The sequence below is a fragment of the Chrysemys picta genome, chromosome 1 (assembly GCF_011386835.1).
Source record: "Chrysemys picta bellii isolate R12L10 chromosome 1, ASM1138683v2, whole genome shotgun sequence".
Taxonomy (NCBI): domain Eukaryota; kingdom Metazoa; phylum Chordata; order Testudines; family Emydidae; genus Chrysemys; species Chrysemys picta.
This window is the reverse complement of record NC_088791.1, coordinates 38,445,630-39,022,345: the sequence shown is the minus strand read 5'-3', so window position 1 is coordinate 39,022,345 and position 576,716 is coordinate 38,445,630. Positions and strand designations below refer to the sequence as shown.

The window sequence follows — 576,716 nt, the reverse complement described above, 5'->3', positions numbered from 1 at the left end:
AGACACCTGGAGAACATTTTTTCATTTCAGAAACACCAAAATATTCCCATTGTATTCTGTCCAGTCCTAGAGCTGGCCAAGAAGTGAGGTTCTATTTCTTCCCACTAGAACCATGCTTGGGATAAATCTGTTCCTACCATTTATTTCCTGTTCCTATTCATAGCTGCAAGGCCATCCCTCTAGTATTAGGAGATTGGGAAATCTATGACAGTAGGACTGGACTCTAGTCATCTGGTACAGAAGCTGATTTAAATGATAGGTTACCTACCACACTTCCACCTTCTGAAGCCAACTAGCAAAGGTAGTCCAAAGAACTGTTGCCAAAAGCTTAGTCAGACTTAGTAACAATTACAAACTTAGGTAAACTGCCCTGTTTACCTCCTGAATGTCAGATTCACTCTAAACCACCTAGCTTTTCTTTAAGCACTCTTAGTGCTGAATTCAAAACACCTTTTCTAGCAGTTCAGAAATACCTGGATTGTTATGTGTTGGAGGGAAGTTCCAGGATACCATAAAAATGGAAGTTCTGATTTCACACCAGTGTAAATGGGGAATAACTACTTTAAAGTCAGGGTTCCACCAGTCTAAAACTGGAGTGAGAGCAGAATCGGGCTCACACTAATGTCTGTGATCAGAAGTGTTGAATTTTATAAGAAGCATTGTTTTTGAGAGGTTCACTCCAGCTTGCATGATCAGCATTTTCTGATACATTGCATATCCAGTGGGGGAGCCAACAGGGGGGGGCAGAGGATGCAGTTACCCCTCTGCACCCTTTAGGTGGTGTGTGTGTGTATGTATGTACATACATACACATGGAACCTTTTCAAGCATGTTTTTCAGTTTAAAAATGGCCACCAATGATTCATCATCTTCCCTGGTTCCCCTTAGTTATAAAAGATGGCTGTGCTATTGTGCATATCTATATTTATGGCTGCCTATCCTAACCAAACTTGAACACTAACCCGAATCTCAATTCTGAATTTTTGGGGTTCATCCATCGCCCTTTTCATAGGGAGACCAACTAACCTAAAGGTTTTTAAATGTTTAAAATGGCTTTTGTTTTTTGCACGTGCAGTTTGCCCTACCATTTTTCAGATCAAGGAAGCAAGAGTAGCAACAAGAGCTTGAAAAATACAAAGGCAACCTGATCGTACTATAAACAGATCAGTTAGACTCTATTATATAGTTTTAACTTTTTATTGTGGCATGTGCAATGTGACCTCAATTTAGCTTTAAGCTCTTCCTCAAGTGAGTATGGGAGTTTTATTTGGCGGGGGGGGGGGAGGGAGGGGGAGAAACTGTTCTTGTATAACTTCCAGACAAATATTACTTCATTCAAATTTTTTTTCTCTTAATTTATAATTAAAACCCTTTTTGAGTTTCTAACTGTTTTAGCCTTTGAATTTTGTGGTGATTATTATTATGATTAGATTTGGACTGAATTAAATTTGGAAACATATGTTTTGTTTTACAATAATGTGCACTCAATGCGGTTTGGGGATGTGAGTATAGCAGATCTGATTATATGCCTTTGTTCCTTTTGGGAGACAATATGCTATTTTAATATTTGACTTGGCACCTTGTTTGCCTGAGTGCTTTCATGTGATGCTCAAGCAAAATCTGTACTATCCTGCGTAAATTGCAACAAGTTGAAAAGATAACACTATTTCAGGGCTGTACTATAATATAGCTGATACTCTGGAGTGAGACCATGAAAATGAAATGCCATTAACCCCAAATCTGTTCAGTTACATAAAATTGTCTTTAAAAAGGAAAAAAACATAATTTTGGCTATTACACCTGTATGCTCATACATCTCTACCAGTGTTTGAGTGTATGCATAGGGGTGTGTCTATATAATCTCATAAAATGTTAAAACTGGACTTAAATTGAGAGTATATCAGTACCTTAAGGTTAGAAATATTACATGGATGTTGTAATTACCCTGCAAAACAAGCATCAGAAATGCAGGAAATTCAGAGTTAAGGTGAAACTTTAAAAAAAACCAAACATGTTAAGATGTAGAAATATATTTAAGACACCACCAACCTTAACTCTACCCATCATAACACCATGTAATAAACATACAATTATAATTATTATGTAATGTTTGTAATTTTACAATAAATGAAATTTTAAGATTATTTTTTCTTTTTGGTGTCACTACAGGGTGAACAGAATTGTTGAGGAGACTGTAGGTAATTTTGGCTGGATCAGGCCCTTTGCTTGTCCAATGATTATCCTGATGGCCTTGAAACTTGATATACTATGGGTGTGAGAATGAGTAACCATTCATGCCCTTGAAAATATATGCTCATATTTGATTAGTGCATTTCTAGATATACCTACAGTGCAATTGGATCGCTTAATATCTTAAAACCATTGAGTAATCTATTTGGAACTACATCTACTAGCACTATATAAGTATATTAATGCACTCCTGGAAGATGGAATTTCAAAATGATTTTAACAGGTTCTGCTGGTTTTTAGGTAGGGATAATTTGAGCCGGGGATTGGACTAGATGATCTCCTGAGGTCTCTTCCAACCCTAATAGTCTATTATTCTAATTGATAAGATTTCTAGGTCTATACTCATAATCCATATATTAAACTTCTCTTTTAAAGAAGACTTTAACTGCTTGCTATCTTGCACTGTATCTGTATATTGGAAATGAAGAGCTTGATTTTTGAGTTGAGCCTCAACCAGTCCTCTTGATCCCTGATTCTGCACATACATTAAGCATGCGAGTTAGTACTGCTAAAGTTAATGGGGGGGGGCTGCTTTTGCCAGTGCAGTTTTGCACCCACACAAATGTAGCATACAGACATCTTCCTAATTGTGCACAAAAATAAGCTAGTTAGATATCTAAGAGCTACCAACTGCACTGCCAATTATTTGCTAGTGCAAAACTGAGCCCATACAATTAGGTCATAACTGAAAATTAGGTCCCCAAGTCCTTCCCTACAGGAAGAAGGCTCAATCATTATAAAGACTTTTAAAGGGGCAATCAGAATTAAAAGCTAGTAAGAGATGCTACATTTATTTGGCAATGGATTCTATCTGACTGCAAAAGGACCATTAAAAAAGTTGAAGCTGCAGGATTTCCCTTAAAGGATGGAACGTGGTAGACGCTGATATGGCAAAACATTGAAGGGAAAGGTGTGTATGTGGGGGGGGGGGGGGGGGATGTTTGTAGATGGCTGTCTAGCCAAGTTCCTGCCTGAATGAGTATTTTAATGCTTCTGAGATTATGATGTAATATGTGTAAAGACACCTAGATCCTTTGAATAAGTATCTTTTTACTATTTAAATTGAAATGTTATTCAAGTCACTGTTCCATGCAATAATTTGTATCATTTCAGGCAGGTGTGTTGTCTGACCATTGTTACAAGGACTCTGATCTGGGTACACCTGTGCAGCTGCTTAATTTCATACCTCAGTAAAAGTCTCAAGGCACGTAAGACTTGAAAAAACAGTGAGAACTTAGCCTATGGAGATTTTTGTCACCCTGGAGATTTCCCCCCATATCTATGGTTTGCATTGTCTGAAACTCAGAATAAGTTTTACATATTTACATCTGCAGATTATGCTTTAAATAAATCAACCTGCATACTGTACATGGGCTTTTTTTTATTCATTGTTTTGTAGAGCTGTATTTGTGAGGAAAGAGATTCCTGTAGTTAGGGTACTAGACTGAGACCAAAGCAATCTAGGTACTAATCGTGGCTATGTCAGATTTCTTATTGAATTATGACTGTGCCTCAGTTTTCAGGGATAATTTCTACCTAAAAGGGCTATTATCAGGCTTCATTCATTCATATTTGTGAAACCCACTGAGATCCTCAAATAGAAGTCAGCATAGAAGTGCTGATTATTATTATATCCACTGAATTACAAACTGTGACAGGTTATGTTGCATTATTGCAGTTTTTGGCCATTCAGTTTCAACGCCGCCTTAAATTACTTCACATAATGTAAATGCAATTGGATTGATAGAAGTGAGTGAAGTGCACAACAAGATGAAATGTGAGATCCAGAACTTTGCATACACTCCATTGTCAATTAAAGGACACAAACGTTATATTACAAACCATAACCCAGTGTAAAATGCAGTTATCTTCAGCTAAGATAGGTGTTGCTGGTAAACTGTTCCAATAGGGTCTCCATTCCTTAAAGTCAAATGTGCAAAGTGAAGGAGGAATGTGAAATAACAAAGTTGCTTGACTTTTAGGATTTATGAGAGCAAAAATATTTTCTTAAACAAAGCCCACTTGAATTGGGAAGGCTTTTTCTGATTTAAAAACACATGTACTTTTTAAAGAAATAGAAATGTAACTGACTACTTTGATTGGGTTGCTATAGAAGGAACAGTGATCTGAAATAAGTCTCTCCAATAGAGATTACTTGGTTAATTCCAATTTAGCATTGACTCTTAAAGAGTGACTCCAGTACAGCAGGCCCGAACAAAGCCAGCAGCACTAAGAGTTCCAATTAAATGCTAAGGGAAGACCATTTTAGTAGCACAGGCTTTTGGGTTGGCATCAGCACAGAGAAATTGTATACTAGATTAAATTTCCACTTCTGCTCACACCAGTCCAACTCTATGTGCGGTAGCAACATTTGGAGCCCTCTGTAGAAAAGTCACCAGATGCTATAGGCATTTGTAGTATTGTTGTCCAACTCTGCTCAGACCAAGTATAATACCTTCAAAAGCTGGCAACCGACCTGCAATAGGGCCTCTCAACATTGGTAGTGCTGGTACACTTGGAGAATAAACCAGGGTGGGGATATTTTAGAAAATGTCCCTGCATAGCCAGCCTCTTAGAATATGATTTTTACTTTTCATTTGCCACCAGTGATTCAGTGCCAGAAGAATTATTACATCAATTTACTAATAGCCGTTGTATCTTCAGTGTAACTTAATATCGGGCTACATTTGCTTAGACAATCAACATACATCTAGGTGAAATTATGGTTAGGAGATTAATGTACATCTCCCCTCCCCCACCCAATTTCATGATACAAGTTAATTAAATAGAATGTGTACATTCAGAAGCTCTTAATTTATGGAATGACAATATCTGTGCAAAAATCTAATTGTTTCATATAATGTATGTAAATGGCTATATAGCTGCATTTCTAGAATATGAAGAATATTAAACTTTGTACATATCAATATTATGAACATTGTCACTTTTCAGGAATATGTTTTACCAAAAGTAAAATTGCAGTGTCAACCTTTTTCCTGCCCTCCAAGACCTATGAAGGCATTTTTTTATAGTTTAACAAGCTTTCCTATTAAGTTTTGAAAAATGGATCTAGTTATTGACATACATGAAACATATTCAATTAGTCTTGATTTGGTGTATTTGATTTAAAGGTTTTTGATTATTTGTTCCATGTTCTAACATGACAACTTAGAAATAGAATGAAATTAACTTGTCAGGAAGGATTAATGAACTGATTTTGTTCACCACTGTATGATTTACACGAATTCCACTGCAGCTGACATCTCCACAGAGCCAATATTCATATCTCAAAACTGATTAAAGGTCAAGGTAACCAATTTCTGTAGTTTCATATTCTAATTAACATTTAACCAATTGAAGAAAAAGTAAACATACAAATGAACATATATAGAGCAGTGAATTACTATAGCTAAGTTAAAAATCCAACTCATACTTTCATACAAGAAACTCAGAACATGTTATTAGTATATAAATCAAACAAGCATACTGTATATACTTAAATCCTTAACCAATTTGATGCTAAAGCTTATTTTGATTGAAACTTTACATAGTGTTTTGATTCAGAGTAGCAGCCGTGTTAGTCTGTATCCGCAAAAAGAAGAAGAGTACTTGTGGCACCTTAGAGACTAACAAATTTATTTGAGCATAAGCGTTCGTGGGCTACAGCCCACTTCATCAGATGCATGGAGTGGAAAATACAGTAGGAAGATTACAGTAGGAAGATTATTTTATTTATTTATATATATATATATATATATATATACACACACACGAAACAATGGGTGTTACCATACACACTATAAGGAGAGTGATCAGTTAACGTGAGCTTTTATCAGCAGGAGAGAAAGAACTGTTTGTAGTGGTAATGAAAATGGCCCATTTCTAGCAATTGACAAGGACATATGAGGAACTGTATGGGGGGGTGGGGGCTGGTGAGTATTTGCTTCAGGTTTGGGGGGGGCTGTCTGTAAGCAAGGACTGTTTACTTGCTTACAGACAGCCCCCAAACCTGAAGCAAACACACAACAAAAACACTAACCCAGGAACCTATCCTTGCATCAAAGCCCATTGCCAACTCGGTCCACATATCTATTCAGGGGACACCATCATAGGACCTAATCACATCAGCCACACTATCAGGCTTGTCCACCTGCACATCTACCAATGTGATATATACCATCATGTGCCAGCAGTGCCCCTCTGCCATGTACATTGGCCAAACCGGACAGTCTCTACGTAAAAGAATAAATGGACACAAATCAGATGTCAAGAATTATAACATTCAAAAACCAGTCTGAGAACACTTCAATCTCCCTGGCCACTCGATTACAGACCTAAAAGTCGCAATATTACAACAAAAAAACTTCAAAAACAGACTCCAACGAGAGACTGCTGAATTGGAATTAATTTGCAAATTGGACACCATTAAATTAGGCTTGAATAAAGACTGGGAGTGGATGGGCCATTACACAATTTAAAACTATTCCCCCTCCCCCCCCCCCAAATACAGTTCCTCATATCTCCTTGTCAATTGCCGGAAATGGGCCATTTTCATTACCACTACAAACAGTTCTTTTTCTCTCCTGCTGATAAAAGCTCACCTTAACTGATCACTCTCCTTATAGTGTGTATGGTAACACCCATTTGTGTGTGTGTGTGTGTGTGTATATACGTACTGTATTTTCCACTACATGCATCCGATGAAGTGGGCTGTAGCCCACGAAAGCTTATGCTCAAATAAATTTGTTAGTCTCTAAGGTGCCACAAGTACTCCTGTTCTTTTTACTATATGTAAATACTCAGTCCACATAGAACAGAACTGCTGTAGTCTACAGTTACAAATCAAGGTATTTTCTATTGAGGGAGTTAATGAGGTCTTACCCATAAGAGAAAATCTTAAATATGCTAATACGGAGTACTGGATGCCTCAGTATTTTGTTAGTGTGATATAGAGATTTTTCACTTTGGGATTATTTAATTCATATTTAGCTCTAGCTGGTAGTTACTGGAAGCTATTGCTATCCAAGAGCTGTTCAGTGGATTATGTGAAACAAATTGGTCTCAGTCCTATCCATAGCAAAAAAGTCCACCGCATAAAACCATTGGGTTAAATTGTTTGGCAACCCTGGTGTGCCTGAGAAATAAAATCCCTTCTTACTATATAGTCTTATGTCATGGTTGAAGCACATTGCTTACTTCTCTCTCTCTCTCTCTCTCTCTCTGCTCAGCGACAGCCACTGACCAGGCTGTGCTGGTTCTGTTTTAAGAGTCGGTCACTGGGACTGTCTATACTGAAAAAACCTTTAGAAATATGGTCTTTACTTCTGTGTACCTGCTGTCCTTTGCTGCCTTCTAATGGGAACACATATGCTAAATTGAATTATTATAGTAGGGCCATTAGCAGCTCCATAGATAAGGATATGTGAGGGGAGAAGGGTGGGAGGGAACTAGGAAGAGGGACTGGAGCCAGGGAGGAGAGCTTGCTAAGGCATCAGAGCTGGGGAGTGGGGCTGGAGCCAGAGAACAAAAACTTGCTGGGAACTACTTATTTCATATTTCTGAGTTTCCCAGAACAACTTTGTATGCTGTGACTGTTCAGATTTTTTTAAATTTAAAACTGGGATTTTTGACATTGCTGTGACACATGTATTTAAATAAACTTCCAAACTTAGTTATCCTTTTCTGTGCTATGTCCAAGTTTATATAATATATCTATCAAACTTAACAGAAAGATTCCCATTGAGTTTTAGGGGGAGTTGGATGAAAAGGTACCTTTCATATGAAGGGTCTTAACACTCTGTAAAACATCATGCATACCAATAGCACTGAATCGATACTAAATATCACTTTTTCCAGTGCAGTACAGTCTATTCCTAATTCAGTCTTTAAATTTTCTCTTGCAATCTTTTCACCTTAAACAAGGTTAGTGTAATTTTAATGATTGCACTATATAGACAACAGTTGTAAATTCTTAACAATTTGCACATCAAAAGACTACTATTAATCATATATTCTTCATCCTACAAGATTATGAATCTTATCTCTACCATGGGTCACATCTAGTGAAATGATATTTAAAAAAACTACAGGCAATTCTTTATGTAATTCAAGTGTGCTTGGAGAAACAGTACAGTGTAATGACCATTAAAGCAATGGCTCTTCGGTGTATTGTCCATGACAATACATTTTGATATTAAGACAATTCTGGTGTCATATTAAGAATAATTCTTGGACTGTCCATTGAGGAACTAACCGGTACATCTTGGGATCACATAGAATGTTCCCTTACTGAAAAGACTGAATCTTTTTTATTAAGAAGGCAAGTTGTAATAAAAACATAACCATTGTCCAAAACAATTAGAAAAATATCTATTTTCATGAAATTTACATCCAAAGAATTGATCCTTAAAGAGTAAACTATTCCACCATGTTTATCTCCAGTTCTTTTCTGTGAAAGTGCTTTGTAATGAAACAGAAGACCAAAGAAAATTGGTACTTAAAGGTGGACAAGCAATTTGTGCATAAGCTTAAGGCTATACTTAAAACAGTCAGGTTTATTAAATCATAGGTAGTTCTATAATTTTTGTTTTATCCTCAGTGGCAAAGGTAATTAACAAATTGCTAGAAAAGGGAGGAAAATCTCCTTATTTTTCTTTGTCTGTTTTGTTAGTGAAATTTTCATTCTATTTCAATTAATTATTAGAAGTCTCTAATTTTGTTGTGCTAGCCGTGTGTGGCTTCATACTCTCCTCCTTTCATGCATAAGATAAGGAAGACATTCTGCCAGAACTGCATTTTAATCATACTGTCCCAGAGCCAGTTTGATTGAGGTGTGCCCTAAATCAGGATTATAGGCAGGTCCTGTGGCTTTGCCTCTTTCTGTGACGCTGAGTGGAACATGTGTGTCTGCTCACTCATACCGATTAGCAGTTATGTCTACACAGCCAAACAAAGACCTGCAGCTGGTCCATGCCAGCCAACTTGGGCTTGTGGGGCTTGGACTGCTGGGCTGTTACATTATTGTGTAGACTTCTGGGCTCAGGCTGGAGTCTGAGCTCTGGGACCCTCCCACCCCAACGGGTCCTAGAGCCCAGGCTCCAGCCTGCACCCAGAAGTCTACACAGCAATGAAACAGCCCCACAGCCTGATCCCTGTGAGCCGCTATTTTTCCTTTGTATACACATACTCTAAGTGTAAACCATAGCACTCTGAATCCTAGGACACACCTTCAAATTCCCTTCACAGCAGGGGTTTGCTCACCCACAATCCTGCCATGGGATCATATCTCAGTTTGTGAAATATCATTCTATTGTAGTAGCCCCTAGGAATCCAAACAGATTGGTGCCCCTTTCTCGTACTACTGCATACAATTCCAAATATGCTGACTAGCTCTGCAGATGGACCTCAGAAAAACTGAGGAACCACTTACTGCACCTCACATACTCCAGAACAGACTACCTCAAACAAGAAATCTTTACATGCTCTCCCACACTGGGGTGGCGGGGTGGGAATCAGGAACCATAAACGTATCTGTAACACATGCAAGAAATCTAAACCTATATATATTAAAAATAAAACACCCGTTGACAGCCATTCAATGCAAAAAGGAAAAGTGGAACCAACTAAAACTACTCCAGAATTAGGGTTACCATATTTTAACAATCAAAAAAGAGGATGGAAGGAGCCCAGCCCTAGTCCCGCCCCTGTCCTGCCCTAGCCCCGCCTCTACCCCCAACCCTCCCCCCCGCTCCTTGTCCCCTGACTGCCCCAACCCTTATCCACACCCCCACCCCCAGACAGACCCCTGGGACTCCCACGCCCCATCCAACCACTCCCCACCCAGAACTCCCGACCCATCTAAACCCCTCTGCTCTATGTTCCCTGACTGCTCCGATCCCTCTCCCCACCCCTGCCCCCTGCCAGCCCCCCTCACAGCCCCCAACCCCCCCCCGCTCCTTGTCCCCTGACTGCCCCCTCCTGAGACCCTACCTGTACCCTGACTGCCCAAAACCTTATCCACCCCCCCACCCCCAGACAGATCCCCCTCCCAGAACTCCCGACCCATCCAACCCTGCTCCCTGTCTCTTGACTGTCCCCTCCAGAACCTCCCTACCCCATCTCCGACCCCCTGGCTCCCTTACTGTGGTGCTCAGAACAGCTCAGAACCCGACACGCTGCTGCGCTCCCCAGCGGAGCACATAGCCTGGTTCTCACCCTCGCAGAGTGCTGCTGAGCGGTGCGCTGGGCAGCGGGAGGGGGAGCAGGGGGCGGAGCTCCAGACTGCCGGAGGCCTGATGCGAACGTCCGGCGATCTGCGAATGCAGGGAGGGGGAGGGAGAGAGCAAGAGGAAGGGAGTGATCTCAAGTTGCAGGGGAGAGGAGGGGGAAGCGGAGGAGGGGCTCTGGCTGCCGGAGCCCTGTGCGAGTGGCACGATCCGGCCAGCTGCCCTGTCAGCTGTGCGCACTCTGCATGGGGGGGGGGGGGGGAAATCTGGACATTTACAAATTCCCCCCAGACGCTATTTTTAACTCAGAAAAGCCAGACATGTCCGGGAAAATCTGGACGAATGGTAACCCTACCAGAATCCACAGAACACCACCTTCAGGAAAAACCATGGCACCAGTACCCACCACATGAACACTACATGACACCTGAACATCATCAGTTTATGAAGACTACCCCTAACTGGAACTGAATTATCAGTATTCGTACTCTCTAAGGGATTGACCTTCTGCCCCTCTACAGAACCTGATACAATACTAACGTGGAGAATTAGAAGAATTCTTTTGGCCACTCCATCTCAAATAATTCTTTCACAACAATGATGACACCATTTAAAATGACCAAGTCCCCATCAACAATCATAAGAAAAAAGAATCATCTGACTCTACACCATAGAGTAGATGAAAATACACTCTTGATCATTACTTTAACTGCTTTGGGGGAAAAATTGACTGTGAAATCCTTAACAAACATCACATACACCACTCTCTCTCCACTGCTGAGAGGACAGCTATACAATCCCTGAACTCTAAGCATCAGATAGGGATCAAACCAGCAGACAAAGGGGGCACCATCATAGTCATCTCAATTGTGATGACTATGTTAATGAGGCAAACCAACAACTCTCCAGCACCACCTACTATAAAGAAACCAAAGAAGGTGCCACACCACAATTTACACAGGAATTTAAGGTTATCCTATCCTTCCCCAAACAACTCCAAGAGAAACTACAAACTCATTCCCAATGAACCCACTCCAGGGACCTTCTACATGCTTCCCAAGATACACAAAAAAGGGAACCTGTGCAGGTCCATTATATCAGTCCTTCAGTAAGAGTGCCTTGGCCAATCAGGATTCATAGAAACCATCCTCAAACCACTCACCTCTCAAAGGGTCAGCTTCCTCCACAAACTCTGCAACATTAACAACCTCCCAATACCCCAAGAGAACCTGCTTCAATACAGAAATAAACCCCACTCTGAATGCACACCTCTAGTTGTCACCTACTACCCCACACTGGAACCCATATGGGGTGTCATCAAACTACAACCCATACTTGATGGGGACCCCATGCTGAAAGTAATCTTTCCTGAACTACTACTTCTGGCCTTCAAACAACTACCCAACCTCTCCAAGCTCATCAGAAGCAAGCTCCCCACCAGGGGCGGCTCCAGGCACCAGCGCAGCAAGCGCGTGCCTGGGGTGGCAAGCCGCAGGGGGCGGCCTGCTGGTCGCTGTGAAGGCGGCAGGCAGGCAGCTTTCGGCAGCATGCCTGCGGGAGGTCCACCAGTCCCGCGGCATGGGCGGCAATTTGGTGGCGGGGACGCCGATGGCACAGCACCAGCAGAACTCCCGCAGGCTCGCCACCGAAAGCCGCCTGCCTGCCGTGCTTGGGGCGGCAAAAAACAGAGACCCACCCCTGCTCCCCACAGACCAGGACACACCAACTCAAAGCAGCACCAAGCCCTGTTAGAACAGATGCAAAACCTGCAGACATATCTCCACTGCTACAATGATCAACACCTCCCAGACAATCACAATGCTCTTGAATAAGCTCACAGGAAAATGATAAAAGACAAACAACGTATCTTCCTGTGGGTGAACATTTTTTCACTCTAGCTGATGCAGCAGTCTGTGATGTTCTCCTCTGGTGTTATGTGGACCAGTGATCTGTTAGGTTCACATAGGCTAGGTGACTCCAATCCTTGACTTTGGGAGCCAGCCTTACCTTGCTCTGCTGTGAGAGCCTCCCTCCTGGGCTGTTCTCACACAGCTGCTGGCATGTAAGCTGCTCCTTGGATTGTGCAACCGAATGACACTAGCCAATATCTCTGGTTCCAGACACAACAGGTCAGTCCTCATTCTCAAAGGAAACCTTTCCAAAGATGAGTCTGGGCATTTAAATTCAGAACTTTGCTAGACATTAAAAATCATGGACTGAACAGAGACACTGGATTTATGGCTTATTACAACAAACTGTAACCCACTAATGACCCCTCTCCCCCAGCTGCTTCCTCCCCTCCCCCCCCCCACACACTTCCTTTTCTCCCTATGACTGGAGGGATGTTAATGGACTACTTCATCATGAATGGTCCCTTGAAATATGTGTTAACTACTTATGCTAAACAGTCTATTCAAACCTTGTATTTATCAGTGACACGTGGACTACATTTCCCAGATCTGAAGAACTGTGTTTAAGCTCGAAAGCATGTCTCTCACCAACAGAAGTTGGTTCAATAAAAGATATTACCTCACCCACATGGGCCAGGATATTAGAGAGACAGAAACAGCTACAACAGCATATAATGAAGAGCTCTAGACAATCCCTTCTTCCTTCTCTTCATCCTACTTGATTGAACTCCTAAATTTATCCATTCATAAAACACTACTGATATACCTTTAAATGATTCTAAATTGCACTGAACACTTCTGAAGTACCAGAATAAATGGTATCTTTTAATGAGAAAAAATATTAGTTATAGTAAATTTATGACTTACACTCTGATCCAGCAACAAGGGATGTATGCACACTCTTGACTTTATGCCTGTTCTAGTCCCACAGAATGATTTGAAGGTATATCAGATTTATATTAGCAGTGAATTTAGAATTTTAAAATGTTTGTACTATGTGACTTCAGTAAGACTAACTATATGTATAAAGTTAAGTATGTATGAAAATCTCCACAGGAGCAGGACCTTACGTGAATGCTTTTCCCATTATTATGCACATCATACATTTCAAATTCATCCAATGTCAGGTGTCAGAGTTATGTAAATCATACATGTACATATCCCCTACACACACACCAGCAATATTATACACTCTTGGCTGTAGCTTGGCTTTAAACATTTTATAACTGTATAAGAGCAACAAAAGTAGCATCCCAGTAGTACAACCATTATCACAAGGGAAAATAATCAAAATTATTACCATTTCATAATTTTTCTTTTTTGAGATCAATGAATTGACAAGGTAAGAACCTAGATAGAGCTCCTTCATTAAAATTGCAAAAGGTTCCTTGAGCTGAGAAAGCAATCTGTGATGGCACAAAGGTAAACATTTTGCACAAAGGAAATTAATAAAACTATCCCTAGTGGCTTGAGAACAGAGTTGCTAAAATACTTTCTTCACTGTGCATGGGATTATAAAGTCACTACAACAAGCATGGAATTGCACAATGGAAGGGGGCAGGGCTTACAAAATCTCTAGAAGATTCATGTGACTCACACAGTGTACAGCTACATCCACTTGGTATCCCATGAAATGTCCTTCACCACACATTACAGTCATTTAAGCCCTCGGTTCTAAAGTGACACAGGCAGAGCTGAAGCTCAGGAACGTATACCTAAATGGCACAAGCAAAGCACAACTTTGCACAACTACAAAGTTTAATTTGACCAAGCTTAAAGAAAAACATAAAGCATCAGAAAATATAAGTATTATATATGACTTCAGGATTCAAAACAAAACAAAACAGCTGTCCCTCACTATTATATGCCTGTACACAATATGCTACTTCACAGATAAGGTTGCCCAAGTGCCTTTTTTATCAATGTAATGATAATCACTGGTGATTTCTTTTAAATTTTAATTTAGCTAAGATTATCATCCAGACAAACTTCAGATCACATGCCTTACCATCCAATCATGATACTTAAATACAAGATGCTCTCCTCTACCAGAAAGGCCCTTTTACTTTCAAAATTGCAACGATCAACAAAGCACGTTAGAAGCCTTAACATCTCTCTAAACTGCACAGCTTTCACTCCAATCACAATAAGATGAAGGCAAGCTTTTATCCTAAAACTACATATAGTGTTAATCCAAACCTCACCTTAAAATATAAATCTAAGGTTAGATAAAATGGCTGAGGGCAAGGGAAAGAGGTAGGAACAAATGAATGGAGTAAAATGGAAGCGGGGAGATGAACAGAAAATTGGGATCTAGAACAAAAAGCTATCTATGAGAAAAATGCACATGGTGGGGGGGGAGGGGGAGAACAGAAGAAAACTGTTGATTGGAGAAAGTGAAAGAACAGAGAGACTGTCTCAAATTTAACAAAGTTTGGTGTAATGCATTTTGTAAAAAATCAAACATTTGTGCAGCTTTACCTAGCTGGGACCAGGCAATTCAGGTTCAGGGAGAGCTTCAGCTGGCTCCCTGCAGCCTCCATTTCCATTCCAGACAGCTCTGCTTGGGAGGAGCGAAGAATGGAACCTTCACTACGTTTTGTGCACCCAAGTATTTTGCTATCAGGTTCATTTGGTGTTTTAATGGAATATAATTGGCTGAGGGCAAGTTATTCCAGAATTCCAAATAAATAGCCAGTGGGCTTCCTTTTTGGTTAGGTTCATTTTTTTTCTATTTAAAATGCAAGAAATTGCACCTGGGATTTCAGTTTCCTGAAAGGCGGGCTAGTCATCCCATTTAAAAATTGTTACAGCCTCCCTATAGCATACCTATTTTTGTTTGCCTATCTACAGGCCTAAAAATATTAATCCCTCCAGAAATTTAAAAAACTGGGGATTTTTATTAAATCATTTCCTATTCTACCAAGGTGGTTCTACAAAGTGTTTCCTCTTTAAAAATAGTCTACATTTGAGAATGATTTATTATTTTTCTGTTCAATTCATGGATTTTAACCCCACTTTAAATGGAAAATCCAATGCAAGCTTAACTATGGTCTCAATCGGGTGCCTCCATAATTTTACAAATCTATCCCTAGACAGCTGTTCTATTGCCATAGAGTGTGATACGACGGAACATTTTTCTAATCCAAGTGTTTGGTTAACAAGAAGGTCAAAGAAGCAATTAGTGAAGGGATGCATTTCTAGAGTGACATGCCCTAGTTAACTACAGTACAATCTGATACCAGAGTGACTTCTGCAATTGGAATCACTAAGACAACCTGGGGCACTCTATCAAGCTTAGTCTGATCCTGACAGCTTTTGACCTGCTATTTGTTGTCATATCTCTCTGATTGAACAAGATGACAAATGTACACAAAACCTAACACCCAAATGTTACACTTCTGTGAAGCGAGTCAGATTTTGACCTTTAATTGGTAGAGGTCATAAGGTCTCATGACACCACATCTGCTCCCTTTATTGTCTTGTGGTGGACAGAGATTGTTAACTACTAAAGTGTAGCCTCTCAGAATAATAAAATTCAGCTGTAATTAAACTGTCAAAGTATTGCACAAAACATTTAAGTTTTTTTTAAAGATTTTATTTACTGTGCACAGTACACTGAAGGAGATGTTTTACATGAAATAATAGGGCCTGATACAAGAACCTGTTCTGTATGGGCACAGGAATCCAAACATGGAGAACAAGTTTCAGGATATGGGCCTAAATTTGGAAAAAAATATTGCCACAAGGGCTTTTAACCCTCCAACTTCTCCAGTCTAAGAAAAGCAAACTAAGAAAATTCACAAATATCCCATTTTACTTTTCTCAAAATTCCTATTAATAAGAAATCTCCAACAGGAACACAAAACTTGCTCAATGAAGTCAGCACACTCTCACGCTGAATATGCTCTAGCTGATTGCCCATAAAAGAGCAGGCTTACCCCTTGTGTTGGCTGCTAACTGAATTCCTTGGCGTGCAAGCAGAGCGACTTCTAGTAAGAAAAGGAGGAGTCTTTACTAGAGCTAGCAGGCTGGAAGGACTGCAAATACTTTATGTATAAGACAGTAGTAGTTTCTAATTTAATCTCTCTGGGGCAGTCCAATAAAGGGTGGTACCAATGTAATTGTGTCTTGTGGGGCTTCTTGGGTGTATACTGGGCTGTCTCTAGTCCTCCTCTGAGAGGAAAATAGACTATTGGTCTGTAGATCCCTCTGGCAGATTTAGCTAGTCTTGCGCCACTTGCTTGTAGGCCATGTGTGACGGGGTGTATAAACCCCTCACTGGACAGGAGGGGGTTAAGGACCAACTCTGGGCTCAGAAAGCCCAGCCCCTCTGCCCATGCCAAGCATGCTCAGGTTGGAGGCTGGGTGTAAAAGGCAGCCAGACACTTCTGTCGGGGCTGGCAGGCCAAGGAGAAGGATGTACTTTGGGAGCTCCAGGGAAAGACACAATCTTGTCCTGCACCCAGTCAGGGAATGGGGAAGGGAGAGATGCATCCCCTGGAGACTGGGACTAGGGTAGGAAGTCTAGAAAGCCACACTTCTCAGGGCAGATGACAGCTGGCTTGGATACAGAGGGAGAAAGGAAGTGACGCAGGGAAGCTGAAGTGAGGCTGACGCAAGATACCACAGAGTGGGCAAAGCCAAATCAGCCTCCCAGGACTCTGGGTCAGAACCCGGTGGAGCAGGAGTGCCTAGATTCCCCTACCCCACATGAGAACTGTACCCATTAGGTGGAGCTGCTGCTTGTGGACTGAGCCCTTTAAGCAAGGTTGTCACCAGAGACGAACCCTTGGATGTAACGGCTGCTTGGGGCCCTAACTGCTGGGCGGGAGATGCTGCCTCCTGCCCTACCACCCAACCTATATTCTTCTATTACTGCTCAGATATTGACTTTGTTGCTTCCTTTTCCAGTACACTAGTACAAAGCCGTAACAAAGCCCTATAGATGTGGAACTGGGCCTTGCCTATCTGAGGAATAACATGTGGTCTAATCCTTTTCTCCAGCTCATTCAAAGAGGAGTGGGGAAGGATACCTAGTAATCAGCGAGCAGGTTCAGTCTCTGATCTTCAAAGGAATCAGCAGGTTCAGTATAATACATAGGTCCCAAAATATTGCTTAAAGCAGTAGTACACATTGAATGGGATGAATTTTTTTTTAAATGTAAAGGAACAAAAATATAGATCTTTTCCTAGTCACCAAATGTGACATCAACAAACCAAACAGGATTGGCTTCTGACTAGGGCTGTTGATTAATCACAGTTAACTCATGCGATTAACTCAAAAACAATTTATGTGATTTAAAAAAAAATTAATTGCAGTTTTAATTGCACTGTTAAACAATAGAATACCAATTGAAATTTATGAAATATTTTTGGATGTTTTTCTACATTTTCAAATATATTGATTTCTATTACAACACAGAATAACAAAGTGTACATTGCTCACTTTATATTTTTTATTACACACATTTGCACTGTAAAAATGATAATCAAAAGAAATAGTATTTTCAATTTACCTCATACAAGTACTGTAGTGCAATCTTTGTTGTGAAAGTGCAACTTACAAATGTAAATTTTTTGTTGTTACATAACTGCACTGAAAAACAAAACAATGTAATACTTTAGAGCCTTCAAGTCCACTCAGTCCTACTTCCTGTTCAGCCAATTGCTAAGACGAACAACTGTGTTTACATTTATGGGAGATAATGCTGCTCACTTCTTGTTTACAATGTCACCAGAAAGTGAGAACAAGCGTTCACATGGGACTTTTGTAGCTGCCATTGCAAGGTATTTATGTGCCAGATATGCTAAACATTTGTATGACCCTTCATGCTTTGGTCACCATTCCAGAGGACATGCTTCCATGCTGATGACACTCATTAAAAAATAATGCATTACTAAAATTTGTGACTGAACTCATTGTATGTCTCCAGCTGTGTTTTACTGCATTCTGCTATATATTTCATTTTATAGCCGTCTCGGATGATGACTGAGCATATATTGTTCATTTTAAGAACACTTTCGCTGCAGAATTGACAAAACACAAAGAAGGCCTGGTCTACACTACGAGTGGTTAGTTTGAATTTAGCAGCGTTAAATCGAATTAATCCTGCACCCATCCACACAACCAAGCCATTTACTTCGAAATAAAGGGCTCTTAAAATCGATTTCTGTACTCCTCCCCGACGAGGGGAGTAGCGCAGAAATCGACATTGCCATTTAGAATTTGGGTTAGTGTGGCCGCAATTCGATGCTATTGGCCTCTGGGAGCTATCCCACAGTTCACCATTGTGACCGCTCTGGACAGCAATCTGAACTTGGATGCACTGGCCAGGTAGACAGGAAAAGCCCCGCGAACTTTTGAATTTCATTTCCTGTTTGCCCAGTGTGGAGAGCACAGGTGACCACGCAGAGCTCATGAGCACAGGTAACTAAGCAGTCCGATAATCGAAAAAGAGCATCAGCATGGACCGTATGGGAGGTACTGGATCTGATCGCTATATGGGGAGAGGATTCCATGCTAGCAGAACTAAGTTCCAAAAGACGAAATGCCAAAACATTTGAAAAAATCTCCAAGGGCATGATGGAGAAAGGCCACAATAGGGACTCACTACAGTGCCGCGTGAAAGTTAAGGAGCTCAGACAAGTCTACCAGAAAACCAAAGAAGCAAACGGAAGATCCGGGTCAGAGCCACAGACATGCCGCTTCTACGCTGAGCTGCATGCAATTCTAGGGGGGCTGCCACCACTACCCCACCTCTGACCGTGGATTCTGAGGAGGGGGTAATCTCAGCCATGCCTGAGGATTCTGCAGACGGGGAACATGAGGAGGAGTAGGAGGAGGACGAGCTTGCGGAGAGCACACAGCACTCCATTCTCCCCAACAGCCAGGATCTTTTTCTCAGCCTGACTGAAGTACCCTCCCAACCCTCTCAAGGCGTTATCCCAGACAATGAGGCCATGGAAGGGACCTCTGGTGAGTGCGTACCTTTGTAAATATAAAACATGGTTTAAAAGCAAGCGTTTTTTAATGATTAATTTGCCCTGAGGACTTGGGATGCATTTGCGGCCAGTACAACTACTGGAAAAGTCTGTTAATGTGTCTGGGGATGGAGCGGAAATCCTCCAGGGACATCTCCATGAAGCTCTCCTGGAGGTACTCCAAAAGTCTTTGCAGAAGGTTTCTGGGCAGTGCAGCCTTATTCCGTCCTCCATGATAGGACACTTGCTAGTAGCAAGTAATCTGGTATCATTGCATGACAAAACCTGGTAGCATATGGTCCCGGTGTTTGCTGGCATTCAAGCAACATCCGTTCTTTATCTCGCTGTGTTATCCTCAGGAGAGTGATATTGTTCATGGTAACCCGGTTGAAATACGGGAATTTAATGAAGGGGATAGAGGTTCCTACTGGGCTGTTTGCTTGTGGCTGAAAAGAAATCCTTCCCTGCAGTTAGCCAAGCAGTGGGGGTGGAGGTGCGGGGCATTGGCGCTGAGCTTTTTGCGTTTGGCTAGCAGGGATCTTCCCTGATACCAGCAATGCGGCGGGGGGAGGGGTAAAACAATCATCCCAGAGAATTGGATGGGTGGCGGTGGGGGGTTATTTTGGTTTCTGCTGCTGCACGTTAACAGGAAAACCACAGCACTCAATGGGCTTTGCTTGGTATGGGAAAGGAAGGCGCTGCTTTTATGAAGGTTGCAGAAGCCGAAAGACAATGGCTTACCATGACTGCATGCAAGCCGAATTCTGTTGCCCAGCCCTGCGTCTGTGATCTCTAACACCAAAGCCACAGGCACTAAATATAAGATGCAAAATGCGACCTTGTACCGAAATCACATGTGCTATGTAATGTGAATAGTGTTGTTCACCGTGAAAGAGTATAAGCATTGTTCTGTAAAAGGTATCTTTTAAAATACTTCTCTCCCTTTTTTCCCTCCCTCCTGCTGCTGCAAATTTTTCAAGCCTCCCTCCTCTGTCCCGAAGGCTATCTCAGATAAGGCGGCAAAAAAACCACATGCGAGATGACATGTTTTCTGAAATCATGCAATCGACCCACAATGAAAGAGCTCATCTGAATGAGTGGAAGGACATGGTATCAAAGTACAGGAAAGATGCCAGTGAACGTGAGGCCATGAGGGACGCTCGAGATGAGAGGTGGCAGGTTGCAACACTGGGGCTGCTGCGTGATCAAACGGACATGCTTCAGCGTCTGGTGGAGCTTCAGGAAAGGCAGCAGGATCACAGAATGCCGCTGCAGCCAGAGGCGTAGCGAGCGCCCTCCGTACCCTCCGACCGGAGGGGGCCCCGCAAGGAAGGGGACCCCTAAAAGTGGCAAAATAAATACCGCATTCCAGTTTCTGCATTGTGAGGGGCTCCGCCCGGACATATGTTCGGAGGGGGCCACCGTTCGGAGGGGGCCACGTTCTTTGTTGCTACAGCCCTGGCTGCAGCCCCTGTATAACCGCCCTCCCCCTTCACCATGTTCCATAGCCTCCTCACCCAGACGTGTAAGAATGCGGGGGGGGGAGGGGAGGGGAGGGTCCATGCATCTGCCCACTCCACCCCAGTGGACAGCCCAAGCAAAAGGCTGTCATTATTTTGAACTTTTGAAGTGGCCTTTTCCTTCCCTCTGATCCTCCTCCCAAACCCCACCTGGGCTACCTTGTCAGTTCTCTCCCTATGTTTATAATCAATTAATAAAGAATACATGATTTTTAAACGATAGTGACTTTATTTCCTTTGAAAACAAGCTGTGATCGAAGTGGGGAGGGTGGTTTGCTTACAGGGAATGAGTCAATCAAGGGGGCGGGTTTTCATCAAGGAGAAACAAACAGAACTTTCACACCATAGCCTGGCCAGTCATGAAACTGGTTTTCAAAGCTTCTCTGATGCGCAGCGCTTCCTGGTGTGCTCTTCTAATTGCCCTGGTGTCTGGCTGCACGTAATCAGCGGCCAGGCGATTTGCCTCAGCCTTCCATCCCGCCATAAAGGTCTCCCCCTTACTCTCACAGAGATTGTGGAGCACACAGCAAGCAGCAATAACAATGGGAATATTGGTTTGGCTGAGGTCTGAGTGAATCAGTAACGTGCACCAGTGACCCTTTAAACGTCCAAATGCACATTCTACCACCATTCTGCACTTGCTCAGCCTGTAGTTGAACAGCTCCTGACTACTGTCCAGGCTGCCTGTATATGGCTTCATGAGCCATGGCATTAAGGAGTAGGCTGGGTCCCCAAGGATAACTATAGGCATTTCAACATCCCCAACGGTTATTTTCTGGTCTGGGAAGTAAATCCCTTGCTGCAGCCGTTTAAACAGATTAGTGTTCCTGAAGACGCGAGCGTCATGAACCCTTTCTGGCCATCCCATGTTGATGTTGGTGAAATGTTCCTTGTGATCCACCAGTGCTTGCAGCACCATTGAAAAGTACCCCTTGCGGTTTATGTACTGGCTGCCCTGGTGCTCCGATGCCAAGATAGGAATATGGGTTCCATCTATCGCCCCACCACAGTTAGGGAATCCCATTGCAGCAAAGCCATCCACTATGACCTGCACATTTCCCAGAGTCACTACCTTTCATAGCAGCAGCTCAGTGATTGCTTTGGCTACTTGCATCACAGCAGCCCCCACAGTAGATTTGCCCACTCCAAATTGATTCCCGACTGACCAGTAGCTGTCTGGCGTTGCAAGCTTCCACAGGGCTATCGCCACTCGCTTCTCAACTGTGAGGGCTGCTCTCATCTTGGTATTCTGGTGCTTCAGGGCAGGGGAAAGCAAGTCACAAAGTTCCACGAAAGTGCCCTTACACATGCGAAAGTTTCACAGCCACTGGGAATCGTCCCACACCTGCAACACTATGCGGTCCCATCAGTCTGTGCTTGTTTCCCGGGCCCAGAATCGGCGTTCCATGGCTATAACCTGCCCCATTAACAGCATGATCTCCAAAGCTCCGGGGCTCATGGTTTGAGAGAATTCTGTGTCCATGTCCTCATCACTCTCTTCACCGCACTGTCGTAGCCGACTCCTCCTCACCTGGTTTTGCAGGTTCTGGTTCAGCATAAACTGCATGATAATGCGCGAGTTTACAATGTTCATGACTGCTGTCTTGAGCTGAGTGGGCTCCATGCTTGCCGTGGTATGGCGTCTGCACTGTTCACCCAGGAAAAAAGGTGCAAAACCGTTGTCTGCCATTTCTTTCCCAGAGGGAGGGAGAGGATGTACCATAACCACCCACAACAATGTTTTTGGCCCCATCAGGCATTGGGATCTCAACCCAGAATTCCAATGGGCGGAGGAGACTGAGGGAACTATGGGATAGCTATGGGATAGCTACCCATAGTGCAACGCTCCAGAAATCGACGCTAGCCTCAGTACATGGATACACACTACCGAATTAATGTGCTTAGTGTGTATACAATTGGTTGCCAAAAATCGAATTCTGTAAATTCGGAGTTATCCCGTAGTGTAGACACACCCGAAGATACTAATGTGAGATTTCTAAAGATAGCTATAGCACTCAACCCAAGGTTTAAGAATCTGAAGTGTCTTCCAAAATTTAAGAGGGATGACATGTGAAGAATGCTTTCAGAAGTCTTAAAAGAGCAACACTCCGATGTGGAAACTTCAGAACCTGAACCACCAAAAAAGAAAATCAACCTTCTGCTGGTGGCATCTGACTCAGAAGATGAAAATGAACATGCATCAGTCTGCACTGCTTTGGATTGTTATCGAGCAGAACCTGTCATCATCATGGATGTATGTCCTCTGGAATGGTGGTTGAAGCATGAAGGGACATATGAATCTTTAACGCATCTGGCACGTAAATAACTTGCGACGCCGGCTACATTAGTGCTATGAGGATGCCTGCCTGTTCTCACTTTCAGGTGATGTTGTAAACAAGAAGCAGGCAGCATTATCTCCTGCAAATGTAAACAAACTTGTTTGTTTGAGTGATTGTCTGAAGAAGAAATAGGACTTAATGGACTTGTATGCTCTAAAGTTTTACATTGTTTTTTATTTTTGAATGCAGGTTTTTTTGTACATAATTCTATATTTTTTGTGCATAAGTTCAACTTTCATGATGACGAGATTGCACTATAGTACTTGTATGAGATGAATTGAAAACATCCAAAATATTTAAATAAATGGTATTCTATTATTTTTTAACAGCACGATTAATCACGATTTATTTTTTTAATCACTTAACAGCCCTACTTCTGACACATTAATGGGTGTTTACATGCAAAGAAGTGCTCTGGTAGAATTTTACAAGCCATGATTCTGACCTGCTGGTTTGTTTCAGACACTGAAGCAAGATTCACCACTGTTCCTGCACCTAACATAAACACTTACACGTAAGAACAGCCATACTGGGTCAGACCGAAAGTCCATTTAGCCCAGTATCCTGACTTCTGACAGTGGCCAGTGCCGGGTGCTTCAGAGGGAATGAACAGAACAGGTAATCATCAAGTGATCCATCCCATTGCCCATTCCCAGCTGCTGGCAAATAAAGGCTAGGGACATGATCATCCCTGCCCATCCTGGCTAACAGCTTGTCAAGGCTGATTCCCTATTCTGGCACTTTGAGTGCAGAAGGTGGGGGCCCACAAGGACTCAAAAAATTAATACTTGCCACTCCAGGCTTGTATTAAACTCCCAAGGTAACAGCTTTTCTCTGACTTTGGATTGGTAGATGCTGCCACCACCCAAGTGCAGAACCCCTTTGAGAGCCCAGGAAGGCGCACTTGAGAATTCCTTCCTGTGGGGTACCCTCAAGCCCTTTCACTCCCCTCCCGCCCCCCTGGGGAGGAGCTGAGAAAGGAAAAGGGGGGGTGGGAAGAAATAAGTAAAAAAATATGCACAAGCTTAAAAAAAGAAAATACATCTGGAAACTCAAGCTATTGTTAGATTTTAAAAGAGTAACTACAAGGATTAAGCACCAAGAATAGCTTTCTTGAGGTCCTGCTTAAAGGTTACAAGCAAAACAAAAGCACCTGGGGTTAGCACAGAGGAGTCCACAAGCCATAAAGAGATAAACCTAATCGCATCTTCCTAGACATTTTCTGATCTACTTGCATATCTGGGGTTTCAAATGAGTAGTTTCTAGGTATGATACCGAGGATTTTTCATACCGGGCCCCAAGCTTCTTACATAGGGTTACCATACGTCCGGTTTTTCCTGGACATGTCCGGCTTTTTGGTACTCAAATCCCTGTCCGGGGGGAATTGCCAAAAAGCCGAACATGTCCGGGAAAATACTCCCCCCTCTCGCCCAATCCCCTGCTTACCATGGCTCCGGCAGGCTGTGAGCTGCAGGCAGATTCCCCCCTGGTGGTGGCTGCTGCTGCTCCCCCCAGACACCTCAGCTTTGTGCAGCTGAAGAGCCGAGCTGCTCGAGCGCTACTGGCTTCAGGGTTTGCCGGGCAGCCCCCAGATCTCCAGACCCTGCACCCCCAGCCGGGTGCTTCCCCCCCCAGGCTCTGGCTGCGCTGGGGAAGTGCCCGCCTGGGGGCACAGGGTCTGGAGATCTGGGGGCTGCCCGGCAAACCGTGAAGCCGGTAGCGCTCAGGCAGCTTCGCGTGGCTGGGAGGGAGTAGGGGGAATGCGGGGCGTTCAGGGGAGGGGGCGGAGTTGGGGCAGGGACTTTGGGGAAGGGGCGGAGTTGGGGTGGGGTTGGGGTGGAGTTGGGTGGGGCGGGGAAGGGGCGGGGCCAGGGCCCTGTGGAGTGTCCTCCTTTTTTAAGGTTTAAATATGGTAACCCTATTCTTACAGCATAGCTGCTGCCCTGTCCACCTCTCTAGCCAGTAGAACCTCCACAGACAGACAAAGCGAGAGTTTTTCTCAATTTTAAAAAATTCTAGCCTTCCCATTGGCTCTTTTGGTCAGGTGCCCACTCACTTCCTTTTACCTATGCATAGCAGTGAGACTTTTTAACCCTTTATAGGTAAAGCAAGTAGAGAACAGCTACTAAGAGGGACTTTGTAGCTAACTGGCTGGCTGGGTGTCCATAAAAGGGAGCTTCCCCCCCCTTCATTTATCACACAGCCATTGATGGACCTATCTTCCATGAACTTTTCCAAGCTGAAAAGTCCAGTTTTATTAATCTCTTCTCTTATGGAAACTGTTCCATACCCCTAATCATTCTTGTTGCCCTTTTCTGAACCTTTTCCAATTCCAATATATCTAGTTTAAGATGGGGCGATCACATCTGCTTGCAGTATTCAAGATGTGGGCATACCATGGATTTATGTAGAGACAATATGTGTAAGATGCTACCACAGCACAATAGTAGTGTTTTACACCAGGGTAGATGTTTACACAAGGTGCACAGCTATAGTATCAGGGGGTAGCCGTGTTAGTCTGTATCTACAAAAACAACAAGGAGTCTGGTGGCACCTTAAAGACTAACAGATTTATTTGGGCATAAGCTTTCGTGGCTAAAAACCTCACTTCTTCGCATCATGCTCTCAGGCTATGTCAACACTTGAGATTCTAGTTGTGCTTGAATATGTGTCATCACATGTTCATTAACACAATTGTAAATTAGCATGGATAGGAAAACATCTGTTGATGGGGTTAAATGCTACTAGATAACAGACATCTGTGTCTTAGGGCAAACATTTGTGTAGAACTTATGCTAGAATTGTCATACATTTGCTAAGTGGTGGTTAGTATGGGAACTGAGGATATATGTGCCATTCAGGTGTTGTAATGTATTTTTAACTAATGGCAAATGCACCTAGAGTCCACAAGAAGAATTATTTTTATTCTATAAATCTAAATAAATGCCTCTTTGTACCTCTTTTAAAGTTTAGCTAACTCTTTATGGCTTTGAAGAATGAGAATCCTTTTTTCTTCCACCTCCTTCTCTACCTTTTTGTTCCATGCAATTTCTTGTTACACTAAAATGCTAAGTCTCAAGCCCCTGCTTCTTACCTGTCTTTTTCTCCCACCAATAGGAATATAACCATCTCCTCCACCCTTGCCTTTCTTGTGATTCTTTATAGCTGATAGTTTTCTGGCTTAGTTTTCCAAAGTTTATTTTTTAAATTCTGTTTCTCACTGAGACAACATTGTACACAAGCTCTCTCCTCTCTAAATTCTAAACGTTATTCAGTTAACACATGAAAATGGGTTGCAATGAGAAGAATTGCCCTTTGATATGTGTCTTGCTCCTGCCACCACTCATTTTCACTCCTTAGAAATCAGTTTAAGCGACCAAACTGCTTTTGATTTAAGATCACTACTTATAGTGATGGTGCAGAAGCAAATGAGGGTATGTGCTTGCAATATGATTTCCTCACAAGAAGCCCTTTATGATAACTCAAGAAGCTTAATGGAAAAGAACCAAGTTTTGCCTATTCTCAGCTGATTAAATCATATTCCACGTATTTAAGCTTGAATGAACCCCCCTTTTTGTCTGAAACAAATCCAGTGAGTACATATTTTGATTATTGTCTTGATTCAACATAGCACCAAGTCTGCTTCCAGGATATAGTCTCAGGCATTTCTGAAAAAAAAGCACCGTATTTGGCTCCAACAAGAATGACACAAATCATTTTGATCATATTTCAGAACGTTTAATCTATTTGTTAGTTATCTTAAATTTCTCTTTAATTTAAAAATATCATAGTAAAAATGTCAGTTTTTAAATGATACATTGTAGGATAAGGTGCTCTTTAAAACCACTAGAGGGCACTCCATCATTATGTCACAATTAAGGGGCTTGACTGGAGTGATGTTAGGCTGTGTATGTTGTGATGTGGTTCCTCAGAATTGTTGGTTCACTAATGCTTTCAAAAACGAATGGCACAATTTTTAAAAAGATTTACATGTTAAGGAAAAATGAAGAATGCAAATTATTCTTTAGTTGCTCTTTGAAGGCAAGAAATGGAAAAACTGTCCAGGTATAAGGGTGTAAAGTCTCATGGGTAGCATTCAGAGTAGCAGCCGTGTTAGTCTGTATCCGCAAAAAGAAGAACAGGAGTACTTGTGGCACCTTAGAGACTAACAAATGGGTAGCATTGATGCTGGAAATAGGGAGAATGAGAGCAAATATAAATATTTCACTCACTTTTTTTAATGCTGCTCCCAACTTCCAACTAACCAGCATGAACAAGTCCAGTTTGGTGCATGCATCTGTTCCACATCCACTCTGTATTATTGACAGTGCCTTGCTGATTCCTTTGAAGATCAGAGACATTTTATTTCTTCACTACATGCAAGTTTAGATCTTTGGCTTTAACCAGATGGTGGCATTGTAGTATTACAACAGCTTTCTCAAGCAATCACACTTCACTGAAGGGAATGTGAAAAGCTATGACAAGCAGAAACTGCATTTTCATCTGGAGTATTTGGGGCATTTTACACACCGGGGTAGTGTTCTGTTTAGAAATGACAGAGGATGCACAAAGTGGATGATTCTTTTGGCATGTCACATCATACAAAAACTGCGGTATTTTAACTGTAATCAACCATCAGGAAAAGCCATGCAAATGGCCAACCTGATGATGGAGAATAGCGTTGAGATCTGTGATAGAGCATTTCTGCATTCAGTACAGGCATCAATGTAGCCTAAGGTGTTAATGGAGTTCTTTGTCACTTATGGGTGAGTGGTTGGGGAAGAAGGATTGATTGACATTCCCTCTGGCAGACTAAAAGAGTGCTTGCAGCACATATCAGGGAAAAAAATCAAAGCCAAATAAAGAAAATGCTTTTTTGTTGCTGTTGTGGAAATGTGAATGCTTCACATTATGCACTTAAGTCTGTTCCACAAACTTTCAAATATGTAAAAGGACAGGCTCCACAGGGAGAACAGAACTGTGAGCCAGGAGCTCCCAAGTACTAAACCTGGCTCTCCTATGAACTTTCTCTGTGACTTTGTGTAAGCCACCATACCTTTCTGCCTCCATTTCCCCACCTCTAAAATGGAAATCATACTTACCAATCAGCCAAGAGCACTGTAGGGACTAATTAGTTAAATTGCTTTGAAAAGATGCTAAATATTACTCTGTCTGTTCATGGATAAGTGTTATGTTGAGCCACTGTTAGCCCTTTGTATTTCTGTCTCTGCTGCTTCCTTGGAACTGTATCCGTGGGTTAGGGTTACTCTTCTAACCCTGATCTGTTCAGAGTGCAGTTAAAGCTCCATGTGTGTCCAGGAGTGGGCAAACTATGGCCAGGGGGCCACATCCGGCCCTCCAGACATTTTAATCTGGCCCTCAACTTCCCTCCGGGGAGCGAGGTCCAGGGCTTACCCCGCTCCAGCCGGGGAGTGGGGTTGGGGGCTTGCCCTGCTCCGTGCGGCCCCCAGAAGCAGCAGCATGTCCCCCCTCCTGCTCCTACGCATAAGGGAATCCAGGGGGCGCCGCATGCTGCCACACCTCAAGCGCCGCCTCCGCAGCTCTCATTGGCCGCACAGAGCCACCTAGCTGTGCCTCCACGTAGGAGCCGGAGGGGGGGGGGGGGGAAGACACATGCTGCTGCTTCTGGGAGCTGATTGAGGTAAGCACCCCACAGAGCTTGCTCCAACACCCTGAACCACCCCTGGTCCCCCTCCAAACCCCAGCCCGGAGCACCCTCCTGCGCCCCTCACCCTCAGCCCCACCCCAGAGCCTGCACCTCCACTGGAGCCCTCCCCGCCCCTGCCCCCCAACCCCCTGCCCCAGCCCAGACCCCCCTCCCACATCCTGAACTCCTCATTTAGGGCCCCACCCCAGAGCCCGCATCCCCAGTCAGAGCCTTCACCCCCTCCTGCACCCCAACCCCCAATTTCGTGAGCATTCATGGTCCGCCATACAATTTCCATACCCAGATGTGGCCCTCGGGCCAAAAAGTTTGCCCACCCCTGGGCTAGATTGTTACCTCTGCTCATGCTTAGGGGGGCCTTTCATAAAAAGATTCTCAAAGCACTTTCTAAACATTAATTACTCCTCACAAGTTCTGTATGAGCTCAGACTGTATGATTATACCCATTTTATGGATGGATTACATAGCGAGATATAGGGGTGTGTCTTTACTGCAGAATTAACTTGGATTTGAATTATTCCTCTCAAGTGAGAATGGCCAGACTGAGAAATAACACTGGAGCTATTGGGTCTTCACTGGTGCTTTACTCGCTCATGTATGGCACTAAAACTTCCGGGGGGCATATCCCATGGTTTTTTGTCCTGCAGTAATCTAAGCTTTTCCTTGAATTATTTCCCAGTGAGTTGTGGGAGAACTTTTCCGTCCTTTCTGGGCATGCAGGTGGAATAGTAGGAATGCATGGAGAATTAGTGGCATTCGAGTGTATTTAGGCTACATCCACACTAACCAGTGGTTGTGTTATCAGCTGAAGAGTTGTGCTAACTTGAACTTTAGCCTATACTCTCTGATGACCCAGCCAATATCAGGAGTTTTGTGTTTGGACAGGACTCGAGTTGGAGCAATGCTTATTATAACAACCTGTCTTTGGGTTTGTCTTCACTACTAAAATAACTTAATTTGGCCAGCATCACATAATAACTTATGATGGAGCAGGGAATAGAAAACTGATTCTGGTTTCCTGTTCTAACTATTGTGCAACAGTATTTTCCTCCTTAACTGTCTTAATAAATGGAAAAAAACCTTATTCTTTCCAACACTTTCCCAAAAGTTGGGACTAACATATGGCCTGATCATAATTCCATTGATGTCAATAGGAACCACTTAATACAGTTCTAAACAGAAAACATAGCAGACAAAAAGCCAAACAAGTGGTGAGCTTTCGGGATATAATATAGGTTCAGTAGAATATACATTGTTATATTTAAAATGTATATTCTAGTGAACCTATATTATATCTAAAGCTGAAAATTCACCACTTGTTTGGCTTTTTTCTGATATGCTTTCTGTGCAGAACTATAGTAAGCAAAGTGTAGGCCCAGGCTGGGACCCAGGTGTTACTTTTTGACTAAAAGCCTCTCCGCCTGAACTTCCTGGCTCATTTTCCTGATTACAAAGACAGCAGGTGTCAAACGCATCAGAACAAGAACAAAGGACATTATCTATCCATACTTAATTAAAGGCATAAATGGCCTGGCTGAACCAGAAGGCCATCCGGGTGACAGTATTTTAATTTATTTTAGCTGTACAGAAAGAAATTTAAGATGATTGCTAGTGCCAGATTGGTTTAGAATACAGATAAATGTTGCCAGATTTGTTGCTTGCTTTTATTTTGATGTCTTAAAAAGGGATTTGAACAGAATTATAACCTCTGAATTTCCTTAAAATGACCTTATTTTGACATTCACTTTGAAAGAATACAGCATGTGACATACACTTAAAATATACAACTATTTGAACATAGCCTGATATATATTCAGCGTTATATCATCTTTGCTTTTGTTTAAATGTCATTGAAGGAGCAAGGTTTCACCTCCATCTTCAGTGGTTACATTACTGGATACTTTAGCAGTTAAAATTTTCTACTGCACAAATTCTATCTATTCATCAAGTAAAAATGCTGCGTATGTATCCTATAGTTCACCCTACTGCTATATGTTCTGCATGAATTCTGTTGTCCTTTCTAGTTTTATAAAGATTTCTAGTATAAAGGATTAAGAAAAGAGATGTAATTCCCACTTAGAACAGGCAGTTGGGTATGTTCCAATGAAAATGGCTGTCATGTACAAGTGGCTTAACCTTATAATAATGACTATAGTAGAACAGTGATTTTCATATCTAGTTTATAATATTGAAACAAATTGTATTACAATAACCAAATAATTCCTGTACTAGAAACATTCTAAAGCAGATATAGTATGAATAATTTTGTAGCAGTGCTATTAATATAATCAATTAAAACCACTGTATAAAAAATGTAATATTGTGTTTTGTATGATCCTTCTGTACATAACTTGGGACCTGTCACTTACATCAAAAAACCCTATTATAATTTGGAAAAAAGGAAAGAGCTTGCCTGATAAGATCCTTAGTTTGTACCTCAGTTTTCCTCCCTTATAAAATGTGGATAATAAATACTAATTTATTTTTAAAGGTGTTGCAGGAATCAGTTTTTATAAGGTGCTTTGAAAATGAAAATTGCTATATAAATGCTGCTATGTATCCTTTGAATAATTACTTTATCATATTGTAATCTATATTTTAAGGGCCAGATTCTGGTACTTGTATTTATGATGAGCAGCACCTTAGTCCATGAATCTGGCTGAAAATGTCTAATTGTTTTGTGTATTTTAAGTGCCACCAGTGCACTCAAAGTTGATTTGAAGTCCATGGAAGGACTCCCATTGACTTCAGAGGGCATTGGATCGGACCCTGATTCAGCAAAGCACTTAAGTACATGTTCAAAGTTAAATCCCATTAATTTAGGCACATGCTTAAATTGCATTCCTAAATTTAGAACTAAACTTAACCCTGTGATCTAAAATTGAAGACTCTGCAGGCCAAATGATGCTTTTGGTGATTCATATGCAAAACTTGTGGTTTTCAATGGGTTTGCATGGATTTAAGTGGTTGGCCCTGTAATTGAATTTTGTAAACAATTCTGGTGTTGATGCTTAAGAAGGAAAATAATTCAGTTTGCTGTCTAATTGCTGTGCTGGCTCCCGATGGGTAACAGAAATGAACAATAGCACGAGCTAAACTTTTGTCACTGGAGTCAGCAGATGTGACTCTAACTAAACATAGGGAGCAGATCTGCTGATTAGGATGGTGCCATTTTTATTCAGTGATTATTTTTTTTTTCAAAGTGGAACTGCACTTTAGGTTTTCATTTTCCTAAGGACTTCAGCAAGTCCACAGCTTATGCCAGAAAATTTTTTCATTTGGAAAAGCCACAGTTTGCATGGGGAGTAGAGTAAATATGGACAGGAGAGCTTTGCTTTTATAGATGAATGTCTCTGACACTATGATCACCACCCCATTAGCCTTTCTACCCTAAAAATTCCATATCTTAAGATCCCTAGGAGGTATGTATCCAGAGCTAATGACACATATTTGACTGGACTTTGCTCTGAAACATCAACAAAAGGAGGTGAGGGAGTAAAATGGGGAAGGAGGATAACTGATTGCCTGATTATGAAATGCTCTTGTAATTCATGCAGTTGTGTAACATTTATTAAATAATAGCCTTGTACTATATGTACCAAAACATCAATGTAGGATGTCTAAATGAAATGAAGGCTGTTTCTTGCAACATAACTATAAGAAGCAAAACTATATATTGCAATTCCCCTGTTTAGAGTGGAAAAACATTGTGTACAGTTGAGAAGGAGAAAGTGGTTCAGTCAGTTCTCACTTGGAATACATGTAAACCCTGAGTTTTCGGATGGCTGAAGGCAAAACCTGACCGACGATTTAAAAGGGGTGGGGTGATAGAAATCACAATCGTAGAGTAAAATGAGTAGTGGAAGTTCATCTAGCAGAAAAAAAACACCCACACTAAACAGTGTCAAAATAAAGCTTAACACAATATTTTCCAGCTTGGATACCTATGGTTAGGCAGCTGAAAATGTATTTAACTTAAGCTTCAAGGCCACAATTCACAAAAACACTTACTAAATCCATACCTATTCAGGAAGCCCCTAAATACAAACTCAACATCAAGCATGCATTTAAATCCCATTTATTTCAGTTGATTAAAACTGAGCATGTACTTAAGCGCTCTCCTGAATATAGATTCCTCTCTGAATTGGGACACACATTTGAAATTTTGTGCCATAGATAATTTTCTTTATTAAATCTTATGCATAGTCAAGAGAAGACTGAAACATTTAAACATGTTTTCTGGTTATGTTATACCATAACCCATTTTAAAATATTACTTATTAACAATTTTCTATTCAGTAGTCCAGTTCATACAAGCTAACATTTTAGCAGATCTCTAGAAAGTCATTCTAGATGTGTAGCTGTAAATCACATGACTGACTTTTTCAGTAAGTGATGTGTTTTGAACTGTAGCCTTTTGTGTGTGTGTGTGTGTGTGTGTGTGTGTGTATTTGTGTTTATATATACACATCCACATAAAACCCTTACCCTGATTTTTATACCTTGTTAACAATAGTTACATCTTGTTAATGACCATTGCGAGCGTAATGTACTGTACATCAGGGTTGATCAATTTTTTTTTTGAAACCCAGGAAAATGTTGATGAAATTTAAATGAAATATTTCCCTATTTTTCAAGCAACTATAGAGATGGTTGATTTTTTTTTTAATTTTGATATTTAGCTGAAGTTTCAAAAATGGGGGAAATAGTTTTTTAAATTAAATTGAATTTAATCCATATGCTATCTGAACTGTAGTCAGACATTTCTGTCTAATGGGGTTGCCGCCTGACTTAACTCCCTGAAGAACATTTACTTCAGAGTTTAATTCACTGTTATCATCCGTGTTTTTTGTTTGCTTTCTTTAATGTTAGGAAAAATAAATTGCAGGGAGATAGGAATTGTGGGAGGGACACTAGAAAGTAAGGAGTTCTTGCCATGTTTAGATGAGCACTCCCAGAGTTAAAACTGGTGATAGCTTTTTGTGGATTGGGGTAGTAGGGAATGTTGAGCCATAGCTTGATGACACATATCTGGAATTTTTGGTTTTTCAGTTTTTTAATTATTACCTACACCATTTACAAAGCAACCAAGAAGTTACGTACACTTTATGTTGAGTGCTGCAGAGTAATGGACAGAACATTAACAGCATAGCTCTATGTATGGACATGCACAAGGATCTTTGTAAAACATTAGGAAATTTGTGGCTGGTGGCAGAGGCACGGAGAGATCATTGGAAGGACAGATAATTAATTGCATTTCTATAGCAACAGACTCAACCCAAAGTCATGCTCTGAGTCCTGCTGACCCATCTGATAATGGTAGGAAATATCCCCTTCATTATCAGAAAGAGATGTGCACACACAAAAGAAGTGAACAGTAATTTATTTATTTAAAGACTTACATGGAACACACAACAAATAGTTTTTTGAAAGGAAATGAAAATGAACTCAGAAACGGACCAAACTCCCTGACCAGTGTTCACAGATGAATGTCACTGGAATTGTTTCCTTGCCCTCCCCCCTCCCTCTACAATGAGGGACTGTCTATGGAATATTGTGCAGGGGGATAAATGGGGTGGGGAGTGTCTCCTGCCTGGGTTTGGGGGCTGAACAAAGGCTGGGCTACAGGGACCGGCTCGGGGTTATCGTTCCCCTATAGCATGATTGGGGGGGAGGGGGCAGTTCTGCTGTGAAGGGTTTTGGGTGCTGGTGGAGGATGCTGTGTGCCATGTGTGCACCATGTTCCTTCCCATAATGGAGTATGGGGGTGAGAGGTTATCCACTGTCTCAGCAGTAGCCTGTCTGGCAGCTGGAGAAGATGTGGGGTGAGGGAGGAAGAGATTGTAGCAGTGCTTGTCCCCAGAGAGGTGCAGTGGCTAGGGCAGCAGGCACATCCCAGGAGTGTTCCACCACCAGCTGTACTAAGTACTGCATGAGTCCCATTCCCTCTGGGCATGCTCCCACTCCCTGTGCTGTCTCTATTTGCAGGAAGCAGTTCATGATTGCCTTCTCCTGCCTAGGAGCCAGATCCTCCTAACACCTAAGAGAATCCTCCCGTGACCTAAGGAAACAAATTGTTCCTGACTTCTTTGGTCAATTCCAATCAGAAGATCCTGTAGGGTCCTTCTGAATCTCCATGTTCTCTGCAGTGCTGCTCCTGCCCCCCCCCCCCCCCCCGGCAGAATGGTCTCCCTGTCATCACGGAAGGTCCTGACAAGTCAAAGCCAAGGGTTGCGTTCCTCTGAAGGAAACTAGGAACTAACCTCCCCCCCATATATAACATAACTGTGCTGCTGAAGACCCCACAATATGGGTATGTTGTTGCATCTGAGGAATGCAGCTGTTACCATCCCCTTCTTTCTTTCACTTTTGCAGCTCACAGGGAAGGAGCTGAGGCTAACAATGGTAAAATACCTACAATATTTTAACAACAATACTGCAATGTGTACAGTACATTAAAGGGGAGAGTAGGGGTGGGGTTTGGTTCCTTTCATGGGGTACGTTACTAGTTAAATTTTTGTACTTGAAAGGCTGGGCATCATTTGGTGAACATAGCAGTTTTGAAGGTACCGGAAGAAAAGAGACCTGGCAATCTATGCCAGAGAGATGCTTCTGCTAATGGTCACCTATCTATTGGAGGGGTTTGGTGAGCTACAAAGATGGACCAAGCATATTTTCCCTGCCGTTAAACCTGAGGAACTGCACCAAAAATTATGCTTGCAGTGTAATTGAAGGCAATTTGGGAGGAAATTGATTGTATTCTATGCTAGCAGATGGACTTCCCAGGGAAGAGGAACAAAGGACACCCTCCCCCACCCAAAAGCCCATCCAACCCCAAACTTCATCTGCATCTCCAGACAGTCCATCTCTTGTGTCCAGGGAACAGCTTTGAAAAGGACATGTGGATAATCTCTGAATTTCTGATTAACCTCGCAAGCTGCTTGCCTCTCCACTGCAAAGGGACATGATATTAAGGTTGAGAAAACAACACCAGAAGGACTCCTTCACCCACCCCCGGTTCTCCCAGTACAGGTGAATGTTCCTGCTGACCTAGGCAAAGTCATGGAGGACAGTTTATTCTGACCATACATTGATCAACACCTGTTTGTGCTACAGAGCCCAGATGGCTGCTCTTGGTTTGTGATCACCTGTACTGATCAATAAGTTTCAGCCAAACACTGAGGTGCTCAGAACAGGTCACTACTACCTCTGGCAATGGGGTTAAGAGACCTTTATACCTTTGGGCAAGGTTCAGGCAGCATTTTGGGAATGGCCCCGGAGGACTGATACCCATGGCCTGATACACACCCCATGACCCTGCCCACACTGCACTGTAGAATGGGTAGAGCCATGCCACAGCCGTTGGTGTGTACATTGGGACAGTTTGCCAAGGGCTGTGGTAGATTCTCCATTAGTGACAGTTTTAAAATCAAGGTGGAATGTTTTTCTAAAATATATGTTCTGGGAATTGCTTTGGGGAAGTTTAATGGCCTGAGTTATACAGGAGGTCAGACTAGATGATCACAATGGTCCATTCTGGTCTTGAAATCTATGAATTATTCACTTCCAATGTAGTTACACACACTCTCTCTCTCTCTCTCTCTCTCTCTCTCTCTCTCTCTCTCTCTCTCTCTTATATAAAATACTACTTTTCCCCCCCTCACCATTAATACCAGACAGTGTATAGTCTGAAAAGGACTATAAGCACTTTAACTTAAAAATGTTGCCACATATAAGTATTTTAGGTATATATTTATAGGTTACATTGTAAATAATTAAAAACACAAACTGTTACTGTGGCAAATACTTGAACTGATGAGAATTATTAATTTTTCATAAACTGAAAAATTTCACACTTCCAATGGCATGATCAATAGCAGAAATTAATGCTTACCAGATAATCTTGTATTTTAATTTGCACCTTTATCTGTTTTTAGCCATTTATTTTGATATAGAGAATGAAGTGTATGTGCATTCCTTCATGTGATGTGTATACCAGTATATCCTAATTTTAAATTAAATAACAAAACTATTCAAAAAGAAGGTTAATATTGCAAAGTCAAACACTCCAAAGTTAGGAAATGCCAGAACTAAAGCAACTTTAATTTGGTCCCCTTTTGTGTATGCATTTTGATAGTCTCTAATTACTTGATCACACATATTCCTTAGGACCTGGTGACATCTCTGGCATCCAGAGGCACAGCAACCCCACAGCTTCCAGGAGTAACTGTTACAGGACAAGTCCCTCTTAGTGCCTGCAACTCTGGGCATTTGCAGCAGCATGGAACATTTGGAGCTTTTTGCTGCCAGCCTCCAACAAACCTCTACTGAGTATGTGCAAATAGTGATTTTCAGAGGCTTATAATTCAGACACATCTGGATAGATTTCCAAGGCAATTCACAGAACTACCCCTCAGTACTACCCCCGACCAAATTTCAAGCCCCTGTTCCAAAAAGTAGAAGTGCTAGAGCTTCCCTTAAAATGGCTGTAAGAATTTAACATTGGACAACAATAAATAATTTCCTGTAACCCCATTCTTGGCAGTGTCTGGACTGTTCTTGCTAAAACTTTAATTTTTTTTTTAAGTGCAAGACAGAGACCAGGCATAAGTTGGGTTGTGGGTTGTTGGTTTTTTTTTTTTTTTTTGACCAAATGGTTACATTGTGACAAAGTTGTAAACAATCAAATATATGGTATTTATAATGAAAAGTCATAGTAACTTTAACTACAGTTATTGTTTCCAGACCCTATAAGACAAATGTGATCCAAAGATGTATCAGGTGAGTATTTCTAGTAAAAAGAGGGAAGTATTTAATGCTATTGTACCACGCACTGGTAAGACCTCATCTGGAATACTGTGTACAATTCCGGTCCCCCCTACTGAAGAAGTTGAATTCAAATGAACAGGAGCAGAGAAGGGCTACTAGGGTGATTAGGGGACTGGGGAGCCTATTTTACCAGAGCAGATTAAAAGAGCTTGGTTTATTTAGCCTAGCAAAATGAAGGGGATATCACTGCTCTCTATAAATACATAAAGGGAGTAAATACCAGGGAGGGAGAAGAACTACTTAAGCTAAAAAAACAATACTGGCATAAGAACAAATGGTTATAAACTGATCATGAGTAAATTTAGGCTGGAAATTAAAAAAATGGTTTGTAAACATTAGATAAGTGAGATTCTGGAACTGCCTTCTAGTACAGTACAAGTAGTTGGGACAAGAAAGTTAATTGGTTTTAAGATAGATAGGGTACTGGACTGTAAAAACATCACAATGTTAACTAGCTTGATATAAAACTGCCAGTCAAATCTGCCAATTGTGCATGAAATGTTTTAAATATTCTATTAAATTATTGAAACAGCCAATATTCAGTGATTTTGTACTTTCACAAATAAATACATGTGCAGAATAGAGACCTATGTTTTAAAATTTGATTCATTTGTCATTTTATTGTGTTCAAGCTGTAGAAAGGCTTCCACTACCCCTTTTCACAAGGAACACATGCAAACTATGAGACTGAATATGAAAACAGCTTTTCTGTCTAAGCAAGTTGATAGCACCAGTGCTATGCCTTTTTATGTGAAGAATCTGGAAAATATAATAAGTGGAGGAAGCAGTAATGTTGTGTTGAGGCATTTTAAGAAGCTGGTTTAAGCTGCTGATTACTGTGGATGCTAATTTTGCCATACTGCCAGGATTTTATGTTAATTTTATTGCACAAAAGGCTAAAGGATTTTTTTTTAAATTTAAAACTACTGAACTATAAAATTGAACTATTAGACTTTCCATGGGTTTAAGTGGACAAAGGGAATATTATGTCAAAGGCTTAATTCAGTCACCTTCAAGCCATTATACCTCTTGAAATTCAAAGCAGTTAGCTGCTATTATCTATTATTTTAGGTCAAAGTTGTCCCCCCACTGTTCCCATTGGTACTCCAAGGCAAACTTTATTCAACACAAAAATATCAGGTCAGAATTTCCAGTGGGTCTATTCTGTCCCTTTCTACATGGTATGTTCAGCATGCAAAGGCAGCTCCCTAAGGACCAGCCTAATCATACTTAACTAGAAAACTCAGCTCCTGCCTTTGGCACTGTGTGACTCCGTGATTCGCTATTTCTTAACAAGCTATAACACTGAATACATCATAGAATAGAATGACCAATTGCCAAACCAGGGAGTTCTCTAGAGCTTATGCTTTCAGTGGAAGGAGTGCTAACCTGAGCTATGATATCGGGTACTTCATCCTTGTATTCCTCTCACTCTGTGTTCACTTCCCAAATTATGAAGGCAAAATCTACAATTTACAAATTTTTAAGCTATGTCACCACATTCCACACTTGCTACATCTAACCAGCCAGGGATGAGGATGATTATGTAGCAATTGAAGTGGATGATTGACTTGTGCTGAACATTGAAGAGGATGACAGAAATTAAACTTGAATTTTACCTGGAGCTGGATATTGTGCACTTGTACATGCAGTTAGTCTTTGACTAAGGGGCATGGTGGATTCTCCATCACTGACCATTTTAAAATCAAAATTGGATGCTTTGCTATGAGATATGCTTTAGGAATTATTTTGGGGAAGTTCTATGGCCTGTCTTATAGGAAAGGTCAGATTAGATCAGTGGTTCTCAAACTTTTGTACTGGTGACCCCTTTCACATAGCAAGCCTCTAAGTGCAACCCTCCCTTATAAATTAAAAGCTCTCTTTAATATATTGAACTCCATTATAAATGCTGAATGCAAAGCGGGGTTTGGGGTGGATGCTGACAGCTCATGACCCCCCATGTAATAACTTTGTGACCCCCTGAGGGATCCCGACTCCCAGTTTGAGAACCCCCGGACTAGATGATCACAATGGTCCCTTTTGGCCTTGGAATATTTGAAATATGGGCCAAATGCTGGCCCCTTTCCACAGTCTGAGTAAGTGGCCTATTTGCAGGGGAATGTGTTTGTGGTATCCCCATTACCCTAAGGCCTGGTAATAAAGGACCAGTGCAGCTCCTACAGTAGCCTCAGGGTTGCATTAGCAAATATGCAGTGCTACTTAGGGGCAGGGGTGCTGGAACAACTTGTATAGTGGGGGTAGTGAGAGCCAAACTGTAAACCCTGTATATAATGGAAACCACTTCAAGCCAGGGGGTGTGGCAGCACTCATAGAACCCCTCGTTTCAGCATCTATGCTAATGGGGTTAGGTGAGAGGATCCATAGTCAAAGCCACTGATTATTTGCTGTGGAGGATAGGGTGCCCTGCGTGGTCTTTCCACACTATTATCCCATCCAGATAGCAGAAACTCACCCACTGACTGTTACTTGGTTCAGAGGATTTTCCTCTGTATCAGAAAGTGGATAATAGAGATGCAGCAGAAAAGATTTTTTTTTTTTAAGTGCAAATCACCGTGCTGCTACATTGTCAGCTTAAAAAGTGATCCAGGAGGATTGCAAAACATTCATATTTAAACATGGAGCACTGGATCAAATAAACATTTTGATTAAAACATGTGAGCCTTTTATTGCATTCCAGTAAAGGGGAAAAAATCGCATTTTGAGCACCATGTGTTCAACACTTGCAACGAAAGAGCAGATGAAACATTTGATTCATTCACAACAGACCTTTGACTACTTTCCAGAAAACATTTGACTGTTTTATAGATGAGGTCATTCCTGAAATAAGCATTGAGGGCAATTTATGGTAAGGGCTAAATGTTACCCTCGTGTACCAGAGGCATGGGCTAGAGAAGATGATATTGGGAACTTTTCCATGCATCTTATCACATGCATATGGCTAGCATTTGGTGACGAAGATTGGGGAGAGTTTAATAATGGAAGCCACATCAGATCATTTGCCATCTGTATTCCATTTATTCAGCTCCATTCTTCTACATCTTATGAAAAAGCAGCGTATAAAATATCGGAGCCCTATTGGCTCAGACTAGTGATATAAGTATTACACTCTGCACAAACAGCAGCAATCTGGTGTTCTCTCTAGAGCAGGGGTGAGCAAATTTTTTGGCCTGAGGGCCGCCTCGGGTTTCTGAAATTGTATGGAGGGCCGGTTAGAGGAGGCTGTGCCTCCCCCCCCCCACATCCGACCCCGCCTGCTTCTTGCCCCCTGATACCTCCCCCAGGACTCCTACCCCATCCAACCCCCCCCATTCCCTGTCCTCTGATGGCCCCCCTGGGACCCCTGCCCCATCCACCCCTCCCTGTCCCCTGACTGCCCCCAGAACCCCTGCCCATGACTCCCCTCCGCTGCCCCATCCAACCCCTCCTCTCATTCCTGACTGGCCCCCCGGGACCCCTGCAACATCCAACCACCCCTTCATCCCTGTCCCCTGACTGCCCCCCACCACCCCATCCAACCCCCCTCTCCTTCCTGACTTCCCCCTGGGGACCCTTGCCCCCATTCAACACCCCTGTTCCCTGCCCTCTGACCGCCCTGACTCCTATCCACACTCCCGCCCCCTGACCACACCCCGAACTCCCCTGCCCTCTATCCAACCCTCCCTGCCCCCTTACCGCGCTGCCTGGAGCATCAGTGGCTGGCAGTGCTACAGACGCGCCGCCTCGAGCACCAGGACAGGCAGCCATGCCGCCCGGCTGGACCCAGCCACACCACCGCGCAGCACAGAGCACTGGGTCAGGCCCCGGCTCTGCAGCTGCCCTGCCCCAGGAGCTCACAGCCCCACCGCCCAGAGCATTGCGCCGGCAGTGGGGCGAGCTGAGGCTGCAGAGGAGGGGGCTAGCCTCCCGGGGCAGGAGCTCAGGGGCCAGGCAGGAGGGTCCCGCGGGCCATAGTTTGCCCACCTCTGCTCTTGAGTATTCATAGCTCTGGAGCTGATGGTTTATGAATGCCCTGGGTTAGCACATGCATCCCCAAGAGCATGGTTTGTAATTTGTGAAGAAGACTATCCAGCCCAGCTCTCCTAACTAGTTTTTATTCTGTTATCAGCAAGTATTAACTGTGGGTGCTCAATGCTGCTGCTCGCTGGAGCAGCCAAACGCATCCATGAGCTGCCTCCCGGATTCCTGCCCTGGCTAGCACAATCCTGATAGTAGACCAGGAACATGGTAGCGTCCTTGCTGCACTAGCCAGGGCAGGATTTTTTTTTTCAATTAATTGGGAAGGGGTAAAGGAGAGAGGGGCAGACAGCAAAAACAAACAAACAAAAACCCACAAACAACCCTGAATTGGATAAAGCTTATATGTGGCAGCAGAAAGTACACAGCAAATGCAAACTCACAGACTAAGCTCAAGAACAACTTTGCATGCAAAGATGTGGCAGTGCTTTGTCTAGGAATGTCATATACAAAGCGACATTTAAGTCACCCACCATCTATGTGTAGCCATCTGTATCTAATCTGTCTTCAGCGTTTGCTGAGAAAGGCAGATTTGTTGTTGGTTAAATATACATTTAAAAGAAATGTTCAATTTTTGGTAGGTTTTATCAATACAAGCTGGCTATTTTTCAAAGTAGTTTTCCTAACATGTGTCATCAAACATAGTAGATTTACTGTAAGACACTGATCCACAGAGTGAGAGACCCAGTGGAAAAAGGAAGATGAAACTACAAAAAAGAGGAGCACACCATCTTTCTTGATCCTTTGGTACCCAAGGGTGTGTTTTGGCAGCGGTAAGCAGCATCTGACAGTGTCTTTATCTTCCATCATGGTTATTTCCTCCTTCAGCAGAGAAGTATCCGGTGAGAAATGGGAAGGGAAAAAATGGAATTCTACATACTCATTGCAGAAAGTTCAAAAAGCATATTGTTATTGAGATGTCATTGACATATTGAGATGTCACCACCAGATTGCCCCCTTGTGTTAGCATGTGATGTTGCAGAGATTTTCCGGCAGGCTGTCTGTGATTGCACCCCCTTCCCCACAGCGCTCCAGCTGAGAGGCAGCTAGTCCAAATCCCTTCCTGGGTAACAGATATCCAGGTGTAGCCTAACGTCCCAAAGAATCAACCTCTCTTCTGGGTCTGGTGCTTAATCCATTTCTGGGATTCCACTGCCTTTCCCCAGCTCCTGGTCCCACCAGTCCTCCTGAGGCCTCCAGCAGTCTCTTGTGCTTCAGCCCTTCACAGGGGCCAGCCTTCCTATCTGCTCCCCCTTCAGACTGGGATCTCCTCCTTAAAGTTATCACCTGATGCCTCCCAATCCCACTCTCTGTAGCTAAGAAGCAACTAGTTAGGAACATCTATGCACCTGTACCATAATTAATTAACTGTTAAACCCTTTCCAGCCCATAACGAGTTTCACCCCATCACGTATAAACCAAGTTTACCTCAGATTTCAGAAATTAGTTCAAAAATATCTTTTGTAGCAATCGAACAGGTTCAAGAGTTATGGAATCAATACATCAAGTGAAAAAAGCAAGATAGAGCAGAGAGATTTTAAAAAATCAGGAATGTCACCCCACTGCAGAGCAGTAGCAGATATCAGGGCTTTGCAGGGCAGTTTCCTGCAGGAGGGGAAACCAGTGATGCAGAGTCAGGGCATTTTGTGCGTGAAACTATATAGACCCTAAACAGAGGTGGTCACAGACAACATGCAGGCAAGTCCCTCTTATAGAAATTTCAGCCCAAACACCACTGCCTGCTTCCCAGGAAGCAACTCTGCCCCAAGCACTGACTCCAGTTAGAGAGATTAAGGGACATAGAAAACTATCTCGTTGTTTGCAACATCTCCACCAAAAGAGCTTACATCATAGAGCTAACAATAATACAGCATTTCTTCAAAGATTGTGTATGGCTTGCATATTAAGAAAATGAACTTGTGAGACTACATAGAACACCACCATCTAGTGAACACTCACCATAAAAGTAAAATAGAGAAATGCAGAAGTCTCGAGTAAAAATAATGTAGAATGCTGCTCATCTGACTAGAGTATCCCTTTGTGTCTAGCAATGAAATAAGCACTTAAGAGACTGAGGTGAAAAACATATTTTGGTTGAGTTTTGGCACACTCACAAAACATCTGGGCAAGCAGTGAAAATATGGTAAAATTGAAATGTTGCATTCCATGGTTGCATGACTACTTATAAAATGACTGACAGTCAATTATGAAATAGAAAACCCATGGCAAATGCTGGGCACAGATTTGTTTTCAAGGAAGGGGGGACGAGTGATTTTTGTGGTGCCGTATTTTTTGGAAAAAACAGTCTTGCAATAGTAAAAAGGACAAATGTCACAAACATTTGAGGGGTGGGGAAGGAATAAGTTGACATTGGCATTTGCAACAGTTTTCAATAGGTTTCCACTTTTGTGGTATTTAGATCAGAGAGCATTGTCAAAGAAATAAAAAGAAAGATCCTGCAGAGGTAGCTCAGGCAATAAATAAGATTGTCTTTGATGAGACGACTCTGGTGAATTAATCTTTGCTTCATTTAATGGCCAAATTCAGCTTGCCCTTCTCATTTGCATATTCAGTGTGGCTTGATGTCAGTGGGACTATTTGCATGCATAAGGCAAGCAGAATTTGACCTCTATTATTGGCCCTGCAACATGGTTGGTTTCTTGGATAGTGACACAGTGTAGGGTTTTCTCACTGGATTTAGGAGCGGAGCAAAAATAAAAGTGATTGGGGGGATCCTGTGTAGATGTCAGAACTTTCAAATGAGTTCACAATGGCATTAAGTATAAGAAGGAACCAAATGAAAAGGGGAAGAATGAACAAAATCAGCCACAAACAGTGGATAGTGGTTACAGCTGACAGCTGTTTTAAGGCCACAAAGTACATCACAAACTCACCTCTTCTTTATGGTTTCTTTTTATGAGTCCTTCCTGCTACCAGAAAATGGAACAGAAGTCATCTAGATTTAGGAATTACTAGTGAACAGTATTTCTTTATGTGTCACAGTGGGTAACTTGGAGCTGAAAATTGTTATTTCTGGACAAATTATAGATATACCACAGATTTACAATAGTTTTCTGTAAAAGATAATGTAATTTATAGTATTTATTTATCCTCCCTGTTTCCTTCAGATTAACAGGGATTCCCAGGTTAATATAGTGCAGGACCTAATTATGTATTCATGTTATTAGAACCCTAACGTGGAGGATTGTGCACAGCTGACTGTTGTGTGGTAAATAATGGCGGGACTATAAGAGAATGAGCAGAGGAGGTGTGGTGTTAGTCATTGTGATACGTTGGAACATCTATAAGTGAATACTGTGACATGTTTGCTTTTTGTGTTAATGAAAATATATGTGTATCTCCAGTGAATGCATTTAGAAAATACTTTTAATAGAAAAAGGAAAACCGAGACATATGTTCCATTATCATGTTCCATCTTTCTGTTTTTTTCATCCTGTTCTTAATCACACTGTCCAACATTTTTCTCCACTTGTCTTTTTCATACACCGCATAATATTGAAGGGCTAAATCAGGGATCGTCAACCTTTGGCCCGCGGCCTGCCAGGGTAAGCACCCTGGCGGGCTGGGCTGATTTGTTTACCTGCCACGTCCGCAGGTTCGGCCGATTGCGGCTCCCACTGGCTGCAGTTCACTGCTCCAGGCCAATGGGGGCTGCGAGAAGTGGCGGCCAGCACATACCTCACCCCGTGCCGCTTCCTGCAGTCCCCATTTGCCTGGTGCTTACCCTGGCGGGCCGTGTGCCAAAGGTTGCCAAATTGTGAATTGGGAAGTGTTATTTACCCCTTCACATAACACAAGATTCAGGGTCACCTGATTAAATTAATAGGCAGCAGGTTTAAAACAAACATAAGGAACTACTTCTTCACATACCACACAGTCAACCTGTGAAACTTGTTGCTATGGGATATTGTAAAGGCAAAAGTATAACTGGGTTCAAAGAAGAAGTAGATAAGTTCCTGGAGGATAAGTCCATCAATTAATAATAGCCAAGATGGTCGGGGATGCAACTTCATGCTATGGGTGTCCCTAAGCCTCCAACTGCCATAAACTGGAACTGGATGGATCATTCAAAATTGCCCCTTTTTGTTCATTCCCTCTGAAGCGTTTGGCACTGGACACTGTTGGAGATAAGACACTGGTCTAGATAGACCATTGGTCTGACCCAGTAAGGCCGTTCTTATGTTAAATTAACATTGAACTATGAAAAGGATCCTACTGCGCTTCTACTCAGAGTCATTCTGTTCAGTAAGGGAGTGTGGATCAGCAGATGACTGAGAGTCTGGTTTCCTGAGTTATATACTCATCATGGGCTCTATCAGCCAGATTGCTCTTTCCTGCTGGCATGTCATCACCTATAATCAGAACTGGTTAAATTTTTTTTTTTTTGACAGAGCAGGTTTCTGTCGGAAAATACTGATTCCATAGAATTGAAATAATCCATGGGAACTTTCAACGTAAACCAGGCAGGTGGGCTGCTGATCAATGTAGGAGCCTTGAGAACTTGAGCCCGCGTTGATGTTGGTGAAACGTCCCTTGTGATCCACAAGTGCTTGCAGCACCATTGAAAAGTACCCCTTGCGGTTTATGTACTCGGTGGCTTGGTGCTCCAGTGCCAAGATAGGGATATGGGTTCCATCTATCGCCCCACCACAGTTAGGGAATCCCATTGCAGCAAAGCCATCCACTATGGCCTGCACATTTCCCAGAGTCACTAACTTTCATAGCAGCACCTGAGTGATTGCTTTGGCTACTTGCATCACAGCAGCCCCCACCGTAGATTTGCCCACTCCAAATTGATTCCCGACTGACCGGTAGCTGTCTAGCGTTGCAAGCTTCCACAGGGCTATCGCCACGCGCTTCTCAACTGTGAGGGCTGCTCTCATCTTGGTATTCTGGCATTTCAGGGCAGGGGACAGCAAGTCACAAAGTTCCATGAAAGTGCCCTTACGCATGCGAAAGTTCCGCAGCCACTGGGAATCATCCCACACCTGCAACACTATGCGGTCCCACCAGTCTGTGCTTGTTTCCCTTGCCCAGAATCGGCGTTCCATGGATAGAACCTGCCCCATTAACAACATGATCTCCAAAGCACCGGGGCCCGCGGTTTCACAGAATTCTGTATCCGTGTCCGTGTCCATGTCCATGTCCATGTCCATGCCCTCATCATGCTTGTCGCTGCGCTGCCGCCGCCGCAGCCTCCTCGCCTCGTTTTTCTGGTCCTGGCTCAGCATAAACTCCACGAGAACGCGCGAGGTGTTTACAATGTTCATGACTGCTGTTTTGAGCTGAGCGGGCTCCATGCTTGCCGTGGTATGGAGTCTGCAGTGTCCCACCCAGGAAAAAAGGCGCGAAATGGTTGTCTGCCGTCCGTTGCTTTCATGCAGGGAGGGAGGGAGGGAGGAGGTGAGGCTGTACCCAGAACCACCTGCGACGATGTTTTTTGTCCCATCAGGCACTGGGATCTCAACCCACAATTCCAATGGGCGCGGGAGACTGCGGGAACTATGGGATAGCTACCCACAGTGCAACGCCGCAGAAATCGACGCTAGCCCCGGTACTTGGACGCACACCGCCGAATTAATGTGCTTAGTGTGGCCGCATACATTTCGACTTTATACAACCTGTTTTCCAAATTCGAATTATATAAATTCGGATTAATCCCGTAGTGTAGACATACCCTTAGCTCTCAAGCTCCCCTCCAGGTGGCCACCTGAGCTCCTCAGCAGCTGCCTAGCAGGCTTCTGTGAGCCAGGAAGCCACCGAGCCTGGGAGCCCAGGGAGCTTGGCCCAGAAACTTTCAAAAAATCCATTTGGTTCTTTCAAAATTGCATTTTTTGAAAATGGCACTCGCATGGAAAATTTCATATATCCAACTTTTTGTTCCAATTCAGAATATTTGTTTTTCTTTTATTTGAAATTTTCCACAGGACAGCAGTTGCAGTTTCTGCGTGAATCTACCTGTAATAGATATTCTGCAGGTCAAATTATACTCACAGGTATAACTGTGCAACCTCATTATCTCAGATTATGCCCTCAGTGACACCTGCTCAAATCCATTGAAGCCAATAGACTGCACGGCTATAAAAAGTATAATTTGAAAACAATTACTGCACAGTTGCACCCCTGATCCATCACAGCAGTTCAGTCTGGGGAGAGACTGTGGTGTGTCATGTGAAATGTAGTCTTTCTGGGGAGAACAGCCATGGGGAAGATCAGCCCTAAGACAGCTGAACTACAAGTCCCATGAAGTTCTGCAGAAGCACATCTATATCTAACAGAGCCAAAGTGAAATGTTTTGGTATTTTCTGATCAAAAATGTTCTGAACTTTTCATTCTCCAATAAATAAATAAATAAATAAATAAAAATCAACTTTTCATGTTGATTTGGGATGAAATAAAGGTTAAATATCAGAATTTCCTGTGGTATGGAAATTCTGATTTTCTATTAGCTCTGCTTTGCTTTAAAAAAAATCAAAGAACTTAAAATGGCAAACAACCAAATAAAAATCACCATTTGTTGCTGAAATAGTTATGACAGGAAATTTTGATTTGCTAGAGTTTTATTTAAAGGGAAATGTTGCTTTGATAATCATCTATGAGTTGTGTATTATAATACAAAACTTTAGAGGCAAAATGTTTGTAAAAGGATTCATTACTGTGGATGTTTCTCTGTAGATGAGGATTACCAATGAGGCTATAGAAGGATCTTGAGGCAAAACAAATTACTTGGAGGTTGGGAGGGAATTTGCCAGCAAAGGAAAGGCCCAATAAAAGGAATGCTTCCTTTCAGGACAGGTGTCAACTGCAAATCCAGACTTCCTACGTAAAATATGTCTTTCATGGTTGATTGAAGAGGTCATTGGGGATCAAAGAATAAGCTAAGGTAAATGCACTCATGAACTGATTACTTCACATTTGTATTCTCTCATAACTGGGTTTTCATTTGACACAGGGTGTCATCCAGCTCTCACTGAAGTAAGTGGAAAGGCTCCTTTTAAATTCAGTGGGAGTTGGATCAGGCGCTTTTGTATATCATCTTCACCTACCTCAGCTGTCAACATTTTCAGTTCCTCTCATAAAAACGACAAGGATAAAACAGGAGTTAGACTGAGAAGGAGATTTTTATATGTTTCAACATTTCTTGTATTTTGAAGCTGAAATATTGCCAGCTAGCTGATATGTGTTTTCAGATGCAGTATGAGCTTATGTTTTTTGTTTTGCTTTTGCAACAATGGTACAATAAATGATGGTAAGTTTTATGGTTATGTAAGATTGAAAACTGTCTCATAAGTCCACCCAATTAGGCTTAATCAATTTTCACCTTTATAAATTTTTGGACAGAATCATTATCAGTGTTAGTTTTTTTATTATATACAGTATATGACAGACAATAAAACAGGTAGGGGCCCAGGTTACTGAGTGCCAGGGTACCAGGAAGCTCTCCTGTACTTCACTATAGTTGTTTCAGGCCCTGGTTTGGTTTTCCCCCTCAGCCAGGTCCAGTAATCTTGTAGCTTTCCATATTATGTAATCATTAGCTTTCCTCCAATCAATGTCATTTAGCATTACACATACCCATAATACATTTTCCAAACTTGCATTATTTGTTTTTAATGTTCCATTCTATATTGTAAATCACGAACAGTATATCAGCATTACACCAACACAATTCAGCATTAAACTAACAGCACATAACCCTTATTCACTACCATCCAGCAATTTTCTTCAGATTTTAAAATCGTAGTTCAGTATATGTAGATCATCCTAAATGATTTATTAACATAACCTTTATTTTTTTAATAGGAAAGTTATAGGGAACAGTGTGACCTTCATGTCAACATGTTCTTATCTTTTCCAAACAGGGGTTTTCCAGGTACTTTTTGCTCAAAATTTAGCATCACACTTGTCAATCATTAAAAAGCCTCGTAATTTTCCCTGTTGCGTTTTGAGGTGCTTTATTCAAATTAGGGCCTAAATATTTAATTGTTCCCCAACAGGTATATTTAGATTTATACTTGTATAATTCTGTCCACTTCCACTTGATGACCACGAAAAGGTCTAGCATTGCGCATTTCAGTATTTCCTTGTTGTAAGATTGCACAATAATTATAAAGATAGTCAATAGGGAAATGAGATCAATGATGTGTGCAGTGTGTACAATGGTGTTGCTCTGTCTCTTCTTTTGTAAGAATAAGATAAGAGAAAACAGGCAGACACAGCAAACAGATGGGGGCGGGGGAAGCAGGAGGTAACAGTGTATGACTGGTGTAACAAACAGAGCTTGACCATAATACCTGCATAAATGAACATTCAGTTTGAAGCTGTGTGCATGGGCAGGCCAAAATTACATAGATGTTTTGTTGGTGTTTGCTACTCGTTCCAGAGGCTGACACCATATCCAAATTTTTCCTAGCTTCTGCCAGCCTGGGAGCAGATGACTAAAAGTCAACTTGTCTCCCATATGTCTGCGAGCAATAGGCCACAAAGGTGACAAGGCAAACATAATCAAGTTCTGCAAGAGATAGTAGAGGCAGAGTCTCTCTGTGCTTAGGGGAAGGCTGATATATCAATACACTGATTATCAATGTGGCAATATGTTAAGCTCAAAAGAATAAATTAGATACAATGGGGGTTCTCAAACGTCACGACCCGGTTCTGACAACAAAAATTACTTCATGACCCCAGCAGGAGGGACCGAAGCACGAGCTCACCCAAGCCCCCACTGCCCCGGGGGAGGGGAAGGGGGGGGCCTCAAAGCTGAAGCCCAATGGGGCTCAGGTTTTGGCCCAGGGTGGTAGGGCTCGGGCTTTGGTTTTGGCTTTAGCTTTGGCCCTGGGCCCCAGCAAGTCAAAGGCCAGCTCTGGTGACCCCATTAAAAGGGGTCATGACCCACAGTTTGAGAACCACTGAGATAGAATGAGTTGAACTTCGGCTACCCTTCACTACAAGTCGGGAGAGGAAAAATGGGTAACTATCATAACATTCGTTCCTAATTTTTTTCTATAATGGAATCACATTTGATAGAAAGTTCCTCACTGTTAGATCTCTGCAGTAGTGAGTGAATCACAATTACATAATTGTACTACTCTGAGGTGTCTGGAAGATTATGAGAATTATGTGAGCCTCCAAACATCAATAAGTCCCTTTAATAAAAAAGGAATTATTTCTAATCAGGGTATATTACTGAGACAGGACACAAAGCAGATATGTACTATAATGATAAATCTATGGCACATGTGCCTGAAGTGATGTTTAATGCATGTGGCTCTAGACCTCTGAGGTGGCTACTGGAAGCAGTATACAAGAAAAAGAATAATTAATTCAGAAATATCAAAATATCTACTCGTGTTTGATGTACTGCAATAGCTTATGATTCACTATCTACATTTACTGGAGGAAGGACTATGGCTAGGAACTGGTCATCTCTCATTACTCTAAAACAAATCCTCGTTGACACTTTAACCCTATGCACCTCAGATTAGTACTGATTGTTGTCTTCTTGTCTTTCATCTTTGCTGCCAACTTGCTGGATCTAGTTTGGAGTTCAAACCCCAATTCTCAGAGACCTCTATTTAGGAGGAGTAAACTTGTTCAGATAAATCAAAAACTTCCTGAGTCTTTGCTTAAAACTTAAAACTTAAAGCAAATCAAAATCCCATCCTTCTTAGGGAAGGAAAAAGTTCAGCTACAAATTCCTTTTAAAGGAACCTTGTACGTTTTTTTTTATTTTGGGAGTGGGGAAGGCAGGACAGGAAGCATGAATACTAAATTACTGAGAGATCATTTTATTGCATTTTTATTCTTTTGTGAATGCACCCTAGTGGTTGGTTGCTGGCACCATGTTGGGAGGAGCCTCCGAAGAATCTATGCATTCTCCTCTTTTAGCCAGATTAAGATCTCTACACTATTATTACTACTTAAGAAAGAGGTTCAGAAAAAGGATATCAAGATAATTGTTGTTGTCTCTAGAATAACAGAGAAGGTTCTGCCTGTACTAGAAAAAAGGAGGATCTGGCTGGCACAAGTAAGATTAATAGAAAAGGAGAGAATAGTGGTTGTGGAAGTTTCATTTGATTTCTAAGAAGCAATTTTTCAAAAGATGTACTGTATTTTATAATGGCAATTACCCTTCAAACTAGTTATGAGTCAAATCTAACAATCCTAACTCAGTCAAAGCCCCAAGTATGAGCTAATGGAAGTTTTGTCTGCATAAGTAAGGCGCATTTGGCCCTGTGCCATTATTTAATTTATGAAGAACAACATTCTATTGTATACACATAAGTTGACAGCTTTTCTTTGCTGTTCTAAATTGTATTTAGAGACAGATTAATTTAAAATGTTTTCTTTAGAAACTAATGATAGGAAATCTATTTCATTTTGCCAAACACTGTGTGTGGGTTTTGGAAGAACCTTGTAAAGTAATGAGAACCATGTATTATATACAAGGACCACCTTTCAGTGAATGAAAAATGTTAAAGTCTGAGAGGCCTTTCTTAGTCTTGGTATGGAGCTGCCAGCATTGTCAGTAAAATTTATTCACACTGTTCAAGTGCTTATGAAAGCTACGGAGCAGCATGATCTGTAAGTAGTTGAACAGACAATACTCCAGAGCTTCGAGAACAAATAAAAAACCACTATTACAGGCTGCCTGCATCATAACAAGAGCTTTCTAGGAACTCTGCCAGTCTAAATAAAACACAGTCTTGCTGTAATTTTATACAGAAAAGAGGACTAAGGCTACACCATACCCTACACAAATGTTTCCCTCCCACTTTTTCCATAGCCAAGTGATAATCTGACCTGAGGCGATGTATGCCAAGTTTAATTATGCTTTCATATTCTACTTTCCATTAACAATTATACTTCAGCTAACTGGTTACACTGCTAAATTTCACTTTCCAATATAAACATGTTTGTCCTAATGTCTGATTTACTTAACTCATCTGAAAAAAATTATATGTCCTATACTATACATTTGATCCAATAAACCCACAATGGGTATATGCTGGCCAAGAGGAGATAATCCATAGAGTTTAGCCATTAATATTATAATACTGAATTGGTACAAACAGTTCTTAAGGCTGAAATCCAGACCCTGGTGATCTATGTGGAGCAGTTATGCCATTCCCTCTTCTCTGGGGTGAGGAATAGGAAGAGCCACAGAGTGTCAGATCCTTGGCCCTACAACCTTCCATCCATGCATACTGCTAAAGCAGAACTCTGCACTGGAAGGGCCTACTTGTTCCCTATCAGCTCCCCTGCATGCAGCCCCAGCCTTGCACAACAGAACTGTACCAGAGGCCCTCACCAGCCACAGAGGTGGGGGTTAGATTTGCCCCTTAGGGTATGTCTACTTAGAATTAAACATCCATGGCTGACCTGTGTCAGCTGACTCGGGTTCAAGGAACTCAGGCTACAGAGCTGTAAAATTGCAGTGTAGATGTTCAGGCAAGGAGGGAGGGTCCCAGAGCCCAAGCTCCTGCCTAAGCCTGAATGTCTACACAGCAATTTTTAGCTCCTCAGCCTAAGCCCGCTGACCTGGGCCAGCCACAGCCGGGCTCTGAGTCTTTTATTCCAGTGTAGATGTACCCTTAGTGAGTTGATAAATGACTGGTATTTTGACAACAAAATCATTTGAAATATCTGGGAAACTTTTGCTTGGAATATACTCATGAGTATGTCCTAGCTATTTTTAATGGACTAAATTCTGAGGGCTTTACTCAGTGTTTAGTCAGATAAATTCCTGCTAAGTGTAGTAGAAGTGTATCTGAGTAAATACATGACAAGCCCTCAGGATTTTGCCCCATGACTTTATATGCAAAGAGTTTTATCTCTTTAGCATTTTGTATTGCCATTTAACCTGCGTTTCCACTATAAATATCCTGAATGCTACAAACAACATTTCTGGATAACATACTTTCTAGAAACATATCATGATTCTAGTATCTCGGACATTTTAAATTGTCAGGCTATCACCTGTCATACATGTTGTCATCCTGAACAAAGATTTTCAGAACACAGTGGTTTAACCCATAAAGTCATTTTTGATTGGGGAATGACAAGCAGGATCCATTTCTTTAGGTTTCCAGTTAAAATGTTAAAGAATAGACTTTAAAAAATAGGAACTGCTCTCTGTATTGCTTACCCTGAGCATTCAGAAATCATGAGACTATCTAAAAAATAATGAAATTTTAATAAATTGTGTTATTTTCTTATTTGCATTCTGGCTTTTGTCTTGTTAAGCTCTGCTCTGCAACTATGAGGATTGGAAACATTTTTTTAATGAAAGAAGACATGATCATATAACATGACTCCAGGAGCAGGGCTTTATGAAAAATAACAAATATTGTGAGTCTTGCAGTAAAATCAGGAGAATCGGCAATGCTGTATTCTTCAAGCAAGCTATAGCCTTTTTGTATTTTGTTTGAAAAAAAAAAACAAATAATTATTTAAACTGGATCAGCTAATGTATTATTCTTAGTAAACCAGCTTAAGCAGAAATTGGCTTTCATTTAAGTGAGAAATGAAAAGATTTATTGACATGAGAGGTAACTATTTTGCAGAGGCAAAGCCAAAGTTTACATTTATTTAGAAGGACACTAAATCTCCAGGTTCTCCTAAACATTAAGTCAATATATTCCATGTATTATTTTTTCTAATTTATTTTATTACCATAAATTATAACTAAAAAGGAGATACACACCATAATGCCTTAGGATATGAAAACACTCCTCTGAACACCTCAGGCAACAGCCTAAGTCAGCAGATGGGCTTTGTACCATGGCCTCAGTGTTAACAAACCCTGGTGCTGTCAGACAAGTGGGAATACAAGTTCCACAACCAAGGATTCTCTATAGGAAATACCTGCTACCAGTAGATATTCAGATCTAGGGTCTGTTAGTGAAAATGCATTTGCTGATGTTCGCTATGTGGTATCCTTTTCTGTGAACCCTCAGATTGTGTAACTGGGGAAGATGACTTGTTTGACTTTACTCCTTTCCAGGTATGTTCCGAAACTGAATCGGGTAGAAATCCCTGCTATGATGTTTAGAATGCAAAGCTGTGTTAGACCCTGCACATCTTATAAAATGCACAGCAGCCATCTCTAGCACTTTTGTAACGTAAAAGGGTTACAATGATTCAGTCGAAGGCTCTTGTGGAGCTCTTGCCTCAGCTCATACACACTTTGAGAACACTTTACTCTACACTGTTAAGGGAGCCAATAACCACATTTCAGCTTTTTACCCACAGCTGTTTCTGCTATAGAGCGCTTAAAAAACTACTTGCAAGCATTATGTGATTGAGGAAAATAATATTTTTATCAATTCTCCTTATATTCCAAAATCAGGTAAACCATTTTTCCTCAAAATTTAATTTTTTAAAAAGTCACCTGTAGGTGCAGGCCAAAACTGAAAAATGTCAGCCTCAAAAGTAGATGTTTTATAAAGTTAGCAATGACTGAAAACAAGGGGCTAGACTAGAAAACATTATAAAACCTTAAATATAATGGTCACTGTTGCTCCTGCTATCATAAAATATAATCTAATAAAGAACAAACAAATGATTTCTTATAAAGCAATGCTAAACATTAGCATTTTTCAAATAAAAATCCTTTTTCATTTTATTAAGAAACTAATGACTTACAGTTGATATTTCTAATGATGTTTTTTTTCTCCGTACATCAGGAAAATAATGGAGTATAGAAACTATTTTGGTATCATAAATGTTCAAACTGCACTTTTATGAATCTAAAAAAAATTCTCTTTGAAACCATTTAATGAAAAAGAGAAGGCAAAGCAGGAGGAGAATTATGTGGCACAGCCTTATCATTCTCAGTTTCATTATGTTCACATTTCAATGAAATCCCACAGAAGAACCAAAGGGGCTGATTCTGACTTCCCTTATATCTGTTCTGCACTGATGTAACTCTACTTAGTTCAATGAATTACTGCAATTTACATTGCTACATGTAAGCTTATAATTAGGGCCAAAATGTGCCTCTCTCCTTTTTTTTCACTTAACATTAGGCAAAATAAAGAGCATTCATAATGTAACTCAGTCAAAAGTGAACACAAGTACTTATAGAGGAGAGAGTGTATGTCTGCCAGTAAAACTTGGGCCTTGTAATATGTAATTAACACAAATGTGTAGTGATGCACAAAAGTGTGCACTAAAACTTGAAAAGTAAAGGTGAAATCCTGACGCCGTTGAAGTTTTGGCACTGATTTCAATGATGCTAAGATTCATCCTGGGTATTTGGAAATGTGGATGGTGTTAAAATTTGCCAACCTACAGAAAGAAATGTAAAATTACTTAAATACACCAAGTATGGATGCCTGCCAGTTGCTATCATTATCTAAGACATTCCATGCAGTAGAGTGATCATTGTTAATAAAAAAGTGTTAAATTGTGAACTTAAATCAAATTATCTGTGCATAGCTGCCAATAGTAGATAGATGTATGTGTTTGAGGGTCTTAGCTGCAGCTTCCATTCAAAATAGTAGGCAACTAAGGATGTTCTTCTGTTACAAAAGGTGCATTAGAAGAGGACCTAGGCTAAAATATTTCTAAAAGAAGGGTTGTATTATCTCTCAAAAGTGGGATGTTTCAGCCGTAATCCACAATTACTTGGATAGTGCTATTGATAACAAGTGTAGCTGTGCCAAATGTGCAGGTATTTCACCTGTTTGGTGGACTAAACATTACAGAACAGTTTACTGAAAAGCATAGTCTCTAGTAGAGATGGGGAAAAATAGGGGGAAGAGGGAAATTAACTATCTGTCTTTCATTTTTGTATCAACATTTTGATTTTTTTTTAATTCATCCAGCTCTACAGCTGGTTAAAAATGAGGGGAGGGGACATTGTCTTCTTGACAATGTGTCTAATTTTTTTGCCATATTTGGCCAAACTTTAGAACTCTGTGGGAGTTTCTACCCATTTCTGATTTTGCACATCTTCAACCACATCTCCCAAGGTTCTGCTGCTCCTTTTCTGTTGTTCTCCTTAGCTTCAACTTCTGCTTTTTCCAGAGCTGCTCTGCTCCCTGACTGCCTTCCTGTGCTGGATAAGATGGTGGAATGGGGGCAACTGTGAGTCTCTCACTCCTCTCACCAAGTGTGGGGACCGGAGACAGGAGGGATTTTCTTCACACATCTTTCCCCAATCCGAGCCCTGGTAGGGGAGCAGTTCTGGGAATGGAAGAGGAGGGAAAAAGGACAGGCAGTTACAGGATTTGCCGTGTATAACCATAGGAAAACTGAAAGGCTATGGGAAAAACCTGTAAATTGGCAATCCTGGAAAAGGCCTGAGGAGATGCATGTGAGGACCAGAGAGAAGAGGCAGGAACCCTGTGGAGGGGTAAGCAGCTTAATGCCTGAAGAGGTTCAATGGAGTAAGAGGTTGCTTGTGAGGTATGCACTGAGTAGTGAAGACTTAGACCTATGGTGAAAACAGGACAAGGATTGGTTGACCTGGGGTGAGAGAAGTGGTTTGGCCTCAAGACTTGATGTGTGTACCTGCTCTTCTGTAGGGGTTCCAGATGGGGCTTTTTGAGAATGTGGCGGGAAGACCCAGTTGTCACTCCCTTGCATCGAGGGGGAAAGTTGCACTGATGCTGGGTAGAGCATTCTGGCCCTGTTTTGTCATGTTTGGACTTTGGAAGGAGAGGACTGTGGTTGGTTTGGTTGGAGGATCAGACCAAATTAACTACCAAATTGAAGAGGGGAAACTGAGGTGCACACAGGTAAAAACTGACATAGTGGCTATCCCAATGCCTGAGCAGGTAAGCTGCTGCTCTAGTGACAAACTCTGGAGAATGTAGGGCATATTTTTTTGGAGGATTACCTAAAACGGGTGAATCATAGGTTAATCAATGAAGGCCATGCTGCCCTCAATATGTTCATGAAACATGCTGTTATGTCATTTGGGAGGTCACCATTCAGCTTGAGGGTATTGTATGGTTCGAGGCTCTTGTCAGCCCATGCTATGACTCTGAGGGCAGAATTTGGTCTTTTATGTGTAAAGAATTCAGGATTAGGCCCCAAATATATAATTGAAAGACATATCTCTTTAAAAAAATTGACATCCAATATGTTTATCAATCCAACATGCACAAAAACCTTTCTACAGGCCATCAAAATAGAGCCTCTTCAAAGAGTGAAATGCTTCAACAGAAATAAAAGTATTGAGGCCAAGTGCACAAATCAATTTAGAATTAAAAATAAGTGTACTTAATAAGGAAATGCAATTATTTGATCTGTGAAAAGAACAAACATGGTAGATTAACGTCCTCTGAATAGTAAATCTATAAACCTTTGTTGCAATAAAACAAGAAAACTGATTAAAGATTAAAATTCATTAAAATTAGAAATGTTCATTATATTCAACTATTCTTTACAAATTTCTCCTAATGTAGAGCAATCTGGTAGATGTTATTGACAAGTTAGTATGTTACTTTTCTTTTTTAGCTTTGTTTAGAATCAGCAGAGTTGAAATAACTCAGGCAGCTAAAATACCTTTTACAGATTTATTTTCTGCTACAAAAAGAAATGGATTATCAATGTCCAATACAAAAATGCTGTTCAAGTAAGATGGGTCACAAAAAGTGACCATCTGTCATACATTATTTTAGTGTTAACCTCTGCCTCATAAAATAGGGCCTTCCCTACTCTCTTGTGGCAATGTGAAGCTATTTCAATTCTATTTACACCCTCTGGGCATCAGCATGATTTGGAAATCTAATAAAGTAAGTCATCAAAGAACAACCCATGTGCCCAGAATTTGTATTACTATACTACAGGGAACCCAAGTGGTATTATCCTTTAACCATATGTCTTCTAAAGCTCCATTTATTGCCATAAAAATCAATGTCGTTGTGGTGGAAAGTGCCAAATAAGGCTAAACAAAAAATGTTACACAGAATACTAATAGTGTGCTGAAGTTCTTCTCCCAAATGAACAAAAATGCACAGTTCACCAGAAAAATATCACAGTATATTTTTGAATCTTCTTAAACAGATATCAGAGTATGCACAATTCCAGTCAACTTGTGTACATTCTGAATCCACTGTCATCACATTAAAGACAGCAGAAATATCATAACTGAAGGCCAAACTTTTTCATATTTAGATTCTTTCTAGGAAAGAGACTAGAACCATGCCAACTTGCAGCATTTCTTCTTGAGCATTCCCTCACAGGAAGAAGGGGTTTGGTTGGTGGTGAGTTTTGCTGCCTTGCCCTGACAAGAATTGGCAAGCGGCGTGGGGGAGAGGAGTGTCAGCCCTCCACATCCACTTAGCTGCTGAGATCTGTGGGAGCCCTGTGTCTACATGAAACTTCTAGGCCTACCGGCTCACCTAGTGAAAAGGAAACTCAGACTTTAGTGTTCACAAAGGCCCAGATTCTCAAAGGTATTTAGGTGTCTCTCTGCCTCTTTATGTGGCAAAGTCCACCATTTATGTCCCATGGACATTTTCAAAGCCACCATTTAGCTGCTGCCTAACCCTTTATGCATCTAAGTCCCTTAGGTGCCAAAGTTTCCACCAGTTGGCATTTGCAAAGCTGCCCCACAGCTAACAAGATGCACTGAGCCCTAGCTCAAGCCAAAGCCCTAGAGGCTCCAAAGCAGGATTTTCAAACTATGCGGGAGACCATGTATTTCATCACCATGGCCTGATCCTGTAGACATGTTCTGAGGCATGCCTAAGACCTGATATTTGTCATAGCCTGCATCAGGAGGGCCAGATGCAGGCCACTGATATGTAGGGGGCAGCAGAGTATCCTCACAAAAGACAGCCAAGGGCCACAGAAGAACATAGTGCAAACATGAGAGAGGTATCGAGTGTTAGCAGGAAACAGAGAGAAAGTAGGTAAAAGATAAAGAGAGAGACTTTCAGCTCTAGGGCACAGGCTATGGGCTGACCTGGCTTTGGCACCTAACTCCAGGAGAAGGTTCATGGCTGAGGATCCCAACTGAAGGGAGGTGGCTTTCTCTGGCATCATGTCAGTCACATGGGCACCTAAGCCCCTCTCCTGGGCATTTCATTCCTTGGCAGCTTAGGCGGCTCAGTGCTCAGTTGGCTGGCTTCTGACAATCTCTTCCTGAGGCTCCTAACTCTCTCCATGCATTTATGGGGAGCCTGGGTGCCTGGCTTCAGGGTGAAAATTCCACTGGGTGGCAAGCCACTTAGGAGTTGGGCATTGCAGTGCTGAGTGGAGGAACCCCTAAATAGCCTTAAGGATCTGGGCCATAGTGTCCCTGAGTGCCAATGCCACTACCTCTCTCCAGTGCTGCCTTTCGGTGCAGGGGAGTGCCACGCCATGGTGAGGAAATCAGCATAAGTGAAGCTTAAAGGTTCAGAATTAACTTACACTAGAAGTCCCTGTGGGGGGTGGAGTCCCAGCCAACCACCCACAGAGCCTGGCTCCTTCAGACCATACATGGAGGGACTTCTGTGAACAAAACGACGGAGAAGCTTGCCACAGAGCTCCCAGTCTCCCCTTCCTGGCCCCAGCCCAGATCTGCTTGCCTCTGCTTGTAGAAGTAGAGTTGAAGATGTTGGTTTTAATCTATAAAGTTTTAAATGTCTTAATATTTGCCTACTTGAGAGACATGTCTCTTCCTGTGTGTGTTTGCTACAGCTGTAAATGGTGGAGGTGTTTGGCTGTAGCCTTGTCGGTTTGTAGGGGAGAGTGGGGGCTGGCAGGGCATTCTTTATGAGGGCCTTTTACTTTGGAATTCATTCCGTCTTCTCTTGTCAGAAGTGGTCCAAATCTGTTTTCCTTCAGGTTATGGTACAAAATCTTTTTCAAGACTGTTGGGGATGGGGAGGGGAAAGAGAAAGAAGAGAGAGGCGGTATATTTGATGCTAATGAGGTATCTCTTGTTTTTTAATTTTCCAGTAGGTTAGTTTCTCTGAGCAATGGGGTGAAGACAGGCCACTGAATTTATTGTGGATTGTTAGGTTTTGTCTGTTTTGTTTGATATGAAAGTTATGGCAAGGTGCCTAGAGTCTGAAATAGGCTCTTTTAAATTAATTAATTATCAGAGTTGTTTATTCGTACTGAGTTAACACCCAAAGGCCCCAGTGTGGATCAGAACCTCATTGCACTACAGGCTATACAGATGCACAGGATGTTCGGCTACTACAGTGATTGTTTGTATTTAGATAGACAGAGCCCCTGTCCCCCAAAAGCTTGCAAATTAATTTGAAACCAGATGCAACAAGACTGTATTAAAAACAGTAGGAGGGATAGAGGGAATGGATATAAACGGTAGTAAATAAGTAAATAAAATACAATTTGCCCTTTAATCCAGAACAATTCAAAGGCAGCTTTCAGAAATATTGTTCCATTCTCATTACACATTAAATCCTAATGCAAAAATATTCTCTTTTTAGATATGCCATTATTATATGTAGGCTCTTTGAATACATAAGTATATAAAATAGCTCTAATTCCAAAGAAGAATTTTTGACAATCTCTTTGGTCCTCTTTGTATTGTACACAAACATTTATGAAACACCATAGTCTCAATGTTCTTCATAAATATTAATGACAAATGTGTGGTGTATGTAGAGCGGTTGAATAATGCAAAATCAGCATTTATTGAAATTCTGAAAGATTGTCAGGTTCAACTATGATAGGCAGTTTGATCAATAGTTAGAGGACTGGGAGTCTGGACTCATAGGTTCTTTTCTTCACTGTCAGGAGTTCTATGATCATGGATAAGTCCATTAGGGTAACACTTTCAAAAGTGCCTAAGTACCAATTTCAAAGTAATTTGGACACTTAGGGCTAGAATCACAAAAGGACTTGGACAGACAACTGCCACTTAAGTCATGTAAATACAAACTTAAGTGCCACTGGCATTCACAAAACTCCTGCTCAGCTGTCATCTAACTCTAGAGGTGCATAAATTCCCTAGGCGTTTCCACTGTTAAAGTCAATGAGGTGACTAGATTTCAGCAGCTGAACATGTGCACAGCAGTCTAACTTCTGGCACCGCCCAGCAACTCAGCACCTAACACTCAATGCCATTCACAAATTAGGTATTCCCCATTTACCGTGATGTTGGGGCTCAATCTGGTAGACATGCTCAGAACATGGGGGGAGACAGGGAGGGGGACGTGGCAGCAGTGGTCCCTTTAATAATCTTTGCCTGGGGGATAGATCATTCACCTGGGATGTGGAAGACCTGTGTTCAGTTTTCCCTTCTGCCTAATGTGAAGAAGGGATTTGAACTTGGGTCTCCCACTTCTTAGGTGAGTGCCTAACTGCTCTCCCTACCTCAATTAATATTTAACTATTTATACAGAGTGGAAAGCTTCCATGAGAGAAACCCTCACTGAAATATCCCATTATTCAGTGGTTAGGGCACTCTCCTGAGCGATGGGAGACCCAATTTCAAATTCCTGCTCCACATCAGGGAGAGGAAGAATTGAACCAAGGTTTCCCACCTTCTGGGAGAGTGCCCCAACCACTGGGATAAAGGTTATTGGTGGAGAGGGAGAAGGATGTTCTGCTGCTGTGGTGGCATTTCTTGCAAAAAACAGCTTAGGCGCATAACTCCATGAGAGAGTTCACAGCAGAGATAAGTGCCTCTGGCTCAGTCGTAGGCTCTAACTTCCCGAAAGGGGCAGGCTTAGGCCATACCCCATCCTCAGCATTTACTAGTGGCTAGCTTGGGTGGATCACTGCTCAGCATACCGTTTTTTGTGAATCCTATTTTTAGGCTTCTACCTCTCCCCATGCATTGTATAGAGATCCTAGGATCCAAACTCGGGTTTTTGAATTCCACTAGGAGACAACTATGCATAAGTCCCCTTTTGTGAATCTGGCCCTTATACAATGTATGTATTTCCTTCTATCTGTAGAGCCAGAAGCCTAAGGCCTGAGCCAAAGCCCACTGACATCAATGATAGTCTTTTCAGTGACTTCAGTGAGCTCGAATCAGGCCCTTAGTTACTAATTGTTCAAGGCTCAGAGGAAAATATTTAAAAGCTAGCATTGCAAAACACATCCTAAAATAGCCTAAAATAGCTTCTCTCTACATAAAATGTCACAACTTTGAAGCTGGCACTTACCCAGGATTGAATCTTGCCTGTCCTGGTCCTTTGGCAGGCATCATATATTGGAGGGAATTCTACATTTTGGAAGAAAATTTCTCTTGGAGATGGAGTTTTTAAAAAGGCAGCTGTTTGGAATATTGCAATAAGTCCTAGGGAGATGGATTATTGCACCGAGAGCAGGTGATGTGGTCAAAGGTGAGTGATAAATTTGTCATATGTGTGTACAGTTTATAACAAGTCCATGTAGCTTATTCCAACAATATCACACCTGTGTGGATATAAAATTTAAGGTGACTTTTACCAGCCAGCAATAATCAAATGACTGGTGATGAAGGAATATTCCAGTTGAGTCTAGATTAATTTAAATATGAAATAGTGTCTTCCAGAGGTGAATCCTGCAGAGTGCATCTGAATTTTTGCAAAGGTTTGGTGATGCAGACAAGTGATCTCTCAGTTGGATGTGTAAGCTTGATCCATGGCCTTCCAGTTGGATCTCTTCTGTGAGATAGAGAACCCTTTTATACTTGGTCGGCCAGCTCCGTCAACTCACTGTGAATTTGATGGAGCTTCTGAAGAGTTGTATGTTCTACAAAACATGTGCAAATTATAACAATCTCAAAATGGTCTCTAGGGTTTCATCATCATAGTTGTGTGTCCATGTATGGCTTATTGCAGAGAGCAGGTGATGTGGTCAAAGGCAGTTTCAGTGCAGGTTGTTTACAAACTCCCTAAATCTGTTTCAGTAGGCTTTAAAGTGTCTGATGAACACAAGATGAGATGTACAACAAAGAAGAGTTGCGAAGAAATTCCATGTGTTTGTTACAGGAGAAAATTAGAATCTGCAAAGAGTTTTGGATAATTTCTTTAACAAATAAAGTTTTTCTCATCTCAGTTTAATTATTCAACATTTCTGATGTAAATAATTTATAGAGATAGATGGATTAGAACCAGCTAAGTGGAAGACAGAGGTAAATTTTGGTCTGAAATGAGCAATGCGCTGTAGTTTGTAATCAAAATAATTTGAAAACTATATCCCTCAAATTATATAATAAATGTTTGCTGGTTTTATTATTTTTTTTTTTTGGTGGCCTGTTTTTTCCCACTTAATTATGTTTTATTGCTTTAAAAAGATATCTTAATTCCAGTACGTGGACAATCAGCTATATTCTATAATTGTATGAACTAATATATGGAAGAGTAAAAGCTTAATGAAGTATATTGTTTTGGGGGAATCAAGCCAGTTGTAAATTTAGCTCTGCAGCTTATTCCCAAGGGCATTGGCACATGCCACTCTGTATAGTGAAAGGAACATGACCCACCAAATGCATGCACAATCTCCATAATGGCAAAGAAAAAAGATTAAGGTCTAGTGAGGTCTAACAGAGGGCAGGGACCAGAATTTTGAACAGATGGTATACTGGGGCTCACTGGCCTCTTGAAAGCCAGGGAGTGGAGAGAATAGGCAGATAGTAATTAGCAGGAGGCGATAAAAAGAGGCATCCGGGATCTCCCCAAACATCTGCTTAAAAGAATAAAGAGAATGTTCTGACCATGAGCCTAAATGAGCTTAAAAGATACTATTTAATTTTTGAAAAAAAAATGTATATGTATAAAGCTGAGCTGTGGAGTGCACTCTGGTCGGGAGCATTACAGCAGTTTGTGTAATTACTGATTTGTTATTTTTGCTTTAGAAGGGTTGCAAACAGCATTAAACCTGTCAATTCGGAAATTATAATCAAAAAGCCAACTGTCTCTTTTTGGAATCAATAATCTCTTAACAAAAAGTTGAATCTTTGATAACTCATAGATTGATATTATTTGCAGTGACCTTTAAAATGGCTATGTTCGCTGCTTGTCATGTATCTATATAGCTATGTTTGTCCTTTTCCTGTTTATTTCTATAGAAATAGCCCAAAGCCTAAGTCTGTATATCTGATTGAAGTATTCTGAGCTGCACAAAACATTGCAAATTATCGCAAAGAAACCTGATTTCTGTTGTCATGATTTACTTGTGACCAAAAAGAAACAAACACTTGCTGCTGGCCCACGCCTGCTGACTTGAGCTCCTGAGGCTCGGGTTGAGGGGCTGTTTAATTGTGGTGTAGACATTCCAGATTGGGCTGCAGCCTGAGCTTTGGGACCCTCCCACCTTGTAGGTTCCTAGAGCCCAGACTCCAGCTCAAGCCCGAACGTCTATGTCACAATTAAACAGCTCCTTAGCCTGAGTCCTGTGAGTGAGTCCAAGTCAGCTAGCATGGGCCATCCGTGGGTTTTTAATTATAGTGTAGCTATACCCTTACTGCTGGACATCAAACCAAAGAAAACTGCTGAATCACAATGAGGGTTTAATCCATTGTTGAAGTGTTTGAGCCTAACAATAGTCCCATATCATAGTCACAAAGAAAGCACCAGTCAGGGAATTGGACTGAAAAATGTTTTGTATGTGCTTAATACTCGATATTAAAACAATCATTATAGTAAGTTAACAAAAATATTTTCCTTATCTCTGCCCCCAAAGTAAATATTTAATAAAATACTGTCAACAGCAGCGTGAAAAAGGTATTGAGTAGTTTTCTGGAGGAGTCTGTGTTGACCCCGGTTTTGTGTAATATTTTCATTAGTAATCTGGAAGATTGGATAAACAGCAGTTTGAGAAAATTCACAGGAGATGCTAAGCTGGAAGGTGTTGTGAAGAACAGTGATGACAAAAATAATCCAAAGGGACCTACTGAGCTCAGCAATATGGGAAGAAAATAAGACCGTCCTTGCCCTGAGGAGTTTAAAATATAAAATGATTAGTAGGTATAGTGCAGGTAAGGTAATTAAAGGTCCACAATAAAGGCAATTTATCACATGGTATATGATAGGAACATTATCTCTACATTTGGAATATATGGAGTGTGTGTGTATATATGTGAGAATGAAATTAACACAGTGGTACCCAAAGAAAACAATAAGAGGCACATTTTAAGTCAGTGTTTCAGAAATCAGTAGAAAATCTTTGCTTTCCAAGCAACAGAGAGCGGTAAATAGTGGTGTCCTCCAGGGGTCTGTACTATTCAATATATTCAGAAATGATTTGGAAAAAGGGGTAAAGAGTGAGGTGGCAAAATTTGCACATAATACAAAACTACTCAAGATAGTTAAGTCCAAAGCAGGCTGTGTAGAGTTACAAAGGGATCTCGCAAAACTGGGTGGCTGGGCAACAAAATGGTAGATGAAATTTAATGTTGATAAATGCAAAGTAATGCACATTGGAAAACATAATCCCAAATACACATATAAAATGATGAGGTCTAAACTAGCTGTTACTACTCAAGAAAAAGATCTTGGAGTCATTGTGGATAGTTCTCTGAAAACATCCACTCAGTGTGGAACAGCAGTTAAAAAAGTTAACAGAATGTTGGAAATCATTAAGAAAGGGTTAGATAACAAGACATAAAATATCAAATTGCCTCTATATAAATTCATGGTATGTCTGAATCTTGAATAGTGCATGCAGCTGTGTTCGTCCCATCTCAAAAAAGGTATATTGGAATTGGAAAAAGGTTCAGAAAAGTGCAACAAAAATTATTAGGGGTATGGAACAGCTGTCATATGAGGACAGATTAATAAGACTGAGACTTTTCACCTTGGAAAAGAGATGACTAAGGGGGGATATGATAGAGGTCTATACAATCATGACAGTTGTGGAGAAAGTTAACAAAGAAGAGTTATTTACTCTTTCTCATAACACAAGAACTAGGGGTCACCAAATGAAATTAATAGGCAGCAGGTTTAAAACAAATAAAAGGAAGTATTTCTTCACACAATGAACAGTCAACCCATGGAACTCCTTGCCAGAGGATGTTGTGAAGGCCAAGACTATAACAGGATTCAAAAAAGAACTAGGTAAATGCATGGAAGATAGGTCCATCAATGGCTATTAGCCAGAGTGGGCAGGGATGGTGTGCCTAGCCTCTGTTTGCCAGAAACTGGGAATGAGGGACAAGGGATAGATCACTTGATGATTACCTGTTCCATTCATTCCCTCTGAAACACCTCATATTGGCCACTGTTGGAAGACAGGATAGTGGGCTAGATGGACCTTTGGTCTGACCATGTACGGCCATTCTTATGTTCAATTCCCACCTGTGCTATCAATCAAAACGGCAATTTGAGGGTTACTTCTCTTACAGTGCTTTACTCAAAATACTATTTTTCTCTGGTTCTAAAGCAGCCTTATATTACAGGTTGTTTGCAGTGTTGTACCTGTGTTGCTCCCAGGATAATAGAGAGGCAAGGTGGGTGAGGTAATACCTTTTATCGGACCAACTTCTGTTGGTGAGAGAGAAAAGCTTTCAAGCTATATAGAGCTCTTCTTCAGGTTTGGGAAGTGTACTCAAAGTGTCACAGCTAAGTCCAAGTCTACACTACAAAGTTTTGCTGATGCAAGTTATGTTGGCATACAGCTTCTGCAGTTAGTATATTGCTTGCGCGTGTGCACACTTGGCTCCTTGTGTCAGTGCAGAGCATACTCACCAGGTGTGTTGGTGCACAGTACAGTGCACCATGTGTAGGGATCCCATAGTACAACCCTCTGCAGTTTTGACAATGCATGGTGGAGAAGAATCAACTTGTGCAGGGGTGACTGAGAGCAATGGGTCAACTTCCCAGAATGTAATGTTCTCCATCCCATAGTATCATCTCTATCCCATAATTTTTGCACCTATTTTCAATTTCCCATGAAGCCATAAGGGACTTGTCACTGTCTGCCATCTCTGACAGAAGCATGGAGCCTGCACAGCTCTGCAGTATTGTCACCAACATTGCAAGCACAGTATGCACAATCCTCCGGTATTTGCAGAGCCTCAAGAAGAACCACAGGGAGCATGACAATTTCCTGGTGCTTGGTTTGCTGTGGGACCTGGAGGTCCACAAGAGTCTCCAACATCTGAGTTTGCTATCGGAGAAGCCCCATTGTGTCCTTGTGCATCTCTGTGGCAGGGCAGGGGTGAAACCCCTTGAATGCCCTGCTAAAATTTTGGCTAAACCCTGCCTTCGAGCAGAGAGGCCAGGGGCAGAGGCTCAAAGCAGCCAGCAGGGAGCCCAGCTGCGGGCCCTAACGAGGGCTGGCTCACTGCAATAGACTGAGCTAAGCAGCGACAGCTGGGCTGAAGGCTGGGAGGGCTATAAAAGCCCTGAACAAAACTCAATTGGGGGAAAGAAGGCTACAGCTCTGTCTGCTCACCACAGGAAGGGAGCCTCAAGGCCCAAGACACCTGGAACGGGTTAGAAAGGGGATAACTGTTGGGAGATAAAGGGGACTGCACGGTGGTACTGTAAAATAAAGCACAAGGGTGAAACACCAGACGAAGGCATGAGAACTCTTATTTTACCAGCCTAAGCACAGGGTGAGAAGGCTGTGCGGACCCTGTGACACTCTCCCTCTCCCTTTCCTGCATCGTTCTCCTGTCTGCTCTTTCCCTCTCCTTACAGTCTCCAGCCCCTCTGTTCAAAGTCTGATGCAGTGCTCGCTTGAAGGCTTTTGCAGAACATGTCCTCCTGCCTTCTCTTTTTTTCTCTTCCTTATCTGGATCAGTTGTTCCACTGGTATGGAGGGTCCCCTCAGAGCCCAGGTACAAATAAAACACAGAGAGGTACCACTGACAATATAGTTGCTGGTGTCCAGAAGCTGCCCGGGCCTTTATGCTGCTAGCCAATTCACTGCAACGGTGCCTGCAAAAGTTATCACTAAGGCTGCGAGTCTGTCACAGAGGTCACGGAAGTCACAGTTTCTGTGAATTTCCAGAACTTCTGTGCCTTCTGCAGCGGAGGTGCAGCTGACAGCAGGGCTGCCCGAGCCGCTGGGGCAGCCCCAGGTCCAGCCGCACCGGTGACTGTTCACGCGGCCTCAGGCAGCTTGCCCCGGGGGACGCCAGAGCAGAAACGGTCCCAGGCACTGCCCCGGAGCAGTGGTCCTGGTGCAGCCCCAGGCTGCCCATGCCCCACACATGTCACTCCCCCTCCTGCGGAGCAGCCGCGGCACCCCAGGCTGCCCTCCCCTTCTCTGGAGCAGCAATGGGCCCTGGGCCGCCCCCCTTCTGAGCAGCAGTGGGCCTTGGGCCACCCCCCCCCCCCACAAGCCACAGTGGGCCTTGGGCTGTTCCCCCTCTGAGCAGCAGCGGGTCTCCGGCCATCCTCGTCCCCCCGCCCAAGCAGCAGCAGCTCCCCGAGCCACCCCCGCCCTCAGCAGCTGTGCACCCTGGAGCCCCACAGAGCAGCAGCACCCTGGAGCCTTTCAGAGCACCCAACATTTAGCCAGGAGTGTTTATAGAACAAGTCATGGACAGGTAACAGGCGCAAATTTTTGTTTATTGCCCGTGACCTGTCCATGACTTTTACTAAAAATACCCATGACTAAAATATAGCCTTAGTTATCACTGACTGGCATGGGAAAGTGTTTTACTGTGAAGAAAGAAATAAGGCTGCCATCCTTAGAAAACTTCAGGAGAGGATTGCAGAATGCCTCCATGGAGGTTTCATTGCGGTCTCTCAGGGGGATCCAAGGGACATCCCTGTATGAATAAACAAACTGCTCAACATCACCACCTGCCACCTAACTGTAGAGGGGAATGAAAAACAGATAGCAAGTCTACCTCTCTTTGTTCCACTACCTCTTCTAGTACGTAGAAATTAATGAAACATTGAAAGATGTGTCTTGCTAATTTCGGGGGGGGGGGGCATCCCTGCACTGGGAAATTTATTTGCATAGTTACCCAAGGTTCCTTTCCCTGCATTGGGCTTGGCCGTGCTTGACTGGCTGGACTGTGGTGGAATCAAAAACAGCTCCTGGCTCACTGTGCAGCTGGATCCCTGGGTTGTTTGTCTCCCATAGTCCCCTTCCTCTTTCTCATCCACCTCCTCCTCCTCGCTGTTCATGGCAGGGGCCTGTGACTCAAGCTCCTCAGAGGTATCCATGGTGCTGTGTGGGGTCGTGGTGGGGTCTCCACCAACGATAGCATGCAGCTCGTTGTTAAAACGGCAGGTCTGTGGATCAACATCAGATTGACTGTTGGCCTCCCTGGCCTTTTGATATGCCTGCCGCAGTTGCTTGGCTTTCACCTGGCATTGCTGCTGGTCACTGTTGTATCCCTTCTCACGCATCCCCTAAGTGATCTGCTCATAGATGTCGATGTTTCTACAGCTGGTTTAGAGATGTGCCTTCTCAGCCTCTTCTCCCCACAAGTCCAGGAGATCCGTTATCTCCTGTCTACTCCAGGTAGGAGCGTGTCTGGAGCGTGTAGCTGGCATGGTCAGCTGGGCAGTTGTGCACAACAACGGAGAGCAAATAGAGGTGTGATCGCCAAGCTGGACAACCAAGAAAAGGCACTGCAAAAAATTACGAGGTTTTTAAAGGGGTGTGTGTGCTTCCAGTCTGTGTAATCCTTGGGCAATGGAGCTCACAATTGTGACCAGAGTGTTCAGTGTTGGGCATTGTGGGACACTGCTGGAGGACTGTTAGGGTCAACATAAGTAACACAGTGTCTACACTTGCACTGTGTTGACCTCCGTACATTAACCATGGGTCTATGCTGCGCAGGGAGGTGATATTACTATGTTGGTGTCATGGGGCCTTCATGTCGGGGGGGGGGGGGGGGGCAGATTTAACTGTAGGCACCTGCTTTACTTGGTCGATGCAAAGTGGTTTCTGCCAACATAACTTTGTAGTGTAGACCAGGCCTAAATACAATGTGGTACAGATTGTTTAGCATAAGCAGCTAACACATATTGTAATAGACCATTCAAGGTGAAGTGGCCAGTTAATACCTCTGCAGTCATAGGACAAAAAAGTGGGATTAGTGGGTTACAGATTGTTGTAATAAGCCATAAATCCAGTGTCTTTATTAAATCCATGATTTTTAGTGTCTACCAAAGTTAGGATTTTAAGCTCCCAGATGTGTCTTTTGAAGGTGTTGTGCAGGTTTCTTTTGAGGATGTGGACTAAGAGGTCAGATGTGGAGTGATCGTTCTGTGAAAAGTGTTTGCACCTGGGTGATAGGGTATTTTTGTCTTTTATCATTTTTCTGTGTGAATTCATTTGAGAGCATAGTGTTTGTCTGTTCCACCTTGTATTTACCTTTACCAGACCCAAAGAAAAGCTCTGTGTAGCTTGAAAGCTTGTCTCTCTCACCAACAGAAGTTGGTCTAAGAAAAGATATTATCTCACCCACCTTGTCTCTCTGAAATTTCACGTCTCATAGAAAGTGTGTAACTATGTTTATTAGGACCATGCCATTTGAGATTCTAATAGTTAGATTTAAACTAAAATAATGTAGTAAGCAAAGCATTTTTGTGGATCCAACGATATAATGTTTGGGATGCTGCTGAAGACCAAACATTTTGATTTCTACATTATTGAATTTTAATAAGATTAAAATACATAATGCCTGTTGGAGTTCACTTGCCTTAGTCTAAGGATGTGACATTTAGGGCCCCAACAAGTTGAGAGAATAACTTTAAAATGAATAGATTTATTTTAAAGAGTTTAATCATGCACCCCTTTGTTCTCAGACTACATCTCTAAAGTGCATGGAATAGTGAGAATAGACCTGAGGCTATAGATAAGTCTTTTAGATTAGATACTTCTTTACATGAGAGGGACCGTAGGGTATACCTCTTTACATGCAGAGCAGAGTAGCACTAGATATTTTTATTAGAATAGTAATTACATTGCATCAATGTTATCACATTCTGTGATTCATCGCTTTATGTAATAATCAATTACAGTAATAATCAGTTACACCAACTGACTCCCTTAGTCTCAGCCAAATACACAAGTGGTACGTATGGGGCTGTAGGGTTACATACCAGTAAGTGCATAATGTGCACAGTATTGCCAACATCATGTGTTCAAAATTCATGAGATTTAAAAAAAAGTTGATTTCTTTTTATTAAATGCTTATTTTCTCTGTGTTCAGGGTTAAAGTTTTCAACTTTTCTCCTCAAACATGAGGGCTAGAAACTTACCTTTTCTTAAAAAATGAAAACGGAGAGTCTCCTGTAATCATATGACCAGGGCCGGCTCCAGGTTTTCTGCTGCCCTAAGCAGCAAAAAAGAAAAAAAAAATGCCGGTTGGCGGCACTTCGACGGCAGCTCAATCGCGATGCTCCATTCTTCGGCCAGTTCGGCGGTGGGTCCTTCACTCCCTCTCTTCCTCTTCAGCGGAACTTCGGCGGCAGCTCAAAGGAAGAGAGGGACTGAGGGACCCGCTGCCGAATTCCCGACGAAGACCCAGACGTGCCGTCCCAATAGCGGACGGAGTGCTGTCCCTTTGTATTGGCCGCCCCAAGCACCTGCTTCCTTAGCTGGTGCCTGGAGCTGGCCCTGCATATGACTCCAGGAAGTGGGGCTTTAAGAAGAAAATCAAGGACTCTGAGACTTATGATTAGACTGTGAGAGCTATCAACACAATATACATGCTGACAGGTCCAGAAGAAAATGGAGTTATACCAACATAGGCTCCCTTACAGGTCCCCTGAACTTAATCTTTCCTCAGTGCTGCACTCTTATTTCCCCCGTATTTTTCTTTCACTTACTGCTTCCCAGAATTATTACATCTTTGGTAGGTAGTCTTTAAATATTCAGTTGTATAGCATTTTATGAGGAATATAAAAGTAAAAAGAACTTGTAACACTGACTCTATTGCATTTTATTTGTCCCCACAGTAGTTTAATGATCTAAACATTTTTCACCATTTTAAAGAATTTGGATACAGCTTATGATTTCTCTCATTTCTGCTGGGAAGTGTATGTTAGTGATATGCCTGTGCTCATTGTATGAATTCCTTTGTATGCATTCCACTTGTATTTTTCAAGTGCTCAGAATATTGGGTTGCAGCAGAACTGCAGGTGAACTCTTTATAAACTATCCAGTGGAGGAGCGAGTGGCTGGAAGGAACTGGGAGCGGGGTAGCTAAAGGAAGCTGGATTTGTGGGAGTGTCCAGAGGAGTAGTTGGATAGCTTGGTGGAGAAGCTGGGAACAGCTGACTATTGGGCGGAGGGTAATGGGGGTGTTGTCTGGGGCACATCTGGGTGGGGTGTATGAGGGCTGGGTGGAAACTGGAACCTGCTGAAAGGTGGATGGATGATTGCTGGGGGGATACTGGGGCTATGTGATGGGGTTTACAGACCCCACACTAAGCCAGAGCAAGGCATGTGGCAGTACTGGGTTAGGGAGACCCCACCCTTCAGCAACTGCAGGGCATATGCCAGGTAGAGGGATAGTTTTAAAGGGCACTGACAGACCAGGGGAATGGAGGAAGAAGTTACAGGCTGTAACCAGAAGGGGGGCTAATATTTGGTGTTGTGGGAAGAGGGCTGATAGCATGGGTAAGGCCACTCTGGAAGCGGTGATCCTTGCCCATTCCATTCCCCCATCCCTTGGAAGAGCCAAGAAAGGCCCCTTACAAGTGGGATGCTGTTCCCCAGACAGGCTAAACTGCCACTACTAAGATTGTGACTACACCCCAAATGGAATAACTCCAGCCCAGTTGGAAGAGATCCAGGGGAGAGTGTCACTTGAGTGGTCTGGACACTGTAACCCACTTTTAGGGGCCTGAGGTGGGACCTGGTGGAGTGGGTGGGCCCAGGTCCCCATCCCTTGCTCCCCCTTCCCGCTGCCATGACAGAACCCTGAGGGGAGAAGAGTGGACACCTGGGAGGGGCTGGGACCACCTGTACACAACCTGATAGGGCCTCTCCAGAGCAGAGACTGAAAAAACCTGTGGGGCCATGGCTTGACCACTAGGCCACCTGGCTTCAGGACTGACCTGCTTCAGGCTAGTACTGGGCCCCTCTGACCTTCTGTCTTTGTAGACTCCACTTGTTGCTGCTGCTGCTGCTGCCACTGCTGCTTGTCGGCTCCTCCTGGCTGGTCTGCCCCACTCAGATCTACTAGTGGGAGCAGACAGAGGCCTCCTGATTGCCTGTTGAGCATATGGTGGGAGAGTTTCTACCCGGTGAATGAGAACTGTGGACAGAGAATAGAGGTGAATAAAGTGTAATGTATATATCCATCTGGGCATCTCAATGTCTCAGGTACATCAAGTAGACTTAGGCTGTCTTAGGGTTCGTCTTCACAGGAGCTGGATGGTGCAATTTCCAGCTCAAGGAGACATACCTGTGCTAACTCTGATAGAGCTAGCCTGCTAAAATTAGAAGTGTAGCCACGGGAGCAGGAAGTGCTAGCTGCCTGAGTACATACCTAGGGTCTCAGACAGGATTGTACTCAGGCCGGCTGCCCATCCCACTGATTGCACCTCTGTGGCTACACTGCTATTAGCATGCTAGCTTGATCAGAGCTAGTGTGGGTATGTCTACCTGAACTGGGAATTACACCTCCAGCTCCAATGTCAGCATACCCTTAGACTCAGTTAGACAGACACCTTACACTCACACCAGCTTACTGTCCAATAATTCCCTCACCTTTACTTGTTCACCTTGCACTCTTCTCTGCTGAATCAGAGGGAATACCCCATTGCTGAGAGCATGGAAGAGATGTGTATATAGCAAGACAAGTAGTTAACAAGAGGATGCAAGTTAAAAGTGAATCTGGGTTGCTTGTACTCACCACTTACCTAGCCAGTGATTCACTTGCAGAATCTTCTTTGCTTTCTGTCTTCATGTGCTTGAGGGACAGGAAAGATCTCAGAGAAGATGGCTTGAACATTCTTCTTATTCAGCATGCTTCCAAGTTCCCTGAAGTAATCCACTATCTGCAAGATATCCTCCGATGAAATGTCTTAGTGCTAATATGAACCAACACCAATGGATTCTTGAACATTGGCTTCAGAAGCCTATCCAATTTTAGAGTGACATCATGTGTCTTGGCTCCAGAAGACAGCACACCATCCTGTTGTCCACATGTCCCTTGCAGAATGTTCTTTGGATTTTTCTCAGTATTGAATCTCCAACAAGGATCATCTGTCTGCCTTGAACAGTTGGAGAACTCTTTGCAGGTAAAATGGATTTTCTTACAGGTTGGGCTGAGCTGCATTCCACGCATGTCCTGTATATCTCTTCATTCCTTATGACCTCCTTGATATTGGGAGGTATCTTCTATAGTTTCCATGTTGAAGACCTGGTATCAATTTGAAACTTCTAGCTGTTAGGAATTCTTCCTGCTTCTCTTCTTTCTGAAGGCAATAGTTTGCCTATCCTCATCTGTCTCCAACTATGTGAAATGCTGCTGAGACTGGTTGCCTCTGGTGGTTTGGGTGCAAAAATTGGAAGCTGAGTGAGAAGCTTCTGAGAACTGAATTTCATTTTAGGAAAAATACTCTACACAAATGCTTATTTTTATTCAGTCCTACTTCAGAGATGTTTCTAAAACATGTCACATTAAATTAAACGTGCTCTAACTGGCTCACTAGTATTAAGCCTGCACATAGTTGTGTTCAGGAAACTTGCTTGTAGATAGGACCTTGGAAATGTTCTTGACTAAGTCAGATCAAGTTAGTATTATGGAGAGAAAAAGTGAGCGTGCAAACCACACCTCCCTTTGGCATTATCTGTGGGCTGACTAACAGTAATTTTCTATCCTAGGAGGAGACATTACCAAACAAACTGAAAGGAAAGTGGTTCTATGGTAGAGGAAGAAAGGGTTGGAGAAGGAAATCTGGGGAATCAATTGTAATAGATGGCTTAAGATCTGCATATTTTCCAATAATCCTACTGGTGGAATGATAAATAACATTTTTCATCTGCCGTGAAGCAGACTTACGTTGTTTAAAAAAACAACAAAAACAGAAAGTTGAGATGCCATAAATTTTACATGGCAAAAAAATCAACATCGGGAAAGGTATGACATTTTATATGTGTAAAAATATCCTGCAGAAAAAGTTGCTTTAAAATTATTATTTTATGTATCCCGGGGAGTATTCTCACAGATGTCATAAGATTCTCTGCCCCCAAGCAGTCTAACACCCAAATCCTGCAAACACTTACTGACATGTTTAACATTAAACCCAAATATTCCTATTAACTTAAGCACAAACTAAGTCTTTGCAGGATTGGGGCTCAAGGCCTCAGTCCTGCAACTGGATCTCCATAAGTATAGCACTATTAGGGCTCAAAAATTATCCTTAACACAGTGAGGGTGACAAAAATTAAGGGGATGGGGTGAGGAAAGACAAGGCTTATAGCAACAATGTACTATCCTGAAAAATACTCTTCAGCCATGACTCTTCCAAAGAATTACATGTTGAAAAATGAACTTCTACTGGTTGTTTATAAATGTATGGCATCTTAGCAGTATTAAAATATGGAGAGAAAAAATCTGCAACCATCTAGCATCTCTACAACTTTATTGGAAGATTTTTTTTATTCTAAAGTGCAAAATATTTCCCTCTGTGAAGCGGTCACTTCACTTTGATGAGTGCAAGCAAATCAATGCACTGTTAGCACAAGGTAGCTCTTGTTTGAGTTGTGTACCCAGGAGATGCATAATGAGTGCAGAGGAACTGTACCTATGGGGTTTCAGCTTCTGAGAAGAGAGAGAAATTAGAGTGCCCAGCATATTCACTCTGGGTTATTCAAGGGGGGAGGGGTAGAATAATAGTAAATCCATTCTGTACTGTTCAATCTGGTATCTGAAAGTTGGACCATAAGGCTATAATTTCCTTCATCCAATATTTATTTTTAAAAAAGAGAATAAATGAACTGTCCATGAGGGAATATTTTATACAGAGGTAGCTAATCACATTGAGAAAATGTTCTATACAATCATACATACAGAGATGTGCTAAAGTCTTTAGGTCTAAACTGGATAAACTGGCACCCTCTCCACTTCAGAACAATGTTAGGTATGAATAAGATTTTAATGCCATTTCTGCAAGCACACCCATGAACACAGTAGAAAAAACCAGCAGCAGGCAGATTCCATGCTCAGAAATCCAAGTCTGCCTTTCCAGAGAATACCATCCCTATAAGTGTCTTTTTGCCTGCTCCTAGGGTCACTTACCACTGTTTCCATTGCTTTCTGCCTCGCTGCCACACAGATACACACGGGGCTGGTCTACACCTAAACCTTGGGTCAACCTAGCTACATCATTCAGGAGACATAATTAATCTGCCCTAAACCTTGGTATAGATGCTGCTAGGTTGACTGAAGAAAAATGCCTTCCATTGCTGTAGCAAGTGTCTATGCTACAGTGGCCACTCTAGCGCTTGTAGTGTAGACACAGCTACAGCAACCCTAGTTTCCTAGCCCCTGCATTTGCAGTCATTTCCTGGGAAACCTCTCAGCCCACACAGCTTAACATCTGATCAGCCTTGCCATATGGCCCATTGCCTTGGGCAGTGGCTTCCTACTGTTCCTAGCTATCACTATATAAAGGGGCATTTAATTTCTCCCTTCATTTAGCCTGAAAGGTGCTTAGCACACCTATCAATTTTAACCAAATCTGGTTGAATTATATCAAAGCTGCCATGAACATCTTCTAGCATAACAAGTATGAAACTTGCAGTCACTTGGGAGCATCAGCGTTATACCTAAAGGTGATCAGTCTATTTATTATGAATATTATTAGCTGCAAATTGAGCCTTCTTTTTGGCTAATGTTCACAAACTGTTCCTGACTTTCTTCCAACTTTAGTTTTGGTTTGTAATTATTTTCCAAATAGTTTGGAAAATATTTTTTGGTTATGGGTTCTTGATAAAGTGTTCATTATCCGTGTTTTACCGTTGGTCACCAAACCCTCAGGATATTGTATCTGCACCCCTAATGGATGACTTGAAAGGAGAATAGTGAATAACGCTTGTAGGGCAGGAATTTTTGCACAAAGAAACATGTGTGCTTAAATTTCTGCCACTTTCAGGACTTGCAAATGCTTTCTCAAATACAAGTGCCTGTCTGAATGTTCCCCGAATAAAAGTTCTAGGTGATGACTCTTTACCTATTAGTAGATGGACACACAACTGAGCAGTTCTGATTCCACTAGAGGACAGCGGTACACATACACACTAACCAGTTCATTACCGTATCATATTTGTGATATTTTTGAAGGTATAGGCCTCCATTATTCTCTTCAGTTGAACTGGTAGTTTGAAAATTATTTCCTTCCTAGGAAACCCTACACATTTTAATTGCTTACTTGTACGTGTAAGATCTGGGGATGCCAGGGATGTCTCTAGGGTTTTTGTTGCTCACAGCAAACTGGAAAATGTCTGCACCACCCAGCCTACACTCATACAATTAACAATCACTAAACATTTTGCTGCCCCTAATATTTTGCTGCTATAGGCAACCACTTAAGGCTACCTAGACATTGGAGCCAGCTCTGTGTTGTGAGACATAGATTTATAATAAAACTTTAGTTTTCCGGACAGGTAGAAAAACAGCTGTTCATATGATATTTCCTCTTTTATTTTCAGTTGCTCCAATAACAGTAGCGTTAAAGATTTCTACAATGAAGGTTCCACATGGATTGCCTTTCTAAGAGACTTTGTTTCCAAACTCACAATCAGTGCTGTATTTCTGCTGTAGGCTGTACCCTTTTAAGCATCTTCTGTATAAACCAGACTTGAAAGGTGCCCTTGTGAACCGTGAAGAGAGCAAAGTGAAAATCCATGACAGCCAGTTGGAAATGAATTCAGCCTTCATATTTGACTCTCCTTTTTGTTTACATTTGCATTAAACGGCACAGCAGAAGGAGGCACTATGCCCAGGGTAGAAGGGGAACCCCTCTCCTTTGGGAGGCAATGTAGACAGAGAGTCTCCATTTAAACCTCATTATGACATCAATTCATGTTTTTTTTAAAAAATCACAGGTTTGCGGTTCATGGCTGTAATAAGCCCTTTAGAAACAAGCTGCCCTGGCAATGTAATTTAAGCCTTGCTACTTCCAGGTTTTTTATAATTATATATTCCTCTACCCTAAGAGAACGAGGATGTGTTGTGCATAAGGTCACCAGGCTACTGTTTTACTTGAATGAAGAACTCACACTAGTTCTTAGAGTCTGTTATGACTCCTCTGTAATTTAAGATTATTACCTGAAACAGTCATATTTTATTTGGCTCTTTTCATGTTGACTGAGTGAAAAAGCTTGCAAAATGATCTCCAAGTGAATCTATAGTACGAGGCTCATAAGGCTCATTGTGATAGAGTCCGAAGACCAAAATAATCATAAATCTCTCTAGTGCAGCTGATCGTCATGTGAAATACCTAGGGCTTAACTGAACTGAGTACTTTGGAAAAGTTTGGGTCCCCCCACAGCCCACCCCCAAGCTGGAAGAAGAGGAACTATTTATGCATTTATGGGGCTACCTTTCTGTTTAAAAAGGTAGTTCTGCCTGGACAGCCTTGTTCTCCCAAAGGTAAATGAGGATGGCTAATGTTCTTGTGCTCCAATATCCCAAAAAGGAATGTGGGTTCTCAAAAAGGTGAGAGGTGTCAACTCTAAACATCTTTTGTATCAGATATTGTCATCAAAAACAAGTGTAGCTGCCTCAGATTTTTTTGACTGCAAGTATAATGAGTACCAGATTGGCAGGGAAGGAGTTAACCCTTCATGGCTAAAATTGAGACTATAGGGAGACACAAAGGTGGCATAAACCCACATTTGATCCCTGAGGTGACTGTCTCACCTGGAAACTGATAACCAAGTCCCCAGTGTATGGGTAGGGAAGAGAATTAATATCCCCACAGATAGCTCAGTCCTTCTGCTCTACAAATCTTGCAAATGGACTCACAACTGAGTGAATGGCAGATCTTTCTGTCACAATACAAGATTATAGTAAACAAGATTATCACTTAAATGTACTGCTCCATGAGGTTCATGTTATCCCTGTGATTTTCAGATTGTGGAATATATCAATCAGGAAAGAAGTGGAAGGAACTCAGCATTGCAGAGTTTTCCCTTGATAGAAATATCAATATTTAGGAATAAAGGAATTTCCATATTGGATCAGACCAATCATTCCTCTTATCCAGTATTATGTCTCTGGTATTGACCAGTACCAGATGCTTCATAAGAAGTTGAAAACCCCCAATAATAGACATTTATGTAATAACCTACCAACGAGGGAAATTTCTTCCAAACCCACAGAGTTTCATCTGTGAACAATGTTTGCACTGACCACTGCAGATGAAGTATGTTGTTAGACAATGAAATTTTCACTGTCGGTGTTATGGAATGGTTACATTTCCCCTGGACTGGGGAAGGGTAGCAGAGGAAACTCAGTGCTGCCCGATGTGTGAGCTTACATTCATATTGCAAAAGAATTATGTGCTTTACTGGACCAAGTGCCAGTCATATTTGCCACTGCTCGCATAATTTAGAATGCTTTCCCAATTGTGCAGCAACAGTGATGCATGGCACACCATTTTCACTAATCACCAATCTCTCAAATTATATATGCAAAAAATTAACTAAACACTGCATTTTTCATTCCACTGTATCCCCTAAATAAAACATTAAGCCCTGAATTATAGGTGGAGCTAGCAGTGCCGCCTATAGTTAAGGTTCCCGACACTTCCCATTATATGTCCTTGTCTTTAGTTGCTTATAATTACCAAACTTTAACCATTCCAGCTGAAATTCTCCATGCTGGATATCTGCCTTAGGCTGAATGGTTTTTGGAAAGTTTCAGCAAAAATAGTTCAGCCATTTACCAGAATGACATTAGAGAAAAATACATGGTTGTGCCCATTTTAAATATTGTTACAATCATTTCACTGAGCAGTTTTAGCATTTCCATGGTCTGAAAGAGGGGTTTGAAATTTGGCAGCTTCAGACTGTGTTGCATATCCTTATTGAAAGCCCATTTCGACAGCGGGCTACCAGCTCTCCACCTGGCTGATGATGACATCATTAATTGGCTGGGCACATTGCGCATACGCCAATGAGTTTCCCACCTCTAAAATGGGGATAATACCCCTTTTCCTTATTCTGAAAATATGTTCACAACACTCAGATACTATCAGGGCCGGTGCAATCACTAGGTGAACTGGGCAGCCGCCGAGGGTGCTAAGTGGTCGGGAGCGCCAAAAAGCGCACTCAGGGGAGGTGCTGGAGTGGAGGTGAGCTGGGGCAGGGGGCGCGGGGAGGGCTGCCCCGCCCGCAGCAAGTAACCGGGGAGGGGCGGCATGCAGGGGAACCGCTCCCTGCCCCAGCTCACCTACGCTTCGCCTTTTCCCCTGAGCATGCCACCCCCGTTCTAATTCTCCTCCCCTGCCAGGCCTGCTGCTCCAAACAGCTGATTGGCACCGCAAGCCTGGGAGGCGGGAGAAGTGGAGCGGCATTGGCGTGCTCAGGGGAGAAGGCGGAGCAGAGGTGAGCTGGAGCGGGGAGCTGCCACGGGGGGGGGAGGGTGCCACAGGGCAGGAGAGGGAGCTGCCGTGGGGGGGGGGCGCTGCAGGGCTGGGAGTTGCCACAGGGGGGCCTCCCCAGGTGTGTGGGGGAAAGCTGCCGCAGGGGGGCTCCCCGGCTCTTCCCCATGGCCCCCGCCCCTGCTCCGCCCTGCTCCGCCCCAACCGCCTCTTCCCACCTCCACTCCCTTGAAAACTGCAGCCAGGCCCGACCCTGCACTCACCACATGGTAAGTAGAGCGACCCGGCCCCAGCCTGGTCTGCTCCCCTGGCTCCCAGCAGCACCACCTGCGAGTGCGGGGGGGGAGTTCCCCCCTCCCTTCTCTCCCCAAGCCTGGGAGCCAGGGGAGCAGAGCAGGCTGGGGCCCCAGACCTCCACGGGGGCGGGGGCTGACCCCAGGCCTCTGTGGGGAACGGAGGGCTGGCTACTTCCTGTGGGAAGTGGAGTGACCCAGCCCCAGTTAATCAATGACACTTGATGGAACTCTCAGGAAGACTGTGTCCCTCCATTTGCATCCAACTGCCATAAGCATGTTGACATTCACACTTAGAGCAAGGAAGATTTCAATCAAAACAGCTCAGCAAAACACTTAAGTAGGAAATATAATTTCCATAATATATGCCACCCTCTGATATATGACTGTTGTAATCATAAAATGCATGTAGCATGATGATACTATGGTATATGCGGTACTTTAACAATATGTACTGCAGTATTTTGCAGTTAGGTTTTTCTATTAAATTTTTATCACTTTGTGGCATGCATATTACTGAAGTAAAAAGCTATGTTTTGTGCTGCAAGAGAGTACCTGAGCTGCAGCATGCCTCAGTTAACAGTATGTGCCATGCCATTCACGAGAGGTATGCTATAAGTCAAAACACTACAGTCTCCTTTCATATTTTCATGTGAAATTTCTATTTAGTTGTGTTCTCCAACAGCAATGAGACAGTGAAGAACAATGAACTTTCTAACTTACACTAGTAACTTCCATTTAATTTTATCTAATTTTAAGTTAATGATAATTTGTTAAATGAAGAGGATCTATATTACTACAGATCCATCCATCCAATATATAAATGATTGTAACACATTCCTCATTTTATGGATCCATTGTCCTCCAGATTGTGTCTCAAATCCATAGATTAGTGTCCCTTGACTGATGGATTTTATGCTGAGATATCTGAATTAATAACAACACACACATAAGAACATAGGAACGGCCATATTTGGTCAGACCAATGGTCCATCTAGCCCAGTATACTGTCTTCCAACAGTGGCCAATGCCAGGTGCTTCAGAGGGAATGAACAGAACAGGTAATCACATGTATATACATGTAAACACACGTATATATAGCTTTTACATCTCAAACAATTCCAAAGCTCTGTACACACTAGATCTGACTACAGGACTTGTTCGTGAACAGGTTGCTGAATTATGAACCAGGTTTTGATCCAGCCTATTCAGAGACCTTTATGGTTTCCCCACGCATACTTTCTTACTTGCAAAGTTTTTTAGTTCTAATGTTTACAAATGGCAAATGGGCATTCCCTTAGCCAAGATCCATTTAAACAGAAACACTCTTTGTTTTGAGCAGAAGCAGGAGCAGGAGCGGGGGCAGAAAGGGATAGCTCAGTGCTTTGAGCATTGGCCTGCTAAACCCAGGGTTGTGAGCTCAATCTTTGAGGGGGCCATTTAGGGATCTGGGGCAAAAATCTGCCTGGGGATTGGTCCTGCTTTGAGCAGGGGGTTGGACTAGATGACCTCCTGAGGTCCCTTCCAAACCTGATATTCTATGATCATTCAGAGATGGGAAGCCACTCTATGTGACTTAGTGTCAGACTTAGTCACAAAGCTGGGATAGCATATACATATACATACTGACTCTCCAACCCTTGCTGCAGTTAGTTAAAAGAAGTATGAAATCACAAGAGCTCCCCAAACCAGGGCTCTATGTTTTGGAGACAGGTGGGTTTTGGAGATTGATCTTCCTCTCATTTCAAGAGGAAAAGGGAAAAACAAGTAAGGGAGGGATCAGAGGTGTCCTTTATTTGGACTTTCATAGTAGTTTGTTTCGGGGGGATTTGCAGTATGTTTACACAGTATTTTTATATGAAAATAACAATCATGTTTAAATATAGAGCGGAGAAGTAAGTGAATCTTAGAATACTGCATAAAAATGTAAAACATAATATTAAACTAATACGATCCCCAAGGAAATGTATGATATATAATGTATACATACACTTATGCATTTAAGCTTTTCTTTCTGCTTTCCTTAGTTTTTACTTATTAAAATCAATTTTCTCACTTTCCTTACCTAATAAAGTGCCAATAGCTTTCAAAAGCCTGACCACAGAATTTAGGCAAACACAGAATACAGGGGACCTTGACTATGCATCCAAAGAGAATGCTAGGTGTTATTTTTGCAGCAAGTATATGCAATTTTATTTTCTACTGTTTTGCTGTAACCTGCCAGTCAGTTGCTGGAAAGGTTCCGTGTGCTGTATGTGGAGATTATATACCTCTGTAGTGTGATGCATAGTAAAAGAGAAAACTACATATAATGTCCAACCCATCTGAAGAACACACAAATACAGAAGGACTTCCTGCAGAGAAGGCCAAAGCAAAGGTATTAAGCCTGGTTCGGTGCAATCAATTGCCAATGAGGTTCTGCCTGACTCTCACTGCTAAGTCCAACCCTCAACTTCATGCAGCATCTCATTTTGAGAACCAATATCTGTTGCTTGATGCTCCCTGATACAAAAATTTTATAAAACAAGTAATAATATAGGAGGAGCTGGCAGAGATGCCTATTGTTAAGCAACCTAACTACACTGTACATTATATGACTTTGTTCTCAGTGGCTTATAATTTTGTCAAACTTTAACTGTTTGGACTTACATTTCCCATGCTGGCTGACTGCCTCGGGATGATTGATTGTTTGTTTGTTTGTTTATGGGTGCAGAAGGAGGGGAAATTTCAGCAAAAATGGTTCATTTGTTTCTGAAAATGAGGTTAGAGAAAAAATCTGTTGTTTTGCAAATGTTAAAAAACTAGCACAACCATTTGGTGAGAAGCTCTGTCTCTATGCTTTGGAGCAGGAATAGGACACTTGGCAGGAGGCTCATTCAGGGGTCAGAGAGTTGTCTCTGGCTATTCCTGTGAAAATCCACCAAAATCTGTTTCAATTATAAAACTGAAAAATTCTGTTTGCACTTGTCAGTATTCGGTATTAGTGGTTGCTTTTAAGATGCTGTCAACAAAATTCTCTGATCATTCCTCCTCCACTGGGCATGCTTCTATGAGATTTTCCTGCAATTGCTTTCTGTGTCTGCAAGGGGCTGCCATGGGACTGGGCAACATAATTGAGAGGAAGGAGACTGTCCCTCCTGTGTTCTCAGTACTCCCATTCCCAGAGCCCAAGCAGTGTGGAGGAGAAGGAGGAAGCACTGCAGCTTGAACATAGAGGATTGAGGTATAGAAAGGAGACAGGGCAGTACTGAACAAGACAGGCTGGGGAGGTCATGCCGGGGATGGGGCAGAAGTAGGCTTACAGGACCACTGCTTCATTCAGTTCACAGGATGGATGTTGCACAATGAATGAGTAACTATTCAATATTTCTTTTTATCCTCATCATTCAACATGTGGCCCTAGTCTTTATTTTACGCATACTATCCAAACCCTGCACTGAATATAGAATTACTGATTCCCTTTTTCTTGGTGCTCATCATAATACCATGAGTGTGTTTGACAAACATTAATGAATTTATCTTCACAACACCTCAGTGAAGTGATATTATTATCCCCATTTTATAGGTGGGGAAATGAGGCACAGAACAACTAAGAACAAAAATATCTGCTAATTTGTTGTGTCACTGAGTTGTCACAACTGAGTCCTCTTAATTATGGATATTTTCTGAGCACTACACAAAAAGAGTTCTCAGGAGTCTGGGACAAGGAATAATGCGAGTTTTCATTCCAGCCTTTTGTAAAGTTATTTTACAGCTGTCAGATATAACAATTAACTAATTCTTCAGTGATGAACGAAACATATTGTTTATTAAATGGTAGGCTGATCAGATTGCACTGCAGTTACAAAGCCAAAAGGTATCTGTTCAAATCAATGCTGACTTTTTTTCCACATGAGCCATTTAAAAAAAAATTAATGAAATTTTGAATTTATTCCCAGATGTAAACAATTCTTGTACATATCATAGAATCATAGAATAGAATCATAGAATATCAGAGTTGGAAGGGACCTCAAGAGGTCATCTAGTCCAACCCCCTGCTCAAAGCAGGACCAATTCCCAGCTAAATCATCCCAGCCAGGGCTTTGTCAAGCCGGGCCTTAAAAACCTCCAAGGAAGGAGACTCCACCACCTCCCTAGGTAACGCATTCCAGTGTTTCACCACCCTCCTAGTGAAATAGTTTTTCCTGATATCCAACCTGGACCTCCCCCACCGCAACTTGAGACCATTGCTCCTTGTTCTGTCATCTGCCACCGCTGAGAACAGCCGAGCTCCATCCTCTTTGGAACCCCCCTTCAGGTAGTTGAAGGCTGCTATCAAATCCCCCCTCATTCTTCTCTTCTGGAGACTAAACAATCCCAGTTCCCTCAGCCTCTCCTCATAAGTCATGTGCTCCAGACCCCTAATCATTTTTGTTGCCCTCCGCTGGACTCTTTCCAAGTTTTCCACATCCTTCTTGTAGTGTGGGGCCCAAAACTGGACACAGTATTCCAGATGAGGCCTCACCAATGTCGAATAAAGGGGAACGATCACGTTCCTCGATCTGCTGGCAATGCCCCTACTTATACAGCCCAAGATGCCGTTAGCCTTCTTGGCAACAAGAGCACACTGTTGACTCATATCCAGCTTCTCGTCCACTGTGACCCCTAGGTCCTTTTCTGCAGAACTGCTACCTAGCCATTCGGTCCCTAGTCTGTAGCAGTGCATGGGATTCTTCCGTCCTAAGTGCAGGACTCTGCACTTGTCCTTGTTGAACCTCATCAGGTTTTTTTCGGCCCAATCCTCTAATTTGTCTAGGTCCCTCTGTATCCGATCCCTACCCTCTAGTGTATCTACCACGCCTCCTAGTTTAGTGTCATCTGCAAACTTGCTGAGAGTGCAGTCCACACCATCCTCCAGATCATTAATAAAGATATTAAACAAAACCGGCCCCAGGACCGACCCTTGGGGCACTCCGCTTGAAACCGGCTGCCAACTAGACATGGAGCCATTGATCACTACCCGTTGAGCCCGACGATCTAGCCAGCTTTCTGTCCACCTTACAGTCCATTCATCCAGCCCATACTTCTTTAACTTGGCGGCAAGAATACTGTGGGAGACCGTATCAAAAGCTTTGCTAAAGTCAAGGAATAACACATCCACTGCTTTCCCCTCATCCACAGAGCCAGTTATCTCATCATAGAAGGCAATTAGGTTAGTCAGGCATGACTTCCCCTTCGTGAATCCATGCTGACTGTTCCTGATCACTTTCCTCTCCTCTAAATGTTTCATAATTGATTCCTTGAGGACCTGCTCCATGATTTTTCCAGGGACTGAGGTGAGGCTGACTGGCCTGTAGTTCCCCGGATCCTCCTTCTTCCCTTTTTTAAAGATGGGCACTACATTAGCCTTTTTCCAGTCATCCGGGACCTCCCCCGATCGCCATGAGTTTTCAAAAATAATGGCTAATGGCTCTGCAATCTCACCCGCCAACTCCTTTCGCACCCTCGGATGCAGCGCATCCGGCCCCATGGACTTGTGCACGTCCAGTTTTTCTAAATAGTCCCGAACCACTTCTTTCTCCACAGAGGGTTGGTCACCTTCTCCCCATGCTGTACTGCCCAGTGCAGCAATCTGGGAGCTGACCTTGTGCGTGAAGACAGAGGCAAAAAAATCATTGAGTACATTAGCTTTTTCCACATCCTCGGTCACTAGGTTGCCTCCCTCATTCAGTAAGGGGCCCACACTTTCCTTGATTTTCTTCTTGTTGCTAACATACCTGAAGAAACCGTTCTTGTTACTCTTAACATCTCTTGCTAACTGCAACTCCAAGTGTGATTTGGCCTTCCTGATTTCACTCCTGCACGCCTGAGCAATATTTTTATACTCCTCCCCGGTCATTTGTCCAATCTTCCACTTCTTGTAAGCTTCTTTTTTGCATTTAAGATCAGCAAGGATTTCACTGTTTAGCCAAGCTGGTCGCCTGCCATATTTACTATTCTTTCTACACATCGGGATGGTTTGTTCCTGCAACCTCAATAAGGATTCTTTAAAATACAGCCAGCTCTCCTGGACCCCTTTGCCCTTCATGTTATTCTCCCAGGGGATCCTGCCCATCTGTTCCCTGAGGGAGTCAAAGTCTGCTTTTCTGAAGTCCAGGGTCCGTATTCTGCTGCTCTCCTTTCTTCCTTGTGTCAGGATCCTGAACTCGACCATCTCATGGTCACTGCCTCCCAGGTTCCCATCCACTTTTGCTTCCCCTACTAGTTCTTCCCTGTTTGTGAGTAGCAGGTCAAGAAAAGCTTTGCCCCTAGTTGGTTCCTCCAGCACTTGCACCAGGAAATTGTCCCCTACACTTTCCAAAAATTTCCTGGATTGCCTGTGCACCGCTGTATTGCTCTCCCAGCAGATATCAGGGTGATTAAAGTCTCCCATGAGAACCAGGGCCTGCGATCTAGCAACTTCTGCTAGTTGCCAGAAGAAAGCCTCGTCCACCTCATCCCCCTGGTCTGGTGGTCTATAGCAGACTCCAACCACGACATCACCCTTGTTGCTCACACTTCTCAACTTTATCCAGAGACTCTCAGGTTTTTCTGCAGTTTCATACCGGAGCTCTGAGCAGTCATACTCCTCTCTTACATACAACGCAACTCCCCCACCTTTTCTGCCCTGCCTGTCCTTCCTGAACAGTTTATATCCATCCATGACAGTACTCCAGTCATGTGAGTTATCCCACCAAGTCTCTGTTATTCCAATCACATCATAGTTCCCTGACTGTGCCAGGACTTCCAGTTCTCCCTGCTTGTTTCCCAGGCTTCTTGCATTTGTGTATAGGCACTTAAGATAACTCATTGATCGTCCCTCTTTCTCAGCATGAGACAGGAGTCCTCCCCTCTTGCGCTCTCCTGCTTGTGCTTCCTCCCAGGATCCCATTTCCCCACTTACCTCAGGGCTTTGGTCTCCTTTCCCCGGTGAACCTAGTTTAAAGCCCTCCTCACTAGGTTAGGTTATATTGTCTTTAATTTAATATTCTGGAATGCTGTAGTAATATAACTCTTGTGTGATTTGATAGAGAAACAGCCTGCTGCTTTAAGAAATGTCCTTACTTATTTATATTTTTTTTTAAAGAAAGGAATGGACATGAAGTTGTATTAATGTATTTTGTAAGATCATGCTGTAATGAACTGAAACTAAAATAGACAAAATATTGTCTGTTACATAGAAATCACAAAGCTGTGTTGCTCCATGGCTTTGCATTGATGATATATTTTAATTAGATATTAAGGACCACCATATGAGGAGACCAAGTTACCTGTAAAAGGGTGTGCAGACTTGTGCAGCCATATTTACCTGTGTCAATATTTGCACACTCACATACTGAGTATGTGAATGCAGTTTCCAATCACGGACAGACCATTTGGCACATGTGAAGGGCCCCTTTAAAAGTTTTTTGGCCCTAAAGGACAACTGTATTGTAACTATATCTGTCATGTATACTGTAGTGATTTCAATTGGACTTTAAAATATCTAAAATTGTGAATTTTTAATACTTTATGTTCTAGATTGTGTAAATGTTTATGTATTTTTAAGTTTTATCCTGATTCTCTACTCCTTTGCAACATGCATAGTCATTTTTGGAATGAGGGGGAAACAGATTTTCCATTCTATAAATATTGTTAAGATTCTGAAAATATTTCCCATTCTAAACCAGGATGGAAAATCAAAATCTAAAATATTGTTGCAAACCAGCAAACTGATTTTTTGTTTGTTTGCTTTTTTTGTTGTTCAATAATTGTGAAAAGTTTCATTTGAACTTTGACCTTTTTTTTTTCTTTTTTAACCTTTCTTAGCCAATGTTTACTAAAATTTCTATATGGAAACTTCTTTTGACACAAAAACCAAAACTTTCCAGTTTGAAAATGTCAAAATGGGATGTTTCAATAAACCTGAAACATTTTTAATTTTTTTTGTTTGTCTGGAACTGCTGCAGTTTAGCTACGCCCCATAAGCAGCCCTCCAGCAAGCATGGAAGATTGCAATTCCCAGAGTCAAAATCTCCCACCCAGGCTGTTGCTGTAGCAACAATATGCAGCTCCTAGTTGTAATGTCACGATTTAGTCTATAATGTGTATAAGCACTTAAGTATATATGTATAGTAATTATACAAACTATATAGTATGTGTATGTAACACAATGTATATGATGTATATTTGCTCTCAAAATAGGCACAGCATACCAATGCTTTGGGGTTTTAAAAGTTTTTCAGTACAGTACAAGGGCATGGTACTGTAAAACTCAAATGAAATGAATGATGAGATAAACAATTAAAAATAAAACTTCATTTTAGAAACTTATTCTCCACTTCTTGAAATAGTAAACTTTTAAATTGTGAACCAGTGAAATAATATGGTCAGAAAATAACAGAAGGGACAAGTTGATTATGCCAGCATTTTGCAAGAATACAAATACTCTTTGAGCCTGCCAGATGGCATCTAGGCACTTAAAGCTAAGTTAGCCAAAGAGGAAAGTGTTCAATTTTGTGTCGAATATGTGTACGCAACATGTACTCCACGTCTCCCAATTCTCAAAGTGTGGCCTTTGGATTTGAAAGCAACAGCTCTAGCTGGTGAGTTTAAAGACAGGCCTCCCTCTCACCCAACAATAGTAGCTGTGCTATATTGCAAGTTCCATCAGAGAACTGCCAAATATGCAATCCCCCTAGGACATTCAGCATATATTCATTAAGTGCAGTGATGTCTTCCTCCTGCCAGATTTTTAACAACAGGTTCCTATGAAATTCCATCTTCCTTGCTGCCCAGTCTGTGATAACCCTGTGTACCATAGAGGCCTTTAAGGTCAGAAGGGACCATCATAATCAAATAGTCTGACCTCCTGCACATCGCAGGCTACACAACCTCACCCTGTAATAGACCCCTAATGTCTAGCTGAGTTACTGAAGTCCTGAAATCCTGGTTTAAAGACTTCATGTTACAGAGAACTCACCATTTACACTAGTTTAAACCTGCAAATGATCTGTGCCCCATGCTGCAGATGAAGGCAAAAAACTCCCAGGGTCTCTGTCAATCTGACCAAAGGCAAATTCCTTCCCAACCCCAAATACAGCGATCAGTTAGACCCTGAGCATGTGGGCAAGACCCACCTGACAGAGACCTGGGAAAGAATTCTCTGTAGTAACTCAGAGCCCTTCCCATCTAGTGTCCCATCACTGGCTGCTGGAGATATTTGCTGATAGCAGTCGCAGATCAGCCATGCTCATCAGCCCATCCCCTCCATAAACTTATCAAGCTCAGTCTTGAAGCTGGTTAGGTTTTTTGGCTCCTACTGCTCCCTTGGAAGGCAGTTCCAGAACTTCACTCCTCTGATGGTTAGAAACCTTTGCTTAATTTCAAGCCTAAACTTATTGATGGCCTGTTTATATCCATTTGTTCTTGTGCTCACATTGGTGCTTAAATTAAATAATTCCTCTCCCTGCCTGGTATTTATCCCTCTGATATATTTATATAGGGCAATCATATCTCCCCTCAACCTCTTTTGGTTAGGCTAAACAAGTCAAGCTCTTTGAATAGCCTCTTATATGATAGGTTTTCCATTCCTTCGATCATCCTAGTAGCCTTTCTCTGCATCTGTTCCAGCTTGGATGTAGTAGCATAGGCGCCAACTTCTATTGGTGCCAGTGGGTGCTCAACCCCCCTCTGCCCCAAGCCCTGCCCCAACTCCACCCCTGCCCCGTCCCCTCCCGCCCCCATTCCAACCCTTTCCCCAAAGTCTCCGCCCCCTCCCTGCCCCTATTCAACTCTTTTCCCAAATTCCCACCCCGGCCCCATGTCTTCCCCTGAGCATGCCACATTCCCACTCCTCCCCCCTCCCTCCCGGAGCTTGCTACAGCTGTTTGGCGGTGGCGAGCGCTGGAAGGTAGGTGGAGGAGCGGAGATGTGGCGCGCTCAGGGGAGGAGGCAAAGGAGGAGGGGAGGTGAGGCGGGGCAGGGAGCTTAGCTGCCAGTGGGTGCAGAGTACCCACTAATTATTCCCCCTGGGTGCTCTGGCCACGGAGCACCCACGGAGTCGGAGCCTATGTGTAGTAGAGAGATCTAAAATGAGTACCCTCTCCCCACCATATGCTCACAGATTTGCTTCTTTGGGTTCTCTCTTCATAGAATTGAAGAGAAGAGAGACACTTTGTGGCAGCTGGCTAGTTATTTTGTTATACTTTAAGAATGGACTCAATGGAAGGAGAAATCTAGTTAATCAAGTAGCTAACCAGGTCCCATCGTGCAGTCACTATGCAGGCAAAGTTTCCATTCCAGACTGCCTTAGGAGTTTCACTTACCTAGGACTGCGGGATTAGGCTGTATGGCCCTGATTCTGTGATATGTTGCATATGGGTGGATCTCTGCATCAGTGAGGAACCCCAGTGAAGTCAGTGGGGTTCAGGGTGCATGCAGGGGTCTTTGTACACAGTGTCAATTGCGGGATCTGGGCCTATGTGGCTATTCAGCTTAATATCACTAGTGTGGACCCATCAGTTTACAGTTACAAAAATATTGCACACTTTTATATGCAGCAGCCCTCAATAAGTACAGTTATATTAGACACCTATGCTTCTTGGGTAGATGAAGGAATATCATTCCTGGATGCATGCCACAGAAGGCTCTCAATTCCTGCAAGGATTTGTTAGAACAGTACAGGGTGGGGGGTTACTGTTTACTTTTATTATCATTACATTTTCAATACTCATAGATCATGCCCGAGAAGCTCTAAATAAGTGTAAATTTGTTGTAGTGTAGCATTGTCTCTTGCATTTCAAACAAGAAAACTGGAATCTAGAATAGCAAGAAATGATTGAAGGTTTTGCTCTACCAGTGTAGGTGATGATATTAACGGAGGAGCAGGAGAAACACACTGAGCTCACAACTCAGGTGTTGGCAGCTAAAATGCTCTTCAGTTTAATCCTATTAAGTACATTGTAATTAATTTATAACAACACTTTCAACTCAAATGCAAGGCAACCATTTTTTTTTCTGTAAGATGTTGGAATGATGGACTTGGTGACTCAAGTGTTCTTTCCACAGACCAAGAATTGCACAGGAAGCAATAGCAATAGCATCCCCACAATGAACTGCCAATGGCCTTATATTTGGCTATATCTACACTCTGAGGTGTGTGTGTGTCTGTGTGTGTGTGTGGGGGGGGGGGGTATTTCCCAGCTCATGTAGATATACTCGTGTTAGCTCTTATCTGAGCTAGCATCCTACAAATAATAGTGAAGCTGTGATAGCATGGGCCACAGCAGGAGCAGCACAGGCTAGCTTCCCCAAGTACGTACCCATCGGGTTCGGTGGAGTTGTATTCAGAGTGGCTAGCCCATGCAGCCATTGCTGATTGTGCTACAAACAGCCACTCTATTATTTTTAGCATGCTATCTCTGATGAAATCGAGCATGCGTATGTCTACACAAGCTGGGAATCACACCCCTATCTCGTAGTGTAGAAATAGTCTTGGATGGAAGAACCTCTTCTAGGGTTTAGTGGATTGTTCAGCCTCCGTGGCCTATTCTGTTCTTGGGCTCTCTGCTGAAATGGTAACTAGGGATGTGGATTAGTGTCAGTGTTGGTGTGTAAAACAATATCTGAGACTGAACATTTTTTAAAGTATCATTGTATTTCTTGGTGTTTCCTAGGTTTCATCTGAGACCAGAAGTGAACATATTGAAATGCTGCAGTATGTGAAGAGTTGTCATTTGGGTATTCCTGACCTAAGTCAGGAAGTAGTAGAAATCCTACAAGACAGCCTATTATGCAGATGCCATAGATGCCACAGATGCCAAAAAGCTGCCTGACTTGTATCACAGCCAGGATTTTTCCAGCAAAAGGGGTCAAGATATAAAAGGAGTGAACAAAAGCCCCTAGTCACTTCTTTCCTACCCCATCTCTGGACTGGTGAACTCTAACAAAGGGACATTTTGAACAAAAGCACTAAGGTCCCCAATGTATTTGGGCAACTCAGAGAGACTCATAGAAAACTAGCAGATTTAACATTCCTGCTATTATTTTGGACTATATTCTCAGATCCAACTGTAATGTATTTTATCTGCTTTAAGCATTTAATAACTCATTACTTTTTCTTAGTTAACAAATCTTTAGTTAGTGTACTATGGCTTGGCTACAGCATTATTTTTGGTGTGTGATCTGAAGTATCCATGGACCTCGGTAAGTGACTAGCCCTCTGGGGCTGGAAGAACCTAATATGTGGTGAATTTGGTTTTAATAACCTTTCATCATAAAGTCCAGTTTGTCTGGGTGGTAAAAAGGGGCTGGGATGCCTAAGGGGACTGTCTATGGCTCCATGGCAAAACTAATATAGTGATCCAGGAGTACACTTTTGTTACTGGCTTGGTGAAATCTAATGATAGAATATACCATCAGTTTGTGCTGTCCGCCCTGTTTCCTGACGATCTGTCCTGTGTTTGCCATTCTTAGCTGTGAGCCACTTCAGGCCCTGCGACACCCAGTACCATATGTTTGTAAGGAAATCCTACTTTGGACAGCTATGGAATAATATGCTTGCTGGAAAAATTTCTTCCTAACCCTGAGAGTTATTGATTGGCTTATGTGCTACCCGTGAACTGTGGGATGTTCTCATTTGCATAAATGTCAGGGTGGTTTTTTTTTTATTTTATTTTACTAAATTCCTGGCTTCAATGATATCTTGTGGCAATGAGCTCCATAGGTTGATTAGGTGTTGTGGAATACATACATAATCCTGATTAATTACACTTAAAATATTTGTTGCTAGTTTGTCATATCTTTATTCAGTTTGCTCATAACTTAACCTGGGCTTCAAAATGTTTGAAAGTTGCCTAAATTAACTCATTGTTTCTGCGAAAAGGGCACTTTTTTCCCTTTCCAATTTTTTCTGGTCTCCCTCTGATACGATAAATGTGACGAGACACCATTTCCTCCTCTCACATCACGTGTGCACCTGCTCATCCTCTTTAAAGAGGATTCTGCCTGGGGATCATTGTTTGTCACTCTCATTCTTTCAAACTCAAGTACCCTTATTTCCAATCATTCTGCTCTACAGATACTTATCAGTGCTACTCAAAGGGAGGGGTAATTTTTTCTCTTAATTTTTATTTATATATTTTTTAAAAATTAGATGTGCATTTCAAATAGTGAGCTTCCTGGTGAAATTCGCTAAATCACAGCAAAGTTTGAGCAATTACCAAGAAACAGTGTAATGATGGCAAATTTGCATGTAATGGTATGGCAAATTTACAACTGTGGAAATTAAGTATAATCACACAAAGACGTTCTCCTCCTCTGTTGGGGAAAAAATCATGACATGAAAATATTGTTTGTCCTGCTTTAGTTGATGCTCAGGGAAGGTTCCTGGGAGCTGGCAGTGAACTGCGATGTTCTGCACCAAAGATCCCACAAAATACAGGGTAGCAGCCGCTGAACCTTAAAGTGTGTGAGAATGCATGTGTGTTTGAGACCCCACGCTCTTACTGTTTGTCTATCATTTGAATCATGGGTGCTCTATGCTGGGATAAAAATAAATTTTGTAGTGGTATATTAATGAATCTGTCCCGAACAATTATCTTAAAATGATGAGGATATAAATTAAATTCTTCTCTACTGTTTAGAGGAATCTTCCACTCAGTTCAACTGTCAAATCAAGTCAAATGTCAGCATAATTGGTTGCAAAGTAGTCCTTAATAAGTCCTTAGTAATCAGTATTTCATCTGTCAGTCTAATTTAGTGTGACTGCAATATTCGTAATTATAAAAGTTTTAGAGCTGTAGTTAACAACGTGAGAGGCAGGGGGCCCCGAGAATGTATCAGCAAGCTGCCAAGAGATCAGAAACATTTTAAAATTTGAATGTGCTTTTAACCACTTTACTATATAAAAGGAATATGTTAAATGTCATTTTTAAAGGCATCTCCATGATAATTCAGCATGGCCCCAACGAGATGTGAATAATACAATAATTTGCTGCCATTTTACTAAGTGATATGATAATAGCACAGTGCCATTACTTGGAATACTTCCTATTGAGTGCTTGCAGATTAAATATCAAATGCCCTATTGTTCTACGTAAACAACTTATCCTTCAATTTTATGATATTTTTATCCAAAAGGAAGAATATTTTAAAATGTTACCATAAGGTTCTGATAGTAACAGTCTTGAATGGAACACAGTCACTAAGCTGATGATGATAAAAAACAAAACAAACATCTCAGTGTTAACATTTTAGGCATCAAGCAGCCTGAAGATTTTCCTACCTGACCTTGGAATCCTTGCGTGTGGGTTGTCTCTTATTCTAATTGAACTCTAATTCTAATAAAACTTAAGTAATTTGCTGAACTCTCTCCCCCATGTTACCTCCCTTATTTTTAAATATTTTAAAATAACTGTATCAGATACATAATTCTAATAGAAATAAAATGGAGAGAGACTAAAAATAGTGGAGTTATCACTTGCTAGCTGCATTACCATAGAGCTTAGAGGTTCCAACCAATATCAGAGCCCCATTGTTTGTACAAACATGACCCACTGTCCCTGCCTGAAAGAGTTTACGATCTAATTAGACACGACAAAGGTTGGGAGGAAGAAAGGATTATTATCCCCATTTTACAGATGTGGAGCAGAGGCACAAAAGACAAGATTTTTTAAAGGGATAATTTGGGTGCCTTGAGGTATGTTAAGAGGACCTGATTTTCAGAAAGTGCTGAGCTCCTTCCCTTTGAAAATCAGGTCTCCTTAAGGTATGTCAAGTTGGGTGTCCAGAAATTGAGGCATCCAAAGTCATGACATCACTTTTGGAAGTCTAGTCAGAGGGAATAACTGGCTTGACAAAGACCAAACAGTTGAGCTCAAATCTCCTGAGTTTTAGGTCAGAGTCTGACCCACAAGACCTTCCTTTGTCTCCCAGTCTACAAGGTGTCTAGTAGTGAAGGGGTAGCTTTGAGTCTGGACAAACATCCATCAGGCTAATTTACATTGGGAAAATTTCCTCAAAAATTCAAACCAGTTTTAAAACTGGCTCAGTTAAACTGACTTTAATGATTGGAGTCTTCATGTAGGTCAAACTCCAGGTAGATTGAACCATTTTTACTGGACTGGTTTCTAAATGACTTTAAGCAATTTAACATGTAAAAACATCTGAAGGAACCATATTGGTGGTGGATGGGGAGAATCAATAATGCTAAATGTAATTGGAATTCTGGCGATGAAGGCAGTATTGTTAACCATCATGATTAAGAAAACTATATTTCAAGAAGAAGAATTTCACTATGATTAAAACTGGGCTGTGTTACTGATACTGCATTGGTAATACAAGCTTGATATATGTATGTAAGATGGTGTATGTGCACAATTTTTTTCATATCCAAAACTGTAGGTGAAAAAGACACTTTTCATTTTCTTTCCCTTGTAATTTACAAATTACAGATTAGGTTTAATAAAAGGACTTTCCTCCTGTAAATTAATAGTGTGGGAATGGTAACTTTATAGAAATTGCAGTTTTGTAGCTGTCACAAACCAAGTTTGATATGCATAATAATCTGAGTCATCTTTTCCCAACCCACATAAAGATATTTTAAAAAAACTTTAAAACTAGAGGCACTCTATGAATATTTTAGAAAAGCTCACTCAGTGAATAAGCTCTTGTTTTTGGAATATAGTGGATTTTCCTGTAAAAAGCAACAGAGGGTCCTGTGGCACCTTTAAGACTAACAGAAGTATTGGGAGCATAAGCTTTCGTGGGTAAGAACCTCACTTCTTCAGATGCAAGATTCAGTCTTGCAGGACCCTCTGTTGCTTTTTACAGATTCAGACTAACACGGCTACCCCTCTGATACTGGATTTTCCTGTGCACTCTTCAACACAAATCGACTAGCCAATTCTGAGATATAAATCAAATTAGAGAGAAGCTGATTTGCAGTGTTTCAGATTCTGGTGATGGTTTGCCAGCGCTACATGAAAAAAGGCAGAAAACAGCTATTTTAATTGTTTTTGACATTAAAACTTTGAGGCATTTGTATAGATATCTGAAAGAGAGGCCAAATTGTGTTATGGAGCATAGGTGTAGCAGTGTAACTCAGAGCAGAAGCCAGTGGGGTTGTGCATGTATCAGATGAAGTCATTGTGGTTACATGTACATAACTGAAAGCAGAATTTCCCCCACTAAGCCTGATTCTACTCCTCTTGCACTGGGTTTTACACTGCAGTTAATGGGAGCATTCACTTCAGTGGAGCTGCTGGTGTATTTGAGAGCAGAATCTGGCTCCTTGTGTTCCTCCTTTCTTTGCCTTATTGTTGTGTGCAGTCTGCAGAGTTTCTTGTCTCAGCTCCAAATTATTAAAGAAACACTTGTTTCTGGCTTCTAAAATTCCCTTAAACCTATCCAAACTCTACTGGTAAGAAACAAGTACGTTTTCCCATACTTTTTGATTGTATGGAAAAAGTATCTATTTTTCCTTGTAAAGCCAAACAGAGAATAATACAGTTTAAACTGCATCAGCTTTAATGGCTCTTGGTGCCAGATGGTATAAAGCTGATAAGTTTACAGTAGATGTTTCTTTCAAGCTACAAATATTATGTGAAGTTTTTTTTCCTGATTGTCAATATATCTATGGTAGATATTATACGGGAGGCTATTCTTCATGCAGCACAGGGTACATTCACCATGGTGGGTATCAGTCTGAGGAAAGAACAGTTGGCAGCTGAGGTTTTTCTGTGACAGTGTTTTGATGATGCTATAGTAATGCAGCTAAAAATGGCTACCTAATACTTGTCTTATTAGATATCAATCTGCAGCATATAACTTCCAGCTGTGGATATGTCATCTACCTTGAGATTGGCAAAAAGAGGAATTTTCCCATACCTGTGTGTGATTTTATATCTATCAGTGTGGTGCGTGAAAACTACCAGTTCCACTACTCAGACGTGAGTTATTTGTCCCTCTCTTTCTACCCTAAATTGTGTTTTTGTCCTATTATTCTAATCTAAATACAGTATCTGTAACAAAAGCTCTCTTCAGTTTTTCCAAAGAGATCATAAGGAGATTACAGTGAATGGATTGCTCCAAGAACACTTGTCATGTTCAACTTCACCTTTCTATTTCATTTCAGATTTGTTAGACAGCTTACCTTTTAGAAGGTGTGTGGTGTGGTTTTGGTAGTTTGTTTTTTGTTTGGGGCTTTTTGGACTTGTGAACTAAGCACTTAGGGGACCTTATACTATAGTGGAAGTCACCAGGTGGCATTATTAGAGATAGTTCTATGAATTCTGTTTAATTGAATGTATGGACATTAGAACTTGGATAAATGCTAGTTAGTTGTGGCTCAAATCTTTGTAGCTGTACATATCACCGATAAAGTTGCTTTATTTCCTCAGTGTCTCTGATTGTAATAATTACTTTGGTGCAAAGTTTTACATTGTGTCAAAACACTGAGGAATTTCCCTTCTAAGAACAAAATATAAGCAGAAGGAATAGAACTAAAAAGTAAACCCTGATCTTGTCCTGTGAGCCATGTGAGCAAACTTCTGTGCCTGTGCTGTTCCTCACTGAGTATGTCTACATTGCAATTAGACACCCGCAACTGTCCTGTGCCAGAGAGCTCAGGCTAAGGGGCTGTTTAATTGTGGTGTTGACATTCTGGCTCAGGCTGCAGCCCAAGCTCTGGGGCCCTCCCACCTTGCAGGGTTCTACGTCCCTGGCTGCAGCCTGAGTCCAGACATCTACTGCAGTTAACCAGCTGTGCAGCAAAAGCCCCGTGAGACAGAGTCCACTGGCATAAGCTACACCCAGGTTTTTAATTGCAGTATAGTACAGTATATCCTGTGAGGTCAATGAGGCTTTGTGTTGGTGCAGAAATCTATCCACACAGAACAATTCAACATCAGGGTCAAAAATTGTTTTGCCAAATGTTACAACATATAAACAGATTGTAGCATATATAGAAAATAGCCACTTATGACTATCGTTGGGTGATATTGGTTAACGTTGTTTCTCATATCACATTTTTCATCAGCTTATTTTGGGTTTGGGTTTTTTTTCTGCCTCGATAAATAGTTTCATTGTGGCCTGTGGGGAAAAAATATGATGTGATCATGCAATGGACAACTATATCATGATGTGTATATATACAAGGAGGAAGAATTAAAATAGAACCAGGCAACCATTAACTCTGACGTTGCCTAACTTTTGAGTTCTAGATTTTGCAATCTAAATAACTCTCTTTCATTTTAATGTAGGTTTTTGTATGCATTCCTATCAATTTTTTAAAGGAAAGCAGAGTGACACTGACAATCACCACTGAGCCTAACTTTTATTACTGGTAAAACAATGGAACAAACTCTAAATAACTAGGCCCAGATTCAACCCAGGATTTGTGATAGCACAACCCATTGATGGAAAACCCACAAATTAAGGGATGTTAAGACTGAGTAATGGGAAGCAACTTCAATCTCCTCTTTGGAGCTGTTTCTTTCTCCAATTCCACTCATCAGACTGCATGGGGATGAGAATCCTATGGAGTCCCACCTGTAAATTAAGCTGTCAGGCCTGATTGAAAGAAAAAAACACAGTAGATAGCCTTGAAAATATAACCTAATGCAAAGTGGTCACTAGGGCTTGAATGGAGCAAGCAAATAGCAAATAGCATGTAAAAAGAGTTTGTGAGTTATTGAATCCAGCTCTAAATGTGTAAATTGGTTCTGTGATTAGCAGGTGATAATTGTAGTCAGGAACTATTTATATATTGAGCAAAGTTGTTTCACAGACCATGCAGAAATGGAAATTTTTAGGAAAGAGCAGCAGCAGCAACATTATGGGCCTTAGCTTAAGAGTGAGCATCCCTTGGAGAGAGGAAGACCAGGCTGACACATGAAAGTGTAAACAACACTCTGCACCAGTTTGGATTAATCTAGTCCGAGGTATGTAACTGTTCTGTACATTAATGTAATTTAGAATCACGATGCTGTGTTTTCATTCCATCTTTGTATTGGTTTCCACTAATGTTTTGTGCAATAAAATTAGTGGATCTCTAGTACTGATACTTTGCAATGTTATTGCTGTTCACTTCTGGGGAAATTGATAGAACACAGTGCTTAAAAATGTGCCAGTATGTATAACACTCACATACGTTTTGGAAAAGATGATCCCTCATATTTTTAAATGGAATAGAGAGTTTATCACAAGCTTCAAAGACTTCAAAGGTAAAATCAATGTTAGTCCCCTGTTGAAAACTAGAAACATCCATTTTGTCAATGGGTCTAATCTGCTTTATTTGACATAACTGCCACTGTAAAAAGGAAGCATCATTAATATCAATGAGGGCAGATGATCAGCTGTCTGCTCTGAAGGTCCTGTCTTGAATTGTTTATTGCATTGGTTTGTATTTTGGAGGAGACTGCTGGTGTTGTCATATTTAATGGTCTGACAACATATAAACCTTTCATCAGATATTATAAAAACTCTGATGCCAAACTGCTCTGAGCCAAAGTATGGCATACAAAATAAGCTTTTAAAAACATACATATTTTTAAATGATTTGGGCCAATTGTTACAACTGAGTTGGCAAGCAGTTTCAAAGTATTCATGTTTCAGATACTGCATTTTGCACATTTATGAAGTCTTTATTTTTTAAATTGATGTTTTGTGGGGCTAAAATGGACACACAACCTTTTTAACCCTTACATTTTCTAGGGTTAGCAACATGAGATTTAAAAATCATCCACTACAAGCATCTATCTATTTTTACCACAGTACACATTTTAGTACGGCTCTAGAATATGAAAATGTTTTCTATTAATTAAAATGCATAATCTATACCATGTAGGGCTCACATGCTGCCATCAAAGTTAATGGCAAAACTGAAGGATTTAATCCTATATGCAGGTTAACAATAATCTGGCCAAAGAGCAGCTATGTGTAGTCAGCATCATGGATCTAAAATATGGCATATGTATTATTAGCATTATGCATTATTACTAAGGTGTATGGCAAATACACCATACACCAAATAAACCATATTTCATACACCAAATAACGAAACAAACTTTTATTATATTTTAACAAGTGAATTGATGTGATATTTGATCTAAAAGAAGCAGATCCCCAATGGCACATGTGTTTTCTCTGTATTTGAAAATTATGTTCAAATAATTTGACTCAGACCCACAAAAGCAAGGCCATTCAGAATTAAGCATTTGTTCTTAATGCATCCTGTTGTACTTACAGTATTTTTTCTTCAGCTAATAGGATATCCTGTACTATAAGAATTTATGTTTGAATCCTATCACAAGGTTCAAAAGTACCACCTACCATTTTCACTTTGACTTAAGCTTTTGTCTTAAATGCTCCCATCCCTTCTGCCACTGGTGGAGTTGCCCCAGTGAACATGCAATGGGGAGAGATTTTAACAAAAATGCTAGTGTAGAGCATCAGTGAAGTAGAAATTCAGCTCAACACCGAGGTATCTCTAAGGCACCTTTGAAACTTTCAGTAACTAGGGTTACCATGTTTGAGGTTCACAAAAAGAGGACACGGCTGGAAGGGGGAGAGGGAGTGGGAGCTGGAGGGGGGATACAGTTGGGGTGTGTGTGTGTGTGTGTACTGAGCAGGTATTTGGGGGATGCTGGAGGATTTACCTGGGAGGTTTTGGAGGGTGTGTGTGTACTGGAAGGGGTCCCTGTGGGGTGCTGGAAAGGGTACCTGGCAGGAGCTGGAAGGAGTATTTGGGGGGTGCTGGAAGGGTGTGTGTGTGTGTACTGGAAGGGGTACCTGTAGGGTGCTAGAAGGGGTATCTGGGACTTGCTGGAAAGGGTGTGTGTGTACTGGAAGGAGTATTTGAGGGGTGCTGGAAGGTGTATTTGGGCGGTTCAGGAAGGGGTACCTGGGGCCTCGCTCTTGGGGGGGGGGCAGTTTCACTCCCTGTCACAGAGGCAGGGCAGCTGACACAAAACTGGGATGCAGTAACAGCCGTCAGTCAGTGCTTTCCTATGGGACTCTCCCCCTCCCAAGTTTTAATCGCACTACAATACTTGTATGAGGTGAATTGAAATACAATTTTTTATTTCTTTTTTACAGTACAAATATCTGTAATAAAAATAAATATAAGGTGAGCACTGTACACTTTTTATTCTGTGTTGTAATTGAAATCAATATATTTGAAAATGTAGAAAACATCCAAAAATATTTAAATAAATGATTTTCTATTATTGTTTAACAGTGCGATTAATCACGATTAATTTTTTTTTAGTTGCTTGACAGCCCTAGTACAGACTGAATGCATACCAGAGCTGTAGCACTTTCACAAGTGTAGATGACTAAACTGGTTGCAAGGCTTTGGAGAACCAGGTCCATTGTGAATAAAATATACTAGAAGAAATATCCTGGCTCGGAGTCCAGCTGGAACAGTATACAATTGTGAAGTGCACTGTATTTTTTTTTTTTTTTGGTATCAGAGATACTTTTGATCTATTATTAGTTATTTTAGGAAAATGTAACTGATTGTTTAGTGGTACACTTTTTTCTGAGTTTATAATCTTTTCTCTAAATATTTTTGCAGTATTCTCAGTATAACAAAGTATCGGTTTCAAAAATAGTCTGTAATATCCTGTAGCAATGATTTTATCATTTCTGAATGAAGGGGAGACACAGTGAAATAGAATGGACTGTGAAAACCAAAATTAAATCGAAATCAAAGCCAAAACTCCAAAGCCCTGGTGAATCTTTAGAAATCTAGTGATGTACATTTTTCTCAAGGAACCTTAGTCTTTCGTGTTACAAACTTCTGAAATGTTTTGTAGTTGGTAAGACAGATCATGTGTTAAATAAATAAATAAAGAAGGAATAAATCAATATTGTCATCAATCAGTGAGGCACTCACTGATTCCACTGGCAGTCTCTTACAACAGCACTTGATGAGGTTAGATAAGGACCTGCCAGACTGTCAGCAACAGATAAACCATTTCTTCTGGGTGGATTAATACTGATATTCGTAGGCACAGGAAAAGCATGTCATTTCTGAACTCTCTTCTGGGGGGGGGGGGGTCAGTGGGAGGGTCAAATAAGTTGTTTCAATCAGCATCCATAGCCAAAATATCTCTCAGTTTGCTGACCTTAAATCAACTAATACAAAAATCTAAGGGTAAAATCCTAGTTCCACTGAAGTCAATGGCAAATTGACTTTAGCCGGCCCAGGAATTCACCCTATGTGTCTAGCTGACAATATGAAAGCAATATAAGAAACTATAGGCAATGCATGAGCCGTGTGTGGTATTGAGGTCAACTCTTTGTCCTGCATTCCAGCCAAAAATTCTTAACCCTGGTGTAAAATTTAAGTATTATATTTTAATTAGTACAGATATTAATATCTTTTACTTTCTTCTTTCCTTTAGTAACCTAGATTAAATATCTGAATCACTAGAATGCTTAGAGTTCTGCCATGTGACAACGGTGAAAAAAAAAAGATCAGTGTTATAACTGAACCTGCTGAGAAGTCAAGTAATCATTCTTACTCTCTCGTAGAAAGATTCCTGGAGGGTGAACGGGGAAAGGGTTTAATAAAACCCTGGTTAGACGACTGCAACTGTGTATTCTAGTTGACCTTTATTTATAACATTCACCAATTTATTTATGCATGACAGCAAGAAGATTACACAATGACAAACAAAACCCCGCAGCCCTATGTGCAAGGTAGAATTAAAAGGCTTGGTACAGTAGAAGGATAATTGAACAAAGAAATGTAGAATATTTTACATTGTTTGAGGGTTTTGTTGATAGTTAATGGTATAGTCATTTTTAGGGCCATATTTTGAGGTCTTTCAGAGAGTAAAACTCCCTTGACTTCATGAACCTTTTGGTTCACTGATGTCAGCTGATTAGTCAATGGGAGTTTTACTTGATTAATAGACCACAGAATTTGGGCCTCAGCTATGATCCACAATAAAATAGAGCACAATAGAAACAGATTGTTTTGGTTTTAGGAACAGGGACTGCAATTTTTTGGTTCGAGAGTAATAATCTCAAGATACTTTCACTTTAATCCCATTGGTGATGATTAAGGATGTGCTCTTAAGTACTTTGCTGAATATGGATGGATTTAGGCCCATTATTTTCACTGAGTTCGTGCCTGAGTACTTTGCTGAAAGAATTTCCCAACAGAGACTCCTATCTATCAAAGTACTTATTATGTGAAACTCATCACCATAGCATCTGAACACCTCACAAACATGAATTTTACCCTCAAACACTCCTATGAGATAGAAATCTCACCTCACTTACAGATAAGGAACAAAGGCACAGTGTAAGTGACTTGACCGAGGTCACAGAGAAAGTTTGTGTCAGGGCCAGAGATTGAATCTAGATCTCCTGAGTCTAGTCCAGTGGCTTACCCCCACAACATCATCCCTGCCTATTTGTCAAAGGGGCAAAGTAGTGCATTCATGTATTTACCAGTGATGTACAGCACAATATTTTCCCCAGTAATGACTTTATTTAAAGGCTTTGTGATTGTGTGTATAAATCTTGTACAGTGCATGGTGGTTAGGGGGTTAAAATCCTTCCGTGAAGTAAGGGATGGGAATTTGCCTCTCCTCCAACGTGTGGTCTCAGCTGTCAGGGATGAAAGCTAGTTTCTTGTGGATGAAGAATTGATGTGCTGATCTAAGTAGCCCAACAATGAGGGAGTGTTTGTTGCAGTAAAGATGACCTGATTATAAATCAGGAAAGTGTTTCCTGCCTGTCCCGCTTGGTACTATAATTTTGCTGTTCTCAGCCCTTTCCTTCAAGAATTGAGCCCTGAGCTGCCCTGGAGAAAAGAGTTATGCTAATGCTAATGAGCTGGATCAAGATGCGTGGGACTAACTGGGGAATAATTCCTTTTTATTTTGTTAGCTTGTGAAATAACAGCAATAAAGACAATTCTAATGAGGTGTAAATCTTCCACGCATTAGTCCTGTTTGACCTTGTCTAATGAGGAGGTGGGCAAGTGCTCAGAGCTCATTTGAAAACCTAGATATGGAGGTTACAGTGACAGAGTGACTGTCTGAGAGGTGGACTGACTGGGTCAAAAAGCAGGATGCTGTTCTAATGCATAATATACACTGCAAGTGCAAGAGTATAATCTTAATAATGTCATTTTTATAGGTTAGTTATACCTTCTGCCTTACTGAAGACAGAAGACTCCACCCCCCAACTATATATTAGAAAGCTGAAGCTCTCAGCTTTCCAGTGTTAATTTCTATTCTGATACTTGACAAAGCAACATACCTTGTAATGGTTTCTGAGTGTAAGCAATAAAATCAGGCTATCACAGGCCATTTACCAGACTGGCCAGGTTGCTTTCAACATCCTGTACATCCTGGACTTTGTCTGCATCTATGAATCTGCTCTGGAGAGAGCTGATTGAATTTTCATGGGATTCTAAGTTTGTTTGGAGGTGCTGGAAAGACAAAACTTTCTCATAAGAGGAGAAAGGACTAGAGATATATTCCAATGGAAGTATTGACAATTTTGAATGTGCTTGATTTGTTGGAGTATAAATTCTCACTTAAGTGGGCCACTGTAGAAACCCTGAATTTTGAAACAAGGCCCTGAATGGTGTCCTAGCTGTGCTTGATGTAATTCTCGAGAGGATACTGGTACAAAGATGAGTTTATGTCAGTTTGGGCCCTAGCATAAAGTGGAGCAGCCTCAAAGGCAATTCCAGCAGCTGGGGATCACTGGGGTATTGTGACATCTTGGCCATACCTCCTTTTCCCCCCGGATGTGCCCTTTACCTGGGTATATCTGGGTAGGGTAACAATGTAGGAACCTCTTCAGTGACTCTCAGAGACACCCAGTGCGTAACCGGAGGAGTCCCCTAAGCAAAGGAATTTCTATTGGCCAGATTGCCAGGCTACTTTGTCTGTTGGAATTGCACATAACGGTCAATGGCACCCGAGTATCTGGCCTCTTGCTGTTCACACTTTGTGATCCTCCTCTTTTATCTGTAGCTATTTGTTTGTTATCATAGTGTTTTAGTATTTTAATATGATAGGAGAGTAGGCAATTCCACAACCACATCCCATAGAATTTCAGTTCCTGATTAAATTTGACATTTATGAATGATTGTCACTAAAGTCAGAGACGGAAGCCTTGTCATTAGGTAATGTGCCAGCCAAGTGATTTTGGCAAGCTTCCCACAGCTTTGCAGAATTTATTGAGAGGACAGATGGCTTTAACATATCCTATTAGAATATACTATGCCAGTCATTTAAAAAAAAAAATCTCCAAGCTGAAGAATTGCACTTTTAAACTCAAGGGTGAAAGCATGTTCCCTTCATGTAGTAAAAGCGGAGATCTCAGCTAAGAAAACATCTTACTGTGGCTGCTTTTCTCAGCACAAGAAACAATCTGTTTTAAACTAAAATTCAGGGCAAGTCAAACTGGAAATTGACTGCAAGACCAGAGATCACCAATAGAGATGGTTATGCCAGTGTTTTCTTCCCAAAAAGTCATTAATGTGGATTTTAGCTCTACTTCTGTTTCTAGTAATTTTTGCTAAAATCATTACTTACCAATATGAAAATGTGGAATAAAGAAGACAGAAACACTGGTTTACATATGACTGTAACTCAAGGGTAGTAGTTCTAGAGATTTGTTCTTTGGTATATTTTTTTCTGCAATTTTAACTTTTGCAAAATCAAAAATCGTTTACAAGTATACAAATCCTTTCCCAGTTGTTAATTTCACAGGAGGATTTACCACATAAGGGTTTTAATCATTTGTATATGGAACATAATATATTTTAGTCTTAAAAAGCAGAATTTAAAAACTGACAAGTATCTTCCAATTATTGCTAATCATGACACAATTTGAAGAATGAATCTTGTGAGAGGAAATATTTTAAAACTGTGACATGTGAAAATTGCTTTAAGTTACTTTGTGCATTTTGATATATGAAATTCTTCTTCAGGCACAACAGATGAAAAGAAATGTTACATTAAAAAAATTGAGGAGCTTATTGTTAGCAACCATTCTAACTTTAGTAGATTAACTCTGCAACCGAACAAGAGACCTTAGGCTTTATATCTGTAAATCTTTATTTTAGTGCCTATCGTAAGTGATTAAACTTGAAGCAAGACTTTGCCATGGTTTTAAATTATTTAATAAATGGATATAGAGTGCAAATATTCCACTGTAAGATTTGATGGCCAAATAATAAAAACAGGCATGTTAAATAAAATTTCATAGCCAAGCTTGTGAACTCAGTAGAGTAGCTATAAACAAATAAATAAGGATCGCCACATATCCTGTTGTCTTGAATTTCCATTATCTATCCTGGGCCTCAAAGTATGGGATACGCTGTGACAGATAAGGTCCAGGCACCCCAAGGGGAGAACAGGGAGCTGAAACCTAAAGAAAAAGTAATTGAATCAACTAGTTGTATACAATGTTATTGTGTATTAATATAAGTCAAGTAAGGTCTTTTATGAAAGCTGTAATGTTCTGAACTTTATGGTCATTAGCAGAGCTGTCCCTATCAATATGCAAAGTATGCAGCTGCGTAGGACACCGGGAAATTTGGGGCACCAAATTTCCTGGTGCCCTGCACAGCTTTGTGCTGCTCCAGCCCCTGCCCCACCTCTTCCCACCCCTTCCCCAAAGCAGCCACCCTGCTCCGCCCCAGCCTCGTCCTGTCCCACTCCTACTCTGCCCCAGTCCGGCCCCCACTCCCCTGAGGACTGCAACAGGGCCAGGCCTGCACTCACTGGCGGCGGAAAGTGCAGCGACCCGGCCCCAGCCACGCTTCCGGTAAGTGCTGGGGGGCGGTTCCCCCCTGCCCCCAAGCCAGCTCCGCCCCACAGAGGCCTGGGCCATGTGGGTGCTGTGTAGGGCCCCAGAATAGCTAGGGACGGCCCTGGTCATTAGGAGATATCTATATGGGTTATGAATGTAGGCATGTGTACATAGGTGTAGAACATTGTAATTGTAACTACTAGGAGTGCAACTACAGCATCACCTCACTGCAGTGTGGGGAAGCAAGCAGGCAGGGAGGGCACCTCCCAGCCTAGTTATTTACATGAAACTAACTCCAAGCACCTAGCCTTGTACAACCCAAGACAATGGTGGACCATTAAAGTTAATGGAAAGGCATTCAAACTGAAAAGAAAACCCCAGTCTTGGAAAACTAAAGAAGGAGGGAATTTCACAAGCTCCATGTAACCATGGATTTCCATAGTCCAAGAGACAGAAAAAAACTGCAAACCTTATTAAAAGGGGTTGGAAGTGAAGGCTATCCAGGAACTGAGGGGTGCTGTCTGGGAAATATTGGATCCCCCCTAGGACAGAGGGCATACTGGGGAACTGTTAAGAGGCAATAGGTAACTTGTATTAGAGAGGGGACTTTAAAGAGACAAGGTCTGAAGAAAAGCTCTGAGTAAGCTCAAGAACTTGTCTCCTGCACCAACAGAAGTTGGTCCAATAAAAGATATTACCTCACCCACCTTGTCTCTCTAATATTCTGAGACCAACATGGCTACAGCAACACTGCGTACAAGCAGGGAATTTAGTTAATAGAGAGGTGTAAAGCCTGAGATTGCATCTTTATGGTTATTTTCTGTGTAACTTGTCATGTTTGCTTTTTCTTGCTACTTCAGCTTTGAAACTGTGATGTTTTTTATTAAATAAACTGTGTTTATTTTTACCCTAAGCAGGTGTCTACTGTGCAGTCTAGGTGGAGTGTGTGGCCCCAATTGGACTGATAAATGGAGGCAGATTTAACTCCTTGAGTTGATCCAGTGGATATAGTGTGTTTGGATTTTCAGAAAGCCTTTGAAAAGATCCCACATCAAAGACTCTTAAGCAAAGGAAGCAGTCATAGGCTAGGAGGGAAGGTCCTCTCAAGGATCAGTCACTGGATCAAAAGAAGGAAACAAAGGGTAGGAATAAATGGTCAGTTTTCACAATGGAAAGTGGTAAATAGTGGGGTTCCCCAAGGATCTGTAGCAGTATTGCCAACCCCAAATGTTCAAAAATCAGGAGTCAGGCTGACCAAAAATCATCAGATTGGCTTTAAAATCATGAGATTATGTAAAAATAATAGAATTGGTGTTCTTTTTATTTGCCTTCTGCTTTTTGAGCTTTTAAGGTGCACTGGGGTCACATTTTGACGCTTTCTCCACAGCCACAAGGGGTAGAAACTTACTTTTGCTTTAAGAATGAAGGATGAAATCATCACATGTCTACTTGACTCCAAGAGCTGGAGCTTTAAGGAAAACAATAATGATCATGAGCAGGGCCGGATTTCCAATTAGGCACAGTAGGCAAGTGCCTAGGGGCCACCAACATTCTACTACTCCTCAACATATCCATAAATGATCTGGAAAAGGAAGTAGACAGTGAGGTGGCAAAGTTTGCAGATGATACATAACCCCTTAAAATAGCTAAGTCCAAAGCTGACTGTGAAGAGTTACAAAGGGATCTCACAAAACTGGGTGACTGAGCATCAAAATGGCAAATGAAATTCAGTGTTGATAAATGCAAAGTAATGCACATTGGAAAACATAATCCCAACTATACATACAAAATGATGGGGTCTAAATTAGCTGTTATCACTCAAGAAAGAGCTCTTGGAGTCATTGTGGATAGTTCTCTGAAAACATCCACTCAATGTGCAAGTGTAGTCAAAAAAGCTAACAATGGTTAGGAACCATTAGGAAAGGCATAGATTATAAAATAGAAAGTATATAAATCCATGGTACACCCCCATCTGGAATACTATGTGCAGTTCTAGATATATTAGAACTGGAAAAGGTACAGAGAAGGGTAACCATAATTATAAGGGGTATGAAACAGCTTCTCTACAAGGAGAGATTAAAAAGACTGGGACAGTTCAGCTTAGAAAACAAACGACTAAGGGGGGATATGATAGGGGTCTATAAAATCATGAATGAAGTGGATAAAGTGAATAACGATGTATTATTTTCCCCCTTTGCCTGTCCCAAGTTAGGATCAAGGAGGAGGGTTGGGCGTGGGGCTAGCAACTCCACCCCGTAAAAAATTAACTTGCTACAGAAACGCCAGTAGAGATAATAGAGACTTTTAGCCTGGAAAAAGAAGGGTCTTCAACTCGAAGACGCAGGACGTTGGGTGGTGAAAGTCGTGAGGAAGCCACTAAGCCGATTACCCTTCTTGCAACCAGGAGGATTACCATCGGTACATGGAATATGAGGACCATGTACGAGTCAAGAAAGACGGCGCAGGTCGCAGCAGAGATGAGGAGCAACAACCTGACCCTACTAGGCATTAGTGAGACAAGATGGACGCACGCTGGACAGAGACGACTGTTGACAGGAGAGCTGTTGCTGTATTCCGGACATGAAGAGAGCGACGCACCCCACACACAGGGAGTAGGCTTCATGTTGTCCAAGCAGGCACAGAGAGCACTGATTGGTTAGGAGGCACATGGTTCCAGGATCATCACAGCATCCTTCAGAACTAAAATGAAGAGGATTAAGATGAATGTTGTACAGTGCTATGCTCCAACCAATGACAGTGAAGAGGGGGACAAAGACTATTTTTACAACAGACTTCAGAAAATATTAGAGATTCTCCCAGACAAAGACATTACCATCCTTATGGGAGATTTTAATGCCAAAATTGGACCTGACAACACAGGATATGAACAAGTCATGGGGACCCACGCTCTGGGAGAGATGAGTGAGAATGGAGAGAGATTTGTGGATCTGTGTGCACTTAACAACCTGGTCATAGGAGGTAGCATCTTTCCTCACAAGCGGATCTGTAAGAGTACCTGAGTATTGCCAGCAGGCATGATAGAAAACCAGATTGATCATGTCTGTATTAGCAAGAAGTTCAGAAGATCTTTGCAGGACGTTAGAGTTAGAAGAGGAGCAGACGTAGCGTCTGACCACCATTTAGTGGTGGCCAGATTGAAGCTTAAACTGAAGAAGAACTGGATAGATACGTTAGATAGAAGAGCAAAGTACAACGTCAGCCTTTTGAAGGATCATAAGATCAAGGAAGATTTTGGACCCACGCTGAAGAATAAGTTTTCAGTACTACAGGATCTGTCTGAGGAAGAGGAAGACAGTGTACCCAACAGATGGCAGAAAGTGAGAGAGACACTAAAGTCAGCATGTCAGGAAGTGCTTGAAATTAAGAAATATCAGCAGAAAGAGTGGATCACAGCAGAGACCTTGACTAAGATAGAAGATAGAAAGAAGAAGAAGGCAGTAGTTAATAACAGCAGGACTAGAGCAGCAAAGGCTAAAGCGCAAAAAGAGTATGCTGAAGCCCATAGATTAGTGAAGAGGAATATTAGGAAGGACAAGAGAGATTATGTGGATGGACTGGCAGCAAAAGTGGAGCAGGCAGCATACAATGGCAATATGAAACAGCTGTATGACATCACCAAGCGACTGTCTGGAAAGTTCAGCAAGCCAGAGCATCCCATCAAAGCAAGCAGGGAAAGTCTATAACAGAAATAGAACAACAGATGAATAGATGGGCGGAGCACTTTGAGGAACTCCTGAATAGACCAGCACCATTAAATCCACCAGATATTGACCCAGCCAATGAAGACCTTCCAATCAATTGTGACAGACCAACCAGAGATGAGATCAGAAAAGCCATCACTATGATGAAGAATAGGAAGGCGGCTGGACCTGACGATATTCCAGCAGAGGCCCTGAAAGTAGATCTGGATGTTTCAGTGGAAATGCTGTACCCCCTCTTTGAGAAGATATGGGAAGAAGAAGTGATTCCGGCGGACTGGAAAGAGGGATATCTTATTAAAATCCCCAAGAAAAGAGACCTCAGCAATTGTGCCAACTACAGAGGAATCACACTTCTGTCGGTGCCAGGGAACGTCTTCAACCGAGTTCTCTTAGAGAGAATGAAGGATGCCATCGAGCCACAGCTACGAGATGAGCAAGCAGGTTTCCGGCAAAATAGATCATGCACGGACCAGATAGCAACGCTCCGCATCATAGTCGAGCAGTCTATGGAGTGGAACTCCTCATTGTACATCAATTTTGTTGACTATGAGAAAGCATTCGATAGCGTGGATCGAGAAACTCTCTGGAAGCTCCTTCGGCACTATGGCATCCCAGCAAAGGTGGTCAACCTGATTAAGAACTTATATGATGGCATACACTGTAGAGTGATCCATGGAGGGCAGCTTACAAACAGCTTCCAGGTGGGAACCGGAGTCAGACAAGGATGCTTGTTGTCACCATTTCTCTTTCTCCTTGTCATTGATTGGATTATGAAGACATCCATTTATGAGCGTAGGAACGGAATCCAGTGGATGTTGTGGACCCAGCTTGATGACCTGGACTTTGCCGATGACCTTGCACTCCTTTCGCATAGCAAACAGCAGATGCAAGAGAAGACCAATGTAGTGGCAGCCACGTCATCACAGGTTGGCCTCAACATCCACAAGAACAAGACCAAGATCCTCAAGATTAACTCCATCAGTAATGACCCAGTCACACTGAATGGAAGCCTTCTGGAAGAAGTGCAGTCCTTCACCTACCTAGGCAGCATCATCGACCAACAGGGTGGCACGGACGCAGACATCAAAGCAAGGATCGGTAAGGCAAGAGCAGCTTTCTTACAGCTCAAGAACATCTGGAGCTCTAGAGAGCTGTCTTTGGCAACAAAGATTAAACTGTTCAACTCCAACATGAAATCAGTCTTACTGTATGGAGCTGAAACCTGGAGGATAACTAAAACAACCACCAGGAAGATCCAGACCTTCATAAATAGTTGCCTTAGAAGGATTCTCCAGATCCGCTGGCCAGACACCATCAGCAACATCTACCTCTTGGAGAGGACCCGTCAACTTCCAGCAGAGGAAGAAATTAGAAGGAGAAGGTGGGGTTGGATAGGACACACACTACGCAAGCAGCCAACCAACATCACTAGACAGGCATTGCGGTGGAACCCCCAAGGTAAGCGGAAAAGTGGCCGTCCAAGAAACACCTGGTGACGCGACCTTCAGGCTGATAGCATAAAAATGGGCTATACCTGGAACCAGCTAGAGCAAATGGCCCAGGATAAAGGACTCTGGAGATCTGTGGTTGGCGGCCCATACCCCGATTGGGGTGACGGGCGTGAGTGAGTGATTTCCCACTTCACATAACACAAGAACCAGGGGCCACTCAATGAAATTAATAGGCACAGGTTTAAAATGAACAAAAGGAAGTACTTCTTCACACAACACACAGTAAACTTGTGGAACTCATTGCCAGGGGTTGTTGTGAAGGCCAAAAGTATAACTGGGTTAAAAAAAGATTTGGATAAGTTCATGAAGGATAGGTCCATCAATGGCTATTAGTCAAGATGGTCAGGGATGCAACCCCATGCTGTGGGGGTTTCTAAACCTGTGACTGCCAGAAACTGTGACTGGATGACGGGGGGTGGATCAAGTGATAACTGGCCCATTCTGTCCATTTCTCCTGACTCATGTGACACTAGCCACTGTTGGAAGACAGGACACTGGGCTAGATGGACCATTGGTCTGACCCAGTATGGCTATTCTTGTGTTCTTATGTCTTTTGGGGGTGATAAACAAGAAGGAGAAGGTATTAATGTATGGTAGTTAAGAATTCAGGGGATGAGTTGGGGAGACTTGGAATCAGAAGGACTACTGGGGTCATCCTGCAAGGAGCAACTAGGTGGGTGGAAGCCAGGATGTGAGACCTTTCTGCCTGAAGGTTGGCTACATTAAACATTAAATTTCCAAAAAGCCTTTGATACAGTGCATAGAACAGTTTTATGGAAGTTGCTACACCACTATGAAATCGCTTAGAAATTTGTGAACATCCTTCAAAGCTTCTATGAAAATATGAAATGACAAATAATACATAACAGCAAACTGACTAAGCCATTTGAGGTTATTATGGTTGTCAGACAAATATGTTATGTCATCTATGATTTTTTTACTGGTAATGGATTGGATAATGAGAGACAACAGAACAACCAAGGGACATACAGTGGACTTTCACACAGAAGCTAGAGGACCTTGACTTTGCAGATGACATCAACTTGCCATCCTTTACCTACAGAGACATGTAAGCCACAACAAAAGATCTCTAGGCCTATGCACAATTAATAGGGCTGAAAATGAACACAAGGAAAACTAAAACCATGATAATCAACACACAACAAGGAACACCAGTAAGACTATCTGGGACTGTCGCAGAAGAGGTCTGATAATTCACATCTCTTGGCTGCATTGTCTGTATAACAGGTGGAACAGATTGTTAAGATTCCCTTAAAAAACAACTAAATATCAAGGCCCTAAAATTGAGATACCCCTCAAAGTGTAACACAGGGAAATTTCTAATGAAGTTTTTTTGTAATGATTCATAAACGAAACTGGACTTTGAATGAAAAAGGCCTTTGAAAACCCATGTTTAAAGAAGATAGGAAATGTTGGCAAAAAGGGTCATTGAGTTTTCCACCCCTCTCAGTAGATTAAAGGGGAGGATAATACACACACATTGAATTAAAATATTGAAATATTCCAGTGAAGAATTGCTAAATAGTAGGTTAAGCAATGGTAAGATTAAGAGCATTGTTAGTTACATTTTAATGATTATGGATAGTGAATGAGTTTTAAAAAGGTAACATGTAGGCCAAGATCTATCTGCCATAAGTGTGTCTTTGCCAGCACTTCTTTTACAAAGAATTATTAGTCTGCTTCAAATGATGTTATTGGTGTCAGAACAAAGGTAACATGTCATGATGGAAGTTTTGAGGGGAAAAAACATACAAACCTGTAACAACAAGAAGCCTTTTATGGGGGATACCCAGGAACGGGGTGACAGAAAATGACATGACATAAAACTGCAAAACAGCAGGAAAAATGCCGAGGTTGGGTAATTGAAGCTTATGGATGCATAACATATGGGTATATACAAATACATAGGCAATGTGTTAAAAAACTGACTGGAGAAAAGCTGAGTAATAGTATAAGTACAAATGAATAAGAGCCCTAAATGAAAAAGGCCAAAATCAGAGAAACACTGCACCAGAAACTGAAGGACCCCATACCAGGAGATCAGAGGAGGCAATGACCATCACGGGAGGGGGAAAGATTCCTGGTACCCCTGAATGTGGTAACTTGTGTCCCTACCAATTCCATCTTGTTTATTGTTATTATCTGGCATAAATACATGTTCAGATACATAAGTGACAATTATTCTGTCTGAAATTGTATAATAAAGATGAAAATAGATTAAGCATAAATTGAGTGGACTTGTGACTCAGATTTGTTCCTGAATAAAGTTGATGTAGAAAAGCTGATAGGAGACTTGGCATTCAACCAAACCTAACCTCTTTCCAGTATTGACTAGCAGCTTTCTCAGCTAATAGTTAGAAACAGCCATCTAATAAATTCAATACCATAAAGATTTATAAATAAGGTAAAGTATCCAGCTTGGACAGAATCACATTCAGATGCCCTGGACACTTTCTAGAAGTTTCCAAATTTTAGCAAACTAAGCTCCCCCTAACAGTTCACAATTCCACTCACTCCTTTCTCTTCAACATCCAAAGGAAGTTGTTTCCATTCTTAGCCATTTCCCTCTTTTCAACCTCTCCAACCCGACTCTGGCTTTTTTTTTTGCCGCCCCAAGCAAAACAAAACAAAACAAATGGGGTGGTCAGAACGGCAAAGCAAAAAAAAAAAAAAAACCACCCTGCAGCATGGCCGGAGCAGCAAAGCAGGGGAAAAAAAGAAAAAAAAACCTGCGGCGCAGCCGGAGCGGCAAAGCAGGGAAAACAAAAAAAACCTGCGGGGTGGCCGGAGCCAGGATGCAGGGGGACTCCCTGCGCTGCAGACGTGTCCTGGCTAGCGGGGGGGAGGAGGAGGGAGCGGGGGGAAAGAGAGAAGAGGGACAGCCGGGGCTTCAGCGGGGCGCTCGCCAGCGGTCCCGGCCGCCGCGCCACCTGCTGGGAGGGCTCCGTGTCGCTCTGGTCGGCAGGGAGGGAAGGACGCGGGCTGCCCTGCTGGGCTTGCTACAGACCTGGCACCGGCTGGCGCAGACGGAGTGTGCAGCCCGCTCCCAGCAGGGCGCTCCCCTCCTCCGCGCTGTCGCCCCCTACAGGGCGGCTGGATCAGCAAAAAACCCAAACCAACCAAACAAAAAAAGCGGTTGTGCCGCCCTAGGATTGGGCAGAATGCCGCCCCGTAGAATCTGGCGCCCCAAGCACAAGCTTGCTCGGCTGGTGCCTGGAGCTGGCCCTGTCTCCACCCATTCCTCTTGGTTTCTTGACAGAACTATAATTTTCTTATTTTTTTTATTCATCCAGTTTCATCACTTTCCTTTTAACTTTTTAAACTAAAGGTTTTTTTTTTTTCATTTGTAGACTTAAATTAGAACCTACTAGTTTCTTAAAGCAAGGAGCTTTCAAATATATGTTATATTCATGTAAATACTTCAGAGGGGATGAGGAGTTCAAAAGACCGGGGGCAGCGGGGATGACAAAAAACAAGAACTACCTTGTTGAGGTTTTTTTCTGAAAAAAACAAAAACAAACAAATTTGGGTTTTTCACAATCCTCAGTGCTGCTGTTACTTTAGAGTTCTCAATTGGAATGTGGGCTACACAAGCTGTGGGAGAGGGAATGGGGGAATTAAGGCACTGAAGCATCGTGCACTGTGATGGATCTTTCATCTGAAAGATGGAAGTGTTATGCTGTTAAATTGACACTCGCTAATGGCCCATAAGCTTGGACTGATGGAAAATTTATTTCACTCTGATTACATATTTCCATTTCCATCAGAGTGGGGTAGTGCACCAAATGCTCAATGGCAGAACTTCCTTTGCATATAAATCCCCTTCACTGCTGAATACAAGTGCAACCTCTCTATGACACTTGTATTTGTCAGCGCTTAAGTGCTAGCATCCAACAAGAGGAAAGATGTTAACAATTTAGGGCAGGACTCATTCATTTAGCTACTTTTTATTTTTGCTCTGTAGACCACACTTAGCTGATTAATAGAGCTGATCAAAAACTTGAATTTCCCCCTTGTGGAAAATTCTGAGATTTTGAAATTTCAACCCCAATTGGGACAAAAAGTGAAAAATTCTGAGATTTCTACTAAACAAAATATTCTGATTTTTTTTTCAATTCAGCCTTATCAAACCATTTTACTTATCTAATATAGAAGCTCATCAATAATTTCCTTTAAAAACTTCTGACAAAAATCAACAGGTTCCTGTGAAATGTTTCGATTTCATTGCATCAGTATTTTCTGACAGTAAAATGTTCTGTAGGAAATGTTTGACCAGCTGTATTGATTAATCAGTAAAAGGAGGTTAATCCACTTGAAATTGTGAACATAAAATCTTTCCTTTATTGTATGAACTCTTGTATATATATTTTTGACTGAGTACATTGCAAATATTGATGGAAAACCCGAAAGACTTGGGCAGTTCAGTTCAGATTGGATATTTATTTAAATTTCCTGTGTAATTGCAAATCCCCAGTTCATTTGTGGGTCTTTTAAAAGAAAAGCAAATTTCAGTTGCTTTTCTGCATTTACAAATGCTTTAGTGAGACCATTCCTAAAATGATTTATCCAAAAGGTCATGGGTGCTGACTTTTGTTTTTGCCGGTGGGTGCTTTTGAAGAGGTGTGTGTGTTTGGAGGGGAGGGGGGACACTCTGCCAATTTTGGGAAGAGGCTATTTTCAGTACATTTATACACTTCTTTCATATTATAGTTATTGAATGTGCCTATCATTGGTATCTTTACTATTTTAATAATGATTAAATTATTATGAACTACATAATTACATTATCATGAATTACAGTATATTAAAATCATTGCAGTCACCTACAAGCTGTTTTCACTAATATCGAAGTTTAAAGACATTATGTCTCACTGTAGCTTTCTGGATGAAAGTGTCAGCAATCTTATTCACATCTAGTTCCCTGGTATTGTCTTGGTGTATGTTAAGGACAGCTACATTATTCAGTTGCATCTATGCCACTGATGACTGGAGATAATGATTAAGTCTTCTGAAGCTGGAGAATGAGTTCAGGATGATACAGGCAAAGTGAGATGGATTCTTATGAATTTGCAGTACTCTGGAAACATAGTGCTTCCAAAGTACTGCAAATATCTCCAAGATCTCTTTCTTGTTGGGTAACAGCTAATTAGGCACCATCATTTTGTATGTATAGTTGGGATTATATTTTGCCATGTGCATTACTTTGTATTTAACATTGAATTTCATCTGCCATTTTGTTGCTAAGTCACCCAGTTTTGTGAGATCTCTTTGTAACTCTTTGCAGTCTGTTTTGGACTTAACTATCTTGAATAATTTTGTATGGTCTGCAAACTTTGCCACCTCACTGTTTACCTCTTTTTGCAGATCATTTATGTATATGTTGAACAGCACTGGTCCCAGACCAGTACAAGCCCCTCGGGGAACACCACTATTTATTTCTCTCCATTCTGAAAATGGACCTTTATTCCTACCGTTTGTTTCCTATCTTTTAACTGGAGTGCCTGGGAACTCTTTCAAGATCATCTAAGGATCCTTAATTTAATTTAATGACAAGCCTTTTGTTATCTTAATCACCCTGCCTCGGTTTATAAATAAACTCCCTGCTCCAAAGGCAGAAATTGTTAGCAGCACAGAATTAATCACATTCCACACTAATGCTCTGGCTCCTGGGTGCTGAGCACCCACATTTTTTTTTCTGTGGGTGCTTGAGCCCCAGAGCACCCATGGAGTCGGTGCCTATGCAAAAGGTTTCATCTGTTTCTTTTCCAAGTCTGACTCCAGAGCACTCTAACGCTATCTTCAAGTACCAGTCCATGCTCCTGTATTCTTCCCATGTCAGGACCTGTATTGACCTCTCCACTGGGACCAACTGCTGCTTACTTTATACGCTCTGGGGCTCTACACTCAAGAATATTTTCTGTGCCCAGAACATATGGAAGGTCAGGGCCCTTAATATGTACATGCTTCAAAAGGTGTTGGGTCCTGCAATGACATCAAGATATGCTAGGGGAAGTAACAGGAAAAAGATCTTATGTCATGGGGAAGCTCATCATGGGAAGGGCCACTAATATGTCAGAAGGGAATAGATGGGGCATTTTAGATTTCCTCCATCATATTCCATTTCCTAGGGAATGAATATGAAGTATTGGGGTCAATAAATGAATCTGAGTTAGGGCTGGTCTACACTAAAGCTGTAAGTCGACCAATGTTACCCTACATCAGTTATGTAAGTTATGTAACTGAATTCGATGTGACTTAGGTCGACTCACAGCGATGGCTACACCATGCTATGTCGACAGGAGATGCTCTCCTGCTGACTTACCTTCTGCTTCTCAGAGAGGTGGAGTACAGACATCAACAGGAGAGTGCTCTGCCATCAACTTAGCTTGTCTTCACCAGATCCATTAAATCAACACTGCTGCATCAATCACAGCAGTGCCAATTTAGCTGGACATATAGACAAGCTCTTACTTGCAATTCAATTGAAGGCATGAGCAAAGGTTTGTATCATTTTCTATATTTTTGATGTCCGTTGCTCATTTTCTTCATCTGTCTTACACTTGCAGCACCTGTTTGATTTGAAAGAGAAAAACAGAACTAAGAATCCTTTAAAAACAGACCCATTTCAGCTCCCATGCTGGAACCTGCATATTGTTGTTTAGGTTAAAACATTAAATGTCTCATTGAGGAGAAATTATATTCTCACCCTTGGCAAAGTGTATTTAAATAGTCTAATGATTAGTAAATCTTACAAAGTTGACCTATACATCTATCTGAACATATTGTTTTAGATAACAAAACATCTCCTCTACAATTTCAAAATCTAGTAGCAAAAAGGACGTGAATAGAAGTTATAAATACTGTACCAAATTTAGCTTGTGATATGGTAAAATGTTCCTTTGGGCTGCATTAGTTTAATCAATGAATGAAACAGATTACATTTGTTTATGGTGGTAATAGTCTAGCTAATGCATTGACTTCAGCTTCAAAGAAGTATATAATCAGAACAAGAAATTAAAATACTATATTAACAGTACTTACAGGAGGAACACTTAAGCCAGCCACATTAAAAATGTAGCAGCAGGATTTGCAAGTGATTGCTTTGGAACAGCCATGTGAATTGTTCTACTTGCTGCTTAACCTGTGCTCAGTTAAATTTAGTCATAAGTCGTGATAAATAAAATATATTCACAACATGTCTTTCTAAAATATTGAAAATGTTGCTTCAACTGACCACATATGGATTACTCCTCCACCCCAAACTCTTATGTAATATGAAGTAATTACAAGAAAGGAAACTCAGTCACTGGTATTATGAATCTAATAAATCAACATATTTTTAACTCAGGCCTTCCTGATGTTGTATTTTAACTTGTGTATACAGTGACCAGAGAGAGAGAAAATTGGAATTTCTGTGGAAAATTGTCATCCATCAACATTTGTTTTTGACATGAATTGGAACAAAAAGTCAAAACATTTACATGTTTGTGGAACAAGCAGTTCAGAAAATTTTTGATTCTACATGTCAAAATGTTTGCTTTGTGTGTTGAACTCAATCAAAACGTTTTGAGTCACTTTGACATTAAGCTGCATCTGCCTATGGCGCCATGGTGCACTGGGCTCCCTGGTCAGACTACATCTCTCATTCATCCTCCATTAATAAAAGGGAGAAAGAGGTTGATCCCAAACCAGCAAGCTTTTGCAAATTTGCAGCTCTAGAAACTGGTAGGATTTCTTCTGTCACATTCCGTTCATTATAACCATATGTACAGTACCATATAGAGGAAACCATCTATCTCTTGTCAGAGATGATGTTTTGATTCCTCCACTAGAAATGGCTAAAGCACCAGCACAGGTCCAGGCACTTGCACTTAGTCTGAAAGTCCGAGCAATTAAATCCCCATTCCCCTGTACAGTAGGACCTGAGAGTTATGAACACCAAAGTTATGAACTGACCAGTCAACCACACATGTTGTTTGGAATCAGAAGTACGCAATCAGGCAGCAGCAGAGATGGAAAAAAAAAAGGGAGGGGGGAGAAAAAAGTATAGTATAGTAGTGTGTTAAACATAAACTACCAGAAAAATGAAAAGCAGCATTTTTCTTCTGCATGGTAACGTTTCAATGCTGTATTAACTCAATGTTCAGTTCTTTGAAAGAACAACCAAAACATTTTGTTCAGAGTTATGAATATTTCAGAGTTATAAACAACCTCTATTCCTGAGGTGTTCGTAATTCTGACGTTATATTTCTTTAAGCAGACAAAATGCCATTGTGGCAGATGCTTTTCTTGTCTCTCTTGTCTCCAGCAACAGGATGGAGGGAAGATGGGTAGGAGGAAGGAAGGAGGCTCTGGCAACATGTAGGATCTTCAGTGTAGTACCATAGAGTGCAGTCTCCTGAAGGAAGTCCCTGTGATGTCCAATCACTGACCCAGCCAGTTGTGGCCCTCAGGGCTCTCAAAGGCAGCTTTATTGAAACTGTTTATATTTGAGGATGAATTGAATTTTAAACTGACATGTTTGAATCAGCCCTGGCGCCTAGGGAGTAGGTAGGGGGCACTGCTTCTGCAGCTGCCACCCACCACTTCCGTGGAAGCTCTGTGTGAGCTGTGTTGTCCCTTCTATGCTCAGCGCCTCCCCTACTGCATTGCAGGGGAGGGAGGAGAAAGCAGTTCTGTCTTGTCCATCATTTGCTTTCCTACCAAATGTGGGAAAGCAGAACAGGAGTTTGTTTCTGCCTGAGCCTATGAAGTACCTAGTGAAGGGTGGTTCTTCTCCCCAACACTGGCATCCTAGGGCAGCCCAGATGAGGGGAAAAGAGGAAAGGCTGAGAACCACACTCATTTATGGCTCCCAGACTCTCTGCTGTAGCCCTGGCACAGCCTGAGGGCTGCTCTAGCATGCACAGCTGGTAAGAATTCCTGAGGGACCATATGCAAACTATATGGATAGCCAGAGCAAAGCACACTCCTGCTGCCCTCTGCCACCCCCATGATATGCGTCCTGGGCCAGAGGTTGTGGGGAAGAAGCTGTAGGAGGAAGCACTGCCAACTGTACACTCACTGGAGACACCCCTCACAACAGGGAAATCCCCAACAGAGCACTTTGTGTGGTTTCTGTTCCTTTAGTGCCCCTTCAATGGCTCAAAGTTAGAAGAAGAGGCAAAGCCTCTGCCCCAGACTATTGATTGTGGCCCCTTGACCTTTCTGAAATAACTTGTTTGCTCCGCAGGCTGAAATGATTGGACACCACTACTTCAATCAGCATATGCTCATTCACTGCACAAGCTCAAAATCTGAGACCCAACCCCACCTCAGGAGCAACTTGGAGGTGCCCAAATGACAGTCATCAGAGGCAGAGAAGGTGAGGAGATGACTAGGCTGTGATTCCAATCAAGTAACAGGCAGGGTCGGGTGAATGTGTTAGGGGAGTGAAGGTGCAGCAGATGAGGCTGTGACCAAGAGAGGTGGGGAGCAGAGTGACTGGAGCCACAGGCTTTTCTCAGGTGGGAGAGAGGGAGGCAGGAAGCAGAACAAAGTTCTTTAAAATGCAGATATGTAAGGGAGGAATTTATCCATCTAATTTTCAGTGTGTGCATCTGCTGAACATGTTACTCTGCACTTTCAGGTATGTGAAGTTAGAATACACTTCAGTATCTTCTCTTTCTGCTGTGCTGTCACACTCCTCCTCAGATCCCTTCACTGTCTCCCTCTCCATCAGGGTCAAGCTCCCCAACTTTTTAAACTTTTGATCAAGGGTGAAAGTAACTTAAAGGATATACCGGTATGCCGGAGTCCTGAGCGGGTGTGGCCTCAATGGGAAGAGGCGGGGCCTTTCAAGATTTAAATCACCCCGGAGCTCCCAGCTGCAGAGGTGGCTAGGAGCCCCGGGGCTCAGAGGTAAATTAAAGGGCCCGGGGCTCCAGTGCCACGGAGCTCCGGGCCCTTTAAATCACCGCGGGAGCCCTGCCACTGCTACCCTGAGGCGGCAGGTCTTGGGCTAGGGCTGGGGTAGCGGCGGCAGGGCTCCGGCACTGATTTAAAAGGCCCGGGGCTCCAGCCACTGCGGGGAGCCCGGCCCTTTAAATCGCCTCCAGAGCCCTGCCACCACTGGAGCCCTGGGCCCTTTAAATCACCACCAGAGAAGTCGGTCCAGTCCGGCATGGCGTACCGGCTCCTGCCAGCTTACTTTCACCTCTGCTTTTGATGATCCACTGCATCATCTCTTCTGAATGTTCCCTTTTGGTCTCTCTCCACACTTATCTTCCTGCTACCTTCTTTTGTGTCATCCTCTATGTTTGGAACAGCTTCTCACTTCCCATGGGTCAAGAGTCCCCCTTCTCCAAATCACTCCTTGAAACCAACCTCTTTCTCAAAGCATTTCTACCTTGAGCTTCTCATTGACTGTGTCTACACCTGCTCATCTGGAACTGTTTGTCTATGTGTTGTATTTTTCTGATTAATTTATAAGTTCATGATGGTTGGTACTCTGTTCTTTTATGGGTTATATAAAGAACCATGTGTACCTACATCACATTGTAATAATTATTATTGTTTGATTTCAGTCATCTTGGGTTTTCCCATCAGTCATTTGGCTATCCATGACTCCTACCTCTGCTTTACTACAAGTTTGTTAATGACAAAATATAAAATTGATAGAACAAAACAATTCCTTGTAGATGGGTATGTAGATAGATGCTATGTTTGGGGGAATTAATGTTTGTCATGTAGCTGTAAGACCTCAGATGAACCTTTTCTTTACACAAGGGGAAACCTGGACTGTTCTAATCCTTACAAGTCAATTATCATCTAAACTGCTCATTTCCTGCTGCAATTTAAGATTCATAAAATCTGAATGGGATATGCATTTTTAATGCTATGGCTGGAATCATAAATATTGCCGGCCTTGTTTGCCAGAATATTAATAAAATATCGACTCTGAAACTCCAAAAAGGAAAAATATCTAAGATACACTGATTCAGTTTCATAACCCAGTAATTCTGACAGCCTTTTGAGATGATTAAATAGGTTTGGAGAAATCCAGGCCCTTAAGTATTAGCTCCATTTGTGAAACCCTAAATGTTTTTCTCTCTTTTAAATAATGCAGGAGCAGGTGCTGGCATTTCAGTTCAACTAATTAGCTTCTAATTTACTGTAAACATCTTAGAATTCCATGAAAATGTCTCAGCGGTATCCAAGAGGAAACAATCTACTGGTTCAATAAATCTTTCCTGAAATACCACTGAGAATTGACTAAATATGTGAAGTGTAGCCTGACTTAATACATTTGAATTTTTTTTAAATACATTGAAATGCAAGATAAGACTTCCAAGCTTTCCTTAATATTGTCATTATATGTTTAAAGAGAGACTGCATAAAAACAGTAGATCTCTGTGTTGAGGAAACCATTATTTTAATTTGAAAGGCTATACGATACTGCTACATATGGCTTAGTTCAATTTACTACTCATAATTCATTCAGAGACAGTAAATGTGCCAGTAACAGTATTTCTATAGGAAACATCAATGTTTTATCCTATTTGTACATTATGCATGTATCTATTTTTGTTTACAATATACAGGCACATATTTAGGTATTACATTCATCTACTTCTATGTCATTACCTTATGCAACTTGGTTGTGAGTACAATTAATTTTATATTATATATAAAATATCAATATTATACAGAATTGATAGATGATTTAAAGACATTGAGAGGTCTATGCGTACAAGATACAAGTCCAAGCTGCAAGGTTCAGATTTGTATTTGGATCCGAATTTTGAATTTACACTTCGAAAGGTGAGGTGTGCTTTTGTTGCTTGTGGTGTGGTGTTTGCGGTGATTTGATGGATTTAGAGTTTTAGTTTATTCTAGTCTCAAATCATAGAATTCAGATAAAAAATTAGCTATGACTTTTTTGGGGGGGAAGATGGTAAACGTACTTACTTTTGTTTATATAAAAAACAATACAACTTTAATTTGAAGTTGCTCACAATAAATACAACCGAATAAAAATATTGGCCTAGATTTCTCTTTCACTGCTTGATGAAAATGTGCCAATTAAAGTGAAATAATCTTGTCAATTACTATTATACTAAAACACTATTTTTACAACTTAGTTTGCCTAAAATGTGCACATTTATTTTTCTGGCTTATCTTTGAAGAGCAAAAGACCTTTATTGTGTTTCCAGAGATAATAGAATTTACACTCCAGTGCCTGATTAGGGTCCTGATTCAGCTTACGCCTGTGCCTAACTTTCAGCATGTTAGTAGTCCCCATAGACTTGTGCTTAAGTACCTTGCTGACTCAGGGCTTTGGTGAGCTAAAAATCCATCGCAAGTAACAGCATGCAGTAGCTAAACAAAGAGGAAGGTGATGCTAAAAATTTGGGAAGAAGGATCTCTCGTACGTGGGTAGATTAATTTTTCAGCTACAGAAGACTGACAGCAAGTTATTTATCATTCTGTGACTTCCTTCTTGTAAGAGCCATTTTGAGAAAAGTATATTTTCTGAAATGTTATTATTTCAACATAATAGGTTAGGCTGAGAGAGAGAATGGCAGCAGACAGAGATGTTTGCATGCTATTACCTGCACACAAATTTTTGTAATTTGGACAATGCTGTTAGTAAAGGGAATCTTCAAAGTGTTTGGTTTGGATAAGTAGCCAAAAGTTTGGTACTAGTTGGAAAAAAGAAATAAAGGTGAACAGAAAAATGAAATTGTCACAGGTAATGTTAGATCACACAATTATATTGTTATCTAACCTCTTTTATCTCAACTTTCACTTGGTATATAATTTATTTGCATAAACTGTGTTGTAAGGATGGGGAAAAGTAAACATTGCTGTTAGTGAAAGATAGGATGGGGAAGAGAAATAATCACTCTGAGGGTGAGGACTTGAATATCTATATTTGAGGATCGATTTGAAAGTAGAATATTAAAGAGAATAAAGTTTAATATTCATGTATGTTTATGCATAGGAAGAATAATTGTCTGAAACTGGTATTAACAAGCAGATGTCACATAATGAAAATAACCAAACTAGTCTGAACTGGAAAATGATGAAATTGCAAAAGTATTAGGATTTGACTCTTGAACTGACAAAGCTCATGACCTGTTTCTACAGAGTATCAAGTTACATTGGATTGCAAAAACGGACACACTGTGGGACATGTGATGTAAGAAACACTGTGCTGCCACAAGAAGCTTTAGGCTGGTAGGTGAAAATCATTCTTCAAAGGGATAATATTGGTACAATTATTCCCCTTTATGAAGAAGCCAGATTGAACCAAATGTGATGAGTACATTCAGGACATTTTCCTGGGGAAGGACCATCCCAGTCTCTACTACAAAAGTAAAAGGCCTTTTCTTCTCTGACGCTAGCTTCTAGAAGGAGCCGAACCACTTATTGAGATGCCTGTATATGGATTTAGGTACCTAAATTCAAGCACACATTTGAAAATTTTATTCTACATTTACTTTTGTATCTGAAATGATTGTAAAACCAGTGAGACAAGGTGGATGAGGTAATAAAAGATATTACCGTATCCTGTCTCTCTGATATCTTGGGACCAACAGCAACACTGTAATATCAGTGACATTCATTCCATTTCTTGTCATCTGCTGACTGCATAGTGCCTTTGTTTGAAGCCAATTGTTCTCTTCGCATGACTGGCTTTTGGATACTAGTACCTCAGTTATTAAGTCCTCATATTATAGCTTGATGACAGTGGACAGAACAATTCTTTATTAGCAAATTCCTAGCAAATGCACAAGTGATTGCTCAATGAAGCATTCTAATTAAAGAAATTATAGAACACACTCTATAAATTACTTCAGATTGTCAAGGAGATAAGGCAAATGTCAATAATCTGGTCAATAACCTCATAAAATAACTTTTTTTCTGACACAGACCACATAAATCATTATTTTATTGCTGATTCGATAACAGAGGGGAATCCCATGAATAATTAGGGTAAAAAATAAAACATCATCACCATAAAGGTAAAGGAACATTTTAAAGAAAAGGGCAATGAATTGTTACTTATAAATTATGACTACTAGAAATGAAACATAATGTCAGTTTTAATATGTCCTTCTGAACTGTCTTACACATGTAGATATAAATATTGAAGATTTCTATAGTACCTGTTCAATGTATTTTTTTTCTGACGCATGCATTCTTATGCTCACAAAACTGCCTAAGCACAGGTTTTTATATTAAACATGCTAGACCTATTTTGTTTATCTCTATGAATGTCCTTGTATGTTTTGTTTTTCATAGCATATAAACAGAGAAATTAGATAGAAACATAAAATGTGCTTGCTGGAATAAGAATACTTTGTTTTTTAGAATTTGAAATGATAATACACAAAAAGTCCCAAACAGAGAGAGTTCCTTAAAACAGAGAGGCACCACCCACCCACCTTACTCTAGGCTTCCTGTCTACAGACTGACTACTGATCACAGGCTTCCCTACAGAGCCCCCTGCCTGCAAGCAGGATCAGGAAACCCCTGAGAATTTAAAGTGATCACAAGTTTTCAATACCCTACAGTACCAAGGAAACCAAACTACAAAAGTTGCTAGAGTTTTGGCCACTGGACATGATGTAAGATTCACTTGTGCCCCCTCTTTTAGAAAGGGTGTTGACTACCTTGCTTTCCAACTTCCCAATAGGTGTAATTACATCTGAAATGACTATCCTAAACCCATAGATTAAGGGTCAGTTCCCCCATAACATCCATACTTCCCCCAGCAGTTGTTTCACATTCATTTGGGTCATCTAGGACATTAAAGGGTTTTGTCACCCCCAAGCTGTGAAACCAGATCTCTTACCACCCTAAATCTTCCTTGCATCTAGAGAAGTCCTATACCAAGGTCTCACCATGTCAGGGACTGCAAGTCTTGATCCCTAATCCACAGGGCTCTTAGGAGCCACTAAATTCCAACCTGCCACTGGTCGCCAAAACTAGAAATTGACCTCTGTCAGAGCACTCCAGTCCAGGGATTAGCAGAACTCTGAGGGTCCTGGTTGGTTCCCTGCTTGTATTTAAACCAAGCATAGGAACAAGAACTTGTCCATGAAACTGGGGGTTTCCCCTGCTTAGGACTGCCTCTCTTGCACTACCTACTGCCGGACTCTGCTCTCCAGTCTCCTGTAACCTGACCCTGCCTGCCTCCTGACACCTCACTCCTGGTTTCCCCTCTGGCCTCTCTCAGACTCTGACTTCCTGGTATCTGAAATGACCTGACTCCCAAGTCCAACTCTGAACACTAAGTGAGACTGCCCACATCCAGGTTGTGACAGTTTGCATGGACCGCTTAGGCCACAGGAGTGGGCCCAGTGCCAGCAAAACTGATCTGGCTAACCCTTTGGGAGTACCACAAATGCTCAAATAGACTGCCTGCCTTCAGATAGATAAACAATTCCTGCAGGCCTGGGTCATCTAACTGACCTCAGAGAACTAGCTATTGCAGAAACATGTAATAAAACATGGACTCCAGACACAGGCTCGCAGAGTCCTATTTATCAATACATGTGCTGGAACAGTTTAATGGTAATTGCCAGCGATTTTGGGGTCTTACAAACCAATGCCACCTCCTGTTCATGGTGCATTGTCAGTCCTACAATACCGATCATACAAGAGTGAGTCTGGTTAGCAACCTGTTATCAGGGGAAGCATTAAACTGGGCCTTCAGCTTCTTGGAGTGCGACAGCCTGGTATGGTTGAACTGGGAGGTCTTCCTCCAAGCCATGTCAATGCTATCTGATGATCTCAAATGGTGGAGACTGCCCCAAGAAAGCTCCGGTAGGGGCAGGACACTGTAGCCACCTGTGCGGTGTAATTCTGTCACCTCATAGACAGTGCAGATTGGAATAAGGGGCGCAGCTGTACCAGTTCCGATGGCTCTGCAAGAAGAAATTAAAGATGAATTAGCCCAGGTGGAGACACCCACGAGTCTGGATGCCATCCTCGATCGCACCATCCATATAGACAATTGGTTACAGGAACTAAGGGAGGAAAGAAGGGGGATCTTGCAACTCTCTGGTCCATGTACTTTTACTGCTTCGTCAGTGCCTCCCACTGAGCCAATGCAGATGGATGTGGGCTCTGGATGGCTCACCCCTGTAAAAAAGGAACAACATCACCAGAAACATCTATGCTTCTACTGCAGTGACTCAGGTCACTCCATCAGCCTGCCCCATACAAACGCCAAGGAATCAGGTAAAAGAGTTCCCCCATACTCCCATCTTGACTGGAACATACCCTGAGCTACCACTCAAGAGCTCCCCAGTTTCAGGTGCTGGTTTAGTTGCACATACCTGGGGCATTCCTGCAATCTCCCATCCTATTGGCCCTTATCAACTTGGGTGCAGCCAACTGCTTCATAGATGCAGCAGCAGCCAGGATCCTGCAGATTCCTCTGCAACACAAGACCACTTTGACCTCATAGACTATTCATGATTCCTCTTTGTCTTCTGTCAAGTAATGGAGGAAACAACTCCTCTGGAGGCTGTGATTCAGGGTACCAAGAAATGTTACAATATGGCATGATCCATTCTCCACATTTTCCCTTGGTCCTCTGTATTTCCTGACCATCCCCCGCCCCCAATCTACTCATTCAGTGGCAAGCACAGGAAATCCGTTTTCCATTGGAGTTTTGTCAGCAGCACTGTTGTGGACTGGTAGATCCTGTCCCAGCATCTGAACCTTGGGTGGCTCAGAGGAGAGCGGCTATCAAGGTATAACCTTCTGTTTAAGCAATGTCGGAACTTCCCTTGAAATACCAAGACTACACCGATTTTTTTGAAAAGAGGAATGAGGAAACCTTGCCTCTGCACTGGACTATGACTGCCCAATAGAGCTGCAGCCTTGAGCAAAATTACCATTTGGGCAAATTTATGCCATGTGAGAACCTGAGCTGAGAGCTCTCCAAGAGAACCTATAAGTTGACCTCACTGGTTGGCACACCAGTCCTTTTTGTCAAGAAGAAAGGAAGCAGACTCCAACTATGCACTGACTATCGTACATTGAATCAGATAACTATCAAGAATTGTTATTTGATACCCCTGATTCCTGAATTGCTGGATCACAAGGGGAGCTTCCCGTATATTCACTAAGTTGGACCTCTCGGGTGCGTAGAACCTCATGTGAATCAGAGAAGGGGATGAGTGGAAGAACACCTTCCACACTGGGTATGGCCACTATTAATGTCTTGTAATGCCCTTCAGGCTGACCAATGCCGTGATACCTTCCAACATTTTATAAATGATGTGTTCTGAGACATACTGAATCAGTACTTAGTAGTCTATCTAGATGACATTTTGGCCTTCTCCATCTACCCTGAACAGCATATTGCTCATGTCCAAATGATTCTGGAATGCTTATTGCAGCATGGCCTTTACAGCAAGTTTGAGAAGTGTGCTTCGATCAAGCCTCTCTGAAGTTCTTGGGCTTTGTCTTATCTTCAGAAGGGATCCAGATGGACCCACACAAGGTCAAAGCTGTCTGATGGGCTAACTCCCCACTCAGTACATGACCTGCAATGCTTCCTGGGGTTCCCCAATTTTTATCGAATAGTCATCCCAATTTTTTTCAAAACAAATTGATCCTCTCACTGCTCTCCTTTGGAAAAATGCTGAATTCTGAATAGTCTACCATGGCCCAGCATGTGTTAAATTAGCTGAAACCTTCAATACCTCACCCATATTGGCTCATCCAGATATCACACAAGCCTTCATTGTAGAAGCTAATGATTCCAGTACAGTGACCAAGGCTGTCTTCTCCCAATGACTTGGTTCCAAACAAGTATTACACACATGTTCTTATTGCTTGAAGAATCTCACTTCCACATAGCTAAACTACAAAATACTGGATAAGGAACTCCTGGTGATAAAAAACACCTTTGCAGAATGGTGGCACTACCTGGAAGGAGCTCACCACCCAGACCAGGTATTCATTGATTGTAAAAGTTTGGAGTACCTATGTAGGGCAAAAGCTTTAAACCTATGGCAGCTTAAGTGGGCCGTAGTTTTCTCATGATTTGATTTTGTCATCACATATCACCCCAGATCCAAAAACGGCAAGGCTGGCACCATGTCCCGAAGATGCAGTACCAACCCTCGAGTGTCTGGCCAGGAACCAACCTTTATTCTCAAAACCCATAACTTTCTCAGTGCAAGTCTTCATCAGGATATTCTCATGTTGATATGCTCTGCTTCTGCCTGAGGAATTCTGCCTGATGAACAAGCTATTATCAACAAGTAATTGCAAGACTTCCAGGAAGGGATCAGCTATGTAAGGGACCACCATCTGTGTTCCCTCAGGACCTACAAAAGTTGCAGTCCTGCAACTATACCATGACTTTCCCTTAACAGGACACTTGGAGTACTTTAAGACCCAACAATTGATATCCTACCCTTTTTGGTGGCCCCAGATGCACCCAATGATAGTCATTTATTGCCTTCTGTTATGTTTGTGCCTGCACCCAGACACCAAGCCAGTCTTCTCCAGCGCTTGGACACCCCACCTCAACCCTGGGCGGCTATTGCCATAGACTTTATTGTAGAATTACAAGAGTCCAATTTTTACAGTAGTGGACCACTTCATCTCCTACACAGACTTCCCTCTGCTGAAGAGACAGCTCAGCTATAGATTAGCCATGTAGTCTGCCTCCATAGCCTTCCAGAGCTCATGACTTCTGAATGGGGATCTCAGTCCACAGCCCAGTTCTGGTGTGAGGCCCTGTGCCTGCTGGGGATCTGCACGTCTTTCCTCTGCTTACTATCCCTAGTCTAACGGCTAGCTTGAAACACCAACCAAATCCTCAAACAGTATCTGAAATGCTACATCATTTGTAACCAGGATGATTGGTCTTCACTTCTCCTTTATATGGAATTCACATACAACAACACAGAACATGTGTCTATGGGTCAAAGCCCCTTTTTTACTAATTATGGTACCACTCTCAATTCCACCCACAATTACCTATGGCCTCTCACCCTGGCTTCCTGAGAACTAGTACAGCATATGCATTGGGCCCAGGAAGAAGTAAAGGATCACCTGGAAAAAGCAAGAGTAGACTATAAACAGCATGTGGACTAGCATTGACAGCAAGTCCCCAGCTTCTCAGTGGGATGAATTTATAGATCTCCATGGAGCATCTCTGGACAGACAGACCTACTTGCAAGCTGAACTTTTGGTTCCTTGGCCCTTTTAGGATCCTGCAACCTCTTAATTCAGTCACTTTTGAAGATTAATCTGGTGTTTTATGTATCACTTTGAAGCCCTACATGGAAAACCCTTTCCCACACTGAACCCAGCCACATCCTCCACTGGTTCCAGCACAAAACCAGATCTCTTATCCCTCTGAGTCTGTCTTGCTCTCAGTGGAGTACTGACCCACAGCTATTTACTTAGCTAAGCCAGGGTCCCACCTGTCCTAGTAGATGCTGGGCCACAGTTCCTTTTAGCTAGCTATGTCACAGACATACTCAACACTGACTCATTTTCCTCAATAGGGTTTATATCTTTGACCACTGAGTATTGTCATGGCAGATTTGTGTGTGTGCTCTTGGGCTCCACCCTGTTACAGCATTACAGAAAATAACCCATCAAGAAATCACAGTTCCCACAGTCAGAATCCCGGAATAACCTTTAGTTTCCACAATGACTTACTCTACAGGCAGTGTGATGAGGGCCATCACAAACACATCTGGTTTTCTACTAGCCCCTGATCATGCACACCATTCTGTTCTTTCTGGGTTCCATGGGTGTGGCTTCACCTTCTGTTGTTTGAGCTGCCTGTGTTTGCCTGCTCAGCAAGCTTTTTTGTTCCATCTCTGCCTACTTGCACTGACATCTGGCCTCCAGCTCTATTTGTTTCTCTTCCACTAGCAGCCTTTCCACTCCAGCCGCTACAGAACTGCACCTGTCTCTGCTGGATTGTCTGGGGAACAGTCTGCTTGGTCTACGGCACATAGGCACCGACTCTTGGGTGCTCCAGGGTTGGAAGACCCATGGAAAAAAAATAGTGGGTGCTTTGCGCTTACCAGCAGCCAGCTCCTCCCCCACCCCCCAGCACCGCCCAGCCCCAGTGGCCCTGCCAATCAACTCCTCCCCCTCCCTCACAGTGCCTCCCACCTGCCATGAGCAGCTGTTCTGCTGTGTGCAGGAGGTACTGGGGGGAGGGGGAGGAGCAGGGATGGGGCAGGCTCAGGAGAGGGGGCAGAACTGGGCAGGAAGAGGTGGGGTGGGGGCAGAGTGGTGGGAAGTAGTGGGGCAGGGGTGGGTTTTGGGGGCAGGGGTAAAGTGGGGGCGGGGTCTGGGGCGGAGCAGAGGTTGAGCATCCCTGGGACAAGGAAGAAGCTGGTGCCTGTGCTCCTGCATGCCCTATAGGAGAAAAAGGATTTCCCCGGTTTGGAGCAGGTGTCCAATCCTGCCTCAGGGCATATGAATGCAGCATGGCCACAAGCTCTGATTTATTCTGATCAGTGACAGACTTCACTTTGCACACGGCTCTTTTAACGGTTTCTTGGTGAGCTCAGCATCTGTTTCTTTGCTCAGCCTCTCTTTGCTGATGTTTATTCATTTTATACTTTCCTTTGCTCTGTTTCCTTCACCCAAAATAAACAAACAGAAACCAACAAACTGTAACCTTCTCTGCCTGTTCCCAGCCTTCTCATTCTGAATCATTTAAAAATCTAGTTTACTAGTTGAAGTGTGAACCATAGTCAGCCAACAAGCTGTGTGTAAATCTTGTCCGGATTACACCACTGTGACATCCTGCTCAGGATATCTAGAACTGTGAGCCACTGTGTTACCCTCTGCTTCAGCCAAAGTGAGTTTTGCAGGAGATTAGACTTGTCAGCTCCCTGCCATACCAGTGTGTCTGCTTCCACAGCAAACCCCTTGAGACTCTGCCAGTTTTAACCTTGTCTTGCAGGTAACAATCATTGAACCCCACTTCCTGAGTTCCCCAAAGATGTCTCCTTGTATTGCCCAGTCCTTCTTGCTGGACATTCACAGAAATTATTAAATTTGCTGCCTCCAAAGAGACAGTATACACACCAGCCTGTTAGATTAGCTGAAGACTCACATTTACATCAATATAACAACATGGAGATGGTTTATAGTAAAACTAAGAAAAAATTATTAACAAAGAACAGAGGTTAAAGTGACATTAAGCAAGAATAAAAGAGACAGGTCTGGTTACAAAGAAAACGTGCTTTCTAGTGACTAAAACTTAATTCTAGCAAGTTACAATCTTCACCTAAGCAGTTTTCTTTCTCACTTCAAGTTACCAGTGTTTCTAGAGCTCCAGACTATGGGGACCAACTTTCACAGGCTCAGAGGATGCTGTCCCCTATGTCTCATAAGTGATGGATAACTAAAAGGTCTTTTTGCTCAATCTGTTTATGCTTCCAGAGCTAAGAAAGTTTCCTGGGGTGCAGATTCTGTCCCCTGGTGTGCGCTTGAAGCTTCAGCTTGTTAGCTTGATTGGTTTGTTTACCTTACATGTAAATATACTTTCACTGTGTCTGGCTTACCCTGCCAGACTGGCAAATCACATTCCTTTTTGCAGGACAAACATATTTACCGCGTCGGCCCCAAAATATATTTTAACAACATATTTCTAGCACATGTACGTAGCCATCCACACACAGATCACACAATGATATTTATGACCAGCATCTCACTAGTTTTTATATGATACTTTACTCAGTAAACTAAGTACTGTATAGTACAATAATATTGTATACAATCCTTTGATTCAATTGCTTATTTTTGTATATGTGTGTGTGTGTGTGTTTAATGAACAGTAATGAGCATAGAATGGCTGAAGTGACTGATTTTCTCTAAGTGTAAGGGCATGGCTAGGATTTTTCCCTTTTTTATTTTCATGATGGTGGTAAGGAAGATGAAAGGAATAATGCTGAACTGACCATGGTCAATACTTTTTTCATATATGTGAACTTCTGTGCATTATATTTTTATATTGCGATAGAATCAAACATTTTAAATATTCGAACACTTTCTTTTAACTTGGCATTCTGATGCTTAGTAAGCACCAAGACAGGCTGGTGAGAAGGCACATCATTTTTATTAACTACATGAGCATTCAGCTCAGTTGGCGTTTGCCCAGTCTCCTGGACCTATAGCATGAGCATTCCCATTTTTGTGACATGAAAGACATCCTTAAAAGTATGACCTCATATTTTTAGATATTCCAATGAAATAAAAGTAATTTAACTGAGTATGATCTGTCTTTTAAATTGAATCAAAATTGGTCACCCTGATTAAATATAGTGGACCAGCTCTTCACTGGTGTAAATCAGCGTAGCTCCATGGAATTCAGTGGAACTATGCCAGTTTACATCCCCTGAGGATTGGACCCAGAATATGTATCACATGTTGCAATTTATGTTAATGATACACTTTAAAATATGGACTAGATACATTTTTGCTATATTTTGTGGCTCAAAGAAAGGCTGGCCACAAAAAGTGTGATATGCAGTACTCTAGAATCACAGTTCCCAAATATGCATTGAAATATGTACGTACAAACTGACTTCATGGGAAGAAAAACTAAGGGGGAAAAAAGGAGTTCAGGAGAGCTATCAGTTTCTCAAAGAGACAATAGTAAAGGCACAACAGCAAACTATACTGATGCGAAGAAAAGATAGGAAGAATAGTAAGAGGCCAATGTGGCTGCATCAGAAGCTCTTTAATGACCTGAAAATCAAACAGAAATCCTAAAGTGGAAACATGGACAAATTGCTAAGAAATAAAAAGAAAGGCACAAATATGTAGGGCAGGGATCGGCAACCTTTGGCTTGCAGCCCACCAGGGTAAGAACCTTGGAGGCCGGGCCGGTTAGTTTACCTGCCACATCCACAAGTTTGACCGATCACGGCTTCCACTTGCCACGGTTCACCGCTCCAGGCCAATGGGGGCTGCGGGAAGTGGCACAGGCCGAGGGATGTGCTGGCCTCAGGTTCCCGCAGCCCCCATTGGCCTGGATCGGTGAACTGCGGCAAGTGGGAGCCGTGATCGGCCGAACCTGCGGACGCAGCAGATAAACAAACCGGCGCGGCCCGCCAGGATGCTTACCCTGGCGGGCCGCATGCCAAAGGTTGCTGATCCCTGATATAGGGACAGAATCAGAAAGGCTAAGGCAGAAAATGAGTTACTCCTAGTAGAGGACATAAAAGACAATGATGAATACATAAGGAGCAAAATAAAGACAAAGGAAAAAGAAGGTCCATTATTTAGTGGGGAAGAAGAGCTAACAACAGATCACACCAAGAAGGCTGAGGGGTTCACAGCCTATTTTACTTCAGTCTTCTCTAAAAAAGTTAATTGTGACCAGATGCTTAGCACAGTTAATATTAATAATAAGGGGAAAGGAACACAAACCAGAGTAGGGAAAGAACGTAGGTTAAAGAATACTTCGATAAGTTGAGTGTATTCAAGCTGGCAGGGCCTGACGAAATGCACCCTGGAATTCTTAAGGAACTAGCTGAAGCAATCTCAGAACCATCAGAGTTTATCTTTGAGAACACATGGAGGATGGGTGAGGTCCCAGAGGACTGGAGAAGGGCAAACATAGTACCTATCTTTCAAAAGAGGAGCAAAGAGGACCTGGGGAATTATAGTTCAGTCAGCCTGACTTCAATACCTGGAAAGATACTGGAACAAAATTTTAAACAATCTATTTGTAAGCACTTAGTGGATAATTGGGTGATAAGGAATAGTCAACATGGATTTGTCAAGAACAAATCATGCCAAACCAACCTAATTTCCTTCTTTGACAGGGTTACTGGCCTAGTGGATCAGAGGAAGCAGTAGATGTGATATGTCTTGATTTTAGTAAGGCGTTTGACACTATCCCACATGACATTCTCTTACGAAACTAGGGAAATGTGGTTTAGATGAAATTACTATAAAGTGAGTGCACAACTAGATGAAAAACTGTATTTGAAGAGTAGCTTTCAGTGGCTTGCTGGGAGGATGTATATAATATAGTCCTGCAAGGGTCTTTCTTGGCTCTGGTACTATTCAGTATTTTCATTAATGACTTGGATAATGAAGTGGAGAGTATGTTTATAAAATTTGCAGATGACAACAACCTGAGAGGGGTTAGAGCAATCTGCTATTGCAATTTTAATTCAGTAAATGGCAATCAGATGTGACTCTGATTAGTGTCTTACAATGTCAGCAATAAAATAAATGTTATCTGATACAACATGTTTGCCTACATTATTTCAGGTGACACCATGCATGATATTACTGTTGTGCCACAGACTGCATTTTTGATAACTTGTATATTGTCTTTAGTAGAACTCATATCCATATCATAAAGAAATATGGTTATGCTGATCATGGATCTCCTGCAATACACTGTACAGGGTTTCAAAAGGATTATTTATCATATATATGTAAATGTAAGTATATGTATGTCTGCTTACATATATATGCATACAAAAACTCAAATATATAAACAACTTATTTATGCATATTGTTTATTATTGTGAATTATATTGAGTAAAAGAAAGCCTTCCAATAATCTAAATTGTATACACAATTTTACATATGTTTTTTGATTTTTTTACGAAAAAAGAAAATGATAGGATGCAGTACCATTATCTGTTTGTAAAAACGTATGTAGGGGCGCTTTCATTTAAAAAAAGGTTATTAGAAGAAAGACAATTTGTATCATATTGAAGCCTTCACTCGTCAAATTTACTTTAGTTTAACATATTTTCTTTGAATCTTCCAATTTAATATTCACTAAGAGCAGCTTCATGCAATTTACCAACCCAGATTAGATTGCGTCCTATAAAACTTCTTATGTATTCCCATAAAAATATTGTGGAAGGTCACCTAACAGATTAACACCTCTGATATTGTACAATTGGTTGCAGAAAGTGATTGCTTACACTTCAGTGGTAGTATTACAGATGACCCAGGGTGAAGCATTCTCATTCAAAACACTGCTGATGGTTGATGAGGTGTCATTAATGTGATCAATGGTACGACTGGGTTTTTGTATATATGTTAGCACTGGGAGGCAAAAGTTGAACTCTGGCTTTACTCAAACACAGCAGTCTCTTATCAGTCCAGAGGATAAAACTGTATGCATGTTCAATTTAACTGTTAAGGGAAGTCAGATGTAGAAATCGACAGGCATGAACTTATTCTTATCCAAAATGTCTGTGGTAGTCAGTGTTGCCAGTTCTTGTGAAGAAAATTTGTATCTCTCATAGTTACTGAACATATTGTGGTAGTGTCTAGAGGTCAAACAGGTTGGTATCTTGTTTTGCGAGGCATTGTACAGCCATATAGTAAATTACACTCCCTGCTGCAAAGAGCTTATACAATCTAAAATTGTGCTGTGATCTCCATCCCTGTTTAGCTTTCCCCCACCCTCTCGTATACAATTCACACTAAAAGAAAAGAAATTGTTATATAATTCGGGGATGGCATTTATCTCTGTGCAGAAGCCCAGCACCAATCCTGTGGTTTCATTTTGGGCACATACGTATAACTTAAATGGAGCATAGGTCTTGTGCTGGCCATCTGCATGGGGATACATTTTTACCCTTTATAAGTAAGCCATAGCAAATATATTATTTGTATTATTTATTTGTATTGCAATAGCCCCTAAAAGCCCCACTCATGAACTGGGGCCCCACTGTGCTAGGTACTGTACAAACGTGTAACAGAGATGCCCAGAAGAGTTTACAATGAGACAAATGGATACAAGAAACAGATGGCAGGGGTGAGGGGAGAGCACGAGGGTCAGCATGCTATGCAGTGGTCACAGCACACTAGTTGATTAAACATTTTTTGTAGGCATAACAGCAGAGGAGATTTTAAAGAAGGGATTTGAAGGAGGATGGTGAGGGGCATGCTGGATATACAGGAGACATAAGTGTATTTGTATTTGTATTTGCTACAGTCCTGCTGGAGATATTCTGTGTTACTCAGTAAATTTCGTCCTGCAGAGCAGGATATCCCATTCAGAAGAGGAAGATTTTTTTTTTTTAAATGTAAGGCTCCTGGTCTGTAGATAGGCATATTTTGGTTTTGGGTGTCAGCATCATCCTTAGTTGTTCCGGAGACATGGTTTCAGCTGAAAATCCTTATCAACAATTGAGGATCTGTGGCCATTCTTTTCATTGATCCCAAAGGCCTGGCCCTGGGTAGCTGTAGATGTGAGCAGTGGTGGAGATCTGGATAATTTGTGATCTTTAGGAAAAAGCTGACAAACTCCCACACAGTTAATTGTTTTACAGTTTCAAGGTTGCTTTTACCAGATATTAGACAGACAAGGTGGGAGATGTAATACCTCTGTATAGCTCAAAAGTTTGTCTCTTTCACCAACAGAAGCTGGTCCAATAAAAGATATTACCTCACCCATCTTGTCTCTCTAATATCCTGGGACCAACATGGCTACAGCAACACTGCAAATGATTTACCAGCTATGTCATTTAGGTATTTTTTAAAAAAAGAAGCAAAAATATTATGCTGGTAGAAGCAGTAGGATAGACATGATTATACCAAAATAACTGCACTTAGGGTATGTCTACACTGGAAACTTCAAAGTGCTGCTGTGGGAATGCTCCCGTGGCAGAGCTTTGAAGTGCGAGTGTGCTCGTGTGTGGTAATCCACCTCCATGAGGGGATTCGCTCCGCGCACTGGGAGCACAGCTCCCAGTGCTCGGAGCCTGTTCACACTAGCGCTTTAAGGCGCTCAGACTTGCTGTGCTCAGGGGAGTGATTTTTCACCCCTCTGAGCCAGCAAGTTAGAGTGCTATAAAATGTAAGTGTAGACAAGCCCTTAGGCTGATATAACTTATACTGGTCGAGGGAACCAGCATAAGCTATACTGGTATAAGCACTTTTATACTGATATAGCGGCAACCACACTAAAGGGTTTTGCAGATATGGTTATACTGGTAAAACTCTCCTGCATCATGTCTACACTACAGACTGGTGCTAGCTTAGCTATGTTGGTCAGGGGTGTGGACAAGTATGATCCCTGACAGACAACTGTACCAACAAAGCTGTAGATTCATTTATATGACGAAACTGCTCTTTTGCTGATATAGCTTGTTTCATTTGAGGGGCTGAAATAAGTTATACCAGCAAAAGTGGAATATTGCGGGTATAAAATATGTCCACACTAGGAGTGCTTTGCCAGTATAATATACCAGTATTCCTATACAGGCAAAGAGCTCCTTGTGTAGGCAAGGCATTTATATTCCTGAGGGAGCAAGTCACAGCTTTCTTAGCACCTGACCTAAAGCAATGGAACTCTTACCCTCAGAAGAAAAAAATGGCCTCCTCAGCCTTCTGCACTTTCAGAGTACCGTGTGAAGCAGACTTCTTTAGCTTAGCTTCCCCACAACAATAACGATAATGAAGTTAGGTGAGAGAGGAGGAGACATGCATTCAAAAAAATATATATATCTAGGCTTAGAGGGAGGAAAATAGATTTGATTTTTTCCCAGATTACCTCAGACTGAGCAGAAACCCCATTGCCTCCAGAACATAATACAAAGCCCATTTCATCACCCTTGTGGTTATCCACAAATACCACACACAGTTAATAATTATCACACCATGGTGGGAAGACTAAGAGAAACCGAGATATGATGTCTTTCTTTTAAAATGTATAAGATGCTCAGTAGAGCTTGTTGTAATAATAATGCAGGGCTAGGGAGAACTGTAAAAATAATGTAAAAAATTGTAAAAAAAAAAAAGTCCCAATTTTTATTTACAATTTGAAAAATGTTGATTAGGTCTAGAGACGGACAAAAAAACAGGAGGGAAAATCTTATGAAAATGCTTTTAAAAGTTTCCTGGTTTTAAATTTTGACATTTCAGCTAGCTCAAGTACTCAGATGTTACAGCGCTGAGTGTGGCATAAAAGACAACGTACATTCTCCAAGGCTCATACCAGTATTTCAAATAGATTGTGCATCTTTCTCTTGATGTCTTCAGAGTTCTTTTTTCCATGTGAATAACCCTTTCATTCCAATAGAAGTTTTCTTGGCATTCTCTTGGTAGAATTGATATAACAATTTATACCAGCCTTATAACTGCAGAATCTGAGCACTTTACACAATTGAAAAACTCATTAGTATAACTCATTCCTGTTGCTGGTTGGCTCTATTCTCCAGCTGGAAAGCAGTTGGAATTATTCAGTGTAGCAGATAAGCATGTATCCGACCTGCTATAACCTTGAACACCTATAATGTTTGGAATGTCTCAGACTTCTTTGAACTTATTTGATCCATCCCCAATAAAATCACAATAATTCAATCTATCACTTATCATTGAAATATTCTTTAGACTACACATAGCATTGAAATTACATCTGCATAACTAAAGACATGCAGTATTTCACAACGCTGTTTATGTAACTAAACTATTTTCGTTAACCTTGGTTAAATTACTAGGCCTGTATTGATGTGTTTCATCCTCCAGCTGCTGTGAAAGGTGGCCAACCCTCTGAATTAGAACACAAAGAAAAATGCCTTTGATATGAGGAAACATCTGGAGGATCGAGAGAGATGCGTGGTTTAACCTTGCCACTGCTCCATCTCTTTAAGAACATACAGGGCAAAATTGGCAGCTTTTCCAATTGCCCAACGTCAATTGAGGGTTTGATCTAGCATGGCTAGGGCTACTCCCTATAAGTTCAGTGTTTATGCTGTACGGGTGGTCAACCCACTCTATGGCACCACCTTCCTCACATGCTGTAGAGAGGTGCACAGGTGCTGCTTAGTCTTTAACTACCCACTAGCAAACTTCTGACTATACATCAGGGCCAAGGCAGAGAAACTATTATGGAGTAGCTTTCCAGTCTAGCATTTACTTTACCTAAACATTGGGAATAACTTCCTTACACCAGCTACTGCTGTTGGAGTTTGAAGCTGGGAAATTAAATGTTTGTTTACGTACATATTTCACTGGTTCTCAAAGGTTTCCATTTTGTAAACAACTATTTAAGATAGAAATCCTCTAGTACAATGGTTCTCAGCCTCTCTCAGTCCACGGCCCAGAACAATCATACCACAACCCACAAGGATTTAGAATCTGGGCACAATTTTGGGGGGGATTTGGACATCAGACAAAACAATGAGGTTTCTAAGTGTTATGGGGTAGAAAGACTGACACTGCTGTGGGGCAAAGGCTGATGGGAGTGAAACGTGGTAAGGCAGGATCCATAAAAAGGGAAGAGAAAAATTAATTGGAGACTTAGATTCTAATTAGTCTCACCAACACTTGATTAGCACCCAGCAATACAACCTCCCTGTGCTGCCTCTGAACCTTGGCAGCTGAATCATACTGAGTGTAGAAAGAGCAACAATTTAGGATATCAGAAGCAGCAGTAGCAGCATTGGCTTTTCTGGGAGAGAAAACTACAGTGCAGGAAATGAATGAATCTTTTTAAAGGTGTACAAAATTACAGATGTTTTAAATAATACTATTGTTTGTTGAGATCTCTTTAAAAGGAATTCAGTGTTGGAGTTCTTTACTTACCCAAATAGTTTTCTTTGTAAAATAAAATAAAAACCATTTTCTACTTGGAATAATTTAGGATTGTGGGAAACACCTAGATGTAGATATATGCCATCTTCTAATTGACCTTTTCCCATGCTAGACTTAAAATTAAAGTTTTATTTTTTTTAAATAGAGGTTGTGTCAGGAGTCTGGGTAAAAGTAGGCAGGACTAGTATCAGGAGCTTGGATTCTAGAACTGAAGCTAGGGGTCAGAGTCAGTATGAGGGTCAGGAGTCAAGCTGAGGGTGAAGTTAGAGTCAGAGTGAGGAGTTAAGCCGAGCGACAGAGTCAGGAATCAGCCAAGGTATCGGGGTCTGTGTTGGGTTTCCAGTGGTCAATTAGGAGTCAGAATCGAAGTCACAGGCGAGGTCAATACCAGGAGTTCACGAGCAGAGAAGCAGGGTCATCATGGTAACTAACTAGGTATCCACATTGGTTCCTGGATACTTTCTGGCAGGGCCATCAATAGGGGAGTGTGGGGCCCAGTGCAAATCAGCCTGTATGGGGCCCCCCTTAACTTTTTTTATACAGGAGAAATCTGGTTACAGTGAACTTCAAGGGCAGCTGCTGGCTGCAGGTTAAATATTGATAGTGCCCAGCTATATAATTATAATATTGTTATATTATATTGTAGTTCTTTTTTCATAATTATAATGAAGTTCATATAATTAAAAAAAAAACCCCTCACCGATCACGATCAGTGTCATGCTGCTTACGTTCTGAAATCCACCTTCCTGGACTTCCTTGAAGCAAATTCACTTCCCAGATGCATATGGTCTCGCTATCCTCAGTGGATTTTTAAAAAAAATTTAATTACACATTTGGAACACTGAGAGCCCATGTCTCAGGAACTGGGTGGCTCTTGGAAGGCCTATATGTGCCCTGGTGCTGAGGGAGCCCAGGACCCTCCAACATGGTGGAGGGGTTCTAAGATCTGTTTTCTCTGGGGACTGGGAGGGAGCGGGGAGGCAGAAAAGCAGATGAATGGAGGACCTCAGTCCTGGAGGGTGGTGGAGAGACCAGAGTTGTGGAACCCCAGGTCCTGTACTGCGGGGACGGGGACCCCAAGGCTGGAGAGCTGAAAGGCAAGGAGGACCTTGAGGCAGAGGGATGACATTGAAGGACCCCACCCAGTGCTGGGAGAGGGGAGAAAGGGCAGTGGAAGTGGGAGGTGTGGGGCACTGGGGGGACACCAGTGCTGGGCGATGGGTGGGGGACAATGGAGTCTACTGGCTGGCACTCATCTGTGCTAGGGGCCCACCAGAAAAGGCAACGGTCCATCCAAGGTGGAAGGGCAGGGTCAGGGTCAGCCTGGGTCAGCCGGCCCTGGCAGTAGTGGTTGGGGGGTGTGCTAGGATCCTACAGTGGCAGGCAATGCCAGGAGATGGCAAAGCGGAGCAGGGTAGGGCCGGGTCGCTCGCTACTGCTGCCGCAGAGACTGAGCCCAAGCCCAGGGGGCTGCGGGCAAGAAAAAGAAATAAACGCCCGGGCTGGTGAGTGTGGGACGCAGGCCCGGCCTGACCCCTGCTGCCGGTGCCAGGCCCCCCACTAGACCCCTGGGCTGTCCTGCCCCCCTGCATCCCTCTGAAGCACAGGATCCCCCAAAGCGTGGGGCCCAGGGCAGTTGCGCTGGTCTGCCCAATTGATGGGACGGCGCTGCTTCCTGGTATGCCCCATGAGTTTATATACGGATGGGGAGCCAATCAGGAACCAGTAAGACCACTGTCAGTCAGACCACTAGAGGCTGAACTTCCCATGGTATTCGACCTCTGTGGATTGTGGGTTGTAAGTAATAGCCAGCTTACGGCTGTGGCAGTGTGGCACTGTTGGTGGTCTGTTACCCCTGCAAGCCTGGGTTCAACTCCTGCTGATCCTTACAGATGGTGTAATTAAATCTCCCCATATTTAAAATTACTGTAGGATCTATCCAGGGGGAAATTAGTAGACTTCTAAGGTATTTTTCTTGCTCTTTTCCATTTCCTAAATTATTTGCTTCATAATCAAAAGTTCTGCTTGCAATCTAAGGCAATTTAAGATTTGGATTTTTCAGCATGGCAGTTTACTAACTCAAATAGGAAAGCTATTAGAGATTTGGAAATGGTTCAAAATGTACCATGTCAGAAGCATAAGGATCTGAAATATTCATAACATTTAGAACCTGAACCATAATTCTCTAAAAACACTATCAATTCTATGGGACCTTGGTCCACAGAGAAGAACCAAAATAAAAAGACTTTGTTCCACTTTCAAACCTGGCCCAATGTCATTAGTTAAGGTTAAAGAGTCCTTTGACACAATAAAAACCTCGGAATCAGGATTTTGCATATTAAAGACCCAAACTTAATCTATAGACTTGCAGCCACAGGATTTGAATTTGTAAGTGCCTTCAGTGTATAAGAAACTCTCATCTTGCTGTTAACTTTTCTTAAGAAATTCTGCTATTGTTGAAGACAAGGATCAGTCCATTGATTGATATCCACTGACACCTGTCTGTGAGGATGGGGATCCTAGAACTGTTAGCTGTGCTTGTACTTACCAGTGAAACCAGTGGAATCACATCTGAGGCTGCTGGGGCGTTGTTCTATGCAGATCAGATTGTGGGTAGTGGAAAACTGTCCGTCTTTTCATTATTTCGTTGATAATATGAGGTTTTGTTTTCTTTATGTCTCCTTTCTTCCCTTCCCATCTTCCCCATGAAACTTTGTAATTTAGTGCTGTGGATTAGGAGTTGATATATTTTAAAAAATGCCCACTTCCCTAAGAGTTGGAATGTTGTTATCTGCACCATTGCTATGACTTGTCAGAGCCATGACTTTGACGTACTGCAGTCAAGGAGGGCATAGCTTCATTATCTTTAGAAAGCTTGCCAAGGAAACATTCCAGACACCTTCTAGTTTGTGACTCTATTTGAAAGCAAAACTTTTCTTGGGACCAATAAATATTCTTGGAATATGGAGCAAAGTCTTTTTTCATATTTTTTTGCACATAGAGGATTTTATATATAGTTTTCACCCATTGCCTGTTAAGTTACCAAAAATGAAGTCTTTTAATGGTATAACATCTCCACCCCTATCTTTTTCTGTTTGTACTGCTCACTGTTTTTAAAGCTCTGCTTCAAACAAAGCTACAAAACCCATAAATTAGCAACAACTATTGCCTTCAACCTCATTATCAGCAAATGGCTTAGAGTGCTCTCAAATTAAGTGCTTCTTCCTGTTGTCTTTTATGCCCACACAAGATCAGATAACACTCAGACTTATTCTGCTAAAGCAGCTGATGAAAGCTTTTTTCTGCTTTCCTCATGAGGCTAATAAGGGGGGGAAAATGTCCCTTTATATAATCTCTTCACTTCCGCTGTGCCATTTAGTGGTCCCTTTGACTGATCGGATTGCCAGTCACAGCAAAATGACTGAATACAGGTTTAGAATTTCCCTTCCATGACAGCAGCTGTGCTTTTCCTCCATTCACTTCATGGATTAATCAGCCCTTTTACTAGTTAAATGTAGCTGACTCCTTTGGTGCCCAAGGCAATGATATTATGTAAGGACGGACACACGTCAAAAGGTTTGGAATGTTACTGAGCCCACAGCTTCATTTGTTCCTGCAATGAGTCTTCTGTGCAATAAAAAAATATTGAGAGGAACTGAAAGTTTTCAAACCAGGAGGCTTATTTTGATATGCATCTAAGCAAGAGAGATTCGCTATACCATGAAACTGGTAAAAGGAAAATAAAAACAAGAAGCTCTCACCTTGACTATGAAAATTAAATACTAACAGGTCCAGAACAACATGATTGTATTCATAAGGAAAGAAGTTTTGTACTTGCTGGCTTTACTAGCATGTTTTGTTTGATTGGATATAGATTATGGGAAAGAGGTTTGCATCAGACAAATGGCTCATATCAGGATTTTAAATAGTCTTAGAAAATTGTTCATTGGCAGGGTCAATGTTTTATGGTCTGTTCCGGCCTCCATTGAAGTTAATAGAGAAACTCCAGTTTAACTCAGAAGAGCAGAATCAGGCAATTAGAGCTTGTGTTTTCTGAATTGAAATGTTAACTCAACATACATTAAGGGTTGCCTCCAAATTGATGTAAACTTGTTTTCAGTTTTTTTCAAAGGAATATTTTGCCTGTCGATACCCCAGTTCAGAGCTTTCAAGCCTAGATTGTAATGCTTAGCAGAGTGACAAAGTTAGGACTCATCTTCACTACTGGGGCAAGTCAACCCAACTTATGCTATGTTAATAACGTAGCTGGAGTCGATGTAGCTTAGATTGATTTACCTTGGTGTTTTCACTGTGCTGCATCAACGGGAGATGCTCTCCAGTCGACTTACCTTATTCTTCTCTGGGAGTTGAAGTACCGGAGTCAACAGGAGAGTGCTCTGCAGTTGATTGAGTGGGTCTTTACTAGACCCACTAAATTGACACCTGCTGCATCAATTGCAGCAGTACTGATCTTCCTGGTAGTCAAGACAAGCCCCTAGTTTTGTTTTATTTAACTTTACTGACAGCTTTTAAAATATCTATCACATCTTTATGGAGCTAAATGGTTATTTTTATCACATGCCAAGATTTTATTTTGGAGAGACAGGCGGGAGGTTCCTGTTCAGATACAGACAAGTAGTGTCATGTACAGGGGCTGGTGGAAATCTTTTCTGTGATTTTAACCTAAGTGGGTTCACTTCCTGAGTTTTGCCTTGAATTTCTTATTGAAACTTACCCAGATTCTCAAAGAGAAATTCATCTGAAAACACAGTCAAAAATCTTCATAAACTCATGGCTCCATTGACTTCAAGTCAATCTAAAGCTCTCCCCCCTGACATTATTTGCAGCCTTTATGTTAGCAATGGAATTGGCTGGGCAGGACAGCTGATCTGAGAGGGAGATACTGTGTAATATTCAGAACATTGAGTCCCCTGGTGCTGACCATATACCAGCCAAAGCTTTGCAGCTGTTCAGTGGCCTAATAGGGAACTAATTACATTGCCAAATATGCTTCAGAATAAATTAGGTTTTACCAAGAGATTGCAAGGGAATCAAAGTCATGGTTTTCTTATGTCATGATATTCGTGTTACTTCTCTTTCTGGGAGGGACTAAGTTTTGCCAGTTAACTTATACTGATGGAACAACCATCAAGAAACGGGCCAGTGGGATCCATCAAGTGAAAATTGTATAAATAAATATTTATTGATGTTACCATTGTATGCTATTGTTAGAGGGCTTTCCCTTCACCCCCTCCCCTGGTTCTTGTCATGCAGACAGAAAGCAGAAGGCCAAAAGTCCGAAGTGCAGGAAATGTGATGTTTATTGGGGTTAGTTCCAAACAAGCATATCCATAGCTCTACACACCGGCAGAGCCTGTTTCCCAATGTTCTGTTCCCAGCTCCGATACCGCAGAGCGATTACCCCATATCCCCCTTCCCAGATCTGACACTGCAGAGCGATTACCCCATATCCCCCTTCCCAGCTCTGACCCCGCAGAGCAATTACCCCATATCCCCCTTCCCAGCTCTGACACCGCAGAGCGATTACCCCATATCCCCCTTCCCAGCTCTGACACCGCAGAGCCTTTACCCCATGTCCCCCTTCCCAGCTCTGACGCCGCAGAGAATTGCCTGTGTCCCCATTCCCACCTCCTCCTCCTCTTCCTTGGCAGGCCCAAATATATCTGCAATGCATGCCCACAGTCCCACACCTTTTGTACCCCATAAGAGGGGTAAGGAGTGAGGGTGTGCTATGGTCAGGGACAGGCATGTCTTTGGCTTTTTAGTGTTTTATACCTTCCACCCAACCCCACTTTGCCCTCCTGACTGGTTGTTTGACCTTGCCTTTAGATAGGGGTTGTGGCAATCTTAAAGTGTGCACTCGAGTAACACTTTAACTGCTCTTATCTGTTCCTATTGTACTAAAATAACCATCTGACTAGGCAAAAGGAACATACACAGTCTTTGTTCTTTGTTTACACATATTAGTATAAGATAAGAGTATCAAAAGGTCAAACCCAAAATTGTATGTCAGGCTGAAAAACAGGCGTATATGCTAACAGCTATGCAAAATGTTAGGCCTTGATAAACACAAAATACTATAAAAGAGTGGAAGTACAATGAGCTGAATATGCAGATATAGTTTGCCATACAGATTTAAATTTTCTCTGACTGCATTAATCATATTGCTTGCAGTTTGTATTCAAGGAAGTTCTCTTGATTCCTGGAATCTATTAACACATTCAAAATGGTCTTTAAGGTAGACAGTAGGGAGACTGTGGTATCTGAGGACATCAAAGTATATATTCAGTGCTCCCTATATGCAACAAAAAGCAGAATATCAGTGCTACAAAAAAGTTGCTTGCTCTCACATTGCCTTAGAACTGTGACGGTGTCCTACTCTCCTGCTTCTGAAACTTCCAACTCTTCCCTTTGCTCCCTCCCATGAGCTTTCCTCCTATGAACTGCACTCCATCAGGCTTCACTTTCTTCTTTCTTTCCATGTGGCTGTTTTCGATCACTACTTCAGCTCCTTGTCCTCATTCTTTGTTGATATTGACATCTGGCTCTCCATTTCCTCTACACCTAACTCCCTAACCCTCTTCCCCCAATTGAGTAATATTAGGAAGAAATGTTCCATGTGGGCATTTTATTATATAATTGTACATTATGGGTGTTTTTACACCTATATCTGGAATTGGCCCATCTCAGAGACAGAGCATGGGACTAGATGGGTTGTTGGTTCCTATATCACTGTACCTATTTCCTCTAGATTTACACCATAGTAAGTGCAAGCAGAATTTAGTCTTATAGCAGTCACTGCTGGGGCTGCAGGACATTGTTTCCTTTCCTTATTTGTATTGCAAATTTAGTGCTCATGAAAGATGCATACCTATTTGATCTTTCTTTGGTGAAGGAAGGGTCTCATGACAGATATATCACTGGCCTTCCTCTCAGATGTCGATGAGAATAGGCACACAGAAAAGAAGGTCATAGAATCATAGAAATGTAGGACTGAAAAGGATCTCAATAGGTCATCTAGTCCAATCTACTGCTTCCCCGCCTCTCCACAAGACTCACTACATTGCCAAAGAAGGATATTAGGTTGGTTTGGCAAGATTTGTTCTTGATAAATCCATGTTGATTGTTACTTATTACCTTATTATCTTCTAGGTGCTTACATTTTGATTGTTTGCTCCATTATCTTTCTGGCTACTGAAGTCAAACTGACTAGTCCATAGTTCTCTGTGTTGTCCTTATACACCTTTTTATAGATAGTCACTATATTTGCACTTTCTAGTCCTCTGGGATCTCTCCTGTCCTCCATGATTTCTCAAATATAATTGTTAATAGCTCAGAGATCTCTTCTTGGAGGAGATGGTTGGGAGTGCTCATGTAATCTTCATGCTTGATTCTAATATTGACCAGGAGGAACATCAAGTATATAGCAATGGAGAAAAGAACAGCAGTAGGTAGGAGAATGGGCATTAAGAGGAAACATAGTGCCAGTATCAATGAAGCTAATAGTCAGGTAAGGGATAGTGGCAGTAGAATGACTGTACCCAGTCGGGTGAGGAAGCTGGGTGAAGCCAAGCAGAAACAGATGTCTGTATGCCAATACAAGGAGACTAGGTAACAATATGGAGGAACCAGAACTATTAGTGCAGGAAATGAAACCATATATTATAGGGATAACAGAAACATGGTGGAATAGTAGTCATGACTGGAAAACAGGTCTTGAAGGGTATGTGCAGTTCAGGAAAGACAGAAATAAAGGTAAAGATGTTGGAGTAGCACTGGATATTAATGACAAGGTAGGCTGTAAAGAAACTAGAAATGATGGAATAGATAAAACAGTTTGTTTGGGTTAAAATCACTTTGAGGAAGAAAGCTACCAGAGGTTCCCATGGGATAGTGGGTGGGAGATGCTACAGATCCCCAGGATCAAATTTGGATATAGATAAAGATCTCTTTTATGTTTTTAATGAAATAAATACTACTGGGAATTGTGTGAATATGGGATACTTTAACTTCCCAGATATAGATTGGAGGACAAATGCTACTAATAATAGTAGGGCCCAGATTTTCCTGTATGTGGTAACTATTTCTTCACCAAATAGTCACCGAACCAACAAGAAGTGATGCCGTTTTAGATTTGATATTGGTGAGTAGTGAGGACATTATAGAAAAGCTGGTTGTAGGAGGCAACATTGGTTTGAGAGATCATGCGCTAATTCAGCATAAACTAAATGGAAAGATAAAACTAGATCTGTAACTAGATCCTTTGATTTCAAAAGGGAAAACTTAAAAAAATTAAGGGAATTAGTGAGGGAGGTGGACTGAAGTGAAGAACTCAAGGATCTGAATGTGGAGGATGCTTGGAATTACTTTAAGTCAAAGTTGCAGAAACTATTTAAAGCCTGCATCCCAAGCAAAGGGAAAAAAACATAGGGAAGGGTGGCAGACTAAACTGCATGAGCAAGCATGTCACACAGATTATTAAGAGAAAGCAGAAATCCCACAAGTAATGGAAGATGGGATGGATCAGCAAGCAAAGCTACCTCTTGATGGTCAGAAAGAGTAGGGAAAAAGTGAGAACTGCAAAATGCCAAGCAGAGTTGGCCCTTGGAAAGGAGATTAAAACTAATAGTAAAAGATTCTATTGCCCTATAAATAAAAACAAAACAAGTAAAGAAGAAGTGGGACTGCTAAACACTGCAGATAGGGTGTAAATTAAAGATAATCTAGGCATGGCCCAACATCTAAACAAAAATGTTGCCTCAGTTTTGAATAAGGCTAATGAGGATCTTAGGGATAGTGGCAGGCTGACTAATGGAATTGAGGATATGGAGATAGAAATTACCACATCTGAGGTGGAAGTCAAACTCAAACAGCTTAATGGGACTAAATCAGTGGGCTCGGATATTCTCCATCCAAAAATATTAAAGGAACTGGCCCATGAAATTGCAAGCCAAACAGCAAGGATTTTTAATGAATCTGTAAACTTGGGGCTTGTTATGACTGGAGAATTGCTAATATATTACCTATTTTTAAGAAATGGGGGGAAGTGATCTGTGAAACTACAGGCCTGTTAGTTGGACCTCAATTGTATTCAAGGTCTTGGAACAAATTTTGAAAGAGAAAGTAGTTAAAGACATAGAGGTGACTGGGAGAAAATACAACATGGCTTTACAAGAGGTAGATCATGCCAGACCAACTTGATCTCCTTTTTTGAGAAGATAACTGATTTTTTTAGACAAATGAAATGTATAGATCTAATATAGCTGATTACCGTAAGGGATCTGATACAGTTCCACTTGGGAAATTATTAGTTAAATTGGAGAAGATGGTTATTTATATGAGAATTGAAAGTTGGATAAGGAATTGGTTAAAGGGAAGACTACAACAGGTCATTCTGAGGGGTGAACTGCCAGGTTGGAGGGAAGTTACTAGTGGAATTCCTCAGGGATCAGTCTTGGGACCTATCTTACTTAACATTTTTATTAATGACCTTGGCACAAAAAGTGGGAGTGTGTTAATTAAATTTGTGGATGACATATACTTGAGGGGTATTGCCCATATGGAGGAGGGCTGTAATATCAACAAGAAGATCTGGATGACCTTGAAAACAGGAATAATAGAAATGAAATAAATTTAATAGTGCAAAGTGCACAGTCATGCATTTAGGGACTAACAACCAAGAATTTTTCCTATAAGCTGGGGACTTATCAGTTGGAAGCGACAGAGGAGGAGATATACTGGGTATACTGGTTGATCACAGGATGACTATGAGCCGCAGTGTGATGCAGCGGTGAAAAAGGCCAATGAAGTCCTAGGATGCATCAGGCGAGGTATTTCCATTAGAGACAGATAAGTGTTAGTACCAGTATACAAGGCACTGATGAGACCTCATCTGGAATACTGTGGTCTCCCATATTTAAGAAAGATTAATTCAAACTGGAAAAGGTGCAGAGAAGGGCTATTAAGATGATTAGTGGAATGGAAAACTTACCTTATGAGAGGAGACTCAAACAGCTTGGCTTGTTTAGCCTAACCAAAAGAAGGCTGAGGGGAGATGATTGCTCTCTATAAATAGATCAAAAGGATAAATACCAGGGAGGGAGAGGAGTTATTTAAGTTAAGCACCAAAGTTGACTCAAGAACAAATGGATATAAACTGGCCATCAATAAATTTAGACTTGAAATTAAACGAAGGTTTCTAACTATCAGAAGAGTGAAGTTCTGGAACAGCCTTCCAAGGCAAATGGTGGGGGGCAAAAAAACGAACTGGCTTCAAGACTGAGCTTGACAAGTTTATGGAGGGGATGGTATGATGTGACTGCCTACAATGGCATATAACCAATCTGCGACTGCTAGTAGCAAATATCTGCAGCAGTCGGTGATGGGACACTAGATGAGGAGGGCTCTGAGTTACTACAGAGAATGCTTTCCCAGGTGTCTGGTTGTTGGGTCTTGCTCATATGCTCTGGGTCTAACTGATTGCCATATTTGTGGTTGTGAAGGAATTGTCCCCCAGGTCAGATTGACAGAGACCTGGGGATCTTTCGTCTTCCTCTCCAGTATGGGGCAGGGGTCACTTGCAAGTTTAAACTAGAGGAAATAATGGATTCTCTGTAACTTGAAGTCTTTAAGTCATGACTTGAGAACTTCAGTAACACAGCCAGAGGTTAGGGGTCTATTACAGGAGTGAGTGGGCGAGGTTCTGTGGCCTGCAATGTGCAGGAGGTCAGACTAGATAATCATGATGGTCCCTTCTGGCCTCAAAGTCTATGATTCTAGTATTCTAGGATGTGTTTTGTCAGGCCCTGCCAACCTGAAGACATCTAACTTCTCTAGTTCATTATTAACTTGTTCTTTCCCTATTTTAGCTTCAGGTCTGACCCCATGTACACTTATGTTAACTGTGTTAGTCATCCAATTACTGCTAACATTTTTGGTGAAAACTGAAACAAAAAAGGCATACAACATGGTGGCCATTGCTGCCTTTTCTTATTGTCTTCCCCTCCTCGTTGAGTAATAGGCTACCCTGTTCTTGGTCTTCCTCTTGCTTCTAATGAATGTAAAGTCAATACAATACAAAATGGTGTAGAATTGGAATGGGATCAGATGTGAACAAGATATGGGAACAAGCCAGTGCAAGGTCAGAGGGGTGATAAAAGTGGTTGGGAGGGGGCACAGACCAGAGCCCACAGGATAATGCGTGCTGCTCCAAGAAAGTGTCAAAGGAGTCAGTGGGCACCACCCACTGAACCTCTGCTCAGACGTACGCACAAGTGAAGCCAAGGAAAACAGCCATAAAGTCTCACACTGAAAGCTTCCTGCTTTCAGACCAACAGATGGCCAGTTTGGCCAGTGCTAGGAGGAGTTTCACAAGGAGGTCTCTGGACTTTGTAGGGACATGTATGTGCTAAGCAAAAATAAATGTGTGCCGAGAAAAGTACAGACAGAAACTGAGAAGGAGGCAAAACAGGGACTGCCTGGAATACGTGGAAATATGTGTCTGTCAGACTCTCCCTCTCATCGCATACAGGGAAAGTGCTGGAGGAGTCTATGGAATTTGTGACCCATGCCAGACAAATGTGCATGATGATAGCCCTGAAGATTTTATTTTTCCACTACCTGGGCATCCACTGTGCAAATCTCCCCAGATTTCCCCACTAAAGTACATTAGCTCCATGACAGTGAAAATGATAGTTCAATCTCTATCCATATTGCCTCTGTAGTGACAATTGTCACTCTAGAATCCCGCATGTAGATGCACAGTTATTTGTGCTGACTTCGGATATTGCATCAGCTGAGTCCTCCCAAGAGTTTAAAAGGGGGGTTGAGTGTCTTGTCTAGGCTTGTCTTGACTGCAGAGTTAATTCAAGTTATAATAAAATTTGCCCCTAATTTGACTCTTGTCCAAAGCACAGTAGTTTTCCTGTGAAGTAGGCGAGGTCAACCAGGGCCAGGGGAATAGTACTGACCTTGCCTCGACTATCTTGCAGCAATAACTAGAGTGCCTTGTCTATGCTGGAATGTTACATTGGGATAGCTGACATGCATTAGTTATCTCACTGTAGAAATAAAATAAAACCAAACATCACTGCACCTTTTTTGCAGTGGAGACCTAGCTTGAGACAGAGGGAACTAGGGACAGGGACACAAGCGTCCGCTAGAGAAAAACAATAGGAATGATTAAGCTCAGGAGAAAGCCAAGGATTTTTGGTGTTACATAAGTTAACTATAAAGACAAACCGCAGAAAGGGAGTATTTTTTTGGATGATTTAACAGTGTATGTATATTCTGGGACTCCACCTGCTCACATGCTCTTTTGACAGAAAAAAAAATATTGCTAACCAGCTCTGAATTTGGCTCACTACTGCAGGGCTGAAAGTTAAACCATAACTAAACAATCAGATAGCTGTCTTGGACTTTGAAATATAAATGTCAGAGGTGTTTGGAGGGACTGCTTCTCTTTCTAAATTGTGCATTTTCACCAATGTATAGCTGGGGTCACTCCACTGAAGTCAGTAAATTACTCCAGATTTACAGCTGCATAACTGAGATAAAAATCTGGCTCTTTTTTTTACAGTAGAAATTGAGTTGAAAGTGGTTATTGGTCCACAAACAGCTGCTGAAAGGGCAACAGAGCTTTTGGTAAGAGGAGGAGGGAAAGTGCCCAAATATTGCAGGGAAAATTTGAAAGAAAAATTAATAAACAGCAAATATATCAGGTCATACTGTGCCATTCATTTTACCCTCTTGTCATTGAAATCAATGGGCCAGTTTAGTTAGTTTTTCCCATTCAAAACAAAAGGGGAAAAGGTATTTATAACCATTTCCCTACTTTACCTTGTCCCTCCATTAGGAAATATTTTACATAATGGAAGGAAGGCTATGTGGCATGCTCCCATCACAAACTAACGTTTCGTTTTCCTTCTCCTCCCCCAGTGTCAAAACCCAGGTTCTGCCAGGTCCTTAGGTGCCATTCTTAGCTGCTGTGCCACAGTGGAGCAGTGAATTGCCACCACTGACCAACAGCCTTATTGCTAAAGGCCTACAGACCCACAGAAGCCACACCCCTGGTTCCTGATTGAACAGGCAGCACTCTCATTGGGTGCCTTGACTATATAAAGACCCCAACAGGAAGGGGAAGGTGACTGACCCTTGCCTGCAGGTTGCTGCCTTGCCTGAACCTACCTTGCTGCCCTGCTGCCTTGCCCAACCCTACCTTGCCACCTCGCCAAACCTCGCCTCCCTAACCTACTGACCCAGCCCTTTGGATGGGGTCTTCCAGCTCTTGACCCCTGTGAGAACTTCAACCATTGTCCTGGACTGCCTCTGATACTGATCGATCTCCTGGCTACCCAACCACCTACATACTCTTGATCACTGCTCTGGACTGCACTCTAACCGGTCTCAGCCACTGGACATCATAGTTTGCTCAGCCCACTTCAGTAATCTACTAGGTTCATTCTACCCAAAAAAGGTATGGAACCCACAGGTATGGCACCATAGGCACCCCAGTGGACACTGAGCCCCCAGGAGCACCTACAGGCAGAAAAACAAGTTTTACAAGATACAATGGACCAGCTTTGGTGGAAAACCACAACCTTCCAGAATAGATCACAGAACTGCAAGCAGGAATAACTCCCAAAGCCCCATGACCCACGTTATCTTCAGGACCTGAACCCATGGTACCTTTACGAGAGCATTACAACGGGATCTGTAGCAAGTTTTGGAGTTTCATGAATCATTGCAGATCTGTTTCCTGCTACGGCCAAATGCCTACGAGATGGACCAGGCAAAGGTGGGACCGATCATCAGCCTTCTAACTGGAAAGGTCCTGGACTGGGTGTCCCCTGTGTTAGAGCAGGAGCACCACAGACTGGCTAGCTGGCACACCTTCCTGAGGGCCTTTGTGACAATCTTCAATGACCCACACTGAGCTCACATCACAGAGGTAGTCCCACAGAGACTCCACCAGATCTCTCGGTCAGCTGCAAGGTCTGTGTCCCACTTCTGACCCCGGGTGGCAGATACAGCTTGGAATGGGTCAACCACCTGGATCACCTGGATCGATCGATCTTCAGCTGTCGTTAAGGCTGCGCTGATCACAACATGTCCACCATTCTTCTCGCATTCTTGCCTTTCTTCTCCACGTTCATCCGAAATGTTTTACAATGTCATCTTCCCACCTTCTTGGAGGCCGACCAGGTGGTCTTTTCTGTTCGCGCGGGTACCACTCAGTAATGATTGCGGTCCACCTATTGTCCGTGAACCGTGCTATGTGGCCGCCCATTGTATCTTATTATATCTGCTTTCCACAACAATATCTTTCACACAACTGTGTTCTCTAATCGTTTCATTTGGGATATGATCCAGAAGGGAAATTCCCAACATAGCTCGTTCCATTGCACTTTCAGCTACCGACAGCCGCTGTTCTTCTCTCTTCGTCAGTGCCCACGTTTCACTGCCATACAGCATGTCTGGCAGCATTGTTGAATTGAAGATATTTGTATGTGTGGTCTTGTTGATTTTTCCTTTGAGGATGTCCTTGATGGAATTAAATGCACACCATCCTGCCCGAATCCTTCGCGAGAGTTCTCCGTTCATGTTTTGGTGCATATTAACTTCTTGGCCGAAATATATGTACTGTTCCACTTCTTCAATTTCTTCTCCTGTTACTGTTATTCAGACTTTTCGTAAGACGTTTGATTGCATGTATTTTGTTTTGCAACTGTTCATTGTCAGACCAACCTGACTGCTTTTCTTGTTGAGTCTTCGTAGCATGCTCTGCAGTTGGTTGGTACTTTTGGCAATTAGTACAATGTCATCCGCAAATCTGAGATGAGATAATCTTTCTCCATTTATATTAACACCACTCCTCCAATTGATCTTGTTCATAACCATTTCAAGGCAGGCGGTAAATAGTTTTGGTGAAATCATATCTCCTTGCTTTACGCCTTTCTCGATTGGGATGCGGAGTGGAGTTTTGAGGAAGGTAATGTCTTTTGTACATCCAGTATTCACTTCCTTCAACAAACTGATGTATTGCGTGTTAATGCCCTGCTCTGCGAGCGCCTTTAATATTGCGTTGAACTCGACGCTATTGAAGGCCTTTTTGTAGTCGACAAAAGCAATGCACAGCAGAAGTTTGTATTCCCTTGCTCTTTCTAGGAGCTGGCTAAGGGTAAATATATGGTCGATCGTGCTGAAATTTCTTCGAAACCCTGCCTGCTCTCTCAGCTGTTGTTCATCCAGACTCTGCGAGAGTCGGTTCATTATCACCTTTGTAAAGAGTTTATAGATATGAGAGAGCAGGCATATAGGGCGATAGTTCTTAAGATTTTCTCAATCCCCCTTCTTGTACAGAAAGATGGTATTCGACTCCGTCCAGCTTGATGGTATTTTTCCTTCTTCGAGATATCAACTGAATCTTAAAGTGAGGGCCTTCCAAAGTTTTTCGCCTCCTGCGGAAATCATTTCTGACTTGATTCCATCTTTGCCTGGAGCTTTTCCCTTCTTCATCTGGTGTAGTGCACTTTGGACTTCACTGACGATTACTGGGGGGGACGCGTTCTTCTAACTCTTGGAGCGTTGGGAGAGGGATGTTGATTCTTGATTTGAACAGTTCTGTATAGAAGTCCTTGCAGACCTCCTCCATCCCTGCTCTGTCAATTACTGTCTCTCCGTCCTTGTTCTTCAATACTGTTACGCTCAATCTATACTGCGCCAATTCCCACTTGCATGTCCTGAGGCTCTTGTGTGATTCAGCTGTTTTAAGGAGCTTTTCTTTCCGGAAGTTCTCAAAGTCATCCTTCAGTTTTTGCCGTATAAGCTTGCACAGAATGGAGTACTCAAGGTTGTTATTCAAGCTCCTTTTCATATTTATCCGCTTCTCTAACAAGCTTTTAGTTTCGTTCGAGATTTCTTCCCTTTGCCTTCTTCATCTTTTCAATTTCAGCTGCTTTTATGCAATGACTCAGCTTGTCAGCAAAGATACTATAGTCCTCGTCACACTTTTCGGTCTGGCTCCAGAAATCGCTTTCTTCAGCTTTGCTTCATCTAATGTCTTCGGGCACTGTTTCCTGTTTGCCATCTGTAAAGCTTTCTTTTCCACTACTTCGTCGAAAATCAACTTTGCTGTTAGCAGGCGATGGTCACTGCCGGTGTTGAAAGGCTGCACCACAGAGACGTCTTGAATGATGCGCTTTTTATTGTCTAAAATATAGTTGATTTCATTCTTAGTCTTTGCGTTTGGCGCGATCCATGTCCACCTTTTTGCAATCTTTTTGTATCATGTGCTTGCCAAGTACAGTTTTTTCGTTTCTGCCATCATTACCAGCCTCTCTCCTCTTTCATTTCTTTCGCTGCCGCCGTTTCTCCCTATGAACTTTTTGCCAGCTTTCCTTCGCCCGACCTTAGCGTTGAAATCTCCCCTCCTGACAGTATAAGTGGACTTTTGCGCGAAGGTTCTTTCGAGCTCTTGGTAGAATTCTTCCACTTCTTCATCCTTACTTGCACTTGTGGGAGTGTAGGCCTGGATGACCTTGAGGATAGCTTTTGACTACATCTGAAGATGCAATACACCAATACGTGATGACATTAGCTGGCACACAGAGTTGAAACAAAACCTAGATGCCAAGACTGCATACAAATATAATGCTGATCATCACTGGCAGGAGGGGACCCTACATTTTCAATAAGATAAAAAGTATGGCTATCAGCCAAACCGCTCAAGACAGGTAGACCATACATAAGTTGGAGCACCAGTACCTGATCTGCAGGCAAATAAACCCAGTAACCTTCAATCTTTGACTTCCCTGCTACCTTGAGGTTCATCCTGTATTCCGGGTCTCCTTCTTTAAAGCCTTCTCTGACCATTACTTTCCTGAATGAAAACAACCTTCCTCTCCACCACTGCAAGTTAAAGGCCAAGAAGAGTACCTTGTCCATGAGAGCCTAAATTCCCAGATATGAAGTGGGAAGATATGGTACCTCATTGACTGGAAGGGTATGGGCTGGAAGGGCTGGTTCCCAGGGCTGCTTATTATGTGTATGCTCCCAAAAAAGTCAGATCCTTCCTCAGAGCCCATCTGGCCAAGCCTGGTCCCTTGGTGCCCTGACATTGCCCCAAGAGAGGAGGTATTGAACCCAGGCCTGCCAGTCCTTTACTGCTGCACCATGGCAGTGCACTGAACTGCTACCTTTGACCAACAACCTTAGTGCTAAAAACCTACAGACCCCCAGCAGCCATGCCCCAGGCCCCAGATTAGATGGACAGGCAGCACTTTCAGTGGATAACTGGACTATATAAAGACCCCAACAGGAAGAGAAAGCTGTCTGAGCAACAGACCATTGCTCACTGGTTGCTGCTTAGACTGCCTTGCCCTGCTACCATGCCTGACACTGTGTTTTTGCTGCCATGCCCGACCTTGCCTCCCTAACCCCCTGACCTGGCCCCTTGGACTGGATCTTCCAGCTACTGACCCCTGCAAGAACTCCAACCATTGCCCCAAACTGCCTCTGATACCCATTGGCATCCTGGTACCCGACCATTCATGCACACTTGCCTACTATTCTGGACTGCCCCCTAACTCACCTTGCCCATTGGGTATTACACCCAAATGCAAAATTCAGTCCTGGGTTTTACACCCAGTTCACAGAAATATTTCATTTAAACTTCCAATTTCTCCCATCTTTCTGCTTTTCCTTTGTGCAGAGTTCAACTGATTTCTTCATCTCAGGACTGAGAGTGCACTACAGGGTGAATGTCAACAGCAGTGGTTTCTTTGGCATAAAAGGCTAACAAAGTAAGCTCACAATATGAACTGGGTTTTTCAGCCAAGTTCAGCTCTTTGGCAAACTGCTCACTGCAGCTGTAGTTTTACTGACAGCAGTGATATTTATATTTTAAAATAACAAGGAAATGGTATTTTCAGACGGGTTTTTTTGGTTCAGAGTTCTTTTTACAGATGATAAAAAATACAAATTAACTTGTCCAAAGAATTAAATCAGTTGCATTCAGTGGCTGGGTAATATGATTCATCCTTCCTGGACCTTACTATTGAAATCTTTTATACAAAGCAATCCTGTTTAGGGCACATGTTTTCCTTATTACTCATTATTTACTTTATATTTAAAGAGTTGAAAACTATCTGATCGTGGTTTTGAAGGATAGTTGTGGTATTTATTTATATCTAATGATACGACCTTGTCACTGAAATTATATACATATCACCGTGTGATACCATTTCATTGTGTATAGTCAAATATACACATCTTCGGCTAATTTTGGAAAAAGTAACCTGCAAAGGATTATTTTTAAAAATTGTGCTGTGCCCCTTTGTGCTGCTCTATGATGTATAAAAAAGGCTTTTCCAACTACACTCATCATTTTATTTCTGGATTTGAGTTATTTATTTTGCACATCTATTGAGTATAAATTGATATAATTTACACTTACACCAGCATTGAAATAACTATTTACGTGAACCAATATTATTATAATTAATAATACTTAGCACTTGTATAGAATTATAAATACCAAAGGCAGGTACATTAGAGTGTTAACCAAATACACAGAAGTATGTCTTGCAATGGATGTAAACAAAGTCCACTAAGGAGGGTTTAGCTGTCTTGTACGGAGCCTAATGTGTAAGCATTAGGAAGCTCCCCATGCATGCCAAAGTAAAAATCTGAGAACAGTGAAGCATTACAAATGCATGTTGCTCAGTAACAATTCAGAATTTGCTAGGATGGCATCATTGAAATACATTGGGTATATCAGTTAGTTACACAAGTCTGAAATAATGTATTATTTCACAAAAAGTAACTCCTCTAGAGACAAAGGTAATGTAATTACTCCTGGGGGAATTCTGTGCCAAAAAATTAAAAATTCTGCACACAATATTTTAAAATTCTGCATATTTTATTTGTCAAAATAACACAATATAATTACTCCAGTTTCAATTATTTTGGTAATTAATTTCAAAATACCTGTCAACAAGTATGTCAACAATACAGAAAACAGCCAAAAAGATTCTTCCAGGACTGGAGAGTTAAAGAAAGCCCTACAACAACCCAGTTCCAGTTGGGGACTGCTGGAGGGGGCTGTGTGGGGGCCCCAGAGCCCAGACACCAATACTCCTATCCCCCCAAAGCCCAGCTGTGGGGCATCCCCCAGCCCAGATACCCACACCCCCTTTTCCCCAGAGCCCAGCTGTGGAGCAGCCCCAGACTCCAGCACCTCTCCCCACAGACCCAAGCTGCAGGGTACCCCCCAGACACCAGCACCCCCCTCCCCACAGAGCCCAACCATGGGGCAGCCCCCAGACACCAGGACCCCGCTCCCCACAGAGCTAGCTGTGGGGCAGTCCCCAGCCCAGACAGCAGCACCCTCTGAGTCTTTACCCCCCCCACTTCTTTACTGTCCTGCGGGGGGACATGGTGTGGGGTGGCTTTGCCCTTCCTCACCCTTTCCCAGAGCTGGCTGGGTCTCCCAGGCCCTCTCCCATTCCCGGGAGAATGAGGGTCAAAGAGTATGCAGCCTCTAGCCCTGCCAGGCCGGGCACTCCACTCACTGAGAGCTGGCCTCTGCAGAGTCCAGTGCTCCTAGTGGTGGCCAGAAATTCTGCAGGGGAAACAGGGAATTCTGCCAAATTCTGCATTGCACAGTGGCACCGAATTCTCCTAGGAGTGATGTGTAAATGACTAGTGCAACACTTTAAATGAATCCAAACTCTCAGTGAATTAGGATTTGCTGGAAATACTCAAAAGATGACTTTTATTATTTTGTATAATGGGAGAGCCCAGAGGTGCTACTGTGAGCCAGGCCAGTTTACATCAGGTGCTGTCAATGGAGTTATGCCATTTGAGGATCAGGCCCAGTGTTGTCACTAACACCAGTGGAAGTAAGAGCAGAATCAAGTTCATGGCCTACTAAATAAGCCTATGGCACTTTGGGGTTAAAGTAATGTCTCTAGCACCAGAGCATCAAGATAATAGCTTTCACTTTTTATTTTCTGATTTGCATCTCTACATCAATGATAGACACTCGGGACTTGGTTCACACAGGTATCCACTCTAATGTAACTATGTTGATTTGAATGGACTTATTCCTTATTTACAATGGTGAAAAGGAGAGGAAAATCAGGCTCTTGAGGTCAGTTTACAAGGACTTACGATGTGCTGACAGGATTTGTTTTTGGCATAACTTGTTTTAAAACATTTATACATGGGTGACCAACTGATATCACAGACTCACAGCTCCCACTTTCAAGGGCATAACATCAGCACAGTGAAAACAAAAGTGATCTTCAACATGTAGCCAAAGGATTTGAATCCAAAGTTTATTCTTCTCCCACACACCCTGGTGTAATTCAGGAGCAACTACTGAAATTTATGAAGCTTCACTGCTTTAAACCTGTTAAGGGGAATGCGCTGAATCCAGACATCATCCTCTTGCCCAAGCCATGTGCAATTCCTAACATCCAGTGCCATCCACTTTTGAGCATGACTGATTGGCTGAGGGGCTCTGTGTGGCAGGGAGCATGCAGTCACCTTGCACCATCACAGCTTTCACTCAGCTGAGCTTTCTGTTGCTGCAGATCTTGCAGTCTGAGATGAACCTGTCCCATTGTATGTCAGTTATGAGGAGTCAATCAATATTTTGCACACATAAAATATTGAATCATATAGTAATTAAGAAACAAAAACAAAATTACATTGTGAACCACTGAATTAAGTAAATCTTTTACAGCCAAGAAGTAACTGAATACAGTTCTGTCTGAATACAATAGGAGTTATTCTGATTTACCATTAGATGGCACACATACAGTACGAAATGTGAATAAACAGAATTCCAGGATACTAGGTGAAAGGTTAAATAATACTTTTGTAACATAATACATGCACACTGAAGAATGCTATTAATACTTGTTCCCACTCTAAATTGCTAGGTTATTCTGCCTAAAGAATCTAAGGCTCTGTACACTGATTTTTTTCTAGATAATGTGAAATAAGATTGTGCTGCGAAATGTAGTACAATGATTGTTTATACCATCCTGCAGCTATAGGTATTAATCCTGCATTCCTTTCCCAATCCTTACTCAGGTAAAACTCCCATTGAGCTCACTAGCGATTTTGCCAGAATAAAGCCTGCAAGACCAAACTCATAGTCTTTGTCTCTTTTAAGAGGAAAAAATAATTACACAACAAATAAAGCAATATCTGCAGTCTACTATGAAAAAGCTTAATGAGTAACAAAAGCATTTCAAATCACTAATGGAATAGCTGAATTTCTTTTCCTGTCAAAGTAGAATTGCTCTTAATCTGTAAATACCTTAAAACAACACAACATACCAATATATTAAATTTATTGGATGTATAATAAAGAAAATGTGATTACTGAAAGAGGCCTCCAAGCTAAATTGTTTATTTTCTTATTTATGCTTCCAAGGACACTAGAAAGCCATTATGACAGATTCTTTGCACATACTTTTAGAGGTCCTTACAGAAAAACTAAGGTGAGTTACTGATGCTACAGGAAGTGGTTATTAGTGTTTGCTATCAGATTTTAGTACAAATTTGCTCACCTGGGCTAAACAAACTCTATCAACTTAGAGTTACATGCATATGTGAAATGCAAATTTTCTATAGTAATATAATAAATTGTATTTACATGCTACAGCGAAGCACATTCTAGAAATGTGAAAAGAGGCAAATATGAGCTAGAAATTAGCTGCAGTAAATATTTGTGGGAGTTAAATTGTGAATAGATAAGGGGTAAATAGAGCCAGATCCACCAACACTTTGCCACACTTCCTTAACAGACTTTCTTCCATCTCAGCCAGTGCCACTGCCATGCTTCACACTCTTTTAGTCCTCTTCCCCACCCCACATCAGAATAGTTCTTGTCCGTCTCCCACTCCTGCATCCTTGATTTTCCTGCCAGCCCAAACCCATGCCAAAGATGGGTGACAGGCCACCAGTAATCAGCTGTGTGTTGCATTCCATCTGCTGCACTGTCCCTGACTCATCATGGACTTCCAGGTTCCTCACAGTCACAGATCTTGGCCTTTATCCACGTCAGAGCTAAATAATTCAAGTGATAATTAACGAAGTGGTTCTGCTGTATGTTATCTGAACTGAACACTTTCAATATTTCACTTTGAAAGGGAGAGAGGAGAGACTGTATATGCAGAACACCTGCTAAAGTGAAGGACATTTTCAATGATGCAGGGATTTTTGGGGACAGTTTGTGGAGTGGTGGAGGAAAAATGGAGATTGGAGATACCTGATGATCTTTTAAAAGCATCCCAATCCATGTTTTGTATTAATAATACCTACCAGTGAAATATGGTAACCAATCAGCTCCACTCCTGCCTTATCCGACAGTTCCTCTCTATCTAAAATGTTACCTTTTCCTCTATTCAAGATGGATAAGAATCCTGGCAATCCAATTTGGATGCATAGATTCACAGGCCAGAAAGGACCATCTCATCTTTGTTACAATAACCAAGATATCCTATCTCCTAGAACTAGAAGGGACCTTGAAAGGTCATTGAGTCCAGCCCCCTGCCTTCACTAGCAGGACCAAGTACTGATTTTGCCATAGATCCCTAAGCTCACAACCCTAGATTTAGCAGGCCAATGCTCAAACCACTGAGCTATCCCTCCCCTCTATCTGACTGCCTGCATAACACAGGCCATAGAATTTCCCCAAAATAATTCCTATAGCATATATTTTAGAGAAACTATCCAATCTTGATTTTAAAATTGCCAGTAACGGAGAATCTATCAGGACCCATGGTAATTTGTTCTACTGATTAATTACCCTCACTGTTAAAAATGTACACATTATTTTTGGTCTGAATTTGTCTAGCATCAACTTCCAGCCATTGGACCTTGTTGCACCTTTCTCTGCTAGATTCAAGAGCCCATTATCAAATATTTTTCCCTGTGTAGGTGCTACAGATTGTAATTATGTCACCCCTTAAGCTTCTATTTGTTAAGGTAAACGGATTGAGCTCCTTGAGTCTATCATTCCCGTGGCTCCTCTCTGAACCCTTTCCAATTTTTCAACATCCTGTTTGAATTGTGGGCACCAGCAGCGGTTACACTGGTGTTGAACACAGAGGTAAAATAACCTGCCTATTCCTACTCAAGATTCCCCTCTTTATGCATCCAAGGTTCATATTAGCCCTTTTAACCATAAAATTGTACTGGGATAACTTATTATCCACCATGACACCCAAATTGTTTTCAGAGTCACTGCATCCTAAGATAATTCCCCATCCTGTACATATGGCCTACATTCTTTGCTCCAAAATGTATACATTTAGCCCAATTAAAACAAGCGTGCTTGCACCAGTGATATTCAGGGGTCTGACTTTGAAACTGATTCATTCAGACTGTAATTTTAAAATATAGCATAAGAATGAGGAGCATATTACACACACAGTGCTGCATACATTTATAATAGAGGTGGGTGGGAAGTGGAATTTCCATCCCAGGGGAATTTTCACTTTAAAAAAAAAATGTTCCATTTTGGAAGGTAAAGTCGGAAATGTAAAATTGTCTGTGGATCAGAAATTTTCAAAAAATCTGTTTTGGAGAAAATGAAATGACCTGTTTTTTAAAATTCTGGTAACACCTCCCTGGCTCTGCAGCAGTTTACCTGGCAGGCTGTCCAGGAGCTAGAACTCTGGGAGCCCCGAGTCTCCCGAGGAGCCTAGAATCCCGGGGAGCCCTGGCTCTGTGACAGCCCACCTGGTGAGCTGCCAGGGAGCCTGGAAGCTCTGTAGTGCATGTCCCTTTTTAAATTTTAGGCTAAATCTGGCTCCACAGTGGCTGAGCCTGAGCTATAATCCCCCAATATGTGCACTTCACTCCAGTGAAAATTATAATGATGAGAATAAAAGCAGAAATAAAATAATGTAACACCCTTCCCCCAACATCCCGTCAACCCATGTAATATATACATGAAATTGAAGCAGCTGCTGTCAGCCTTGCGTGGCCAAGGAATTGTAGTGGGGGCACAGATGAGCTGAGAGCTCTTTTAACGGTGAGTAAAGCTTTTTCTGATGCAATCCCACCTTTTGATCTCAAATGTCAGATCACACAAACCAAGCAAAGCAGGACTTGAACAGTAGTTGGATGGGAGGCCTCAGAGAAAAGAGAGGGTGCTGCAAGGATGTGGTATTGATAATTCAGTAGGTGGCATTGTTCCTCTTCATTCAGTACTGAACCAACTGCCTGAGCCTGATGTTAGGGGGTGCTATTAGGAGACTGGAGTTAAGACCAACTTTCAGATGAGATGGAAATCCGATCCACTTGTGTAAATTGGGTAAAGATCCCATGGTAAGGATGAGACGTTAGCCTGGTAAACTGGCCAAATCGTAACATAGGCTTAATTAGATTCCCACCTCACTTTAGCTACTTTAGTGTGCTTCACTTTCTGCCCTGAACTAATATGTGGTGTTACTGAATGCCCCTGAGCTGTGGCCACATTTCATTCTACGGGGCTTGCATTCAATGGTGGATGAAACTGCTCCTGTACGAAATTGCTTTTCATCAGCGCAATGGGATGAGAAGTTCTCTATAAAGAGAAATATTGATTTAAAAATATTATTCATTTCTACTTGTGTCCCTTTTCTTTAAAGAAACTTGCATTACACATAATGACAACATTAATTTCACTGAGAGATTTTTGGCCAGTCTTTAGTGTGTAAGGCTCACCTTCAAGAAGCCTTCATTTTCCTCTTTTCTTATTTTCCTTGGCATCATGCTCCTCCCCATTTTTCAAGTTCTGGTACATCAGTGTCCACAATAAATTTCATTGGTTATAACACTAGTGCACAATTTCCTGCAACTGAAATTCTATTGTTGATGCTGCATGGGTTGGCTCAAAGATGCAAAACCAGTTGGTACCTAGACCCTTAGGATTTCTGCCTAAGGTGGCCATGTTGAAGGCATATTTCATTAGTAAGTCACAACTTACTAGAAAATACAGATACTCATAATTGATTCTGACTTGGAGGTACCCAGTGATTCCCACATAATTTGTTTCTGTAATACTGTAAAACAATTTTATTGAATATTTTAGGGATAGATCCTAAGCAACTGGTACAGTCTCATAGCTCCATTGAAGTAATTGAAGACATGGCAGTTTACACTAGCGAGGGGTCTGCCCACTTACTTTCTATTCAATCTGCAAAGTTAGGATTAAAAAAAAAATTAGTAGAACTGTTTGTGAATTCAACATATATATTTTATACTAACAACATTTTATTAAAGTATTAATTAAATGTTAACTAGCTAACTAGAGACCACGGGCGGAGACATTATGTAACCTGTTAATCACTGGCTAATGTGCTATCTTGTCTTGCGGCTAGACCTATCCTGGAGTGTGGAACTGCCTACCCCATCACTTTCCTCCGCCCATGGAAAATCCATATATTCTATTGTAATCAATTGATTGATAGTGTCTCTGAACCTAATAAGCAAGGTGACACTCCACCAGCGCTGTGTGTAATAAACTCCTATGTGTGACCTTTACCTGGTGTGGATTTATGTTCCTTCACCTTGTGTCTCCATTTTCCACTATGGGCTGGGCTGTCTGGATGGACTATGTAACACATAATACTCTGGTTGAACTGTTGCAGTGCATGATGGAATAGGTAGTCCAGCTGGGTAGTCTAGCCCATAGAGGAGAATGGGGGATAGAGGAATATGAACTACAACTTCCACAGCTCTCAGGAGGCACTACAGTGGCTCAGGGGTACATAAAGTCACATAACAAAAATGTTTTGATTTATTTCAAAAAGTGAAATGAAACATTTTGATTTGGCAATGCTTAGACATTTCATTTCACTCAAATGTCAAAAAAGAAAAGTTTTGACATTTCTAAATAAAAAAAAATTGAGCTTTTCATTTCATGAGAAATTTTGATATTTCAATTTTTCATTTTGATTCGGGACAAAAACAAATGTTGCAATATTGGTGTCACATTCTGGGATGCAATCCAGACCGGTGAAGAGTTGTCACCTCTTACCCTGTAACCCTTAAGTGCCTTAAAAGCTTTGCTACAGTAGCTTTCAGCCTGGGATGCTGACAGTCAGCAACAAGCACACGCTCTATGTCTATGTATTGGGCAGCCTTAGTCCAATGCTGCGGATCCAAAAGCCTGCCTGCAATACCACAGACTTTGACTGGTTTCCATCAGCCTTGGTTAACAGCTTGGAATGGGTGACCCCAGTACACCCCCAGTCCCAAATTTTCCCCAAACTGTGTGCTCTGCAATGTCCAGCCTTCTCCTGGACCATTCAGAGAGAGATTAAGGTTCATTTGCTCCTTTAACGAGACAAACTCATCTCACAGTTTATTGACTTAACTGGGGATAAATACACCCTTCCCTTCAAGCATAACACTGAATTGTTTTTTGGTAAAACAAAAGAAATTTATTAACAAAAGGACATAGATTAAGTGATGCCAAGTAACCCAAAAGTAGAAATGGTTACAAGCAAATAAAAGTGAAAACACACATATAAGGATCTAAAACTTAACCTAGCAAGATACAGGCTTCATTCAAGGTGTTTTTTCTCATCAATATTCCTTCTTCCCAGCCATGGCTGACATTCCCTTAGTCGGGACCTTCCACAGAAGTACAAGGTGCTGGCTTCCCTTGTCTTCCTAGGTAAAAGATCTTTGCCTAGGCCAGTTACTCACCGGTTATTCAGTTCCCAAAGACTTCAACCCCTCCTTGGTGGAAAGACTTGCAAGAGCTCTGCCCCTTGTGCCTGTCTAGTGATGGATGCCAAAGACGGCTTCTATCCTTGCTTCTATCTTCCAAAGCTCAGTGACCTCGTTTCAAAAGACAGGATGACCTCATGCTGTTCTTGTCTTCCTGTGCATTTCCCATCCCTCTGCTGATTTGTATGTAAATAGGGCTTCCATTGTTTTTGGTCACATCTTGCTTAATTTCATTGGAGACAGATAGCTGCTTTCCCTCCTGTCTGGGAGGGAACCTATTTTTACTTGTGTTTGGTCACAGACTTTAAATCATAATATCATTATGTATCCATATTCCCTCATGTAATGTTAATACCTGCATTTCACAATGATATTAAATCACCAGTGTGTCATTAGCTTTCAGAAAATACCTTACTTGATACACTTTTATAACACAGTAATATTGTATACAATCAGATGATTCAATTACGTTTCATCTGAGGTTCAGACCCCTGTCTTTATAGACCAGATGAAGTTTCTCTCTTTTGTGGGGTGTAGACCGGTCCTACCTTCTCCTCCACTTAATAGCTTTGTTCATCTTATATGTAAATGGACCTTCATTGTCTCTGCCTGGTGTCCAGGCTGGCCAGAAAAGCAAATACTCTTTTTTTTTTGTCTAAGGTAGACTGTGTTTATGCACTGCATGTCAAATGCATTTTAAGACTATAATTCTAGCCCATATCCATAACTCTTTTAAAACACATCACACAAGAATATTAATGATCAGTGAGTTACTAGTTTTCCAATGATATCTTACATGCCACCTTTCAGATACAGATTATGACGACAGTGTATTAGGTGTACTGAGTCTGTCAGGCCAGATAAGAGCTGCTAACAGAGCGAACCACAGATGGTCCTCTATGTCACAACTGGAATTCCCCATGTGATGGAAATTCTGATTTTTGACTAGTTCTATATATTAGGAAGTTGGATGCCAGTTTCTGCCTCTGTAAAACAATGAAATCTCTTACACTTGCCTTTTTATTTAATAAGAAAAGAGAAGGGGGATATTAACTGCAGTGCTAGTAATAAATAAGATGAAAAATAAATAACGTATGCTTCACAGAAGGTATGATGATTATAGTCTCACAGACTGAAATTAAAATGGATGTGTGGGGATAATCTTGCTGTACCCCTCTAATGTAGAAGCATGGTTTTACTATCATAAATATGACCCAGAGGACTAAACTGTGCCCTCTTGCACCTATAGTACTTAATAGAATTGACACTGAGAGACCAAGGCAAAGAGCTAACTTTGCTGCTCATACATCTCCCTCTCCAAAATAGCTTCTACACAGAACCTTGCATAACCAAAACCTAGCAACACAGCATGTCTTCCCAAGACTGAACAGTTACTCGTATACTAAGAATAAGAAGTTGGAAACAGCACTACCTGCTGACATCTGCTAGAACAATCTTAATAAAATAATAATTAATAATTATTAATTAATTATTAATATACTGTGGCTGCATATTATGAGGCACTATTATTCTCAGGTCTCCCTGATATATGCTGCACTAGCCCTTAGGAGGGTTCACTATATCCCCATGCATGATCTTGCAACTAGTTTTGCTAGGCTGTCTGTATATGGGTGGGAAGAGGTAAGAGAAGATATGGTCTTCTTCTGTCCCTCTCCAACCCCTCCTAGATGGCTTGTTCCATGGAATCACTAGGAGTACATCTACACTGCAAAAAAAAAACCCAACCCAAACGCAGCATTGTGTCTCAGAGCCCAGGTCAAATGACTGGGGCTCACGTGGCTTGCTCTGTGGGGCTAAAAATGGCAGTGTAGGTGTTCCTGCTTGTCTGGAACCTGGGCTCTGGAGACCCCCCCCCCCCACAGGGTTTCAGAGCCTGGGCTCCAGCCTGCTACACTGCTCCAGCCGGTCTACATGGCTATTTTTAGACCCATAGAGTGAACCCTAGTCAATTGCCCTGTGCTCTGGAACTCACAGCTGTTGGTGTTTGTTTTCACTCCTAGAAGGGATTATAATTGTTTCTGGTCATTATGTGGTGGATATAAGTGTGTTGGCTGGGGGGCGGAGGAGGCTTCCAGCACTCACATCTCCTCCTCCCCTCCCTACATTGTATGTGCCGGTGCAACGGTCAGAGACAATCCAGCCCTAAATGATCAATATACAAAGGCAACAAAATAATATTAAGCAGGAAAAGCATCCCGGTACAGGGGTTTCAGCAGGGATTGGCAATGAGGCCTCCTGCGTTCTCTTTTTCATGCTGCCACCTATTTATTGTGCAACCTCGATAAGTCCCTTAACCTCTCTGTGCCTGTCATGTGTAATATATAACCGTTACCTCATAGATGTGCTTCGCGGCTTACGTCATTCTTGTTTAAACAGCACTTTGAGATCCTCAGAGGAAAAACATTGTGGACAAGCCATTATTATGAAACTATTGCACATCCAAACATTTTTTTTTCTCACCTCATTTCCCTTAAAAGTCCTTAGTCTATTAGGAACTGTATGGCTTCGCCCCTATAATTTTTCAAAGAAGAGGAGTCAGGGATATAAGCAGTTTAAATCTTATCAGTTCTTGGGTCCTGTAGATGGCTCAGGGCAAAAGCAAAACGATAAGCGTAAGCAATTTGCGGCCATTATAATCACTGCTTGCATTATACATCAATTTTACTGGTCATTGTAACAGGTACAGGATTAGGAAGGAAGCCAAGATTGCCATAAGGAAGAAAATAGAAATGAACAAAAATCTATACAATTTTTAAAGCTTTGGATTTAAGGTTTTTCTTTTCCTTCATTATTTTGAAAAGTTAAAAAGAAATAAAAAGTAAAAAAGTTTGAGCTGTTTCCTCTGAAGGAAATGCACTAAATAGTTGGCTTATTCACTAGTAGTTTGGGAATCAAGCACTTTGTTAATTGATATCTTTGAAGTTGAAGGGAAAGAACTGTCTTGCTCAGTGGGAATCCTGCATAGCAATCACCTGGAATTATGCTGCAGGATTGGCTCTCTGAAGGGCAGACTCAACTTTTAGTATAGAAAACTGGGCTTCACAGGACTCCGTGTCATGAGCTACATCTAAACACATGTGAGATGAAGTCCTGGCCACATTAAAATCAATGGCAGAACTCTCATTGACTTCACTGAGGCCAGGATTTCACCCACGGTATGGATTGCTTATCTTTATTAAATCCCTGGGTTTTGTTTGTTTGTTTTTTGATATCAAGAAGTCCAGCTCAGTCATGTACCAAGAGGAAAGATTGGTTGAATGGTCCATGTTCAGAAGCTGAAATAAATTGCATTAGTTGTGTTTCCAGATAGATTTTTCAATTCTTAATGGGTGAGATTGACTTTTTAATGTCAAAATCTCAATTAAATCTGAGTTCTCAATTGGTAAAATGTTAACTTCTGCAGCTGTACAGAATCTGGAATGCCTGAGGTTGTGCTGTTGGGTTGATTATGAGAAGCCTCCCCTATCTCAACAGGAGTCTTGGACCCAGTTCCTATACCTCTCTCCCTGCAGTTTAAGAGAGACAATTAGGGGCTTGTATGAGGTGGCGAGATTCAGGCAAGGAAAGTGCTGCAGGGAGAAGAGTATCAGACAGGGTGTCTTTCCAGGCCCTTTGAAGATTGTGCAGATTGGTCTATGTGGGAACAGGGTGGGGGTAAGGGATTCTCTCTTTCCTACCAAGGCAAGGGCAGGAACTCCAGTGGCGTTGTCCACTGTCAATGCTGAAGCTAGGAGAGGACTTGGCTGTGCCATTCTCAGCTGGATCCAAGGAAAGGGCCTCTCAGGAAATGTCCTTTTCCATTACTCTGGTATTGAGAACTGTGGCTTTAAGGGCTGAGCATCCACGACAGAGAGCTTGGGTGAGGCACTATGAAGTTCTTGTTATGCACAGCTAGTTGGAACCAGACATAGAATAAACCAGATCTCTTGCAAGCACCGAGGCCCAGATTCACAAAGATACTTAGGCCCCTAAATCCCAGTTTTAGGCTCTGTTGCAATTCAGAAAACTCTTGCCAAACACTATAGGCCCCTAAACTCACGTGGTGACTAAATTTTCAGGGTAAGAGTTTCCTACGTACCTAAGTTTCTGCCTCTGTGCATCGTTCCCTCACCCTAGGCATCCAGTTGCCTATCTCCTAACAAAGCCCCAGAATGATTAATGAACCAGAGGAAGATGGCATTCGGCTGCCTAAGTTGTGTTTGGGGCCTGTGATAGGGTGTTGGCCCCACGTTGGTCTCTAAGGGGTTCTTAGAGACCAACATGGGGACAACACCCTATCACAGGTTAATAGAGTCCTAGGGAGCCTGCATAGGAGGCAGCCAATTGGAGAGGGGATGAGAGTAGCAGCCAATCAGGGCCTAGTAGGCTCATATAAGATCTGCAGGGCAGAGCAGGGCCAGTTACTCCCTAGAACTCAAGGAGGGAGGACTGGCTGCCTGGCAGGCAGAAAGAAGCTAGCATCCTGGACAGATCAGTGCTGCTAACAAGGACCGGGGGAGCTAGTGAGAGCTCCTGGCATTTGCAGGCTGAATCAAGGGTGAAGAGAGTGCTGGTGTTGTGGGGAAGTGGCTGGATAATTGACTGCAGCAGTCACCCCTGCATCATGAAGAGGATGCTGTGGTCCTTGGAGTGACATGAGTCTTAGAGCAGACATGATGGTGCGCGAGGCACCAGCAGGAGAGGGCATACCGACCTGTGGTGCTAATTTCAAAGACGGCCAGCAGGAGGTGCCAGCATGGTGAGTGGAGCCCTGTCACAGGGCCTGATCTGGTAGGCATGCTCAGAGGCCCCTACTGGATCGGATACCTTTCAAAATCAGGCCAGAGGAGGAGGTGTCCACCTTTTAACTTTTAATCCAGCAGCCAGAGCCCTGTCTTGGATGTGAGAGACCCAGGTTCAATTCCCCCTCTCTGCCAGATTGGGAGAAGGGATTTGAACAGGGGATCTCTCACCTCTCAGGAGAGTGCTCTAATCACTGAGCTATGGGATAGTCTGAGGTGAGGTTCCCATAGTTTGGATAACTAATTAGTCATTGGAGCAGGGGGACTGGACCTGGTTCTCCTGCCTCCCAAGTGGGTGCCCTAACCATTAGGCTACAAAGTCATTCTCACACACTCTCTCTGTCTGGTCTTATGACTCTAAGTCAGAGATCTCAAACTCAAATCACCACGCGGGCCACATGAGGACTAATACATTGGCCCGAGGGTCGCACCACTGAAACCTTTTCATACAAAGATACAAAAGCCCCGCCCCTGCCCCTGGTCCTGCCCCCACTCCACCCCTTCCATGTGGCCCTGCCTCTTCCCACCCCTTCTGCAAATCCCCACGCCGGCCCCGCCTCTTTTCTGCCTCCTCCCCTGAGCACACCACGTCCCTGATCCTCCCCCAACCCTCCTGGAAAGTCCTTAGCGCCGCCAAACACCTGTTTGGCAGCGGGAAGCACTGGGAGGTAGGCGGAGGAGCAGGCTGGGGAGGGGTGAGGGGATCTTGGCTGCCAGTGGAGTCAGCGCCCATGGCCATGTGTTTGAGACCCCTGCTCTAAGTATTTATATACAATGGAACAGCTTCAAATGCTTGGTTATTGACCAGAGAGGGAGGGAGAGTGAGAGGACTCTGTGGTTTTGTGGATCACATTCTAAGGTGCCTGTCTCGCCCCATTCATTGTAGAGGGAGCTTAAGCATCAAACTCAGGCTTTGTTGTTCCTGTGATTTTCTAAGTTTCTAAAAGTTAGGTGTTGCAATGCTCAGCATCACCCTTGTGAATCTGAGCTGGTGTGAGCACTTAATGCTGCAATTACTAGCTGAGTCCAGAGAACATACTACTTTACTTCCACCTCTGGGGAGCTTAGTCCACCTCCTTATTGAATCTAGGGCAGTAAGGCTGCAGTTCCTCCCCGTCCATGGTTGGAGGAGGGGGAGTACCTGGCTGACTGCCAGATAGACAGAGAGCCAGTGCTGATGTGCTGTCAACAGTAGCCTGGAGAGGTAAATATTCATGAGCTAATATGCACCCATATTTGTGGTGTTTGGTAAATTCAGTGTTGCTGCCATTACTGCGCTAAGAGGTGGTCATGGCTTCTAAAGTCATTCAAGTGATTGATGCATTTTAAAATGACACAGTTCAATTAGACAGTGTTCATCCCGATTATTTCCTGAGTACTTTGTGGAAACCCCTGTAAACACTACTGATTCCATCACCAAGAGACAATCTCAGCATGTCCTGTAGCTTTTATTTGGTATGAGATACTGATGTTCCTGCCTAGCTTCCATTTATTCTTGCTGTGCCTTATTTGACTTTGAGAATACAAGTACCAGCATCTAGAATCTGACTTGTGCAATGGCTTTTTATCTGCAGTGATTTCTCTAACATAAAGCAGCCAAAATATCTTCACTTTTCGAATATAGAGCAAATCATATATAGGTATTCTCTCCCTCTGATGCACACTTTGCAATAGCATGTAAACTGCTTGGCTCTTTTATTTTTTGCGGGGGACCCCATGTTAATTTTAAGCAACAAGAGGAGATTGCTTGTAGCTGGATTTGTGTTTGAGCCCAGGAAGGAATTTTTCAGCTGCAGGAATTCTGTGCTGCAATGTCATAAGAGCATGTAGTTATTATTCTGAATGCTGTGCAGACTGTAACATAAGACAGAAAGAAGTGCTCACGAGGAACATATTGAATTATAATAAATCTGTCTCGTCTGGAGACGATGATGAGCTGGCACATTTTGTCAAGTGGCAGTCACATAGAATGCTGTGCACTGCATACATATTACTGCATTAGCAATAGGCAAGGAGAGGATGGCACCAACAGGGGAAATGCTCAGACAGATAGGCTGATCATTTGTATTCCAGAGCTCAGCAAGTGCTCAATTCACTGATCCAAACCAAACATGTTGGAGTCAAGGCCTGTTTCTGTAACATGTTTGATATACAGCTGAGCAGTTACTGAATCAAAACAGCATCTTACTATTTGTTGTCTGGTGCTGTATGGGATGGCGGAGATGAGCAAAGCTTTTCCTGGTATTAGGGGCTTTGTTGTATGGAAATGGACAATTTCAATGGTAAATTTTCAGTGTGGCGCCCAGAGCATTAATTATACAGCTCCCATTACTATGTTGCATGCCCAGTTCCCTCAGCACTTAGTAATTAGAATACTGTAGCCATTCTGGATATGGAATTCCAGATGTTGCAACCCCTGCAGTGTTTGGTAAGTAATTTAAGTAATATAAAATAACTTGACATCCAAGATAAACACTCTTGTTGCTTTAGGGTACATGAAATAATTACCGCCTGGTAACTGGGACACTATCTCCAAAGCACCGTCTAATGGCATGGGGTGGCCCTGCAGACGTCCTTCTCTAAATTTTTCCTCTATATTCCAGGAATAATCTGCACATGCCCAGAGTCTTTTAAAAGCAGTATTCCTCCTTTCTTGGGGTCTAATGTATTAAACACTGTCTGGCTCCTAAAAGAGCCCCTTTTAGCACCACTCCCCCCCTTAGATTGAGGCTCCACAGGCCTTCTTCTGGTGCTAGAGTGACTTGATGTTCTGATATTAGGGGCTTTTTTTATATAGGACCCTATTACCCCGCCCTCCCCCCCCCTCGCCATGGGACCCTATTAACCCCTCCATCCTGATTTTTCACAATTGGTATCTGGTCACCCTATCTGGAGACATGTGGTTCAAGTCCTGTCCTCCCAGCGTGAAGCTCCCTCCTCCATCCCTTAAGTTCAGGGTTTCACACCCCTCCTTCTAGGGATGGTGTGTTTTCAAATCTTGGGCTTCCTGCCCTGAAAACTCTCCCCTTCAGTTTGCGGTTTCACAGCCCTCCTTCTGGGGACCGTGGCCTGGATCCACAAAGAGTCTTATTCATCGCAACACTGATTGTTGTGATGCCTAACTTTTCAGTGCCTAGAAAATCACTAGAACAAGAGTGGGATCCACAAAGCCTGAGTTAGATGCCTCCAAGGCTCCTTATACAATGAATGGGGAGAGGCACCTAAAAATGGGATCCACAAAAGCCAGCACACTAGGCAGGGAACCATCTAAGCTAGCCAATGGGAGATGCTGATGAGAGGGGCGTATCCTAACCCCCGCACCTCTCGTGGAATTCAGTGCCTAGGTCCGGGCTGCAGAGAGGTGCCTACCTCTGCTTGGGAGTCAGAACCCCTTTCCTGGAGTCAGGTGGCTTAGACACCTTAACTGTTTCTTGCAAGAAATGACAGAGAAGGTGGTGGTGGTGGTGCCAGTACCTTTCTTAAACTTTTAGTCTGGGGATTAGATCACTCACCCAGGATGTTGGAAACTGGGTTCAATTTTCCCTTCTGCCCAATGGGGAGAAGAGATTTGAACAGGGTCTCCCATCTCTAATACAAATGCCTTAACCCTGGACAATGGGATATTCTCCTGTGGGTTTCCCTCAAGCTCTCCTGTTGAAGCTGTCCCTTTAGAGATCTGAGCTTGTGTGCTTCAAACCCCGGTCTCCCTGGCCCACACACTCACCCCTTAAGCCCAGGGATTCACAGCCCTCCTTCTAGGGAATACATCTTGGATGAGTTCTTCCTTCAGCAGACTCCTGATGGACTGAACTTGGAGTGTCCGTTTGAGTCACTCAACCAGTCAACTAATCAGTCTCTTGATTTCCCCAGGCGAGTCTAATAACCATAATCACCTGTCTGCAATGGCTGGGAGAGAGGAGAACCTTGTCCCACCCACTCTACAGGGCTAGTGGTCCCTGGGCCCTTAAAGGAACAATAGTCAGGGATGGCTTTATACCTTCAATCTCCCAGGCACTAATTGCTCCCTGGACCATCGTCCCCTCTCTCAATGACTGCTTCAGTATTTTTCTTGCCTTTCTCTACTTTTGCGGGATGCATGGAATAATTGGCCTCTTAAGCTATCTCCTTTGGCCTTAAAATCCAGTATTCCATTATACTCCCATTCAGATTTATAGCAGGTATCTAACTACAGGAAACTGCCATGCTAATTACCTGATCCACCAAACCTCAAATTTATGGGCGTATTAGTGTATATAATATCTGTAAATACAAAACATCCCTTTATTAGCTACCAGTTAAGGTTGCTTGAGTGTAAATCCCACCAATTCAAATCTTTAAAAGCAGGGAAGTGACCAGTTAAAGGAAGCTTCTGTACTGTACTGCAACACCATTCCCTCACATTCCCCATTCTAACTGATGGTTTCCACCACTCTGCCTCTCGAGGTGCTGCCATCACATAGGCAGACACCTAGTATACTCACAGCCTTCCTGTAACTCAAACTGCAATGCTAATCCTTAATGCTGAGCTCACCTTTTCTAATTAGACATACATAACATATTGTGCATTTCAAGAATGAACAGATGTGAGCAGTATACATATTTTGATTTTGCTGAGATAGAAGTTAAGGATATGCTAATGAGGTCCTCTATTATTTTCACTAAACAATTTACCTGCCCTTATTAGTGGGTCAGTTTTTCTATAAGCAGATATTTTTGGGAAACATTCAATAAGGGCTGAAGGAATTAGGCATTTTCTTCCCTGTAAATCTCAATCTATTAACAGTTGTGCAAATAATTATTATTATTAATTATGCACAAATGCCTTTTACCTTTATAGTAGTATGTAAGGTGCTACTCATGAGCAGGTATTCCCTATAATTAGAATGAGGAATGCCACTATTATAGACAGGTTGGTCTTGGCTGTTTTGATATAGAGAGTAAGCTTACAGAGAATCCAGTCAAAGAATGATGACAAGCTCATCTAACTGAACCTAGGCGTGGCAAAATCTGGATTCAGGATATGGGACTGAAACTGCCTTAGTGTCATTACTAGATCTCCTCCTGTCAATGGACAAAGGTTGGACATCCATTCTCATCCTCCTAGGTCTCTCTGCAGCGTTTGACACTGCTGACCATAAGATATTGCTGTCTCACCTGCGAAAGGTGGCAGAGTTACAAGAAACTGTGCTAAAATCTTTCTGGAAGGGGTGCACCAAGTGAATGTCAATTGGAAACTGCACCCCCATCACTAGACCCTCCTCACTGTGGAGTCCTGTAAGGACCAATTATTCCTCCAGTCCTTTTAAACATCTACATGCAGACTACTAGGTGAACTGGTCAGCTGACTCCAACTCCAGGGCCAGGAATATGCAGATGACACACAGCTCTATCCATCCTTCACCACATCAGACCATATCACTGCCATCAAGATGGCCCAGCACATAGACAAGATCAGCTCATAGATGAAGAACAGCTGGCTGAAGCTGAACCTGAGCAAGACAGAGATGATGCTGGTGGGTAGAGGAAACATTCTGAAGAGTGTACAGCCATGGTGCAGTCTCCTTTGGTTGAAGAGACACTTACGCTCACAATTCAGTCTGTAGTTTAGGAGTACTCTTGGATTCTTTTCTGATGCTAAGTTCTCACATAGCAGGATCCAGGAGTAACACTTTCAGTCATCTCCAGTTGCCTAGGAAACTTGGCCTCATTCTGGTGGACAATCACCTGGTATCAATAATTCACATCTTCATCATCTCTTGTCTGGATTACAACACCACAGTATACCTGGGCATGAAGCCTTCAGTGCTTCAGAAACTCCAGCTGTTACAGAATGCTGCAGTACATCTCCTCAGCAATAGACTACTGAATACAGTTTTATCCAAACCTTCTAGAACTGTGGGGGGTTATTTTATCTCTTTCATACTTCTATTACCTTAACATCTGCTTAGGCAGTTTCCCCACCCAGGTCATTATCGTTAAAATAAACAACAAGGAAATGGCACTTTTCAGGTAAATGATTTCTGTGCAATCTATCAGATATTCAGTTTCAATTTGGATTTGGTGTGGATTATAGTTAGGGCCAAATCATGTGAAATTAAGTGCGTGGTAGCTGAGCCTGATGAGAACCTTGCTGGATTACCTCTGTAGTATTCTGATAAATTGTTGATAACAGTAAGTGTTATGACCATATCAGTCAAGGGCAGCATATGCCTCATCCAATGAAATCTTCACCAGATTCTTCATATTACTTTCAATGGCAGTTATTCTAGGATATATCAAGTAGGATATTTTTCCTCCCAGAAACAGAACAATTGTCTAGTGTATCTATTTCTGTATGTCTCTGATCCATTATTTGCCTGTGTTCTAATTAAAAATCTCTTAAATGGACCATGTAGAAATGACCCCTGTGGCATAACATGGGGAGATGATTTGGGACCAGACTGTCTTTAGGATTAGGTAGCTGCTCCATGGATTGTCCCCTCCACTGGGAACAAATGGGAGCAGGAAAGGAATTGTGGGCATTCCTTAAGGCCTTGTCTACACTACATTACATTGACTTAAAGTGGGGTCTACACTGTGCTATGTTGAAGGGAGATGCTCTCCCATTGACATAGCTTCCGCCTCTCATTGAGGTGGAGTACGGAAGTCGATGGGATTTAGTGCATCTTCACCAGACCAGCTAAACTGATGCCGCTGCATTGATGGCGGGGGCGCTGATTTAGCATGGTAGTGAAGACAAGCACTAAATCACTGATATCTTCCCTGCATTCCTCCAGGAGAGGGTGAAGTTCCTGAGAGTCCTAACTGTAGTGCTGAGCTAAAGGTATTTTTTTACAAGAATGACATAACATATGCAACATAGTGGTCATTTTAAACCTGCACAACACCAGTTTGAGGTTTCTTTTTTACAACATTTTTAGCAACTGATTATGAAAACAAAAGAAAGTTCTTTTTCTGTTGCAGGAGTATGTAATCTCTGACTGCTTACAATCCAAACTGTTTGTAAATCTTGGCTGGTTTCCACTTTTAAAGGTTATGCAGCTCAGTAATCTCTACAAATACCAAGCTGCAATAACATGTATTTAAACTTCAAATGACTTTGGCAGATTGTCCCGTTTTTGTCATATCCTGGAAAATGTAAATGTAGTTTAGGAGGTAGCAAAGGGTTTATATGATAGATGTGATCCTGCCACCTTTACTTAAACAGAGTAGAACGTCCTCTTCATGTAAATCCCATTGTAAAAAAAATGGAACAATTTACAGAGTAAGGCACTACTCAGCATGAATGAGGGTGGCAGAATCTCTCTCTCTGTTATTAAAACCCTCTGAAACAGTGGGAGTTTCTCTGGCTCCAGATATTCCTCAGCTTGGAGACAAGAGCTGTTATTTTGTTACAAGTCACTGAATTCAGCGCTGTGTGACAAATAGTGCAGAGAGATTCCAGCGTCTATAAAACCTCCAAACGCAGCAGAAACGCTGATCCCAGCCGTTCCTTCACCTCAGTCTCCATGTGAAAATGCAGAAATATATCAATTAGCTTTTCAACTAGGCAATCCTGTTAGTGCCTAATAAAGGGACTGAACTGAGATGGCTGGATCCTACCTTTTTACTTACTTGCATCCCAGGCAACACCATGGAGTCAATAATATATACAAGGTGTAAATCAGCACATATTCTGGCCCCAAATCTCTTCTCATCCAAATAGCTGCACAGCTGGAAAAGGTGGTTAGGGGGACAGGAAACAACACGTTAATGTAAATTCTTTCCTAACTATTCTCCCCCTAGTTCTCCTCAATTCTTTTGTATCTGTTCTGCCTGTGCACTGAACCCAATACGCACCTGACACCAGGGGACTAGTTCCCTGTCTACCCCTCAGGGAAAAACCTAAGAGAGCAGCCATAGGAGAACAAAATGTGCAACGTTAGTGCTGATGGTATTGAACACCTGGCAGGACTGGATTCTTATTTTCCAAAGGTATGAGTCACCTTGTCTCCACTCAAGAAAAGTATTTAATAACTAATACAAATTAAAGCAACTAGGTGATCTGATATGTCATTGATTTTAAGCCTTATCTAATGAATCTTCAATTTATAATTGATTTATTATTAAGAGCCTGATTCTGTTCTCCTTACTCATATTGAGTAGTATTTTACACTCTGAATAGTGCCACTGGCTACTAAGCTTGAGTAAGGGTGGCAGAATCAGGCCTTTAGGAAGTAAATTAAAAGTATATTGATGATATTCCTAAATGCAATCCAGACCAGTGAGGGGCTGTGTCTCCCCTGCCCTACAACCTTGAGTGTCTCACCAATGCTTCACAGTTGTAGCTCTCACCTGGCCACTTACAAACAGCCTGCCAGCATGCAGGTAACACCCTGAGTGTCTGTGTATCCCTGCAGCCCTGCCAGCCCACTCCAGTTACACTCTGGCTTTCACCAGCACACTCCCAGTCCCAGATTTTCCCCAGAAACATGTGATTAGCACTAGCCGGCCCTCTCTTGGACAGTCCAGATATATTAGGTCCATTGCCTCTCTAAGGGGATCAAGGTACAACAGCTTGCCACCTCACTTTTATAGTTCAATCACCCTTTGAGCTGCATTTTCCTGAAAGTGACACTTAGATGAAGTTCTTTCCAGTTGAGAGCATGGAGATATGGAGTCTGGTGGGGAAGAAGTGTTATGCTGTTTCTTTTCACCTGTGTATGCACAGGCGCCAACTTTTGAAAGTGCCGGGGGGTGCTCAATCCCCTGGCTCTGCCCCAGGACCTGCCCCCACTCCACCTCTTCCCCTGAGGCCCTACCACGCCATGCCTCTTCCCGCCCTTGTTCCACCCATGCCCCGGCTCTTCCCGTCCCCGCTCTGCCCCCACCCTGCCTTGTTCCGTCCCCTCTCCTGAGTGTGCCATGTCTTTGCTCCTCCCCCCTCCCTCCCAGCCTTCTGCATGCTGCAAAACAGCTGTTCGCAGTGGGCAGGAGGCATGGGGAGGGACGGGGAGGCTCTGATCCACGGGGCCCACATGCAGACGGGAGAAGCTGATATGGGGAGCACCCACCATTTTTTCCCGTGGGTGCTCCATGGAGTTTGTGCTTATGTGTGTATGCTGAAATGCAGGTTTTCTTTGTCTCATTCCTTCGCTCTCTCCTGTTGGACTTTATATGCAAATTGAGGTAAACACACATCCATTTGTTTAAGAGAGACTTACAGGACAAGTTCTATCTAATTGGGGCTACGTAAGTTGAACATATGCCTTTAGCATCTTATGGGGGATTTCATAACTTCACACATGATGTTGCTACAAACATTTCATCATATTATTGACCAGCAAGTTATTTGTTTTAAAATGATACCTCACAAAGCATATTCTGTACCAAGATTATCATAATAGTGTGTAGGGTGTGAATACAGGGGTGCTTTGACTCACAATATTTTAGCTTTTTTTCCCACCTTTTTCTCTATTACTCAGGTTTTAAGTTTCAGGTTGAGTATATCACTTTGCATATTTATATTCAGCTACTTATTAGCATGGATACATATCAAATGTGGTTCACGGACCTGCTAAGATCGAGTGCTGGAGTTTCCTGGTTTCCTTTCTCAACCCATTCATTCAGTTGAGAACAGGGCATATATCAAAAGGGAGGTACAAGAATATTGGCCATATCACTGGTCTTTTAAACGAAATCTTTGATCAGATCTGCCATCTTGCAATACAGATCTTTGCAAATGAGATTAGAATGTGAATAATGTTTTGTCATCTGACAAGTGATTGTCCAGTCTTCCAGTATAATTCCAAATAATAGGAAATGCAGTGTTGAAAAATATTTAACTCATGTAGTTTATTAGAATGTGGATGGAGAAATTATTAGCTCTTTAAAACAAAACAGAAATTGATTATGGATTTCTGAAGCATGGGAAAATGTCAAGAGTCCTTTAAGATACATGGATGATCCACAAAGCAACCTCAAAGATATATCTGTTGTTTATTTGAGAAAAGCCTTCACATAAACTAGGGTGAAATATACTGACTCTCCCTTGCCTCAAGATTTTGCTTCAGAAGAATCTGTCTAAGCAACTTAAACCTTCAAAGTTGGCCTATTGTAGGTCAGCTTTTAACTATCTTTGCCTCGTAAAAGTGCTGCAAGAACTATGACTGCATCATAACTGTAGATATGTGTTTGATGTTGTAATGATCTCTGTATATTGTGTGTATAACCACAGGTGCTGGCTTCGTCCTTTCCCTGGGGGTGCTCTGCCTCTGCCCCTGCCCCTGCTTCTTCTCGTTCCTGCTCTGCCCCTGCCCCGCCTCTTCCTGTTTAATTCCTCCCCTTCCCCAAGTATGCCACATCCCTGCTCCTCCCACTCCCTCGCAGCGCCTCCTGCATGCCGCGGAATAGCTGATCCGCAGTGGGCGGAAGGCACTGGGAGGGAGGGGGAGGAGTTGATTGGCGGGGCCGCCTACAGGCGGGAAGCGCTAGAGGAGAAGGCGGGAGCTGGCTGCCGGTGGGTGCTAAGGACCCACTAATATTTTCCCATGGGTGCTCCTGCCCTGGAGCACCCATGGAGTCGATGCCTATGTGTATAAGCATCTGTTACTTTGCCCTACACAAACTTCTTTCCATTTGACAATGATGGCTGGCCATGGTACTTCTGAAAAATCAGAACGATCACACACTTTTCAGCTAGAGGTGGATTTTTGCACACTGACCTGTGTGGGAAGTCAAATGTTGGAGAGTTGAAAACAATATTAAAGGAACTAGCAAAACATTGTGTGCAAAACTTTTGTGAAAAAGTATTCACTAACTTTACCCAGCAACTCTAGGTTTGTTCTAAGGAACAGACCCTGGTAGCAGAATGAGTCCTGATCCCTGAAGCAGAATCCCTGCGCAAGCCTTCCCCAGGGCAATGTGCCTCAAGACTGGGCAGTGCCTATACGACACAACCTATTCCTTAAAAATTTAGTGAGGCATGTGACATATACTTAAGTGTGTGTGGAAATAAACGGAGGCAATCACAGAACATGGTGTCCTGCTGCAACACTGTCCAATAGGCAAAATGCTTGTTTGAGTCTGTCATGATGCCTTTCTGTAGATATTTATTTGTATGCTGTTGGCCTGGTCTTTACTGGTGGGCTTCTAAACTGACAGGGTTCTGTGCTGGTAAAATGAAGGTTGAACTGAAGTTTTTCATGCAAGCACATGACGTTACAAGCGGGATTTTGTTTTCAAATCTGTCAAGTGTACAGACTCTGTAACTGAATAAATATTCCACATAGACTAGCAATTTAGCACTTCATTTGCAAGGAATAGTGCTCCTCTCTGACCTTTTCTCCTTATTTTAAACATTAGGTATTTATATCCCTCAGTCTTGTGTCCATTCCCACCCTTCCAAAAATATTAATTCTAATTACAGTTTGAACCTGCCATTTACTGAGGTATCAGAATACCAGACTTTGTGAAAACAAGGCATAAAGTGTGTACAGGCAGGGCCTGATTTCGGAGGAGTTGAGCAGCCATAGTTCCCTCTAGCCTCCTGGCCTGAGGTCTGTCTGCAGCACCCTGCCTCTTTTTACCCCTCCCCAGGGCCACTTAAGAACTCTACATAGTCTTTCTCATCCAATCACACATCCTTCTGTGTGGAGAGGGAGGCGGTCTGTTTTTTCATTAACACAAAGTTCAAAAAAACACAAATCCAAATCTTCTACTCAGCCTTAAGCTGGGCACAGCCTTCCTGAGGTACTGTTCCATCCTGCTCTCTGATGACCGTCTCTCCCTACAAGTTCACTCTGCTTTCACTGCAACTGACTCTGACCCTCTGTAACCCAAGGTGCAGCCCCTGCCCCCTGAACTGGCCCACCTGGGAGCACCTCCTCTGGCACAGGGGCGCTAGACCTAGTTTAATCACAGGGTCCAGGCACCTGTGACACTCCTATTGAGTTAAATCAGTGATCTTTTTGTCCAGGCAGATTTTTTTTTTAACAGTATCTAGTCAAGTCCTTTGAAGAATAACCAACTATATTTTTAGATTCTGGCCACACACCTACTATTCATCTGCTCGGTTCACAGTTTTACTCTCTTCCTCTATCCCTGCATAACACCACGTAGAGACTACCATTGAGCAGTGGCCTGCAGTGCATAACAGTGTTGCACAGTCCCCTTCAGGGGCTCTGAGGTTTCATTTCATTTTAGCCCAGGAATTGACCCATGGATTGTTACAGCAATTCTCATTCACTAACATTTTGCTCTCTGTATTGCAGGGCTTAGGTTCTTCATCTCTGGTGGTGAAATGGACAACACTGTAGTGTTGCCAGCCTCCTGAATACATTGCAGATTATTTACTCCTTGCAAAAGGAACCTTTATAAAACAGAATATGTGCTTCCATTGTGAGGGAGGCAAGAACAGTTAAGCCTCTAAAATGGCTGTAGTTACTTGATAGTTTTTGTTTATCTTCTGTTTGTGTTCATTATTTCAACTGTGCTTGGTCATTAAATATAACCCTTAAATTATGTTTTAGCCCTAATTAAATTAGGTGGTGACACACACTTTGTTGTTGATGACAGCAACGGCTGACTCACTTGACATTGTTAAATCCATATTAGCATTCAAAACTACTACAATCCTGCTCACTGATTTTTTTTTACATATATACACAGAGTAAATTCCCCTAAATTATTTAATGTGATTATAAATCATCTTTACTGTATTTTTTTTTGGGGGGGGGGGAGAGATACATTTCTCCATGATACATTTCCCAGTTTGTTAAATAAATATAGTGGGCAGAGGGATGGAACTATGAACATGACCCTTCTCAAGAATCCAGTGCCAGTAGCAACACTAGTCATGAGCAATCTTTTGCTCAGGGGACTACAAGGCCTGCCATTGGGATCCATCCCTGTGTGGGTGCACAACAGGGAAGTCTGAATACTTTGGGATATCTGTGTGGTTTCTTATTTAACTAGTTTTATACTATGGAAAAAGATATTTGTTATGTGGATTACAACAATGCAAATGGTTGCATCAATTACCTTTCTGCCAAAATGCTATATACTCTAGGTGTTGCATAAATCCAGAAAAAATGGCTGTTTTTCTGCCTTCTCTCACCTCCTGCTGGCTCACCTTTTCCCTTTCTTTTCCATACCTTTGGGGGTTTTTTTTTCTTTTTCCCTCACAGGAAGGAGTTGATTGATTGATTTTTTTTTTTCTGCCCCAGTCCTAATTTTAAAGTAGAGAACCTGAGGCAGCAAGAGGGGAGATTCCTTGTGATTCTGGACAGAAGACAGAACTGCCCGCATTAACCTCCTCTCTGGGGGATGGGGGTGAATTACTGCTTTGAGGAGTCAAGGAGAGGCTTGCAGGAGGAGGTAGCTACTATCTAAGGTTCCTAAGCCATGCTAGAGGACAGCTTCCTAGCAGGACTGCCCAGAGGGGAGGGCAAGTGGGGCAATTTGCCCCAGGCCCCCACGAGAATATAGTATTCTATAGTATTGCAACTTTTTTTATGGAAGGGGCCCCCGAAATTGCTTGCCCCAGGCCCCCTGAATCCTCTGGGTGGCCCTGCTTCCTAGTGTGGAATTCCTAAAACTGCCCAGCAGGGAAGTGTAACTGCCACGCATAACTCCTAAGCTCTGCTGTAGCAGAGCTCCATATCTGTGTGGCTTAGGAACCTGAGGTGGCAGCTGCTGTTTGAGTTTTGTTCCTGGTGTCATTACTTGCAATCTGCTCCACCAATCTGGTACAGTCTAATAATTGCCTCCCTCCCATCTCCCCTCCCTCCCACATATACTCCTGAATAGCACCTAAACCCCAAGGAGTGGTATTTGTGACAGACTGATAATTCCCTGCAATATCCTGGATTAACTTTATTGAATTAAATTAAACTTCCTTGAATTAAGTTAATACAATGGACCCCCAAAGGTATTAAAAATGCAAATATGTATGTGTTATTGTGGAATTGTATGTAGTTCCATGGAAATTGTAAATAGGAGAACAACAGGGGATGATTGTAACATCTCCAGAGAAATCACCCTCCAGCCCAGGTTCGCATATATTAGTTCAAACTGGATTCTCCAGGGACCAACAGACAAAGAAAGCTGGCTCAGGGCCTTCTTCCTGATCCAGAAAATGGACAGGACCCCTGGTCCACAGAGGGCCCCAATCCTTAGGGCAGGATTGGAAGGACTGAACCAGCCAGAACACATGGTAGAGTTGGAGTTAATTCTGGTAAACTTATTAGCATGTGTGGAGGTTCTTTTATTGTTTTGAATGTGTTTTCTCTATAATGCTTTTTACCTTAGGAATAAAGTAGGCTTGCATAGGAAGTGCTGTGTAGTAACTTATAACTGTTGATGATCATTCTTGTTGGAGAATAACAGAGTTCTCACTTTGTCTCTCTTGCTCTCTGCTCTTTCAGTACCGATATCATCCCTACTCATTCATCTGCCATCAGTTGTCTTATATTTAAATGGTAAATTCTCCAGGGGCAAGAACTGCCTTTTTGTAATTGGATTGTACGGTGTTTGGTGCAATGGGGCTGGGGCCTCTAGGACCACAATCCAAATAATAAATACAATAATAATATCTAGGCACTGTTCTTGGGGTGACCGAGGCTAAGGGTGAAATCCTGGCCTCAGTGAAGTCACTTGCAAAACTTCTAAGATGGAATCCATGAAGAAACTTGGATGCCTAAGTCCTGATTTTACGTACAATCTACAAAACTTTTGCTGAACGCTGTAGGCATCTAAATGCATGTGGCCCCTAAGCTTTTCAAAGTCAAAACTAGCACCTAAGTTTCTGCCTCTGGGCATATGCACTGTTGCCTCTCTCTAGGTGTTGTGCATGAGATCCAGGGAAAGCAAGGTATTCGGTCACCTAATTCGCTCAAGGGGCCTGATCTGGTAGGGATACTCGGAGGGTGCCCACTGGATTGAGCCCCATTCAAAATCCGGCTGGAGGAGATAGTGGGGGTGCTAGTGCTGATGCTGCCCCCCTTACAGCTTTTAGCCCATTGGTCAGAGAACTTACCTGGGATGTGGGAGACCCATGTTCAAGGGGAATTGGAACTGGAGTCTCCCACCTCTCAGGTGAGTGCTCTAATCACTGAGCTATGGGATATTCTGGGGGGGGGTGTTCAGTATCTCCTGTTGAAGCTGTTTCACTGGATAAATAAGGAAAGAGGGGTTAGAACAGGAAGATTTGATCCAGGGACTGCTGCCCCCTAATCACTGGATTACAGAGTCATTGTCTCTCACTCTCTCTGGCTACCTCCTCCTCCTAGTGTGGAAAAAAGGCAGCCATCTAACACATTCCTGCAAGAAACTACACTTAAGCCAGGAGAGGTGTTCCTTTTCGTGGATCTCTAGTAGTGTTATGCACTTCCCTGCAGCTTGGACTTTGGCACCTATCTCTGAGAAAGGGGCAGGGATTAGCACATTGGCATCTCCCATGGCTAGCTTAGCCAGCTCCCCACCTAGCATGCTGGCTTTTGTGCATGTCCGAGACCAATACAGGTTCAAATGAGGATTCGAGTGGAAGAGAAAAATTGAGACAGAGGCAGATTGTAATTCAAAACAGGTGGCTGTTTATTAATGGGGGATGAATTACAACTTGGGCTGGGGAGGGGTACCTTTACCAACTAACAATACAAATTCAATTGAAATAGGAACAAGTAACCAACCAAAAATGTCACCAGAGCAGTAATATAAAACAGTCTAGGTACACTTAACAACAAGGAATCAGATAATTTACAACCAACTGTTTACTGACAAATCAGAACAAACATACAAAACTGAGTAAACAGTAACAATTTGTCCTCTATACAGTGTACATGAGATTTGATACCAAGTAATAAAGAAAAAGGGCCTAATAAACAGCATATCTACAAAAATTAATATGAACATACCACACTGCAGGCGCAGCTGACCAGCAGTACAGACACCAGGGACATGACGTGATGTAACCCGAGATGACACGACACGAGACAGCTAAATCCGGAGGAGATCCTGGCTGAAAGGGTGATCAGGCCTTCCAGCTAACACGCGGACACTCCTGCTGATTTAGGCGAGGGACATCGTTTTATTCGAAGACCCTTGCTCGTGCTAACATCTAATTGGTTCCCCGCTCCTACACCAACCAGGCTCCGAGCTGGTGTCCTCTACGTAAACAGATACTGCACCCGGCACGCTAAGCTTATGCACATGGCACGCTGGAATTGTAGCACACGGTACCAATGTGACCCACAATTGACCAGGCGGAAGGTTCGAGAATGGTCACACGGCCCCAATGTGTTGCACACGACACCAAGGCACAGCACACGGCACCAAGGTGACCTTCTGACCGACAATTGGCCATCCAGACGCCATGACAGAGCATAGGGCTGCGTCAGTGCATTGCATTCTTAGGTTCCTATCTCTCCCTATTCATTGTATAAGGAGCTTAGGTGCCTAACTCAGCCTTTATGGATCCTATTGTGGATCCCATTGTTGTTCCTGTGATATTTCAAGGCACTTAAAAGTTAGATGCTCAGCATTGCAATGCCTCAGTCCCTTAGTGGACTTCAGCGGGGCCAGGATTTCACCTTAGGTTAGATGCAAAGTTAGGTTCTGATCCTTCTCCCATTAAAGTAGGTGGCTCTTAATTTGCTTGGTCTTTGGTGCAAAGAGAACAGTTTTGCTATTTACAATACAGTGTAAAAGAGAATTTGCTTTTAGATGAAGAAAGGAAAAATAAAGATACTGCATCTGATATGCCAGAATTAGCATCAGTTTTAATTGGAAATGAGATTACTTCATGGGGTAAATTATAAGCCTGATGCAGAAGGCATCTGGCTGCAGAGTCCTTTTTATCTGCACTTGCTCAGTTTTCATTTTTGAGATCCAATGACAAGATGTGATTAAAAAGAGATATGAAAAAAATACTTCTGGCTTTGTTCAATACATAGGGAGAGTAATTTATTAACAAGAACAAAGGATTTTGGGTGTCAGGGTTCTGGCACCTTTCACAATCTGTAAGGTGAGGATTTTCAAGAGTGAGTCCCTGAAGTTAGGCACCTGAAGAAGTGACCTGATTTTCAAAAGTGTCAAAACTTTTGTCCTCAAGTATTTTGCCACAGTTTTTCAACCTATTCAATTGGAATAATCATATCTACTTCATGAGGATGTTGTGACAATTCGGCAGTTAATGTTTATAAAGTGAAAATCCTCCAGTGGCTCGAAGACTAGTGGCCCATTAACAACTGTTCCTTGTAAAGCTCTTTTATATGTTGGCAACTATGCCCAGGACAAGCAGCAAATGTACATCTCCAGCAGTGGTTGGTTGAGATGGGGAACAAAAAGCTTGACTCACCTTATTTATAAAATGTGTCCACTAAATTTGGGATTTATCCCCCAAAATCATCTTATTACCTCTCCCCAAAATCCTCAGCCTGGTCCTATGCATTGGGGTGTGGTCCCAGGGGACAGGAATTGGTTACTTTTGGTAATGGCAGCAAAAAATTGTTTTGTGGGTCCATCCCAAAATGCTAACCCATTGTCTGGATGTAATGGACCACTGCTGTGACCTCTGCTGGAATCAGGGCCGGAGCGCGAGTGCAGGGGGACCGGTGGGGGGCAGGAGGGGGAGAGAGCGGGTGGGAGAGAGAGAGAAGGGGGCGGCCAGGGCTACAGCAGGGGCACTGCCACGCTGCCCCTCCCGCCTGCCACGAGGGCTCTGCTCCGGTCGGCGGGGAGGGAAGGAAGAGGACTGCCCTGCAGGGCGCTCTGGTTCTCTGCGTCGCCGCCCCCTACAGGACGGCCGGAGAGGAACAAAAAAAAAAGTGGCCGTGCCGCCCTAGGATTGGGCAGAATGCCGCCTCGAACAAACTGCCGCCTCAAGCACCAGCTTGCTCAGCTGGTGCCTGGAGCCAGCCCTGGCTGGAGTGAGAATACTCTGCCTGTTGGCTCCCGATGGAAGAGCTACAATTAGTAGGTACATTCTGCTTGAACACCACACACTGATATTTGATCCACACTCTTAGGATAGGTCCACACTACCCGCCCGATTTGGCGGGTAGAGATCGATCTTCTGGGATTGATTTATCGCGTCTCATCTGGATGCGATAAATCGATCCCAGAAGCATTCCCCTGTCGACTGCGAAACTCCTGCTCGCCGAGAGGAGGAAGCGCTGTCGACGGGGGAGCTTGCCTGCGCCGCATGGACCCGCAGTAAGTAAACTTAGTTCGATCTAGGAAACGTCGACTTCAGCTACGCTATTCTCATAGCTGAAGTTGCGTTTCCTAGATCGATCCCCCGCCCCAGTGTGGACCAGCCCTTAGGCTCATATCCTTCATAGAATCATAGAATCATAGAATATCAGAGTTGGAAGGGACCTCAAGAGGTCATCTAGTCCAACCCCCTGCTCAAAGCAGGACCAATTCCCAGCTAAATCATCCCAGCCAGGGCTTTGTCAAGCCGGGCCTTAAAAACCTCCAAGGAAGGAGACTCCACCACCTCCCTAGGTAACGCATTCCAGTGTTTCACCACCCTCCTAGTGAAATAGTTTTTCCTGATATCCAACCTGGACCTCCCCCACCGCAACTTGAGACCATTGCTCCTTGTCCTGTCATCTGCCACCACTGAGAACAGCCGAGCTCCATCCTCTTTGGAACCCCCCTTCAGGTAGTTGAAGGCTGCTATCAAATCCCCCCTCATTCTTCTCTTCTGGAGACTAAACAATCCCAGTTCTCTCAGCCTCTCCTCATAAGTCATGTGCTCCAGACCCCTAATCATTTTTGTTGCCCTCCGCTGGACTCTTTCCAATTTTTCCACATCCTTCTTGTAGTGTGGGGCCCAAAACTGGACACAGTATTCCAGATGAGGCCTCACCAATGTCGAATAAAGGGGAACGATCACGTTCCTCGATCTGCTGGCAATGCCCCTACTTATACAGCCCAAAATGCCGTTAGCCTTCTTGGCAACAAGAGCACACTGTTGACTCATATCCAGCTTCTCGTCCACTGTGACCCCTAGGTCCTTTTCAGCAGAACTGCTACCTAGCCATTCGGTCCCTAGTCTGTAGCAGTGCATGGGATTCTTCCGTCCTAAGTGCAGGACTCTGCACTTGTCCTTGTTGAACCTCATCAGGTTTTTTTCTGCCCAATCCTCTAATTTGTCTAGGTCCCTCTGTATCCGATCCCTACCCTCTAGTGTATCTACCACGCCTCCTAGTTTAGTGTCATCTGCAAACTTGCTGAGAGTGCAGTCCACACCATCCTCCAGATCATTAATAAAGATATTAAACAAAACCGGCCCCAGGACCGACCCTTGGGGCACTCCACTTGAAACCGGCTGCCAACTAGACATGGAGCCATTGATCACTACCCGTTGAGCCCGACGATCTAGCCAGCTTTCTATCCACCTTACAGTCCATTCATCCAGCCCATACTTCTTTAATTTGGTGACAAGAATACTGTGGGAGACAGTATCAAAAGCTTTGCTAAAGTCAAGAAATAACACATCCACTGCTTTCCCCTCATCCACAGAGCCAGTTATCTCATCATAGAAGGCAATTAGGTTAGTCAGGCACGACTTCCCCTTCGTGAATCCATGCTGACTGTTCCTGATCACTTTCCTTTCCTCTAAATGTTTCATAATTGATTCCTTGAGGACCTGCTCCATAATTTTTCCAGGGACTGAGGTGAGGCTGACTGGCCTGTAGTTCCCCGGATCCTTCAAAAACACATGTGCTTAACTTTACTACCATGAGAAGTCCCATGGTAGTAAAGTTAAGCATGTGAGTAAGTGTTTGCAGGATGGGGCCTTACTCATTTCTGGCAAAGCTGAAGACCATGGCTCACTATTCTCCAATACAGCCCCAAGACTGGCAGTAGTTTAAAGGTGCCATTACAAATGTATCTGTATATAAATTACTGCCTGTGTTTTTTTAAATGCATTTAATTCTTTGAGCTTTGCAAGAGGCAATGATGAATATTTCTATTAAGAGAACAATCATAATGGATAATATTAAGTCCTTCTACTTTATAGGGAAAATGATGTTTTAGATCATCCCTTGGTCTCACTTTATGAAAATTCTATATAAAGCCAATTTTGCCAGTTCTGCAGACACTATAATTAGCAATGTTATTAGAGTGTTATTTTAACATCAGCACCCTTCAGAATGAATAGGAAGCTTGAATACAACTGTGGTTCTTGACTTCTTGTTTTTTTTTTTAAATGCTGCCCTAGATTGTCAGTGGAATGGGATCTACATGTAGATTAATCACAAGGTCAGATCCTCAGTGTGGCTGAAGAGCACTCTGTGCAGCAGACAAAGGCTGGAAGAAAGGTGCCCTTTGCATTGCCCTCATTCTAAGGCTGCTCTGCACTTAGCCAGTCTTCCCACACAGATTAGAGCAGCCAGAAAATTGCCCTAACTGCACTAGATGGGAATGGCCCCATGGGGCCCTTATAGGAGCTGGGAATCACTGGTACATATGGGAACCCCCTCTATAACCTCTCCCCTATGCCAACAGGATGGGGTGAGATTACTACAGGTGTTCATTCCACTACCTAAGAATCCCCCTGTGAAACAGAGCCAGATCCACTGGGCTCAGGGCCACTTTGGGCCAATGGAGAGGTGCAAAGTGACTGACGCCGAGGATCAGGGTTGTAATCTTCAGTGTGTTGTATAATAATCTCAGTGTCTGCAACAACAGGTAAAGAAGTCCTTTGAGTGAGTTACCACTAAAATAACAGACATTGGGAGGCTTTAGCAGAAATGACTAAGCAGGAACCACCATTTATAAAGCTGGTTTTATGAGTTGTTGTGAACGTGTTATGATGAGCCATGATGTGTCAAACAATAGGGAGCTAGCAGAGAAGGAGGTAGACACCCAGGTTGGAAGAACATTCCATTTTTTTCAGTATAGGAATATATAATATCTTTTAAACAATGGCTCCTGAGTAATACGTCCTCCACAAGTTTAGAATTCCCCATTATGAAGATTATGTGCTGAATCTTAATTTAAAGTCTTAATGTTTTCAACATTATATGATTTAACATTTATCTCTATTCTTCATCAGCTGCTCTTTAATTTTGGCAAGGAAAACAAGAAGCTTGATAGTGGAGCTAGCCATAACATTTATGTATGGACCTGTGACACAGTTTGGAGGAACTGTACAACCTATGAACTCTGGTCGATGCTATGAAGTTTTTGTTGTGAATGCCTCTGTGTGGATGTGGAATCCACCATTTGCTCATAAAGGCTGTGTCATGGTCTAGATAATATTATTTAGTCCTGCCATGAGTGCAGGGGACTGGACTAGATGACCTCTCGAGGTCCCTTCCAGTTCTATGATTCTATGTCCCTCCCATACCAGGTACAATGGTGAGTCGTTAGAACTTTATGGCCACCTGTTCAGGTGGCAGCACCAGGGGAAAATGAGCTAGCTCAAGCTTAGGAGGACCAGTTTTCTCTTACTTCCCTGCAGGAGGCTTGCATTTAGATTTTTAGAAAATCTCCAGACTCAGGACTAAGAAATCATGTTGTTGATGCTAATCTTCAAAAATCAGAGGTTGGGTGGATGCGGAGAAGACTCACACAGCCCCACAGGAAGCTTTTGGGCAGGAGAGGGGAAGAGGCAGACAGGCTTTCATAGCAGGGGATACTGTTTAATAGTGGACCAACCAAGGTCAGAGAAAAGTAGAAGTCTGCTTGTTTTGGAAGGAAAGTCATATGCAGGCTTAGGGGAAGGATCCCGGATAACTAAGAGGGCTCTGTTCAATGCCAAACAACTTTCCAGAGCTGTGAGGAAACTGAAGCATGGGATATGCATGTAGGGGTGTCTATTTTGTCAAGATTTGTGTAACTCTTGTGCTGTTATGTATAGAGCAATGGCATTTCAGAATTCGATGGGAAAGCTATTTTTGTGTCTGTTGGTTTCACTATTGCATGCCGCTGAAGAGGTAAACTGTAAACCCAGAGTGCCCTCAAAGCTGGGGGAGAGTGTGTTAAAGCTACATGGAAATCTGAGGGGGTCACCACTGGTTTCAGGGACTAGGCAGTTGTACTGCAGGGTCTCAGCTCTTAGAAGAGGGTACTAGACAGAGAATCTGTACCCTGAGAATAAGCCTAAATACCCCAACCCAGGAGCAGAGTCTGGTCTCTGTTCATACTCTGGAGGCTGAAAGCATGCCCCTAAAAACAGTGGCTCCACCCTGCAGGGAAGGACCCCTGACTCAGGAAATAATCACGTGAGAGAAGTTGGGGTAACGGGTGTATGCTTTCTGCCCAGGTGTCCCCTCTCCTGTTCTGTTGTTTCTGAGCTTGTGGCTGTCATCTTCTGGAGAACTCCACTTCCTTGTGCTAACCCAACAAGGAGGAGGTTGTGAAGTCTCACAAGAGTATATAGTTCAGAAAAAAAAATCCAACACGTTAACAAGTATTTATCAAAAGACATGTTATCAAACCTTCAGGTGTTTTACAGTCACTACACATGGGTGCTTGCCTGCTGAACACTCTTCAGCTATCAGATTTCATCCTCTGCCACCACATGCTCTTCTCCTGCCCACACCCAGATGGATTTAGGGAACAAAGCAATTCTAGTCAGGAACCAATGGACACTGATCTCCATTTTCAGGGTCAGGAAGGAATTTTCCCCCAGGTCAGATCAGGAAGGACTTTGGGAGGTTTTTGCCACATTCTGCAGTGGGGCACGCATGTCATTTTCTAGGTGTATCTCACCAAATCAATTACCTGCTCTTGCAGGGGCCTTGGAACACCTCAGTCCCTCCTTTTATCTGCCTGGGGTTCACAATGGTTTAGGAGGTTAGTCTAATCCAGATTATTGGGCTCAGTGTGGGGTAGTTGGGTGGGGTTTATTGGCCTGTGATGTGAAGATCAGTCTGATCTGGTGATCACTCATGGCCTTGAACTCTATGACTCTGATGATGTCATCATGCTACTTTATACAGTTTGGACTCTGGATATTCTCTGGTTTATGCTGAGGGGTTCTTTGCTCCAACCCCTTATTTTTCTGCTCTCTGTGCTTCTCTCCTCACTTCCCCACCCCCCCTTCTATATCCCTTCTCCATTCCTTATTCTTTCCATCCAGCTAATCCCCCGATATCAAAACCTCACCCAAAGAACTGTTATAAAAATACCTCTCCACAAACATCCTATAAAGGGGACGAAAATTTGTGGAGCTAATATGAAGTTTGCAGCCCTGTTCACTCTGCTTGTGTTATATCCCACTCCCCCACCCTTTGTCTGTCTATCACTCTGTACATTTTCTATCACAATGAGGTTACATTCTCAGCTGATCCTTAAATGCTATTGTAACAAAATAAATAATACTAACTCCAGGAGCTAGACTCAAAACCAAAGAAGTCAATATCTGACATTAGATTAGTTTCTGTGCCTAAGTAGCCACTTATAAGACAAAAAATAAAAGTCTAGGTCCCCTGAGTCTCCAGGATGGGAGAGTAGCTCCAGGCTTTCAGAATAGAGGGCTGTTAAAGGCAAATTACTCCTTTTTGAGGAATAGGATTAGGTTAGGGTTGATTGCAGCCAGCAGGAAACTATAAAAAACTCTTTGGGAGTCTTGTGGAATGGTAATTTGGGGGCTCAATAGTTAAGGAGCTAGCCGGGAAAGGTGGCTCATAGCCTTGAGCTCAGGGAGGCTTGGGAAGACTTAACTGGGGCTAGTAAGTGGCTTAGGCTGCAATCCTGCAAAGCATACTGTGACAAAGTTCCTCCTCTATCTTGGTGGGTCCTGCACTTATTGGTAGATTTTCTTGCCTCAGAGATTCACCATGTGGGTTGGGGAACAGCCCAGAGACCTTCCCCTCTGGAAGAACCCACAGTCCAGGTCAATTGGGAGGTTTGGGGGGAACCCGGGCCCACCCTCTACTCCGGGTTCCAGGCCAGGGCCCTGTGGACTGCAGCTATCTCTAGTGCCTCCTGTAACAGCTACATAACAGCTACAACTCCCTGGGCTACTTCCCCATGGCCTCCTCCAAACACCTTCCTTATTCTCACCACAGGATCTTCCTCCTGGTGTCTGATAATGCTGGTGCTACTCAGTCCTCCATCAGCACACCCTCTCACTCTCAACTCCTTGCACCTCTTGCTCCTGGCTCCTCACACTCACACCAAAAACTGAAGTGAGTTCCTTTTAAAACCCAGGTGCCCTGATTAGCTTGCCTTAATTGATTCTAGCAGCTTCTTCTTAATTGGCTCCAGGTGTCCTAATTAGCCTGCCTGCCTTAACTGGTTCTAGCAGGTTCCTGATTACTCTAGTGCAGCCCCTTCTCTGGTCACTCAGGAAAGAGAAAACTACTCATCCAGTGACCAGTATATTTGCCCTCGACCAGATTCCTGTACCCCACTGGTCTGGGTCTGTCATAATACTTACTCTTCAGTGGAATCCCATTAATTTTGTGGCCTGAGTAAGTCCTGTTGAATCTCCTGAAAATGAGCTGGGCATTTTGGAGCTTGTGAGATTTAAAGCAGACGTGAGTCTGAGGAACACTTGGTGGTGTGGCAGTCTTGTGAATGTTATAACAGTGTGCCGTCTCTTTTTGTTTTGTTGTTGTATTCCTTAGTATGCATAAGTAACATCAAGCACACTTGTACCTGGAAGAATTAGATCTTTGACTGTTTTTGGGCTGCTTAACACCCAACTGGGCACAGTTTTACTAGAAATTTGGCCCCTTTTAGAAAAACAATTGCAACCAAAATAAACATTGTTTACATGGATAGATTAAAATAATTTCAGAGCTATCTAGAAAATTCTGCTGTAACTTGCTTGAATTAACAACTAGCTTTTTATATTTCCATGAAAACTTGATTAAGTATTGCTAATCAATAAATCACCTTCTTGGAAAATTATATTCTAGAATCATTTAATTTGCCAGCATGACCCTCTTAAGTTTCAGTACATTCTGTTCGAAATCATTCATTTTATATATAGACTTTTGCAATCACAGACTTCCTTATGGTTATTATTATCCTTGAATATTAATCAGAAATGAGAAGCTGTGCTGCGGATCTGCTGCATAAAAGATACAAGCTGGAATTTGTGCAACAGCAGGAAAATGTGCTATACAGTATCATGTGCAAATCCTAAACTGTTGAGCACTTACAGGAACTCGTTATATGTTCTTTTTCACTATTTAAAAAAAAACTCCCAAATAATGAATGAATACATGCTAAAGAGTAGAACCTTAGAACTTGGCCAGTGATGATTAAAAACTACCAATAATACTTTTACCAAGCTTGTAAAACTGCAGGGGGTGTCCATCATTGTGTCTTACAGTCCCCCTTGGGGAGCTGCAGCCTCAGCACCAGAGCACAGGGAGAGTTGAAGGATCACCATTTGAGTGCCAAATGGGAGAGGGTGAGTTGCCATATACACTGCATGTGGTACCATATATGGAGTCCTATTTTCCATGCGAAGAATGTATCCTGTGCCAGATATGTCATTGGTGTAACTTCATTGGCATTCCTGTGTGCATAACTTGGGGGGCGGGGGGAGACATCAGTAATGGGCTGAAACTGAGCAAGAATCATTTAATAGTGAGGCCTATTATTAGACTGTAAAAGTCTCTGAAAAGAAGTGCAGGAAGCCCCATCACTTGAATCATTTAGGACTTGACAAAGCACTAAAGAATATACTGGAGTGAATACTCCTGAACTTGCGTGGGGATAGAGTGAATGGCCTAATGGGGCTTTTATACAGACTCACATCCTCTGTTTCACACAGTCCAAACCCTGCGTGAACAAGTGGTGAACACTTTTTTTATTAAAATAGGGTGTTCCTACCATTTTATTTTGTACTATTTTTAATTTAACAAAGTTCACTTATTTTAAAAATTGTTAAAGATCAGTGGGTTATGTTAGAAGCGTTAACATCTCAGAAGACAGAAAGCAGATGTTAGTATAGTATATGCAATCTGATAGACATAGATAGTTAACTGTAGCAGCATGTGTTGCAATTTTCTCAATTGTATCATCAAGATGTTGTAAATGCTTTATATAAATTGGAATAAAAATAGCAGATGTGCTGAAAACAGGTTATTGAATCATGTCTATTAGACAGTGGCTTTCAAAAGTTTGTTTTCCAGTTCAGTTTTATCATGTTGACAATATATTCTGTTGTGATACCGTATGATCACTAGTCAGCACTGTCAAAAGAATTCAAACTTGTTATGTAGCCTCATACTACTGGGAAAATAAATATTTTACCTATATGGATTAATAGGTTGGTAGTTATGTATAGTGATCTGAAGTAAAATCTGACAGTGCCACAGCACAGTCTGTTGGTTCCCCAGTCCTAATGCATTCAAAATTTGTAATGCCTGGGACATTGATTATTGATATCCTGTTTGGGGCAAGGTAAACTCTTTTAAACATAAATTGGAATCTTTTCAAAAGGAATGGGAATTGTATTGTCTATACAGGGGGGAAAAATCTTTATATGGGCTACATCCAAAGCCTATTGAAGTTAATGGGAATCTTTCCATTGATTTCACTGGAGTTTGGATCTTGTCCTCAGTCACCAAACTGTTCACTCACAATCTTAACTCTGATATGGCAGCTCTTTATCTGAGGTGGCAGTGTATTATTATCTGCATTGTGGGGCATTGAAAGGCCTTACCAGGGGGGCAAGGGCCCATTGTGCTACACATCAGTTATCTCCTACCAGCTGTGCAAAACATTTCTTTCCTGAAATGAAACAGGGGAAGTTAGTCTGTTCCACTATTTGTGGTGAAGCAGAAAAATACAAACAACTCACCTTTCAGCTGGAGTCATTTCAATATTAATGAAGTTAGAGATGCTTTTGCTGGTAAAACCTTCAATCTTCTCCAAAGCCATTATATGGAAGCCACAATTAAAGTGGAACTTACAGGAAATTTCAATTTCACTTTGACCTTTGACATTGATCTGCATGTTAGACAGCAGTTACAGTAGCAAGACCATACATGGTGCAGTGTGAGTATCAGGAAAAAATTAAAGAGTCGTCCCCCCCCCCCCCAAAAAAAAATGCCTCTTTATTTCTTTTATGTTCTACTGTAGTAAAAAATACAACTAGAGAAATTTGGAATTTTTGGTGTTTTGCTGTGTTAAGAAACGGGTTTGTAACTGTAGCCGTGGGAGATAGCTGATACTGCTCTTTGCCATGTAATCTAGACCCATGTCACGTGACTGAGGCCAAACAAAGAAAATTTGGTCTCTTATCAGTGCTCTGCTGTGTTGCATGGTTATTGCAAGGGACAACCAAGCAAAATGGGCACAAATTGCATACATTGTCCTTTCCAGGTCACCCTTTAAATTTGCCACAGAAACGACACATAGCCATCCACTGAATGGGAGAGAAACTACTGAGGTGAGCAAAGAGATGGGAGTGATAAACATGCTCATATGAGCTATTGCCAACTCTCCTAAAAGACAACTAATAGATCTGGGGTGATGGTCCCCCTTACCCCAGATATAAAGATCAGATGTCAATCAGTCTGCTGTTTGTGTACAAAAAGTGTCCATATAAAGAAAGAAGGTCCTCACTTGGAAAAATCTGCCCTACTAAGCCCCTTGAAAAATTGCCTTAATTTACAGTAGCATGGGAGATGCATCTTGGACTGAATACAGAAAACCAGAGCAGAAGGGGACAGATGGAAAGAGAGAGGAGAGAAGCTGTTGATGAGAGGGATGACACAAATAAGGCTGGGAATGGATCAAGGACAGACATTCCCATTTTGTCCCAGAATCTCCATTATTATCCTTTTTTCCACATTCTTATTACTGAAGCCAGAGGTAATGTTTTCAAGACAGCAATGAATGTAGTAGTGGCAGCAGGTGTTGCTCTCACGATGGCATTAGTGGGAAATTGGCTAATACAAAGCCCTGAGTCTGCCATTGGGTAACAGAGGCACTGTGCTGAAAACAATAAATGGACAATAAGCACAAAGACAGAAGAATGTGAATAAAATAAAAATATTTTATTCTGCTTATGGGTGGCACATTTGCAGTAAGAGAAAATATCAATATTTGGGCTGCGTTTGCCTTTGCCCTTTGTCCAGCTCTAGCATTTATCTAATGCTACAATCAGGATTATGCATTGAACTGAATGATGAGGTGTAGGCAGTTTATAGCATTCATAGCCTATTTTTGCCCTTGAAGTTTATTTATCTGATTATTTCTGGTAGAGTAAGTTGTTGAGCTAAAGGACTTTAAATATACTGGCAGGAAATTGGTCATCAGAACCTACAGCTTATTGGCAATGAACTTTTAGAAAGATAATAAAACACAGAAGAAATCGTTATGGAAAGGCAGCAGCCACTCTATGCTTTAGATAGCAATTCAGTTTATATTGCAAGCTTAATTTTCCCTAGCTCCTCCTCACCTATGATCCACAATGAATGCAATGTCAGCCTCAAAATTGGTACTTGAGGTCTGTGGTCAAATTAGACTTTCTTTTGACCAGAGGTGTTAACTGGAGTCCAAAAAGTTATAACTGTTTTAGCAAAAAAAGATAAGGAGGAATAAAATAAAACCAAGTTCACCAGACTGATCTAGTTAAGATTTAGTGGATAGGACTAATTTAGTCAATTAACCTAATATTAGAAGTTATTAACATTTGAAATAATAATGTCACATTGATTCATTGGCTAAAGTGAGCTTAAAATCGGTGTGACAGATGCCTGCTTAGATCTAACCTTACCTTTAAAAAAAAATAAATGAACACACATTTCTTGCTTTTCTCCATAGAATGATGGATGCTGTTTTGTAAACTAGTTGCTAGTAAGGCCCAGGGCCGGCTCCAGGGTTTTGGACGCCCCAAGCAGCGGAAAAAAAATAAAAAAGCCGCAAGCGGGAGTGAGGGACCATCCACCGAATAGCTGGACCTGCTGCCCCTCTCCAGAGTGGCTGCCCCAAGCACCTGCTTGCCAAGCTGGTGCCTGGAGCCAGCCCTGGTAAGGCCCCTCAGTTGAAAAATGACTTTCCTTATGAAAACTGAAGTTAACCAGATATACTGTTTTGTAAATTGACACATTTTTTAAAAATATATACACTATTGTTAGAAACTACACTACTGTTGCTTTTTTTTGCCAGATCGTTGCTTGAGAATGAACAATAAATATTCACAATTAAAGTTATTAGATTCATAAATTCAAGGCCAGAAGGGACAATTATGACCATCTAAGCTGACTTCCTTTATAGCAATTTCACACAATTATTCTTGCATCAAATCCATATCTTGGATTTGAGCCAGAGCATATTTTGTAGAAAGAATCCAATTCTGATTTAAAGACTTCAAGGGGCCGAGAATCCACCATAGCTCTTGGTAAGTTGTATCGGTCATTAATTACCCTCAGTGCTAAAATAAGTGTGCCTTATTTCTAACCTGAACTTATCTAGCTTATCTAGCTTTAGCTTCTAGCCACTGGATCTTGTATATCGTTGTTTGTTAGGTTAAAGAGCCCTCTACTATCAGAAACTTTCTTCCCAGGTAGATACTATAGACCTTGATCAAATTGTCTCTTAACCTTCTGTTGAATCAGTTTAATAGACTGAGCTTCTTAAGTCTCTCACTGTTATAATAGAAGTGTAGGACTGGAAGATACCTCAGTAGATCCTGAAATGTGGCGCCCAGAACTGGACACAATACTCCAGATGAGGCCTAATTAGCACAGAGTAGAGCGGAAGAATTACCTCTCGTGTCTTGCTTACAACACTCCTGCTAATACACCCCAGAATGTTTGCTTTTTTTTTTTTTTTGCAAGTGTTTCACTGTTGACTCATAATTAGTTTGTGATCCACTATGACCCCTACATCCCTTTCCTCAGTACTCCTTCCTAGGAAGTCATTTCACATTTTGTATATGTGTAATTGATTGTTCCTTGCTAAGTGGAGTACTTTGCATTTGTCCTTATTAAATTTCATCCTATTTTCTTCAGACTGTTTGTCCAGATTATTTTGAACTTTAATCCTATCCTCCAAAGTACTTGCAACCCCTCCCAGGTTCGTATCATCTGCAAACTTTATAAGTGCACTCTCTATGCCTTTAGCTAAATCATTGATGAAGATATTGAATAGAATCAGACCCAGAACTGATCCCTGTGGGACCCCATTTGATATGCACTTCCAGCTTGACTGTGAACCACTGATAACTACTCTCTGGGAACAGTTTTCCAAACAGTTATGCATACATCTTATAGTAGCTCCATGTAGGTGGTATTTCCCTAGTTTGTTTATGAGATGGTCATGTGAGACAACATCAAAAGCTTTACTAAAGTCAAGATATACCAGATCTACTGCTTTCTCCCATCCACAAGGCTTGTTACTCTGTCAAAAAAAGCTATTAGGTTGGTTTGACATGATTTGTTCTTGACAAATGTTGACTGTTACTTATCACCTTATTATCTTCCAGGTGTTTGCAAATTGCTAGCTTGACTATTTGCTCCATTATCTTTCCAGGTACTGAAGTTAAGCTGACTGGTCTGTAATTCCCCAAGTTGTCTTTATTCCTCTTTATACATATTGGCACTATATTTGTCCTCTTCCAGTCCTATGGAACCTCTCCCATCTTCCATGAGTTTTCAAAGGTAATCAGATATCTCCTCAGCCAGCTCCTTGAGTGTTCTAGGATGTATTTCATTAGGCCCAGGCGAATTGAAGACATCTAACTTGTCTAAGTAATTTTTAACTTTCTGTTCTTTCCCTATTTTAGCCTCAGATCCTTCCTCATTTTCACTGGTGTTCGCTATTTCAGATATCTGAATGCTACTAACCTTTTTGGTGAAAACTGAAACAAAGAAGTCAATTAGTTCTTCTGCCATTTCCTGATATTATCTTTTCCCGCTCATTGAGTAATGGGCCTACACTGTCCTTGGTCTTCCTCTTGCTTCCAGTGTATTTGTAGAATGTTTTCTTGTTACCTTTTATGTCTCTAGCTAGTTTGAGCTCATTTTGTGCCTTGGTCTTTCTAATTTTGTCCCTATATCCTTGTTCATTTATATTCATCCTTCATAATTTGACCTAGTTTCCACTTTTTGTAGGACTCTTTATTGAGTTTCAGATCACTGAAGAGCTCCTGGTTAAGCTAGAAAGGAAGTGTGGCAAGAGACCAATCTTTCCTATACAGTGGGATAGTTTGCTCTTGTGCCCTTAAAAATGTCTCTCTGAAAAACTTCCAACTCTCTCAAATTGTTTTCATCTCATAGACTTGCCTCCCATGGGTTCTTATCACTTCAATCTATGTACTTTGTTAATAAACTTATTCTTAGTTTTATTACAAGCCCTCTCAGTGCTGTACATTAGAGTGCATAACTCCAGCTGAGCTAACAAGCTGTTGTGTGTACTGGCTCTTTGGAGGTAATGAACTTGGCGTTATCTATGTGAGCTCCAGTAAGAGGATCTTAACACTGCAGGGGAGATGGTTTTGGGAAGACTTGGGACCAGAAGGGTTGTTGGGGTCACCCTTCAAGGAGTAACTGAGCTGGTGGAAGCCAAGGTCAGACCATTGTGCTGTGAGTAGTCTGAGCCAAAGCTGCACAGCACAGAGGCACCCAGGGTTAAAGGGCAGCCGGTGACAGAACCCTTTACTGTCACAGTGACCCACAGTCTTTGTTCGTACACGTGCCACCTTGCATTTGTCTGCATTAAAATGCATGTTATCCAAGTGACCTCAGCTTACAAAGCAATCCAGATCACTCTGTATAACTGACCTCTTCTTATTATTCTTTACCACTCCAACATTTTTATGTATTTCAGACTTTATCAGCAATGATTTAAAAATCTCTTCTAGGTCATTGATAAAGATACTGCATAATATTGGACCAACAACAGATTCCCATGGAACCCCTTGAAACATGTCCTGTGGTTGACTATTCCTCCTTGGCATTTACAGTACTTTATATAAGATCTATCAATTAACCAATTTTTTATCAGTTGAATATGTGCTGCATTGATTTTTTTATAGTGATAATTTTTACATCAGAATGATCTAGTCATGATGTAGTGCAGAGGTCCAAAATTTCAAAATTAAGAAAAACTAGAAATTTTGCATACATGCTAAAAACAAACATATAATAGCAGGAAAATTCACAATCATGGTCACCTGAAAACCCTTTGCACTTCCCCAATACTAGCAGAACTCTGAAACCATTTTAGCTATCTGTAATGATAAATGTTTTGGTTTATTGTACGTCTAAGGTTCCATTCATAACAAAGGTTCATCTCATCAATGTCTACATTAGTTACTTAATATTAACAGTACATTAGTTGAGCAATGGTCATATGTAGTCCTTGTACAATTAATACCAGGATGCCCATTTGCTCTGGTAGCTTACAGAGAGAGGCTGCGATGGTCTGGACACCTGTCTATGTACAATTTATTATTTATTTGAGCTTGTGAACTCTCTCTGTTTAAGCCTTATGAGTATCTGCGCTGCATTCTTGTCTCATAACCCTTGTACTAAGGAACAAGGGAGTGACACCTGAATGTCTGTCTTTGATTAAGACAGGTGTTAAGGGCTATCAACATATAAGTACATTATGCCTGAATAAAAGAGTGGGAGGCTGGAGTCAAGGAAAACCAGCTCTTTGTCTACCGGATACGTCTATACTACCCGCCGGATCGGATCGGTGGGTAGTGTTCGATGTATCGGGGATCGATTTATCGTATCTCGTCTAGACGCAATAAATTGATCCCTGAATCGACGCCTGTACTCCATCTCCATCTTGGCAGGAGGAGTAAGCGGAGTCAACGGGGGAGCTGCGGTGGTCAACTCGCTGCCGTGAGGACAGCTAGGTAAGTCAAACTAAGATACTTCGGCTTCAGCTACACAAATAGTGTAGCTGAAGTTGCGTATCTTAGTTCGAACCCCCCTGCTAGTGTAGCCCAGGCCTGAGAGTTAGATCGACATAAGCCAGATTATGTCAACCTGTCAGTGTCTACACTATAGCCTTGCTTCCTCTGATGTAAGTGCCCTACTACACAACATAATAACTTCACCTCCACCAGAGGTGCAAGACTTATGTAGATGTAGTTAGGGAGACGTAGAGTTTGTGTAAACACTGAGTTCCTTATATCAGCTGTTGGCTGTCATTCTTGTCAATTTCATGGCAGCTGACCAGACTCCAGGTTCAGAGCTATCTGCCGGAGGTGAGATGCCCCAGGTGGCTCCCCCATAACTGCTGCCAGGTGGGAGAGTGGAGGCAAGAAGCTCTGGGGGGTTGCTGGGCTCCTGAAGGGAGCTTCACAGAACTGGCTCCCAACCCCCCACACTGCCCTGTTCAGTCGGTGAAGGCATTCCTGGTGAGGACGCGTACACTGACAGAAGGAGGGTAGTGTAGACATCAACCACCGCAGTAATTATTGTGGCGGCTGTAAGTCGACCTAACATAGGTCGAATTAAGATCATAGTGTAGACATATGCCCTAGATGTCTAGAAGAGAAGGACTGAAAAATCCCCAGGAGGAAACAAGGTCACTGAGCTGTTGGTACAGTCCTTTAAAAACATAAAGGACGAGAAGTTAGGGAGGGGCTCACAGAATGATTGACTTTAAGGGTCAGGTTTCTGGAGTGAGAGGGGACCTTGTTGACTCCTGGACCAGCCAGAACTGAAGGATGCTGACTGTAGGGGTCAGATAGAAAAACTCTGTGTTCCAGGGGAGAAGCCATGTGCAGGACAAGTGGGAGAGGAAGGATCCTGGGTTCATTAGAAAACTCTAACCAAATCTCAAAAAATTCTCAGGAGTGGTGAGGAAACTGAGGCAGGGAATGGTTTGCAGGCATTCATTGTTTTCTCTGGATCTGTATATCTCTTGTGCTGTGTAAAGCAAAGAGTGGCTGGTTTTAGAAATACTTTTGCAAAGGCTATGTTTATTTATTTCAATTATCACATCCGTGAAGGGGCAACCTGTAAACCAGAATGCCCACAACACTGGAGCTCTGTGATTAAGCTACTGGAGTGTCTTGGGGGTTCTGTACTGGTCCTGGGGGCCTAGAGCAGCTGGACTGCGAGGTCTCACTTCCATTAAGGGGTATCAGAGAGAAAGTCTTTGCCCAGGAAATGTGCCAGGGAGGTCAAAGACAGATAGAGTGCTGGAGACTGCCCAGACCAAGGGAAGCTTAAAGTGCATGGGTCCTCTGTGTGGGAGCCAAACACAGCAGTCTGGTGAATGTCCAGCAAGGGGAGCTGTGACAGATGCATACAGTGGATTTATTAATTTCCATTTCAATATGAATTGAAGTCCCTACATAACTTTACAAAAACAAAACAAATTAAAAATGGAAAGCTAACCAGATTTCATTAAATAGAACTAATCTACAAACCATCTCCACATAATGGTATGCCAGTGGGCTTGGCTTAATATGCAAAGCTGACATGAGCCAGAATCAAACACTGAGAAGCACAGTATTCAGTCCATATGGGGACCATGTGCACATTTTTGTGCAGAGTTTGAGCCATACAATGATCAGCCATAAGATAACTTTCTTTCAATTCCCTCTGGGATACACAAAATGTCAACAAAGGGAACAACATGTATCGAATATTAATTGGCACCAAACAAACTCACTATTCTGTGAAAGATGTTGTACATCAACAGGGAGCCATCTGCATTGTATTTACATACAGAACAATTGGTTTCTCTATTATTGCCCTGCTGGATCCTTGACAAAATAACAAGTTATTCCTAATGCAATCACTTACTCCTTTCACTTTGATTACAGATGCTAGTGAACAAACCAGGCTGGAAAGGTTCATGACTTTGAGCTTATGGTGGTCAAATATGTTTAATTCAAATGCAGTATGAAAATATGTAGGATTAATTACTTATCATACATGTTCCTTCTGAAGGACCAGAATTAAGCCACAAAATATTTTGAATGTTTTTTTTCTTTTAGAATGATTTACATGATAGATTGATAACATCTGACATAAACACTGCTGGTCAATGGTTATGCATTCAGTACAGCTGCAGTTTCTTGCACTTAATGGAAAATGGTAGAGTATGAAAACTCATTTGTTTCTTGTAAACATAAACTGGACAGGTTTGGGTGTTCAGAAAAGATCTTCTCTTATATCTCACCTACCTCCAAATTGGTTGGGTATCAGTGTTTCCATAACTGTTGACAGTGTTCAAAAATGTTCGGAAAAAAAGATGAACAGGAGACAGTAATCTTGAATGGCTGACATTGTAATGTGGAAGTAGTTGGCAACTAGTCATGAAAGGGACTTCCAGGAATGGCAAAAAAATATGTGGGCTCTAAATTCGTCAGATAACATAAAATGGTGAACTTCTCAGGATTCTCAGACTATATTTGGAGTTCACAAAACTAATTTTCACTCCTGTAGATTTTGTACTGCTATTTAAATATGTTGTATTAATTTCAACAAGCATATTTTTCTATCTAAAGGGATAAAAGAACATGCATTTCAAATCTCAGCATGCTACGGTAGGCAAGGGAGATCTTTGCTATTTATTAAGAATAGAAGAACATTCTCCTTGACCCTGAAAAGAGTTAGGCTAGTACAAGTGAATGCTCTATAAGCAATCTGTAGAGTAGACTGCGTGGTGTTGAAAGCACAACCTGCGAAGCCAGTGTACAAATTATATTAAATTTTAACTATATTCATTTTAACTTCATTTTTTCATTAGAATTTTACTCTTGCTTCTTGTCTCTTTTGTTTCTCTGTTTGCTTTTTTAAAAATTTCTGCCAGCTCTTTGCTTAATTTTTCCTCCTAGGAAGAAAGTAACCCATAATGGGAGGATTCAAAATGAGGCACAATGAATTTGACCATTCCTATCAGAAAGGTTTGGTGGGAATATCCAGAATTTATCTGGCACACTATATCACTAGTTCCAATTTTGTCTTCTATTTGAATTTTGTGTAAGGATCTGATGGAAATCATGTAGCAATATGCTGGGTGCGTGACCTTTCCATAATGGAAAACTTCTTGAATCACCAAGTAGTTGAACTCTAAAATCCACTGAAATAATTGAATTTAGTAACCCTATTGTTGCTCATTAGTAAGTTCTCCACATCGGCCTTACAAATTCATTTTTAATATAGGAAATCATTTATAAGTGTTAACATTGTATTTTTATGGTTGGTTCCAGACTAGCCATGCAAATCAGTTTGTAATGTTAGAAAAAATGGTTTATTCCCAATTCAGTTCATTGAATTAAATATACTCTATGAAAACTGCTGGACATGATGTGAGAGAGAACAACTGGAGAATAGCATTTCTGTACACTTCCTCTCTCTTTGTCTCTTCAGTGTGTGTGTGTGTGTGTGTGTGTACACTGCAGAAAGTAGTGTTAAAGCTGAGTAAAGTTCACAGTAATTATGGCAGTTCAAGCAGTGAAAACACAGAATCCCACTCAAGCCTGCATTACTTAATGTGACTTTTTCTACAGTTGAAAGGTTTCAGAGTAGCAGCCGTGTTAGTCTGTATCCGCAAAAAGAAGAACAGGAGGACTTGTGGCACCTTAGAGACTAACAAATTTATTAGAGCATAAGCTTTCGTGGACTACAGCCCACTTCTTCGGATGCATATAGAATGGAACATATATTGAGGAGATATATATACACACATACAGAGAGCATGAACAGGTGGGAGTTGTCTTACCACCTCTGAGAGGCCAATTAATTAAGAGAAAAAAAACTTTTGAAGTGATAATCAAGCTTGCCCAGTACAAACAGACAGTTAGATAACAAGTGTGAGAATACTTACAAGGGGAGACAGATTCAATGTCTGTAATGGCTCAGCCATTCCCAGTCCTTATTCAAACCGGAGTTGATTGTGTCTAGTTTGCATATCAATTCTAGCTCAGCAGTTTCTCGTTGGAGTCTGTTTTTGAAGTTTTTCTGTTGTAATATAGCCACCCGCAGGTCTGTCACTGAATGACCAGACAGGTTAAAGTGTTCTCCCACTGGTTTTTGAGTATTTTGATTCCTGATGTCAGATTTGTGTCCATTAATTCTTTAGCTTGTCTGGTTATGTAGACTCTCTCCTCAGACCCTACGCTACCAGCACTCCCAGCTATCTTCGAGACACCACTGACTTCCTGAGGAAACTACAATCCATCGGTGATCTTCCAGAAAACACCATCCTGGCCACTATGGACGTAGAAGCCCTCTACACCAATATTCCACACAAAGATGGACTACAAGCTATCAGGAACAGTATCCCTGATAATGTCACAGCTAACCTGGTGACTGAACTTTGTGATTTTGTCCTCACCCACAACTATTTCACATTTGGGGACAATATATACCTTCAAGTCAGCGGCACTGCTATGGGTACCCGCATGGCCCCACAATATGCCAACATTTTTATGGCTGACTTAGAACAACCCTTCCTTAGCTCTCGTCCCCTAACGCCCCTACTCTACTTGCGCTACATTGATGACATCTTCATCATCTGGACCCATGGAAAAGAAGCCCTTGAGGAATTCCACCATGATTTCAATAATTTCCATCCCACCATCAACCTCAGCCTAGATCAATCCACACAAGCGGTCCATTTCCTGGACACTACTGTGATAATAAGCGATGGTCACATAAATACCACCCTATACCGGAAACCTACTGACCGCTACACTTACCTACATGCCTCCAGCTTCCATCCAGGACACACCACACGATCCATTGTCTACAGCCAAGCTCTAAGATATAACCGCATTTGCTCCAATCCCTCGGATAGAGACAAGCACCTACAAGATCTCTATCAAGCATTCTTAAAACTACAATACCCACCTGCTGAAGTGAAAAAACAGATTGACAGAGCCAGACGAGTACCCAGAAGTCACCTCCTACAAGACAGGCCCAACAAAGAAAATAACAGAACACCACTAGCTGTCACCTTCAGCCCCCAACTAAAACCTCTCCAGCGCATCATCAGAGATCTACAACCTATCCTGAAAGATGATCCTTTACTCTCACAGATCTTGGGAGACAGACCTGTCCTCGCTTACAGACAACCCCCCAACCTAAAGCAAATACTCACCAGCAACCACACATCACTGAACAAAACCACTAACCCAGGAACCTATCCTTGTAACAAACCCCGATGTCAACTCTGTCCACATATCTATTCCAGTGACATCATCATAGGACCTAATCACATCAGCCATACCATCAGGGGCTCGTTCACCTGCACATCTACCAATGTGATATATGCCATCATGTGCCAGCAATGCCCCTCTGCCATGTACATTGGCCAAACCGGACAGTCTCTACGCAAAAGAATTAATGGACACAAATCTGACATCAGGAATCAAAATACTCAAAAACCAGTGGGAGAACACTTTAACCTGTCTGGTCATTCAGTGACAGACCTGCGGGTGGCTATATTACAACAGAAAAACTTCAAAAACAGACTCCAACGAGAAACTGCTGAGCTAGAATTGATATGCAAACTAGACACAATCAACTCCGGTTTGAATAAGGACTGGGAATGGCTGAGCCATTACAGACATTGAATCTGTCTCCCCTTGTAAGTATTCTCACACTTGTTATCTAACTGTCTGTTTGTACTGGGCAAGCTTGATTATCACTTCAAAAGTTTTTTTTCTCTTAATTAATTGGCCTCTCAGAGGTGGTAAGACAACTCCCACCTGTTCATGCTCTCTGTATGTGTGTATATATATCTCCTCAATATATGTTCCATTCTATATGCATCCGAAGAAGTGGGCTGTAGTCCACGAAAGCTTATGCTCTAATAAATTTGTTAGTCTCTAAGGTGCCACAAGTCCTCCTGTTCTTCTTTTTTCTACAGTGTTCATAAAAGAAATGAGATAGGCAAATAATATTACAAGGAAAATCTCAGACTACTGCAGAACCCATATAAACACACCTCTTACTTTAATGAACCGATAATTTGTGCCTGTAAGTTGGCTTCCCATGTTGTATTGCACTGTATTGAACATATTCTTTTCTCCCTGACCATGGGACTAGTATTTCAGGTATTCAAAAGAACTCCAAAGGGAGCTGTTTAGGGGTGAATATATCAAAATACATAACAAGAGAAAGATATGAAAATTGTTTGGCTGGAAAAGGAGGTAGCCTGACATTATCTTACCTCAAATATGAGGTGCTAATACAAAACAAAGCTTTAACAGCTATAGAATTTGCTGCAGGGTCTTGCTGCTGCAACAGATTGAATCTAGGGCCTTGTCTACACTACGAGAGTAGTTCGATTTTACTTGCATCGAATTTTTGTAATCGATATTGCAAAGTCGAACGTGTGTGTCCACACTAAGGACAGTAATTCGACTTTGTGCGTCCACACTAACGGTGAAAGCGTCGACATTCGAAGCGGTGCACTGTGGTCAGCTATCCCACAGTTCCCGCAGTCCCCTCTGCCCATTGGAATTCTGGGTGTAGCCGGCAATGCCTTCTGGGTAACAAAATGAGTCGAGGGTGCTTTTGGGAAACTGTCGTCATCCGTCCATCACTCCCGCCCTCCCTCCCTGAAAGCGCCGGCGGGAAATCAGTTCGCGCGCTTTTCCAGTCATTGACAGCGCGGACGCCACTGTACTCCGAGCATGGAGCCCGCTGTGACCATCGCTGCAGTTGTGGCCGCTCTCAACGCCTCACAGCTTATAAAGGTTTCCCTGAGGCAGATGCAGAAAAGTCAGGCGAGGAGGCTATGGCACCGCGGTGATGTCCTGAAGTCTGAGAGTAGCACAGACCTGTCAGAAAGCAGGGGACCCAGCGCCGAGGACATCACAGTGGCAATGGGTCATGTTGATGCCGTGGAACGGCGATTCTGGGCACGGGAAACAAGCACTGAGTGGTGGGACTGCATAGTGCTGCAGGTCTGGGATGAATCCCAGTGGCTGCGAAACTTTCGCATGCGGAAGGGAACTTTCCTGGAACTTTGTGAGTTGCTGTCCCCTGCCCTGAAGCGCAGTGACACCCGGTTGCGAGCTGCACTGAGTGTACAGAAGCGAGTGGCCATAGCCCTCTGGAAGCTTGCAACGCCAGACAGCTACCGGTCAGTCGCGAACCAGTTTGGGGTGGGCAAATCTACCGTGGGGGTTGTTGTGATGCAAGTAGCGAAGGCAATCGTTGATGTACTGCTGCCAAAGGTAGTGACCCTGGGAAACGTGGAGGCGATCATAGATGGCTTCGCAGCGATGGGATTCCCAAACTGCGGTGGGGCCATAGATGGAACTCACATCCCTATCCTGGCACCGGACCACCAGGCCACCCAGTACATTAACCGAAAGGGCTACTTTTCCATGGTGCTGCAAGCACTGGTGGACCACAGGGGACGTTTTACCAACATCTACGTGGGATGGCCGGGCAAGGTTCATGACGCTCGTGTTTTCAGGAACTCTGGTCTGTTTAGACGGCTGCAACAAGGTATTTACTTCCCGGACCACAAAATAACTGTTGGGGATGTGGAGATGCCTATAGTCATCCTCGGGGACCCAGCCTACCCGCTAATGCCCTGGCTCATGAAGCCCTATACTGGCGCCCTGGACACTGAAAAAGAACTCTTCAACTACCGGCTGAGCAAGTGCAGAATGGTGGTGGAGTGTGCTTTTGGCCGTCTCAAGGGGAGATGGAGAAGCTTACTGACTCGCTGTGATCTCAGCGAAACCAATATCCCCATTGTTATAGCAGCTTGCTGTGTGCTCCACAATCTCTGTGAGAGCAAGGGGGAGACCTTTATGGTGGGGTGGGAGGTTGAGGAAAATAGCCTGGCTGGTGATTACTCACAGCCAGACAGCCGGGCGATTAGAAGAGACCAGCGGGAAGCGCTGTGCATCCGGGAGGCTTTGAAAGCAAAGTTCCTGAGTGAGCAGGGTAACCTGTGACTTTATAGTTTGTGTACTGAGAAGCTAAACCTGCCCCCATTTCTTTACCCAGTTAATGTTGACTATCCTCTCCAGTTACATACCCCCTTCACCCCCCCTCCAACACACGTGTCGAAATAAAAATAGTTCTACTTTGTTAAAGCACACCGTTTTCTTTAATACTGTTTTCGCGGGAATTTTTTAAAACTGGGACGCAGACTGTGGTGCGGAGCGGGTGTAGTGTTGTGACGCGAATGCAGCTTCTAAACTCAAGGATTGACAGGCTCCGCTGCGGTGGGATGCTTGTTTCAACGGAGCCTGTCACCCCTCCTGATCGGGACTGTGTGTATGGGGGGTCTATGTGACTTTGTGGCAGGGGGAGGACGGTTACAGATCCCATGCTGTGTGGCTCTGTGATCCTGCCTAAGGACCAGCGCTTAAGATCTGTAACTGCCCTCCCCCGCCACAAAGTCACAGAGCAACCCACCCCCCCCCCAACATAACATGAAAACAACCTCCCAGACTAACCGGGGTAACTAGTCACTGCATCACTGCACTGTGTATGTGCCCTGCTGCTGTGCCTGCCCCCGACTATGTACCCTGCCAAAGGAGACTGTCCTGTCCAATTACCAACCCCCTTTCCCCTCCTCCTCCAAAAGAACATGATTGAAACAGTAGTTAACAGAAACAAATTTTTTATTATCAACTACACATGGCATTGGGAGGTGAAACTTGGACGTGGGCTTGTGTCAGGCGGGAAGGAAAGAACTTTTCAAATTTTGGGAAATGAGAGCCTTCTGCTACTAGAGCTCTCTGCAGGGGTGGAGTGAGACTTAGCAGGGACTCTGCCGCCTCTCCTTCTTTGCACTTTGGGTGAGGTGGGTATGGGACTTGGTGGCGGGGGAGGGCGGTTAGAGATGGACTGCAGCGGGGCTCTGTCCTCCTGCCTCCGTTCCTGCAGAACATCCACAAGGCGCCGGAGCGTGTCCGTTTGCTCCCTCAGTAGTCCAAGCAGCGTTTGAGTCGCCTGCTGGTCTTCCTGCCGCCACCTCTCCTCCCGATCCATGTTGGCTTGGTGCATTCGGGTCAAGTTCTCCCGCCACTGGGTCTGCTGTGCTGCCTGGGCTTGGGAACAGGCCATAAGCTCAGAGAACATGTCCTCCCGTGTCCTCTTCTTCCTACGCCTAATCCGCGCTAGCCTCTGGGAGTGTGATTCCAGGCTAGGTTGTGAGACAGTCGCAGACGGGGCTGTGGAAATTGGAAAAAGGGAGTGAATTCCTCAGAAAGATAAATGTAGTTGTGAACAAAGAACATAGTCTTTCTCTGTGAACAAGACCATGCACAGCACCTTTCACATGCGCACTCAGCACAAGGTCGAATTCTTGGCCTTCGCATTCAGTGCCTGGGGTCTTGAACAGCACATTTGAGAAGCGAGGCAGCACAACGGAATTTCTGTTGCAGGCAGACATGGTAAGCCGTACACTTGTGGCAGTTTAAAACTTTTATATTACCACTGGCCTCATTTCACATTTAAAGCAATGTCAGTCCCTGCTGCCAGCAATCCGGCAAGTGGGAACTCTGCCCCTGTCCCACCCCCTCGCGGCTGTCCCCGGGAACGATCCCTTTCGGCTGCCCCTCTCCCGCCTCCACCGCGTGGCTGCAAACCAGCGGTTACAGTTCTGTAAAGGAACGGGAAAGCAGTCCCAACACTAACATTCCCCTACCTAATTAAAAGCAGGTCACCATGGCCGACATCACCCTGATGAGGATCTCCGAGAGCGACAAAGAGAGAATGCTCCGGGAAAGCCTCCAAAGACCAGGACCGTATGCCGCCCTGCTGTGCAGAGCAATGATCCCCGAGTACTTGATAATCTCGTGGCGCGGCAACGTGTCGTACTTCGGAGGACCCAATAAGGCCGCTCTCCCCAAGAACCTCATGCAACGGCTTTCAAATTACCTCCAGGAGAGCTTCATCGAGATGTCCCAGGAGGATTACTGCTCTATCCCCGGACATATAGACCGCATTTTACTGTAGCTGCAGTAGCAGGGAATAAACAGTAGAGCGGCTTGTGCAGGACAATCACTGAAAACCGGACATTGCTAGATTTCTTTTCAAAACTTGCACTGCCCATTACTAAACCGTTAAGCGCCTAGGGCACACTAATCATGAACAACCCATTCTTTTAATTGTTAATATTCCTGTTTTGTTAAAAATAAATGTTTAGATGTTTACAACACTTACTGGCTGATCCTTCACCAGATTCTGTGTCCGGGGTAACGGCTGGGGACGCTTCGTAGGGGATCTCTGTAAGGGTGATGAAGAGATCCTGGCTGTCGGGGAAATCAGCGTTGTGAGAGCTGCCGACTGCCTCGCCCTCCTCATCTCCTTCCTCATCTTCCCCGTCCCCTAACATGTCCGAGGAACCGGCCGTGGACAGTATCCCATCCTCAGAGTCCACGGTCACTGGTGGGGTAGTGGTGGCGGCCGCACCGAGGATGGAATGCAGTGCCTCGTAGAAACGGGATGTCTGGGGATGGGATCCGGAGCGTCCGTTTGCCTCTTTGGTCTTCTGGTAGCCTTGTCTCAGCTCCTTGATTTTCACGCGGCACTGCGTTGCATCCCGGCTGTATCCTCTCTCTGCCATGTCTTTAGAGATCTTCTCGTAGATCTTTGCATTCCTTCTTTTGGATCGCAGCTCGGAAAGCACGGACTCATCGCCCCACACAGCGATGAGATCCAAGACTTCACGATCAGTCCATGCTGGGGCTCTCTTTCTATTCACAGACTGCATGGCCATCACTGCTGGAGAGCTCTGCATCGTTGCCAGTGCTGCTGTGCTTGCCACGATGTCCAGACAGGAAATGAGATTCAAACTGGCCAGACAGGAAAAGGAATTCAAATTCAAATTTTCCCGGGGCTTTTCCTGTGTGGCTGGTCAGAGCATCCGAGCTCGCACTGCTGTCCAGAGCGTCAACAGAGTGGTGCACTGTGGGATAGCTCCCGGAGCTATTAGCGTCGATTTCCATCCACACCTAGCCTAATTCGACATGGCCATGTCGAATTTGGCGCTACTCCCCTCGTCGGGGAGGAGTACAGAAGTCGAATTAAAGAGACCTCTATGTCGAACTAAATAGCATCGCAGTGTGGACGGGTGCAGGGTTAATTCGATGTAACGGCGCTAACTTCGACATAAACGCCTAGTGTAGACCAGGCCTAAGACGGGATAGAATTTCATGTCTGTCTTGGACATCCCCATATACTATTTTTAGTGATGGTGCTCTAGGTATATAATGCTATATTCTATCCCCAGCCTGAATATGTATGAGCACATTACAAAGACTGTGTCTTAAAACCAAACTTCCCTATTAAACGTATGTAATGAATTGACTAATATGTATGTGTAACATTATTTATGTGCAAATATAAGGCGTTAATGCAAAACAAAGCTTTGAAAACAGTAAGATTGTCTGCAGGCTCTTGTTGCTCAGATGGAGTGAATTACAGATGATGGTTCTTGGCTGGTCTCTGTGGCTGCTTTTGATACTCTTAAAACGCCATCTGAAAATAGTTGGTGATTAGGAGAGGCTTCACCTCTTTTTTTTTTTTTTTTTTTTTAATGCATTGTAAGGACCAAAATTTGTAAACCTTGGGGGCCTTACAATTAGGCTCCTAAATCAAATCTTCCTACCCTTTATGCAAATGGGTGAAGCTGGGGGTTAAAAATACTGTCATGTGCGGGCCTGGCTAATGAAGGGGAAACAGGAAGGCTTGCTGTACTCCAGCTTGGTTTAGAAGGGAATAAAAGTTGTCAGGCCAAAAGGAAAAAACAGAATGTTTCATCTCTTAACCCAGCCACCTTCTGAGCCAAATGCTGCTCAAAATCCAAGTAAATGAGCTTTCTAACTAGGCTTCTCTGGTGGAATAGGAAGGCAGAATTCTACCTCCTGCTCTCCAGGAACAATGGTAAGGCCAATCTCTGGCTACTGCTGTGTCCTCAGTGCTCTAGTAGTTTCTGTAAAAAAAAAAAAAAAAAAAATGTGTTCCCCCTTTCTGTGCAGGTTTTGGCCACTGTATTCTCTGCCTTATACCCACCCACCTGCCTGGTCATATGGACTGAGCCAAACCACAGTGCAGAAGGGAAAGACATTCCCCTATATGACCTTTCAGCAGCTGGGACTCCCCACACTGGGCTGGATCCACTGCCTTTGTGGCCTTTTCCAAGCCAAAGGATTTGCACATTTGTCTAATTTCCTTTGTGTTTGTTACAAAAGCGAAGTTTGGTTTGCAAAGCATGTTGAGTAGAATTAGGCACTGTTGGACACTCCATAAGAACTGTGGATTTTGCTCCATGTCTGCCTTCCTTATTTAAGCTGGTTGAGGTAATATCTTTTATTGGAACAACTTCTGTTGGTGAGTGAAAGACAAGCTTTTGAGCCACACACAGCTCTTCTTCAGGTCTGGGTAAAGTACTCCCATTGTCACAGCAAAATGCAAGGTGGAAGGGATTGTTTAGTGTAAGTAGTTAGCGCATATTGTAAAGAACCATTCAAGGTAGAGTGGCCTGTTAACACTTCTGCAGTCATAGCACTCTTGTCTCTCTAATATCCTGGGCCTTACATGGCTGCATCTACATTCCTTATTTAAAGAATACATGAAAAAGATGAAATCAAAGGACAGAAAATAATCATAAATGTAATGTTCTGATTCTGTTCTGCTACAGTATGTCCAGCAGTTCATATAAACTTCATTTAAATGGAATCCAGTGAATTTAATTGGAATCTTATGAACTGAACTCCAGTCTGCAAGCCAGTGTAATTACAGAAGAATATAAAATGTTAATACCTATAAAAGGTTTCCTACTTTAATGTGAACATGAGAAACTAATGTTGAGAAGTTATTGGTAATGGTGAGCAGAGGGTTAGAAAACATGCTGTTGAAAGAATTGCTAATGTTTTATGTATGGTAGAGAAGGGGGGGCTGATAACAGTCATCAAATATGTAAAAGGTTGTTATAAAGAGCACGGTGATCAGTTGGTCTGCATGTCCACTGAAGGTACCACAAGAAGTATTTGACTTAATCTGCAGCAAGGGAGAATCAAGTTAGATAGCAGGAAAAACTTTGTAACTATAAGGGTAGTTAAGTATTGGAACAAGTTACCAAGGGAAGTTGTGGAATCCCCATCATTGGAGGTTTTTAAAAACCGGTTAGACAAATATCTGTCAGGTAAGGTATACGTATACTTGGTCCTGGCTCAGCATAGGGGGATGGACTAGATGACCTCTCAAGGTCCCTTCCAGTATAAATAATTATTTGTTTGTTTATCCAGAGGGACATGGTATCAGAGACAAGAGTAAAACCATAAAGGCCTATACACCTAGGTCTTACTTATCCTTTCCTTGTCAGCGTAGGGTAAAGTGTAAATTCTACTCAGCCAAGACCTCCCTACTCCTGGGCTGGGCATGACAGGCAGCCCCCTGAAGCATTCTCTATCTCTCTCTGTCAGAGACTCCTCTCTACATCAGCTGCTGCCCACACAAACCCTTGCGCTCTAGCCTAGGATCTTTAAGGTTTTAGTGTCCCGTTGATCCTAGGTTCTGGTCTGGAGAAAATAAACTTTGCTAGTCTATCTGGAGCCAGGCAAGGACATTGCCCAATTAATAGCTTCCCCACTGTTTCCTCAAGGACCTACTGTACCTTATCACTGTCATTGCTTCATTTCCTGTTTGTTTCCTCCCCCAATGGTTTCCCTTGATTTAACTCCTTGCATTCAGGCATTATAATAACAAGCAGGTAAACTGACGCGCATATGATGTTCATACAAAATAATACAGATAACTCCCTAATTTTCCACACATTGCTTGGCAGATTTTCAGATGGAATGTATGTATAATAGGTAATATAATACCGGTTCTGTATGTAATCATTATAGTTTAGGATCTGACCTGTTGTTGTTTTGCTTCTCAAACTGGACACAGCAAAGTGTTGCAACTTAAGGTTAGATTTGTCCTGGCTGGCTAAGCTGGATGCTTATTAGACAAAAGCCAGAAAAGATAAATAGGTGGTGGGAATTGACACACTCGCCATGGAGAAGTGCAGGGATTGCAGGAGCCAGAGGTTCACAACTAAGAAGTTGCTCAGGACACAGCCATGGAGGAGATGATGATGACGATGGTGGTGATGATGCTGTCTGGTTCCCTCTTCTCATCTGGTCTGGTCAGGAAATCTTTTGGGTTAAAGAAAAAGGAAGGCCCAATGGTGAGCTGGTCAGTTCTTAGTTCCCATTGTAAGGTAATGGTGGAGGCAAATATAGTGATGCTTGTCAATGAGATGGCAATGGTGATGCTTCTCTCTCATTCCAAGACGGCTGTCATGCTGAGCTGCTTTTAACTTTCTCCTCAGAAAAGAAATAGCCAAAAGGGGTAGCAATCTTGTCCATCAAAACTGTCAATCAAAACAAGTTTCTGGTGGTCCACATATGCACAATTTCAGCTGAAGAACATTTTGTCTGTTGCTATTACAACCCTGTAACCTAATTAGTAGTCTTGAAACTCCCTGAGCTGTACAGTTCTTTTAGTTCAAACATGCTCAGTTCACACCATTTCTTTGATTCCACTGTGTACTTTCAACGATTTCACATAACATGTTTATAGATTAACATTATTTTCCTGCTGCCTTGCACTCAGTATGGACAATTTAAGACAGCAACTCAGGATACTGTTTAACACAGTAGCTCTGATGTTTTAATGTATCTTTTGTGTTGTGTTATTACTTTCTACAACACCGAGAAAGGAGGGGGAGAAAGGCAGGAAGAAATTTGGATGGAGGAAACCAACATTAACCCAAAGGGATAGATTATCTTCCCCTAATCCCCCACCCCTTCCCAGTAAATTGAAAAGATTCCCCCCATAAGACAGATAGGCACATGCCTTCTCGGGGCGGGGAGAGAAGTGTGTGTGTGTGTGTGTTTATGTGTAGAAAAAGAGAGAGAGTTCGTTCTAATGAAAGGTAATTCCAGTTTCTGAATGGATTATTTCTTTCCCTTTTTGGAAGTTAGAGAATACAGCAGAGCAACTCTACCAGACTTCACATAAGAAATGTGATTGTGACAGTTTACATCTAACATCTTTAATTTTCTATATATATTTTTTCTGGTGTATATCAACTGATATTAAAATTCTGATTTGTAAAAACCAGAATAAAACCAAAAGTAACTGTTACAGTACATTTATTTTGGGTAGGTGCTTGTCTAGTGTGTATGAAGAAAAATGTCATTCCGTCCACTAATCTGAGGGAGGTGTTGGCAGATGAAGGCCTAAAGCCTAAGCATTTATCATGACTATGCTAAAGAACTCCCAGGAAGCTTTGCAAAAAGAGATGATATAGAATTATTAGGAAATAACAGCTAAACTTCTTGTTAAATGGAAATATGTTTTTTATAGCTGTATAAGCTATTGCATGTGTGCTGACTAGGTGAATATGATTGACTAAGGCCTTGGCTACACTTACCGGCAAGTTCGACGGCTGGAAATTGAACTTCTGGGTTCGACTTATCGCGTCTAGTCTGGACGCGATAAGTCGAACCCGGAAGTGCTCGCCGTCGACTGCGGTACTCCAGCTCGCCGAGAGGAGTACCGCGGAGTCGACGGGGGAGCCTGCCTGCCGAGTGTGGACCAAGGTAAGTTTGAACTAATTCGAAATAAGGTACTTCGAACTTCAGCTACGTTATTCACGTAGCTGAAGTTGCGTACCTTAGTTCGAATTAGGGGGGGTAGTGTAGACCAAGCCTAAGAGATTTGAATAACAAATTATAAATTGTAATGGAAACCACAAGAAAGGCATAGGTAGATAAAAATATTATAAAAAGAAAAAACAATGAAAAAGCAGATATGACAGAATATAACATTTAATAATGATTAGTTGAAGACTTGTTTTGAACCCATGCTAACAGAGGTCAAAATTGTTATGCTTGTTTATGTCTGAAAATTTGGGGCAGAGTGGGATTTGTAAGATGTTGACATTTGTTAATGATTAGATGACACCAGCTCTGCAGCTAAACTGCAAACATTGCAATATGGAATAAACAAGGGAGAAGGAGTCTATCCAAACCCTTAAGGTCGTAGCCCACCTCAAATGAGTGTGGGCAGGCAGACCTGGTGCCCCTCAATTGGTAAATTAGCCTCTTTTTTGTGTGCTATTTGATTTTATATGCCTAATCTATGTTTAATCAACCAAACTTAATCTTTACCAGTTGATTTCTCAATCAATAAATCAACAAAAGAACCCATTATTCACAGAGATAAAAGTGTGGCATGTGCGACAGCCTGGTTATTAGTCATAGTTCATTGGTAGCAAGGGAGCCATAGGATATTGAATCTCAAGAGTTGCCATTGGGAACCTGAGTGAAACAACCTGAAGATGACACGCATAGTCACCTCTGTAAACATTAACAGTTAGATCCACAGTCCATTAAAGTTACATGTAGTTTTTTCATTGGCTTTACTACACTTTGGCTCAGACCCTAAACACTGCTGATGAAAAGCACTCTATAAGAGCTAAATGATTGATTGATATGTGTTTTATATATAGCTTATATCTCTTGTATTGCAAGTGATTTTCAAATGTGTGCAGGAGGAGTGATTTGAAACGGGATATTTTCTTCATTGTGTACAGAGTCTGTGATCAACAAGAATAAGGATGCAGCATCTCGCCTTTATTTATAATGAAATTCAGTGAAAGATCCCATTTAAGTAATATACAGATGAATTGCTTTCATAACGATTTTATACTATTCATTTAATGCATCTATTTAGATGAGATAACAACTGAATGAGTATAGCTTTTTAACTCATGATTAAGAGACATGTGGAAAACATCCATGTATCTCATGATAAAGTAATTTATTCAGGAGGACAGGATGTTTATAGCTAATTTATCAGTGATCTGCAAGACAGTGTGTAAATAATTTATCAGTGGTGTACAGGAAATGAACAAAACTATTTTTAGATTTTACTAATTTGATGTGATTATGACCATGTGACTTTCCAATAGCTAGTAGTTGAAATAATATTTTATAATATGATTGCCTATCATTTTTACACCTCTTTCCCCTTTGTTTTTAATTATATTACAGTCATGTGAATATAATACCTGGAATTAGAACATTGTAAACTTAACCTAGCAATAGCTCAATTGTTTTGTATCCTACATAAATTAATGAGTTATTATAAACCTTACTGGAGGGTGAAGGGAGAAGATAAAGCCAGATTGCAGTAAGTAGTAACTAACCATGAAGATAAAATAAAATAATAAAACAAAATTCAAAAGGTTTGTAAACTGAATTCTGGAAAGCTAATTAAAATTATTCATATATCAGCCACTTGACATTGGTGTTCTTGAAGCTATATGTTTGATTACAGTGGAAATAGTATATTATGATGATCCCAAACTTCCAGTATTGATGCTGATCTTGTTAGCTACTGTTATGGTTCTAAAAAATAAATTTGTATTTAATGGTTTGGAATTGTTTAACAACATGTTTGATATTTAGCTCTTAAAATTATGCAAATCAGGAAAGTAACTGCAGAATTGATACGGAAATAGTGTGCCTAAAATGTATTTATAATGTGTAATTTTCCTACCAGGAGTCTTTTTATTTGACATTCCTTTTAGAGTGCATTGAATAACTGCATAACAACTAAAGAACCACATTTTGCATATGGTAAGAACACTGAACTGTTGGGGGGAAAAATTGTAAACTAGATGTTACGTTACTATTACTAAACATTCTGATGTTGAAGACATTGTGTTCAGAAATAATAATAAAAAAAGGAAGTAAACAGTTACCAGGATTACAAAACATGTATATAGCACAGCAAAAACAAAAGTCTTTTCTCTTATTGGAAAGATATGAAAATCAAACTGAATAAACAACCATAACAATTTATAAGGTGTAGATAGAATAAAATAAACTTTTAATCACATACTGAACATGTAAATGTATTACCATCTTGATAATTGTAACATAGAAACATGCTGAGTACATTCACTGTAACACTCTAATAAAATTGATCACTTCATCCAGAAAGTGTGAGACTTGGACATTATGTGATGCAGACAACAAAAGAATATAAAGAAGAAAAAGAAAGTTGTAATTTGCTAATCCCAATGAAAAAATATAAACTAGTTTTTTTCACAGAAGTGTGAGTATTTATACACATTTGTAGCTGCTGTCACACATCTATTATGTATACATAGTTTCATATAGAAATTGCTTCTGTTTATTATTTGTTTAAAGATCTCACGAACCTGTATATAATTAATTAGAATATAATATAATATGTGAGCATATTCCTCAAAAGACATAATTTAGTTTGACAATTATATTGATTAAATATACCCTGGACAATTATAGTACTTTTGTATTTAAATTAGAGCGATCTTAGTAGGTCAGAACAGTATCTCTTGCTGAAGGGCTCAGTTTGTTTAATTGTTATTTGTATTCCAGTAGTGCAAGGGGCCATGCAGTACTAGGCACTATACAGCCAGAGTAAGAGATAGTCTCTTCACTGAATATCTTGTAATCTAAATAGACAAGCCACATATAGAGTGAAAGAGAGGGACATACCATGCAGAGTGAACAGAGGGAATGTCATGTTAAATATCATGTTAGTTCCATGATAGGGAGTGTGTTTGTGTGTGTGTGTGTGTGTTATTTTGAGATGGATTTGTATTTATTTCCATTTATGTAAAAATAAAATGTAAAAGGGAAAAACAAAGGAAGGGAGAGGGGATGCAGAGGGCAAGGGAGAGTAATGGAGACAGGAGAAGATCGGGGTCAGAGGAGGAGAGGGAGGGAAGGAAAGAGGAGAGCATGGAGTGAGACTGAAGAGAAAGAGACTGTGAAGGAGGCAGCTGAAGAGATGGTTGCAACAAAAAGCCAATTAGCAAGAGGAAAGGATGTGTGGAGTCAAAACTGTAGAAGGCATATTTTGATGAAAATGCTTGTGTAGCTTGCTCCTGGGAGAGTGAGCCTGCACACTTGGTTGCTCTGCTCTGGGAGTTTCTGCATTTTTTGCATCCATATGGCTAGGCCTTTTGCATCTACCTTGGCAGAAAGAGAAGGATGTACAATTCTGAGGGAAGGCTGTCCTCCTCCCCGTTCTCCTCCCTTCCCTGCCAGCCCTTGTGGTAATGGTGTACCCGCTGAACTGCTTATATAGTTCTCTGCCTGCTTGAATCTCTAACTCCTGTCTGACTCCAAATAATTTTACTTCTCCAGCCAGATAGCCTCATGCCTACTTGCTCTCTTCAGCTCCCTCCTTAAGCCCTCTACCCTCCCTCCTTCTGACTTTCTTTGTCTAAGTTCTTGACATCTTCTCCAAGGAGATGATTGATAAAATCTAACTTGAGCTTCCTCCATCATCTCCCCCTTCTCCCATCATTCCCTTCCCCAGTACCCTTCCTTCTTTACCCTGTTTTCTGCCTCAAAGGTAGCTTGCTTATTTACTAAATTGAACCCCTCCTCCATCTCTGTGTTGACTGCCTCAAGTTTCTTCCTCTCAGCATACAAAAATTCTCTAGTATTCCCCATCAAAAAACAATTCTTGGCCCCAGCTATCTCTAACTTCAATCTGGCCTCCCCTTTCTACTTCAAATCTAATCTCCTTCCACATATCCTGTACAACCTTCATTACCTTTCCTCCCAGATCCACTCCAGTATAACTTCTGTCTTCTCTATGTTCTCAGTGACATTTCAAATGACCTTTTCTTGGTTAAGGCTCAACTTCTTTTGTTTTCTATTTTCACACTCCTTGATTTCTTTGAATTGTGATATTATTAGGGAAAATTCTTCTCTTTTTGTTTGTTTGTTTTCTCCTTGTGTGTACATGGTTAGCGAGTTCTGAGTGCATAAGCTCCTTGGAACTGAGAGATATACAGTGGTCAAATAGAGAAGAAGGGTGAGAAGTAGGGAAAACACACTTCTGTATACAAATAACTTGAGGTGATTGCTATTTTCTCTGTATTCTTCTCTGTAAAATCAGGGTATTAACACTTGGTTAACTCACTGGGGTGTGGTGAGGATTAATTATTTGATGGTTGCAAAGCTCTACTGTAGAGGCGCTAAAATTCTCTAGAATGCACACAAAAACCTCAAGTAGTCCAGACCCCCCCTCCAATCCCTCATCTTATTTGAATTGTCCCTTGGAAAACTTTTTAAAATGTTGCAACTATGCCTAGGCCCCCACATAAATTCCACTTCTATAGAAGCATGAGGACTACTGAGAGACATCAATGAATTCTTAAAGAGGTTGGCTCTGTAGACAACTGAAAAAGTTCTCTCGTAATTCATAGATCCCACGGACCTGTTTAAAAATTTGATTCTCTAATAGTCCCCGTAGCAGGAAGGTGAAGATATGGGGAAATATCTATCTTTTAAGTAAAATGAGTCAGTTAAGTATTTAAAGGCCTCTAGCAAGATCAGGGCCCCACCATGCTAGTCACTGTACGAACACATAGACTGACTTTACTCAAGTTATGTTTAAAAGCTTATTTTTCCCCTTTGAGCCACAGCAAGGCCAATGTAAAGAGCAGTTTTCTGAGAGATGCATAACTTGAGGGCTGTTACTGTCTCCTTCCACTTAATATTTTAGGGGAGCTGATCCAAAATGCAATGAAGCCAATGGTGACTTCAACGAGCTTTGAATCAGTGCCATAATTAGGGATTCAGATAGCACAGCGATGAGCATGGTACAAATGCATGGATGGACATTTAGGAAATTTCACATCACCATTAACTAGAAATCAGTTCCTATAAAGATTCACTTGTAGAAAGAACCCCAAGAATTTGAAACAGTGAACACCCGTTATCTTTCTCAGTCAGTCTCAATCATTCTCAACCAGTCTTCACTGATTTACAACAAACCCTCAATCATTATCCACTTTTACCTCCTGGAATTTTTTTTACAGTAGCAAGAAAAAAACCTCCACATTCTTAACACACAGGTCAATGACAGCCCATTATGAGGAAAAGTATTTTAAATCCAGCAAAGTTTGACACACTGTTTGACAAGAGCTTTTTTTTCTTTTCCCTCTGAGAAATACTTTTTCAACATTAGCTAGCTGCAAGGTCCTATGATTAACTTTAAATGCTATTAAACTTTCAGCAGGACTAGCATTTATATTGCTAAATTTAGCTATAGTACTGCTGTTGGTTGCTGATAAGCTAAAATTATATCCTTTTGACTGGCCTGCCATTTAAAAAATATTTTAGGGGATTATTAAGTTCATAATCAGAATTATCACTCTCTCTCCATACTGGGTTTAAGTCTTACGGCTGAAGTGTGATTTCATACTTGACTATCTTTGTTTTCCCAGACAATATGCATCATAAATTTAACGAAGTAGCCATAAAGAGAGCAACAGAGAGAATGCATCCATTTTTTTAATACTTAGACTCTTAAACATATTCTGTCAGAATGGTAATTTGCCATAAAATAAAATAGACCATAACAATTAATTGTCCACTAGTTTGAACCCACAGAGAATTTATTGAAAGAGGCTGTAGTAATGCCCTGGCAGTTGTTTACATTAGTTGTGTGACTCAATATTGTCTTTCATACAGACATGTGCAAAAAGCTTTTCACTCAGAGAAATTCAGGAGACTGGTGCCTTTTTTTTTTTTTTTCAAATCTCATAATGAAGTTCCCTTTTCACTAATTGCAGAATTTTTAATCCTCTAAGTAAAAGTAATTTTCAGAAGTGCAACTATTTTTTGAAAATGCAAACAATGCATCCTAATAGTGGGGTAGACGGAGTTAGAAACAGGTGCTCTAGAGGTCAACAGTTAAACTCTACTCACTGTGATCCATTTTGGTTTGGCGACTCTTTTATGAGAACAAGAAAGAGTCAATGTATAGGCTTGTCCCAGATGTATAGGGACAGAATTAGAAATGGGCCTGAACACCTCTCAACTCTGGAATAACTGCCAGGGCTAACACTTTATAATCTTACAAGGTGACACGGGGTCAGATCCTCCAGTGCATCGTGGCTCATATGTGCTGAGAAGCTGGGATAATCTGGTCACAAACCCTGCTTAACTGGCCCAAGGAGAATCATCCAATTTTAAGGATGAATCTTCAGAGAAGCAGATTCAAAGAAGGGGCTCTTAAGCCACCACTCTCCTAGTTGCCAGTGCAGCAGGCCAAAATGGGTGTGGCATGAGAAAAGGGGGCATTGTCAGGATGCTCCTATGACACACTGATCCTGGGCTTTGTGTAGGTTAGAAGAGCCCTTAAGCTGCAGTAACATTGCAAATGAGGAAACAACCATGTACAGAACACCAGAATTGGCACAGTGCAAAGAAAAGTGGTAAGCCACCTTTGCATATCATCCTTCCAAGCTATACTCCCTTGGGTACAGATTTCACTACCCTTATTCATGCTACAGTGGGATTACAAGAGGAGTGAGGTGTGACATTGCACCCCATAATGCTTTATAGAAATATGCTTATGAGTGTAAATGAGTGTAACTGGAATATGTTTTATGCAAGATCTGCCATGTAACATATCTTTGCAAAGGTTATGTTCTACTGAATGTATTCATCCTATTTGTATGCATGTATTATTTTTATATCTGAAGTTATGAGCATTGGCTCTATGCTTGTATTTAAAGTGTTTGCTGTAGGAAGCACATAAGGCAGATTTGGTCAACATAGTTGAAGGGGTTAGTCAAGTAATTGGAAGTACTTAGCTAACAATGGACCTTGAGAGATGCAAATCCACATCTGAGCTTTCCTGGGAACATTCAAACTAACATATAAACAATGGTGGTTGCCTGTAAAGAACTGAGTCATGAATGGACATGTGACTTGCCCATGTAAGGCCCTGGGAAACCCCTCCGTTTTGTCTTTAGGTGGCTCAGGAGATAGCCTCTCCACCCTAAAGAGATGCCTGGAAGAAACTGGAACAAAGGACAGTAACTATGGGGGAGTGAGTGATTGCTGGAAGTAAGGAGTCTAGTCTGTCAAAGAAGCTTATTGGAACATCTCTGAGGGTGAGATTTACCTGGATTTAGTTTCCTACTGTATTAGGCTTAGACTTGCATGTTTTTGTTTTATTTTGCTTGGTAATTAACTTTGTTCTGTCTGCTCCCCCAGGAACTAATTACTTACCCTGGGTTAATTAATAAGTAAAAAGTGATTTTATTAAACATAAAAAGTAGTATTTAAATGGTTCCAAGTAATAACAAACAGCTGTGCATAACTCTCTATCAGTGTTATAGAGGGCGAACAATTTATGAGTTTACCTTGTGATTCCATGAGTAACACATAAAGAACTGCCTTCTGAAATTCAAAATTCTGTTATATCCTTCTGAGGTTGTCATAAATATAAAGGGAAGGGTAACAACCTTTATGTATGCAGTAACATAAAATCCCTCCTGGCCAGAGGTACAGAATCACTTTACCTGTAAGGGGTTAAGAAGATCAAATAACCTTGTTGGCACCTGACCAAAAGGACCAATAAGGAAAGAAGATACTTTCAAATTGGGGGAGGGGTTTGTTTGTGCTCTCTTTGTTTGTTCCCTCTCTGAACAGAGAGAGATCAAGCAGGTAAACCATCTCCTGAAAAGATACCTGAAATGATACATATAAAATTACAGAAATTGTAAGTAAAGGCAAGGAAATGTGTTAGATTATCTTTTGTTTTAGCTTGTGAATTTTCCCTATTCTAAAAGGGAGTTTTATTTCTGTATTTTTGTAACTTTGAAGCTGAGTCTAGAGGGGAATCCTCTGTGTTTAAAATCTTTTTATTTACCCTGTAAAGTTACCTTCCATCCTGATTTTGCAGATGTAATTCTTTCACCTTTTTTCAAATAAAATTCTTCTTTTAAGAACCTGATTAATTTTCAATGTCCTAAAAAACCAGGGGTTTGGTCTGTGCTCACTTTATAACCAATTGGTTAGTATATTATTCTCAAGCCTCCCCAGGAAAGGGGGTGAAGGGGCTTGGGGGAATATTTTGGGGAAATAGGGACTCCAACTGGCCCTTTTTCCTGGATTTTTGTCTAAATCACTTGGTGGTGGGAGCAATACTGTCCAAGAACAAGGAAGGGATTTGTGCCTTGGGGAAGTTTTAACCTAAGCTGGTAAAAATAAGCGTAGGGGGTCTTTCATGTGGGTCCCCGCATCTGTACCCCAGAGTTCAGAATGGGGAGGGAACCCTGACAGAGGTAGACCCAAACTGATATTTATTATAATATTTTGAAAACAGACTTTTCTGACATATAGACTGCAGTGTCCCAAATTTCAATTTCAAACCACACCAAGAACATCAATCAAATTTCATGGAAAATTGGTCTTCTGCTGTGATATTGAAAATTCTGCCATTCTGTTTCCAAGGCAATAAGCTCTTAAGAGACCTAATATTATTTTCTTCTGTGTAAAACTGAATTTTTTAAACATGCATTGTACTGTACATGAAACTGGATATAATTTAACATTTAGAGTTACTTAAAATGTATGTTGAAAAAATATTCTGTCATTTGTCCTTTTACACTGTGATTATTTTAAATATTTAGCTAAATTCAAAGTCTTTTGAATCAAGCCTTCCATAAAATGCATAATTTTTATGCTACTTTTGCATGGATACCTGTCTTGTGCTGACATCATCCTGTAAACCTGATCAAAGGACTCTCTTTTCAACTGGGAAGGAGAAAAGAGTTCAAGGCTTATTGGGAAGAATATATTTGTTTGATATAGCTACATTCTGGAACATTACTGCCTTTTTTGTTTATATTACAGAGCAATCAGCTAATTGGAGCTTCTTGTAGACATTGAGGCCTGAAGCTTAGCAAGAATCCAAAAAAGACTTATATGGATAATGAGAATATCTGGAGTTACATTGAATAGGATAAAATATATATATATAAAAAGTATGCAAACCCTCATGCTTCCAGTCATAAGCAAAGCACTGGATGAAAGGGTTAGGAAGAAAATTCCCCAGTGGACAGGTTACTTCATAATTGTCTACTGCAATACAACTTTTTTTTTTTTTTTTTTTTGTATCTTCTTCCAAGCATCAGGCACTGGCCACTGTCAAAGGTGGCATATCAGACAAAATGACCCTCTGGTCTCGTCTGGCTGGAAATTCTTATTTAAGGCTGACATTTGCTGTAGTGCTTTTTTTTTTTTTTTAAACAACAGTAGCATAGCCATACAGCCACATGAAACTGCTGTGATTTTAATGATAATTGGAGTAGCTTGGATACTATTTGCCAGTAAAATTGAAGAGTTTGCTAATCCCTATGGCACTATTTGCTTGAAGGCCAGTGGAGTAGAGAGTAGCTATCCATAAATATTATCTGAGTATCTGTGAGACTTACAAACATCAAAGTGACCTTTCTGTACTGTCTGTATTCATTGTGCATCTGCAGCACAAGTTGCACGTGGGTTTGGCCTTTCTGAGCAGATGTATTTTGTCTAAAATGTGCAGAAATTCTGCAGTTTGCTTTTTTAAAAGCCATCTTGCTCTATCCTTAATTGAACTAACTCGAGAAGGGTAACCTCTGAATATTACAGCGACAATCCATAGCAACAATCCAGATCAATTTCTTTTTGGGAGCAGTAGGGAGGCTCAGCTCATTGGCTGTTTGAATTTTATTTCAAGATACTTATTTCTTTGGAGTGCTTTACAAGATTAAACTATTTATTCTTTTTTTTTTTTTTTTTTGGTCACTCTACACACAGTGATACATAGTTCCTAATTCCCAAAGGCAAACATACAGCCCAATTCTGTGTGTGTTATTTTGAAGGCTTTACATCTGAAGAGGGTTTTGCTCTCTCTTTTTTTTCCCAACCAGCATAAAACAATAGGCCATAATTATCTGAGGTGAAGGACATTCGCCTTGTTTTAAAAGGGCATTCATAAAGCTGACGATTGTCAGCCAAGAGGCAATGGTCGCCAATTCAGGGAGCACATAAGGAATATAAATCATTTATGAATCAGGATGTGGCTCAAGTATGCCATCCCTGAATTGACCTTGCACACGTCAAAGCCTCAAAGGGCTCTGGATTTGTAACAAGAACTTTAATCAGCCTGCAGTTACTCACTAAAAAGCATCAAGAGCCCTAAATCAACAGTGTTGTGCTTCATTGTTATTGTACACAGCCAATTGCTGCTCCTGATGCTTCACTGATATATAACCTTGTGATTAGGTCCTGTTTAGAAAGTTTTCGAGAAGGTATTTTGCCTGCTTTCAATGCTTTGCATGCCCTTACAGAATGAGAAAAGTGGACACTATGAGAACAGGATTTTGATAGTGTCAGTTAGTTCTGCGGCCTATTGTTTGTTGCTGGTGGATTTGTTTTGTTTTGTTTTGGGTTGTTGTTTTTTTGTTTGTTTTGGGTTTTTTTGCTGATGAAGTCCCTGACCATTAGATTTGTTCAGTGGGTAATAAAAGGGGGCGGACTGTGTGTTCTTGCTCTAGTGACTTTTTTTTTTATAAAGTTGCATGCGTTATGCACTATGTCTATTGTACCTGGATTCAAGTGGTTTGCTTTATACCATTGCTCTGGAAACTTTGCCAAAACGTGTGTGTTCGGTTTTGAGGCTGTTTGCAAAATGTGCTGTTGCCCTCTATAGATGTCAGGAAGTCATTTTGAAGAGCATGGGTAGTCAAAATACAATCATTAAATACATGTTGTACTAGTCCTTATATCTCTGGTTATTTTCAGGGATTTGGGAGAAAAGCCAGTGCATGACATGGTATGATTCTGTCTATTCCCTGTCAGAGAAGCATGATACTGCATGAATACTCTTTCTGGTAACTACTAAAAGATGAACAATTTGGGGGAAGATCACAGAAGGCACAGAGTTCAATTGTTGAGCTGTTCCATGAGTTGCTCTAATGCCAATTGAGTGTCCAGTTTTGAAACTTGTCTAAGATCAAGCATCTAAATCCACATTTGGGCATACCTGTACTGTATGTATTTTAAGCACCTACAATCAGTGCTGATGTAGGTGTGCACCCCAGCTATGTCGGTGCTTTAAAATGAATTAAGGTTATCTTTAGTAGAATTATAGCAGTTCTTAGCCCAGCTAAAAATAGGGCCTGTTATTAGTTCTGTACAAACCCATAGTAAGAGAAAGTCCCTTCCCCAAATTGCTTACCAACTAAGTAGACCTGACAGAAGAAGTGTAGGAGAAAAAAAGCATTATTATCCCCATTTTGTAGGTAGGGAACTGAGGCACTCGCAGGGTCTCAGAGCCCGGGCTCCAGCCCAATCCTACATGTCTACACTGCAAGTTTATAGCCCCACAGCCTAAGCCCCACAAACCTGAGTTAGCTGACTCCAGGCCAGCTGTGGCTGTGCCACAGGTCTTTTATGTCAGTGTATATGTACCCGATTTGTCTTAACTGATTATTAAAAAGCTGCCATATGGAAGAAATGGCTTTCTTTTCATTTCTTATCAGTCTGGGAAAGAGAAAGAGAGTCACAGTTCTGTGAGGGTACTGTAGGCATGTACAATAGCCTGCCTGAGAATAAGTGTCAATGATATTTCAGCAACAGCAGTACATCTTGTTCCCCAGCAAAAAGTCAGAAAAAAATTCTACATGTTTTTTTTTTCTCCCTGTAATGAGGTCACTCAAAGTTGCACCTCGGATGCAGCATCTGATTTTCTTAATGTGATGCTTTTTTTCCCTACTGACTTTAATAATTGTTTGACTAAGGTACAAACAACTCACTCAAGGTTAAAAGCAGTGAGGGGCACAGTGTGCATTCTCACAAAAAAGTAAGAGGGACAAAACTGGCTTTGGCAACTGTGTCAAACAAAGCCATACATCTTGAAGGCTTCAATAAGATCTGAGTAAGTTTTGGGTTCAACTCCTCTCTTTTTGTGTGATTAGTGGCCATTTGAGTTTGGGTTCTGCACTTTTCACCCTCTTGTTACAATAACCAGAGGGTGAGATCTGCCCTGAGTGAATGGCTGAGCTGAATTAAACCACACTACCCCTTAATCTTTTGAATATCTGAAGTACACCTTTTGTATCCTATGCAGAGAGTCCCTGGACAACTGGTACCACCAGAGTGGCCTGAAAGTAGAAAACCCAGTCAGTGACTTGGGCAAGGAAGGTAATGTGTTGAGAATTAATAAATATTGCCGTGTCCTGCTTTACCTGCTATTCACAGAATATCTTCAAATCCAGATGACATAGGGAACTTTAAGGCATAGGGAACTTTATCTTTGGATTTTCACCTCTCATTTGTGTAAGAAGCTTCAGGTCTTGCCCTTTCAAGTTGTTTATAGCATAATCCATTGTTGTCTCCACAACATGGGGAACTCTATCTTTCAAAAAAACAGGAACTAAAAGCTTACAAGAACTGGTGTACAAGTTTAACCAGTGATCAAATGGAGGAGAAAAATATCATAGGTTATAAGTGGGTTGCACCATGGGGTTGAGACCTGCGCTGAGGCCAGGAGGTTGGTGGACATGCTTGATACACATGGACGGGGAGCAGCTGAGTCTCGCTGAAAGACTGGGGAGAGGTCGTTGTCCAAAGTGTGCACCCAGTTGCATAGTCCAGGGTGCAAACAGGTTTAGTCAGCCCAGAGAGGGAAAGGCAGTGGATGAATAGGCAAGGCGTAGAGCTGGTCAATGTATGCAGCAGGTGGACACAGGGATAGGCTTGGCAGGATGGGATTCAGGCAGGTCAGAAGACTGTCTTGTGTGAGCAGGAGTTTTGTTCCAGCTGTGGTCTGGATGGCCACAGGCCCAAGAGACTAGTTGCTCAGACAAGCGGGGTGGGCAGGAAGAGGAAATATTATATTAAGCGGTGTCCAATCAGAGTCAGTTGATCCCACTGAGTCGATGGCTGTACCCTGTTTGTGGTTATCAACTGCAGTTTCCTAGTCTGACCTTGAAATGTGGTGGTGTAGAGGTTAAGGTTCTTGCTTAGCAACTTGTAGGCCTGAGTTTGAGGTCTGTGGTGCTTAACAGGTTTAAAGTAAAGCTCAACAACTTTCAAATAGTTCAGTAATGCACAATGGTTCCATCACTGCTGCAGGAATTTATCCTGTCTATACTGGATTACTTGTCACTGATTGGTAAATTCTTTTCATGAAATGTCCCTTGAGCTGGCAGGAAGGTGTACTGGACATGAAAAGTATCTCACTGCACAGCAGTAGAAGAGGTTATTAAAGGTAATACTGTCTAGGGACCAATTGCTGCCTATTCTGTCTGTGCCCTGTGGCCAAAGAGGTCTGTGGAATCACAAGGAGGTAACCTCCATCATCAGGGTGCCTGCATAGTTCTTAAACAGCTGCCCATTTCTTCCTCTGCTTTCCAGGTCCATAGTCCTTCTAGGTGCTGGAGAGGAAATAGCCTGTGCTGTGCTGTGCTTCCAGGAGATGGAGATGGGGTGGGATGCTGCTGGCTGAGTGAGCATCTGGGAAAAAGCTGAAAGGTCCCACTTAACCTTATTTTAGCTGGCTCTTAAAGTGAGCTGTTGGCAGGAAGAGGAAATGGGTCTCCATTCGGCTGCTGAATCCCTGCTTTCCCCACAGAGATTAATATTTTTTTCTTTGATTTAAAAACTGAAGCTATTGGTTCCTCCCTTTCCATATTGAAGGAACTTTGTGGAGATACTTGCTACCTTAGGTGTGATGGGGTCGTCACCCCACAGAAGGCAGAGCAGGTTGGTAGGACAATTAACCTGATAGGCTGCACCTGGGGGGAGGGGCAGGGACTGAAAGTCTATTGATAATGAAGCCCAGCTGGGCAGGGGAAGGCTGAGCAAGCTGGGAAGAGAAGGGGACTGTAGAAGAACTAATCTGCCATCACTCTCTGGGAGAATGGAGGTGTGTTTGGGGTTACAGAGTCTGGCAAGAAGTACTCTATAGTTACTCCCTGGTAGGAGGGAGTTTGGGCTAGTAAGACTAGGGGGGTTAGAAGATAGAGCAGGAAGGTAGGGAGGAATCCAGGAAAATAGCAACATGGTCTGGGAACAAGCAGACCATAAATGCTAGACATAGGGTCCCTGGACTGGAAGCCAGAGTAGTGGCCTGGCTTGGTTTTCTCTGCCAGCCTCTAGGAAAGTGGCACAGAACCTGGCCTTGGATGGGTAGACTGTCTGGAATGGCATGTGGACAGCTGATCCAGAGGGACTTTGCTACCCAGGAAAGAGAGGACTGTACAATGACTGGCCGGAGGGCTGAGTCACAAAGAAGGAGCACTGCGAGTCCTAGAGAGCAAGGAGAAATGCAGTGTGAGCAACCACTGGAAGAGGGGGCATCAGATGTACCCAATGGCACTCTGAGGTGCCCAATGGTGAGTGACGTAACAGGAACGTAAGAGGGACAGGGATACATAGAGGGCTGTTTGTGAGTGAAGCAATTAACATAAGTGCTCCCACTTTCCTAAGGTGCTCTATTTAGTAAGTGCAGGCTGTGCACTGATCCCAAAATATATTGGGCCTTACCATCTGCCCCCCGAATCAATCAGTCCTATGTAGATTCAGTTAATGTGACAGCAAGATGCTATCACACCCCTTTCTAATGTATAAGCTGGCCAGAGGTCTTGACTCAAGATGAGCTGTAAGGAGTTGCTTTTGCCTCCAGGAACTTGGGCCAAGGTCAAATCTCAAGTACATTTGTATATCTACAGTAACTCTACTGGAGTTACTGTAGAATTATACTGGTGTAACTGGGAGAAAGAATCAGTCCCCTCCAATTTGTATATACTCCTAGTGCAGAAAGGCATACAGAAACGTCAATTAAATGTAACCGTGAGCTGTTAATAATGGAACTGCCAAGCAACTGAATGCTCCAATCAATAGAAAACTACTGTATATTGAATCAAATTAACAAGCATGCTGGCTCCATCATGTAATAAAAGTTACAGTACATTAAAGGCAAATCACTGTCTGCATGTGTGGGTGGTCGACTTAAAATTCTTCAATCAGTATTACTGTTATGCTGGAGGCAGCATACTAAATATAGCAAACAACTTCATTGTTCTTGAACTGGGAGACTGGATAAAATTGTGAAGGATTAATTGGAAGTGGCAGAATCCCGAATGGGAGCCTCTAGGCTTCCTATAGCAATATGACCCCAACATATAACGGCCATATAATCAAGTGAGCAAACTATTTAGATTCTTTGTTTCTAGCTTCTATTTATTTTACTGCTTAACCCTCTGCTTCATAAAAGATCTATGTATCTTATTTTGAAAGTTGAAGAATATATTTTGGTAATCTTCTGAAATGTACAGCTCAAGAAAAGATTTTTTTTTGGTAAATATAATACCAAAATTAAAAAAGAAGTATTGAAATATTAATTCAAATTAACTCTTATAAATACCGTCACCTACTATAAGGATAGTGTTGTCGACTACTTTGATCTTTCCTATTTTTTTGTTCTTCTAATTAATTAGCCTTTTGATACTATCTTCATAATCTTGCACCATAGTACCAACAAATTAGCTTAATTGTTTTTTAGAAATGAAGTCTACATTAGTGAAATCCAACTCCCTTGTAAAATGATTATTAGATGTCAAAATGCAGAGCTTAACTTCTATATGAGATACATCTCAATATAGCAAACCACATTGACCTCTACTACAAAGAATGATCTTCTATCCCACAATTTCTCCTCTGTTATATCTTAGTGAAAAATAGATTTGTAGTTTTTACAGCAAACAAAACAAAAGATACATATTATATTGGGAGCTGAACTATTGAAGTGTGACTGAAAAATGGCTTTGGAAGGAGCATCACAGCATCCCATGTTTATTGTCTCTCATGGGTTTGCATATGTAATGTGATCAGTTTACATGTAAAACTATGTATTTTCCAATTGTCAACTTGGGATCTGAGAGTCAAGCTATGATCTTTCCTTCTCATGCAGCATCTGTAATAAAGGTTCTGGGGATAGCAACTCTTACCTATGGCACAGGGGTTTTTTGACAGTTAAGTAGTAAATGTTTGCAAAAGGTTTTTGACATGCTAAAATTCACTGGAATGCAAACAATCTTCCAGAAGCCGAGGACCAACTAACCTTTAGCTCCCCAGCATACATGGAAAATTCTTATCTAAAGGTTGGCAAGTAAGCACAAACACCAAGGACCTAGGCTCCCTTTCTGCAGCACAAGTTTTATATAAAATGAATCTGCCTGAAAGAACCATTTCTTTGAACCATCATGAAATCGTAAGATGGGCCCTGTACATAGTTGTGTTACCATACTGGAATGGGGTAAGCTACCAAGAGAGGGAAGGGTGTCAAAAGTTGTTTTGTGTAAACCTAGAATTCTGAGCAGTGCTGCTTGGGCAATACCCAGCTGACTGGCCAGATCAGGGAGAAGAGAGTATGCTGCACTCAGTAAAAGGGTGGACGTTCTGGTCTATGTTCCCTCCATAACATACTGGTTAGTGTGGATTATGAATTCTTTTTCTGTGTCCAGTCCACAGAGGATGCATCTGTTACCGCCCCAAGCTTCAGAACTTGGCTTTTGAGTTCAAGCTGTAGAGACTAACATTTTTAACTCTGGAGATTCTCAGGTCAATCCTCAATGTGTCAGCCCAGATGGCAGCTATATCACCTCCATGCTACTGGAGTTAGTGAACCCCAATAAAGCTGTTTTGTGCTGCTCTAGTGGTGCAATACCGCATTAAAGCTTGAATAAGTGGTCAGGTAAGGAATCTCCCAGACTAAGTACAGATTAAGGTCAATGGGATTTTTACCCTGGTCTTCAAATTGAGTAGAACGAGACTCTATGCTGGGCTATAACTTGTTTTGTTAGCAAAACTCACTTTATATCTGTTCAGACTATTTACCCCCCACCCCCCCGGCCCATAGTTCTATTTTTTCCTGGCACTGAAGTCTGAAATTAAATTCCATTTAATAGATGACTGCATGTGTGGATTTGTTTAATGTTTATGCAGTTTGAAGATGATTTTATTTTTACATATAGACCCGTTTAGTGTGTTACTCTGAAATGTATGTATTTCAATATCATGCATAATAGCTGCTGGCTATCTATTCTGGATAAGAATAATAAAGAGTACTTATGGATGCTTGGAATAAATCTATATAAATTATCCCTGGAAGTAACAGGATATGATAGCAGCCAGAGGCAAGAAGGAAACAAAATTAATTGGCAAGGCAAGCAAAGGAGGGTGGGAAAAGTTTACCCTTTCCCTCAGGCCTTGAACACTGCTGCATCTTTGTCACAAGTGGTGTATGTTTAACAAGGGCAGTGGTAAAATACTTAGTGCTGGAAGAACTATGAAATGAATCATGGACTTTCATGGAAGGCATTACCTAGATTAAGTAAAATTGAATCGCTGCTTGGTTCCTGGGAAAATAAAAATTGCCCTTATGTGTGCAGTAACTTGTCCTGTTAATAATATTTATTATATAATCTTGCTTTTCTCATCACAAAAGCAAGTGAATAATTTAATTCGCTCAACAAATTTAGCCTCTTTTTCATTTCTTAATCTCCAGTTACAGATTATGATTTCTGTGAATTTACATGTTTGAAATTATACAGTTTTTTTTTCAGAATTATTTTTTTAACTTAGTAGACAGATAACATACTCTTTGCTACAAATATTCAGTACTCAGTGTTTGAAATTCTCACTGTTAGTTGTGGCTGGTCATATAAACCACACTGCATTGTTTCTGTTAAGTAGATGAGCATAATTCCCATAATCATAAACACAAGAAGCCACTGGGGATTTGACTCTCTCAATAACTGGTAAAAAGTTTAGGGAGAAGTAGCAGATGAATGGGATTAGGAAATTTTAGAAAATGTTAAATTTCTAACCTCCAACACAACTTTTAATACATTCAATTGATTATAATAAAAACAATGGAGAACTAACGAGTTATATGTAACTAGAAGTTTCTCATTTTCTTTCACTGTTGTAACTATGGATCCCCTGTATTTCCCCCTTTTACTCTTTGTTCAGAGGCATCCCTTGCTCTGCTCTGCTTTCATTCCAATTGTAAACTCCTCAAGGAAGGGACCTGTCGGTTTTACTTGCCTCTAAAGTACCATGTATATCTCTGGCATTATATTCATAATAAAACTGTTGATGGTGAATTCTTTGTTAGAGTTTCCTGTACATTTTTAATGAGGCTAATCTGCATAGCTGCATATTTCAGATTGCCCCGAAAGGCTTTTATCATCAATTGCTTGCACTGACTTCCCCCAAGGGCAATAGGCTGGAGTGAGAGGTGGAGATCAGAAGCCAATACAGAAAATAGCTAGAGGACTGAGGACAGAAGGTGGTACCACAGGAAAGCAGCTGCCAGCTGAAGCTTCAAGAAAACTCTAAAGAACTGGCAGACATGTTATACTTGCCTGAATCCAGAGGCCTTCTGTGGACTATCTATAGCACTTGCCTATTTAATAAAGTCAGACTGCCAGTCTGGGAGTCTTTTTTTCTCGATAAGACTCAAGACACCCTGATCTTCCCTGAGCTCTTGGAGTCATCACAATATCAACTCCTGGCTGGAATTAAATCCTCACTGGTGGATAAAAATAAGGGACAGCATATGCATAGTTGTATAGTTCAAAATCCTGCATTCAGTGTACTGGTTTTCATTTTGCTGTGTACAGTAAGTTTTAAGTGGCACTCTATTTGGCTGGTATCAATATGATGAACAATGGGCTTTTATTGTATTGTATAAAATGGAGGTGCCCTGAAGTAAACCCAATTGTGAGAAAGTAATTTCAGCAATGGGGGGTTATATCTTAGCAATGTGTGTACTGTTTTGAATTCTGATATACTTCAGTAAGACCTTCCATAACTATCTTAACCCACAAAAAAATTGGGGTTGCTTTTGTGCCTACCAACATAGGTATTTCAACATCAGTTTTAATAACTATTGGATGGTTACGTACTTGGTCTCATAAATTAGAAGTGGTTAATTTTTGTTCAAGAGAATTGGTAAACTAGATAATGGGATCGCTGCTTGAAACTTAAAGGGCAAAAAATAGTGATAACTACACAGGAAAATCTATTACTATGAGTATAGCATTAACACCTCCTTGAGGACTGGACTAGGACTCTGGAGACTGGGTTAAGTCCTGCCACTGGTTGGCTGGGTGAGCTTGGGCAAGTCACATCCCCTGTCTGTGCCTCAGTTTCACTATCTATAAAGGGGGATAATGATACTGATCTCCTTTGTACAATGCTTTGAGATCTCCTGACAAGTGCTAAATAGGAGCTAGGTATTTTATTTTATCTTTTTATGTGACTTTTCTTGTGTTATATCATGCTGTGTGTAACCAAGTTCTATTTCAAAGTGATCTCACCTGAATGGATATATATTTGAAAATTGAATGGGGGAAATAATTACAAAAATTAGGAGGAATAGTGAGCCACTTAAGCACTACAATTGGCCCGGCGGGCTTACAAAAATGATACTGAATTAGTGTTCAAATAGAAATTTTTCCTTTTGTCAGATTGCTCTCTCAAAAGATGACTTCCTATTAGAATAAGGAAATGTTATTGCTCCTTTGATAAAATTGCACCATTATGCCTTGATCCTGCAGTTCCTTGCATACAGAAGGAGTGTTGCTTCCACGTAGAACCCCGTTGACTTCAATGGGGAAGTAAGGGGACAGTAAGATGCTCCACTAAAAGGGGCAAAATACCTTCCGCCCTCCACAGAGCAAGCAGGAGAAGAACTTTCACCCTTTGAGTTTCTTCCTTCCTTTCACAGTCTTCATTCTCTGGTGCTGAGGTACTGCAGTGAGTCACTTCACCTTTGGGGGAGGGATAGCTCAGTGATTTGAGCATTGGCCTACTAAACCCAGGGTTATGAGTTCAATCCTTGAAGGGGCCACTTGGGATCTGGGGTAAAATCAGTACTTGGTTCTACTAGTGAAGGCAGGGGGCTGGACTTGATGACCTTTCAAGGTCCCTTCCAGGTCTAGGAGATGGGATATCTCCATTAATTATTATTCAGACCACATTGTAAAGTAGTTGTAACCTAGCTCTTCACAGGGATATCTCTGGGTCCTCATAGAACCTCCTTCTTCAATCTTACTTACCATGTATGTTAGTTCTTTAGAGCTCCCCTTGACTCTTCAGTTGACAGCTGCTTTCCCTTGGGACCATGTTTCATTCTCAATCCTTCCATACCCATGTTTCTCATTTGTTTCTGGTTTCATCCCCTCAACATAGATAGTTGCTCTTGGGAAAACAGATGAAGTTGTCTGACTTCAATATACTAGAGTGTGGACAGTAAGGGCCAGATTCTCCCTTGGACAGGCACATGGAACTCCTATTCCCTTCACATGTATGTGAAGACAGAGTTTTGCCCTAAGTATTTACTGTATGATTTTAACACACTTGCATATGAAAAATGGTTCCTTTTATAACCCATATTCACTCCACATGTATACATAATCAATAACGTGCCCACTCAACTAGAAATAAAGTAAAATAGAACCAGGACAGTGGTGCAAAGGTAGAAGTTACAATAATTTCATTATCAATTCTATGTTGTCTATTTCTTCAGCATAAACACAATTATTGCCACAACAATTTAGTTGCTCAGGAACCATTGCATGTTGGAGCATAAGCTGATTATAAGGTTCCAGAACACAGTGATGCTCTGCTAAGATTATATATAATATTTTTTTTTCAATCAAGAAGAAATGAGATTTAAATAAATCCAAAAACCTTTTCCAGGATAAATACTGCTTTTTGTCCATTTTTGTTAGTACTTTTACAAAGATGTGCTGAACCAATTGAGTTATCGCTCTGAACACAGGTGTACCGAAGGGTAGTTTACTAACTGGCAGTCTGGAGAGGGATTGAAACAGACTTCTTAAATTTGGGGGGAAACATTCCAGTGTAAATCTTAATAAAGCTTTCTATGTTTACTGATGTCAAGTACATTTCTTAAAATATCCAGTTAATTTGTCCCTCTCGTGGTCTCAGAGGTATAGATGCCCTCTTAACTTCACTGTCTCTGAAATTGTATCATCATAAAAGCTATCTAAGTACTGTATATAATGGATGTGTACACATACAAAAACTAGAGATGATGGTAGTATTGATGCTAAGGTACAGTGGTTCATCCTTGGATCACAATGCCAACAAATGAACACGTTACTTCAATTTTTGGAAAGGAAATAGATTACCTGATTTTTTTTTTATCCAAATTTCTCCTTAAGCCCCATTTACTTTGCCTTGATTTAATTCACTGTTAACTAAGGTTCTGTCTGCTCCCACCTCACATACAATAGTTTGTAGGTGCTTCTGGACAAAGAGCTCTCCTAAACAAGTGTCAGATTTTGCTCCCGGTTATATCAATGTAAATCTGAAGTAACTGCATTAAACTCAGTGGAGTTAATCCAGATGTATACTGGTGTAACTAAATGCAGAATTTATAGCGTAAGTATTTTGTAATGTTAGTTGTAACTATGGTGCTCTTATTCCAGTATATAAGTAATAAAAAAGACAATATATGGAATGATTATCAGGTATATTAAATTGTATTAGCATTTTATAGTGGTAGTTTGCCTAATTTTTCATGAAATATTACAGATATTGCAATTGTGCAGGTAGATATCCTAAAACTGACATAAAAAAGGACATAACGAAACAAAAATGTGATCACTACATGAAAAATTATGGTGTGAGGTATTGTGGGTTTGGCAATAAAAACCTGATAAAGTTGCTTGTAGTATCATGTGCTTGCAACATAGAACCATCAATCAGTGCAAGTTCACTCAAAACTGGGCAAAGATTTGTGAATTTTACAGGATCCGATTCAATGCCCATTCAAGTCAATGGAAAGACTCCCGTTGACCTCATTGGGCATAAGATCAATGACCCTGGACTGAGTAACAAGTTTTGTAACTAAACTCAAAGCCAGGCAAGTTATCAGTGGCAATGAAAGTATATTGCAGCTTTAATCAATACCTGTCCTCTTCCAAAGGAAAACAGTCAGTATGATTTTTTTAAGTTGCTACTAAAACATGTGAATGGTGAGCAGAGGCAGAGTTCAGCTATTATTCCATTTCCTTCTGAGTTCCAAAACAGCCCTGATCATTAAAATAGATTGTCATTTCTCTAATCTTATATTGTTTTAAATAATGATATGTTGCATAAGGTTATTTATACCTGATCATGCTTTTGTTTCTATTGTTTATATTTTTGGATGCCGTGTTTTATTTTCCTGTCCTTTCCCAGAAATTGAATCCAAATGAGGGAATAAAACTGACACTTTTAGAAAGAAAGTGAACTTTTTATTTCACGTACCCTGTGGCCTGTCAACTTTGTTAATTTCCTGCATGTTGCTGTTATACTATATATCAGGCAGGAGTGTGATTGCAACTGGCAAAAGTGCTTTTCAATGCCATACTTTATTTATCTACTTGATTTGACTACCCAACTGACTTCAATCAAGACATGCCATCACACTCGGTCTTATTAAATCATAACTATTAATTATTGTTTGTATTGGCATATATGTGTAATATGTGATCACATAATTATACTGAATGATATATTGTCTAGTATATTAGATTAAATTTTGTATAGTGGTAGTTTCCTAATTTTTCCTGAAATATTTCATGTATTGCTCCTATTAGTTATGTTACACACATTGCTGGTGGTGTTTTTCTGACACCATTTATTTGTTTGGATTTATAATATAAACCTTTAAATCAGTTCTCATTCTGTGGATCTGTTGCAATCATATCTGCAGAAATAAAATCTGAATAAGATTACGGATGTGAATTAGTCCTGACTTTGTTTATTGCAGACAGCGATCACTTTAAGATTGGTCCATCATTTGGACTACGAACTGGACTTGGGCCGGTTATCGTATTGCCAGCCTTGGGGAATGAGAATTCAATGGAATCCTTTTCAATAATGTTATAAAAATGGGCTTTGAAGTTGCTAGTGTTTAAATCCGTTATCCTTATAAAATAGCTATGTAACTTGTTTTGTCACCCGTTCCCGAACAATCTGTCATGTAAGCCCATGGTAATTTAACTTGTCTTTCTGATCCAGTTCATCCACTCATCCCACAGTTTATAAATTCCTCTGGTGCAGTTGCTGAATATTTGGATAGCCTTGTACTGGGTTCAGAGGTTGACTTTTGTCACTGGTGAAGGCTTCAGTTCCTATTAGCTAGTCCTGCCTGTTCTTCTAAGGTAACAAAGTATGGGATTTTCTTATCTGGGTATTTTGAACTCTGCTTAACTTCTATAACTTCATTTGACTAGATGTGGAGGAAAAGGTTCTCTTTAGTAACCATTTGTAAGGGCTTGTATCTTCCCTGGATCCCTATGAGCCACTGACAGCAGCATGGTGCTGCTCTGTGCTGCTTCCTGCTGCAGTTTGGGTGGGGTTATGACTTTCATTGCCCACCTTCAATGATCAGCATTGGCAATGGTGACCATGGTACCTCCCTGTGAAGACCTCAGAGGGAATAGTAGACTTTTCTGAACTTGCCAAACAGAATGAGCAGGCCTGACGGCAGGGTCTTTAGGTAAAATTATACAAATTTATGAGTGGATGTTTACATTAGTTTAACCAGGGCTTATATTAGTTTAGCTTGCACCTGGAAGATTTCATAATCAGATAGTGTCTTGTTTCTTTATTTTTCTCTTTCTCTATTTGAAAAGTGGTGTTAAGCATAAGAAAGCCAAAGGACTTCCAAAGCTACTGTAGGGTAAGTTCAGTTATTGTTTCTGACAGTATTTAAACACTGTTAAATTACCTAACTAAAAATAAATAAATATCAGGATTTATCCTGCCACAACTTTGAAAGATCCTAGTTGATCCCACTCTTTCCTATGTTTCAGTATATTTCCTGTGACTCAAATTATGGTCTTGATACTACAATTGAATCTGCCAATATGAACCCCAGTGCTTGTGTGGAGTCCTGTTGACAGGTGTCTGGGTTCATGCTAGGAGGACCCAATCTTGCAATCCAGTATGTCAACAGAACAATCTTCTTACTGACTAATATCGGCAAAATTACATCTCTTGCTAGAAGACATAAATGGAATTTTGTTTACTGAGCTATTGAAACATGACAGGAACTTCTAAAATAGTTTTGAGACTGTATATTGTATAGATGGAGAAACATATGATAGTAACAAGTATGAGGGGGTAGCCGTGTTAGTCTGTATCTACAAAAACAACAAGGAGTCTGGTGGCACCTTAAAGATAACAGATTTATTTGGGCATAAGCGTTCATGGGTAAAAACCTCACTTCTTCTTGCATCCGAAGAAGTGAGGTTTTTACCCATGAACGCTTATGCCCAAATAAATCTGTTAGTCTTTAAGGTGCCACCAGACTCCTTGTTGTTTTTATATGATAGTAACAGACTCTTCCTACGTAATAAATATTCATTTTGCTTCGATTTTAGAAGTAAAGAGCACCATTTTCACAAACTTTTGCATAAGTATCTGTAATCCATTTGCAAATTATGCAGATTATTCATGTAATATCATATCAGAACTGTGGTAACAATGATGACAAATACTGTATTCTCCTCTCCATGAAAATACAAAACTCTTATTAGCATTTAGTGGTCATTATATCCAAAGGAAAAATATTTCCCCAGGTTTTAAATCTCCATCCTTCTGCCACAAAAGGGGGGGGAAATCCCCAAGTATTACACATTATAATGGATTATCCTTTTAAATATGTTCTGTTAAAGGCAGAGAATCAACTTAGAAAGAATAATTCAAATGTTCTGTTAAAATTTCTCATGTTTTCCGTATCCAAACCCAATAGCATCTGTTGTATTGTTTTCATTACTTTTTTAAATGTCATCCAAAATGATTGCCACCTTCCTTCTATAATCAACAAAAAATAACCCTATCTTGGCAATTTAAAAAAAATCAAGATGTGATAGTAGGACAACAGCTAATGTGTCCTACTTTAACTTTAAAAATATTGTAATAGTTCAGGAATTGCATATAACATTAATATGTTTTTAGTATCTACATTTTGGGAGAATACATGGCTGGGGAAATGCCAAAATACAATAGAACAGACGTAGTCTCATTCCTGGGGTTTCTATCACCAGTAAAGTTGTTCAGGGGAAGTCTAGAGGCCCTTGTCCAGCTCTGTGCTGTCCCACACCATAAGAAGATACTGGAGAGGATCTCTGAATGGTTTAGAGCAGTGGTCCCCAACTTTTTGACGAGCCACGGAGGACTGTGGCAGCGGACGAGCATCCGCCGAAATGCTGCCGACAAGTGGCAATATCAATAGGTGTCACCGCCGAAATGCCGCCGACAAGCAGCGTCATTCAGAGGAGGCGTCGCCGCTGAAATGCCATCGAAAATCGGCGGCATTTCAGCAGTGACGCCTCTGGATGCTGCTGCTTGTCGGCGGCATTTCGGCGAGTGCTCGTCCGCCGACCAGTACGCGGGCTCACTTAGACGCTCCAGCAGGCGCCATGGTGCCCACGGACACCACGTTGGGGACCCCTGGGTTAGAGTAGTGATGTAGACATGATCCATAAACATAGCGAGCGCCATGGGCTGCTCCTGCAATCCATTGGACGTAGTAACAGTTGCAAACCAACTGCACTTGGGCTGCACCATGTTCTGCTTCTGGGCTGTACTGAGAATTCTTATCTGCTCAGATGTAAGTTCCCCCCCCCCAGCTCATTCACCCCGACTTTGTTCGGGGAACAAGAATATCACCCACATTGAGTTGTTGCTTCATAGCATTGAGTCTCATCCTTGACAAACATCATCTGCCATAGAACTAGTCTACTGTTTTTGCATAAATGTAAAATTGAAATTAGCTAGTCAGAGAACATTTTGCTTGGTAGTATTTCCTGTGTTCACTGAAGGAAAAAAGAAAAAAATCAATTTTTATAAGTGTCATTGGAGGGAAGACAGTGAGCATTGTAAATCACTAACTAAACTATTTTTAGGAAGTGGAATTCTAGTTTTTCTTGGTATATAATAAATACTTAACCTGAACTCCTTCTTATTGTGAAATGCTTCAGAGAAAATCATTCTAGTCATGCCAATATTCTTTACTGTATCACATTGTCTCAAAGCTCTTGCCTTCTCAGCTGAGCAAGAGCTACTCATTTGAATCTCCAGATGAAGAAGTGGGGAAGATCAGGGGCTGCTCATCTAAAGAGGTACTGCTGTGCACTAGCTGTTGAGGAGAGACAGGGCATGAGAAAAGCCTTCTCTCTGGTACTCTACTTGCTGGTCAAAACATGGGGGGAGAATAAGCATTACTCCCCCATACCTGTGTGTTCAAAGTAATGTCATCGGTATAATCCAATTTCTGTGATGATCTTTGGAGAAGATCACTGGTATAGATTTAAAATTTTATTAGAAAATATTTAAAAAAATAAACGATACAGAAGATTTGAAGCGTCAGTTATTCGTCATTGGGGGTAACATACAGAGTATAGGGGGATGCTAGTATTTTGGGGTTGGGCAGCACACATAATATATACAGACTGCAATGTCCGCAATGGAGGGGGTAAATGGTGGGCGGGATCAAGATACAGCCGACAAGCGGTGAGGGTCCATCACTCATACAGAAAGTACAGACAGTCATGGGTATAAGTAAGCGGGCTGGGTAATGGGGATGGGGTGACCCTCACGTAATGGGGTTCAATTAGGTTCGGTGGGTTCAGGGCTCAGGGGATAAAGTCCAGCGGGGGGGAAGGGGAGAGGTTATAGGTCTCTTCCCCCTTGCGGGTGCACGAGGTCTCCCCGGCTCACTCCCGGTATTGGCGGTGGCCGGTGATGGCCATGTTTGAGACTACATGGCCTGCTAACCTGGTCACAAAGGAAAACAGAAAACCTACATTTCATCAGGACTTCTCAGAAGAATTTTTTCACTGCATTGCATGGGATAACTTTTCTGGCTTTCAGGATGAGGCTGTTCTTCCAGATGGTGTTATGGGCAGCTTTCTTAGACTTTCCTGCTGCCTCAGTCTGAAGGTTTTCACTGCAATCCCACCGCTGTGTGTGACATCAGGGCTAATATTTGGTTCAGCGTGGCTGCACCCTGGTCAGAAATCCTTTTGTTCATTTGGTAACATTACTTCTACAAATGTCATAATCCTTGCCATAAATATTCTGTCCATGAACTCTACGGCATGTAGAGGAGCGATATAGGCTGCTATGATGAAGGATTACTTGTTGGATTCCCAGGTTTGGCAATGGCAATAACAATATCTTCATGCCAGGTCTGGAGCTTTCCCAGCTTTTGTGAGTGAGTAGGCCTTATTTACCTCCTCGACAGTGAACGGCAATGATGGGGGAGAAAAAGGCCAGTAGCAAGCTGATTGGTTGGATCTCTCTGTACATTTTGTGCTCAGTAGTCTTGTCCCCTGGTGCTTTTGATTTCGTAAACATTTTTGTGATTGCATCAGCTGAGACCTCTGGAGCACCTCTGTGTGGTATCATCGTCCTTTCTCACCACTGGTGCCTCCTGTATGTTACCAGCTGACCTTATTAGGTCTTCAGTGACTTGCTTGAACCCCCAAGGTATTAAAGAATCCAATAGTCTACTTGCCCTTGCTAGGGTCTTCATCCCTGGCTCTGGGCCCTATAAATTCAGCCCTTTGTTCAGGGTTCCAAATAAGCTTCATCCCCTTCTTGGGGTTTATGTCACCTGTAGCCGGCATGGGAACCTGGGCCCACTGACTACTCTGCGTTCCAACCCAAGGACCCTATGCACAACAGCCCCGTACTGCTGACTTCAATCTCTCACTGCTTGGACTCTTCCTACTGGGCCTGGTTTTCTTGGACTCTTCCTTGGACTTTTGGACTCATCCTACTGGGCCTGCCCTCAGGTCCTTCTCCCTCTGCAATTTCAGTGCAAGTTCAGCCCACCATAAACTCCAGCTACCTGTTGAGCATCTTTGGCAAGAGAGGAGCACCCTTCTTCACGCCTCTAGTCCCAGCCAGGAACTTTTATCTGAGCCTTCTGAGCTTTGATCGTCTGCTTCCATTACACCTTTCTAAGCAGACCTGGAGCTTCCACCTTTGCTGCTTCCTGGTGGCGTGCAGTAGGACAGCAGGGTCTCCTGTAGGGAGCAACAAAGGCCATGTTTACCCAGTTACAGTTTCAATGATGCACTGGGTTTGCAGCCCCAGGCTGCTGCAACAAAAGCCAGGCTTTGCAGCTGGAGTGAGCAAAGTCCAGAGCTTAAATTGTCTTCATCTTTTTTGACAACAAGCTAAATTCTGTGACTCTGGTAGAGATGTTGCTGTGTTCAGGTCATGAGATTTTTGGTTTTCTTTAATAGGCTTTTTGTTTCTGGTTTTCAGCCTGTGGTGTATCCTTTTTGAAAGCCACAAGAGATGTTTTATCTTGCAACTCTTTAGATGAGCCAGATGAAACAATTTTAATTTTCAGGCTTCAGTGAAATCATGTTGATTGTGTTCTCAACTACCACAATGAATCCTGGCCAACTTGCCTTTCAAAAATTCCATCACGGTTTGGGCAATGACATGATTACTGGACATTCAGTCACAATGTTGATTATCACTGATAGATTCTGACTGTGCAGAAAGTTGTCAAGAATAGTTCTGGACCTGTTCTGAGGAATTCAGAATGAGTCTTTGAAGATCTGGGTTGCAGTCTCTGTTCCAGCAGACTGCATGAAAAGTGCCTCTGTCTTTTTCATCGAAAGGAGGTGTATCTTCATTTGTTGATCATTCTGCAAGTGCCTTGCCCACAGTATTATTACAATTTCTTGCCCATATTATGTGGTGGCTATTGAAATCACTGACACACAGCTGGGTGATAGGTTGTGGGTAATGGGGGGAAAGACAGTCTGTATTTGGTGGTTTGTACATGTTAATCACTGTTACCTTACTGATTCTTGTTGAGATAGATGCCAGGAATAACTCTAGAACCTTCACTATCATGTCATAATCCTTCATATCCTGCTTGATGTATGTGGCAAGACCATGTTTTGGATGACAGCGTGAGACTGTAGCCAGCAATATGGCAGCATGATTCTTGGGCATCATCTTTGATATGGGATTTTTGCAGGGTGATTACAAGACAACATGATTGATGTATAATGCAGGCTGGGCCGTCACTTTTAAATCAGAACATGTCTTTGATGTTCAACTGGCAAATTTGTAGAGCCAGGCCTATGATTCTCTTGAAGTGGCTCTGGGAGCGGGGCGGGGAATCACTTTTTGCAGAGTACCTACTTCCATTACTTCCAGGACTTCACTTAGCAATGTCTGAATGCCAATTTGAAGACATCAGTTATGCCTTAGCATGTAACAGGTCAGACCATGAGACAGCTCTCATCGCTGGCCCATGGAGCAGGGAAGAGGCAGAATTCCTTCTTGCAGCCCCTCATTAGGTGGCAGAAGTATGGCACTGTTACTTTGGGCTAAACCTAATGGCTCAATGTATCTCTAACAGAGAACAAGGGGTATCCTGTATTGGAATACTCACTTCAAGATAGGCTTATTAACAAACAAATCCTGAAGAGCGAAAAAGAGAGACAGAGAATTGGGGACAGGGGATGGAGTGGATAGTAGGTAGAGGGAAAAGTGGTAGATGAAGAAGAGGGAGAAGGAAATAAACTAAAAAACAAACAAAAATCCCCAAATTTTGCCCAGCTGGTTCAGGTGAAAAAGTGAGGAAAGTTCTTCACTAAAACCTTCTTTAGTCCATATTAACGGATTAAAAAAAAAAAAAAATTTAAGGAAAATCACCATGTTTGTTATACTTTGCTGGGAAAATATCAGTTATTTTAAACAATACAGGTGCAGATAGAAACTTTAACTTACCAAATGTAGAGTAAATCTTAACATTACAAACATATTCCATTACTGCATGCGTGCAGGCAATCCTCATACAATAATTAGCATATCAAATAATATGTATCCATTACAGAATTTAATTCTTTCCTTTTTTTGGCATTCACTTATGGTGACACCCGCTTGTGCATGATCTTGCTTAGTTCCCTTTAGCATTGTATGCTAAATTGGAGTTACTTAGCATGTCATCACTTTTTCTTGATTACATTTTAATTGCAAAAAGAAAATTACACATACATTTACATATTAAAAATCCCTCTCTCCTGTTGAAACTGTATATTTATGCATGTACAGTAACAATAATTACTGTACTGGTTCTTAATACCAAAATATCACAAAACTGTCTGGGATTTATTCATGTCTAAGTAATCCTTTTAGACACAGTGCATGAAAACAGAATTCCATGTGACAACATCGTACTCCCTGCAGCAGGAGCAAGCACAGCTGGCTCTTTGAGTCCTACTCAGCTAGGTTTCCTTAGAAACCATTTGCTATTGAATGTAATTTCAAATTACTAACAGATTCTGCATGTGTTTTGCCTTGCAGTTTGGGGTCAGTTGTGCAAATGCCAACCATTTTCCAGCTTCCCAGTTAAAGTGAGAGTAGTTCTATTAGTGATTTCCTTTTTACATATTTGCTGCCTGAAAAAATTGGCTGTGGTTCTCCCTGAACTCCCCATTAAGAGCTAAAATGTTAGCTCATAAGAATGACTTATCATTTGAAACATTGCTACCAACACTAGGAATGGAACCACATTTATTATGCAGGTGGAGAGCTCTGTTTACTAGTTTACTGATGCTTTATGACACTCTTGTTGTAATAAATACAGATATAGGGATTAGCAGATACACACTGAATATACTAACGCAGGATACTGCAATTATAAACATGAACTGGAGTTTATAACAGTGATTGGGGGGGAAGCAAATCTGACTGTGCAAAATCATGGGGTTTGTCCATAAAATGCACAATGCAGATTATTAGCAGTGAGGGATACTAAGGTGGCCATATATCCAGTTTTGGCTGTGACCGTTCCCTTTTTAAGTATAACCCTTGTGCCAGGTGGAGCTGGCAGCAACCAGGGTCAGGTTCAATATCTAGGGGTTCCTTTTCAACATTACAACACAGAACTGGCTCGAGCCCCCACCCAGTAACCTTACACACCACCCCTGGGCACCTCTGAGAGGCAATACTTTCCCACTCACAAGCACAGAGTCTAGTATCAGGGGGTAGCCGTGTTAGTCTGTATCTACAAAAACAACAAGGAGTCTGGTGGCACCTTAAAGACTAACAGATTTATTTGGGCATAAGCTTTCGTGAGTAAAAACCTCACTTCTTCGGATGCATAGAGTGAAGAGTCTGAGTGTAGAAAAGAAACTTTTAATGAAAGGAGAGAAGTCACTTGACATTTATTAGGGAAAATGCCACAAGCAGGATTCATAAACATAAAACTGTGAGCAGGAGGACACCCACCCAGAGTGCGTGGGGCATTGTCTTCTGCCTCATGTTCTTGAGCTCTACAACCAAAAGTTCCTTTTACTGTGTCCCCCTCTGCTCCCGCACCATACCCCACTCACAGTGGTTGTCCTTAGTCAGTGAGGACCAAGAGTTCAGAGGTGCATCTGTGTGAGTTCACCTCCCACCCAGGGAAGAAGGCACCTGGCTTGCTCCACCATCTGAGCAGTTGCTCTGGCTGGCCTCCTCGCCCGCTGTTGTTCCTCTCTGCTGGCCATGCCCACTATCTGACTGCTTGCCACTTTCGCTGGCCGCCCATCAGTTACCTTCTGCTGCCACCTGCCTCTCTGCTGTGACCTCTATAGGTCAGTCTCTTAGTGATTTTTAGCTCTCAGCAGTCTGGGCATAAAAACTGCCCCACCACAAGTGATTTCAGCTCTTATTGAGTACTTGAAATAACAAAAGGCTCTGAATGAAGCCTAATTTGCTCTATCTTTGATTAGTGGGGAGGAACAGGTTAAACCAGACCAGGGACCTTTAGGGAGATTTCACACCTCCTGGCTGGGATACCTGTCCCCACACCTCTTACTTTCACAGGGGTCTGGCATTTGAGTCCCTGGCTTAACGAGGTCCTTTCAGCTCAGGATGACCCCTCATTTTGGACAGGTTAAGCACAGTTCTGCTCCCTTTATTCATATAATAAAGACAACATTGATAATAACATTCCACTACCCCTGAATTCAGCACTAAAGTGATTTGTAACCCAACACCAGCCAAAGTTGATCACTTTGAGAAAAACAACTCTACTTGCTGGATATCTTGGCAGAGTAGGTATGTTCTTGTAAATACAGTTTGCTCCTGAAGTCTCTCCCCCTCCCCAACTAGCTGTCAGAGGAGAGTTCATTCAGACCCTGCTTACATAAGCTCTGTTCTGGACATCACAACTTTTTTGGCAAAACTGGGCATTTGTCCTGTTTGTCTTCTAGGGGGCACGGAGAAATGTTTGGGCAAAAGCAAATGTGACAAATGCTCAGTTTTGCCAAAAAAAATCATGACATTTGTGATGTCAGCTTGGGCCAATGGCAATGCTAAGCGGGTCGGGCCATCCAGTGCTTAATTTGTAATTAATGAGGTGCCAGGGCTGAGCCCAGGATAAATTAAGCACTGGGTGGGTGGCAGCCTCTGGCCGGGCACCCAGCTCTGAAGGGAGTGCTGCCACCAGCAGCAGCTCAAAAGAAAAGGTGGCATGGAGAGTGGCAGCTGCTGGCTGAGAGGCCAGAGGTGCCAGAGCAATGAACTGCCAAGCCTAGAGGTGCTGGGGCTGAGCACAAATTAAGCACTGGGGCCATCCCCGTGGGGCTTGGATGAGCCTTGTTGCCAGGCGGTTCAGGCAGCCCCATGTGGGGCTGGCCTGAACCGACTGGCATCTCCGATTACCCAGTGTCCTGTTTTCAATTTAGGAAAATATGGTCACCTTACTTAAAGCTCATCTTTCAATTTGCCTGCTCCTGCGTCCACTGTTTTTAGGGCCTTTCCCTTCATGTCAGTTAGAGCAAACTGAGGATTTCTCTCAATTTATACAGACTACCAACGATTCACAAAACTATATCCAGCGATCAACACAGGGTTGAGGTGTCCTGTCCTGCCCTCCTCCTTTTGGGCCATGCTACTATCAGCCCTATGCTACTTGGTGGTCTTGTAGGATTGGTTGTGGTGTAGGAGACTCTACTTGGTTTTAAACCACCGGAGGAGCTCGCTTGCAGGGGGGTGATCTCTTGGAGCTGGATATGCTAGGTTTGCAACCCAAATGTCCTGGACTTGCAGCACAAAATGGCTGCACGTGCTGTCCCAGGATCTGGCCTTTTGTATTAACTGACCCTCCCTGATTATGTGGTTTAGATATAACAACTATTCAATAATAGCTGGATTGAGAAAATACGCATGCATAATTTTGATATGTGGCTTCAATTTTCTATGGCTAATTCAAAAGATTTACTTTTAACTTTTTCTGCAGATGGAATGGTTTCTTAGTGCTTGAATTCATAATATTGTAAGAAGTTTCACTCTTTGGTTCTTCCAATTCCTAATTTGAGCTGGAAAATCGAGTACAGTATGTGAAATGAAAGTGGCATTCCTTTATAAAAATAGATATATTCCATGCTAGGTTCTTGATGGGTAGCTGGCATTTCCTATGTCCATTAGTTGCACATTGTTTCTTAGCATACCAGTGTGCCATAGTGAAATGACAAATGCCAGCATTCCTCTTTCTTCCATGCACCCTATCAAAAAAAAAAAAAAAAAGGTGGTTTGCTTTTAAGGAATATGATGAACCAAATACCAATAAGTGTTGTTGGTATACAGGAAAAACTTCTGATGGCTAAAATTTGTTGTCCTATTCTTTCAGTTCAATGCAAATATGTAGCAGGTCTTACTATAGCTCTTGATCTTTGAATCATTTCTCTTTATATCTGCCTACTGAGTTCCAGGGAATAGTTTGACAATATACAGAGAAGCTGTCATCTTCTGGATGACCTCCAGGTCTTATGATTACTGTGCAAACCCTCAGAATATTCAGAGGATGAGTTCAGATAATCATCCAAACTATGTGAACCGCTTATCAAACCTTTTAAGGCTTCCTCTGGACCCTCTTTGAGAATCTCCTTTTCTCTCCCCATGTTCTTTTGTCTCTTAGTTCATTTTGTTCTCTCTCTGTGTATGTGTGTGTGAGACACTAGATCTTGTTCTCCACTATATTTTTTTTAATCAACATGAACTGTTCTTAGAAACTTCCTCTTTCCCCTCTCCCCTTTCCTCCAAATGGTGGCATGCCTATGCAAAAAGGTTGTTCTTGTCTACTGTTCACAAGTTAGTTTTGAAGGAAAGGACCAAGTTTGTTTCATTTTTGTGTTCCCCCCCCTCCCCCCGCCCCAAGGCACGACTACAACATACACTGCACAAAACAGAGCCTTGAGAGTGCTGTCAATGGCAGTTTTCTAACAGCGTCCTTTGTTCCCAATGTGGATGGTTTACTTTTACTTTGGTCTTATTTCTATTGTGCCTTTAGCTTCTCTCCCAATCAGTTCTGGATTGGTCCTGGGAAGATGACGATACCAGTAGAAAGGCCTTACTAAAAAAATGGTCTTGCATTTAGACCTGTGCCTTTTCAGATTCAGTTCAGTCATGTCCTTTAGTAAGATGTTCTGCAGCTGGGATTCCACTGTTGAAAACATTCTGCACCCAAGATTTTTATCCTGGGCCCATCTAGTTGTAGCATCCTTGTGTATTGTGGCTGTTTTGGAGGGTCTAGAAAATATAGGCAGTGGCTGAGGCCTAGATGCTAAAGACTAGAAACTTTTCACTCTGGAGATGGATAGGCAGCAAGCAGAGCTCACAGAATATTAGTGTGACTTGCTCAGGCTGACCTTTGGGTAGATGTAATACATACACTCCATTTTCCTGATGGTGCTCACTTTTTGTTCTGAAACAGGGAGAGTTGCAGGAATTGCTGTCTATAACAGCTTTCTTTGTGTGCAAGGACAACCCAAATACCACATTCAGAGTCAGGAAGATAAGAAAGGCGTACCTTTAAAAAAAAACCTCTTCTCTGGATGCCTTTCTGTAAATTAACAGTTAGGTGTTTCAAGCTCAGAATTTCTTCATTACCCTATAGTTGTTATCAATGGATCAGGATCATAGTTTAAATGTAAATGGTAATTAGAATTGTAAAGGATTCTTGTGCAGTTGAGTATAGATTGTGCCATCCAGGCATGAAACAGCAGTGACCTGGAGGAGTCGGAATACTTCCTGAAGCACCCTAGTGCATGAGGAGTGTACACCCTTTAAAGGGTGTAGTTTGATTCATCTTAGTTTCTGCACTACCCCTCCCTGCATCTAAGAGGGCACCATTTGCTCCCAGGGGTGTAATTCAGGATTAGCTTGGGATCCTGTACAATCCACTGGAGTCCAGCTCCCTCAGTTTATTCAGAAAAACTTCATCAACTCCCATTGTCTGTGGGGCCTTCCTAACTTGTGGTGAGGGCTGGATTTGAATTATTCATCCTTAGAAACACCTCTGATGTAGGTAGGTATCAATATCTCAGGTGGGGAAAATGAATCAGCAGCCTGTCCAATGCAAGGCTACCCAGTGAAGTGAGTTAAAACACAGGCCTACCACACTCTAGTTCTGTCCATAGACTTTAGACCATGCTGTCTCTCTGTTAATTATGTTAACAGTTTGGCGGTTGCAGTCAAATGCTTATCCAAACTTCTTTGAGATAAATATCACAAAAGAACAGGATTCTAATGAAGTTTCTGGTACCTTTCTCTTGGTACTTCTGTATTTCTGTTTTCAGTCCTAGTCAAATCAGGAAGCAGAATGGTGGAAAAATTAATTGAACAAATAGTCTTGTTCCAGGTTCTTTTGAACATTTGGATTAATCAGATTGTAACAGAAGTGGTTTGGTTTTTGTTCCCTAGAACTGCCAATATTACTGCTGAGATTCCGAATGAATACAAGACTTATGCTGCTGTATCCTCTAAAATATTAATGCTGTATTGTTAGTTACTCAAAATAGTGTCATCTCCTTGCAGTTCCAAACCAATGTATATGTTTACAGTGGAGAATTGGCATGACCTTGAAAGATGATTGTGCTTTTGCCACAAAGGATAGCATGCCCCCATCCACTCATCAATCAATCCACCCAAACACAGTCACAGCCACTGCACTGAATGCTTCCAATAAACTATTTCTCATGTATTCACTCTCTCCATCAATTAATTATTTGAAGTAGATTTTGAATCCTTTTTAAAATTTGCTGGTAACTATGTACCCAATTTCCTGAACTAACATTAATGCAGATGCTTAAATTCTGAAGATTTAGAAACCACAAGGATTTCTGTTATCATTCAAATCCATCTGCTGACTTTCAACCAAGCTGTCACGTGTAAATATTTTTCGGAACAAATCTGGAGTTCTGCTCTTAATTGCCATGGATCCAATCCTGCCCTCTGGTGCATGCTTGGTGTTAGGCCTCTGCAGATGAGTCCCTTGGAGTTGCATAGCCTATGTTTATGCCATCTAATCTCTCTAGATGTTCCTATCAAAGTGATATATATGAGTGTGGCATTCTGAGCAGGGCTCTGTAGCACTGATGCAGTCACCTGATGCCAGTGCCACATGAGTCTGATTCCAGTTGTGGGGCTGCAGAGAGGAACCAAAACCCTCAGAATAGGGACAGGAGTTTTCTATACCTCTCTTTCCATTCAGACACCCTGGCACCCACAAGTCCCCATCCACCTGCCTACCCCTGCAAGAGCTGCCAAGTATTTTGTGCAGCTCCTTGCCCTGCTCCACCATGGATTAGAGCAGGGTGTGTTGACCATAGACTTGTTTAGTATATGCAAAATATTTGCAAACATGTAAATCTATATAAAATATCACACTTGAAGTAGAACAATATTTGCCAGCTTTGCAATGACTAATTCAGTCAGCACAAATTGTGAGTCCCCTCTAGCATACCAGGCCTCAAGATCATTCAGACCCAGCTGTCTCAAAACAATGACCTGCCATGAAATGCTTGCAAATCTGGTTGGCTGTTTTGTAGACTCCTCACCCACACCGAAGAATAGACATATTATGCTGAAATTCCTTCTCAAATCCTCTGAGTGAGAACATCCCATGTGTACAGTTTTAGCCTTGGCTTTTAAAGACTTTCTATATTTATTTTTTTTAAAGGGATGAAGTTTTGCATCATACTGCTCTGTTAACTTAGCATTCCCATACTGGCAATATGTTAAATCAACATATTTAACTGCCGTATAGGAAAAGACATTTGAAGGATGGTTCTTTCTACAAACAAAATAAGACAAGAATTAGTAAACCACTTTTATTCTACACCTCCCTCATCCCATTTCCCCTGAGATAGACTGCTACTGTATTTGAAGGCCTACTGTGCCTTATATGCATTTTAAGGTATATCACAAGAGAGACAGGGCTGACAGAGGAGACAGAGCAATGTGAAGCTATCAGCCCACAACAGTTTAAAGGTTGCAGTTTTACATATACGAACAATCTGTACCACATTGGCCAGTATTATAGAGTTGTCATGTGTCAGCTCTGCTGATTCTTTCCGGCATGGTTTGACAAAAGACACACTTAAGCTCTTATCAGTGTGCCTTTTCTTATTCATGTTAAAGACTTCAAAACACTATCAGGGCCTTTTACTTGCTTCTTAATGTTAGTTAGAGGCTTAAAATGGAAAACCCCCTCCATCATAAGCCTCAGAGATTTATTATCTAGGATACCCATTCTCCTGCGTCAGAGTTTTTTCCTTGGTGGCAGGGAATTGAATATCTTGCTCCAAACTCCAGTATCGGAGGCGGTGATTAAAAATGAATGTCTGTGGGAAGGAGAGCTGTGGTAGCAGCTCTCCCATTTGCTGGGAGAACAGAATCTGCTGATAGAATGATGAGAAGCTTATGGTTTGAGTGAAATGTCAAGAAAGGCTAATGAGCTCAGAAGTGCTAGTCTAATCAATGGGAATTACTAGGATGCACACATCCAGAGGCTTATTTGGCCAACTGAAAAGGCTTTTAACACACTGAGTATATGGGAGGCAAATTTACATCAGATGAGAATTGTTCAGGTTCTAGCAAAACTATTATGATCAGATTGTACAGCTTTTCCACTCTGCCATTCTGCAAAGAAGAGATCAAGAACTTGGATTCCTGAAAGGAAGAAATCCTACATTTCTCTCTCAGCATTTTTGTCTTTTTTGTCTTCTTTGTCCTCTGTGAAGGAGAGAGACTCCATACTTGTGACTCCTTTGTTGTGTATTATATGTTATTTAGGGACTGATAACTTTATTACACCAACACCATATTTAGTCAGAAAGGCTTCTACTCAGTAATACTCTGGGCAAATAATTTCTTTCATAAACTACATTTTAAAAGAAAACATAGCCTTTCTTGGTTATATCTGCAATAACAACCTGATCTGGACACTAGCTAAATGTCAGAAAACCTGAGGCAGTGATGAATTCTGGCTGGCTGCCAGTACTGCTGACTCAACTTGCTGCAATGTTAAGTCTTATGTAGAAGCCTATGGCGCAGTGACAGAATTGCTTTCAGCTTGGCAAGAACAGTATAAACAGACCTATCACATGGATTGGGCTGGGACTACAAGTGCACAAGAGAACTGTAAACAACTTGACTTCAAGAATCCCAGCTGAACAACCGATCATGTTCTACTACAATTACAATGCTAGATCTTATGAATGTAACCTTCACAAAAGATAAAAGCCACAGATCAAGTTGTGTGGTACACATTTTCTGGTGTAACAAGCATACAGAAGGCAAAAAAATCTTCTGTTTTATTTCTAGGACAAATAATAAAAAAAAATTCCTCACACCAAAAAAGGTTAGTTATTTCTTGTACTGTATTATTATGTATTGTGGCAGGCCAGGTCTTCAGCCTCCTCAACACTTTGCCCCTTTGCGTTGCAAGGAACAACCTGCAGGCTTGCTATTAGTGCTGCCCTAACCCCAATCCTATACATCCCCCACCCCCTTAATTTCTCACAAATGTAAAAATAAAAGTTAACAATTGAAATTTAAAAAAAAAAAAGATGTCAAAATTCCAAACAAAAAATAATTCTGCCAAGCCTACCTGTGCCCTAGCAGGTTATAAACAATGCTGACACTAAATTACTAAGCATAATGTGTTTTGTTATAACGATAACAAGTCTTATAAAAATGAAAACATCTTTATTAAAAGCAAGAAAATTACTAGTTACCTGTAATTCTTGGGCTCTAAAGATGTGTATCTCAGTGGATTCCTACTCTTGTGCTCACTATACAAGACCAGATGGGAACTCCCACACTCTTGACGCTTTCTGAGACCCCTGAAGCATTGATAGGTAAGCCTCAAGCAGTTATCGAGTTACTCTGGGTATCTTCTGGTGTAGCTAAATGAAGATTCTCCTCTGGAGTCTGTAACCAGATCTGAGCAAGTATTATAAGTAAGGCTATGATTTAGTCACGGAGGTCGTGGAATCCGTGACTTCATCCTGCATTGGTTGGGAGCTGCAGGGTCCCCCGCCGCCCGTGGAGCTGCGGGGTGCCTCCACTGCCTCTGGTGTCCCTAGAGGCTAGTCACCGGAGGCAGCAGGGACCCCTGGAACTGCAGGCGGCAGGGGTACCCTGCAGCCCCCAGCTGCTGCAGGCAGCTCCTAGCCTCTGCACAGCTGCCTGCTTCAGGTGATGTGGCGACCCACAGATCCCCATTTTATGACAGATATTTTTAGTAAAAGTCATATACAGGTCACGGCTTCCATGAATTTTTCTTTTTTGCCCATAACTTGTCCCTGACTTTTACTAAAAATATCCGTGACAAAATCTTTGCCTTAATTATAAGAAATGACTGTGTTCACGTCCCTTTTATTGTTTGCTTTCTTTGAGTACTATAATGAACAAGTTCACTGGCAAGAACATTCTCCTGGGGCCTGATCCCAGACAAAGTGAAGTTCAAGGCCCCAAAATATTAATTATTAAACAAATATTTCAGGATATTTGTGGGAAACAAATTTCAAATATGTATTGCAAGTATGGAAACCTGATTCCAAGAGTTACATTCAGGGAATAGAAATATACTACACGGTCTGTGTGCATAATTAAAACTGCTGAAATTTGGAATAGTTAATATTGCAAGTTTTGCTTTGAGTAATCAATAAACAGTTTGCCAGTAATCTACAGGTTGCAGTAACTTTCAACACAGAGCACATTTGTGACAATTGTTGTCACTTAATTGATAACAGTAATCTGGAAACAGAAAAATGGGATAAAACTCATTGACTAAATTGATTGCCTTGAATAGTGTACACACTGGTGATTATCGTATATTTGTTATAGTAGCACCTAAATGCCTTGATCGGTACTGGGGCTCTGTTTTGCTAAGTGCTTATTAGAAAATAGGGTACAGTCAATACAAAAAAAAAAACTACAAAGCAAGAACACAAGCAGCATATGAAAGGTAGGGGAAGGATGTTCAAACAAATATATATACATATATAAGCATATATTTGAGACTTTTATTTTTTGCTTAGTTTTGTAATTACATAAATAAATATCAGCTTTCTCCAATTATCCCTTAACCACCAGCCTCAACTTGTGCCTCAGCCCAGTCAATCAAGGTTGGCTGATTTCTTGTGTGCATCACAGCAGAAGTGAGTCTTAAGGAGGAAAGGGTATTAGCCTTAAAGATCTATTCAGGGCGGTCATTCTGTGTGAAGGCATTACTCTACCTGTAACCAGCTTTACCAGAAGATGAATAATTAATGTTCAGCTAAAACTCAAGGGCCCCAAAAGCTAATCCTGAAGTATGTTATTGGAAGAAAAATCCTGGATAAAAGTTACAGTAAATCTCAATTTTTTGGAATAAGGCAGAGAGCATATTATTCAGTATTCTTTATACAGTAGTGCTAGTTCAATGTTCTTTAGATAGTAATGCTATTTAGTATTAGCTGTTGGGGCCCAAGTGTTCAAGCAAAATATTGCTGGTTCTTTTGACTATGCTGGTCCAATTAATAATTGTTCTTTACAACTTCAGATTGCAACTGCAAATATTTCACCTGTTCAGCCACAACAACAAATGATGTCCAACAAATCAGTATTTTTTGTTTGGCATATTAAAATTAGATTAGAACCCCCCCCCCACTGTTAGCAGAACATTGATTGCAAAATTCAGACGTCAGAATTGAGGCTGCTTGTGCAACCTTAATTTCCCCCCCTTGTATGTGTGCATTATGATGTGACTTTTAATGATGTTATCATATACTGTTCATTTCCTAGGCCCTGGCTTTCAATGTCAGTATTTTCCCCCCGGGTCCTTATCCCCTTTAAATCCCTCTTTCTTCTGTGACAATTAATGATGGCAAGGTCGAAGGCAAAATGAAACTGCAAACTTTTAAATCATTTGGAACAGTAAAGTTGGGCATGTAGCCTATATAACCGTGATTTACATTTATTCACTCCCCGCTTTTCCTCCTCCTGTGTTTTCTCAAATCTCTTGGTATGTCTTGTTATAAATTGGATTGAAAGCCCTTCTCTGTGGTTGTAAAACAGCTAGCACAACGGGGTCCCAGTTCAGATTCATGCTTTTGTAGTATATCGGAATGAGTAATATTCCTTTGAATAGTTTTTGAGCTTTTTAGTAGTTCTCACTGTGTTCTATATTCAAGAAACTAGTCAGAATAAGAGAATATGTATGTATAGTTAGGCCTTCTGTGTTGTGTATATTTAGTAGGACTGTCAATTAATCACAGTTAACTTATGCGATTAACTGGAAAAAATCATGATTAAAAATTAATTGTGATTAATTGTAATTAAACAATCATAGAATACCAGTTGAAATGTACTAATTCTACTATTACTATGAAATTACATATTTGTTGTTTGTCTACATTTTCAAATATGTTGATTTTAATTACAACACAAAATACAAAGTGTATAGTGCTCGGACCACTCGGTTCCTTTGTGGTTTCTTCATATTTTTATCACTGTGTAAATGGTAAAATACAACAGCTTTTATTTTCATTCCAGTAGCACCCAACAACAATAATAAGAGAAGTAAATGGGAGTTATGACAGGAATTAATTTGGCCCAATAAGGTGTAAGAGGGCAGAATTAGGTTTTCAGTTGTGAAATCAGAGCAGTGTATTGAGAGAGTAAGTATGGTCCAGTGGTTAGACCACTAGCCTACAACTTGGGAATTCCCTGCTCTGCCTCAGACTGCCTCTGTGACCTTGGACAAGTCAGTTAATCGCTCTGTAATTCAGTTGCCCATCTGTAAAATGAGGATAATACCCCTTCCTACCTCAGAGGGATGGTGTTAGGATTAATACATTAATGATTGTGAGGTGCTCAGGTACAGTGGTGATAGAGGCCCTAGAATTATCTAAAATAGACTGATTGCAGAATTGGCCTTTAGGATAAGTTACAATTCTATAGCACAAAATGCTTCTCAAAATCTCATTTTTTCTTTTTTTGCAACATAATGCAAATAGGTTTTACCTAAATTATGAGAATTATTGAAAGAAGCTAATCTAATAACACATTTTGAATCAAAAATGGAAAAAAAAACCACATTTCCCTACATAATATACACTGTAGCAATACTAATAATTTAAAATGGCAAACGTGACATGTTATGAAAAAATAATTGATTTTAAGAAAGTATCTGAGCTGTTATAATTCATAGCGATATGTATAACAAATTCTTGAAAAATACAATATAGGACAACTGTCCTAAAAGTGAAGTTTCCTTTATAGTTTCTGTAGATCTTATTGACAACTACCTTTTTTCTGATGATAAATATGTTGTACTCTCTATATGTCAAATGCACTGGGAAGTTAGGAGAAACATGTGAGTGTATATAATGCTTTATGTTTGTAAGAAATGTTATATAATTATAAAATTTTATACACCTTCCAACGGATTTGCAGTGCTCTTCATAAATTTTAAACAAGGAAGCATTACGGCACTGGACTACTCTGCTTTCCCGCAGAATTGCCAATACGTGCAGTATTTTGCATATAAACATTACAAGTTTGCAATCAGAAAAGTGGAATTTGTCAGTAAAACCAAAAACTATAGAGCAAACTCCACTGATAATCTTTCTGGTACCCACTTATAAAAATCTTGACCATATAAAATGCTCTGGGATGGTGTGTTTTAGGAGCACTACAAGGACCTACCTACACTAACTCACCTGGGGCTTCTAGCTTCTGTTTGGTAACACTTATGCCCCAAAATGTACTGATCTGAAACATAGGACAGGCTGTATTCAGTTTTGAAGCTGTACAGGAATAAGATGTAAAATCTTATGACCATTTCTAGTAGTGTAAAGTGAATCTAGCTCTGCTGCGGTCAGGAGATATTGCAGCCTGATTCTGTTCCTGTTTACATTTTTTTTAATGGACTTCATTGGGAAAAGATTTGGTCTTTAGGCCATAAACTTCTTCTTGGTTTCAGACTGAATAGGGCTCTTCAAGAGGATTAGATTCTATCCTTTCCTCTGCCATTGGGTTCTTATGTGATGCGAGACAAGTCACTTAAATCATACTGTTTCACAGGTGAACACTAATTGCGTCTTATGCTGGGTGCTTGACTTGAGACTAGGTCTTATTTACAGAAGTTCTGAGCACTCTCAGCTGCAACTGAAGCCAATGGGAGCTGTGCTCTGATTCTAAAAGTGCTATATAATGCTAAATTATCTGAAAAATCAGGTCCTAGGTGTCTCAAATTGGGCCCCCCCAAAATTAGTGGGTGCATTTTACCTTAATCACTCTGTGCCTTGGTTACTCATCTGTAAAATGGGGATACTATTCTCTGCCATCTCATAGAAGTATTGTGAAAATTAATTAATTAATGCTTGTGAAGCACTCTCAAAATGTAGTAATGAGTACCATAGAAGAGCTTAGAAGGAAATTAATAATTTTGTCTTCAGAGCAGCATTTGAATAGTGTGAAGTAAATAAGGGAGGGGACCACACGTTGAACAACAAGGTGAAAACAACATATTGAATAGCTGCTTATTAAGTGAGCACCATCCATTCTGTGCACTGAGTGAGGGGTGGGGGTGTCCTGTGGAAAAAATAGAAAGTGATCATATAATTAAAGACTTTATCAATCTGACCTTATTATAATGCTCTTTTAATGTAGTTTGTGTCTATGTGATGTATATAGATGTATAGACTGTAACTTGACTGTATGGCATATGTGGTGTAGTATTTTAGAGAGAAATAGAGGGAATATAGTAGACAAAATGAATTGACATGAGATTTTATTTTAGGGGGTAAGGTATTGGGATTATTTCTCACACATTTTTAAGATAGGAACCAAGTGTAACAAGGTGACAGTGTTCTTCTGTTGACCCATCCAGTTAGCAGGCATTGGACCCCTTCAATATTGATGGATTCTTGTTGTCTTGCTTGCAGCAGGTGTGGAAAATTAGTTCCATCCTGTATATAAGGAGATGGGAATGGTTTTCTGGGCGGAATGAGTCTAGCTCTAGGAGAAACCCTGTAAGTGAAATCCTGACCCTAATGAAGCCAGTGGGGCTAGAATTTCATCTTAGGAGATATTCAACCAGAGGAATGTTTTTATATATTGATGAGTTTCTTTGTAAATGAAGCTGTGTGTGTGTGTGTGTGTGTGTGTTTGTGTTTGGAGAAGGTTGGGGAAATCACCTGCTCACTCCAATTTAAAACAAAATCAAAGAGCAATATGTAATTATAATGCAATTCACTAGAAATGCGTAATGTCCGTACTGAAAGAACATTGTACTTTCAATGTAAGTGCTATGTGTTAATTTGTTAATGTGTGTAAAGAGTTTTGAAGCGTTACATAAGTGCTAATTAATAATAATTACACATGTCATGTTTTACTACATGCCAAAATACAAATATAGTTACATAGTCGTATCAAAAACTTGTCAAACCTGTAACTGCAGTTAAAGAGGTAAAAATCCCAGGAGCCCAGCTGATTTTAAAGGCCTAGTTTAGTATAATCACAATTCCAAGAATTAAGATCTACTCTGAGCTGGCAGAAGAGGTCTGAACATTTTCATTTAGCTCAGTTCAGAAAAACTGTTGAAAGTTCATTTAATTTTATTTGACTGTACTCATATTCCTAGTGAGGAAGGCAAAGGAAGGGTGTAATAAAAATACACAAAGATAGCATTCTACAGCGATGGTAGGTAGGGAACTTCTATTCATTGTTTCTCATAATACAAGAATGAAGAGATGTTCAATAAAATTGAAGGGAAGCAAATTAAAAACTGATAAAAGGAATAAATGACCAGAGCACAATTAGATGGTAGAAATCATTGACACAAGATATCAACAAGCCCAACACCTTAGCAGGATTCCAAAACATATTAGACACATATAAATAGCAAGAATATTCAGGGCTATAAAAATATTAAAACATAAACAAAAGCATTGAAGCCATATAAATCGTTACATTTCATGACATAAACCAATTTATAACTATGGAGGGACTGGTAGGAGTATTTTCTTTGAAGAGGTACACCTCATAGCTGCTTACTGTAGTGTGTCGTCCTCTAAATCAGATGATATTGTTGGAGACAAGATAGTGGACTGGGTGGACCACTGGTATGATCCATTATGGCTAAACTTATGAAATGTACCAGCAACAACATTTATTTGTTAGATCATATGGCTATTTATTTTTAGAATATGGCCCAATAACTGAACGAGTTGGTATTTTTCTTTAAAATGTAATTCATTGTCTCATATTTTTGGTGCTTTCTGTTTGGTCTTGTCAGTACAAGTCTCAGCTTCAGAGCACTTAGTCATTCATCATAGTTGTTTGATCTTGTCATAATGCTCTCTTAAGGTTTTACTGTTTGATTATTTGGGGTCATTAACTGTTGGTATAACTTAGACAACAAATGTAATGCGGTTGATCGTGTTGAAGCTATTACAAATAGCAACATTTAATATTGGATGTGGGTTTTGAATGGAAATCACATACAATTGATTTGGTATAGACTGGTAGCAGACAATGTTATCAGTATCCCTAATGATGACATGCAAGCAGATCCATGTAAATACTATCTATTTTGACATTAAACACAATGAAATTGTTAAATCATCATGGAATGACTTATAAAACTGTTAAACCATTATGGATTGTTGTTTGGATGAGAGATAATTTAATGCTATAGGTTGGCACATACAAACTGTTTAAAAGATACAGTTTGTACTACACTGCATCTGTATGCCATGTCTGCAGGCATAAAATATCGAACTATTAAGGAAAAGGAGCCATGCAGCAGAATGGGGTTTCATTTGTATGATCTCCAGCAGCTGAACTATAAACACTTCATCATTACTGCAAATCTAAATTATTTTTAAAAAAATCAGTGAATTGGCCAAGAAAGTCATTTTATAAAACATACAACATAGATGTAATTTTTGAATCATTTTTGCTGCTTTTGTTTAGCAACTGTTATGAAAATGTGTTTTTTTTCATTTTAGGTGAAATATTAAATTCTTCTCTGGACCAGGGTGAGGTTGGAATAAAATATCTATGTAAACAGCATTATTAAATGATTCTCTCTACTGAAAGAAACAATATGATGTGGAAAAAATGTTTGTTTTGCATTACCATTTTGGCAGTCAATTAAGCACAGCTAGCTCTATGTTGTAGATGATACATAAATATTAGTACTAATATTTACTACGGTTGCCTAAAATAAGGCAGAGGTATTATTTAGTGGGCACAAGTGGTCTAAATAATAATAATAAAAATAATGCTCTGCTTTTCATCCTAGACTATTAAGACACTTGCAAAGTTTTTAGTTAAATATATCCCCAAACAACTTTTAAGTAGATAAAGTTGAACAATAAAGGCAAAATATGTTTTCCTTTTATTATTTCTGATGTATGAATACTATTCCAGAGAAAAGACCAACTACTTTTTATTGCTTGTTTATTACATTAGAAATATGGATATATCTTCTTTCTTTCTCTGTGTGGACCTTGTAAGATCTTTGGAGGAACTGCATAGTAGTGTCACATAAGGTTGCCAGGTGATCTGCCCATCCTCCGCCTGAGAAGGTGAAGAAGATAGCAGTTGTGGTTATGTAAATTTTAGCCTTGACACTGGAGTTCACATCCTCACTCCTCTGAAAAATATAATGGGGTACCATATCACAATCAAAACGTGTCTGAACATCATGCTGGAGCTCTTGTTTTGAACCTGTTTCTACTGAAGCCAATTGCAAAACTCTCATTGATTTGAGGAAAATGAGGCCCAGTCAGTAGTGAAAGGGAAAAAAATGAAATGTGGCATCTCTTGGTTCGCCAGCACCTCTTTCTGCTATATTTATGTTTTTTGGAGGACTCTTATCCAAGTATATATATATATCCCCTAACATGCCATCATCATCAAAGGTTAAAAGGATGTAAAAGTACTGAAGTGAGAGAATTTCAAGCATTCGTGGGTAAGGGAGGTAATCAGATTGTTGGAAGTCTGAGAAATTACTTTATAGAAGATGAAGAGGAGTGAAAATGAGAAGAAACTTCAGAGAGGCTGAGGATTTAGGAACTAACAACAAGAATTTCTCTTGTGAGCTGGTGGCTCATCAGTTGGAAAGGCTACAGGATTTGGGTCTGTTAGTGGATCACAGGATGATTATGAGACACCGGTGTGATATGGCATGAAAAAGGCAAATGCAATCCTAGGATGTATTTCCAGTAGGCAGAGGGAAGTATTAATGCCACTAAGGCATGGGTAAGACCTGTATTAAGGCACAGGTAAGACCTGATCTGGGTTTCTATGTACAATTCTGGTCACCTTGTTCAGGAAAGAGGAATTCAGAGTGGAAAAGGAGCAGAGAAGGGCTACTAGAGGAGAATGAAGGGCCTAGTTTACGAGAGAGAACTAAAACAGCTTGGCTTTGTTTAGCCTAGCAAAATAAAGACTTAGAAGGGGATTTCCTTGCTTTCCATAAATACATCTGGGAGGTAACAGAAAGTCTGCTACTCACAGTTCTCTTTATTGTACTAATTATTTTTTATCCTGCGTGACTGTAAAAAGCTGGTTATTGATTGATTGTTCACTCCTACAGCAAATCAATTTTTTACAATATGTCAGAAGAAAGTGTGTTGTGATGCACTTAATACAATGAAATTCTTACATCATAATGAATTAATGGAGGCACATAATAGTTAATTTACTCTATCTTTTGAATGTGAAGGTCTTCTTTTAATTCTCTAGAACATTCAAATGAATTAGCTTCAGATAGGAAAACCTGGCATTATATTTATATATCAATACTGACCCACATTCCCTGGCTGTTTAAATGCTGTGTAAGTTCCTTATTCTACAGTTTGATCTGCACAGGCAGATCCCTGCACTTGTATGGAGCCCCACTGGAAACAGTGAGGGTGGGTCATACGGCGCATATCCAGTTGGAGAATTGGGGCCTTCATCAGTACATGCTACAGGATAACTACCACAACAGGGAGGCTTTTTGCCTTGCCAGAAAGGATAACTTCAGAGAAGCTTCTAATCCAGCTGGTTGACCTGGTTGACCAGCTGGATAACTCTTGTTTCATTTCATATCTCATTCTGTTTTGTTTTGTTTGCTTTGTGAAGTGAGTCTTATTGGGACAAACTGCTGATGTTTAGAGAGCACCATCCTGTTTGAGACACAATGGATGCCATAGAAACTATTGCTAGTAGTTTGAAAGCCAGGAGCAAAAAAGTGTTTGTTTAGTCAGCAATAGTTTTAGCTTGATGTCTATAGTGCACCAAATTACCCCTTGCTAGTACTATATAAAAGCAGTGCTGCCTTAAAATAAAATATTATCATGAGTTTAGGAAGTGTCAGCTTGGTCCTTTTAATTTAAGCTGCCCAAGCCTAGAAGTGCTCAAGGGAAGCACTTTCATGTTGTGCTGAGTGATTACATACTTATCCATTTAATTATCTTCACTCATAATAAACCCTGCTTCGTAGCAGTAGGTAGCCCTCTACCTTGTACTAATTAATGAATCAGTTAATGGACAACCTGCAGAGTCAGAATATGCTAATTTAGATTGATTCTCTTTAATTTTGTAAAATCTACTGAGGCAGTTTAAGCTGTCCACTCTTTAGACCGTTGAAGTACAGAAGCTATTTCAGTGGACACAACTGGTCGCTGGCAATACAGCTAGGGACTGTTAATTGTGAAATTCTTCACCTTAAATTTCTTAGTTAACTTATAGAACAAGGAACTGTCTCTTTAAACCTAAGGCAGCACTGAAGCTGAATCACCAAAAAACTTTTGAAATACCAATTTATGTATAATACATTAGAGACATGCTGGCATAAAAATGATACCTGTGTTGTTGTATTAGTATTGAAGGCATAGTGACATTTTATGGCTTTTCACTGTCGAACCTCTTTGTGTATAATGAGCACTGATCCCCCTGGATTTGTAAAGGATAATCAGTTCATTTTGCATAGATTATTAGTACATATAGTGAACCTCAAACTGTGTATAGGTTTGTACCAGTTTTGACAACCATCCAAAAGCTTGGATATTTATGTGGATGCCTGTATTAGAAATAAAACTGGCAGCTTTAGGCACTGTAAATTGCATTGACTGGCTAGGTTTTCTTTAATTAAGGTTATTTTTGAAAGATTTGCATCAGTTGTCTACTGTGGCTTCCTGGATGGTCAATGTATCATGGACATACTTCCTGAATCGCTGAAATCCCACTCAATAATGTGTTGCCAGTACTTCAACAGAGTCACCAAAGCCAGAATCCATATAACTAAACAAAAGGAATATAGGGAGGGGGTGGGAAGTGTACTTACAGAGCAAGGGTCAAAAGTTTATTCCAGCCAAGCTGGTATCTTATAGAAAAAGGAAGTCCAGTTCTAGTGATGGCAGTATAAACAAGCATAAACTACGGCAGGTAAAATACAACATGGAAAGTAGGAGGGTTAAGACGGATTTTGAAGAGCAGATAGCTAAAGATATGAAAAATAAGATTTTTTTTTCAGTGTACTAGAAGCGACAAACCTGCAAGAGAATTAGTTGGTGGGTTCACTGGACTACCAGGGAGTAGCAATTAAGGAGGACAAGAACATTGCAGAGGAGATAAATTATTTCTATGCTTGATCACCACCACGGAGGATCTCTCTTTCAAATAATAAAGAGGAGGTACTATCAGAGGTTGTTCAGATGAATGATACACTGAAAAGCAGCAACTTAGCAGAACTGGACGGTATGCAATCCATAGCTCTGGAGGCGTTTAAGAATAAAGTAGCTAACAAAAGTATACAAACTCTCATTAAAATCTGTGACAATTCATGAGTCTTTCTTGAGTAGCAGGTAAATTGATTGAAACAATAATTAAAAAAAGTTTTAAAACACCTGGTATGACGGACAAACAAGCATTGCATCTGTAAAGGAAAAAGATGTCTTTCTAGTCTACTAGAATTCTTAGAGCATGTCAACAAAGTAGTAGCTAAAGGAGGATTGGTGGCATAATTTATTTAGACTTTTAAAAAGCATTCAATAAAGTACCTTGCAAAAGGCTGTTAAAGAAACTAAGTGGCAATTGGATGAAAGCTAAAGTGTTGTCAAGGATTAGACATTAGCTAACAGGCAGAAAATGAAGTGGGATATAAATGGTCAAATTTCAGCATAGAAAAGGTTAAGAGTAGGATACTAAGACGATCCGTATTGATACAGATTTGCTTTATTATACCTATAAATGATCAAGGAAAGGTGGTCAGCAATAGACCTGAGCAGGAAATGGTTTTCCCATGCAATGAAAATTTCATATTTTTTTCACATTCCACATGAGGCTGAATCTGAGACCTTTCAATGTTTTTCAAAGAGATACCCTACCATAGTCAAAATCCCCATAGTTATGGCACTCAACTGTAATGAAGAACATCTAGGTTCAAGTCCATCCATCTCCCACATCCTGGATCAGTGCTCTAACCTCCAGGCTACAGAATCAATCTTTCTCTGTCCCAATGAATATATATCTATACAAAGTGGAACAGCTATATGAGGAGAGATTTAGAGAGCTCTACCCCAGAAAAGCCAATAGCCTGGTGTGGTTAGGGCCCTCACCTGGGATATGGGATGCCCTGAATCAAATCCCTGCTCCAAATCATGCAAATCAAGAGGATGCTGTGAGAAAATTCATAGGGTTTTAACAAGCTAGGTGAATGCGCAGTATGATGGCAGATGGAATTCACTATTGATAAATACAAAGTAGTGTACATTTGAGTAAATAATTTGAACTGCTTATGCACATGGTAACTTCTAAATTAACTCTAATCACTCAGGGAAAAGACATGGGCACTAATGTGGACAGTTTATTTTTTTAAATCTATTTGCTATTTTATTAACAATTTGTATTGCAGTAAAGCTTGCTCATGGACCATAACCTGCTTGTGCTAGGTGCTGTACAAACACAAAGACAGTCTCTGCCCCAAAGAGCTTGCAAACCAAGTATAAGGCAACAGATAGATACAGACAAACATGGAGAGCACAAGGAAACAATGAGATAATATTCGTCAGCCAGATATAGGCAGTGGTTTCACCTTCATGGAGCCCTTTTGCTCAATGTGCATTGGCAGTCAAAAAGAGAACAAAATGTTAGGAAGTATAATGCCATTATATAAATGAATCAGTTCTGATCTTCCTTTCTCAAAAGGTTACAGAGGGAACAGAAGGGGGTCAGAGTCAGGTGATGAAAATGATTAGAAGCAAGTAAAACCTATCAGAGGAGGAAAGCATGAAAAAGACTGGGACTGATTAATTTAGATAGGAGATGCATGACATTAAATAAGGGATATGAGAAAGATATATATAATTATGATAGACGATAAACTGGGTGCCCCTAATTATCCTTTATTAAAATATAAAGGAAAGGGAATGTAGAATGTAAATAAACACATTTGAAAACAACGCTTTTTTTGCACAGTGCATAATTAACTGTGGAATTCATTGCAACTGGTTTCATTGTGGACAAAATCTTAGTGGGGTTCAAAAAGGAACTGCACATTTATCTGGATAATAATATTCACGGCTAGATATGATTTTTGTTTTGCATTGTTGAAAGGATATAAATTCTCATGCTTTAGTGAATAATCCAGCTGCTAACTCATGGTGGTTAGTAAAATAACTTCCCTTATAGGCAGATTATTCCATAATTGTCCTCCCCTGGGTTTCTTGTACCTGCCTCAGAAGCACTTGATGCTACCCACTGTAAGAGACAGGATACTGGATTAGGTGTATCACTGGTCTGGTTCGGGAGTAGCAATTGCTATATTCCCATGCCCCTAAATGAGAAACCCTATTAACTATTAGAATATAGATTATAATGTATGGCTATAAATAATTGGAGGCAATTGGGATTTAACGTGTATTTGGTTCTCTGTTCTGGCTCCTTGCACAGAGGGAGTTGCAGCAATGCGGATATGAGAATTGCAGTAAGGAGTTTCTTTCTTTCTCCCTCTCTTCCCAATCCTGAAGGGAGGGGGAAAAACGCAGCAACACTGAGCTGATTTAGCTACAAATGGCACCGCTAACTTCAAGAACAATTAGAAGCTGCACAATGAATAATTCAGTGTTTTGTCACTTCAGGGGCTTCCCGCTCTCTCTTTACAATTCAGAACTGTTTCCTCCCCTCCCCCTTTTTGTTGAAGAGAAAACCCAGCTTCGAAGGGCAGACTCTCCAGAGACGGTCTGCCTGCTTAACATTCAGGTGGCATTGCTGTAGGATTTTCTGGAACACCCCATCCGGAGGTGTGTTGATGCATGTACGCAAGCAGGATCTATAAGGTATATTATGTACCGTCCATGCCTACATGATCATAGTACATTAGGTGGGATCTCCTATCTAATAAATTGTTTTTATTCCCTTGAGTAAATAGGATTTATTATAACGTTAAAGGGGAGAGGTATTATCTGAGGGCCCAGGCCATCATTCATTTATAAGAAAGCTGCTCTTTTTTGCAGCAGAGGAAGTTCCTGCTCAGTGACAACTGTCTGACTAAAGGCAGTGAGGGAGTGAGTCAGAGAAGAGTGGGCAAGCAGGCACGTACTGTGACTACAAGCATGACACAATGAATGGCAATTTTCTAGCACTTCATTTGTGCGAAGAGCAAGAGACTTCGTTTTATCCTTCAAAAGAGATTGCAGGCATTCAACTGATGTTTATATATATAAAAATTACGTGCAAACCTTCTCCCCCACCCCCCCACATCCATCAGAAACCCTTTACTGTTCTTGCTGCCACTTAGAAACGTTGTATTCAGGGAACAAAACAATGAGTAAAGAAAACCTGCATGAAAAGAAAAGGTTCCATGGACAGCCTATTGTTTCAGCTTAGGGTGGAGCTATGCTTTTATCATGTCAGGGAGCACAAGTCAGAGTATTTTTAGCCCAGGGATTTTTTATTTTAGTACTAGAATTCGTATGCACAGCACTAAATGTGAACATATTTGAGAATAGTCTGAGCAATCAGATGAGTGTTAATATTTTTGAGGCAACTGAGGGCTTTGTGGGTTTTTTGGTGTTTTTTTTTTTAACTTTGTGAGAGTGAATTTAGTACACCTGTTGGTGAAGGACTGACACCTCTTGTTTTAGGGAGTATTCGGTCCAAATTCTGGTTCGCCACAAAATGGCTTCAAAATGACTGCACGTATATGCTGACATGGCAGTGTTAACATGCACCTATATTCTGTAGTTGTCTCACTCGCAGATTATTTCTGCCTAGAGAAGGATTAATCCTGCTGCATCATCCTCTTCCTCATCCCCCACTGGGCTATTGTCTCTTAGGGCAGATCTACACTACAGCCAGGATGATGCTCTGAGATCGATCCACCGGTGTTTGATTTAGCGGGTCTAGTGAAGACCAGCCAAATCAACAGCAGATCGCTCTCCAGTTGACCCCTGTATCCCCGAAGAGAAGAGTAAGGTAAGTCAACGGGAGACTTTCTCCCGTCAACCCCCTGCAGTGTAGACCCTACGGTAACTCGACCTAAGGTACGTCGACTCCAGTTACGTTATTCACGTAGCTGGAGTTGCGTAGTGTAGGTCAACTTTCTGTGGTAGTATAGACATACCCTCCATCTGGGATGCTCCTTCATGGCTCCTGTTGCATAGGGAATGCAATGTGGATTTTAGGATGAGCCAGAATCAGGGCAGAAATCTACTTCATTCACACTCTGTTCATAGGTTTTCTGATGTGTACTTTTTGCAAAGCTGTAGGAATGCATAGCTCCCAAATTGCCAGCCCATGGTTACGGCACACTGTTTCCATGGCTACAAGGCAGGAGTGGCCTTCACCCCAGCGTCTGTGATTTGGGAAACTTCTTGGCTGGCCTGCTTGTCTCCCTCGCAGCTGGCTTTCACGTGCACAAGATATGGGTTTGCTATCTCATGTTGTTGTACACTGTATGCTTTCCCTATGCGCAAGAATGTAACCAGTTAGAAGTGTTGTAAGCAGAGAGGTAGAAAGAATAAAAACCCCAGGAAAGTTTTCCTGGGAGGTTTTTCGGCTTGAGGCTTTTAAGGCTTTCTGGCTACCACAGACCTGGCGTTCTGTTTCCTTTCCTCTGTCATCGCCACACAAAGCATCCTGTCAAAAGTTTGCCAATAGCATGGGCAAGATGTGTAAAAGCATCCCTTCAACATTTGGCCAATGCACCTCAGTCCCAGTCTTCAGGACCTTTATTTGTCCATCCTGCAGAGGCTTTCTATCACACTGAGTTTTTTCACATTGTACTCTAGTACCTGTAAGCATTTTATAAATGGTCCAGAAATGAAGTATCTGCATCCAGGAAGCTCTTCTGATGTATCTTCTCATTCAGTGCTGGATTAAAGCAATATGTTTGGTAGCTACACTTCTTAAGTTCTCACAGGCTGTAAAATCTCTTTTGTGGCTTTACATGGGTTTCTGCATTGCAGAAAGCAACAGAGGGTCCTGTGGCACCTTTAAGACTAAGAGAAGTATTGGGAGCATAAGCTTTCGTGGGTAAGAACCTCACTTTTTCAGCGTGGCCTGAGTAGATGGTGCAGTTTCCTAGTGTATTCCTCAGTGGGATCTGAGGAAAGTGGTCTGTAGAATTTAGTATTGGAGAGTTGTCTGGCAGCCTCCTTCTGGTAGTCAGACCTGTTCATGATGACAACAGTACCTCCTTTATCAGCCTCTTTGATGATAATGTCAGGGTGGTTTCTGAGGCTGTGGATGGCATTGCGTTCTGCACGACTTAGGTTATGAGGCAAGTGATGTTGTTTTTCGGCAATTTCTGCCTGTGCACATCGGCGGAAGCATTCTATGTATAGGTCCAGACTGTCATTTCGACCCTCAGGAGGAGTCCATGTGGAGTTCTTCTTCCTGTGTTGTTGGTGGGAGGGTATCTGTGTATCAGTGCGCTGTTCAGTGTTATCATGAAAGTATTCTTTGAGTCGGAGGCAGCGAAAGTAGGCTTCCAGATCACCACACAACTGTATCATGTTCGTGGGGGTGCAGGGGCAAAAAGAGAGTCCCCGAGATAGGACAGACTCTTCTGCTGGGTTGAGTGTGTAGCTGGATAAATTGACGGTATTGCTGGGTGAGTTAGGGGTACCCCTGTTGTGGCCCCATGTGGCAGGTAGGATTTTAGACAGCTTACGGTCCTTTTCCCTTTGTAGAGAGGTGAAGTGTGTAATGTAGATCTCCTGTCTTTTTTTAGTAAAGTCCATTTGTGTGGAGGGTTGGTTATTTATGAAAGTCTCCAGGTTGGAGAGCTCTTTCTTGTTGTTTTTCTGTTTGCTGTATAGGACGCTGATCAGGTGGTTCCTCAGTTTCTTTGATAGTGTATGGCATAATCTCTCACTGTGGTCTGTGCAGTATGTAGATAGCAATGGATTTTTCACCTTCAGTCCATTTGGTATGATGTCCATCCGTTTGCATTTGGAAAGGAAGATGATATCTGTCTGTATTTGTGCAAGTTTCTTCATGAGGTTGATAGATTTCCATTCCATACGGCTAAATGCAGTGCCTTGCATGGTGTCAAGTATCAGAGGGGTAGCCGTGTTAGTCTGAATCTGTAAAAAGCAACAGAGGGTCCTGTGGCACCTTTAAGACTAACAGAAGTATTGGGAGCATAAGCTGAAGAAGTGAGGTTCTTACCCACGAAAGCTTATGCTCCCAATACTTCTGTTAGCCTTAAAGGTGCCACAGGACCCTCTGTTGCTTTTTATAGATTCAGACTAACACGGCTATTCCTCTGATACTTGTATTGCAGAAGTTGGACAAACACTTATAGAATCTTATCTGGTGTTGAATGAGGAGGTGGGCATGATACCTGTCTGCTATTCAGTCTTGTCAATATGGAGTTCAAGCTGAATTGCACAAGTTCTGCTTTTAAAGTAACAAAGCATGTTTTGAGTCAAAAAACCTTTTGGATAAGAGAGCTTCACAATGCAGTAAAATAATTGCCTAATGTTGCATGTCCAATGTTACATGCTGTATTTGGACATAAAACCTCTTGTCTTCCTCCCCCGCTCCCACCCAAACTCCCTCACCTCAAATACTGAACACTCACAAGGGGTCAGGGAAGAGAGATGACAACCCATTTGCATAACACAATTTGAATGCATTACTTGATGAAAAATTCATAAAGATGCAGTCATAATTTCAATATATTTCTTTGGCCTTTCAGTCCTATATTTTGTGACATATCTGATGTAATATGACTCATACTGTGTACGAGTTATTGTATGTGCAGAAGCCTATATGTAATATGAAGCCACTTTAGCTAGAGATGAGAGGGAAAGCATATATCCAAAACACCTGCACCCTGGCAAGTGCATAGAATGCCAAACTTCTATAATGTAACATCACTGTAGAAAACACTTAAGAAAAAATGCTGCTGTGTCAGAACCTTTCCCCTCTCACGTCAGCTTAATTCTGTTTGTAAGGTCCTGATGTGTAACGTCACGATGGTGTTTAGATACCCTGTTGATAAGCTACTTAGAGATGCTGAAGGTAGACCAGTGAAAAAATCCAGCTTTGTTAGGATGTTTTATGTCATTTGCGCAGTTTTATAGCTTTCATATCTGTATTATACACTTAGAACAATTGATGATGAGATGTCCTCTTGTACTTATGTAGGTGTAACGTCTTTCATTATATGATCACATAATGCTAGGCAATGATGCGTACTATTATGCTATTATTTTAAAAAAATATGTTATTAATCTGAGGTATATAAACAGTTCATGCAGTAATTGCATGAAATTCAGGTGCAGTAACAATCCCATATGATTCCATGGAAATAGGGACAGTGCAGTCAATTCTCTCCTGATCCAGAACTCTGCTGGGTGAGTGTGTGCATTCCTGATTCTCAGGGCTGGCTACAACATGGCTGAGAGCAGCTGTCAGGCTGCTCTAAAGTGCACTACTGTATAGAAATCTATTGAACGCCTCCTTTTGCTTCCAGTAGGAAGCCCTCAGAGTCTCCACATCCCCACCCTCTTGTGTGGTATTGTGTAAATATTCTTGTATTTTGAAACAAGTACCGTAGTGCTTTCTTTTATGCTGTTTCACCCTTGAGAGGTGCTCCTGATAAATATCCACAAGCTACTTCATTGTCTCTCTTCAAATCCCTCCTTAGACACTCCATTGCCATTGTACCTACAAAATACTTGACAGCAGTTGGGCAGTAGGTGTGCTGTGACCACCATCTATCATACTGATCAATATTGTCTCATTGGTTCTTTGTACTCCCCCATATGTCTGTTTTCTGGTTTCACACTTTTACTGTAAGCTCTTTGGGGCAGGGACCATCTTCTTCTGTGTTTGTACACTCCCTAGCACAATGGGGTCTGGTCCATGATTGGGTATCCTATGGTCTATTGCAGTATAAATAATAAAAGATCTTGAATACAGTACCATGACAGAATGGTCACTGATGAAACTGATGCTGCATGTTGTCTCTTTTGAGTAATTTTTTAATAAATCATATTAAATTGTACATAAACACCTAAAACCCTCTAATTTTAATTTAAAAATTAAGATGTTAATTCCCCTCCCCCACTCCCAAATTATGAGTACATTATTTCTCCTATTTTAATGCAAATTCCAAAATAATTAAACCTGAAAATCCTGCTTCTCTCCATGAGGCTGTTCCGGTCTCATCCATGTGCACCAAGTGGCTAAATTAAGAGTGATTCACAAAGGGTGGGGACAAAGGCCCAGAGAATGTGTTGCAAAGAGCATGAACACTTCAGAATTTTATTGTGTTAATATACTTAAATCCTAATTTTAACAATCTATTAATTTGGGGAGGGTTTCTTATTGCACTGAAGTACGGAGAAACAGCAGCTTCTCCATAATTAAGGTTGCAACTGGGTTTTAATCAAAACCTGATCTTAGTTGTCTCATTAAAATTTTTTTTCAAAGTAGTGGTTCTCAAACTTTTGTTTTGGTGACCCTTTCACCCAGCAAGCCTCTGAGTGTGACCCCCCTCACCTTATAAATTAAAAACACAATAGTAGGTTTGAACTGGGGCTGAGGTCTTAAGGAATGCCTGCACCGCTGCGGCTGGCCCATGTCAGCTGACTTGGGATCACAGGGCTCAGGCCATAGGGCTATAAAACTGCAGTGTAGATGTCCAAACTCGGGCCAAACTCGGGCTTTGGAACCACATGACAGGGGAGGGTCTCAGAGCCCAGGCTCCAGTCCGAGCCCAAATGTCTGTACAGCAATTTTTATCCCCACACCTGAGTAAGCTGACCTGGGCCAGCAGTGGTATTTTTTTTTTAATCCCTGTGTAGACATACCCATAAAGGGGAGAGAGTGGCGCATGGTTGTTGGTAGATATCTGCAGAGACTGCAGGGAATAAGAAGGCTCCTGTAGGCCTCTGAATCAGCATGGGGAAGATCTGTTCCTTTCCCAGCAGCAGGGAGAAGGCCAAATTCCAGGCAAAGAGATATTGAGGGAACAGGAGGACAATCCTTCTAGGAAAAGGGGCTGTGCCTAACTTGGGACTGGGGTGAATGAAATGAACTTTAAAGAAAGGATAGACCCTCAAGGAAGAGTGGCTGTGCCCAGCTAATACTAGAATAAAGACTTTGTAAGTTTGTTTTCTTTTGAAAGATTTTGTGCAGGACTTAATAAATTGAACCCCAGAAGAAGGAATGTTCTGAATATCTGGCCTGCATGGACTTTTTAAGGGGCCCTGAGTACAGGGCAAATGGGCTCAGCAGTGCCCTCTCTCACTCTTAGCCAGATGGGGGCGCTGTGGGGCAGGCATGCCCATTGCCAGCCCAGTACTTGCTTCATACACCATATCACTACCATCAACTTGGAAGATCAGCTTTGGAGGATTAAGTAGAAATCCCTCTTGAGTCCGCCCATACCACTTAATTGACTGAAGGGGTGTTGTTGTTAAGCAACTTGAGTAATACCCTCACTAGCAGAGCCTGAGGGCCTGATTCTTCTTTACAATAACATTCCTTTTCATCACTGGAACATGATGTAAATGGTCCTTGATATAAAGGAGAATCCAGCCCCGAATGGGCTCCGCTCCCAGTGCTGCCAGTCTAAGCCAGAAACCTGTGAATTTCATGTGTGCCCATGCAAAGTGTTATTAGTCAGTCACTTGTCGGGCTTGTAACTGATTGTCTTTGCTTGGAAGAACTAAGACAGTTGTGTTTTTTTTTTTTAATTATCTGAGCATATGAGAGGGCTCTTAGATATTGTATAATCCTATTGCTGGTGTGCTGAAATTACAGTAGCTAGCTAGAAATAACCTTGCTCTAAGAACAGAATGAACAGCAGAACAGCATGAATTATTTAACTCCAGTCTGCACTTCCTGTTTTCTAATCACAGAAATAACACAGGCTCTACAGAGAGCATTTATCCCAAATTAAGAGAAGAAATGGTTAACGGATCCTGCCTTTTAAATCAATATTATGAATTCAAAGAAAGAAACAGCATGTACTAGACGCCTCTGGAGTTCTGATCTGAGTTTGATGTCACACTGAAGTAAGTGGTTGCCATGGTGATTTCAGCATATGTCTGAGTATTTCTCCATTTGAATTGTAAGGAGTGTTCTTAGGGAGGAAGTGCCCATCTGTAGTCAGTCTATTGTTCTTGCTGTACCAAATGCCAGTCTCGCTGCAGCCTGCAGAACTGCGTCATAACACAGCAGCTCAGCCCCTCTGAATAAAGACTCCCTGTAGAACCAGATTTATCCACCCTGCCATTTTATTGTCATTTGATTATCTGTTTGTGTTTTCTGACTGCATTAATGCAGCCTCTTAGGGATTCTATGATAACAGGGAGAAGGTTTGTTATCTCACAAAACTGGACAAATCTCCCTGTGCTCACTAGGCTTGTCCCCCATTTTCTCCTTTTCATAGAGGATGGGCACCCTTCAAATGCCAGCTTCTCTGCACATTTTTTCTTCCCATGTTACGGAATTGGAAGTCCTTGAAAACTTGAATGTGTTTCATACCCTATACAAATTCAGCTAGACTGCTTGAAATAGATCCTTGTATTAAATAATCATTATTAATTGCCTAGCATATGCTCCCAGAGCAAGAATTGGCAGCTTGGAACAATCCACCATGATTATTTAATATATCTGTTTATTTAACAATTAAGTAATGAGCCAGCATGCCAGAGCTGTACAAGAATGGTGTACAACACCAAGACATTATTAGTAACTGAAAGTCATCAGAAAGATTCCTGCAGCTACCTTTGGAGGTTTGGGGTTTTTTCTTCTTATTTTGCCTAGTTACATATGCTACAGTAATGCATGTTACACATCAGTCTGAGATATCATGGGGTTGTTATCTTGAATGTGATATGCGCTTAAAAAGCATTGACTTTGGAAAAAGGACTGGTCATAACCAGCCCTCCTCTGCTTCTGATTGTCTGATCTAATAAGAATAAAAATAAAACAATAGAGGCATTAGAGCTAGTTAGTTGTAATTTTTTTATTTCATTGAGAAGTTCTAACATGGGAAGACGGATATTTTCTCCTAACCTCATTCTCAGAAATGACTGAATCATTATTGCTGAAGCTTAAATAAAACAAACAAACAAACAAACAAACAAAAAAACCTCACCCCCACACAGTTTGAGGCAGATTTTTGGCAAGGAAAACTTCTGCCCAAACCGTTGAAGCTTGGCAAAGTTACAAGCATCTACAATAGTGTCTTATAATGGAAAGCATTGGGCAACTTTAATCATAGGTGTTGCTAACAGCTCTGCTTACATATACTGGAGCTGCTAGTAGTGACCTGCGGCAGCATCATGAAGGGCATGCAGGTTTCGTATCCAGACCTGGCCTAGAGAATATTGTGAAAGTAACATAACCACCGAGGACTTGTAACAGCACCCGCCATCTGGCATAATTTCATTTCACAGGGGATTTTGATATTTCCAATTAGGAACAAAAATTTAAAAAAAAAATCAAAAATCTCCGCAAAAGGGAATAGAGTCCTTAGGCCATTCACCCTGGATGGCTGCCATAGGGCTACTGATCCTGAAAGCCCTGGGCTTCCTGGTTCCATAGATTCATGGATTCCAAGGCTGGAAGGAACCAGTGTGGTAATCTAGTCTGATTTCCCATAAAACACAGAAAGTAGAACTTCCCCAAAATAATTCTTACAGCATATCTGTTATAAAAACATCCAAGTTTGATTTAAAAACTGCCAGTGATCAGGGCCGGCTCCAGGCACCAGCCCAGCAAGCAAGTGCTTGGGGCGGCCAACGGAGAGGGGCGGCACGTCCGGCTCTTCGGCGGCAATTCAGCAGCGGGTCCCTCACTCCCTCTCGGAGTGAAGGACCAGCTGCCGAATTGCCACCGAAGGCTGAAGCGGCAGCGGTAGAGCTGATCGCGGCTTTTTTTTTTTTTTTTTTTTTTGCTACTTGGGGCAGCAAAAACCCTGGAGCCGGCCCTGCCAGTGATGGAGAATCCACCATGACCCTTGGTAAATTTTTTCCACTGGTTAACTATACTCACTGCTAAAAATGTATGCCTTATTTCCAGTCTGAATTTGTATAGTTCTGGGATAGTCTGCATGGTTGGTTGACCCAGTACCATGGACCCTGGACGCCTAGATCAGGGATCGGCAATCTTTGGCACGCAGCCCGTCAGGGAAATCCGCTGGCAGACTGGGACGGTTTGTTCACCTGCAGTGTCCGCAGGTTCGGCCGATCGCAGCGCCAACTGTCTTTTTAGCAAGTGCATCACATTGCTGACTCATAACATTTGAGATCCACTATGACCTCCAAGACCTTTTCAGCAATACTTCTACCTAGCCAGTTATTCACCATTTTATATTTGTGCAGTTGATTTTTTCCTTCCTAAGCGTAGTACTTTGCACTTGCCTATATTGAATTTCATCCTACTGATTTCAGACGAATTCTCCAATTTGTCAAGGTAATTTTGAATTCTAATTCTGTTCTCCACCAAGCTTGCAATGCTGACTACCAGCTTGGTGTCACCCACAAAATTTATAAGCAGTCTCTCCTCCATTATCCAAGTCATTATTGACAGGACAGACCCCTCTGGGAGCTCACTAGATAGACTTTTCCTCTTCAACAGTGAACCATTGATAACTTTGAGTACAGTCTTTCAACCAGATTTGCAATCACTTTATAGTAATTTAATCTAGAACACGTCTGCCTGGTTTACTTATGAGAATATCATGTAGGACTGTGTATAAAGCCTTATTAAAATCAAGTCTACTGCTTCCTTCCTTGTCACTAGGCCAATAATCCTGTCAAGGAAAGAAATTAGGTTGTTTTGTTATGATTTGTTCTTAAGATATTCATGCTGGCTATCACTTATAACCCTACTATGCCCCAGCTGCTTAGAAATTGATTGTTTAATAATTTAGTCCAGTGTCTTTCCAGGTATTGAAATTAGGCTGACTGGCCTGTAATTCCCCTGGTCCTCTTTGTTCCCCATTTTGAAGATAGGTACTCTTTGCCCTTCTGCAGTTCTCTAGGACCTCTCCCATCCTCCATGATCAAAGATAATTGCTAATGGTTTCAAGATCATTTCAGCTAGTTCCTTTTGCATCATAGGGTGCATTTAATCAGGCCCTACTGACTTAAATATATTCAACGTATTCAAATATTTTAACTTATGTTCTTTCCCTATGTTGGCTTGCATTCCTCTCCCCTTGTTAATATTAATTATTTTAAGTATCTGGTCATAATTGAAGTGAAAACTAAAGCAAAGTAGGCATTAAACATCTCAGCCTTCTTGATGTCCATTATTAACTCTCCTTCCCTGCTGAGTAGAGGACCTGTACTTTTCTGTGTCTTTATCTTGCCCTTAACGTATGTAAAGAGCCTCCCTAAATGGATATGCTATTCATTTGTACTCATCTTCAGCCATTTGCCCAATTTTCTATTTTTTATAGGATTCCTTTTTCTTTTTCAAGTAATTAAAGAGCTATTGATGGAGCCATATTGGCTCTTGCTATTCTTCTAATCTTTCCTTTGCATTGATGTAGTTTGCTGGTGCACCTTTAAAATTGTCTCTTTGAGAACCTGCCAGCTCTCCTGAACACCTTTATCTTCCTATGGAACCTTAGCCACTAGATCTCTGAGATATTAAAGTCTGCTTTTTTGAAGTTATCCTTATTCTGCTTCTCTCACTCCTTCCTTTCCTTACAATCATGAAATCTCTCATTTCATGATCAGTGTCATCCAAAATGCCTTGAACCTTCAGATTCACAATCAATTCCTCCCAGTTAGTCAGAATCAAGTCTAACATGGCTGCCCCCTGGTCCCTTCTTCCACCTTCTAAAACAAAAAGTTGCCCTCAATATATTCCAAGAATTTGTGTTGTCATATTACTTTTCCAACAAATGTTTGGATAGTTCAAATCCTCAATACTACCAGGTCTTGTGTTTTGGATATTTCTGTCATTTGTGCCAGAATTGTCCCATCCAAAGCCTCCTCCACTTGATTTGGTGGCCTACAGTAGACCCCTACCATGGCATCACCCCTAGTTTTTTTCCTCCTTTTAACTTCACTCAAAGCCTTTCAGCTGGTCTGTCTCTCATCTCCTTCTGGACCTCAGAACAAGTGTGTATATTCTTGATGTATAATGCAACACCTTCTCCCCTACCTGTCCTTTCTGAACAAGATATACCCCTCTATACCAGTATTCCAGCCATGAGAGTTACCCAATCAATTCTCTATGATGCCAATTGTGTCAGAATTTAGTTTATGGACTAGTATTTTCATTCTTCTTGTTTATTCCCCATATATTGCTACAACACTCAAGCCCTACCAACACAGATTTCCCAAGCTCCCCGTACTAGAGGGATGACCTAGCAGATATGAATAAATAGGAACAGAAAATAAAAGGTAGAGACAGATTTAACAAAGGCAAGATTCTAGTGGGAAGGAAAATTTCAGTTTTCTACTGGAAAATCTTTCCCAGCTCCATGGATATCAAGCACTTTGGCAGTCCACTGTGGCAGTAGCTCTGAACCTTTCCAAGAAACTGTACCCCTTTCAGGAATCTGATTTGTGTTGTGTACCCCAAGTTTAATCTCACATAAAAACTAGTTGCTTACAAAATCAGACATAAAATACAAAAGTGTCACAGCACACCATTACTGAAAAATTGCTCATTTTCTCATTTTTATCATATAATTATAAAATAAATCAATTGGAATATAAATATTGTACTCAATTTCAGTATATAGTATATAGAGCAGTATAAACAAGCCATTGTCTGTAAGAAATTTTAGTTTGTACTGACTTCGTTAGTGCTTTTTATGTGGCCCATTGTAAAACTAGGCAAATATCTAGAGTTGACGTACCCCCTGGAAGACCTCTGAGTATCCCCAGGGGTACTCCTACCCCTGGTTGAGAACCACTGCCCTAGGCAGTCTCCTGGGAAGGCTTCAGTCTCCCTGGCTCCACCCAACAAGATAAGTTGCTATGGACCCTGGGCTTCCTGGTATACTTTGCTCCACTGCAGCCTAATAGGCAGGCAGCAAGGGATCCAGAGAAGCAAATTTCCTTTGGTGTTTTTGCAATGAAATATTGAGAAATTTCAGTTCTGTGGAAAAGATAAATTTTTGATTTTACCTCAAAAACTACAGAGAGTCCTGTGGCACCTTTAAGACTAACAGATGTATTGGAGCATAAGCTTCCGTGGGTGAATGCATCCGACGAAGTGGGCATTCACCCACGAAAGCTTATGCTCCCATACATCTGTTAGTCTTAAAGGTGCCACAGGACCCTCTGTTGCTTTTTATAGATCCAGACTAACATGGCTACCCCTCTGATACTTGATTTTACCTCCTTATTCAATATGACTTTTTTGTAGGAAACTCGAAGTACTTCGTACAAATGAAATTCCATTTCCTGGTTATATCTACTATCTACCCATGTTGCTAGGAGGAAGTCTGAAACTGATAGGCCCTGAAGTCTAAGAATCGCAATGGGGGTGGGGGAGGGGTGTCCACTGGGACTACATAGGAAATAACTGAAGGAAAGCCTAAGTACATCTAATTAGCTCTTGCCATAAAAGTGCATTTTTCTGTTTGTTTCACTCTTGCATGAAGGGCTAAGGTTTTTCTTTTCAACATCTTTCTCTGAGAGCAAGGGACCATACTCTACCTGCATCAGCAGCCAAAGACAGTTTCATGTTGGATGGAACTAGTCGGAATGTCTTCCTCAATCAAGATATGCCCAGTTTATTTATTACTGTGCCAGACAGACTATTCCCAGGATGTTCATAGATCAAGAGACTCACTGAACTGGACAATGCCTTGGGGGCACATTTTGGTGGTGTTTATCTTTCTTGAAGCCTAAACTAATGAAGACCCTTTTTACTCTAATTACCTTTCATTGGATATGATGCTAGATTGTTTGTTTGGAGCCACAAAAACTGACTGATACACTGTCTGATGAGCTTTTACGATAGCAACAGAAAGAAGAACCATTCAGGAGTCTTCAGACCGAATGACAGTGGGGAATGGAGATATAAAGTGGTGAATATTCAGCTCTCTGATAGCCCCTCTAAAAACATTGGAATTAATAAATATATAATTGCTCAAAGTTTTATTGTGATTTATAGAGATTTATCCATTACTATGTTATGGTGAAATAAGAAAAAAAAATAGCTAGTGACACCTCAGAAAAATCAAGCATTCTTGTCTCACTACCGTTGTTATTACTATTGTTTTTTATTATTTAACACTAGTGGCGACCCGTAGCTTTGCTGCTCAAGTGTATAGTTTCATGGTAAATTTGTGTGTGTGTGCGTGGGTGTATGGTGTAGGTGCTGACTGAGGGGTGTGTACTGCTGTGGGAGACTGTATATTTGGGATTACTGTGTACTGTGTGTTACGTTGGTAATCTTGAAGAACTGTGGCAGTTGGGCTAATAATCCACTATTTGTGCAGTCTCCCTCATACTGCCAATGAAACTGTTGCATGCAAATTAGCTGTACAGTAAGGGTGATAATTGGTTGAGTTACCTCAGATATCACAATGTCCTAGGATTCTTGGCATGGCATAGACACATGCCTTACTATTTTATTTCATTCATATATATTATATGTATTATATTTGGGTTGTGTGTGTGTGTCTATATGTATGTATATGTGTATATGTGTGTATATGTATATGTATGTACGTGTGTGTATGTATATGTATATACATGTATGTATGTATGCATAATAGTAGCACCCAAAAACTACAACAAGGGTATATTATGGTAAATGTTGTACAAATATGTAGAAAAAATAATGGTTTCTGCCTAGATGAGCTTTCACTCCAAGGGAATTCTTTTTAAACTTTGATACTGTGTCCTGTCACCTGATTCCTCTTGAACATAGGCTGATCCTTGAAACTATTCATCACTTTAAAGATTTCCCCCAAAATGAGTCACTTTATAACCTCTCTCCATTCGCATCTTTGCCCAGTTGTGCTCTGCATGTTAGGTCACTAGATATCCTAATGAAGCATAGCACAGTTCTTTCCTCCACAAGGACAAAAAACATTTATTTTATATAGGTTATATGGTTTTATGCCGGTCTCCTTTCCCCCCCCCCCTTCCTGTACATAGGAATACAGTGCATGGCCTTAATGAACTGTCTCAGCAAATGACTCTTCAGAGGTTTTGAAATGCACCAGCTGGTGGTTGGCCCTTGAGAACTCAGATGTTTTGAGGGGGTGGAGCTATCAGCGAGGCTAGCCAGAGAATCAGGGAAAGGTTCAGGGCTCTTGGAGGCAAGTCAAATTGAGACCTTTGTCTAAAATAACTTCTAAATGACCCTGTTTCTTTGCTTTCTTAAGACCCCTAGACATTCACTCTGAGTTGACCTGCCTCCCAACCAGACAGTCAAGTCAGTCCTGGCAATTTGGAAGTAAGTCAGATGGGAGGACATATCTAGGGATTTGGAGAGTATTTCAGGCAATATAGAAGTCACTAGGAAGGCATTACATGTAAGAATAGTAGGAAGAAACTAGTGCTAGGATGGATTCTTGTGAGTAGAGCTGGTTGCATTGTTTGTTGTGAATATAGTTCTTTCTCTTATTTACAAAAAGATTCATAGAAATCAGTCTGTTTGCCTAGTTATTCAGTTCCTGGGAACAAATGTCAAACTACGGTTTATTCACTAGTTGCTGACTTCATCTATTTGTTGTTTGTGGTATGTGATTTATAACAACTTCTATGGCTCCTGTTGCTGACTAGATAACCAAAAACGTTTTAAACAGGAAATTAGCAAATAATGAATGGCAGATGCTCCTGTCACACCTGGATATGTCTTTGTACAAACAATAGTCATTCCTTAAATAACTATACAAGCAAAAACCTGTTTGCACAAATTTTCTGGTGTACTTAAAATGGGTACAAATATCTTTGGAAGTGTACAGCTCTTCAGAATTCAAATGGATGTTTTCAAACATCATTTTTCAGAATCTGACATTCTGCTCTTGAGGAAGAAGGATGGGTCTGAAGTTGGAGTAATTTCATGTGGTCAGAGAGTCATTAACCAATTTTAGTTAATCCTTGTTAGTTCCAGTATTGTGTTTTTGTACAGTTTTCTGAGGATAACTGTTGCAGGGGTTAATTAACTACAGAAGCTATTCATTTCTTCATGTACTCCAATACAATGGCTGTTATCCTCTAATTTATTTTACCTACTGTGCAATATCATAATACCCTTTTTCTGTTCACTAGCTCAGACAGGGGTCTAATTACTTATGTTAGCAGCAGTTTGTATTCCTGGGGCTTGATTCTCTTTATGTCTAATGGATTTACACTAGCATAAAATCAGGATAACTGGAGTGAGGAATCAGGCCACAGAGCTTTGAGATTGGTGGTCTTTTCAGCATGTATATTCAGTGGTGTCATGTGGCTGAGTTTTGTGGATCCGGGGCCAAAAACTACAGGGAAGGTTTCTTTAGGTTGTATTATTGGCTGATATGTGGAAGATGTTCTTACTATAATAATGGTGCAAATTCCAACAGGCAATCATTTTTGTTAAAGCAGAAAGGTTTGTCTGAATGCTTGTTACTTAGCTTATGTTCCTTCAGCCAATTTCCATCCCACTGTTTGTGAAACAGCTTGTACATTTTTAATAATTATATCGAATTGGTTCAGAAAAACAGCCCAAACTCCTATTCATCTGTATAGCAGGGAGGATTGGCTCAGAAGTCCCTGGAGAGAGAGACTGAAAAGGATACAAAATGTACTTTAACTTCAGTACAATTCAGGTTACTACGTAGTACCTCCTACTCACCACATTTCAATGAATCACGCCATGCTAACCATAATGATTCCTCTTTCTTAATATGCTTTCTGTACAGCTGATGCTAATTTTCTCATTTAAAATGATAAATGTTACTTTCATTTTTTTAAAAAGCTGACAAAATGAGATTGCCCCCAAAAATAATGTAACTATATAATTTTAAATCAATTCTCAAACCCATTTTTCTAGTTGCTGTATATTATTCTAAATTGTTTTGCCTTAACTTTGTATGCTGTGTGCTCTTGTTAAAATATTGGTACATATGCCATTAGCCTTCTTTAGCATGACTTTTCCTATTTGATTAGATTGTATATTATGGCATTTGAATAAAACATTGACCTTTAGATTTGTCAATTACAAATATAATAAGACTCTTACTCCACTGTAGAATGCCGGCTGAAAATTACTTTTCTTCAAAGTTACACCCTACAGTTTCTGGGAGTTTATCTGTTAGGGTTGGGAGTCAGATGTGGGGTTGTTGGTTTTTTTCCTTGTTAGATTACTCCTTATTAGTGGTGCAAGTATGGTGGTATGGTCTGTACGCCATACCAGTAAGATATTTATAGCCAGTACAGCGTACCGGAAAGACAGAGGAGGAGCCCGTTCCCAGCTCTGCCCCCTGCCCTTCCACGGAGCTGTGTCTCCTCCATCTGTACAGCAGCCTCGCCAGAGGACAGGGCTTGGGAAGTGGGGCTGGGGGCAGTACAGAAGAGCTACCAGTGTTCTGCTGGGAACCGCAGCAGGGAAAGGAGCAGAATGCTGGCAGCTCCTCCGGTGCGGCTGTACCACCCCTAGCCCCATCTTCCAGCGGAGCTGCCGTACAGATGGAGGAGATGCAGCTCCGTGGAAGGGCTGGGAGCGGTACAGCCATGCCAGAGGAGCTGCTGCCATTCTGCTTCTTTCCCTGATGTGGTTCCCAGAAGAACCCTGAACTGCTCCTCCGGCAGGGCTGCTGTGCCATCCCCAACCCCATCCCCCGAGCCCTGTCCTCCAGCAGGGCTGCTGTACAGACAGAGGAGACACAGCTGCGTGGAAGGGCTAGGGGCGGAGCTGGGGGTTCTGCTCCTTTCCCCACTGCAGTTCCCAGAAGAGCCCTGAACTGCAAACCCCTTCCTCTCCCCCAGGTAATGTGGAATGGATGTGGATCATGGGGAGGGGATGGGGAGAGCATGGGGGCCCCAGGATGGGGTTGGGGTGGGGAGGAGTCATGTGGGGGGTCATGTGGGGAGGTCACATGTCCCCCTTTGTGTCCCTTCCATGAATGTAGCGTACCGTCAAGAGATGATTTCCACTTGCACCACTGCTCCTTATAATTGGAGACCAGAGGATTTGTGTGAATTTTGTACACATGAAAGCCAAGGACTAATCCCCCTGGTCAGAATCAGTTCAGAGTGCTAGATCGCATTGCACAGTTCTTCCCACTCTTTTGCCCATGTACAGTAACACTGACTAGCAACAACTCATCCGTTCCAGGACTGGAAACTCATTTATTCTTTCCAAAGCAAAAACTGTCAATTACAGTGAATTCTGATTCTGTTGATCTAGATAAATAACCCTTTGTAAATTTGGGTGAGAACAGCAGGGGCATCAGCACTTGGGTAGGAAGCAGGGGGTACATGGGTTGATCTTGTTTGAAAGAGGTAAGCTCATTTCTGGCTAGCTGAAAGGATTTCACCATTCATTTCTGGATGCAGACCTTACCACAGTTATCTCTGTCTTTCCCACCTCGAGGTTGGACCACTGCAACAATTTCTATGTTATGCTAACTTGAAGGGGGCTAATGTCCCTGCTACTGGAGAAAATGGTTGTGTGCCTTTTTAGGTGGGGTAGACCCACAATAGCATATTACTCTCAGGGCTGGTCCACACTAACCCCCCATTTTGAACTAAGATACGCAACTTCAGCTACGTTATTCACGTAGCTGAAGTCGAGCTATCTTAGTTCGAACTTCCCGGGGGTCCACATGGGGCAAGCAGGCTCCCCCATCGACTCCGCGTACTCCTCTCGCTGAGCAGGAGTACCGGCGTCAATGGCGAGCACTTCCGGGATCGATCCCAGAAGATCAATTGCTTACCACCGGACCCGGAGGTAAGTATAGACGTACCCTCACACTCTGTATTCACCACTGGCTGCCAATATCCAAAGCAAAAAGCCACACTGCAGACATAGTAGAAGTTTTGTGAAGCAGATGGGGCTGCATTTGCTGAGCAACAGAGGTTTTTGCCCTGTTCTTGTGCTCACCTGTAACCTGCTTCTGGGCAATGACTTGTTCCATTCCTACTCCTTGTCATCATGACTCATGTGTTTTGTTGCAGGCTGCTTATCTACTTCCAGATGAACTGAGGCAAGATGGGTGAGGTAATATCTTTTATTGGACCAACTTCTGTTGATGAGAGAGACAAGCTTCTGAGTTTACACAGAGCCCTTCTTCAGGTCTGGGAAATGTACTCAGTGTCACAGCTAAATACAAGGTGGGTTAGATTGTTTAAGCATAAGTACTTAAGACATATTTCAAGGGATCATTCAAGGGGCAGTGGGCTTTTAATACTTCTCCTGTCATGGGGGACGGTGTGGGAGCTGGGAGAAGGCTGGGGAGGTTAGGTACTTACATATCGTTATAATAATCCATAAATCCAGTGTCTCTGTTCAGTCTGATTTTTAGTATCTCACAAAGTTATGAATTTAAGCTCCTGTCTTTTGAAGGTGCTGTGCAGGTTTCCTTTGAGGATGAGGACTGAGAGATCAGACAGAGTGATTGCTTTGTGAAAAGTGTTCACCCACAGGTGATGTGGTGTTTGTCTTTTATCATTTTTCTGTGAGTTCATTTGAGAGTGTAGTGATTGTCTTGTTTCACCCACATAGTAGTTGTTGGGACATTTAGTCCATTGGTGGAGGTGCACCACATGTTGTGATAGGTATGTGCAGAACCCATGGATTTTGAAAGGTGTGTTGTGGAGTGTTGATCATCATAGCAATGGAGATATGTCTGCAGGTTCTGAATCAGTTGTTCTGGCAGGGTCTGGTGCTGCTTTGAGTTGATGTCTTGATGTGTGAGGAGCTTGCTTCTGATTATTAGCTTGGAGAGGTTGGGAATTGCTTGAAGGTGAGAAGAGAGGGTTCAGGAAATATATCTTTCAGGGTGTGGTCTCCATCAGCTATGGATTGTAATTGTTTGATGATACCCTGTATAGATTCCAGTGTGGGAATGACTGGACAACTAGAGCAGTCAGAGGAGGTTTTATTTCTGTATTGAAGTAGGTTCTCTTGGGATATTTGAGTGGTCTGTTCCATGATGCAATCTGCTTCTCTAGTGGAGTGTCCTTGTTTGGTGAAGATGGTTTTAAGTATGTTAAGGTGTGTATCCTCCTCGGAGTGTGGTATCTGAGTACCTGGCTGTAGATAACAGATTCCTTGGTGTGGCAGGGGTGGTTACTGGATCTGTGAAGGTAGGTGTGGTGATTTGTGGGTTACTTGTGTATATAGTTGTCCCTAGGGTTCCATTTTTGAAGCTGATCGTGGTGTCCAGGAAGTTGATGCTGTTGAGGGAGTGTTCCAGAGAGAGTTTAAAGGATAGGTAGTGGTTGTTGAAGTTTTGACAAAAATCTATGAGGGCATAGGCGCCGACTCCATGGGTGCTCTGGGGCAGCAGCACCCATGGGAAAAAAATAGTGAGTGCTCAGCACCCACCAGCCACCACCCAAACAGCTGTCCTTTTTCCAAAAATGATAGGCATGCATTTTAAAAGCAACCTCATGACGCTGTAGATAAAAATATTATATACCAATCCCCCTTCCTTCTACTTTGAGAATGTTGTGCTTACAAAGTCAGGCAATTCCAAACTTAGGTTTAAACTGCAATCTTAATAGCATCCTTGGGTATATGCATCAAGATACAAAAAATTGTTCAATGAGTAAGTAATTACATTCAATACTCTGTGAAACTGTTTGAATTTGTTAGACACTTGAAAGATGGATCCCATAAGACTGAAATTAGGTACACAATATATATCTAACAAAACGAAATAAAACATACAGTATTAGAATATTTAGACTCCTCTTCTATAAGGATGTTCTGTAATATCCCCACCTATTGCCTTAGGGTCTGTGTTTCCACCCTTTCTTTCCACCTAGAGATGGATCCACTCTCCCCATATGCTCTATTTTATCCAGAAATCAAATTGTGCAACCCCTGCCTTTCCTGTGATCTTGTTCCTTCTCCCCTTTCTGATTATGTACGTTCCCAGACCCTTGCTAATGTGTAGTGCTTCTCCTGGTCCCCAAAACTTTCTCAATTTGTTTCCTGTTCCTGGTCAGCCAATCTCTTTGTTTCTGAGGTGCCCAGAAGGTTTACTGCTTACACTCAGAGGGACAGGTTCTAGCAGAAGAGACAATGCCAACTGTAATTCGCATGGGTATTTATGATAACGTTTACTACCAGAGTACACTATGTGTTTATTAAAATGTTTGCTTCTTTATCTTCTAGTGATATAACTTTTTAAAAAATTATTCTTACTTGCTCAGAAAGAAACATTGTTTTTAAATCACATAGAAGTTTAATTCCATAAGGACATCTGTGAATACAATCATTTAAACAGTTTAAAATTTTGGAATCCACATTCTCTTTCAGTGCACACTTTTCCACTTGTTTTCACAGTGGCATTAATGCACTGTTTGGCAATAGCAATAGCAAGTTTGAAGTAAGAATATTAGCTATTCAGCTTCGGACTATAGTTATGCTGCAATGCAGACTGTGTGAAAGCTGCCTGGATGTCTCTTGTTCTTACTGTTTAGAATGCGGACCACGTTTTAAAAATAGGCCTCCAGTTATTGACCTTTTTACAAAAGCTCTTCCAAGTAATAAAACCACTTGGGGTGTAGCACTAAAATAGATCAGTGCTGTGATTCAGCATAACTGAACAGTAGTGAATTGATATAACTATGCTCAGAAGCTGTAAGTTTCTTCAGAGCTGTTGACATAGGGTAGACTGAAACTTTATGACTCAGCACATGTACTTTGATAATGGTTCAGACTCCAAGAGCATGAATCAATGCAGAGATTCATGTTCTTGGAATCTGAACCATTATCAAGGTTATAAGTTAGCTTACAAGGTTCCTCATCACCCTAGAAGTAATTTCAGTGTAATAAAGCCAGAATGTTTTTGGGCACCATCCAAAAGTTCAGCACCTCTTGCAATACATGTACTATTGCACAGTAAAAGGGGAGCACAGCAGTCAAAGCGTCAATACAATGAATGTAAGTAAAGAGTAAACAACCTCTCCTTATGACCCTACTCAGGCTACCTGGACTTTGAGGCTAACGTTCCATAGGTAAAGGTGTTTCATTGGTGCGTCCCTTCTCCAGAGGAAGTTAGTGGGAAATGAGTGGAACTTTAGCTGTGTCTCCTCAACATACTCACCTGCAGAGCTGAGCTAGCACCAGGAGAATTGGGAAGAGATAGTAGATGCAAGCAACAAACTACTCCCCACCCTGCATCAAGCTGGGGAGAAGGGAGGGAATTGTAGCTGAAAGAGCCTCAATTTCTTTCCTGTGCTTCTTATGGGGCAGTGACACAATCCAACCCTAAATCATAATCTACTTATTTTGGAAGAAGGAGATTTCCATTCTATACCTAGCCATTTCTTAGCCGTCCTTAGTCCATACGTTTATTCACACTGGAGCACAGATCTATGTTAGATATAACTGTATATGAGAATACTTGATAGAAGGACCTTCTGCTTAGCAGCATTTGTGAACGTCTTTGATGCAAGCATGATTTGATGTTCTTATGTGCGTAGGGTTTTGTTACAAAAGAGACCAACATATCAGCTGAAAGAAGGGTTGAGACTACCCTGGGACAGGATGAACACTGAAGGTGAGGGAAGTTACTAATCATGTTGAGTGTGGATGCACATTTGGGTGGGAATAACGGTGTTTGAAAATATTTACAATGTGTCATTTACACAGGACTAGATTGCATGCTCCCATTACATTAATTGTGCAGAAAAATTCTCTTTAAATTTACTCTTAATTTTTCTTCATTCAGTCTTTCTTCGATCATTAGAGCTCCAGTAACTTTCATAGCAAGCGCACCTTTAATGACTAAACACTTTTATATTTTATGTGTGTTCTGGACTCATGGAATCTCTCCCTCTGACGTTTCACTCTCAGGTGAAACAAATGAAGAGCCAGATTCACTGGAATAATCCAGCTGTACTGTGCTGTCGAGGAGACAGAAAGCCTCCAAACTTAACTGGCTTTACTGCCGCACTGAGTTGCTGGAGTGGTATAAACCAGCCAGAATGTAATAATGAATCTGGTCCCCAATCTCCAAGTATAAATGTTTTTTTTTCTTAGTTTGTACTTTATCTTGAGTCTAGCTAGTCAGCAGGGATGACTGATAATTTTTTTCAAGCAAGTTTGGAGGGGCTTGCTCAGCAAACAGCTCTCTTGGGCTTGGCAAATAGTGTATTATGCGGTAAGGTGTCTGCGCAAGAGATCTATCTGCAAATGAGTGAAATGACCTGTTTATTAATCATTATATAGCAACATGTAAACTAATCATATCTGCTTCTGAATTTATTTTGGTATTCAAAGGGTGGTTCAGATTGGAGGAACAATTATCAGCTGAAAAGTATGAATATATTAGTAAAGCACAGTCTCAATCTTTTCCTGTCTCTCTTGATATACCAATACTGCGGAAGAATACATTTATCCGTAGTGATTGGCAACAAATCAGGTCCTGAGCAAACAAGAAGAAACCAGGAAAAAGTAAATATTTTATGTTTGGAACATTGCAGAAAAGATGAGACCAGTGGTAGGCATAAACGATTGCTATGATGATGTATTGAAGGAAACGTGAGCGAGAGGCAAAGAGTAGCAGTGACTTCTGCAGTCGGAAACAGACTATACATCTATATTAAGCGCATAAACTGCATTTTTAAAGAACTTCATCCAGAGGGAAAGTGACTACTCAGTTTCCTTCAGCGGCAAAGTTTGAATCTTGTTTGAGTATAAAAGGCTGGAGAAGGAAACTGATCAAGATTCCAAGTCAGTTTCCCGTTTCAGTAATCAGCCATCCCGTGTATAAATGGCTGCTTTGCTTCACCCTGTAGAGTCCAAACAAGAAGGGGGAAATGAAGAGGAACAAACAAAAAAGGAGGCAGAAAATATTAAAAAGGGGTGTTAAAATAAAGGAGTAAACAAAAATGGAGGAAAAAGAGAACAGGAGAAAAAGAAATAAAGCAGAAAGAGAGAGAGAAGAGACAAAAGGTCAAAGGAAGTATCAACAACCAAACAAGGATGTGGAAAGGGAAATGAGGCTAAAAGCAAAACTGCTTGTGTGGGCTGCCTCAGTATCTGGACTTGAAACTGCTCTATTCAAAATATAGTAGCAGAAAAATTAGTCTTACCTTATTCCGTATTTCCTCTTTCTCCTGCTATGTACACCTGCACTTTTAAAGCTGAAAATACATTGTATAAACACTGTCAAACTTCTGTTTTGAACATAATTTTAATGAAACTTAATTTGTTACACTCTAATCACTATAAGCCATGCCAGGATGTATGTCTGTATAGGAACAGATTTTGGATGGGTGAAAGCACTCATCATTCTCCATATCTGAGTATGCAGTTCAGCACACCAATTTCAAAGGCTCAAAAACTTGTCATATTAACCAGTTTTCACTGGAGCACTTCAAAATACCTCTGCTTAATCACAGCTATTTCCATACTAAGGCCATGTCTACACTACAAGTTTTGCTGACACAAGTTATGTCGGCATACAGCCGCCACAGTTAGTATATTGCTTGTGCATGTGCATGCTTGGCTCCTTGCGTTGGCACTGCGCATGCTCAATGCACAGTGTGTGCACCATGGGTAGGTATCCCAGTTTGCAACCAGGTACCATTCAGTGCACAGTCTTTTGGGTAGATTCGACAATGCATAGTGAGGCAGAAACAAGTCACGCAGGGGTTACTGGGAACAGTGGGTCAACTTTCCAGAATGCAATGTTCTCCATCCCAAAATATAATCTCTATCCCTTAATTTTCAAGCCTATTTTCAATTTTCCACAAACCTGTGAACCATCTCTGACAAAACCATGGAGCCTGCACAGCTTGGCATTGTTGTCATGAGCGTTCGCCAAAGGAAATAATGACCATCTACATGTGAGATCATTTACTTATTAGTCATGAAATTTTTATTTTGATTGGTTCGTTTTGTTTGTTTTTTCCAGCCCTGTTGAGATGCTGTTGGACATTCAGTACTAAGAGCCTAAATTTAGGCTTTTATTTTTGAAAATCTTGACTAGTAAGTTGAAGAATTCAAAAGGTCAGAAGTTGTATGCCTGTACAGGCCTCTGATTGGCTTTGTTAGAAGCAGAGTTGTTGCAGTGATCACATTTTTGCATAAACTTGTAGGCTGTAAACATCAAAGAGGGAGAGGAATTACTTATCGTAGAAGAAATGAGCACAAATAGGTACCGGAGATGCTAGTTTTTATGTTTTACTTATAGTAATGATATTGTAACTGTGTAATGGTGCTCCCTTTTTAATGGCAACCACTCTGTCTCGATTATGTGATCTTATACGGAAAGTAATTCAGCTAGCTGAAGAGCTGTGTTGTATGCTGTGTACTGAGAAGCTACTTATATCTGCTCTCTGTGTTATCGGTGCCATTAAAAAGTCACATCAGTTGGGAGGATGTTCTACTTTATAGTTACTGCTTTTGTTGTTTCTAAGGAAACCACTTTACCTATCCATGTACATTTTGCCTGCCAGTTTCGTTATACTTTTAACTTTCATGTGCGCAGAGGAAAAAGCAGTGCATCATAAAATCCACTTTTAATAATACTGTAAATGTCTATGGATTACTTCTCGTAAAGAACGTGATTTAAATTTAGCTACAATGTTTTTTGTAAAAATTGTTTGTGCTGTTTTTCAGGGGTGGGGGTTAATAGGTTAATAGGGGGTTAATAGTCTTGGGCACTTCAATGCCCAGAAGAAGGGAATTAGAAGGGAATTCAGCAACAATTTTCAAAGACCATACTAATCAGTATGAGAGAGAATAGAAAGTCTATATTTTGTTTGGACAAATGATTAATGAAGTGGGGAGAATGAAAGAAAAGGGTAAGCAAAGCTGGCTCAGCCAGAATAGGAAGAGAATGAATATTCTTTTTTTTTTTTTTAAGATATCTCTTCCTGAGATTCTATAAATTTTGTAAGAGACATTTTATTTTAATAGACTTAGGGTGAGTTCGTCTGGAGAAATAGGGACTCAAACCATTTATTTTAAAGTTTGGAAGTATACTTGGAATGGGACCAAGGGAATATTATAGTCACTTGAACCTGATTGTTTATACATCTTTAAGATACAGCCCATCAGTTTGTACCAATTCCTTAACATGTTGGTCTGTACCTTTCCATATTTCTGTTTTGGATACTACATGTTAAACCAGTTTTCCATGAAGGTATCTATACTAAGATGTAGAACAAATGTATCTTGCCTTTGACAGACTTTATATTCGCTAATGTCAAATGCTACAATTAGCTTTGTAAACTATTGTGGGATATATATCTCTTGACATAAGTGAACAAAGTAGAAAGAATTGTGGAAAAGACATAATATAACTTGGTTAACACAACTGCCCACATGCTGGGTATAATACAATACTAATATGGTATGCCTACACCTAACATATATTGGTTAACTGGCAATCTATCTACCCACATGGGGGGCATTAACTCGATGAACACTATTGGTTTTACTAGCTATGAGAAACATGGATCCACCCTGGATGGATGCAGTTGACATACTACACTCCATCCAGCACATTAAGAACCTGAGTCAGATGGGCCCTAATTCAAATAGGACATTCCATTTATTTTCTCCAGACATAGATGTGCCACCATAAAAACAGCTAGTCTTGTCCAAATATTTTGTCCAAAAATAGATAGCAAGTTCCTAAAGGCAAGAAATTTTGTTTCCCAACAGAGGTTGTGTGGCTTTGCCAAACTGACATTTACATGGAACAGTTTTGCTCATCGTTACCCTGCAGAACGTATATTTGTGGAGAACATTACCAGGCCTAAAGGAATGCAAATCCTAGGGAGATTCTTTGTCACAGATGAAAGGAGATAATATGTAGAGCTCCCTCACATACATTGAGTATTCAAAGGCTTTTTCTGTGTTAACTTTTGCATGTATGATCTGTGTTTATAAGACAGTTTATGTGCCCCAAATGAGGCACTATGCTGGTTACTCATGATGAACATTTTGGGTTTAACATAGGTATAATCAGATGGAGATTGGCGAATGGATTCTTTCTGTGTAGTACATAATATGGTCAATATCATTGCATAATACATAATCAGTTTATTAATATTAACATCTCTGAAAAGACAAGACCACATTTTTCTAATTAAATACTGACCTTTTAAGAAATGGAGTAAAAAAAAAGCATATCATTTCCTGCGCACTGCTCCATGATGCACTTTCACTTGAGCCAGAAATAGAACCAGAATATTAACAAATTTTCAGATGTTCCGGCAGAAAAAAACTAATAAGATGCAAAAATGGAGACAGATTTCAAATTATTTAATATTTTGCCTTCTAAAGTGTTACCAGTAACAGGTAAGTGCAAAATTATGTAGAAGTTTAAGAGTCCTGTTAACTTCTAATTCCTATCTCTACTTCAGTCACTTAGATTTTACAATCAGCCATAAGGAGATTAGTTACCTAGAAGGATTTGAAGAAGAGAGGAATATTTTAATAGAACATAGTCATATTGTGCATATCCACGTTTTGATTTGATTTATTTGTGTTATAAGCCGTTGGGCAGTGTTTTCTGAATTCTCTTAAAGAAATAATTAACCTGTTAGGAACTGGAGAAAACCACCCCAGTGTACGTATGATAGGGGCTAAGGTGTTTGATTGTTTCCATTGCTTAGCCCACAGGGGACATATTAAGGAACAAATCCTTTTTCTCGGTGTTGTACAGACTTCCTCACTGAAGTGGTGCAAAACCAAAGAAGTACACAAATTGTATGTGAATAATTTCTTACTCCACTAGTAAAAGAGAAGAAAACTATTTTGTTATAGTGAAAATGAATGTGAAACACAAGTGTTCCTTGAACAGCAGCAACAATTGTTATGTGATTAAAAAGAAAGATAAATAGCCCCATAATGTCGTAGGTGCTTTATAGGCAAATAAACAATGTCATTGGCCTAGAAAGTTAACAATAGAAGTTGAAAACTTCAAAAAATGAGTTGGAGAGTTATATAGCTCAATATTCCCAAAGGTATTTCAGTGATAGGATTTGAGCATTTATGGTCACGCTTTATATTAAGTGTAGATTTATAAAGTGTTTAATAGATGTTTTTAATAAAGGGGTGATCAAGTGTTATACAGTCTGACCAGTCGATAGGTTGCTTATAAATATGTCTAACAATACATATAGTCTTCTGTTATGCTTATAACACATAGTACTCATATCTCTAACGTGCCTAGCATCTATTGATCATTTAACCTTTATAAACTCTTTATAAATATACCCTTAATATAATGTAGGACCACATTCATTGTTGTTATATGGTAGTTATTAGGGATGGCTGAACCAAAAAAAAAGTCTTTTATTATAAGCCTTTGCCTCTTTCCTGAAATGGCCCATTTTAAAGATTCTGATATGTCTAGTTAACATTTTTTTCTCTCCTTTGTGTACCACAACCAGATATGTTGAAATATTTCAGCACAATGTTTTGTCCTCTAGTGACATTATCAAGCCCTTATTCCATTTAATTAAATGAGATTACTTGTGTGAGTAAGAGCTCACCAATATGTGTAAGGATTCTACAACTGGGCCCATTATAAATAAGGCCACTTTCATATTAATTTTGCCCCAACTGGAAGTTTCCAGACAAATTCTGCTGACTCAAGAGATCTGTAGAATTCTGATCATCACCCACAATTTCTGGGTGCTTATCTGTCCCAAACTCCAAACCTTTGTGCTTCTCCCATCAATTGTTGATGGTAATGAGCAAAAAAAGGAATGGTTGTGGTTTTGCAAAAGCCTGTAATTTGGATTTTTATTTTATAAAACCAAAATCAAGGATTGCTTTGGATCCAGGTCCATTTTGTTCAAGTCCCCATATTCTGGTTTTGGTCTTTCTTTTTACTTCAAACAAAGAAGGACAAAAAATGGGATGGTCATTGTTTAGCAGAACTTATTTGGCTGGAATTTTGTATTAAAATTAAAGCTGGGTAAGGTTTAGATTTGTTAAACTCTCTTGGGTTCATAAAATGTTGATGAGAGAAATAAAATAAAATAAAATAGAAATAGTTCAGTGTTTGGACTGGTTGGAACATTTTCATTTTTTGAAATATACTGTTCTTCAAGTGGTGTCCCTGTGGATCGCCGCTTCGGGTATGCATGTGTCTCTGTGCTTTTGATCAGGGATTTTTTTAGTAGCAGGGCCAGTTCGGCCTGTAGATGCAACCCACATGTCTGTGTGTCCTGTTCTGTGGATATACGGGGTTGTGCAGAGACAAACCGCCCTCGGTTCCTTCTCAACCTCCTTTGGCCTGAGATGGAGTCTCTAGCATGCCCTCTTCTATTGAATACCTTAATGTAGTTAGATCATTAGTAAATTAGTTATAGATGTAAATAGTTGTTAAATAGTTCCTTTTTACTTTGTCTTTCCTCTGTTTATGGGTTCTCTTTGGACTCTTTATAGGGTATACTAGAATCTCCAGGCTTTAAATGTCTTTCCTCTGGGAATCTATCCAAGTTAATGACACACCCTTCGTGTCTCTCATGTTTGGGATTTACCCATATTCCCCCAAAGTGTAAGATCTACACTTCATTTAAATGAAGGGAGTTGACGTTCAGGCTCCTTGTGATGGAACAAGCTTTAAAACCGACTTCACACCAGGAGTCTGTGAACCCCTGTTACATACTGTCCGATCTACCTGTGAATCTCAGTGTCACAGGACTTCAAGGGGTAAGACTGTGTCTAGCTTTGGATTCAGTTTACAAAGAGCTTCTAGGGGTAAGACTTCTGATAGCCCAGTTACGACAGAGATGTACTTCAGCCACCTCGAGGTTCTGGTCACTATAAACCTCTGGGGAGGCATCTATATGTCTGCCTACAGTACCAAGGGCCTTGCACTCTGAGTTGGTAGGTACCGATAAGAAAAGGAGTGCTAATCTCCTTCAAAGAGACCTTGATCACTGGAGACCTCAAGCCTCAAAAGGAGTGCTATTGAGGCACCGAGTGCTTCTGATACCATGAAGATATCTAAGGCTACTTCTAAGTCTCTCACCTTTACTATGAAAGACTTAATACTGAAGACCTCCTCTGGTTCCAGTGGTTATGTCCACACCAGCAGATCAGCATTGTTAGACTCTTTAGAACCTACTTTGATGCCCTGGACTGCTACATCTAAATCTGTACCTGGGCATGCTCATTCCTTCATATTGGCTAGTCAGGTACCTGCCTTAATACTGACGCTGACTCCTAATATTCCTTCAGTACCACAGGAGTTCAGATATTCCAAGAGATTTCATTGTTTCTAATGAACTCAAGTGAGTCTCCACTGCTTAGGAATTGTCATACTCCGGACAGCTCTAGTTTGGATTGTTTGAAAGTATCCTTTTGTAGTGGCAAATAGGAAATCTTGAAATGACAGCAGACACCTGTGAATCTGTAAATGCCTCCTTGATCTATGTGATGGGGTGTTCACCCCACACAAGCCTACTCGGCTACCTTAACCCCTTTCCGTCCTATTAACTGCCCAGGCTGCACCAGGGAGGTCTGGGACCCAGTTGCTGATGGCATCCAGCTGAGGAGTAAAAGGGGGCCTATATAAGCCAGGAAGCTGGCAGCAGAAGGGGGCGACAGGAAGGGAGGCTGCAGTCACTCCCTGAGAGGAGGGAGTTGGGACGCTGGTGAACTCAGAGAGAGGGGAAGCCAGGAAGGCAGGAGAAGGCTCAGGGGAAAGCAGCAATATAGGACAGTGCAGGCCTTGGCTACTGACCGGAGGGCCCCTGAGCTAGAACCCGGACTAGAGGGTGAGCCTGGGTTTCTCTACCAGTCACTGAGGACATGGCATAGACCAGAGGTGGGCAACACCTGGCAAGAGTTATTCCCCAGAGTCTACAGGAGGAGCTGCCATGTGCAATGAGTAGAACCTGTGACAGTCTAATAAAAACAAAGAGAAACTTTGGATTACAGGGGAAAAACAATAGGTTTGTGAACTGAATTACCTGATTGTGTAACTGATGATTTGGGATATCTGTTTGTACAACTTATGAACTCTGGTTGATTTTATGAAGTTGTTACTATGAAAATTGCTGTATCATGAAGGCATTTCTGTCTGTGTATCCACCACTGCAGACAGGACTGGCAGCAGATACACACCAGAGTGAAGAGTTTTACAGACTGTGTTTTGACCTCACAGTAGTTATGCTAAGGAGGATGCCCAAGTTGGGAAACCAATTTGGCCAAATTGGTCTGCAGGGGGACTGGAGGAAAGTTACCAAAGCAGGACAAAGAGACAGGTAACCAAATAGGGTGACCAGATGAGGGAAAGAAAAAATCGGGACACATGGGGGGGGGGAGGGAGAGCAAAAAAAGAAAAAAAGCTGAGTCAGTTCCTGCCGGCGGAGGGGGAAAAAAAAAAGTGCTGCCAGCGGATATCAGGACAATTTGCGTCCCGAACAAAGATCGGTCGGGACGCGGGACACACCGATTTTATTGGGACGTCTGGTCACCCTATGACCAAACCAAAAAAGATTCTAAAAGGATTTACAGAGGAAGACTCCAGGAGACATGTAGGAAGTTTAGGCAGGAGAGGAAAGCAGAATGGGCTGCCCAAAGTCAGAGTAGCCAAGCTGGGGAAGAAGGCTTCATGATTCAGCACACAAGCAAGGCACTGGAACAGAAAGCTGCTGAATGGCCCTTAATGACTTTGACCCCAGCCCAGAAAATGATATGGAGTGGTAGGAAATGCATGTAAGGGTCCAGCGGCTGGATCTCTCCTCTTCTCCCCGCCCTCCCGCAGTCTGGTGAGTGACTGGGGTGGGGGGCTGGACTAGATAGTGTCAGTAATATATTTTTTGTGTTAGAGGTTTGCACCTTTTCATATTTTGTGATTTGAAGCTATCTTATTATACCCTGTGTATGGTAAATTAGAAATATTTTAACTATTCCTACCCTGAAATTTCCCATTACAATGTCTGTGTGCCTAAAGAAAATTGCATTATAGGGTTTTTGCATTGTAGGCTTGTTCACAGGGTTTGTGGCTAAAATCATAAGCCAAACCCATGCAATGCTCTCATGAGAATTTTTTTTTTAATGCCAAAAACATCCCATCCAATGATGTCAACAAGATCTTCACAGCTGGGGCCGCATAAACTAGGATTCCCCATTTAGGGAGTTAAACGGGAACAATTGTTGCCAAATCTGTCTTAGAATGAGCTTAGATTTTCTCCCCCTTCCCCATAGCAGCTCTGACAGCAAGAGAACATTATTCTTCATTGCCACCTTCTCTCATTGCCTTATGAAGAATTTATATGTTTTGAGTTTTCCATTCATGGCAAACTTCCAGCAGTGCTGTACTATAAACCTGCCACAAAGAATGAGAAAAGTGCAGTTTTCAGTTCAGTTGGGAACCTCAAGACTGATGAGCTCAGACAGGCCAAACCTCTAAAGGTTAGTGAGTCTGAACCTCGGCTGATTCGCCCAGCACCGTCAAATTATGTTCTACTAAGGAGGTAGCAAACATTTTAAAAGTCTAATTATTTGAGAAGGTTGTGGAGGGTGATTAATAGACCCAAATCCTTTACTGGAGTTCTCTTGAGGAACCCTAATGAAATAATAAATCCAGAGAGAGGACAAATTCTTTTCCTTTTTTGGCAAGTGGTATTTAAGCAGAACAATGCTGCCAGCTGAATACATCATTAAAGGGCAGACTTATTGTCGCACACCAAAACCCCCATTGTGATAAATGGCAAATAAAACACTTTTTTCATCCAGACACCAAGGCAGATGAAGATGAGCACAGCAAAGGTACCAAGGAGATTTTTGTCAAAAAGTATCAGTACTATTAGAGTTAATAAACCATGACAGCCTGTAGAGGGCTCTCAAACTCCTTCGCTGGGACTCTTAACCCAGTTTCACAGGGCGCAGCTGGAGGTTTCCTAAGGTCACTGTGGTCTTTCTGAAAAGGACTAAACAAAAGGATCCTTCAGGATAAGTGTGCTGTTTTTTCCCCGTCTAAGGCCTTGATGTTTCTATACAGTATCTCCAGCCACAACTTCGCTAACATTGTTTGCTTTAGCAAACAGATGTTAGAAATCCATTGTTGTTAAACAGAATTCTCTCCTAGAAGGGTAATTGGAATAAAACTCTCAAAAGGCATGAATGCCAATTACATTTCATCCCCATTTATGTTCTTTTGAGAGGACTGTACTACAACACACTGAACACAGGTGACATCCCTGAATGTTTAGTTTGAGTGTTAATTTTCTTTTTACTCCGGCTATATTCTGGGATGCTTTGGAAAAAGGAATATTGCTTTAAAGCACATTGTGCCATAGGAAGCTATTTGGTGCATACAGTGAATAGCTGACTGGACTGCATAAATTACTCATTTGAAATGTTTGTGTAAAAATCACTTATTCTGTTACAAATAAGTGCTATATTTACAGAGATGGAGCTAAAACCTGCAGAGGATTACATTTACATGTGTATTTTGTAGCAATTATCCCCTTGTCTTATAGGCTAACAACATATTTTAATTGCTAGTAATCATGGTTTCCTTCTCTTCAAAATTATGAACTTATTGGAGGAAGGAAAGCACCCTTTCCCCTTTGACAATAGCTTGCATTTTGGACCCTGTGTTCACAGCTGAGATTAGCTGCATGTGGAGAGTTGAGAGCATTCAGAAGGAATAGAATATTACAACATCTTCAGTTACTTTCCTGTCTGTCCTTTTTTAGCTAACTGGAAGGGAGAGTTCCATGCATATTGGAGTAAGTGGCTGTTTTTTCCCCTGCCCAGTGATCTTTTACAGACACTCATTTCCGATAGCAATTTGTTGATGATGCCTTACTATATTTCGCAGTTTATTTATTCATGACTTCAGGAAAAGCTCTTTTGTAGCAACCTATTACTTCACACTCCTGTTTCCTGCCTATATAAAAACAATAGCAAAATTACTTCAATGAGGACAAGTTATATTCCATAAAAACTTCTGTAAAGTGATGTCCTGCTCATGACTCCATGTGTTTGTGTACATGTTTGCAGCTATGGAGCTGTAGACCTATCCCATCTCATCTTTCCACATTGCCAGCCAAACCGTCAGAATTGCTTGTTTGTGGTTTTCTGATAAACTAGAGGACTGGCTGCCATTGAGCTTCTTGGGCTTAACTCCATTTTGAAGACTCTGTGGCTGGTTGGGGACTCATGGCAGCAGAGGGAGAAGTATAGGCAGGAGCTAAAGACAAAAATGCAGCAAGGACATGGAGAAGGTCCTGCAGGGTCACTAACCTCTATCCAGTCAGAGTTCCTATTCCAGGTAAAGTTGGGAATACCTCTGAGCAGGCAGCTTCCTCAGTTGCAGGGATCTTAAGGTGAGAAGAAGTGGGATTCCCTTCCTGCTCACCTTAGGAGCCATGCAGGGCAAGACGTTTGGGGTGGGGGAGGAGGGCTGTTTGATTGTGCTGCTTTAGGCAGTGGCCATAAATCCTGAATGGAGATTGGGCAAGTACTTTCTTCTGCAGTTTCCTCAATGGGGCCCCTAAATGCACTTGGAAAATTTTGGTAGATGCCCAAAAGGAGCAATCTAGTTACTTATGTCTGTACATTTTGTAGGAAAAAGTACCCAACCTGGGTATTCTCTATGGGCCCTAAAATGTAGGGAGCCACAAGAGATGCATGAAGCCTCTTGAGATATGTCTACACTGTAGTTAGGGTGTGTGATTGTAGCATGAGTAGACATACCTGAGGTAGCTTTAATCTAGCTAATGTGAGTACCAATGGCAGTGACACCACAGCAGCATGGGCTTCAGTGCGGGCTGTAAAAGCCCATCTGGGACCGTTGGTACTTACTAGAATAGCTAGCTTGCTTTGAAGCTGTGCTGCTGTGACTTCACTGCTATTGATACTTGCTCTAGCTAGATTACAGCTAGCTTGGGTATGTCTACATATGCTGCAATCACACCTCCGACTGCACTGTAGACATACCTTTGGAGCTACTGAAGGGTCACAGCACCAATATAGATGTCTTCGTTCTACAAAGGATACTTGATTCCAACTCATGTCAACTGTGGTCCCATGCCATACCTACTACTCAACAGTTAGTGATGAGTTATGCACCACTTCCCTTGTAGCAATTATTGCACAGATTAATGGATCTCCCTTTTGAGAAGCTTTTGCTTATATTCATTCTATTTTATGCTATTACTCATGGTTATACCATAGTTAGGATCACCCTGAATTAGGGTGTCAAGCGATTAGAAAAATTAATCATGAATAATTGCAGTTTTAATCGCACCTTTAAACAATAGAATAGCATTTATTTAAATATTTTGGATGTTTCTACATTTTCAGATTGAGTTCAATTACAACACAGAATATGAAGTGTACAGTGCTCACTTTATATTATTTTATTACAAATATTTGCACTGTAAAAATATAAACAAAAATAGTATTTCAATTAATCTCATACAAGTACTGTAGCACAATGTCTTTATCATGAAAGCTGAACTTACAAATGTATAATTATTTATTTTTACATGACTGCACTCAAATACAATGTAAAATTTTAGAGCCTACACTCAGGCCTACTTCTTGTTCTTCCTTTAGAGGAGTCGGTTTATTGAAGAGGTAAGATTTTTTTATCTCAGAAAGTCAATATTCTGGAAAAGGAAGGGGTGTGAGTTGTGCAGGAGAAGAGTGAATTCTTGATGCTACTTGCCGCTACTGTTGGGTTAACATAAGAATGGCCATACTGAGTCAGACCAAAGGTCCATCTAGCCCAGTATCCTGTCTTCCGATAGTGGCCGATACCAGGTGCCCTAGAGGGAATTAACAGAACAAGTAATCATCAAGTGATCCATTCCTTGTTGCCCATTCCCAGCTTCTGGAAAACAGAGGCTAGGGACACAATCCCTGCCCATCCTTGCTAATAGCTATTGATGGACCTATCCTCCATGAATTTATCTAGTTTTTTTTTTAACCCTGTTATAGTCTTGGCCTTCACAACATCCTCTGGCAAGGAGTTCCACAGGTTGACTGTGCATTGTGTGGGAAAAAAAACCTTCCTTTTTGTTTGTTTTTAAACCTGCTGCCTATTCATTTCATATGGTGACCCCTAGTTCTTGTGTTAGGAGAAGGGACTAAATAGCACTTCCTTATTTACTTTCTCCACAGCAGTCATGATTTTATATACCTCAATCATATCCCATCTTAGTTGTCTCTTTTCCAAGTTGAAAAGTCCCAGTCTTATTGATCTCTCCTCATATGGCAGCCATTCCATACCCCTAATAATTTTTGTTGCCCTTTTCTGAACCTTTTCCAATTCCAATATAGCTATTTTGAGATCGGGCGACCACATCTGCATGCAGTATTCATGGCGTACCATGGATTTATATAGAGGCAATAGTCTTATTATCTATCCCTTTCTTAATGATGCCCAACATTCTGTTCGCATTTTTGACTGCTGCTGCACATTTGAGTGGATGTTTTCAGAGAACTATCCACAATGATTCCAAGATCTTTCTTGAGTGGTAACAACTAGTTTAGACCCCATCATTTTATATTTATAGTTGGGATTATGTTTTCCAATGTGCATTACTTTGCATTTATCAGCATTGATGGGTTAGGTTTCTGAGCTCTCCAGGCTAGCCTCTTGTCCAAAGAGGAAGAGAGTTGCATGTTAGAAATCTGCATTTAGTGTTTGGGAAGGATGGGGGTGGGAGAAGGAGCAAACAATGACTTGTGCAGAAGGAGGGTGAGGGAGGTTTCTTGTGGCTGCTTCTGGAAGGGTGGTTTCTGGTACTGGGCTCACCAGGCTCACCTCCTTTTACTGAGCTAGGTGGGATCCCTTCAGCTGAGCGAGCCCTTGTTTGCAAGGGAGGGTGGATTTTACCTCAAGTAAAATGGCTTGCGGCAGGGGACAAGAGGCTGGTGCAGGGAGGCTGAGCTTGCCAGGCCCCTGTTCTCTATGGGGCAACTCCCACAGCCAAGGGCCGGCCGAGGGCTATGGGGAACGGCGTGGGGCAGCGGGGAGGATCAGTACCCAGATTGAGGAGTGGAGGGCAGAAACATGTTGGTAATCAGCTCCTCAGTTTTATACATATAATAAAAGTCAAACAGCAACATGTATTCATGCATGAAGTGCTCTTGCACTTGTAACCCATGGACTAAATAACAAAACACATATTTATTTCAATGGGAGCAGGATCAATGTGTTGATAACAGGTAATAAATGAATAAAATGAATTTTTATTTAATTTGCTCTGTTGGGGCCACGGGGAATCTTTCAAGAGTATGTCACCTGCAGCTTGTGGCTTTCAACTTTATTTTTCAACCATCACATTCTAAGTGTATAATAGCTCTATTATAAACTTCAGTATTTTCTTATAAATCTTTATTACAAATGTCAGCACTTAAGAGGCTAATCTAAAGCCCTTTAAGTCAATGGGATTCTTTTCCTTGGACTTCAGTAAGCTTTGGATCAAGCATTAAATGATGTAGCATGTTATGACATTCTGTTACCTTGAGGGAACGTACTGTAACCCCCATATTCCTCATTTTCATATAATCATGATCTTACATATAAAGCATGGTTACATATAAAGGTTACGATCTGCTGAAAGTGATTTCTCTATCCATATATGTGTATCATTAATGCATATGAAGTTATGAGAATTGTGTTGTATGGTTGTCACTAAAACATGCTGTAAGTTGGGGAATCAGCCAGATATTAGCTTCCCAGAGGCAACAGCAAGGAAAGTAACCAATATCCAGCAACAGCCATTGTCTAGCAAGGGAGCTACAATGCAATGACTCACCTGCATGAGGTCACAGCAGGGGAATTCCTCAACTTTGCCTGGAGATTCAGCAATGCCCTCAGACATGCCTGGACTTGTGGTCCCCAAGCACATGGGACTGAGGATATAAAACAGAACACAGGCCCAGGCTATGGCCACTTTCTCTTTCACCCACCTATGCTGCAAGCAACAAGGACACTCTGAAGACTCCAAATGAGGAGACTGTCCCAGATTTCAAGGGTGAAATCTTTGTACTATGAACTGCAATATCTAGTGGTGTGAAAGAAACTGCTTAGTCTAGTTCTTGCCCAGTCTAATAGGGTTGAGAGTTTAGACTGCGTGCTTAAATTTTATTTCTTTTGGTAACTAACTCTGACTTTTTGTCTATCACTTAATATCACTTAAAATCTATTTTTATACTCAGTAAATTTGTTTTACTGTTTATCTTTACCAGCGAGTTTGTATGAAGTGTGTGGCAAATCTGCTCAGGTTTTGCAAAGGCTGGTATATATCCACTTTCCATTGATAAAGTGGTGAACCAATTAATAAATCTGCATTGCTCGTCTTGAGCAGTGCAAAACGGTATATTCATGAGGTACAGTGCTGGGAGCTGGGGGGGATTTGGCTCTGGTGTCTTTCTCTGTGTGATTCAGGAGTGGCTCTGGGAGCATTCATGCTGGCTCTGGGGCTCCACATGCAGTTGTACTGAGTGATAACAGCACCTGGAGGGGTTTGCTGCTGGTCACTAGCAAGGCATTGTGAGAGACAGCCCAGGCTGGAGAGAGTTCAGGGGGCACAGCGGTCCCACAGTCCCAGGCTGCACCCCGGGGGGATCCCGTCACACATGTTAAGTGCAATTTTAATAGTTTTACTTTACCTGTAACTTTGAGATGTGTCTATGGAAACATATTAGAGGTGCGAGGAAAATGTACAGTGAATAATTCACTTGAATTAGGCCCCTTTTATGTTTGACTTATGTTTGAGAAGATAGTGATTTCCTTGAATATATTCATTATTTGAACTTAATTTGTTTTCATTAGAGATTTGCCTTTATGAATTGATCATGGACAGTTTATCATGAGTAGCTGATATTTGATGTTTAAAATTAGGTTTTCTGTTGGTTAGTTATGAATGTTTCTGTTTCCTGATTAGATAGGAGCAACTCTTTTAGATTCCCATTCCTGCATATGTATATGTACATGTTTCATGTTGAGCATGTCTAGTCCATTGATGTCACTGTCAATGATATCAGTACGACTACTCATATGCTTAAAGTGAAGAATGTGCATAAGTGTGTGCGCCATTGGTGGTATAGTCAGGAGGAGAGTTTAAGAAGTCACTGAGACTTTAACTTTCTCAAAGAGAAGTAGTAGTTTATGGAAAAGTAACAGATAATCAATTGACGATGATAAAGAAACTACAATCATTTGAATTTTGGTGTTATAGAAGAATTCTGAAAATATGGCTAGACCATGTAACCAAAAATAAAGTATTGGAGGTAGGTGGAACTCAGCAAATACTAGTTAGAGATATTATGAACTGAAAGATTAAATGTGGAGGGTACATTTTAAGAGTTTCAGTAACAGATGCATGTTTACAGGCACTGGAAGGGAAAGTTGATAGAAGAACATGAAGCAAAAAAAGAAGATATTGGATGGATGCTGTGATATCCTGGGTGGTTCAGCCACACAGAGATTAGCAGAAGATTGTACATAATGGGCTACCATGGTTGCAATCTTCCAATACTACATGCCACATACTAAAAACAGAAACAAGATTTAAGAGTGTGTCAGTTTCTTTTTCGTGAAAGCCAGCTGAAGTTCACTGCAGGTCAGGGTTAGATTTTTTTTTCTCTTCCATCTTTGGTAAATTTAAAAACTATTTGATTAAAAGTGGAGGTTTCTTTACTAGATTATTCTGAAGTTTTGAAACAACACTGAAGCTCGAATTTCCATTGCAAAGATCAGTCCAAGGGAGTTTGTTCTGTTAATGTATAAATATAATAACTGCTGCCTAATCTCTCCCTCTCTCTCATCTTACAATGCCACCACCTTGTGAGTGGCCTGGCTCTTTTTGCAAGGTGGCATCCCTATTTGCTTATCCACGGTGAGCCTCCACAGACCCTCTTGACTTCTCATAGGATCTGAATATGAATGTTGCTCGAGGGAACAAAAGGGCTGAGCCCTGCAATCCTTATTCACATAAGTCACACCATCAAAATCAATAGGCCAGCTCACATGAGTAAAGGTCACTTCTATGAGTAAGGGTTGTAGAATCAGGCCTGGGGTTAGACGTCCCAAAGGGAATATAGTAGTCCTTACTAGAGAGAAGTAACCTGGGCTTGTATTACAGAAGCTGCAGACTCCTTTCTCCTTTTCTAAATTTTCACCTCAAATTTCAACTGAACCCTTGCTGGAGCTTTCAAGAGGCTGAGAAATTCTTTAAAAATTACATTTCATTTTCTCTCACCTCACCATCTCCTGTTTGAAACCCTAGCTAGAAGAAGAGGTGCCTGAGTAGAGTACTGTGGAAAGGTTTTTCTTTTATCTTTGTTTTATTGCACGTATCTCTAAAGCACCCATTCCTGTCAAACTTATAAGAAGTCTGGCTTAAACGGAATAAGGAGGAATAGAATCCTGAATTAGTATTTATTATTATTATTAGTTAGTTAGTTAGTTTAAATTCATTCGTATAAGATTTCTAACACTATTTTGAAGATTCATGAGGTTTAGGTAAGGCTCAAATGAAGATCCACAACTCTTGATGATGCCTCTTGGAAATGAACATATACGTGCACACAGTGATATGATCAAGCATAATCTAGCTCATATAGATTGTCTCTTTGGAGTATTTTTTTATTTATTTTTCTTTCTATTTCCTATTTCTTAAACATATTGTAGGCCATGAGCTGCTGGGAAACAGATTTCTGAAATAATTTATATAGCTGCTTCTCAGAAGATATTTAAATAAACAATCTTTACAAATGAAATTAGTTTGGGAGCTATCACATGAGTTCCAGTGGACACTTGTGCACACTCCAAAACCACAACATAATTTAGCACAATCCATCCCAATTAGTAACCTCTCTGTCCAGGGTCAAGGCCTATATCTAGCATAACAGAGCTATTGTAGGGTGAGTTGAGGGAGAAGTTTGAAGTTTACCAACAACCTTGTTCGAGGAAGCTATTACAACATAATTCCATATCATGGCTGGTTCTAGCAAGTGTTATCTGTCTTTCACAAACAGTAACATTCAACAAATTCACTGGCTTTTTAAATATTTTAATAAATGTTGACCTTCTTATAAAACTGCATATAAACTGTTTAGATTTTCAATTCCTGAGGGGGAAAATGTATATGCACTAGTAGCCCAAACAGTGGCTTTTTTGCAGAGGATCCAAGAAACTGAAGCGGTAGGAAGCAGTCATCACAAATTTGGTATCTTGATGCAGATCATCTCTTCCTCCACTCTGATGTCTTACTATAGCCTCAAAAAACTTACAAGGTAAGAAACTGTATGTGCTCAGGACCTCCAGAAATCAGGACTTACGTGTCTCAAGTGGGACAACCAAAAACTGGCACACACACAATTAGTAGTCACTTTGAGCCTAAAGAGACTTGCTGCAGGTGATACAGCAAATATGTGGCAGAGCCAGGCAAGAACCCACATCACTTGATTTCAGATCCTGCATTTAGCCCAGGGATCGGCAACTTTTGGCACGCAGCCTGTCAGGGAAATCCACTGGTAGGCCAGGACGGTTTGTTTACCTGCAGCATCTGCAGGTTCGGCCGATCGCAGCTCCGGCTGGCCGTGGTTCACCATCCCCAGCCAATGGGGGCGGTGGGAAGTGGTAGCCAGCACATTCCTATTGGCCTGCTGGCCCGGCCCCCCAGCAGCTTTCTCTGACGGGCCACGTGCCAAAGGTTGCCGATCCCTGATTTAGACCAATAGTTGGTTTTCCTCAGAGTTCCTGCTTATTTATAATAAAATTCAGTTTTACTGTTGAGCTAAGTCCTAATGAGTCAATCAATGGCACTACTGGGAGTAGCACCTGGTATCCCTCTGGGGAACCTGTAAGCATTAGAATGCACAACCTCTGTAAGGCTTCTGCTGTGAATGATCTTAAAATATGGCAGACCCAGGTTTACGCCGTACCCATACATAAGGAGTTATTTGGGGGTACCCTCAAACAGCCTTTCAGGACATAGAGTTCAATTCTGAAGCAACTCTATTGTTGCTGAGATTTAAAAGAAGCTCTCCAGATTATAGTTAGCAGACATGTGTTTTTAATACTACTTGCCATTTAAGGCTCATGGACAAGGCAGTCACATAGATCAGCAAGATAACAAAACAACATTATTTTTTATGTAATGTATTTGCACTTTGTATCCTTTTTTTCTCTCTGATGGGAAAGGGGTAGCTGACAGAAAACAGGACTAAGGTTAGCGCAAGGTCCATTACAATTGGTGCCTGTTGATGCTTGCTGTTAAATGAAGTGTGAAGCTTCTTGTTAATGGACACTTTTTTTTCCTCTTGAAGGATTAGCTTTTCATCTTTGCAATAAAAGAATAATTCACATGCATATCGGAGTTGAGATCCACAAACACACAGCTGTATATAGTATGGTTCAGGTCTCATTCAGACCAGTGATTTTTAGATTACATCTAAAATAAAGGGTTAGCAGGCTATCCAGCAAATAATCTTTCATAACTGATTTTCTCTTTTGCCAGCTACAGGGTGCCTGTCAGCTAAGCCTTACATTTATTTGGAGTCGATACATTATCAAAAGCATTGACTCAGTTATCCCTTCACTGGTGCGGTTAAGAAACATGTGGTCCTATATAGTGTGAAAAATAACAAGGGTCAAGCTATTCAGTAGCTAAGTATTATGTGGTTATCAAAAAGTTAATTAAAGTAGCAAATGAGTTGTTAGTCCAGGGTGTCTCTTGGGTTTAAATCCAGGATGAGGATGTTTACCAAGATTATTTCTCAGTGTACAGTGGACAATACTTTACTGAACATAAGTTTTTTGATTTTTTTCATAGATAGCAGATATATATGCCATTCTGATCAGAAAACGCTAAGGTCCCAATTCAACAAAATATTTAAGCATATGCTTAGTCCATCCTAATTCAACAAAGCACTTAAGCACATGCTTAACTTTAGGCCTATACTGAAAACCCATTGAAGGACTAAAGTTAATTATGTGCTTAATACTTTACTGAATAGGAATAGAGTGCTAAATTGGGGCCACTGAGGGTATGTCTACATAGCAAAGAACAACCCGTGGCTGGCCCATGCCAGACGACTTTGGCTCGCGGGACTCAGGTTGCGGGACTGTTTCACTGCTGTGTAGACTTCTGGCTCAGACTGGAGCCTGGGCTCTGGGACCCTTTCACCCCACAGGTTCTAGAGCCCTGGCTTTCAGCCATGCCCTCCCCCCCATCACCCCTCTTCAGTCAATGGAAGAACTTCTGGTGAGGACGCACACCACTGACAGAGGAGGGTAGTGGGGACATCAGTCATTGCAGCAATTACTGTGGTGGCTGTAAGTTGACCTTACACACGTCAACTTAACTTTGTAGTGAAGACATGCCCTAAGAAAAAAAATCCCTCTGTAAACATGAAGCTTCCTGAACTTCTACAGAGAGAGCTTGGATTAAAAAAACTATTGAGTGTATTGGCATGCTAGTGAAATTGTCACTTTTTTCTTTACTACCCTGCTGCATTGGAATATTAATGACACTCTAATGAACTGCACTACCATCTCACATCTTCCCACTATAGCAGTGGTTCCCAAACTTTAACAGCCCGCAAACCCCTTTCACTAAATTGTGAAAGCTCGTGAACCCCCTCCTAAAAATGAACATTTTCAGGGATTTAAGATAAATTTCCTCAGTGTGATGGATGCCCCAACTTCCGGGCCCCGCTCTTCCTGGGGCTCGGGGTGTCTGCCCTGCAACCGGGTCCCACCTGCTGTCTCCAATGCCCAGGGTCCTCTGTCTGCCATTAGTGAAATTTTTCTGGCGAACCCCCTGTAACGTTCTGTGAACCCCCAGGGGTTCACGAACCCCAGTTTGGGAACCACTGCAGTATAGGGTAGTCATAAAGGAAGCAAAATTTTTACTCAGCCTGTAGGGTCATAAGTAGGGCTGTCAAGTGATTAAAAAAATTAACTGTGTGATTAAGCTGTTAAACAATAATAGAATACCATTTATTTAATATTTTTGGGTGTTTTCTACATTTTCAAATATATTGATTTAGATTACAACACAGAATACAAAGTGTACAGTGCTCACTTTATATTTATTTTTGATTACTAGTATTTGCACTGTAAAAGAGAAAAAATAGTATTTTTCAATTCATTTAATACAAGTACTGTAGTGTAATCTTTTTATCATGAAAGTTGAACCTACAAATCTAGACTTATGTACAAAAAAACCTGTATTCAAAAATAAAACAATGTAAAATTTTAGAGCCTGCAAGTCCACTCAGTCATACTTCTTGTTGAGACAATCACTCAGACAAACAAGTTTGTTTACATTTACAGGAGATAATGCTGCCCACTTCTTGTTTACAGTGTCACCTGAAAGTGAGTACAGGCATTCTCATGGCACTGTTGTAGCCGGCATTGCAAGATATTTACGTGCCAAATGCGCTAAAGATTCATATGTCCCTTCCTGCTTCAACCACCATTCCAGGGGACATGCATCCATGCTGATGATGGATTCTGCTCGATTACAATCCAAAGCAGTTGCAGACTGACGCATGTTCATTTTCATTATCTGAGTCAGATGCCACCAGCAGAAGGTTGATTTTCTTTTTTGGTGGTTTGGGTTCTGTAGTTTCCGCATTGGAGTGTTGCTCTTTTAAGATTTCTGAAAGCATGCCCCACACCTCGTCCCTCTCAGATTTTGGAAGGCACTTCAGATTCTTAAACCTTGGATCGAGTGCTGTAGCTATCTTTAGAAATCTCACATTGGTACATTCATTGCGTTTTGTGAAATCTTCAGTGAAAATGTTCTTAAAATGAACAACATGCTGGTCATCATCCGAGACTGCTACAACATGAAATATATGGCAGAATGTGGGTAAAATGGAGCAGGGGACATACAATTCTCCTCCAAGGAGTGCTGTCACAAATTTAATTAATGCATTTTTTTAACAAGCATCATCAGCATGGAAGCATGTCCTCTGGAATGGTGGCTGAAGCATGAAGTGGTATACGAATGTTTAGCATATCTGGCACGTAAATACCTTGCAATGCCAGCTACAAAAGTCCCATGCAAATACCTGTTCTTACTTTCTGGAGACGTAAATATGCTGCCCTCTTCTTTATCTCCTGTAAATGTAAACAAACTTGTTTGTCTTCGCAAATTGGCTGAATAAAAAGTAGGACTCAGTGGACTTGTAGGCTCTGAAGTTTTTCATTGCTTTCTTTTTGAGTTCAGTTATGTAACAAAAATATCTACATTTGTAAATTTCACAACAAAGATTGCACTACAGTACTTATGAGGTAAATTGTTTATCATACTCTTTGATTTTAATTACAACACAGAATACAATATAAATGAAAATGTAAAAAAAATCCAAAATATTTAATAAATTTCAATTGGTATTGCATTGTTTAGCAGTGCAATTAAAACTGCTATTAATCACAATTAATTTTTTTGAGTTAATCATGTGAGTTAACTGTGATTAATCAACAGCCCTAGTAATAAGTACCCCTGTGGACAGCAGTTCCCAAATGATACTGAATGGAAGGGCGCTTTAGAAATTTGAGTAACAATAGCAACATCTCCAGCCTCTTTCTTTGCAAGAATTTATTAGTTTTTAACAGTTTACACCAGGGATCAGCAACCTTTGGCACGCAGTGCCCGTCAGGGAAATCCGCTGGCGGGCCAGCATGGTTTGTTTACCTGAAGTGTTCGCAGGTTCAGCCGATCACAGCTCCCACTGGCCATGGTTCGCTGTTGCAGGACAATGGGGGTTGTGGGAAGCGGCGGCCAGGACATCCCTCGGCCCGCGCCTTTTCTAGGATTCTATTCAAGTTTATGGAAAATGGTGTGCTCTAGCTCAGAACACCATTATTAAAGAAGTCCCTATGATTTGCTGTGTAAGGTAAGTTTACCTTAAAATGGTGTTCTTTTATGAACACAATGTTTCTTGTAAAACTTTCAGATATCCAGCCTTACAAAATGATGACATGGGATTGGAGATAGTTAAACATTCGAAATTACTGCTCGAAAGAGAAAAGAATCATTTACATGAATATCACCTGTTTATCCATGAGCAACCTACATTTTCAATAAGCAGCTACTCGGTTGAATTATTATTGTACTAGTTTAATGAAATGTAATGGACCAAAATCTTTTCTGGGATAAATTGATGCTTCTCTGTTAAGTCAAAGGAGCTATGGCCATTTACACCAACAGAGAATCATTCCTAGTATCCTCTTATCTTGTACCTTACATTGTGAATGAATGAGGATTCTATTTTCTGATATTGACAATCTGACACCTTCCAGAACAGGGGCGGCTCTATGTATTTTGCCGCCCCAAGCACGACAGTCAGGCGGCTTTCGGCGGCATGCCTGCGGGCAGTCCGCTGGTAACATGGATTCGACGGCATGCCTGCAGGAGGTCCGCGGGTCCCGTGCTTTCGGGCTACCCGCCGCGAAATTGCCGTCGAAACCGCGGGACCGGTGGACCTCCTGCAGGCATGCCGCCAAAGGCTGCCTGACTGCCACCCTCACGGCGACAGGCAGGCCGCCCCCCCGCGGCTTGCCGCCCCAGGCACGCACTTGGTGCGCTGGTGCCTGGAGCTGCCCCTGTTCCAGAAACGATACATTCACCATTAACTTAAGCTATAATCACGTATTTCCTGTTAATTGTAAGTGTGTCCATCTTACAGCCTCTGTGATTCAGCTATTTTTAAAAAAGGGGGGGGGGGAAGAGGGGATGTTAAGAAAGGGTAGATCTGACATTCAGTGCACATGAACTGACCCTTGGGCCCTCTCTTGATCTTTATGTGCTGGCACAAAATAACAAGTCAGGAGCTATGATATTGTACCAATCTTAAAATACTACTACTAATATTATTAATAATGCTGTGTGTGAGGTTTTTATTTCTTCATTTTCTCCTCTTCCCTTCACAGTAAATTTCAGTGTTGTTGTTTTCAAAATTTCCTTAATGTCGACTTCATTGACATAATGTTCCTTGATGATGGACTCTAAAGGAGACGACCATACCTTTTTCATATATTGAAAGATGCCTTGTGTTGTTGAGTAAAGGGGCAATTTTAACCAGTGAAATGTCCTAAAACAATTAAATATTTTAAATGTAAATTTAAAAAAAGTCTTGAGGCTGTCCAATTGCTTAGAAGAATTAAGTTACAGATGCCAAGGAAGGGTTACTGGTCCTACAAAGGATAGCTTACTCCAGAGGAGAAGGTAGGAGAGAAGGTTGAACTTACCATTGCTGTATAAAGCAACTGTATAGTGCCAACTGCTGGTCAAAATATAACATTCACTGGATTTCCATAGAAACTTGAGGTTCTGCTCTGTAATCTGTGGAGAGTCATGGTAAATTATATGGACAGGGAAGCATAAGGTTATGTAAGAGAAAAGCAAAGCCTTCATGAAGGACTTATGTTCTGCCCAGACCTCCCACCACCCAGGATTTATATTTCCTGAACTGTGTAAGGTAAATTTTTACCTGGAAGAACCCCATGCTCTGGGGAGCTGCACCACAGCTAGGAGAACTAGATAGCATTTGTGTGGTTTTGAAGAGCTGGTATTTGGAAAGTGGTGGCCAAAAAATACATAAATCAGTTCTCTTTGATTATGTTACTGCAACTACAACCTAGACCTTAACAAAAATAAATCCCTATCTTTTTTTTAGAGACCTGAATTAGAAACAAATAATCCTAAATTATTTTATGTCTTGATCTAAGGTAAAATCTCTTCAAAGAAAACTGTTTTATAAAATTACACTGGCCCCTTTTTTAGTTTCTTGACACTCCTCCATTTGCAACACTCTGTTACAAGAGACACGATTCTCAACAGACATTTACTTTATGTGCTTTGCACATTATCATCAGCTAGTTTCCAGTGGTTTACAATGGTAGCTCCATAAAGTCTGACCAGATAAAAGTGGTCTTATTTATGTATCACAAATTTTTATACACATAAACCCATGAGCATATGAATAGCAAGTTTACAGCCAGGCACTATCCAATAAGCAAAAAACCTCAGTCCTAACATAGACTTACACTCCCAATTCTCAAAAAGAACGAGGAACACTTGTGGCACCTTAGAGACTAACAAATTTATTTGAGCATAAGCTTTCATGGGCTAAAACCCACTTCATGGGATGCATGCAGTGGAAAATACAGTAGGAAGATATATATATACACAGAGAACATGAAACAATATACCATACACACTATAATGAGAGTGATCAGTTAAGGTGAGCTATTACCAGCATGTGAGAAAAAAACTTTTTGTAGTGGTCCATTTCCAGCAGTTGACAAGAAGGTGTGAGGAACCGTAGGGGGGGAAATAAACATGGGGAAATAGTTTTACTTTAAATAGTAAATAGTAAAATTCTGCACATGAATTCCATTCTGCAGATCAAGACAGGTGGCAAACAGAGTATTTTCTGCATCCTTTTTGTGTGTGGCACACAATAGTAGATTAAGTTACTGAAATATTCTCTAGTCTATAATCAGTGTTCATATTTCAATGGACTTTAATGTTAATTAAAGATATAAAATTCATGCTATCGAAAATATTCAGTAAAACTTCCAATATTGGAGGCCACTGAGAACATGATTTATTTTTGGTAATATGCAACATCTAGTGTAACTAAAGTACATTTACTGTATTGTGAAATGAATACATCATATACCTAGAGGCTGTTTGCTTAGGTGTGTTTATGTTAAATTGAAAACATAAATATACATAGAAATCCATACATCAGAGGGGGCACACATACATCATATAAACACCTGTGTCACATAGTGAGATTCATATATTGTATACTACCCAGTAAACTACATAAACTGGCCAAATGTGCTGTAATATAAACTGAAAACACTGGTGGAGGTAGGGTGGAAATGGGTAAAGATGGGAGATAGGAGGGATAAGTGTTTGGACTAGGGTGATTTTCATTGCAGGGGTATAAAGATTCATTAGCTTTAGAAGGTGGTCTTTGGCACAATACTTAAAAGCCATTAAATCTGTAACATATAAATGAGAGTACCGCAAGTACTCAAGTACTGAAAACGTTGTAGCCTATTCTGTAGTTTTAAAGTTAACTTTATTTTAGCATGCAGTGGTCTGCGTGGATTTGGCCCCCAGCTACAATGGTTAGTGCATTAGAATGAGGACAACAAGGAGCACACAAGAAATAATTCAATAATTTACTCTTATTGACAATTTTATTAACAAGTAAAACAGGATTCCATACACTGCAATATCACAAAGTAGAGAGAGATCATACAGAATGTCCAGCACTTGCCTTACTTACATCATCCCTTGTGAAGATACTTTACCATCTGTAGGTGGTATTCATTACATCAATCACATCTTTCCCTGCTAGGGATTATCCTTTACAGTAGGTTACACTGATGCCCCTTGATTTCATACATATAAATGTATGTCTCAGCCCCTTTTTCCTTATCTGAGCTTCTGCACTCCATATCTTTGAGGAGTCACAGTGTTAATTGGTTACTTACTTATTTACCTCATTATTATTAGCATTTACATCAGTTAGTTGCCATGGTGTTGCTATGGTATTTCTGCAGTTACACTTATTCCTCACATTTATCCTGTAATCCCAATAACCTTTATTTGTGGCTTTATACTTCCTACCAGTCAGCTTTCTTATGACTGGGCTTAACCTTGTGACTTGATGTCACTCTCCTGTTAGTTCCTTACATCACGTTACTTATTTCAAGCTAGGTTTTAATTATGCTGAGTAACCTTATCATACGGGCTTTGGGTCTCCTATTCATCACTTATATCACAACATTAATCAATATATGGTCAGAAAAGTATATGTACAAGGCTACAATGTGATACAGAGAAGTATACATGTACTGTACAAATGATCGGTGTTAGATTTAGGCCTTGGCTACACTTGGGGATTCACAGCGCTGAAGCGCAAGTGTAGTCGCGCCGCCAGTGCTGCGAGAGCTCTCTCACAGCGCTGCAAGTACTCCACCTCTCCGAGGGGAATAGCTTGCAGCGCTGTGAGCGAGCGTGCAACGCTGCAGGCGCTGATTACACTGGCGCTTTACAGCGCTGCACTCGCTGCGCTCGGGGGGGGGGCGTTTTCACACCCCTGAGCGCAGCAAGTTGCAGCGCTGTACAGCACCAGTGTGGCCAAGGCCTTAGAAACGTATTCAGTATTGGCTTTCTATTAAAATAGATATACAATGAGAAGGTGCTAAGTCCAAAATACGTGTTAATGCAACATGCAGGCTGATGTATTAAAAATATTGAAAAGCCGGTAAGAGATTAAGAGGCTGATGTAAATTGTCATAGCTATGGAGCCTGTAAACTCTTTGAGGCAAGAACAATCTTTTTGTTCTGTGTTTGTACAGCACCTACAACAATGGAGTCCTGGTCTAGGTGCTGCCATAATACAAGTAATAAATAATAATGTTACCCCTTTTGACCTGAGTTGTTAGCCAATATTCGGGACCTTGTGGGTTGTTTCGGATAAGAGGAGAAATTTATGATAGTCAGGTATTTCTTTCTAAATAAACAGGATTGCATCAAAGTCCTGGTTCCCTGAACACTGTTGCAATCAAACAGCAGGAGACAATTTTCTTGATCAAAATTTCAAGCTTCTTTTTCCATTTAGCACTCTACCCAAAAAGTGCTTTCTTGGCACTTTTCTCTGGGTCATGCGACAAGTGCTTCTCTAGCTGTCTCTGAGGTTTCTTTGCTGCTTTCTCTGTCTTCTATCTGTGGTGCTTCCTGGCTGTATCTGCTCACATCCATGAAACAATACCCAGCTCTCCAACTGCTTTCAGCCTCCCTGGAAATCCCTCTGCCCCCATGGCTCAGTTTCTGACCAGCTTTGCATATGGCCTGTGTTTTGGATGGTGGCTCCTCTTGTTTCAGCAAACTTACCCCAAAAGGAGCTTAACTGTCTCTTACATTTATCTGGAATGTAAGGCAGGGGATTTGTCTACCAGCTTCAACAAAGATTCACCCAAACCCCAGCATAACAATAATGATACAAATAGCGCCATTGATTTATACAATGAGAATTTACACCAGCTGAGGATCTGCCCCTGGCATGCCAGGCAGCCTTGTACCTGACATAAAGGCCTACTTCCCCCCTGCCCTTTTAGCTGCACTATTAATGTTTGTTCAACATTAATAAACAGACATTTTTAATATTCATAGATTCATAGATTCCAGGACTGGAAGGGACCTCGAGAGGTCATCGAATCCAGTCCCCTGCCTGCATGGCAGGACCAAATACTGTCTAGACCATCCCTGATAGACATTTATCTAACCTACTCTTAAATATCTCCAGAGATGGAGATTCCACAATCTCCCTAGACAATTTATTCCAGTGTTTAACCACCCTGACAGGAACTTTTTCCTAATGTCCAACCTAGACCTCCCTTGCGGCAGTTTAAACCCATTGCTTCTTGTTCTATCCTTAGAGGCTAAGGTAAACAAGTTTTCTCCCTCCTCCTTATGACACCCTTTTAGATACCTGAAAACTGCTATCATGTCCCCTCTCAGTCTTCTCTTTTCCAAACTAAACAAACCCAATTCTTTCAGCCTTCCTTCATAGGTCATGTTCTCAAGACCTTTAATCATTCTTGTTGCTCTTCTCTGGACCCTCTCCAATTTCGCCACATCTTTTTTAAAATGCGATGCCCAGAACTGGACACAATACTCCAGCTGAGGCCTAACCAGAGCAGAGTAGAGCGGAAGAATGACTTCTCGTGTCTTGCTCACAACACTCCTGTTAATACATCCCAGAATCATGTTTGCTTTTTTTGCAACAGCATCACACTGTTGACTCATATTTAGCTTGTGGTCCACTATAACCCCTAGATCCCTTTCTGCTGTACTCCTTCCTAGACAGTCTCTTCCCATTCTGTATGTGTGAAACTGATTTTTTCTTCCTAAGTGGAGCACTTTGCATTTGTCTTTGTTAAACTTCATCCTGTTTAACTCAGACCATTTCTCCAATTTGTCCAGATCATTTTGAATTATGACCCTGTCCTCCAAAGCAGTTGCAATCCCTCCCAGTTTGGTATCATCCGCAAACTTAATAAGCGTACTTTCTATGCCAATATCTAAGTCGTTAATGAAGATATTGAACAGAGCCAGTCCCAAAACAGACCCCTGCGGAACCCCACTTGTTATGCCTTTCCAGCAGGATTGGGAACCATTAATAACTACTCTCTGAGTACGGTTATCCAGCCAGTTATGCACCCACCTTATAGTAGCCCCATCTAAATTGTATTTGTCTAGTTTATCGATAAGAATATCATGCGAGACCGTATCAAATGCCTTACTAAAGTCTAGGTATACCACATCCACAGCTTCTAGCTTATCCACAAGACTCATTATCCTATCAAAGAAACACACCTATGAAAAGGTGCATTCCTCAGATAGTTTTAATTTGTGGAAAACAAAGGGGTTACAATTCAAGCAACTTTGAAACTTGAACAGAGGTGGGCCCCAAACCATATATTCAAACCCCCCTCAAATTTGAGGAGTTTTCTGTTCCAATCTAAACTTTTTGACTTAGCCCCAGGGAAGCATTTTACTATAAAAAAGATAATTAAAATGATCTCAGAACATAATCACACAAGGAAACAACAACTAGGTTAGGGATTCTTTGGAAAAGAAGGACCTTAAACTTAGTGGTAAATCTCCCATTGACTTTAGTGGGGCAGGATCAGTCCCAACAGAGATTGTTGAGTTATGTATAACCCTGAAGGGAGTGACAAGAATAGATGCAACTGTCTCTTTTGCATTTGTAACAAGCACAAAAATTGTGGGTCACTCACTAGAGTTAAGGAAAGGTTGTCTCCTAAAATAATTTATTGTAGGAAGAATTTCTTTACATAGACACAAGGCAAAAAAGACAAGTGAATGCACCAATGGAGGTAACTGGTGTTAAAAAATCTTTTTAAAAAACTAGTATTTTGATAAAAATTAGTGGGTATTTCTCAGGTGGTGTAAATTGTTATAACAGTTTACATTAGCTGGGGATCTGTCCCCAAGGAGTACAACTGCTACTAACAAAAGGGTTAATAATGAGGCACGTTGCAGTGATCTGAGCAGAGGACAATCAGGAAGCAGGGTGGTGCCATTAATCAGTGTTTCAGTTTGCTGCCCAAACTGAAATAATGTTTTGTCTGTTTTCTTGGTGATACAAATATATATATATATATTTGGGTTGAATTAAACACTTTATTCTCACTTCAGTCTTTTTTTTTTTTACCATTTTTAAAAATTAGAAACAAAGAAAATTTGAAAACGCCAGTGACAAAACAGGAAAAAGAGATGGTGCCCTCCCTTTTACCCAATGGCCCTGTAGTTAGAGCACTTACCTGGGATGTGGGAGACGCGGATTCAAGTTCTCATTCTGCCTGATTCAGAACAAGGACTTGACACTGTGTCTTCTATATTGCAGGTAAATTCTCTAACCACTGGGTTATAGGGTATTCTGGGGTGAGACTCACCTGAAGTTGTTCTAATTTGTATAAATAAACATTCAAATGTCCATAGAGAGAGATCCTGTGTAGCTTGGTGGTTAGGGCACTCACTTGGGAGGGGAGACACCTAGTTCCCAGTCCTTGCACCAATGGCTGTTTTATTTACACAAAGCAGAATGGCTTCTACAGGAGAGAACGAGAGACACAACACACAGGTTATGGAAGGCATAGTGTACTGGAAGACCCAGTGAGATAGGTAACCTTGAAATGGCTGCTACTGAGCCTGTACAACTACAAGTAACTCATCCACCAACCCTTAGAATCAGGGGAAATGCTAAATATACCTTGAAAAGTTTCAAAGAGTAATTTGAACTGTATATCAAACCCATGAACTGGAAGATAAGCAAAACATTGCTCTGTTCTTAACAATGGCTGGCACAGAAGCCTTAGATGTGTACCATGCTTTCCATAGAGTTGGTGGCTGAGGGAGAGAGGAAAGCTTTGCAGAAGTAGTGAAAATGTTTGAGGATTATTTTCCATCAGTAAAATGTTACTTTTGAAAGATACGTGTTCAAGATGTTACTTAAAGGAGATGGATCTGATATTAGGGCAATGAAGTATGTGCCAAACTGTAAAACAAAGAGAAACACAAATAAAAGCAAAAGTCATAAAGAAAGATGTAGCTAAAATAGCAAGGGAAAGGTTCACAGAATTAAATTGGCTGAGGACAGAAACATGGGGGACAGAAACATGAGGCCAGAAACATGGAAGCAAAGCTGGATATGAGTCAGAAGTGTGCCCTTGTTGCCAAGAAGGCTAACAGCATATTGGGCTGCATTAGTAGGAGCACTGGCAGCAGATCGAGGGAAGTGATTATTCCCCTCTATTTGGCACTGGTGAGGCCACATCTGGAGTATTGCATCCAGTTTTGGGCCCCCACTACAGAAGGATGTGCGCAAATTGGAGAGAGACCAGCGAATGGCAACGAAAATGATCAGGGGGATGGGGCACATGACTTACAAGGAGATGCTGAGGGAACTGGGCTTCTTTAGTCTGCAGAAAAGAAGAGTGAGGGGGGATTTGATAGCAGCCTTTAACTACCTGAAGGGGGGTTCCAAAGAAGATGGAGCTAAGCTGTTCTCAGTGGTGGCAGATGACAGAACAAGGAGTAATGGTCTCAAGTTGCAGTGGGGGAGGTCTAAGTTGGAAACACTATTTCACTAGGAGGGTGGTGAAGCACTGGCATGGGTTACCTAGGGAGGTGGTGGAATCTCCATCCTTAGAGGTTTTTAAGGCCCGGCTTGACAAAACCTTGGCTGGGATGATTTAGTTGGGGTTGGTCCTGCCCTGAGCAAGGGGTTGGACTAGATGACCTCCTGACGTCTCTTCCAACCCTAATTTTCTATGATTTTATGGAAAGCAGAAATCAATGCTAGCACTGTGGCAACCAGCATGTGTATGAGAAAAGCAGATCATTCAACAAATGCGTAGAAAATGTAAGAAATCCAAATATTACACTGAAATGTGCAGAGAAAGAAGGAAAGTATCTGTATTAAATGCAAGATTCCTCAAGTGAAGGGGAAGAGCTGTTCTTAAGCAGAAAATTAGAGGAGGCTGAACACTCAAAAGACTGGCTAATGAAAATCTATGCAAATAGCACTTATGTGACACATAAAATAGACACTGGGGCACAAATAAATGTAATAATAAAAATGAAATAGAGAGATGTAATGAGCACATAAAAGTGGAAGAGTCAAAAGTATCTGTGAAAAACTATAATGGAGGAACAATGCCAATGTTTTTAGAATACTCACTGACTCTTAAATACAAAGGGAAAATGAAAAACAAGATTTTGTGGTGGTATATAGAGGCAACCAACCAGTCTTGGGCCAGAGCACATGTGAGATTTTGGTCTAATTAAGAGGATGTATGCTAGAGAGAGAGAGAGAGAGAGAGAAAGACAACTTAGAACCAGATAAGAAAGCATTATAAAAGGAACAGTCATAAGAGTGAAACGTCTGCTAGCTGCATAGAAACTTTTTAAAAACACCATAATAGAAGCTCAAACTATGTCTACTCCAAATAAACAAAAGACAGTAGGAGGACAAAAAAAAATGCCATTATGGTTAAACAACAGAGTAAAATAGCTAGTTAGAGACAAAGACATCTTTTAAAAATTGGAAGTCAAATCCTACTGAGGAAAATAGAAAGGAACATAAACTCTGGCAAGTCAAGTGTAAAACTATAATTAAGCAGACCAAAAAAGAATTTGAAGAGCAGCTAGCAAAAGATGCAAAAAATAAGAGCAATTATTTTTAAGTACAGCAGAATCAGGAAGCCTGCCAACCAATCAATAAGGCCACTGGACAATCAAGGTGCTAAACTTGCGCTCAAGGAAGACAAGACCATTGTGGGGAAGCTAAATGAATTCTTTGCATCAATCTTCCCTGCAGATGATCTGAGGGAGACTCCCACATCTGAGCCATTCTTTTTAGGTGACAAATCTAAGGACTTCTCCCAGCTTGAGTACCAATAGAGGAGGTTTTGGAACAAATTGATAAATGAAACAGTAATAATTCACCAAATGGTATTCACCCAAGAGTTCTGAAGGAACTTTCAAATAAGAAATTTCAGAACTACTAACTGTGGTATGTAGCCTATCACTTAAATCAACTTCTGTACCAGATAGCTAATGTAATGCCTATTTTAAAAACAGGCTCCATAGGTGATCCTTGCAATTACAGGCAAATAAGCCTAACTTCAGTACCAGGCAACTTGGTTGAAACTATATTAAACACAGAATGATCAGACACATAGATGAACACGACATATTGGGGAAGAGTCAACACAGCTTCTTTAAAGGGGAATTGTGCTGCCCAGTACAGATTTTGGGGGCCACGTTATTTACCTCTTCTCATACCTACCCTTCATTTCCTATCTTTTAAGTAGTTACTGATAAGAGTACTATAAGAGGACTTTCCCTCTTACCCCATGACTGCTTACTTTGATTAAGAACCTTTGATGTGGAACCTTGTCAAAGGCTTTCTGAAAGTCCAAGTACACTGTATCATGTCCTGTTGTGATCCCCTCAAGGAATTCTAATAGATTTGTGGTTGTAAACAGGCTCAGGGCCTTCTCCTAAGCAACCAAATGGATGGGACTTCTAGTTAACAGAGGGCATCAGCCCTCAGGGAAGGGTTGGAAAGACTTGGCCTACTGAGGTTACATAAGACTAGGTGCTAGTTCTGAGCTGAGGCTGCTATGACCTTGTGACCATAGAGGAGACCCTTTTGTGGAGTTTTGAAGGACAGCTCCTGCCAGACCCCATATTAGAGTTGGGATGATCTCTGACGAGCTTATTAACATGCATATTTTTATTGTTTTTAATGTTTTTCTCTGTAGTGCTTTTACATTAAGACTAAAATAGGCCTGCATAGGAAGTGCCGTGTGGTGACTTATAACTGGCAAGTGCACTGTTAACCATCTCTGAGGAGAAAGGAAAAGCAGGTTTGCTTAGGCTTTCTGACCGTTGGTGAAGTCTCAGTATTTCCGCTTGCACAGCTCCCAGATCATACCCTGGTCAGGAGACTTGTGTCTCCACTCAAGAGGTGATGGTCAGGTGACCCGGAAGCCTGAAACTGGATTGCTAGACTATAAAGGGGGAATACAGTGCTCTGAACTGTGACATAAAACATCACCATTGTATTGGTATATGATTTCTGAGGTGCATATCTTAAATTCTGAACCCACACTGTCCAGCATGAAAATACTTGCTTGTTTTTATATTGTGAATAATAAAATGTAATGGACACACAGAGATTTTTTTTTATCAATTGTTAGTTTTAATTTTCTAAACACTTTTCATCAATAATGTTCTGAGACTCTCTAGTGCAATTCACTGCAAGATAAGGTAGAGCCATCTTCTCTAGATTTGGATGTCAGAGGGGTTGCTTGGATGTATCTGAGAGCAGAATTCAACACGTAACTTTATGTTGGGTGGAAGTTTATTTTTGGTTTGTATAAAACATGCAAAACAAACCCACAGAAATGGCTCGAGTCTTGCAAAACAGTGCAGTGTGTTGTTTTTCAGATGTTTATTAATGATGAAAGAAATCTTATTTTGGCATTACTTGAATTCCATTACATTGTTGTCTCAAGTTCCCAATGTACATTTGGTAACATTCTTGGATATTCTTGTGGTATTCTTTGTTTTTTAATCACCCAGAAGATAAAATCCTGTTCGTGAAAAGAGGCTGATAATATATTGGGTAGATTCAAATGAGGAAAACTTATGGACCCTGATCATGCATTTTCATGTTAGTAAATATTTTTTCTGTTAATTCATCCCACTAAATGTTACAAGGGCAGCACAGAAATTCCTTACATTCCATATCCTGGGTATGGTCCATGTAGCCTAGAATTCATATAAAAGCAACTATTGTCAAACTTTTCCTTTATTGTCCTATTTATAGCCAAAAATTAAAAGCAGTAAGGAAGTTACCCAAACATTTTTCAGATTATTAGCATTCTTTGGTCACAAAAAACTTTTCCCCAGACAAAGAAATATGAATCATATTATCACATCAGTTAAACATTCGATATTTTCAAAAAATTGAGTTTAGTGTGCAGAAAGCAGAGAGAAACTTTACATAGTTGTTGCCCACATTTTAGAGCTAAGAAACATCAAATTATATCCACCCAAATTGCTGTCTCTTAACTTCAAGTAAAGAAAATGTCTGTACATTTTATTTGTTTCTTCCATATTGGGCAAACTATAACATTTCCAGTCCTGATATTCAGCTCCTGTTCTCCATCCTATGCATGTGCACATACATGCATCCACATTTTGCAGCTGCAATCACCTCCATGCACCTTTGAACAATTCCAACATCTGGCCAAATAGTTTTTATGGGTGCAAATTGAAATTCCATGACTGAGATTTTCAAAGCTTCCTAAGTAATTTGGAGGTCCAATTAAAATCCCATCCAAACCTCTCAGACTTCTTTGAAAATCTCAGATGAATGAAGGTGTTAGAAATTTAAAGTGTGCATGCTGCAAATGGGTGCATGTGCAAATATGAGTATTTTTATGGATGTGGAAGGTGAGTCCAGATGAAAATTTGGCCCAGTAAGGACATGTTCTGCTGAAGATTGTATTATTACTATTTGCATAACATTTGCAAAAAGAACAGCAACCAAACCTATATGAATTGTTCAAAGAATTTTAATACAAAAAGCTCTGTGGTAGGCATATGTGTTACTTGTGCGTGTTGGTTTCAGTATCTATTCCTATTGCTCCTTTCCTACCAAAACCCACAACAGAAACAATGCAAAGATAGCTATTTGTCCCCTGACTAAATATGTTCTATGTAAATGAATTTTTCATATTTCTTATGCCTTTAAACAAAGGTAAGTCACAAGCATTTCAAAGCAAAGTGAAAATGTAAGAGATGAAATAATATCTCTTGATGTTTTCAGATCAAAATTGGATGCCTTTTTGGAAAATATGGTTAAGTCAAGTTACTGGGCTCAGTACAGGAGTATCGGGGTGAAGTTCTATGGCCTGTGTTATATATGAGGTCAGAAAAGATAATCTAATGATGCCTTTTGGCCTTAAACTATGAATCTATAAATATGAAACATGAAATGAAGTTTTTTTCATTATAAAATCAAGATCAAATATTTTCATCTCTTTTGCTCAGCACTAACTGTGATAGCATTCAAGAAATACCTGCAAGAGATATTACTGTACTTGTAGAAAATATCATTGTGAGGTAGTTTTCAGATGGTAAATAAAGCATCATTTCTATCATTACTTCTTTTTGAAGAAGGCGTCAAAAGCATGGTGGTATCCACATTGTATAAAAGGTCATAAAAATATTTACTAAACGTTCATCCAAATTACCAGATTTTCCTTTTTTTTTTAAAAAAAAGTTGCTCTGTAGTTTAGAGAGCAGAAATCTTAAAATAGTACACAGAATGACGGAAATGTGTGTGTGTGTGTGTGTGGTGGTGGGAGGGATGGCAGAGCACAAGGGCAGACTTTAACCCAAGGTATTTTGGTCTGTAAGTCTCTTTCAGGCTATATACCTTGTTTATACATGAGAGCTCTTTGACTGCTGTGCTAATCATGAAATGTTTATGAATTCTTAGGGCTGGTCTTCACTACCCGCCCAGTTCGGCGGTAGAAAATCGATCTCTCAGGGATCGATTTATCGCATCTTGTTGGGACATGATAATCGATCCCTGAATCGATGTGCGTACTCCACCAGCCCAGGTAGGAGTAAGCGCCGTCGACGGGGGAGCCGCAGCGGTCGATTTGCCGCCGTCCTCACAGTGGGGTAAGTTGGATCAGATACATCGAATTCAGCTACGCTATTCCCGTAGCTGAATTTGCGTATCTGAAATCAATCCCCCCCTGTAGTGTAGACGTAGCCTTAGTGTAGAACACTCATACTTGCAAGGTCTCTAGTTTGAAAATATATTTGTGATTCCTTAGAGTTTTCTAGCATCATGTGTCCACAGTAACAATGCATTTCAAAGATGGTTGTCACCCAGTATTATGTCACCAGCATGATTGGAATATTGAGCTAAGGTTAATTTGATAGAGATGCCAGGATTTCTTTAGATATCTTACATGCTTAATGTAAACAATTGTAATAAATAGTTGGGTTTGAGGGTCTGTGTGTAAAATCATTGTCATCATTCCATCCAAGTCTGTTATAATGAGAATTGGTAATGGAATCATGACATTTGAAATGTATAGAATTTTATCAAAGTCATGAGTAGGTGTTTCTTTCATTATTGTTAAGAATAGCAACAATGGTTCTCTGTATCAGAAAAAAAATAACAAAATACAGGCTCTGTGACAGGGCAATGGAAAGCTAACCTCAGGGAGGACCCACAGAGGAGGATGCACAAGAACAAAACCAGCTTTGAATTCAGAGGGTGTTCCATTTCTGTTACCATTCCCCACCAACCAAAAAGTGGATATGTGGGACTGCAGATGTTCCTCAACATTCATCCCTAGACAAAAGACCTTCTGCACTGGAGTAATGGCTTGAAAAAGCATTCCAGGAACTGAACCTAAGGAGCATCACTATCCTCCATAGAGTCATACAGTTTAAGGCCAGAAGGGATGGTTAGATTATCTAATCTGAGCTCCTGAGTATTGGGCCTATTTCTGATCCTTGTGGAACCACACTAGAAAAACCACATTCAGATAGGATTCCCCATTGACAACTACTTTCTGAGATCTATCAGTTAGTCAGTTCTTAATTAAATTAATATTGGCTTTATAAAGATTGTATAGTGCTAATTTTTTTTGTAATCAGAATGTCATGTGTTACTATATCAAATGCCTTACAAATGTCTAAATGTATTACATCTGTGTAGTTACTTTTGTCAACTAAGCTTTTAATCTTGTCAAAGAATGTAATCAGATTTGTTTGACAAGACCTATTTTCTATAAAACCATGGTAAGTGGCATTAATTATATTCCTGTCCTTTAATTCTTTACGAGATGAATCCCATATCAGCTTTTTCTGTTATCCCCTTATATTATATTAAACTGTCCTTTTATGGGCCTTAAAATAGGATTAAATCCACAAACAAAGTGTACTAATTTTTGTTCCTCATATGCCTTAAAAGAGCCCAGAAGGGTGAGGGGGTTTTCTTAAATTACTCCCCCTTGCTTAATAGTTGAAAATTTAAAGAGTCACTGGGGAAAAATCTGAATATATATTCAATATTTAACTTTCTTTTTAAGGGAAATGTTAAAGGCTTTTAAATTATATTTTAAAATTAGGATTTTGTCTGCTTTGGGACATTTGATCCTGCCCTTGCTGCAGTCATTTTTGGGTGTTCTACAAAGGAATTATGAAGTCCTCCAAGCCAGGGTATAAAACAACTGGATCAGAGTTCAAATCAGGTCATATCCAAGCCATCCATCCATATTATTTAAAAAAAAATTAAAGATGTCTGTGGTGTATGCAGTGCATTTTAACAATTAAGCAAACAGCATTTCAATTCTTCTTTAGATGTTAGCTACATAAAATCGTTGTCCCAAAGATACTGTACTAATTCTGGTTAATCAGATTACCTGCTAATCCATGTTTAACATGTATGTTGCCAGATAGATTCTTTTTCTTCCCTGGCCTAATCACAGGCATAAAACAGCTTGGCTTATTGTACACTCTACCCAGTCTGCTGCTGATTTACAATACCCATTGCCCAGTGAATGCCTCTGTCATAAGTTACTTCTTTAATTTGCTCAAAACCCATATTGTGAAATAGGCATGGATTTACTTTTTTTTATTTTCAGTTTTCTGGTATCATTTACCACATTCCCCAGGGTTAGTTAGTACTAAGAAGTATTGATGGAAAGGAAGTAATTCTGGGAATAAATACTGTTTCTTTAATGTCCTGAGAGCATAAGAATGGGCAGGGCAAGACTCCTCTGTCTTGATCAATTGAAGATGACCCAGGAGAAAAGGGACTAGCATATAGGCTGCCTCTTCCCTCATAGCAGAGCATATACCATCAGGAGAAGATTTGCCTGCTGAACCCTCCTAGTTTCAGGGTGAAAGGACTAATTGGAGAAAAAGGGTCAGCTGGAGGGGAACCTGGCTGAGGCTTTACAGCTGCTTCTAATTATAAGCCACCTCTAGGAGGAGGCCTGGGGACTCCAAGCTAAAGAGAGAGAGAGAGACTGAAGTATATCCTGCTCTATGAGGAGAGTTTGGGACTCCCAGTTTGAGGCGGGACAAAGAGACGTCATTTAAAATACAACCCCAGTTCCAGGAAAGGGGCTGAAGGGATGTCCTGAATGGGCAAGAAGCCAATTAGGACTCTTTATATGGACCCAGCATGGGTGTGAACTGGGCAACTAATGAAGTGAGTTACACTGTGTAGAAAGACTTAGTATATCAGACCCCATAAAAGAGGTACATATTTTGAACCAACCTAATCTGGATAAGTGATTAAAGAACCCAAGGGGACACTGAGTGCAACACACACCAAAAGGGGCCAGAAGGGGGCCTGCTGGGCCATGACATTACATATCCAAATTCTTCACCTTAATGAGCTTCTCATCTTAAAATTGCGTATGTTATGGATGCCTCTTCCTCCTCACTTTGTTTTTCCAGATTGGGAAAAGACAAATAGTTGGAGGAAAGATGTTTGGATTTTCTGCTTGGTGTATCAGACACTTATGGGATTGTAGTGGAAATCTTTATTACAAAAAGTGAACTCATCTGTTACTTTGATTTCTTGTAAGTGGTCTAGATATTTCAGATTACTTTTTTCTGTTCCAATCCATCAACTGAACTACAACTTCAAAGAACAATTTTCATTTTTTAAAACATTTTGGTTTGTAGCTCAGTAGCAGACCTGTGGCTCTTCGGCATTAGGACTCTGCTTACACAGTAGTAAAGTGTGTATAAACACTTATCACCATGTAAACTGTCCAATCTTGAGAATGGCTGGTCGGATGCAGAAACCAGGTATAATGGACATAGAACCATAGGAATATAGGCTTGAAAGGTTCCCTGAAGACCAGTCCAACCTCCCTGCACTGAGGGAAGGATCAAGTAAACCTAGACGATCCCTGACTGGTGTTTGTCCAACCTGTTGTTAAAAATTATTTATCATTGCTTTACTGGTACAAGATGTGGAGCTGTTCAAAGATGTGGGTAATGCCTCGACTTCTGGCTGTGTCTTCTGGGAGTATTTGAATAGAGGTGCATGACCCCTTGGAGATTCTCCCCGTAAAACATTTTCACTTCTGGACTTCAGAGACACACTGACTTATGCAATATCTTCCAGTACCCAAGTGGGATGCAGTCATAGACTCTGCTTTTGAGGGTAGGTCTACAGGAGGAGACAGATGTGCTAGCTCTGCTCCAGCTAATGTAAAATATCAGTGTAGCCAGGACTAGCAAAGGCAGGGTCTTGGGCTAGCCGCCCACGTACATACCCAGTGGGTCCAGCTGAGTTTGTATGCAGGCAGCTAGCCCAAGCTGTTGCCCATGATGCCACCAACTTCACCGCTATTTTTAGAGCATTAGCTCGAGCAGAGCTAGTGCTAGTCTGTCTACCCACGCTGGGAAGCACACTCCCAGTTGCAGCATAGACATGCCCTGAGCAAGCTCTTTGGGTTAGGGACGGTGATGTCTTTTGTATTTGGACAGTATCCAGCATATGGGTGGTACTAGAAAAATAAAAATAAATAATAATCTAAAATAATGAGAGACAGGGAATGTTACGTAGATAAGTAGCATTCAAGTGAGCCTTGCAGAATTCTATTTTCCCACCTGCCTGGAGCAAGTCAATTTAATTTTAGGACAGCTAAGTAAGATTTCTATCTCATTCATCATCATCATGCTCAGAATGGGTGAGTAGATTTTTGTGTCAGTGCTAGTAAAGTTTCATAACAATGTTGTAAGATGTCTTATAAGGCCATCATGAGGAGATATTGAATGTATTCATTAATGACATGGATGATGAAATGGAAAGTACACTTATGAAATTTGTGAATGACACCAAGCTGGGAGGGGTCGCCAGTATTTTGGAGGAAAAGATTAGAATTCTAAATGATCATGATAAATTGGACATCTGGTCTGAAACCAATAAGATGAAATTCAGAAAACACAAGTGCAAAGTACTGCTCGTAAGAAGGAAAACTCAAATGCATAAATACAAAATGGAAAGAACTGGCTAGGCAGTAGTACTCCAGGAAGGAGTTAGTTGATCACAAATTGAATATATGTCAAGAGTGTGATGCTGTTGAGAAAAATGCAAATGTCATGCTGGGAATGTATTAATAGGAGTGTTGTATATAAGACATGGGAGATCATTGTTTTGCTCTACTGGGTACTACTGGAGTTTTCTACTAGCTACTGGTACAGCTGGAGTTCTGTCTCCAGTTTTGGCACCACACTTGGAGAAAGATGGGAACAAATTGGAGTGAGCCCAGAGGAAAGCAACAAAAATAGAAGTTTTGGAAAGCATCACCTATGAATAAAGATTGAAAGAATTGGGCATGTTTAATCTAGAGAAGAGAGGGGGGTACATAAGTCTTCAAATATGTAAAAGGTTGTCACAAAGAAAACAGGACACCACGTGGGCCAGCCCAAGACCCTCCTCTACCTCCTACCCATGGGACCGGCCTGAGCCACCCACCCCCCCCTGCCCCACCCCTGTCACCTGCCCACCTGGAGTTGGCCCAAGGCCTATTTCTACCTCCTGCATGCGGGGCCAACCCAAGACCCCCTGTCATCCGCCCGTGTGGGGCTGCTCTCCCAAAACCTCCCTCCCACGCATGGCTCGCGTTGCCGCTTGCTTCCCTCCCCTCTGCACAGGGACGTGCTGGCCGCTGCTTCCCGCAGCTCCCATTGGCTGGGCATGGCGAACCACAGCCACTGGGAGCTGCGGGGGGCTGTGCCTATGGACGGTCAACGTAAACAAAATGTCTTGTGGCCCACCAGTGGATTACTCTGATGGACCGTGTGCTGAAGGTTGCTGACCGCTGGTCTGAGGTGTACTTCAATCTTGTCTCAGTGTGGGGGCGGAGGGGGGGACACAACTATATGACCTTCTTAGCCCACTTCCAGCTATATATTTCTATAATTCACGTACTTTGATTTAACAATGATGCCAGACATGTTTATTTTAATTAGCCTTCTGTTTATTTAGGGTTCTATAGTATTCCCATTACTATAACCTCCTGAGCACCTACAGTGGGTGGATTCTGTCACCTTATTGGCTTTTTTTTCTTTTTGTATTCAAAAAATTCTGTTGTCATTTGAAATGTTCCTTATAAGCAGGTTTATACCTGTCCTTTTTATGCACAGTTAAATAACTGCCAGAAAAGGTCCAACATCAAGTGAACTTTGAGGAATGTATTTTTTCTTATTATGTGTTCAGTTTTTTCTTCAATTTAAGTAAACTGACATACATTTTCCCCTACTGTTTGCCAACCTGTGTGAAACACTATAAATAACTTTGAGCACATCACAGCATGTTTTGTTATTGTATATGTAACTAAACAAACCTTAGCCTCTAAGTATAGAACAAGAAGCAATGGGCTTAAACTGCAGCAAGAGAGGTCTTGGTTGGACATTAGGAAAAAGTTCCTAACTGTCAGGGTGGTTAAACACTGGCATAAATTGCCTAGGGAGATTGTGGAATCTCCATATCTGGAGATATTTAAGAGTAGGTTAGCTAAATGTCTATCAGGGATGGTCTAGACAGTATTTGGTCCTGCCATGTGGGCAGGGGACTGGACTCAATGACCTGTCGAGGTCCCTTACAGTCCTAGAATCTATGAATCTAAGAATCTATGAATATTTTATTATAATTATTATAAGTGTACCACATAAATAATTTGAGGGAGAAATGTTGTAGTTGTACATTAGTTTGCATGCTCAGAAGTAGATAAGGACAGACTTTCTGAGTTATGTTGATTTTATTGTACTTATTTGATCTACTGTATCTGCTTTTTCAACTGACTTCAACCTTAGCAATAACTTCATTAAGATGCTGTCCATTAAAAGGGACTGAAAGCAAGCTGAATTTAATTGATGGGTCTAACACTATAGTTAATAGCTTAACTTCCCACCCCTCTTCAGAGTTCTGTTTGACAATCGGGGATCTCTGAGTTCTAAAGTGCAATAAGTAAATGGCTGAATTCTTTTGCAAAAGTAGTTACATGGTTGCTGTATAAAGCCTTGAACCTGTGAAGACTTCTGCATGTGCTTAACTTACGACTGGGATAGTTCCACTTACTTCAAAACTACTTGAATTCAGTGGGACTACTCACAGGGTATAAAGTGGAACATGTGCAATAAATCTTAGTAGGATCAGGGCCTAATACAGTAAGAATCTGATCCTGCAGTTCTTATTCAGCCCAAAGACCCATTGCAATCAATAGGAATTTGACATGAAGAAAGGACTGCATGATCAGGTGTGAGACACAATTGCTAGGAATCTAGAGGCTTGGAAAAGACAATATTTGAAATCAGAAATCCTTCATTCAGGCCTGTCCAGTTTGATATCTATTTGAGGATCTGATCCATCCCCTTTGAAGTTAGTAGAAAGATTCTGAAGAACATGGCCAAAATGAAATAACGTAGCAAGACAAGCATCTAACAAGATAGTGTGTAAAATAAAGCAGGCCAGGTCCTTCTTTCATTTACACATTTCTGCACCTTTTTCTGCTCAGTGTTTAAACTTCCATAACATCAGCACTTATCTTGCATTGAGATTTGTGTGGGTGGATCATTATAGTAGTCTAAGTGAAGCTGAGGCCCTGTCTTCATTTAAGGAAATCCACGCCAGTGTATAACATTAACATAGTTACATCAATGCAAAACACTAAAGTAAATGCACTGCACTGGCTCAAAATAGGGTTTATAACAGTGCCACATAATGTGCATACTGAAGTAAACCATGCCAGTGTAAATTCTTCTTTGTGCTATTACACTGTAACTATACCAGGGATTTGCAATAGTGTAACTACATCAATACAAATAACAAAGAATAATCTGTGTTCTACATTGTGATGGTCACATCTGTAGATTCATAGATTTTAAGGCCAGAAGGAACCATTGTGAAAATCTAATCTGACTCCCTCTATTAACATAGCCCATAGGACTTCCCTGAATCAATTCCTGCTTCAAATACAATAAAAGAAAGCTGAAGTGAAACTTGAGAATATCTTTTAAAAATACATCCAATCTTGATTTAAAAATTTCCAATAATGAAGAATCGACCATTACCCTGGTAAGGTGTTCCACTGATTGATTACCCTCACTGATAAAAAATGTGCCTTATTTCTAGTTTGAGTTGTCTAGCTTCATCCTTAAGAAATGGATCTTATTATACCTTTTTCTGCTAGATGAAGAGCCCTTTAGTATTGAATTTCTGAGCCCTATATAGGTAAATAAGCTAAAGAGAATGAGCTCTTTGAGTCTATCACTGTAAGGCATGTTTTCCAATCCTTTAGTTATGTTTGTTGCTCTTCTCTGAACCCTCTTCCTCTCCATTCTCCAAATGGGCATGATTTTTCAGCCTGAAAAACACAAGAGAAGGCTTTGACAAGAACAAGGACCTGAACATGGTTTTTGTTTGACCTGACCAGTGCCTTTGACACAGTGAATCGTGAGGGTCTATGGAAACTCCTTCATAAATTTGGCTGGCCAGATGAGATGATTGCTGTCATCCACTCATTTCATGATTGGCATGATGGCTAGGGTTGATGGAATGTGGTGACTCATCAGAAGTCTGCCCTGTTGCCAGCGGCACCAAACAAGGATGCGTATTGGCTCCAGTCCTCTTTACCATTTTCTTTTCAGCCATGCTCTTTTTCACATTCCAGGACTTTGACAGAGATGTACACATCTGTCTTAGATAGGATAAGGGGCTATTCAATCTACAGTGACTCAGGGTGTGCACCAAGGTAATTGAACAGCTATTAAGAGAGCTCCTGTTTGCTGATGACTGTGTCCACATTGCACACATTCTCAAGGACATTCAGCTTATCATGGACTGCTTTGCCTGTGCCTCAAAATACTTTGGTTTCACAATCAGTCTGAAAAAGACGGTGGTCATGAACCAGCCAGCACCCGACAACCAGCAACACAAGCACCATGATCCCATCATCATAATCAACAACACACCCCTCAACTCAGGAAATTCTGCTTCCTAGGTAGCATATTTCCAGCAGCACCATGTTGAATGATGAGATCATTCAGCGCCTGGCAAAGGCCAGTTTGGCATTTGGCAGGATCACTCACAGGTTCTGGAGGAGTCTGCAGTCTGCCTCAGAACCAACCAGAATAAAAATCTACTGCACTGTTGTTCTAACCTCACCCTATTGCTGCAAGACATGGATGCTCTACCGATGCCAAATCTAACAGGTGGAGAGCTTCCATTTTCTCTGCCTAAGATTCATCTGCAACATCAAGTTGCAGTACAGGATCCCCAACATTAAAGTCCTTGAGAAGTGCCAAATCCCTGTCATAAAGAGCATGCTCATCAGGGCATAACTTCATTGGATTGGACACATGATCCAAATGGAGGTTTTCTGTTCAAAAATGGTGCTCTACAGCCAACTGAGCATGGGAACCCACTGCAAGCGTTGACCCATCCTCAGATATAAAGGTACCTTGAAGGCCAACCTCAAAGCATGCAAGATAGATATTAAAACCCGGGAACCCATTGCACCGGACAGACATAGATGGAGAGGTCTGTGCCATGAAGCCATGTCCACTTTTGAGGATTAGTGTGTGGTCTCTGGAGGACAAGAGAGCACGTTGTAAGGCTTGTGCTTTATCTGTTAGAATATTGATCCATATGCATTCAAGATAATTTGTTGGAGTTGTTGGTGACTTGGAAAAAGGTGATGCCATTTTTTACAAGGATTAATCCCTCTTCCCTGTTACCCACTGGATTCTTCCTAAGTAGGTGATTTTTAACATTACAATCACGTGAATCTTCCCACCAAGTTTGTGTAACCAAATAGGTTGAATTTATGCTCATAAATGAACAATTGCAGCTCCACTTGTTCGTAACCCAGGCTCCTAATGTTGTTGTACAGATAACTAAAAAATGTATTCTCCATGTCCCATCAGTGAATCTAATGTTAAGGGGAGACAAGACTAAGGATACATCTATGTAGCAAAAAAAAAAAAAAAATGCTCTGCCATGAGCAGATCAAAGCCCAGATCAACTGAGAAGGGCTTGCACTGTTGGGCTGAAAATAGCAGTGTAGACATTTGGGATTGGGCTGGAGCCTGGGCTCTGAAACCTGGTAAAAGGGGAGTGTCTCGGAGCCCAGGCTCCAGCCCAAGGCTGTAGCCAGTTAATCTGGGCTCTGAGACTCACTGCTATGGGTGGTGTTTTGTTTTGTTTTTTTAATTTTTTTGCATTGTAGACATACTCTAAGACAATTATAGATGGCACAGTTCATTTTAATAGATACAGTTTGGATTCAGGATAAACAAATGTGGCAAACAATCCAAAACCTGATTTGTTACAAACAGGAGAAGCGATATGAGCAGCAGAGCAGCCTCTCAGTGAGTCACATGTCTTGGTGTCCATGTTCAGAAAAGGATTCTGGAAAGCTCCCTCAGCAGGAGGGGTAATGGCCTTAAAAGTACAATCCCCATAAAGCAACTTCATAACAAACAATTATGATACAGCACCTGACCTTTCTGCCACATATATCCCTGGGTGAGGGAATCCTAATTATTGACCTGAATAGAATATTCAGGACTGGTTGTTAATAACAATATGTTGGCTTCTTTTATCATCGCTTTCTCACCTATGTGCCATACTTATTTATCACCTTTATAGAAGAATATTTTTTAAAAAAGCATTACTTTGAAACATTTTAAATATCAGGAAATCAAACTGAACAATCAGTAAAGGAAAAAACAAACACGCCCTCTCCACCCAAAAACCTTGCCTTTTAAAACTATCCAACCTGGGTTTAAAATCTGTAAAAGAATTGTTTTTTAAACCTATTGTTTAAAAGTCTACTGAATCAGGAAGACCAGTCATAATATAGGTTTTGTCTCTGTTACTGATCTCAGTTGTTTACAAACAAGATTATTGAAAGGGTTAAGTTGTGTGTGGTCAGCCATGCATATAAAATTTGGAGTGAGAGGAAACAAGTGGATTTGAGGTTGTTCTCCTTCAATTCATTCAAGGTTCACTGAGCAGGAAAGTGAATTGTTATGATCACTTCCTTTGAAAAGAGCAGTTGACAGGACTCATCAGGGAACTGCCAGAAACCTCAAGAGTTTTAAGCATGAAGCCCAAGGTCCACTGTAAAATTGCTATGACAGCAAACTCATTAAAATAAAAGGAAATTTTGCCTGATATTTACAGTTTTCACTGGGTAGTTGAAAGCTTTGTATCTGATTTCCAAAGAATTTACACCTGGGAGCCAGGAATGTACCCGTCAAGTAATAAAAGGTAGTTGTAATGTTTACCTGTGAAAGTGGAAAGGTTGTTCAAAGGTCAGATATAAGCCCCCTCCCCTTTACAAAACTGTTTTTTTGTCTACATCTTTTATGTGCTTTCATATTGTAAGGGCTAAAAAGACTTGAATTCAGATTCAAAACAATTTTAAAGGAGCTTTTCAGGGAGCTGTCTCACTACATGAAAAGCTCATTTTCATCTGTGTTCTTCCAAGGTAAAGGACTTGACTGTGTACACAGGTAGACCAAGTTTATTTAAGTAAAAGACAAACCATAATCAGTTGTGCTCAATAGTTTTCATTTATATAATAGGGAAGAATAATTCCCTGAATTACAGGGTAAAATTCTATGGGCTGTGTTATGCAGGAGGTCAGACTAGGTGATCAGAGTGGTTCCTTTTGGCCTTCAAATCTGAGTTTTGTACTATTCAGTGATCACAGCTCAGCTCAGTAGATTACATACCAAGATAACCAAGCACATAATTTTTCATAGCTTTTATCACAAACTGTAAAACATTTAACAAACAATTAAAATAACGCATAAGTAATCACATGTAAATATACTTAAAGGAAACAATTAGTCAATAAATATTAATCTTAGTTTAATTTAAAATAAGCAGTAACCTTCTATGGCTATAAAAGTATCTTAATGTGCAGTGTGCAGACAGGCTTTTCTCACAGTCGGGAATCTAATTATAACAACAGTGTTATTGTTTTAGGTCTTAGTTGAATAAAAGCTTCAGGTAGATGTTTGTTTTTAGATGTTTGTGGGGATATGTTTCTGGCTGTGATTATGTCAGAATTAGCTTGTTCCTGGATTCTGATTTTGTAAGTTGCCCAGCATGATTCTGTGGTAGAGAAGGTGGTCAGCTAGTTAGACTCTTCTCTCTCTGGCCTCTCTGGTGATGCTCTGCCTTACTTCACATCTGGTCTGGTGTATCATCTCTCCATGCTTCCTTCTTGGCATGGCATGTCAGAATCAGCTATCAGTCCCCTTTTCCTCCTTTTGGGATGTCACCATTTATAATCTCCAGGGCTGTTTTCTTGTTGTCTCTAATTTACGGCATTAGCAGTTCTCAGAATTAGCTGCCTGAGCCTTCAAAGAAATGTTAGCAGAAACTGGCTGTCTTGTTGTTGCTTCACTCTTTACCTTTCTTTGCCTTTCACCTTACAGAAACCAACAGAGGGAAAAGCAACAATCCATTATAGTGTGGAAAGAGGGCACATAACAAGTACTGAAGTGAGTCCAAAGGTGTTTAGAGGAAGACTTTGTTGGAGTAACATGCACACTGAGGGGACAGAAAAAGGTGCAAGTTACATCCACCTGTATTCCTTCTAGACTCTGACACACCTCAGAATTTGTTTCTGTGTCTGTACCAAATTATTTATAATTTCCCCCAAATACGGATTCTTAACAATCTTTTCCCTTTTCTAAATCCTGCACATGAGTTGTAGGATTAGGACCTTCCACTTCAATTCAGCATTTGGCAGAACTTATTTTTCACGAGCTTCACTTTAGCTTAGTGTCACCCCAGATCCCTTCTAACAATGATCTCTGTTGGAAATAAAACTGATATAAACCCATCTTTTTTGTTTCTGAATGTGTGGGAAAGCACAGAACATTCTTCTCTGCCTAACACTATCATTCATGAGCAGGCAAGGCACTGAAATATACAATAATTACTTTGTCTGATAAGAAGAACAGAGAAAGGAGAACTAGCCAAGGGTTGTGAAGGGCAGAGCAGGGGTGGGGGAGTGGTCATCCTGTGAGCTTCTGCAATGTCAACATATTTGCAGCTTTGTTTTAAAAGGACTGATATTATTTAGGGTCAGGAGAATATTTTCAAAATATGTATTTGAAAGGGATGCGTTAAACATCAGGCAACCAATACTGGCCACTTCTCTGTAGCGGCATTTCAGCATAAACATACAGGAACCTGCCATCCAGTATGGTGTAAAAGGGTCAAGCAACCACTAAACAAAATGAGCTAAGATTAAGATAAATAGGTAGATTGCTGTAGGATGTTTGAGGCCTACGCTGCACTGTTTGGTCTCATTTACAAGGGATATGGTTGACTGAAAAATTCACAGACTTGTCTGAATTTTTTACTTACTGTTTTTACAAATAATACAGGGAGGATTAGAGCTGAATAGCGTAGAAAATATTTTGTATATTTAATTTGTGCAGGTGACAGCTCTCTGTATATACTAAATACTAACCTGACTCTTGTCCTCACGTAAAAATCTCTAGCTCAAGTTAGTGGCACGTTAAACGTGAGTTAGCTGGCCCATTGTGGGGTATGGGTTGAAGCTGGAGTGCTGCTAAAACTCAAGCTTGTAATGCAGTGGGGAAGCAGCAGCTCAAGTTACAACAACTCATCAGCTGCTAATCCAAACACACCATGTCATTTGAGTGTTGTTTTGCAGTGTGGCCATGCTCTCTCCAGCTTGGCTAGGTTGAGTGAAGTAACTCAAGTATACTACCTCGGGCTAATTGTTGCCATGAAGACAAGCCCTTGGTCTGTTTCCATTGTTTGTTTCTGAATTTCACACAGCCATTTTTAAAAATGAGGTAAATGTTGTTGTTTGCAAACCCACAAAAATTGCAGGGGATTCAGGGACAGATGTGGAACTTGACATTACTTTTAATTAATTTTATGACCGTGACTAGATGACAATAGCCTTTCAATAGCAGATGGTAGTGGTCCACTCTTTGGATAGACGCTGCTATCAGCAATAGTGCCTGTGTGCAATTTCTTGCCTTCAACTAATTTATTGCTTACAATCTGATAAGTAGCCAGTCAGATGTCAGAGGACTTTCCCGTCTCTAAATTGAAACCTAAGAACCAGCACGGCTACATTATAGGAGATGTTAATATTCTTTTTGTAAATTTTTAGACGGATATTCTTTTTGGTGATTTTAATTACCAAATTTGATTTTTCCCCTTTTATTTCATAGTCTCTAATGTCAGAGTCTAGCTGAGTGAAAACATAGAAATTGATTGTCAGTCAGCCACCTTTTTATACTAGACTATAAATAAACACAACAGTGAATGTTATCTAGAGAAAATAAATCCCTTTGCTCAGAAGGAAGTAAGAAATAAAGAAAGATGTCAAAGTATTGAGCAGGCATTGGATTGGGATTAGGTTTTGTGAATTAAGTGATATTGTATCCTTATTGATACGACGTGTGAGATGTCATCATGATCTAAATGAAACTATATAATAGCCCATCTTATTTGGTTTCACGTTCTTATATTTTCTTAGTTATTAATAGAACATATTACATTTATAAGAACCAATGTCCTAAGGTATCTGGATTCTAGAACAAAAATAACTAAAACTTAGAATAAACAAAAATAGAACTGTTAAATCATTTCAAACTGTAAACTTTCAGTAAATTAATAGGTGTTCTGGTAGGGGGAGCATCTCAAAATAGATCTAACCAGAGTTTCAGGTTCTTACAGCATTCTGTACTTCATATCCTGTAATGTCGCTGTGCAATGTTAAATAGCCAGAGCCTTTCAAGGCTGAGTATAATAATACCTAGGTGGGATTTCCAGAGGAAATGAAGGCAATTAGATGCCCAAGCCCCATTGAATTTCCATGGGAGTTCAGTAACAAACTTCTTTAGGCTCCTTTGAAAATTCCAGCATACATGTTTTGCAATCCTTTGGATGAAGGATGCTATATAAATATAAGCTATAAGGTTGTGTGTGTTTTAAATAAATCTTCTATACAGAATTAAACTTTTCTTATAGATGTAAGATTACAGATGCAGCAAGTGTTTAAGAGGTGTGCTTTGGTTCATTTTTTCACCCAAAGTAAAGCAATTTTCCCTCTTTTAACTGGAAGAAATCAAGAAAAATGTTTAGACTTATTTCTATTACTCTCTCTCTCTCTGTATGTTTCTTACTCCTGCATGAACATAAGATCAGACTAAATATTTACTCACCGATGGGGACTTGGTTCTTGTGCATGCCATTTTAAAAAGAACACACAGCGTTGTGCATGCACTATAAACTACATTACTCTTGCTCTTTGAATTATTTATAGTTCTGGTTGTCATGAAAGGAAGTGAGACCCATTAAATGGTTCAACAACTGTATTTTATTTAAGTGCATCAGCAAGAAGGGTTCATTCTTTCCTGTACTTCCCATTCCCCAGTTCTCTGGCTTTCTTCTGGATGTCTTTGATCTGTAAAGGGTCCGTGCTGTATTACTGAAATTGTATTTTAAATAAGGATGGATGGGTGAATAAACTGACCTGCACACTCACCCAAATTCCAAACCAAACTAGAATGGAACTATCAGATGATCACATTGACCTCCAAGGCTGGATAACAGCAACTCAGTAAGCATCTAGCAAAGTCATTTAGAATGCATATAATTTTTATGGACGTCAATGAGATTTAAGCACATTCTTAAGTGCTTTCTTGAATAGAAATCGACTTTAGCATGTGCTTTGTGGCACTGGGGCTATAGTCCTTAAAACAAAGAAACAAAAAGGTGTTCCATTTGTCCAGAATAGAACAGCCTATTTGGGCACTGAGAAAACATTATCGTAGTGTTCCACTCACTACTCTGACTCTCTGTATGGTCAAGTTCAAAATCATGGTTTCAGTATTGAAGGCCTTCCACGAAATTAGCTCTAGGTATTCAGAGCACACCTCACTCTCAATGACATGGATTTCCCTGGGCATCTACATTCCTCAGAAAAAGCTATGGAGTTGAAGCTGTCAATTTCAAATGAGAATGAGGATAAAGGCTTTTTTCAGCAATAGGGACTAAACTTTGGTATTTGTTACTGGAAGACATTAGAATGACCACTAATTTCATTGAGTTCTGAAGTCACTTTTTCAATGTAGCTTTCCCACAACCACAACTATTAGCAAAGGTAGAAAAGGAGCAGGAAAAGATGAAGGCAAGAAAGATGAGAAAGGTGAGAGATGGAGAAGGACATACAATTAAAGAAATCACCAAGGTTATGAGGGAGGAATGCTAGGCTGGTGGCTTCTTGTGGCTTTGGGCCATCATTTTCAAACCTGGGTACTTAAATTAAGCTCCTAAGCTCATATTTAGGCACCTAAATATAAGTGGTCTGATATTCAGAACTCCAAATGATTTCTATAACTGTCACTGAAGTCAGTGGAAGCTGCAGGTTTTGAAAATACAGGATTTAGAATTCTAATTTGGAGCACTTTGTTTGAAAAAATGTTGCCTATAGTTTTTTAACTCTTTGGATGGTGCTCAGATACTATGGTGATAAGTGCTTTTATAAAAATCTGGATGGACAGATAGACCTTAATGTTATAGAACTATAAAAAGGGAAATAAGGACAACCTGGGGAATTACAGACCAGTCAGCTTAACTTCAGTACCCGGAAAGATAATGGAGCAAATAATTAAGCAAGCAAAGATAATAAGGTGATAAGTAACAGTCAGCATGGATTTGTCAAGAACAAATCATGTCAAATCAACCTAATAGCTATCTTTGACAGGATAACAAGCCTCGTGGATAGGGAGGAAGAGGTAGATGTGGTATATCTTGACTTTAGTAAGACTTTTGATACTGTCTTGCATGATCTTCTCATAAACAAAGTAGGGAACTACAACCTAGATGGAGCTACTATAAGGTGGGTGGATAACTGGTTGGAAAACCATTCCCAGAGAATAGTCAAGCTGGATGGGCATGTCAAGTGGAGTTCCACAGGGATCAGTTCTGAGTCCGGTTCTGTACAATGTCTTAATGATTTAGATAAAGGCAGAGAGTACACGTATAAAGTTTGCAGATGACACCAAGCTGGGAGGGTTGCAAGTGCTTTGGAGGATCGGATTAAAATTCAAAATGACCTGGACAAATGTCAATAAGGACAAAAGTAAAGTATTCCACTGAGGAAGGACCAATCAAAATGGGAAATTACTGTCTCGGAAGGAGTACTGAGGAAAGGGATCTGGGGGTCATAGTGGATCACAAACTAAATATGAGTCAACAGTGTAACACTGTTGCAAAAAAAGCAAACTTCATTCTGGGATGTATTAGCAGGAATGTTTTAACTAAGACACAAAAAGTAATTCTTTCACTCTATTCCACGCTGGTTAGCCCTCAACTGGAGTATTGTGTCTGGGTGCCACATTTCAGGAAAAATGTGGACAATTGGAGAAGGTTCAGAGAAGAGTAAAAAAAAAAAAAAGATTAAAGGTCTAAAAACTATGACCTATGAAGGAAGATTGAAAAAAAATTGGGTTTGTTTAGTCTGGAGAAGAGAAGACTGGAGGAGTGCACGGGAAGGGGGAGGGGGAAGGAGATAACAGTTTTCAAGTACATGAAAGGTTGTTATGGGAGTGTGGTGCCTAGGAATTTTTTAAAATCCCAGTATGTGCTTGTGTGCATTTTGAGATGCATAAATATCTTTTTAAAAAGTGGCCTAGGCACCAAACTCAGGCTGTGTGGATCATATTGTTGTTCTGGTGATTCTGTAGGTGCCTACATGTCTTTATGGATCTAAAGCCTGAAAGTATATAAAAGCATGTACGCTCATTCCATACATTACTCTTTGCATTGTGGTGAATGGAAGTGGCAATGGTATGTGGCAGGTGAAACCCTGACCTACATTGGGCCTATGCTATTTTAAACTTAGTTTTCTATAGCTTTGTTATTTTACCCTTTTTGTAGCACCATACTACAAATTATTTTGTGCTCACATCTCTCCTCTATGGCTGTGAGACCTGGACACCATACAAATGGCATATCAAACAGCTACAGGTATTCCATATGCGGTCTCTGCGCACCATTATGGGGACCCATTGGCAGGACAAAATTACCAACCTGGAGGTTCTCCAAATGTCAAATTCATAAGCATTGAGGCCAGGCTGATAAAAGCCCAACTATGCTGGGTTGGACACGTCATTAGGATGCCTGAATATCAACTCCCCAGAAAAATTTTCTATGGAGAATTGGCACAAGGACACCGGAATCAAGTCCGCCCCAGAAAGCACTACAAGGATAGCATCAAGAATGGCACACACTTTGGTGCAATATAACCGAATGATCTTGAGAAGGCTGCTTTAAATAGGTCAGCATGTCAACACACAACACTCAGAGCTTTCCAAGCCTTTGAAGAAGACAGAAATAATCAATTGTTAGCTGCAAGGGAAAAGCGTCATACTATTGCTATAGCTATCAAGACACTCACCAATGACTTTGTCTGGCCAATCTGCTCACGAGCATGCGTATCACGCTTTGGACTTGAGTCACTACAGAATCCACAAAAAGACAGAGCATGAAAACGTCATCATTGAACCGACAGACTACACACACTACAGATTCCACTCTCAGTGAAACTTCTGATATTATTAACATCATCTCTGTTGTTCTGTACACATCTGTATTACTGTCAGAAAGCAAACATATTTAATTAAGAGATTGAGCAATTCAACATTTCCCTTACTAGTAAGTCCAAAGGCCAATGCTTTATTTAAATATTCTCATCATCGAGTGAAGTGTGTAGGATGCATTTTCAGAAAGAGAATGAATAAGAACAGCTAATAAAACAAAAATAATTTTAATGAAGGAGAAGAGTGGTTTTATATTGGCTCATTTGACAAATATAAAAAAACATGTTTGTATTTATAGAACCTGTTAACCAATCTGACACTCATAACAATAATTATAGTAATGATAATAACCATAATCATTGTAGTGTGAAACAAACAGCAGGGAAAAGGGCTTTGCTAACAATCACTGGTATAGACAACCACCACAGCATGTAATCTAACAAATCACTACAGAAATTACTTTATCACTAATCTTGGATCAATAACACAAATTGTTAAGTAGCCACAACAGTAAAAAGAACGGAAGTAATTAGTGTTACTATTTCAAATCAATGATGAGCCATTTACAAGCACGTCAAATAATTTCAAAATGAAAACTGCACCTTTAAGTTGTGGGAACTTTTTAACATGTGCTTTAAGTCTTAGAGTCAGATCCTCAGCTGGTGTAAATGGGTGCGACTCCATCGAGGTCAATGGAGCTATGCTGATTTACAGCTGCTGTAGTTCAGGCCCTAAATATCTCCAATTGTTGGCAATAAGAAGTAGCAGGCATCTGTAATTAGGTATGTTGCCTGGTCTGGTCTGGCACCTGTTGTCTGGCTGTTGTTTTTATTTCTCTTTTATTAGTGAGAGGTGGAGGAAGCAGCTGTTAAGTTCAGGAAAGCAGCATGGCACCAGAGTGGCCTGTGGGTCACAATACAGAACGAAATTAAAGGGAGGGAAAAAAATAGGTATACAGACTTGGGGTATGGTTTTTTTTAACGTAGCTAAAGATGGAGATAGGTGCTTAGTAGTGTTTTCAAAAATGCTTTACTTGCTATTACACACTTAGAAGTTTAGACCATCACACTAGGCACCGATCTATATCTTTAGGTGCTTAAATACCTTTCAAAATCTGACCCATGGTCATTCAGTCTTAAGCAGTGAGGTTCTTGGAGTAATAATTAAATATCTTAGAGGACTACCATTGACGAATTGGTCCAAAACACACACTTAAATTTGTTTTTTTCAGCACAAATCCTTCATAGTTTAATTTTAGTGGAAGATGTGTATGTAAATCACTTGCACAGCTTTTAAAATCTCAGCCATTGTCTGTCAGCTATCTAAGATATAATAACTCCAAGTTGATAACACTGGAATGATATGGTAAGGGACTGAGGGCTACTCAGGGAAACAGATCCTCAGCTGGTGTAAAGTGGCATTGCTCCTTTGACGTCAACAGAGCTGTGGTAATTTACACCTGCTGAAGAACTTTGTCAGTATGTTTGAATGCATAGAAAGAGACATCCCTGCCTTTAAGAACTTGCTGTCTTAATACTTTGTTTAGGGGTGAAATTATTTCTAATTTTATCCAGCTTTTTATAAAAAGAAGAAACAGCTTCTCCATTCTAAACTTTTGTCCAGAACTCAAAAGGAAACAAAATGAAACTTTGATGTTTCGAGTATTTTTTTTTTAAGTTTTTCCATTTTTCTGTACATCATTGCTTTGGAATTTCAATTCTAGTGCTAGCTAGAAGTACTGAAATAATATAAAAAAATTTCTAAGGATATTTCTGCCCCAATTAGAGCACAGAGAAAGTTACTGGAACTTTTAGACATTTATTCAACTTGATCCTGAACTCTGAACATTTTGAAATTGACCTATAATTGCTCAGTGCCAGAAAGATACTGAGAAACAAGAATTCAGAGAAATACAGCCAAAAAGATTAAGGGACCCACTGATTTAGAAAGAAAAACACATCAAAGTTGAGCAACTGTTATTTTTTTTTTTGGTTAGCAGACTCTCATTTGTTGGAATTCTGATTTTGGAAAAGGAAATTGCAAACAGGTGGCAATTATGACCAGACTTTCTTCTTTATCTAAACAACTGAAGTTTGACATGCAGGTTGTTTTTGATGCAAGAGTTTGGTTTTATCCCACCTATATGTTGGAGAGAATAGTGTGGTTTTAGTTTTGCAAACCAATAGCAGAGGTGGTTCAAATTCAGATTCCATTTTATGCAAGATGCCAATGTTTGGATAACTAGTGATTTCTGATCAATGTTTCTGCATTCTCCTATCATTGGGAAAAATAAAAGAAATAAAGATTAGTTTGGCAGTACAAAGATGGAGCATTTGGTTGGGTCTGATGAGAGACTGTGTACCATACACCAGTGGGCATTAGAGCTCTGATGGTCACAACTCCCATCACAGTTGAAATTATTAAATCCTCTAAAAAAATTATATCGACAGTGGAAGGTCCTGGATAGGACACTGAGGGACAGATTGTTATGATGTTGCACAGTAGAGGGAGGCTGCAAGGAGAATTGCTTCTCCCCGCATCTCTTGTGGAATCCTATTGCTCAGGGGATTATGTGGGGATTGCACAATGCCCCCAAAGGAGTGGAGAGGAGATGGGGCCATGGTCCTTCCCCCTCTCCATTGCATACAACAGGGCCTCCTGATACACAGCGTGTATGCTGTATCACATAAGCCTTGGTTAGATTATGAGACATGTCTAACCTGTACATTTCCGGTATGTGTCCAAGTTCCTTGCAGTTTCTACAGAGTTTGTCTTGAACAAACAATCATTTGCATTGTGACTTTTTCCTGCAATGAAAGCACACAGTCTTTGACTGTTATCAAAGTTATGTTTTTTCTTTGCTTGACCTCCAGTTTATTTGTTGTCCTAAAAATATGATGATGTAATAGATCCCTGCCATCTTCAGTAGCTGTCTCCAGCGAGACAGTAATTTCTAGTGCATGTTTTGGGGTCAAATCAGCCTCAGTCAATAACTGTGTTTGGACTGTTTCATTTTGCATCCCAGACAGTAACCAGTCCCCTGATGCATAATTTAAACTCTCTCCAAACTGGCAATGCACTATTAATTTCCTTAATTCAGCCACATATTCAGATATTTCATTTTCTTTCTGATTAATTATATAGAAGCTTTGGGGATAGGTGTTTTGTTTGCTGGTTTAATAGAACCTAAATTGTAGCAGGTCCTAAATTTGAATCCCCATTACATTCAGTAAAACTGCCGCCTTTTGCTCATCATTGATACTATTAACTATTAACTATTAACTATGCCAGTCTCTTGATATAGGTTGGACCAGTTGTCTACTGAACTATCAAACAAAACCATTTTCCCCAAACAACCAGTCATTTTTAACCCAGTAGCCATTGATGGACCTGTCCTCCATGAATTTATCTAGTTCTTATCTAGGTCAGACTAGATTATCACAATGGTACCTTCTGGCCTTGAAATCTATGAATCATCCTGGTCAAAATCTGGCTTGTTCCTGTGCAGACACTTCCACATATCTCTTCATTCTCCTTGACAGTGTCTTTTCTGAGCATGCTCAGTAAGCTAAGTCCTCTTTAGTTCTTGCACTCACTCCTATCTCCTTTTTTTATAGATCAATACTGTTGTTGCTTTCCCCCGTTTGCTCGGCACTTGATCTCGTTTGTAAATCTTGTTGAATAGATTGCATTGCCTTTACTATGTGTTCCTCACCTGCTTTGCAATTATGTCAGTTCCCAGTGCCTTTTTATTTTTAAAACTTTCTAACAAGATCTTTACTTCTACTTCTAAGAATTCCAGCTTCTATTCTTCCTCATTTGTGCCAGAAAGCTTCTCTGGGAGTACACCTCTATCTCGATATAACACGACCCGATATAACACGAATTTGGATATAACGCAGTAAAGCAGTGCTCCAGGGCGGGCGGGGCTGCGCACTCCGGTGGATCAAAGCAAGTTCAATATAACGCGGTTTCACCGATAACGCGATAAGATTTTTTGGCTCCCGAGGACAGCGTTATATCGAGGTAGAGGTGTATTTCATCTACTGTGTTCTGCACATTGTATAGCTCTTCAAAATATTCTTTCCATCACTTATTCTTTACTTGTTCATCCTCATTTTTTGTCTGTCCTTATCTTTCACCACTGACATCTTAAATTCATATGTCCCTCTCAATTCTCTTCTCTTGTGATACAACCTGACACATTTCTTTGGCATACTCTTCTGTTTCTTTACATTGTTCACTTATCCAGTTGTTTCTGTCTCACATTTCTTCCTGTTTTATCTCTCTGGTCAGCCTATTGTGCTCAACTCAGACTTTTGTCCTTTTTTTTTCTTCTTCTGCTTCATATGCTTGTCAATCAACTGCAGCACAACATCTATTATCCATCTTGGTTTCTTCATTTTGGCTTTGTAGCCCAACACTTGTTCAGGCTCTGTCATAATACCATTTTTACACTGTTCCATGTCTCTTCAATGTTCATTTCTTCTTTCACCAGAGATACGATGTTTTTCCGCTCATCATCTTTGTATTCTTTCCTGATATCTGACTCTTTCAATTTGTCCATGTCATAGATCTTAGTTCATGGCATTTTTTTTTATTGTGCTCACACTTATCCTTATTGATGCTAGCATTAACTTATGATCTGATTTGATATCAGCTGCAAACGATCTGCATGACAACACACTTTATTTTCATCTGGTGATTCACAAGTCTATTATGTTCTTTGTTTGCCATGGGGTGATATCCCCATCCACTTCCTCTGTAGCATTCTTTGTTGAAACAGCATGTTTGTTATCTCCAGGTTGTTGCTTAGGCTACTAAATTTCTGCTTTTTTCACCCTCTTATGTTTTCTTCAATTGGTCCAAATCTGCCTATTGCTCCAGCCCAGGAATTTCAGTCTGATCCTACTTTCACATTTACATTTTCCAGTAACATATCTTGTCTTGACACTTCTTGCATTGTTTTCTGTAGATTATAAAGTTCATCAATTTCTTCCTTGGAGGCTGCTGAGGTCAGCACATATCTTTTACTACTGTAACTTTACCAGATTTATTCAGAATTTTGCCTTCAGTGTATGAGGAGATATTGGGTTAAATGCCGTAAGACCCTGGCTTACCTTTGGCTTTAGCACTAATACAACTCCATTCTGGTGTCCTATGTCAATATCGCATGTTCAACAAGGTAGAATTCTCCTTTGCCTTCCCATCTTGTGTTGCATACACTGATGATTCCCCATTCATATCTTTTCAACTTCTGCATTGTTACCACAAGTGCTCCAGCCTGGTGTAATATTCTTGCATTCTATGCGCCAATAAATGTTTTATCCTTTGAGTTCATCATGTAATACCCTGTTCTGTTTGTTGTGTTTGTGTTTGTTCCGACTGCATACTTTTCACCACCACCTCAGTTTCTGAGTGGTGAATGTGGTCTTTATTTGTCCTAGTGACAAACAAGCTGGCATGCTTTTTTTTTTCCATTTGGTTTCTATGATCCAATATTCACCAAGTGTTCAAACATGACTCCTTGGCTTTGTGGTTGACCAGTGTATCCACTAGCTTGCTCCATTGCTGTTTCTGTCAATGATATACTCTGAAAGTTGTTTTGCTGGCTTCGCCATAGGAGACTTCATGCCTTTACCTTAGTAGTTATCGCCACTAGCTACTCTCACTAGGTTTTAGCATGTAAGGCAAGGTCCTGGGATGTGGTGCTGTTGTGCACATGCAGCTACTTGGAGCTGCTAGTGAGAATTGAGTGAATTGCCAGGACCAACTACAAGCAAATTATCCTGTGTAGGTGTGGCTGTCTACTATGTAGAGGTACTAACTTTTGAGCTCACTCCATACACCCTACCCAATTCCTATATTCTACTATAAAAGGAGTATTTTAAAAGTGTGCTGACAAAATGTTTTTTTAGTAACACATTGTAAAATTCCAGTGTAGACAAGGCAAGTTTTAGTTTAATGTTGGCTGGTAGAGCATGTTACAGTGTACTAGAAGAACAGATACAATTTTAAAATATGAACAATTAGGCTAAATATCAAGACAAATGTCTGGATTGTGAGATTTACTAAATTGTGACATACTCTCCTGAGAAACAAAAAAGAAGGCTTCACACAGGAGATAGTCTGATTCTAAAGAGAGGAATAGGTAGGGGAGAGGGCTAAGTAGGTCCCTATCCCTATCAATATTATGTGACTCTGTCATCTATGCTTCAACTTACAAGAATCGTTGCTGTGTCATTTATGGCAGAAAGTATGTAACTATGTATTTCTGTTGTTTATGGAACTGGCTTATTCCAGAGGATAATGGATTTGGACATATTTGGTGTGCTGATCTTTTCTAAATTACTAACATTAAAATATCATAAGGAAAGCAGTTTCCTACAGGTCAAAACAATAAACTCCAAAATCAGAAAATATATACATCATTCTATAGTTTGATTAGTCCAAGTGCAAATTTCCCCATACACCAGACTTTTAATAGAAAATCAAAATGGGACTGTTCTTAAGAGTCTGGGCATCTTCAAGCTAAAATCCTGTTTACATGAGATGCTGCATGTTAGAGTTCTACAGCAGTGTACTACTGACAAAATCATGCTGTAGCAAATTGTCAGCAGGCACAGTCAAAGACCTGAGATAGAGAGATTAAAAAAAATCAGATTAAATGACTATAAGCAGACTTGCTGCCTTGTAATGTCATATGTGAAGATTAGTAGCTACTAGCAGCAAGTCCTGCTCCTCTGTAGGAGTGTCTGCAGTGCAGTTGTCTCTATCATCTGCAAGAGGACATGGAGTGGTCAAATGAGAAGTGAAAGGGAAGCTGGGAGAAACGAGACCAGTAGGGCAAGGATATCCTGATCACAAAGGGATCTTTTACTCAGAAGTGAGGGTACTACTGATGGATGAATAGAGTCTAAAGTAAATTTGGCCAATCCTTTGGCCACAGAGACGCTAATAAAAACCTAGAGGTCTCATGCTAGCAATCAAGAGACTGTAATTTGCAGCACAAAATAAATTCATTAAATCATTATGAAACTTCAAAACAAGATCTCATTCAGAGCCTCCAAATTGCCTTCAATAACTTTATTTTCTTTACAAGAGGTAGAAAACTGTAAGGCATTGAAGCAGAATAAAAATGATGAAGGTTCTTCAATGGGCTCATTGTAGGAATAAAGAAAATAAACTATCAAACCAGTCTTTATTGTCAAGGTAAAGAGACTTTTCTGTGCTGGAACTTCAGCGTGTTTTTTGAGACACAGTGTCTCCATATAAAGTTTACATCTATATCCTACTCACATTTTTGTCCTGAATGCAGTAAGAAAAAAATGTTAAAATAACTGGGAATTATTCTCCAAAAAATTATGTCACCATTACCTCAGAGTAAATGTGTCTTTAGGTTTTTGTTACTCCTTAAATAGCTTTTTTGTGCTGCTACAGTTTGAGCACTGCTGGAACCCTGTCAATTCTTGACTCACCCCACCCCCTTCCTAAGTAAGGAAAACTCCCAGCTGATTGTAAGGGTGCTCTGTTATTATCACAAAAGACCCCCTTCTTTGGAAGAAAAGCAAAATTTCCGGTATGAAATCATCAGGTTCAAGAAAAGGAGGAGAGGGGAGGGGAGAAATGCCTTTTAAAAAAAAAATCTGGAGCAGACAGCAGAGCAGGAATTGGTGATTATCTGGCAAGGAGTCAGATAGTCACAGCTAGGCACGAGGAGAACTGTCTCCACAGCTGCAGAAAAAAAAAATTGGTGAGACTAAACAGTGAGCATTTATCAACAACTGGACGTATTTAGACAAAGCAACTAATTTTTCATTGTCCTCCTTTATAGTTGGTTTTTTCCTACATTTCTCTTCAGTCAGAAAGGCAATTAGCATATAGAGTTCTCATCATTCCTTCTGAGTGCTTCTTCTCTTTCCCTGGATTGACAAGGTGAAAGTGATTGTACATAGACAATTTGGTTAGAGTAAATGAGTGAGATTGCCTTGCAATTTCAGGGAAATTCAGATAGTCAAACTTTTTTAAAAAATGCAATAAAACAGACATCATTCAGAAGGACCCTTTCTATAACTATCATGTGTTTTCCTAGTTATGGTATGTATACAAAACACAATGAAATGTACCCCCTATACTTGTGGGTAGGGACAGAACCCCAGTTCTATTTCCTCCCTGCCCATTTACAGCACAGTGCACATAGAAGACAGTCTCTGTGATCTGCACTGCGTAGGTGGAGCCCATTCTTAAGTGTATTTTATAAGTCCCCTTTTAGCAACTGAAGTTATAGATACTCATACTTTTAACATTGGTTGTCTCGGGGTTCAATCCCTGGTGATGGTTTGAGGTTGCCATTATTATCAAGGTATTATAATAATGATTGCCCCTTGTGCAGAATGTACAATCAAGGGAGATTTCCCTCCTCTTGCAATGAGGGCTGATTGTACATGGCTTGATTAAATTACACATAAGAGATGCTGTATCTACAAAAACTTGTAGGATTTAAATACTAAGGAGAGGCGTTAATTGCTTATCCATATCAATAGCGTGAGAACTGATGGAGTGAAATTAAGAGGGAAAATTCAGTATGAACATGAGGAAGACTCAGGCAGAAGAATCTATTCATTGGAGGAGGAGTATTCCAGGAAACTGTTGGAAACTCTCTCTTGCCACATTTAAAACTAAGTTGGCTAAAGCACAAACAACTGAACTGTAGGGAACAATCCTTCATTAGCAAAGGGAAGGACCGGATGATCTTACTGGTTCTTTTCACATCTAAGTGCAGTTACAGCAGCTGAGGAATCTGGCCACTAATTTCAATAATTCTATGACTCATTTGTTAAAACTAACTGCACATAGAATTAAACTAGATGGCAGTAATCACTTGACAATAGCGAACTTACATTTTGTACAATTTTTTATATAATATTAAAACTGAGTGGGGAAAAACAAAACCAGCAAAAATAACAAGGAGTCTGGTGGCACCTTAAAGACTAACAGATTTATTTGGGCATAACTTTCGTGGGTAAAAACCTCACTTCTTCAGATGCAAACAACTTTTATACTTAAGTGCATAATTTGGGTTAACTATCCCCTGTGAAGTTGTTTATATATCAGATTTGTGGTTAGCACAAAAGGATGCATTCATGGACCTTGGTTCATCGCTGAAGTTCAATATGCAGGTAGTCATTAACTCTATTTAAAATGTAGGGCTACTGTATTTGTAGAGCTGTACATTTAGTTCCCCAACTAGACAATAGATAATTATTGGTACAGAGGATATGAATCATTAAACTTTGTTAATCCCTGCAATCTCATTGGCTCACCTGTTCAGTTACACTGTACTTTAGGCAGTGGTAATGTACAAAATGGAGATAGAGAAGGGTAAGAAAAGGGAAATCTAAAAAGAATAAAAAATAGGCTTTCCCAGGAGCTGAAAATGGAACGAGATGGAGTCAAAACATAAACATGTGGACCTATGCATGTCCCTCAACAATTAGTTTTGGTGGGAATCACTAGAAGTTTGAAAGATTTGTTCCAAATAAGGCTGGGCTTGAGGTGCAAAATTCAGATCCAGCTTTATCCTTTTCCAAAGATCATGGGTATTTGAATCCCAGGTTTTGTTTTGGGTCCATCTCTAATTGCAATCAACACCTGATGACGTTGGAAGGAAATTGAATACTGAAATGGGAGTTAAGAGATCTGGGAGGAAGGAAAAGTCTGATGATCTCCTTTACCCAAAGCTATTGTGTGAAGGACAAAGGGTAGTATTTACTCTCCTGAGGAATCAACCATGGTCCTGACCTTGGAAACCTGCTCCTACACCCCCCTCATGTCCAAACTTGCATGTGGATCCCAGGAGATCTGCCTGAAGTAAGGGTCATTTTTGTGGCGGTCATGTGCCTCCCCCCCAGTTCTGGGGCTTTCTAATTTTGTTCTTCACTCCCCAGCAATGTGGTTCCACTAGACAGAGCATCCCCTGTCCAGGGACTTTCCTTCATCCCCCCCACTCCAACTCATTCTCACCACGGAGAAAGATTAAGTCTTCGTTAACTTTTCTCAGCAATGTTCATATGGGAAGGGAGAAAAAGAAGAATGCTGTATGGCATAGTCCCTGCACTCTTTTTTCCCTAAGACTGCCTCTTTTCCCTCTCCTATCTTCACATAGACTCCTGACATCACAGAGGGCTCCTAGAAAGGTGTGCAAGTGGGGATTCCACATAGGAAGCACTTTGTTTCTGACATTGTGGCAGGGTTGATGCTAATGCAGAATGCTGCTGATCTGTGTCAGAGGCATTATGGGCTTGTCTACACCATGCAGCAATGTGCACCAGAGGGGTGTAAATTGTAGAGTGCTCTAAAATGTTGCAGTCTAACTGATCCAGGTAGACCCTGCTGAAACATTCTAAAAGGTTCCTAGTGTGCATTAACATAGTACTGTTTCAAATGGGACTATGTCAACCCGCACTAACCTCCAGAGAGTTTAGTATATTTTCCTTCAGGAATACTATGGGCAATGAGACATCTCTTTATTCAAAATTTAGGATTTTTCCCTTCGATTATAAACACAAATAATCCCTTTTGACTGATTATGTCTGAGCCATTGAATGTGGTACATTGATTCTAAATGGTCATTGAAAGAAGGGTCTGTGGATTATTATGACGGCCTTCCTGCCAAATAAATCTGAAAGATGCACATCCTAGAGTTCATTATTTTTCAGCTATCATAGTCTTCAGATGCTGACTGATAGTTTGCAAAAATTAAATAATGTGGACTTCATGACTGGGAAAGACTCAGAAGAGGTAAGTGATTCTCAGCAAATATTAAATTGAGGGAAAGCAGAAGAGGAGAGGAAAGCAAGTTGTGTACAGAATAAATACAAAAGGGTCCAATGCTCCATTGCTACTCATGTAGTCATTTACACCAGAACAAAGTCCATGGAAAGTCATACCATATTAGAATGCTTGTGTTTTACACCCATTTTGCACTGGTATTAATGACTGTACAAAGTGCAGGGCAATGGTGAATCAGGCACTCACTGTTTCCCCACACCTCAAATCCCTGACTGTTTGCTTCAGTTTGTGACGTTCTCAACACAAGGGCTAAGTTAGAAGAGACCAAAGTAACATACTGAGGCATCCTAATGACTTTGGTCTTGATACTTGGATTGGCTATAAAGTGTGAGGAATACTTCTGTCTACCATGTGTTTTCATTTTACTGTGCAAAATGTAACTTCAAAGATTGATTAGGTGCTACTTTTAAATGTAATAAATCCAGCAGCACACTTAAACACGATTAACTTTGATTGGCTTCAGTGAGACCATTCAGATGCTTAAAGTTAAGCATGCACTTAAGTGTGTTGCTGGATCAGGGCCTAGGGAAAGGTTGGCTTACAGACACATTTCAGGAAGAAGTTATCCTTTGAACCTACATTTCTCACACCTCATGAACTCTCACATGCAATACAGCTATTCATACTTTTGGACTTTAAGTGAAAAGGAGTTTCTGCCATACTAACTCTAGCTTGGCTGCAGACTTCATCTGTCCTTTGTCTATCTGTAGTACCTGTCACTGTCTTACAAGAATATTGACCATGTTGATATAGATCTGCCCAACCCTGTTCAAAAGGACTTCTTCCGAACCCCTCTGTGTCTAAGCTTTCTCATCTGTAAAAATATGAGAACAGTGTTCACTACCCTAGAGGTTGCTGTATGGTTTGATTCATTAATGCTCAAAGTGTTTTTGAGATCCTTATCTGGCATGTGCTGTAGAATGCCAAATGTTTTTATTTTTAACTAGTCTTTCAAAAAAGAGCTTTTTCAATCATTTCTACTATGCAGAGTTAACTGGGCAATTCTAGAAATACCCAACACAGTAACCTACTGTGCATTTCTGTATTCCACTACAAATAGATTAATTTTTAATCTGGTATCCTGCACTCAAAACGAAGCCAGTAACTGTATGTGCATGCACGCCCACAGATAATTTTAGCGAAGATATTGGCAGACAATCTATGCTGTACTTGCACATCTATTATGAGGTTTGTGAAGAGTAGATTAAGAACAGTTAGTTAAACATTTACCTAAGTGGGAATTCAAGGAACCGGTAACACTAGTAAGCTCTGTCAAAAGAGCAAAGTAAACACTAACATGGAAAAATGACTCCAATTGATAAAAATACAAAAAGTATTTAGCTTGGCTAATTATTTTGTCCTCCTGTGACCAATGACTCAGTGGGATTGCTTCTGAACCAGTCTTAATGTTTAAAAGGTATTCTTCACATTGAATGGTGCATTTTGCCATGATAAGCAAAGTTTATAACACAGCATAAAGTCTTTAAAACAAGAAAGTAGTCACATGTTACACCATTTCTTCAGACAATCATATTGTAAATCAAAACTTTTACAATTCTGTGTAACAGCTCTGCACATCATTAATCATTTTAATTTGATATGATTTAAATACTCAAAATGTCTTTCATATTACAGTATTACAGCAGTGACTCAAAGTTAGTGCTTTAGAAAATTAATTAAATCATTGCACTAATTCATTTAATATATTTGTTGGCAGCCATAGTCAGCTTTGTTAGATTACCAAGCAATTTGCTGAAAGAACTTGAGAAAATAGTAGATCCTGCAGTTATCTGCATTGAGTCATACTTGGTTCTGGGTTTTAAGTCTTCATTATTATAGTGTTCAGAGAGCCTGTCAACAAAGTGTAGTATTGTATGTAACATGACTGTCTACTGCATCTTAAATCTCCATGCTGTCTGCAGAGGCTGGCAGTCATTTTTCTTTTCAGTGAATGCTATCGCCCCCTCTATTTGTGCTCTCTCACAAAGACTTTATTTTTGTGTTTGTTTTGTTGTTCTCTTAATCATTTTGGCTGAAAGTCTTCATTTACCCTTTGTGTCTGGAAAAAAACAAAAAGCTGGAGAATTAAAAGAATTTCCTGTGATTTGTTAAAGGTACATAATATCTTTAAAGGGACCGTCACAGGGTATACTCAACATTAGGGGGCCTCCTTCTGTCTGCTCTGAAAATTAGCTCCTTCCAGGTCAGATGCCCCCTTCTGTTGCTCATTTGTGAGCCCTTGCAGTCTCTCTCTCTGTGACTCAGTGTGCTTTCTCTTCATGCCTTGGATGCTCTCTCTTTGTGACTTTGCCCTGCAGCCAGGTCACTCTGTGTATGTCTACACTGCAGTTAAATGCCCGTGACTGGCCCATGTCCATTGACTGCATATGGGGCTCAGGCTGCAAAAATGCAGCATAGATATTTGGGTTTTGGTTGGAACTGAGGCTCTGGGAACCTCCCTCCTCATGGAGTCAGCTGACATGGACCAGCCACAGGTGTTTAATTGCAGAGTAGATGTACCCTGTGTGTTGTCCCCTTCTGAGGGGTGGATTAAAGTCTCTCCATATATACTGTCTCAGGCAGTCATCCCATTCACTGCCCAGACTGTGTCACTTCCCCAGTGGCTGGAAGGGGAAACCAGGCCTGCCCTTTACTTTGGGTTCCAGTTCAGAGACCCTGTAATCAGTACCCTTGGTCAGCAACACCTTAAGCCTTGCTGCTATTTCCATAAGCCTTTCCCTATACCCTCTTCTCCTAGGTTTCTTTCCTTCCCCCTTTAATATCCAGAGAGTGGCTGCAAGCTCCTCACTGCAGCCTTTTTCTGTTGCCAACTTCCTGGCTTTATACTATCCCCATCTGTTTCTTCTCAGCTGGGCTCAATCAGCAATCTGGGTAATTTAGGCTACCTAATTCCCTTCGGGTGAAGCCTGTCCACTCAATTGACCCTTCTTAGCCTCATTAACCCCTCTAGCCTAGTGTGGGGTGAACACCCCATCACAGGGACATTTGTGCATTTGGCAGACCTAGCATTTCATATGTTATGTCCTTTCGCCTCTTTTTAAAATTTAATAGATATTCAGTATTATGTGGCTATCTGCCCTCCAACATGAAGTTTTCAATTAAGAACAGGTTAATGGGTTACAGAACACTGAGACATGGCTCAAACCTTTATTGAAACTGAACCCATTTTAAGATTCTAAGAATTTAGTTAGGTTTTTATTTTTAATTTCAGATTTTTGTGACTTCTGCACCAATTTGTGCCTTGGGCTGAAGGTGCAAGTGCTGAAATGTTATGAGTAAAAGCTGCTCCGTATTTTCAGGGCTCATTTGCAAGTAAGAATTACCAGAACCCTCCTCCCCCCTCCCCCCCAAAAAGTGTAGTTTGTTTATTTTGGTAAGATTTGCAGGCATGTTTTCCAAACTCAGGAACAGTAAGTCAAAGCCCCCTCGCCCCACCAAATACTTCAGTAGATGATGTGATATAGAGAGTTAAGCCAGCAAGTCAGGGGTTTCCTTCCTAGTTATGACTCTGATTTATTAAGTGGCATGGGACAATTTGTAGAACTTTTCTATGGGCTTGATTCTTTATTTCTGGATTCACTCCCCACACTCCTCTGTTGCATTCAATGGTTGCCATAGTAAAGTGGTCATCAAGTGGTTAATTGGCTCCACTCATAATACTTTGGGTATCCATAATCCACCTTTTCCTTACTTCCTGTTTAGGAAGTGGGTTTCCTAACTTTCTCCCTCCCTCTATGATGCAGTTAAATAAAGTAGCAAATTCCCAACCTGCAATCCTGTGAGTAGTCTTATTTTAGTTGCACTGAGCAGTCTCTTTACAAAAGTTACACCTGATTTATAACAGTGTAAGTGAGAATGCAATAAGGCTCTGTGTCTTTGTTTCTGTCCTATATCTGCAAACCTGCTGTAAAGTAATAGTTACTTACCTACTTCAGTGTTGCGAGGATTATTTAGTATTCTGAGAAGGCAAAGCCCTCTGTTAGTTCGTAGAATTAAGACATCTAATAACACATACTATGCTAGCTTCAAATATGCATGTGTAGTTCTGAAGCTGAAATGATGAGCATTTTTCTAACTAAACCTCTGAATGTTCTGAGATTCACCCAGCAGTAGCTGCACTGTTAAAATTCCACCTCCTCAGCTGGGTGACTCATTATTATTGCAACTGCATTTGTGTTCATGTCCCATGTTGTTGTTTCTTGTTCAAGTGGAGACAGCATATTTGGTACTTCACAAGGCATAGAAGATGACATGGTCACACAATACTCTACTAGAAGACCACAAGAAGTGCTCCTTAAAGAAATATATAATAGATGAGCGGGTTAGTATTTGTGGCCTTGATGGAAGAAGTGTGTTTTGAGGAGGGATTTGGAAGAAGTAGGGATAGATGGTTGGTGCCTTGGTTTTGGAAGGGTCAATTGCTCTGATCTGCCTGCTCCATTCTTGTAAGTTGGTAAGTTATTGAAATTCTTAATTACATACAAAACCCAAAACCTAGGACGTAAAGTGAAACACTCAATAGTCTGGAAATGCTGTAAACTTAGCTTCTCTCCCTTATGCCTGTGTGTGACAATACAATCTTAGCCCATCCTACTATTTCCACAGGACTTCTGCCTCTGTCAGAGCAATGGACATGACTGCTAAAATTAGGCCCTCTGTTTTTACTTTAAAAAGCAACAGAGATTCCTGTGGCACCTTTAAGACTAACAGATGTATTGGAGCATAAGCTTTCGTGGGTGAATGCCCACTTCGTTGGATGCATGTAATGGAAATTTCCAGGGGCTTATGCTCCAATACATCTGCTAGTCTTAAAGGTGCCACAGGACTCTCTGTTGCTTTTTACAGATCCAGACTAACATGGCTACCCCTCTGATACTTGTTTTTACTTTATGCTATTTATTCCTTCTACTGCTTTGTCTAATCTATCTATCAGTCCATAGCATGTCCTATACCATGCTCATCAATGGATTAGCTGAGTGCTTTTAATTCTGAGGTATTTTAGCAATTTGGTTCGGTTTTCCTTTATATTTGCTATTCCTCTGATTTTGGTATCATCTGCAGAATCAATCACAGTTTAATATACAACAAATAAATGCTCAACAAGGAAAAACATGAGTCAGCTTTGCAGGGTGCAGAGAAAAGCTTGTGCTTGTTTTTGTGTTCATTCCCAAAGCCCCAAGAAACCATAATAGTATTCTGAAAAGGGGGTGTTTCTTTGCTACTGGCAGATGCTGCATCACTGTGACAGAAGCAAGAGGCTTTTTATCTTTTCTCATGCAGCAGGGCAGGGGCATTCCATAGCACTCAAGAGAGCACTAGGAGAAGAGGATAGGTTAATACAACCACCCTCTCAACATATTTCCAGATTCTGTAATCTGCTCCTTAGAGATCACAGCCAGCCCTCCAATTGCCTAGCATTTATGCTGCAGTCAGCAGTAAGCCCTAGCTGGGATTGCATGCTGCTCCTGTGCAGATCAGCAGAAAAATGCTCTCTATTTTGCATTACCTTGGCTGCCAGCACAAGTTCTAAGTGACAGGATTCTTGCTGCATCAGGCACTGTCTATACACCCTTCATTGCATTTGCAAGGGGAGGATTTAGCCCTATGTGATGTTAAGTGTAAAAACAAACAAACAAACAAAAAAAACCCCAACGACTTGTAGATAAGCGGTGGTGAGAATTCTTTCCCACCAGCATGGATTGACATTCTTTCACCTGTTCACGTGAAGTTAAAAGCTCTGTCAACTAACATAGCCAGAAAATATTACCTCGGCATTTTGTAAAAACCAAAAAGCGGGTGTTAGAAGAAGGATTAAGAAATGTTAATTATTGAACTGAAATTTGAAAAAGGCGAAAGATAACAAGGTTTAAAGTACATACAGAGAGTTAAGCTCAGAACTACAGTGTGGGCTATAGAAACAGAAAGACAGAAGAGCAGAGAAGGAAAATCGGACAATAAAAGTAATAAGGGAAAGCAGGAAAAATGGCTGAGATGTGAAGAAAGTGTACTTAGAAAAAGGGATACTACATTAATGATGTGTCTAAAATTGAAGCTTATAACTTAACAGAATTACAAATGCCCACTTTCATGGAACTTCTGTTAGTGTCATGGCGACGGTAGCATGACAAAGCGAATAAAAGGGCCAGATCACCCACAGGAGGCAAGATCAGAGGGAGGAGGCTCCTGCACAGAAGGCATGAACTTTGCTCTCTCTCATTATGGAATTAGCTTGCCCAGAAACTCCGCAGAGCCATGAGGAATTTATGTTGATGCCAGGGGATTTACAGGGAGTAAGGTCCATTGCCCTGAGACCCTGTTATCTCCCCTACTGGAAGTTCTTGCTTCCAGGCTCTGCCCACCCCCCAAGCAGATAACCCCAACAGAGTTAAGTTAACATAGAATCCCTCTGGCCTTGGAATCCCTCTAGGATGTAATGGCTTATTTGAGCACTCTGTTCTTCCCTATCGATAAATTTTCTTAAGCCTGGAGCCATATTGCTTTGTGCCATATCCTGTCAGCTCTCAAAAAATAAAGAAGATCTGTCTGTGTCAGTACTTTGAAGGCAAACCTCTAAGAAACACCTAAGTGATACTGTTGAGGTGGTGGTGATAAAGTAGATGGCTCAGCCATCTGAGTTGAATTGTAATCAGTGCACATTGACGTTATTATAGGCATATGACATGAAGGGACATTGTGCTGCAAGAAGTGCCATATTTTAGATTAAATGTAAAATCAAGGTTCAGACCATTGATCATGGTACTCTTGCTAAGAGGACAGGTAGGCGTCTTTTCATTCTTCCTCTCAATGGGATTCTGAAACTGAACCAGCTGCTTACTTTAGATTTATGAACTTCATAAACCATGTTTTTAGTAAGTGCTCTGTTACAGTCTAACCCTGATCCTGCAAAGGGATCTGGCTGCATAGACCCTTAAATCCCTCTGGAATCCAGCTGAAGGCAGTCATACTCCAGGTGGAACTAAGAGTCTGCACAGACATTTGCAGGAGGAGGGCCACAGAGATCACTTTAAATCAGTACTTTTTATCATCATCTCTACCCCTGAACTTTAGGGATTTATATAAACTATAAAACTAAAACAATCTCTAGTTTTGTTTTTTCAGAACCAGAAGCACAGATGCTTGGCCCATCTATACTCTCAAACAATAACTAGAGGAATTTCGTATTATTAGAGGCTATTGGCAGTTCTATATCATATATAAAATAATAAACAGATCATGACTACACATTTGAAAGAAATGAAGTATTTCCAGCAGATGTCATTTCTATTATATTTTAATGAGAGAAAGTTTTTGTCTGTTTGCCCTTTAAACTACAAACAATAAAAGCACTTTTAATGGCCAAAAAGGTTCATTATATTCCACCCTTAATGATCTCAACTGTGAGTGTCTATGATCACTTCTGTGGCAAAAATCAGAGCCCCACTACAGTGGAAGGTGACATTTTTTGTCTCATAGTTTTTTGAGTTGTGAAATTAGCAGATATGTAGTATTGTGCTGATTTTTCACACAGCCATCAACATTCCAACAAACTTATTATCGATTGCACCAGTGTCACATTTATGCTGACAATTTTGTTGCCTTTAAATTGGCATCAATTTTATTCACTCTTTCTGTCCGGTCCCATTGTCAAATTATTACACTAAGAAACACTTATCATTATTGGCATATTAGCCATTCAGCGCTGCTGGATATATTTTTATATGCTTGCTTTTTAAAAAACATAAGTATTACACACAGTACATTCTCCTTGACCATTTCATTTTGTGTGTGTGTTTGTCTCATAAGAGGTAATTGGACACAGAATGGATGTTTAGGTAGCAATATGCAGGTTTGTGGATCTACTAATCAACATTAGGAGACAAACATCTGTCTATACCTTGCTTATGCTAAGAGTGTGCAGTCAGGGGTTCATAGATCAATGGCTTTAAATAGTTCTCAGTGACGAGTCTCACATTTTTGCAATAAGTCTCAAACTATGAAAAAGAAAAGGAGCTAATGATTAGCCACAGTGTATCAAAGAAGAGAAGAAAGAAAGAATTCCTTCTGTGGGAAGAATGTTATTGTCACTAAATAATAACAATAATTAAAGGCTTAATATTATTCTTTGTTGAAAGACTATAGCTAGCAATATACAATTATGGTTATAAATATTGCAGTGTTTAATTTGCAGTATAGAGAGAAGGGAATGCTTTCACCAGGCTGCATGAGGAATTAGATACACTCCATCCCTTTACACACTAACAGGAGTTGTACTTCTCATTTTCTATGCACATCTCTGAAAATCTCCCACACACTGTCCTCTGAAAAGGACCAGCGAGTGTAGAGATTTTTCTCCTTGTTCTTACAAAAAGCCTGAGGGGATTGCTGACTTAACATACAAACACATGGAAATTCAGCCCTTCAACTATTCTGTTGTACATAGGTATTGCTCTACTGAATGCAAAATCTGCCCACTGTTTTGATAACCAAAGAAAAATCGGATATACAAGGTTGGAGATAAATCAATAATTGTAATCATTTTGTATTTACATTTGGGACTTAATGTTATTTAACACAGAACTTCAATTTAGCTTGAGATTGACAATAATATTCCTTCAGTATTGTTTTCTCCAAATGTCACAATATTTTTGGAAATCGAATCCTGGGAGATTCATGCTGCTCTAGACCTAACAAAACAGCGAACCAGGGAGCAGAGTGTTTTAGCACAGGATTATGGCTGGAAGGACCTGTGGAGAGGGCCTTTGTATCCATGCATCATTTTCATCTTCAGAGAAATTGTCAGTCAGGGCCCTCTTATTCTGGGATGCCAAAAAGGGTGATGGGGTAAAGGAACTATTTGCTCCTTCAAGCTTTCAAAGACGGCAAGATCCATTATTGTTATGTGCCTATCCCAATGTGTCTTTGGTGCCAAAGATTTGTGCCCCCCACAATCAAGAGGTCTCCAGTGCTCATGGCAGGCCATAGCAGCAAGGAGTTCAGGGTCTATTAAATATCAGTAATGTATGTGGATTAAACACTGAGCTTTACACTAAGGTTGCCAGGTGTCCAGTTTTCAACTGGAACACCTGGTTGAAAAGGACCCTGGTGGCTCCAGTCAGCACTGCTGACCAGGCCATTAAAAGTCCAGTTGGCAGGGCTGGTAGGCTCCCTACTTGGCTCCGTGCAGTTTCCCGGAAGCATCATGTCCCTTGGCTCCTAGGCAGAGGCGCTTCACACACTGCCCCCACTGCGAGTGCCGACTCTGCAGCTCCCATTGGCCAAGAACCATGACAAATGGGAGCTGTGGGGGTGGTGCCTGTTGGTGGAAGCAGCGTGCAGAGCCACTTGGTCGTGCCTCCACCTAGGAGTTGAGGGACATGTTGCCACTTCTGGGGAGCCTCCCGAGGTACGCGCCGCCTGGAGCCCGCACCCCTCCCACAACCCAACCCCCTACTCTAGCCCTGAGTGCCCTCCTGCACCCAAACTCCCTCCCACAGCCCACACACCCTCCTGTACCTCAAATCCCTGCCCCAGCTTTGAGCCCCGTCCTGCACCCAAACTTCCTCCTGGAGTCTGTACACCAACCCCCTGCCCCAGCATGGAGCCCCCTTCTGTACCCTGAACCCTTCATTTCTGGACTCACCCCAGAGCCCACCCCAAGCTGGAGCCCTCACCCCCTCCCACACCCCAACCCCTGGGTGGGGAGAGTAAGTGACAGAGGGAGGGGGGAGTAGTGGGTGGGGCCTTGATGAATGGGCAGGGCGGGGCCTATGGAAGGGGCGGGGCAGGGCAAGGGGGTTCAGTTTTGTGTGATTAGAAACTTGGCATCCCTACTTTACACACAGGGAAAGCAATTACCTCTTATGGCTCTCTTGGGGCTCCACTGATAAAGAGGGATTCCCAGCTTTTCCTTTGTAAGAAATTCCCCAAATACACTCTCAGTTGCTACTTTTGGTGTCTGGGAATTTGTCACTGTCATATCCCTCGGATTTCCATTTGTTTGGCAGTTGCACAACACACTTGTATTACCATCAGGTCTCCCAATGAAGAATGTACATGATGGACAGGGAGTGACAAATCCAACCATTTTATTCTCCGAGACCTGCACTGCAAATCTCTGAAATTTGGAGTTGTTGTGGGTTAGAGGGGCTTACAGAAGACACCATACCAAGCTTATGACCTGCTGGTATTCAGCTAGTGTGCATTCTTAGATTGGAATGCCTTCTCTGTTTGAGAGAAAGTTGTAGTCAATTATCTTTTTGTTTTCCTCTGTATGGAAAAGTTGCATTGAGAGGCAACAGGCTCAATCCTGTAAGGTGCTGAGCATTCTGGCTCCAATCCTGCAAATCACGTAAACATATACTTTAACTTCAAAGTGTTTTTCTGGATTGGGGTCAGGGTGGTCAGCACCTTCCCGGATGAAGCCCAATCAGCATAAATTACAAGTGACTTCGAAAAATAACTTACTTATAAACTACTCAGAGGTGCAATCAATGAGGAACTCTCTTACTGAGCTTTTACGCATCTTTCAGCAAAGTCAGAGATGTAAATACAAAATTAATACTTTGTACAATTAAAATTAATACAACCTGCAATAACCCTGGAGAACTGTGAATTCAGAAATCAGTGTATGGATTACTCTGATCAATACATGACAGTAATATTGATAATGTGCTTCTAGAGTGTATAGGTGGCTTGGGGACCAAAATCCTCTCCTAACCTCATCGTTCTCTGTCTGACATCTCCTTAAAATGCTGTTGTGGAAGCCCCACCAAAAATGAAAAGTTGCCAGGGTTGGATTGGACAACATGAGTGAGGAATAAAAGATAAAACATGAACATAAATGGCCCGGTTCTGAACACATGTGACGGAAGTGCAAATATGGAAACCATGGCCACAATTTTTAGTTAGCCAGGCCAGGGCCCAAAGGGTGTTTTAGGCCATCTTTGTGCTCACTGTATTCTGGGACTATTCAGGGACTATTCAGGAACTGACACAGTCCCTAGCATCAGTGAAAACAGCTTCCAGGAGCCATGGTACACAGAGAATTGCTAAAATGCAAAGTGCTCTGACTCCCCTCCTGTCTGCCCTTGGCCTGTCCCCCATGGTGTGGACTGAGGGTGAGTGTGGCGAGGATAGAAGTTCTATCTTGTGCAGGGGTTATTTCCTGGCTCCATTTTAGCCCTCTTTATGTTACTGAAGTTTTGTCATGGGGCTTTAGTGCAATAGAGAATTGTACCCAATCCCACAATTAGATCCATCACAACTACCTTATTTAAAGCAGAGGTCAGAGTAGAGGACCATAGTGGTCCATTTTGGCTTTATAGTTTATGAATCTATAAATTGATGGAATGGATGAGCTCTTTCAGCAATATTCTTTCAGTCAGCAGCTCTTCCTCCTCCAGGTCTTAATTCTGAGGGATTAAAGTAGATTGGTTGCTACAAGGGAAATAACAAACAATTTTACATAACAAGAAATCAGAGAAACTAGTCCTAGCCTGGTTTGCAGTCCAACTGTGTAAAAACTTGGTGTGGCACTCTGCCATCCCAAAAGTCTTTGTCCCTCTCCAACCCCCTCCCCTGAAGGTCTGTGTGATTGCCATGGAGTTTGCTGTATACTCTGAGAACCTAAATAGGCCTTCAGTCCCCAACCCTTCCTCATTACTCAGCCCTGTACACCTGTGTGCAGCATAAGCAAGATGTCGCTCTGTGATTACTGGAAAATATAGGGAGTCTCTAGACAATATCACACATCATAAGTTCTAGCCACCAAAATTTGCAAGTTAAGTATATTTACCCAGCAAAAGACGTTAATGAGACCCTAAATGCTTCATATCAAAACATGAACATGCTTGGTATTTGGAGCGTTTTCACCTATATTGAAGATATTAGATCCATCTCCAAAGCAGTTGAGGTAAGAAATTACCTATGGCACTCACAAATCAGCAGGCACCCATGTTTTCTGACCTACTGAACGAGTTTTGACAGTCTGGCATGTTACCCATTCCTGGAACCAGCCAGGAAATAACCACAAACAAAGGTTGAAATCAAATAAAACTGAGGGTTGATTTATTACTTCCCTTATCTGAGCAATTGTACTCACACACACATCGCATTCATTCTACTGGCAGACTGGAGGCGCGGATGTTGCTTTCAATCTTAGGTGACTGAGGGTGATCAGGCTCCAGCTGCCCAGAGATTGAACTGCTAGGCGACGAGAGTCCCCCGAGTCCCTTCGGTTCTGTGGGAGGGCTCTACTGCTTCTGGTCCAATCCTGAGTTCTTACTGTCGTGGGTTACATTTCTCCCTGGCCGCTACTGCCGTAGGTTTATATACAGCTCCATATACATCTTGATTATCCTTACACGCTATATTTCGGTTCAAGCCTTGTGATAGTTTCAGTGTAAGAAACCAATCTCACTCATTCCTTCCATTAATTGGTTCGGTTACTTATTCATAAATATGAATCCAATTGGTAATATAACTTTAAGCAAGCAGTTATATTACTGAAGATTATTTTCCGCTGCTCGTGGTTTTGACAGGAAACCATGCAAAATGCACTTCAAGAGCAAGGTAATAATAGGACAAGAAACATACACAGACTGCTTTGAAAAGAGCACAGTGGGGAGTAGATGGTGGGGGGGAGAGAGGGGCGCGTGCAGCAGGGCGCGTGAGGGCCGTGTCCGGCTACATGGCATACCTCTGAATAATACAATAATGGAAGTATGGGGGAGGGGACCAGCCCTCCAAAGACACAAGTCCCACTTAGCAGTGTTTTTCATTGCACTGGCAAAGTGCTAAAGTAGAAGGTCCTTTCTCCCCTTTTAAAAGTATGAGAATGAGATAAATTATTCATGCTGGATTCCATTGAATTGCTTTTGATTCACTTCTTTAGGGGTTGAAAAGCCTATTTGGACATGCATCAGTAAATAAACAGGACAGACTTCCCTTAAAACAGCTTGTACTTTTGAAATATCCACATAATTTTAGATCAGGATGACCCAGGTATTCAGTTAAATAATGTTAATCCATTCCATCACTAGGAAGCTAGACTCTACAGTCTTGGTCTTCTCTTTGCTTAGTTGAGACAAGTCTCATGTTGGGAGCTATCAAGCACAAGTTTCCAGACATGAAAAAAGATGTATAATGGCCAGAGCTCAAATTATAACTTTCAGTTAAATTAATCAAACTAGTTGAAGCACTGACTATTGGAACTGTACAATACAGTTCATATTCTGCTTCAGATTTTTGGTGAAATAGTAGCATCCAAGTAAATGCAGATTTTAGGGACTTATTCTGATATCACTTATGCAGGTCTTTACACTTAGCTGACTTCATTGACTTCAGTGGCGTTTCCACTCCTTCACACCAGGGTGAGGTTAGAATCATGTTTATTCCAATAAGAATATTTTTTCTAAGTTTCTATTTCGTCCCACTAAATATTTCTCTATTTCTGCAAAAAGAAATTGAGATAATTAGTATATTTGTAATTTGTATCAATATAAATAATATTTTTCTATCCCAACCACTTTTTGTGGTGGTGTTCTCCCACTGGGTCAGTTATATCAGCACCGTTTCAGATTTTGACAGAAGCATTACAGTATTCTGAACATATTTGCTTTAGAAATTCTGAGTCTAAAGCCCCCATCTATTCCACATGTGTTTTTATAACAAGGCTGTTTCACTCTCAGCTCACCTGGTTACAAGATTCAGAAATACACAGTCTAAATGGCAGCTTGCTTCATAAGACAACTGTGGAGAGACTTGGGCAGCTCACTGGTGCATGAGATTGTAATACATTTTAAAATGTTATCCCACATGAGCCCTGCTCACTGGAGCAAACATGAGATGGAATGAAGCATCTGTTAGCCACTCTATGAGCCTGTTTCCAGTGCCACAGTAAATAAAAAACCATATTCCTGTTACGGCTCCTCATGTGGCCAGGAGGCTCCTGGTGATGCTCTAAGCTGCCTTTCTACAGCTAGAGGTGATTTGGATGGAATCTCTGGACTCTAACCACAGCGCTATAGCCTGAAATATAGTCTTGTCTTTCATTTTAAACCAAAAAGGAAGTTGCTAAGTGTTACAGCTGTGAAGAAAACTTTTAAACTGTGACCCAAGTCCAACTGATGCAATGTCTGTCTTGATTTGCAGAGAGCCTGAAACAATAGCTATGAGTTATGAACTACCCCATTCATCTGAATGGGTACTTAGATGATTATGGTGATGCTTTAAATGTCAGTATTGTTAATTTCTTCACTACCCACCATAGCATAAAAGAAAAGAGGAAGTGTCATCTTATGATGATCTACAGAATATTTTCTGAGTCACTGCTCATTTTGGGTAGGCCTTCAACAACATGCACTGGAATTGAAAGGGAAATGATTGGTTTCATTTAACTGAAGCAGGGCTCAGCTTGCACACGTTTGGGAAATTCTGCTCTATAAACAAGTAACAGAAAATGTATCTACTGGCAGACAACACAGGAAAATGGATTGATCTACTCACATTTACAGTAACAACCGAAGGGGGGGGGGAAATCTGGGCTGGTAATATACATCAGGATGCAGGAAAATGAGCAGTACTGCTCAGTCTGTGTGGAAGGTGCAGCACTGACTTTCTGACAGATGCACAGAGATTACAGCCAAACACTGGTTAAGGGATCCAACCTAAGATAAATTCCTATGCCAGATAGACTGCTGAGCCTAATAAAAAAACAGAGATTTTCAACACTGATTTACTATAATGCTGACTTCTTGATCCAATTAGATAAATAAATTGGTCTATTGGTCGGCTGTTTTTGTGTGTGTTTTGGTTGTCTCTAAGACTTTTGGAAATCATGGCATCTGGATGCCATTTTGGCACATGGACTGATAGATTCCATGGCATGTTAACATACTTAGCTTCCTACTGGAATTTGCTTCCTCTACAACACCACAGGACAATGATGGAATGTGAAGTTCTATTGGCATATAGTTCATGTGCAGAAAGAGATTCACATGCATAAGTGTTGCAAGATTACACCTAATTTAAAACAGATTATGTTGGTATAACAGACGAAAGAAAGAGGAATGGGCAAGGAGGGACAGCGGTAATAGTGATAGAAACCCATGGCTCCATATGAGACTTGCTGGCATTTAGGCACACCAATCTGAAAATTTGAGCGTTCGATTATTATGTAAGACCCTTAGTTATTTACACAGGAAGTGTCTAGGGAATTTCTTGACTCTTTGTTGGAGGGTGAGGCTGGGGATGATTGAGGATAGAGTGAATGTTAATATGTCCTTTAACTAACAATGAGTAATTTTGCTGTGTAATTTGTGTGGGTTTTTTCCTAACTTTGTATGCACTTCCATGTACATTTTTATTTAAATCTAAATAATATTATTAAATTATTATTATTATTAAAATTCCTGTGTTAGGTGCCACTGTAGAAAAATTTGTGTAAACTTGTACATAAATCTTTCTTTTTTTCCTGTGAGTGAAGTAGTTCAGTTGAAGGAAGGGAAGACAGGAGGTTTAGAATTACCTTCCTGCCTGGAACTATAGCAGTAGGAGTATGCTACTGACCACCTGACCAGGATGGTGACTGTGACTGTGAAATGTTCAGGGAGAATAGAGAGTCTACAAAAGGAGAAATCGCAATAATAATGGGGGATTTTAACTATCCTTATATTGACTGGGTATATGTCACTCAAGAAGGGATGCAGAGATTAAATTTATGGACACCATAAATGATGACTTCTTGGAGCAGCTAGTCGTGAAATCCATAAGGGGAGAGGTAAGTCTTAATATAGTCCTCAGTGGAGTACAGGATTTAGTTCATGAGGTGAATATTGCTTAACTGCTCGGTAATAGCAACTGTAATATAATTAAATTTAACATTCTTGTACAGGGAAAAATGTCAAAGAAACCCATTACAGTAGGATTTAACTTCAAGAAGGGGAACTACCCAAGAATGAGAAAGCTAGTTAAATATAAAGTCAAAGGAACAGTCACAAGGGTGAAATGCCTGCAAACTGCACGGAGACTATTTAATAACATCATAATAGAGGCTCAAAACTAAATGTATACCTCAAATAAAAAAAACAGTAAGAGACCCCAAAAAATGCCACCATGGCTAAACAGCAGAGTAAGAGATGTGGTTGGAGGCAGAAAGGCATCCTTTAGAAATTGGAAGTCAAATCCTACTGAAGAAATAGAAAGGAGCATAAAAGCTGGCAAATCAAGTATAAAAGTATAAGTCAGGACAAGAAAGAATTTGAAGAGCAACTGGCTAAAGACACAAAACTGACAGAATTTTTTAAAGTACATCAGAAGCAGGAAGCCTGCCAAACAGTCAGTGGGGCTGGACTCTTGAGGTGGTAAAGGAGCACTCAAGGGAGACAAGACAGCTGAGGAGAAGCTAAATTAATTCTTTGCATTGGTCTTCACTGTAGAGAATGTGGGGGTGATCTCCACACTGGAGCTATTCTTTTTAGGTGACAAATTGAGGAAATGTCCCACACTGAAGTGTCAAATAGAGGAAGTTTTGGAACAAACAGATAAATGAAACAGTAATAAATCACAAATACCAGATGGTATTCACCCAAGAATTCTGAAGGAACTCAAATAAGAAATTGCAGAAATAATAACTGTGGTATGTAACCTATCACTTAAATCAACTTCTGCACCAGGTGACTGGAGGACAGCTAATGTAATGCCTATTTTTTAAAAAAGGCTCCAGTAGTGATCCTGGCAATTACAGGCAAGTAAACCTATTTTTAGTACCAGGCAACTTAGTTGAATCTATAGTAAAAACAGAATTATTAGACACATACATTAAAACAGTATGTTGGGGAAGAGTCAACATGGCTTTTCTAAAGGGAAATCATGCCTAAAAAATCTATTATAATTTGTCGAGGGGGTCAACAGGCATGTAGGCATGGGTGATCCATTGATACAGTGTACTTGAACTTTCAGATCGTCTTTGACAAGGTCCCACTGTGACACTCTGTATCTCAAGGGAACGCCCTGCACCCCCATGTTCATCCTTATGTTATCCTCATGTCGGGTGTCTTCGGAAGGCTTATGATGCACTGAGCATTGTTGTTATAGTAATGTTATAGGTTGTAATTTCATGTATATAGTTATGAGGCTGAAAATTTGTCCTCTTGGCTTAAAACAAGCCCAGGCAAAACTCTCCAGGAACACAGGGGCAGTTCACACTTCATCAGGGCATGTATGGGACAAACCCGGACCAGCCTCACAGGAACAAAGGACACTGGCCTAGGCAACAATAAAGGATCTGTTGGACTCTCGAGTGAGTCACCCCCCTTTCCGTGGTCAGTCAGGAATTACGATGAGGTAATGTTCACCTGACCCTGAAGCGGGGGCGGGGGATGAGACAAAGCCAAGAGGGAAGAAAGGACATGATAAAAGGGTGAGTAGTTTGCCATGCTGGCTTTCTCTTCCACCTCCATCTACAGACATCACCACCAAGCGACTGAAGCACTGATCAAAAGAGAGAGCCTTGCTGAAGGGCAACCAGCCAGCCTGTGGTGAGAAACATCTAAGTTTGTAAGGGTACTGAAAGTGTTAAGATTAGCTTAGAATGCGTTTTGATTTTATTTCATTTGACTAAATCTGACTTGTTGTGCTTTGACTTATAATCACTTAAAATCTATCCTTTGTAGTTAATAAATTTGTTTATTCTACCTGAAGCAGTGAGTTTGGTTTGAAGCATGTCAGAGACTCCCCTTGGGATAACAAGCCTGGTACATATCAATTTCTTTGTTAAATTGACAAACTCATATAAGCTTGCAGTGTCCAGTGGGCATAACTGGACACTGCAAGATGGAGGTTCCTACGGTTGTGTCTGGGACCAGAGATATTGGCTAGTGTCATTCGGTTGCATAATCCAAGCAGCTTACATGCCAGAGGCTGTGCATGAACAGCCCAGGAATGGGGGTTCTCACAACAGAGCAGGGTAAGGCTGGCTCCCAGAGTCAAGGATTGGAGTGACCTAGCAGATCACCAGTCCAGATAACACCAGGAGAACGTCACACCCACATCAAAGGCTCTTAATCAAAGCAAGCAGTTATGGGATAAGAGGAAAAGTCTTCTCATGGATCAATAACTGCTTAAAAGATAGGAAATGAAGGGTAGGAATGAGAAGAGGTAGATAGTGGAGTCCCCCAAGGATCTGTACTGGGACCAGTGATGTTCAACATATTCATAAATTATCAGGAAAAGGGGGTAAACAGTGAAATGGGAAAATTTGTAGATGATACAAAATTACTCAATATAATTAAGTCCAAAGCAGACTGCAAAAGTTACGAACGGTTCTCACTAAACGGAGTGATTGCGCAACAACATGGCAGATGAAATTCGGTGGTGATAAGTGCGAAGTAATGTACATTAGAAAAAACAATTCCAGCTATACATACAAGAAGGAAACCTTGGAGTCATTTTAGATAGTTCTCTGAAAACATCTGCTCAATGTGCTGCAGCAGCCAAATAATATTAACAGAACGTTAGGAACCATTAGGACAGGGATAGATAATAAGACAGAAAATATTGTAATGCCGCTAAATAAATCCATTGTACACTCAAACTTTGAATACAGTGTGCAGTTCTGGTTGCCCCATCTCAAAAAAATATATATATTAGAACTGGAAAAGGTATAGAAAATGGCAACAACAATGATTAGTGATATGGAACAGTTTCCATACTAGGAGATATTAAAAAGACTGGGACAGCTCAGCTTAGAAAATAGACATCTGAGGGGGAATATGATAGAGGTCTATAAAATCATGAATGATGTGGAGAAAGTGAATAGGCAAGTGTTATTTACCCCTTCACATAACACAAGAACTAGGAGTCATCTATTGAAATTAATAGGTAGCAGATTTAAAACAAACATAAGGAAGCACTTCTTCACAAACTGCACAGTCAGCTTGTGGAACTCGTTGCCATGGGATGTTGTTAAGGCCAAAATTATAACTGGTTGAAAAAAATAGGTAAGTTCATGGAGGATAGGTCCATCAATGGCTATTAGCCAAGATGGTCAGGGGTGCAATCCTATGCTCCAGGTGTCCCTAAAATGCCAAATGCTAGAAGCTGGGACTGGACAACAGAGGATGCATCACTTGAAATTGCCCTGTTCTGTTCATTCCTTCTGAAGTATCTGACAGGATACTGGGCTTAGATGGACCATTGGTCTGACCCAGTATGGGCATACTTATGTTCTATACCATTCCATTCTTATCAGTCAAAAAAGGAATATGTCCCCTTAATCAGGGCATGGTGGTAGAGATGTGAATTTCTCTTCATGCCTTGTAAACAGTGCATAATATGTTCCCTGACAGCAGTGAGGTGTAACAGGAAGAAGACATTACCCCTTTGTGCTACTTCTCAACACACATTTGTGAGAGGCCCAATATTAATTTCCAGAAATATCTGGAAAAAATAGCCATTTGAATTTGAACTCTCTACCCAGCCAGTCCTCAGAGGCTGCTCTAGCATGCAGTGGCGGTTATGGTCCCCAGGGTACCACCCACAAGCTGGACATTGCCAGAGTGCATTGTAATCCAGCCACTCCCTGTGCCTGTCCTCAACATGCTCCCCCATATCTAAAATGCCTGGGCTATTGGTTTGATGTTGTAGGAGCTGATTCTGCTGACTCTAAACTCCCCGAGAAACTCCCCGACATCGGGGGAATCTCCAGAAGGGTCTTCTAGCAAGCTTGTAATCCTTGTTTGCCATCTGAGCAGTGTAAAGATAGTTGAGCAGAGCAGAGAATCTAAGTCAAAGCAGTTAAGGTAAGGAGATCTTACGTATGACATTCTCGCAATAATCATTTAATCAAGGAAGCTTACAGGAATAACCTGACAGGAAATGCTGCTCTGATGCACAGAAGAGAAATAATACATTGTATCCCTCCCGTAAATCTGTCAGCTAGCTACATTGTGTGTTTTACCAGGAATCTGGTTCCAGTACCATATAATAACATACTCAATACATTACAAAACTGATAACTAAAATATATGGGAGTTTTACTACATGATTTACTACAAGAAATAACTTTAAAATATATTCAATAAACAGAGGGTGTTTTTCATTTCTTTGTTTGTTAGACATGACCTATTGATAATAGACATATTGTATTTTGATTTGTTCTCTTGCCAGCTAGTCAGACTGTGGTACACATACAGATCATATAGCTAGTGAGCAATGAAAACTGTTTAAACACTGATTTAGAATCACTGACCTGTGCTTGTGCAAACTAAAGTGCAATTTGCTTACTTGTCTGTATCAGCAATTTATGAGGCTGTTTCCAGACACTAATCAGTGGTGGGATAGGCACTCTTTAGGCCTAGCAATTTCAGTTTGCTCACTGTACCATGGTCCAGCATTGTATTCACATATAGAAACAAATGCCTTTTGTTTAAAAAAAAAAAAAAAAAGCTCGAGTGTATTGTAAAATGTATCTGCTTTTATAGTCAACTGCTTGGGAGAAAAAATGAGTCAATGTTTGCAGTTGGTTTTCCTTTATTAAGCATATTTATGTCATCTTTCATTCTCTGAACAATCTCCTGGGTTCAGCTGAGGATAGCAGGAGCTCTTTTCTCTTTATATGGCAGTTTTAACCTACGTATATATATATTTAATAGTGCACTATCATTTTGCAGGGATAATACATTATCTGCCTTTAGAGGAATGTTAATACAATGTCATAGTTGTACTAGAAGGGAGGAGTGGCATTTTCTTTATATAAATCTGCCTACAAAACTTCCTCTTTGCTGACATTAGAGACAGGCCTGAACTAAACATTCAAATCTAGATTCTGAACGCTTTGAGGCTCTTTGAATCTAAAGTTTTAATTCAACCTATCACAGAGAAATGTAATTACTTGTAGGTAACTTTTAAGATATGCATATGCAGTGTGTATTATTAGCCTACTGAAATCATCATACGGAAGGATTCATATTTATTTCTTTTTTTCCAAACATTTATCTGTTATTTCCAGTTATTTAAAATTCCAAACTAAACAGGCACTTCTATTGATAATAACAAATGTTTATACACATGTATATGCATATTGAAATTTGCTAGCATTATTTGTGTTGAGACTGAGTCATAATAACTAGAATTATTAGGCAGGTGTTTTGTTTTGTTTTTAGCTCAGCAGTTGAATAGTTTTAGAAATGTTGGCATGGATCAGTTCACAGGATCTGGGCTTTTAACTTGAATCCTCATGATTCAAGGGAGAAGATAGGTACATAAAGCAGATTCTCTGCTGCATCCTTTTGTCTCACACAGCAGAGCAAAACAGGGTTGGAACTGTCAGGGATTATCTGATCCAATCACAGCACAGTTTAGAGCAGCTTGTGCCACTTAGGTATGGCCCCCTAGGGATCATAATCTAGATGAGGATATAAAGAGCCCATCCTGCTCCAGTCACTCTCGCTCCCTACTTCTAAAAGGCCCCTGCACTGGGACTTATTAGAGAGAGGTGAAGGGAACCAGATTTGCTGGCTTTACACCTGCTGTGGTCTCCCTCACACTGGATGTATCCCAGTAAGGTATTCAGAAGAAGTTTCTGTTCTCTTTTCACTGTCTGAGCACCTTATATGCTTATCTGTGATGGTATCAAGCTTCTGGAACTTCCTCCAAAAAAGACCTTCCACAGCAGGTAGGAGTGAGTGCCATAGTGTTTGGACATCCTCTGCCTCCTTCAGGAAGGGAGGGGTGGATATGGAGTTCAACCAAATGTTTTAAAACTTTGGAAAGAATCATTAATTTCAATTCTAGAGATGGGTGAAGATTTGGGTTGGTTCTTATTTTGTTTTCTGAACTTATTTGTCTATCCTTAGATTATTTTTTTAAATTGATGAATAGTTAAAAAGCCCTTTGCAGATCCTTGGATAAAAATGTAAGTGTGGGAAAGTATCATCAGTGTGGGAAAACTAAATATTTTCCCTTTAGATCATCAGGACCAAAACATGAAACTGTGTATTCAAAAATAGCATATAGTATGAACTGTGAAACCCAAAGCTCTGAAATATAAAAGAGCAAACTACTCACACATTGTAGGCGCTATTGGCATGATAGTACATTCATGTACATTTTTAGTAAATCATGCACCCAGAGTTTGAGAAAATATTCTTGTGGACTGTCAAATCACAAAATGTCAAGTCTCTAGGATATAGATATTTCCCCATGACTTCAATAGATCATCCTAGCATATTATTTGAACACTGGCATCTGTGTTTTAATATAATTGAATACATAAGCTATAGAACAGGGGTCGGCAACGTTCTGCATGCAGCTCGCCAGGGTAAGCACATCCCTCGGCCTGCTCCGCTTCTGGCCGCCCCCAGTGGACAGGGATGGTGAACCGCGGCCAGTGGGGGCCACGATTGGCCGAACCTGCCACATCAGCAGGTAAATAAACTGGCCCGGCCCGCTAGGGTGCTTACCTGGCGAGCCGCGTGCCGAACGTTGCCGACCCCTGCTATAGAAGGAAAATGTCTATTCATAATACAATGATTAAAATTTTTCATAAGAGATCTTAATTTGATGAGTAACACAAATACAAGTATTAGAATTGGACCATACAACATCTGTAAACAATTCCAAGCAGTTGTGGTTCGATTCATAGCTTAATGGAACATAAAGAACGAGGAGTACTTGTGGCACCTTAGAAACTAACAAATTTATTTGGGCATAAGCTTTCATGGGCTAAAACCCACTTCACGAGAAGCTGGATATGAGTCAACAGTGTGCCCTTGTTGCCAAGAAGGCTAACGGCATTTTGGGCTGTATAAGAAGGGGCATTGCCAGCAGGTCAAGGGACGTGATCGTTCCCCTCTATTCAACATTGGTGAGGCCTCATCTGGAGTACTGTGTCCAATTTTGGGCCCCACACTACAAGAAGGATGTGGAAAAATTGGAAAGAGTCCAGCGGAAGGCAACAAAAATGATTAGGGGGCTGGAGCACATGACTTATGAGGAGAGGCTGAGGGAACGGGGATTGTTTAGTCTGCAGAAGAGAAGAATGAGGGGGGGATTTGATAGCTGCTTTCAACTGAAAGGGGGTTCCAAAGAGGATGGATCTAGACTGTTCTCAGTGGTACCTGATGACAGAACAAGGAGTAATGATCTCAAGTTGCAGCTGGGGAGGTTGGATATTAGGTTGGAGGTTGGATATTAGGAAATGTATTAACATTTCTGGGATGTATTAACAGGTGTGTTGTGAGCAAGACACGAGAAGTCATTCTTCCGCTCTACTCTGCTCTGGTTAGGCCTCAGCTGGAGTATTGTGTCCAGTTCTGGGCACCGCATTTTAAAAAAGATGTGGAGAAATTGGAGCGGGTCCAGAGAAGAGCAACAAGAATGATTAAAGGTCTTGAGAACATGACCTATGAAGGAAGGCTGAAAGAACTGGGTTTGTTTAGTTTGGAAAAGAGAAGACTGAGAGGGGACATGATAGCAGTTTTCAGGTATTTAAAAGGATGTCATAAGGAGGAGGGAGAAAACTTGTTCACCTTAGCCTCTAAGGATAGAACCAGAAGCAATGGGTTTAAACTGCAGCAAGGGAGGTCTAGGTTGGACATTAGGAAAAAGTTCCTAACTGTCAGGGTAGTTAAACACTGGAATAAATTGCCTAGGGAGGTTGTGGAATCTCCATCTCTGGAGATATTTAAGAGTAGGTTAGATAAATGTCTATCAGGGATGGTCTAGACAGTATTTGGTCCTGCCATGCGGGCAGGGGACTGGACTCGATGACCTCTCGAGGTCCCTTCCAGTCCTAGAATCTATGAATCTATGAAAAGCTTTTTCACCAGGAGGGTTGTGAAGCACTGGAATGGGTTACCTAGGGAGATGGTGGAATCTCCTTCCTTAGAGGTTTTTAAGGTCAGGCTTGACAAAGCCCTGGCTGGGATGATTTAGTTGAGAATTGGTCCTGCTTTGAGCAGGGGGTAGGACTAGATGACCTCCTTAGGTCCCTTCCAACCATGATATTCTATGATTCTATGATTCATCGGATGCATGCAGAGGAAAATACAGTAGGAAGATATATCTACGCAGAGAACATGAAAAAATGGGTGTTGCCGTACCAGCTATAATGAGACTAATCAATTAAGATGAGCTATTATCAGCAGGAAAAAAAAAACTGTGATAATCAGGATGGCCCATGTCCAACAGTTGACAAGAAGGTCTGAGTAACAGTAGGGGAAAAATTAGCATCGGGAAATAGTTTTACTTTGTGGAATGACCCATGCACTCCCAGGTCTTTATTCAAGCCTAATTTAATGGTGTCCAGTTTGCAATTAATTCCAATTCAGCAGTTTCTCATTGGAATCTATTTTTGAAAAAAAATTGTTGGAGTATTGTGACTTTTAGGTCTGTAATTGAGTGACCAGGGAGGTTGAAGTGTTCTCCGACTGGTTTTTGAATGTTATAATTCTTGACGTCTGATTTGTGTCCATTTATTCTTTTGCATTCTGTCTGCCAATGTTCATGGCAAAGGGGCATTGCTGGCACATGATTGCATATATCATATTGGTAGATGTGCATGTGAACAAGCCTTTGATGATGTGGCTGATGTGATTAGGTCCTATGATGGTGTCCCTTGAATAGATATGTGGACAGTTGGCAATGGGCTTTGTTGCAAGGATAGGTTCCTGGGTTAGTGTTTTTGTTGTGTGGTGTCTGGTTGCTGGTGAGTATTTGCTTCAGGTTGGGTGGCTGGAGAACTGGCCTGTATCCCAAGATCTGTGAGAGTAAGGGATCGTTCTTCAGGATAGGTTGTAGATCCTTGATGATTCTCTGGAGAGGTTTTAGTTGGGGGCTGAAGGTGATGGCTAATGGCGTTCTGTTACTTTCTTTGTTGGGTCTGTCCTGGAGTAGGTGACTTCTGGGTATTCTTCTGGCTCTGTCAATCTGTTTCTTCACTTCAGCAGGTGGGTACTGTAGTTTTAAGAACGCTTGATAGAGGTCTTGTAGGTGTTTGTCTCTGTCTGAGGGATTGGAGCAAATGCGGTTGCATCTTAGAACTTGGCTGTAGACAATGGATTGTGTGATGTGGTCTGGATGAAGACTGGAGGCATGTAGGTAAGTATAGAGGTCAGTAGGTTTCCGGTATAGGGTGGTGTTTATGTGACCATCGCTTATTAGCACTGTAGTGTCCAGGAAGTGGATCTCTTGTGTGGACTGGTCCAGGCTGAGGTTGATGGTGGGATGGAAATTGTTGAAATCATGGTGGAATTGGTCAAGGGCTTCTTTTCCATGGGTCCAGAAGATGAAGATGTCATCAATGTAGCGCAAGTGGAGTAGGGGCATTAGGGGACGATAGCTGAGGAAGCGTTGTTCTAAGTCAGCCATAAAAATGTTGGCATACTGTGGGGCCATGCTGTCTGAAGCACAGCTTCTCTCATAGTTAAGATAGATGACAGAATAGTCTGCTTATTAGATTCTAAAACAGAAGAGATGTGAGGATAAACAGAAGAGATGTAGTAGGGTAGCAGGCTATGCAGCCTTTAATGTTTGGAGACTTGGGTTCAAAATCCAACTTAAGGTCACAAGCAAAAGCAGTTTAGTCTCATTCTACAGCACTCCTAGTGGACCTGTGTATGGGCCACAAAGTTATCATGCAATTTGGCAACTTTGAAGGGCCTGATTCAGTCATGGGAAAGGCTCCCATTGACTTTGATGGCATTGGATTGGGCCCCAGAGGAGCAGGGGCATTGTTACAAGCCAGGAGAGTGGTGCACTGGAAGAAAAGTTTGAAGACTCTTGTCAACAAACTTCTCTCCTCCCCAAATCCCTAAACTATAAAGGTTTGTGATGACAGAGAAATGATCCCATTCTTCAGGCCACAAAAATGAAAGGTAAGAACTACCAAAGCAGAAATTACAAATGTAAAATATGAACATTTGTCACTATGTCTGACCGTAGTTCTGTGCCTTTGAGTTTGAAGCTGTGTTGTGGAATTTGTATTCTTTTAAGAGATAATTCTGCTGATGACAGACTACAACTACTGTAGGACAGATGGACTTAACATAGCATATGCATAAAATATAGACACATCAATGGAGCCCACCATGCATTATAGAATCATAAATGTATGGTATTTTACCCATAGCCTCAAGTAAAATAAAGGTTTCTATAGCTAGGCCACATTATTTTCAATCATTTAAAGCCAGCAATATATGCCTCTGAAACTTTACTTTGAGTGATTTGGGGTGATCTTTTGTTCCTGTGTATAAATAATGCAAAGTTTCTCCATCAGCTTTTGTAATATTCAGTGATGGCATAGTAAAAGGAATGCATATTTTTTTTAAGTAGAAACTGATTTTGTATAAGACTTCACCTCTTTAGAAGAAGTTTTTAATCATCCGTTAGCACTTTGGATCAAACTTTCAATAGTCCATACACCTGACTTGGATGCAGTGTCCAATATATGTGCAGATGTTGGATTTATGTGCATTAGCATGTTTTGCAGTGTTTTTTCCATTTCTGCCTGTCCTGTTGTGCTTAGTGTGGAGGCTGGGGAAGGCAGGATCCTGGCAAGAAGCAGTGCTGGCATTGAATTATCTCAATGGGGACCACAACAACTGCAGAAATGCCTGGTCCCTACAAAGATTCACAACTGGGGATTGTGTTCGGGGTTGGGTGGAGTTGGCAACAGTCTTGCCCTTTAAATATTTACATAGTAATATTTTTTCTTTATCTGATAAGCCAAGATGAAAGCTGTTTAAAGTCCTACAAAGGTCTCCCATAATGGTTCATGTCACAGCATTTTTAGCAAGATGGCTGCTTCCAGCAAAAGACTCAGAATTTTAATTAGGCACATTAGTTTCAAATGTGTTTCACAGTTTATACGGCTGGCAAATGCTTCTTACCATGTTCATTTACAAACAATTATCCTTCTCAGGAATGTAAGTACAGATATTCACTACACAAAATTTTCTCCCAAAGGTATAACATCAGCTAATATACCATAGAAAGCTACTATAGGGAAAGTGTGGGTTTTCTTCATTTGTTTGTTATGTTGTCAGTAACAAAATTCACTGCAATAAGGGGTTAAAACAGGGCTTGGAATAAAACCGATTTCCAATGACAGCATCACTTGCGTTCTTCCAATATTTCTGAAAAGCTGCCTCCTTACGGCTCAATATATCTGTACAGTGTAGAGAATATCATGCTGGAAGTTTTTCTTCTGCAGAAACAAAGTTTCAGAAAACTATTTAATCAGAATTCCTGATTCTTGTGCATTGATGGCTCTAATTTTTCCTCACAGAAGGAATGAATCGAGGAGATAGTACACTTCCTTTGATCCAAATTGTGTCAGTGGGCCCTGTAGCAACCTGCATGGAATTTGGAGGGAGGAACACAAGTTGAAGGAAGAAATAATCAGCAGGTTTCCTCATGGCAATGATTGTTGCATGTCCGTCTATCACAAGGCATCCTGAAAAGTCTTTGAGATCTATCGTTGACAGCTATTCTAGTAAAAATGTATCCCTAGAATAACTACATTGATACCAGGGATGAATTTGACCCTAATGTCAGCAGACAATATACCTGTCAATACTGACTTTCCACCAGCATGGAAGGGTGCCATTTATTTCCACTAGTGATATAGGCAATTGCTTCTGTTCATCTTGCTGCATATCCTGGAAGTTAATATGCTGGCCAGCTTCAGAAACAATCAGGCCCTACTAAAGAACATATCTGCTTTTGATGTTCTTTTATTCTCCTTTCTGTAACAACTGCATATAGGTTTGTGAATGTGGTGACTCTGTTCCTGAATAGTGAGTTATAGAGGGAATGCCACTATATAAAACCACTTGCCTTTGCACAAAGGTCTCTGCCTGCTTTAGTCTAATGTCTGGCTTGTAAGGAGGAGGGAGAAAAGCCAGAGGGCTCCATAAATTACACAACGGAATTTGAAGGCGGCACCAGAAAGCTTGTCTGAGCAGTGGTAAAAGACTGATAGTCAGTGCACAGGAAATGTACCAGAGATGTCAAGGGAGGAACCAGTGCTGCAACCTGGTGAGGCTTCAGGTGTTCTCAAACTTCATTGCACTTCTGACAACGAAAATTATGACATGACCCCACGAGGGGGGATCGAAGCCTGAGCCCGCCCAAGCTCTGCTTCCCCGGTGGAGGTAGGGAGGCGGGTCAAAGCCAAACCCTGAGCCCCACTGGCCTGGGCAGGTGGGCCAAAGCCAAAGCCCAAGGACTTCAGCCCCAGGCAGGGGGCCTGTAACTTGAGCCCTGCCACCCAAAGTAGAAGCCCTTGGGCTTTGGTTTTGGCCTTGAGTGGTGGGGCTCAGGCTTAGGCCCTGGGCCCCAGCAAGTCTACGCCAGCCCTGGTGACCCCATTAAAATAGGGTCACGACCCACTTTAGGGTCTTAACCCACAATTTGAGAACTGCTGCTCTAGAAGCTTAATACACCCCTGGGGATCCACAACTTAGAGGCTTGGATTCCTCTCACAACAGTCCTACAGTTTGGCTAGCAGGGAGTGCTCACTAGAATCTGTGACAGTGAAGTAACGGTGCCACAGAGACACCTCCCACATGGAGGACTAGCCAGTCAAACCTTAAGGACCTCTCCACAGAGTGGGGTCACAATCTCACACTAGGAAAGATTAGCGTAACTGGATAAAAAATGTCATATGTAGGACCCCATCCTGCTACTATTGAAATCAATCGAACTAAGTTCAGGTCTCTCAGCCAGAAGTAAGTGGAGGCTTCTTTTCTGTCCCTCAATTTATAACATGTATTATGGAGAGTTATGGTGCTCAAAGGCCCAGGCTAAAACCTCCTTCCTGGTCACTTTTTATCTTCACATATTTCATTAGCTTTTACAAGGATCCATAAATTAGCTGAATAACTAAGGTGACAGTTTCATTTTGTTCTTTGTCTTTGGGTTTTTAATCATTTAATAACTGTCTTTTGTTTTTTTAATAGGCCATTTTGTTCACTTAGAATTTCATAAGAACATTAGAGAGTTTTCTTTTTCAAAGCATGAACAAAAAAACCTCATTGTTAAAAATAATGTGTTGTTATTTTAAATGTAAAGCAACATTGTTTATGGTTTCTTACTGACTATTACTTGTAATGGATGGGTAATTGTTTCCAGTAGCCTGTGTTCACTGCAGACAGCTTTCTGCAGCTGGAAACTTCTTCTGGAATCTTCCTACAACCAATGTCTGCTGAATACAAGGTGATGTTTACCACACACATTTTAAAGTTGAGCCTTTAATTTAAGAAGTTGTGGAATATGTCATTTACGGGTTTTGTATTTGATCTCATTCGTTTCATACTTTTCCAGTAGGTGAATATATTATTAAAAGAAAGATTTTCCCTTGAGTCTTCCAAGAACAGTACAATTTAGAAATGTGTACAAACAGAATAGTAAATAGCCTTAAATATTGAATAGTTGCATGTTCAGCCAAAGGGCTACGGAATGTTTGATTTGCATCATAGCAAGGCTATTAGAATTATATTTCTAATGGCTATATAATGTGACAAGTGTGAGGGGAGCAAAACAATATGGAAATACTGTAAGTTAATGGCCATGCTATTTTAGATATCCCCCCTTCTGGGGCACCCCGATCCCTAAGAGCCCCACTTCTTCCCTCCTCAGGGGCTAAGTGACTCTCTTAAGGACCAGTGGGCTCTTGATTTTTTGTGCATGGTGCCTCCACCAAGTGGCCAGGTGTGTAAACTATTAACAGCCCCTACAACCTTTTGTATATTACAGTTTATAATTACAGGAAACAAAGGACCAACAAATATTCACATTAAGCATAGACGTTAATTACAAGAAGGGGAAGGGAACAGGCAAAGGGGTCAAAAATGTCAAACAAATGAGTAATTAATCAACCCAGCAGCCACAAATACTAACAAAACTGAACTAGATTAATCTAATGAGAAAGTCTGAAGTCTCCCCTTAAGACTTATCTAAACTTGAAAGTTGATGTGAATGGCTAGGATCCCTTGCTGGAAAGCCAACAGCTCTCCCTTTCAGCTGGAGGGAGTCCCTGATGGATGCGAGTCCTGGCTCCTGTTACAGAGGAGACCTACCAAGTGCTGCCAGCAGTTAGTCCTCTCTAGCTGAGAGAAGCAAAGTAGAGTCTCCTATCCTCTGTGGCAGAGGGCAACTCAGGAGCTCTCCAGCTGCTCCAGTCCAACCATCTGCAGCCAGCCCACCTCGTTGTGGTCACACTGTCCCGCTCAGGTTCAGCTCAAATGTCCCAGTCATGTAATAGGCTCTTCAAGGCCTGCACTTTGTCAGCTAGGCATGCCAAATCAGGTTGTGGTCTCAGTAACTCCTTCCCCTCTTCCCAAATATGGGGGATATTCAGGCACAGCTCACGTGCCTGGGAGTTTGAAGTCAGGAGGAAGGAACGGTTCCAGCCATGAGCAGGTTTGGTCCAGCCCTCCGAGTCTGAGTGTACTTCAAGCTCGGGCAAGGAAGAGTGTCTCTGTTTCAGATCCAATGTCTGCCTTTGTGCTGCTTCTCTGAATTCCCAAAACTGGCAAGGTAGTTACACTTAGATTTTAAAGCATGTGTAAATGAATGACCTTCTAGGCTGTACACATGACCTCCCACTCTACCATTTTGAATATTAAGAGTTTATTTCTAAAAGAATGAGCAGAAAGGTGCTTTAAAGAGCTCCATAACATAAATTATTGTCATTGGAGAAAATAAAGGAACACTATATTAAGAATTGTATCATGCATAAGTGCAGTTGTAAGTTTGCTTAAGGGTCAGACATACTGAAGGACTTCAGCCTAACAACTCTGGCAGAGATACTGCTGAAAATACTAGGCTTTCTGAAAAGCATCACTTAGCACCAATATGTTGGTTTATAATGTACATTACATTCAAGAAGTTTGAACATTAGCAAATGTCATGTGCATTTCTACCCTAAAAAGTTACTGTAAAAACTATGATGTGGCTCTGTCGTCATTGTCACTGATTTCCACATCAACTTTGCTCAATTTGCAAATAAAGATTTGTTTTTTAATGCCATCATAACTTGAAATAGATAATCTGTGGGGCTAATTAGGCCCTCAGGAAGTTGGTACACCTGTGCAACCCCACTATCTTTAGCTTGTTCCCTGAGTGATACTGTAGCAGGGTTGTTACCCCGCTCCTGCCCTGAAGGGCTTAAAACAGCCCTGCGAGCGGGCTCTGGCAGGGGAAAGGCTAGGCTGATTGGAAAGGGCCCAGCTGGCCCTTATAAGAGGGCTGGGGCCAGAAGCCAGGACACACTCTCTCTAGCTACCTAGGTAGCTGAGGAGGGTGCCTAGGGCAGGGCAGAGCAGGGCAGGGGAAGGCAGCAGTGATGGAGAAGGGCAGAGGGAGCTGGGGAGCTCCAGCCTAGCAAAGCCCCAGGCTGCAGGTTGAGAGCAGTGCTGGGGAAGGGCAGAGGGAGCTGGGGAGCTCCAGCCTAACAGAGCTGCAGGCTGAGGTGAAGGCCCACAAAAGGGTACGAGGGCTGCAGAGGGGCAGCCCAGACCTAGGCAGAGGCCGCTGGTCCAACCCCCCTTACCGATGGTGAGTGGTATAGACTTCAGTCTGCCCCAGGGAGCGGGGGCTAGACGATCACTGACAGTAACCACTGAGGCAAGGGAGGGATATGGGTTTGGGGGTTCCCCTGAGAGGGGAGACCCAGGCTAAGGGGGTACTGCCAGGGGGCAGAACCCTCATCTAGAAGGGCACCGGGGTCCGGGAGGGACACGGGGTCAGTGGCAGGCGACATGGCAGCCGGCATAGGGCGCTCCTGGCTGAAAAGAGCTAATTCCCTGGACAACCAACAGGAGGTGCCGCACGACTGAGTTGTTGCCCCGCGACAGATATCTGTGCAAATTCATTAGCCGGCAGTGGGGGTTGTGCAGGTGTCACAAAGAACTTTAAGTTGAGCCTGTAGAACCTCTTTTGCCATGAGATGGAAAGAACCTAGCTTCTCTGTCAGAGCCCATGATGAGTTTGTGGGGCTTATAGTTAGGAAGAGTAAAAAGATGTATTGTTGAGGTAGAAACACATTTTAAGAGGTCAGATGCTCTTCTGCTGTATTGTACAGAAAGGAACAAACACGTGAATAGGAATGGGGATCAGCGTATATCCCCTGAGCTGGTGAAAGCCCTGCTACCTGAACTATGCATATTAGGGGTTTGGTAAAAATCAGAGTAGCTAATTGGAGGAAAGAGAGGTGGTTTCATTGGCTTGCTCTTCCAGGAAAAGGTTGTTAAACCTGCTATGAAGGTTAATGTAGGTCAATTCAGTATGAACTCTCCCACTATAACATTCCCAGGGGTGCTATTTCCTCAGACTGCTCTTTCAGAGACTATTTTTCCAGAAGTGTTCCAAAACAAGATGGTAGCATCCAGGAATCTCCAGAGTAATGGCATATGAATATAACTATTCTGTCTAGAATTTTATATCACACCATAGTATCTGAGCCCCCAACTTTTTTTGTAACTAGGTGTTTGACAGTTGGAGTATGCCCATAAGCATGACAGTGAATGGCCCTTATAATTTTTGTCTTAAATTGTGAATGTTCTTGTTAATCATATAAATGTCTAATCCTTTTCTGAATCCTCCTGACCTGTTGGTATCAATAATATATTGTGGCACTGATTTCCATGGGCTAATCATGCCTTTTGTAGAAAAGCTTTTCTTTTTATCAGTTTTAGATACTTTTGCTTCTTTTAGGGTTTGAGGGTGTCTATACTTGAGAGAAACAGCTCTTTACATCTGAGGTATGGTTTGATATGGTGGTAGATTAAACAGTGCACCATTTGCCCCTCAAAAGCAAGTTCTACTGTATTTTATCTAACTTTCTCAATTGGCTATTAAACCCTTTATGTTGCTACTGTGTTGAACTGGATGAAGAGAGTATGCCTTTACTTTATTATGAATTAGAAAAACAATTAGGGTTTTATATAGAGATGAGGGTATAGCTTGAAAGGGACAAATCTTTTTAGTACTTCAAATAAATAATTAAGGGTTTATACTTGAGAAGATTTAGTGATTGAGAAGAGGGAAAATCTTTATTAAGCAAAGCAGTAATTTCATAAAGAAAAACAACATTGGGGGGAGGGATAGCTCAGTGGTTTGAGCATTGGCTTGCTAAACCCAGGGTTGTGAATTCAATCCTTGAGGGGGCACTTAGGGATCTGGGGCAAAATCAGCACTTGGTCCTGCTAGTGAAGGCAGGGGGCTGGACTCAATGACCTTTCAAGGTCCCTTCTAGTTCTAGGAGATGGGATATATTTATTTAACTCTGTAGTTTGGATGCCTGAGAGCCTCCTTATGGTATAAGGAATATCTTTGTAACAAATACTGTAATAGTGTACATACATATCAGTTAGGGATGGATGATCTGATTTACATCAAAAAGAGCTATTTGAACTTCAAATAAAACATTCTTTTCTGAGGTTCTAAATAATGATGAACTGCAGTACAATATAGTTGTAGGGAATCTATCACTGTATGTCTAATATATATATTCCCTTCCCTCATGGAATCTAAAAATTATTTGAGCTGCATCTTTAATAGCTTCACTCAACAGAGTGAAGAGTTTAAACAAGAGTTTTAAAAATGGTAGCAGATTGGTGATGCAGTTACAGGTTTCTGAAAACAAGGTTTGGATGCTGCTGGTCTCCTTACGGGGAGCCTTTGGCTTGCTCACATGGCAAGAGCAAAGTGTGATTCACAGTTCTTCAGGTTCCATGAATGAATCACTCTTGGCAGTTCGTGAGCTTTCCCACCCCCTGCCTCCCTCGCAATATACCACCACTACTATCTGTTAATCTGCAGCAGTGTCACAGCCATTCCTCTTCTGTCATGTATCAGTGCTGCAGTCAGGCATGCCTGATCGTAGGCTTGCCAGCAATAATCCACACTTTCTATTCTCCAGCTGCTAAAAGCCACGCTGTCAAAGAAACAGTTCAATAAGCCTATGATGGAAGAACTCCCTTTCAAAGTACTTAAGAGCTTTAATGCTATGTAGTCTATTGCTCACCAGTAATTTATGACTTGTGACAATCTTGAAGATGGAGTTGGCAGTGCTGTTGTGTAACAGAAGGAAGACACAATAGCTGTGTCTGGAGCAAGGACTATTAAACAAATGCTTACGTAACCTGCAGTGAAGAATAATGCAAAGTTAATTAAGCAATGAAATTGTTATTGGCATATAATAAAGTATATTTCTTGGACTGTAGGACAAGAAACATTATACTTAAACCTGCATGCACACATGCTTATGAACATCTTAGCTATTTTTAAGGCCTGTGTTCTGTTGCTATGTCTGAGTTTAGGCTGTGTGTGTGTGTGGGGGGGGGGGGGGGGTTGTTTTGTTTTTTGTTATTGGGGTTTGTTTTTTTTTAGAAGGACCACAATTTTATTTATAAAGTGTTTAGCACATTTTTAGGCACTCACAATTAGAACTGGGTGAATAGGGGAGTTTTTGGTTCCCTGCCAATTTTGAAAAATCAGGGGGGAAATTGTTTTGGGTCGAACTGAAAACATTTTCCCAACATTTTTGGCGAATCAGAAAGTTTGAAAAAAAAATTAGTTGAAACTAATGGAAACATTTCTACATTATCAAAACAAAAGTGTTTGAATCTAAATGTTTTGTTTTGACTTTCTGGCATTTTGACAAAAGCAAAGTTTTCAGAAAACAGCTGGAGGAAGAGATGGTGGCAATGACAATTCCCTTATGCGCTTTATTTAGCTCAATGGTTAGGGCACTCACCTGGGACATGAGGTTCAATTCATCTCTCTATGTACAAGGGATTTGAACTTGAGTCTCCCCCACTGCAGGAGAGAGCCCTTGCCCTTGCCCTTGGGCTGTGGATATTTTGGTAGGGAGTTTTGTCAAAATCTCTTCTTGAAGCTATACTAATTTTGATAAATAATTAAATAGAGCAGGGACTTGAACTTTGGTCTCCCACCTCCAGGGTACTACCCTAACTGCCAGGCTATCTAGTCATTCTCGCTCTCTTTCCCTGGCCCAATGGCCCACTACAAATGACTGAATTGCCACTATGAATGGCAATGATAGTGAACAGTCACTGGGTCAGGAAACATTCCAATAGCAAGGTCACTAAGGGCTGGTCTTCACTACAGAGAGATCAACTCTGCTGCAAGTGATGCAGCAGGGATTGATTTAGTGGGTCTAGTGAAGACCCGCTAAATCGATGGCAGAGCGCTCTCTGGTCAACCCCGGTACTCCAACTCTCTGAGAAGAGTAAGGGAAGTGGACTGGAGAGCGTCTCCCCTCGATGCAGTGCAGTGAAGACACCGGGGTAGGTCGACCAAAGCTACATCGACTCCAGCTACGTTATTCACATAGCTGGAATAGCATAACTTAGGTCAACTTACCCCCATAGTGAAGAGAAGCCCTAAGAGTTAAATTCCATTTCACCCTGGCCATATCTACAATATGGAGACTATAGAGGCATAGTGACAATGCCATTGCTATGCCAGCATACCCCCATAGTGTAGATTCAGCCTATAGTGATGTAAGGGGTTTGACTGTCATCGTAGGAACTCCACCTCCCTGAGCGATGGTAGCTAGGTTGATGGGAATATTCTTTGGTCAACCTGAGACTATGCTGGCAATTAGGTTGGCATGACTATGGTGCTCAGGTGTATTGATTTTTCACACTCCTCAGAGCTGTAGCTATGTCAAACTAAACTTTAAGTGTTGACCAGGCCTTGGGCTGGTTTTACACCAGTGTAGCTCTATTGACTTTAGTGCAATTGTTCGTGATTTACACTGGTCTAAGTGAAATCAAGCCTTAAAATTCTGCCCTTGTATGTGCTTTCTCAAGACATGAGAGCGCACATCATTTGGATTTTGCTACTAATGCCTGGCAGAAATAAGTCAATTAGGGATGACACTATTATTGTATTAAGAACTTTAGTTTATTCTTGTTTACAAACAAAAAACAACAACCCTATTTTGGCATTCAGACTAAATGCAGACTGGAGTTTGAGTCCACCAGGTGAAGAGGGGAACCAAGAACAAAGGGGGAGTCAATGAAATTGAAGGGCAATCAAAACTATTAAATGGAAATACTTTTATCACACACAATGGATAATTAGACCATAGTACTCATTGCTACAGAGGCCATTCCTGGCCTCCATTCCAATGGAGGCCAGGAATTTGGCAAGATTCAAAGAGGGATTGGACATTTCTATGCACAACAAGAATATCCAAAGTTATAATAGTTAATACTAAAACATTTGGAAGGGATTTAAAACCTTATCCTTCAGGCCTTATATCAATCTCTAACTATTTAAGAATTTAGGATGAGACCTTCCTGGAAGGTTGTTTATCCCATATTATCCTAATGCAGTGTTTACTGTGCCACCTTCTGAAGTATCTGGTGCTGGTAACTGCTGGAGACTGGATACTAAACTAGATGGGTCTGATCCACTTGACCATTCCTCTGTTCCCATAATCTAACACCTTCTGCTCTCTTTTATGGTATTCATGCTTGGGCCAAAGGGCCAGCCTTTTGCAATATATTCTTTCCCAGTGCCATATTCAATTGGCCTATATTTTATAGATCATTAACTACAGATTTGCCAATACAGATAATTAATGCTTTTCATGTTCGAAACCTCTGAGGTAGTTAAATGCTATTATCTGCCTGGAAGCAGAAAGGTAAATTAATTCACACAGTCAGAGATTAAATCTGATTCAGAGTCAGGATTAAAATTCAGGAGTGTCTGGCTCCCACTCCTATGCTCATTTGCTCAGATCTTTATCTCCATGGATAAATACTGCCCTCTGTTCTGTCATGGTGTCTTACATTTCACTGCTGGAAGCAAATGCACAGACACATAAAAATGGCCATATTGGGCCAGACCAATGGTCCATCTAGCTTAGTATACTGTCTTCCAAAAATGGCCAATGCCAGGTGCCCCAGAGGGAATAAACAGAACAGGCATGTGACATTCCCCAGGATACAATCCGGATTGTTGAACAGCTGTGCTCCATTAATTCTCTAGCCTGGGATGCCTCTTACTGTTTGCTGGTGAACAACCACCTCTCCAGGTTCTGCTCACACACAACCTCCAGCATGTAATTTGTTTCCACCTACACAGTATTGAGTGCTATAAAGTAGCCACTTCATATATTACTTACAGAGAGATATCCGCATGTTCTTAGTCCCAGCCTTGAACCTAGAAATGTGCATCTTGTATTGCACAGTATCCCCGCACAGTACTAGCTCATAGTAAGTCCATCATTTCAACAAAGGAAAATGATATATGTACCAACCCTTTTGTCCCAGATGGAGTTTCCCCATACACTCTAGTCCAAACATATTGGGAAAGATAAAACAATGATAAGTTTATTAACTACAGAATATAGATTTTAAGTGATTACAAGTGATACGGCATAAGAAAAGAATTAAAAAGATAAAAATGTTAACAAGATAATAGGAGTTAAAGCAAGTATCTTTCTCTCAGAACAAGTTGTAATAGTTCTCAGGCTGGATTTCCTTTCAGACAGGGACCAGTTCAGAGTCCTTCAGGTGTTTGTTGATGTCATAAGCACAGAGATGGGAGGAGGAGAAATGAGGTGGAGGCCACTCTTTCACATACTTATACCCTCTCTCCTCTTTGAGGATTACCCCCTGCTGGGGTGCAGACAGTCTCATTTGTACGTGAGGTCTGAATGTATCTAATTCTTTATTGAACTCAGTTATACTTTCGGCCTTCACATCCTCTGGCAATGATTTCCACAGATTGACCCTGCATTGTGTGAAGAAGTACTTCCTTTTTTTGTTAGAAACCTGCTGCCTATTAATTTCACTGGGTGACCCCTGTTTCTTGTGCTATGTAAAAGAGTAAATAACACTTCCTTATTCACTTTCTCCACATCATTCATGACTTTATAGACCTCTATCATCCCCGCTAAGTGGTCTCGTTTCCAAACTGAAAAGTCCCAGTCTTTAATCTCTCCTCGTATGGAAGCTGTTCTATACCCTTTATCATTTTTGTTGCCCTTCTCTGTCCCTTATCAATTCTAATATCTTTTTTGAGATGGGGTGACCAAAACTGCATGTAGTATTCCAGGTGTGGGCATACCATGGATTTATATAGTGGCACTATGAAACTTTCTGTTTATTATCTTTCCCTTTCCTAATGGTTCCTAACATTCGGTTAGATTTTTTTTTTTAAACTACTGGTACTCATTGAGTGGATGTTTTCAGAGAACTATCCACGATGACTCCAAGATCCATTTTGCGAGTGGTAACAGCTATTTAAACCCCATCATTTTGTGTGTATAGTTGGGATTATTTTTCCAATGTGCATTACTTTGCATTTATCAACACTGAGTTTCGTCTGCCATTTTGTTGCCCAGTCACCCAGTTTATTGAGATCCCTTTGTAACTCTTTGCAGTCTCCTTTGGACTTAACTATCTTGAGTAATTTTGCATCATCTGCAAATTTTGCCATCTCACTGTTTACCCATTCTAGATCATTTATGAATATATTGAACAGCACTGGTTCCAGTACAGATCTCATGGGGACCCCACTATTTACCTCTTCTCATTCTGAAAACTGACTATTTATTCCTCCCCTTTGTTTCCTGTCTTTTAACCAGTTACTGATCCAATTTGCCTGTTACTGAAATGATGAAACCCTGATCATGCAAACACACACATACATAACTTGGCTCCTTTGAGAACCCTCAGGTTTTTCAGTGGAACTACGCATCTGAGTGGCGTTATGTATGTACATAAGTGTTTGTTGTAACAGAGGCATACTCTGTGTAGCATAAATACCCCCATAATGAAATTTTGAATGGGAAAGTCGTTACCTTGCATACAAAGTAGTTGCTTTATTTATTGAAGTAACTTAGAGTTTATATTTATTGTTACTAGCAAAAAATATGACTTTCTATTATGAAATAACCTGCAATATTTTCTTAAATAAATGAAGTTGTTTTGAATTATGAAAATGCAAAAGAGCATCTTCAGCCACACACAACTCTTTTATCTCTCTCCTATAACTTAAAAATACCCAAACCAACTTAAAGCAAATGTGGTTAAAAAAAATTGTTCCTACTGTAGAGAGAGACCTTGGGTGCCAAGTTTCATCCCATAAGACATTTTTGTGGCTGTTATAGAATAGTGAAAGTAGAGGTTTGTAGTGGAAATGCTGACAAACTCTTAACTTTCTTGGAATGAGCAAATAGCACTAATAAAAACCACCAAAAGCATGAATTTATGTACCACTAATTGCAGGAGGACAAAATAAAAGTACTTGAATTCACTGTAATTGAAACTTGATTACTTACTTTTTGAAAGTTTGAGAGTTTTTAAAGTTTTTCTCTTTTCAGCTATATTGTGTACATTTTTAATCATGAGATAATATTATGTATTGTGTATTATAAGTAAATGCAGGATATATTCACCTACAGCATCAGTATCGAAAGATTTTCAAGATGAAATTACACTAAATATACAATAATGTGGCTTTGTTGTTCAGTTCAACCACAAGCTGAACTAGGGTGACCAGATGTCCCAATTTTATAGGGACAGTCCCGATATTTGGGGATTTTTCCTATATAGGCTTCTATTACCCCCCCTCCCCCCCTCCCCCACCCCCCCGCCCTTCATCCAGTGTCCCGATTTTTTCACACTTGCTATCTGGTCACCCTAAGCTGAACACTAGAAAAAAGCTTTTACATTTGCACTGTGTTCATAGGAACATTAAGGGCTAGCAAGCTTGCTCAAAAGCCTAATTTAGTTCTCGCTTTCTTAACAGCATGGAGTTTATTAACCTTGAAAGGTCACCAAGTATTCAGAAATGATGATCTCTGAAGCTTCCAAATCATCTAAACAATACTCACACTGAGATTTAATATACTTCAGTAGGCCAATGCCAATCTATTCTGGATATAAAAAAATTGGAACAGAAATTGACAGGCCAAAAGGAAAAAGAGAGAAGACAAGAGGAGAGAGAGAAAGCAGAGGTCCATGGAAATGAAAGAAATATAGGCGCTGAGGAGGTCCCTTCTACACTATGAAAACTACTATATTGTGAGACCATAGTGTGTTACAACACAGTATCGGCCAACATGGTTAAATCATGGTTCCTTCCTTTAGCATAGAATGGATTGAATCATGCTTTTAATTGTGTTCTTGAATCATGCTATAGCCCTGCAAAGTTTGAGCTTGTTGCATAATCTGGGAAACAGTTAAACAAGATTTAGTCAAGCTACATTGCAGGAACCCACGGTATGCAAAATGTATTCGGCAGTAATGTGTTGTGACCAGATTCCTGTTTTCTTACTGTGAATAATTTTAGTTACTCTGAGGATCAGATCACTCAGACAGACCTGTTTTGTTTTGTGGAGACTAAGTGATGAACTAAGGCAACAAATGGAGGCTCTTTTGTTTATGTTTGAACCTGCCTAAACCATTGAGATTCTGAAGGTAGTAGGGCAGCTCCATACCATAACCTCTGAGTTGCATCTATGACATTCTTGAGTAGTCAAGATCAGTAGGGAAGTACTGCAAACATGGGTGGCTAGTTTTATGGGCACATGGTGCCTGGGCACTAGAAATATTCCTCCCCCAGGGCCCGGCTCCAGCACTGTTTGAGGCTGGGTCTCTCCCTCGGCCCCGCCTTCTGCTCCCGGGCACCCCTGGGCCATTTAAAATGGACCGGGACCTCCACCCACCAGCGGCAGCACAGCAGAGCTGAGCGGCTTCCTGTCTGCTCGCTCCATGTGGCTGCTGGCCCCTCCCTGCAGCCCCTGGGCGGGGTGGGTCTGTGTCCCGCCGCAAGTGCCCCTGCAGCCAATGGGTAGCTGCAGGGGCAGTGCCTGGGGGAGCAGCATGTGGAGACCCCCGCCCCGCCCTGCCCTACCTAGGAGCCACAGGTAAGCACCGCACTGCCCCACCCTCTCCCCAGAGCCTGCACCCCCACCCCTTTCCCACACCCCCCCACCCTCAAACTCCCTCCCAGAGCCTGCACCCCTCCCTCTGCAACCCCTCCTGTCCCCAACCCCCAGCCCAGAGCCTGCACCCAAACTCCATCCCAGAGCCTGCACCCCTCATCCCCTCCTGAACCCCCAGCCCCTGCCCCAGCCCAGAGCCTGCATCCAGCACCTAAACTCCAGCCCAGAGCCTGCACCCCAGACCTCCACCCAAACTCCCTCCCAAAGCCTTAGGCAGGTGGGGGGTGGAGTTTGGGGGAGGGCAGACTCTGGGCATTCTGGGCACCACTAAAATTTCTACAAACTTGCTGCCCCTGACTGGAAATATGTGTTTTTATGTTTGGGAAGTGCCTAGACATCCAAACAGATATCAGAGAAATAAAAATTGATGATAATGTTAATTTTTTTGGTATGCATCATACTACACAGTCTTATCTATTGCTGCTAACAGGACAGTTTTTTATTTAAACTGCCCTATTGACTTCAGTATAACTTGGAGGAGAATTTGCCCCCTTTATCCTACTTAAGTATTTGGTTGCTAGATATTGATAGATTAGGTAAAACTACCAGCCTTGGTCATTCATCTAGGGAAACCAGACAGTAATAAAGAGTTACCTGAGTAGAAGCCTGATCCAACTTCCAATAAAGTCAATGGGAGTCTCTCAATCACTGAGCCAGCTTTTGACTGGTATTCTGCAGGCCTTCAGATACAACCCTCCCAGGCCATAGTAATGCCAGAATTTTTTGTGACCAAATGTAAAAGGTATGTTCAATCTTGGTCAGTACTGATTTACTGTCCATCCAGAATTCCCTGTGCATTAACATAAGTACATACCCTTGAATCCCCCACCTGCACCCTGTCTACTTTTCAGGGTTTTTTTAAAAGAATTTTGACACGGAACAGGCACAAAGGATGCTTAGAGTCATTGCAGGTGGAAGGATATTCCCCTGTCATAACTTCATATTCTCTCTCACCTTAACATTATTCCGCTTAAGTTGCTCCTGGTGTGAGCAATGATCTAATTTTTGATACGTTCTTTCTTCTACACCTTGAATCTATCCAGATAAAATATTCTGGGTAAGGTGGTCCTAATTCTCCTCTGTCTTGTAGGTCTGTTGCCATGTAGACTTGTGCAAAGTGGAGATAGTACACTTCACTTACAAAGTGATAGTGTTTTATACCCAGTTTGCATGCTGTTTGAACAAGGGTAAGTGACTGCACAAGGCAGTGGAGAATCAGACCCATCCTTAGTGTATGATATTTTTTGTGAGAATTTATTTATGGGGAGAGCGATGTTAATATAACATATGCTAGTACCATGGATGATTTCTCTCCTGTTTTTTAATCACTTTTTGGCAACTGCTCTCTTTATTATTACTGAAAATTACTGCCATTTGTAATGGTATAGTATCTTTTTTGCAGCTTTAATTTAAGTGGTTTTTTTTAAACACACGTGCTGTGTTGGCATTGTTATTCAAAACAGTATTATTTATTAGTTTTATGGAACACAATTTGTGGATTACATAGAATCCTGTTGGCAATCCCAAACTGAATTGTACAGTCAAGTGATAATTGCGTCCAGAGCCAGAACACAGTGAAAATTCCCAAATAGAAGTAGTGACAGGTATTTTAATGCCTAGGCAGACAATGAGGTTATGATTATGGATATGCCAGTTAGAGACAAACCATAACAGAGAATCTATCAAGAAGCAGGCCTTGTCTATTCTGTGGATTTGTCCTGATTTCAGTAACCAGTGTAACTGCACTGGTGCAAACCCCAAAGACAAAGAAAGCAAACTTTGCATTTGAGAGGCTGTCCTTGGTTTCACAAGGCAGATTTCCTTTACAGTTAGTCTGGAATTTTTCAACAAATTGTTATTTTATTAAAAAGATGCTGATTAGTTGAAACAGACATGGTTAGCTTTTTGATGAATCCGCTGACTTGAAGAAAACATTTTAAAGATTATGAAATTGTCACAATGAGAATTCTGGTTTTCCAACACAAAACAACTTTTTGTTTTAAAATTTAAGATAACTAGACTGAAAAAAGTTGTTTTTTTTAAAGGAGAAAAAGGTCAAAAGTGAAACAAACCATATAATTTGACCTAAACCAGTTTTTTTTTTCTTCAAGATTTCAGTTTTTTGTCCCAAATCAGGAGGCTAAAAATTTTCAAACTATCAAAAATATGTGTGAGATGGGAAAACCATACGCTGCCCAGTTCTATGTTCCTTATCTACACTGGAAGTTTGCACCAGTGGAGCTATACTGTCCACTTATTACTAGGATTAGCTCTGATTCCAGCATAGAAAAGACGATGGCAAAGGTCTGTTTATTCATATAGTCCATTACCTAGCCAATATGGGCTTTGTTTCCTATAGTACATTTTTTAGTGTCTTATTTAATGTAGACCTGTCTTTAACTGTATCTGAGTAGCATTCAGAAAAGCATTTCACACTTTCTGTTTTTGGAAATATCACAGAAAGTCAAATGTATTACTATCTTTTTGATCCTTATAACCAAATGCTTATTGATCAGTACACAGTGAAGGCCTGGTCTCATAGGTGTTGAGCACCCACCAGCAGCCTCCCATCAGCCCTCCCTCCTCCCCCAAGTGCCTCCTGCCCGCCAGTGGGCCCAGTCGATCAGTGCCTCCCCTCCCTCCCTGTGCCTCCCGCCTGCTGTGATCAGCTTTTTCACGGAGTGCAGGAGGCTTTGAGGGGGGAGTGGGGAGGAGCGAGGATGCAGCACACTCAGGGAATGGGTGCTGAATGGGGCAGGAAGAGGCAGGGGAGAGGTAGGGTGGGCAGGAAGAGGTGGGGTGGGGGTGGGGGATTTTGGGGAAGGAGTGGAATGGGGCGGGGACTGGGGCAGAGCCGGGGGTCGAGCACCCCCCCGTCATATTGAAAAGTCAGTGCCTGTGCCTGGTCCAAAGCCCTTTTGAAGTCAAATGAGAAGTCATTTAGAATGTAGTCTAAATGAGAAGCAAATACCTCTTTAAAATCATAATTTTTATCTACATAGTTCAGTGATCACTACAAGTGGTTAGTAATAAAACCAAATGCTACTGTATTTGCTTTAATTGCTTACAGTGTATTCACTCCAAAGTTATAAAGTTTAAGAATGCTACTTTAAAAAGTCTTTACGAAGATTTGTGCAGAAGTTTGCTGTAGCTTGGTAGTCTACTGTATCTTGGTAATTAATCACTATTACCATTAATGGAATTCCTTTCTGCATGCTAAAGTGCTTTTAGAATATTTTGGTCCCTCAAATCTTGCCAAAAGCACCATTTCATAGATAGTAAAAAGTGGGTTATGATTCAAAACACAACTATAAGCATTACTTACTGTTTTCCATTGAAAATATGTAATTTCTCTATTTTATTTTCTTACAATATCTTCAGGTATTATAAAAAATCCCAGAAAACTATAATACAATATTAACAGTACTAAGATGTGCTTTGGAAACCTTTATGGGGTTTTTATGATGTTTGTTATTACTTTTAGTAGCCAATACTGTTACATCGGTTATACTGTTATATCCTCACACTAATAGGAGGACATTTTAAAAGTTCTATTTATTGTTTTAGCTACTTGAGGCAGTGGGAGTAACACATCTAAATCCTCAAATAACTCTTTGAAAATATGGTAGCCCGATTGCTGTGATATCTTAAAAGAAAGAATTAAATGAATGGAAAATTACTGAAAGAGTAATCTTGATTTGGATTTATCAGTTGTATTTTAAATGTGTGCAATGGCTGCCTAGACACAGCATAAACACTCTTTTATAATTTTTAATATGTATGGATCAGAATAAATAAATGCTGTTAAGATACATGATATGCAAGGGTATAGTGAGGAGAGTATATATCTTCTTGTAAGACCATACTCTGGCAAATGCTGCACATAGGCATCCATCATAAAAAACATTCTTAGCAATGGGAGCGGGTGACAGATGGTCACTTATGTTCCCAGTAAAACATATGGTGGCAGATTCTAATCTCAGATATAATGGTGTAAATCAAGAGTAAAATCATTGATATCAGTGGCATTGTTCTGGATTTGCAAACTGATCTTTCTTGTTGAGAGAGCACTCCTCCGTGACAGGAACCTGAGATGGCCAACCAAGATGGAGCAAAGTATCAGAAAGTTTAATCTGTGTTTGTTCATGTGTATTCTCTGTAGGTTCTTCTACCAATATCATCACCATAGTATTGGAGTGCCTTCCAGTAGTGCATTAAACAATGAGCCTACACATCTATCACATGCTGTTTGGGCTCGCATCTTCTTCCCAGCAGGAAAAGTGTGTGCTTTGGAGGGTTTTGTTTTGGTACGCTTTTGTTTGTTTTTAGGTATCATGTTGCTATATATTTATGTTAGGAAAGGCAAGGTCAAAGAAATGCATCTTGCAGTTGGAGCAGAATATGATGGGGTTTGTGGTTAGTTCCTGGGGCAGTTTATTCTCTGACACAGCAATGGCCTGTATGCATCACCTCCCATCCTGATTACTCCTACTAGCAAAAAATTTCAGCTGTGGACTGTGCAAGGAACTGTTAGTTGGATTATGGATGCACATTAATACTGCTTTAGCAGTGCTTGTGTGTGTAGATCTCCTGTTTTGCACCACTTGGCAAAATCCATGCTTTGGCCCATAGTCCTAAAATTTGATTGGGAAACAATATAAGAATAACAAAAAATTAAAAATGAGTCAATCTGCTTCTTAAATTTACAAATAATATTTTGAAAGTCAGTTTTCCATCATACAATTATTTTCAGAGATGTGTCTCACTAATTCTAAAACCATAATTTCTTTGCATAAACATAGAGGTTTATTTAAGAATTAGGTTTTTAGACTACTCTTATTAAATAATGTGTCCACTGTGAGGAGCACAGACATTATGACTTAAGATTTGGAACATGAACTTATAATAATAATTTTGTCTAGACTTGTATCACCAGTTTCAGACATACAACCTGCAGCCAAATTTGACCAATGGTATACTTTAATCTTGCCTGCCAAGCAATTACCAGATTCTCCTACCATCCCTGCCAAACGGCCTTTCTCAGCTGAGCTGATTCAGCACTTGTCAGTTCCTGAGCAAAAGCAAGTTTTCAAAAATGATACTATAAGGAGAACCAACCCTGAAAGAGCAAAGGTCATCAAAGAATTGTAAAATACTCATGGATTCTAGTCAGGCAGGAGATAGGGTACTAACATAGATTGCCTCTGGAGCTGGGTAAAAGCCTGTGTGATACACTAATTGGAAAACAGCAAGGAGCCTATAATTTGCTTGTCCTGTCTTGCTTGGTACCACTGGATGCCAGAATATTGAGCAATGTCACACCCACTAGAATTTCCTTCCTTCCCAAGTGGCCAGTCTAGAAATAACATCTCATTTTCAGGCATTCTTCTGTAAGCAGCACTTTTGGGAGTGATGTTAAATTTGATTATCCTCCAATTGTTTTTATATATAAAAAAAAAACTCCGATTGATACTTTTTGTTGTTTTTGGAGGAGACCCCCAGGCAGCTGACTTGGTCAAGTTACTCCTTTGTAGGGCACCTTTGCTCCCTCCTCCTTTAGAAATTCAAAGTATGGAGCAGAGAACTCCTCTCAGGTAACTGAATGGGACTAGGCAAGCAAGGGAGAGATTATTTCCCCCAAACTGCCTTACCTCCTTCACTTTGCCCAAAAAGCATGGCTTACTGCTTCTTTTGTATCAATTTCATACTTGTATCCACATCTTCTTCCACGTGACCTTGTACTTCTGCAATCCCCATTCCCAGCGTGCTCAACCACGTTTCTATCTTCTTTTCTTTCAAGTATTTCTATGCCTAGGAGGCTTAGTGAGGAGGGCTTTAAACTAGGTTCAATGGGGACAGGTGACCAAAGCTCACAGGTAAGTCAAAAACATGGAGACCTGGGAGAAGGGTCGGAATCTGGGGTGTCGGAGAATAACAGAGTTCTCACTCTTTTGGTTGGGTACAGCAAAGTCAGATACTTTATTTTCTCAAGCAATTGCGTAGAGGGAGAGAGTGCACTAGGACACAAGGTCACCCCCTCCTAGGCAGGTCTCTCTACAGGTAAACAATTACAACAAGCATTTATACCTTTTGTTACAGACAATAATGAGCAACAGCTGCATTTTGTTTATACATAGGTCATCCTGATAACTTATTTTTATCACTTATTTAAACTCTAGTCTACATTCCATATTATCTACACATTATCTACACAAGGTCGCAACAACGTCTCACACAGTTCTTTCCCACTCACCTCACACAATCCTCGCTTCTACAAATCTCGTGTTATTAAGGTTACAGTTAGCTTGACTCTTGCTCACAGAAGACTGTTTGCATTTGAAATTCCTTTCCAATCCCTGTCAGGCCTTGCTCTGCTTCCACAACCCCCCGTTTTGTACTTCTAGTACAACATTCTCAAATCTCTATTTGCATTAAGTCTTGGAATTCAGCTTCTACCTCAGATGCTTCAACCTTAGGGGTTTTGATTGGATGTAATGACAATGCATGATTAGCATGGACATGAAAGGTATTACTATTATTACTATTATTACAATAACATAATCCTAAACTAACTAATAGCAATACAAGCAATAACATTCCCATAGCAATAATATGATGGGGTTGTTGTACAGTTTTAGTCATAAAGCACAATACATCATACTTAGTACATAAAGTAGACACTCTATAAGCTGTATGAAAGGTATACTTTTCAACTTGATATATATTTTGAAGCATGTGAATTTGCCCTTGTATTTCAGAGATTCTCTGAACCTCTGTAACAGTGAAAGCAAATTTTTGAAATTGATCAGGTACTAAGCTGGTCCAGTTAAAGGGTATCTGGAACCTAAGGGCTGTGGTAAAACTCTATCCGCAGGCCAGTAAATAATATGATTAAAATATATATCTCGCAATGTGGTGGCTTTAAAATACAGCTATTATTAGCTTGAAAAAGTAAGTGTCTTGTCAGGGTAATTCCTTGTCCCCTACCCTTCCAGAAAACGTTGTCATGAACAGTGACAACTTCCCCTGGCTTCAGTTTACATGTACACTGAAGCTGTGGGGGTTCTAACGGCCAAAATGTCCATTGACTCCCTATCCCCATTCAAATGTCAGGTGTAATCCCAAGAGCACTGACTAAAAATCGATTGGGCATACCAGGTAGTCTAATTTCCCAGATGTCTCGGTAAATTACCCAATCCCACGTGCATCCTCCCCATGGACCCAGCAGGATTCGGTATGTGGGAGCCCACACACCCCCAACCAGTCCATATGCTTGGAAGGAGCACTGTGAATGTCCACACTTCCACCCAGAAAATCTCCAAGTATGGCTCCATGGCCACAGATCAGATGGTACTCTTGATGTGTCTGTAAGGGCAGTGGGCCAAGCCTGATGCTCAAGATCATTCCGAATGGCCATTAGCTGGTCATTCAGGAAATCCTGAATTTCTGAACATGCTAGATCCCATTGCAATGCCTTCCCAGCCTCAGTGATATTCAATACCATCTCTGTCAGCAACTTCTGGGTCATAGAACTAAGGGCGGAAATAACATGTAACTCACCAACTCCAGCCTGTACCTGGGTTAGCTGTGCCCCAGAAATAAGGCCAGTGGCCTTCTCTAGTTGCCCCAATTTCTCATCATGTTCTTGGCTTCTAAAAATATTCCAAACTGCTGCTGCACTATTGGCCCCATCCCATAGGGATCCGGTCAAGTCTCTCTTCTTTCTAGAGGAAATAACCCAAGCCCTTTGTTGTGCTATTCTAATGGCAGCTCCCTGTGAGCAATTTGGGTATGTAGAGGTGATCTGGAAACTGGATAAGGGTAATGTCGGTCACATGGTTGGTTACCTGAGGCCAGGGCAGTAGAGTTTGAACTGATGACCAGAGTGGCTAGAACAGGCATTGTGGGATACTGCAGAATAATTCTGGAGGTCATTCACAGCACATTGGGCAGCCACACTGTCGCTGCAGTGCTGCAGCGGCAGCGCAATACTCGCTATTCCTCTCGGAGAGGTGGAGTACATGCAGTGCTGCAACCACGGAGATACAGCGCTGCAAATACCTTGCCAGTGTGGACGGGGAGTGAGTTACAGCGCTGGGGGAGCCTTTACAGCACTGTAACTCACAAGTGTAGCCAAGGCTTAAGACATCCTTGGGATCAGTGGTTCCAACCTCAGAAAAGCACCCTTTCCCCAAGCAACCTGGATAGTGCTTGAGGACAGGCACCAGAGTAAAGCCTTGCAAATAGTTTGATTGTTACAGAAGTGGCACCAGGTTGGGGTGGAAAGGAGACGAACAGGAAGTGTCCCCCCCCACACACACTTTTTCTTAAATGCTGGCTGCAAGATGAAGTGATCCCTTCTAACCACAATCAGGGCACACTCGGGAAAGCGTGGTTGTGTGACCCAGAATTCACCAAACGGGGCGGATTACTTATTGAATTACTTGCGGTTTAAGGGCTAGCATTTAAATCTTCCCCTGTTTTCCCTAGGTGACCATATGTGATATCACTCTCCTGAGGGTAATAGAGATGGAACGGGAGCAAATGCTGCAAGCATCTGGATACAGACCTGGTTCTTATGCTGCAATGCTGAGTGCCGCAATGATGCCAGAAGAGTGAATACTGGAGTGGTGCGGGAAAGTGTCCTACTGTGGTGGACAAAATAAGGCAGCCCTTCCCCGAAACCTTCTGCAAAGAATTGCAGAGTACTCCATGAAAGCTTCCTAGAGATCTCAAAGGAGGATTCCTAGGCCATCCCTGGGCACATAAACAAACTTTTTTGGCGATCACACTCTGCATAGCTGGAGTGGCCGCCAATAATTTCTACCCCAATTTTTAAATTCAGATTCAACATTAAAAATAATAGCATGTAACCCCTAGAGTTTCATTGGAAATGTGTACTCACCAGAGGTATCTTCCCTGGCATCATGTTCTGCTGACAATTGGTCCTGTGAGGGGATGGGCTCCAGAGTTAAAAAAAGTTCTTGGCTGTCAGGGAGAATGGATCCTCCAGTTGCCTGCTGCGCATTCTCCTCCTTGTCAACAGTGTTCTCCTCCTTGTTGCCCAAGGTCACCTGGGGCTCCTGGGAGGTATCCATGGAGCATTTTGGGGTAGTGGTGGGGTCGCTGCCTAGAATCGCATGCAGCTCCACATAGAAGCAGCATGTCTGTGTCTCAGAACCAGAGCGACTGTTCACCTCCCTTGTCTTCTGGTTCGCCTGCTGAAGCTCCTTTATTTTCATGTGGTACTGCTGTGTGTCCCTAGTGTAGTCCTTCTCCCCCAGGCCCTGCATGATTTTGGCATAGATGTTAGCATTTCTCCTGCTTGTTTGGAGCTCTGCCTGTACAGACTCTTCTCCCCACACAGCAATAAGATCCACTACCTCCTGTGTGCTCCATGCTTGAGCATCCATTGTCCGCTGTGCTGACTAGCTCTCCATGCCAATCAAACAGGAAATGAAAATTCAAAAGTTCCCGGGGCTTTAACATGGGGGTGGCTGTTTCCCGTGTAGTGGAGTTGAAAGTGCTTTCCAGAGCAGTCACAGCGGAGCACTGGGGGACACTTCCTGGAGGCTAATTCATTCAAATTATACAGCACAGTGTCTACACTATCCCCATGTCAATGCGTGGATGTCAACTCAAGCGCTACGCCTCTCACGGAGGTGGAGTACAGAAGTTGACTTTGCAAGCCCTTCAGGTCGGCGGAAGGAACTCAGTAGTTTAGACACATACATTATTAACTTGACCTAATGTAGCAAATGTCGACCTAACTTTGTAGTGTAGACCAGGCCCTAGATACCATACTTTTACCCTCAAAAAGGAATATATACAACAGAGGGGGGGGGAGGGGGAAACCTCTGTGGAACTTACAAAGCTATGTGCTGAATTTCATAGCTTATTCATTTGGTCCTTGTTTCATCCCATCCACCATCCTCTGTATTAGCTACTTAGATTGGGAGCTTTTTAGAGTAGGGACCTTGTTCTGTTATCTGTCTGTTTACAGAAAATGCCCATTTGCATTCATAAACCCAATTGCAGGGAAGTAGGGGGAAGTGGAATTAACAAGGTGTGTGCCTGCTATTACTCTGATCATTTGCTTGTATGTTGCATTCCTTTTCCCCACCCCTTCATCTGTTTTGTATGTTTTTAGTTTATCAGACCTCTGGGGCTGGGAACATGCCATAAACAGTGTTTGGCAAATGCCTAGAAAAGTCTAAGCAAACCACAATACAAATAATAATTAACAAAGCCTCTGCATACTTTGGAAGTATGTAAATAATATAAGATTTAGGCGGGAACTGGAATGAGTTTGACACTCCTGCTCTATAAACTCTGACATGGAGTAGATACCTGCTGCATTTCAGTGCCACAGTTTTGATACAACAAGATGAAAACTTACTGAAAGAAATGGTTATTAAATTTCCCTTCATATCCTTGATAGGAACATTCATATCCACAATATCACTGTAATTCTTATATTTCAGCTAAAAATTATATCCTGGGTTATGTACCTACTACGTTGGGTTTAATTCCACCACAAAGATTTGGGTTCTTCAGAGCTGCAATGATTATTAAGCACATGATTTTACAAAGTAGAAAGACTATACCCAGAATAGAGGAATAGAACAGCGGTATTCAGACCTGACTGAGTTAGCAGCAAAAGGAAGAATAGCTTATCAATGTAGAGAGCAATTATATGAACTCAAAGATATCTGGACTTCATTTCTTGATACATTTGGATAAATTCTGAGACAGCCTCATAATGCCAGTCTTCCATTCCACCTGACAGGCCACCCTGTCCTCTGGTCCTATCTTCCCCTTTTTACCTATTTGCATGTATATTTTTTTAATTCTTTCCCCCACCCTAACATGTTATGTCTGTGTGATATTGTTTGATTTTGTATTGTCTGCTTTTGCAGCTTTGACAAGTTGTAAACTTGCATAACTGCATAACTTTATTGTATATCCCATGAAAGGTGAGGTATTTGGTGACAAGTACAAGCTGTAAGTCATTTACCTTTTGTAATTTTATTGTTTCTTTTCTTGAAAATTAATAAAATATTAATCACCTAGAAAGTATCTTGTTGCTTTTTGTAGCTGACCCATTAAAACAATTTATATTGTGATGATGAGCAATGTTAGTACTGGGGGGCTGAACAAATTGGTACTGCGCAATGCTTTGAAATAGATTATCCCAACCATAAAAAAAAATCTATAATGTCATCAGCCATCTGTATTGATACTGCATATGACCCTGTCACTGATTGATTAGTTCTATTTACAGAATATTGATATCCATGCTTTTAAGATGATCTAATCTAATTCTTACATAATATGAAGTAACTAATAGTCCATTCCCCTAGATACCATCTAATTGTTTCCTGAATGACACCAGCACACTTGCCTCAATAACTTTGCTTAGTGGCTCATTAATTTATGATTTTTTGTATATAAAAGTATTCCTGGAGATGTCCTCTAGCTTCTTTTGTTACGTCTATTCATGGCTGCATCTTCTGCATATGGCTCTAACTCTATTGGTTAATTTTCTTGGGCATTATGGAATGGGTGTACAAGGAATAATTAATCACAGAACTCCCACAAGTACCTTCAAAGTGAGTTCACAAATAATTTCCCCATGGACCATGTTGAAAGTGTACCTCTTATTTATCTAGGAAAAAGTCTGCAGGACATTCCACAAAAGAAATACAGTGGATGTACACAGTCATGTTTTACTCCTCAAACTGTTTACAAGGTGCATTTTCATCTGGCACAGAAATGGCATGCAAATTATTTACAGGGGACTCATTAATATTCAAGGCCCTACTCCTGCAGCTTCTTCTGCATGGGTGAACCTTTCAGCCTGTGTAGAATCCCATTGAAATCAATGACACTCCATAGAGTTGTAGAGGTCTACCCTTGTGGAACAAGCTGTGTGATCAGGACCTAACTCTGTCATAACACTGTGATATATGAAGTATCCAGTGCCTGACTCTCTTGATTTATAAATCTTCAGAAATTTTACCTTTGACTAACACAGATCACATGCCAGGACTGGGGATTTCTTACATAAATAATTAAAAAACAGAGAGAAATGGGGTTTAGAGCTTTTTGAATAAAAGGACATGGAAGCAATGATAGGTCTTCCCCACTGTAATAGGATGACCTGCTCCCTTTAGGACCAGGAGGCCTGGGGCTGGCTAACCCTGTTTAATTAGCCTAGCCCTGCCCTGCCATACCTGTGCTGGGTGTAGGACTTTAGAACGCAGGAAGCCCAGTAGTCCAGCAGTTGTGGAGGAGGGCAGTTGAGCTGGTTATGGCTAGAGAGCTGAGCTACAGGAGTGGCGCTAGCGTCTGTGGTGGGCCCCTGGAATAAGGGGTTAGTCTCCGCTGAGGCAGTGCCGGGGTTGCTGTTCTGCAAGAGGAACAGGGAACTGACCAGAAGCCCAGGAGGGATGAAAGGCTATTCGGTTTGTTGTACTTGGACTTCCCCTGGGGGAAAAGCCTGGGGAGTCAGTGCTCTGATGAGACTGAGAAAAACTGTGAGTTGAGTCCAGACGGGGTTAAAGACCTTTTATTTATATTAACTTGCGACTATTGTTGAAGGTGGTGTTTACTTTGGGTCTTTGAGTACCCCAGAAAGAGACTGAACGTGGTGACCAACAGGAGCAGGCAACTAAGGGAAAGGCCCAGCAACCTCACATCCAGTCAGAAGGGCACACTGGCCAGTGAGTTGCTTCTGTGCTTGTGGTGCTCGCTCTGGGGCAGTACACTATCACAGCCACAGTCCTGCCAATAACACTGAGTGCATGATGGTCTGAGAACTTTTTAGCTTTATGTAAAAAAAAAAAAAAAACACTTTCCATTAGTGAACACTAGAACCCTTGTAATAAACATTTAGTAAAAGCCACAAGGATGGTTCGTTCTTTTCCATGCGACATTCCCAGCATATCCATGAATATATTTCATTTAAACCCTCAAATGATAGAGGACCTCAGACAGCATTTTCTGCCCTTATAAGTATTTTTCATTTTGATACATGAGAGGGGAGAAACATATTAACATTTTTCCTTCTCCAAAAACCTTTGCTGCTCCCTTACTTCCTCTAATTGGAATCCAATTTCTCATCCTCACCTTCAAGGTTAAATCCTGCTCTGCCACTGTGTACATCTCTGTTCTCAGCTTCATACTCCCTTGTTCTCTTTCTTCAGCTCATGTCTCCCAACTAAATGCTTCGTTCTTCCATACTTGTCTTGTGCCTTTTTCCATGCTTCTCCCTTTTCATGGAAGTGTCTCCTATTCCTGTTTTAACCAGTAGTGATGTAAATTTAGATATGGTGCACCTGTGATTACCTGCTCATTTCAAATGCCTCAGACGCACATACTATGTATTGTAGCATATCTTGTAAAAGCAGCTATTGAACACTCTGACAAACATCAGAGCATCACAGAGAAGAATCAGACCCCAGGAATCTTCATGCCATAAAGATATTTTTACCAAACTGCTAACCAGGACATCTGTGAGAAATATTCAAAATAAAATGAAAAGAAATGGAAACTGTAGGTTTTCTCATTTTGTTTTGTGAAAATGGGTCTATTTGTGAAAAACATGCAAATGTGGTAGGTTTTAGCTGGACCATTTTTAGTGAAATTTCATTTACATTATAGCTTGGTCTAACATAAATTTTCTCAGAGAAACTTGCCAACATTTAAATTTTCACGTTTCATGCAAAACTAGCTATGTCAATAAAAACCTCAAGAAAAGCAAACATTCAGGGTTACAAAATAGCCCAAAACAAGCTGTGAACCAAACAATAATGATGGCACAAATATATTGCCAAGCTAAAATAGATACAAGATTTTCGTTTGCTTAAACCAAATCACATGTAACACTGAACATTATTTTCAGTAATGTTGTAAAAAGTCCAGGTGTGACGGGTTACCCTCTACCACCACCGCTCTGGGGTACCACCTGATGTCCTGGGGTCCCACTGAGCCCACCCATTCAACCAACCTGGGCTCCCTCTCCCTGACCTGCTGTGCCAGGCCCTCTAACCTCCTCCAGCACACACACAGGTAGGGCTACACCCACCTGCAAAAGGACACAGACACTGATATCAGCTCTGAGGGGGAAGACTCATCTTGGGAATTGCCTGGCACTCAAGTGCACACCCCCTCTGGAGTGTAAACCCCAAATTGTATTGTTTTGCGCTGCACAGAAATCAAGACAGCATAAGCTCATGAAATCTGCCCCCTCCCTCAATGTGGAAGAAGATATGTACAGCTTTTTGCACCCTCTGCCCCCCATTATGAATTACACTAACTGGTTTTAGAATAAACAAAAACCAAGTTTATTAACTACAATTTTAATGATTGCAAGGGATAGCAAGCAGATTAAAACAGATTACTTGAGCAAATAAAACAAACACGCAAACTGGGTTTAATACACTAAAGACATTGGCTACAAATAGTAATTTGTCACCCTAAATGTTTTTTTAGGCAGATTGCAGAATTTCTTGAGGACAAACTGCTCTTGCTTGCAGTTTAAAATTCCAGGTATATTCTTCATGAGCCAGACACCATTCCTAGCCCTGGTTCAGTACTCCCCCTCCCCCCCCCCCTTCCACTTTGTCTTTGTTTCTTAGATATTTCCAGCAGTCATCCTGTGCAGGAATTCAGTGAAGAATGAACCAAGCTTAACTCACTCCCCAGCCTTAAATAGGATTTGCATATGGTGGGAATCCTTTGTTTCCCAGTTTGACCCGCACCTCCTCTTAATGGAAAAACACTAGAAGTCCAAGATGGTATCCAGTACCAGTGACATGATCACCTGACCCTGTAGGGTCAAAGCAGCATCCCAGGAAACTTCTCAGGAAGGAGGCAGATTAGCATCTTCAAAGACCTACTGTCCTTCCTAATGGCCCATCCAGGCTGATAGACTGCTGTCTGGTGGGCGTTCCTCAGGTGCAAACACTTCAGCAATTGATACATAATCTATATTCCTAACTTCAGATACAGAAATGATACAAGCATACAAATAGGGTAATCATATTCAGTAAATCATAACCTTTCCAATGATATCTCACATGACCCAGTCTCCCTTTTGCAGGCTCTATTAACAGCCTCAGAACTTGCCCCTGTGTTTTTATGTGTGCAGCTGAATTACAGGTGATTAGAGATACAAGTACCCAGACTTGCATCTACCATTCATTTTGTGGCAATCAAAATTTGAATGCAAAATGGAGGCCGGACCTCAAGCTTTCTGAAAATTTACCCCCAAAATATTATTTTTGTGAAGTACGACTGAAATAACAGAGGCTTTGAGTCAAATACACTCTGTTGTTATACAGCTCCATATAAGTTGCCTGTCTTTTTTTCCCCTCCCTTTATTCTTTTAACTCACTGCAATATGATTGCTTATGTAGACGTAATGGCAAAGACATACTGTGTCACTGGGGCAGGAAATCCAAAGAGCTCAAAAGATACCATATACTACCTTGTCTGAAAGTACATCCAACTGCAGTAATAGATTCACTGATCTAACAACTTGTCTCCTGGGCTCTTGCAAAGCTACCTTTGCTCTAAATGCACACAGAAAAATGTTTTGTGCTTTCACTTTAACCAAAGTCCTCCAGAGAATTTCTGTAGGATTTTATTAAACATGCAAAAAAACAAACAGACAAAAAATATTACTGCAGAACTATGTGAGCTATGCATTCTACGTAGGGTGATTATATTTCCTTTGCTGCTTGTGTTGTGTGTATTTTGCAACAAAGAAAAAAATCCCAGAGAAATAAAGCCCTACAGAGTCACTCAGGGGTAATGTGGTTAAAGTAATAGAAGTCACTAGGGACCAAACTCTGATTTTATACTTCCAAAGATAAAAAATGTCAAGCTTGAATGCCTAACATTAGGCACTTAAATAATAGTCCTCACCTCTGAAAATGAGATGTGGTCACAGCAGACACCCATGCACTGAATAAGCAAATACATTCTTCATTCATTACAGTTTTTTTCTCTTTCTTGTAGATTTTGGAACAACACTTCAGAAAAATCTTATTTTAAAAAGTGAACTATAATTTGCTTACAAGCAGGAATAGGGAATGATTGTGCTGCACCTGAAACATTGTAATAGACTCTGTTTAACATTCTTTCACATCTGCTGGGTTTTACTGACAGACATTTTGGCTTCCTTATTCCAATAGCTTTAGGCACTGAAGTCTGAAAATTCTGGCCTCAGCAAATTATTCCATATTTTTTGTGGGATATTCAAAAGATGTTGTCTAGGCCTCTTGCTTTTGGCCATCTGGCCCAGCAGGGAATTAGAGGACATGCAGAATGGCATGAGATAAAAACTGCAGGTTGCCATCAGTTTGTAACAGAAACATACATTCTTCACATTGGAGTGTTTCAGCAGTGAAGTGAGGAAGGTGTTGCCTGGGAAAGTTTCATAGGCTGTTTAAATGCAAGATGCTTTTAATGGTTTCTTGCTAGACAGGTGCGAAAGTTAAAGATATGCATTTCCCAGAGTCACACAAATGATATTATAAGCATATTTAGATGGACGGTCCATAAATAAACAAACAAAATAATAAATTTATCCAGCCTCAGACAAGAGCAAATTCTGGGCTAGTTCCTTAGGTAAGGATCTGTCTCTGTGCATAAACTGAGAATGATTGAGCTTTTTAATAATAGCACTTCCATGGCAACTCCATCTTCTCTTCACCTCACCGTTATCATCATGAATTCTGGGCTTTGTGTAGGTGCATGCCATATAAGAGGAGAGAACCCAGCTTTCCTGCTCTTCTGGAAACAGCCCCAGTTGTGTAAGGACAGAGCTGTCCTTCAGAGCTGGGGTTCTCAAGCTTTTACTTTCTGAACCTCCCCCCCCCCCCAAAAAAAACAAAACAAAAACAAAAAAACAGAAACAAACATGCTACAAAAACTCCACAGCTACCTGTGTCAAAATAACTGGTTTGCTGAATATAAAAGCCAGGGCTGATGTTAGGGAGTAGCAAGCAGGGAAATTGCCTGGGCCCTGATGCCACAGGGCCCCCCACAAAGCTACATTGCTCAGGCATTGGCTTCAGCCTTAGGTGGCGGAACTCAGGGCCTGGGCTTTAGCCCCATGTAGCAGGGCTTCAGCTTTCTGGCCTGGGACCCAGCAAGTCTAATGCTGGCCCTGCTTGGTGGCCCCCTGAAACCTGCTCGTTGCTCCCCCAGGGGGCCTCAGACCCCTGGTTGAGAATCACTGCTTCAGGGGATGCTCGGATAAAACTCAATCTAGGGAAACTTAAACCAGTCATATACTGATGGACCAATGTTATCCTAAGAAAGGGTGCATGTTTGGTTGCTTTTTGTAAACTTTGTCAGCCCCAGTGCTGCACTCCCATCGGCAGAGTCCATTGCAGTATTTGGATCACAGTAGTTAATAAGCATTTTATGGTACCTGAATCTTCTCCCTTCTCCTTACACACAAAAAGCAAGTATGAAGCACCTGAAGTATCTCAGAGACTTCTTTTAGAACTATTAGAGTTAATGTAGTAATTATATAATGTGTATGTGTGTGTGCATGTTTAAACACCTTATTATGAGCCTTAATGGCTCTTCTGAGCAGTTCTGGTCTTTCGTGTAGCTATATAATTAAGATGTTCTCTATACATAGGAAAAATATTTACAAAATTTCTAGAAACTAAACCATTCTACTTATGTTTAGAGCAGTTCCAAGAATTGCTTGTCTGTGGTTTCAATATCAGTCAAACTGCTCATGAGAGAACTTTATAATTCAAGAAAGAGACAGGCAGAGGAGTCATTATAATTACAGAAGGCACCAAGTAGCACTCAGTGAGACTCTCAATAGCCCCTTTTTTTGTTGCTCATAACCTCTTGGAATTTCACTGCTTGGGCTGAAAATGTTCATGTTTAGTTTCAGCCCAAAGGCCTCTTTTTGAAAGTCTGAAGAGAATCCCTTATGCTATTTCTGAGTTCTGTTGGGGAAAATAGTATATAAATACTGTCCCCGATTTAAGGCCACTCTCCTGCAAACACTTAGACATGCCTTTATATTTATGCACATGAGTTGTTGCTTTGAACTCACTGGGATTATTCACATCTGCAAAGTTAAGCGTATGCAAAAGTATTTTCAGGATGAGGATCTAAGTAAATATTTTAAGGTGCTTTTTTAGGTCATAAGTAGGGCCCTACCAAATGCACAGCCATGAAAATCACATCATGGACTGTGAAATCTGGTCTCCTCCCATGAAATCTGGTCTTTTGTGTGCTTTTACCCTATACTATACAGATTTCATGGGGGAGAACAGTGTTTCTCAAATTGGGGGTCCTGACCCAAAAGGGAACTGCAAGGGGGTTGCGGTATTGTCACCCTTACTTCTGCACTGCCTTCAGAGTTGGGCGGCCGGAGAGTGGCAGCTGCTGACTGAGGGCCCAGCTCTGCAGGCAGCAGCACAGAAGCAAGAGTTTCAATTCCATACCATGCCATTTTTCCTTCTGCAATGCTGCTGGCAGTGGCTCTGCCTTCAGAGCTGGGCTCCCAGCCAGCAGCTACCACTCTCCAGCTGCCCAGTTCTGAAGGCAGCACAACTGCCAGCAGCAGTGCAGAAGTAAGGGTAGCAGTACCACAACCTCCCCCCCAACTCCTTTTTGGGTCAGGACCCCTACAATTACAACACCAAGAAATTTCAGATTTAAATAGCTGATATCATGAAATTTACAATTTTTAAAATCCTATGATCATGAAATTGACCAAAATGGACAGTGAATTTGGTAGGGCCCTAGTCATAAAATAACTCAGCAATAGCCAGGGGGTGCTGGAACAGTTTGTACAGTGGGGGTGCTGAGAGCCATTGAACCAAACTGTAAACCCTGTGTATAATGGAAACCACTTCAAACCAGGGGGTGCGGCAGCATCGCTAGTTCCAGCACCTAAGGCAAGAGCTAACCTTAGCCATTTGATATGCTCATCCTCTGTACAGGTGCTAGTCAACTATACTACTAGATCCTCCTGCAGGACTGAGGCTATTCGGGAATTATGACAGGACAATCCATGTGAGTAAGCTGAGTAGAATTTGGCCCTACTGTTGCTTCTAGTGAACATCATAGTTGCAGTCTATATGTAGCATTTTTAGTGTAGAAAATGTCTATGTAGACATACTTCAGTGCCATATGGATTCTGCAATGAAATCTTTAGCTCTTGCAGCATTTAGGAGCCATGTAGGATGGAGACCCATTCCTTCTGCAGCACTGCAGCCCCTGATCCTTCAATGAGCCCTACATGCACAGATCCATGCGTCAACATGAAGCCCTATTGAAGTTAGTGGGACTCTTTCTGCATCAGCACTGTGGATCAGCATCTTAAGAGCCAGCAGGAGGAGAGAGTTTTACTCTTCTGCAGGGCTCTAACCTCCACAGTTTGAAGAATCCCATGTAAACAAATTGTGCCAGCAATAATGTGGGTTTTAATATGACCAAATGTAAAGTTATGCATCTAGGAATAAAGAATATAGGCCATACGTACAAGTTGGGGGACCAGTCATTGAAGCAGTGACTCTGAAAAAGACTTGGGGCTCATGGTGGATAAGCTGATGAAAATGAGCTCCTAGTGCAACATTGTATCCAAAAGGGCTAATGCAATTCTTGGATGTATTAATGAGAATATCAATAGGGGTAGAGAGATGTGACTTTTGTGTTTGGCACTGGTGTGACTGCTACTGAAATATTGTGTCCAAGTACTACCAACCCCAAAGGTTCAAAAATCATGAGTCAGACCCCCTAAAAAGATTATGTTGTGTTTCTTTGGTCTGTCTTTTGATTTTTGAACTCCCCTTCCAATTCCTAGTGTGTCTGACAATTAGTATAGACAATTTATTGGGTAAGATGATTTTGGCCCCCACAGCTGGAGCTCTAACCCCCACATCTGCCTGTCCTTTGCCTAGTAATTAATTCTGCCACCTACCCCACTCTCCATATCAGTTCTGCCCCCAAATCCTTGCATCAGTTCTACTCCCACATCAGTTCTGCCTGTCCCTCATATCCCCACTTCTGTCCAATCTCTACCCAGCTTCCCATCAGTTCAACCCCCTTGTTCCCACCCAGCCCCAGATCAGTTCTACCCCCACATCAGTTCTACACCCTCCCCCCCCCCACACACACACACCTCACCTCTGCTCCTCCTGGGTTTCTTCATCCCCTCTTCCAGGCCTAGGGAGGCAGTTGCACTGGGGTCCCCCTTTTCCCCTTTCAGGCTGGGGGCTTAGCACCAGGGCTCTTCATCCCCTTCCCAGGGATGGCAAGAAGTGGGGAGGAGCCCCCTTGTTACTCACAAGAGAGGAGTGGGAAGCATGCTTTGAGCTCTAGGCTCTTTCTTCTCCCTCCTCCCCTCTCCTTTCCTGTGAGATTGATGTCTGTTCCTGGGAGAAGGGGGGCAGAGCTTTGCCTGCTTCCTGCAACGGCTCTGATTGCCTGCTCTATCTCAGGAGCTGGGCAAGTGGGAGAGGCAGCCAGTCAGTTGATGGGTTTTTCCCAGACAGATCTGAAATTTGCTAGAGGGCTGGAGATTCTCATACCTTTGTGAGACTGGCTCCAGCACCAACCTAAATCCTATTACGGAAAAAAAAAATCATTAGAGTTAGCAACCCACCAGTTCTGATGTTCAGACTTCAAGAAGGATGTTGGTAAATTGGAGAGGGTTCAGAGAAGAGCCACAAGAATGTTTAAAGAATTGGAAAACATGCCTTATAGTGATAGACTTAAGGAACTCAATCTATTTAGTTTTAACAAAGAAATGATTAAGAAGGGACTTGATCACAGTTTATAAATTCTTACATTGAGAACAAAAATTTGATAATGGGCTTTTCAGTCTAGCAAAGAAAGGTATAACATGATCCAATGACTGGAAGCTGAAGCTAAACAAATTCAGACTGGAAATAAAGTATATATTTGTGAAAGTGAGGATTATCAACCTGGGGACAATTTACCAAGGGATGTGGTGGATTCTCCATCATTGGCAATTTTTAAATAAAGACATGATGTTTTTCTAAAAAAAAATATGCTCTTGTTCAAACAAATTAATTCAGGGACGTTTTATGGCCTGTGTTACAAAGGAGGTCAGACTGGATGATCACAGAGGTCCCTTCTGGATTTATAATCTATGAATTCCTCAGCAATAATTGCTTTTGACTTCCTTGGGGTTTGTTTAGTTTTTTCTTGTTTTCTTGAGGAAGGAAAATCACCACCATGCCAATTAAAATACAAAAACTTATTTTATTATTGAGGCTTCATATTTTAAATGCTCAACAGCCAGGAATTTGAAAAGCTAATGTTGAAAGTGCAACCTTTTCTGTGGCCTTGGATGTATCATACATTGGATGAACTCCTGAAACCTATGAAGTCAATGAGAGTTTTGCCATCGATTTCAGCGCGGGCAGGATTTCACTTACAGTTTTTAATGACATTCACAAACTATTTGTCTAGTATACTGTCATACAATTTTCTTTTGTACCCTTGTGGTCCAATCCACCCATTGTGCGATGCCCACCACTCTCAGCTCCCTCTGAAGGCAAATTTGGTACCTCTGACTTGTAGAATTAAGCCCATCAATCTCCATTACTAAGAACATAAACATGGCTATACAGCGTCAGACCAATGTTCCATCTAGCCCAGTATCCTGTCTTCAGAGGGTGGCCAGTGCCAGATGCTTCAGAGGGAACAAACACAATAGGACAGTTTTGAATGATCCATCCCCCCTCTTGCCAGTTCCAGCTTCCAAAAGCATGAGGTTGCATCCCTGACCATCTTGGCTAATACCCATTGATGGACCTATTCTCCATGAACTTATCTAATTCTTTTTTGAACCCAGTTATACTTTTGGCCTTCACAACATCCCATGGGCAGTGAGTTCCACAGGCTGACTGTGCATTATGTGAAGAAGTACTTCCTTATGTTTGTTTTAAACCTGCTGCCTATTAATTTCATTGGGTAACTCTTAGTACTTGTGTTATGTCAGGGGTCTCAAACACGCGGCCCGCGGGGTGATTTTCTGCAGCCCGCGAGCCCCTCTCAGCCCCCCTGCCGTCCCCCAGTGTTTACCAGAGCGGCTCTGGCCGGACGTACACCAGGAGCAGGGCATGCTCCCTGCCTGCCTGCCCTGCCCTGCGCAGCTCCGGGAAGAGGCTGGAACATGGGGAAGGGGGGGCAGAGGGGCTGTGTGTGGCTGTTGCTTCAGGCAGCGCCCCCAGCAGCTACAATTGGCCGGGAATGGGGATCCACGGCCAATGGGAGCTGCTGGTGGCGGTGCCTCAAGCAACAGAAACACACAGCCCCTCCGCCTCCCCTTCCCCACGTTCCAGCCTCTTGCGGGGGCAGGGCAGACAGGCAGGCAGGCAGGGAGCCTGCCCTGCCCCCAGTACGCACCGGGCGAGATCCTGCCCCCCGAACCTCTCCTGCAGCCGAACCCCCTGCCCTGAGCCCCCTGCCACACCCCGCACTCCTCTTGCACCCCAACCCACTGCCCTGATCCCCCTGCTGCACCCTACACCCCTCTTGCAGCCCAACCCCCTGCCCTGAGCCCCCTGCCACACCCTGCACCCTGATCCCTTGCTGTACCCCTCACCCCTCCTGCATCCCACACCCCTCCTGCACTCCTTGGGGGCAGGGAGGGGGCAGAGTTGGGGTGGGGATTTCGGGGAAGGGGTTGGAATGGGGGCAGGGAAGGGGTGGGAAGAGGCGGGACAGGGGCAGGGCCTCATGGAAGGGATGGAGTGGGGGTGGGGCTGAGGGCAGCAGTGGTGGGAGGTGTCAGTAATGCGGCCCTTGGGCCAATGTACTAGTCCTCATGTGGCCCTCATGGTCATTTGAGTTTGAGACCCCTGTGTTATGTGAAGGGGTAAATAACACTTCCATATTCACTTTCTCAATATCATTCATAATTGTATAGACCTCTCTCATATCCCTCCTTAGTCATCTCTTTTCTAAGATGAACAGTCCCAGTCTTTTTAATCTCTCTTTGTATGGGAGTTCCATACCTCTAATAATTTTTGTTGCCCTTTTCCAATTCTAATATACCTTTTCTGAGATGGGGCAACCAGGACTGCATTCAGTATTCAAGGAATAGGCATACCATGGATTCATATAGTGGCATTATGAAACTTTCTGTTTTATTATCTATCCCTTTCCTAATGATTCTTAATGTTCTGTTACCTTTTTTGACTGCTGCTGCAAACTGAGTGGATGTTTTCAGAGAACTATCCACAATGACTCCAAGATCTTTCTCAAGTGGTAATAGCCAGAGATGACTCATGCTTGTTGATACTGGGGGAGGGGGACAAAATGTAAAGGGGGGGGCAGGTGACCACCCCACACGTCACCTCTGGGAGGAACCTGCCAATTCTACCTCCCTGAACCAGGGCAAACAATCCTGTCGGTTCCTGGGGGTTTGGGGCCAAAGGATGGGGACCATGTGCCTGTGGGCCAGGGAGACTCACAGTACCAGTGTCTCCCCGGAGCTCCCATGCCCTCGCAGACACCTCAGCAGGAGGCGGGTCACAGGCAATGCCCCTACCTCTGGCTGAGCAGAGGGAAACTGCTCTCGATGCCTTACCCTGCCCCCTGCACCTGGCCACGTTTACACACAGAGTTAGCTGGGGGGGGGGGACTCTGTCCTTCTCCTGCTGCACTTCAACCCCCCCCCCCCCCCCCCCCCCGCACATTTCCGGAGTGCTCGGCTGCTGTCCCTGGCAGCTGGACCTGGGTGGTGAACGGAGGGTGCGGGACGGAGCTGCTTCTCATGCGTGAGGGTGGCTGTTCCTCTGTGCCGCACGGCGGCTTCCTGAGAAAAAGCCTGGCTGGGGAGGTGGCAGCAGCCCACCCCCTCTGCTCCCCACTTGGGCCTGATGGCTGGGGACAGCGGCTGAGCGAGCGAGAGACTCCTGATCCTCAGCACATTTTTGGTTGTCTCAGCCCCTGTCCCTGGCAGCCGGGCCCGGATGTCTCAGCCCCTGTCCCCAGCCGGGCTGTCTCTCAGGCAGTTGCCGCACTGCACAGAGGAGTGTCCACCCTCTGAGAAGCTTCTCCATCCCACCCCCTCAGCTCCCTGCCCAGGCCCGGCTGCTAGGGGGAGGGGCCGAGCCAGCTGGAAATGCTGGGAGGAGGCACTCAAGAGAAGGACAGAGCGTTTCTCCTCTGCTGGCAGGCCGAGCAGAGCAAGCCCTGTAAGGGCAGCTCGGCACTTGCTGCAATCTGTGGGGGCGGGGCACTGGACCCCACATACCTTCCCTACGCATCACCTCTGGTAACAGCTAACTTAGATACCGTCATTTTGTATGTATTGTTGGGATCATGTTGTCCATCATGCATTACTTTGCACTTAGCAACATTGAATTTCATTAGCCTTTTTGTTGCCTAGTCACCCAGTTTAGTGAGTTCTCTTTGTTACTCTTCACAGTCTGCTTTGGATTTAACTATTTTGAGTAATTTTGTATTGTCTGCAAATTTTGCCATCTCACTGTTCACTCCCCTTTCCAATCATACTATGATTATTTATGTTAGTTATTTTATTACTTATCTTAGTTCTCTTCCGTGCCTCACAGCAGAGGGGAGCTTAGAGCCTCCTGTTTTTTCTCTATATAATTCTTTTATAAATTCTCAAATGAAATTTTACAGAATAAAATTAGTGATAACATGGTCTGAGACTTTTTTTGTTTCATCAAAGTTTAGTGGCTGAGTGACAATTAACCCCATCATAATGTCAATGCAATCTTTAAAAAGTGCTATCAAATATCGTCATTTAGGACTTATTTTGAGAAGCCTTAAAGTTACTATTATTTGTTGGAAAAGGTCTTCCAGATTCTAGTTACCTCTTTTTTTTTTTGAAGTAAAAACAAGAAATGAACTTTTTTTTTTCAATCACAAGTTAGTAAAAATGAGCTTGCTCTGAGGAATGTCCTTTCAACATTACAATGTAATTGTATTCCAGTAGTGTCTAGAAGTGTTGGCCAAGATTTAAGACACTGAATAGACACAAGGTATGTCTACACAGCAACTAGACACCTGTGGCTGCCCAAGCCCCATGAACCTGAGTCAGCCGGTAGGGGCCAGCCACGTTTTTTTCTTTGCTGTGTAGATATATCCATAGAAAGAAGTCTCTGCCCTGAGGAATATACAATATAAATAGACAAGACATGACATATAACTAGACAATAGTTGGTGTTGGTCCTGCTTTGAGCAGGGGATTGGACTAGATGACCTCCTGAGGTCTCTTCCAACCCTAATATTCTATGATTCTATGACAAAGGAAGTATTATGCCCATTTTACAGATGGGGAAGTGAGACACAAAGATTAAGCCTCTACGCCTGCAAATGCTATGTGCATGTAAATCCCTTCATCCACAGACTTCAAGGGTCTGTCCCTCAGAGCAATTTGAGGGCCTAAGTAACTTATAGGAAATCTGTGTCAGAGCAGGAATTGGACCGAAAGCTTCCAAGTCCCAGTCTAGTGCCAACCCCAGATCATCCTTCCTCTCAGTTTCCCATTTTCCCTGCCAAAAAATCCCAAACCCTATAAACTGAATCTGCTGATTCAGATTTTGCCTAGACTGATATCAAAAAGATCTAGTGTTTGTTCCAATTAACTCAGCTGCTTTTCTTTCCCCTTCTTACAATTACATTCTGCATTCATTTTAATGAAATCTGTTTGGGCTTGAAAAACTTGTCTGCCATACAAGAGGTAGGGGTGAGTTTGCTTGCCAGGCAAATTTTCTCAAGCTCTTACTGCTCTAATTATTTCTCAGAAATGTTTACCAAGGGAAAAAATTAAAAATCATCACAGATGGCAAATTAGTGGAAGAATGTTTCTAAAAATAGTGTGTGAAAATGGTTACAAAATTGTCTCTTGTTAATCAGCGCACAGACAAGTGGCTAAATATGTACATTGGCATTTTCCCCGGTTAATTCAGTAGTTTTCTGTTAAGCAGATAATCTGGAATCCATATGCAAATTCCAGATCTGAATGACTGCATCCCCCTTCTATAGTAGCAAATAATAAATGGATGTGGTTCTATCTTTGTTTTATTTGCTGAAGGTGCAAGTGAGCTGAGCTGCTATATAATGTGGAACTAAATTTAAAACTATTTCTTGTGTATCTCACCATTATCTCCATAAAAGTCTTGTTTTCAGGTGATTTTCACATCATCCCTTTTCTCTAAAAATCCTTCCCCTCTCCTTTCCCTCGCTCATTTACTATGCTGCTGCCTATAATATACATACACTATATAGGCAAACCTAACCTCATCATAAATGGATGCAATTCAAGTGACTTCAATGGAGTCGTGCCCATTAACACTAATAGGGAATCCAGACATTTATGTATCAGTATTATGACTGGCTGTAAAGGTCACCATATATACCTTGTCCAGGAGGAGCAAATAGGCACCATGGACCAAATCCTCTGCTGGTGTAAATCAGCGTAGCCTTATTGCATATAGACAGTGGTCTTATTTCTGGTAAATTAGTGAATGTTAGAGTAGTTTGAGGTGAACAAATGTTGCATACTTCAGCTATTATCAGTGTTTGGATGTCCACAGGTAATTTGTACCCCTACTGGATTTCTATAGAAAAATACCTTGAAAACAAGCCAAGGAATAAATGTGTAGTATTAGGAATGCTGTTTATCTGATAATCCAAAGGTGTTGCATCTTAAAATGGCAGCTGCTAAATTGTTACATGTATGCATCACTGGTACTTACCACTGCTCAAGGCAGAGCTGTTACTTTGGAGGTATTTTACTGACACACCTCAAGTAATACTACACACATAGCATCATTTAACCATGTTTATTAATACACTGACATACTTATACTATACATCTTCCAGTAAATGCTGATGTGGCCACCATTATTGTAATGTTTGAGGGCCTCACAATCTTTAATCCTCACAATAGGTAAGGAGGTCAAAGTAATATTATTCTTATTTATAGATGGGGAACTGAGGCACTATCCCCCTTCTGTAAAATGGGGATAATAGCTACAGATAGACTAAATGACTGGAAGTCTGTAGTGGAACAGGAATTGAACTCAGGTCTCCTGAGACCTAGTGCACTATCCTGCAGTCCTGACATAAGACAAAATCACTGAAATGAATGGCAGATATACTTGAATAAGAGCATCAGGATTGCTTCCTATTGTGGGGAAAAGAATAGCTTTAAAAAAGCAATTTACTATTATTATCCTACTAAGATTATAAATAAAGACATTGGCTAGCAATGCCTCTTGCTGCTGCTGCTGCCTCTCATGCATAAGGCATCCCCCAGTGTCCGCCAATTATTTTCACCTTGTGCTTGTCTGTCATGTTGATAGATTTGGCTTTTTTCTCTGTTGTTCTGCACAATGTTTCTTTAGGTCACCCTTTTTTTCTCTTACTAGGTGGAGTCCATATTATCACTTGATGTAGAAGTCATCCTTAAAATGTGTGGTAAATGTGTCCATTGTTGTTGTCTTACCATGTTTGATGCTTTGGGTTGATTTGCTCTACTTAGAATTTCTGATATTGCAAGAAACTGCAGATATTTCTTTGGAATGAAGTTATCTTCTTATGAATTTCTGTTGTAGATTTCCTTGTCTCTACTCCACAAAGGAGGATAGACAGGATGCTGGTGTTAAAAAGTTGTACTTTTATATCAGTGTCAATTATTCTACTTTTCTCAAATCTTTTCAAGGTTATGAAAATGTTTGCTGCCTTTGAAATTTGTTGTTTGATATGCACCATGGTGTCACCATCATTGCATATGTGTAAAATGACTTACAGTACTTCTTCTAGTGTTTCTCCATCTACCATGAAAGTACCTTTAGGGACATTGCTTGCCAGATATTTTGTCTTCCCCTTGTTGATAAATAAACAAATTTGTTTTGCTGTGTCTGCCAAATCTGGGTCTTTCCTTCCATTAAGTGTTGTTTTGAAATAAGCAGGACTAGGTCATTAGGAAAAACAAAGACATCCAATTGTGCTTTATCCTTTGGTCCATAACATTCCTTGGCTGCCTTCTGTGCTTATTTTTCTCATGGTCAGTGCAAACAATAGTGGGGGATATAATACACACCTACCTTACTCCATTTGTCCTTGCAAACCATTGGCCACTGTTGTCACTGTGAGATACCCAGGGTATAATCCAGACTGAATAGTTGTGTCCCCCTCCCCTCTAACTTGGGATGCCTTTTCATTGCTTCGCTGCTGTAGCCACCATTTCTGGTCTGCTCACACACAGTCTCCAGCAAGTAATCGATCCCGGCTATATTGCCTGAGAACTGCAGTCAGCCACTCTTGAATTACACTGCAGGGTGAGCCCAACATTCTCCCAGTCCCAGATTCCCTCCCCCCCACCCCCCAAATGTACATCTTGTACTGCCCAGCCCTTACCGGGAATATACAGGCTTATCTAAAGTACATAATTTAATTAATAAAAAATGATATACACACTCTTGTTCTCCCAAATGGAGTTTCCCAAACACTTCAATTCAAACACCCTGGATTAGATAAAACAATAAAATATGCTTATTAACTACAAAGAGAGAGATTTTAAGTGAAGACCAGTAATGAGACAAAAGTCAAAATTGGTTACAAGAAAAAGAAAAGTAAAACACAATTCATGCCTAACTTAAACAAGTAGGGTACATTCAAAGCAATCCCCACCCCACCCCACCCCACTCCTCAGTTCAACACTGCTTCTTTTGTTCTTCGGGTGTCTTGAATGCTGTGGTCAGAGAGAAAGGGAGGGATACTTTGGGGTGGCTCCCCTTTCTTTTTATAGTCCTCTCCCTCCTTTGAAAAGCTTCTCCAGCTGGGAGCAGGGTGACAGGCAGTCTGCATGGAAAGAAATTCTATGCTGCTTCTTTGCTAAAATGTAGATTTTTCACCCATGTCCCTTTTCCTGCCAGTGAGTAGCCACTTAGCAGGTGATGGCCCATTTGACCTTGTTTACACTTGGCTGAGGCATCAGCTTGCTCTTTGTCTCCAAGGAACTGGTTTGGTCACTCTCTAGACTTGTAACATGTTCTAGTAACACTGTATAGTGGTGGAATCTTATGACTTTATACACAATGTTGCCACACATATTTTACCAGGACAATAACGATCAGCAATTTATGAGTTTTCAAATGATACCCCCACAAGGCATACTTTGGCCAAAGACTACTACAATAGGGTGCAAGGATTGAATACAGGAGTACAATTGGTCACAGTTACCATCCCTGGTGCATATTCAGCATTATCATATAGATCCCTGATTATTTTAATTATTTTTGCTGATATTCCATAATATGGCATAATTTTCCAATGCTTCTTATGTATAGTATCCTAAAATACAACATGATCAACATAAATTGATGGGCTATATTACATACAACACATCAACAGAAAAAAATAATAAAGGTGGTTTACATCTAGTTGCTTTTGTTTTTTCAATGTGTGGTTTTCAATAAGTTTATTTTTTAAAATCTTGCTACCCACAAATGTTTTAGACCATAACTGGAACCTTTTGGGGGGTAATTATTGGGTCATATTACAGCTATGAAATGGGTATTTCTGCTAACGAAAGGCAGAAGCAGAAAATGGTTATTTTATCACTATACATCTGCTGCATGTTTCCATATATAAGAGATTATCACCATTAAAGGAAAGGTTGGTGTTTTTGTTTTGTTTGTCTCCACTGATCTGGATCATCTCTTCAAAAACAATGATCATAGTGGGAAATTTCTATACATGGATGTAGCTATGTATTGTGGGTTTTCCTTTGATAGGATCACATTATCAGAGAACAGAAAAAAATAGTCTGTCTCCTTTAAGAACAAACAGACAACCAACAGATGGCAGGGCAGTAATGGGCATCATTATTAATGCTGAGCAACTGTCTTTTATAAAGGCTGAAATTGGACTGAAACCAGATGTTTCTTTCAAACAATTTTAACACTGTGCTCAGTTCTTTTCTTAACACAGTGTGTATAATCTTTAAGAACATAGAAAATATCTATTGTGTTGTTTTGATGTTGAACCGAAGAAATGGATGGTAAAAACTCTACTTTTCTATTCATGTTCTCAGGTTTCCCTCCTGAAGGCAACCTTGCTTACCAATAATTTATATTCCATTCACAAATCAAAGTTAAGAGCATTAAGACCAACATAAAGCAAAGGGAATGCCAAAGTTAAATTTCTCAAACACCCTTAACTCTATCCTTTTCTGTATCTGCATTACAATACAGTCTTTAACTACATGATTACATACTGTTTTCCTCACAAGACCACAGCTTCCTTTTGTAAGTTGGACACTCTTCCTGCATTCTCCATCCATTGTGTACACCGAATGAGACTGAAGTCCTCTGGAAAAATAGTATGTTATGTTATAACTAAATATTGGGTCAGAATTAAGGTTGCATGGTCAACTTTAACAGGTGTTTCCTGTCTTCATGTTGCAATCTTAACATTCTTATATAATATTTTTTCAATGGAATTTCCTAGGGGCATTTTTTTAAAGAAAAATAATAAAACAAATTCTGTTATGTGGAGCTATTATTAGACAACGGTAGAATAATCAAGAAAAGTGTGGCATCTTCAGCATTCACAGCTAGCTTTGTTACATGTGTTTGCTACATCAGATAACTAATAAAATGTGCCTGCAGATGCATGAATTAAGGGTAATTAAGGGTCTGTTCAATTTTCAGTTTTAAACTGCTTTTTTTAGGTATTAAATAATTTTGTCATAAAACTGTGTTTTGGGCAATAACTTAATATATTAGATTCTATCCCAGGATATTTTTTTCAATCCACACCCCATACAAAAATACAAACTGTTTCTATTCTATTCAGGGTTCTTATACCACCCGCATCAACACAGACTCTGAGCACCATCTGCGTGTGTATCAAGTGATATCATAGAATCATAGAACTGGAAGGGACCTCGAGAGGTCATCTAGTCCAGTCCCCTGCACTCAAAGCAGGACTAAGTATTATCTAAACCATTCCTGACAGGTGTTTGTCCAACCTGCACTTAAAAATCCCCAATGATGGGGATTCCACAACCTCCCTAGGCAATTTATTCCAGATGAACAGCACTTGCTACGTGTGACCCTTATATAGTTGTATGATGTATAAGTAAAAATAATCAAACAAAAAGGGACTCAGGAACTGAGTTAAATACTGGATTTAATTTTATAAATATAATTTTCAAAAGTAAGTTTCCAGGTATTATGAAAATAGAATGTGTGTTCTATTAAAACAAGGAACTTACCAATATCAATTAGCTCTCACTTTTGGGTCTGTAAAGAAAAAGTTGATGTTTAAATAGTAATTTAAATACATTTTAAAGGCACATAAATAGTAAAATTAGCCATAAAATGGAAATAAAAACTGTTAATAGAAATTCTGTATGGATTAATGGGTAAATTGTCATCTTCTGGTGAAACTTCCAATAAATAGGCTCTGTGATAGTGACATACCCTGGGGGGAATAGATCCTTCTGCAGTCTGTAGAACACCCATGCACTCTTCTCAGTACCACTACTTCAGCATCTGGGGTGCAGCTACGGTGGCCTACTTCACTCTTCCTCTTCACCCAAAGCTCCTAGAGACCCACCTTTGTGCTGCTGCCACCAACTTTATATTTACGATGCTTTCGTCCTCATGCTACTGTATCTGAGCATATTACAAGGCAAAACAGAACAGGTGGTTCATTGCTGTGAGCTTCTTATTGAGGCTTAGTCTATGCTACTATGGTTTGTTGGCATAGCTATGCTGGCTAGGAGTGTGAAAAATGACACTCCCGACTGACATAGCTTTGTTGGCAAAAGCCCTAGTGTAGATGCAGTTATACCGGCAAAACAGTCCTTTTGTTGGCATAGCTTAGGTTGTTCGGGGAGGTGGTGCTAGTAAAATATATCCTTCTGTTGGTATAATCTGTGTCTCCACCAAGGGACTTTGCCAGCATGGGTGTACTGCTGTCGTTATGCCAGCAAACCATGTGCAATGTAGACAAGCCCTGAGATAGATGCTAAGGAGAACAGCAAGCAGAGGGCATGGAGTCTCACTTAATATATATCCATGACTGCTTCTCCCCTGCTCAGTGAAATGAGAGAGCAGATGAAGTTCCACTGCCTTTTTTAGGTCATATGTGGTCTTACAAGGGAGAGAGAGAGGGATTCCCTCTGCACCCATAGCATACATTCTTTTTTTCTTATGGGCAAGACCATTTAAATAGCCTTTTAGTAAACTAATGAGTCTTTAGAAAAGGGTTTTCATAAAATAGCCCAAGGTCTTATGTTTTGTGTCTCTGCCTGTTAGTGTTAATATCTACTAAAAGTTGGGGGGTTATTACATTCATTTTTTAAAAAACAACTCTGAATCAAATTCCTTTGAAAATGTTTAGTATGCTGTTTTGAAAAGGTCCTCTTCCAGATAGAGTATCAGTCAATGCATATTTAATAGCTCTTCACATCTTTTACTTAGTACTACAAGTCTGGTTTTGTGTGTGACCCTCTGTCAAATTGAATTGATCCTGAATTAATAAGTAGAGGAATTAAGCTACTGAACAACAAATACAAAGTAAATCTGCTTTTTTCTCTCTTTTTTTTCCCCTTCAAGACTATATAGCTGAAAGAAAAGGCAGAACCATCAAAGAAAGGTAATTATTCTAACAATAACATGCCCTGATTAAATTCTAGTCAAATACACTAATAAAATCATTATGTTCAATTAGCAACTGTCAAACAGCATTGGTTTTGGTGGAAAACTGATAATTTATTCCTTCATTCAATTGTTCATTAAAAAAATCATGGAGATAAGAAATATTGCACATAGAAACAGCAGCAGTAACAGATGATTTACAATACGGCAAATTCCTTTGTGCAAGAAAAGACAGACAAAGGTGTGAGTACAAAATATCAAGTTGAAAACATTAATTTGAAAATAGATTAAAAATATAATATTTTCATGATTTTTTCTTCTATGCTTTTTCTGTTGTGGCCAGATGTCGTCATACTGCAGATACTCTAGTTTTTGAATACTTCTCCTTACTGAAATTTATACTGAAAATATATATTGTAAGTACTTCTATGGAAATGATAACTCTTAAAAAAAATTTAACACAAAAAAGGCGTCATTACATGCTTGAATGGGACCTGGGCACTTCTGAAAATTTCACCAGCTGCCTATCTGCCCTTTATGTGCCTAAATACTTTTAAAATCTCAGTCTCACTCTTGGGGACTAATCCAGCACCACTAAAGTCAATGGGAGTCTTTTCATTGACTTCAATTGGTGTTGGATTGGGCTATTAGTCAACCCAAAGTACATGGCATTGCTTAAGTCATATGGATACTTCTGCATGTATTTAACTTGAAGTAGTTCACTTAATTACACAGGACTAATCATGTATGGAATGTTAAGCATGTGTGTACAGATGCACGTTTTCTGGATCAGAACCTGTGACCGTTCCCTTTCTCAAAGGGATACTTCCTCCTTGCAGCAGCCAATCTGCATGACTGCATAAGAGAGCCTTCTTCTACTGACACCTGTTCAACCCTATTGCCCTGCATGGTAATCAAGCTCAAGAAAATCATGTCAGGGGATGCAGAGAGAGTGCATCCATTGAAGATTTATCTTGGAAGTGTCTATGTCCTTTTTGTCTATTAGGGAATACTTTCAAAGGTACTGTCCACCTCAAAGACATTAGCCTGTGTGACAAATGTCAGTCAGATTATAAAAAAAACAAAATACCCCTTCTCCCCCCAAATACACAGATTTACCAATTTCAGGTGAGGATGGTAGGTTCATTTCTCCGAAGGAAGTATAATAATCATTTGCATTGGGCATAGTTATTCCTTAGATGGTGGCTTGAACTGTTTCTCAAGGCTTCATGAGCTTCAGCTTATCCATCCATTCATGTTCCCATTACGCCTCTGACGTTTTGGGCAGCGATGAAGCTCCTCCACTCCTGTCTGTTTCTGGCAAGTCTTTCTGAAGGCCATCACACACAGTAGTGGTCAATTTCTCTGCCACTGCCAACATATACAAGAGTCAAATTCTGTCATGATTGATAGGGTCGTTACTAAATGCCATCTGGTCTGGGTTAGAGATTCTGCCTTTTGCCACTTAATCTTTTGTGTGATATCTGTGAATCAGAAGGCGGGTTCTTAGCTGTGGTTGATCCTTAGGCTCCATGTTTGGCCAAAGCATCCTGAGTTCCCTATTCAGAATAGCTTTGTTAGCTGCGAATCTGCAGCTGTGATGAAGGAAGAGAAGGATCTCTTTGCTTCCTTAATTCTGGTGACATAGTCCTGTAGACAGTCTTTGATTCAATTGTGCTTGTCCTGTGTTGTTATTTTATGTACATTTTCTATTTTTTGTAAAACGTTAGAAGAACTCTAAGGCAATAGTCCTTAGGAAAATGTATAAGTGCTGGCTAAAAGCATAGTAAAGGCTCTAGGGTCAGGGCTGGCCCTATTTGGTTTTGCCACCCAAGGGAGAAAAAAAATAGTCGAAGACCAGCTGAGCAATGTGGCACCTCCAGATGTTGATTTGGTACCCCTGGAAGTTGGTGCCCAAGGAAACTGCCCTGATTGCCCCCCCCCACTTAAAACCGTCCCTGTCTGTGGTACTATTGCACTCTTTAAAAAATCCTACCCACTTAAAATTTACAGAATTCAATTGTAATTTTTTTCTTCAGATAATGCATACTTGAAAGCTTGGATGAAATTTGGATAGCTGTAAGGGAGGCTGTCTAGCTTCTAGGATGGCCAGTGCTGAATGAATCTAGAAAATCTTTATAAAATAAGTAGGCTGAATCATTTTAGAAAACATTCTATAAAACACATGTGTGTGCACAGGCATTTTCGATACAGTAGAACCTCAAAGATCCGAACACCAGAATTACGGACTTGCCGGTCAACCAGACACCCTGTGGAGCCAGAAGTCCTTAATCAGGCAGCAGTGCAGACAAAAAAATATAAAAGCAAATACTGTACTGCCTTTAGCCATGAGGCTCAGGGCTTCAGGGAGGTTGGGGCTGCAGCTGCGGGGGGGAGGAGGAGTCAGGGCTTCAGGCATGGGAGGGGTGGTCATGGTTTCTGACTCTGAGGAGCACCGGACTCAGAGATTTAACTCCCAGGGTCAGCCTCGCAGGGGGCACTGGGACTCGGGGCTTCAGCCCCATGGCTCTGTGCCTGGCTTCAGCCCCACAGGGGGTGCTAGGGCTTGGGGCTTTAGCTATGAGGGGAGCGCTGGTTTCAGCCTCTGCCCCCCGTAGCTAAAGCCTTGAGCTCTGCCTCCTTCCCCCCCCCCAGCTAAAGCCAGTAGTGGAGCCCCGAGGCCCGGCACCACCTGTTGCATTGAAGCTGTAAATGGAGCTGTGGGGCTGAAACCCCAAGCCCCAGCACCTCCTGCGAGGCTGAGACTGGAAGCAGAGCCATGGGGGTCAAGCTATGAGCCCCAGCAGTCTCCCCAGGTCTAAAGCTCTGAGCCCTGGTGCTGCTGTAGGATGGAAGCCCTGAGCCTCCTGCCCCAAGGGTTAGCTGCCCCGACTCCCTTCCCCACCCAGAACCCTGAATGACGCCCCCCACTCACGGCTGCAGCCCAAACCCCCATGTGGCTGAAGTCCATAACCTCTTCTTCAGAGTTACGGAACATTTCAGAGTTACAGACAACCTCCATTAAGGAGTGTCCGTAACTCTGAGGTTCTACACTGCAATGGAAGGGAGAGAAGCTAGCTTGACAAATATTGTTAAACAGAATTTTTCTAAGTGTAAAATTAGCATAAAATAAGGTGTTTTATTCCTTTTTCAGGAGCTGCTTCATTTCAACAAAATCATAGGAATGAAACATTTTTTTGGATTTCAAGTTAGAAAATGGCAAGAATGCTGCAGTTTAATATATACTGAAAAGTACTTAGTATTATTATTCCCTGATGAGAACTCTCAGTTTTGGTCCTAAAACTCTGATAATATTGAAAATATATATAGTCTATCAGACTGTTTCCCCCCCAACACAAGTAAAGATGCTTTGCCAGCGAAATATCCATTTTCTGCCAGTGACGCAACTGGCTTTTAAACACAAATATTAGAGTATTCAATAATCATAACATTTTTAAAATATTAGTAACAACTTTGGAAGCTGTAGTACTTTAGACTACTGCTCTAGGAAGTCATAGTAGCTTTTGATTACATATTTAGGACCCCATCCTGCAAACATTTACATACATGGGTTAAGTGGGAGGCTTCATATGTAAAGTGTTTGTAGAAGTGAAGTCTCAGGCATTACGACACTGGCAGAAAGCGTGTATTTCTGAGGCAGTCCAACTTTATGTATATTGAATATATTATGAGAGCCTTGGAACCACGAGCAAAGGGGATCATTTGGAAATAATAATAGTTATTAGGATTGCAGCCTGGTGCTGTTATAGAATCCTGCATATGACACAAGAAAAAAGGACTGTACAGGTGACTTTTTGGAGTGGCTATGGGGAGAGTAGAAGCCCACTTGCCCAATGTGCCTCTGCATATTCCCATTGGCAAATATGCATGTTGTGATCGGCTCAATCTATATGAGGGCTGAAGGATCGATCTATCAAGGTGAAATATGCAATGCTAAGTCCCCACCATTTGAAAAACAAACACATTTTGAGCATCTCTAGAAATATGCTTAAATTGAATCCCTGAATTTTGGGACCTGATCCTACTTCCATCAAAGTCAATGCCATCATTCTTACCAGTTCTCATGGTGCAGGATGAAGCCCACAATTGCTAACACAATTGTACTTAACATTGCACATTAAACATATGATTCTATGCAGTAAAAAAAATTGATACCTTTCTCATTTTTCTTCATTCTTTTCTTTAATTTCTAAAGGCAGAGTACACTGGATTTATATTTACTCATTGATGTTAGTTTATCAAGTGTGGAACAGGAGTTATCTGTCACTTCAAATGCAGTGAACTCATCTCCAAATAATCATAAGAGCTCTTGAAACCTACTTACATCCTGCAAGTCTCATCTCTGGAAAGGCTTAATGGTGTATGTATTTTGGTACTTCTCGACTGCCTTTTCATGTATTAAAATGTCAACATTTGGACAAATATACTTCAGGAATAAAAAAGTTCTTTTCGGAACAAAATCTTCAATTATAAAGGTTTGAATTTTAAAAACCATGTAGGGGATCCTGTGACATCTTCTATTAAAATGAATGAAAGATGTCTCCTAGATGGCTTCAGGAGATAGCTAATCAACCAAAATGTTCATTGCCTAAATTTACAAATTACAAGAATTACTTTTGTACCGAGAACAGGGATATAGGCACATCTAAAAAATTATCTCACTTGATTTTTTTCGTGTTTGGTTATAAATAAGGAAATTGCTTGAAAAATTGCCAGAACTGTATTGGATTTGGAAAAGTCACTGATTGGTGAGAAACATACATTATAGAATTAGACTTAACCTAAAAACAAAACAAGCCTCTTAACATGGGTGGTGGATGAAGCTTCCCCTTGGGGAGGCTAGCTCCTTACCCCACCTCTTCTGGCCAAGGCCCTGCCCTCTCTCGCTGCTCTCAGCCCCCTCGTGGCCCCTGAGCTAAGAGGGACAGGACTGAGAGCCTGAGGCCCTGCCCATCGCCCCACCTCATTCTGCCCCTTCCCCCGCAGCCCTGCTCCCACTCCACCTCTTCCCCCCTGAGGCCCTGACCCCCTGCTCACTCCTCTTCCCCCACTGCAGCCCCACACCAGAAAAGCTCTGTGTCCCCAAGCAAGAGCTCCTGCAACCCCGGGGCTGTGACAGTTGGAGATTTTTTCCAGGGGCCCCAAATCTGCCACAGGCCCCCGCACCCAGTGGTGCAAGGTCTGGGGAGGGTTAGCCTCCCCGAGCCTCCATTATGCGCCACCTATGCCTCTTCAGATAACTTCAACGAGTAAATTGCAGTCTGAAAAAAATGGGGCAGGTAAAATAATGTAGGCAAGAAGAAGCTGAAGGGGCCTGAAACTCATTGGTGTAGAGCTGGTCAAAGTTTTCTGAATTTTATAATTTTGATGGGAAAAAATGTCCAAACTTTTGCAACATTTTTCCTCCTGGTTTTTGTCTAACAATAAATCGTTACCACTAGAATCATAAAAGGGATCAGATACTTTTGCCAGCATTTAATGACTCTGCTTCATGGAACCTCTTGTAATCCTTCACTCACAAGCTAAAGGAATGGAAAGCAGTGAGAAGAAATGCAAATTGATGTTTCAGTTCACTCTGTGATGTTTTTCAATATGCTTTCCTGTGGTCAAAATTCTAAAATAATCATGAGTTGGAGATTCTGCTTATGGGCATCACAGAAGAAATATGATTTTATGAGGGATCTGAATGAGGAGAGGACAGTGGCCTGGTGAACTGGAATTTAGGTTGTTCCATGCATAGGACCCACCATGAAATTCAGACTGATGTTGTAACTGTTAATATCCATTGAGTGGTCCAGAGAAATGAAACAAAATATAGCTAAGCTTACTTATGTTTGAGCATGTAATAAGCATGTACAGATCCTAAAGATTCTAGACACCAATTTCAGTCTGTTTCTATGTATTGTACCTTTTGCATTACTGCATTTTAGTCACAAGTTCTGCAATAGGAGCTGCATTGCTACATACTTATGCAGCCTGTGAAGGTTGACACATTCTAAACTTTATCCACTGTGAGTACCTCCAACATACCACTCACAGAGAGTAATGCTAAGCACATGTGTAAATCTTTGTACAAGTCTAGAGACACAATCATACAATTTTAAGAATGGGAGTATGTTTAAAATAATATTCATTTTTATCAATGATAGGTGAACCTTAAAAGATTTCAGGATTTACTTTGGTAAAGCACCACAGCATCCAAGTCCCAGACTGAAATAAAGTTATTGTCATAAGCCCAGATACACAAAAGGACTTGAGCACATAACTCCTATGTTAGGTCCTGAAGTCCAAAGTTTAGGTGCCACTGAGATCCTCAAAACCCCTGCTCAGCTGCCACCTAACCCTGTAGATGCCTAAAATCCCTTGATGCTTACATTTTTGAGGTAAAGGTCCCCTAGCTGCTTAAGTTTTTGCCTCTCTGCACACACACTGCCTCTTCACACAGGCATCTAAATGGCTGAGCCCCAGAACAATCCTCAAACTAGATGAACGGGAGTGTTTCCCCCCCACCTATCTTGCTTGTAGGACCTGATCCAATGCATGCCTAACTTCACACAAAACAACCAGGGGGAGAAGACAGTAGCAGCCACCATCTCCCTTGTAGCCTGGTAGTCTAGGCACTCAACCAAGCTGTGGGAGACCCTGGTTTATTTCCCTCCTCTTCCTAATGAGGGGAAAGGTTTTAAACATGTTTTCCATCTCTCAGATAAGTGCCTGAGTCACCCTCTTGCTGAAGCCTTTCTACTTTGTATAAGCAATTAAATAGGTTTTGGCCCAGAAACAGAGAATGAGAGGGGCTTTATAGTCCAGTTGTTAGGGCACTCACCCTGAGAGATGGAAACTCATGTTCAAATCTCTGCTCCTTATCAGACAGAATGGGTTACAGAGCAGGGGTTTCCCACATACCAGGTGAGTTCCTTGCCTCCCGGGTTAACAGTTATGAGGGAGACTTCCTCCTCCCTGTCTATCTGGTGAGGATTTAGACAACAGTTTAGGTGTCTGACTGCAGGAGAGGGTTCATGGCTGTGGATCCCAAGCAAGGATTTAGTTGGGAATAGGTCCTGCTTTGAGCAGGGGGTTGGACTAGATGACCTCCTGAGGTCCCTTCCAACCCTGATATTCTATGATTCTATGATTCTAAGGATAGGCATCGAACTCCATGAGAAGGGTGGGGTTAGGACAGATACCCCTCATTAGCATCTGCTATTGGCTAGCTTAGGTGGCTCTCTGCCTAAAGTGCTGGCTTTTGTGGATTCCATACTTTGGCACTTACCATGCATTGTATAGGGAGCCCACATCCCTAACCCAGGGTCTGTGAATTCTACTGGGTGGCTAGGAGCCTAAAAGTTAGGTGTTGTAACACCTAAGCCCCTTTGTAGATCTGGGCCATGGTTCTTGTGCTATTTTTGGCTAGATTCAGAATGAGGAAATGTAGAGGGAGGTATGTTTTGTGGTGGGGGTTAGTGGAGAGGGAGGAGAAGAAGGGGAAAGAAAAACAAAGAGAATTAACTTTTCAAAAGTTATCAACACTTTTTTTTTTAACCCTCAGGAATGATCTGGTTCAAGTTTGTACAAAGATTCATGCTGAGATTTTATTTCATTTTATCCAAAATGTTTCACTCATGGTCACTTAGGATGTGCTTGGCTTTTGAGAGAAGTAATCTCTAAACATGTCACATCAGAGCTTAGTCCACAGTTGCAGCCTAGAACTCCCACTATTGTCCTGAATGACAAATGGAACCATTTCCTCCCTCGGGCTTAATAGTGGTGGAAATTTTTCACCAACAAACACTGTTGTTAGTTTCATAATTACTTCTCCCTCCTATTGAATGAAGTGCATAAATGAATGCCATGCCAGCTCTTTTGGGTTCAAATCCAGTGATCTTCATCCAGGCAATAAGTGTGCAGTCATTAAGTAGAAAGTGCTGTTGCCAAAAGTACAGTCTAATAAATTTTCTTTGATAGCAATGTAGTATTTTAGCATATTAGTTAATTTGGGATGAGCGGACAAATTGAGTTAATTTCTTCAGTGAGTGCTGCAGAAGCAGTATATTTTCTTTCATTGCTTAGGGAACCATTCATTATAGAGAGCTTCAATCTGAAAAGGAAAAGTAAATCAGGCTAGTATTTAATATATTACATATATTTCCAATTGAAAGACCAAGAGTGTAGGTATTGTTATAGGCAATTTTCTGGTGTTGCACTTCTAAAGAGCAGAGATCAAATCCTAGACTGTTTGGATGCTCTCAGGTCTCCCTCCATTGATGCAAAGCACAATGATGATTCAAATCCAGAAGGCTTGCCTTCTTTGACAGACGGAAATAGCAGGAGTCATGCAATTCAGTAATCAAATGCATGGACAGACCTCCATGGGAAAGCGTGCAATTTATCAGCCAACCCTAAATCTGGTACAAGCCATTCTTAACGGAACATCACTAATGAACATGAAATTTGTTCACAATTTTAAAAAAATTATTAAATTAGTGTACAATATCACAAAAAAACTAATAGAGACACTTGAGAGACATAGGGCCAGAGCCTCTTGTGGTATAAATATATGTAGCTGCACACGTTTCCATCTGCTGGCCCATTGAGTATAAGAAGCTACGGAATGTGCTTCTGGAAGCAGACAAATTCTAAGAGCTCTTTGGGAAGCAGCATGAGAAATTATTAATGCACCCTAAGAAAGCAAATATCACATGTATTGCAGACTGTAAGTGAACTGCTTGTCCGGTCCTACTCTATACATCATGATTTGTAGTACAATCGTTTATGAAGTGACCATGGTCTCTTCTGATGGTATACTTTCTAATTTACAGGAAAGTGTGTTTCAATACAACCAAGACCCGTAAAAGAAATTGCCTAATAATATTGGACTACCAGAGTGTACTTTTGTGAAATCATATTTTCCCCTTGTTTTGTCTCAAACATTTTGTTCTTCGCAACAAAAATTACTGACAGTGTTTGTAGATAAGAAGCTGCCATTCTTTGTCACTAAGTAGTGAATATTTTCTGAAAAATATCAAAATCATTTGTGAGAGTTACACAAGTATCTTTTAATAAACGTGTGTTTTTCACCTGAGGCTAGTATTTTCACTGTAAACAAAAAAAGGTACCTACCCTTTGTAAAATGCATGTAAAAATATTATACTTGCTATCTTGCATGTAATATTTTGAGGCTTACTGAGTAATTTTTGTAAAGTGGTTTCAGATCCTTGGATGACAGGTACTAAAGAAATGGCAGTATTAGTGTTAAATGACAAAACACCACACTTTTACCTTTAGATACACTTAGAAATTCTCAGAAGGATTCAAGGAAATTTCCATGTCAGTTTGCAAAAATCACCAATATTTTAAAAGCCATGTTTTTAGACTATTAAAGTAAAACCATCTTTAGTGAGAGAGCTTTAAACGATGAGGAGGACAGTATGAAATTCATCAGAGCTTTCTAAATTTTGGGGGAAATCTTACTTGATGTAATCATTTGAGTAGTGTCAATGGAATCACTGATAAAGGCCAGGGTTTCAAACTATGTTTTGTAAAATCTAATTTTACATTGTTTTTTTTTTTTAATTGTAGCAAAACCGTCTAAACCTATCTGCTATACCTGAAGCCAAAGTAAATCTTGCCTTTTTCTGTTCTTTGGGCTTATCTCACCCCATCAGTTTGTTTTAGATTTCTATGTACTCAGCTAATCCCAAATCAATTTACCGTATATACTCAATCATCAGTCAAATATTTTTGGTAAAAAAGTGACGCATCAAAGAGCGGGGGTCGGCTTATAAACGGGTCTACACCAAAATTTGATTATTTTAAACTCTATGGAATCATTGAATTGAATATCTAATACAGTGTCGTTTTGTTTACCTGGAGCATCTGCAGGCATAGAGCCCCTCGGCTCCCTGTGGCCACGGTTCTCCGTTCCCAGTCAATGGGAGCTCCCATTGGTTGGGAATGGCAAACTACGGACACTGGGAGCTGAGGGGCTCCGTGCCTGTGAATGCTCCAGGTAAACAAAACATCCAGGCCCGTTAGTAGCTTACCCTAAAATACCCTGAAAATACAGGGTCGGCTTATGAAAGGGTCATACAGTTTTTGCTATTTTTACCTAACAATCTTGTGGGGTCGACTTATGAACGAATGGGCTAATGAACGAGTATATATGGTAGTTTTCTTTGGTTGGATTCGTTCTTTACTCAAACAGTAATAAACCTTCAATAGCAATAGACTCAAGTGTGAAAATATTTGTATTTATATACTAGATCAAATTGTGAGCTGGTGTAAATTGGTGTAGCTCCTTTGACTTCAGTGAACAATGCTGATTTAAGCTGATTTAAGCCAACTCTTGCCATGCATTTAGAATGGGGACAGTACCGGCTGTTTCCCTCTGTAGATATGAGTTTGAACAGGGGTTCAAAAGCAAGTGAATGAAGTTTCTCCACCTCTATTATCAGGGGCAGCTCTAGCTTTTTTGCCGCCCCAAGCACGGCAGGCAGGCTGCCTTCAGTGGCATGCCTGCGGGAGGTCTGCCGGTCCCGCGGCTTCAGCATACCCACCGCCAAATTGCCGCTGAATCCGTGGGACGGGTGGACCTCCCGAAGGCATGCCGCCGAAGGCTGCCTGACTGCCGCCCTCGCAAGGACCGGCAGGGTGCCCCCTGCAGCTTGCCGCCCCAGGCACGCACTTCGAGTGCTGGTGTCTGGAGCTGCCGCTGTCTATTATGAAAATGGTTTACTTAATACACTGAAAGTTTAGTGCAACTAATGAATGAAGCTTAGTTCTGGCACTGCAAAAGTAGGAGTTCTGCATGTTTGAGTTTAGAAGTCTTGGGGAATCCTTTGACTGCTTGGAGACAATGTCAGTCTCAAGCATTTGTACTTCCTTTAATGTATGAATTTTACTAATTTGCCTCCAGTATAATGGATTTTAGGGAATTAAAGCTTTAGATTAGAGATTATCCCAAATCCAGACTCCAAATCAAAACACCCCTGAATTTTAGTTGATTCTTCTAGGTTTTGGACTCAACCTAAATCTAAAATCCATGAGGGAAGCTTTGGCCCAGATCTACAACTGTACTTAGGCACCACTACAACTGTACTTCGGCACCAGTTGTGATCCATAAAACCCGCACATAGCTGTCACCCTAACTCTGAAGTCGCCTAAACTCATTTGGCAACTACATTTTTGCTGTAAAAGTTCCCTAGACACCTAAGTTTCTGCAACTGGGCATTTCCAGTGCTGTCTCACTCTAGGCATCTGGATGCCTATCTCCTGCCTAAATCCCAGAGCAATCCACAAACTGGAAGAAGATAGGTGGAAAAGTACCTGTCCTGCCTGCAGGGCCTGATCTGGTAGGCATGCTCAGAGACTGCCTTCTGCATTGGGTTCTGTTCAAAACCTGGCCAGAGGAGGTGGTCTCCTTCTAATTTTTAGCACAGTAGTTAGAACACTCACCTAACTTGTATGGGGGGGCGGGGCTTCAGATACATCCTTCTCATTAGCATCTCCCATTGGCAAGATTAGGATCATCCCCAGCTATCATGTTGACTTTTGTGGATCCCATTGTAAGGGGCCTATCTCTCTCCATGCATTTTATATGGGGCCTAGGCACCTAACTCAGGCTTTGTGGATCACAATGTTCCTGTGATTTTTCTAGGTCCCTAAAAGTCAGTGTCACAATGCCTAAATTCCTTTGTGGATCTTGGCCTTTTATGTTCCCGTTCAGAAGCTGTCCTGCATCTGACTCCACCTCAATCCTACCCAGGATTACCCACTTATTGAACCCTTCTTTTTCCTTCCCTTCCTGACCCTGCCATTCCCTGGTCCATACAAACCCTACCTCTCTTCAACCTAGTCAGTCACCTCTCACACTTGACACTTGGTACCTGTTTCTTGAGGATCTGCTAAAACAGACATTGTAGTATTGACACACAAAGGTCCCATTATAAAGTGAGATAATCAGTGCTAATTTTGTCCTGGTAAATATTCCCTCCTCAACAGAGTTTGGCAAACAGTTTGAGACATATAGTGCTTTCTTCTTTAATACTTTAAATCTGCCAAATAATTTTCACTAATAGTATACAAAGAACCATATAATTTTGGTCTTCTTGTAGTTTAATCCCATTCCTTTCCCCATGGATTGTCAGAGATGTGACATGCTATAGTCTATTTCAATGTATATAGTATGCTAATGTCTGACCTGAAATGTCTATTCTATCCACTAGGCTATAAAGAACACTAAGTGTATGTCTAGACTGCAGTCAGAGCTGTGATTGCAGCACATGCAGGCATACCAGAGCTAGCTTTAATCTAGCTAGCCTGTGCTGTGTGTTTCCCCCATCAATCGGAGTAGTACCTAAATCCTTCCCACATTAATGGGAGAGTAGACACCTAAATACTGTATTTGGTCAACTTGCTTAATAGCCATTACTGGGTTCTTGCTGGGTTTTTTTTTTTTACAGATGTTGCCAGTAAACTTTGGTGTTTCACTAATGATTATAACATGCTAACTGAAGTGACAAATATTTTAGGGCCATATCATTTTATACACCAGGGAGGCCATGAAAACCAGACAGTTTCAGTATACTATGACCCTGATTCAGAAATACATTTAAACAGATGAGTAATTAAGCACATAAGGAGTGCCACTGAAGTGCTCAACTTTATCCATGTGTTTTGCCGGAGTGGGGTCTAAGTTTTCTCTTACTCGGTTGCAGAGTTTTGTGTGTGGAAATGGAGGAGAGTTTGTTACCAAGAATAGGGAGGAAGATGATCATTTATTTCTTTGGATTTAAGCTTAAAAATGTAGGTCATATATTGTGATTGAAGTACAGTGTCAATGAATTGTCCATAAAAATGCTAAACACATCAATGCCTCAAAACACAATCTAAATACATATAAAACCTGGTTGACTGTGTTCTAAAATGGCACATCTTACCCTGCCTGCCAGAGAACAGCTAGTGTCACAACTATAACTACAGTGCCAATATTAGATTATGGGGATGTCATTTATCAAAATGAAATGAAATCACAGCTGCAGGGGATTGAAAGTTTTCTGTGATAGATCACATTCGTTTACATTGCAGTGCCATTCTTGAATGCATCACTGTGTTATGTATGAGAGTTCTGGATGATTAAACATTGAGAATAAACATAAATTGCATCAGCATCAAGAACTATTTAAATGCATGAAAAGAAATTCACTCAATTACTGCTCAACAAGTCAGCTAGTTGAGAACAGGAGTAATTATTCACTGAGATCAAATGGTACACACTCATTTATCAAGCACAGATTGGAAATGAGCATGGAAGACACATTTTTCTGATAAGGTCCAAAGGACTAGATTTCAGCTCCTCATATAATCTGTATTTCTCTCTTTGCCAACATGCTACCAGACCCCCCCCAACATACCCCCCCCCCCCGCTCCTAGTCTCCTTACTCAGCCACTCCCAGCCCTCCCGACTCCCCACTGTGACTCATAGTTCCAGTTTCCTTGCCCAACAAGTTTCATACTCCCCCTCACCCTGAAAAAAAGCCTGGTATGGAGCTGCCAGACAGTGCCATTTCTACACTCTCAGTGTACCATGGTTCAAAGGAGATGGCCACAGGAAACGTGTACCTGCATCTTGTAGTTGTAACACCATATGCAAGTGGTGCAGATGGGTTGCGGCTGCTATTCCGGCATTTTGTCTAGAGCAGCAGCAGAGTGGGGAAGGTTATGTTGCAATCTAAAACTCTGGTGCTGGATTGTAGTGCTGGATTTTCACTCTGCACTTCGCTCACAATTACTCTGGCTTTGCAGATGAAGTGAATTTCACTTATTAGTGTACAAAATAGTACAGTAAAAGACCCAAGTAAAATCTGTGCTTCAAATTCTGCCTTTTCCCTAGTGTTTTTGTTTTTTGTTTTTTTACCTTCACTGATCAGCTATTTCTGTGGAGAAAGCAAGTGCGTGCAAATAGGGTGGTTGCAGGCAGGAAAACTCTACAAAGCTGACTGAATAGTTCCTAGTGAATCATCTTCTTTAGTAGGAAATGGCTGTGACTTTAAAGGGGGCAAGGTCACCGAACACTGGGATTATGGAGTAGGGTCTTCTTAGTAATGTAGACGCATGAGCTAGGCATGTAGGCTGCTGCTAGTCCCCACCATAGCAACAACCCTCTGCCACTTGGAAATCTGACTTCATTTCTGGATTGCCTTGTGCTTGCAAAGTAGCAGTCACAAACAGGACTCAGCAGGAGTTAATTCAGCTCCAAATTGTATCAAAAATCAACCCAATTTCTAAGTAAAAATCTTGAAGCTTTGCAGGATTGTTACTTTGGAGCATGGATAGTCCCCTGCTGTGTCCCCTTCTAGCCACCCCCACCCACAAAACCCCAGAGGAGCACAGTCAGATTCTGCATATAAATGAAAGTGAAAAACAGCCCAGTAGCTATTTTTACTTGTAAATACTGAAGCCATTATGTTTTAAACACAAACAATCCAATACACAGAGGAACTGTAAACATTGGTACCTTTCCATTTGTTTAAAATTGAGACTTTTTTTTAGTTAGGCTGGAGTGTAGCAAACCAACAGCTGGAAGCTCAGAAAATCAATTTTGTTTCAATTTGCTTCTCTATCAATGAAAACGGCTTAAGCAATTTACATACATTTTTATAGGAAGCAATATTAAGGCTCCATATATCTATGCCAAGTGATTAACCTGATGTAATTTGAAATGGCTGCCTTGTAAGCTGCAGAATGGACAGTGTGACCATCCTCTTTTCTTTCCCAAATTCATTTTGCTAGCTTAGGTTACCACAAGTCAGAAAATATGCATCACAAGTACTGTTGTATTTTCAAAGTGTTTGTATTACACTATTGGCCTGATTTTCAAAGGTACTGAGTAACCAGAACTCCCATTGATTTCCGGAGCTCATTGTTCAGCCTGTTGAAAATCAGGGTACATGAGCATCCATTTTGAGAGGCAGAAGTCATACTCTGAGCAGGTAAGGTATTTATGGTCTCAGTAAAAACACAAAATTACAGCCATAACACATAATAGGTTCTTAGATCCCTACACCTGTTTTTTTGTTTCGTTTAAATTTTCTCCTCTGTTCTTCGATTTCAGGGCCTTTTATTTTACTAATTAACCTTCTACAGTAATCAGATATTCTAAGATCATCTCTCAATGTATTCAAAAATACATATACTTTCTTTATTGTAATTCAGTTTGAAGGTCTCTTGTGACGGGGTTCACTCACCAGACCAGCACCTCCTGCTGGCCGTGTCAGGGATTAGCTCTTTCAGCTGGCACACCCTCTCCTGGTGATGCCTCTCATACTGCCTTCTCCACCTGCAGACCCATCTTAGTCCATGAACCTCAGTGTCGTTTCCAAAACTTGGTCCTCTCGGCCATGTCACCATCTGTGTTTCCCCTTTCCGGGGAGAGTTCAGTATCTCCATCAATAGTCCAGACACTTCCCTAGTGGCGAATGGTGGTGGTGGGGAGGGGGCCCACCCACTACTCCAGGTCCTGGCCCAGGGACCCTATAGATAGCAGCGTCTTGCTGCCGCTCCTTAATTTCTCCAACAATACTGCTGCAATTCCCTGGGCCATTTCCCTAAGACCCCAGTACCTTCTTCGTCCTCTTCTCAGGACCTTGAGCCAGATGTATTAGCAACCCACTAGGAACTCTCTCTTGCTCCCCTGGAACCTATCAGCGACTGCTCTTTCCAAAGGTGCTACTCTTCCTGCAGCCCGCTAGGAACACAATCCCCACTCCATGGGCTTCCCAGAGCAACCAACTGTCTCTGGCCCTGCTGCTCCTTTTATGTGAGCCCATTGGGCCCTGATTGGCTGCTCTGTGCAGCCTCCCTCCAATTGGCTGCTTGGAGGACTCACCTCCCCTGCTCCTTTCTGAGACAAGGTGTGGCAGGCCCATGGGACCTCTATTAACTACTTCGTTTCCAGTGTGGGGTGAACACCACATCACATCTATCATTAATTAGAACTCACTTTCCTTTTTCTATAAATATCTTTCAAGTTATTAAAGCTACTGTATGTGACCCAAACGTGAGGTTTATAGCAGAAATGTGGAGAGCGTATTAAATATAACAGTGCTACTGAGTGCTGCTTGAAGTACTTGTAAGACAATGTTATGTCAACACAAAATTTGCAATTTTGAGCTGTGTACACATGCTATGTGCTGAGAGACAAGAAACCTTTCTGTGGGAAATGAAACAGACAAAGGAAAAATACTCTAATTGAGGAAAATGTTCATAGCAACATTCTTATAGAGAGAATATCGTTCGTAGCATTTCTTTTGCACAGAAATAGCAGAAATTGTGCTACCAGTTATGCATGAAAGGCATGTAACTAGTACACAACATAAATAAAACTGTGATTTGAGATGGGGTAAATGGATTTGGCCTAGAATAAGTACCTGTGAGCAGCCTACAGTTTAGCTGAGAATTTGACTATCAATTCACCTCTATCTGGTAAGAATTGCCAGTGAATTTGGGATGTTCTTTTTAGTTATGTTACTCTTCTGTTAGATTCAATAGGATAGATAATGCAGTCATTTTCTGCTGTGAATAAAATCCTACCACTGGCACCAGTGAAATGCTCATTCATAAGACAATGTTCAGGTCTCTTTGTTACAGGCCATAACAGTTGACAAAGCTATAAACCAAGGCGGCAAATAGAATATATAATATACAAGATTAGATATAAATAGAAGCCTAAAATGTAACCACTTACTGTAGTACAAAAACTAAACAAATTGCTTTTAAAAAATAAAATTCTTGCAGCACTTCAGAAAATCTGTCAAATAAATTGTAAATCCAGAGATCTGGCATTTCATCATTTCAATTACTTACTAATTAAAACTAGCAATCAGTAGCTTGTAACATAAGCGTTTTGCATCAAAGTAGATCAATAGGTAGATAATAAGTTCATTACATTGGAGTTAAGTCTGTAAATAAGGCATCCATCAATTACTGAAAGGAAAAACAAATCTTCTAAGAGAACATTGTAATTTTCTTAGAAACTTCAGAAAGCCTAAAATTTCAAAGTTACACTTTAGAAAAATGAGCATTAGAAGTTCTTGAAATGCCCAGTTAAACTCACCCAAACAGTTTCTACCCTGTCTCTCTTCTCTTATCATACCTTGCATGTAAGAGGAATTTATTTTGAAGGAGATTTGGATGAAAAATATACAATAAGCAGCCTATAGGGAGAGACATCTGGAATCCAATACATCCACTTTATTTATATAGTTTGCCTGTGGGCACAAGGAACAAGCATATACAGGCTTAGGATACACAAGTGTGACTGATCCATCACTCTATGCCCCTAGTTTATATTTTTTGTTCTGTTACTGAAGAGGTTTATTGCCTCTGATAGAGTAGCTAGGTTCCATGTTAAGCCTCACAGTAGGACAGCATTTACATTAGACACCTGGGTTAACTTAGCAGCATTGGCCTAACTCTGTTCCGATTGAAGTCAATGGGAGTTTTACGATTGACTTTAGTGGGAGCAGAGTTGAGCCAGTATTGAGTGCTTTTGAAAATCCCACCTATAGGTAATTATCTTCACTTTTTTGTCCCAGATATAGTAAATTTTTCAATGATGAGATGTAAAAGCCCGTCTTATTAATGACTCTGAATGGACTTAAATGGCACTGGAGCATTTTGCTGAAGCAATGTAAAGACAGATGTGCATTTGTTTAAATGCTGAGGTAGAGTACAACCAGTCTTTCAACTAAGTTAGATCACTGCTCCATTTTCAGAGTCAATCTGATGGAGATGTGTGCTGTCTGAGAACAGGACTGTTTTGGCAGTCTTATTTTTTGAACAAAGATACAAGGGCAGAGTTAGTTATTCATGTGAACATTACTGTATTTGTATACCTTCTAACAGAGCTGGGGACTATTTTTAAGCATAACCTTCGCTTTTACTTTTCAGGCTAATGTCCGTATTTTCTAATTAAATGGCAACATTTTCTCAAGAGATCTCTCCATTAAATGCCACTAAGTGATAGATATTTACTCCAGCTTTATGAAGAGTTTTGCTTCCAAATTGCTAAGCTTTCATAAACTATTTTAAAATTACTCAATGACAGCACTCAGGTGGAGCTTTTAGGCTATGCAGAAACTTCCACTGGAGCTTCCAGGTTGAACAGGGATGGAGCCCACATCCCCCATCTCCTTGTGGGTCTCTCCTTTCCTCATCCCCAGGCCACATCCTACCTCTCAGGCAGTTGCATGCCTGCCACAACCCCATCAAGGCCAGCTTCCTTATGGTCTTATGGATTCTGCAAGGTCTGCACTAAGATTATGTGGAATTCTGTAGGGCTCATCTTATATATAGCCTTCTCTCCAAATTATCTGAATGTTGATTCATAGATTCATAGATTCATAGATTCTAGGACTGGAAGGGACCTCGAGAGGTCATCGAGTCCAGTCCCCTGCCCGCATGGCAGGACCAAATACTGTCTAGACCATCCCTGATAGACATTTATCTAACCTACTCTTAAATATCTCCAGAGATGGAGATTCCACAACCTCCCTAGGCAATTTGTTCCAGTGTTTAACCACCCTGACAGTTAGGAACTTTTTCCTAATGTCCAACCTAGACCTCCCATGCTGCAGTTTAAACCCATTGTTTCTGGTTCTATCCTTAGAGGCTAAGGTAAACAAGTGTTTTCCCTCCTCCTTATGACACCCTTTTAGATACCTGAAAACTGCTATCATGTCCCCTCTCAGTCTTCTCTTTTCCAAACTAAACAAACCCAATTCTTTCAGCCTTCCTTCATAGGCCATGTTCTCAAGACCTTTAATCATTCTTGTTGCTCTTCTTTGGACCCTTTCCAATTTCTCCACATCTTTTTTAAAATGCGGCGCCCAGAACTGGACACAATACTCCAGCTGAGGCCTAACCAGAGCAGAGTAGAGCGGAAGAATGACTTCTTGTGTCTTGCTCACAACACACCTGTTAATACATCCCAGAATCATGTTTGCTTTTTTTGCAACAGCATCACACTGTTGACTCATATTTAGCTTGTGGTCCACTATATCAAATGCCTTACTAAAGTCTAGGTATACCACATCCACAGCTTCACCCTTATCCACAAGGCTCGTTATCCTATCAAAGAAAGCTATCAGATTGGTTTGACATGATTTGTTCTTCACAAATCCATGCTGGCAGTTCCCTATCACCTTACCACCTTCCAAGTGTTTGCAGATGATTTCCTTAATTACTTGCTCCATTATCTTCCCTGGCACAGAAGTTAAACTAACTGGTCTGTAGTTTCCGGGGTTGTTTTTATTTCCCTTTTTATAGATGGGCACTATATTTGCCCTTTTCCAGTCTTCTGGAATCTCTCCCGTCTCCCATGACTTTCCAAAGATAATAGCTAGAGGCTCAGATACCTCCTCTATTAGCTCCTTGAGTATTCTAGGATGCATTTCATCAGGCCCGGGTGACTTGCAGGCATCTAACTTTTCTAAGTGATTTTTAACTTGTTCTTTTTTTATTTTATCCGCTAAACCTACCCCCTTCCTATTAGTATTCACTATGTTAGGCATTCCTTCAGACTTCTCGGTGAAGACCGAAACAAAGAAGTCATTAAGCATCTCTGCCATTTCCAAGTTTCCTGTTACTGTTTCTCCCTCTTCACTAAGCAGTGGGCCTACCCTGTCTTTGGTCTTCCTCTTGCTTCTAATGTATTGATAAAAAGTCTTCTTGTTTCCTTTTATTCCCGTAGCTAGTTTGAGCTCATTTTGTGCCTTTGCCTTTCTAATCTTGCCCCTGCATTCCTGTGTTGTTTGCCTATATTCATCCTTTGTAATCTGTCCTAGTTTCCATTTTTTATATGACTCCTTTTTATTTTTTAGATCGTGCAAGATCTCGTGGTTAAGCCAAGGTGGTCTTTTGCCACATTTTCTATCTTTCCTAACCAGCGGAATAGCTTGCTTTTGGGCCCTTAATAGTGTCCCTTTGAAAAACTGCCAACTCTCCTCAGTTGTTTTTCCTCTCAGTCTTGATTCCCATGGGACCTTACCTATCAGCTCTCTGAGCTTCCCAAAATCTGCCTTCCTGAAATCCATTGTCTCTATTTTGCTGTTCTCCCTTCTACCCTTCCTTAGAATTGCAAACTCTATGATTTCATGATCACTTTCACCCAGGCTGCCTTCTACTTTCACATTCTCAACGAGTTCCTCCCTATTTGTTAAAATCAAGTCTAGAACAGCTTCCCCCCTAGTAGCTTTTTCAACCTTCTGAAAAAAAAAGTTGTCTCCAATGCAGTCCAAGAATTTGTTGGATAGTCTGTGCCCTGCTGTGTTATTTTCCCAACATATATCCGGATAGTTGAAGTCCCCCATCACCACCAAATCTTGGGCTTTGGATGATTTTGTTATTTGCTTGAAAAAAGCCTCATCCACCTCTTCCACCTGGTTAGGTGGCCTGTAGTAGACTCCTAGCATGACATCTCCCTTGTTTTTTGCCCCTTTTAGCCTAACCCAGAGACTCTCAACACTTTCGTCTCCTATGTCCATCTCTACCTCAGTCCAAGTGTGTACATTTTTAATATATAAGGCAACATCTCCTCCCTTTTTCCCCTGTCTATCCTTCCTGAGCAAGCTGTACCCATCCACACCAACATTCCAATCGTGTGTATTATCCCACCAAGTTTCAGTGATGCCAACAATGTCATAGTTGTATTTATTTATTAGCACTTCCAGTTCTTCCTGCTTATTCCCCATACTTCTCGCATTTGTATATAGGCATCTAAGATACTGGTTTGATCTTTCCTCCCAGTTTTGTCCTGACCCTCCTTTCTCTCTGCCAATATAGCCCACACTCCCTCTCGTTTCCGACCCATCTCCCCGGTCTCCATGTTCCCCACTTACCTGTGGGCTTTGCTCACCTGTCCCCGTCAAACCTAGTTTAAAGCCCTCCTCACTAGGTTAGCCAGTCTGTGTCCGAATAGGGTCTTTCCTCTCCTCGAAAGGTGAACGCCATCTCTCTTACCTACCTCCTCCTTAGAATTTCTGTTTGAGAGTCAGAACTGAATTTCTCTTCTAGAGTCAATAATCCACCGGGATCCTCCTTTCCATTTGCAATAATCTTCCCTCTGTTTCCTTTTTCATCTATTCGCTTATAAGAGATTATATAAGGCTACTTGCACTTTGGAGGCTGAGGCACTTGATGTTAATAACACTAGTTTCCCTGCCTCTCTGGAATCTCCCTAGCCTTGACTATGACTTTTACACAACAAAAGAAAAGACTGTCCCAAGAGAACCTCAGGTTTTCCAACAAGCCGAGTGCAACTGGGGCAGGATTTGGGGATTGAGCTATGCTATCTGAATGAATACTCATGTAGCCCAGACATGATAACTCAGGTGATAATAATTTAAAAAATCAAAACTAAGACATTTGTGGCAAGATTTTGTATAGCTGACGTTACCCATAAAAAATCAGAAATATAAGAACAGTAGGACAATGGAACAGATGCCTCGGGAGGTTGTGGAAGCTTCTTCACTGGAGGTTTTCTAGAAGAGGCTGGATAGTCATCTGTCTTGAATGGTTTAGGCACAACAAATCCTGCATCTTGGCAGAGGGTCAGGCTAAATGACCCTTGCCATCCCTTCTAACCCTATGATTATATGATTCTATAAGAGGTGAGAAACCAGGATATTTCAGGCATCCCAATAGAATCTTCGGGAAAAACTGTGATTATCCAAGTAAAATTGGTGTGTATGGTTTCTTCATTGATAAAGCTCATACTGTAATTATGTACATTGCTACCAAGCAACCCGTTAACACTGTGGCCCAGAGCAGGCCTCTCTTGGCAATCTCTTTAAATCAGCTTCACCCTTGGCTAGCAACAAAGCCTAACAGATTAACAAACCTGCAATAAAATTACACTTCCCCTCTTTCTCAGCAGCTGTTGCTATCTTTCCCTGTCTGTCTGCAATAGACCTTCTAGAATGGGAGAGCCTGACTCGCAAGACTTCCCCAGTGGCCTTAAATGGCCAGAATATCACCACAGAGTCTGGAAATAATACAAAGTGGCTTTGTCAATGAGATTATGCAGATTTGGGTTGTAGCCTATAGAGCTTGTTTAGCCTTTTATTTTGCTTAGCAGTAATGCAAGGAACCTACAGGCCTTTATCCTGTAAATCACTGGCTTAAGCAAGTTAGCATAAGTAAAGTAGGCCTATGGTCCTTAGCATATATAAAATAGCCCAACAATTACCCTATAGTTTGGGGAATGGGGAATAGTTTACTCAAGAGAGGGATTTGGTACATAATGATACCACGCAGCTGCAGGAACAATGAACTGATACTGGGCTTGGATATTTTAGGATAGAATCATTGGTATATGTTTAATCACAAACTTGCTTTAGCAATAGGTGACATATATGATAATGAGCAAAAAAGAATTATTATGTTAACCTATAAGATAAAGGCACCCTGATATAATGAGGGTGAGGAAGTTAGCTTTGGACATGGGAGGCTGGATAGCTGGATGAATATTCATGATTGTACCCAGGCCCTATAGGAGGCTGAGACACAATGTAGCAGGTCCTAGCTTGCCATCATTGACCCGTCAGCTCTTCATTGTTACTATCTACCACTGACGTTCAGACATTGCGGGGTCTGGAACAATGGACTCAGTTGGCATGCAAGGGATAGGACTGGAACTTTGTCTCTCACCACGAGGTCCTCAAAGAAGGATGTGAATATATAAGTATATGAGCACATGCAGGGGATGATATCAAAGCTATCTCTAATACAGTAACTCCTCACTTAAAGTTGTCCCGGTTAACGTTGTTTCGTTGCTACATTGCTGATCAATTAGGGAACATGCTCATTTAAAGTTGTGCAATGCTCCATTCTAACATCATTTGGCAGCCGCCTGCTTTGTCCACTATTTGCAGGAAGAGCAGCCCATTGCAGCTAGCTGGTGGGGGCTTGCGATCAGGATGGACTGGCAGCCCTCCTATCAGCTCCCCCTATCGGCTCCCCACTCCCCTAAGTTCCCTGTGCAGCAGCTGCCCAGCAGGCTAGCAATTGCAGCTGTCCCTCCCCCCACTGCCATGTGCTGCTCCTGCCCTCTGCCTTGGAGCTGCTCCCCGAGACTCCTGCTTGCTGTGCAGGGGGGAGGGGAGGAAGAGGGGTGCTAATGTCAGGGTGTCCCCCTCCTCCCTGCTCCTGCACCCCACTTACCCATCTTCCATAGAGCTGGGGGGACACACAACAGGGCTCAGGACAGAGGGAGCTTGCTGGCAGCAGCAGCTGCGGTCTCAGCAAGCTGATCTAAGTAACAAGGCAGTGTACTTAAAGGGGAAATGCGCATCTCTCTCTCACACACACACAGTGTGTGTCTCTGTCTCTGTCTCTGTCTGCGATGCTGTCTCCCCTCCCTCCATTCCTGCTGCCTTGTACTCTGTGAGAGTTAACCCTTGAGGGCTCAGCCAATTGCTAGTTCATCATTTAGCAGTAAGGCATTCCCTGGGAAATATCCCACCCTCTGACTCCTCCACCTCAACCAAGCTTCACAATCATCATCACTGTGTACCAGTATTAAATTGTTTGTTTAAAACTTAAAACTGTGTGTATGTATATGTATATGTAGATGTAGATGTATATGTATATATGTATATATATATATTTATACACTATAGTCTTTTGTCTGGTGAAAAAAAAATCCCTGGAACCTAACTCTCTCATTTATGTTAATTCTTATGGGGAAATTGGATTCATTTAACATCGTTTAGCTTAAAGTCACATTTTTCAGGAACATAACTACAATGTTAAGTGAGGAGTTACTGTACTGTTTTACTGCTATTTGTTTGTGTGGTTTGGAGCTTTCTTGTCTTTACTGATTGTTTTAATAACCATGGCTAAGGCTTTGCTTTGCCCTCAGTGTGAGTGTGTTTGCTGTACACTCCAGAGTTCCCTACAAATTATTGAACTACTTAGTTTTAATTCTGCAGAACCTGATTCAGGGGTGAGAATGCTATTGCACTGAGCTCATTAAATTAGCATCAATTGGCAATTAATAGAATTATTAACCTTAAAAGGATCAGGATACAGTGTTGACCAGCACATTTAGTGAATTCATGCTCAATTTGCTGAATTGTCAGAAAAACTTGAAAAAAATCTGAAAAAAATGAAATGTTTTGTTTCAACACCTTAAAAATGAAATGTTTTGATTGTTCAATTCAAAATTACTTTTTGTTTAAAAAATGTACTTCAGTTGTATTTTAAAAAATTATTTACAAAGCTTGAAAATTACATGAAATGATTTGTGTAGAACAAAACATTTTGTTCAGCAAAAATGAACCTTTTTTTTCCAACTTTTTGGTTCACCAGAAAATTTTTGTTTTGGGTCAACCTGAAACTAATAATGATAATTAAAAAATTACAATGGACAGTGAACTGAAAAATCAGTTATTCATACAGAAATCGTCAGGAATACTAGGTGAATGAATAACATTTTTGTGTTATTTTGGTATTTTTGTTTCATCAGAAACATGGAAGAATTGGGGGTGGGAGGGACCTGTATAGAGCCCTTAAAAATTAGGAAATCCCTTCACAGCCTAAGAAAAGATTTGGGTCTGGTTTGAGCTTTAAAGTCATGGTCTGGTTTGTGATTTAGGCACAGGATCACATCAGTTCTCTTTTTATTTGATAATTTCTATTATTGACATCAACATTAGTCTACTGTGTCACAATCCTCCACCCCACAGCTCTGTGAGCCCGTCTCATCCCACTCACTCACCATTCCCCCTCAGGAAAGAAGGATTTTGAAACATTATATTTCCAAATTAAAACCTCCCAATCCCTAGCTAAATACATTTGCAAAAATACTGGACAATGTAGCTGATTTGGACCCTAATTCCCACAGCTATTAGAATATTTTGTCTGACTCGTCTCTTCCCACTCTGCCTAAAGGATGTTTATCATCGGCGTAAGGTTAGGTTCATTTTAGTTCAAGCAGCAAGCAATGGCCTTTAGCTTTTGCTCTTCATGTTCAGCAAAAATGAATAAACAGCACCAGTAAAAAGGGATTTTTTGTCCTTTGTAAGAAACCAGCGGAAGGCCAATATTCTTAGACATGAGTATAATTTCAGCCTGCATGATTTCAGCCACATTAATGTTTGTTCCATCAGTCCTTCAAGCAAATGTCCAAAACGTGGCTTTATTTAAATCCATTCATTTATAGACCTTCCACTTTCTAAGTCGGCAGCTGGCTGGATGTGATGGAAAATATTACTGATCCTGCAAGGGCAGTTATGTAGTGCTATAGTGTATTTAGGCACTGGCCTATGTCTCTGACTTTCAAAACACCACAGACCCTTTGGGTCTTAGTCGAAATAGGATTTGCCTTTCACCTTCAAGGCTAGAATTTAAGCAACCTTGTGATCCAGAGTTAAATGAGTTTGGTGTCTCACTTCCCACTGACACTAATAATCATAAATTCAGGAGCCATAATTTTAGACAGTTTGACACAGTTGCTGAGTAAAAGAGAGATGTGGCAGTACGAACTGAATTATTTCTGGTCCTAGAAAAGGGTAGCATCAAAGAAAGAAGTTCTGTTTATGAAGTGCTTGCCTGACATTTACCCCTCAATCAATAAACAAAGGATGCATTTTCTTGCAAATCTACTCATTTAACATTTACAAAGAAGAGGATATTGCTTGAGAAATGAATGAAGACTTTCCCTACCTTAATAATTATGTGTATACATCTTTTAATCTATCTTCAAAGCACTTAGGAAACATTATCTAATTAAAACATGAACCTGTTGAGATAAAAGTAAGATCAGACACAAACCATCTCCTGAAACTCAGACACTAGAGATCAATAAATTCTATTGTTTTTCATCCCAGTAATTGGTCAGGGTTTTACCTTTAAAATTATTTTTACAGAGAGTTAAGAGTCTGTAAATGTATTCCTTTGTATAATGTTCAGTAATCACTCAGGGATAAGGGTGGTTGGCAGCAGCCACAACACTTTTATTAAACCTACAAGTGGTCATCTCCATTCAAGTCTGCAAAGGCTTCTGGAAATCTCTACAATAATTAACATAGAGCATGCTCAGAAGGTTATGAATAGGCTGTGTCTACACTGGTGTGCATACTTGTTTACTTGACCTTCTACATGCTCTCACATGCTCGTTATACCTGTGCTGAATGTCCACTTATGTTATACTGGACACAGATATAAAGCTATATTTGTGTCCACGCTGCCACTTTCGTTACGTGACATTAGTGCTACCATTTCAGGGGTGGTATCCAAGGGTTCTGTGCTTCACAGGGAGACACTCTAGGAACCACTTTGCTGTGTGTTGTTGGTACAGTCCCCCTTCTGCACACATTTGCCAATAGCTGTTCCTGCTCATGTCTCCCCCGTGCCAAACTGGGTGGAAGATATGGAGCAAAGGGATGATGATATGGTTCCACTCCTGTGCCTTGTCATAGGCCAAATGTCTGTGCAATGGAGTAGGCTATTGGCAATATGCTGGATGGAATTTGGGCAGAACTTTCTGACACATCGAGGACAGCTGACCTTAAGGTCAATGACAATTCATTCAGCTTCTGATACAGATACGGTAAATGCTGGTATTGCCACAGTATGCCCAGAGGTGGACCATCGCTTCTGGTGCAGGAGAACCAGCATGGTGTGGTACGATCACATCATTGTGGAAACCTGGACTGGCCAGCAGTGGCTTCAGAACTACCAAATGAAGAAACACACCTTCATGGAGCTGTGTGAAAAGCTTGCACAAAACCTCCAGCATCAAAATACTCTATTCAGAGAAGCATGCCAGCCCAGAAATGGGTGACTATTGCCTTGTGGAAAGCTGCCAATACCACAGAGGTATAGGTCCATTGGAAACCACTTTGGGGTTGGAAAGTCCTCTGTCAGGGTAGTGCTGTGCAGGTTTGTGAGGCAATTAACATTAAGATCTACCCATGGCTGGTTGCTGTAAGAAGAGTTCCAGATGGCACCCATATCCCACTGCTTTTGCCCACCAAAAGCACTATGTATGTCAACCAAAAAGGTTACTATTCACTCATTCTGCAAGGCTGAGTGACCACAGAGGCAGAATATCAACATGGGAATCTCTGGAAAAGTTTGTTATGCCACAAAGCTGAGGAGATCAGGATTGTACTAGAAGGGGGAAGAAGGGACTTTATTCCCAGAATCCATACAGTTCTCTATGGTGTGCCTGGGCCAACAGTTATTTACTCTGCATACTCACCCCCAACTTGGTTCATAAAACCATATCCTGACATTAATTACTCTGGAAAAGAGGAATTTAGATACAGTAGCTTCAGAATGGTCATGGAATGTGCATTTGGTAGGCTGAAATATCGCTGTTGCTGCCTTTGCATCCATCTGAATGTTAATGTGGCAAATGCTGTTTGTATAATCGTCACCTCCTACATATGTCATAATGTTTAGGAGGGTAAAGAGAGGTGCTGCTGTTCTGAATTCGCTCAGGACAACTCTGTTTTACAAAGTCTCTGTACAAGCTGAATCTCACCCATGTGCACACTGGTCCTAGTTCCTAGCAGGCTGGGGAAATCAAGGGTGCCATATGTGTACACATCTTGGCACAGTAGGAAGGCAGAGGGTGACAACTGCCTGTGCCAAGGGGCAACTTCACACTCTGTACAGCTGCTGGAAAAGCATAGAGAGAACATTGGCACATACTTGTGAGGCTACAAAGCTCTGTGAGGATTTTGTTTCCCTGTAGCTGAAGGTCATTAGCCGTTCCTTCATGTGACAATTCGCACATTACAATTATAACAGGGTACCTCGACTGAGTTAACACCTTTGGGTTGCATTTGTGCTGTGGAGGGTGGTAGCTGAGTTGTAATGCAGTCATTGTGAAATGCTTCTGTCTTCACTGTTCAGAGACATGATAAATGCTGGTATTGCCACAGTATGCCCAGGGGTGGACCATTACTTCTGGTGCAGAAGAACCAGCATGGTGTGGTACAATCACACCGTTGTGGGGCACTCTATTATTGGGGCACTCAGTCTCTCTTAATGACCATATCAACCTGGGGTTGCTTGGGGGTGTGCTCCCATTCTGTTTCTTAACCGTTCTTTGTCAGCAGTGCTTATTGTACTTAGCGGTTGTTATGAAGCACTATGATTGAATCACTGGGTAGTGGCAGATATTTGTATTGTTACTTGAATTGTATTTGATTTTTCTGCATTTGAACCAAGCCATCAGGATATTTATCTATCCATTTTCTGTGTTGTGAGCTCTGCTACAGTTACAGCTAGCAGTACTGTCTGTAAGTACATAACACTAACTGCACTTGCCCCATCCCTTCCGTGTATCCTTGGGACTTCAAATATTTCTGAGCTTGGGCGGGTGAGATGAGCTCTGGGTATGGGACAGACAGAAAAGTGTTTGCGGTATGATGGCACCAGAAAGTTACACCATTCCAGTTCATGTGCTGTGAATGGTGGGGCCCTAACCCAAACCTGAAAACATCTTCAATTCATCATACTTAGGAAGGCAGGTCCCCCCCCAATGCAAGGAAACTATAACATTTATTAAAAGTACTAGATGGAACATGTAAGTAAGATATTTTTCAGAAGAGATGGAAACCAATAAAACATAATGAGACTGAATCTGTAAACAATGGCCAAATGGTACCTGTCTCCTTGCCCTTCCCCTGACAAGGGGTGAATGATGGGGAAAAATTGTTCTTTGGGACAACCAGGAATGTCTCTTGTGCAGGTTCAGAGTAGGATCCTCCACCTCAGCAGCACCCTGGGTGGCAGCTGGAGGAGGTGAAGGAAGTGGCAGTTTCTTCACAGACAGGCGCAGTGCCCACAGCAGCAGGTGGACCCAAAATTGTTTGGCCACTAGTTCGATCAGCCTCTCCATGAAGGAATGCTCTAATTCCCTAAGAGGTGCCGCCAGCTCCATGAACTGGTTTATCAGTGTCTCATCCTGCTGAAGAACCAGATCCACCTGTGTCCTGGGGAACTCTGATTATTCCTGGTTCCTCCTATTCATCTCTATGAATAGTTCTTCTCCGTCTGCTTATGGAGTGCTGCTCCTGCCCCCCCTGGCAGAATGGTTTCTCTCTCGGGAGATGAATATTCTGCCTGTTCAAAGACATGGGTACCATTGAATACTTATTTCCTTTGTAGGAAGTTGATAAATCCCCCCTACATAACATAACTTTGCTGTAGAAGGCCACAATTTTGACACTTTTCCACATTCCAGGAATGCACCTGTTAGATTACCTTAGTTGTCAGGCAAATTTTGCAGCCCCTGGGAAAGGAGCAAAGGCTACTAATAGTAAGATAAATGTACTAATGTTTAAAAAATATATCATTTTCATAGTGCCTCAAGGTGGGTGTGGCGGGGTAGAAGTTCCTTCCAGGGTCTATGTTAACAGTTTGCAGTTTCTTTTTTAAAGGCTGGCCAACAGTTGGAGAACGTAGTGGTTTTCAAGGTACCAGAATGGAAAAGAGAGGTAGCTTTCCCATCTTGCAGAAGAGATCCAGTAATCTATGCTGGAGAGATGTTTCTGCTCATGGTTATCCTTCTACATATTGCTGAATGGAAGGATTGGATCAACTGTGATGGTGCACTAAGCAGATTTGCACTGCTGTTGATCCTCAAGATCCAGCTGGAGTTTCTGCTACACCAGAAATTTGCTAAAATATGGTTATATGAGTTGGAGGCATTTCCACTGGAAACTGACTATATTCTTAGCTAGCATATGTAGTTTCCATGCAAATGGAGATGTGAACCACGATAACCACCCATCCCCTGGCATCACCAGAAAATTCTGCCCTTGTGCCCGCCTAACCAGTGAAATGGAAGAACAGTGAGATGGACAGGGAAAGAAAGAGACACACCACAATTATTTCATTCTCTGAAGTTTCAGGTCAGCACCACAAGCCCCTCTCCACAGCAAAGGAACACTGCACTGTGTTTATTCAGCAGCCAGACTGGATATTTCTCCCAGTCCGGTTAACTGGGCTTGTGCAGCAGGGCTTTTTGCACAGAAAGGCCAGACACCAGGGATAGGGACAGTAAACATTTTGTAATCTTCCAACGGAGAAAGAACTGTTGTGACTAAATTTTCCTCAGACAATGAAAATGTTCCCTTTCCCTTCCTGTTTCACATGGCTCCTGTTTGTAAGGGACAGTAAGATTAAGGGTGTGGTAGAAGCATTGAAACTGTGTACTCTTCCAAGGGACAAAAGACAGCTGTTATGGAATTTAGTCAACAACTCTAAAGCTGTTCTGTTGTGGTCAGCGCACTTTGCTACTACCTGTGAAAATGAGGGGGGACAGGGACCTTTATAGATTGGATAAGGGTCAGGAAGAAAAGGGTTCAGTGGATTGTGGGGTGGAAGACGGAGGACTTTTGAAACTTGAGACATGCTACATTCCCCCATTCACACATGGGTTTGAGGCCATGCCAGAGCCCAAGGCGTGGACCTATGCACAGCAGTCATGTGCCTACTCGCCCTCTACTCCTGACGTCTCTTCCAACCCTAATATTCTATGATTCTTTGTTACTCTCCTTCAGATGTGTGCTTCTGGGGTTAGAATGTCGACAATAGAGGAGTTATGGGTGCATGGACACATGTACATTTGCTAGTGTAGACATAGCCATAGTCTCTCCTGTTCAGACATCACACATCATTTGCATAGTCACTCTTACATGAGTAACTTGATTCCTGTCCTAGACTTAGGACTAGTTTATAGCTAGCTGCTATCTCACCCTATGCATTGGCCAGATAAGAACATCAGAACGGCCACACTGGGTCAGACTAAAGGTCCATCTAGCCCAGTATCCTGTCTTCCGACAGTGGCCATTGCCAGGTGCAATGAACAGAACAGGTAATCATCAAGAGATCCATCTCCCATGGTAGTCACTGCATTCAGGGAAATGCACAGGACCTGTCCTCCACTGGTGTAAATCAGCATAGCTCCACTGAAATCACCACTTGAGGTGGTGTCTGTATTAGTTTTCCTTATCCTCTTGCAGAGTGGATCTTGAAGGTTCTCGCTGATTGACTGTTTGGAATCATTGCTACATTTCTTGAGTAAGCCATACATCTATGCCACTGATAAATGGGTACAGAAGTTCTACCCAGTTTAGAGGTCCCTACATAAGACCATGTTCACCACTTATGCTCCACTTTTAGAAAACGTTCTGAAATGCTTGGCTATGTAGTTTTATAAGGCTTTGTTGTCCTTTTAAGACCCACTGTAGTATATACATGTTTGTTTCTATATTATATACATATTTCAACTAAAAAGCTGCATAAAAAGAACAGTACGATTGCAGAATCAGAAGTCAAGAAATGTCCTAGATAAGGATCGCACACAACGGTATCTGTCATAGTGATTTCTCTATTAACCTCCTCCTGGGCCTAATTACTGAAAATGGAAAATGAAAGTTATGCTGCTGAAAGTGGTCACTATCTATAATACATCCAGTTTAATTTGTGTCTCTACCTTTCCTCTACTTTCTTCTTCCTCCTACCAAATAAATTATTGGGGGCCTATTGCATAATGCACAGATGTTTCTCCTACACCACTGCTTCATAATTTTTCAAGTGGTATCTTTAAGAAAATGATACCATATGTATCCCCTCCATCCGACTAATGCTATTTCTACACAAACAGCAGATTGCATTACTGTTGCCCTTTGATCTAGAGAGTCTCAAAATCCCACAGCAGAGATGTTGGCTTTTCTTTTCAAGACGCTTAGCAATTGTGCATGTGGGCCTTTGCCTTAGTCTTCTGCCTACCATTAGCACTGCCTGACATGTGCTTCCTCAGTACTTTTCTTTTACATTAGCCCTTTATTACTATTTGTAACCTTTACTTTTTTGTAACTCTGATTTTTTTGTATTCTCTGTTATGCTCTAAATATTGATACTAACTCCATACCACAGCCAACATAAATTAATCAGATAATTGCTTTGGAACAGCAACTAATTCAGATTCTCCATTTTCTTTCACTTTTGTCATTACTCATATCTGTCCCATACCATCCCCTCTTTGGGTCATATGATACCATCAGTTTTTAACCAGCACTCCTCATTCAAGTCACTGGGGAAATCTGCTTAAAAACTGATGGCACAATATGCTATTACATGTACATTTCAAGAAAGAAATGGGAATATAGCTATCATCCACGTATGGAATGTAACAAGCCTAATGTTGGATACTCTTTCTTAATTGCTATCCCATCAGATCAATGCTTTCCAAAGAAGTATCACCAAAGTATCTAGTACTTTACTTCTACGATCCCACGTAACGCTTTTCCCCCCCTCTCTTTTGGCATGAATTAAAGGCTTGCTATTGGCTCAGAGTCAGTAAATGGGGTTAAAACTACAAAAAAGGTGGGATTATTGAGAACAGGAGAAGCTGGCATATTATATATCATTTTTCTTGCTCTTTTAAGCAACGTTTTCTCTATCAACATAAACTTTGGTAATCAGGCTCTGTGCAAGTAGAGTGTTGGAGGGGCAGAGGAGATGAAATCCAATCCTACCCACATACAGAAAGTATCATGGCTCAGGGCTGCACTGCAAATCCCCGTGGTCTCTTTCTCTGGCCTATATGGGGCCAGCATGAAGACGTTTTCTGCACATGTAAGGGCGTAAAGACACTTCTTCATTGCTACTCTGTCTGTAATACCCCCAAACAGTGCCCATATAGGGTATGTGGTTTAAAATGCATCTAATATGTATTCAATATTATAAAACAGAGGCAATTTGGTGTTTCTTTGAATGTTCTCCTGGTGCCATCTCCTATAGTATATTTGATCATGTAGGTAAAAATGAGCTGAAACCATGACGTAAAATGATCTGTTAATTTTGACTTTCCTCTTTCCTCCACTATACACACAATGGTTCCTGGAAGAAAAGTAGGTTTTTACTAGCAAAGATTACATAAGCTTATGACAAGCTAGATGAAGATTTCCTCAGCAAAGGTCAGTTTCCTCCATGTTGGACTATTCTATCAGCTTTTCTGTAGGCCTAAGTCACACAGCTCTACACAGTATATGGGAACATTTCTTTTCAAGTTGTGGTAACTTTTAAGGTATTTATTGTTTCTTCTGGTCACACCACTGGAAGCCTCTTTGTACCAAATACCTCACAATTAGACCACTCATCAAAATAGGTCTTAAAGAATGGAACTGCATCACAGACTCTGATGCAGTACTGTTAACCCCAAGACTTCAGAAATCATGAGACAGGTTTCAAATACTCATGAGATTGGCTTAAAAATCATAAGGTTTAATAAAATAATAAATTTTAGGTTCTTTTTCATTGCCTTCCAGAGTTGAGGGCATGCACAGGTCAAATTTTCAACATTTTACCTGCAACAAGGAAGGTTAAAAACTTATTTAACAAAAAAAAAAATGAAGGCAGAGATTCTCCTGTCATAACCGGATTTCAGCAGCTGGGACTTCAAGAAAAACACCAACTATTGCAAGACTTGAGATAACATTACAGGAGTTGGCTATTCCTTCTGATGTAATGGAATCAGGGGTAGCATACATGAGTAAACATGTTGGTAAACAAACCCCCACTGTTTGCTGAGACAGTACTGTGACAGTGTACCCCATAAGGCTTTATGGGGAGGAGGTGCTTATAAATGTATGTATGACATAACTGGAATATGTTTTGTGCTGCCTGTGCCATGTAACATATCTCCGTAAGGGCTGTGATCTACTATATCTATTCATCCTATTTGTACGTATATATCATTTTCTACTCGAGCTTAAGAATATGGGCTGTATGCTTGCCTGATTTCTAAGTAAGCTTTGTGAGGCATTTGGTCAGCTTCTTTAGGAAGGAATTTGCCAGGTTAAGTACCTGATCAGGAGACACTTAGGGAACAATGCATCTTGGAATGCTCCAATCCACATGAGAAGTCTTCCTGGAGACATGCAAGATGCCATGTGAACAATGCAAAGACTGAGTCATGCAGGGGCATGTGACTTGCCCAGGTGACTCCAAAACTCCATCTTGGAGCTGGGCTTTGCATAGGAGGGAGGTCTCCACCCACAAGAGAGAGTCTACTTAAACCTGTGGGAGACCCCTCCATTTTGTCTTCAGCTGGCTAAAGAAGGAGCCTCTCCACCCCCCCCCCCCCAGGATACTTGAAGGAGACTGAAACAAAGGACAGTAACTGCAGCGGGTGTGAGTGATTGCTGGACCCAGGCTAAAAGGAGATTAGCCTGTAAAAGGGAGCACTCTGGAACTGGTGAGGAAATTATCTGTATTCAGTTTGATTAGGCATAGATTCGCGCATTTTATTTTATTTTGCTTGGTGACTTACTTTGTTCTGTCTGTTACTACTTTGAACCACTTAAATCCTACTGTCTGTATTTAATAAAATCACTTTTTATTTAGTAATTCACTCAGAGTATGTATTAATACCTGGGGGAGCAAACAGCTGTGCATATCTCTCTATCAGTGTTATAGAGGGCGAACAATTTATGAGTTTGCCCTGCATAAGCTTTATACAGGGTAAAATGGATTTATCTGGGTTTAGACCCCACTGGGAGTTGGGCATCTGAGTGCTAAAGACAAGCACTCTACTGTGAGCTGTTTTCAGGTAAACTTGCAGCTTTGGGCCAAGTGATTCAGACCCTGGATCTGTGTCTGGAGCCAAACAGGAGTGTCTGGCTCAGCAAGACAGGGTGCTGGAGTCCTGAGCTGGCAGGGAAAACAGAAGCAGGGGTAGTCTTTGCACATCGGGTGGCAGCTCCCAAGGGGGTTTCTGTGATCCAACCCGTCACAAGTACCTTCCTTTTTCCTGCTGGCCCGCTTGCAGTCATGTTACTGAGGAAGCAATACTTCTGGGAAGTGCTGGCAGTGAAGTGAAACACACAATAAGTCTGACTGGTCTTTCACACCACTTGTACAGCAGTATGACTGAAGTCACCTTGAAGGAATTACATCTGACTCACATGAAAATAAGAGCTGTGCTGTACAATTTGTAATAGAGAATGGTGTGCCTCTGGTGCATACATTTATAAATAAAATAAATAAATAAATTTCTGGGGCTACTTGGCTGCATAGGAGAATTCACAGATCATTCATTTCAGCATGACAAGCTTTAGCTGTAATCTAAGGAGAGGAGATTGAGGCGTTGGCCCCATTTTACCTCTTCCCCCCCCCCCCCCCCGCCTCATTCTGGGTGGTGTGATGCTCAGAGGGGGCAAGGCCAAGCAATCCCTTCTCAGCTGGGACTGTTATTGTGATTGCCCTTGTGTGAGCTGTGCAAGGGAGAGAGAAGCTTCCTGTATGATCTAGTCCTCCTGCTCAAAGCCAATCACAATCTTGCCCTGTGAGAAGTGTGCAGGCCATGTGGGCAATTCACTCGTTGGCCTGTTATTGAATAAAAACAACGAGGAGTCCTTGTGGCACTGTGGAGACTAACAAATTTATTTGGGCATAAGCTTTTGTGGGCTAGAACCCACTTCATCAGATGCATTAAGTGAAAAATACAGGTGCAGGTGTGAGTAACAGGTACTATCTAATAATTTTGGTTTATCTCATACAGTGCAATGTGAAGTGAGTGAGATAACCCTGGACCTCTTTGTATGGAGTACAGTCCTTCTTTAACTTTGCTTGTTAACTCCCATTTTAATGCTCTGCCTTTGTATTTTGTTGGCTTTCCCTTTCTTTTCACTTTAATTGGCCTTGTCCAATATACATGTTTAGAAGGCTGAGAGGTAAGCACTAGAGAAAAATGTTAATAGATGGTTCTGAAGCTGATTTCCATTGAGCCTTTGCTTAGCAAGGATATAATTGTTCTGCTTTTAAAATTCATGTGATACACTTGGCTGACTGGAAACTATTATAGACTTTCACAGTTACTGTATTAACATTTGCAAAGAAAAGCATGTTTCCCATGGGTATACACTTACCCTCCCCTCCTTCCCCCCCGCCCCCCAGTCTCTAATATAACCACCAACTTTCCTAGATAGTCAACTTATACATAGAAACAAAATAGTTTAGAGTTGTTTTTTCTGCTCTAGAAATCAACTGGTGTGTAGTTGGTTTTGGGTGATCATCCAAATAGCAGATGAGTTCTCTATATATAGGGTATGTGTGTGTGTGACAATATATAAATTGACTTGAAATGTATGTGTTATCTGAAGTTTAACACAGAAATAATAATTCAGAAATTCCAGTGGTGAAACATTTTCCCATTATCTTGTGACTCTAACAATCATCCATTTTTCAATGAATTGTTTAGAATTGGAATATAAATTCATTACTTTCACTGTCCATTAAAATAGTACTTCAATCGCTTATTAAGATAAACTGAGAAGCAATGTTTTGAGGTTCACATAGTGATATAGGGCTGGAACTCCATCGTATCTTTTAAAACCATATTCTGTTACCCCTTTGTTGCAGTATAAATGTTAATAATCCTTTCAAATTGAAATCCTATGAGTAGAGTGGTAATATTTTGTTTAAATGTTTGACATTCAGATGTCATCAGGGCTGGCTCCAGGCACCAGCTTAACAAGCAGGTGCTTGGGGCGGCCAAGGGAGAGGGGCGGCCTCTGCGGCAATTCGGGGGCGGCAGGTCCATCACTCCCTCTAGGAGCGAAGGACCTGCTGCTGAACTGCCACTGCCGATCGCGGCTTTTTTTTTTTTTTTTTGCTTGTGGCGGCAGAAATGCTGGAGCCGGCCCTGGATGTCGTGACATGTAACCAAAGACAGCACAATGTTGTGGTTGATTGTAACTTTATTACACAAAATTCAGAAAACATGATAGATCTTTTCAAAGCAATGCAGAAGATTTAGTCACATAACCATCATTATGTGTTATCGAAGAGAGGTGGCTAAATCAAATACACTGATTTGAAAATCCCAATCCATAACTTAGATAAAAAAATCAACCAACACTAAAGGGAATGGTTTCTGACAGCATTGCAACTGGATAAGCTAAAGGTGGAATTGGCTGTAATCCCATGTTTAAGTGCTAATAATAGTTCCACACAAACAGTTGTAAGATTTGTAATATAAAGACTGAGTGGCTCAAGGGATTTGTAAGGACACACTAAGTCACCAGGCTACACCAGAATCAAGTTATCATCAGAAGAAGAACATAGTGTGCACTCTGTGAAATGTGCTCAATGCTATGCTCTTGGTATGACGTTGGTGGACATATGTCTCTAGCTTAAAAATGACCGCAATTGGCACTCTTCTTGGCAGTTTTAGCAAACAGGTTGAGAAATGAATGGGATATGGAAAATGCACCTTCTTCCTTCTAGAGCTTCTGTAGAATAAGGGTGAGGTGTTTTTGGTAGGACTGTATGTGGAAACTTATGCACGCACTGTCATGCTGTATCTGCTATCTAGGATTTCAGTCTAGAGGGCACTGAAGTCAATCTGTCACTTTGCGGGTGAATCCTGGCCCCACTGAACTCAATGGGAGCCTTGCCATTCATATGTATTGAATTCCCTTCATATTCACTGAATAAACTTAAAGCTGCAATTTTTAGAAGCGTATGGTAAATTAACATTTATGAGGTTTTGTTGCTCGTCAGTTGCCTATCCCAATAAAATTTTAATTGGACTAAAAAAATTATTTTGTTGCAAATTAATAATAGAATATCAATCCCTTTGAGATTATTTTGGTTTATAAAGATAATGGAACCAATTTTTGCCCTCTGTTGCAACTCCCATTCAATATCCTGGCATGTACACCTCTCCAAAGGCATAACTTTGCCCATTACTGTATCTTGAATGCAGAAAACAAATCTTATTTCACAGAAATGCTAAATGTAATTTCAAGATATGTAGAGTATTAAATGTTAGAACAGTGGGAAAATAAAAGAATTGTAAAAAATGCAAAATGGGTAATTGTTTGCTTTGAAAAAAGTCAGACAAGTACACAAATAAATGCTCATTAAATTCCACTTTGCTTAGTCCCCACTTGTCATGAGGATGTGCCATTATCGTTGGATTAGGAGCCTTTAGCAAATGCAGATATAATTATTTTGCTCTTTTGCCTTCTGATTTTTTTTTTCTGGTTGTAGCATTGTAATGCCAGAATTTTAGTTGGAAAATAGGATAATGCTAGTAAAATTTAACTGGATATTTTCCACTCCTGAAGAATTGTTCCCACCCAATTAGGTGTCTCACACAGGTTATTTGCAATGTACAAAATGATTCACATTACAATGCACCACTTTTAATTCCCAGTTTACAAAGACTACCATGGGAAACGCTCCAACATCAAGTACATAAATAAACTTGTCTAACTTGACTGAGTACTTCATGTCTATCTAGGAAAAAAATCATGAAATTGATATCCATAAATAAATTCAAAACAGCCATTATCTCCAGGTATGGAATCACTCTTACATAAACAACTATGTTTGCGCTAACTTCCTCAAACTCTTATGCTTTTCACTACATCAGTCTTGTTCTTTAAGTGTTTTCATGGACACAGGCAAGGTCAGCAGGAGATATAAGACAACTGTGCATTCTACAGATTTTAAGACTGAAGGTGGCATAGATTTCAAAAGGCACTGTTAATTAAACACAACAGTATGCTTATCAATGTATGTATCTCAAAAGATATGGGATCAGATTCACTCCGACAGGTGCAGTGCAAGGCAGAGAATATATATAAAAAGCCTTTATCTTTCTGTAGTAAACAGTACAAAGGGGAGAATATGCTTCTGCATTGAACTTGATAAACTGTAAGAAAACCACTACTACTGAAATACAAGTATATATAGTGAACAAATTAAGGCTCATATTCACAACCTGGGCATTGTAAGTGCAAGGCAGCAGAACAAAGGCCCCAAGTTGTCAGTGTCAGAAAATGTGCTAGGCAGGGGTGAAAGTAGAAATAGGGACTTACCGGTATGGGGCTGGGTTGGGGCCGGCTCTGGCCCCCGGAAGGGGCGGGGCCTCGGGCAGAAGGGGCGGGGATGGGGGGGGTCAGAGCCAGTCCCGGCCCGCCCTGTACCGGTAAGTGCCCTCCCCCTCCCCTGCCGGGGTAGCAGCGGCAGCCGGAGGCTCTGGCAGCAGTTTAAAGAGCCTAGGGCTCGGCCACCACTACTGCCCCGGGCCCTTTAAACCGCTGCCGGAGACCCCAGCTGCCGCTGCTACCCCAGGGCTCCGGCAGCAGGGCTCTGGCGGCTATTTAAAGGGCTGGGGCCATAGAGGCAGTGGGAGCCTCGGGCTCTTTAAATAGCCACCGGAGCCCTGGGGTAGTGGCGGCAGGGCTCCAGTAGCTATTTAAAGGGCCCAGGGCAGTAGAGGTAACGGGAGCCCCGGCCCTTTAAATAACCCCTGGAGCTCCACTGCCGCTATCCCAGGGCTCCTGCAGAGGGTCTCTGGCGGCAATTTAAAGGGCCTGGGGCTCCAGCCGCTGCTGGGAACCCCAGACCCTTTAATTGCCGCCTGGGGAAGCCACTGGCTCTTGCCGGTACACTGTACCGGGGCGTACCAGCTTACTTTCACCTCTGGTGCTAGGGGGAATAGGTATTGCCTTCTGTACTAGTTGGAGTTTTCTAAATCCTGATGGCTTCATGCTCACGTACGTTGCATTGCTATAATCCAAGTCATCTCTGCCAGCATGGGATGGAGTCTCCTTGCCAATTGGAATTGGTAATTATTTCACTAGGAGGGTGGTGAAGCACTGGAATGGGTTACCTAGGGAGGTGGTGGAATTTCCATCCTTAGAGGTTTTTAAGGCCTTGACAAAGCCTTGGCTGGGATGATTTAGTTGGTGTTGGTCCTGCTTTGAGCAGGGGATTGGACTAGATGACCTCCTGAGGGCTCTTCCAACCCTAATATTCTATGAAAGTGTTACTCACAAATGTTATTGGCCAATTGACCAACTGTAGGTGGGTAAACTAAGTTGACAAACTGTAGATGTGAAGCTTCAGGCGAAGGAGATTGCACTGTGGCTACAAACTCCTCAAAGTGATTTCTCTGCCCAGCAGCATAACTTTCATCGTGCTCAGGTCCGGCTTCAGCCATGAGTTGTCCAAACACTTGGACATCTGGGTAGTAGTGGTATAGGTATATGTGGTGGAAGATAAGTAGAGCCATCACCCGCCTCCAACAGTTCTGCGAAGGGAGGCTGTATGGGAAAGATGGCTTGATCCTTACCTTGCTCACTCTTGGAGCTGTCTGGAAGAAGGGATGCAAGCTAAGCCCGTTTTCCTGGTACATATATATTTTGCTTCTGGGAGCTTAGACCCTGGTTTCTGCTGGCATGTACTTGCAAAGCACTGTGTAGTGGTCAATCTGACCCATAATCTGTTTGCTAGATATACTGAGATTTCAGTATTAGTGATCGTTTTACAGTTTATCAAATTCAGTGCAAAAGGCATATAATCCTCTTTGTACTGTTTACTACAGAAGCATAAAACCTTTTTGTATGCAAATCTTCAGTATATACTTTAATGAATAAATCAAAGATTTGGAATGCGTAGCCTCATGATACTCAAATGAAGAAAATTACTGAGTCGCTATCAAATCCTGGAAAAGAAGGGAAGCTATAATGTCCACTAGTGCCTAGACCTTGTGATCCCAGGATTGTGCAGGGTATGCCTATCTGCCTCTTAAAGATTACTATCTTAATGTTCTTGTGAAAGAAGAGGGGGGGATAAACCCCAAACAAAACAGACCGACAAAAGAACCCCGAAATAGCCTTTCAATGTGAACTTTCCTTAGGAAAAAATCCTACCAGACAACAAATATGACAGTATAATCCTGTGCATATGAGACAGAATCAACATAGTTGCAAATCTTGGCCCCAGTCCTGCAAACACTTATGCACATGTGTAACTTTATGCATGTGAGTAGTCCCATGGGACTACTCATATGTAAAGCATGTGCATATTTGCAGGATCATGCCCTCAATTATGAATTATTTTAGCTTTCCAGCAGAATGACATGGTTTCATCTTGCTGTTTACAGTGCCACTAAGACCTGTCTTTATTTCTGTAGCAGCTGTTAAATTTGCTGAGAGATTCTTTCATTTGACCTCTGCAATATGTTCTGTAGCCTAAATAAAACCGCAACAGAACAACAACAAATTCTTCAGACACTATAGAGGATGAACTGGGATGGAAACTGTAAGGAAGATGCCAAATAGTCTGCTATAGTCAATCGCGTTACGACAACAATAGTGGACTTTTATTTAAAAATGCTAGATCTGAAAATCTTTTTTTTTAATTCTATTTTAATTTTTCTGTGTTTATTTTTGGTTTCCTTGTAAAGGCCCTTACTGAGTCATGTAATTAATCGTCTTCATAAATTTAAGCATGTGAGTAGTTCCATTAATTTAATTTCACTGATTTTAGTGGAACTAGCGTTGGTTAAGATTTTTTTGTGTGGAAAGCTTTCCTGCCAAAAAATAGTTTCCCTGAATCTGATTTTTTTTTACCAAAAATGTCAAATCAGTTTTTCCACAGGAAATCAGAAAACTAAAATTTTAGATTGGAATTGATCTTTCATAATTAAACACATTTTGTTTCAATTTGAAAAAAACAGGCATGATATTTCAAGTTAAAATGTTGATTTGAAAGAATAATTTCCATTTCAAAATGGTGCAAAACTTCGCACAGAAAACCTGAAACATTTAAACAAGAGACTTTTCACTTGAAATTTCGTACAGGAAAAATTCCATTTTTCCAGCCAACTGTAAATGGAACAGCTCTTATGCTTAAGGTTATTCTCATTTTTAAGCACTTTGCTAGATTCAGCCAAAGAAATATTGTCTTTGAACTGTCCCACTCTCATTTTCCATTCTTTCTGCATCCTTTCTTTAATCTTTATTTCTTTTCATTCCCTTCCTCCTTTCTCACTCTCTTCACTTTCCCTCCTCCTTTAGGAGCATGACAGAACTAGTGCCATGAAACAGTAAATATCCCAGGCTATTGCATGCTGTGCACAAAAGGGAAAGCTTTTTGCATGCTCTCTTTCCTCTCCCACTCCTATTCATATCACTCTTCCCCAGTCTTCTTGCTTTAGGGACTGTCTGGCCCAAAGTGAACTAGGAATGGGGCATTCAGACAGAATTTTTTTGTATCCTTCTAGTGTGTGCATGTGACTGACAAGAGTTAAAATAGCAAGAAGAGGGAAAAGACAGATATGCTGTGTTTAAATACTGTGAAACGGAAAATATTAAGATAAAAATAGTGGAGGCAGGGGGAATCACACAAATGACAAATAAAAACAAAAATTAATCAGTCTTTTCTAATACATTTCCCCAGGTCTCCATCATCTCTCAGAAAGAATGGAATCCGCTGAAGGGAACACTAGAGCAGTATCCTCAGTTAAGAGAGGGAATATTTTAAAACAATAATAATTATTTTAAATGCAACTTCCTCTAGGTTGAGGCTGTGTGGTCTAATGGGAAGAGTATTAGGCTAGGAGCCAGGAACATTCAAGTTCTGCCTTAGCCCTGTTACTGACTCAAGCTCTGATTCTGCTTCCATTGAAGTCAATGGTAAGACTCCTATTGACTTCAATGGGGATGAATCTAGTCCCCATTTTCTGGCACCAAATGTCTGTTTCCCCATCTGTAAAATGGAGCTGATGATAATACATATCTCACAGAGATATTGTGAAGATTAATTGGCTGATGGTTGTAAAGCCCTATAAAAGTGGTAGATATTATTCACAAGCATATGGTGGAAGCCTAATGGGCCATTGCAATTTAGCGACTTCTTAGGAACAGAGGCTGCTTAAGTCTCAGGGCTCTTACAGTTTGAAGCTTCTGTTGTGGAATGATCCTCAAATGCTGATATGTTGGGATTATCCAGTTTTAATTATCAGTGTATTGTAATATTGCCACTTACTATAACAGTTCAATCTTCCTGCTTCTTTGGTGTGTGTTTGTGTGTTTGATTGATTGATTTTGACAATAAACTGGAGCCTTCTAAAAACTCCACAATTAGGATTTTATATGGCACTAGGAAATTTCCTGTGTTACTTGTATTTTGGGAGCTTGACAATCTACATTTAAATATCACATGATGGCAATGGGCAAACTTCAAGCCATTCAGGTATTTGGTCTGAGAAAGCAAATACAACTGTTGCAGCTTTTTTGACTAGCTGAAATGCTTGGGTCAAATTTTCAAAACACTCCTTAAAATACACACAGCAGTGTCATTTGCACATGCAAATGGAAAGCCCCTAATGGAAAGGACACCAGGCCAAGGACTGGTCTACACTACTGCGGTAAATCGATCTAAGTTACACTACTTCAGTTACGTGAATAATGTAACTGAAATCGATGTAGCTAGATCCACTTACCGCTCTCCCGCCGACTTACCTTACTCTTACCAGACCCACTAAATTGACACTGCTGCATCAATCACAGCAGTGCAGATTTATCCAGTAATGTAGACATAGCCTAAGAGTCGGGGTGCCTGGGTTCTAGTCTCATGCCATGTCTACACTAATGGCTAAATCGGCACTGCTGCGATCAATGCAGCGGTGTCAATTTAGCAGATCTGGTGAAGTCACGCTAAGTCAATGGCAGAGTACTCTCCCGTCGACTGCTGTACTCCATCTCCCTGAGAAGAGTAAAGTAAGTTGGCAGAAGAACATCTCCCGTCGACACATCATAGTATAGACACCACGGTAAGTGGCTCTAGCTACATTGACTTAAGTTACGTTATTAACTGAGATCGATTTACCACGGTAGTGTAGACCAGCCCTTAGATTTGCCATTGACTCACTGTGCGATCTCAGGAAAACCTCTTCATTGTTCTGTGCCTCAGATTCCCACTTTCTAAAATGGTGATATTAATGCCAATCTTCCTTTGTAAATTGTTTGGATATTTAAATATTATTACTAGCAAGTGGGAATGACTACAAATAATAAGGTGGGATTTTTGGAGGCTCTTTGAAAATGTACCCTTTAAAGTCTGAAGAATTTACCTTGAGTTTTCTTAATATAAAAGTCGGCTTTCTTCTGAGCATCCTGATACTTTATGCCACTGGTTAGGTCAGCAATATCAGAAGGAGAATCTTTCAGTGCTTTGGTATTTCTGCTCTTGGTTCCAGGAAATGTAGTGACTTTTGAAAAAATTAAAATAGTGAGCAAAAAGTTATCTGAATATTAGTCGAGCTCAAAATAGGCCCAGTTTGAAATTGTTTCACGTTTTGAGTCAAGTCCTATTTCATTTTAACTGGTTAAGTCATCCCAGGATATTATCTGTCAACGGGTCTCCTTTCTGACCCATAAGTATGCGCTAGTTCTTAATGTTTTGTTATTCCTCACTTGCAGAATGAGCTCCCATCTCATCTGAGACCAGCTGGTAAAATTATTTAAGGTACATGTGCTTGCATTTCATAAGACTGAGTTTTAACAGATGTAATTTAAAATTCATTATTTAGCAGCACTCTCTTAAGTACTGTGTAAATAGTCTTTTGTAAACACAGGATTGATTGATCTATTGATAAATGTGGGTTCTTCAAAGTATCAGTGAGGAACTGTGCTCAGTGTATGACATCCAGAAGCTATTAGGTTGAATTTCACTGCCTCTTAGGGAGCGGTTTGACAAAATAGGTTCCAGCAAGTTGATAAGCTGTATGGGGGTATCTGTATCTAGAACATTAGCATCAGTGGAGTCATCAGCTGGGACTCTTCGAAAGTAACATTGGAATGAGTGTAATAAAATCTGTAGAAATCAGTCATCCATGCCGTGCTGACAGCTTACAGAAATCCCTACCATTTTAAATGTATGTGCTGCAGCCCTCTGAAGTGAAAGAGTACACCAAGTCACGATGAGGATTTACTCTTTTATGGCCTGCAAATAGGGATGGAATCCTGTACAGTAAGGAAAGAGTTAAGCACTTAGTGTGTGTAACAGTGCTTGCAGTGAACCCTTACATCCAGTACAATTAATAGCCCTTTGTGTTTCTTTGATCCTGGTCCTTTTGATTTTAACTCCTTTGATACAGATGTCTAGACGAATCCAAGTGCATTTACAATAAACATAATCTGCTTTGAAGGACATATGGCTCAGCTCTAAGAAGTACCCACAGAAACTATTTTATGAAATATAGTTCATCCATCACTTCTAGCTTTAAAAATGCAGAAAACAGCCAAGACATAGTAAATGCAAGTCTCTAAGGATATTTCTGCACTGAATCTATAAGGTACATAAAGCAGGTAAATGTAAAGCTGGTGAGAGTGGATTTATCCTTTTAATCTAGAGATTGTACTCGCATTTGCTCACATGACTTAATACTACTAGCCCTCGGGGGTTGCGACACTTCTCAGGATCTTCACATGACAGTCATAAGCCTTGCTTGATCTTCAGGAGCACATGGAAACCTAGAAATCACGCTGGCAGCATTTATTATAATCCTGTTTAAAGGAGCCAAATACTGTATATCATATGTACACAGACAGATAATATCTTTTTTAAAAGTAAAATCTGTGAGAAAATTTGTTGAGATCTCTGTGACAATTAACTGCAGGGAAGTCTGATTTTTGGCTGTAAATTTAAGGACTGAATTGCGCTGGTTCACCAAACCAGACACACACACGCACACACACACACGCGCACACACACACACACACACACACACACACACACAAAAAGGATCTGTAAAAGGGGATTTGTGATAAGGCAAGGCAGTTAAACAGCTAATACTGAGAGACCACTTCCCAATGCAGGGAATGCAGTATTGATGCCCTCATCATTTTCCATCAGATTTTCTTTCTTCTCAAGATTTAATGCTTCTTGCAATGGTGCTATGATGCACATGTGCAGGATGGGTCCACAGATCCTGGGAATGACAATTGTGTGTATTTCAGGTTGGAAGATTTGTTTGGGGTGGTCTACTGGTTTTTGAACTCTTGGATTTGGTATTCATGCCATTTACCAGTCAGGGAGCTGCACACTTGGGACTTATTTATTTAATAGCTCCCTCTAGGACTAGTCTCTATGCAGACTTCTGAAGTCATGCAACCTCCCATGGGCATAGTCAGTACATTTCATGTTGATAGGCACCTAGTCTGGGTCTTCTCTCCTAAATAAAGTTGACCCATCTATGTTGCTCAGGGGTGTGAAAAGTCACACCCATGAGCGACATGGTTAAGCCAACCTAACTCCAGATGTAGACAGTGCTAGGTCGATGGAAGACATCTTCTATTGATCTAGCTACTGCCTCTCAGGGAGGTGAACCCCTCCTGTTGCTGTAGTGTCTACACTGAAGCACTATAGTGCCAGCATAAGTCATGGCTACAGACTTGGGCCCTAAATGTTGTGACATTGCACTCTGTAATGGAAATATGCTTATGAGTGTAAATATGATGTAACTGGAATATGCTTCATGTAAAGGGTCTCTTGTAAGGTATCATTACAAAGCTTATGATCTACTGAGTGTGTTCATCCTATTTGTTTGCATGTATTATTTCTGTGTCTGGAGTTAGGAGAATAAGATATAAACTTGTATTACAGATATAAACATATAAAGTGGAAACATATAAAGGGTGCTTCAGAATCAATAAACTGAATGGGTTTGTTTACCTAAAAGCCTTCTTGTGTATGAGTCGGCCACCTCCTAGGTACTCAAGAAGGAGGTCTTACAGTGACATGTGATCATATCACCTGAACTGGAATCCATCTTAAACCTGGTGCTTTTCCATTTAGAAGGAGGGGTGGGGACCCAGAGAGACAAAAGATTCCCGCCTTGTGCCAAAGCTATAAAAGGGGGTGGAACAGGACAAAGGGGGTCCCAGTCATGAAAACACCCCTGATTTCCACCTAAGATGTCTTCTGGAACTAACAAGGGCTGTACCAGGGGAAAGGATTGGGCCCAGACTAGGAAGGAGTCTAATCTGTGAAAGAAGCTTGTTGGAACACCTCTAAGGGTAAGATTTACTTGTAATTAGTTTCTTAATGTATTAGGCTTAGACTTGCATGTTTTGTTTTGTTTTGCTTGGTAACTTACTTTGTTCTGTCTGTTATTACTTGAAACCACTTAAATCCTACTTTTTATACTTAATAAAATCATTTTTGTTTATTAATTAACCCAGAGTAAGTGATTAATACCTGGGGGAGCAAACAGCTGTGCATAGAGCTCAGTGTCATAGAGGGTGGACACCCTCAGTGTCATAGAGGGTGGACAACTTATGAGTTTACCCTGTATAAGCTTTATACAGAGTAAAACAGATTTATTTGGGGTTTGGATCTCATTGGGAACTGGGTGTCTGGGTGCTTGAGATAGGTGACCTGCTGAGTAGTTTTTGGTTAAAGTCTGCAGCTTCGTGGGCATGGACCAGACCTGGGTCTGTGTTGCAGCAGGCTAGCATGTCTGGCTCAACAGGACAGGGTTCTGGAAGTCCCAAGCTGGCAGGGAAAACAGGCTCAGAGGTAAATTCAGCACGTCAGGTAACAGTCCCAAGGGGGTCTCCTGTGACCGAACCCATCACAAATGTTTTTATGGTAAATATGCAGTTCCATCCATAAACCTTTGCTACTGACTAGTGAAAGCCCATCATCTGGCAATGATAGACCTAACACTTCTTAGAGAACACTTTAAAGTTCTGACTAAACTATCCCACTCTATTCCCAACCTGTAATAGTAAGAAGGGCATAATGTATTAAAAATACTGATAATACCAACTTCACATTGGTAACAAGTGTTAGACCCACAGCCCCAAAATAAAATAAAATAAAATAAAATAATACTGATAGATATTGGCCTGCATTGGGGACAGGATGGAACTATGAGTTCTAAGGGGAGCTTAGTCCAAAAATTATGAGTCAGACCCCTCAAGAAATCGTGAGGCTGGCTTAAAATTCATATGATTTAAGAAACAAAAATCACATTGTCTTTTGTCTGTCTTTTGTTTTTTTCATCCTGAGGGAAGCCACCTACCCCCAATATGTATGTCTTCATTTTAGGGTCACATTCAGCTTTAAATATATGCACAAAAATACAGCTGTCCCGATATACTGATTGACAGGAACTCCACTTACCCTCTCCTATCCCCTATGGGATGTGGGGAACTGCCGTTCTACCCCTCTCATTTCTCCTACTTACCTAAACAGCTACCTCACTCCCATTTTCTCTCCATGTTCCCGCCATCTCCTCTCCACCCCCTGCTCTCCACATTCACTTGCACCCATAATTGCCTCCTTTTCCCTTACAGTCTCCTACCGATTGCGCTCCTTCTGTCCCATGCCATGTTCCCCTGCATCCCTACAGTCTATTTCTTTCCACCACACACACATTCACCAGACTTCATAGTTTTCTGTCTTGTTCCAAAAAATCCCAAAGGATGTGTAACAGACCATCATCTCCCTTCTGGGCACCCTGGCTTCAGCCACATGGGAAACAAATGTCTGCCTTTGCTTGGAGTAGCCTCATTTTAAAGGGACATGTAGCTACCTTGCTGAGGGCAGCCTGTGGCTTCAGCACCAATGACAGTAATGGGAAATGATGGCCATTTAAGATAAGGAGAAAACTTCACCCACTGGAAAGCAGAAATCAGAAAAAAAAATGAGAGCCCTTTAAAAAATCCACCAAATATCACCGACCTCCTTGGGAGGAAAATAGCTGCAGCGGATTCACCCTTATCAGATTCACGACATTATCCTCTGCTGGCCTATTACTACTGTAAGGTTTTATCGCAGAGGCTTCTTGCCCCATGCCTTCCCACTGTTATGCCCCATTGATCAGTTGGGCACAGCCTGGCTCTCTTTTGGTGATCAGTCTTAACTGAAACGAACTCTCACTGACTTCAGAGGGAGTTTGTCTGAGTAATGACTAAGAACTTCAGGTGTTGGCATGTTGCAGGGTCATTCCAGAGTATGATGCTTTTCTGAACAGTACCTCCACAAATATCTTTTGAAACTCGATTGCAGCTGCTACTCTAAAGAGTTGCCTGGCAACAAATACCCACCCCACATATGAGCTTTTGAACTTTGGGGGTGTTTCCTGGCTGAATTTCCCCAAACTTCTATAATATGAACATTTTCTGCATGATTAAGAGATGAGCAAGAGCTAAGTCACAATAAGCTCTTTAAAAAGGGCACTGAGCTTTGAAATGGCTGCTGAAAAGCATTTGCTTTTGATGCATCTCTGCAATACTTTTAATATCTGTACGACTAGAAATGAAGCTTTGGACGGGGAGAGAATTTTTTTTCTCTGCTCCTCTGAAACTTTTGCAAAGGGTTGGCTGTGTTTGATCTTCCTGACAGAAGAAAAAACTGCAGGTCACGCATTTGAATAGAGGCATGCAGCTGAATATTTTAAATGAGTACACAGTTGTATGCAAAAATCAAAAAAAGCCATGTAGAAAGTGAACTATCTCTTTTTATTTTTATAGCTGACATACATGGAGTCCTTTGTGGAATTAGCACTTTACCTGATTTGTTACTGTATACAGATCCATTTTATATATACAGTTGCTAGCTGGAAATCTGGAGCATCCTAATGTTGTATTTACTATGATGTAATATACTCTAGCTTGATTGAGCTCAAGGAAAGCTAATTGCTCCCCAGGTCATGTATAAAGCCTTGTAAGTAAGAAACAAGAAGCCCAGTTTAGTCAGATAAGAGCCTGAAATACTGGTGCAAAAGGCCACCAAACACTATTAGTTACATATCAAGACTAGCTCTTTAATGGGCAATGTCATACATACGGTAGCGTAGGCATCTGGTTTTGGCAGTAGCAATGGAGAGAAAGAAAATGGCACAGAGTTGAATGGGAACAGCTTGTGAAGGACACAACCCCAGTTTATGGCAACTGAGGAGTAAATGCCTCATTTAAGTGACTCTTTCACATCTCACACTGGCTTTCCTTCAGCTTTTATCATGTGTGAGTAGAATTTGGCAAGGTAAAAATGGCATCCTCCTCCTGACAAGTGGGTGTTCTCCTACAGTTTCTCTGCAAATAGGCCCAGTCCAGGAGGGATTTGATGATTCAACGAGTGGAGGCTCCTCAGAGTAGGCATCAGCTATTCTAGTTTGAATCAGATACTGTATGATTTTTACTCTCTGCTGTAAATTGGCTCTGAGTACATCCTTATGTGTCACTTTTGCCTACACACACTCTGAAATGTTACCATCCTCCTCTGAACTCAAAAAGGAGATAGGCATGTTTCAGCAGGCCTTTTGGCCCAAGATGTTAGCCAATATTCAGTGTCTTGTGGGTTGTTTCCATTAGGAGAATAAAATGATGATGGAGACAGGTATTTCTCTGATGCAGTCGTGTTTATTTACAAAGAATTACAAAGTCCTGTTTCCCTGAATACAGTGGGAATCAAACAGCAGGAGACAGTTTCTTTGCTCACAGTTTCAAGTCTCTTTCAGCTAGCACTGTACCCCAAAAGCTCTCTCTCTAGCTTTTTCTCCTGGTCATGCTGCCAGTGCTTGTTCCATCTGTCTCCTTGGATTTCTGCTGCCTCTCCCCCCGTCTCTCTCTCACACACACACACACATCTCAAGCATCTATCAAATCAATCTCCTGCCCCACAGTTCTCAAACCTTTGGGAAACCCCTTGGATATCATGGCCCAGCCCCAGACTATCTTTCCATATTAAACCATATGGTGGTGGTGGTTTACCATTGTTTCAGCTATCACTAAACAAAGTTTTTTTCTCTTAATTAATTGGCCTCTCAGAGGTGGTAAGACAACTCCCACCTGTTTATGCTCTCTGTATGTGTGTATATATATCTCCTCAATATATGTTCCATTCTATATGCATCCGAAGAAGTGGGCTGTAGTCCACGAAAGCTTATGCTCTAATAAATTTGTTAGTCTCTAAGGTGCCACAAGTCCTCCTGTTCTTCTTTTTGCGGATACAGACTAACACGGCTGCTACTCTGAAACTAAACAAAGGGGCATTTAATTGTTCCCTCGTTTAGCCTGAATGGAAGTCATGTCCAACAGCTTTCAATGAGGTGGTGTGATTGCCCAACCTCCCAGCATAGCAATATTGTGCTATAGAATAAGTTGTCCAGGAAGTGTAGAGATGCCACTTGTCCTGTACATTCTTCATGCAGTCTTTGGTTTTCTGGGACACACTTCCTGCCGCGAGCAGAAACAAAGATGCAGCTACACAGAGTCATGTGAAGTTTGTTACCTCATTGTTGTACATAGTTCTATTCATAATAAAGAGTTTTCCTTGGCACCCATCTGCTCACCAGCAAGATGCTTCAACTGTGACTGTTTGGTCAGAGAGCATTTGGACCAGGTTGTGCTTTGAAGGCAATGACCTGTATTGGGAGCATTGCAGAGTTACACCACCCCAAAGGAAGCTGTGGGGGAGATTTTCAGGGAGCCACAGTTCCCTGCAGAGCATCTGACAGAGAAGGAATGTGCACAATGAACACTTATCTAGCTTTCCCACTACGTTCCTTGGCTTTTTGTGTGGTTCACACCTCTTAGTGTGTAGGGAATAATCTTACAAGTACAAGGACTTCGATTAGACGTGACTCTTATACAGAAGACCAAGACATGAAGGAGGCTCCTTGTGCCTTTTTAACCCATTCCACACACCCTCGCAAAGGCCAGTCACAATCTGGACCATAGTCTTCATTGGAGTGGAATTGTTTTTGAAATACTTCAAAGAGAAGAATATGCGTTTGTGTGAGAGAGAGCTCACACATGTGCATGCAAGTGCTCTGGGAGGACGGTAAAGCCAAAGTGCTCAGACTGAAGTTCTCTTGTCACTTTCATTGTAGTGGTTAAAAATCAGAATGGGGATTCTTTTCCAGCCAGCTGTGTTACAACTTAACCAAATTGTAATGAGAGGGTGAAATGTGAAGGGCAACAGGAAGCTGCATTTCTGTAATTATTTTATTATCATTTCCAATTTATAGCAGATGGTTTTGAAGCAACTATTAGAAATAAGAGAGAGAAATGGCTCAACCATTTTGGCTGATACTTTCCAAAAATAGTTAACCCGAGGAAGACACATGGCATGTCAAATTGCTGCCCAAATGGTTAAAGTTTGGCAAACATCTCTGGAGTTTTATGTTTCCATATATAATTTGTACAGATGTCAGAAATTATTCCTGTACCCCAACTCCCATGCAAATTTGAGAACATAATGCAAGTATGCATATGTCCAAACTCTATATCTCTATCACTTGATGACGATAATTATCAAACTGACAGTACAGCAAGTTGGCAACATACAGTGTAGGATGAAGAGAATCATTTGAATTTAAAATGTCTTGATAAATCATGATACAAGTAAGGTATGTGTTTCAGAGGTGTAGAATCTAATATTGAGCCCAAATTTTAAATGAATATGTTTTAGGGAAGAATTTTCCAATAAGGGCCTGTTTCTGCTCCTGTTGAAGTAAATAGAAGCAGGATTTGGCTAAAAATAAGCATGCAACTCACATTAGCTTTGTGGCACAGTATCATGAGATTTGGGGTGCAATCCAGATCAGTAAGGAGGTTGTCACCTCTTACCCTGTAACCCTGAGTGTCTCACAATGCTTTGCTATTATCGCTCCCATCCTGGGATACTGACAATCAGCAACAAGCATGTAGGTCATCAGGGCCGGCTCTAGGTTTTTAGCTGCCACAAGCAAAAAAAAATTGGCTGCCCCCCCCCGCTTTTTTTGGCTTTTACATGTTTGCACTTTGCAATGTTTTTGTTTGTTTGTTTTGTTTTGTTTTGTTTTTAACTGTTTACAATTACAAATTCTCTGTTTTCATTTTTTTTTTGTTGGTGAAATAAAACAATTTCCTACTAGAGAACTCATTTACTCACTGGGCTGACCATGGAGTGACCTGGGCTGTGTCTGCCTGGGCAGAGCTAGGGCTGCCCCTGCACCGGAGGCCTTGGCATAGGCAGGATGTCAGCGCCGACCCCAGGGCTCATGTGGTCTGTGCGGGTCGGACCAAGTCATGCTGCTGGTGGGCTATCCAGCCTGGCTGTCGCTGCCGAGTAGCCAGAGGGGCCTGGAGCTGCGTGGGAGACACCGAGCAGCTCTGCCTCCTGTCTCTCCTTCCCCGCGAGCATGCCTGGGGGCTTGGCACTGCCCTCCAAAGCTGGGCGTCGCAGCCCCGTGCTGGCAGAAGCAAGCAGTGGGTGTTGGGGGGCTGCCCGGTCTCTCCAGCCAGGGCACAATCACTCCACTCCCCTGGCACCAATCCCAGTCTGAAATGGCTGTAACAGCCCTGCCCACGGTCCCATATCTTGCTATGCAGCGTGGGGAGGGGCGGAGGCTCTGAGAGCAGGGGTGTATCCCGGCTCCCACACTGGCTTAGGGCCCCCATGGCTGGAGGGGCAGTGGACCCCGGGGAGCCTGGCTTGGGGAAGCCTCAGCAACACCCCAGAGTCCCGGGCGGTCACCCTGTGGCGTGGCCGGGGACAGAGCCAGCAGGCTGGGGGCTGGGGGGGCACCTCCTGTAGCTCTCACGTGTGACGAGCTGGGGCGGCTGTGGGGTTCAGGGTCTGGGGCAGAGCAGCCAGTGGCTGGTGATTGCAGGGCAGTGTGCCCAGGCCTCCCGCTCCCCGGGACCCCCGTGAGCCGGCCGTGGGCTCAGCCTGCGCAGTGGCACGAGTTCAGCTCAGCCCGGGCTGCCGCTCCCTTCCGCGGGCAGGAGGCAGCGCAGGGGAGAGGAGGAGGAGGCGGAGGCAGGGACAAGCCGAGGAGGAGCCCGCAGCCATGTTCCGCCACCACCCCCTACGTTGTGCGACCAGGGCAGGGCCACGCTACCGGCTCCTGCCTGTGGGGGGCTGGCCACTGCCCATGGCAGAGTGGCAGGGACATGCTCCCCATTGAGCCAGCTCCCCCTGCCCCACCACACAGCCCTGGCGGCACCCGGTCAGAGAACAACAGGGCGGTCAGATCCAGCCCAGGACACTGCCTCAGGTCGGATCTGGGGCCCCAGCATTATGCCGCCCCAGGTAATTTGCCACCCAAGCACCTGCTTGTTTTGCTGGTGCCTAGAGCCGCCCTTGTAGGTCATACCCTGAGTGTCTGTGTGCTATGCAGCCAGCCCTGGTTTAGCAGCTTTGACTCCAGCAGTCTATCTAAAGCCCCACAGCTCTACTCTGGCTTCCACCAGCCTTGGTTACAATCAGCAAGATGACTCCAACACGCTCCCAGACCCACATTTTCCAAAAGCATCTGCTCTGCAATGTCCAGCCCACTTCTGGACAGTTCAGAGAAATAATAACGTTTGTTGGTTCCTTTAAAGAGACAAAAGCACATTGCAGCTTACAAACTTAATTGGGGTAAATACACCCTTCCCAGCAAACACGGCACTGAGTTGATTTATAGTAAAAATAAAACATATTTATTAACAACAGGACATGGTTTAAGTGATGCCAAGTAAAAGGAATAAAGTTAGAGTGGGTTAAAAGCAAATTTAAGTGAAAATGCATCTAAAAGTCTAAAATTTAATCGCTCAATGCACTTCTATAATATAGTAATATTGTACACAATCAATTCATTCAATTGCTTATCTCTTGAGGTTCAGCATCCCTGTCTTTATGGACCAGTAAACCTTTGCAATGTATTTTTTGAAAAGTAAAACCCAAACCAAGCTTCTCTCTCTTCCTGGGTGTAGATGTCATGCTGTCTCCTCCCCCACTTGCTAGCTTTGTTTACATAATATGTAAAAATGGACCTTCATTGTCTTTGCTTAAAGAACGGGCTGGTCAGAGAATCAAATACACATTTCTTTGTCCACAGGCGCCGACTTTCCAAAGTGCTGGGGCGATGCTCAACTCCTGGCTCTGACCCAACCCTCACCCCCACTCTACCCCTTCCCTTTCCCAGCTGCATATGTCATAAGAGAGGAAAAGCTAATTATTTCCGATACCAGATATAATTGTTTAACATGGAAGCTTGATCCACACACAAGTTCATATATTGTTTAAACCGCTCTCTGAATCAGCATTGTCATGTTAGCTGGCCAGGACCTCCCCAAAGGAGCCACAAAACCACCCTAAAAGAAAGACGTTGATTGGATGTTACATCTAGTTCTTAACTCCCACAGATAATCTGAGCAAACAGAATCTTTCACTGGTTGTATGTTCTTTTACGGAGGTGCATTAAACTTCTTTGGCTAGCTTGAGGTCTCATTCCATTCCTGCCCTTGGTGCACTGGGACGAGACTGGATGATCTTTTCTTATGAAGTGGAGCTGTCAGTGGTGCCAGCCCCCTCTCCCCCAAATGAGTAACATCAAAAATAGAATGAACCGTAGGGTCCTTGAAAGATATTGAGCCAGATCCATGATATGTCCAGAAAACACTAACTGTAAGATACAGGAAAGCTGGAGTCTAGGATCAAAGCTTTGAATAACACCTAGATTCTGTAGTTGTGTGGGAAGGATGACTGACCCCATGACTCAAGCAATTGGTGACTGTTTCTTTCTGGCTACTGTTGCACATCATCTACAGCAGCTCTAATTTGGAAGTTCCTTCAATAAAGCCAGAGATAAAAGTCATATGCCTATTAAATGGGCCAGATTCACCAGTACACTGCAGTTGCTTTGCTCTGCTTCAGTGACCCAAAGCAACCCTACACTGCCCAAATAAACTGGGTTTTTACATCTACTTTATATCACTGGATTGGTGCAAAGCAGCCAAAGCACACTGATGAATGTGGCCCAGTATTTGTAACCTCACTGTGGAACAAGTTTAAGAGTTTGGTGGATTAGTTTGCATATCTGCTACATTTATTCTATTAAAAGTACAAGGGCAATGTTTTGGCTGTGTTTCCTTTGGCAGGGGGGTTCCCTTTTTGGTTTGAAAGTCTTTTATTAGAAGAACAGTTAAAAATGTTAATATTATATATATCCAAACTGCTACTGTGTATCTAGTATTTGGATACCTGCTATGTTGTTTTGTACAACAGTTCTCCAATAAAAACTGTGTTGTTGTTTTAAAAAAAAAACCTAAAGAGAATTATGATTTTGTGTTTATAATTGGGATCATTGGACAAAACGTTTTGGAAGAACACACACATTTAAGATAATGGGCCCAATTAAATTCTGATGTAACTCCACCAAAGCCAGTACAGTTACACAAGGGATGAATTTGGACCAGTGAGTTCCAGTAAATATTCAGAGTCAGCCTTCGAATATTATCTTGAATGAATTGCATTCAAGTCAGTATTTGGTGTGAATACAAATGTTGCCTCCATAAACTGAATACTAACCCAATATTCAATAAATCATATATCTACAAAAAGGGCACTTGTCTGGCCTTATGGATGTATACTGCACATCCTTGTTAAAGTGGGGCCAATCTAAAGTCAGAACATGAAAAATTCAGAAGTACATTATGCAACCTCTGCAAGTTCTGTCAGGTTGCAACCTTCACTGTAATAGAAAAGTTAAAATTTTCATGCTTTTTAAAAACATAACATTCCTTAAAGCTTTTTTAGTATAATTTGTTTTCAATTTTACAAAAACTATAAAGGTATGGGACTGCATTGTTTCAGTCATACATTTTAAAATTAAAAAAATAAGGCATGTGTGGATAAAAGTGGAACACAGTCAGGGCAACAGTTAAAAAAAATGCCAAGAGCCATATACATTACATCCCTCGGTTATAGTATATAATATTCCAGCCTGTTAAGCTATTCATCTGTTATGTATAATCAAACAACAGTAGAAATAGTAGAAACACTAACTGAAAAGATTAAACAAAAATATTTCAGCATGGTTATATATCAGAATGTACTTAACATATACTATGTAATTATGGTCTCTGATCTCATGGCCTGATCAGAGTCAGTCTAATTACAATTAATTAAAAGAGTCATTTATGCAAAGGAGACAATCAAATAATTCCTTGCTCTTCCTAGATTTAAAGAATGCTGTTTTATAAAATCATAAAGGGAGTCAAGGTAGCAATACATTGATGATATGTGTCTTGTGGTGAAAGAATTAGTTTTTCCATAACCAATATGAATTTTTAATCCATATTTTGACCATATTTTAATACACTGATTTTTACATCTGAAATGAGGTGGGCTTTCAGTATTGGCATGCAATGAAAAAGTTTGAAGGAAAGATTGAAAATAATGAGTAGGTCTGATTTTCGTATCTGATTTTCGTTTATGTAAATCAGGGGTAACTCCATTGAAGTCAACAGATGTACATGGAAGTAAGGCCACTGTGAAACCAGAATCAGGAAATCTGTGGAAATCAGTGTCTGTACAATTAATCCTGTATAAAGGCATGTCTGCGCTATAATTAGACACCTGTAGCTGGCCCATGCAGCTGACTTGGACTCATCGGGCTCAGGCTGTGGTGCTGTGTAAATGAGGTGAAGACATTCAGGCTTGGGCTGCAGCCCAAGCTCTGGGATCCTCTCACCTTACATGGCCTAGAGCCCGGGCTCCAGTCCGAGCCTGAACGTGTACACTGCAATTAAACAGATGCTTAGCCCAAGCTCCAATCAGCTGGCACAGACCAGTTGTGGATTTTCAATTGCAGTATAGACATACCCTAGGAGACCTATCTCCCTTATAGACAACCTCCTGCTACAAAAGGCCAGCCCTGCAGTATCTCCAAACACTATAATAAAAATTGTGATCCTCTTCTTTTTATGATATTTTGGGTTTCATTTTTATTATTAAGGTTTTGTATACTTAAATTTCCCTTAATTGGCATTACTTGTTTCCTTTTAAAAAAAAGGAGTTTCAGTTTCCTTTGAGAGCATCATATTTGAGTGCATAACTGTGTAATAACACAGCTCTACAAACTTAAAATAGCATATGGTCTATTGATCAAATCCTGGATAGTCTGAAGTGAGCTAAATTTGGCTTAATTTTAATAGCTAAGGATCACATTCTAATATCCTTTCTTTTGCTGGGTAGTACACTACTCCATGACTCTCACGGGACTGATCAAAATTAGAGATGTGCAAGTAATGGATTGGTTCACTGGCAATTTTAAAAAGTTTTTTAAAATTTCATTTTGAGTCAAATAAAATGTTCCATTTTGGCAAAATCAGTTTTATTTTGTGTTTGACCACTTTAAAACATTTTTAGTTATTAAAAATAAAATTAAAGGACATTGTGAAAGAAAAAGTAATTTTAAACCAAAATATCAAAACGTTTTTGTTTTGAAAACATGAAAACACAACATTGTGATATTTTTGGAATTTTGTTTTTGTTTTTGTTTTTTTCAAAATGCACTATTTTGCAAAACCAACATGAATTCACAAAAGGTTCAGTGTAGCCGAATCTTCATTTTTCACTAAAAATAAGTTTCAGACAAAAGTTTTTGCCCCACTCTACTTATAGGCTAAGGTACTACTTGTGAGGAGGAGCAACAGAATCTATTAGACCTCTCTATTGGAGGATTTAATTATTTAGATTATCAGATTTAATTATCAAGATAATTAATACTCTTGATATTTAAGGGATAAATCTCTTGTATTTCAAGGTCAGAATTGTTGATAAATAATAAAGCAATATATGCAAACGACACTTTTTAAATAAATGAATGTACAAAGAAGTTCCCATTAACACAGCTGAAAGGGTCAGCCTTGAGAGTTCATCATTCACAACAACTGTACTGTGTAAGAAAGAATAAAAATAGAACTGCTGAAGGCAAACTGGGTGTTTGTAGTCAGATCTATTAAAATCTTACAATGTAATAAACAAAAAGAAGTCACAAATCCTGTTTATAAAACTAATGAAATATTACATGGAAAATTGCATCCGGAGTGGTTCTACGTTGTTACATTCTACTATGCAGAAGAAAAGCAGGATGACATAATGAAGGAGTCTGACACTAAAGAAGGGCAGCAGAGAATTAGAAAAATGACATCAGGATTGTGGCGGTAAAGAGTAGGAAAGTGATAGAGTGACAACATAATAAGCAGGTAGAATATTAGATGACAGGGAAGAAAGGGAACAAATGAATACTGAAAAGGACAACCGGATTCAAGTGTATTAAATAAGAAATACATTAATGATTAAACTAAATGTGCATGGATGTTATATTCACAATTTCAGTAATATGTACTCCTGCATATATAGAGATTGCACATTAGAGCTATCACACATTCTGTGGACATATTGAAATTTGCCTTTTCATTGATTTAATAAAAGAAAATGGGGGAAGGGGGCGAAATGATTTCCTGAGTACAGTCATGGGATACTTCTTTTTTTCTCTTCACTAAAGTGAATCTTTTGTGTCTGGTGAAGAGGAAAGAGTTAAATGACTAAGTAAGAATGTAGCTTGTTGTGTTTCTTGGTTTCACACAGAATTTTTTGAGAATTAATTACTGACAAGATTGTTTAGGTAATTCACAAAACTAAGGAAAAGGCAAATACATTTAGTTTGTACAATTTTGCATTTAGTATTAATTGACAAATAATATATTGTGATAAAAAAGACCAGATATTAAGGCATCAACACAAGAGGGCAGAGTTAGAGTTGAACAGAACTTGAATTCTCTCTTGCCTTGACAAAAGTTTTTATGACCCACTCAGATCCCTTCAGAATGCTGCTACAAAGATCCTTTTCCTAGTCTGTCACTTTAACCACATCACTTCTCTCTGTGCATTGCTCCTCTGGATCCCTCTTCTCTATTGCATCAAACATAAGCTACTTGTCCTCACTTTCAAGGCCCTTCACAGCCTCCTGCAACCCTACCTATCATCTTTCATTCACTATCAACATGTCAGCTCCCACTGATGATCAGCCCATGGTGCCAGCCTCCATCGCCCACTTGTTACATTTTTTAAAAAGCACCTTCATGCTTTCTCCCATGCTACCCACACGCCTGGGAGGAACTGCAAAACTACCACATTATCCTCTTTCAAAAAACCTCGTTAAAACTCACCTTTTCTATGATGCCTACAAAAAACTTGACAGTGGCTAGCCTACTGGTCTGGTGAGAAGACTGCCTGGCACACTGACTAATATTGTCTCATTACTTCCTTGTGCTCCCCATCTGTCTTTATGTATCTGTTGTCTTGTATTTTACACTTAGATTGTAAACTGTTTGGGTCAGGGACCGTCTTTTTATTCCGTGTTTGTACAGTGTCTAGGACAATCATCCTAGGTGCTTCTGTAGAACAAATCAATAATTAATAATTTTCTTTTTTGATTTTAAGGGGTTGATTTTAGCCCTTAATATTGTTTTGATGATATTACAGTATTTGGAATGGAATCATTTATTATATTATTACAAATTATTTATATTGCAATGTAAATTTTCCCAACACTTTAAATATTAAAAAAATGAGATTTGTTTGCCATTATATGCTTCAGGCAGAAAAATAATCAAGCACATGCTTAACTTTAAGCATGAGACTATTGAGCATATGTTTAAGTGCTTTGCTGGATCAGGGCCATAATGTGTGTTGGTAGCACTCTTACTATGCCAGTAGGTTTAGTTCAAGTCCCATTATGTGCATGGGCTCTGAGCCCAAATCCTACGATAACTCAATATTAAAGGCATTGTCCTTCAGATAAGATGTTAAACCAAATATCTTCCTATCTGTACCTGGTGGTTTTTCAAAGTGTAAACTTAAGTCCTGTGATACTTTTCAAAAAGAAAAGGGGAAGTGGCATGGTCAGCATTCCAGTATTGAAATCATTTCTTTGTAAAATACTTTGTGGTACCTAGAGTATGAAAGGTGCAACAGAAAAGCAAGTTATGTTCTATTCCAGTAGACCAGTCCTAATAAGGTCTCCCAGGATTCATGATTTGGGCAATTATGGTAATTAGAGTACATCATAATGGCATTTAAATGAGGTCTCCAAAGATGTGCATTGACATTTTCCCACCACTATCTTGCATCCTAATGGCATCATAACAGGGATGCTTAGGGGTCTTCTCATTTATGAGATGCATACATAGGTCTTATTAATGTCAATGGGAGTTATGCACCTGTAAGAAGGGAAGGATATACCCTTGTTTCATAGAATTTTCATAAACATACTTGTAAAAAGTAGCTAGTAAGCATAATACCAGCAGCTAGTTTTCAAATGGGCCTGCAGCCCCTTCTAGGGAAAACCTTGAGAAATACCTAAGGGACTTTTCTTTGCCAAGTTCCTCCTGAATTATTTTACTGGGAAGTCAGGGTTTGCCGCTGAGGGATCCACCCTACGAATACCACAGAGCCCTAGGAGGCCAGTACTGTCTCATAGAGATGCAGTTGTGACAGACTGACAATATCCCACAATATCCTGGGCAACCTTGTGGAATTAAGATAAATGTTAGTGAATTAATTTTAACTTTATTGAATTAGGTTTAATAATTTTGGGGTCCATTGTATTAAAACATGATTGTGTATGTGTTATTGTGGTATGTGCATGTAAGATCTCTTGGAGGAGGGAGATGCTAATTTTATTCTTCTGGTTATCAGCCCTTTGAAGCTGCCCCCTGGAAAGGTTCACACCGACTAGTTCAAACTGGATTCTTCAGGGGCCAACAGGCAAGAAAGGGTTTTTGGATAAATAGCCTCTTTTTAAACAGATTCATGGCTGTCTTCCTGATTCAACAAATGGATAGGACCTATGATCCACAGAGGGCCCCAAGCTTAGGGAAGGGATGAAGAACTGGGCCTACTGAGGCCCCATAAGACTGTGGGCTTGTTCTGAGCTGAAGCTGTGATGAACTTCAAACTACAAGGAAACCCCTTGGGTGGGGTTTTGAAGGACTGCTTCTGCCAGAGCAGAAGTGTTGGGATGATGTCTGGCTGATAAGCATGCATGTGAGTTTTTTTATTGTTTTTAATCTGTTTTATCTGTAGTGCTTTTACCTTAAAACAACATAGGCTTGAATAAAAATAGCTGTGTGGTAATAGTTACACTGTTAACCATCTCTGAAGAGAAAGCAAGCAGGCCTGCTTGAGTAGCCTGTTGTGGTGTTGGCAGACCAGGTGCCAGCTCATACCAAGGCCCATAGGCCTCACTGAACACTGACAAATACATAGCTGGAAACCAGTCTTTCTCACCTGTATATTGCTAAGTATTAGATTTATAGAGACATGTTTAGTGTTTGGACTTTATTAAATGCCTGTGAGTTGCTGCATGCATTAGTCTCACTACAATATCTGTATCCCATATTATAAGATAATATTTAAGTGTTTGCTCTGTAACTATAAAAGTGTTTGCTATGAAACTGGAAACTCGCACAGGGAGGAAAGAAGCATTACCAAGTGTGAAATACTAGTTTACCACAAGAGGTGTCATGTCCTGCCCAACAAAAGGAGGCCTATAGACACCAGACAAATCATTGTGGAACATCAGAGGACAAAAGACTTTGTTGATCATTTTCCACACACTCATGAAGAGGGGGTGTGCACAAACGCTCATCCAATCACAGCTTGAACTCTGGGAGAGGAAATAAAAATCTCTGTCAAGAAGAAATTGTCATGCTGCTTGGAATTTGGAAAGGGCAATATTTCTAATCTTAAGCAAGGGATCCCCAAGCTGTTTAGCTTGGGTTAATCCTAAAGGACATATAGAGCTTTCACATTACAGCAGTTTCTATTATTTTTTGAAACCTAAGACTGTAAGTCATTTGTGTGTGTATGTTTACCTGCTTTAACCTTGTAAATAATTCTCTTGTCTCCTTTTCTCAGTTAATAAATCTTGTTAATTAGCTTGTTACAGGATTGACTACTAATATTGTCATTGGTGTGTGATCTGAGGTGCAATTGACCTGTGGTAAGTGACGGTCCTTTGGGATTGTTGGTTTTTTTGGTGGAAGGGTCCATCTATCACAATAGCAGTCTTGCCTGGATGGCAAGATAGACTGGAGTGCCCAAGGGGACTGTTTGTGACTCCATGTTAAGGCTGTTATAGTGCTTGAGGAGTTCATACTTGACACTTGGTTGTTGAAATCTAAGTATAGAACTAGAGTGACCAGATGTCCCGATTTTATAGGGAAAGTCCCGATTTTGGGGTCTTTTTCTTTTATAGGCTCCTATTACCCCCCACCTCCTGTCCTGATTTTTCACATTTGCTGTCTGGTCACCCTATATAGAACACACCACCAGTTTGGGGTTTGTGCACTGGTTTGTTACAGTCTGCCCTGAGGTTGGCACCCACATTTGTGAGCCACTCCAGACTGCTTGACATCTGTCTCTGCTGGGAATAACACAGTGAAGGCAGGGAACTGCTCAGCCTGGAGAGCCACTCAGGGGAGGGAGGGGGAGAGCAAGAGAGAGAGAGAGAGAGAGCGAGATGTGTGTCTCCACCAAAGAGAGGTGATTGGCCAGAGAGCAGGAATGCTGAGAGTGGATGCTCATGCTGGACTTCTGAGGAGAAATACAGATGCAGTTGCCCTGAACTGTGACAGCTGTATGTCAGCACAGGTGCTGGATCCCCAGCACTTCCACCATTCCTGGCAGCAGGGCCTTTTGGGAGTCATGCTGTGAGGATCTTCCCTTATTGCGGCCACCCCCAAAGAGCATCCCTAGCGTGGAAGGAGTTTGTGGCAAATGGCCTTTTCTGCCAGGTCCCCATAAAGCTGGTGAGAGATGATACATCGCCCAACTGACACAGCTCCATACAATCCAGTCCTCTCCTGTCCTTCTCTCCCATGGATGAATGGAGAGCATTCTGTGGGGCTCGAGAAATGGGGAGAATATTACGGTGGAGGCAGCCGATACCTCCTTCCATGCAATGAAGCCGAGACCCATGTGTGGAGGGCTCCCTCGCTGGGTGGATATGAGGGGCACAATTAGGCCCTCAGTCTATAGATTTCCAAATCATTATTTGCACTTTCACATTAGTAACTCTATTTAAAGCTCCTGCAGAATGTGTGTCAGTGGGAGTTTTCTGTTATTGTTTCTCCACTCACTTATGAAAAAGCAAAAAATCCTGGCATAACAATGTGCACCCCAGCAGCATCCCACTCACCTGAGATATTTAGCAGAGGAGAGGGAGGGAAGAACAGAGAGGCAGGTAATGGAGGGGGGGGGGCGGCTGAGCTTTTTAGTAACAGCCCTCCCCCACAAAAGAAAAATATTACAAACAACAAATAAAAACTGGTGTCTCATAAAGTGCTGCGAAAGATTAGCAAGGAGTTAATATTCATAGAAAAACTTTGTCATTGGGAGAAATGGAGGGCCCAGGCTTCTATCATTCCATTATAAAAAACAGATCAATCAGTGAACAACCTGTGTTGCTAGGGATGTGTATTAGAAGGCTTTTACTAGTGGGAAGGTTTGAGGGGACTTTTGCTGGGGATGCAGTGCACAGAGAGTTTTGATAGCTGATAACTCCAGCTTTGGGGTCATGACCAGGAGGGGGCAGAATGCCATTGACATATGCCACTGACAGTCTTGGAACTGCCTTAATACAAGGGTTCTGGCTGAGAAGGTAGGATCTTGGGGAGGGCTATCTTAACCATGACCCACTCCCATCTCATACACAGCAGCACATTGTTTCAAAGATCTGCCAGCTTCGTTTTTCATCACTACACTGGACTACATTTTGTTGCCACTATTATCATGATTCACCCAAAACTAAGGGGGACTGGAGTCAACATTTTAGTTTGGCCCATTATACTTATAAATGCCAGCTATGAAGTGTGGTTCTGGATCTGAATTTCCCAAATTTAAAATGTTCAGATGGGGGCTTGCATTCAGCTTCTTCTCTAATACAATAAGCTGGACATATTATATACCCATTTTTGCCCTCTGTGCATGTTGTTGATTGGGAGTCTTCTAGCCTTAATACACAGCACAGGCTCCGCTTTAGTTAAGGGTGGGGATAGGGGAAAGAAGAAACATATTTTGTTTGTTTAATTGAATCACCCTTGTGGGGAGGAGGGGAGTTAAAGTTATAGAGGGGGGAAAGACTGGCAAACTTAAATTAGTTCTGTGAATTCTGTGAACTCAAAAAATAGTTTGAGGTTCTTAAAGCATTAGACTCCATGAGTTTGCAGTGCCATATTGACAATGCATTCTCTAAATGCTTTGAGTTAATCTGTTTTTTCACCATTCAGTGTCTCATCAAAGTAATTAGATAATGTAGTTAATATAACACACAACAGAAAAAAATTATCTTGATTGTACGTCTGTCACCTACAGGATGTAAAACTAATCTGCATTGTATTTCTCAGTATAAGAAAACTTGAAAATTGCAGAGCTGAAGATATATTTCTTATTCACAGCTTAGTTCATCATCCTTTCAAGAACAACACTAATATCAGAAAGTGTTTAGCCAAAAAGAAAAATAATCACAGACATTTCCAAATATGCTTAAAGTATAAAAACCTTGATTCTTCTTGAGATAATATTGCTTTACCCTGTGTTGTCTGCACACAGCTGAACCAGTGGCCATTGTTAAAGAGCTTGTCAGAGCTGAAACTTAGTATCCCTATTATCCACTTATGATGCTGTCATACTCATATTAAAATCTTCACATTAATTAGTAAATTCATTGTTTGTGCTCTGTCTTTTCTGCATAATTTCTATACATATGCGTTAGAAAAGCACATCAGAAAAATTACAGGGCACATGCAGCTCTCTCTTTGTAAGAAGTACAATGAATGTTTCATTACTATTAGACCTAAAATAAGTTATTAAAATAAATGAAGAAAATATAAAGGCTATATTCTCCCATTTTACACCATTGAATAAGTAATAACACTGATTAGAATTTGTTTGGAATTACTGTGAGTAATTCAACTCTTATTAATGTAGTGCTACAAGCTATTGGTACTAGAGATGCTGTATTTCTGAAAAGAATGGAGATAAAGGGACTAAAGCTGGAACGAGTCTGGTTTACAGATTGTTTCCTGCAGGCATATCTCTATTGGCTTTTTTAAATTAGTTGGATCCCTTTGATTTTACTACAATGTATACAATGTGGCTGCTTTTGCCCCAGAACCCTCCCCTTAAGGCAGCCAGCAATGTGGCTGTAAGGCTCTGAGACAGAATGTAAACTATTTCATCTTAAGGGCACCTAAGATGGAAAGAGTCCTTTTGTCTTAGTTACATGAACGTTGTTGTGATGGGGTATACCAGACGTTCTGAGGCCCCCTGCTGGAGGCCTCGTGGCCCTGCCACACCCTGCCCCAGAAAAGGGCAGTGGAGAAGGTCCTCCAAGCTGCCTAAAGTGGCTGTGTGGGACACAGCCAATCAGGGCTCAGCAGCCTAGTATAAGAAGAGTTGTAGGGCCAGAGGGAGTCCAGTTCCTTGCTGGAGCTGTAGGAGTGTGGATGGTATGTGGCTGGCTGACTGACAGAGCTGCAGATCCCCAGACGGGGCAGCGCTACTAGAAGCCGGGGAGAGCAAGAAGGAGCTCTGAGCTGGTTGCTGGGACTCCATTAGGACAAGGCCTTGAGGTCAGGGTGAAGATGGTGTGATGCAACAGGGAAGTGACCCTGGGAATTAGAGATGCTGTGTGACATAGTTAATGGGACACAGCAGATGGGTGCTCTCTACGGGGTCCCTGTGCTGGGACCCGGAGTAGTGGGTGGGCCTGGGTCCCTCCCAACTAGGGTGACCAGACAGCAAATGTGAAAAATCGGGACTGGGGGTGGAGGGTAATAGGAGCCTATATAAGAAAAAGACCCAAAAAATGGGACTGTCCCTATAAAATCGGGACATCTGGTCACCCTACTCCCAATCCCCATTAGCCACTGGGGGGGAAGTGGCTTGAACATTGGGGACCCCAGAGAGGGAACTGAACTATAGTGGCCCAGCTGGAGAGCTGCAGCCAGAAGGCCCAAGAGGGTAAACCATTGTCACCAGGGAGGGAGCCCTGGGGCACTGCTCTATCCTGGAGCAGGGACAAACTGAGAGAGAAAGTGTAAGCACATGCACTTGGCCAAGGGGGTGCTCATGAGAGGTAAGTATGCCCTGTTACAGTTGTATATTGCTTTTGTAAATGAGAAGCATTGATATTTTTCATCAGTGTCATTAGTAATTAACTGAAAAGTCCCAACAATGTGATGGTCACTTTACAGAAAGGTGTGAAGACAAGGTCCCTGCTTTAAGGGTGTTACACTCTACAGTTCTGATTTTGCAAAGAGATCCTGGAAGACCCTGGCCACATAAGGAGCCTCACTGATTTCACTGGGATTTTGCCTGGGTGGACAGCTGCCCCTGTTTGACATCCCATGTGGAACTCCATGTGGCCCCACTGATCTTCCCCCATGGTCCTCTTTGCAGGATTGGGGTATTAGAGTATAAGTTTTTGAAGCGGAGACCATGGCTTTATTGAGTTGGCACTAACAACACCTTACAAATGGGGGATGCTTCAAAAAGCAACATGAGTGAATGGCTAAATGAAGCATGGGGCTTGTTAGTTGCACACTTTTTGTTTCAATTATTCTTAATTTTTTTCTACGTATTGTGTAAACAGGTGGAATTCCCATCCTTTCCCTCTGAAAATATTATTAGACAAAAAGATAGCATTATCAGTTATCTAGGGTAAAAAGAATTATTGTTATAGTAAATATACCCAAAACAAGCATTATAAATGGAGGATATTCAGAGTTAAAGTTGAATGTAAAAGGAATTTGAACATTTTAAGGCATGTAGATACACAGTTAGGACACCCAGACAACCATAACTCAAACACATAGACACCTTGCAATAACCGTACAATTATGATTGATGCATATTACTGTTTGTGATTCCAAATTAGATTAAATTGGTTTTTAAAGATACAGAGTGGGTTTTTTCATATTTTTTTCCTCAGGGTGTCACTACAAGGTAGAGTTAAAAAGGCTTCTACCTCTCTTGATTCCCAGTGGGAGTGAAGCCAAGCTGCCCTCAGGAAAGATGGTGTCTTTCTGTGCTTTCAGAAGCACTGTGAGAAGATGAATGGATACAATGGCCATATTAATGGGACTGAGGCCACAGGTTACCCTCAGTTGAGAATAATATGAGATGGCAGCCATTTACAAGGAAAATTTTTATGAGTTTCTGCTGAAGGAGACACTTTCAGTTTTGAAGAATAATGGGAAAAAATAATACGGTTATTCCTCAAATTCTTTTCAAAAACACCCATTGCACCAGATTTACTAAAGAGTGACCTCTCTGCCCATCCTTTTGTAAACAGATAACTCCTGAGTTGAGATCAACTAGGACAAAAATGAATTTGACACTATGTGCTATTTTTAAGGATTCATTTTCAAAAATAATTTTAACTCTAATTAACAGATTTACATAGACGGTGTCAATAAATTAATTCTGTGCTCAGCAAGCAAGTGCTGTAATTTGGGGGAGGATACACTGTGTTCTTCATTCATAACAGGAAAGGTTGAATCCCTGGTTAAATACATTAAAATTATGAGGCACTTGGATATTATAGTAATGGGGAGCCATATAAGTACCTAAAAGATAGAATTACAATAGTGATTTTCTTTTTGCAGGTCTAAAAACACTTTACAAACAAAAGGAAATTTAAGAGTCCTTGCCAATTTTTCCCAAGAGGTTATTTTGACAAGTTTTTATTTTTGCTTGAAAATTCCGCTAAGTGTCTTGCTTTATTACAAACTGTAAAACAGTTACTCAGTAGCCCAGTTAAGCCATTCTAGAGCAACTTTGGCCTATACCTATCCCCACACGAATTTTTAATTGATTTTCATAAAGAAATAGAGAAGTACAGAAAGGTAAATGACTTACAGCAGGTATATGTTTCCAAGTTTGACACGTATACAGGATCTTCAATAGAATTATGCAGTTTTACAGTTAGTCAAATCTGCAAGAATACATAATATGAAACCAGCCAATACTACAGATATAACATGTTAGGATGAAAGTAACAGTAATGAAATAGAAGACATAAACTAATACTTGAAAGGAGAGGACTAGGAGGGAGGGAAAAGACAGGGGAGTTAAGTGGAATGGAGGTCTGGTATTCTTTGAGCTGTCTCAAAAATTTTTTTAAATGTATCTGGAAAAGGTATCCAAGTTTAATCAAATTCATTTAGTTGATCTCTATGGTAATAAACTATATTTTCTGTGGCTGCTAACTCAAACAGGTCCAAATGCCACTGCTCTATTCTGGGCATAAGCCTACTCTTCTATTTTTGTAAAATCACACTCATGGTGATCATTGCAGCCCTCAAGAACCAAAGTCTTTGTGGCAGAATTAAACCCAAATTAGCAGGTAAAATATCCAAGGATATAATTTTTGGTGGAGGTTTGGCTGTTGAAATTGAGCAACTCTGCTGTCCACCTCTTTCTGCAGCTGCCTCACTATTGGACAGCCCCACAGCATCAGGGTTCCTTTTTCTTTATTACAGCACCAACAAACATCAGTGGATAAGGCCTTTAGCTTGTGTAAATTCACTGGCTTCCACTACATTTTGAATAAAAGCTTTGTTGTATCAAGCATATTCCGAGATCCACAGAGGCATTTTTAACATTAAGTAATATGCTCTGCCATTGGTATTCTTTGAAGGGCTGTTATAAATCTTCTTCCCATGCTTTCATAAAGAATCCAGATGAATAGAGTTCCCAATAAATAGTGGGTATGAACCTGGGGAGTTTAAGCATTTCTAAGGTTCTAAGATATAGGAACTAATGCTGGTTGCACTGATTTAACACACACAAAAAGACAAGGTCTTAAATGGCTACTTTTGCATTAATCGTTCTAGGCCCTAGTGCTGTAAATTTAGTAGTGTGTGAGCTATGAAACCCCTTTGATATAGTGACTGCTGTCCAGTAAAAATGGGATATCTTCAGATTAAATAAAAGAAAAAACATCATTTTATTTCATGGCTAGATACCACTGACGGGTTGGATCACAGAAACCCCCTTGGGAGCTGCCACCCGGTGTGCAAAGACTACCCCTGCTTCTGTTTTCCCTGCCAGCTCAGGACTCCAGCACCCTGTCTTGCTGAGCCAGACACTCCTGTCTGGCTCCAGACACAGATCCAGGGTCTGAATCACTTGTCCCAAAGCTGCAAGTTTACCTGAAAACAGCTCACAGTAGTGTGCTTGTCTTTAGCACTCAGATGCCCAACTCCCAATGGGGTCTAAACCCAGATAAATCCGTTTTACCCTGCATAAAGCTTATGCAGGGCAAACTCATAAATTGTTCGCCCTCTATAACACGGATAGAGAGATATGCACAGCTGTTTGCTCCCCCAGGTATTAATACATACTCTGAGTAAATTACTAAATAAGAAGTGATTTTATTAAATACAGACAGTAGGATTTAAGTGGTTCAAAGTAGTAACAGACAGAACAAAGTAAGTCACCAAGCAAAATAAAATAAAATGCGCAAATCTATGCCTAATCAAACTGAATACAGATAATTTCCTCACCAGTTCCAGAGTGTTCCCTTTTACAGGCTAATCTCCTTTTAGCCTGGGTCCAGCAATCACTCACACCCCCTATAGTTACTGTCCTTTGTTTCAGTCTCCTTCAAGTATCCTGGGGGTGGGGTGGGGTGGAGAGGCTCCTTCTTTAGCCAGTTGAAGACCAAATGGAGGGGTCTCCCACGGATTTAAATAGACTCTCTCTTGTGGGTGGAGACCCCTCCCTCCTATGCAAAGTCCAGCTCCAAGATGGAGTTCTGGGGTCACCTGGGCAAGTCACATGTCCCTGCAAGTCACATGTCCCTGCAGTCTTTACAGGCTGAAGCCATTGTCCACATGGTATCTTGCATGTCTCCAGGAAGACTTCTCATGTGGATTGGAGCATTCCAAGATGCATTGTTCCCCAAGTGTTTCCTGATCAGGTACTTAACCTGGCGAATTCCTTCCTAAAGAAGCTGACCAAATGCCTCACAGAGCTTACTTAGAAATCAAGCAAGCATACAGCCCAAATTCTTAACCTCAAGTGGAAAATGATATATATGTACAAATAGGATGAATAGATATAGTAGACCATAACCTTTACGGAGATATGTTACGTGGCACAGGCAGCACAAAACATATTAGTTATATCATACATACATTTATAAACGCCCCCCCATAAAGCCTTATGGGGTACGCTGTCACATTTGAATAAAAGCTTTTTTGTCTCAAGCATATTCCGAGATCCACAGAGGCATTTTTAACATTATGTAATATGCTCTGCCATTGGTATTCTTTGAAGGGCTGTTATAAATCTTCTTCCCATGCTTTCATAAAGAATCCAGATGAATAGAGTTCCCTATAAATAGTGGGTATGAACCTGGGGAGTTTAAGCATTTCTAAGGTTCTAAGATATAGGAACTAATGCTGGTTGCACTGATTTAACACACACAAAAAGACAAGGTCTTAAATGGCTACTTTTGCATTAATCGTTCTAGGCCCTAGTGCTGTAAATTTAGTAGTGTGTGAGCTATGAAACCCTTTTGATATAGTGGCTGCTGTCCAGTAAAAATGGGATATCTTCAGATTAAATAAAAGAAAAAACATCATTTTATTTCATGGCTAGATACCACATTCACCATTTAAAAGCAGAGCCTCTTGGACTATGAAAGTTAATTATGTTGGCTCAGAGACATGCAGCATATACAGAAAATCCAGACAGTTCCTGGTAAATTTAACAGATTCTGAATTCACACATCACACTGCAGCAGCAACACTAGTTAGCATCAGTTAATAGGCTCTAAATTTGGAATATGCAAATGTGAAAAGACAAAAAGTAGTTTAATGAGGATGAAGAGCTTCTCTGTCTCTTTGTACAATAAGTAGTGATAAAACAGGGAGAACATCAGGGGGATTTTTATGATTAAGTCGGAACTAGTGGAAAAGATTGCTTTTAGTCAGAAAGAAAAGCTGCGTCTGAATAGATAATATATTGCTCAGGCAAATATAATGGATCCTGAGTAGCAGCCATGTTAGTCTGTATCCGCAAAAAGAAGAACAGGAGTACTTGTGGCACTTTAGAGACTAACAAATTTATTAGAGCATAAGCTTTCGTGGACTACATGCATCCGAAGAAGTGGGCTGTAGTCCACGAAAGCTTATGCTCTAATAAATTTGTTAGTCTCTAAAGTGCCACAAGTACTCCTGTTCTTCTTTATAATGGATCCTGTCTGTGAAATATTGACTCCTCCAAAATCAAATGTTATAGATGTAGAACGGTTTACTGTACATATAGAACTAAAAATAACAGTTTGTCTTGTGTAATTTTACAAGACATTAAGTAGCACAGGATTTAAGTTAACCAATGACTTAGGAATGGATGATCAGCATTTTAAAAATTGAAGCATGAATGATCGTGTGAAGCATCTGAGTTGTTTGGAACAGTGCTAAATAGTGAGGAACTCCAAGAATGCAGCAGTGCCAGTGTGAGCTGCAGAGCAAAGTGAGTTATAACAAAGGAAGGGTGAGAAAAACTGCAAAAGAGGTCTGATCAGGATCTCAAATTATCTGCCGTATTCTCTACTGGTTTTATGCCACACCCATCGCAATGGTAATCACTCTCTCATTCTATCAAACACTTGGCGGTTTGAATGTGAACTCTTTTAATACTCAAACTACTAAAATTTCACTAACTGGACCCATTTATGAGGCCAGTGCCTGCATGGCACAAACATTGGTTGGAGTGGGTGCTAACTGAATAGAATGATGAAATGCAATACAAGCTTGAGAGTACAAGAAGGAGTTTGGGCAAGAGAGTCAAGATGCAGAATTAATTGTTCTGTTGAGATAGACTGAAACAGGGGTTTCTCCCTGTGAAACCAAACCACTAGGTTTTTTCTGCTTTAATGGCATTTTCAAAACCTCTTCTTTCATGTACATAAATGCACAGGTTTCACTTGTGGGCACTTTAAAATGGCCAGAACATATGGTATCATAAATAAGACTGATTTACTCTTGAGTAAACACAAGGTTGGTAAATACTCTCAGGACTCTGCTGCTATTAATAAACTGCTCAATTTGCTCCCAAGGTTTACAATGTTAACATATCACCTTGATTGAATTATACCTTGAATAGTAACTTTATCTCTAACTCCAGTGCCATGTCACAGAAGTGAATAATTAGTTACCCAGGAAGTAAATTTCTAGATACCTGTGGGTAGAAGTTAGCATGTAAGTTAGGTATGATAAAATAAGCAAGTATTCCATGTCTAGTCCATTGCTGTTTGATATTAACAAATGCTGCATTTGATAGATATTGTGACAGACCCAGACCAGTGGGGTACAGGAGTCTGGTAGAGGGCAAATATATTGGTCAATGGATGAGTAGTTTTCTGTTCCCTGAGTGACCAGAGCAGGGGCTGCACTAGAGTAATCAGGAACCTGCTAGAACCAGTTAAGGCAGGCAGGCTAATTAGGACACCTGGAGCCAATTAAGAAGAAGCTGCTAGAATCAATTAAGGCAGGCTAATCAGGGCACCTGGGTTTTAAAAGAAGCGCACTTCAGTTTTTGGTGCAAGTGTGAGGAGCCAGGAGCAAGAGGTGCAAGGAGCTGAGAGTGAGAGGGTGTACTGCTGGAGGACTTAGGAGCACAAGCGTTATCAGACACCAGGAGGAAGGTCCTGTGGTGAGAATAAGGAAGGTGTTTGGAGGAGGCCATGGGGAAGTAGCCCAGGGAGTTGTAGCTGTCATGCAGCTGTTACAGGAGGCACTAGAGACAGCTGCAGTCCACAGGGCCCTGGGCTGGAACCTGGAGTAGAGGGTGGGCCCAGGTTCCCCCCAAACCTCCCAATTGACCTGGACTGTGGGTTCTTCCAGAGGGGAAGGTCTCTGGGCTGTTCCCCAACCCACATGGTGAATCTCTGAGGCAAGAAAATCCGCCAATAAGCGCAGGACCCACCAAGATAGAGGAGGAACTTTGTCACAATATGAAAAGATTTTTTGCTAGATGTGCGAGAAATGTGTATAGTGAAACCGAAACTATGCAAAACTCAGTATATTCCTTGCTTCAGTAAAAGCTCAAACCCTAGCCCAGGTTTGTCAAAAGCCTCACTAAAGTTTAAAAAAAAAAACATTTTGAGTTAAACCAGGAATTACATATTGTTTTGTCTCAAGATCATGAAAGTCATTAGATCAAGTAAGCCTTGGTTTTGACTATTGTAATGCTCCCAAGAGAGACCCAGGGTTTTGAGGCACCTCACCACCATCTTCCCTTAGCAGGAACAAGTTTTGTCTGTGCCTGCTGTGGGTCTGCTCCCTGAAAACTTCAGCCCCTGGAAACACAAGCCCTACCTTCCAGGCTCTACAGGCTTTGCTCTGCCGATACAGGTTAGTAAAAGGCATGCACCAGCTGCCAAGTCCTTAGTGTTGCCTGTAGTATCCAGCCCTTCATTCTCACAGAATTATCAGGTCTGATGTTCTGAAAGGAACATATATTTGCAAGATTGAATTCAAGATTCAACTTCACTTAACACCACAGCACTGAGATATATTTATAGTATAAACAGGTTTATGATCAACTAACGGAGATTCAGGTGATAGTGGGTAAGAATATTGGAAGCAAAACAAAATCATAACATGCTTTCTAGGCACTGAACTTAACTAATAAGTTATCCTCTTGTCTTAAGAAGCTTATCTCACTCAAAGTTTTTTGCAGTGTTTTCTGCCAAGCCTGGTTGAGACCCCCCTCTTTCATAAAGCAAACTTGCTGTCCCTTTACTTCCTAGGTGAAGGATGCCAGGGTGTCCTCTTTGTCCCCCATGAACTTATTAGAGCAAGCCTTTGATTTGCACCTCAGGATAGGATGTCTCCCCTCCTTCCCTCGCCACCCCACTGTTTGCTTCTTCCCATTACTCTTCTCTCTTTGAAGTTTTCACAATCCTTCATCAGCCATACAATACTTAATTACATGTAAACAACAGATAGTTAAACATTTTTTGATTGCCAGAATACCTGGTTTTCCCTTTGCTGGTCACCAGTCCCTACACATGGACCTTAAGAACCTAAATTTCCGTGTATATCCATAACTCCTTACACAATATCTATACATGTATTTCACCATGATACTGGTGACCAGTGTGATGCCAGCTTTTATTGAGACCTCCCATGACACTCTTTGGTGAAGTAGAATGTACATAGAAGACCTAGGAGATCCTAGTAACACTTGTGCACCCCCTTGTGCCCCTTGCCAGTTGATATTAAGAGGTTCTTTGGCCACAACGTTTCACGTTCTAGCTAAATTTTAACATAGCACCCATCAATGTAGTATCTGAGCACCTGGCATATATTAATGAATTTATCCCCATAACACTCTTGTTGGGGGAAGGAATTATTATCCCCATTTCACAGATGGAAGAGGTGCAAAGCACCTTCATCTCCTATTGATTTTAGCTCTTTTCAAACTTCAGTGAAATAAACCTCTAGTCCTAACAACCCCATCAGATAGCTATGTACCAATATCCTCATTCTATATCTGCGGAAACCATAAATTCAATGTCTAGACACTGACATTGAAACTGTTTTTGTGAGAAGGTGCAGAAGGAGATTATTGCTGCTTCACTGAAAATTATGGACATTTGTTAAAAGGCCAACAATTTAAAAATAAGGCTGTGGGGCAGTGTTGAATGGGGAGGTTGCACATACTGTGTTGTGTTAATACATGAGCTGTGTAAGCGTTAAGCTTTATACCATGATATGAGCTGGGTGTCTATATAAAAACTAATTCACCGGGAAACAAGATGTCTTTCTGTGAGTTTCTGACAGGTTTTGAGCTTGAGTAAACTATCTGTTGATAAAATTCACTGGGAACATCTGTTTAAAGAACCTACTTGGAAAGTAGCCCGGAAATTTGAAGAAACCTCAGTGTAGTATCCAGCCACTGGAAAGACTAATAACGCAGGAGAAAGAGGAGAGACAGAAGCAAGACTGGTTAACAAATTCCACATCTCCACACACACTCCAGCCCACAAATGAGTGGAATCATTTGACATGGCAGAAAACACACAAACATTTTTCAAATGCAGGCTGTCATAATTAGGGATCTAAGTAAATGGCCTTGTTTTCAAAGATACTGAGCACCCAGCAATCCTACTGACTTCAGTCAGAGTGGAGGATGCTCAGCACTTCTGAAAATCAGGCCGGTTGATTTTAGATACCTAACTTTAGGAAACAAAGTTTGAAAATGTTGACCTATAATCAAGTTGTCCAAAGTATGTGCAGTGAGCTTGAAGCCCTTTTTGTGGAAAAAAAATATAGGAAGCTGGATTTCCAATGTTTCATATATGGAAAATCAGTAACAAATACTACTTAAAAACCCAACCCTAAACAAGGTGACTTTTATTACTGAATCCACATGAAAATGGCTTTGTGAAGAGGAACAAGGAACTTTTGCTTCCAGATTTCTGTAGCTTTCTACCAAAGGAGAGAGGAGGAGGTGGAGGCAGTAGAGGAGATAAAATAAAAAGGATTATTTAGTCACTAGGCTACTGTGTCACACAGTCACTAAGGAGAAGACAGAATCATACATGCCTTATTAAAAAGCTTTATTTTGGGGGGAGAGTAGAGTGTTGATTTAGTTCAAATTGGTAAATTGTGAATTACTGCTAAATTTGTTATTGTGTTCTAGTTCTTACCAACTTCTGATTTTCAAAAGTGTATGTGACCTGAAGAATGGGAAATGGTCCTTTGGCTAGGTTTGGCAATATTTTATTTAATGTGGTAGTTTGTGGTTTCCTAAGAAAGTACATGCAGATTGTTGTATGCAAATTGTGATCACATCTCTCCAAGTAAGCTGCTGGCTTGACCAGACAGCCAGGTAGGGCTCTCAGGCAGTATCTGGTGCCAGGGCCTATTTGGTGTTGTTATTTAACCCCTTTAGAAAGGAGGATGCCACATGTGTCCAAGAGCATTACAGGAAAACATTAGGTTCTAGTGAATTTACAGGATCCAGGAACCGTTGCTTTGGAATTTATGGCCACTGCTGGAATCACTTCTACCTCCCAGGGGGTTGGCCTTACCCCAAGGCTAAGTATAACTTATTTCTTCCTTTGCCCTCATGCCTGGGGAGGTGTCTGAGGGTGCAGTGGGGGCTGCTGGAAGCTTGTGCCATGTGGATCTTTCCTCCCTGCTGGTTGGTCCTTGGTGTGGTCCTGGCTGGCCTGGTCTACCTCTTCCCCAACTACCTTCACAGCTGCGGCTACTGCAGTTTCTGGCTGCAAGGTGCTACTCCCTCTGGGAGAATTTCTTTCTTCCACAGGTATGCCAGATATTCCACAAATTGGGCCAAGCACTTCCTGTCTTGATGAAGAGTTCCTGTATAACGTAATAAGTACAAAACCAATAAGATTATATAGAAATGTAATAGGGTACTTTAGAAATTACTTTATAAACCTATCATATTTCAAATAATTATATACTTTCTATAAGTTTTTGAACCATCCTAGAACTCGAGCAGGCATATAATTCCTTGATAAATTCCCAGATTAAAAAAAATCTATATTAAAATGGATTTAAACTGCATTTGAAAGATGTTGTAATTATTCAAAAACAACTTAGAAAATTGAGAGTTAAGGTTAAGCGTTAAAGAATGCCAAACATGTTAGCGTATGGATTGAATTGCACAGTTAAATCATCCAAATAACATTTAGTTTTGCCCTATACTGACATCATGCTATTACCATATTATTATGGTTAATGCATTTTAGTGTTTGTGGTCCTGGATTACATGCAACTGACTTTTTAAAATGCTCTAGTTTTATTTCATTGTTTTCCCTCATGGTGTCACTACAGGGCAAAACTAGGGTTGTTTGGGTGATCCAATAATATGTATTATTTATATAAAGGTAGCATCTAAAGTCCCAAGGTGTGATCAGCCTACGCACTGTACAAACATATAATGAGACAGTCCCTGTCCTGAAGAGCTTACACAGTCTAAGATCATGAGGTTGAGCAAGACTTCTGGAGCTTGTATGCCAGTTTTTGTGATATAATAATATATGGAGATATACCTATCTATATAACTGGAAGGGACCCTGAAAGGTCATCAAGTCAAGTCCAGCCCCCTACCTTCACTAGCAAGACCAAATACTGATTTTTGCCCCAGATCCCTAAGTGGCCCCCTCAAGGATTGAATTCACAATCCTGGGTTTAGCAAGCCAATGCTCAAACCACTGAACTATCCCCCCACCTCGCCTAAAAGTTCAGCTTACTGATTGGGGAAGAGGTGAGCACTGTAAGTGATTCAGGCAGGAAGTTTAATACCTGCTGAAACTACAAAGGTATCTTTGTTCCTACGGAATCATGCAAGAATAGTAAAGACAACAGACTTTGGCTCACTTCTGCTTGAGACTGGTGTCAAATCAACCTAGGCACAGGCCCAGGCACAAAGAACGTTGAAAACACATACAGCCAAAGCCATCTCACTTTGCCTGTTATGGAGTCCAAACTTTATGAAACACTGAAGCTTTTAATGGTTTCTGTCTGAAACCATAAAAACCTCTTTAGCATCCAAAACTCAGCCAAGATCAACCCAAAAGGTTAGCAAACCTCATTGAATATGTCTGCAAACTTGGGTCAAGATCTGGATTGTAACAAAACCCACATTTGGGCAAGTGTAGTCACGTGCCAGCTTTTGTTAAAGACATTTCTTGTATCCATAAACAGAATAATTCCTTTGATATGCAGCTGCAGATAGAAGAAAGGCATGTGTTATATTTTAACAAAATTGGAGCTTAATTCTCCACCTCCTGGTTTAAGACAAGCAACCTTTGGCTTTTATTGTCATTGTCTTGCCATATTTGTACATGTTAGGTTAGTTTCCTGCAGAGTCAGGAAACACAACTTTTTGGGTCATTCACCAGTAGCCTGTTTTTCCTTTGTATTTGTTTCCAAATGAAGCCTGTATCTGTTAGTTAATGACTCTGGTATAAATTACCAGAGGGCTTTAAGTGAGGAGGGCTTTAAACTAGGTTCGACAGGGACAGGTGAGCATAGCCCACAGGTAAGTGGGGAACATGGAGACCTGGGAGATGGGTCGGAAATGAGAGGGAGTGTGGGCTATATTGGCAGAGAGAAAGGAGGGTCAGGACAAAACTGGGAGGAAAGATTAAACCAGTATCTTAGATGCCTATATACAAATGCGAGAAGTATGGGTAATAAGCAGGAAGAACTGGAAGTGCTAATAAATAAATACAACTATGACATTGTTGGCATCACTGAAACTTGGTGGGATAATACACATGATTGGAATGTTGGTGTGGATGGGTACAGCTTGCTCGGGAAGGATAGACAGGGAAAAAGGGAGGAGGTGTTGCCTTATATATTAAAAATGTACACACTTGGACTGAGGTAGAGATGGACATAGGAGATGCAAGTGTTGAGAGTCTCTGGGTTAGGCTAAAAGGGGTAAAAAACAAGGGTGATGTCATGCTAGGAGTCTACTACAGGCCACCTAACCAGGTGGAAGAGGCGGATGAGGCTTTTTTTAAACAACTAACAAAATCATCGAAAGCCCAAGATTTGGTGGTGATGGGGGACTTCAACTATCCGGATATATGTTGGGAAAATAACACAGCGGGGCACAGACTATCCAACAAATTCTTGGACTGCATTGCAGACAACTTTTTATTTCAGAAGGTTGAAAAAGCTACTGTGGGGAAGCTGTTCTAGACTTGATTTTAACAAATAGGGAGGAACTCGCTGAGAATTTGAAAGTAGAAGGCAGCTTGGGTGAAAGTGATCATGAAATCATAGAGTTTGCAATTCTAAGGAAGAGTAGAAGGGAGAACAGCAAAATAGAGACAATGGATTTCAGGAAGGCAGATTTTGGTAAGCTCAGAGAGCTGATAGGTAAGGTCCCATGGGAATCAAAACTGAGGGGAAAAACAACTGAGGAGAGTTGGCAGTTTTTCAAAGGGACCCTATTAAGGGCCCAAAAGCAAGCTATTCCGCTGGTTAGGAAAGATAGAAAATGTGGCAAAAGACCACCTTGGCTTAACCACGAGAACTTGCATGATCTAAAAAATAAAAAGGAGTCATATAAAAAATGGAAACTAGGACAGATTACAAAGGATGAATATAGGCAAACAACACAGGAATGCAGGGGCAAGATTAGAAAGGCAAAGGCACAAAATGAGCTCAAACTAGCTACAGGAATAAAGGGAAACAAGAAAACTTTTTATCAATACATTAGAAGCAAGAGGAAGACCAAAGACAGGGTAGGCCCACTGCTTAGTGAAGAGGGAGAAACAGTAACGGGAAACTTGGAAATGGCAGAGATGCTTAATGACTTCTTTGTTTCGGTCTTCACTGAGAAGTCTGAAGGAAGGCCTAACATAGTGAATGTTAATGGGAAGGGGGTAGGTTTAGCAGATAAAATAAAAAAAGAACAAGTTAAAAATCACTTAGAAAAGTTAGATGCCTGCAAGTAACCAGGGCCTGATGAAATGCATCCTAGAATACTCAAGGAGCTAATAGAGGAGGTATCTGAGCCTCTAGCTATTATCTTTGGAAAATCACGGGAGATGGGAGAGATTCCAGAAGACTGGAAAAGGGCAAATATAGTGCCCATCTATAAAAAGGGAAATAAAAACAACCCAGGAAACTACAGACCAGTTAGTTTAACTTCTGTGCCAGGAAGATAATGGAGCAAGTAATTAAGGAAATCATCTGCAAACACTTGGAAGGTGGTAAGGTGATAGGGAACAGCCAGCATGGATTTGTAAAGAATAAATCATGTCAAACCAATCTGATAGCTTTCTTCGATAGGATAACGAGTCTTGTGGATAAGGGAGAAGCTGTGGATGTGGTATACCTAGACTTTAGTAAGGCATTTGATAAGGTCTCACATGATATTCTTATCGATAAACTAGGCAAATACAATTTAGATGGGGCTACTATAAGGTGGGTGCATAACTGGCTGGATAACCGTACTCAGAGAGTTGTTATTAATGGTTCCCAATCCTGCTGGAAAGGCAAAAGGAGTGGGGTTCCGCAGGGGTCTGTTTTGGGACCAGCTCTGTTCAATATCTTCATTAACGACTTAGATATTGGCATAGAAAGTATGCTTATTAAGTTTGCGGATGATACCAAACTGGGAGGGATTGCAACTGCTTTGGAGGACAGGGTCATAATTCAAAATGATCTGGACAAATTGGAGAAATGGTCTGAGTTAAACAGGATGAAGTTTAACAAAGACAAATGCAAAGTGCTCCACTTAGGAAGAAAAAATCAGTTTCACACATACAGAATGGGAAGAGACTGTCTAGGAAGGAGTACAGCAGAAAGGGATCTAGGGGTTATAGTGGACCACAAGCTAAATATGAGTCAACAGTGTGATGCTGTTGCAAAAAAAGCAAACATGATTCTGGGATGTACTAACAGGTGTACTGTGAGCAAGACATGAGAAGTCATTCTTCCTCTCTACTCTGCTCTGGTTAGGCCTCAGCTGGAGTATTGTGTCCAGTTCTGGGCACCGCATTTCAAGGAAGATGTGGAGAAATTGGAAAGGGTCCAGAGAAGAGCAACAAGCATGATTAAAGGTCTTGAGAACATGACCTATGGAGGAAGGCTGAAAGAATTGGGTTTGTTTAGTTTGGAAAAGAGAAGACTGAGAGGGGACATGATAGCAGTTTTCAGGTATCTAAAAGGGTGCCATAAGGAGGAGTGAGAAAACTTGTTCACCTTAGCCTCTAAGGATAGAACAAGAAGCAATGGGCTTAAACTGCCGCAAGGGAGGTCTAGGTTGGACATTAGGAAAAAGTTCCTAACTTTCAGGGTGGTTAAACACTGGAATAAATTGCCTAGGGAGGTTGTGGAATCTCCATCTCTGGAGATATTTAAGAGTAGGTTAGATAAATGTCTATCAGGGATGGTCTAGACAGTATTTGGTCCTGCCATGTGGGCAGGGGACTGGACTCGATGACCTCTCGAGGTCCCTTCCAGTCCTAGAATCTATGAAGCTATGAAACATAGTATGCAGGGTATAAATCACTGGTGTGGACAAATGGTAATAGTTGTGATACAGACTGTATACAGTACATCTGAATTGTGCAATAGCCGGAGGACAAGTATAAATGAAGATGTGAAAAAGGGCTGCATTTTGACAAGAAACTTTTTAAAATAAAAAAATGATCATCTGCTTACTATTAACAGTGCTCTGGGCTGGCATCCAGTCTCTGAGAAATATTTTCAATCATTATCAGTGCCATTCAGAGAATGGCAAGCAGCTGATAAAGCCTTTCCATCCATTTTTACCAAGCTTTCTATTCTATGTGGCTTTAGTCTCTCAATATTTGTAATTCTGATGTTTAAAACGTATGGGTCTTGTGATTTGTGTGGTATTTTATTAATTTTAGGGAGAAATAAAATCTGAACTGTACACGGTTTCTGTAATTCTGCCCATATTAGTCACCATTTAAAAAAACAGCTAAATACACACTCTGGAGAATTTGACTGTCTTGTATTATAACTGTGTTCCCTTTAGCCCTGCAGACTGGAGTAATTGTTTTCACTTTGGCAATCAGATGAATGTAGTAGGAGGAAGATTATATTTTGTGACATATGGGATAAATAGAAGGAGAGACAAATTTCTTAATGGTCCAAAGACTAATTAAAGAGGTTGTGGTACAATGTGGCTTCTAATGGGTACATACTGAGCCTATAAAAGAGATACAAGCCTACTGTACACAGGGTCTGACAGATGATAGTTAATCACTCTTTGGGTGAAATTATACAATTTAATATGATGTTTCCATCTGATCATTTTTGAAAATGAATTTTGTATATTAGACTTGCTTTAAATATGTTACAAACAGGATACTTCAGATCAGCGACTGATTTTATAACAAGCACATATATGAAATTTGTTCTGAATTTTGTAAATAATCAGGCCAATGTCATTGCATATGGCATGGATGGTTTTTCTAATCACCAGAATCTTTAGTTCCTGAGTGTATTTCAACAACAACCTATTTATAGTAGAGAAGTGAACACATTCGTTGCCTGAAATGGCTGCCTCACTGAGGAAATCTACACATAGATGGCAGCATGAATGCTTTGAATGAAATAGGAAATTTCCTAAGAAACATATTGATAAACTGCTCTTACCTCAGTTATTTTTCATGTTCCAGCATTATGTGCATACTCTGCGCTCAGGATCTTTGTATCATATGATATACATTGATGTCGGGAGGTACTGTTTAATTACCAGGGAACTTTTAGAGAAAAGACCAGAAATTACATACAAATAAAATATATTGATTAGCAGCAGGTTTTTTTTACTGATGAATCAGTCCATATTTTCATCTTTCTAAGATGCTAGCTTTAGAGAAACATTTGTTTATACGTTTTGAGTGTCCTGCATGTATGACTTGAATTGCACTTAAAGAAATAGATTTGCAAGTTGTACACAGAAGATGTGTGCAAAAAATATCAAGATTTTCAACAATGAATAGTGCTTTTGGATACCCAAACTGAAAAACTTTAAAGAGACCTTGTAAGGAAAAGAGGAATCAAAATGCGGGAACTAGACTCAGCCCACCAGCTCAATTCACTTAAAACACTTCACAGCCACCATCAGTAAGTAATGGTTTGTAGTCTGTCCTAAACTGGGCTAAGGATTGAGATTATTTTGTGTAAACTCTGTATCTCCCAGTAAACCTTTTGAAAATGTTGTGTACTGTGTAATATAATACTGTATCTCTGTTTTATAAATGTACTCTATCTCTGATTTATTCACCAGATATGCCTAAAACAAGATAACTTACACTGCCCCCAGTTCATGTGCGTCTATAGGATAATTGATAGACATGTCTACCAACATTGTCATAAGGAGTTATTCCTCTAGTTTAACAGCATGATATTTGCTAAGGTCTGTGACATGAACATGAATATGTGGATATTTACTTGGGCAATGCACAAGTCCTTTAATATACATTGACCATATATCCTGATTAACTTTTTAATAGTGCACCTACAAAGGGGCAGTGAGTCCCAGACACTAGGTGAGAACAACATACTGGAAAATGTAAAAGAACTAGTTTTCATGTCTCCTGATCATTGAACTCTGCAGGATGATGCTCAGATCTGTGGTGATGAAAGCAGTATAAAAAGCACTATAGAATAGTGAAAGATATTGTTAGCGTAGTGTATATTTTAAATTATTTGTTTTTCTATTGTATCTGATTTTATGCAATTATCACATAAATCAGAGATAGAAAAGATTGGTCTCTTTGTCCCATTCTACCACCAGGATGGGATTGTTCAGGTTGATGGCAATTTTGTCTGTGAATTGATGATGAGAAGATATTGAGATTTACTAATTTAATCTCTAATCACTCTGAAAATGATATTAAGTAAAAATTTTTAAGTAGTTCTGGTTTGGAAAGATCTATTCTCCTGCAATGGTAATAATGGTCATGATTGTATAATTGAGTATCTTCTGGATCCTGACCATCCTTATTTTGAACACAATCTGTAACAAGACCTCATTTGCATTGTTTGGTTTAATTAAAGCAGAGTAAAATTACACCCAGAGTAAAATAAACTACAGCATCCAGCTGACACACTTGCAGCAGGACAGTCCTGCTTCTCGTAACATATTGTACTGTTGTCTCAGTTTTGCAAGACACCCATAATTCCTGCTTTCTTTTCAAGAGGCACTGCCAAGGGAAAACACCATTTATAATTGTCACACCACTTGCCTCTTCATCAGCATAGTCCTGCCTGCTTGTCATTTGTTGCTTTGCTGAGATAATGGTGGAGGAGGAGAAGGCAGTATTTGAAACTACCCATGGAGACCACTAGAAACTTGTCATCCTGCTGGGCAGCGTGTTCATGTTGGCAACTCCATTGCTGATTCAGAGTAAAGTCATAATACAAAAAAGAAAGGAAACATATTTCACTCTTGCTGACTTTTAATTTAAAATGTCCAAAAGACTGTTTGATAAGCTGCAATATAAACAATATATAGATTTTAAGACACTTAGAAGGCTATTAGTTTTTTAATTACATTTAAAGGAGTTTTTAAAAGTATATTTGTACCAAGCTTGCTATGGTGTTTACAAGTTTTTTAATGTTTCAGAGAAATCTTGAGCTATTAGTGGTCTGAAAATAATATGCTGAAGCAAACTTTCCAGGCACATAGGAAAATTCCCCCTTTCTCCTCCCTGCCCGCAACAACTACCAAACCCATTTCATAATGAATTTGATCTCTATGCTCTGTCTGAGTTTCCCCTATGAACATTTCATCGAAATATGGTACTTTCAGTAAAGAGAGCAAAGGAGAATATCAGACTTGAATACAATTTTTCCTATGGATGGTGTTTGCTCTAAAGCAATAGGAATAAATGAAACAGAAGTCATAAAAGCCCTGTAATATGTGCAGGAGATTCAAATTATTCAATGCCTAGGAATGCTGAGTCTCCAGACTTCAATTTGGTATGTTTGTTGAAGAGATATCTCCCTAGTCCTCTTTCTGGTTTCTAATATAACTTATGAAAGCGAAATTAAAATGGCAGATGTAATTTTAGTTGGTATGACATTTACTAGCCATTTTGTCTGCATATCACACAGATAGTTTTATTATATTGAGCACTGAAAAACAAAATGGAAAACTAGAGTTTATTAAGGCCAACACCATTGGTGAAAAGAGACTGTACTGCTCTGTCTAGTTAGCAATAGAATGCTGATTTTAAATTAATTACAAACACACAACCAGAATTCTTAGAGTTTCATCCTGTTGCCATTGAAATCAATGGCAAAACTCCCATTGCTTTTAATAGAGCAGGATCAAGCCCCCAGTCCATAATAAGAGGCAAAATGAGTACTCTGAGGCCCCTATCCTGATCCCATTGAAGACACTGGCCAATCACCCATAAATTCTGTGGGAGAAGATACACCTCATCCATGGATGGTGTTTGGAGCCCCCCTTGGGGAAGGCTAGTCCCCCATGGCTGGAGCCCTGAGTGCCCCGCCCATGGTCAGAGGACCCCCAGCTGCGTCGCACCTCCCCTCCTGAGACCCCAAGCCGCCCCATGGGAAAAGCTCACATCTCTTCTGAAGAACCTGAGCTTTTTATATGTGCCATGCAGGTTCTGGGGCGGCTGAGGTGGCAGTATGTGTTATTCAGCTTCCTAGGTTCATCAGGAATCCAGGACATGGCACATAATAATAAGCAAAAATTTCCCCACATCTGGTGGCCGCAGATGCACCAGGGCAAGCTTAGGCCTGCCCTGGCCTATTATACCAGCTGTCTATTACCTCATCATGTAATTGAATACTGTATCAAGAAGCAAAGATGTTTCAGTTCAGTTAAGACCATGTGTGTTATTTGCAGTGGGTTCTTCCAACAAATACTGCTTGCTGTTTGTAGTTAGATAAATCACACATATTCAGGTGCTTAGAGGGACTCTGCCAAAATAAGTGATTCATTTGATGCACTCTATACTCATGAGCTCCTCTCTTTTTAGATAACTCCTTTTCTCATCTGAGATACCTCTTGCAATCTACAAACAAATGAATGTGTATTAGTGAGACTAGAAGGATGTGAGAGGGGAAGCAACATGCATATCATGATGATTCCAGATAATCTGGTTTAACTGACTGCTATGAGCCAAATCCTGATGGCAAAACTGCTATTTTAGTCAAAGGGAATGCACAAATACGGGTTGTAGGATTTGGTTCAGAGACATTGCTTAAGCCAGATGATTTGGAATCAGTGTGTTGCTTCCTTTCTCTAGCACATATTCTCACTTATACTACAATGAAGTCAAACAGGAGATGAGCCTGAATGAGGGCTTCAGGATTTGGCTCCATGTTAAACTGAAGTTGAGGGAAGTTGGGAAATCTGCCCACTAACCAAACTCCAGTTTACCGGATTCTTATGGAAACTTCAGTGCCCTTCCTTTTCTCTCATTAACTTATTTTTCCCTTTTACCCTTCACTGCATTTTTGTTCTTTTTCAATATTTCCTTCCTGTCTTTCTCCATACTCTGTCATCCCCTCCCTTTCCTCTCTTACCCGCCTCTGTCTCTGAATTCTGCTTTTCTCTTCCCATTTCCATACCATCTATCACACTTCATGCTTATACCAGTACTGTTGCCTCTCACTCATTTATTACCTTGTCCTCCATTCTGTGACATGCTACACACTAGCCTCTGTCTTGTAAGGGTAGTAAATGCCTGGTTACCCAGAAACATAATCTGGTCCTAGTGGTGTAAGTAGCTAACTAGATTATCCGTGAATTGTATTAAGGCTTAACTAAACAGGTAAAAATTGATCACTTATAAATGTTATTTGGGGGCTCCTAAAAAACTGAATATGGCCAATTATTCAACTCAGTTTTTGGTGGGAGGGATTGTCTTACAAACTCTGTCATTGTTTGGTATACTTTTCTCAAAAACTCTCACTCAGTCACCAGACCATGTTTGTACTCTAATGTACCCTCCATGACACTACTTTGTGCTCTGATTCTGTAAGATTTGACAACCTAAGTAAGACCAAGCCAGGTTAGCAATTAGATGGGAGATCTTTACAGATTATTTATGTACTATAGGTAATGCTGTTGGCGATTCCTCTAAGTCAGTATAAAATAACCCAATGGTATACGGGGCCATCGTGTTACTCAATGTCCCATGTTTCAGATAAAAACGTCTAGTCATTAAATATCATATTGCTGAGCTCATAAGAATACAGTCATTAGCTTGTGATAAAATTTCAGATTGTGTAAATTCATTCTTCATACCTGAATGCCCATTGCGCCCATACTTTCAGCTGGATACGGCACGCTTTACTTGTTGTCCTAAAAGTCTAGCAAAGGGTTGGGATGAATATTAAACAGTTTCTGCATTTCACCCCAAAGGCAGCTGCTGTTAGTTGTGGATAAAGTGATTGCTGTGTAATATTTACATAGAGCTTGGTTGAATTTGCAAAATGCTTTGGAATTTTTTTGGCATGAAAGGAGATTAACAAACCATAATATATCTCGTTATGCTTCACACAAAAACTTTTTAAATCAATGAGAATGCATTGATAAACAAACAGGAAGAGCTGAGTTGGTCCATAGAACACAATATATTTCCATTGTTGTTGTGGAAACAATAATTTTTAATTTTCCAACTTTTCAACATTTATGAGAAATCTCAAAAATAGCATGCATTGTGCATATACAAAGAGTTCTGCACCTCACTATATTGTTTAGAGAAGTAGGCAGATTTGCCAAAATGCTGATGTATCCAGGCAGATGAGCATAGAAGTGCCTTCCTTGTCTTATCATTAGCCACCTTTCCCTGACTCCACAGAGGTTCTACTTCTGGCCAGAGCTTAACTGGGGTAGTAAGGAGGTGAACCAAGAAAAGGAGGGGTGGAGATGCAGGGAAGAAGGAAACAGCCATTCTCTGAAAACTTTCCCCCATCCCTAAGTTCATAATAAGGAAGATTTTGATACGTTCTCCCTCTGTGCTTTGAAACCCACCTGGAGACCAGGGATGTCCAAGAGCAGAGGACAATAAGGGAACCCAATGGTAGATGGCTCTCCCCCACATCGTAGGCTCTGGTGGAGCCTCTGATCTCAAGAGATCCATAGTTTTCACAGATGAAACTTTTTACCAGTCCTGTAGGAGACAAACGCTGCCTACCGATGGGGAGGAAATTACATGAATGCAAATACATAGGGTGAAATCCTGGCCACACTGAAGTCAATGAGAGTTTTGCTACTTGCTGCAATGGAGCCAGGGAGTACTGGAGACATACATATAACCTCTAATGCAAAATTTCAAGCACTTAGAATTCTGCCCTTTTTCAAACACTCTCTGCTAAATACATATAGCCCAAGTTTGGAATTTAAAACAAAACTCATTATACGGTATCCAAACACAAATAAGTATCTTTTGTTTTCTTTTTTTTTTTTTATTCATGGAAACAAAATGGTGTTTTATTCACATAGATAATTCTAGGCTTCTAATTTTCCAATTAAAACATTACATGAAAATAAAGGCTTATAATGAAAATGCCTTCTCAACTATTACTATAAGATTGGACCCAATCCTGTACTCATTGAAGGCAGTGGGAGTTCTGCCATTAACTTCATACGTAGCAGGATTGGACAAAGAGTGTGTACCATAACACCATGTCCTATACCAGTTAATACCTTGATATGTTATTATCTGAACATTACCTAATTTCCTCATATTTTAACTACTACTTTGTTTCCCCCACCCACGCCCAGTATAAAAAATTGAATTTCCCATAGGCTTCATGGCATGATTTAATTGTTTCTCCTATGTTGTTTTTAGGCTAGCCTTATGCGTGAGCCTCTTGAGTGCATTGAGGCTCATGCCAAGATCAAAGATGCTGGGCAAATCTGGCAGTAACCTTTAAAACCTGTTTGCGAGTTGTGGTGAATAGTTTGCAGCAGCTTTAGTTAATACCTGAAGCCTCCAGTGAAGGAGGAAAGGAGGATTATTGTAAAAACAGAAAGCTGGCACCGATTCCCCATGGCTCAGATGAGAAGATCCACTCAGCTTCTCTGTGCTGGGGTGTTGTCTTTGATCACATTTCTAGACAGACTGCATGTGCTTTATATTTTACTGGAACTGGCTATTATCCAGCAGAACTTGAGCTAAAATCCTCAAATTCCCTTTAAGTGTGTCTCAGTCAAAGCTTTACCTCAGATCACCTGATTTTATATATTAAAAAAAGAAAAATGATGGAATAAAATCTCCTCCAAATCTTCTGTCAGATTATTTTAAGACCCTAAATTCCAGTCAGTTAAACTGGCTCAAAAACATGTTAGTAGGAAAACAGTATAGTTGTGATGAACTTAGTGAACTCAAAAGAAAAACAATAGCATCAGACAATGTAGACTGCTTCCCTGAGTTTCCTGACATACAGTTAGTCCCTAAATCCCAACAGAGCCAGTGAAGGCAATTATTGTTATATAAATATTTTATAAACCAAACACAGGAGTCTGGGTCTTTCCTGTTTTTCATAATGAGGTCACCTGAAAAATAAGCTAGATATATCTCAGGTGTTTGGTTTTTGTTGTCTGCTGCAGCTGTTATGCGGAGAATGGAAGAGTTTTCTTTCCTGTTATTTGGTTTTATAACAGTTCCTGTGCATGTCAACAGCGAGAAAACATGGACTGTGCAAACAACTTCTCTTTATATAGGTCATCAATGCCGTGAATCAGAGGAAGAAAATGGAATTCAGGATACTGGGCAAACATTAAAATTACTCACCAATGAGTTGTAAACTGCTCTGTTAAAAAGGCAACAACAATTGGTAGGAGAGGGTTGAATGGCACAATTATACACAGGAACTGTTTGCCATTGAATATTGTTAGCATAATAAAATAATAACTTCATGCTTTGTTCAAAAGCAGAGGAAAGTACAGAAAAAGAGCTTCTATTTTTACTTTTGAAAAGAAATGAATAAGGAGTTATGGAAGCAAATAAAGATTTGTTGGGTGCCAAGTCTGACCTTTCTCCAGTTCATAAGTATCACTGTTATATCAGGTCTGATCAAATTGTTAAACTTCTGCATCTGATTTTTAAATTTAAGTAAGATGGATATAATTAACACCTACAATTAGTCTCCATTGTAAACATTTCTGTAAAAAAATTAAATAAAAGGGATGGGGGGAACTAAAATTCTTGCTCAGACAAAACTCTCATTGACTTCTTGCATATTTTACATGCACTAAGGGCCCAAGTCAGTGCTCCTTGCATAATAAAATCTCCTGTTGATGCCAGCAGGAGATTATTTTGCACAAGGAATCCTGAACTGGGCTCTGTGTGGTCAAATGGTATAAAAAACTCACTGGATAAAATAATAAATTATCTAGTAGTGAATACAGAACAGTGTGGCTGTTAAAACAGCCAAGGAATAACTGTTATAGAAGAAGATATGTCAAAAGAATACAGATTTATTATAACAAATTTATTTTTAACAGGTTGGAAGAGTTAAAGGAAATACACAGATTGGTTGTATTAGCTTTACACCAGCATAATCATTAGCATAATCATATCTGTTAGATCAGATTTGGGCCAATGGTCTCTCTATTTGTTTGCAGTTTTTGTACTGAAACGGTGTTCTTTTAACAGGTTCTTGTAGTTGGTATTTAATTATGTGGATTCCTCAGTGACGGAGTCAACTGATGTGTAGATGCAGAGCAAATCAATATTTACTTTTAAACAATGTGCACCAGCTTCATCAAGAACATGAGATTTTCTTCCCAGTTAGTTTCATTATTGTTGAAGAACAAGCTGGTGTTTCACAGTTGAATCTGCTGATACAGAATATTGTGAATAATGTTTTTACCCTTTTTTTTATGAAACCCTTTACAAAGTGCCATGTCATGGCAACGAAGTAGTGACATTCTGCTAATTTTGTATGATACTGCAAGGAGATCAATGCCTGTTGTGTCTCCCTATGGAGAAGGGAGCAATTTTTTATTTAATTTCACTTTGCCACTGACTCCTCCTACCCCACAAGAATGAGTCACTGAATGTGATCATATTCATTGTTAAAATCTTGAGCCACAAATATGTTCAGACCCTTGCTTCCCGATTTATGTAGCACATGAGCCATAAGTTCAATTAGATGACTCAAGTGGCTGACATTGCACTAATTCATTGTTCACACAGGGCAAATGGAATTGAATGTTCAGCTCCTCACTGGGTACGCTCTACCAATTTAATGGGACAGGTGTCATGTGTTACAAGCAGTCACATAAGCACGTCATTTTATTTTGTAAGTTGTGTAGAGTTGAAAACAAATTACATATTGGTAGGTACTTCAGTGAGTTAAGATATGCAGAGATAAAGACCCAGATTCTACTCTTGGTTTGACTAGAATAACTCCACCTACTTCAAGATGAATGTTTAAACCAGTGTAGCTGAGAACAAAATCAGGCCCAAATTGAGCAGAATGTAACAGGATCTCATCAAGATTAGTTGCAGTAATTAAACGGGGAGGAATGCATTTGAAATAAGGATATTCACAATGGAAAACAAATTTAGAGACAGCAGGGCCCTATTTTGTAAATATGTTCTACATTGAATTTTCATTGAAGTCAATGATGTTCTACAGATGGAGAGACTGCAGTATCAGGCCCAAGTAGTTTTTAATTCCTTTGTTACTTAAGATACTGATGTAGCTTTGTTTTAATAAGGGTTTCTTGCCTCGCAGCCCAGTTTTGTCTTCTGCTTGGCCCTGCAGTGAAGTCAGAATTCTTTTTTTTATAATGTAACAGTTTAGGTCTATAAAGATTATTGCAATGCCACCTATACTCCTAGATAGTGACTCCATGAGTAAAATTCTGGCTCTGTTAAAGTCAGTGTGAGTTTTGCCAATGACTTCAATAGGGTTATGATTTCACCCCTCACCTCCAAACCATGGATTTTAAAGAATTCAATCTGTAAAAAAGCCAATAGTACCCAATGGTGCACACATGTACAAAAGCTCTATTATAGGATTTACTTGTGGGAATCATTTGTATACGGAAGTTTATATTTCATGTTCCTAAATACACATTATATTAAAACAAATAATTTTAATGTAATAGATACATGTTTTCTATGGCCTAAGTTATATAGGAGGTTAGGCTAGATGATCACAATGGTCCCTTCTGGTCTTAAGTCCATCAAACAAAATGTTTTTTACCTTATCAAAATGAAATGTTTTGACATTATCTCAACGAAATGACTCAACATAATCAAATTGATATTGCTGAATCTAAATTTTCTGGAATTTCTCTTTCACAGACTATGTTGTCACTTTGACTTTTCATTCTGACATGGAATGACAACAAATTTTGAAGTGCTGGAATTTCTCACAGAATGGAAATTCCAGTTTCCAATGAGCACTAATCAATTATAAGCTCTTCCTCACCCACCCAGTCTATCAGGATGGAAAATAAAATTAGCAGTCCAGTCTCCGCCAAAGAAAAACAATGTATTTTCTATCAGTTGCAAGGTCTGTTATTTCTGAATAGTGACCCTCTGCACTGTTTTATAGCTTTGTCTCTTTAAAACCTGTCTGATGACACCTACAGCTCTTATTTGTTTTAAACAGACTCATTACAGGAAAACTGCTTAAATCACTGTCCTGAACAATTTTGCCTTTTTCAGTGACTTACACATTTAAATGAAGCTGACCAGCCAGCTAGCACCATATTATGGGTCTGATCCTGCATCAATGAAGTCAGTGGGCCAAATCCACTGTAACTTCATTTGTGTGCTTGGAGGAGGGATAGTGGGGCTAAAGTGGCTTTACACTGCTTGTATTCTGGGGCAGCTGGAGAGCTGCTCTGACTTATGCTCTGCGTCCATCTTGGGCATGGAAAGATAAGGATATTTCTTGTAAACTTGAACAGTGCATTTCAGCTGCATCCTAACATGCCTCCATGATATTCTCTATGCCAGGGCAGCAACAAGGCTGATATACTGCCCCTTACACTGGCTCTGTATCAGCCAGGGAGCCCCTCTGCATAGGGAATATTTTGAGAAGGCTGCTCCCACCCTCTTTAATGCCTTGTTACGCTGTGACACAAAGAGGCCTCAGTGTAACTGAGAATCAGACCCATGGGAGAAGGAGCAGCCCTAAGACCCTAATTCTACATACTCGTACTTAAATAGTCCCATTGTTTAATGCAGTGTTGTAGCTCTTTTGGTCCCAGGATATTAGAAAGACAAGGTGGTTGAGATAATATCTTTTATTGGACCAATTTTTATTGATGAGAGAGACAAACTGTCAAGCTTACACAGAGCTCTTCTTCAGATGAGGAAAATTCTGGCTCTGTTAAAGTCTGTGTGAGTTTTGCCAATGAGTTCAAGGGAGCCACAATTTCATCCCTCATTTCCAAAACATGGATTTTAAAGAATCCAACCTGGAAAAATATTATTACTATTAAATAGTCCTACTTAGATTATTGAGGGTTAAAACCATGCTCCCAATGTGAGACATGTTGCATTTTTAGGGAATTATTTTCTCTCTCACAAACAGAGCTTGCAATAAGTAAAAGCAATAAAATGTTGAAGATTTATCCTTGCCTGCTGTGGTTTCCTCACCTACAGTAACATAATTTCCATTGAAAATTCCATTTGAAATATCCTGTGTTTAGGCTAGAGTTAAATGAAAATTAGTAATTTAGTGCTGAGAATGTACCTAACCATTCTAATTAACATGTTACTTGACATACGCTTTCTTTTCTGAAGAAAAAAATATAATCCCTGAGAAACAATTGTTACCCTTTATTAATAAAGAAAATAAATGAGAGGTCTTAGGGAAATACACTACATATATCTCATAAAGTGTTCTCTGTTCTTAATACAAACAGTGCACTGTAATTTAAGGCCAAAGTACAGTAGCCTATTTTCCATTGCCACTGAACTGGATTACCACCTGCTTTGACTCTATCTTTTGGGAGGCTGCCAGCATCACGTTTAGATTTAATGTTATATCCCACTGTGTCAGGAAAGACATGCCTCCCCAATCTCACCCTCAAATGAGGGCTTGTCAGCATCACTTAATTATTGCTATTATTAGGAAAGAAGGTTAAATACACACGCTTCATGCATAGTAATGTCTGTTTTAGTTTGGTTAGTTTCAGTTGTAGTACTAAGAAATAGCATAAAAGTTTTATTAAAAGATGATTTTATTGTCAGGTCTCTGAATTTATTTCTTTTTTCTTTGCAATCAGTGTTGTTCAAGTTGGGTTAGCACCATTTGCATTCTGGAATGTTAATGAAGTAGGCCACAATCACCAAATTAGGAAACCAACACTCTCTCTCAAAATAAAAATATAGATAAATTAAAATCAGCTCCCAAGCCACTGTATGAGCCTGTTGGAGTCATAGGGAAAGAGGGATGAAAGGAGCATATGCCCTTCTCACTCTCACAATATGTCTGCTAGGTAGGATGACTACTTTCAGAGTTTGAGCAGAAGGCATGGCTACCATGCCTGTTGGTGTGTTGTGTCCAAATGGGTGTCATCTGCCCACTGGGGGTTGTGTCCTTGCAGTCAGCTGGCTACAGACTACAGCCAGAAAGAACAGCTGCAGAAGCAGCCAAAACAAGGACTGCTGCACTGTGGTGGAAGGGGCAAAATGGAGCCACTCCTCTCCTGGACCCAAAATTGTGCTGTAGAGACCCACCCAATGTAGGGGGCCCTAGGACTAAGTAATGTTCACTCTCTCCCCCTTCCACTTCCCCACATGTGCCGGAGGGAGAAACCAGCCACTAGGCACAGCTGCAGGAGGACCCAAAGCAAGGACCTTCAGAGAACTTTGTGTAATTTTGACTGGACTTCTTCTGGCCTGTGCTGATTGGCTGTTTGCTCCAATCGACTCCTTCCCTCATGGTGTCTTCACTTCAGCTTCCCTCCATGCCTGCCCCTCTTACTCTCCTCTCCCTTATCCTCCTTTCCTTCAATGTCCCAGTGATGGGGCATCTGCCCCACACTGACTGGTAAGGGGTTAATGGAGCCCTAGGGATGCTGAGCAGAAAGCAGCCCATGGGAGAGAGGCTGCGAGAAGCAGCCAATCAGAGCCAGGCAGACCCATATACAAAGAAATGCAGGGCAGAGCAGGTTCAGTAGCTGCTTGGAGGTCAAGGAGGGAAGATCAGGCTCCTAACAGGAGGCAGGAGTGCCAGCACCCTGGACAGAGCGGTGCTACCAGCAGGGACTGGGGAAGCTAGAGAGAGCTCCTGGCTAGCTGCTAAAATTGGCAGGCTGGTGCCTTGAGGTAAGGCCAAAGAAGGTGCTGGGGGGGATGGGGAAGTGGCCCAGGGAAATGAACTGAGGAATCGGAGGGGATGTAGCAAGTGGCAGCCATCTACAGGGTTCGTGGGCTGGGACCTGGAGTAGTGGGCAGGTCCTGGTCTCTTCCCTCATCCCCCTCACTGAGGAAGTGGCCAGGCAATTGGCTGTAGTTGCCATTGAGGGAAGTGGCTGGACAGTGGACTTCAGGTCCCTCAGAAGGAGCACAGAGTGTGGCACAACCGGAGGGCTATGTCCTGAAGAGGATGCTGTGGTCCTTGGAATGACATGCGTCCAGGAGCAGAAGTAACAGTGGACAAGACACCACCAGAAGAGGGTGCAATGGCTAGCACAGCTAATCCCCAGGACAGCCAGCAGGAGGCACTGCAGTGGTGAGTTGCACCCGGTCACAGTCCCCATTCCTTTCATTTTCCTTACCTTATGTCTGTTTTGACTATTTAGATTGTAAGCTCCGTAGGGCACAGTTTTCCTTCTACTCTGTGTTTGTACAGTTCCTAGCACAATGGGGGCCCATACTTGATTCATCTTTAGGCATTACCATAATAAAGATGATTAATAATATCAAGGGCTAGTTTGGGGTGCATACTGATCTAGTTTGGGAGGAGGGATAGCTCAGTGGTTTGAGCATTGGCCTGCTAAACCCAGGGTGTTGTGAGTTCAATCCTTGAGGGGGCCATCTAGGGCAAAAATCTGGGGTTTGGTCCTGCTTTGAGCAGGGGGTTGGACTAGATGACCTCCTGAGGTCCCTTCCTACCGTGAGATTCTATTTTGGATGCATCAAGCAAATAAAATTGTTTGGAGGAAAGTTTATGAGCGGGAGAGAAAACACTTCCATTTTGTACCTTAGCACTGAGAGCGTAAATTCTGTAAGAAGTATGACCATCTGGGCAAAGAGCTTCTGGTTCTTTTGGGAGAACATGAATAAGCTGAGAATGTGCTGATGTTTGTGAAATCTGACAACTTCTTTTGAATACTTTCTAAAATATTCTTACTCCTTAGTCAGAAACCAGGCTCCCTTTATAGAAGCATAGAATCATAGAATATCAGGGTTGGAAGGGACCTCAGGAGGTCATCTAGTCCAACCCCTGCTCAAGGCTGGACCAATTCCCAACTAAATCATCCCTGACCTTAAATCAAGCCTGACCCTAAATCAAGCCTGATTTACCCTATCCTGCCCCTGTAGTAGTTTGGAAGGAAGTAGCAAACATTTCAGGAATCTGAGAATAAAATGGCAAGAGTTCTGAGGTAATGGGGTTCAATGTTCTTTAGAAAACAGAATATAAAATGTGATCTTTTGTCAGTGAGATGCAGGAGGCTGATTAGGTTGGAGGATACATGGCATTAGAAGAAGGTAATTGCACAGATTGTGAATGGACAGCCTTATAACAGATAAAACACTCAAGGTATGGCAATAGTTAGTGCATCTGAAGAAAGGCTATCATGGATCACTTTTAATAAATGGATTGCTGATATATTGAAGAAAATTTGCCTGATGACTGTTAAAATAACCTGTCCCTCAGAAAATCTTCAAAGCAAAATATATCAAGACATTTTTCTTGTCTCTATAAATGTTAAAATTAAGTATATGCTTTGAAAAGTTGGACACTCTCAAAGGTGTCATTACTTTGCAGAGCTCTTCCTATATTTGCCCAAATTGTATGTCATTTCTTCTAAAAAAAAGTATATCTATCTATCTATATCTATATCTATAAAATATGGACAGAGTTCAATATTGGTTTTGGTATACTTCAGACATTTTATGGTTTGGGTTCTAGCTTAGAAATGGCCCCTTTGTGTTTGTGTTTTAATGCTGCAGTTGATAGCAGTGTTCCACTACCTGTGTTCATTCCCTCTCAGTGAAAATCCTCCCCCACCCCCAATCCAGCCTACAGTACCAACTTTGCATTATTTTTGTAAAATATATTTTAAATATTGAATAATTCAAGCACATAGAGTTGAAGATCAACCCGAACCCATTATCACTGTATGTATACAAACAATTGTAAAGGTGCCTTGGGTTATTTTATGATCCAACCTATTCTGTCAGGATCTCTATGGAATGTGCTACAAGTTCACAGGAAATCTCTGTTTTTGAGGCTCTGTGGATTAATATGTGGATTAATAAAGCTATCATGGGTACTGAAGGATCAATAGAGGTAGGGGTGGAGCTGAGTGATGAGAGACAACCATCAGCTAATGAGTTCCACTTTTAATCTGAACATTCCAGGTTTAATACTGATACGCTATGCATTTTTATCATTACATGATTAATTAATATTTGTCACATGAAACACTAGTTTGCCAAATCAGGGAAATTTGCCTCCTGAAAGCTGGCAGGAACCTCAAGTGTTTGTTGGATAGATAAAACCAACACAAACTTTTAGAATTCTATAAGCATGTCAGAACCGTTTTCATCTCTGTAACAACTAATTTGATATTACACAGGGCTAATAATTTGCATCCTCTTAAATTCACCCCGCCATGGCTAGAACAGTTGCAGAGGTGATGATATTATAAGAGGACTGTTGTCCCCTTACTAAAGCTTTGTGGGTTTTTTGGTTGGCCCTTCCCCATATCAGCAGACAAGGGAAGGGCCGAAGAGGAGTCAGGATTCTGGGAGTGACAGGGCCTCTGGGCAATCAGGGAGCTCCAAATCAGGGCCAATAGGAAGTTACCAGTGATCCACATCAGTCTGATTGACCAGGCAGCTGGCCCAATCAGAGAGCCCCAGCTCATGTGCTGGGGAAGGAGAGTCAGGGAGAGCAGCCCCAGGTGGCGTGAGGGAGGTGGGGCCAGACGCCAATAGGAGAAGAGCAACCCAAGGGGCCAGAGGGGATGTGTAACGAGCTGGCTACACATGTAGGAGGGAGTCAATGTGTGGGGCTGGGGGGAACCAGTGCAGGGAATGGGAACCCACCATGAATGAGATGACAGGCCCAGCCTGGCAGGGTCCTGTGCAGGGGAGTGAACAGCAGCCCCAGAAATGGAGGGCCTATAGGAAATGACCTGGGGAATCAGATACATAGCAAAGGGAATGAGGGACAGTAATAGAGATCCCAGTGAAGGAGAGTCAGTGGAGAATCCAGGAGGGGCCAAGCTGTGGAAGCCCACTAACCCCCTCGTCTCCAAACTGCCCTGAGACCAGCCGTGCAGGGAGCCCTAACTAACACCAGCCTAGGGGGTTCCCAACAGCCCAAGTCCAGGGGGAAGGCAAGAAGTCTGCGGGGACGGTAACTGCGGCCAGTTCCATGGAGGCTGTTCTGGTCCAGACCTGAGGCAAAGACCAATGTGAGCCATGCACAGCCCCAAGCAACTGTGGCCCTGCCTCATAGCAGGCAGGGGAATCCGGAGCTCACAGGAGGAAGTTTTTTTCTTTTTCTCTCCTTTTCAGTCAATACTTGACTACTGTACTTAGCTGTGCATTTACATGCGAGGGAGCTGGATCTTTTTCATTCACTAAAGCCTACTGTGGCAAGCATTGAACCAGGGACACTGTTATAGGGGAACATAAGAACAAATGAACAGTCATACCGGGTCAGACCAGAAGTTCATCTAGCCCAGTATCCTGTCTTCTAGTAGTGGCCAGGGCTTGATGCTTCAGAGGGAATGAACAGAACACGGCAATTTATTGAGCGATCCATTCCATGTCGTCCAGTCCCAGGTTCTGGCTGTCAGAGGTTTAGGGATGCCCAGAGCATGGGGTTGTGTCCCTGACTATCTTGGGTAACAGCCATTGTTGGACCTGTCCTCAATGATATTATCTAATTCCTTTTTGAACCTAGTTATACTTTTGGCCTCACAACATCCCCTGGCAATGAGTTCCACAGGTTTACTGTGTGTTATGTGAAATACTTCCTTATGTCTGTTTTGAACTTAATAGCCAGCAGGTTTATTGGGTGACCCTGGTTTGTGTATTATGGGAAGGAGTAAATAATACTTTCTTATTCACTTTCTCCACACCATTCTTGACTTTTATAGACCTCTTTTGTATCCCCTCTTAATCATCTCTTTTCCAAGCTAAGTAGTCCCAATCTTTTTATTCTCTCCTTGTATGGAAGCTGTTCCATACCCCTAATCATTTTTGTTGCCCTTCTCTGTACTTTTTCCAATTTGGGTAACTAGAACTGCACAAAGTATTCAAGATGTGGGCCTACCATGGATTTATATAGTGTCATTAGGATATTTTCTGTCTTATTATCTAATGGTTCCTAACATGATGACACTATATAAATCTATGATATGTACTTTTACCAGTTGCTGCACAGTGAGCAGATATTTTCCGAGAACTATCCGTGATGAATCCAAGATCTTTCTTGAGTGGTAACAGCTAATTTAGACTCTATCATTTTGTATGTATAGTTGGGATTATGTTTCCCAAAGTATGTTAGTTTGCATTTATCAACATTGAATTACACCTGACATTTTGTTGCCCAGTCACCCAGTTCTGCGAGATCCCTTTGTAACTCTTCAGTCAGCTTTGGACTATCTTGAATAATTTTGTATCAGCTGCAAACTTTTCCACCTCACTGTTTGCCCCTTTTCTTAGGTCATTTATTAATACGTTGAACAGCACTGGTCCCAGTATAGATGCATGAGGGACCCCTCTATTTACCTCTCTCCACTGTGAATACTGACCATTTATTCCTACCCTTTGTTTCCTAACTTTTAACCAGTTACTGTTTCATGAGAGGACCTTTCCTCTTTTCCCATGACTGCTTAGTTGGCTTAGGAGCCTTTGGTGAGGGACCCTGTCAAAAGATTTCTGAAAGTCCAAGTACACTATATCCACTGGATAACTTTTGCACATATGTTTGTTGACACCCTCATAGAATTCTAATGGATTGGTGAGGCATGATCTCCCTTTAAAAAAGCCATGCTGACTTCCAATGTCTCATGTTTAGCTATGTATCTGATAATTCTGTTCTTTACAATAGCTTCAAATAATTTGACTGACACTGAAGATAGGTTTACCAGTCTGTAATTGCCAGGATTGCCTCTGGAGCCCTTTTTTAAAAAATTGACCTCACATTTGTTATCTTCCAGTCATCTGAAAAAGAGGCCAACTTAAGCAGTAGGTTACATAATACAATTAATAGTGCTGCAATTTCATATCTGAGTTTTTTCAGAACTCGTGGGTGAATGCCATCTAGTCCTGGTGACTTATTACCACTGACCCTATTTTTCTGTAATAAAACCTCCACAAAATTCTCCAATAAAAGAACATAAAAATCCATGTTTTTTCCATGATTAAAATGAAAGGTTGAACTTTAGTTTCCCTAGCCACAATATATATAGGTATCAGCTGAACACAATTTTTCATTGATACGCAATAGAACTCCATTTATCGGAGCCTCCATTATCTGGCTCTCCATATTAACCAAACCACCAGCTGCCCAGGGCTGTCCCAATTTTTGATTAACCGATTTGGCCCCGGTCCCAATTAGATCAGATAAATGGGGTTCCAGTATATATTTTAAGCGCATTCAAAAATCAACCACAAGTGGGGGAGGTTGTGCACATTGAATAGGTAACACTGGTTCTTTCAGTAAAATGTATTTAATAGCTAATATATGTTTTTATTTTTTCACAAAATGTAAAAACAAACATTCCCTGTAAAAATGCAAATTCCACATTTTCCCACATTTTTCTGTGGCAAATGGATTTCTAGGATCCCTGCTTATTACTCTTTATTTTATTAATTTCTTCAAAAACTTCCTCTATTGACATCTCAGTCTGGGACAGTTCCTCACATTTGTCACCTAAAAATAATGGCTCCAATGTGGCAATCTTCCTCACATCCTCTGCAGTGAAGACTAATGCAAAGAATTAATTTAGTTTCTCTGGAACGGGTAATTGGATTGCAGCCTTAAACCCAATCCCAGAGTGTTCTTGGTAGCCAATAGGCCAGGCCCTGCTGGTGTATCCTTGCTAGATAGAATGAGGGAAAGGAAGTGTACTAGAGTTACTCTTGTCCCACCCCTTCCCACAGGTGGGGAACCCTGCCCAGCCTGTTCCTCTGGGGAATGGCGTGGGTGGTGAGGGTTGGGTTGCTTCTCGTTCCACTGAGATAATTTAGGGTGGGATAGGGTCCCATTTTCCTATCCCCTGGCCACTAACCCCTGTACACTATCAATCCTCCAAGGTAGTGTTGCTTGCCCACTTCCCTAGCACACTCGTCTCTAAGGCGCCACAAGTACTCCTGTTCTTTTTGCGGATACAGACTAACACGGCTGCAACTCTGAAATCTAGTGGAAGTTGAATGTTCCTCTGCCCAAAACCATATAGGTCCAAAACTGAGGTGAGGGATAGCTTATGCTTAGAGGTCATTCAAACCATCCACTTCAATTTTATTTAACAGACAGCTGTGTTTCTTACCCATAGTTTCATGTCTATATAAATGATGACAAAGACTGGGAGAGAGAAAGAGACTCAGGCAACACAAAGTATGTATTTGTTACTCCTCTTATTAATATTCCATCTGTGACCTACTGATTCCACCTCACTTCAGAAGGAAAGCACCAGAAACCCTCTTGGTCCATTGTAATCTTTGGAACATTCTGGCCTCTATTCTGCAAAGTACTTCAGCACCTGTGTAACTTTAAGAACCTGAGTAGTCTAACTGACTTCAATGGGACTACTCACATGTTTAAAATTAGGAAGTTGCTTAAGAACCTTGATGAACCACAACCTCTGGGATGGGACAATATAAAGATACATTGTCTTGTACTGTATTTCAAAACATACAGGAAGAAACAAAATAAGTGATTTTTTTTTCAAAAGTAAACTCAGCTTATTAGTACATTTTGTCACCAAATGTTTCATTCATCTGTCTCCCTTTCCCTTTTTCTACCTCCCACTCTCTCCTGGCTTCCTCCTGATGTTTGAATCTTTGCTTGGCAGCTTTGTTTCCGATTCGATTTTTGAGAGATTCAAGCCAGATCAAATCATACTGAAATCTGACTATGGACCAATGACCATTTATTCTCCTTTTATTGTTTAGATATTTGAACAAAAAAAAAAGGAAAGAATGAAAAATTCTGTTTTATTCTTGTAAGATATCAACTTTATATCTTTAGATTTATTTATTTTATTCTGTTTTGCTTATTTTACACCTCTACCCTGATATAACTCGACCCGATATAACACGAATTCAGATATAACGTGGTAAAGCAGCACTCCGGGGGGGAGAGGTGGGCGGCTGTGCGCTCCGGTGGATCAAAGCAAGTTCAATATAACACGGTTTCACCTATAACGCGGTAAGATTTTTTGGCTTCCAAGGACAGTGTTATATCGGGGTAGAGGCGTATTTTGTTTCATCATTTAGCTTTTATTCCAGTAAGCAATGAACTTGTGAATGCCCAAGATTTTCAAAAATAGGTGCTTAAAGGATTATAGGCCTTTATGTAGGTGCCTAAATATGGACTTAATAGTCTAACTATAGACATCCATTGGAGATAGATCCAAGTCACAAATTTTGGATTTCGAACAACTACAAAAATTCAGAGGTATTTGGACAAAGGGTTTTGGTTCATTCTGTTTTAAAGATAGGATCAATTTACAAACTTTAGGTTCAGTTTTGGGTTCAGAATAAGTATTCCTTCCTCCAATCCTCTTTACCTGGCCTTTGGATACAGGGTAATTGGTCTGGGTCCAATAGGAATGAGCACTAAATAGTACTTTACATTTCCAAAGCACTACAGAGGCAGTAAAGGTTAGGTTCTGGTCACACAAGTATAAATCCAGACTAACTGCACTGACTCTACTAGCATAAGAGAGATCAGTATCTGGCCATAACTCAATTTGGTTAACCATACACCTACACAAATGTAGTTATGGCCAGATGCTGATATCTGATATACTGATATATATGAGAAAGAGGGAATTAAAAGATACATATTAGTCCACATCAGAGATGCCACTGTTGTTATGATTGCTTCTTTTCTTAAACAGTCACTTCACCCTGTGTCAGAGTGTTTCTGATCTTGACTCTAGTCTGCAAAAGTATTCTGTGTGGTATTCAGTTTTATAGCTCTGTTTTTTTTTCTCTGATTACTGCATACACTGTTGAAATCAGTAAATATTAAGTTTAAAATATACAAATGCCTGAGTGGAATGAATGCTGCTGAACCATAAGCACATGACGCTCTCTAGAGCTCATCAACACAGTAGGGCCTACTATTGTAAGGATGCATTTTCTATAACAAACAAAATGCTATGGATCCTTTTAAATGGGCATCTGTTAAAGAAGTAATGCTATTAAGAATAAACTTCCTGAGCAACAAAAATACCATAGAAAGCTATCCTGTTAAAGGAATAAGTCAGTTTAATGAACATATTGCATTTTCCTGTATACCACACCAATCGTTCCCCTTTACATATTCATTAAAAATCTTGCCCTAAATGCGCTATAGGAATTGTTTTTCTTCAACAATGTTTAATGACTGTCTTGTGTTTTTAGAGGCTTGATAGAGAACTGGATGGTTTAGGGTCTTGGTAATGAGATAAAGTGCTATTAATCTCTGGTTTACTCTCTTCTCAATATAGTCTAGATCGATAATAAGTAAAAGCTATTACCATTAGAGCTCTGAAAAATGTTCAGCGCATATCTCAAAAATACTTAAAATCAGCCTTGGTTTCACTTTAAGCTGAGTTTGCAGAGTTTATCCCATGTTCATGAAAGTAAAATAAATATGTGCTGTAGTTGTTCACACAGCTGGAAAAGTAGATGAACCTCCTTTGTTTTCTGTCCTCCAGTTAGCCATAGGACTCCTCTGAAGACACTGAGGAAAAACATTCATTGGGCTTTAGGAGATCAGAGAAACTCACTGAAGATATTGACAAGGATTCTAGGGCTTGTTTGAGGGGAGGAAATTGAATCTAGTTAATTAATAAATGGATAGAGGATTTCTACGGAAAACACAGAGTACTACAAAAAGAGGCATTGATTGTTCAGTGCATGGCATTTTTCCTTCTGGTTCACCACTCAGTCATTACCACAGAAAGGGAATCCTCTTTTCCTCAGAATAGTCCTCATAAACTTCCCTCAGAATCCTATTTTTCAAAGTGTCAGACTCTGACAACCCTACCTGTGTAGCAGAGCACCTTTGCCCAAGTGTAATTCCACTGATAACAATGGGACTACTCAGAGTAAGGGGCTACTTAATATACACCATAGTGGTAGAGACTGGTCCCAAACTGTCATTTTTGCTGCTCTCCCATGATCTCTAATTTTCTATGCTTTTTAAAATCTGGTGGCCAGCACTGAAGACAAAACTCCACCTAAAGCCAAACCATGGTGAATAGAGCAGATTAATGACCTTCCCTGTTTTATACATGCTTCTCCTATTTGATCATGCACAGCACTTCATTTACCTTTTTGTAGGTAGCATTGTACTCTTCACTCATATTCGGTCTGTCATCTACTACAACCTTCCTCATGCCTTTCTATAATTAACAGTCTATCCCCCATTACATATTTGTTAATTTGTAGCCTTTTTCTGGGAGCTACACCTGCAATGCCCACTGAAGTTCATAACACTTCCTCTCAAGAGCCAGCACTTGATTATTTCTTTCTCCTGAAAATATTTTGTATCTGTCTATGTTGAATCTCATTTTATTCCACTGTGTTTCATGGTAATTTTTATCCCTATTTAAATATCTTCAGCATGTTCTCTAGATCATCTTCTCAAATTGCTAATGAACATTTTGAATAGTATTGAATGCAGTCCAGTCTCAACACTTCCTCCAAACTTGACAATATTCTGTCAGTTGTTCTCTCTGTTTGACCCTTTATCCAACATATGATGTTTCCATTCCACCTAATCCATATTAGAGATGGGGAATACATAATAGGATATTCATGCTGTCGCCCTACTCTTGTAAGTTTTGTCCAGTTTAGCTTTAAATGTCCCACATATATAGGGGATTCCACCTTTTCATTTGGAAGACTATTCAACAGCATAAGAGAAATCACTGTCAGAAAGTTCTTCCTTGTCTCACTTTCATTCCATTACTCCTTTCACAAATAACTCTTCTTCCTCATTAGCATAGATATCCTTCAAAGATTTGTAACCCTTTACTCTGAGGTAGAATCATGTCAGATGTCATACTAAAACTGGGATAAGCTATTATAAAGGTCATATTTTACATTTTTCTTTAAAATGTATTAAATGTTTGTGACCGGAGTTCCGGGGGGGGGGGCCACACTGAGATTGCTCAATTAGAGCAAATTGCAAAGAATGGGGCAGATAATCCTCAAAACTGGTGGTTATTCTAATCAGGGCCAGCTCTAGGCACCAGCAAAACAAGCTGGTGCTTGGGGCGGCACATTTTTAGGGGCGGCATTCTGGCGCGGGCCATGCCGCCCCTAAAAATGTGCCCTGGCCGCCCTAACTCACCTCCGCTGCTGCCGCTCGCACGCCGCTGCTCACCCTCCCTCCCAGGCTCTCAAACCCGGGAGAGAGGGGGAGATCCCGAGCAGCTGCGGCGCGCGAAACAGCTGATTCGCGTGCCGTGGCCGCTCAGGATCTCCCCCTCCCTCCTGGGTTCGAGAGCCTGGGAGGGAGGGGGAGCAGCGGCGCGCGAATCAGCTGTTTCGCGCGCCGCGGCCGCTCGGGATCTCCCCCTCCCTCCCAGGTTTGAGAGCCTGGGAGGGAGGGGGAGACCCCGAGTGGCCGTGGCGCACGCGCTGCTTCTCCCACTCCCTCCCTCACTCCTAGGCTTGAGAGCCTGGGGGGAGGAGGCAGGGCTGGGGATTTGGGGAAGGAGCGGAGTTGAGGCGGGGCCGGGGGTGGGGTAAGAAAAAAACGGGGGGGGGGGAGGGGGCGGCCAAAATTGTTTTTGCTTGGGGCGGCAAAAATCCTAGAGCCGGCCCTGATTCTAATACTTAAATTCACCAAGCCAGTAACAAAACAGCTTCAATACCTTACTTGTTACCCAGAAGCCAAAACCACAGTTCCCTTAAAGAAACCCAGCCTTGGGCACCCACCCAGACAGCCAAGTCAAATATGATGAGGATTGTTGAAAATCTTGTTAATCATATACAAAGTTCTACCAATCCCAAAGGATCGGACACATTACCCACCACATTAATTAATATTTTAGAGCTTACCCTAATACACGCTCACAGCCAATTCTTATTAACTAAACTAAAACTTATTAAAAAAGAAAAGAGACAGAGTATTGGTTAAAAGATAATTATACATACAGATATGACTAGAGTTCTTAGGTTAGTTTCATAGAAGAGATGGTGAGCTTTAGTGTTGCAAAGAGTCCTTTCCAGAATCAGTTCATCCAGTTATAGTCCAATGTACAAATATCCAATATCAGGGTGATCTAGAATGGAACTGGAGACCTCAGTCTTGCAACTCAATCTTCCCCTGATGAAACTTGAGCAGATCTGAGATTAAAAGGCTCAGGGCCCAAGAGTTTTTATAGACCCCTGGCAGGCTATTGTCAGCCTTTTGACAGCAGGTGTTCCTTGGGTGAAGAATAGTGTCTTCGAAGTAACCTCCTATTTCCAAGCATCACTGGTAATTAACAATTGCCTGTCTCCCGCTATTTATAGGTGGTAGTTTATCCTATACTCCAAAGAGAAATTAAGACAGTGATATCACTACATTCATAGTTCACTTAAATGTTAACATTTCCTTTCGATCTCTGAATTAACAAAATACAGCAATAAACAGGAACTGATCGGTTACATTGTCAACCTCTAAAAATATATATGTAAACACACAAAAACACAAACATTATCTGCTAATAAGTCTCTAAAGGTTGAATCTGGGTCAATTAGCCAGGTAGCTGTGTAACCCTTTCTGGCCCTGTCTCACACTGTTTCATTCTGTTTTCAAAGTAGAATGATTTTACCTGAAGCTTTTTGCTAGGGAAAAAGCAGATGCAAAACTTTAAACAGAGTGGGCCTGCTTTCTTGTAATTTTGCTTCAGTCTACACTGAAAATTATGTAGACACATGTTGGCCTATGTACGGCACCGATGCTGTGACCGTCATTCCATGATTAGCTCAGTTGTATCTGCAGTAGCTTTGCTATATGATGTATGATGGAAAGTTCATACAGCAGTATTAACTCAGAATTTATCTTTGTGGGGTTTATTTGCATGTGACTTGTAATTAATTGCCTTTGATATTTTTCTTTAATGCTAGAGCTATGCTAAACTCTTCTGCTGACATCCTAGCAATGGTAGAGTAAAGTACATGGAAAAATCCCCTCTCTTGTTGACGTTATTTCAAGTTTATGGGCCTTTAGATCCAATGAAATGTTTATAGAAATCTTTGTGATTCAGTGAATCAAGCATGATAACAGACACTACGTTTGGCATTATAACTATTGGAGCCAATACAATGTCTGCGTAAGTGTATGAGAATCACCTTTAGTTGCATTGTTTGGTCTGTGGAGTCCTCACACTTCGCATCCCATGATGTTTTATTGTGAAGTGTTATCAAAGTTTATTTCATTTCTAATTATTTATAAAAGGTAGCTGGAGTGCTTGTGTCTCTCTAAGTATAAAACCTCAGTGATTTTGTCATAATTAAAACATTAACATTTAAAATGGAGAATTATTTTGATGGCTTAAAGAAGCATAAAAATAAATCAATATGATTTCTGTTTCATAATGGAAAAAAAATCATGAAAACCATTGTAAGTGGTAGAAATAAACCAAGCTCAGATCCAAACATCCCCTAAAACTTCCCAATGTTCAAAATCCAAAAATCTGAATTTTGCAATTGACTTATATCTTGATAATGCACTAAACCAAAAGTCTGATCTGAACTCCCTCAAACACTGAAGTGTGTGAAAACTAGATTCATGTAAGTATAGTGGTGATTTTAAGAAATGCCACAACCACCATTTCAGTAGGGAATCAAGTAACACGAGGACTCATATTATTTTAGAGAGATCTATTGGATTATATTTTAAAAGTGATTTGGCAGGCTTAGTTATACATGTCCTACATTTATAAGTCTTCTCTTTAAGATCTTGAAAATTATCTAATTTATCTCAACACTGTGAGGCCAGCATTATTATCAATTGAGCTTAAGAACTAAATGTCATTAATTTCAGTACTTCAAACTTAGCAAGACCTTTTCATAAATCAGTGGGTGGTTGCCAGAGATTTATACTAAGAACCATAAATGATTCCTGAAACTTACAGGCTATAGCCTTGTGGTTGTACAATTGTTGCTATATGTGTATAGTACGTACAGGGGCGGATCAATGAAAGTCAGTGGAGCTGTGCTGATATACATAGCTGAGAATCTGGACCTATAAACAGAAATGTACAGAAGTGATTAAAGCTCAGCATATTGGGTTACCTGGTGGTCTCCCTCAATTTCCTTAAGTCAACTAATTTTTGGTCATATAGATTAGACTATTTTGTACTTCTAATAACCACAGTATTCTATCAAATTGAATAGAATGGGGAAGGAAATTTAAGAGTCACCTGTTTTACTGAAGTACAATGTGGAATTAACAACTTGTTCATACTTTGCCAGAAGCTTGGAATGGGGGACAGGGGATGGATCACTTGATGATTACCTATTTTGTTCATTCCCTCTGGGGCACCTGGCACTGGCCACTGTCGGAAGGTAGGATACTGAGCTAGATGGATCTGTGGTTTGACCCAGTATGGCCATTCTTATGTTCTTATACTTAGTAAGTTTCACTACCCTTGCTTATATCATTTTAGAACTTTTTAGAAACTTCCCTCCCTTTTTATTCTTTTTTTTAAAGACCTCCATAGACACCCATCTATTTAGACATCTGCTAATGACAAATACATTTTAAAATATAAACAGATGCAAAACTGGACTGTGGAACACCTGGTGTATTAAATCAGATCATACCCACAGTTGTCCCTCATATTTTATTTCCTCTTGTGGGACCTGATTCCACAATACCCCCATTGACTTCATTGGTTTTAGACCAGACTCCCTTCACATCTCTGGCCCTTTTGATGCATAATAGCAAAAGAAAAAATAAAGTCCTTAAACTAACTAACCATTTAGTCTCCAGGTTTCATTGCACCGTTCAATCACTAGACCACCCGGCATAGGCAAGATATGAAAAATGCTGAGCTATGGAACATTGTGAATGTTCACAGTGATTCATCCAGCAGATTGGTTTTAGCACATGTGGTGTTCTTGTGTTCTTGTGATGGTTTGGTAAGATCAGAGTTCAATGGGCCTTAAAGCCACACTTCCTCCTGCATGATGTGCAGTCTAACATTGGTACAATAGTCTACATTATACATTTGAGCAATATACATAAATACTGGCTTGTTCAAGAACTGTTTATTTTCCATGTGTTGCTATCTGAGTATTCTTTAAAAAATACTTCAAAAGGCTAGTTTTGAACAGTACTTTTATTTATGATGAGCCCCAACTCTCTGATGGAGCATAAAGCATCTGCTAATGATGATGTAATTGCTGTGGGTTGATGTCATTGCCTGACGGACCAGCCTCAATTCTAGTTAACCACAGACACAATTACTTTGATAAAATGTGAGAGAAAAGTAACACACAAGATGTGCTAAACTAGTATCTGCTAGTACCTGAGAGGGGGAGGCTTCCTTTGTATTTGATACTGTCTGTGTTAACGTGAAATTTATTTTTAAATTCAAGAACATCAGGGTTAGTGTAGCTCTTGTGGTAGCAATAAAAAGTATGGAAGAAATAATGTAATGGTAATGAAGTTTCTGTATTATGATATTGGTAAGCTGTATGCAGTACTTAAAATTAAAGCTGTATTTTATTATCATTATTTTTATTGTCTGACGCCTACAGAGCACAACTAAGAGCAGGGCGCTATTGTGCTAGGTGCTGTATAGATACATAACCCCAGATCTTCCCTGCCCTGAAGAGCTTAGAGTCTAAGGTTCTGATCCACTGAAGGTAACAGGCCTCCTCATGGCCACCGAGCTCTGTCTGTGTGCGTCTCTTTGCAGGATTGGCCCTGAATAGCTGAGAGAGAAAGAAATACAACATATAAGTGAAAGACTGAGAGTTGAGGCACACAGAGATGACAAGACTTGTCCAGGATCATTCAGGAATTCTGTGGCATAACCAGGAACTGAACTCAGAGCTCCTGACTCCAGTGCCTTATCACAAAGACCATGTTATCACACTTATTTTCATTTCACTAGATTTGGGACGGAGGTCATTTCAGTTCAGTTTTGTGCTCACATCTTGAAGAGTGCTGGTATTTAATGGCTATACAAAAATTTAGCAGGTTAAATACTTGGCCTAGAAACATTACCATCATAGTAAATCTATTGCATAACATTATTCAACTCTGCCAGTAGAATGTCCTCACATGGCTTTGATAATGAAAAAGATGACCCCATTTTCCTTGCCCAATTTCATTTCCACTTCCTTATTAGATAAATTAGCCTGCAGAATTCATAAGACGTGGCCTTCAGAGAAGACATATGGAAGAAATCACAATTATACTTTCTGTCATGGTCTTTTGAAATTGAGTTTTACATTCTTCATTTTACAAAGTCATATTAAAGGAAACACCAAATGTCAAGAAAGATCAAAAAGAAGATTTCTGTGAGTGACACAAGCCAGTCTCTATTTGTCCAGTTGCAGTTAGAGGGGGAGTGAACTGAGAGTTACATCAAAATAACATTTTTTTCATCTTCAATCTTTTTGTAGGCTAATGGAATTCTCCTTTAGTGATCATTTGTCTATAAGAATAAAGAATACTTCCTAAGAATCATTTCCTATGGGTGTTGATGTGTTTGCCCCTTATTCATTCATTTATAAGGATAAAGAAAATTAATTTAAAAGGATCAGATGTTTTCTTCAGTGTTTTCAAAAACAGAAGAGTTCAAAACTCTCTTTTGACTGCTACTCAGTGGAGGTGATTAAAATCTGACCGACTTCTTTTGGCATTAAAAAGCTCAGCAGAATTTGATCTGACCTTGCAAAATAAGATTTTACTTCTATTGCATGTGTCTAATTTAAACAGCTGAACCTTGGGGTCATTTGGCTATGATAATCAAATTGGGAGTTGCCCAAATCAGTCCTTAAATCAATAATGAAGCCATAAGTAGGCTCAGGTCTACTGCAAGAGTTATGGTGCATTTTGGAAGTATTTGCAGGTGAAATGAATATTTCACTATTGCCACTTCTCAGCGATTTTTGAGCTGAATCTTCTTTCCCAGAAGTTAGACAAACCTTCCCATTGTCAAATGAATGACTTTTTTAGTAAGGTTTAGTCACATTTCAGACAAAGACATAATATTTCTGAAGGTCTCCATCAATCTATTGATGGTATTTCATACAGAGGATACAGGGTTTGTTCACATTGCCTTAATATATCAGTTACTGGAGCAAATTCTGCTCAGTTACACTACAATTATTTACTATTTGCTAAATGCCAATTATGCTCTTGGACCTGTACAATGAAAGCTCAGGAAGTTTGGTTCTAGAATGAATTTGGCTGCTTATACTTAAGTTACTGTTCCACACTGTTTTCTGTGTACTCCATATTGTCTGAGGAGTCTGACTGTCTGTTTGCTGTGAGGTCCTTCATTCTGGAGAGCATTTTCAATTGGAGATGGCTGTCATTGCATCACTTTGCTTTCTCAGAGGGACTTTATTTTTCTCTCTCTTGATTTCTTGTCTTTCTTACTCTAAAATAAGTTATTCAGACTGCAAGTATATAGTTTCTTTTTGAATATGGAAAAACATGACAACCTCTCTAGATGGTGCTGCAGAGTAGTTTTCTGAAAATAAAGAAACAAACTAAAGGAGAGTGTTTCTGGAAATTACCACACTGTAAGTCTGAATTCTGTCCTTTAGTAAAATAATGGAACAAATATGAAGAGATTTTAAAAACCCACAGAACTTCTAAGGTGTAATGAAGGCATAAGTAGCTTTTGTTTGCAAAAACTGCCTCTTTCCAGATTAACATGATTGCTATGCTTTGACAAAATTGTAAAATGAGTGGACAGAGGGAATGAAGTAGATGTAACATATTTGGATTTTAGTAAAGGATCGATACCTTGTTTTATAAAATGTTTCATGGAAAAGTAGTTTAAATTGGTTTGGACAGGAATACTTTTGTGTAGACTGAAAGCTGTCTGAAAGACTGTAAGCAAAATTAAGGATAAACAGCAATATATAAAGTTGGTCGGAGGCCTCAAGAGGGGTAAGACAGTAATAATGTTACATGGGTATACATAGGAGGCAATTGTATATACAGGAGGCTCCACTGTCTAGACACTGGACTCGGAGTCATTGAACTAATAGACTGAAGACCTTCTAGTTCGTTCATTAGCCTTTGGGGTGACCTTGGCCACCTCCCTTCAACTTTTCTCTGCGTAAGCTCTGACTCCGTGGGGTCTGGAGCACCCAGGGCTGGAGCACCCACGGGGGAAAAATTGGTGGGTGCTCTTCACCCCACCGGCAGCCAAGCTCCTCGCCTCACCTCCACCTCCTCCCCTGAGCACGCTGCGTCTCAGCTTCTCCACCTCCCAGTGCTTGCCGCTGCCAAACAGCTGTAATAAGCTCCGGGAGGGAGGCGGGAGGAGTGGGAATGTGGCATGCTCAGGGGAAGAGGTGGGGCCGGGGTGTAGGGATATTAAAGAAGGTACTAACAGTGATTCCCCCAAGAGACAGTGACCCCCTCATAATTTGGCCCTCACACTTTAAAATCCAACAGTTTTACCAAGTACAAAAATCTCTTGGGTCTTCTGTTAAAACTTGTAAGCTACTGTTTGTAGAAACCATTGATTATATTTATCCTGTGACTACTAGGTAAAACTTACAAACAAGTTAACTGACTTTGTTATACAATGTAAACAAACACTATAAGCTGTTAAGTGTCTTTCACTTCATTCAACTGCTCCTAGATCAGACCCCCACCCTCTGTAATTAAAGGGCCGGGAGTCTCAAATGAATTAGCACACACTCTGAAAGTGGTGGAGACAGTAAATTAAAATATGGTTAAGGGATGGAATGTATGCTGATGAATGCTTGATATACATGGATGGTTAGGGAGGTGCCAGCCTAGAAAGGAAGTATTTATTGGCCGAAGAATGTGTCAAGTGGATGACCAGAAACCCCCGGAGGGTAAACTGGGATCCACCCCATCACCTGGAAGGATGAGAAACACGAACTTTGGACAGTGTGGAGCCACCAGGAATGTGCCACTTTGGACAGGAATGTGCCATCTGCTGATTGAGTCAGCAACAGCAGGATGAAACAGCTCCCATAGACTAACATAGGAACTAATTCCTATAAGAATGGACTCTCAAGACTGATGACTTTGAGTCTCTGGTTCTGCTGCCAGCCTCCAGGAGCATCAGGTGCACCTGACACGGACTCGGCTCCATCCTCATGACCAAGATACCTGGCCAGTAACTTGGCATGAGCAACTACTAGGCTGGTAACTATAACACCTATACAGAACTTGAATGAATGATTGTGTGACTGAATCTCTTTCTTTCTCTCTCTCTTTATATATATATATGTATATACATGTATGTGTGTATGTATAAAAAATAAGTAGTCAAACAACGTTGTTTACTTTTATCTTTTGCTTTATCAGTATATTTACAATAAATGTGGCATTTTTGCCTTATTCCTCTTAATAAGATCCTGCTGGTTTTTATTCTATTGGTATAACATTTTGGTGGAGAATTGCGAAAGGGGGAATATTGGTAAAATGCCTCAGTTATTGTGAACATTGGTGTGCACACAGCCGGCTCTCTAGAGAGCGGTTCTGTTTTTGGTTAACCAAAGCCTACTGACCTCCGGTGGGTAGAGGCTTCATAAAAGAGCTCATAGAAACTTTAAGCTACAATTAATCTTATCCAAAGTGTTCACTAAAAAATCAGGGGTAACAAGAGCCTATAGGGCAAGGTAAAGCTGCTCGCTGAACGAGATCAGGGGTAGCAGGATAAGATAATTTAGGCTGTGTCACTCGCTGCAAGGGTTCAGGGGTAACAAAGGAAACTATACACGTGTTAAAAATGTTTAAGAAAAGACAAGGGAGAACAGTCTCAGAGACAGGAATGGAGTTTGAAGGAGCTCCAACCTCACCTTTTGTAAAAGAAATAACACCCTTTAAACAAATCCTTCAGAGATATGGGCACAGTCCTTGGACTGAACAAGCCCTTGCAGATGCTTGCTCTATTTCAGACCTGGAGGATAGATTGGCCCACTATATCCTCATATGTAAACCCCCAAATGCAGCAAAAAGAGACGCTGCAGGGATCTGGCTGCTGTGGGACAGCTACCTCCGCCTAACAGCCTGTACAGAGGAAAACTTACTGTTTCTCGCTCTGATCCTGGGAAGGATTTTTATATTTGGTGGATGAACCCTCGGTGGTAAAAGCCCGAGCAATACAGAGAGAAGCTTAGTGTCTCTCCCTCTGGCCCAAAGTGGGTTAAAATCATAAGATACAAATCTTGTTCTGTTAAACCAAACTCTGAAGAATATAGGAGTTTGGGCAGTGTAGTGTGGTTTATGTTTGTTTGTTTGTTTTGCTTTGTTTTGTTTTTCTTGTGAGTGATATTGTGGTCATTTCACAATATTGAAAGAAATGTTTAAGGAAAGGGACCAGAAAGGGTGGGGGCTGGTTAAAAAGCCCATCCTCCTTGCTAAATTGGTAGTGGAACAAAGCTTGTGCCCTTGGAAAGGACAGGTTCATTAAAAAAAGCAGAATCAGGCCCAGACAAGCAGGCAAGCAACAAATAAAAAAATTGGTTAAAAGCCTTAAGGGCATAGTGGCAAAAGTAAAAAAGCAATAAGTGCAGGCATAAATCCCTGGAACAATACTTAAAATGGTAAAATCTAATTAATAAAGGTGTCATTTTAAAAAATAAACAGTAATTTAAGGAAAAACCCTGAAAAGTTAACTCTACAGAGGCTGAACAGAATTAAGCAGTTAAACTTTGTAAAAATGCTAAAAAGTACCATGTTAAAGAAAAAAGAAATTCTTGGTTTCTTTGCAGCCATTCTGAAGGAAAAATGGGCCCTTTTCCAAAGGAATGTCTGTAAATAATCCAGGTATTTTAAAATAATTTGACTATAAACAATTTAGTCAAATTTGTTAAAAACATGAGGGGATTCTATTAAAACTTAACTGACCCAAATGTATAAAGAAAATATAATCTATGTACAGCTATGTAAAAACAGCAATGTAAAAAAAATGTTAAAAAAAAAAAAATGTGTATGTATCTATTTGTCTGTAAAAATATGTAAAGTTCTAAAAACCTAAACCAACACATCTGTTTTGTAAGTTTAAAATAAATTACTTTTGTTTTGTTTTAAATAATGCCACTAAAAATCCATTTAACTATTTAATTCAAAGTTGCAAAACTAACAAACCTTTTTGCCAGACACAGCTAATCAGTGTTGGCTGGCTTTTGGAATTTGGCATTTAACCCTTAAGGGGTAACTCGGTGCTTTACAAAATTTAAAATGTTTTTAATAAAAACCAAAGTTGTGACTGCAGCAGGGCAGTCAAAATCAGAAGAATAGAAAAAGATTCTGGATTCTTCTTGTTTGTTTGTTTAGTTGTTTTTGTGTGTGTAACAAAATAGCAAATGAGAGCTGTAGTAAAAGAATAAAAAATTAACAGTGCCCCTCTAAAGCAACAGCAGGGGTGAGGGGCACAAAACAAAAAGAAGCACTGCTAGAAACACTGAGCCTTAAAATGGCTCTGTGTAATCAGACTGTCACTTTAACAAGGGTACATAAAAACTCTGTAAAAACAAAAGAAAGCAGTTGCAGTTTGGTTTCTATGGAAGACCTGTAACAAGGTATTCCTTCAATTGGCTACATGCAAAAATAAAAAACTGCACCAAAATTTACAAGCCTCTGCTGCAAAAGCAGAGAAATAAAATGTATGTCCAGCAGTCACACTAGAACAGAGGATAGCACAAGCCCAAGCAGGTTCTGCCATGGTGAAAGCACTGTGCTAATTTGTTTCCAAGCTTCTATCTTTCAGGCTCTGAACCAAAACATCAGGAGAGCTGGTACCAGCTAAAAAGTTATAAAAAACCATGGTTATAGTGTCGCGACAAATTCTGTGTTCAGTGTTGCATGTTCTGTGTCTGTCTCTAGTGGTGTCCTGTGATAACATTGGGTCCAGAGAAAAAGGGGATACTACACTAGACAAGACAAATGTCTTTTCTTCTACTTCCCCCATATCCATCCAGGGCCGGGAGTCTCAAATGAATTAGCACACACTCTGAAAGTGGTGGAGACAGTAAATTAAAATATGGTTAAGGGATGGAATGTATGCTGATGAATGCTTGATATACATGGATGGTTAGGGAGGTGCCAGCCTAGAAAGGAAGTATCCATCGGCCGAAGAATGTGTCAAGTGGATGACCAGAAACCCCCGGAGGGTAAACTGGGATCCACCCCATCACCTGGAAGGATGAGAAACACGAACTTTGGACAGTGTGGAGCCACCAGGAATGTGCCACTTTGGACAGGAATGTGCCATCTGCTGATTGAGTCAGCAACAGCAGGATGAAACAGCTCCCATAGACTAACATAGGAACTAATTCCTATAAGAATGGACTCTCAAGACTGATGACTTTGAGTCTCTGGTTCTGCTGCCAGCCTCCAGGAGCATCAGGTGCACCTGACACGGACTCGGCTCCATCCTCATGACCAAGATACCTGGCCAGTAACTTGGCATGAGCAACTACTAGGCTGGTAACTATAACACCTATACAGAACTTGAATGAATGATTGTGTGACTGAATCTCTCTCTCTCTCTCTCTCTTTATATATATATATGTATATACATGTATGTGTGTATGTATAAAAAATAAGTAGTCAAACAACGTTGTTTACTTTTATCTTTTGCTTTATCAGTATATTTACAATAAATGTGGCATCTTTGCCTTATCCCTCTTAATAAGATCCTGCTGGTTTTTATTCTATTGGTATAACAGGGGCAGGGATTTGGGGAAGGAGTTGAATAGGGGCAGGGAGGGAATGGAGTTGGGGCAGGGACTTTGGGGAAGGGGTTGGAATGGGGGGGGGGGGAAGGGGCAGGGCAGGGGTGGAGTCGGGGCGAGGCCGGGTCGAGCACCCACCAGCGCCAGAAGAAGTCGGCGCCTATGTTTCTCTGCCTCTGTTTTCACCTTCTCTTGTCTGTCTTGTCTAATGAGACTGTAATTTCTTCAGGGCAGGAACAGTTTCTTATTTTGTTTTTACATAGGGCCTAGCACATGAGGACCCCGTTCTAGGAAATACTGTAATGTAAATACAACTAGTAATGGTCCAATTACATTGAATATTTTCATCACTGATTTGGAAAAGAGAGTGAAGTATATGATAATAACATTTGCAGATGATACTACATTGGGAAAAGTTGCAAACACCATTGAAGACTGAGAAATTGACCTAGCGAGATTAGAGATATGGACAGGCAATAACACTTTGAGATTCAACTATGAAAAATGCAAATGATTGAATTTTGAGAAAATAAAGCAGTGGCCCAGAATAGGGAAGCAAATGGTCCCTCTTTATACAGCTCTGATGCAATAATATCTGGAATAATTTGCTCAGTTCTTCACCTTACTAGTAAGATGCTGCCAAGTTTAAAATGTTAGTGAAGAGTTAGAAAAAACATTGAAGGAGCTAGACAGATTGATTTATGGGAAGATTAATAATGCTAAATATGTATTGTTTGGATAAAAGGGAACATAAGTCTATACATTTTTGAAGAATCTAAACAGCAATGATGGAAATGTATTTTAGTGTAATACACGATATAACCAGGATTGAGATGAAATTAAGAAAGGAAAAATGTATAATGAATACTAGAAAAACTTCCTGGAATAAATTGTGGAACAGTCTCTGCAGACAAGTTGTGGATGCCCACTTAGGACTTTTTTTTTTAAACAAAGAGACCAAAAGAATAGAAAATATAATCAGGAACAATTCTGCATTGTCAGGATGGACTGCATGTTCAATTGTCTTTTTCTTTCTCTCATTTTTGTGATTCTCTGACATTTGTCTTGGTTATTACATTTCATGTATTAGGTGTAACATTCCTTGTTAATATTTGTTTCGTTTGCTTTTCCTTTATGAACACAGGATGAGATTTATAAAAAGCATTCAGCATTGACTGACTTTGCTTCTAATAGTGTCAGTGATAAAAATATATGCATTACCGTAAGCCTAAGAAAAATAGGTTATCCAGCAGTGCCAGTGGGTTAAAATAATTGTAGTGACTAGATTGGGGGAAAGATAGAATGTTCCTCATAAATTGGAATGTGTTCTCTCTCTCTCCCTTTGTGTGCCAACACATATACAATACAACTATGCCCATAATGCTGGCAAGTGCATATACCCATGACTACACTGAAGCTGATTTCTCCTGATTCCCTGCTTTAAATCTGATTCCATTAATTGCTAGCTGGCTATGAGCTGGAAGAGTGCTGTGAATGGAAATAGCAAAAACAGTTTCATCCCTTGATTTAATAAGGATGGGTTAGAACCCATCATCTGTACTATGTATTTTCTAATTGGCCTGTTCAAATTCTAGAACATTATATAATTTTAATTAAATTATTTGAGGTGGGAGGGAGAGGCCGAGAGAGAGAGAGAGAGAGAGATTAGATTTACTTATGCTTCTTTTCACATCACTTGAATATTCCAGTATCAAAATAGTAAGGATGCAAATGACTAAATTTTAAATTAAAGATCAATGAGAATTGCTTAGATTTGCTTACAACTCAATTCTAAACCATTACCCAAAAAAATCTGGGACATAAAGGACTACTTTTTATAACTATAAGAGAATGAGGGGACACTGACACAAAGAGCATTGTCATAAAAAGAACAGTAGTCTAAAAACCTGAGGTTAATAAAAAAAAATCAATTTTCAGTTGGTCTCATTGAAGGTCTTACACATTCTTGCCAAACTATAACAGTCATATTTTATGTGAAACCAAAGACAGTCATAAATATTTTGGCTCCCAGAATTGCAGAAAAAAAATCCATTCTGGTATTGCTTAAACTCTTGAGGAGTAAGTTCATGCTTTGACGATTATATGTTTAAAGGCACAATTAATCCTACTGTACAATTCTTAGGGCACAGGGCCTAGATTATGACCAATGTGGCACACTTGACCTCAACTATGTGGCAAGCATCCCTGATGTAGGCTGCAGAGATACTGATATATGTGGCATAAAAGCACCCCAGCTCTCTCCCACAGTCCACTGCTATTTGAAGAACATAAAGAGCAGGGGTGCATGGAAGGACCAAAGAGAGAATCTTACTCCTGCACATATTAGGAAGTAGAGTGGGTGGACACTTGGTTGTCATAAAACCAGCACCTTCTGTTCACTTGTCCCTTTGTCCTGGTTCCCACTCATTCCACTATTTCTTACCTCTATTCCACTGCCATTCATGTGCATTCAATACTTCCCCCCTGCCATGTTGCACTTGGAAGGTGTGCAAGAGAAAAGCTATCTTTGGACTCTATGTCCCCTGGTCTACTGCTTCCCAAAAGTCATGCCGGCAATAATCCCTTCTCTCATGTAGATTTGTTAAGGGACCCATGAAAGGAGACCCATCAATAAGCACTTTAGAAGGAAGACCTAATGGACTCCATGGCAAGCTAACCTTAAAATTTGCAGCAATCCCAAAGGTTTCCATGGCAATGTAAATGCCATGCAATGCTGGAAATTCTGATAAATTCAAAATTTGAGTCTTTTAGTGAGTTATGAGGCACTAAACTATGTTATCAGAGAAAACCTTATGCTATTTATTTTGTATGAAATATTCTTATGTGGCTCTGAACAGTTTCAGTTTTCCATGTGCCACAAAGATTTCTGGCCTGAAAATACATAACAATAAAAGTGTAGAAGTGCTCAAGGAAAAACTGGAGGTTTTGACAGCTGGATAGAGGAAACTGTGGATAGTGGAACTAGCCACAGAATGGCTTACCAGCAGCCTTTGCAGGACATTGCACATTTTTGCTATCTGACAGAGTCACAAGTATTGCCTGAAATAACGTACTGTAATGCCTGCATGCCAAGCAACACTATTTAAAGATGAGAACATTCTGCAGGCAAAGGCAAAACACTGCATACTGATGCTGTAGTATTGAATGAAGATATTTACTTGATACAGCAAATTAATGAGATAAATAGTGTTCAGGTCTCTCCACAGCCACTGCTCAGAGTAAGCATGTATGGATGTAGACCAAAAGACAGCATGAAGCCTTCAAATGAACTTGAATTCTTAAGAGGAGGGAATTTGGTTTTCTTAGCAGAGACTGCAGTAGACAAAGTCTAAGACCAAAAAAATCACGAAACATAATTTGCCACAATTGGCATGGCGATTCAGGGGAAGTGTTATTACACTGACCTGTTCTTAACTCCTAGAGAAAGTGATCCTGCCAAGTCAGGGTGGGAAAGTATGTTTTGGGGCTACCTGCCTGATAGTACCTGTGGTATGAATAAAAAAAAAGAGACTTTTCTATTGGTGCAAAAGCCCAAGCATTCATTCAGGAAACTCACACATTAAGAAAAAACTGTAAGAAAATATTGAGGAAAAGGAATCTGTAGGAAAAATCGTTTAGAAACTCTGCTAAACCCATGATGACTAGAACTAAAAATGTCAAACAGTCACGTTAGGAGGAGACATTAGTGCTCGAATCTCTTTGTGAAACTTAGCAAGCAGGATTGCCTCATTTGCAACTGAAGTGCACCTAGCAGAGTATGTCTGAAGATGGTTCAATACTTTCAAACTCCTAATTTGGTCTACAGCCCTTGGAAATACTGGCAGCATTCACAGCAATCTGTAGCAAAATGTATTAATTTCCTCTCAGAATCACCTGCTAATGTTGCAATCTACATATGCCCCTACTATAATTTGGGCTTTCAACAGTGGAGGGAAGAGGCATAAGGAAAAAAAGCAATGAAAGGCTTGATCAATTGTGGTAAGCGATGTTTGTCTTTCACCAGCTTAATGCCTTTATCCAACAAGCAGCCCTTGACCTTAGAAACAATGTTTCCCAAATGAGCTGGTCACTGATGCATGAGTGTGAATTAACACAAATTGTTAGCACATCAGGAACTCAAATCCTTTTTCCTGTTTTTCAGAGTTTGTGAAGGATGAAATCCTGGAGCCTGATGTTTTCCTCAGTGAGAAACATGCCATCCCGGAAGCAGACAGCTTTGTTTTCTCTCATTAAAATGGTCTGGAGAGGAAAAAAAAACTTAATTGTTCCTGTCTCCTCAAGTTTAAAATAGATCTCTGAAACTGCTGGCATAACCTGCTGCATCTCCACACCAGTTACCGTCAGGAGTTGCCCTTTCTGGAGCAAAGTTCAAATTAGAGAAAGTTTTATTTAGAAAGGAGGATACAAAAATAATAAATCTTTGCTCTCTCTCTCTCTCTCTCTCGTATCTCAAATCAGCTACAGTGCATTTCATTTTATTTGAACAGCTTCAGAAATACCATTTTAGTATAGGAGCCTGGAAAAATGAAATACTTATGTAAGACAAATATGGAAATCTTTTCTTTTTTTTAAATGAACTGTGATACCCTGAATATTTTGAGTGTTGTCTACCACATTCAAAATGTGCCATTTAATATATTTTAAGGGCTTATGCTGGTTTTTTTAAATCCTCCCGCTGTCTCCCACCGCTGTTTACTATTCAATTATTTTCATGCACATTTAGTGGTTGTGAAAGGCACCAGTCTATTTGACCACCAGTGAGGTAGGAGGGGTCCTCAAAAGGGCTCTCCTGCACAGCTGACAGTGACCCATCCCCAGAAAAGGGAAGGGGCCAAAATGGTGGTCAACTGATTATTAGGTATCAGAGGGGTAGCCGTGTTAGTCTGAATCTGTAAAAAGCAACAGAGGGTCCTGTGGCACCTTAGAGACTAACAGAAGTACTGGGAGCATAAGCTTTCGTGGGTAAGAACCTCACTTCTTCAGATGCAAGTCATCTTGCATCTGAAGAAGTGAGGTTCTTACCCACGAAAGCTTATGCTCCCAGTACTTCTGTTAGTCTCTAAGGTGCCACAGGACCCTCTGTTGATTATTAGGGACACCTCAAAAAGGACAGGGATGGGAGTGAGATGAAGGGGGTGAGAGGTTTCAGAGTGACAGCCCTGGAGTCTGAGATCATGTGTGTATTCACAGAATAAATATAGCTGGGTCTGCTCTAGGGCAAAACCTGTGAATTGTTTTTCTGCCTGTCTTGGCAGTTGAAGGCCACTGTTGGGTATAACTGTCAACATTCTTCTACAGAGGGTCAACTGCCCTTAAAAGAGACAATGTGAAGCCTCTACTGAAGAACTAGTCTCTCGATGCAGAAAATCCCATTAACTATTCACTTGTGTTCAACCTTACTTTTTGGTAAGTTAGGTTAAGAAAGTTCTGGAAGGATCTAGAATCCTCAGACTTCTCTGACCCCATTCAGTCAGGTTTCAGATGTGAGAATGAGACTGAAAATACACTGGTGGCTTTGGTCAAAGAGCTGGTAGCACTGAATGAAATCATAGGGCCTGATTTTCATTTTCACTAAAGACTCTTCCTACTGCTCTTGTAGCATAAAAGGACCTTAAAGTGCATCAGAATTACATTTTTGTTTACATCTTATGGCCATTCTACACTGCCAGAGCAGTGCAAAGGGATCAATGCAATGTGTATGTGAGAATCGGGCCCACAGGCCCATGCTAATTTGTTTAGATCTATCAACTTCCATTTGTATCACTGACCATAAAGTGTTGTTGATGTCTAGACCCTGACAAGAGTAGGTGGATGAATTCTGGAGTGGCTGCATTCTTTCTTTGGGAAAGATCAGAGAAGATAGTTTGAGGCAATTGTTCATCTGTACCTAGGGATCTTTCATGCAGGGTAACGTAGGGTTCCATCTTGTCACACCTTCACTCCAGTCAATGTGTTTATGAAGCTAATATGAGAATGAGAAGACACAGGCTGTAATGTCTTCAACTCTACATCAATATATCAGTATAACCAGGTAGGGCAATAGAAGAAATAACCTAATACTTGAAAGTGATTGAGCTAGGGTAAGTGTGATCTGTTTGTTGGCAGTTTGAGGAAAGCAGCCAGAAGAATTAGTGAGGACTGTGTTGCCTCATCTGACACATGGGTTATGGCTGCTGTTTATGAAATGAGTTCACAATTCAGAGGCATTCTATCTTTGAGCTAACCATGGATACTCAAATAACAGCTTTGGCTATGAGCCTGTTTTCTATCTGCCACTGGCAAGGAGACTGTAACCTGATTTTTCAGATATGGACCTTGCTATGGTTACCTGCACCTTATCACCTTGAGACTAGATTATTGAACAGCACTCTATATGGGTCTACATCTTGAGACCATTTGGAAACTCAAGCTAGTGCAGGATGTGGCTGCCTACTTCTTATTTGGTACATCATACAAACAGCACATGATGCTGTTTCTAAATGTTTGGTTATTATGAGTCTCTTTTGGTGGCCAATATTATTTTGTCCTGTGCAGTTGATTAGATACACTATGAATTGTTATCTTTTATGTTCTATATTTTAAAGTTCCCAGACTAGGTGCTTAATAAATCAAACACAGCAATGAATAGTTTTAGAACATATGAGTGTGATGCTTGCATAACCTCCTGCCATCAACCAATGTATAATAAATCACACTCTACTTCATATATAGTGACAATTTATCAAACCAAAAGTAAGTTGTTTTAATGTAGTAAGTAAACGTGACTGAACTGTGGAGGCTACAAAGCTGCCTGTTCCTGTTTCCTGTAGTTCATTAAGGTCAAATGACTTCCAGCACAACAACAGTGAAAATCTGTTTTAGTTATTTCTAATTTTCACTTGGTCTCCCAGGCTATAGATTTAAACTTTGTTGGCAATACACTTCACATGAACAAAGCCAATGGGATTCCTTCAAGCCATCGCCTGTAAAAGTTTATGAAAACCTATTCACTCTGTTTTCTTTCCACATCTACAAGACTGAACTGTGTCATCCCTTCAGCCATTTACTTGTCTATAAAGAAGGTTTTATTTCCTTAAATTCCCTCGATGCCTACATGTGTAAAATACAAACACAAAGGCTTTCAATAGGCCATATGGAAACCCATTGCTTAGCTCATGTCAGTGAAAGATATTTATGTTATATAAAATACTGCTACTGATTCCTGTAAGTCTACTGTATTCCTTGGAGTTTCTCAACACCAGTTATATTTACATTTGACCTATTTAGGGCTCCATCCAATGCCCTTTGAAGTAAATGGGAGTACTGCCATTTAATTCAATTGGGATTGAACTGGGCCCTTTACTGCATTTTTTCACTAGGATTTAGATATAATTAATATAAATTTGCTTCAGTATGTTAATGTTTACAGCTTTTGGGAGAATAATATTCCAAACTCTTTAGCTTAAACTGTTTGCAAGAAAGACACATTCTTTTGACTGATGAAATGCAGTCTCATTCTGACCATTTTGGAGGGTTAAAAAATACAAAAAAGGCATCTCTTTTGATGTACTGTCATTATTGCCATCCTGAAATGGAGAATAGTGATATTGGCACAATTGCATGTATATTTTATGTTGATCTTTGCAAATATTAAATAAATTAAGCCTCACCACGCCCCTGCGAGTTACGTAGCACAAGAATTGCTATACTATTTTGCAGATGGATAAACAGAGGCTTAAGAAGTTAAATTGCCTAAAGACACACAGCTAGAAAGAGAAAGAATCAGAAGTCCTACCTCTCAATTCTCTGCTTTAACCACTTGACACACTGTCACCCATAGTTCAACTTCCTGGAAAAGTAGTAGGTCTGTAAGTAATCTTTCCTTTAACCCAAAAGAAAAATTCCCTACAGACATGTATGATTTATTTCTTAGCATCTAACCTTCTGACCCTTTCCTTGAGGTCCTTTGCAACTTGAAATAATTTCACTTCATGCACCAAAGACATCATTACATGCTTTACTGATGAGATGTCATATACTTACTGGCACAATAATTCCTGACATGCCATGGCTGAAGGGACCTAGCACAGTGAAAAAAGCAGGAAATCTATTTTACAGCCTTCAGAACCCTGATAGACAAAGGCATCTCTGTATATAAAATCAACCTTATAAATATGTAAAAATCTTTAGATATTGCTGACTAGAAAAAATATGAAAGATTCAGTGTCCCACTTTAAATCATAGTGGGAATATTTACTAGGTACGTCATAACATTAAAAACACCAACAGTACTTGTCCTTATGATCTGGTAGTGTGTGTATGGCAAGCTTGCTTAGGGACCTCAAACCTGAGCTGCGGCCCTAAATGAAAAGAGTTTGTGAAGTACCTTGGGTGTGTATATTGCAGCTCAAAACCATCATATCATTCAGCAAAATCTGGCACAGATGTCAATTTCTACATAGCAGAGGGCCAGGATGAAGTTAAAGAGCCTAAAATACTCCTGGAGAGGCTAGTCAGTCCGGCTCAGCCTTCATGTTGTTAGAGAGGCAGTTGTGGGGAACCTCCCTTTGCAGCTGTCTGCACCACACTTGGTCTACAGTATATGGCTGAATAAAGAACTACAGTTTCCACTCCAGCTTTCAGAAGCTAACTGTTCACTAAAAGAGAATTATTTATAAAAGATTTAAAGGCTGTATTTAATTTTATGATACTATTCTTGATCCCAAAATCCCATCAGAAAAAAACTGAATGCAGCCATTTATGATAAAGTACATTGTAAAAATCCATTCATTTCTACGAATCATGATATCCTTTAAAATATCTACTCATGCAAATTGGTCACCTAGCAGAAAAAAAAACTTGCTTTTAACTATTCTATATTTATTTAAAGGGTAGCTTAGTAACAATCCCACAGCACTGCTGTGATGTGACTGACTGTATTTGAAAATTGACACAATTTTAGACATTAGATCAATAGAAGAATAGATAATTTCCACAATAATGTTAATATTTCTCCAAGTACAGTTTAAAGCAAATCAAAATGAGCTGGGTTAATAGTGGACATCAACCCAGAACAGACTGGTGAGGAGATCTGTGCTCCCAGAAACAAGCTTGCAGAACACTTAAGCAACAAATAAATAGTGGGATGGGATTTTATTTTGTGCGTGTTTTTCTATTCGTTTCTCAGGAAAATTTCTATCCTGGAAGCCTTTTGTTGTCATTTTGTATTTCATTGCCTAGGATAAAAATAGGGAAAATGGATTAAAGATGAACATTTTTCATTCTCTTTCAGAGCCAAAAAGTAGAACTAACTCCCACCAGTTAAATATTTAAATTAATGAATCCATCTGGATACTAAATAGCATGCTTCATTCTTGAAACAAAAAACAACTAGTTAGTATTTCTGCAATAGTTTTACTAAAGTTAAGTGATTAATTAGTAGTAAATGATTTGTTTCTCAAATTTAGATCTTTTGTTTTCTGTTCACAAAATGGCCATGAACAATTCACAACCTTCTCAAATTTATTGACTAATTTAAAAAAATTGGCCCAATAATTTCCTACGAACAATAATTGGTTTGTAGATTGTTCATAAACAGTTTGTCGTGACTATTTGGTATTCAAAATTCAAGTTGTATTGGTCAGTTTTTTTGGACAATTACTTCAGAATGTGGTGTTTTCTGTTCCATCACTTGTTGAATGTAACTGTTAGAATTTGGTTTCAAGTGCAGATACTCAAATTTATGAATTCAAAAATTATTTATGTAGCATATTTGCTATTAGCCTTAAATAAATTGTTTCTGCAAATGTCCCTGCCAATTAATTCATTCACTAGAACATTCACTGAAAGCAAATGCAAAAAAGGTGCAAACACAATCAGTGCGAATTAATTCATTTTATTCAAATTAATATTTACACACGCAGGGCCAGATTATTCTTACGCTTACAATACTTTTGCTCACATAATTGAAATTAATGAGACTACTTGTAAATTACGCTATTACTCAGTCTGAGTAAGGGTACTTGAAACTGGTCCATATTGTTTCTCAAACAATACAATGTGAAAATGACTAGCAGTGGGCAAATAACTGATTTGGTTTGCTGGCAGTTCAGAAAAATTGAAATAAAAATTTGGTTTGGGTCAAACTGAAACTGATGTTTTTTTTTAATTTTCAGTGAATCAAAAACGTTACAAAAATTGTTTCAGGTTGAACAAATGTTTCATATAAATATTTATGAAGCAGGGACTGGAACCCAGGTGCCACCCCATGCAAGCCCTAATCACCAGACTATAGAGTCATTTTCACTCACTTGCTCAGTGAATACTCAAGTATTTTATACAAAGTGGAACAGCTTCAATGAGAGAGATTAAGAAAGATGTCCCACAGAATACCCCATAATCCAGTATTTAGGGCACCTGAGAGCAAGGAGAACTCATTCAAGTCCCTGGTCCTGGGCAGAAATTCAAACTTGGATCTCCCACATTCCAGATGAGTGCCCCAACCAGTGGGCTATAGGTTATAAGGATTACCATCACCATCTCCTTCTCCAGTGTTAAAATCCCCTTGCTAACATAGCCCGAAAAAAATCAAAAGGGAACGTTTTCTGAAAATTTTCTTTTCTTTTTTTTCTATTTCAACTGAAACAATTTGCTGAAATAGAGACAAATTCATGAAATGTTTTGGCCAACCTGAATCTGCATTTTTGGCTGAAAAAGAGTTTCAACTGAAAATTTCACTGTGCACTAAATATGATATTATATAAGTTTTTCCCATAACCTTAGATCCATATGAATAATGCTTTGTTTTGACAAAGTATGGTTTACTGTGTCCTTTACATATAAATGCTTTTCATGGACTTCTTAACAGTATACAGTACCTCAGAATGCTGCACAAGAGAACAATTTGAGAAATAGCATTCAATGAGTAGATGTAATGAATAATCACTATAGAGCAAAGTTGAGGTGGCATGTTCAAATTTAATTTTCTCATTCCTCACTTGATTCCTTAATAATACAACCTTTATGTTCTCTTTCAACATAGATTTTTGTTTTTAATTTCTTGGGCAGGGGGAGGAGAATGGAAAAATATAAAAGAAGGAGCTTCGGGGGAGATTCTGTGCTGGGTCTCTAAGAGGTGCGGCACAAAACTCAGCGCCCAAGGGATGTGGGAGGAGGGAAAGTAGCTATAAACCCACCTTTGTGCCATGCTGAATCTGAGCTGCTTGAGGGACTGGAGAAGAGGCCACAATACTGCCAGGAATCTGTGCAGATATTGCCTTCTGTGTCCCTGCCCTTGCACGCTTCTTATGCCAGGCTTGTGAGGGGGTTCTTGGAGGGTAGCCTTGTGACTGACTTCTGCAGTATCTGCATGAGTAGAATCCTCTTTTGGCTGTCTACTAGGTTTTTAAGGGGCCCTTTGTGTGGTTCTGGCCCTCTGGTCTCTCCATATCCCAAACTGCAACTTTCAAACCATTTTGGTTATAGCTATGATTTGGTCTCACTGAATAATGGATGTACATAAAGAAGTAGGAAACGAGATGAGACTAGAACTCCAGGCCATCCTGGCTCTCTTTGGCTACGGGACATTTTGGAGGGAAAAAAGCAGGAGCAGGAAGGATTTCTCAAAATATTACCAAGTTTTCTGGGCTGGTTTGGAGCCATCCTGGGGTTCATGACACAACTAAACTAGTTTCACACAGATTGTACAACTTGTCATTCCTTAGGTGTATACATAGCAAAAACATGGAAATCATTTCACAACCTTCACTATAGAAGTTGCTGCAGCTCTTGCTATAGTTTTGCGTTTTCTTTTAAAGGAGCTAGCACACAGATTATAAAAGACTGCTTCTTTGAGCATCACAGATTTCTCTATGAAAATATGAGAATTCATTACCTTGTTTTTAAATTAATTTGAATTCATATTTGTATGCGAAATTTAAGACAAAGCTATTAAACCCCATGCTCAGATAAATCTGACTCATATATTACCATATGAGAACTTTGTATTGTCTTTCACAGCCTGTTCTTAATAGATTAAGATGGAGAATATTCAGAATTTTATATTTTTTTTATACTTTCCTGCCCTCCCTGAATACAACTGGTACCTTTCTCAGTTCTCCCTCTGCCCCCTATTTCTTCTCCACACTATCCCCATCCCTATAAAAGAAAGTTCCTGCATAGCAGGACTTCAATAGGATCCTGGACTTCAGCTTTTCAAAGGGTGATTTTACAAGGAAAGCAAGTCATCCCTTTGGCTTTGTGTACAGTCCTCCTAGTTGCTCACTCTAAGGAACCTACTAAGCATGGCTTGCTACATGCAGATTGCTTGTGAGGCTGCCAGACGGAAGCCAGGAACTCAGCCCTCAGCTGAAAGAGATAAAAACAACAGTATTTTGTAGCTATTTAAAAAAACCCGACAATAGACTTATAAATGGTGCCTTGTACAAATAGGGCTTTTCTGCAGGAAAAGAATAGCTCCTTTAACTGAGACTGAGACATCTGTATTGTTCATTCACCTCTGGGGCAGCTAGTTGCTATTAATAGTTTCATATAAGAAAGTCTTTCTATAAATAACATCTGAAATCTACTCCCATAACACCCTTTGTCCTTGATATGTCTCCACTGGGGCCATTAACAAGAGGACAATACAACTATGGATAAAAAAGACCACAACTATATTCAGTGATTCAGTTCCTGGGGTGACTTCAGGGGGAAACGATAAACAATAAATATCTCTCTGTCTTATCTCCAGCATTCTAGACTACCAGGCAAACAGACACAGCTTGACAGATAGATGATTGTCTTTACCGTTGTAACCATATTGGAAAGGGTATATCCAATTCCCTAAAATAGCTAATTAATTGGGAAACAATCTCTTTCCTCTCTTGATATGGAAATTTTTCACAAAAGATGGTCTGCTCCATGGTACAAGCCTTTACCTGTGTCTTTGAGTCTTTCTAAAATGGAATCCAGGACATAGCAAACCCTCACAAGTGGATAATACCAGTAGCTGATGTCTATCTGTTGTTAGAGGAGGCCTGCAAAGGATTTTTCAGAATTTGGATTTTTACCTTTTTTTGGTTCTTTATGATGGAAATAGGTTTAAAAGATTTCTTTTTTTTTTTTTTCAGTTTTAACCCTAAAATATGTCAGGAATGTAAAGTCTGATGTCAGGTTTTGCTGAGATGTTGGGTGACCGAAATGTATTTACTGTGAGCTTTTGCATCTTAATTGGAAGGGTGGTGTTTTGAAAACTTTAATGGACATATTTCGCCTAATAGCATTGGAGTTAATAGAAACAAACACAAATCAAAAGTTCTTTCTAAATCATATGACTAAACATCTCTTCCCTTACAGGGCCACCCAGAGGATTCAGGGGGCCGAGGGTCTTCGGCGGAGTGGGTCCTTCCGATCCAGGTCCTTGGGGCACTTTGGTGGCGGGTCCCGGAGTGAGTGAAGGACCTGCAGCTGAACTGCTGCCGAAGACCCGGAGCAGAAGAAGCTCCGGGTCTTTGGCAGCGGGTCCTTCACTCGCTCCGGGTGTGTTCGGTGGCACTGAAGGACTGCCGCCGAAGACCCACCGAAAACTCTTGTGGGGGCCCGTGAAAACTCTTGTGGGGGCCCCTGAAAACTCTCATGGGGGCCTGAGGCAAATTGCCCACACTTCCCCGCCCCCCCTCTGGGTGGCCCTGTTCTCTTATCAACTGCTTGGTTTTTCAAGCTCTTGTATTTTGTAATACCTTTCTTCAGTAACCCACTTTCTATAGCTTCTTCAAGCACAAATTAGACAAAGTTCTAAAGGTAACAACAAAGAAAAAAAGCAACACTCCCCCCTCCACCCCAAACACACATTTTTACACAAAAATATTTCAGGCCTTCTCTATACATGATAGAGAACCAAAAAGGGCACCATCTTCCATTTTAAGGTCACCTTTAACAATTTACAACATGTGCTCAGGACAACTGACAAAGTGTCATGATACAGTGATCCATGAAGGAAACTACTTAGTCTGGTTATATATCCACAGTTCTCCTAATAATCTGTTCTCCCTTTCTCCTGGTGTTGGCTTTCCTCCTTTGACTCTCATTCACACTAGTCCATTACCCATTTTTCATTGCTGGACTTCTCTCCTTTGTTGGCTTGGACTTTTGCTGTCTACTTTTCTATGGGTCCTTTCACAATCTCAGCATTCCATTTTGCTACAGCTGTGTCTTGCAACTGTTTTATCTGTGAGGGTGTCCGGGGTATGCACACCCCGTTCTCCTTTCGGGGAGGGGCGGGCTTGTGATACCACCACTGTTACAGTCTCCCCAACAGCCTTTAGGCCGAAAACAGCCAGAGTCACTTCCAGCAGCCCTTGCATTTGGGGAAGCACGGTCTAGTGGCCAGAGTCAGTCACAGCGGCCCTTACGTTCAGGACAGCGTGGCTTAGTGGACAGAGTCAATTCCAGCAGCCCTTGCATACAGCATGCAAATATCAGTTTTCTTTACAGCAACCTTGTGTGTCATCACTGCATGTGGTTATTAATTAAATTATTTTTCCTCAGTAAGGATTAGAGCCCCATTGTGTTAAGTGATGTATAAATATATAGGAAAACACAGTCCAGTCCATGTTCCAAAGAGCTTAAGTAACTACTAGTACTAGTCCAAGTTTTAGTTCCTCCATTTTTTACAATGACCAGTGTATGTGTGTGAGAAATATTTTACCTTAGCCTTTTACCTTATTTAGAAGTCCATCCCTATTCAGAAAAACTCTACTTAAATATCTGCTTAACTTAAAGCACGTAGAAACATAGAATCATAGGACTGGAAGGGACCTTGAGAGGTCATCTAGTCCAGTCCCTTGCACTCAAGGCAGGACTAAGTACTATCTAGGCCATGCCTCACAGGTGTTTATTTAACCTACTTTTAAAAGTCTCCAATGATGGAGATTCCACAACCTCTCTAGGGGTACGTCTATACCCAGCCGCTAGTTCGGCGGCTGGCAATCGAACTTCTGGGTTCGACTTATCGCGTCTTGTCTGGACGCGATAAGTCGAACCCGGAAGTGCTCGCCGTCGACTGCGGTACTCCAGCTCGGCGAGAGGAGTACCGCGGAGTCGACGGGGGAGCCTGCCTGCCGCGTGTGGACCGAGGTAAGTTCGAACTAAGGTACTTCGAACTTCAGCTACGTTATTCACGTAGCTGAAGTTGCGTACCTTAGTTCGATTTGGGGGTTTAGTGTAGACCAAGCCTAAGCAATTTATTCCAGTGCTTAATCACTCTGACATATAGGAAGTTTTTCCTAATGTCCAACCTAAACCACACTTGCTGCAATTTAAATCCATTGCTGCTTCTCCTATCCTCAGAGGTTAACAAGAACAATTTTTCTCCTTCCCCCTTATGTATTTGAAAACTGTTATCAGGTCCCCTCTCAGTCTTTTCTTCTCCAGACTAAACAAACCTATTTTTTTTAATCTTCCCACATAGGTCATATTTTCTAGACCTCCCCTTTTCTAGACGGGGGGAGGGATAGCTCAGTGGTTTGAGCATTGGCCTGCTAAACCCAGGGTTGTGAGTTCAATCCTTGAGGGGGCCACTTAGGGATCTGGGGCAAAAATCAGTACTTGGTCCTGCTAGTGAAGGCAGGGGGCTGGACTCGATGACCTTTCAAGGTCCCTTCCAGTTCTAGGAGATGGGATATCTCCATTTATTTAATCATTTTTGTTGCTAATCTCTGGACTTTCTCTAATTTGTCCACATCTTTTCTGAAGTGTTGTGCCCAGAACTGGACACAGTACTCCAGTTGAGGCCTAATCAGCATGGAGTGGAGCAGAATAATTATTTCTTGTGTCTTGCTTACAGCACTCCTGCTAATACAGCACAGAATAATGTTTGCTCTTTTTACAACAGTGTTACACTGTCAACTCATATTTAGCTTGTGATCCACTATGACCCCCATATCTCTTTCTGCAATACTCCTTTTGCATGTGTGCAACTCATTGTTTCTTCCTAAGTAGACTACTTTGCATTTGGCCTTATTGAATTTCATCCTATTTACTTCAAACCATTTCCCCAGTTTGTCCAGATCATTTTGAATTTTAATCCTCTCCTCCAAAGCACTTACAACCCCTCCTAGCTTGGTATCATCCACAAACTTTATAAGTATACTCTCTGTGCCATTATCTAAATCATTGATGAAGATATTGAACAGAACCAGACTCAGAACTGATCCCTGCAGGACCCCACTCAACATGCCCTTCCAGCTTACCTGTGAACCACTGATTACTCTCTGGGTTATGCACCCACCTTATAATATCTCCATCTAGGTTATATTTCCCTAGTTTGTTTATGAGAAGGTCATGTGAGACAGTATCAAAAGCCTTACTAAAGTCAATATATACCACATCTACCACTTCCCCCCATCCATTAGGCTTGTTATGCTGTCGAAGAAAGCTATTAGGTTGGTTTGACACAATTTGTTCTTGACAAATCCATGATGATTATTACTTACCACCTTATTATCTTCTAGGTGTTTGCAAATTGATTGTTTAATTATTTGCTCCATGATCTTTCTGGATACTGAAGTTAAGATGACTGGTCTGTAATTCCCCTGTCTGTCCTTATTTTCTTGTTTACAGATGGGCACTATATTTGCCCTTTTCCAGTCCTCTGGAACCTCTCCCATCTTCAATGACTTTTTGAAGATAATTGCTAATGGCTCAGATATCTCATCAGTCAACTCCTTGAATATTCTAGGATGCATTTCATCAGGCCCTGGTGACTTGAAGACCTCTAATTTGTTTAAGTAATTTTTAACTTCTTCTTTTGCTATTTTAGCCTCTGATCCTAGCTCATTTTCACTGGCATTCACTATGTTAGACATCCAGTCATTGCTAACATTTTTGGTGAAAACTGAAACAAAAAAGTCATTTAACACTTCTGCCATTTCCATATTTTCTGTTATTGTCTCTCCCCCCCTGCCCCCCGAGTATTGGTTCTTGGGCTTCCTCTTGCTTCTAATGCATTTATAAAATGTTTTCTTGTTACTCTTTATGCCTCTAGCTAGTTTAATCCTGTTTTGTATCTTGGTCTTTCTAATCGTGTCCTTACATACTTGTGTTATTTGTTTATATTCATCCTTTGTAATTTGGCCTAGTTTCCACTTTTGTAAGACTCTTTTTTGATTTTTTGACATGCTCATGTCCTATTGATTTCACTTGCACAGACAGCAGCAGCTTTGAAAGAGGGCACAACAATACTATACCGAAGAAACTTTATCCAGTTGAGATAATAGGTCAGTCAAGCTATAGTTACCCAAGTGGTATTTAATTAAAATACTAGTGATAATTCCCAGCTCTTGTGAAATATGGTATTTAATCACTATAAGTAGTCAGGATTTTGGATACATGATTGTGACAGGGTACTAGCAGCATCCTGATCCCTGACATTGCTGCAGCCTGAAGAAGTCTACAGGCCCAGATGGAAGCAGTTAACCTTTCTGTTGGGGGATTTTGAGCACCTGGGTTCTAATCACTGGGCTAATGATGTAACTGGGAGAATATAAGTGGAAGGAAAAGGAAGCAGGAGAGAGTTCAAAAGAAAGTTTGGAGGGTGAGCTTGGGCTGAAGAGTGAAGGCTATGGTGAAGCCTTCCCAGGATGTAAGCCTGCATTATACTGCTGCTATGTAAGAAAAAAATAAATACGCACCTCGGTGAAGGAGTGTGTATTTGTGACTGAGGCAGTTAAGTACACCAAGTAGCGGCAGAGGCACTCTGTGACAATGACTCATCTGAAAGACAGCACCTCCACCAGCAGTGGGCCTTTAAAAAGTTTACTGGGATGTTTGGATTTAGTATCGATTTAGCCCTTGATCCTACAAACATGTATGCTTAACTTTATGCTTATGCGTAGTCCATGGAATACCCCTAGTTTTCACTTTAGGTTGGATTGCCTAAAGGAAAATGACTGATAGCAGTTATTGTAACAGTAGATTAAGTTGTCCAGTCAATAGAAAACTATGCCATGTGAATAAGCTAGGGTTGTCAGGTGTCCGGTTTTTGACTGGAAAACTTGGTCGAAAAGGGACCCTGGTGGCTCCGGTTGGCACCCCCAACCGGGCCGTTAAAAGTCCGGTCGGTGGCACAGGGGGGCGTGGGTCTAAAGCAGGTTCCCTATCTGCCCTGGCTCCACATTGCCCCCGGAAGTGGTCACCAGGTCCCTGTGGCCCCTAGGCCATGGACTGGGAGGGTCCGCGCGCTGCCCTCACCCCCAGCACCCGCTACGTAGCTCTCATTGGCCAGGAACTGCACATATGGGCACAAAGGCAGTGTGCACGACCGCCTGGCCGTGCCTCCGCCTAGAGCCGCAGGGACCTGGCAGCTGCTTCCTCGGAGCTGTGGTAAGTGCTGCTGGGACCCCGCACTCCTCCTTCACCCCAACCCCCTGCCCCAGCCTGGAGCCCCCTCCCGCACCCCAAGAAAATTTACATATTCAGCACTGCACTGTGGGAAATGAATAGTTCCATTGTAAATATGTATCACAGTGGAGATTGTCCTGAATGATTCAAGCACTCACCATAGATGTTCTTCTGTGATCCTCCTAATAATCGTGATCCTGACACCTGAATAACAGAGAATATCTCTACTGTCCATTTTGTCTCTCTTCAAATACTGGGCTTCTTGGAGACAAAGGTAATATTTTAAAAATGCATGGTCTAGTGAATGATATCAGTTCCTTGTGGTCAACTTCTATGCCTGCTGAAACTGTCCTATTGGGTTCTGGGGAAGTGGACGGGCACAAGTCCGCCCACAGCTGAAGGCCCCTCCCCCCAGCTGGTGGGGAGGAGCAGGGCCGGCTCCAGCATTTCTGCCGCCCCAAGCAAAACAAAAACAAAAACAAAAACAAAACAAAACAAAAGAAGCCGCGATCACCGGCGGCAATTGGGGGGAAAAAAAAAAAAAAAAAGCCGTGATCGGCGGAGGCAGTTCAGGAGCAGGTCCTTCGCTCCTAGAGGGAGGAAGGGACCTGCTGCCCCCGAATTGCCGCTGGTGCCGTCCCTCTCCCTTGGCCGCCCCAAGCACCTGCTTTTTAAGCTGGTGCCTGGAGCCGGTCCTGTGGAGGAGCCACTGAGCCCGGGACTCACTCCTGAAACTGTGACAGGCATACATATTGAGGGATCATAAAGACATGATTCTTATATTCTGCAAAATATTTATGGAAAATGCCGGGGGTATCATAAATTCCTAGGGTCAGTTTAAAGGATTTCCTGCAAGGTATACAGGGTTGTCTTTGATTGTTTCAATAAACTGTAAAGAGATATTTCCAGAAATTAGGATACAGGACTACTACACTGATTCCTGTAAAGTGTTTGGTTACTATCTGCAGTCAAGAAAATTAAAATCTTTATAATAACAGAACAAAGCTTGCATGGCCTCTACATCTTTCACTGATAAATTAAACAGAAAATGCGATTGTTTTGTAAATAAGAATTCAAAATCTGAGCGAAAATGAAGAAAATGTAAGAATTTTTTACAAATCTATATAGTTTGGCAACAAAACTTATTAATTCTGGGGCAGAATTCTTGGTTCATTGAAAAGTTCTGGATTACCCTAGAAGTGGAATGATTACAAAAGGTCTTAAGATCAACATATCTATCTACATGAATGGATATATGTATGTATATGGAATCAATGGTAAGTGAGGTGGTATAAATGTTTTATTGGCATCATTTTGGGAAGGTTCCATCAGTCAGGAGTGGTGAAGCCACACGTAACTTGCGCTGATGAAAGCTGTATACCACACCATACCATTTTCTATATGTTTATGCTGCAGATGGGTTTTTTTTAAGGTATGTTAGGAATGTTTGAGAGTTTTTAAAAGGAATTTTTGGGATTATTTTTAACATATTGCTTTGACAAGCCAGGTTCCTTGGTAACCATGTATCTAAATGTCTGTGGTCCAGCGGGAGACATACAAACCTTAAAAATTATTACAATAGCTATTCTGTGTATAAAAATGTCAGTTTTAAAGTCTATCTCAAGTCCTTCTAGGATTTATAGTGGGTTCTGGATGCTGTTAGGAAGCTCCGCTTCCTGATGGCATAATGATCCTGTTTCTGTCCCAGAGCAGAACATTTCATGAACTCTGGGCCTTCCCATTACAGTTGCAATCATGAGGGATGTAAAAGAAATTATTAGGTGAAATTCTCCAGCTGGTGTTTTGCAGCAGGTCATTCTAGCTGTTCACTCCTGACCTTAAAATCTAGTAGTTTGTGGGAAGACCTAGCTCCACAACTATCCAAAGTGTATATGTAACTAGAAAACTCCACGGAGGAGAGAATGGTGCATAACAGCCTAGAAAAGAGAAACTGTGTGATGAGCTCCCATCTAAGCAAAGAGGAGGTTGGATTTGCTTACCTGAACAGCAGGTGGCACCTGAGTGCCTATTTTAAATCGATTGTCTTATGACTGGCTCACATAGCAACTACACATGAGACTCTCTTCACAAATGTCAAACTCAGCTTAAATATGTGCCCACTATGGTATTGCTAACTCTCACAATTTTATTGAAAGTCTTGCAATATTTTAAGTTTTACTTAAAGCCCCAGCTACTGGAGCCATGTGAATCTCAGCTTTCATTAAAAAAAAATAGAAGTAAAGTTACTGGCTTTTGTGGTTGCAGAGAAAAGCTTGAAAACATGACCTGAGTGAACCCTGATGACTCAAAAACCAGAGGGCAAATAACACCCCCCCCCCCACACACACACACACACATACATTTAACAACTATAACTCATGATTTTAAAGATAATCTTATGAAATGTCAGGGCCTGACACATGATTTTTGGATGTTTGGGGTTGCTAATAATTCCTCTCCCTCTTTTCTCCTGAGCCCTTTCCCTCTCCATTTACTTCCTAGTACTTGCCAATAAAGTACTTGAAAGAGACAAAAATAAATGAGCTGTCAAGATACCTGAAATAATCAGTGTACCTGTCTGGAAGTTTCAATTACTGGCCAGTGTTTGCCATGTACAGTAAGAATTAGTAAGGTAGGTGGAGAAAATGAAAAATTAAGATACCTTTGTCAGTGTCTTATGAATTCAGTGCTGTGGTCATGTGTAAAGACTGTGGAAAATAATGGGATTCCTGACTAGAGACGATTTTCAGGCAGCCACAAATATGATTTACCACAGAATGCTTTGGATTCCACATGCTACCATGCTGTGCCCTGTCATTTTAAAATACTAGTGATCTAATCATTTGAAGTGCTGAGAGCACTGACACATGTTCTTAGAAGATGTAATGTGTTTGTAAAGTGGTTAAAAGGCATATAGTTTGAGGAGAAGACAATCTGGCTGAAGATTGGACTGTTTGCCTGACTCGTGAAAGTAGTGTACCTCAGCGATGAGTTATAAGAGGCACTTTGCTTTTCCCATCTCATATACTTGATTGAGTGTACATACTTTTCCATTAATTAAAGCAGGATACAGTATCTTGTGTCCCTGTCAGTTCATTCCTCTCCCAACAGGGAAATAACTCA

The 576,716-nt window shown here is 41.1% G+C and overlaps 1 protein-coding gene and 2 long non-coding RNA genes across 3 annotated transcripts; 1 reads left to right on the top strand and 2 right to left on the bottom strand.

The window, feature by feature from the left end:
* Positions 1 to 127,507: 127,507 nt before the first annotated feature.
* LOC101947356 (uncharacterized) lies at positions 127,508 to 145,912 on the bottom strand. The gene is made up of 2 exons (XR_509418.3): positions 145,642 to 145,912; positions 127,508 to 129,436 (listed from the first exon to the last, which is right to left on the bottom strand). It is a non-coding gene; the product is annotated as an uncharacterized LOC101947356 (long non-coding RNA).
* LOC135973187 (uncharacterized) lies at positions 144,896 to 562,870 on the top strand. Its single transcript, XR_010589890.1, has 6 exons — positions 144,896 to 145,059; positions 199,944 to 200,024; positions 294,380 to 294,535; positions 437,642 to 437,681; positions 559,357 to 560,073; positions 560,309 to 562,870. It is a non-coding gene; the product is annotated as an uncharacterized LOC135973187 (long non-coding RNA).
* Positions 215,926 to 218,637, bottom strand: LOC135973184 (uncharacterized). The gene is made up of 2 exons (XM_065554957.1): positions 217,690 to 218,637; positions 215,926 to 216,695 (listed from the first exon to the last, which is right to left on the bottom strand). The coding sequence occupies exons 1-2, from the start codon at positions 218,264 to 218,266 to the stop codon at positions 216,220 to 216,222; spliced, it is 1,053 nt and encodes a 350-aa protein (XP_065411029.1). The 5' UTR covers positions 218,267 to 218,637; the 3' UTR covers positions 215,926 to 216,219.
* Positions 562,871 to 576,716: the final 13,846 nt, after the last annotated feature.

What these genes read in the sequence shown, in the direction of transcription:
- LOC135973184 (XM_065554957.1), bottom strand. Translation starts at nt 218,266, where the DNA reads ATGCAGAGCTCTCCAGCAGTGATGGCCATGCAGTCTGTGAATAGAAAG. An exon ending in ATCTGGTGAAGGATCAGCCA is followed by an intron (nt 216,696 to 217,689) that starts GTAAGTGTTGTA and finishes CAATTTCCACAG; the next exon opens with CCCCGTCTGCGACTGTCTCA.